At 47.9% G+C, this 568,702-nt stretch overlaps 10 protein-coding genes, 5 long non-coding RNA genes and 1 other non-coding gene across 35 annotated transcripts; 8 read left to right on the forward strand and 8 right to left on the reverse strand.

The window, feature by feature from the left end:
- Nucleotides 1-7,640: 7,640 nt before the first annotated feature.
- Nucleotides 7,641-208,205, forward strand: SCN8A (sodium voltage-gated channel alpha subunit 8). 5 transcript variants are annotated; one of them, XM_025284201.3, is made up of 28 exons: nt 7,641-7,778; nt 62,763-62,856; nt 82,514-82,843; nt 110,800-110,918; nt 113,198-113,287; nt 114,137-114,265; nt 116,062-116,153; nt 127,836-128,057; nt 129,553-129,616; nt 130,701-130,842; nt 132,357-132,563; nt 133,814-134,107; nt 145,473-145,868; nt 158,219-158,351; nt 163,447-163,685; nt 172,127-172,300; nt 174,199-174,555; nt 177,399-177,869; nt 178,599-178,716; nt 179,248-179,402; nt 180,185-180,358; nt 185,539-185,661; nt 191,657-191,941; nt 193,715-193,768; nt 194,271-194,408; nt 195,418-195,522; nt 198,090-198,360; nt 201,647-208,205. In XM_025284201.3, exons 3-28 carry the CDS (start codon nt 82,568-82,570, stop codon nt 202,792-202,794), a joined length of 5,976 nt encoding a protein of 1,991 aa, XP_025139986.2. In that variant the 5' UTR covers nt 7,641-7,778; nt 62,763-62,856; nt 82,514-82,567; the 3' UTR covers nt 202,795-208,205. The 5 variants fall into 5 exon arrangements, with proteins under 5 accessions (XP_025139986.2, XP_044797693.1, XP_044797694.1 ...); XM_044941758.2 differs by lacking the exons at nt 116,062-116,153; nt 185,539-185,661 and adding an exon at nt 115,815-115,906 and having other exon boundaries at nt 7,644-7,778; XM_044941759.2 differs by lacking the exons at nt 116,062-116,153; nt 185,539-185,661 and adding an exon at nt 115,815-115,906 and having other exon boundaries at nt 7,646-7,778; nt 145,473-145,835.
- TRNAE-UUC lies at nt 35,331-35,403 on the reverse strand. Its single transcript has one exon. It is a non-coding gene; the product is annotated as a tRNA-Glu (tRNA).
- LOC123333308 lies at nt 125,617-135,545 on the reverse strand. Its single transcript, XR_006550605.2, has 3 exons — nt 135,409-135,545; nt 132,359-132,485; nt 125,617-125,747 (listed from the first exon to the last, which is right to left on the reverse strand). It is a non-coding gene; the product is annotated as an uncharacterized LOC123333308 (long non-coding RNA).
- A 608-nt stretch (nt 208,206-208,813) lies between the features above and the next one.
- Nucleotides 208,814-210,199, reverse strand: TMDD1 (transmembrane and death domain 1). The gene has a single exon (XM_025282532.2). It carries the CDS (start codon nt 209,783-209,785, stop codon nt 208,886-208,888), a length of 900 nt encoding a protein of 299 aa, XP_025138317.1. The 5' UTR covers nt 209,786-210,199; the 3' UTR covers nt 208,814-208,885.
- A 2,428-nt stretch (nt 210,200-212,627) lies between these two features.
- On the reverse strand, nt 212,628-243,763 carry FIGNL2 (fidgetin like 2). Of its 2 annotated transcripts, none has more exons than XM_025284202.3 (2): nt 243,441-243,763; nt 212,628-217,208 (listed from the first exon to the last, which is right to left on the reverse strand). In XM_025284202.3, exon 2 carries the CDS (start codon nt 217,195-217,197, stop codon nt 215,227-215,229), a length of 1,971 nt encoding a protein of 656 aa, XP_025139987.2. In that variant the 5' UTR covers nt 217,198-217,208; nt 243,441-243,763; the 3' UTR covers nt 212,628-215,226. The 2 variants fall into 2 exon arrangements, with proteins under 2 accessions (XP_025139987.2, XP_044797697.1); XM_044941762.1 differs by lacking the exon at nt 243,441-243,763 and adding an exon at nt 239,051-239,208.
- Nucleotides 243,764-270,276: 26,513 nt separating this feature from the next.
- LOC112584604 lies at nt 270,277-280,913 on the reverse strand. The gene is made up of 4 exons (XR_003108909.3): nt 280,790-280,913; nt 279,889-279,953; nt 277,060-277,198; nt 270,277-271,345 (listed from the first exon to the last, which is right to left on the reverse strand). It is a non-coding gene; the product is annotated as an uncharacterized LOC112584604 (long non-coding RNA).
- Nucleotides 280,914-281,059: 146 nt separating this feature from the next.
- Nucleotides 281,060-284,857, forward strand: ANKRD33 (ankyrin repeat domain 33). 2 transcript variants are annotated; one of them, XM_025284207.3, is made up of 4 exons: nt 281,060-281,212; nt 282,015-282,144; nt 282,323-282,463; nt 283,564-284,856. In XM_025284207.3, exons 2-4 carry the CDS (start codon nt 282,024-282,026, stop codon nt 284,277-284,279), a joined length of 978 nt encoding a protein of 325 aa, XP_025139992.3. In that variant the 5' UTR covers nt 281,060-281,212; nt 282,015-282,023; the 3' UTR covers nt 284,280-284,856. The 2 variants fall into 2 exon arrangements, with proteins under 2 accessions (XP_025139992.3, XP_025139994.3); XM_025284209.3 differs by having other exon boundaries at nt 281,065-281,212; nt 282,019-282,144; nt 283,564-284,857.
- Nucleotides 284,858-301,105: 16,248 nt separating this feature from the next.
- On the forward strand, nt 301,106-315,045 carry ACVRL1 (activin A receptor like type 1). 3 transcript variants are annotated; one of them, XM_045165468.1, is made up of 11 exons: nt 301,106-301,495; nt 305,511-305,614; nt 306,177-306,245; nt 306,793-307,041; nt 307,228-307,439; nt 307,691-307,790; nt 308,151-308,297; nt 308,581-308,856; nt 309,606-309,803; nt 312,529-312,659; nt 313,962-315,045. In XM_045165468.1, exons 3-11 carry the CDS (start codon nt 306,182-306,184, stop codon nt 314,094-314,096), a joined length of 1,512 nt encoding a protein of 503 aa, XP_045021403.1. In that variant the 5' UTR covers nt 301,106-301,495; nt 305,511-305,614; nt 306,177-306,181; the 3' UTR covers nt 314,097-315,045. The 3 variants fall into 3 exon arrangements, with proteins under 3 accessions (XP_045021403.1, XP_006058548.1, XP_006058546.3); XM_006058486.4 differs by lacking the exon at nt 305,511-305,614; XM_006058484.4 differs by lacking the exons at nt 301,106-301,495; nt 305,511-305,614 and adding an exon at nt 302,281-302,389.
- A 27,909-nt stretch (nt 315,046-342,954) lies between these two features.
- Nucleotides 342,955-376,733, forward strand: ACVR1B (activin A receptor type 1B). Its single transcript, XM_025284211.3, has 9 exons — nt 342,955-343,123; nt 359,976-360,215; nt 360,992-361,240; nt 364,013-364,243; nt 366,767-366,934; nt 368,216-368,372; nt 369,371-369,495; nt 372,126-372,256; nt 373,632-376,733. The coding sequence occupies exons 1-9, from the start codon at nt 343,033-343,035 to the stop codon at nt 373,755-373,757; spliced, it is 1,518 nt and encodes a 505-aa protein (XP_025139996.1). The 5' UTR covers nt 342,955-343,032; the 3' UTR covers nt 373,758-376,733.
- Nucleotides 376,734-376,823: 90 nt separating this feature from the next.
- On the reverse strand, nt 376,824-385,227 carry LOC112584605. The gene is made up of 3 exons (XR_003108911.2): nt 385,092-385,227; nt 377,870-378,042; nt 376,824-376,960 (listed from the first exon to the last, which is right to left on the reverse strand). It is a non-coding gene; the product is annotated as an uncharacterized LOC112584605 (long non-coding RNA).
- On the forward strand, nt 384,573-392,447 carry TAMALIN (trafficking regulator and scaffold protein tamalin). The gene is made up of 8 exons (XM_025284213.2): nt 384,573-384,910; nt 386,999-387,048; nt 388,633-388,687; nt 388,794-388,896; nt 390,032-390,125; nt 390,224-390,290; nt 390,671-390,737; nt 391,241-392,447. Exons 1-8 carry the CDS (start codon nt 384,659-384,661, stop codon nt 391,732-391,734), a joined length of 1,182 nt encoding a protein of 393 aa, XP_025139998.1. The 5' UTR covers nt 384,573-384,658; the 3' UTR covers nt 391,735-392,447.
- Nucleotides 392,448-412,683: 20,236 nt separating this feature from the next.
- NR4A1 (nuclear receptor subfamily 4 group A member 1) lies at nt 412,684-435,530 on the forward strand. Of its 7 annotated transcripts, XM_045165473.1 has the most exons (10): nt 412,684-412,702; nt 418,698-418,817; nt 420,190-420,296; nt 425,639-425,772; nt 429,724-430,601; nt 431,416-431,545; nt 431,856-432,007; nt 432,346-432,548; nt 432,633-432,811; nt 434,718-435,530. In XM_045165473.1, the coding sequence occupies exons 5-10, from the start codon at nt 429,726-429,728 to the stop codon at nt 434,972-434,974; spliced, it is 1,797 nt and encodes a 598-aa protein (XP_045021408.1). In that variant the 5' UTR covers nt 412,684-412,702; nt 418,698-418,817; nt 420,190-420,296; nt 425,639-425,772; nt 429,724-429,725; the 3' UTR covers nt 434,975-435,530. The 7 variants fall into 7 exon arrangements, with proteins under 7 accessions (XP_045021408.1, XP_045021405.1, XP_045021409.1 ...); XM_045165470.1 differs by lacking the exon at nt 425,639-425,772; XM_045165474.1 differs by lacking the exons at nt 412,684-412,702; nt 418,698-418,817 and having other exon boundaries at nt 420,105-420,296.
- A 6,425-nt stretch (nt 435,531-441,955) lies between these two features.
- Nucleotides 441,956-444,110, reverse strand: LOC123333309. The gene is made up of 2 exons (XR_006550606.1): nt 443,957-444,110; nt 441,956-442,123 (listed from the first exon to the last, which is right to left on the reverse strand). It is a non-coding gene; the product is annotated as an uncharacterized LOC123333309 (long non-coding RNA).
- A 158-nt stretch (nt 444,111-444,268) lies between these two features.
- Nucleotides 444,269-449,998, forward strand: ATG101 (autophagy related 101). Of its 2 annotated transcripts, XM_025284224.3 has the most exons (4): nt 444,269-444,410; nt 444,706-444,846; nt 447,383-447,710; nt 449,290-449,998. In XM_025284224.3, exons 3-4 carry the CDS (start codon nt 447,459-447,461, stop codon nt 449,692-449,694), a joined length of 657 nt encoding a protein of 218 aa, XP_025140009.1. In that variant the 5' UTR covers nt 444,269-444,410; nt 444,706-444,846; nt 447,383-447,458; the 3' UTR covers nt 449,695-449,998. The 2 variants fall into 2 exon arrangements, with proteins under 2 accessions (XP_025140009.1, XP_006058541.1); XM_006058479.4 differs by lacking the exon at nt 444,269-444,410 and having other exon boundaries at nt 444,456-444,846.
- Nucleotides 449,999-451,917: 1,919 nt separating this feature from the next.
- SMIM41 lies at nt 451,918-456,095 on the forward strand. Of its 3 annotated transcripts, none has more exons than XR_003108912.3 (2): nt 451,918-452,933; nt 454,661-456,095. It is a non-coding gene; the product is annotated as a small integral membrane protein 41 (long non-coding RNA). The 3 variants fall into 3 exon arrangements; XR_327561.4 differs by having other exon boundaries at nt 451,918-452,827; XR_006550607.2 differs by having other exon boundaries at nt 451,918-452,827; nt 455,076-456,095.
- A 45,399-nt stretch (nt 456,096-501,494) lies between these two features.
- On the reverse strand, nt 501,495-525,761 carry KRT80 (keratin 80). Of its 3 annotated transcripts, none has more exons than XM_044941765.2 (9): nt 525,214-525,761; nt 518,907-519,115; nt 514,293-514,353; nt 513,929-514,024; nt 505,560-505,724; nt 504,937-505,062; nt 504,087-504,307; nt 503,574-503,629; nt 501,495-501,930 (listed from the first exon to the last, which is right to left on the reverse strand). In XM_044941765.2, the coding sequence occupies exons 1-9, from the start codon at nt 525,511-525,513 to the stop codon at nt 501,881-501,883; spliced, it is 1,284 nt and encodes a 427-aa protein (XP_044797700.2). In that variant the 5' UTR covers nt 525,514-525,761; the 3' UTR covers nt 501,495-501,880. The 3 variants fall into 3 exon arrangements, with proteins under 3 accessions (XP_044797700.2, XP_044797702.2, XP_006058537.2); XM_044941767.2 differs by having other exon boundaries at nt 501,495-503,476; XM_006058475.4 differs by having other exon boundaries at nt 501,495-503,441; nt 525,214-525,760.
- Nucleotides 525,762-568,702: the final 42,941 nt, after the last annotated feature.

Below are 568,702 nucleotides of genomic sequence, written 5' to 3' on the forward strand. Positions count from 1 at the left end.
GGCTTTGGCATAGTCAATAAAGCAGAAGGAGATGTTTTTCTGGAACTCTCTTGCTTTTTCGATGATTCAGCGGATGTTGGCAATTTGATCTCTGGTTCCTCTGCCTTTTCTAAAACCAGCTTGAGCCTCTGGAAGTTCACGGTTCACATATTGCTGAAGCCTGGCTTGGAGAATTTTGAGCATTACTTTACTAGCATGTGAGATGAGTGCAATTGTGCAGTAGTTGGAGCATTCTTTGGCATTGCCTTTCTTTGGGATTGGAATGAAAACTGCCCTTTTCCAGTCCTGTGGCCACTGCTGAGTTTCCCAAATTTGCTGGCATATTGAGTGCAGCACTTTCACAGCATCATCTTTCAGGATTTGGAATAGCTCAACTGGAATTCCATCACCTCCACTAGCTTTGTTCATAGTGATGCTTTCTAAGGCCCACTTGACTTCACATCCCAGGATGTCTGGCTCTAGGTCAGTGATCACACCATCATGATTATCTGGGTCGTGAAGATCTTTTTTGTACAGTTCTTCTGTGTATTCTTGCCATCTCTTCTTAATATCTTCTGCTTCTGTTAGGTCCCTACCATTTCTGTCCTTTATCGAGCCCATCTTTGCATGAAATGTTCCTTTGGTATCTCTGATTTTCTTGAAGAGATCCCTAGTCTTTCCCATTCTGTTGTTTTCCTCTATTTCTTTGCATTGATCGCTGAGGAAGGCTTTCTTATCTCTTCTTGCCATTCCCTGGAGCTCTGCATTCAGATGTTTATATCTTTCCTTTTCTCCTCTGCTTTTAGCTTCTCTTCTTATCACAGCTATTTGTAAGGCCTCCCCAGACAGCCATTTTGCTTTTTTGCATTTCTTTTCTATGGGAATGGTCTTGATCCCTGTCTTGTGTACAATGTCACGAACCTCATTCCATAGTTCATCAGGCACTCTATCTATCAGATCTAGGCCCTTAAATCTATTTCTCACTTCCACTCTATAATCATAAGGGATTTGATTTAGGTCATACCTGAATGGTCTAGTGGTTTTCCCTACTTTCTTCAATTTAAGTCTGAATTTGGCAATAAGGAGTTCATGGTCTGAGCCACAGTCAGCTCCTGGTCTTGTTTTTGCTGACTGTATAGAGCTTCTCCATCTTTGGCTGCAAAGAATATAATCAATCTGATTTCGGTGTTGACCATCTGGTGATGCCCATGTATAGAGTCTTCTCTTGTGTTGTTGCAAGAGGGTGTTTGTTATGACCGGAGCATTTTCTTGGCAAAACTCTGTTAGTCTTTGCCCTGCTTCATTCCGTATTCCAAGGCCAAATTTGCCTGTTACTCCAGGTGTTTCTTGACTTCCTACTTTTGCATTCCAGTCCCCTATAATGAAAAGGACATCTTTTTTGAGTGTTAGTTCTAAAAGGTCTTGTGGGTCTTCATAGAACCGTTCAACTTCAGCTTCTTCAGCGTTACTGGTTGGGGCATAGACTTGGATTACTGTGATATTGAATGGTTTGCCTTGGAAATGAACAGAGATCATTCTGTCGTTTTTGAGATTGCATCCAAGTACTGCATTTCGGACTCTTTTGTTGACCATGATGGCCACTCCATTTCTTCTGAGGGATTCCTGCCCGCAGTAGTAGATATAATGGTCATCTGAGTTAAATTCACCCACTCCAGTCCATTTCAGTTCTCTGATTCCTAGAATGTCGACATTCACTCTTGCCATAACAATCCTAAACACTAATGTGCCTAATAACAGAATTTCAAAGATATATGAGGCAAACATTGATAGAATTGCACTAATCTATAATTATATTCAGAGATTTCAACATCCTTCTCTCAATAACTGATAAAAAAGTAGAAAGAAAATCAGTAAAGATATAGAACAATATAGAACACTACTATTAATCAACTCTACCTAATTAATGTTTATAGAACAGCAGAGAACACACCCTTCTCAATTGCACATGGAATATTTACCAAGATAAGTCATATTCTGGGCTATTAAAAAAAAGTCTCAAAAAATTTTAAAGGGGTCAAGTCATGCAATTCATGTTCTCTGACCAAAGTGTGATAAAATTAGAAATTGAGAACAGAAAAATAGCTGGAAAATCCTTAAATATTTGAAAATTAGATAATATACTTTTAAATAATCCATGAAGCAATGAAAAAATCAAAAGGGAAATTAGAAAGTTTTTTTAACTTAATTAAAATGAAAACCTAACATATCAAAGTTTGTGGTTTGCTGTTAAAGCAGTACTTAGAGAGAAATATATAACAATAAATGCCTGTTTTGGCAAAGGAGAAGGTCCCAAATCAATGACCTCAGTTTCTACTTTAAGAATCTAGGAGGAAAAAGAACAAATGAAACAAAGTAAGCAGAATAAACGAAATAATAATGATCAGAGTGGAAATCAATAACAGAAAACAAAGAAAATCAGTAGAGAAAAACCAATGAAACCAAAAAGTGGTTCTTTGGGGAAGTCAGTAAAAATTATAACCTTTTAGCCAAACTAATCAGAAAAAAAAGAGAGAGAGAAAAGTCATAAATTACCAATCTCAAGAATGAGAGAGTTGGCATCACTACTGATTCTATAGGTAGTAAATGAAAAATATGGTATTATTATGAACAACACTATGGCTATAAATCCAATGACTTAGATAAAATGGAAGTTCCTTGAAAGACACAACTATCAAAGTTCACTCAAGAAGAAATAAAAAACCTGAATGGCCCTAATCTATTAAAGACATTTAATTTGTAGTAAAAACTTTCCTTCAGAGAAAACTCTGGGCCAAATGATTTCATCTGGGCAATTCTATCAACCATTTAAGGAAGAAATAATATAAATTCTACACAAACTCTTCCAGAAAACTGGAAGGACTACCTCCTAACCTATTCTATGAGGTCAGGATTACTCTAATACCAGAAACAGGGCATTATAAGAAAATTGTAGACCAAAACACCTCAGAACACAGATGCAACAATTTTTAACAAAATGTTAGTAAATCAAATCCAACAACATATGAAAAGGATAATACACCATGACCAGTTCACTACCCTAGGTTGGTTTAACATTTGAAAATCAGTCAGTGTAATTCACCATATTAACAAACTAAAAAGAAAAACCATACGCAGAAAAAGGATTGAGAAAGTTCAATATTCATTCCTGATTAAAAAAACTCTCAGGAAAGCAGAAAAAGAGGAGACATGCCTCTCAACATGATAGAGTATCTAGGAAAAGCCTACAATTAACATTATATTTAGTGGTAAAAGACTAAATGTATTCCCCCCAAGATGAGGAAGACTTTTTGCTCTTACCACTTCTATTCAATATCGTACTAGAGGTTCTAGCTAGTGCAATAAGGTAAGAAAAAGGAATAAAAGGCATTCAGGTTGGAAAGGAAGAAACAAAACTGTGTTTATTTGCCAGTGACACAATCATCTCTGTAGAAAATCTGATAGAATCTACAAAAAATCTAGTACAGCTAGTAAGTGAATTTAGCAAAGTTGCAGGACATAAGATCAATATATAAAAGTTAATTGTACTTTATATACTACCAATGAATAATCAGAAGTTAAAATATAGAAATACTGGGACTTCCCTGATGGCCCAGTAGTTGGGACTTTGAGCTTCCACTGCAGGGGGCACAGGTTCGATCCCTGGTTGGGGAACTAGGATCCCACATGCTATGTGGAGTGGCTAAAAAACAAAAACACTATTTAATAGCATCAAAAATATGAAATATTTAGGAATAAATCCCAGAAGGTGAACAAGACCTGTATCCTGAAAACGATAGACCATTGTTGAAAGAAATTAAAGAGAACTGAAATACATGGAATGATACATCATACTGTTGTAATAATGTCAATTCTCCCCAAATAGATCTGTAGATTCAATGCAATCTTGATCAAAATCCCAAGGGCCTGTTTTGCAGAATTTGACAAGCTGATTCTAAAATCCATATAGAAATGCAAAGGAACTAGAATAGCAAAATCAATATTAAAAAAGAAAAGCAAAGTCAGAGAGCTTATATTATCTGACTTCAAGATTTATTAAAAAGCTAAAGCAATCAAGGCAATGTGGTCTTAGAATCAAGATAGACAAAAAGATCAATGAAATAAAATAGAGAGACCAGAATTAGGCCCTTAACATACTTGATTAACTGATTTTTGACAAATGTGTATGGGTAATCAGTGCAGGAAAAACTAGATATCCATGTCAAAGAAAAAAAAAACTTACATATGACTCCAAAAGCAGGATCCATAAATGAGGAGAAAATAAGTCAGACTTCATAAAAATCAAGAATTTTTGCACTTTGAAAAACTTTAGAATTAAAAGGTATGCCTAGATTGGGAGACAATTTGTACAAATCCCATATTTCATAAAAGACTTGTATCCAGAATATATAAACACCTCTCAAAACTCATTAATGAGAAACACACACTCCAACTGAAAAAAATAGGCCAGAGACTTGAATCGAAACTTCACCCAAGAGCACTTACTGATGACAAGTAAGCCCATGAAAAGATGCTCAGTATCTTTAGTCATTAAGGAAATGCCAGTCAAAACTGCAATAAGGTAACACTTCTCACCTGTCAGAATGGCTAAAATGAAAAAGACTGACCATACCTAATATTGTCAGGGATGGGGAGCAACTGAAATTCTCATTTACCACTAGTAAGAATGGAAAATGACACACCTTTGAAAAGTAGTTTGGCCCTTTCTTAATATGCTTAATATACACGTACAACAGGACTCAGTTGTCCCATTCTTAGAAATTTATACCCAAGAGAAATAAAAGCACATGTTCATAGAGGGATGTGCACACAGATACTCATGACAGCTTATTTATAATGGGACAAAACTGGAAATAACCTATATGTCATCACCACATGATTAGATAGACAGATTGTGGCATATCTCTATAATGAATACTACTCAGCAATAAAAGGGAAAAAAGAACTATTGTAGATGACTGAATAATCAACAACAGAGTAATTTCAAAATTATTATGCTGAGTAGAAGAAACCATACAAAGAAAGTACATATGGTAATATCCCATTTGTTTAGAATTCTGGAAAATGCAAACTAATATACAGTAATAGAAGATTGTGGTTGCCTGGAGAGGGAGTGAGTGTAGGAGAGTGATGTATGGAGGGATTACACAGAGGTCTGGGGAAACTTTTGGAGGGGATGGGTATGTTCTTTACTTTTGATGATTGTTGATAGGTCCATGTATACATACATCAAAACTGTTCACTCTAGACATGCATAGTTTATTCTATATCAAATATGCTTCCATAAAGCTATTTTAAAAGCTATTTTAAGATGTATACAGTGGGCACACTATGTGTGCCAGATAAGTGTTTTAAGTGTGTAAAATGCAATCTCCTCTTTAATTATCACAACAACCCTACAGGCTGGTGCTATGATTGTACCCTTTTACAGATGACACTGAAGCTCAGAGTTGTTCACGTCCAAGGCTACCCAGTTAGTAAGTGGCAGCCTGACCACACTCGCACTCTTAACTGTGAACTTGCGGTAGAAAGAAATATCTATGAGAGGCACAATAAAGTGCTAAGAGTCCACACATTCATTATCTAGGTCCTACTAAGAGAGTGTGTTGTCACATTAGAGAAGAATTTGTACTATAGCTGTGATTATATATTATTGAATAGATTATCGTAAAGGTCATCACCATAATTTTCTTTAACAAGATATTTGGCCTTCAAACTACATCATTTTTTCACATCCAGTCTCGAGAGACTATTTGATCACCTCTGGTTCAAGAGTCAGAGATGACTTAGAAACCGTACCACCCTGGGTGGTTTGATCAAACCCAGGTTTGATCTCTGGATTGTGAAGTTCCCCTGGAGAAGGGCATGGCAACCCACCCAATATTCTTGCCTGGGGAATCCCATGGGCAGAGGAGCCTGGTGGTCTAGTCTATGGGGTTGCAAAAAGTCAGACATGACTGAAGCAACTTAGCACAGAGTGAGGCACAAGGGGGATGCTAAGTCGCTTCAGTCGTGTCCGACTCTGTGCGACCCCAGAGACGGCAGCCCATCAGGCTCCCCCGTCCCTGGGATTCTCCAGGCAAGAACACTGGAGTGGGTTGCCATTTCCTTCTCCAATGCATGAAAGTGAAAAGTGAAAGTGAAGTCACTCAGTCGTGTCCGACTCTTAGCGACCCCATGGACTGCAGCCTACCAGGCTTCTCTGTCCATGGGATTTTCTAGGCAAGAGTACTGGAGTGGGGTGCTATTGCCTTCTCCAAAAGGGGGATACATTCTTTAAATAAATCTTGCTTGTTTATATTTCCTTGAATGTATTGCTGAATTGAGGTATCAGCACCTTTAAGTATTAGAACCTTGATCTAAATAGCAGTTGCTATGTTCTGAATGTTTGTGTCTTTTCAAAATTCACAGCCAAAACTTAATGCCCAATGTAATATTGTTATAAGGTGGGACCTTTGAGAGGTGATTAGGTCATGAGAGTGGAGCCCTCATGACTGGGATTAATGCTTTTACAAAAGAGATTCCATAGAGCTCTCTAGCCTCTTCCACCATCTGAATATACAGTGAGAAGTCTGCAACCTGGAAGAAGGCTCTCACCTTATAATGTTGGCACCCTTAACTCAGGGTCCAGCCTCCAGAACTGTGAGAAATAAATTTATGTTATTTATAAGGTGCTTAAAGTAAAGTAGTCGCTCAGTCGTGTCTGACTCTTTGCAACCCCATGAACTGTGGCATACCAGGCTCCTCTGTCCATGGGATTTCCCAGGCGGGAGTACTGGGGTGGTTTGCCATTTCCTTCTCCAGGGGCTTTTCCTGACCCAGAGATCGAACCTGGGTCTCCAGCATTGCAGGCAGACGCTGTACCATCTGAGTCACCAGGGAAGTCCCAGGTATCTTGGGAACTAATTGGTTAATAACTACTCATTGGAAAAGACTCTGATGCCGGGAGGGATTGGGGGCAGGAGGAGAAGGGGACGACAGAGGATGAGATGGCTGAATGGCCTCACTGACTCGATGGATGTGAGTTTGAGTGAACTCCAGGAGTTGGTGATGGACAGGGAAGCCTGGCGTGCTGCAATTCATGGGGTCGCAGAGTCGGACACGACTGAGCAACTGAACTGAACTGAACTGAAGACAGTGTGGAGTAAGCAATTCAAACGATTGTGCCTACTTTACAGATGGACAAACTGAGGTTCAAAAAGATTAAGGTGACTTAGTTTCAGGTCTGGGGGAAGGGATGTCTCCCTCCTCCTACCAGGGCTCCCTGTCCACTGAACCACAAGGCTCCAACTGCTGTTGATAGACTTCTGCGATTTTTTTTTTCCTCCGATGGCCAAAGATTGGATAAATTGAGTTCTTCGTGTTTACAGATGTCAGAAATTCCAAAAACTGAGCACTGCAATATTGCTGGACATTTTCTTCTGCGACTGCCGTTCAGGAAAAAGGTAAGGCTTGGCATTTACAAGGATCACGGGGCCCTCGAGTCCACATAGCACCTTTCGGGTTTCAACGCCCGCGTGCTGGCTGACAGTCAGCCAGCGTGTTAGGCGGCCGCGTCCCGGCGCTCTGCCCGGCTGCCCCTCCCGCGCAGCTCGGTGGGGGCGTCGGGGAGGCGGGCCCGGGGACGCTAGCGAGGCGCTCCGGCGCGGCGCCCCCTACTGGCGCCCTGCTCCCTCGCCCCGGATCCGGTCCGGGCGGCGCGGGGACGCCGGCCTGACAGCCAGCGAGCGGACCGGCGTACGGCGCGGAGCGCCACGAGCGAACGGGCGCGCCCTGCAGGGGTAGGTGGGCCTCGGGACGCAGGCAGGAGGGCGGGCGAGGGCGGCGTGCGCGGGCGGGGGCCGGGGGCGGGCGGGGGGCGCGCGCCGGGGGTCGACGCGGGGGCCGGGTGGGCGGGGGGCCCGGCGGCGGGGGCGCGCGCGGCGGCGCGCGGCGGGCGCGAGTCATCAATTATGCAAGGACTCGGGCGGCGCGGGGGGCGGGCGCGGGGAGCGCTCCAAGATGGCGCCCACCGCAGTCCCGCCCGCCGCATCCTCGGCGCCTCTGCAGTCCGGCCGCGCCTCCCGGGCCCCGCGCTAGGGCCGCCGCTGCCTCCCTCGCCGCCGCTGCCGTAAGTCGCCCCAGAGCCCCTGCCCCGGCGCCGCTCCTCGTCCGCCGGGTTCCCTTTCTCGCCTCGGGACCCTGGAGCGGGGCTCGCCCATCTCCAGCCAGGGGCTTTGCCGCAGAGTGCGCGGCGGGGCTCTAGGGGCCATGGAGCGGGGTTTCTGCCCTCCCGGTTTTGTACAGGTGCTTGGAAGTCTTGCTTCCTTCTAATGTGTTTATTGGGGATCCCTGAGGAGAATTGAGGACCATTGCCCCCCACCCCCATACACCCACTCTCTCCGCTCTTGGCTGCACAGGGGGACTCTGGCTGCCCTCGGCGCCCCTTCAGTGGTGCAGCACCCCCTCCTTCCTGTATCCCAGAGTCGGGGCCCCTTGCCCGGTTGCACTGGAAGGGCAGCGCTGTCCTGATCTTCTAGAGCAGCTGTTTAGCTCTACCCCCTCCCCCATGTCTTACTGCATCCTTCTCCCCCATCCAGCTCCAGATTGTTAGCAACTGCAGAAGCCAGGGGCTCGTGGGTTCTTAGGGTAGCCGGGACTCCCCTGTCCTTTACTCGGATGCGTCCGTCCCCCTTCCGACAGGGTGCTCTGGGGCTGTGTTGGGGCCCCCGGGACCTTCCTCGGCAGGCTAGGATTCCTGCATTAGGGAGTACATCACTTTGAGAATATCCCCTTCCCCCACCCCCACCCCTACGCCACCCGATGCAGAGCCTGCTCCTGTCCTCCTCTCTCTTGCCCTCCCCCACCGTCCACCGGCAGCGAGCACCCTGGGCTTCTGCTAGCTTTGGTCTTACAGGACTGCCCAGCTGCACGGGCTTGGACCCCAGCTCTGTAGTTCTCTCTTGGTACTCGGGGGACTGCAAAGCCTCTGCATTTTTCCTGAGAGCTCAGCTCTATCCTCTCCGTGCCAGCAGCAACCACCAGTGGAGACTTGGCAGTTAACTTTCGGGGGGCTTAGCCAGGGCTTTCAGACCCCTTCAAGGGTCCCAGTTTCGAAGTAGGAATCATTTTTCAGTCTGATAAATATGATTTTTCAAACCAGGCATTCCTTCCAGGTACCCCACCCTGTGCCCTCTTCCTCACTTACACTGCAGTTTTTGAAACATGGGGGAATACATTTTACATCCGGAGACTCCAAGGTTCAGTATCAGTATCCATAATAAAAGGATGTCATCTGTTTGGGGAGGGGGGGAGAGTTGGAAAAGAAACTTTGCATTGCATCTGGCTAATTCAGGGGGAGGGAGAAATAATTAACATGGAGCGAGAGCTACCAAACAGGGAAAATTGCTTTTAATGCATGCACAGTGGGCACCAGAGAAGTCGGGATGGAGGCAGGAAGTGTAGGTGAGGGCTCTGGGGGCCAAGGGGGAAGGCACTTTTTGTAACTGTTTCTCAAGTTTGAACCTGGAGAGCCTTCAGAGAGGTAGCGGTGTGCTAAGGTTGGGGGTGTTTTAGTTTTCCAAGGGAGATTTCGGGTGTGGTAGGTTTTCACTGTTTCACAGTCTTTCTGTACTTCTCTTTTCTCCACGTGCATTAGAAGATAATGGTGGTTGGGGGACTTTTTTTTTTTTCTTAAGAAAAAAATTTTTATTTTTGATGTGTAATGCAAATGGCTGGGTGACATTACCATCCAGTACCATCCTGGTAGAAATCTTGGGGGAATCAGACTTAAAATGCTGAAAGCTTTGTAATACATTGCCTTTAACCTGGTTCTTGAAATACTGCAGCATTTTTTCTTTGGAGCTCATGACACACAAGGCCTTCAGTTCTCCCTGAAAGAGAATTTGATTGCTTGGAAGGGGGGTGGTAGTGATGGCTTGGCACTCAGCGAACATTGTCTGTCCTAGAAATTGAGGCTGTCCCTGGAGAGGGCTCTAAGCATGTTATGTGTTCTGTGGACATCTGATACAGGGTATGTGTAAATGTGTTGTGTTTCTTATTAGTGCTGCTGGTGGGTACTGCAGCACGGTTCTTGAGAGTGCAGGCCAGTTACTGGTCTTCTGGGTTCAGTCTGAAAGGCTGACTTAATACATTTTCGGTTTTCTTTTGGGGTTTTGTCAAGTTTTATCAAAATATTGAAGGATTTTATTTTAAATTAATAAAGGATTATGAAATGGCAGATAGTATACTTAAAAATAAACAACCATACAGTTGGTTGTTGCTTTCTTTGCAGGGTCTCTAACAAACGTTTCTCAGGGCCCAGCTTGCCCAGCGTTGGTTGCCTGTATGGAGGTTTACTCCAGGGTTTCTTGCCGTGGTGCTGAAAGGACAGTTCCCTGGCAGGCCTGCTAGTGGAGTGCATACATGCTGGACATGGTTTGGGTTTTTCTTGCTTTTAGATCAGCAGGCTCTCCTGTAGATATGTGCATGCGCAGCTTGGTTTATACTTGAAGTTGCAGACCTAGTTATCATATTTTATTACTCCCACATAACTCTTCATTTTGGCTGTCCCTCATGGAGACAGTGTTTTTGCAGGCTGCAACAGATCCATATGTAAGTCACACAGTGACATTTTGCTGACTGCATTATTTCACCACATTTTGATAATTTCAAATAGCAAGAAACTATTAATGTTATGAGATTTTGGTCTCCCAAACTAATCACCTGGCTTGCTAAGTTAAGCTGGATCAGAAGGGCATCTTATTTGGGTTGGTTTGAACAGTGAGCTGGGAAAAGGACTTGACACAACAGAGGCTGGTATGTAGTTCATTGTTTCACCAAAGTAATTTGTCAAAAAAATATTTTAAAATCCTAAAATAGTGAAGATGGCCATAAAATTCAGCCTATATGGATCTCCCACCTAGCACAGGGATCCCCTTATATGAGACTTCTCATAAAGCAGCTCATTCCACTGGGGTTCCACTGTGACTGAAGCACTTCTATGTCATTGAAAAAGTAACATAAAGTTAAAAGACATATAAATTGGGTGTGATCAGGGGCAGATGTCATTCTTGTGCTTCTTACTAAGAAAAGACTGACATTCAGTGTTCTATAGGGATTATACAAGAAACCTCCACCTGCTTGAAAAGAATACAAAGATAGAGACATATCCACCCAAAGCAAGGAAAACATTCTTGAATGGAAGCAAAAATAATTATCTTTAATGTGCTGATAGTATATAACAAGTTGTTCTAGAGCCACATGCATGAATTAATGAATACTTAATTCCTATAGATTATATCTGAGAAGGAAAATAAAACCACACTGTTTAGAAGAGTTAAAAATGCAGTTTATTCAGCAGTTGCTTGAAGTAGGGTGTGGGCAGCAGCTGGCTCACCCCAGCAGACCCATGGCCCCCAGGCTTAGTGCTGGGTGCTCCAGCCCAGCCATGGTGCAAGGTTCCCCCATAACAGATACTCATCGCCCAGTGTCGTGGGAAGGCCCAGTTGCCACATATTATGTGCCCATCATGCAGGCCTCTCTGCCATGCTCCCCTAGCTTCAGCAGCGCCTGGAGATAACACCACCTGCTCTCTCCACACCTAGCCTTTGTTCTGGAAACCTCAGAGAGGACTGGGGCTTGACTTGTCTCAGGGAATGTTGCCCCTGGGCCCTGGCTTAAGCCTACACTCCTGACCTCTCTGCTCACCTTAAGGGCTCTCTTAAAGCCCACTGCCTCCTCTGCAGCTCCTCAGAGGTACCATTCTTTCCACTCTGGGTCTTGCCTTTTCCTAGCAGTGTCCCAGCTCCTGGTAGCCTGGGGACAACTCTACATAGAGTGACCTGGGACCAGGCACAGGGAAACTTGGATAGCTCAAGCAGTGTCTAACTGCATAAACAGTAATGTCTGAATAGAGTGCTCTGGGCTGTAGGTGGTTCCTGCAATTGGCAAAAAAAAAAAAAAAAACCAGTTTATTCAGAGATGAGTTTCCATAATTATAAAAATAAAGTATACTTATTACAATGTGCAAAATGGGGGAAAAAGTCATCGTTAGTGAAACAATTGTTTTATGGTTATTTCAGTTTTGTTTTGTTTTTCTGTAAAGAGGGAAAGAAGCATTTGCAAAAGTTATTCAGAATAATAAAAATAAGTATTTAAAACCAAGCCTTTTAAACTCTTAAGTTCACAGTCTACTAGTCATTTAGAGATGTAACTGCTAGACTGTTAGATTTCAGTTTCCTTTTTTTTGGAATCATTTTTTTAAAATTTCAAGAAATTATCTTTAATGTAAAAGAATTCATCCTTAGAATTGGGCTCAAATATAGCCAGTTAACTAGAAGAATAAAAAAAAACTTCTCTCAATCAGGGACTCAATAAATATTCTCCCTCTGCACCTACTGTGTGTGAAGCATTGTACTAAGCACTAACACTCTTTAAACGGTAAGAACCAGCTTAGAAAATGATAACATGCTCAAAAACTGTGACTATTAAAGTGTTAAAGAAGGGAACAGAACTTTCACCCTTCATGTATATTAATTGCTGAAATATTGAATGGTAGCATATTAGATCTAGCCCGGTGATTCAACCTAAAAAGAAGAATTTTGTGCAGAAACATGAAGTAAATGTGTGTAAAGAAAAGGCAAAGAAGAAATTTGAAAAAATTTTATTTGTCCCTTTGTGAAGTTATGGATACACAACCAGGACTCGCAGTTAAGTACATATCAGGAATTAAGGTGAAATGAAGACCCAAGAAGGTTGTCCTGGTTACACCATCGAGAGGAAAAAGTCAGAAGCAGTGTGGGCTTTGGGGACAGGCAACACTAAAGTTCAAGTCTCCACTCTTCTACTTACTAGCTTTGTCACCTTGGATAGGTTATTTAATCTATCTGAGCTTTGGTGTTCTCATCTGTAAAAATAGGAATAATAATACCTACTTGGCATGGTGTTTGTGGGGATTAAATGAAATCTCTGTTTCCTTATGGTTTCTGACACATAGAGCTCACTGTATATTAGCTCCTTTTCCTCTCGGGATTTAGCAGCTTAGTGTGTATTTATATGTGTATTTGATACAGTATATGTGTCCTATATTAAATTTCAGTAGTCTGAAAAGCAGACAGGTGCTTTATCTTCAGTCTGACAGAGGATAGAGTCGAGAGGTATCCTGACTTTGGATGGACTTTGCTAATGTAAAAGGAGAAAGGCTTTACTGTGCAGTTGCAGTGCTGACCGCCACCCCCCCGCCCCCCGCCATGCAACTGCAGTTACTAAAGTAATTCTTTCTGCGTTCATTCCCAAACTATTCTAGAATAGGACTTTTTACCAAACAGGAATGCTCTGGCACTCACCAGTTGGCAGGCAGCTGAGCTGGTTTTAGCCATGGCTTGAGATCTGAAGGTGGAATGGACTCACAGGCTGAGGTTCCTCTTTATTCTCCAGTTGGATGTCTTAACTGTGCTAAGTGATTATACAGGTTTGGAGTTGCTTTTGTCTTTAGCACTCTTTTAGGTTTTCCCATTGTATAGTCTTTTTTTGTGGGGAGGGCGTGGGTGGGGAGTGCAGCATGTGGGATCTTAATTCCCCGGCCAGGGATCAAACCCATGGCCCTGCATTGGGAGTGTGGAGTCTTAACCACTGGACCACCAGGGAAGTCCTCAATTATATAGTCTTCTAACTGCTTTCTTTGAATGAGTGTCTTACGTTTAGGTCTCATGGCTGACCATCTACCTAATTATTACTCTATGTTTATAAAAACTTTAAAAATCTTTTGATGAGTTGATTGAGTTAGGTAAGACAGATATTATTCTACCCATTTTCAATCTGAGGAAATTGAGTATCCTAGCTTGAGTTGTCCAGGGCTATGGGACCATTAAATGATGGAGTGGAGACAGGGACCCATGTTGGTTAATTCATGCTTAAAAGATTTTTTTGTATTAAAGGGTGTTATATTCTGATATTCACATAACCAAGTGATGTGAACAATTTTGGCTTTATTTTAGGAAATTATCATTATCCTAGGTAGCTAAACATATCTTAGTGAGTGGGCATAATGAAAGATTCTGGGATAGACAGAGGGAAGGCCAGAGTACCTTTGAAGGAGAGCATTCTGGAAGCAGGAAGGATGAGGGAAAATGAGCAGAAGATGTATCTTATCAATAAATAGAGTATAGATGAAAAGAGGAGGCATGGAAGTAACATGCTTGTTTTGTTTCTGCAGCTATCCTAGCTACTTTTTTTAAGAAGTCGTCATGTCTTGGGGTTTACTTGTCTTTCTTAATTTCTCTTGCACATAAACACATATTTGGCTCCTCACAAATGCTCCCACATTGCCAACATAAGTTATAGCCAGGACCATAGGGGAATCACCTGGACTTTTTTTGCTTATGCAAGGCTGAAATTGGTGTAGGACTCAGAGAAAAATTGCTCCTGGTGGGTGACGGTAACCTAGTTGAAGTAGAAAAAGTTCTGGGAGGCTCTTAGTCTAAAAGAACAAAGGTGAAAGTAGATAATAGTTCTGATTTCCCTTAGGTATATGGAGATGTGTTGTACTGAGCAGAGCAGAACAGAAGAAAAGCTGGGACTCTGAGGGTCTGAGATGTGCTCTTAGTTTGGAACTGAAGCGCTCTTGATCCTGGAAGGAGTTGATTGGGTTAGGATAACTAAAATGTTGTCTGGAGAGGTTTTATATTCACTGTTGGTGGTAGTGAGAGGCTTCCTGCGTTGACCGGGCTTGTCCCAGGATCTGGAAATGGAAAGCACTGAAGTCCCTTCATTATCCTGCTCCTTTCATGTTCCGTTGATTAGTGTGATTTTTATGCTGTAATATCTTTTGAGTTCCTGGGGAGTAAGAACATCAGAGAAATACAGTGAATGCTTATTTATCCAGGGATGGGTTATCTAGGCTATAAATTATACATGCCATTTATTTTCCTCCCTTTTTCTACATTTTGAGTATTTAACTGATTATTAGCATTTCCATCAGAGTGAACTTGGGAAAGGAGAAAAGGTCAAAATTAAAATGTTACTATAAATTTTTAGATAGTGATTGATAAAGAAATCAATAAAAAAAAGTAGCTTATTTTTCATCTATTCTTACTCTTTCCTTATTTTAAAGTACAGACAGTTGAAAGCTGAGCCTCCGAAAGCTTAATGTTCACCAGAAGCCAGTATGAAATGGCATTTTTCCTTCATTTTACTGAGTGACAGCCCTGTAAATAAATAGGTCTTAATTTATTACATAGTTAGTTTCTTGTTTCACAAGGAATTTTTCTTCAATTAAGGATAAATGCAGCAGGCTTTTGCTTCACATTCACTAGTATCTTTTTGTTTTAGCAAGCAGCTGAATAAAAACGCTTTTAACTGAAAGCAAATTGATGCATTATTATTAAATTGCAGAGAAGGATTGAGCGGGTTTCAAAAGAGACTGGTAGCGCTTTCTTGGAGGTCAGAATACCCAAAAATCTCATTTGCCACAGAATTCCCAATTGGATAGCCAGAGATTTTGGTGAAAATTAAAAGGAGAAATGTCTTGTTTCTAGGAATGATACCTTGAAGAAAATAAAGCATTTAAAATAGATTTATACTGTGATAAGGAAGAAATCATTGGGAGTATGAGAAATTATCAAAGTGGAGAGTGAGAGAAAGTGAAAAGAATGACTGCAGTATATGTACACCTATGGCTGATTCATGTTGATGTTGGACAGAAAGCAACAAAATTCTGTAAAGCAAGTATCCTTCAATTAAAAAAAAAAGAATGACTATAGTGAAAATGGACAAGGGAATTTGGATGTGAACTTGGGGAGAGTTCTCTCTCCTCTGCAGACTCCTTTGGATACATGTCTTTGTTCTATTCCCTGAGCTAGAGTGATCCTGAACTTCTGGATCTGACCTTTAGGAGGATGTTTTGTGTTTTAAATGTTATTTTACCCCTTCCTCTGCTAGAACTTTGCTGCAGATTGCTTACTTTTCCTGATCTCTGCTTTGGAAAAGATGGAGAATACTTTCTTGCTTTGTAATAAAACAACCAAACAAAAAATGGTAATATTCTTAAATGTGTTTTTAATTAACTTTTTTTTTTTAAAGGATTTTAAGTCATTTAATATAAAAACGTTTTCTCAAAAGGCACTGTTGCAGGTATCTCTCCATTCTATACATAAAATTCATCTTTAACATTTATTTGTTTGAATAGTTAACAGAGGCAAGGGTTTAAAAAGTCAGAAGCTTCAAAGTCTTCTTATCCTGTCACCTTCACTCTGTGTGCATTCTGTAAAGATAACTGCTGTTACCAGTTTCTTTGTATCCTTTCTACATGATATGCTTGTAAACACTTTCTCTTCCTTGTCCCCCACACAATTATATCCATTGTCTTTTGAGGAAGACTGTTAAAATAGTTTGAGGATTTGAATTCTCAGTCTAGGTCATTTTAGATCAATTAATCCCCCCTTAGCAAAAAAATTTAGTGACATTCTTAAATGTACTTTTTTTAAATTTCCTTTTTTTTTTTTTAAAGGATATTAAGTCATTTAATATGAACACATTTTCTCAAAAGGCACTGTTGAAGGTATCTCTTCCATTCTGGGTTATAAATTTGGGGATTTGAATATAATTAGAGTATAATTAGAATTATATTCAAATTAGAATAGAAATTTCACCAAGAACAAATCAGTAGGACTAGGGTAGGATACCCCAGTGGCAGATAAGCCTGCAAAGATGGGGGAGAGTTAGCTAAACATTATGAATTTGTCGACGTTGCAGTTATCCTTGGAGACAATGGAGAACATAGAAGGTTGTTGTTGTTTTTTTAAGGCATGCAGAATGACACGTCATCAAAGTTTATAATATTTTAGGAGGATGGGGCAGCAGTGAATGTACAGTAGGATGAAATAGACCAAGGAATGGACTTCCAGTTAATTAACTGTTTGATTTGGCCTAGTTGTGTGGTGACAAAGCCTTGGACTTGGATGGTGGTGGTGAAGACGGCAAGGGAAGAACATGAATATAATTTTTACATGTGTGTCACATGGATGTGTGTGTTTAAGCAACATTTTTTAATGTAAGAAGTAGTCTCTAAGAAGGCCCAGTAGAACTTGGTGAATAACTTTACTTGAGGGGAAGGAAGGAGGAGGAGTTAAAAGATTATTTTGCTCTTTTAAAGTTGAGAGACAGAGAATCTTCTCTTTAGAAAATCTGAGGAAATAAGTTCTGTAATATACGTTGGCAGTCTAGTCCAGAGCATCTTGGTTAGCAGGCTACTGATTGCTAATTTTTGATCTTTTCTCTGCAGAGGGTTTTTCCCCTGAACTTCTCATGCTTTCTTTAAGGAAAATCTAAGTCTTGCAACTTTTTTATTCTGTGTGTTCTCTCACTGATAAAGATTACTTAATCTTTGTGGGTTTCTATCCTTTACTTATTTTGTGGTCTTTCATTCTGTCCGTATATAGACACTTAGCTCCCTTGATTCTCTCAACTTTTTCCTTGATACTCTCAACTAACCTTTGGTTTAGTGTATAAAGAAACAAGAATGATGTGCCTTTTCATAGGACTCTTCTGTTTTCATAAGGACTGTTTTGTCCTTACTGAAACTCAGTGACTTTCTCTCTTTGATCATTTGCTTATATTCTCTGTGCTTTTTGGAAGCCATAGTAGTAAGTAAGTGAAATTGCAGGCTGAATTAAAGGTAGCAACTGAGAGGATTTAAATAGGCAAAAGCAGGGGGAAAATGTTAGGCTTTATGAGCCAGTAACGTTGCTTGTCATTTCTGGTATTGATCTTGGACTGTCCATACAAAATGTCAGACTTGACTTGCGTAAACCTCCTTGGTGTAGCCAGGGCAGAGACAGTGGTGAGTGGGCCCTGCTGTGTCACTTCAGTACACAGTGACAGTTCAGAGTGAAGGGTGAGCTCAAGATGTGGGCTTCTAGCATTTTGCAGTAGGTAAAGATCTTTGAGTAAGAAAAAATAAAGGATGATCAGAACATCAGAACACACACATGCAAAATAACAGACAGAAGAGAAAAGCAATTTAATTGGTTGCATTTTTTCATTTAATTTTCCTTCTCCCCTCCAAAGTTACTGAGTTCTTGCAAATTCAATTAACTTTTGGTGCAGTTTGCACTCAGACTGTTGGCAAGACATCTCCATGGTTTGTGTGGAACCAGTGGACCAGGCAGAGTTCATGTCCAAGACGTTGGTGAATTTAGCACTCTGTTTAGGGACATAAAGGACTTCCCACGCAGCACGGTGGTACTGAGCACGTTTCATTTAAAGCGTGTTGACTGTAAAGCGTCTTTACAATAATCCCATCAGGAGGTTCTCTGTGCAATGATATTGTAAGTTTGTACCTGTTTCCTAGTTTGAATGCTTAAAGTAATAGTGGTTAAGAGCAGTTAAACAGCAACCTCTTGGGAAGCCATTCTTAAAATAGTTTGGGTTGAGGAAAGTCCATAAAGACCACTTAGCTAAATGATGGCAATCTGTTTTATTAATCTAGATGTCCTAATACAAGTAATATTTTAGTAGGTTTATGTTGTTGTTGTTCAGTCGCTCAGTTGTGTCTGGCTGTTTGTGACCCCATGGACTGCTGCACGCCAGACTTCGCTGTCCTTCCCCATCTCCTGGACCTTGCTCAAACTTATGTCCATTGAGTCGGTGATGCCATCCAACCATCCCATCCTCTGTCATCTCCTTTCCTCTTGCCTTCAATCTTTCCCAGCATCAGAGTCTTCCAGTAAGTCAGTTCTTTGCATCGGGTGGCCAAAGTATTGGAATTTCAGCTTTAGCATCAGTCTTTCCAGTGAATATTCAGGACTTATTTCCTTTAGGATGGATTGGTTGGATCTCCTTGCTATCCCAGGGACTCTCAAGAGTCTTCTCCAACACCGCAGTTCAAAAGCATCAATTCTTCGGCGCTCAGCTTTCTTTATGGTCCAACTCTCATATCCATACATGACTAATGGAAAAACCATAGCTTTGACTGTATGGACCTTTGTTGGCAAAGTAATGTCTCTGCTTTTTAATATGCTGTCTAAGTTTGTCATAGCTCTTCTTCCAAGGAGCAGGTGTCTTTTAATTTCATGACTACAGTCACCATCTGCAGTGATTTTGGAGCCCAAGAAAATAAAGTCTGTCACTGTTTCCATTGTTTCCCCATTTATTTGCCATGAAGTAATGGGATCGGATGCGATGATCTGTTTTTTGAATGTTGAGTTGTAAGCCAGCTTTTTCACTCTCCTCTTTCATCTTCATCAAGAGGCTGTTTAGTTCCTCTTCACTTTCTGCCGTAAGGGTGGTGCCATCTACATATCTGAGGTTGTTGATATTTCTCCCTGCAATCTTGATTCCAGCTAGTGCTTCATTGAGTCCAGCATTTCACATAATGTACTCTGCATAAAAGTTAAATAAGTGGGGTGACAATATACAGCCTTGATGTACTCTTTTCCCAATTTGGAACCAGTCCATTGTTCCATGTCCAGTTCTAATTGTTACTTCTTGACCTGCATACAGGTTTCTCAGGAGGCAGGTAAGGTAGTCTGGTAGTCCCAGCTCTTGAAGAATTTTCCACAGTTTGTTGTGATCCACACAGTCACGGGCTTTTGCATAGTCAATGAATCAGAAGTAGGTGTTTTTCTGGAATTCTCTTGCTTTCTCTATGATCCAGTGAATGTTGGCTATTTGATCTCTGATTCCTTTGCCTTTTCTAAATCCAGCTTGAACATCTGAAAGTTCTCAGTTCGGGTACTGTTGAAGCCTAGCTTGGAGAATTTTGAGCATTACTTTGCTAGCGTGTGAGATGAGTGCAGTTGTGTAGAAGTTTGAGCATTCTTTGGCATTGCCTTTCTTTCGGATTGAAATGAAACCTGACCTTTTCCAGTCCTGTGGCCACTGCTGAGCTTTCCAAATTTGCTGGCATATTGAGTGCAGCACTTTCACAGCATCATCTTTTAGGATTTGAAGTAGCTCAACTGTAGTTCCATCACCTCCATTAGCTTTGTTCGTAGTGATGCTTCCTAAGGCCCAATTGACTTCGCATTCTAGGATGTCTGGCTCTAGGTGAGTGATCACACCATTATGGTTATCCTGGTCATTAAGACATTTTTGTATAGTTCTTCAGTGTATTGTTGCCACCTCTTCTTAATATCTTCTGCTTCTGTTAATTCCATACCATTTCTGTCCTTTATTGTGCCCATCTTTGCATGAAATGTTCCCTTGGTATCTCTAATTTTCTTGAAGAGATCTCTATTTCCCATTCTATTGTTTTCCTCTATTTCTTTGCATTGTTCACTTAGGAAGGCTTTTTTATTTCTCCATGCTATTCTTTGGAACTGCCTTTGGACAGGTATATCTTTCCTTTTCTCCTTTGCCTTTTGCTTCTCTCTTCTCAGCCAACCATCTTGCCTTTTTGCATTTCTTTTTCTTGGGGATGGTCTTGATCACTGCCTCCTGTACAATGTTATGAACCTCTGTTCATAGTTCTTCAGGCACTCTATCAGATCTAATCCCTTGAATCTATTTGTCATTTCTAGTGTATAACTGTAAAGGATTTGATTTAGGTCCTACCTGAATGGCCTAGTGGTTTTCCCTACTTTCTTCAATTTAAGTCTGAATTTTGCAATAAGGAGTTCATGACCTGAGCCACAGTCAGCTCCAGGTCTTGTTTTTGCTGACCGTATAGAGCTTCTCCATCTTTGGTTGCAAAGAATATAACCAATCTGATTTTGGTGTTGACCATCTGGTGATGTCCATGTGTAGAGTTGTCTCTTGTGTTGTTGGAAGAGGGTGTGTACTGTGACCAGTGCGTTTTCTTTGCAAAATTGTTAGCCTTTGCCCCACTTCAGTTTCGTACTCCCAAGGCCAAACTTACCCGTTACTCCAGGTATGTCTTGACTTCCTACTTTTGCATTCCAATCTCCTATGATGAAAAGGGCATCTTTTTTGGTAGGTTTTTATTTTTTCACTTTCCTTTTTGTAATATTCTTCTTCCTTGTCTCTAGAAAAGGGAGTGGTGCAAGGCACAAATTGAGTGATGAATTGAGTGATTAAGTGGAGTGGGGAAACAAAATAGAATGAGCCTATGAGTACTGGTGATGGACAGGGAGGCCTGGCGTGCTGCGGTTCATGGGGTCGCAAAGAGTCGGACACAACTGAGCGACTGATCTGATCTGATCTGATGAGTACTTAACTCACCTCACAAGGCTTTTATTTTTTTTTCTCTGACTCATACAGGAAAACTTAAGCCATAAGTGCCGAAGGGGTAAAAGTTTTTTTATTTTGGGATCTTAATGTAGATTCTTTGCATTAGAAATTGCTCCAAAGCTTTATGGGTCAAAGAAAGTAGTCTGTTTGTGTCATGAGTGGATATCAAAGACTCGTTGTTAATTAGATCCAGATGTTTTCTATCTTTCATTTTGATAAGCTTATATGCAGCTCGACCCTTGGGGCTAGCGTGCTATGTTCCTAGCCACACGCTCCTTCCTGACCATTAGGAAGTCTCTGGTCTGTATTGTCCCTTGCAGCTTGTAGGAGGTGGGCATTTTCCACTTCCCTCTCCTCAGCAGGCTGCCCAGGTTCCCAGGGCTGAGGTAAGCTGCCATCACCCAGGGGTGTGTGACTCCTGTGTCCTGCTTGGGCTCTGCTCTGCAGCCCTGCCTTTAAAGGCCCAGGCTAGTGCTCAGGGAAAGGTTTTTTAAAGAGCAATGCATTTATCACTTGGTGCAATCTATTGCAAAATCTGAAGGAGAAAAAAATCCTCCTAGGAAGCAATGCCACTTTTCTAGCCAGGTTTCCAGAACCATTAGCTCCTTATAGACACTGCTTCTGTTTATAGATGTTGAGTTGTTAAGGGTTTACCAGTTGTTTTTTCCTTCCATGGTTTAATCACAGAACCTAGTTGAGAACTCTTACTTGTGAGAACTGAATGCTGACTTTTGCAGATGTTATAAAAGTCTAGTCTGTAGAGTTCGAAGTATGGATGCTAGCCTGTATTTTAAGCAAGAGAGTATTAGATGTTCTTTTGATGGAAACTGAGGCATCATAACTCCTGCAATCTACTTGTAGCCTTGGGCCAAGACACAGTGCCCCTGGGACACATGGGGTCCTTTTTCCTATTTGGAAATTTATTCTTATTTGGTACTATAACCAAACAGAGGACTATTTCCTTCACAAGAATAATTTCAATATTACTAATATTTGAAAAGCTTTTGAAGTTCTAGCTTATGTTTGGCAGATATATATTTTTTCCTTTTTAACATTTTTAACATGGTTATTTTTTATTGTTTTATTGTTATATTTTATTGTTTAACATTTTAACATGGTTATTTTTTATTGTTGTTTTAAAAATTTACAAGAGGACAGTTGAAAAAAATTTTAGACTAGAGATCTATGAGTTTTAATACATGTGTATATTTATGTAACCAGGACTACAGTCAGGATACGAAACAGATCCATCCCCTCAAAAAGCCCTCTGCTGCCCATTTGTAGTCAAACTCTAATGTGTGATCTCTGCCAACTCCCAAATGGCTCTCTGTTCTGTGGTTTTGCTTTTTTATAATGTCATTTAAATAGAATCATGCTATAGAATAGAATCTTTTGAAATTGCCTTCTTTCACTCAGCATGGTACCTTGGAGATTTATCTATGTTGTTATCTTTATCAATAATTTGTTCTTTCTTTTTGTGTAGTAGTACCCCATTGTATGGTTATATATCAGTTTGTTTATCCATTCATTTGTTGAAGGATATTTGAGATATGTCCAGTTTCAAGTGATTATGAATACTGCTGCTATAAATGTATAGGTTTTGGTATGAATCTGAATTTACATTATTCAAAGATATCTGTAAGGGTGAATTACTGAGTAATAAAGTATATGTTTACCTTTATAAGAAAGTACTAAACCATTTTTTTCAGAGTGATTATACCATTTTGCTTTTCCATCAATAGTGTATGAGAGTTGTCATTAATATCTTCATTTGCACTTGATATTGTCACAATTTTTGTTTGTTTTTAGTTTTATTGTGGTAAGAACACCACAGAGATCTTTCCTCTTAACAAAATTTTAAGTGTACATTGTTATTGACTATAGGTCCAATGTTTTATAGTGGATTTCTAGAGCTTATTCATCTTGCTTAATTGAAACTTTCTGTCCAGCGATAAGTTACTTTCTATTTCCCTCTTCCCCCAGCCCTGGCAAACATCATTCTACTTGGATTCTATGAATGTGACGATTTTGTATATCTCGTGTAAGTGTAATTATGCAGTATTTCTCTTTCCATGACTGGCTTATTACACTTTGTATGCTGTCCTCAAGGTTCATCCATGTTATAGAATATGTCAGAATTTCTTTCTTTTTAAAACAAGCTGAACAGTATTCCTGTGTCTGTGTGTACTGCATTTTCTTTGTGTGTTCATCTATAGATGAACATTTAGGTTGCCTCCCTATCTTGGTAACTGTTGAATGATGCTGCAATGAACATGGTATAACTAATATTTCTTCAAGATCCCGATTTTAATTCTTTTGGAGAACTACCCAGAAGTGAGATTGCTGGATTGTATGGTAGGTCTAGTTTTCATTTTCTGAAGAATTTCCATACTGTCTTCCGTAGCAGCTGCACCCTTTTGCATTCCCACCAACAGTGTGCCAGGGGCTCCAGTTTCTCTGCATCCTTTCTAACGCTTGTTACCTTTTATTTATTTATTTATTTATTTTGATAATAACTGTCCGACAGCTGTGAGGTGATTGCTAACTGTCGTTTTTTTTTAATTTAATATTCCATTGGAAGATAATTGCTTTACAGCCCTGTGTTAGTTTCTGCTGTGCAGCAGTGTGAGTCAGCTATAATTATACACATAGCCCCTTCCTCTTGCACCTCCCTCCCTCCCGTCCCCTCCCACCCCCCTGGGTCATCACAGAGCAGCAAGCTGTGTTCCCTGTGCTATACAGCAGCTTCATACCAGCTGTGTGTTCTCACGCAGTTTTGATGTCACATTCTCTTGATGGTTAGTGATATTGAGCACTCAGATTTTTTATTTTGACAATTTTTACAGGCATGTAGTGGTATCTCATTGTGGTTTCAATTTGCTTTTCCCCAAGATCTAATGATCTTGAGCATTTTTCACATATATATTGTCATCCATATGTCTTTGGTTAAATGTCTTAACCAAATCTTTTATTCAAATCTTTTGCCCATGTTTTAAACTGAGTTATTTGTTTTATTACTGTGAGTTTTGAGAGCCTTTTTAAAAAAACATGTATCCTGGATATCAGTCATCAAGTAAATTACTTGAACATGTTTTGCCTTGGTGTGTAGCTTTTCTTTTTCTTCTCTTTACAGTGTCCTTTATCGAGCTAATGCTTAAATTTTAAGTAAGTTTAATTTGTCAGTTTCTTTCTTTGATGGGTCATATTTTTGATGTAAATAAGAATTCTTTATATAATCCAAGCTTGCAAATATGTTCTTTGCTCTCCTCTAAGAGTTTTATGGTTTTGCATTTTACATGTAGATGTATAATTCATTGGATATGAAATTTAGGTAAAAGTTCACTTTTATATGTTTATTTTGCAGATAGATGTGTGATTGTTCTAGCACCATTACTATTAAAAAGACTATCCTTTTCCCCTTGAATTGAGTTTGCACTTTTGTCAAAACTCAATTGGCAATATTTGTTTTGGCCTTTTTCTAGATTATTCTATTTCATTGTCATATATATCTGTCCTGTCACCAGTACCACACTGATCTGATTATAGATATGTAACTTTACAGTAAGGCTTAAAATTATGTAGTGTGAGTCTTCCAACTTTATTTTCTTATTTCAAAATTGTTTGGCTATTAATAGTTCTTTTGCTTCTCCATTGAATTTCATAGTCAGCTTGTCTATGTCTGCAAAAAACACTGGAGGAAGTAGTGGTAAACCACTCTCGTGTTCTTGCCGCAAGAACTCCATAAACAATATAAAAAGATATGACACCACAAGATGAGCCGTCCAGGTTACAAGGTGCCCACTATGCTCCTGCTGAAGAGCAGAGGACAGTTACTAATAGCTTCAGAAAGAATGAAGTGGTTAGGCCAAAGCAGAAATGAAACTCAGTTGTGAATGTGTCTGGTGGTGAAAATAAAGTCTGACTCTGTAAAGAACAGTATTGCATAAGAATCTGGAATCTTAGGTTCATGAATCAAGGTAAATCGGATGTGGTCCTGCAGGAGATGGCAAAAATGAACATTGACATCTTAGGAATCAGTGAACTAAAATGGACCAGAATGGGCGAATTTAATTCAGATGACCATTATATCTACTATTGTGGGCAGGAATCCCTTGGAAGAAATGGAGTAGCCCTCGTAGTCAATTGAAGAGTCCAAAATACAGTACTTGGGTACAGTCTCAAAAAAGACAGAATAATCTTGGTTCATTTCCAAGGCAAACCATTCAACATCACAGTAATTCAAGTTATACCCCTACCACTGATGCTGAAGGAGCTGAAGTTGAATAGTTGTATGAAGACCTACAAGACCTTCTAGAACTAACACTAAAAAAAGATGTCCTTTTCATCATAGGGGATTGGAATGCAGAAGGAGGAAGTCCAGAGACACCTGGAGTAACAAACAAGTTTGGCCTTGGAGTACAGGATGAAGCAGGGCAAAGGCTAACAGAGTTTTATCAAGAGAACACATTGGTCCTCCCAAATACCCTTTTCCAACAACACAAGGGATGACTCTACACATGGACATCACCAAACGGTCAATACAGAAATCAGATTGATTCTATTGTTTGTGACCAAAGATGGAGAAACTATACAGTCAGCAAAAACAAGACCTGGAGCTGACTGTGGCTCAGATCATCAACTCCGTATTACAAAATTCAGGCTTAAATTGAATAAAGTAGGGAAAACTACTAGGCCATTCAGGTATGACCTAAATCGAATTCTGTATGATTATCACAGTGGAGGTGATGATTAAATTCAAGGGATTAGATCTGATAGAGTGAGTGCCTGAGGAACTGTGGATGGAAGTTCATAACATTGTACAGGAGGCAGTGACCAAAACTATCCCCAAGAAAAATAAATACAAGAAGGCAAAATAGTTGTCTGAGTAGGCTTTACAAATAGCTGAGAAAGAAGAGAAATGAAAAGCAAGGGAGAAAGGGAACAATATACCCAACTGAATGCAGAGTTCCAGAGAATAGCAAGGAGAGATAAGAAGGCCTTCTTCAAGGAACATTGCAGAGAAGTAGAGGGAAACAACAGAACGGGAAAGACTAGAGATACCAAGGGAACATTTCATGCAAGGATGAGTACGATAGAGGACAGAAACAATAAGGACCTAACAGAGGCAGAAGAAATTAAGAAGAGGTGGTGAGAATACACAGAAGATCTACACAGAAAAGGTCTTAATGACCAGTATAACCACGATGGTGTGGTCACTCACCTAGAGCCAGACATCCTGAAATGTGAAGTCAAATGGGCCTTAGGAAGAATTACTACAAATAAAACTAGTAGAGGTGATGGAATTCCAGCTGAGCTATTTCAAATCCTAAAAAGTGGTGCTGTTAAAGCATGGCACCCAATGTGAGCAGCAAATTTGGAAAACCCAGCTGTGACCACAGGACTGGAAAAGATCAGTTTTCATTCCGATCTCAAAGAAGGGCAGTGCCAGAGAATGTTCAAACTACTCTACAATTGTGCTCATTTAGCATGTTCGTATGGTAGTAAGGTTATACTCAAAATCCTTCAAGTTAGGCTTCATCAGTACATGAACTGAAAATTTCCATATGTACAAGCTGGGTTTGGAAAAGGCAAAGGAACCAGAGATCAAATTGCCAACATTCATTGGAACTTAGAGAAAGAAGGGAATTCCAGAAAAACCTCTTCTTCTCCTTCATTAACTACGTGAAATCTTTTGTATGGATCACAACAAACTGGAAAATTCTTAAGGAGATACCAGATCACCTTATGTGTCTCCTGAGAGACCTGTATGGGGGTCTAGAAACAACAGAACCTTACATGGAATAACTGACTGGTTCCCAGTTGGGAAAGGAGTACAACAAAGCTGTATATTGTTACCCTGTTTATTTAAGTTCTGTGTGGGGTACATCATGTGAAATGCTGGGCTGGATGAATCACAAGCTGGAATCAAGATTGTGGGGAGAAATATCAACTTCAGATATGCAGATAATACCGCTCTAATGACACTGTGAAGAGGAACTAAAGAGCCTCTTGATGAAAGTGAAAGAGGAGAGTGAAAAAACTGCCTAAAACTCAGTATTGAAAAAACTGCTTAAAACTCAGAATTAAAAAAATCTAAGGTCATGGCATCTGGTCCCATCACTTCATGGCAATTAGAAGGGGAAAAAATGGAAGCAGTGATAGATTTTATTTTCTTGGGCTCCAAAATCACTGCGGATGGTGGCTGCCATGAAATTAAAAGATGCATACTCCTTGGAAGGAAAGCTATAACAAACCTAGACAGTGTATTAAAAAGCAAAGACATCACCTTGCCGACAAAGGTCCGTATAGTCAAAGTTATGGATTTTCCAGTAGTCATGTACAGACAGATGTGAGAGTTGGACCATAAAGAAGGCTGAGTGCCAAAGAATTGATGCTTTTGAACTGTCGTGAGCAGAAGACTCTTGAGAGCCCCTTGTACTGCAATGAGATCAAACCAGTCCATCCTAGAGGAAATCAACCCTGAATATTCATTGGAAGGACTGATGCTGAAGCTGAAGCTCCAGTACTTTGGCCTCCTGATGGGAAGAGCCGACTCATTGGAGAAGACTCTGATGCTGGTAAAGATTGAAGGCAAAAGAAGAGGGCGGCAGAGGATGAGATAGCATCACCGACTCAATGGACATGAATTTGAGCAAACCCTGGGAGATAGTGAAGGACACAGTAGCCTGATGTGCTATAGTCCATGGGGTTGCAAAGAGTCAGATACGACTTAGCAATGGAACAGCATTATAGTTCTTTTGTCTTTCCACTGAATTTCATAGCTTGCCTGTGTCTGCAAAACTCCCACTAGCGTTTTGCTTGTGTGTGTGCTTTGTCTCTCAGTTGTGTCTGACTCTCTGCGGCCCCATGGACTGTAGCCCACCAGGTTCCTCTGTCCATGGAATTTTCCAGGCAAGACTACTTGAGTGGGATGCCATTTCCTATTCCAGGGGATCTTCCTGACCCAGGGATCAGGCGGATTCTTTACCACTGAGCCTCCTGTGAAGCCCTGTTTCGCTTGGGACTGCATTAAATCTGGAGATCAGCTTGAGAATTGATAATTGTGTCTTCCAGTCAATGAATATGATAAATGTCTTCATCTTTTATTTAGATAGTATTTTATTTCTTTTATCACTTTATATGGTTTTTCCATTAGTTGTGTACAGATGTGAGAGTTGGACCATAAAGAAGGCTGAATGCTGAAGAACTGATGATTGGTCGTGACTTAGCGACAGAACAGGAGAAGGCGATGGCACCCCACTCCAGTACTCTTGCCTGGAAAATCCCATGCACGGAGGAGCCTGGTGGGCTGCAGTCTGTGGGGTCGCTAAGAGTTGGACACGACTGAGCGACTTCACTTTCACTTTTCCTTTCATGCATTGAAGAAGGAAATGACAACCCACTCCAGTGTTCTTGCCTGGAGAATCCCAGGGATGGGGAGCCTAGTGAGCTGCCGTCTATGGGGTTGCACAGAGTTGGACACGACTGAAGTGATGCAGCAGCAGCAGCAGAGACAGAACAACAACAATCATTTTATAGTTTTCAGCATATAGGTTTTCATATATTGTTAGATTTATACCTATTTTTAAGCTATTGTAAATTTTTAAAATTAAGTTTCAGTTTCTAATTCATTCCCAGGATATAGAAGTAGGATGGATTTTTTCATGTTGAAGTTGTGTCTTACAGCCTTATTAAACTGTTTAATTCTAGGAGCTTTATTATAGTTTTGGGGGTTGTTTTTTTTGTTTGTTTTTTTACCTTGATGTTTGGTATGTGGGATTTCAAGTTCCCCAACCAGGGTTAATCCTGTGCCCCCTGTAGTGGAAGCATGGAGTCTTAACCACAGGATCGCCAGGGAAGTCCCTGGATTTTCTATACGGATAGTTATGTCATCTGTAAAAAACGAGTTTTGTATCTTTCTTTCTAGTCTTTGTCCTTTTTATTTCTTTACCTCCTCCACCATTAGTATAGCCTTCTAGTAAGACATTGCATGAAAGTGGTGAAAGTGGACATTCTTGCTTTCTTCCTGATCTTAAGGGAAAATCATTTAGTTTCTCACCATTAAGTATGATGGTAGCTGTTAGTTTTTTTTGTTTGTTTTGTTTTTTTTTTAATTTTATTTTATTTTTAAACTTTACATAACTGTATTAGTTTTGCCAAATATCAAAATGAATCCGCCACAGGTATACATGTGTTCCCCATCCTGAACCCTCCTCCCTCCTTCCTCCCCATTCCATCCCTCTGGGTCGTCCCAGTGCACCAGCCCCAAGCATCCAGTATCGTGCATCAAACCTGGACTGGCAACTCGTTTCATACATGATATTTTACGTGTTTCAATGCCATTCTCCCAAATCTTCCCACCCTCTCCCTCTCCCACAGAGTCCATAAGACTGTTCTATACATCAGTGTCTCTTTTGCTGTCTCATACACAGGGTTATTGTTACCATCTTTCTAAATTCCATATATATGCGTTAGTATACTGTATTGGTGTTTTTCTTTCTGGCTTACTTCACTCTGTATAATAGGCTCCAGTTTCATCCACCTCATTAGAACTGATTCAAATGTATTCTTTTTAATGGCTGAATAATACTCCATTGTGTATATGTACCACAGCTTTCCCATCCATTCATCTGCTGATGGACATCTAGGTTGCTTCCATGTCCTGGCTATTATAAACAGTGCTGCGATGAACATTGGGGTACACGTGTCTCTTTCCCTTCTGGTTTCCTCAGTGTGTATGCCCAGCAGTGGGATTGCTGGATCATAAGGCAGGTCTATTTCCAGTTTTTTAAGGAATCTCCACACTGTTCTCCATAGTGGCTGTACTAGTTTGCATTCCCACCAACAGTGTAAGAGGGTTCCCTTTTCTCCACACCCTCTCCAGCATTTATTACTTGTAGACTTTTGGATCGCAGCCATAGCCAAAGCGATCTTGAGAAAGAAGAATGGAACTGGAGGAATCAACCTACCTGACTTCAGGCTCTACTACAAAGCCACAGTCATCAAGACAGTATGGTACTGGCACAAAGACAGAAATATAGATCAATGGAACAAAATAGAAAGTCCAGAGATAAATCCACGCACATATGGACACCTTATCTTTGACAAAGGAGGCAAGAATATACAATGGATTAAAGACAATCTCTTTAACAAGTGGTGCTGGGAAATCTGGTCAACCACTTGTAAAAGAATGAAACTAGAACACTTTCTAACACCATACACAAAAATAAACTCAAAATGGATTAAAGATCTCAACGTAAGACCAGAAACTATAAAACTCCTAGAGGAGAACATAGGCAAAACACTCTCTGACATACACCACAGCAGGATCCTCTATGACCCACCTCACAGAATATTGGAAATAAAAGCAAAAATAAACAAATGGGACCTAATTAAACTTAAAAGCTTCTGCACATCAAAGGAAACTATTAGCAAGGTGAAAAGACAGCCTTCAGAATGGGAGAAGATGATAGCAAATGAAGCAACTGACAAACAACTAATCTCCAGAGTATACAAGCAACTCCTACAGCTCAACTCCAGAAAAATAAATGACCCAATCAAAAAATGGGCCAAAGAACTACATAGACATTTCTCCAAAGAAGACATACAGATGGCTAACAAACACATGAAAAGATGCTCAACATCACTCATTATCAGAGAAATGCAAATCAAAACCACTATGAGGTACCATTTCACACCAGTCATTAGAGCAGAAATAAATGCAAAAGAAACAAAAGAGATCATAGCAAAAATCAACAAAACCAATAGCTGTTAGTTTTTGTAGATACTCTTTCTCAGGTTGAATAAATTCCCTTCTGTTCCCAATTTGTTGAGAGTTTTTTCAGGAATGGATGTTGAATTTTGTCAGATGCTTTTATGTATTAGTTGATACAATTATGTGATTTTTTCAAATTATTTAATCTGTTAATATAATGAATTATACTGATTGATTCTCAAATATTGACCTACCCTTACATTCTTGGGGTAAACACCAATTGGTTGTGATGTGTTCTTCTATATTGTTGGATATGATTTGCTAATATTTGTTGAGTTTTGCATCTGTGTTCATGAAGATATCAGTACTAGTTTTGTTATTTTTTTTCTTGTCATCAAGTTTTGGTATCAGGATAATGCTGGCCTTATAAAATAAGTCTAAAAGTGTTCATTTTGGGGAAGAGAAAATGTTGAATTCCTTTTAAAAATATTTGGTAGAATTCTTCAATGAACTGTGCCTAGGGTTTTCTTTGAGTGGGAGTTTTTAACTACAAGTTAAACTTCTTTAACAGATATAGAACAATACAAGTTGTCTAATACTTTTCGGGTAAGTTCTGGTACTTTGTGGCTTTTAAGGAGTTGGCGCATTCATCTAAGTTGTCAACTTTATGTACACAGATTCATTCATGGTATTTTCTTAGTATCCTTTTAGTGTCTGCTGCTGCTGATGCTAAGTCGCTTCAGTCGTGTCCGCCTCTGTGCAACCCCATAGACGGCAGCCCACCAGGCTCCCCCATCCCTGGGATTCTCCAGGCAAGAACACTGGAGTGGGTTGCCATTTCCTCCTCCAATGCATGAAAGTGAAAAGTGAAAGTGAAGTCTCTCAGTCGTGTCCGACTCTTAGCGACCCCATGGACTGCAGCCTACCAGGCTCCTCCGTCCATGGGATTCTCCAGGCAAGAGTACTGGAGTGGGGTGCCATTGCCTTCTGGGTCTATACTAATATCCTTTCTTTCTTAATATAGATAATTTATATATTCACTGTTTTCTTTTTGTTTGGCTAGAAGTTTATCAATTTTATTCATCTTTTCAAAGAACCTATTTCTGATTTATTGATTTTTCCTCTATTTTTTTCTGTTTTCAATATAATTGATTTCTACTCTTTTTATTTTTTCTTTTTGAAAAATTTTTTTTTTTACTTTTTTTTTTTTTACTTTTTTTACTTTTCTATTTTTACTTTGAATTAATTTACTCTTTTTTTAAGGTGAAAAACTATGTTTTTTTAGATCATTAATTTGAAGCCTTTCCTTTTTTAAAATACAAGCTTTTAATACTATAAATTTCCCTATAAGCACTGCAGTGGTTGCATTTGTACAAATTTTGCTATGTTGAAACTTCTTTGACCAATGAATTCTTTAGAAGTGTGTTGCTTTGAGTGTTTGGAGTATTGGGAGATTTTCCAAAGTCTTTTATTTTATTGATTTCTAGTTTAATTCCATTGTGGTTGGAGAACATACTTTGTATGATTTCAACATGTTTAAATGTGTTGAGGTGTGTCTTATAACCCAAGATGTGGTCTCTCTTGGTGAATGTCCTAGGTGCACTTGAGAGGAATGCATATTCTACTGTTAGGTGCAATGTTCTGTAAATGTCCATTACAGGCAATTGGTTGTTCAGTTCCTTGGTATCCTTGATTTTTTTTTCCTCCTATGTTTACTCAGATATTATTGATGTGGAACACTGCCTAAGTTTAAGGTGTATAGTGTAATAATTTGACTTATATACATCATGAAATGATTATTGCAAAAAGTTTAGTGAGCATCTATCATCTTATGTAGGTATAAGATTAAAGAAATAGAAAAAATTGTTTTTGTTGTAATGAGAATTCTTAGGATTTACTTTCTTTTCTTTCTTTTTTTTTTTTTTAGGATTTACTTTCTTAACGACTTTCATATATAATATATAGCAGTGTTCATTATATTTATCATATTGTACATTTTATCTCAAATACTTAGTTCTTTTATAACTGGAAGTTTCTTCCTTTTGATTGCCTTCATCCAGTTCCCCCCCCCTTCCACCTCCTGCCTCTGATAACCACAAATTGGATGTTTTTCTGTGTTTGTTTGTTTTTGAAGAATAATTGACCTACAACACTATGTTTCTGTTACACAACATAGTGATATACTTCTGTACATTTCAAAGTGATCATCATGGAAGTCTAGTTACAATATGTCAGCATACAAAGATATTACATAGTTATTGACTTTATTCCCCACATATACATTTCATACCCATGACTCATTTATATAGCAACTGAAAGTTTGTACTTCTTAATCTCTTTTACTTCTTCCTTTCCTCCCCTCAATCTCCTATAGCCTTGATTTTTTTCCTTCTCCTTCTTAAAAAAATTAAAATGTGATTTATTTATTATTCAGTTGCAACATTATATCCTACCTCTTCTTTATTTTTTCAGACTTACTGAGGTATTATTGACAAATAGGAATTATATATATTTAACATGTACATGTTTTGATATCTCGATAATTTTCTGTTTACTTGTTCTATTGAGGACTGAGAAAGGAGGACTGAAGTCTCTAAAATTGTAGATTTGTCCGTTTCTTCCCTTAGTTCCGTCAATTGTTGCTTCATATATTTTGAAGCTCTTTTCTTAGGTGCATACACATTTAAGATTGTTTTTTATTTCAGTGAATTGACCCTTTAATTGTTATTTACTATCCTTTTTACCCCTGATAATTTTCCTTGTTTTGAAGTCTGCTTTATCTGATATTAATATAGCCTATTAACATAGTTACTATAGTTCTGATAACTCTCATTTTCGTAATATATTCTTACCTCCTTCTTTTACTTATATTTTTTATAATAATTTCATATTTATAAATGAGTTGCAAAAATAGTACATAGAGTTCCTGTATGCCCTTTACTTAGCTTTCCCTAATGTTAACCTATTACATAAAACCATAGTACATTTATCAAAACTAAGAAATTAACATTGGTATATTACTCTATTAAGTAAGCTACAGAATTTCATATATTTCACCAGTTTGTCTACTAATGTTTTTTTTTAATTCCTTTTCTATAATTCAGTCCAGGCAGCCATAATAGCATTTAGTACCCTTTCATTTTTTTAACCTATGTATATCATTGTGCTTAGCAGGTTTCTGGTAGACTACATACAATGTATCTTTTTTTGTAAATCCATCCTGATAATGTCTCTTTTAATTGATGTGTTTAGACCATTTACATTTAATCTAATTATTGATATTTTAGATTTAGGTCTGTCATTTTATTATATTTTTCTGTTCTTTCTGTTTTGTGTTTTCTTGTTTCCCTTTACATCCTTCTTTTGGATTATTTGAACTATTTTAGTGTTCTACTTAGATTTCTCTATTGAGTTTTTGGAGTTTCCCTGGTGGCTCAGATTGTAAAGAATCTGCCTGCAATGTGGGATACCTGGGTTTGATTCCTGGGTCGGGAAGATCCCCTGGAGAAGGGAATGGCAATCCACTCCAGTATTCTTGCCTGGAGAATTCCATGGACAGAGGAGCCTGGTGGGCTATAGTTCACGGGATCACAAAGAATCAGACATAACTGAGCGGCTCACACACACACACACACACACACACACACACACTGAATTTTTACTGCTTTTTCATTTGTATAGTTATTTTAGTGTTGGCTAGGAATTACATTACACATATTCAAGTATTCTACTTAAAATTAATATTTATCACTTCAAGTAGAATATAGAAACTTTAGTACCATAAAGATTGGTTTGCCCTCTTCCTTTTTATCTTGTAGTGGTCATATGTGTAACATCTATATTCACTGAAAACCCCATCAGACATCGTTATAATTTTTGCTTTCAATCATCTTTAATGTTTTAAAGAACTTAGAAGTAAAATAGGGTGTTTCATTTACTCAGATATTTACCATTTCTAGTGTTCCTTCTTTCCTGAAATTCTGTTTCCATGTTCTTTTCCTTCCATCCGAAGAATTTTCTTTAGCATCTTTGGCAAGTCTGCTAGTGATGACCTCTCTTGGTTTTCTTGGAGAATTTATTTCATCATTTTTGAAAGCTATTTCACTGGATATATAGAATTCTGGGTTTGGCCATTGTTTTCCAGCTCTTGAAATTCTTTTTCCACTGTCATCTGTTCTCTATGGTTTCTGATAAGACGTTCACAGTCATTTGAATTATTTTTTCCCCTGGATGTAATGCATTATTTGTCTCTGACTGCTTTCAAGATTTTTTTTTTCCTTTGCTTTAGATTTTACTGGGCAGGAATTTCTTTGAGATTATCCTGATTGATATTCACTGAGTTTCTTGAATCTATACGTTTATGTCTTTTACTACAGTTGGAAAGTATTGAGCTATTATTTCTTGAAATATTTTTCTTTTTGACCACAGCACATATCTTTTGGGATCTTAGTTCCCCAACCAGGGATTGAACCTGGGCTCATGGCAGTGAAAGTGCCAAGTCCTGACCACTGGACCCCCAGGGAATTCCCTCAAATATTATTTCTGTACCTCTCTTTCTCCTTTATAATCGGCCTTTGATGATACAAATGTTAGGCCTTTTGATATTGTCCAGTGGGTCCTCAAGGCTCTGTTCATTTTTGTTTTCCAGTCTTTTTTCTTAGTTGTTCAGTTGGATAATTCTGTTGATCCATTTTCAAGTTCACTGACCTGTCATTTCAGTTACACCGTAGAGCCCATCTAGTGAATTTAAAAATTTCTGTCATATTTTCTAGTTTAGATTTTTTCATTTGGTTCTTCTTCTCCTTCTTCATCTATTCTTTGTCAAGACTGTCTACTTTTCCTTTTACTTCAAGATCATTTGTCTTTATTTCTTTGAGCATGATTATAATATGTGCTTTTAGGTCAGTTCAGTTGCTGAGTCATGTCCTACTCTTTGAGATCCCATGGACTATAGCACGCCAGGGTTCCCTATCCATCACCAACTCCCGGAGCTTGCTCAAACTCATGTCTGTTGAGTCGGTGATGCCATCCAACTGTCTCATCCTCTTTTGTCCCCTTCTCCTGCCTTCAATCTTTCCCAGCATCAGGGCCTTTTCTAGTGAGTCAGTTCTTCACATCAGGTGGCCAAAGTATTGGAGCTTCAGCTTTAATATCACTTCTTCCAATGAATATTCAGGACTGATTTCTGTTAGGATTGACTGGTTTGATCTCCTTGCAATCCACTTTGGTTCAGTTCAGTTCAGTCGCTCAGTTGTGTCTGACTCTTTGTGACCCCATGGACTGCAGCACGCCAGGCCTCCCTGTCCATCACCAACTCCCGGAGTTGACTCAAACTCATGTCCATTGAGTCGGTGATGCCATCCACCCATCTCATCCTCTGTCGTCCCCTTCTCCTCCATCTTTCAGTCTTTCCCAAGCATCAGGGTCTTTTCATATGAGTCAGTTCTTCGCATCAGGTGGCCAAAGGATTAGAGTTTCAGCTTCAGCATCAGTCCTTCCAATGAATATTCAGGATTAATTTCCTTTAGGATGGACTGGTTGGATCTCCTTGCTGTGCAAGGAACTCTCAAGAGTCTTCTCCAACATCACAGTTCAGAAACATCAATTCTTTGGCGCTCAGCTTTCTTTATAGTCCAACTCTTGCATCCATACATGACTGCTGGAAAAACCATAGCTTTGACTAGACGGACCTTTGTTGGCAACATCATGTCTCTGTGTTTTAATATGCTGTCTAGGTTTGTCATAGCTTTTCTTCCAAGGAGCAAGCGTCTTTTAATTTCATGGCTGCAGTCACCATCTGCAGTGATTTTGGAGCCCCCCAAAATAACTGTTTCCATTGTTTCCCCATCTATTTGTCATGAAGTGATGGGACCATATGTCATGACCTTAGTTTTTTGAATGTTGAGTTTTAAGCCAGCTTTTTTCCACTCTCTTCTTTCACATTCATCAAGAGGCTGTTCAGTTCCTCTTCGCTTTCTGCCATTAGGGTGCTGTCATCTGAGGTTATATAATTCTAACATCTTGAAGATGGTATTTGTTGATTATCTTTTCCCTTGTGAGATATTGAAATTTTCAAGTCTTTTTGTACAGGTTGACTCTTGAACCGTGTGGAGGTTATGGAAACTAACCCCCATGCAGTCAAACATCCACATTTAACTTTGTCATTGGCCCTCCATATCAGCAGTTCCATATCTGTGGGTTCAGCCAGCTGGAGATTGTGTAGTATTATTGAAAACAATTTGTGTATAAGTGGATCCACGCAGTTCAAACCCATGTTGTTTAAGTGAAGAAGTGAAAGTCTCTTGTCTGACTCTTTGTGACCCCATGGACTGTAGCCTGCCAGGCTCCCCTGGCCGTGGACTTGTCCAAGCAAGAATAGTGGAGTGGGCTGCCATTCTCTTCTCCAGAGGTCTTTCTAACCCAGGGATGGAACCTGGATCTCTTGCATTGCAGGCAGATTTTTACCATCTGAGCCACAAGGGAAGCATGTTAAAGAGTCATCTGTATATCAGTTTGGATTTATATTCTGACATTTAAAAAATTATATGAGACTTTGAATCTTGTTCAAATCCTATAGATTTGTTTGTTTATGTGATCAGGCAGTCAGTCTAGTTGGGTTTAGGCTGCAAATACCTATCTGCCTTCTTTGGGCTGGAGTTCAGTATCAGTTTAGTTTTCAAAGTGCTATTTGCTGTGTTATTTGTATCTGTTCCATGTACATACCAGCCAGTGGCTAGTCTCTGACTTGGGCAGTGGTGTACCTCATAGCTCTTCAGAATCTTCAGAGTGTTGTTGAGGGTCAGATACTTTCATGTGCAGCCTGGGGGTGATTCCTGGAGTTCACATACAGCGTCATTGAGCTCCCTCTTCTTTCTGTTGTTAACCCAGACTTTCCAGTTCCAAAGGATTCTCCTTCTTGCTTCACTTGCTAGAAAGCTGAGACTTGAATTTCTCTGCTCTGCCTTGCACATCCTGTGATTACCTTTCCCTTGAGAACCAAGTGACAGGAGGCTCAGGAAAGAAAACAAAGGAACGGAGTTTCCTTCAAGGCTCCTGGGATCACAGTTCCTCCGGTCAGAGAGAAGGCTTTCCTTTCTGACTGCTGTTGTCATTGCGACTGCTGCCTAGCTGCCTTGAACGTAGGGTGAGAGGACAGAAGGGAAACAGACAAAATCAGGGGGTTGCCTCTACTCCCTTTGACCTTTAGGGAATCCCTTTACTGTTTCTTGGGCCAAAAATGGAGGTCTTCTTGGAACTTTTTCTTTCTGTACCTGGTGCACAGTTCTGAGTTTGGGCTGCCTTTGAGTCCAGGCCAGGAGATACTCAGTTCAGTTCAGTTCAGTTTAGTCACGTCCGACTCTTTGTGACCCCATGAACTGCAGCACTCCAGGCCTCCCTGTCCATCACCAACTCCCGGAGTCCACCCAAACCCATGTCCATTGAGTCAGTGATGCCATCCAACCATCTCATCCTCTGTTGTCCCCTTCCCCTCCTGCCCTCAATCTTTCCCAGCATCAGGGTCTTTTCCAATGAGTCAGCTCTACGAATCAGGTGGCCAAAGTATTGGAGTTTCAGCTTCAACATCAAGTCCTTCCAATGAGCAGCCAGGACTGATCTCCCTTAGGATAGACTGGTTGGATCTCCTTGCAGTCCAAGGGACTCTCAAGAGTCTTCTCCAACACCACAGTTCAAAAGCATCAATTCTTCTGCACTCAGCCTTCTTTATAGTCCAACTCTCACATCCATACATGACTACTGGAAAAACCATAGCCTTGACTAGACGGACCTTTGTTGGCAAAGTAATGTCTCTGCTTTTTAATATGCTGTCTAGGTTGGTCATAACTTTCCTTCCAAGGAGCAAGCGTCTTTTAATTTCATGGCTGCAGTTACCATCCGCAGTGATTTTGGAGCCCAGGAGATACTAGAAGAAGCAAAAAGGGAAACTCCATAGGTGTCATGATATTTTGAGCCATGGTTTGTTTTCTCTGTCCACCAGTTATCAGTTACTTTTTAGTCTTTAGATAATGCGTGGAGCAGCTCTGTCTATCCCTGGACTTTAGCTGAATTCCCTAGGAGAAACACTGTGGAATGTACTTACTCCATCTTAATTGGAACCAGAAACTTAGGCTATTTATTAGACACATTTTAAGAGAGAACCAAGATAGACAGGGGCAAAAAAGGCGGTGGCTTCAAGGCAGGTTATCAGTCCTGAAAGATCTGTGACTGGACTAACAGGCCCTAGGGTCCCTAATGGAGAAGACACCCCAAGGAAGGACTCCAGTGTTTTTGGTTCAGGGTGCTCTTTCTTCCTTCTTTTTAATTTTTGAATTTAAATTAAAATTTAAAAAGAGATTGTATTTGTACTCAGTACACAATCTGGAAGTTATAAAGGGAACAAAGTTAGAGGGGTACTCTACTTACTTACCCACTGGCCACCCAGTTCCTCCCCCTGGAGGCACCCATATACCAGTTTTCCACACAATACCATATATAAAATGAAAATAAGTGTGCATATAGTAACAAAAACAGTCGTGTGCTATGCACACTGCTCTATGCTTTGCTTTCTCACTTAATATGTCCTGGAGACTTGCCATAGCAGTGTCCACAGAAGGCCTCATTCTTCTTAGCAGCTGTGTAGAATGCCATTTAAAGAATATATTATGATTCATTTAATGAGTCCTTTATTGATAGACTTTATTCCACCAGTAAATGTTTATTCCGTCCTTTGTTATCACAGGAAAGTTGCCTTGAGTATCCTTGTGTACCTCTCTGACGTATGTGGGGCAGTATCTATAGAATAAATACCTGGGAGTGACATTGCTGGGCAGGAAAGGATGTGTGTTCACTGAGAGTTACCAAGTGGTTAATAGCATATTGATATCTTATTTCATACAACTGCAGATAATCTGTCAGTTTTTTAAACCTTGGTAAGGAGAGGACTATTAGATGATGTAATAGAAACCTTCATATGATCTTAAGTCTTTCTCTATCTCTGGCTGATATCTAACTCTGATTGTGCCTGGTTTTTTACCAACATGATGTGGAAGAAAAGGAAAATGTGTGAATTGGCATTTTTCTTCTTTCTTGTCCCTTGTTACTCTAGTAAGAGACATGCCAACAAGCTGTGGGGAAAAAATATATTGTAAAATTACTAAATAGGAAATCTCCAAAAGCAGGCTGTGAGAATCAGGAGGATGCGGATGACCAAGCGCTGCGGCAGTCAGTTCCAGATCCGCAGATGTTGGTTTGCGTTAAAGCCTTTCTTCTGAGGAACATTTTGTCCATCATGTGTGCTTACGTACATAACCGTGCCTGTATAGGTAGGTAGACAGTGCAGGAGAAAGCTGTTATTCACTGTACTGATGGTGAAACAGAGGCCCTACAAATATGATGATTTTTTTCTGACCCCTGGATCACCACATTTGATGTGAAAAATTTGAATGTGTGGAAGTCTTGGAGACATATTTAATGTAGATACCAAAGGGTTGTCACTTCAGGTTTTTTTGATGGTTTATGGTGTTTATTTGAAAGCAAGGCTTTATTGGAAAATCTGTTTGTCAAATTTTCCACTATGATGGAGCATTTTGCTAATAACCTTCCTTTTGATCCTTTTGACATGACACCTGAGACTAGAAATCAGATCAGTGAGGTGCTCAAAAATCTTCATAATTACTTGGCTTTGACTGTGTCATTATATGCTTCAATTAATTTTAATAAATAAAATAAAATTGGCTATAAAATTGACTTTAAAAAAAGACTTTTAAAAAATCTTTTTGGAGTTTTTTTGTTTTGGCATCTGGATAGGGACTTGAAAAGACTATTTTTAAAGTGAATGATGTGTGGCTTTCCAAGTGAGAATTCTAATTGGGTAGATTATGAAGTGATAAAACTGGTTTGGGTGGCTCTTCAGACAGTCATCTTGTTTTTAATTTTTATACCTTTAACCCTATATTGTTTGAAATTTTTGGATGGGCATGTATAACTTTTTAAAAGAAATGTAATATAGTAGAAAACAAAGGAAAACAGCTATCTTGGAAGGCTGTGTGTTTAATACAATGAAACAGTTGTTACATAAAACATTATTGGCGTTTCTTGTTTGAAATTGTCCTTCAAACCTATTCTACATCAGTCCAAAAATAAAAGAAAGGGTAGGGGCTGTCGAATCAGATAGCACTGTGGGGCAAACTGGGGAAGTAAAGTGTGACAGTTTTTACAGTGACTGGAGTAGAGCAGGCTTACTGGAAGATGCTGAGCATGGCTCGTGGCATATCCTTGGTCTTTCCTCAGATTGTGGCTTTCTAGAGTAATGCAGTAGAGGAAAGACTCAAGAAACTTTTGATTGTTTAAATGCTTCATCTTTTACTTTTTATCATCATAAAGTTTTGTGACCTTCTCTGCTTATCATATGAAGCAAGTTTATCAAGAGTGCTTATCACAAACTTACCATGTCTGTTTGGGTCTAGAAATTCTCTTTTGAACATTACCAAATTTGGATTTAGAGATCAGAGTCAGTATGCATCTTTCTGAGAAGGCAGCCTATGCATTCTCTGAATTTTAAATCATTACCCTAAATAGTGCTAATTTTCAGTTCAGTTCAGTTCAGTTCAGTCGCTCAGTCATCTCCAACTCTTTGTGACACCATGAACCGCAGCACACCAAGCCTCCCTGTCCATCACCAACTCCCGGAGTCCACCCAAACCCGTGACCATAGAGTCGATGATGCCATCCTACCATCTCATCCTCTGTCATCCCCTTCTCCTCCTGCCCTCAATCTTTCCTAGCATCAGGGTCTTTTCCAGTGAGTCAGCTCTTCGCATCAGGTGGCCAAAATATTGGAGTTTCAGCTTCAACATCAATCCTTCCAGTGAACACCCAGGACTGATCTCCCTTACCATGGACTGCTTGGATCTCCTTGCAGTCCAAGGGACTCTCAAGTGTCTTCTCCAACACCACAGTTCAAAAGCATCAATTCTTCTGCACTCAGCCTTCTTTATAGTCCAACTCTCACATCCATACATGACCACTGGAAAACCATAGCCTTGACTAGACGGACCTTTGTTGGCAAAGTAATGTCTCTGCTTTTTAATACGCTGTCTAGGTTGGTCATGATTTTCCTTCCAAGGGGTAAATGTCTTTTAATTTCAAGGCTGCAGTCACCATCTGCAGTGATTTTGGAGCCCAGATAAATAAAGTCAGCCACTGCTTCCCCATCTATCTGCCATGAAGTGATGGGACTGGATGCCATGATCTTAGTTTTCTGAATGTTGAGCTTTAAGCCAACTTTTTCACTCTCCTCTTTCACTTTCATCAAGAGGCTCTTTAGTTCTTTTTCACTTTCTGCCATAAGGGTGGTGTCATCTGCATATCTGAGGTTATTGATATTTCTCCTGGCAATCTTGATTCCAGCTTGTGCTTCATCCAGCCCAGCGTTTCTCAAGATGTACTCTGCATATAAGTTAAATAAGCAGGGTAACAATATACAGCCTTGATGTTCTCCTTTCCCGATTTGGAACCAGTCTGTTGTTCCATGTCCAGTTCTAACTGTTGCTTCCTGACCTGCATATAGGTTTCTCAAGAGGCAGGTCAGGTGGTCTAGTATGCCCCCATCTCTTTCAGAATTCTCCACAGTTTATTGTGATCCACACAGTCAAAGGCTTTGGCATAGTCAATAAGCAGAAATAGATGTTTTTCTGGAACTCTCTTGCTTTTTCAGTGATCCAGTGGATGTTGGCAATTTGATCTCTGGGTCCTCTGCCTTTTCTAAAACCAGCTTGAAAACATCTGGAAGTTCACGGTTCACATATTGCTGAAGCCTGGCTTGGAGAATTTTAAGCATTACTTTACTAGCGTGTGAGATGAGTGCAATTATGCGGTAGTTTGAGCATTCTTTGGCATTGCCTTTCTTTGGGATTGGAATGAAACCTGCCCTTTTCCAGTCCTGTGGCCACTGCTGAGTTTTCCAAATTTGCTGGCATATTGAGTGCAGCACTTTCACAGCATCATCTTTCAGGATTTGAAATAGCTCATCTGGAATTCCATCACTTCCACTGGCTTTGTTCATAGTGATGCTTCCTAAGGCCCACTTGACTTCACATTCCGGGATGTCTGGCTCTAGGTCAGTGATCACACCATCGTGATTATCTGGGTCGTGAAGATCTTTTTTGTACAGTCTTCTGTGTATTCTTGCCACCTCTTAATATCTTCTGCTTCTGTTAGGTCCCTACCATTTCTGTCCTTTATTGAGCCCATCTTGGCATGAAATGTTCCCTTGGTATCTCTTATTTTCTTGAAGAGAGCTCTAATCTTTCCCATTCTGTTGTTTTCCTCTATTTCTTTGCATTGATTGCTGAGGAAGGCTTTTTTATCCTTGCTATTCTTTGGAACTCTGCATTCAAATGGGTACATCTTTCCTTTTCTCCTTTGCTTTTCACTTCCCTTCTTTTCACAGCTATTTGTAAGACCTCCCCAGACAGCCATTTTGCTGTTTTGCATTTCTTTTTCTTGGGGATGGTCTTGACTCCTGTCTCCTGTACAATGTCACGAACCTCCATCCATAGTTCATCAGGCACTCTGTCTATCAGATCTAGTCCCTTAAATCTATTTCTCACTTCCACTGTATAGTCATGAGGGGTTTGATTTAGGTCATACCTGAATGGTCTAGTGGTTTTCCCCACTTTCTTCAATTTCAGTCTGAATTTGGCAATAAGGAGTTCATGATCCGAGCCACAGTCAGCTCCCAGTCTTGTTCACTTAGGAATGCAAGATGCATTGTAATGATGACTGGGTAGATAGTGAGCTCTCAAAATTGTGATAGTAAGGGTGGATGTCAGGTGTTGCTCATCAGTTCACATACTTTATGCAGAACCTATGCAGTTATTTGACTACAGACTAGGACATTGCTACTGTCAGTTTATGTACACAGTGATGCTTCTGGGAATAATTTAATCTGGACACAGAGAAACTGGGATAGTTCAGCTTTCTTTAGTTCTGTGTCAGAGGCAATAGTGAATAAGAAGGAAGGGGCAGAGTCTTAGTCACAGCTGTAGGCCTTTTATAGCAGGCCGGGGTCCAGACCAGAGAAGTAAGAGTCCCCAAAGAGGCCAGAGTTCTGCTACATGGGCAGAAATGGCCAGGGAAACCTACGTACTCTCATCGGAGGTATGGGAGAGAAGGAAGGCGTTCTCAATCAGAGCTAGAACTTGTAGTCCTGTGTGTGCTGTGCTTAGTTGCTCAGTCGTGTCCGACTCTTTGTGACTCCATGCACTGTATCCTGCCAGACTCCTCTGTCCATGGGGATTCTCCAGCAAGAATACTGGAGTGAGTCGCCATGCCCTCTTCCGAAGGATCTCCCCAACCCAGGGATTGAACCCAGGTCTCCTGCGTTGCTGGCGGATTCTTTACCGACTGAGCCACCAGGGAAGCTCATGTAGTCCTATACCAGGAGGATTATTTCTACCTCTGGTAGAGAAGCACCAAACCATGAATGTGCTATGGGAATGCATTTTCTTCATTAACAGAAGTATCATTACGGTAGATGCAGTTTATAAGATAACATGTCAGGGGCACTTCATTTCCCCTCTGTAAAAAGATACGCCCAATAATGTGACCCTGTATTTCTGTTATATAGAGAGCTTGCAAATAAAAGTTTAGTTAGTAAGTTTTCCTCACTAATTTGACCCTACATTAGCACTGCTGCTGTTTAGTCACTCAGTCTCGTCTGACTCTTTGCAACCCCAGGGACTGTAGCTGCCAGGCTTCTCTGTCCGTGGGATTTCCCAGGCAAGAATGCTGAAAGGGGTTGGCATTTCTTTCTCAAGGAGATCTTCCCAACCCAAGGATTGAACCCAAGTCTTCTGCATTGGCAGCAAATTCTTTACCACTGAGCTACTAGGGAAGCCCTATTAGATTATTTTTAAAAATCAACTTTTAATTTTGGAATAACTTTGGATTTACAGAAAAGCTGCAAAGATAATTCAGAGAGTTCTTGAATGCGTCACTCACGTTTCCCCCAGTGTTCATGTCTAACATTACTGTCGTATATTTGTCAAAACTAAGAAACCAAAATTGGTGCATTTACTGTTAAATTCAACACTCTGTTTGGATTTTACCCGATTTTTCACTAATGTTCTTTTTCTAGTCCAAGGTTCAGTTCAGTGTACCTCATTGCATTTAGTCATCGTGTCTCTGTCCTTAGGCTCCTCTGGTCTGTGACAGGTTCTCAGACTTTCCACATTTTTTATGATTGGCAATTTTGAGGAGCACTGGTGAGTAATTTTGTAGACTGCCTCTCATTTGGGGTTTGTCTGAAGTCTTTCTCAGGGTTAGACTCGGGTTGTGGTTTTTGAGGAAGAATGCCTTAGAGATGAAATGCCCTCTTCAGCATATCCTGTCTGGGGATATGACGCTAACACGACCTATCGCTGGTGGTGTTAACCTTGATCGCTTGGTTAAGGTGGTATTTGCCAGGTTTCTCCACCATAAAGTGACTGTTTTCCTGTTTCCTTACTGTATTCTTTGGAAATGAGTCAGTTAAGTCCCGCCCACTCCTGGGGGAGGGGAAGTGAAGATTAAGCTCCACCTCCTAGAGGAGGTAGTATCTGCATATATTATTTGAAATTTTTCTGTAAAGGAAGACTTACTCTTTTTACCCGAATGTTTATTAATTGTCATTAATTTATATCAGTATGAACTCGTATACTTTAGGTTATCATTCAGTACCATGCTATTTATTTTATTGCTCAGATTGTTCCAGTTTTAGCTACTGGGAACTATTCCAGGTTGGGTTCTCTATCCCTTTGACATGTCCACGTCATTCTGCCACTTGAGCACTTCCTTACTTTCTGAAACTAGGAGATGTTCCAAGCTTGTCTTGTATTTTCCTTGCCCTTGCCCTTGAATCAGCATTTTCTTCAGGGGCCTTGGTTTTTTTCTTTGGAGAAACCAAGATCTGAGCATTGGGTGTATACATTGCTAGTAAGCCCTCAGCAGAGAGAGCTAGGAAATACACACATATGTGGACTAACCCACTTGTATGTACATATGTAAAATTATTCCTATATATCCATCTGCATACACATTGAAGTAAACATGGATCCACGCTCTTGTTTCTGACTCTAATGCAGTACCCCAGAGTTTATTATAGCTTTCCCCCCTTACTTACCTGCAGTTCCTTCTCTGACAGCGAGAAACCTGCCTGTCACCATCCACCATAATAGATGGTGAGTTTCCTTATTTATTTAGTTCTGTATACATGTGAAACAGGTTCAGAATTGTTAACCCATATTTCTCTGAGCAACAGATTTACTAACCACGGTGCAGTGTTTATGTATAGTTCCTTTTGTCTTTAGCAACATTTTCCAAGGTTACTTTGGTTTCACCTCACTTCCTTCAGTGAGTTTATGTCAAACATTTATATTAAGTTCATTTGTGACAGTCTGCACTCTATCTTGGGATCCCTTGACATCCTTTTTGATTTTTGAAAAAATTATGTATATTAAGGTTCACTCTTTGTAAGGTATTTTCAGATGGTAAAGAATCTGCCTGCAATTCAGGAGACCTGGGTTCAATTCCTGGGTCAGGAGGATCCCCTAGAGAAGGGAATGGCAACCCACTCCAGTATTCTTACCTGGAGAATTCTATGGATAGAGGAGCCTGGTGGGCTACAGTCCATGGGGTCACAAAGAGTCGGGCACTACTGAGCAACTAACACACACAAGATACAGTTTTTTGGGTTTTTTCAAATACAGAAGTCATATATTTGCCACCCTTGTACCATGAAGAACAGTTCCATCTCCCTAAAAATTTCCATGCGCCTTCCCTTCTAGTCAGTCACCTCCTGTCACGGTTAACCTGTTTAATGCCACTTACCTGTTTTCTACACCTGGAATTTTGCCTTTTCCAGAATGTCACACGAATGGAATCTTAAAATTTGTAGTTGTTCACTTAGCCAAAATGCATTTAAGATTCATCCATATTGTTTCATGATCAGTAGCTTGTTCCTTTTTGTCACTGAATAATACTCCATTCTGTAGGTACATCAGAATTGGTTTATCCATTCACCTGTTGAAAGACATCTTGGTTGCTTCCAATTTCAAGTCACTGGACCTTTATAGATAAAGCTACTGTAAACACTTAAGGAAATTGCCACGCTGTGCAGCATTAGAGAATGGTCACGCATTTGAGATCAGAGGGGATCATTAATAATTGATAAAGATTCGGGCTGCAAAAAGTCAACTAATTATTGACTTATCTTTGTTTCATCTTACAATGCGGCTGCTGTGTCTGTAGTGTTAAATTTGGTGAGTATGTGATATAAGAGACAATCTTGTTTAAAAGGAGTTTGCCGTCTACTAGAGAAGGTAAGATTTTTGTGAGCTGGCCTATAGGTGTAATCTGGGTTAGGTTCTGGTTTGTTGTGTCTGGTGGGATGGTAATAATAGTATTCAACTGATTAGTGCCTAAGTCTTAATAAAGTCTTTATAAAGGCATGGAGAGGTCAATGCCATTAAAAGAATTTATCATTTACATTTCCCAAGAGAAGGGGACATGCCCGCATCACATGGGGCCCCAGGGAGAAGCACCAGGTTTGGTCAGGAGAGCAGAGCAAGGAGGAAGCGTGGCCCAGAGCCTTTATGGTTTTCCTTTGCTCTGCTCTGGGAAAGGCAAGGCAGGGCAGGGGAAGCGGCTTAGGATTGGCTAGTTTGAATAACTGCTTGAGTCTTAGGGCGCAGGGACTGTTCCTTGTGGTCTGGTACAGACATCTGTCATCTGTCAATTTAGGGCCTGGGAAATACTAGCCTTGTGCGTGAGAATTAAAGGAGACAGTCTAGAACACGGGGTCTTGCTGGCAGGGGAGGTTATAAACAGAGCTAGCTGTTAGTCTGGCCCTGTGAGTAATGAATGCCAAATAGACAAATACAAGCTCTAAGAGATCACAGTACTAACACAGCCTTCCTACATGGTCCTCTCTCGGCCCACCAGTCGAATAATCTAATTCAGTGCATTGCTGACTGATGACTTTGAAACAGGAATACAGCAGTGCATGAGATGAAGTTTTTGCCCACAAGGAGCTCATGATACATCAAGAAAAACAGATGCATTCAGTCACACTGCCGTGTGCCAGGCACTTGCTGGTCTCTGAAGACACAGGGCTTAACCTAAGAGATGGAAAACTCATAACCAGATGGAGTGCATTTCTCTCCTTTATCAACATTAATATCTCATACAAAAATACATCCTCTCATTTTGCTCTATGTCTCCAAACCCCTTTTACTACCCCCCATACTCCACTTGTTTTCTGAATATCCTTTAGAGGAGCTTATTTTATGGATTTGAGTTTTCACTTTCTTGACAACAAAAAGGAAAGGCGTATGACTGACAGATTTTCTTTTAAGGATCTGGAGCAGATATTTAAAAAACTCAAAGCTATGTTTAGGTAGTTGTCTTTTTACCATTGCATCTAAAAAGCAGCGATGGGGGAAGGAGTATGGTCATATGTGTGTGGCTGGATCAGGGGAGGAGGGGCTGTGGGGTGCTGTTGGGACTGTGAGGACTAGGGTTCGGGAGACTTGTTCCGCTGTTGGTTTTGTTGTTAACCTGAGCACTGGGGGCAGGCGTCTTCCTCTTTCTAAGCCTCATTTCCTCATTTACAGAGTGGGGTTGATGATCACCACTTTGTCTACCTATTTTATGTTCTTGTTAAGGATGACATGAGATAATAAGAATAAGACTTGAAGTACAGTATAAATGTTAGGTATATTATAATGTCTTATACATAAAACGGAGAAGGCAATGGCACCCCACTCCAGTACTCTTGCCTGGAAAATCCCATGGACAGAGGAGCCTGGTGGGCTGCAGTCCATGGGGTCGCTAAGAGTCGGACACGACTGAGCGACTTCCCTTTCACTTTTCTCTTTCATGCATTGGAGAAGGAAATGGCAACCCAAAAGGCCAAGTTGTTGAGATTTTAAGAGTCATTTTAAAATTGCAGTTATTCACTGTAGCTATACCTCTGTCTCAGTCAAACAAGCAACCTTCAAACTTTGTTCAGAGGTGAGTCCTTGTCATTGTATAGAGTAGCTCTTCAAGGTTGAGACTTAATGCTTACGAAGCCTCTTGCTTCTGCAGAGCCAATCTCTAAGACTGCTGATGTCATTAATAATATACTCCATGTAGAGTGTCAGAGGTTTTTAGCAGTTTTGTAGCTCAGCTAAACAGATAGGCCAGGAATTAGCAGCCTTTTATGGAGATGTTTGGTTTACTTTCCTTCTGGAGGATGAAGAGGATTCCTGCTGTGTAGGGATTCTCACAGGCTGGGGGATGTGTGTGTGTGTGTCTTGCTGGCCTGAATGGTAGAGACTGTTTAAAGTGGAAAGAGGAGTCAGGTATTGGTATCAATAGGCCTGTTCTAGTAATGGCATGTCTCCCCTAAAATAGGGTACCTGTCTGATCCAGAGGGCTTCACAGGTGGCGCTAGTGGTAAAGAACCCACCTGCCAATGCAGGAGATGCCATAGACTCAGGCTCGATCCCTGGGTTGGAAAGATCTCCTGGAGAAGGAAATGGCAACCTACTCTAGTAATCTTGCCTGGAGAATCCCATGGACAGAGGAGCCTGGTGAGCTACAGTCCATAGGGTCGCAAAGAGTCAAACACGACCGAAGTAATTTAGCACGCCGCATGTCCGATCCAGGAATTATATCTGTCTGGCATGTTTCCTTCCTGTTTACCTTGTTTACTAAACCTTCATGTTTAGTTAGTGAGTACTAGTTATATACTATTAAGTACTGGTCTGGATATTCTTACTGGCAAGCTGGGCAACACAATGCAGGTATGTTACCTGCTCTGGAGAATTTCAGGGCAGAACTCTTATACCTAACTAAGCATAAAAGCGGGTCTGCTGCTGCTAAGTTGCTTTAGTTGTGTCCAACTCTGTGCGACCCCATAGATGGAAGCCCACCAGGCTCCCCCTTCCCTGGGATTCTCCAGGCAAGAACGCTGGAGTGGGTTGCCATTTCCCTCTCCAATGTATGAAAGTGAAAAGTGAAAGGGAAGTCGCTTAGTCGTGTCCGACTCTAGTGACCCCATGGACTGCAGCCTACCAGGCTTCTCCATCCGTGGGATTTTCCAGGCAAGAGTACTGGAGTGGGATGCCCTTGACAATCATATAAATGTCCATCGACTGTGTTTATAAGATGTGGTAACTGTCTTCTGACTTTGAAGGACTGTCGTGTGAATCAGAGACCTGACTACTCAAGAATTAGCGTTAAGGTTGATAGGTAAAAGCTGGCAGGGGCGAATTCTGATGGAATGTGTGGAATGTGCTTATTTGTTCACAGATGAACTGCCTCAGGTCAAAACTCTGTTCCTGTGAACAGCAGAGCTGTTTTTTGTCTCTTGGCAGTTTGTAAAGGCAGTGCATGTGGCCTGGACTGGCCGGGCCATCAGCGCATCTCCACCTTGGCACTTTCATTGGGAAAATTGGGAGAATTCTCTGTTGTAGTGGTGGGCTATTCTGTGCACTGCAGGATGGTTAGCTGCAACCCCAGCCTACCACTAGATGCCAGTAGCACCCACTTCGCCCCCAGTTGTGGCACTCAAGAATGCGTGTGTGTGTGTGTGTGTGTGTGTGTGCTTAGTTGCTCAGTCATGTGCGACTCTTTCAACCCCACAGACTGTAGCCCACCCGTCCATGGGATTTTCCAGGCAAGAGTACTAGAGTGTGTAGCCATTCCCTTCTCCAGGGGAATCATCCTGACTCAGGGATGCAACCCGGGTCTACTGCATTGCAGGCAGATTCTTTACCACTGAGCCACAGGGAAGCCTCCCAAAATGTGTCTAGACAATGCAAAAATTTCTGTGAAAGGCAAAACCTCCCCAGTGTAGAACCTCTGGGTCAGGTAAACAAGTTAAGGTGCTTCAGAACTCTAGCAGTTAAAACTTTCTTTTGCTTTGCAAGTGAATTCTGCAGCATAATTTTTTCAGCAAGTAAGAACTGGTTAGAGGACCTACATACCTGGACTTGTGATATTCAGTTACTTTCCAATTCAGGGAGTCTTTTTGGGTTGGAAGGTTGTCAGAATCTGCTGGGTGGTGATGGTGAGCTTGGAATATACAGGATGTTCCCTAACCAGGGTATACTCCTGGGAGAAGGCTATGAGATGAAAGAAGATTAGACAAGGTTGTAGTAAAGACACCTGAATGAGAGACCAGCGAGTGGGAAGGGAGTGATGTGGCTTAGCCATTACAGCTTGGTCAACTGTGGTCAAGCAAGGTTCTCTTCTGACCCTTTTCCTTCCCTCTGAGAGCCTGGCCTGTTCTGTGGTGGAGGAGGAAGGCGTGCCCATGCAACTTACAAGCTTGAATCTTGGTTCCCCCATTTACTAGTTTTGATCTGACATGTTTCTTAACTTTGTTTCCTATTACACGTTTATTTCATTTTTTAAAAATTATGGTAAAATATGCATAACATAAGGTTTACCACTTTAACCAATTTTCCCCCTGCTACTTATTTATCTTATAGCTGGGAGTTTGAACCTTCTGATGGCCTTCATCTAGCTTCCCCCTCCTCCCACCCTTTGGCCTGTGATAACCGCAGATCTGATCTCTTTCTATGAGTTTGTCTGTTTTTGAAGTATAAATTGACCTGCAACTCTAGGTTAGTTCTTGTTACATGACACAGTGATTCAGTGTCTCTATACATTTCAAAATGATCACTGTGAGAAGTCTAGTTGCAATATGTCACCATACAAAGATATCAGTCGTTCACCATACAAAGATATCACACGGTTATCGACTCTGTTCCCCACATTGTACATTTCATATCCATGACCCCTATATTTTGCAACTGGAAATTTGTACTTCTTAATCTCCCTCACTGATGTCTCGCCTCCCTCGACCCCCACCCCTCTGGCAATAAACTGTTTGTGCTCTGTGACTCTCTTTCTTTTTTATTATATTCATTCTTTTTTGTGTTTTTTAGATTCCACATCTAAGTGAAGTCATACAAATTTGTCATTCTCTGTCTGACTTATTTCATTTGGGGCAACAGCCTCTAGGTGCATCTGTCTTATTGCAAATGGCAAGAGTTCGTTCTTTTTAATGACTGAATGATATTGCATTGTATATATGTGCCGCATCTTCACTCATTCGTATTATTCATTCATCTATTGTTGGACACTTAAGTTGCCATTTTAGCTGTTTTTAAGTGTACAGTCCGGTGGCATTAAGTGCATTCACATTGTTGTACTGCCATCACCACCATTCACCTCCAGAACTTTTTCATCTGGCAGGACTGAAACTCTATCCATTAAAAAATAACTCCCCTTTTCCCCTCCCCCTTATCCCCTGGTAACCCCCCTTCTGGTTTCTGTCTGTGAGCTTGACTACTCTTGGTACCTTGTATAAGGGAAATCACATAGTATTTGTCCTTTCGTGCTGAGCTTATTTCACCCGGCATATTTTCAAGCTTCCTCCATGCTGTAGCTTGTGTCCGATTTTCCATTTTAAGGCTTAACAATATTCCATTGTATGTGTATGCCACGTTGTCTTTATCCATTCATCTGTCAGTAGAGGTTTAGGTTGCTTCCACTTTTCTGCTGCTGTGAATAATGATGCCTTTTTTTTTTTTTTCCATTTAAAAATGGCAACAAATAATGCTTCTTTCGTACTGTGTGTAAAGGCTCCTTGTGGAGTGCTGGGCATTGGCACATGATAAGTGACACTTCCTTTTTTTCACCTATTTCTATGCCAGCTTCTCTACTTTTGCTTCTTTTAGGTCTCCCTCCTAGTACTGGTAATCCAGCCAAAGCAGGGGCTAATGGATTTTTTTTTCCTGCAAGTTAAAGTCCCTTGCAAGACTGACATCTACAATCACTGTCCTCTGAACTCTCTGTGTTATTTCAAGACTAGTCAGTCTCTGAAAATTGGAGTTGATTTTGAGGTTGCCTTAAGTGCTCAGGTTCTCTTTAATGGCTCTGAGAGTCCTTCACTAAGCTCATTGTCACATTTTTTTCCCCAAGATAATTTGTTCTAAAACCTTGCTAGTGGCAGCTTGTTGTACCCAGAGTCCTGAGGTCCCTTCATCAAAGGTTTTGATTCATTTGTCATTCAAAAGACTACTGATAGCCTGAGGGTGAGTGTCAGATACACTTGGTGAATTTCATTGCTTTGTTCCTTTGACTCCTTTCTTTAAACACCCAGGCTCCCTCCCTGTGTGGGAAGAAATATTTTTGGCTGGCCCTTTTCTGTCTGTACTATGCCATCTGTCACAAGGGTCATTGCTCAGAGGCTTGCTTCTTCCCTGCTGGGAGCAGGTGGTCAAAACCAACGGCTATTGACAGGGTCGGGTTGGAGCAGCTCACCGGTGTGTCCTCAAAGCTGTGTGTATAGTTGTTATCGTCAGAGGAATACGAGAAGGCCTTACTTTGGGGTGTTTTTTGCATTAAAGAGGAAGAAAGGCAAATATGATCCTAAATAGTTAGTTAATTCTTATAGTCCAGCCGCTTATCCACTGTCCTCTTTTATACTCCTGCCTCTCTCCACTCAACTGGTCCTGAGTTCTAAGACTGCTTCCTGAGTCAACCTACAGAGTACAGAGAAAGTACATCCATGAAAATTGTGGACAATATAATTAAACTGATTCACACCTTAGATGTAAGAGGTGACATCCTGATCCGTGTTCAACCAAAATAAAATACCCCTGAAATCTTCCAGTGCTCCTGGGTTGGTAAAGACCTTAGTTTTAAAGGCTTATTTAAAGAGTGTGTGCTTCCAACCACTCAGGATTCTGGGCCTGACTCACGGGAGAGCCGGCCCAGTGCTGAGTCACTTAGTCAACTTCATTCATTGATCATGTGCTTATGCACAGCTTGGTTGCAAGGTGGGAGAGAACTACTATTTTCAAATGTTCCTTCCTGAGGTAGCATGGTCCAGAAGTGAACCGAGAGACAGGATGCTAGGGTTCTATTCTTGGCTCAGCTGTGCACCTTCAGCAAGAGACAGCCCTGTCCCCACCCCCACCCCACTGTGTCAATGTGGGAAGATCAGAGAAATAGGTAAAACCAGCAAGACAGATAAGGTGGAAGCCTTTTTTTTTATATATATAAAATGGTTTTCCCAGCAAGATGATGAGGCCGTATGGCCCCCTGCCCCGTGACTCCTGGTTCACCAGGCTTTGCTCAAGTTACTTGCCATAGCCTCCACTTTTAAGATAAGGAGGAATTTCTCCTCCAAGATAAACCCCAGCATTCTTAGTCTCTGTTCCTTTTCCACCGGTCGTGCTTGTTTCCCACAGGACTCACTGGGTTGTGCTTTGGTGCATTCAGCTGTTTTAAAAGGCACAAACAGTTTTTTCTGTTAAGTGGGGGAAATTCAGAAGCGGTTCCGGAGTAAGTTCGTCCTAGGTATGTGGGGTCAGGCTACTGAAATCACCTTGAACCGGCTTCTTTGGAGACCCCTGGTTCCCATCTAGGTCTACTGTTTGCATAACGATTCTCTCTAGCTTGTGTCCTCTTATGTCAATCTCAATCCTCGACTTACACCTTTCGCCTCTTCTGATCCCTGGAAAAGTAAAACCTTTTCTCCCTCAGCCTTAGGTACTACGTACTCCTTGTCATCCTAACCTCGATATAATAGTATCTCTAAACTTTGCCCACAGAATTCTTGTGTTTTTAATATGAAATTGTTTAAGAATACAGAAAAGCATAGAAAATAATTTAATATTTGCTTTAAGTCTTTTTTTGAATGTAAGAAATCGTGGGTTCATTTGAAGCCCAGAATCACTGTGTGCAGCCCCCAACTCTTTTGAACAGGCTTTGCAGAGTGCGTCCTCCCTGCAGGCTTGCCTTTCACGACCTGTATTCATTATTCTGTTTCCTCAAGTGCTTTCACAGCTCTCTCCCCATCCCTTGCTGTGACCTTGGGCAAATTGCTTTACCTCTCTGAGCTTTATCTTTCTCTTCTGTAAAATGAGAATAACAGCAGCACCTACCTTTGCCAAGTTATTTTGAGAATCAAATGCAGTAATATATGTGGAAGTAGTTTGTATAGCTCCATGTTACGTGTTGCATCAGTCATCATTATAGAGAACCCACAGCAATGGTTTCCAAGGCTGTGGGTGAGGGAGCCATGGGAAGGGAGATGCCAAAGGAAATAGTGTATCAGAATCCCCAGGGGCTTTTTCAAACTGTAACCTATCTACCTTACCCTTGGATGTGTTTACATACATATATACATATACATAGATAATAGTTAGAAATACATTGAAGGTACAGGCCAAGGGGAAATCATCTCTATATTCCCTATCATTTTCAAGGTTCTCAGCTATTTTCTAACCTGTTGTTTTGTCGTGGAATGTCTGTTTAAGAAAATCAATTTCTTAGTCTCTTTTTTCTTAAAAATCATATTTTCAATAAGAATCTTCATCAACTGTTTGGCTAAGGAGGTTTGCTTTTACCAATATGCTTTGCAAAATTTCTGTTACCGATTCTCTATGATCCCAGAATACATCCTTCTCTCCTTTGTTTTTTTATATCTCCTGCTGAATGTAGTGTGAAGAAAGTTCTGGTAAGAGTTAAGGATGCCTCAGCAGTTCCTTATTGGAGAAGGAAATGGCAACCCACTCCAGTGTTCTTGCCTGGAGAATCCCAGAGATGGGGGAGCCTGGTGGGCTGCCGTCTGTGGGGTCGCACAGAGTCGGACATGACTGAAGCGACCTAGCAGCAGCAGCAGCAGCAGCAGCAGTTCCTTAATAGCGCATTATCTGAAGATAGTCAGGTGTAATTACTGTTTAATCATTTCTGTAACACTGTGTAGATTCTCTGTGTAGATCCTGGTTGGTGCTCATTGTCTCTTAGCCTTCCATGTTTACTCGTTTGATTTTTATTATGGTACCTTGACCAGGAGATCCAACCAGTCCATCCTAAAGGAGATCAGTCCTGGGTGTTCTTTGGAAGGACTAATGCTAAAGCTGAAACTCCAATACTTTGGCCACCTCATGCGAAGAGTTGACTCATTGGAAAAGACTCTGATGCTGGGAGGGATTGGGGGCAGGAGGAGAAGGGGACGACAGAGGATGAGATGGCTGGATGGCATCACCGACTCAATGGACGTGAGTTTGAGTGAATTCCGGGAGATGGTGATGGACAGGGAGGCCTGGCGTGCTGCGATTCATGGGGTCGCAAAGAGTCGGACACGACTGAGCAACTGAACTGAACTGAACCCTGACCCAAACTAGAGAAGGGATATTTGGATGAAGATATTCCTTATAATTGCTCTGAAGAACTATTCAGTTTTATTATTTAAAATATTTAATGTTCAAGTGTAGAAATTTAAAATGCTTATACTCTAGAACCTAGTATTTGAACTCCTAAGTATATATACCCAGGAGACTTGCTCATATGAGTGCATGGCAGCCGGGACAAGAATGTTTATGGTGGTTGATAATAGTATGACATTTCTGAAAACAAAGTTTCATCAATAGAAGAGTAGATAAATTGTAGTATAGTCAACAATGAACCACTACTATGAAACTGAGAATATGCCTGAATTAGAGGAAAATATGTCAAAGGTAGGGCTTCCCTGGTGGCTCAGTGGTAAAGAATGCACCTGCAATGTAGGAGAAGCAGGTTCTTTCCTTGGGTCGGGAAGATCCCCTGAGGAAGGAAATGGCAACCCATTCCAGTATTCTTGCCTGGAAAATCCCATGGACAGAGGAGCCTGGCTGGCTACAGTCCACGGGGTTGCAAAAGACTCAGACATGACTTAGCAACTAAGCAACAATGTCAAAAGGAATAAATGTCAGCCTTAATAGGAAATGGGATAATGCAAGTTTCAGGTAATGGTCAATATTTTGGATTTATACAAAGTTTTAGAACATACACAACAACCCTTTATGTTATATTGGATATATGTTACGTTGGATACTTTGTGGTAATAGTACAAAAATAATATAAAATAATAAATTTTAGAACAGTGCAGAGCAGTCCTTTGTAATGGGTACATTGTTTATGTGGTAATAATATAAAATAAAGTGCAAGAATTCGAGAAACACCTAATTCAAGATAGTGGTTGCCTTTGAGAAGGAAAGAGAGGAATTGTATAGGAAAAATTTACACATGGAGCTTCTGTTGTATCTGTAAAGTTCTGTTACTGTCTGTTACTATCTGTGTGTTTTTTTAAATATTTACTTATTTATTGGTGGCTGTGCTGGGTCTTTGTTGCTGCATGAGGGCTTGCTTTAGTTGCGGTGACCAGGGGCTCCTCTCTAGTTGCGGTGTGCGGCCTACTCCTGGTGGTGACTTCTTGTTGCAGAGCATGAACTCTAGAGTGTGGGCTCAGTGGTTGCAGCACATGGGCTTAGCTGCCCTGTGGCATGTGGAATCTTCCTGGACCAGGGATCGAACCTGTGTCTCAAGGGTTCTTAACCATTGTACCATCAGGGAAGTCCATATCTGGTTTTTTTTTTTTTAATACCTGAAATAACTGTAATAAGAATTCAAAATGTAAGTCTTAGTTTGTTTAGGTTGTTGTAACAAAAATATCATTGTCTAGGTGACTTCTAAACAACCAATACTTATTTCTCAGTTCTGGAGTCTAGGAAGTACAAGGTCAAGTTGCTCGCAGGTTCAAGTCTGCCCTTGCTTCCTGCTTCATGGAAGGTTGTCTTTTTCACTGTGACTTCACATGGCAGGAAGAGCAAGGGAGTTCTCTGGGGTTTCTTTTATAAGGGACTCTATCTTTTGTAATTCAACATACAAATTTTGGGAGGACACAAACATTCTATAGAAATGTATATAGAATATGACCCCAACTTTGTAAAATTATGGACGAAGGAAAGAACATTTAAGGATTTAACAGTCATTCATATCTAGATGATTTTCATTTTTAATATTTTTCTGTACTTTTCAAGTTTTCCAGCGGGAAAAGTGATAATAAATACTATTTGTTTAATATTTATTTATGAGATCACAGAATATCAAAATAAGACAGTAAGGTAGTATTGACAGCCACTCACAGTTTTTTCTCCAGTCCACTGAGCGTATTTTTCAGTTACCTTAACTAGCTATAATTTTCAAACACTTTAATTTGATGAGTGCTTTACTGTTCTCTTTGCTTTATATTTTTCTTTACGATAAAAAATTAAGTTTACAGGAAAAAAACTGGGATTTTTAAAGACAAAGGATGCTATTTAGTATTATGTAAAATCATGTTAAGGCAAATAATGATTTTCAAAGACTGACAGCATAATTAACAAATTGATTACTTCCTAGTTAGAAGAAATTCTCATGGGGTTGAAGATGGTCTCGATCAGACTACAGAGAAATAAACTTAATTTTAATTTTTTATTCTTCTTTTCTCTTTGTCTTGCTCCTAGGACTTCATATTTCACATTCATAGAACAAACTTCCTTTTCTTCTCAACTTAGATATTACTTTTATAGGAAATCCTGCATCTCGCCCACCCACACCCATCTGCCCCCATTCTGGGCTAGATGGGTCCCTAGCGCCTTATCCTTAATACTGCTGTCCCTGCACTGTGATTGGCTGATACTCTGTCTCTACTGAAACTTAAACTCCATAAGGATAGGATACAGATATTTTGTTCATTGTTCAATTAATCCCTGGTGTCTAGCACAATGTCCAGCTCATAGAAAGCACTGGTAATGCTTGAATTAAAGAGTAAACTGAATGAACCAGTTAATGCAAAGGTCACAGCTGAAGGGAACATTCTGGAAACTGAACCATTTGATAAACTATATTTTCTGCTCATAGGTACAACAGAAGTCATTAGATTGAGTAATAAGAATTCCAGAATTTTCTCTGGAACTTTTAAGTGTAGAAATGAAAAGCTAGAGTTTCAAATGCTGGTGCCTTACTTGAATTAATGAATGAGGAAGTACTGAAATGAAGAAAGTATACCTGGGATTGAAATAAATAAATGAGTTTTTAAAGTTTTAATTCATTCCTCCTTCATCTTATCTGATTTTAAATGTTATTTTCAGACCTTGCTATAAGGGGTATGCTTTAGTTCTTTAGTCATCATTCATTTTATAAAAACTTCTTATTGCAATATAGCATGCATATAGAAAACGGCAGAAACCATGACGACATACTTGATAAGTTTTCAGCGAACATGCCTGTGAAACTCAAGTCTCCACCCGCCTCCACCTTTCCACAGTGCAGCTGCTGTCCTGCGTATTCATCACTTTACTAATACAGTTTCTATAGACTGCCTCAGCCTATCATATTTCTATTACTATCAGGAGTCAGTCAGCCTGTCAGGCCCAATGATTCAAAGCTGTTACCATCGCCTACCTTGTAGTCTGAATGAAGGCCACTTCAGCCCAAAGGCGATGCTTCATTTCATTAACAGCAAGTGCAACATTCCCAAACCGTCACTTCCTTTTATCACAGAACTCTTGGACTATGGGTATGTGGAAAGATAGTTAATGAAAAATTAGTTATATAGTTGGTTTGAGCCCTAGTTCTCTTGAATATTGACAATCTCAAGACATATAGATGCATTATTTTAAAGGTATTAGAATCAATTTGCTTCTCAGTATGGCTGTGGTCTTAAGACAAAAAAACTGGAGGTTATTCTCTCATAAATACCATAATTACTGATGTTCTACTGTATTCCTCTTCATGGGCCAAGCACAAGGCAAAGTGTTTGGAGGATGCAAGTGTGATCTTTGCGCTTGAGGCGCCTATGATTAGGTAGGGGAAAAGAAACAGAAACATAAAACTTAAAATTGTACTTTAGGAGTGATATGCTGAGGGGAGAGTGGGACTGTTTTTTACTAGAGGGAATATGCCCGGCAAAAGGAGTGGCACAGCCACAGGTGTGGGAATGGAAAAATACAGGAGTGAGGAGTGGTTTATGAAGCATAGGATGCAAGCAGAGAATGTCTATTAATAGGCTATAAAGGGCCCTGAGTGCTCATTTAAGGATTTGAAATTTTAATCAAAATCAGTGGAGAGTCTGAAAAGCAGTGGAGAATGAGAATCTGAAGGTTTCTGAGCAGTAGACCATCAAACCTAAACGTCATACCAGTTTCAGAGTATATCCACCAGTTTAGAATTACCATACTGTCCAGAGGTTGTATGGGTCGTGCTTTAAGGGTTAGTCAGATTCATTTATCCTCAGTGAGGTGGTTAACAAGACTTAAGGCATCATAACAGCCATGAACAATTTTCTACTTTAATTTTTCTACAGGATTTTTGCTAATCTCATCATCTCTTCGTAGATAAGAGAGAGAACTTTGAACATCTTGGGGAAAAGCATAAGATTAATTTTTGTTAATGCATTACAAATGAGATTAGAAATACAGTTCTTATCTTGTTATCACTGTGCTTGTCCCATTATAACGTTCTTTTCCTGAACAAGAAGCATCAACCTACAGAAAAGCACACTGAATGTTGAGTTAAGTCCTGGCTCTGCTCCCTGCTCTCTTTGTGACCCTGAAGGCATCATTTAACTTCTGTGAGCCCATCTTGGGGTGTAGTTGTAGGATTTCATTTGAAAAAATAGCATTACGAAAGCATTACTAATAGTATTGAGATACATGTTCCTGTGCTATATATTCGGAGATGATATTTACAAATACTTCTGAAAAGACTGTCCACATCAAGTCCATAGTGCTTAAAGCAGTATGTTGTCATAGAGAAGCACTGGGGTAGAAAGCAGAAGCGCGGAGTCCCAGCCCACACCCTGCCACTTGCCGTTGTAATTCAGGTGTAACTGCTTTTGTAAGCTACCCTGCTTTTGTCTTAAGGCACCATCAAAACAAAACAGAACAGCAGCAAAGCCTGTGAGAACAAAAAACACTTAACTCCAAAAGACTTAAATGAGTAGTGTACGTCTTCACTGCATGCTTCTTAAAGAGGTTATCAAAGTGTGTGTTGGCCATTAAACTGCTAGACTTCCTAAAGAGTATTCTTTAGCCACTCAATATAGTAAGTCCTGTCTCCTCTTTTTTTTCTGTCCCCAAACTTCCCATCTGCACTGACAGCTGTCTCCAGTTCAGTCGCTCAGTTGTGTCCGACTCTTGTGACCCCATGAACCGCAGCACGCCAGGCCTCCCTGTCCATCACCAACTCCCAGAGTCCACCCAAACCCATGTCCATTGAGTCACTGATGCCATCCGACCATCTCATCCTCTGTCATCCCCTTCTCCTCCTGCCCTTAATCTTTCCCAGCATCCGGGTCTTTTCCAATGAGTCCGCTCTTCGCATGAGATGGCCAAAGTATTGGAGTTTCAGCTTCAACATTAGTCCTTCCAATGAACACCCAGGACTGATCTCCTTTAGGAAGTACTGGTTGAATCTCCTTGCAGTCCAAGGGACTCTTAAGAGTCTTCTCCAACACCACAGTTCAAAAGCATCAATTCTTCTGCGCTCAGCTTTCTTTATAGTCCAACTCTTACATCCATACATGACTACTGGAAAAACCATAGCCTTGACTAGACACACCTTTGTTGACAAAGTGATGTCTCTGCTTTTCAATATGCTATCTAGGTTGGTCATAACTTTCCTTCCAAGGAGCAAGCGTCTTTTAATTTCATGGCTGCAGTCACCATCTGCAGTGATTTTGGAGCCCAGAAAAATAAAATCAGCCACTGTTTCCACTGTTTCAGCATCTATCTGCCATGAAGTGATGGGACTGGATGCCATGATCTTAGTTTTCTGAATGTTGAGCTTTAAGCCAACTTTTTCACTCCTCTTTCACTTTCATCAAGAGGCTTTTTAGTTCTTCTTCACTTTCTGCCATAAGGGTGGTGTCATTTGCATATCTGAGGTTATTGATAGTTCTCTCAGCAATCTTGATTCCAACTTGTGTTTCCTCCAGCCCAACGTTTCTCGTGATGTACTCTACATAGAAGTTAAATAAGCAGGGTGACAATATACAGCCTTGACGTACTCCTTTACCTATTTGGAACCAGTCTGTTGTTCCATGTCCGGTTCTAACTGTTGTTTCTCTCCAGTAGCGGCCACGTTCTCAGGGTTTTCCTTCATGACCTCTTTATCATCACCATCATCATCATTATTATTTAAAGAGTTTTCCCCTTTCCCTTCTTACCCATTGTTCTCTTTGGCATACAGAAAATAGCTAGTTTTAACAGGTAAGGAATTCTCCCTCTTTTGAAATGGATAAGTGTGTGTGTGTGCGCGCGCGTGTGTGCTGTCGTGTCTGCCTCTTTTGTGACCCCCATGGACTATAGCCCACCAGTCTTCTCTGTTCATGGAATTTTCCAAGCAAGAATACCGAGTGGGTTGCTATTTCCTACTCCAGAGGACCTTCTCAACCCAGGGATGGAATCTGCATCTCTTCCATCTCCTGCATCGGCAAGCAGATTCTTTAATACCTTCTCCCTGTGACAGTGGCAGTTTGAATCCAGTCAAGTCAGTTGGGCTCTCTAACCTCAAATACCTTTTCTGTGAAATTTGATCTAGCAATATTTGCTCCTTTAACCTCACTAGTGAGACTGAGATGAGGTAGAGGAAAGAAAATGCTCTGTAAATGTTATAGCCCATACAAATATGAGGTTGCATTAATTTGTAACCTCCACAACTGTTTGCAGAGATTGTCCCTCTGTCAGCTCAGTCTCCTAGGATTCTTGACAAGTCTAAAATCTTGTTCAGGTAAGATCTATCCTGGTTTTAATTGTGGCTGACCACTCTGGATTGTTGGCTACAATGACCTAGCAGTTCACAGGCAGGCGACTGTGTATTGGGTATTGACATTTGTGTAACAGGACTTCTAGAGCTCTGGGCAGATACCCTCCCATCTGCTCTTCCTGGTAACCCTGTGAGGTGGGTTTCGTTACCCCATGGTTGAAGCTGTGTCTCAAACCCTTCTGTTGTGTGTGTGTCTCCCTGCTTGTAGTCACCGTGTCTGAGAGCCACAGCAGCTACTTGGGTGACCTGTCTTCCCTTCCCCGTAGAACCTCACGGAAGTGTGAGCCTTGCTTCTGGGTTTGGTAAGTAGGTGATCTTCTAGTAACCGTGTAATGGGTCTGCCTGGGTATTATTGATTTTTTTTTAATTTATGTTTTATTTTTAAGTCTAGGATAATTACAATATTGCGATGGTTTTTTACCATATATTAACATGAATTGGCCATCAGCATACATATGTCCCCTCCCTCTTGAACCTCTCTCCCAGCCTCCTCCTCCTCCCACCCCTTTAGGTTGTCAAGAGCACCGGCTTTGGGTTCCCTACGTCGTGCAGCAAGCTCCCACTGGCTTTCTAGTTCACATGTGGTAATGTGTATGTTAGTGATTGATTCTGCAAGTGAAGAACAAAAACCATAGGTGGTGCCCATGTTCCAACCTCTGAGCAAGGCTTTGGTGTTCAGTGTTACTTGGATGCCCTAGGTCTGACCCAGTTGAGGTGTTAACCTTTTTTTGACCAGTGAAGCAACATGTGAGTTGCCTGCGTAGCTGTCTGTTCTTGTGTTGCCATTAAAAGTCTTCCTCCTGTTTGTAGAACTTCTTTGGAATAGGCAAGTACTTGACCTTAGTCTACAGGGGAAACTCTGTGGGCTTTGGAAGGGGGCTCTTCCCATGTCACCTTGGGAATTCATAGTTTTTATATAAGTCTTACTTTCTTCACTTGTGAAATGAAACTGTCAATACCTGCTTAATTTGGTGTTGTGAGAATTACACGTAATGTTTATAAAATGCCTGACAATGTTATAGTAATCTCTACAGACATTGCACCAACCTTGCATACAGGCATATAACCACATTCGTATATTTCTGCGTGTCCATATCAAGTGAACTTTATTAGTAAACAATCACTGTCCATTGCTGTTAGAGATGTCCATTGAATTCTGGAGTTGATAGAGACTCAATCATTGTTTTGGTTAATAGCTTTAGAGCCATCTTGACACTCTGCAGAAATGTCTTTAAGGTGACATGGGTGGAGCGAGGGTGGGCTCCAGGCTCACTGCATTCTTCAACCAGAACAGAGATGCTTTTGTCTGTATTATATATTGATCTGTATTATATATTCATATTATATTATATTATATATTATTATATATATAATATATATTATATATTATATATATTTATATATATTTTATATTATTTATATATATTTATATATATTATATATATATATAATATTATTATATATATTATATATATATATAATAATATATATTATATATTCATCTAAGATTTCACTTGAGAAAGACCTCTACTGCCTGAAAACAAACATGCTTTAAAGTTTTCATCCAACTTTCTCCCATCCAGTGTGGAAATTTACTTTGCAATATGGCTGCCAGATAATGACTTAGGAGAATGTGTTCTGATGTCAGTTTTCTAAGCTGTAAGCTTTCCAGTGCTTGCCATATAGTAGATACCCAAGAAGTGCTTATTGAATGAATGAATGGTTATGGTAAGGATCAGCCAAATAGTTCTTGACCTCCTTTTAGCCTCTGTGTTCATTCCTTTATTCAACACATAATTATTTGATGATAGATATTGAATCAGGACACAGTTCTTTCTGATTTAAGCCTCTGTACATTTAGAATTTTCGTAATTCTCTCAGAGAAGCCAACTTTGCTTAGCCTGTCAGAGTCCAGGGTAGCTAATTAGTCTATTTTTATGAAAGCGGAGCTGAAAGGGATCTCAGAAGAGGTGCAGAGAAGGGGACAAAGTGCTGGTAACAAGAAGTAGTATAGTGAAATGATTAAGAACACAGACCCTGACACCAGACAGCTTGGGTTTGAAAACCATTCTGTGATCTTAGGCAAATTACTTAATCTCTGTGCTTCAGTAATATGGGATAGTAATAATACTACCTCACAGGATTGTAGGAATAATCAAAAGAATTATTATAAGAGCTCTTAGAGCTGTGCCTACAGCATGTAGTAAATACTCCATATTAACTATTATTATTGTTAATATTATGATTATCATTTATTTATTGAGACCTACTTCACATTTATCATCTCATTTAACCTTCAAATGAGGAAATGAAGGCTCCATAATATTGTGTAATTTTCCCAAGGTCAGTTAGTTGGCAAATTGCAGAGCCAGCTCTAGAAATCATTTCACACATTTCCGTTCTTTTATAAATAAGACCAAAGCTTGGATTGATTTATTAAAGGCCATACGGCCGGTCAGTGACAATGTCTGAATTATAATATCAGTTTCTTAAGCTTGGCCTCAAATTGTATCTCCTTTGCGGTGTAGTAGAGATCTTGATCTGATGCCTTAATTAAAAAAAAAACGTTATGGCAATGGTGATGTCAGCTGTCTACAGCTGACATAACCACGCCCACAACTATGGTTTTGACTGCAAATCATCAGGTTTTACAGAAGCGTATGGGTGAGGGTCTTGCCAGTAGAAAACAGAAACCTCATAATAATCATTGTAGTCAAATGCTATATTTTGAAGATGGAAAAGTCAAAGCTAGCTGTAAAATCTCATGACTTAATTTCTGAATTCTGAATGCAATGAAAAAGGTATATGCAGATGAAAGTAATATAACCCTGTAATGTTTTGTTATCATAGTCCATATCTTAATCCTCAGTTGTGAAAGGTAAGTCCAGTAAGCGTTTCCACCATCTCTTCCTCTGGTAAGAGTGAAACCATCTTCATTCCTCACTTAAACTTGGCAAACCTGCCCCTGGCTGTGTGTGGTCTGTGATGTAGTAGAGAGTATGTACAGCTTGCCTAAATTGTGCACAGCACATTTGGATTTTTTTGTATCAACTGAAAAGTGAACATTTTTAGGTTAGGTTTCATATCACAGATTACCCACCAAAAATGAATATCTACAATGATGGCATCTTGGTTCAACAGGATTTATGCAATGATTTGCTAAAATTGTTTTGAATTTTTACTTATTTTATGAAGCTTGTGTGGAATGGAAAAAATGAAACTGATGCTACAGGTCATATCGAGAGCTGATATTTACTTGACCCATCTACATGTTAGACACTGTACTAACCCCTGTGTTTTCTTTGTCACAGTAGTAGGTCTCATAGTCATTATGTAGTAGAGGCAGAGTTTAAAACTGTTGGATTTTTGGTCAGAAGCAGTGAATCTCTACCCCAAATCATGTATTCAGTGGACTTCAGCTTATTAACTGTATCTATTAATAATAGTAAAGGGAAAAAGCAACATTAAGTATGAGATTTGTGGGCTTCCCAGGTGGTGCTAGTGGTAAAGAACCTGCCTGCCAATGCAGGAGGTGTAAGAGATGCAGCTTCAATCCCTGGGTTGGGAGGATCCCCTAGAGAAGGGCATGGCATCCCACTCCAGTATTCTTGCCTGGAGAATCTCGTGGACAGAGGAGCCTGGCAGGCTACAGTCCATAGGGTCACAAAGAGTTGGACACGACTGAGTGACTGAGCGCACACGTGAGATTTGTGGATTTCCTCAGTTATAATTAGGAATTTTATAATGTTTGTGTGTGTACGGCTACTTCCTTGCTCCACTCCAACCTGCTCCAACCAGGTTCCTTCATATGGAGGGGTTTTCCTGTTCCCACCATGCCCGGTAGATCTTTATGGGAGATGGTATAAAGTGAACATTTCTCATCCAAGCTCTGGAGTTGTACCGAGAAGCCTGCCTTAGATACTTGAGATAAAATATGGCTGCTTAAACACTTTGGTCTTCCCTTGGAGTAGGAACGCCTGTTAACTGAGATTTCTTTCCTCATTGTTAAGCATATGTCAGTACTTTAGTTCTCTGGAATACGTGGAGACAGTCTAGTGGAAAATAAGACAACATCTGCTCTCTTTACACAACGGCGTGGGGACACGAGATAGGGACCACATAGGTGAGAGGGGAGTCTCAATATTAGTGCGAAAAAAATTCATAGGATACTGAGGGCAAAATCTAGTGCATGTTGGAATTGAGGCAAAAAGAAGTAGAGAAGCACAGATCACCAAATCCCTTTTTGGTTACAAAGCAATAGGCAAGAAAAATTGTTTGCCTCGAATAACTTGCATCAGGAAACTTGTGAAGAGGATGGCAATAGACGAGAGGGCGACAACCACAGTCTACAAAGGGATGGGAAGGCGACGGCTCTGGTACCTTGTGGAATGAACTAGAGGAACAGGGAAGGACAGTTAAATTTGAGAAAAAGAAAGCTGGTGTTGGGGAACAGGTGATGAAATTGAGGGAAAATGTGACCTTCAGTGTCAGCAGAGCCAGGGAGATGGAAGTCTAATGACCTCTTGCTTGGGCTATTTATTGAGAAGCAGATGGAAGGCTAGGCTTGATAGTTGTATGGCTACATAGACAAGGAGGAAGTCTGACTTCATTTTGGGCTGATGGGACCTGCTCAGAGGAACTTTTGGTTCCATTTAAAATTGTTATAATCATGGGTTTTGACTTCATTTAAAAGCATTTTTAGATCAAAATATTCAAGTACTCAAAGTCTAAGTGTTTCACATGTACCTCCTGATAGAGTTACTTACTTATGGTGGTTAATCTTAAGTTTATATCCATATTAGGCCTCTTTCAAAATATTCTGTAAACAAGATCTTGGGTGTCTGCGGGAAGACAGATGTAAATCAGCCAAGAGTGACTTTCCTACAAGGATTAGGAGAGACCACTTATTGAGAATCATAGTCAAATAGCTCAGCTTTGGGAAAGTTGGGTGGGTGTGAGACTTAAGAAGAACAAACTTTGAAGTGGCTTCACAAGGTAGAAAACCTGTGAGACAGAAGAATGAACAGGGCAGCTGTCAGTTAGCATGGGTGCTGACATTCACCAGGGGTGGGGATGGGTCAGAAGATATTTTAGGAGGGAAAGCCAGATTTTTATGTTATCAAGAAAGGCTTAGGACTGCAATGTTTTCTGTTTCAAATGAGTAAAATAAAGATTTGACAAAATTGCTTTTATTTCAATGTCTAGAATTGTTATAGGATTTTCCAAAATGAAATCTGTAAGTGACAAAGGAGAAAATTGGCCGCCTAGCATCTAGTTGCAATTGGAGGAAGAGGGGGTCCAGGGAGTGGGGACAGTGTAAACTCTGTCCATCTGGCGCTTTTCTCTCTTCTCCTGTGATAAGAGTCGCCCACCTTCCTCCCAGTGCAGAGCTGCTCCTCTGGCTCATTCCAAGTGAGCTATATATCAACTTGCAAAGACTGGCTGGCAGTCCTCAGAGTCTAGCTATAGTTCTGTCCCAAGCTGCTTCTCTCCTTTCAGCTCTTGTCCCTAAGTCTTTCCGTTGAACTTCAGAACCACATATCTACTGGCTCTTCAGAGCCTCCATGTGGATGTACCAAAGCAACTGAAACTCCCCATGTTGAAAAGTGAAGTCATAATCTTAAGCCCAGAGCTGTGTATCACATCTTATTCCCTGTCTCTGAATTTTACTACCTTGCATCCATTGCCCTTGGCAAAAATCTGGGCCTCTTTCTTAATTTTCCTTCTGCCTTACCTCCCACTTTGGTTAGTGACCTTCCATCTGTGCATAACCCCTATTGCTGCTGCCTGGTTCAGGCCTTCGTTTTCTCTCAGCTGAGCTGCTTCAGCAGTCTTCTACCTGGTCGTCTTCACTCTGATCTTGCCCCGCCTCCACCTCTTCTCCCCGCTTCCTGCCTCATTCTTTGCACTGTAGCTGGAATAATCTTCCTAAAGTGTAACTTTGATCAAGTCATTTAACCTTCAGAATCTTCATATTGCATTTGGGATAAAATCAAAACCATTTCACATGATCATGATTTTGCCTCCCCGATAGACACCCATTTACCTGTTGTTAGTTTTCTAAAGTCCAGTTACACTGAACTCTTACGCAGTACCTAAGGGACCTGATCTCCCTTGTCTGTGGTCTGTATATGCTATTTTTCTTCCTGCAAAGCTGTAACCATTTTCCTGCCGTCTTCTACTTGACCAGCTTTGGGCTTTAGCTAAGATGTCACTCATTGCAGGAAACCTTCCCTGATCTCTCTGAACTAGATTAGCTGTCTTGCTTGCGTATGTCTATGGAAGCCTGTTGGATTTATCTTATTCTACTTTGCTGTTTACTTGTCTTCTGACTCTGAAGACTTTAAAGGTCCCTGAAGACAAGGAGCTATATTGATTGGCAGTATAGTTTCTGGCATATAATAGGGGTATAGTAAATGTTTCAGGTTTTTTTCTCTTTAAACAACTATCACTTCTATCCATCTTCAGAACTTTTTTGTCATCCCAACCTGAAACTCTCTACTCATTAAACAATAACCCCCTTGCTTCCTCCCACCAGCTCCTCATAACCACTGTTCTACTTTTTGTCTCTATGCATTTGATTATAGGTACCGAATATTAAGTGGAATCATACAATATTTGTCCTTTCATGTCTAGTTTATTTTACTTAGCATACTGACGTCAAGGTTCATTCTTGCTGTGGCATATGTCAGAATTTCCTTCCTTTTTAAGGCTGAATAACATGCCATTGTATGTCTATAGCCCATTTTGTTTATCCATTCATCTGCCTGTTGATATTTGTGTTGATTCCACCTTTTGGCTACTGTGAATACTGATGCTGTTAACGTGAGCCTGTAAATATTTGTTTGAATCCCTGCCTCCAGTTCTTTTGGATATGTACCTAAAAGTGGGATTGCTAAATCTTATGGCAGTTCTGTGTTTAGTTTTTTGAGGATGCACCATACTGTTTCCATAACAGCACAAGGGTTATAGTTTCTCCACATTTTCCAACGCTTGTTATTTGCTGTTTTGTTTTGTTGCCTTTTATAATATCCATCTTAATGAGTTTGAAGTGGTATCTCATTGGGGTTTTGATTTGCATTTCCCTAATGATTAGTGATGTTGAGCATCTTTTCATGTGGTTATTGTCCATTTGTGTATCGTTTTTGGAGAAATGTCTATTCGAGTCATCTGTCCCCATTTTTTAATTAGTTTGGTTTTTCATTGTTTTTGAGTTATAGGAACTCTTTACATATTCTGAGTATTAATCCCTTATGAAATACATGATTTGCAGATATTTTCTCTCATTCCGTGTGTTGCCTTTTCACTCTTAATTGTGTCCTTTGATGCAGAAGGGTTTTTAATTTTGATGATACACAATAAATTCATTTTTTCTTTTGTTGCTCTGCTTTTGGTGTCATATGCAAGAAATCATTGACAAATTCAACTTTATGAAGCTTTCCCCCTGTTTTCTTCTAAAGACTTTTATATTTTTAGCTCTTACATTTTGATATTTCATCCATTTTGAGTTAATTTTTGTATATGGTATAATAAGGTGAGAGTCCAACTTTATTCTTTTGCATTGGGTATTGGATTTTCCCAGCACCATTTGTTGACTGTCCTTTCCCCCATTGAATGGTCCTGACACTCTTTTTGAACATCATTTGACCATATGTGTGAGGATTTGCTTCTAGGCTCTCTAATGTATTACACTGGTTTATCTGTCTGTCTTTATGCCAGCACCACACTGCTTTGGTTCTGTAACTTTGTAATAATTTTTGATATTATAAAGTACAAGCCCTCTGAGTTGTTCTTTTTTAAGTCTGAAAAAGTTTTTTTAAGATTTTTTTTTTTTTTTGGCTGTTCTGTGTCTTCGTTGCTCCACCTGGGCTTTCTCTAGTTGCTGCAGGGTGAGGGGGTGGGCAGGCTTCTCATTGCGTTGGCTTCTCTTGGTGGGGAGCACAGGCTCTAGGCACGTGGGCTTCAGTAGTTGCGGTAAATGGGCTTAGTTGCCCTGCTGCATGTGGGATCTTCCCTGACCAGGGATCGAACCCATGTCCCCTGGGTTGGCAGGCGGATTCTTGACTGCTACACCACCAGGAAGCCCTGAGACAAGTTTTCATACTACTTGCTATTTGATCCTTTTTGTGTACCCATGCCTGTAGTGTTTCCCTTAGCAACTCCTCCTCGGTAACTTCTCTTCCTTCATCTATGTCATAGCCTAACTCCAGTGCCAGATTTTTTTTCCCTTTTCTACCCCCTTTTCTTCAGAGTCATCTTTATTTGTGTGTGTTCAGGCTACAACCGACGTTTTAAGGTCTTCATTCTCCTCGATGACCAACAGAAGGGAGCCCTAATCATCGATCTCTACCAACTTTGAGTCTGGTTCACTCTCTTTCAGAGCTCTCGGGGCTAAAAATTGCACTTATTTTTATGATGAATGAGGTGCAATGCCTCAGAGACGGTGTGGCATAGTGAAAAGAGCCTTAAACTGGAGGCCAGACCTGTGCCCTTGCTCTGCACCTGTCACCAATTGATTAGCAGTTGCATAATTTTTTTTATCTGTGAAGTTAAGGAAAGTTGGGCTAAATGGTCTCCAATTTCCTTCTAAATCTAAAAAATTCATTTTTATTTTTATTCCTCAGAAGGAGGAGGAATTTAAGCTGGTTTTATAGATGAACAGAATTTAGATGAGAAGGAAAGAAAGAGTTCAGGAGATTTAAAATAAGAAAATGAAAATGTGTTTAGGAGTCAATGAAAACAACAGTAATCAGACAATTAAGTGATGCTGAGTCAGTTGGAGATCCATGTAGGAAAAAAAAATGAACCTTGACCTCTATCTCACACAATATACAAAAATCAATTCCAAATTATATGAAGTCTGAATAAGAAGGTAAAACAATAAAGCTTCTAGAAGAAAGTTTAAGCTTGTTGCTGCATGACCTTGGGATTAAGAAAAAGATTTCTTATAACAACAATAGCATCAAAAACACACACACATGAAAGGGAAGATTGATAGATTGAATTTCAGTAAAATTAAGAACTACTTTTTATCAAAAGACACCATTAAGAAAGTAAAAACAAGAAAAATATTTGAAATATATCTGACAAGAGACCTGTATGCAGGATGTACAGAGAACTCCCACGAATAAATAGAAAAATGAAATAAATAGAAAAATGCAGATGACTCAGTAGAAGAAAATGGGCAAAGACTTAAACTGTTATTCCACAAAGGAGGATATCTAAATGGTCAATAAACATGTGAAAAGGTGTTCAGTATCATCATAGAAAAGCAAGTTAAAACTCCAGTGAGCTAACAAACACATGAAAAACTGCTCAACATCATTAGTCATTAGGAAAATGCAAATCAAAACCACAATGAGCTACCACTTCATATCCACTAAGATGGCTGTTAAAAAAAAAGAAAAGGAAAATATGTGTTGGCTAAGATGTAAAGAAATTGGAACCTTGCTGGGTGAGAAGCAGAATGGTTTCACCTCTGTGGAAAAATGGTTTGGTATTTCCTCAAAAAGTAAAATACAGAGTTACCATATGACCCTGCACTTCTACTCCTAAGTATATACTTAAAAGAACTAAAAACAGGGCCTAAAATAAGTACATGTGCATGTACTATTCACAATAATCAAGAAGTGGAAAGAACCCCACCCGGTTGTTCCTCAGTGGATGGATGAATACATAAATTATGATACATACATGTAATGAAACATTTTTCATCCATAGAAAGGAGTGAAGTACTGGTACATGCTAAGTGTGAATGAAAGAAGCCAGACACGAAAGGTTACATATTGTATGATTCCATTTATATGAATTTCCAGAATAGATCAATCAGTAGATTATAGAGACTGAGCACCATGGTTGCCAAAAGCTGAGGAGGTTGGGGTTGGGTGGGTATAGGGAAGAGGGATGGAGAAAAATTGATTAACGGATAAAGGTTTTACTTTGAAGTGATGGAAATGTTTTAGAACTACATAGAGGTGGTAGTTGGGGGTTCCCAGGTGGTGCTAGTGGTAAAGAACCCACCTGCCAGTGAGTGGTACTGGGAAAACTGGTCAACCACGTATAAAAGAATGAAACTAGAACACTTTCTAACACCATATACAAAAATAAGTTCAAAATGCATTAAAGATCTAAATGTAAGACCAGAAGCTATAAAACTCTTAGAGGAAAACATAGGCAGAACACTCTCTGACATAAGTCACAGCAAATCCTCTATGACCCACGTCCCAGAGTAATGAAAATTAAAACAAAAATAAACAAATAGGACCTAATTAAACTTAAAAGCTTTTGCACAATGAAGGAAACTATAAGCAAGGTGAACAGGCAGCCTTCAGAATGGGAGAAAATAATAACAAATGAAACAACTGACAAAGAATTAATATTCAAAATATATAAGCATTTCATATAGCTCAATATTAGAAAAACGAACAACCCAATCAAAAAGTGGTCAAAACAACTAAACAGACATTTCTCCAAAGAAGACATGCAGATGGCTAATAAACGAAAAGATGCTCAACATCACTCATTATTAGAAAAATGCATATCAAAACCACAATGAGGTATTAACTCAACGCTGGTCAGAATGGCCACCATCAAAAAGTCTACAAACAATAAATGATGGAGAGAGCGTGGAGAAAAGGGAACCCTCTTACACTGTTGTTGGGAATGCAAACTGGTACAGCCACTATGGAGAACAGTGTGGAGATTCCTAAAAAAACTGAAAATAGAACTGCCATGCTGCTGCTGCTGCTAAGTCACTTCAGTCGTGTCCGACTCTGTGCGACCCCATAGACGGCAGCCCATCAGGCTCCCCCGTCCCTGGGATTCTCCAGGCAAGAACACTGGAGTGGGTTGCCATTTCCTTCTCCAATGCATGAAAGTGAAAAGAGAAAGTGAAGTCGCTCAGTTGTGTCCGACCCTCAGCGACCCCATGGATTGCAGCCTTCCAGCTCCTCCATCCATGGGATTTTCCAGGCAAGAGTACTGGAGTGGGGTGCCATTGCCTTCTCCGAGAACTGCCATATGACCCAGCAATCCTACTGCTGGGCATACACACCGAGGAAACCAGAATTAAAAGAGACACGTGTACCCCAGTGTTTGTTGGCAGCCTGTTTGCGATAGCTAGGACATGGAAACAACCTAAATGTCCATTAGCAGACCAATAGATAAGGAAGTGGTGATACATATACACAATGGAATATTACTCAGCTATTAAAAGGAACACATTTGAGTCAGTTCTAATGAGGTGGATGAAACTGGAACCTATTATACAGAGTGAAGTAAGTCAGAGAAACACCAACACTGTATATTAATGCATATATATGGCATTTAGAAGGATGGTAATGATGATCCTATATGCAAGGCAGCAAAAGAGACACAGATGTCTTGAGAAAGAAGAATGGAGCTGGAGGAATCAACCTTCCTGACTTCAGGTTATACTACAAAGCTACAGTCATAGGACAGTATGGTACTGGCACAAAAACAGAAATACAGAACAATGGAACAAGATAGCCCAGAAATAAACCCATGCACCTAGGGGTACCTTATTTTTGACAAAGGAGGCAAGAATATACAATGGGGCAAAGACAGCCTCTTGAATAAATGGTGCTGGGAAAACTGGACAGCTATGTGTGAAAGCATGAAGTTAGAACACTTCCTCACACCATACACAAAGATAAACTCAAAAATGGATTAAAGCCCTAAATGTAAGACCAGAAACTATAAAACTCTTAGAGGAAAACATAGGCAGAACACTTGATGACATAAATCAAAGCAAGATCCTCTGTGACCCACCTCCTAGAGTAACAGAAATAAAAACAAAAGTAAATAAGTGGGATCTGATTAAGCTTAAAAGCTTTTGCACAGCAAAGGAAATTATAAGCAAGGTAAGACAACCCTCAGAATGGGAGAAAATAATAGCAAATGAAACAACTGACAAACTATTAATTTCCAAAATATACAAGCAGCTCATACAACTCAATGCCAGAAAAACAAACAACCTAATCAAAAAGTGAGGGAAAGACCTAAACAGACATTTCTCCAAAGAAGACACACAGATGGCTAACAAACACATGAAAAGATGCGCAACATCGCTCATTATTAGAGACATGCAAATCAAAACCACAATGAGACATCACCTCACACTGATCAGAATGTCCATCATCGAAAAGTCTAGAAACATTTATTTTTCTGGAGTTGAGCTGTAGGAGTTGCTTGTATATTTTTGAGATTAGTTGTTTGTCAGTTGCTTCATTTGCTATTATTTTCTCCCATTCTGAAGGCTGTCTTTTCACCTTGCTAATAGTTTCCTTTGATGTGCAGAAGCTTTTAAGTTTAATTAGGTCCCATTTGTTTATTTTTGTTTTTATTTCCAATATTCTGGGAGGTGGGTCATAGAGGATCCTGCTGTGATGTATGTCAGAGAGTGTTTTGCCTATGTTCTCCTCTAGGAGTTTTATAGTTTCTGGTCTTACGTTTAGATCTTTAATCCATTTTGAGTTTATTTTTGTGTATGGTGTTAGAAAGTGTTCTAGTTTCATTCTTTTACAAGTGGTTGACCAGATTTCCCAGCAACACTTGTTAAAGAGATTGTCTTTAATCCATTGTATATTCTTGCCTCCTTTGTCAAAGATAAGGTGTCCATATGTGCGTGGATTTATCTCTGAGCTTTCTATAAATAGACATTTCACCAAAGAAGACATACAGATGGCTAACAAACACATGAAAAGATGCTCAACATCACTCATTATCAGAGAAATGCAAATCAAAACCACTATGAGGTACCATTTCACACCAGTCAGAATGGCTGCGATCCAAAAGTCTACAAGTAATAAATGCTGGAGAGGTGTGGAGAAAAGGGAACCCTCTTACACTGTTCGTGGGAATGCAAACTAGTACAGCCACTATGGAGAACAGTGTGGAGATTCCTTAAAAAACTGGAAATAGAACTGCCTTGATCCAGCAATCCCACTGCTGGGCATACACACTGAGGAAACCAGAAGGGAGAGAGACACGTGTACCCCAATGTTCATCGCAGCACTGTTTATAATAGCCAGGACATGGAAGCAACCTAGATGTGCATCAGCAGATGAATGGATAAGAAAGCTGTGGTACATATACACAATGGAGTATTACTCAGCCATTAAAAAGAATACATTTGAATCAGTTCTAATGAGGTGGATGAAACTGGAGCCTATTATACAGAATGAAGTAAGCCAGAAAGAAAAACACCAATACAGTATACTAACGCATATATATGGAATTTAGAAAGATGGTAACAATAACCTGTGTACGAGACAGCAAAAGAGACACTGATGTATAGAACAGTCTTATGGACTCTGTGGGAGAGGGAGAGGGTGGGAAGATTTGGGAGAATGGCATTGAAACATGTAAAATATCATGTATGAAACGAGTTGCCAGTCCAGGTTCGATGCACGATACTGGATGCTTGGGGCTAGTGCACTGGGACGACCCAGAGGGATGGTATGGGGAGGGAGGAGGGAGGAGGGTTCAGGATGGGGAACACATGTATACCTGTGGCGGATTCATTTTGATATTTGGCAAAACTAATACAATTTTGTAAAGTTTAAAATAAAATAAAATTTAAAAAAAAAGGTCTACAAACAGTAAATGGTGGAGAGGGTGTGGAGAAAAGGGAACGCTCTTGCACTGTTGGTGGGAATGTAAATTGATACAGCCACTATGGAAGATGGTATGGAGATTCCTTATAAAACTAGGAATAAAACCACCATATGACCCAGCAATCCCACTCCTAGGCATATACCCTGAGGAAACCAAAATTGGAAAAGACACATGTATCCCATTGTTCATTGTAGCACTGTTTACAACAGCTAGAACATGGAAGCAACCTAGATGTCCATCGACAGATGAATGGATAAGGAAGTTGTGGTACATGTATACAATGGAATGTTACTCAGCCATAAAAAGGAACACATTTGAGTCAGTTCTAATGAGGTGGATGAACCTAGAACCTATTATACAGAGTGAAGTGAGTCAGAACAAGAAAGATAAATACTGTGTTCTAATGCACATGTATGGAATCTAGAAAAATGGTACTGAAGAATTTATTTACAAGGCAGCAACAGACATACAGAATAGACTTATGGACATGGGGAGAGGGGAGGAGAGGGTGAGATGTATGGAAAGAGTAACATGGGAACTTACATTACCACGTGTAAAGTAGATCAGCAATGGGAATTTGCTGTATGACTCAGGAAACTCAAACAGGGGCTCTGTATCAATCTAGAGGGGTGGGATAGGGAGGGAGATGGGAAGGAGGTTCAAAAGGGAGGGGATATGTGTATACCTATGGCTGATTCATGTTGAGGTTTGACAGAAAATAACAAAATTCTGTAAAGCAGTTATCCTTCAGTAAAAAATTAAAAAAGAGAGAGAGAGACAGATTAAAAAGAACAGACTTTTGGACCATGTGGGAGAAAGTGAGGGTGGGATGATTTGAGAGAATAGCATTGAAACATGTGTATTACTGTATGTAAATAGATGACCAGTGCAAATTCAGTGCATGAAGCAGGGCACTCAAAGCTGGTGCTTTGGGACAACCCAGAAGGATGGGGTGGGGAGGGAGGTGGGTGAAGGGTTCAGGATGGGAGTACATATATGCACCTGTAGCTGATTCATGTCGATGTATGGCAAAAACCATCACAATATTGTAAAGTAATTATCCTTCAATTAAAATAATTGAAAAAAAGAGAACCCGCCTGCTGACGCAGGAGACATAAGAGACGCAGGTTTGATCCCTGGGTCAGGAAGATCCCTTGGAGAAGGGCATGGCAACCCACTCCAGTACTCTTGCCTGGAGAATCCCATGGACAGAGAAGCCTGGTGGGCTACAGTCCATAAGATCACAGAGTCGGACACGACTGAAGTGGCTTAGCACGCATGCAGAGGAGGTGGTTGTGCTATATTGTGCATGAATTAATTGCCACTGAGTTGTTCCCTTTAAAACGGTTAATTTCACCTCATTAAGTTTTTTTTTTGTTTAAACCGTGAGATATCATTATATATATGTTCACTAGAACTGGATAAAATTAAGGGGACTGTCATTTCTCAGTGTTGGTGAGCATGTGGAGCAACTGGAACCCTCTTGTCTTGTTGGTTGAAGTAACTGGAACCCTCTTATCTTGCTGATTGAACTGTCACTAAAGCTAAATAAACACATGCCCTCTTCTGAGCCCAGTATTCCACTCCCGCCTATATGCTGGAAAGAGAGGAGCACATGTGGCCACCAAGAGGCATGCCCAGAAAGGTTCTGAGCAGTTTTTACTTATGATAGACTAAAACTGTAAGCAACCTAAATGTCTACCAGAGTAGAATAGATGAATAAATTGTGCTGTATTCTTAGGTGGAATACTATAGAGCAATAAAAAGAATGAACACTGCTACACCACAATAAAGGTAAATTTCACAGAAACAGTGTTGAATGAAAGAAACCTGAGTTTGAAGAGTATATTATATTCTACTAAAGTCAAACTAATCTATGATGATAGATGTCAGAATAGCTTCTGCTGGGCAGGGATGGTCACAGTGGTTATTGATAGGGGAGCACAAGAGAGCCATTTAGGGAACTGGGAATAAATCTTCTGTATCTTGATCTGAGTGGTAGTTACACTGATATTATATTATTATGTGGTGTATACATATTAATACATAATATACATGTTACAAAATAACCAATCTGTGCACTTAAGATTTGTACACTTTATTGTCCTACCTTAAAAAAAAAAGCTAGAAAATTAAAACAAAAATGAGTCCCCAGAGTAGGGAAGCAGTATAAAAAGATGTTTGAGAGGTATAAACTTGTAGGTGAATATTTGAGAAGTGTAAGTTTGTAGAAACCTGGAATGGCAGTGAAATGGCAGGAGTTTGGATTCCGTTCTGTAATTCCACTAGATTCAAGGGAGGGCAATGACATAACGGAAGCAGAGTTTTAGGGAAACAGATCTTTGGAGATGTGCCTAGTGGACTGAGGACCGGTCCACAGGTGGGAAGGTATTGCAGTAGGACCTGAATTAGGTTGAAAATGGAAACTCTGAAGGAGGAAGACTTCGTGAGGCTGATGACTGATTGGTCAAGGACAATAAGGATGATGGGGCAAAGAGGACTGAGGCTCCACACGAGATGGCTGGAGAAACGATGGTCCAGTAACAGAATTAAGAAAGCCAGGTGCAGGAATCTGTTTTGGAAGTAAAAGGATGAGTGGTTTCAAATGCTTTAATTGTGAAGTGGTGACAGGCAGTTGTGGGGCCCAGAAGAGCAGGCAGGGCTGGTGACAGAAATCTGAAAAGCAGATTTCACTCAGAAATCTGAAAAGAGATTATTTTGAGTAGATGAGATCCCTAAAAGAAGGAGAGATGCAGAGAGATTGTAGAAAGCCAGCCAGCCCTTAGAGAAGCAAAATGTGGTAGAGGAAGAAGAGACTGCAATTATGGATAGAACCAGGGTATCAAAAGAGAACCAGGATCATGTAAGCCAAATGAAGGTGGTTGGCGGGGCGGGGGGTGGGGGGTGTGACGATATAAAGGGAGAATATACAGAAGTAGGAGAGGAAAAGTAAAGATTGAGAATGTGATGGAGAGCAGGGATCACTGAGGGAACTTGGTCTTGGAGAAGGCAGGGGTAAACAAAGGCAAAGGCAGAGGACTTCTTGTAGGATGGCATTACCTGTGACGAGCCCAGGTGTGTGCACTCAGGTCACAGGAATTTGTCAGCATCTGCAGTGACTTCCTTTTGCAGTATTCCTTGCCCTCTAAGAGAAACCGAGGGTGACCCAGGGCTGAGAATGAGTGTGGCTACGGAAGCCAAGGAGTCCCAGGTATTGGACCAATTATGGGTTCCAGGCATAATCTTATTCTCTCTGAAAAGGATACAAAAGAAGTTTAAGATACTCCTCAAGCCCTCTGAGGATTTACATAGTGCAAGTGATTAATAACGGAGAGCCAAAACAAATGTGAATAGGATGTCTTGAATCCTGACTTTGTTGTTTTTCAGCTGTGTAGCTTTGGACAAGCTATGTTAGTTAGGTCTCTTCCTCTTTTTCCTCATCTGTTAAATGGGGACAATAATAATATCTACCTTTGAATTTTTTCTGGAGATTAAATGACTTAATACAAGCAAGGAGCTTGGAACAATACCTGAACATAGCAAACATGTGATGAATGTTAGCTGTGATCATGACAAAGCTGTAGGAGTTCACACATGGAAAAAATTAGTAAAGCCTGGAGTTGATGGGAAGGTTCTCTGGAGGAGTGAGGTTTTATTGGAGGCAATTCGGAGACTGATGAGAGGAAAGGAATTTTAAGTTTGGGGAAAACAATATGAGTAAAGTCTTAGATCAGTAGAACCATTGGCATTAGCCTGTGATTTGCTTGAACCAGATTATTCCTGTTGAGGAGTAGTGGGAGTCGGAGTAGGATCAGAAGATGGGCAACTGATACTTGTCATAATAAAAGAAGTATGAGCAGGAGGAGTCAGAGTTCTTTGTGATTTTTTTCCCCTGGCCATGTGACTTTGGGCAAGTTGTTTCATCTCTTTTGACTGCAAGTTTCCTAATTCTTGAAATGGTCTGGATATATAAAATCGCTCGCAGCTCTAAAATCCCATGCCTCATACGTGAAATGATTTCTTTGATCCTGCCATCTGTGGGACGGCGTTTTGTGTGCGTGCAGTGGGAGCAGACTTGTGGTTCTGGCCTCCCTGGTGCCAGTCTGTAGCCCAGTGAGTGATCAGCCCGCATGGATACCATGCACTGCCTTTGGAAAATGCCACCACCACCTTGCCACCATTGGAGAATTGGGGCTCTCTGCAGGTGTATTCGTAATATGGAAAGAGCCCTTGGGTATTTCACTGCCAAATTATTTAAAGATAACTCTACTACTGTTCTCTTGAGGAGCCTCAAGTTTTATGGATACTTGCCTTGAAGAGGACCCTAAAGGCTAAGTGGGAGGAAAGGAACAGTCTTTGGCCTTTTAAGACAGTTTCCTGGATAGTCTGTAGAGCTCACACGATGAAAGGGAGAAGCAGCAACACCACACCACTAGAGTTTTCACAGGGAGACGCACCTGCTGTGGCCTTTGTAACACTGTGGCTTTGACATTAGGGAGCCCCTTGTTCCCAGATGTGTATTTCAGTAACCTAGGGCTCTGTATAAACATACATGAAAATGGGCTTTTCAGATACCTTGCTCAGAAATCGTTGGCTCTAGTATGGCACTCCTTCAGGTTCTCTGTTGAGAAGGAAATGTGAATTGTGATTCAGTTCTCACTTCCTGCCCTTCTGGCGTGAGCCCAGCTCAGGGGCCTTTCTGCTGTCATTCACCCTGCAAGGCTGTTGCCTCAGAGGAAAGTGTCTAAGATTCCGCCTCCACTTGCTTTCCTGTTGCTGAGTGGGAGGTACGTGGAGCAATGTCTGCCCTCTACTTGAAGAAAATTGCTTTGTGATTTTCTCTGGCATGAGCTTGGTCATCAGCTTGGTCTGGACTTTTATCCCAGACCGATTTTTACAAAACTTTGTGAATTGAAAAAGAACTTGAAACAAAAGAGCCAAAGCCCATGGAAGTGCTTTTATGTTATTTGTTCTGCCTCCAAAGTTTTGAAGGGTTTAGTGTTTTCAGAAGCTGAAATGTGAAAAGAGTGACAGTTTGCCCTTGTGTGGTCCTTGGAAGAAAGAGCCTGTCTTTAGGGAGTAGAGTTCTGGGAGAGGAAGACAACTTGAGCATAGATGTGCACCTCCGGGTCGTGTTAAATATCCTCATCTACTTAGAATAGACGTTCCCTGAGAGTATGGAATATACCTTTTTTTAAAATGTTGTCCATAGGAAAATCTTTTCTGTTTTTTATTAAAGTATAGTTGCTGTACAATATTATATAAGTTACAGGTATATAATTTTGTGATTCACAATTTTTAAAGGTTATATTCCATTTATAGTTATTATAAAATATTGGCTACATTCCCTGTGTTGTCCTTTATATCCTTGTAGCTTATTTTATACCTAATAGTTTGTATCTCTTCATCCCTATATTACCCCCCTTTCCTCCCCTTTCTTCACTGGTAACCACTAGTGTGGGCTTCCCTGGTGGCTCAGTGGTGAAGAATCCACTTGCCGATACAGGAGGCATGGGTTCAATCCATGGGTCGGGAACGTTCCCTGGAGAAGGAAATGACAACCCACTCCAATATTCTTGCCTGGGAAATCCCATGGACAGAGGTGCCTGGCAGGCTACATTCCATGGGGTCGCAAAAGAGTTGGACACGAATTAGCAACTAAACAACGAACCAGTGATTTCTTCTCTATAACTGTGAGTCTGCTTCTTTTTTGTTATATTCTCTAGTCTTTTGTCATTTTTAGATTCCACATACAGTGATAGCATATAGTACTTGTATTTGTCTGACTTTCTTCACTTAAACATAGAGGGTATGGAATGTATCTTTGGAGTTGGTCCCTGATGGTGAGTTGTGTCAAAAGTGAAAGTGAAGTTGCTCAGTCAGGTCCGACTCTTTGCGACCCATGGACCCCAGGCTCCTCCGTCCATGGGATTTTCTAGGCAAGAGTACTGGAGTGGGTTGCCTTTTCCTTCTCCAGGGAACTTTCCGACCTAGGGATCAAACCCAGGTCTCCCGGTTGTAGACAGACGCTTTACCGTCTGAGCCACCAGGGGAGTTGTGTCTAAGTCAGTGATAAAAACTAGCAATCCAGAAGACCCCCATGTTTTGATCTCCTTGGCTGCTCATTCCCCTGAGGGGGTGGTTATGAACATTGCCTTGTCCATTCGTGCCACAGATTTTCTGAAGAGAAAAATAACCGTGTCATGGAAGAAACTACATGTTGCGAAGACTGTGAATAGAGGTTGAGCGTGAGGTGGTTTGGTCTGGCCTCCTTTTAGAGTAGTGATTGATTAATGCGGTCTGTGTTGCTGTTTCTTCCAGAGCTGACCTGTCCTGGACGCAGCATAACTAACGAAGCTGCTGCAGGATGAGAAGATGGCAGCGCGGCTGCTCGCACCACCAGGCCCTGATAGTTTCAAGCCTTTCACCCCTGAGTCACTGGCAAACATCGAGAGGCGCATCGCCGAAAGCAAGCTCAAGAAGCCGCCCAAGGCCGATGGCAGTCATCGGGAGGACGATGAGGACAGCAAGCCCAAGCCAAACAGTGACCTGGAGGCAGGGAAGAGTTTGCCTTTCATCTATGGGGACATCCCACAAGGCTTGGTCGCGGTTCCCCTGGAGGACTTTGACCCATACTATTTGACGCAGAAAGTGAGTTGGAGGAGAAGGAGCAGCAGCTTCAGATCCCCCTTTCCTAACAGGCTTAGGGGAGAGGGGGAGAAAGAGTTGTGTCTCTTTGCCAGAGTTTGGATAAGTAGTTAAACTTTTGTTTCAGTTCCGGTTTATGGGGGTTCTTTTTTGGTTTAATTGCTACCAAGAGTCATTTGTGGGTCTTGGCACTTCTCAATCTGTTAATAAGACTTCTGTTTTTGGCTCCATGTCAAATCAGAAAAATATTTATTTTAAAAAAAAGGAGTTACATAAATGAAATGGGGACTGTTTGATATAGTGCAAGAAAAATTGGCATACTGAGAGATGGTACAGCCCTGTAGAATCTTGCTCACACACACATTCAGAATCCTATCTTTAAATATAAAAATGATATTGCAGTATCGACAGAGCCTATTGTTAATGTAATAGAGATGAATTTGTACTCTAACCTCACCTCCTTTGTGACATTAGATCATAACCACTGGGGACAGGAATAGAATAGAGTAAACCAAACTGGGCCAGTGAGAAGGCCAGGTCTTTGGCCTTGTTACACGTTATCTGAGTTCCGCCAGCACTGATTCTTAACATGAGAATCAGTTCTGTTATTCCTGCTAGCAGGGAGTGTGAGTGAAAGAAATACTGATCTTCATTTGGCCAAGAGTTACAAATTTCCCTAACATATTTGACCAAACTTTGGGTTTCTTTCTCATGATTATCTTTTGAAACTAAGCAACAAGTGAAGAAGCAAAGCCCCCAGTTGATCCAAAAGCCAAGTAATTAGCCATAAATGCTAAAGGCTGACATCAGATAGCATGTTAGAGATCCCTCATTTGACAGGTGTCATTGAAAGAATTAAATCCATACATGTTTCCAGATGAAGGGGAAAAGGACTTTGTGTAATTATATATTTACAAATATGAAGCTTAACTGCCTTTATTAACCAAACTGCCTTCTAAACTGACCTTAACTAAAATTGCCTTTCAGTCTCAGTTTGAGAAGAAATTTCTGTTTCTTTGTCTTAACAACTGGCCAGAAGTAAGACTCGAGGTGAACAGATTAAGCTATAGTTGTGGAGGCATCTTAGTTCCGAGTGGCAAAAACAGTTGAGTAATTGTCTACACAAAATGACCCTTCACCTGCTCACTTCTCTTGCAGCTCAGAACAGCTATCTACTGGGAACAAAGCAGAATCGGTAGCCTATAACTTCTACTGAAAAATTTAGAAAGTTTAAGGAACAAAACATCATATGATATAAAAAGTACTAGATTAGAAGAAATCCTTGCTTTATCATAATTCACCATGTTTATTATTTATAGTTATCTTTTTAGTATGTGTGTTTTTTAAGCTGCCACAAATAGTTCATGGTGGGGGAAAGTAGTAAATAAAGAAAAAAATCTTCTCAAAACTAGTTCATGTCCTTTAGCAAGTCACTTCACCACTCTGCCTAAATGTCTCATAGACGTGGTAGAAACTGAGAGGTTGAACAAGACCTCTAAGGACTTGGTCAAGTGTCAAATTCTGGAGCTAAGTTTTCATTAAGTGTCTTTGATTTCCTTGTTTACTTATCCCTCTTTTAAAATCTAAAGTTTTAATCTGGGCCTTTGCTGAATAGGGGTAGGTGGGTGAGGAAGGAGACAAGGTTTAAATATCTGGGTTAGTAAATAAGGAAACATGGAATCTTAGGCTGTTTTCAGAAGAATATTTTGTTGATTGTAAAATTTTGAAATATTTTAAGATATATTTCCCTCCTCTTTCCTGCTCTTGCATCCATAGTCTTAGTAGAACTTTTTCAGAAAATACTCCTATGGCAATAAAGTGAAAGTCCAACTCTTTGCAACCCCATGGACTGTAGACTACCAGACTCCCCTGACCGGGATTTTCCGGGCAAGAGTACTGGAGTGGGTTGCCATTTCCTTCTCCAGGGGATCTTGCCGACCCAGGGATTGAACCTGGGTCTCCTGCATTGCAGGCAGATGCTTTACCCTCTGAGCCACCAGAGAAGCCTTATGGCAATAAACCGATAGGTAAGGCCCTTTGGACCCTGGCCTTTCAGGTGGCTAAAACCTCTTTGCTTTTATTTGAACTATTTGTTTTTCCAACTCAGATACAAATTAAATTTCGTCTTCTTAAAACTAGAGAGCTAGGTTCATTGTCAGAACCTAGTTTTCCTTTGCATGCCTTTTCCCCTGGTTCCTGCCCTGTAGACAGCCTCTTTTCATTCCCAATGCCTTAGACTTCAGTGGTGCTAACTTGGAAGTGAGGACCCAAAGACAGTGGGTCTCTGGCCCTAATGGCTACCCCTTTTTGGGTAGGCCAGATGTTAATGGCAGTCCAGTAGGGGACTGACTCTTCATGATAGGAAATCTGATTTTGGCCTTTGGCCTCACCACAGGGTAAATAATTTATGAAAAGGATAACTTTAATTGTGTTTTTAAAATTCTTAAAAAAAAAAACAAAAACAAAATACACCACCATGCAGAAAAATTCTTAAAATATAAATGCTTTTATATATATATAAAATATAAATGCTTAGTTTAATGATTATTATAAAGCAAATAAACACCCATGACAAGAGAGAGCATTAGTAGCACTTCAGAGGTATTAATTTTATTTTTAAATAAGGACTTTTTCAGTTGATTAAAGAAATAGGCTTGTTTAAATTCACTTGCATATCTTCACCAGCATTACTAATACTTCTTACCAAATAGGCCTTTCACTGGGCTGGATTAGCAAGGTCTCCCCTACGAGGAAGCACACTGGGAATCAACCCACAAACCAAAACATCCTGAGAGGAGAAATGACCTTAAGAGGACATTCTTTCTGTTTGTTTCTCAAGGGCTGCCTTAAGTAATTCTTGCAAAGTAAAATCTCTTTTCTTTGCTTAATGCTACAAATGGATTTCTTAATTTTTTTCTTTTTGGTTCTCATTTTCTACCTCATTCATCATTTTTGGGACTCATGGAAACTGGTTTCTCATTTCCTTCTCTCTTTATTTTAGAGGATGAAAGAAAACTAGTTCCCTATTAGTAAAGTTCTGGTTTCATCCATTGTAGACTTTACAGTGTCCAGGGACACAGGGCCATAAGATATGTGTATCCCATTTTCAAGGTACTGTTGTACAAGCTGGCACTGGTGTGAGCTGTCGTGAGTTGCGTGGGGCCCTGAACAGTGGTGTTCATTTAACTTTTCACCTGACTTCCCCAGATTGTCCTCCACAATCCAGATCACCCTTTCCTTGAATTGTCTCAGACCTCCCGGTGCTACAACATGTTCTTCACTTCTTGGTACTTTGTTTGGATGTCTCCGTTCTTTGACTTTCTTGTTTTTCAAGTGTTACCTGAAAATAATTGAATTTAAAGGACATTTAAACTTTTAAATGTATTTAATATTAAAAATAGGTAATATAAGGACTTTCCTGGTGATCCAGTGGTTAAGACTTCATGCTTCCACTGCAGGGTGTGCGGGTTTGATCCTTGGCTGGGAAACTGAGATCCCATAAGCCGTGTGCTGTAGCCAAAAAATAAAAATAAAATAGGTAATATGTTTCCATGGTTAAAAATTCAGTAAAAGCTATTCAGTAAAGAAGACCTCAGTAAAAAGTCTCCCGTTTATACCCATCTCTCATCTGTGCATGTCCTGCCTCCCTGAACAGGTAAGCACTATTAGTATCTTCCAGAGTTTCTTTACACAGTATGGTGGTGGTGGTTTAGTCACTAAATCGTGTCCAACTCTTGTGACCCCATGGACTGTATGTAGCCTGCTAGGCTCCTCTGTCCATGGAATTCTCCAGGCAAGAATCCTGGAATGGGTAGCCATTTCCTTCTCCAGGGGATCTTACTGACCCAGGAATTGAACCCAGGTCTCCTGCATTGCAGGCAGATTCTTTACTGACTGAGCTATGAGGGAAGCTATTTATAACAGTATATGTACAAGCAAAAACAAACAAGTCATTTTTAGGAACTTGAACCTCCGTGAATGCCTTTGTTCTTGGTTTTCTTTCTGTTATTTTTTAAAGTCAATTAAAGTCTTAATTTTGTTATTTGTTTTCCCTTCTTTCATACTGTAGAATCTTAAGTTTTAACAGGGTAAATTTTCAGTTCATTTCTCCCCTTCCACACTTTCTTTAGTGACTCAAACCAAGGACTTTTTCTTTGTTGCTCCTAGTCTTTCTGTCTTCACTACAAACTAAACTCTCCAATTCTTAATAATAACTTGTTGAATTTTTAAAAATTATTTATTTTCTGTATAGTGAGTGGTTAAATGACTCTTGATTTTTTTGTTTTATGAAATATTATGCAAAGTTAAAAAGAATGGGCCATGTTTGCTTATAGCAATTTGTTGAATTTTAAACGGCCTTGTATATTTCTAAGAGCTGTCTTAAGTTGGCAGCAAGAAAATCTATGGATTAAGTTGAAAGAAGGCCTTCAGAGTTAGCTTCTACTCTTTCTCCTGTTCCTGAAAACCAGTGACTGTTATGTGTATCCTTTTTGTTCAGTGGATATGCTCTCTTGTAAGAAAGTCCTATAACAAAAATCCAAATTATAGGATTGATTATGTGCTTTTAAATAGGGTACATACCTATTGCATTAAAAAAGTACATATAGTTTCCTAAAGTTCAGTTTACCTTCAAGTTTTCATGTCTGTCTTTTCTTGCAAATTGGAGTCAACCTAGAACCATAGAAAATTAGAATATGGTGTCCTTAGACATCATCTAGTTCAGCCTCCTCATTTTATAAGTTTAATAATGTAAAATAACTTTGTCAAAAGCCAGTGCCTCCTGTCAGTTTGTTACAACGTGTTTCTAGTTTTCCACTTTTCTAATTTTTCATTAATTGACCTTCTGTCTCAGTTGGTTCAGTTCTTCTGAAACTAGACATGCAAATATGGAGATGGGCCGGGGGGGACCTGCTTTTTCACTCACATCCCTGATGATTCCTGTGGTGTAATAACCCTTCTTAGCATGGGTCCTAAGAAATGCCATGCTTCTCAGGGGAAGGAAGGTCTTTGTGTTAGCTCCATTATTTTACCTTCTCAAGCGAAGGAGCTCTAAGTAGTCTGGTAGCCCTGGACAGTTTGTTCAAGAGACTTGGGCTCAGTATCAGTATTGCTACCGCTGTTCAGCTATACCTGTAATTTGGAGGGAATTTATTTAACCAGAGCTTCCCTGGTGGCTCAGACCATGAAGAATCTGCCTGCAATGCAGGAGACACAGGTCCAATCCCTGGGTCAGGAAGATCCCCTGGAGAAGGGAATGGCTACCCACTCCTGTATTCATGCCTGGAGAACTCCCTGGACAGAGGAGCCTGGCAGGCTACAGTCCGTAGAGTCAGACAAGACTGAGCGACTAACACACGACACTTTTACTTAACCTACGTCTTCACATTTTTTTACTTTCAAAGGAAAATTATCTTTCCTTTTAATTATCAATCCCCGAGCTTACCGGCAGAATGGTGCAGTGAAAAGAGTACCTACTGGGAATATAAAAACCTTCATTTTAGTTCTGCCTTTGCCCCTTGTCTGCCCTTGGCCAAATCACTTAAATTCTCTGGGCTTCAGTTTCCTTGTCTGTAATATCTGCAAGGTAAGAGTGGGCAACTAGACTGTATTTTACATGTATGCCTATCATATATGTTTAGCTGTAGCAAGCTATTGTGTTTCCCTAGTGTCCTCCCTGCCTTCTGGTCTTCATTCCCTCCTCTTGGAATATACTCCGTCCTTTAACTTCACCTCGTGACACTCTCCCGATTCATCCAGGCCTAGCCCTGAAGCCTCTTCTTCCTAATAGCCTAACTTGATTCTTTACGTTGAAACTGATTTCTCCTCCTGAATTTCTGTAACACATTAAGATCTCAGCCCTACCTTTGATAAGAAGTGGTTTTTAGGTTTAACTTCCAATACTTTGGCCACCTGATGCGAAGAGCCAACTCACTGAAAAAGACCCTGATGCTGGGAAAGATTGAGGGCAGGAGGCAAAGGGGACGACAGAGGATGAGATGGTTGGATGGTATCACTGACTCAACGGACATGAGTTTGAGCAAACTCTGGGAGATAGTGAAGGACAGGGAAGCCTGGTGTGCTGTAGTCCATGGGGTCTCAAAGAGTCAGACATGACTGCGCGACTGAACAACAGGTTAGGTGTGGCAGGGCCCCGTTCCCAGCAACGCTGACAGTTTTCTCCTTACCTCACTAGTATTAGTGCCATCAGCTTCCTCAAATGAAGAACTGTTAAAGCTGTTGCACACACAGACCTGTGAGCTCCTGGCAGAAAATCCTTGCTGAATCTAGTTTCACACACTTGCAACAGGTGTGCAGAGCAGAGACAGTTAAAGGAGAGTATGTTCATTAGGTGTGATTTGAAATATTGCTAATAGGGTATTACATTGCCTGTTTTTGCATAATAAGCCTAGATGCTGCTTTCCGTTTTAAATAAAAATTAGATGTTTTAAAACTTTGTTTTAAAAAACTGTTTTGCAACAATATAAAAAAAACAAAATGTTTCCATTATTTTATTCACCAAATCAAATTGAGGTAAATGCTTGTGAGCTAGTGGCTGGCAGGCCATTATAAGGGTGATGGGTTAATGACATTCATATACAGGGTTCTTTTCTATTCCATGAGTATGATTATCTAGATAGAAAGGAACTTAAGCATTCTTAAATCACATTCCTCTTTTATACCTTTAGTAATAGACCAGAAGTTGGGAAACCTTGTTTCTAAGCCCATTTCCACCTGATTCTGGAGAATCTCCGGCATGTCACTTAACCATTCAGCATCTCAGTTTCCCTAATCTGGAAGATTAAAATTATGCTAATAACTAAGCTCCCAGGTATCCTACAGTGCTGTTGTAAAGAATATTTCTTGTCTACCCAGTATGAAACAAAACAGCCTATTGTACCAGCCCTGCTTTATTTTTCTCCATTATACACCTAGCATACGATATATTTGTTTGTTTGTTCATCCTCTTGTAAGCTCATTAGCCAGAGCAGTGTGTTCATGCCCTGTAGTAAGTGTTCAACCCGTATCTGTTAAATGAATGAGTTACTCTTGTGAGGTAACGCATATGAAAACACAGTGTACTTTTCTAAGTGCTTTGACCATGAAAGGGTACATCATGGGTTTTTTTTTCCCCAAATGAAAAGTTTTCCCATCTACTAAACTGAATGGAACTCTCTGGGGGAAAAGACCGATTACCAGCGTATCTTTTCCTTTCCTGAAGAATTAGTTTCCTTTAGGGGCTGAACAAGTAGATCGGGAAATAGGTTTCCTGATATTTTAGAGATTTTGGAGGGCTGAACTACTGTCAAATGCCACCAGTCTGACCTCTCCTCTTGTAGAGCCTTAGAATGAGGAGCGATGTCATCAAGAGACCACTAGGTGATAGCCTCCACCTAGCGCTCTTCTTGATTTATTGGTCTCAAGTCTTTATTTTACAAAGGCTGTAATTTCCTGAATATTGTAAGTTGTTCTGTCATGTCTTCTTTTATTGTTTTGCTGCTTTCTTGGCTGTGGGAGTTGTGTTACCCTCCCAGTATTAACTGACTCTAATGGAAATGAGAGAAACTGACATGGAATATATATTAGTTTGGGTTGTCTCATATAAAATATAATCTGTTTATTCAATCATTACTTCTTGAGTACTTCCTCTGTGTGAGGCCTTGGGGGTATTGGGTTCACTTGTGAGAAACAAAGATTAATAAAGTCAGTTTTTTACCCTTATGTAGCTTATAACATAATAGTGTGTAGTGTGATATCACTTTTGATAGGGGGCCTCAGAACAGGCCTTATTTTCTTCATAGTAGGAGTAATGTTTGGATTAGGGTTTGGATTTTAGAAATGAGAGATAGACTGTAACATTATAGGCAGAGAGAGGAATATGAACAAAGACTCAGAAACCAGGGCATAGGACAGTGTAAGAGAAAGTGAACTCGTCTCATTTGATTGGAATTTGGAGAGTGGGCAGTGACTCTGGGAAGGGAGTGCTGGAGCCAAGTCATGGAGAGCTTGTAATGTTAGACTGAGAAGTCTGGTCTTCACTTGTTAAGTAATAGAGAACTGCTGAAGAGTTTTGAATGGGAGTAAGGATATGTGATTAAAGTTGTGCCTTCAGGAGGTGAGTGTGACAGTGATGTGTGGTATGGACCAGAGGGAAAGAGAGCTTGGACAGAGCGGCCGGCTATGAAGTAGTGATGGTGAGGGTCTAAACAAACGATAGGGGTGCAAGTGAAAAGTGAGGGGACTCGGTGACATCCAAAGTGAGTATAAACTGAAAGGACTTTGTGATTGATTGTAGAGGCTTAAGGACATTCAGTCCTTTATCTGACAATTTGATAAATTGTTACTGAGCAATTTCTACATGCCTAGGTTCTGTTCCATGCCCTTGGGAACAAAGCAGGCAAGTTCTATATACTATGCTTGGAAGTTAGTTTTTGTTGGGGAGACAGATAGTAGACTGTTAAAGAAATAAAAATTATTGCAGGTAGTGATAGGTACATTAATAAAGTTAATAGAGTCCAGGTACTTTAAAGATTGTGGTACTCTAACCTTGGTACAGAGACCTAAACTTGGAGAATCCAGAAGAATCAAGGGCTACAATGCTGTCTTAAATAGACTTTTAGCAAGTACTAAATTATAATCTTTGAAAGGACCTATACCATCTGAGCCACCAGGGAAGTCAAATTATAATCTTTGAAAGGACCCATACTGCAGATATTCTGAGTGGTGTAAAAGCCAGTATTGTTACCCCGTTGAGTTTGCCAATCTCCGATTTTTACATAGGTGGGAGTTCAGTAGGTTTCAGCATTCATGTGAGCTATGGGGGCACATATAGATAAACCGAGCATTTTCCCCAGAAAAGAACCTCAGGTCTTTTCTGGACCTTGTACAAGTTCTGAGTTGCAGCTCCAAAGTTCTGAGCCACATTGTGGTGTAACAGCTTTTACCTGAATTCTTGGATGTGTATTATTTTTATTAGCAAATCTGAACCGTAAAATCCCACTGACTGGTAATTTTAGGAATTGGTCCCTGATAGTTCCTACAGAGCATAGGTCATGAAATAATTTTATTCTATTAAGAATTAACCTGTTGAATGGGGTTTTTAATAATGACCATTTAAATGTTGAAGGATGTCTCAAGATTACGGTGATATTGATCATCATCTCTAATTTATTAGATTTATAATTTACCAGAGTTTAAATCCCTTCTAAGTCAAGGAGAGTAAGACTGTGACATCATTGTACAGAGGGATGCTTCTCTTACTGATCGATTCCAAATTTACATGAGCTGTAAATTCTTTGTATATAACTCTGTTTGACAGAATTCAAGATTAAGATTTCCCCATGAAATGAAATTTCTGTCAACTCTGATTCTAGTGATATGTTTGATACCTGCTCTGAAGAAGCAGTCATGTTCCAGACACTGTGAGTCTACACACTTTGGCCTGTGGAATTAAGTTTGAATAAAAGAGTCCCCCAATTTCAGAGGATAAGGTGCCCAACCCATCTGCTTCTCAAGGTCAGTCCTGCTCCTTGTGCCTTTGACCCTGCCTTTCAACCGTCTCTGGCACTTGACTCTCAGTCATCCCCTCTCTTTTCTGTACTTTCAGTCTTTCCCTTTCAGAGTGGTTCTTCCCCTCAGCCTATAAACGTACTCAAAGCCTTCCCATCTTCATCAACCCACGCTTGACCCCATGCCCCCAGGAGGCGTAATCTGTCTTTCCACGCCACTGAAGCTTTTAGAGTTGCCTTTGACTTGCCCTCACCACCCGCGCATCTCCCACCCACTCCTCCATCCTTGCAGCCTGACTCTCATCCTCCCCTCTTGACCGCATTCTCAGTATAAGATCCTCCGTGATCTCAAATTGCCAAATCTAATCGATATTTTTTTCAGTTCTTATCTCACTGAACCTCTTTGCTGTATTTGGCACTATTTATGACTCCCTGATTCTTGCAGCTCTTTACTTCCCAGGCCTAATTCATCTTACACCTTGGACTATTCTTTCTCTTCTTTCTCCTTCATTTCTTCCACCTTTCCCTTAAGTGTTGACATTCCCGTGGGTTCAGTCCTTGGCCTGTGTTCCTCTCACTTGGCACACTTCCTGACTGATCTCATCCATTCTCTCGCTACTCTTGAGTCTATATCTCCAGCCTGGAACACTCCTTAAATATTCAGTGTCTTGCCAGGCAGCTCTATCTGGACTTCCCGTAGGCAACTCAGTGTATTCAAAATTGAACTAATTTTCTTCCCTCAAACCTACTTATCTTATTTCATCTGCTGTTTTAGTTGATGATACCACCCAAATTCTAGGTATTATTAATGCCTCTCCAATTTTCTGTATTCCTGAGGATCACCAATATTAGGGAACTGTCAGTAGAATGGTGCACATTTTTACAAGTGAGAAAAAATTTTCCCTCAGAAACATTAATTTACGGCTGAAATTCCCTCACCTAGTGTGTGGAATCACCCAGGTTTCAGTTCCTGGGATCTGTGAATTTAGTACTCGTCTTTCTACCATGCCATGCTGTCTCTGGAGAGTGTATTGCAGGTTTTCTTTTCTGCTGTCATTTTTAGATAATTTCTGTCATTTTTAGATAATTTTGCACTGCCTCAGTATGAGGCCCTGCCTATGAGGCCTTGCTCTGCCTCAATCTAAGATATAGAAAACATAAGAAAACTTTTCAAACTAAAATTAATGAATTTTTATGAGTGGATGAGCTACAGCATGGAAAATGTCAATTAGACACCTTGCATAAAGTTGGATACAGTAATAAGTTAGTTGATTTTAGCTACATCATTTCCTCATGACTAAGAGGTTCATTCATTCAGTCAGCAAATACGTATGAACTGTCTACCTTGTCCCAGACAGGTATTATATGACATCTGCTTGCTAAGCCAAGAAAGTCACAGTTGTTGTTCAGTCACTCAGTCGTGTCCGACTCTTTGTGACCTCATGGAATGCAGTATGCCAGGCTTCCCTGTCCTTCACCATCTCCTGGAGCTTGCTCAAACTCATGTCCGTTGAGTCAGTGATGCCCTCCAACCATCTCATCCTCTGTCGTCCCCTTGTTCTCCCGCCTTCAGTCTTTCCCAGCATCAGTCTTTTCTAACGAGTTGGCTCTTCTCATCAGGTGGCCAAAGTATTGGAGCTTCAGCTTTAGCATCAGTCCTTCTAATGAATATTCAGGATTGATTTCCTTTAGGATTGACTGGTTTGATCTCCTTGCAGTCCAAGGGACTCTCAAGAGTCTTCGACACCACAGCTAAAAAGCATCAATTCTTTGGCACTCAGCCTTCTTTATGGTCCAACTATCACATGCATACATGACTACTGGAAAAACCATAGCTTTGACTAGACAGACCTTTGTCAGCTAAGTAATGTTTCTGCTTTTTAATATGCTGTCTAGGTTTGTTAAAGCTTTTCTTCCAAGGAGCAGGCATCTTTTAATTTTGTGGCTGCAGCCACCATCTGCAGTGATTTTGGAGCCCAAGAAAATAAAGTCTCTCACTGTTTTCATTGTTTCTCCATCTGTTTGCCATGAAGTGATGCAGCCGGATGCTATGATCTTCATTTTTTTGAATGTTGAGTTTTAAGCCAGCTTTTTCAGTCTCCTCTTTGACCTTCATCAAGAGGCATTTTATGTTGTTCTTCGCTTTCTGCCATAAGGGTGGTGTCATCTGCATATCTGAGGTTGTTGATATTTCTCCCAGCAATCTTGATTCCAGTTTGTGATTCAGCCTGGCATTTCACATGATGTAATCTGCATAGAAGTTAAATAAGCAGGATGACAATCTACAGCCTTGGTGTACTCCTTTCCCAGTTTGGAACCAGTCTGTTGTTCCATGTTTGGTTCTAACTATTGCTTCTTGACCTGCATGCAGATTTCTCAGGAGGCAGGTAAGGTGGTCTGGTATTCCCATCTCTTTAAGAATTTTCCAGTTTGTTGTGATCCATATAGTCAAAGGTTTAGTGCAGTCAATGAAACAGAAGTAGATGTTTTTCTGGAATTCCCTTGCTTTTTCTGTGATCCATCAGATGTTGGCAATTTGATCTCTGGTTCGTCTACCTTTTTTAAGTCCAGCTTGAACATCTGGAAGTTCTCGGTTCACGTACTGTTGAAGCCTGGCTTGGAGAATTTTGAGCATTACTATGCTGGCATGTGAAATGAGTATAGGTGTGCATAGTTTGAACATTCTTTGGCATTGCCTTTCTTTGAGATTGGAATAAAAACTGACCTTTTCCAATCCTGTGACCACTGCTGAGTTTTCCATATTTGCTGGCATACTGAGTGCAGCACTTTAACAGCCTGTAAGGATCTCAGGGTCCAATGAGGGAGATCAGTGTGTAAACAAAATGACAATACTATATTAAGTGCTATAACAGAAGTAAGTACAAAGTGTAGTGGGAACACACCAGCAGGAAGGGTAATTCTGTGTGAGAAAGTTAAATGTTGAAAAGGTGATATTTGAACTGTACCTTGAAGTATTAAAGTATGTTTAATAAACATTTCACTTGTTGGAGAAGAGAAGAAAGAGTAGTTTGGGTCTAAAGAACAGTGCATGAAAAGACAGAGAGGCGTGAACAACATTAAAGTGTTTAGAACCATGAGTTCACCGTGACTGGAGCATGGGGTATGGTCTGGTGAGACAGGAGATAACAGAGAGAGGCAGGTTGGGCCCCACTGTGTACATACTCAGCAGTTTGTGTTTTCTCGTGCTTCTGGAGTTCTCAGTGTGAGATAACCTCGGGCCCATTTGGAACCAGCGCGGTGTCCTGTGACTTTGGCCCAGTGACTGTAGACTGTTGGTCTGGCTTATGCACGAGGGTCATACTGGCTTGTGCCACGTGTGTGAATGCTAAATATGTTGAATATTAGCCCTGAGAGTCTCCTCCTGCCACCCTGCCAAGGAACAGAGGGAGCAGCAATGGTCTGTATGACCGCAAAAGCATCATCGTAATTCCATTTGTTCTGAGTCCTTATTCTGGGCCAGGCACTGTAGTCAGGACTTTTTGTGAATTTTCATTTAACCCTCATAATCTGATAAAATAGGTTACTGTCAGTCATTTTCCGTATTTCATCCATAAGAAAATGGAGCCTTGGCAACTGAGTTAGTTGCCTAAAATCGTAACAACTAATAAGTAACAGAGCTGGATCTTGAATCCAGGTGGCCTCAAAGCCTCCTCACCATTCTACTCTGCAGCTTTCTAAGAGAGAGGAGAGTGAGAAGAAATTCTAGGGTATGAGCACAGTGCAATGAAGAGAGGCGTTAGTATGCTTTACATACTAAATCCACCTTCCTCTTTAGCCTAGAGCAGCTGCAGGCTGGGGACCCCAAGAGCATAAGGGAGAAGGCGATCAACAGCAAATTTGACTGAAGGATGGTGAGGAAGGGAGGCCAAGTAGGAGGTTCCGAGCCGCCCTGCCTAGGGGAGCAGGAACATGCTGGCTCAGTGCTGAAGCAGCTGCTGTTCTGCTAGTGTGTCTTCCTGTGATCAGGATGTAGGCAGGAATCGGTGTCACCTGCTCCAGATGTGGGCTGGAGGACAGGGGGGTCACAAGGTCAAAGCAAATGAGAAAGTAGATGCAGAAGCACTGGGAACCAGCAAAGCCACAGAGAGACGGGATGCTCGCATCATCTTCATCGAGCTTAACTTGGGAAAATACCATACACAGCTGCTGTGATGTCTCTGGCATATGCAGGGGGCTTTCTTTTTTGTCAGAGTTAAAAAGTATTTAGTAAAAATGATTTCTTCATTGGTCTGAGGGTTGGATCAGATGACTCAGCTTGAGCAGAGCACACTGTGTTTGATTTCTTCTTTTTTTTTATTTTTAATTTTTTTTAAATTTATTTTTGGCTATGCTGGGTCTTCGTTGCTGCACTCAGGCTTTCTCAAGTGCAAGGGCTTCTCACTGCGGTGGCTCCTCTTGTCTCGGAGCATGGCTTCTAGACACATGAGCTCAGTGGTTGTGGCTCATGGGCTTAGTTGCTCCGCAGCGTGTGGCACCTTCCCAGACCAGGGGTAGAACTGGTGTCTCCTGCATTGGCAGGTGGGTTCTTAGCCACTGGACCACCAGGGAAATCCTTGTGCGTGGCTTCTTGTCTATAAAGTGAGGAGTCAGAGTTGATAAGTAGTTTTGAAGTTTTTAAAAAATTGCAGTATGACGTGATAATTAAAGAGAATAGGCTGTGGCATTAGATTGCCTTGGTTCAGTTCTAAGTTTTGTGGTCTTGGGCAAGTTGATCTTTTTGTTGCAATTTCATTATTAGTAAAATATACCTTCTTTATCAAGTGGTTGCTGTGAGACAGGTATTGTAAAAGGCATCTCAGTAGGGTTCCTTCTGCACAGTAAATGCTTAATACATGCTAAATGTTATTTCTTCAAATAGACACACAGGTGCAGTTATTAATAAGTAAGGGAAGTTAAAATATAAACATGGGATTTAAAGGCCTCTCACTCTGTTCTCAGTATAGTGAAATAGAGCCTTGGAAGAGGAGGGCTACAAATATTCATGTAGTTCAAACAGAAGTATAAGCCTAAAGGAAAAAAAATGCCTGTGTCCTAATGTCCTGCTTTTCAGTTCAGTGTTTCTAAGCTGGGTGCCAGGGCTCAGGTGCTCTGTAAATTCAGGCCACTTGTGCCTTTGCTGGAGCCTTTCCTGGGACACGTTGGGACTATAATTGTCATTTCACTTGAGGGACCCAATGAGCAGATTAGCATTAAGAAAGGCATCAGGGGAGTTCTCTGGTGGCCTAGTGGTTAGGACTGGGTGCTTTAACTGTGGAAGCCTTTGTTCAGTCACTGGTTGAGCACCTTAGATTCTGCAAGCCATGTGGTGCAGCCCACCCCACCCCCCAAAACAGTACAGTGTATAATTTGGGACTTCCTGGCAGTCCAGTGGTTATAACTCCATGCTTCCACTGCAGGGGGCATGGGTTCGATTCCTGGTCGGGGAACTAGATCACATAGGCCATGTGGTGTGGCCAAAAAAATTTTCCAAAATATAATAAATATATAAGTAAATAAAAGACATCAGGACTCCCTGTAACATGGTATAGTCATTTTGACAGTACAGGTCATTTATGTCTGAACAGCTTCCTAGTCTGAGGTAGAATCTGTTTAGATTTAGCATCATGTTTTTCTTTATTAAAACGGAAATTTTGAAAGGACGTTTATTTGTTGCCTGCTATATTGGCTGTGTAATTACTCAGAAGTGAATGCCAAATAGCTGTTGATTAGTGGACAATTGGAGAAGGCAATGGCAACCCGGTCCAGTACTGTTGCCTGGAAAATCCCATGGACAGAGGAGCCTGGTAGGCTGCAGTCCATGGGGTCGCTAGGAGTCGGACACGACTGAGCGACTTCACTTTCCCTTTTCACTTTCATGCATTGGAGAAGGAAATGGCAACCCACTCCAGTGTTCTTGCCTGGAGAATCCCAGGGACAGGGGAGCCTGGTGGGCTGCCGTCTCTGGGGTCGCACAGAGTTGGACACGACTGAAGCAACTTAGCAGCAGCAGCAGCAGTGGACAATTGGCTGCTACTGCTCACTACTGCTCTTACCACGGTTACAGCTGTTTGTCCAATCAGCTGTATTTGTATTATTGGTGGAAGAGTACCTCTCTGTGAGTGCACACTCTGAAACCATTAGGCAGAGAGGATTTGCCATTAGAAGTTACCAGAATAAAAATTTATACTTAGGCAGGAAGGAACTAACAACTACTAAAAGTCTAATCAGCTAGTTACCTGGTTCAGAAGAGGTACATAGATCTGGGAGAATAAGGTGTATATATATATTAGGTTAGCAGGCAAGAATTTAAGGCTAGAGAAGTCATTTAAAGATGAGAGGATTAGGCAGCTCCAGAAGTCAAAACAGTTAGGATCTAGGGTCCAAACTCTGGGAGACTGTCATAAAACAGTGTGGATAACAATTATAGCAGATGGAGCCAAAGGGTATTGATTCCCACCTCCCCCTCTATAGGTTAGCTCAATCCCTGAGCCCCTAGGTGTTCATTAGACCCAGAAGGCCCTCAGGTGCCGGCAGGTCCCCTTTGCCCTGGTGGAAATGATGACCTCTCAGGGGAGGAAGAATCTGGTTGGGTGGGGAACTGCTTACCTGGGCCTTGTGACCCACAGCAAACCCGGGACTGGGTAATAAACTTCTAAGAAGCTTTCTGTTTGTGATGTACTGCACCCATACACTGAGTTCTCTGTAATGTCCTTTCCAATTTATGCACCCTTTATTATTTTAATGAATGGCTAAAAAAATTAACCCAGTCCCAGGGTGAGGGTGGGGGACTGCTCACGAGTTGGCTGCATGCAGGCCTTCGGTAACTGTGTGCATTTATTGCATTGTGTTTGCCATGTGCTAGGATTTGTTTGGCATGAATATGAATGAGCTCGTACTTGGCCTTGCACAATGTCGCTGTTCCTTATGTAGACCCTGAAGGGAATGCCTCTTACCTGGCGTTAGCAGTGGCAAGGCTCCTCCAACGTGTGCTTCAAGCCCCACATGGCTAATTAGAAATGAAAAGCCTCTGCTTTTCAGAAGGCTCATCTTATGCCGGCATGACACATTTATTAATACTCCATGCCATAACTCATTAAGAGCTGTTCTACCGCTGCTAATGGGCCCTGTACTCACACTCATTCAGTGGCTGTTGTTATAAACTGATATTTTCCCCTGGGCCATAAACCACAATTCAATATCTATTTCCCTTTTAACTCATTTACTTCACTAAGATCTAATTTAAGGCAGATTAGGTAAAATATTAGAGTTCATGGGTACCAAGTGACTGTTGCATATGAAATATTCTCGTAAGAATCCAAAGCTAGCTGTCCTTCGCTCTCCTCCTGGGCTTTAAAGGATCAGGTGTTGGAGCACAGGATTGAACAAAGGGTGACTCTCCTTTTCTGGGTTCTTACCAGCAGTTTAACAATGATTCAGTTCATTCAGTTCAGTTGCTCAGTCATGTCTGACTCTTTGCGACCCCATGTACTGCAGCACGCCACGCCTCCCTGTCTATCACCAACTCCCGGAGTTCACTCAAACTCATGTCCGTTGAGTCGGTGATGCCATCCAACCAGCTCATCCTCTGTCATCCCCTACTGAGATTTAAATCAACTATGCTTATGACTTTAAAATGCTTTTGTGTATATATATATATATATATTTTAAATTCAGCCCATCACCAATCCTCCTTATTCATTCTCTTTTGCATAGTCACTGTTCTGCCCAGAAAAGGTGATAAAAGTAGAGGATCTAGAGTGGGAAAAAGCAGCCCGTGGTATGATACTGCCATGGGACTGCCCCATGCTGCCCACTTCTCACATAAGTACAATTGTCAGGATAGTATTAAGCACTGTTGACCCCGGCCTTGACAGTTTCACTCAAAAGAACAAAATAACTGACTCAGGAGAGTTCCACCAAGATGGAATGTGAAGGAATGGATAGAATAGTAGGCTTTCTCCTCAAAACAATGGTTTGCCCTTTGTTGCACTTGATTTTAGAAGTGAAAATCGCTCAGTCGTGTCTGACTCTGTGTGACCTCATGGACTATAAATAGTCCCTGGAATTCTCCAGGCCAGAATAATGGAGTGGGTAGCCTTTCCCTTCTGCAGGGGATCTTCCCAACCCAGGGATCAAACGCAGGGATCTCCCACATTGCAGGCAGATTCTTTATCAGCTAAGTCACAAGGGAAGCCCAGGAATACTGGAGTGGGTAGCCTATCCCTTCTCTGGGGGATCTTCCCGACCCAGGAATGGAACCAGGGTCTCCTGCATTACAGGTGGATTATTTACCAACTGAGCTACTAGGGAAGCCCTTTTACAACATTGGATGCTCTCTATATTTTCTAAATCATAGGCTCATAGATGTCAGAGCTGGAAAGGACCTGGGCACACCCATCAGGCAGCCCCCTCTCTTAAGTTAGAGATGAGGAAAATGAGATCCAGAGAGCTGTAGGGGCTTCCCCAGGTCGTACTGCCAGGTAGAGACAGATGAAGGACAACCTGAGTGTTTTAATACCTGAGAGGTGATGTGGCACTTCTCAAATCCTGGTGAGCACAGGTTCCTCTGCAGCTTGTTTATCAGAATCTCTGAGGTGGGACTTGTGAATCTGTGGGTTTGTTTGTTTTTTTAAGATGATCAGATTATTCTTAAGCAACCAGTCTGTCTTATGTCAGAACTGGTATTCATACAAAACAGGGATTTACCAGCCTTGACCCGTGGCCCAGATCAGCTCTGCCATTTGCTTTTGTATGGCCCATGAGTTAAGTTGGGTTTTCACAGGACTTCCAGAGTGGTCCAGTGGTTAAGAGATTAGGACTCTGCATTTCCACTGCAGGAGGCACAGGCTCAATCCCTGGTTGGGGAACTAAGATCCCACAAGAAGCTGGCACAGCCAAAAAATAACAGAGAAGGCTTTTCACATTTTTAAGTGATTGTGCTTAGTCTGTGCTTAGTCTCTCAGTGGTGTCCTACTCTTTGTGACCCCAGGGACTATAGCCTGTCGGGCTCCTCTGTCCACGGGGACTCCCCAGGCATGAATATTGGAGTGAGTTGCCATTCCCTTCTCCAGGGGATCTTCCTAACCCAGAGATCGAACCCAGGTCTCCCACATTGCAGGCAGATTCTTTACCATCTGAGCCACCAAGGAAGCCCTTTAAGTAATTGGGGAAAAGTAAAAAAAAAAGATAACAATATTCTGTGATGTATGAAAATTTTAGGAAATTAAAATTTCCTTGCCTGTAAATAAAGTTTTATTGAAGCATAGTCCCTGTTATTTGTTTACATATTGTCCATGGTTACTTTTGCAACTGCAGTGGCAAGGTTGAATTGCTGCACCAGGGGCTGTATGGTCCACAGAGCCTGTAGTATTTGCTCTCTGACCCTTTACAAAAAAGGTTTGCTGACTCCTGATATATATTATTCTCTCAGATGAGCACTACAAGTCCCAGTGTAAGAGGAGATTCTTAAGCTTTGAGACCTTGTGTTGGTCCAAACACCATCTTGCCTTTTGCAAAAGATGATATTTTAAAAAGTGCATATAAGTTAAGCATGTGTAAATCTAATTATTTAACAATAAAGTATGCTTCATTGTAATACAACTTGCTACTTTGAAGTATGGAGGATTCACCTTCATTTCTGGACATTTAGGGTAAACCAGAGGTTTATTTCTCTCTGAGCCAAAAAAAGATCTCCTGTTTTTATACTTGATAGAAGATATAAATACTTAGAAAGGAGCGATGGTTAAACTATTCTATATGCAGTACTCAGTATCCAAATTAATTATGAAATTTCTACTTCACACATAAAATGTCCTTAAGGAAACCTTTATTCCTATAAAACCATCTTTTAAAAATTCACTGTAGAGACCCAGTTTCCCTCAGGACCATCAGCATCATCCCTGCCAGCGCATCACTGTACTCATTTAGAATCCTAGCTGCCTCCTGGTTTTTCTTCAACCAAGGCCTGACAACGCGACTTTCCTAATGCCTTGCTTTTCTTTTCCCTCACCTCAGCCATGCAAGCATTTGTTCAGTCCTCGAGTAGCATTTATTGAGCACCTGTTGTGTGCTGCCGTGCAGGCTCTGATCCTGAGATAGGAAGATACCCTCTGCAGTTCCTCTAGACCTGTCTTTCCATCGTGGCCAGGCTAAAAGATGAGAAACTGGGCAGGTGCAGAGTTTGTTACTTTAAAAAACTCTGATGCTTATCTCCTTCTAAGGCAGGTAAGAGGTTTTATCCAGGCCCGGCCTGGTGGTTTTGGATCCTGGGACACGGGCCAGCACTTCTTTTGTTGTTGCTGAGGCTTTCATGCCGTGTACCTCCGGGGCTCAGGTTTCTCATCCACCAGAGACTCCATCCCCTCACCAGGTTCATTCACTGTGTTACTGTCTCTGAACTACTTCTCCATCTGGCAAATAGAAGCTGCAAAGAGACTCTAAACCTGGCATCATATGTTGTTCCTTGCAGCCTAACCTTTGATAGGTGGTGTCCCTCTCCTGAGCTTTTGTGAAATGCACAGAGGATAATAATCCCTCCTTCACACATACTTCATGGGAATATTATGAGGTTGAATGAGGAGGTTATTTAAAAGGTTTGACATTTTCTTGGAGGGGGTTGCTATAGAAACGCAGAGGAATACAAGTACTTCAGAGAAGAGATTTCAGGAAAGTTCAGGGCTCTTTATTTTTTATTTTTTTGAATTATGAAGTATGATAACACATTTACAGGAGACTTGGAAAATACAGAACAAAGTTACATATAGTTCCTCTATATATTACAATTATTTTTTAAGTAGGTAAATTAAGATTTTAAGTTGGAGTTTCAATATCAAACTCTCAAAAATTAAAAGAATGAATATACAGAGAAGTAGAAAGATATAGTAGACTTCAAAAGCACTGTGAACCAATTCAACATAATTAAGATTTATACAGTTTTCACTCAACAGTTAGATACAAATTCTATTCAAGCTCCCATAGACTGTAAACTAGGAGACACTGGAATATATTCAGGGACATAAAATAAGGTGCAAAAACTTCATGGTCTAAAGGTATTGAAATCATACAGAGTCTGTTCTCTTATCATTGTAGATTATGTTAGAAATCAATATAAAAAGAAATTTGAAAATAACCCACGTATTTTCAAGTGCAGTGTGACATTTACCAAGAGAGATCTTCGACTTAGCCATCAAAAGTCTCAGTAAAGTTGACTGAAGAAAACACAGAGTGATTGCAGAGAAGGAAGCATTTAAATGAGAAATTAGTATCCAAATGAGAAATTAATATTAAAGATACTTTAAACAAAATCCCATGTATTTGGGAATGTCCGCTTTTAAATGATGGTGTATCTAAGAAGCCATAGTAAGGAAAATTAGGGAAAAAACTGTGATAGAATAAAAATGAAGAGAATTTACCAGAGTTTGTTGTATGCTGCTGAAGCTGCTTAATGCAATTAAACACGACATGGAGTCGTCAGTAGGTATGAAAACAAATAACGGACACTAACATAAAATTTTGTGAAATTAGAACAAAATTTGTGCTATTGTTAATAATGCTGTATCACTTGTTAATTTCGTGTGTGTGTGTGTGTGTGTGTGTGTTTTACAACATAGTATTTATTTATATTCTCAGAATTGGATTAGAAGTTTCAAGCAGGGCTCTTTGTTCCTTTGAGAGGCCAAAATATGGAAGAGCCAGAGCTCGGCCCTCGACCTCTTTCAGCCTAACCCCAAGCCTCTTGCTTTTAGGATTGTTTTCCCTGCAGTTATCGCCCGGCCCCCGCCCCCCACCGCCGCCTGGGGCCAGTGCCTTCCAGTACAGGAAGAATTTGATCTCAGTGCAGTCTCTCCGCTGGGGCCGCTTCTTCGAGCATTTCCAGAATGCATATGGCTCGACCCCAGCACTGCTTTTCTATTGTGGAGAACATGGCGTGACTGCCAGGGACGGAAAGAAGAGAAGATGAGAGGACAGAAACTTGAAAGAAATCTGCCAGCCACTGTGTATTGGGAGTACTTGGGTTGAGCATTATATTGAAACTGTGGGAGGAAGTGTGAAGTTGTTTCCTGCTCTCCAAGAGCTTGGAACCTAGTAGGGATGGAGAGTGGAGGGGAGGGTACAAAAAGAACTTGGAGAATAAGGAAAGACACAAACTCTGAGTGTATCAAGAGTTCAGGAAAGGGGGACGTCAGGGTGATTGCAAATTTATCATAAAAAAGTGGGACCTTGGGCTTCCCTGGTGGTCTAGTGATTAAGAATCTGCCTACCAGTGCAAGGGACACGGGCTCGATCCCTGGTCTGGGAAGATCCCACACGCAGCAGAGCAGTTAAGCCCATATGCCACAAGCACTGAGCCTGTGAGCAGCAGTTACTGAAGCCTGTGTGCTGTAGAGTCCATGCTCTGCAACGAGCAGTGAGAATCCTGCGCACCACAATGAAAAGTAGCCCCTACTCACCACGATTGGAGAGCACCTGTGTGCAGCAAAGAAGACCCAGCGCAGCCAAAAATAAACAAGTCTTTTTTTTTTTAAAAAGTGGGACCTCAGTACCAAATTCAAAGTTAACACTGACCTCTGTGGGAAGGAAGGGGATGGAGTTGGAAAGGGCTGCAGAAAGAAACTGTATTAATAAAGTGTTATTTCCAAGGCTAACTGATGGATATAGAGATATTTGTGGTATCATTCTGTAGACTTTTTAATATGTCTTATGCCTCTCATATGGTTCATTTTTGTGGTGTTTTCATTGAGATACAGTTCACATGCTAGAAAATCCACCATTTTAACATGTACAATTCTTTGGCTTTTTATTCACTAGTTTGTGAAGCCATCATCACTTTCTGATTTCAGAACATTTTCATCACCCTAAAGACATCCACTGGCTTCCCTGGTGGCTCAGTGGTAAAGAACCCACCTGCCAATGCAGGTGACATGGGTTTGATCCTGAGTCACAAGATCCCCTGGAGAAGGAAATGGCAACCCACTCCAGTATTCTTGCCTGTAGAATCCCATGGACAAGAGGAGCTGGTGGGCTATACAGTCCATAGGGTCACAACAAGTTGGACATGACTTGTCTACTAAACAACCACAGCAAAGAGACCCATTGGCAAGGAGTTCCTAATCCCCTCTCCATCCAATCCTAGGCTGACCAGCTTTCTATCAGGATTTGCCTATTCTAGACATTCCATGTAAATGAAACCCTACAGTATGTGGCCTTTGGTGTTTGAACTCTTCTCAAGGTTTTTCAAGTTTCACTCATGTTGTAGCATGTATAAATACTTACCTTCCCTTCCTTTCTTTTTTTCTTGGCCCAGATGTCTTTATTTTTTTCAAAAAGGTCCTTAAATCTTTCTGAAGTTCCAAACGGGTTAGGAAACACTTTTAGCTACTGCTATTCTTAATTCTATTATTTGGTTTGGAATAAAACTGATTTTTAAAAATTTATCCATAACACATTACTGGTCACTTTTCAGGTAATAATATACAGTTGACCGTTGAATGACACAGGCGTGAAGGGCCCAGTCGAAGATCCACCTATAACTATAGGCAGCCCTCTGCATGCGTGGTGCCCTCACGCCTTGGTCCCTTAGAGCTTGTGAGTTGTTAGTATCCGCGCTTCCGCAGCGGCTGGTTCCACTGACTGTGGATCATGTAGTACTGCAGGATTTCCTGTTGAAAAAAAATCCATGTACAGGTGTACCTGCACCATTCAAACCCATGTTGTTCAAGGGTCAACTGTATATATTTTTTATTGTGGTAAACTATATATAACACAAAATTTACTGTGTTAACCTTTCTTAAGGGCACAAGTCAATGGTATTAAATAAATCCACCATGTTGTATAACCTTCGCCACCATCCATTTCCACTTTTTCATCTCAAACAGAAACTTACACCCATTAAAAAATAACTCTCCATTCCTCCTGCCTAAAGCCCCTTATTGGAGAAGGCAATGGCACCCCACTCCAGTACTCTTGCCTGGAAAATCCCATGGATGGAGGAGGCTGGTAGGCTGCAGTCCATGGGGTCGCTAGGAGTCGGACACGACTGAGCGACTTCACTTTCCCTTTTCACTTTCATGCATTGGAGAAGGAAATGGCAACCCACTCCAGTGTTCTTGCCTGGAGAATCCCAGGGACGGGGGAGCCTGGTGGGCTGCCGTTTCTGGGGTCGCACAGAGTCGGACCCGACTGAAGCGACTTAGCATAGCATAGCAAAGCCCCTTATAAACTCTCTTCTGCTTTCTGTCTCTATGTATTTGCTAATTCTAGGTACCTCATATAAGCGGAATCATATAATAGTTGTCCTTTTGTGTCTGGCTTATTTCACTTAGCCTGATGTCTTCTAGGTTCGTCCATGTTTAGCATATGTCAGAATTTCAGCCCTTTAAAGACTGGATACTACCCCATCATATGGATATATACCACATTTTGTTTACGTTTTTTGTCAGTTGATGGGTTGTTTCCACTTTTGCAGTATTTTGATGCTTTTATAAACATCCATGTATACATTTTTGTGTGAACCTGTTTTCAGTTCTCATGGGTGTATAGCTAGGAGTGGAATTGCTAGGTCGTATGGTATCTCAGTGTTTAACTTTCGAGGAACTGTCAGCTGTTTTCCAAAGTGGCTGAACCATTTTCCATTCCTACCAATAATATACGAGAGTTCCAGTTTCTTTATATTCTTGCCAACATTTGTTATTTTCCATGTTCTTTTTAAAAATTATTACCATTCTAATGGGTGTAAAGTGGTATCTCATTGTGGTTTTATTTGCATTTCTCTAATGACTAATAATATTGAGTGTCTTTTCATGTGGTTATTAGCTGTTTGCATATCTCCTTTGTAGAAATGTCTATTCAGATCCTTGCCCATTTTTAACTTGGATTGTTTGTCTCTTTACTGAGTTGTAGGTGTTTTTGTAATCTAGTCTGGCTGCAAAACCCTTATTAGATACACGATTTGCAAATATTTTCACCCATTCTTTGGGTTGTCTTTTCACTTTCTTAATAGTGTCATGTTTTGCACAGAAGTTTTCAATTTTGATGAAGTTCAATTTAATCTGTGTTTTCCTTGGTTGCTTGTGCTTTTGGTGTCCCATCTATGACACTGTTGCCAAATCCAAAGGTAAAAAGATATACACCTATGTTTTCTTCACCGAGTTTTATAGTTTTAACCTTTACATTTAGGTTTTTTATCCATTTTGAGTTAATTTTCGCATCAGGTGTGAGATAGAGGTTCAGATTCGTTCTTTTGCATCTGTTTGTCCCACCACCATTAATTGAAGACTGTTCTTTCCCCTTTGGATTGTCTTGGCACGCTTGTCAAAAATCCGTTGACTGTAGATGTTTGGGTTTATTTCTGGACTCTCAATTCTATCCTATTGATGTGTTTGCTAGTCTTATGTTAGTTCCAGTTTTGATTATTACAGCTTTGTCGTAAGATTTAAAATGCAGAAATGTGAGTCCTCAACTTTGTTCTTATTTTTCAAGATTGTAATTTGGTTCCCTTAAATTTCTATACAGATCTTAGGATCATCTTGTTAATTTCTGCCAAAAAAGGCAGTTGAAATTTTGAGAGATTGCACTGAACCATAGCAATATTAAGCCTTGCAGTCCATGAGCATCAGATGTCTTTCCATTTATTTACTTTTTTCCCCATTTCTTTTACTGATGTTTTATAGTTTTCAGTGTACAACTCTTACACTTCTTCTGTTAAATTTATTCCTATGTGTTTTATTTTTTTGGATGCTCTTATAAATGGCGTTGTATTCATTTCATTTTCAGATTGTTTTCTGCTGGTGTATAGAAATATAACTGATATTTATATATTGCTTTTATGTCTTAGAACCTTGCTGAACTTGTTAATGAGCTCTGTTTTGTGTTTATATCTTCCTTAAGGTTTTCCATATAAGAACTTATTTCATCTGCAATTAGAAATAGTTTTACTTGCTTAATTGCCTTGTCTAGAACATCTAGTACAATATTGAATGAAAGTGATGAGAGTGGAATCTTTGTCTTATTCCTGGTCTTAAGGAGAAAGTTTTTAGTCTTTTAACATTAAATATGATGTTAGTTGTGGATTTTTCATAGATGCCCTTTATCAGGTTAAAGACGTTCTGTTCTATTACTAGTTTGCTGTGTATTTTATTATGAAGGAATTTTGGATTTTGTCAAGTGCTTTTTATGCATCTTTTGTGATGATCATGCAGTAATTGTCCTTTATCTTATTAATATGTTGTATTATATTGATTGGCTTTCATATGTTAAATTATCTTTGTATTTCTGGGATAAATCCCATTTGGTGGTGTGTAATCCTTTTTTTATATGCTGCCAGATACTGTTTGCTGGTATTTTGTTGAGGTTTTTGTGTCTATATTCATAAGGGATATTAGTCTATAGGTTTCTTTTCTTTAAATGTCTCTGTCTGGTTTTGTATCAAGGCAATACTGGCCTTACAGAATGAGTTGGGAAGTGTGCCCTTTTCTCCTATTTTTTGGAAGAATTTATGAAGGACTGATATTAATTCTTTAAACGTTTGGTGGAACTCATCAGAGAAGCCATCTGGCCCTGGGTTTTTCTTTGTGGGGTTCATTTTTTTTAATGCAGGGTGCAGAAGAGTATTTATAGTATAGTTGAGGGGAGGGTAAGGGAGGGAGAGAAGAGTCTTTTTTAAGGCTGTATCTGTGTGTTTATATTAATACAGAAAAGTTTTGAAAAGATACATAAGAAAAGATGATACACATGCAAAGGTTATTGAGTAATGAGATGGAACTTGTCGTCTGTTCCTTTTTTTATGATTATGAACATGTACTACTTTAAATTAAAAAACAAAGTGAAAACAAAAGCCTACTTAAAAGGGCCAGCATTTGACCGTGTGCCTTTTCACCTGCAGGGTTAGATGCTAGGGCTGTGTGCTGGCCGCTGGCCTGTGTCTGCAGGACCTCAGTCCAGCAGACCCTGCATCTCCAGCTCCACAGTTTGCTGCTCGCCCTCTCTCTAAACCTCCAGCAACACTGAATTACGTATCAATTCTCTGGAAACACCCCCAGTTCTGTGCTACTGCGCCTTTGTAATCCTATGCTGTTCCCTTTCCTTACTAACCCTTCCCCCTTTATCTGCCCAATTAATCTCTCCTAATTGGCACTTATCCTTTAAAACCCCTTCCAAATGTTTAGTAACCTGCCTTTGTGAGCACCTCCCAGCTCACTCCCCTCCCTTGAATTGCCCATCCAATGGGAAAGTAAAAATCTCTCTCTTCTGCTGCCTCTCATACATTACATATATTTTTGTTATTGAATTTTATGTTTATTATTACTAGTTCATGTATATGTCTTCCCTAAAAGTACAACTTTATTCAGTCTCGTATCCAAGAAGCTTAGCACAATGCTTGGCACAAAGCAGGTGCTCCAAAATATTTGAATTAAATTCATGCAACAGGAAGAGGCATCTGAGTAGGATGGGCAATGAGAGCCAAGGCCAAAGTTTGAATTACTATAACCTGTTCTGGTTTTGCACAACAGGAGGATTCATGCTAGGAATGTAGTTGAATGAATTTGGCAAGGCTGATAATGGAGGTTCTTAAAAGGTAAATAGACTAGCCTCTGTAGGTGAATAACTCCTCTCACCTCCTTGAGTCTTTGCTCAAATCTCTCTCCTCAGTAGGCTTACCTTGATCACCTGAGAGGGATGGACCGAGAGGTTGGGGTTGGTAGATGCAAACTATTACATTTAGAATGGATGAACAATGTCCTAATGTATAGCACAGGGAATAACACCGAATCTCCTGGGATAAACCATAATGGAAAAGAATGTATATATGTATATACTTGAGTCACCTTGCTGTTACAGCAGAGATTGGCATAACATTTCAATTAAAAAACGAAACATTCACCCATCCTCTGACCCCTGCACTCTCGAGTTGCCTTTCGCTAATCTTCCTCCTTTTCCCACAGCACTTATCACATTTGATATAATTTACTTACTCATTAGGTTTTTTATTTATTGTCTGTCTCCCATCTTAGAACATAAGCTCCTCTCACTAGGGTGGCCTTGTTCACCGATCCTTCCCAAGCACCTGGAACATTGCCTGGCACATAGTTGGCACTCAGTAATTATTTGTTGAGTGAATGAATCCTAAATTAATAAACTTCAGAATCTTGTCCAGAGCAGGCACAGATAGCTTAGGTATAGTTAACATGGCTTATTTCTGAAAGAAAAGCCTGATCTTTAAAACTGCCAAGATAGTGTCATCTGTTTGTAACGTAATCTGGAGTAGTACAGGGGAGGGAGGTGAGGGAAAGCGGTTTCTCTTGCCTTAGTATATTGTCTTAAGGTTTCTTGCCTTAGACACCAAATTGGGAAGTAAAACATGGGTCCATTTGAGTTAATTTCTTGCCTAGAAAAATGTTATTTCATGTGGTGATTAATTCCTGTGCTTTAATAATTTCTCTCTTTCTTTCTCCACAGACCTTTGTAGTATTAAACAGAGGGAAAACTCTCTTCAGATTTAGTGCCACGCCTGCCTTGTACATTTTAAGTCCTTTTAACCTGATAAGAAGAATAGCTATTAAAATTTTGATACATTCATATCCTTTTCTGCAAATGTGGAGTGAGTGCAGCCGTCGTGTGGTCCCTGGTATGTTTCTGAATGTCCACCACCTAATTGTATATTAACTATTTTATCAGTGGTGTAGCTGACTATTCCTCCAGTCAGAACTTCTGCTAAAGCCTTAGCTGAGCTTCAGCAGATTCTTTTTTCTTAGGATGATATCATGGGAATCTGGAATTTTGTGGGTATCATCAAGAGGGACAAGTTAAGATGGTAGCTTTGCTGCTGCTGCTGCTAAGTCGCTTCAGTCGTGTCCGACTCTGTGCGACCCCATAGACGGCAGCCCACCAGGCTCCCCCGTCCCTGGGATTCTCCAGGCAAGAACACTGGAGTGGGTTGCCATTTCCTTCTCCAATGCGTGAAAGGGAAGTCGCTCAGTCATGTCCGACTCTTCGAGACCCCATGGACTGCAGTCTACCAGGCTCCTCCGTCCATGGGATTTTCCAGGCAAGAGTAGTGGAGTGGGGTGCCATCCGCCAAGATGGTAGCTTTACTGACGTCTTAATTTTTAGAGCACTCAGACTTTAGTAATTTCATAACAAGTTATATTATTCAGCTTTTTTACATATTAAAGCCCAATTAGAATTTTTGAAATGCTACTATAAATAATTGAGCGAGTGTTTTAGAGATCTGCTTTGATTTCTTAAACCACAAGTTTAGAAAGTAAGATAATCTCTCAGATTAAATGGCCTCTTTGGTGCACAGGTTTAGATCTAGATTGCAGGATTGATATGAATTTTTTATATATATATTTTTGCTCCCCTTAAAAGAAAATGCCAGTTTACTCCTGCGGCTTGACTTTGTATCTCATTAATATAGGAGAGCATATGACAGATGAAAAATTACGTGATGGGTTTAACAACTTCACTTAGTAACTTTAAACCTTCATGGTTGGTATTTAATTGGATGGTACTTAGTCCCATGCTTCAGAGTTTTGTATCCTCCAAGTAGGATGAAGAAACCAGCAGTTGCTGCTTCATAAACAGGTTTGTTAAGCTTTTGCACCTTTTTTTTTTGTTAAGAATTTAGCAGCCTGATCTGGAATTTGTGAGTTTTGCAAGCAACATAGTTCTGAAACCTGAAGGTTTATAAGAAAATAAATAATTCACAATGGACTTTCCTTTCTTGTTGGATCAGAGGATGATGTTTTTTTCTATTCTAACCAGAACATGTGATTATTCCCTGAAGAAAAATCCAGCTGTAGGAAGAAAAAAATCCAGCTGTAAGAAGTGTTCTTCCTTTTTAAAACTCCACTAATAGAATGAAGGTAGTGAATGCCGCTAGCAAGAGAGAGTGTATTAGTAACAAATGAGATGTGACTTCTGTGCAGTTTTAAGTAACTCGTATTGATCTAAAGCAGTTTAATTCTTCTCAGTAGACAAGAACATGGAGAAGGAAATGGGAACCCACTCCAGTGGGTTGCCTAGAAAATCCCATGGACAGAGGAGCCTGGCAGGCTACAGTCCATGGGGTCTCAAGAGTCAGACACAACTTAATGACTAAGCCAGACAAGAACAAGAAGGGCTGAGCAAGATCTTGGATGGAATTGAAATGGCAGCAAAATGATTTGCTACGCATAAACATTTCTGGACACTGTCAGAAAGATCAGATGAATTTGCCTTGTTACCTAATTCTTAGGAGTACGGTGGTACAGATGTCCTTAAAATCCTTACTCAGTCCTTACCACAACTGGTTTCTCAAATTTGACAGATTCAGCAGACATTAACTGTTGCCTTGCCCTGCAAGGACACAGCCCTTTGAAGGGCTATGGAAAAAAAGTAAACTGTTAAATACATGAACATTTTCAAATAATTGATAATACAAGATAATTAACAATAAATGACTTCTCAATAACATAGATAAGATTTAATTTGTTTTTCTCATTCGATGACTTTGGCATCTGGCAGACTGCAAGATTTCTGGTTATTGGGCAAAAAGGTATTTAGAGGCATAAATGGTAAGAAGGAAAAATGTTTATCCAAAAGGAGAACGGTGACAGCCCTTTTGAAAAAAAGAGCGGCCACCCTGCCGTGTCCACTCACACTCTCTGGCCGGGTGTGGATACGTATGGTGGCGCTCATGTGGCTCATGGTGGTGGCCACAGTTTTCATCATCACCTTGCCTTTTCCTCCTCTGTGCTTTGTCTCCTTTCAGGTTACTGATTTTAATTCTCATGATACTTAATGTGAAATGTATTTGCTTCCTGAGGATAAAAGCAGGCCAGAGTTTGTATATTCTCCCTTGACTCTTTTCTACAGTATTTAGCATGATCATTATGTGCACTATTTTGACCAACTGTGTATTCATGACTTTTAGTAACCCTCCTGACTGGTCGAAGAATGTGGAGTAAGTAGCTCATGTATTTATTTTTCTGCTCACTTGTTTTAAATATTTCTGGTTACTGCATCTTGCACTGCACAGCTTATCCATCAAGGAAGAAAATCATTTGCCCACTTTTCATGTGACAGAGATGGATGAGGATACATGTGGAATTTAGGAAATATCGTTAGACATCATCTCTGGAAATTATTATTTCTAGGATATTACCCATTTTTTATTTCACTGAGTGGGTGAGGATACATCTGCAATTTAGGAAATAAGTATCCTTAGAAATCAACTCTGGAAATTATTATTTCTGGATTATTGCCCACGTTTTATTTCATGGGTGAGGATACATGTGGAATTGAAGAAATATCCTTAGAAATCAACTCTAGAAAGAGAAAGGCTGCCGTGAAAGTGACGACTCACCACCTCTGCCCTTTGCTGTGGTAGCCTGTGTTAGCCAAAGCTTTGACCGGCCCATCACCATCTTCTACCCTCAGTTCCTGATGATACTGCCTTTTTCTCCAGCTTTAGCTTTCCTTTTCTTGTTGACTTGTTTCAAGTGAAAATTAGCTCTGGGGCCTCCTTTCCTGGTTCAAAATGATCACGTGCTGGGTGGCAGTACAGAGCTATTCCTTTGTGATGCCCTTCAGGACCCAGTGGCACATCCCAACTTTCTTGGTTTGTGCATTTCAGTCATTTTCATAAGATGCATCCCTTTCTCTTCCTCACTTCCTTTCTGCTGCATCAGTTGTGTCCTTCCTGTTTTGTCTCTGTTAGTGAGGCTGTATGTCCACAAGCGCTCTCTTAGAAGGTTCATTTAAAGTTCCTTTCTGTTAAGAAATTGCCTCAAGCTATCCATTTCTTTGACAGGTACACGTTCACAGGGATTTATACATTTGAATCACTAGTGAAAATCATTGCAAGAGGTTTCTGCATAGATGGCTTTACCTTTTTACGGGATCCATGGAACTGGTTAGATTTCAGTGTCATCATGATGGCGTAAGTTCTCTGCTTACTTTATTGGTGTTCTGGGTGTGTGTGGTTGTACTCTTGGATGTGTCTGTATGACAGTGTAAGTGTGAGTTTATGGGCTTAGTTGTGTGAGCAATTAAAGGATAACCATGTAAAGTAGTATGGACATATGTCTGATTCTTTCTTATGAAGGCCTCTTGGGGTTCAGGCAGTGGCAGTGTGTGCATATGGGAGAGGATGAGCAGATGGGAGCAAAAGTAGGAAGTGATTTTCTATTGCAACTCCCTTATATTTTGTTTCCCCCTATAACATTGACCAGGGTGCACACAGTTATCACTAGGAGGCCTTGGTGAAGACTTCATATTTTTTAGGTGTAAACCTTAGGCTGGAACTCAGTTTCCTGGGTATATTATGTAACATGTAATTTCTTGAGGCTGTCCAGATGTTGCAGAATTCAGAGCACATTTTGGAGTCAAAACATAAGCCAAGTATCCAATCTGCTCACTTCCTAAAGAATTGCTGACCAGAGCTTCAAACTATTATTACCTGGGAGCAGTGTAACCCCACATTGGCATGCTAGCTGCTCTATGTAATTAGTGTTGTTTTAACAATGAAAATGTATCTCTTCAGGAAACTTAGATGGTGATAGAAGAGGTGTAGCAGACTTTATTTGTATTTTCATGTTGGGGAAAGTGTTTCGTGGGTTGGTAGGGGGTGAAGGTGTAGTGTAGATTGTGTGTGTGTTTGTATGTGTGCACACAGCAGTTATGTAAGAGATTGAGTGTATTTGTATATGTTTGGGTCTGAGCATCTGATACAAAGATGTATTTCAACTATAAAGTCTGAATGAATGATATACACTGAACATTTGACACTGGAACTTTGACTTTCTGTTGTATTAAGAAAATTTCTAGCTTTCCAGAGTTATGAATACACACTGGTGTTCATTTAAAATGTAAGTGTCCTTGCTAGGCACAGAGCTGGTGATTGAATGAACACTTACATAATATTGGCTCTGATCCCATGATCTGGTTTTTCCTGTATGTCACAAGTTAAAACTTCATATGTAGGCATGACTGCAGTGATATGCAGACAACTCTGGGATAAGTCATATATGCAGAGATGTAGCCATTTTTTCCATTGTCAACTAGGAAGTTATTTTAATGTAGATTTGTTTATATGGGGCTCCTGCTGCAGAAATCTGTCTCCTTTTCCTAAGAAATTGTTCACAAAACTTGGGAGACATAAGCCTTTGAATACCTCCTGGCCTTCCTTTTAACTGGAAAAAGAGAATGGACTAAGAGTAGTCATTCTGATTGGGATCTGCACATCATGATGCTGCGTGAGAAAGCCCCAGGAGCCTTCTGGTGGTATCGCTTCTTTCAAATACACTTTGGATTTGTCCTTGCCCAACTGAAAAAAATAAAATGTGTTCCTTAAATGCTTGTATTTGAAACTTTTCTTTTTCAAGGAAAAAAATGAAATCATATCTTACTTATAAGACCCTTTCTTACCCCTATTCTCAAACCCTCGCCCAGTGGTACCATTACAAGTTAACTTTGGTTTGATTCTGCAGGTATATAACAGAGTTTGTAAACCTAGGCAATGTTTCAGCTCTACGCACTTTCAGGGTTCTGAGGGCTTTGAAAACTATTTCGGTAATCCCAGGTAAGATGGCCCGGGGTTGGTGTTAGGTGTTGGGTTAGGGCCCTGACGTGACGTATTGTACTTTTTGTTTTGTTGTGGTTTCGTTTTTTCCTTTGGTGTTTGTGTTTGTGTCCGTGTTTGTCATTTGTGTCTGTGCGTGACCTCCCTTACTACAGATATGTGACAGAGTTTGTGGACCTGGGCAATGTCTCAGCGCTGAGAACATTCAGGGTTCTCCGAGCTTTGAAAACTATCTCTGTAATTCCAGGTGAGAAAATTTAAACACCAGACTGACTTTGCCTCATCTCCTCTTATGTCCTCCATTTGCTCTGTCCACCACATCCTGAAGCAGCGTCGGCACAGCTGAGATGGCCTTGCGTTTCGCATGTTTTTCCCAGGAGATGTTCTCTGGAATGGCTCTTTGGTCCTTAAGCCAAAGTTGCTCTGACAGTGCTTGCAAGGCATGCAACCCCCATTCCATCCATGCTCTGAAAAAGCACGTGCTCAAGAGTCACTTGGATCTTAAGATACCTGAAAAAATTGTCACAGAGCTAGCTGTCTGTTTGAATATGAATCATTTGCTTCCTGGCCTCGTGGAATTACAGTAATTTTTACATTCGCCATCATTCCATTGCTTGTGATTTCTAGGCTTCCTGTCGCATGGTTTGCTGATGGGATGTTATTCGAAGAATTGCACTTTTACTGTTACTGTGTTAATGGAATTATTTAATCACAGAAGAGCCCTTACCCCATTGACTAGTCCAGTGTTCAAGACAAATTTAAGAGCCTTGGTGTTAGTGACCTGAACTTTAATAATCACTGTATATCACATACTGTTGCTGTCTAATTCACTAGAATAAGAACCAGCAGATATCTATTACATATATATTCAGAGACCATTCTCAGACATAAATCCCAATGAAAGCTTATGTGGGTGCCATTAAAAAAAAAAGTCAAAGGTAAGATACATCTAAGCACATGGGCAAACAGAAAAGTACAGAAACTTTACAAGGAAAAAAAAGTAATCAGGGGCTAGTTGAGAGGTAGTTGATTGACAGTCTTTACATTTTTTGCCACTTTTTCCTGATTCTGATTGAGAATGGTTCTTAACCTTTTCAAGGTTTTGTATCCTTTTGAGAACCAGGTGAAATTTCACAGGCAGCACCTTCCCAGCAAAGCCCACTGATGGCCCCCCAAGGTTGAGATCTATTAATTTAATTCAAATCCTTGCTGCCCGGTAATAACTATTTTTCGGAAGACCAGTCTTGAAATCTGGAAGGAAAGATATTTTAGTTAGTAGACGAACTAACATGGCAGAAACATGGCAGAAGTCTAGACTGTGTTGTCGCTGGTTGGACTTTGGTTGCATTCCGGAGTTTTTAGGGAAGGAAGACTCCCAAGAGGCCAGGCTTTCCACTGCAGTTTTGTGGAAGCAGGAACATGAAGAACAGAGGCATCCTATTCCGGGCATCGCATGGCTCTTCTTGTGGCTGCACCAAAAATACTCCTCTTTTCTCCTCTTCAACGTTATCTGGATATCACATGCAGAGAGAGGGAAGTACAGAGGTAGAATTCTGCTGACTGAGAACCTCAGCGAGGTAAATCTCAGTTTCTCCATTTACAAACTTGGGCCATGAAGTGGGCCCATAAATTATGGCCCTCTTGAGAATGAATTACTTTATTTTTAGCAATGGTAGCTTACTTCTTGTCAACCAGAGGCTAGATGTCAGTGGAGTATATTCTTTTTTTTTTAAGATTTTTTTTTTTCATATGAGCCATCTTCAAGGTCTTTATTATGTTTGTTACAATATTGCCTCTGTTTTATGGGTTGATTCTTTTTGGCAGCCAAGCATGTAGGCTCTTAGCTCCTCAACCAGGGATCGTGGAATCTCCAGTAAGGATGAGCCTGACTGGGAATCTCTTATTTTCCTGGCTAGACTTATACCTCGTATGTATCACAACATTAACAGAGTTGTTTATATATTTGGCCCACCAGCTAAAGAACCTCCTACAGATGTTACTCCCACTTTCTTGACCACAGGGATGCTCAGTACTTTACGCCAAGCTGATTTTGAGGCCCATAACATTCTCAGGGAGTCTGGGTATGCTGGGAAAATCAGCCAGATGCCGGTGATTTTGACACCTTTGCATTTTGATCGGGACCCACTTCAGAAGCAACCTTCTTGCCAGAGATCTGTGGTTATTCGAACCTTTATTACTAGTGATTTCATGACTGGTATACCTGCAACCCCTGGCAATGAGATCCCCGTAGAGGTGGTGTTAAAGACGGTCACTGAGATTAAGAAGATTCCTGGTATTTCTCGAATTATGTATGACTTAACATCAAAGCCCCCAGGAACTACTGAGTGGGAGTAATAAACTTCTTGTTCCCCACACACGGGAAGGCAAAGTCCCAACCACTGGATCATCAGGGAAGTCCCCTAGAGTATATTCTCATTGGCAGAAAACTATAACTGTGACTTATCAAAGTTTAGTTCTTAGCCATTTTATTAATAAATCCATTTGACAGAAAATCCAGCTCATTCTCTAGGCACCTTTCTGAAGCTTGTTGATGGCAGCCTACCCCTTAAGCAGGCCTTGTCTTTTTTTTTTCTTTTTGTAAGACATTGATACCACCAAGTCTTTACTGTCATTTTTCCTTTGGTCTCTTTCCTCCTCTGGCCTCTTTTAAATATGATGCCGTGTTTTCTGCTCACTTCCCCCAGTGTACTCCGCAAGGCATCTGTCCCTTTATGTTCTTGTGATCTCAAAACTTCTCTTCCAGAACTAAATTGGAAAGCTGTGCTCTCCTCACTAACTAGGGCAGCAGATGCTATCTCTGCTCCAGCTTTTAGCCTCTGTCTCTGTCTCTGCTGTATGACTAACTTCTGACCACAGCATTTCTGCAAGATAGCTCTGACTGATGTCACGTTATTTATCCTTAATGTTCTAGTTTTATAGGTATATATTAATGTCTAGTTTTACATTCTGTATTATAAATATATATCTGTAAACACAGTGCCTGGCCTGTAATAGCCCTCTATAAGTGATTTTAGCAGTAGCAATTATAAAGAAGAAACCTAAACCCAAAGAAAGTTTGTGTGAAGATTTAGACACCGACTTCACAGTTTAAAATAAATTATTGGATTCCTATTTCTAGAAGCACCTCCTAGTTGAGCTGACTTTGGGAGGTTTTTGACAATAACTTTAAGGGATAATAAAGTCAATGATACAGTCAGTTCTTAAAGTGTGACTTTTTATCCCAAGTTCTTTTGCTCTTGATTCTACTTGTGGAGAGCTGTTGCCCTGTGCCTACCTGCCTGTTACCCAGGTCTCCTTCCACGGTGGGAATACCAGTCTGAGTCAGTGGACCTGAGCCATCTCTTGATTGTAAATCTGAGTCATTTTGACTCCGCTGTCACAGAGCGGGGCCATAGCTCCCTCTGAATAAAAGCCATTGCTTTGCGTACCAAGTTTTCTCATAGGCCACTTCAGTGGAATTGTTACTTTCTTTGCCTTCTCCTGCTCCCACTTTGACTGTAGGCTTTTGCCGAAGCTGCCAAAAACAGAAGGGAGACCTACCACAGAACTGACAAGGGACCTGTAAGATCTCTCGGAGTTCTCAACTCCCTTTTTGAGAGTTTTTCCTTTCCTAGAGCACTTACCTGCTCACCTGGGCTGATGTTGTCCTCCCTTTTAGCATCTTTGGTAGATCCAGAAAGACACATCTTTCTGGATGTGTCACGTCAGCCAGGACTTCCTGAAGACTGGAGAGTACAGTGTATCAGTTAGCTCCAGCCTTTTATACAGGATGCTTAATTTAGACCCTTCTTGTGGGCTTCCCTGGTGGCTCAGAGGTTAAAGCGTCTGCCTGCAATGCAGGAGACCTAAGTTCGATCCCTGGGTCAGGAAGATCCCCTGGAGAAGGAAATGGCAACCCACTCCAGTATTCTTGCCTGGAGAATCCCATGGACGGAGGAGCCTGGTGGGCTACAGTCCACGGGGTCGCAAAGAGTCAGACACGGCTGAGCAACTTCACTTTCACTTTTGTGGCATAGAAAAGAGTAAACTCGCATTTGATCCTCTTTATTTGCTAACTCAAGACTTGGATACCTATCATTCACGATTTCCCTTTGCTTCAGAGGACTCGACTTGAAGAACAGTGCCACGTGAACTGTGCTAAAGGGATCAGTTACAGGAAAAGACCTTTAAAAATTTCTTTTGGTCTGGAACTTGCCAGATTCAACTTGACATTGAAGTATTCTGTATAGAAAGTTGTATGTCTTAAAACTTTGTTTTTACTTTGTATGTATCTGGTTACAAAAAGGAACTTCTGAGTGATTGTCAGAAGTTTCATCCTCTGCGTGCTTTGGCCATGTGCCACAGGACTGACATGCCCCCAAGATAGGGTGGACATCTTAAAGCAGGTGTCTCAGAGTTTCCTTAGAGAGTAGCACTTACTGGTATAAATAAAACTGGTTGGGAGGGCCTTGCTGTTGGTCCATTTTCATTTCCATCATCATTGAAACGGCCACTGAAAGCACTCTGTTCGCCATTTTGCTCTCTTTAGAGCTGTAATTTCTTGATCATTTTTCTCTTAGGTTTGATATTTCTCTTCTTTCATTTCTATTACCTTCTCTGTCTCTTTACCTGTGGCATCAGATACAAAGCAGGGAAAATGAGAGGTCCTTCTCCCTCCCACCCCAGTATTTACAAAGAAAGCATTTTTTAAAAATGTCCCCATTATGAATGTAGCAATTTCTACTGCATAGTAAAGGGGGATAGAATGCATTTTAGGACTGTATTCAGACTCATCTTTTCTTTTAAAATACTCTGGTTATTAATCCAGTAGCTTTTGTATTTCTCCTTTTTCCACATTGTTTCTCCGGGTAGACAGCTGAAGTGTACCACCATGGTCCTGAGTGGAACGCCAAGGGCTCGTGGGATCTCCCTGCCCCACCACTGGGAGCTAGTTTCATTGTGGTCAGACTTTGTGATACGAATATATCTGGTCTTCAGTAAAGAAATCAAGGGCCCCCAAGTCTCTCGCACGTTACTCTTGATCTTAAGAACCTCTAATAGCTATCATTGCGAGGACTGAATCTGCAGCAGAGAAGGTGACTGGGTGCCACTGTACCCCAGGACTTGCCTGGACGAGCCAGACTGTGGGACTGAGGAGCCATTCCTTCACTCTTGTGAGGGCTGCGTGTTAACGGCTGTTGAGGCCTGTTCCGATATTCATTTTGTAGCAGGAATAGCTCATGTGGCTTCAAACCCATTTCTCAACCTGAGTCACAAACCAGGAAAGATAAATTGACTATTTATAATCTGGCATCAGCCTGGTGGAAAATCTTGTTCCCAGTATGCACAGCTGATTTCTCTGGATTCAGCACGTAAGCAGGCTTTGTTCATTTATTCAAAGGATCGCTGGGCATCAGGAAATGAGACAGGAGGTTCAGAGGTGCCTTTGGACATAAAATTCTGTGGGAGCAGCTTCACTTGCTTCTCAGAGTTCTTTAAGTGTCCCACTTCCTGTCTGGTAGCTGACCTTTCTGTACATTAGGTCCAGCTGCCTTTCCTTGTTCTATAGTAAAATACATTAACTGCTTCTGCTCAGACACATCCCAGTACTAGTTAATGTTAGCCTTTTCCAAGAGTTCTCACTGTCCAACTTGCCCCCACGTGGCTTCTGTTGCACACTCTGTTGTGTAGGAGTCATATGAAGGAGCGTTCTGCTCTGTTTTGGATAGTCGGTTTTCTTGCTTGTTCTGGTATGTGGTATTGTGAACCAGCAGAGGAAGTAGATAGCTTATCCTTACAGCTAGAGCAGTGGTATTCTCCAGTCCTGCATGCATCAGGTCAAGAATTCTGCCAGCAATTTCTTACTTTTTTTGGCCTGTGTTGCTGGTTGCAGGGGGAGCACTTTTGCTTGGCTGCGTTAACTAGTATGTGGCAGCCACTGCTAGCCAGACTATGAAGGTTAAGCTTAAGAAAAGCATTGAGGGCGTCATCTCCTTAAATCGGCATTGATGTCTGCAGATATGGTCGTTTGCAGTTATCAACTCTTATGGAAGGAAGAAGAGTCTTGGCTGATGCCTGAGTGAATGCAGTGACTGTTGGCATTGAATGTTGCTGAGTCACTGTGTGCTTACCTGTACTACAGACGTCAAGCTAATCACCTTTCTTCTTCCTCTGCCTCCCTCTGATTTTCTCCTAACAATCTGGATGAGAATCTTAGACAGTAAACTTTTTGGATGGCCATTCTGTTATTTAGTGATCAGTTTTGTTTAATTAAGATTTGTTCCTTTGTGGCCCTATGAATACCATTTCCAACTTAAGTTTCTATTTTAAACTTCTTGAAAGCTGAAAAAACTTCACCAAGTTGTTGATCAGACCTCAGAGCAGAACATTTGAAAAATATTTTTTACCCTTCTGGACTCATGTTTATGGATTTCGTCAGCAGTGACCTCTGGTTGATGGAGAACAGATGTTCAATCAGCTGACTGTGAGTGTTCAGGTCCATCCCCAGAAAAACAAGGAGTTCCATGTAGGGTTGGTGTCTTAGTTGAACATCTCTGGTTGCAAGTAGAAAGATACAAGCATCCTTCAAGGACATTGAAGGCTGGAATGTTTTGAGGCTTCTGGAAGCCAGTGAAACCAGAACACAGAGCCAGCAAGCCCCAGACACCAAGGACTACCCTGTCTTCATATTTCTCTTCTCCTTGCATCTGTTTCCTTTTTTTGTGTCTAGGCATACTGCCTTTCCTTCTCAGACATATCCTAATATAACAATAGAATATGGCTACCACCTAGCTCCCACATTTATTTATTATCATTCCCACCACTTGAAAGGCTACTGGACTCTCTCTTTCAGTTCAGTTCAGTTCAGTCACTCAGTCGTGTCTGACTTTGCGACCCCATGAATCACAGCACGCCAGGCCTCCCTGTCCATCACCAACTCCTGGAGTTCACTCAGACTCACGTCCATCGAGTCTGTGATGCCATCCAGCCATCTCATCCTTTGTCGTCCCCTTTTCCTCCTGCCCCCAATCGCTCCCAGCATCAGGGTCTTTTCCAATGAGTCAGCTCTTCACATGAGGCGGCCAAAGTACTGGAGTTTCAGCTTTAGCATCATTCCTTCCAAAGAACACCCAGGGCTGATCTCCTTCAGAATGGACTGGTTGGATCTCCTTGCAGTCCAGGGGACTCTCAAGAGTCTTCTCCAACACCACAGTTCAAACGCATCAATTCTTCGGCGCTCAGCTTTCTTCACAGTCCAACTCTCACATCCATACATGACCACAGGAAAAACCATAGCCTTGACTAGACAGACCTTTGTTGGCAAAGTAGTGTCTCTGCTTTTCAATATACTGTCTAGGTTGGTCATAAGTTTTCTTCCAAGGAGTAAGCATCTTTTAATTTCATGGCTGCAATCACCATCTGCAGTGATTTTGAAGCCCAAAAAGATAAAGTCTGACACTGTTTCCACTGTTTCCCCATCTATTTCCCATGAAGTGATGGGACCAGATGCCATGATCTTCGTTTTCTGAATGTTGAGCTTTAAGCTAACTTTCTCACTCTCCACTTTCACTTTCATCAAGAGGCTTTTTAGTTCCTCTTCAGTTTCTGCCATAAGGGTGGTGTCATCTGCATATCTGAGGTGATCGATATTTCTCCCGGCAATCTTGATTCCAGCTTGTGCTTCTTCCAGCCCAGCGTTTCTCATGATGTATTCTGCATAGAAGTTAAATAAGCAGGGTGACAATATACAGCCTTGACATACTCCTTTTCCTATATGGAACCAGTCTGTTGTTCCATGTCCAGTTCTAACTGTTGCTTCCTGACCTGCATATAGGTTTCTCAAGAGGCAGGTCAGGTGATCTGGTATTCCCATCTCTTTCAGAATTCTCCACAGTTTATTGTGATCCACACAGTCAAAGGCTTTGGCATAGTCAATAAAGCAGAAATAGAAGTTTTTCTGGAACTCTCTTGCTTTTTCGATGATCCAGCGGATGTTGGTAATTTGATCTCTGGTTCCTCTGCCTTTTCTAAAACCAGCTTGAACATCTGGAAGTTCACGGTTCACATATTGCTGAAGCCTGGCTTGGAGAATTTTGAGCATTACTTTACTAGCGTGTGAGATGAGTGCAATTGTGTGGTAGTTTGAACATTCTTTGGCATTCCCTTTCTTTGGGATTAGAATGAAAACTGACCTTTTCCAGTCCTGTGGCCACTGCTGAGTTTTCCAAATTTGCTGGCATATTGAGTGCAGCACTTTCACAGCATCATCTTTCAGGATTTGAAATAGCTCAACTGGAATTCCATCACCTCCACCAGCTTTGTTCGTAGTGATGCTTTCTAAGGCCCACTTGACTTCACATTCCAGGATGTCTGGCTCTAGGTGAGTGATCATACCATCGTGATTATCTTGGTGGTGAAGATCTTTTTTGTACAGTTCTTCTGTGCATTCTTGCCACCTCTTCTTAATATCTTCTGCTTCTGTTAGGTCCATACCATTTCTCTCTCTTGCCCCATTCCAAATTCCTGGAATTCAGGATCTAGATTTAGGTCAGATATCCACCCTGACATCTAACTACTAAGCGAAGGTCACTTCCTACAAACAAGGCTGCTGGGAGCCTGGCCTTATGGAATAGAAGATGGTTTGAGCTCATTGCCTGGAATTTCCTTTTGTATGGGGCTTGGAACTGTCCAGAAAGTTCCCAGCCAAGGAAAATCAGATTAGACTTATGCTCAAATTATATGTTTTTAACAGTGAATTAATGTCACAAATGCATTGGTTTGACTGTTTTAAAGTTTTATCCTCTTGTTACTGATACAGATGACAGCTAACAACTCAGTTCATGAAAATAGAAGTAAAAAGTGGCGTGAAACTGTCATCAAGTGCTCAGATAGGTGATTGTCTGAGCCATTCAAGAGAGATTGCTGTGTGAGCTCTTCATAAAGAAGTCCAAGAAAAGGAACTTTACAGCCATTCTTCAGTAACCTATCAACTACTCTTTTTTTTTAATTTATTTTTTATTGATGTAGAGTTGAATTACATTGTGTTAATTACTGATGTAGAGCAAAAGTGACTCAGGTATACATATATATATACACATTCTTTTTATATTCTTTTCCGTTCTGATTTATCAACTACTCTTTAAAAAAAATCACTCTTTTTGAAAACATAACTGTGTCATTTTAGGGACCAAGAATTGAGTTATTGACCCAATATACACCTGCTTCAACCCAACCAAATGTAGCAAAGGACTTCTCTGTTCCTTAGCAACTTACTGAAATAAGTTCCATAACACGGGGACAATTTTTCCTTCTCTATAGCTGCCTTTTATTTTATACCACCAGTACCTTCTTACCTAACTGCATGATAATGATACACAGTTTCCCAGAACTTTAGGAATAAAAGATTGAAACTCCAACCACTTAATCGCAAACAAATATCTCTACCCTACTTTTAAAGTCTTTTAGCTTCTCCTCTGCCCCCTGCGAGGTGTTCTTAGGCTTACCCATGTCCGGTGTGTGAGAAAATGAGACTGGGAGGTGACCTTAAGTTTGTTCCGAAACACAGTGCATCTTAAACAGAGGCTGAACCAGGACCAGAATTCCCGCTTTCTGATTCCTGCCTTGTGCTCTTTCTGCTCAGTCCTGTGAGCAGAAGGAATCAGGCTTGAAATGCCTTATGTGCTGGAGCCCAGGCAAGCTCTTCCTAATCCTTTTGGTGGCCACAGCCTCCAGGAAAGGCCCACTCTGTGAGAAAGCACAGGCCTTTGCACACTGTCAGGTCTCTACAGTCTAACTCTTGGCTCTTTTTACTTTAATTTCTCTTCCATGTCTTTCGGGATATCTGTGTAAGAGAAAAGAGAATTTCATATTCATTTACTCTTTCAATAAAGAACTTTAAAATATATTAGTTGTATGGCCAAGACCACCACAACATTGTAAAGCGATTATCCTCCAATTAAATGCACACACACACACACACACACACACACACACGCATAGTAAGTGCCTGCTTTGTGCCAGGTCTTGTGCTAAGCACAGCATCCATTACCACTCTCAGGCTTAGCTTTGAAAATTCTAGGTGGTTACTTGCAAAATACAGCAAAAGAAGAGTCATGTCTACATCTCCCATTAGATCACCATCGTACAAGGTTAGCCTCTCAGTGATATTATCCCAATCATATCTCTTGGAGGAGGGCGACATGTGGATAACAGTGATAGCTAATAAGATATAAGTACCTGGCAGTGTACTTGGTATTTAATATTCATTACCTTATTTAAACCTCATAACAAGCCAACGAGATTGGTATTGTCAATATCTTTTTACAGATAGGTAAACCGAGGTTCAGACAAAAGTGGTTAACATTTGAGTTATTTACTGTGTGCTAAGGGTTTATATTAGTTATGCTTAATTAACCCTCACAACAGCCTATGATATTTAACTATAAGTATCCCCATTTTCAGAGAAGGCAATGGCACCCCACTCCAGTACCCTTGCCTGGAAAATCCCATGGATGGAGGAGCCTGGTGGGCTGCAGTCCATGGGGTCGCTAGGAGTCGGACACAACTGGGTGACTTCACTTTCACATCCCCATTTTAGGGATGAAAATACACATCCCAAGAGGTTAGGTATATTGCTCAGGCCACACAAGTAAGTGGTATAATTTGATTAAGATTAGTAATTATCTACCCAGACTCATACTTTAGAGCCAGGATTAGGATTTCTGTAGAATTTCATTGGATATTCTTGCTTTCAGAAGTAACTTAGGGATAAGCCCCCTCTTGAGACCTGTGTGTCAAGGCTCTGTGTCTGCCTCTGTCCGTCCTGGTGTTTCGGCCCCCTGGGAGTCCTCAGTGCTCCCTTGGCCATGTCTTACAGGTCGCTGATGTGTGGGCATGCCCAGGAGAACCACGTGTAGACTCAGTCTTGATCCAAACATCATGAACCCACAACCATACTTTGCTTTGTCTCCTGTCACTGATCTCTCCTTGTGCAGTTAAGAAATCTGCCTGCAGATTTACGTTTGAAACAGTGGCTTGCCTTTAAGCTGCCAATTCAAGTGGGTTATATGTTTTTTTAAAAATCTAGGACAGAAAAAAGGTCAGTTATAGAGAACAGGACATATATGTGATGCAGAAAACGTGTAATTTTTAGTGAAAAGACAAACCACAAATACTGAATTGATAATAATTAACCTTTTCAATACATTGGCATTTCCAGAGCTCTTGGGAAAATATTATTGGACCTTCTCACTTATTGTTGGCTTTGAAACTTCCCCATAGTTCTCTTTCCAACTTGGACGCCTCCTCTATTCCTGATTTTCCGTTTGTTTGTTCAGCTAATATTTACTGAGTACCTGCTGTGGGCTAAGCCATACAAATACAGCTGTGAACAAGACAGATATAATTAATTATGACCATGATAAATGCTACAGAGGAAACTAATAGGTGCTATTAAAACAGTAATAGTAGAGGAGGGAGAAGAGTTGTGAAGTCAGAGAAGGCTTTCTAGGGAAATTGCTATTTAGCTGAGAGTGGAGGATGAATAGGATGCAGGCAGCAGGGACAAGAGAATGGAGGAAGCATTCCAGGCAAAGGGAACAGCAATTGTGGAGACACCTGGGCAAGTAAGAGCTTGACTCATTTGAGTCACTGAGAAGCAGTCAGAGACGACAAAGCACTTCCAGGAAGAAAAGAGCCACATACTGGAGAAGGGACTTTCTTTTCCAGAAGTATTGGCTTAAAAATTGATGCTCCTGGGAAAATTGATAATATTGCTGACCCATTGTAATTCCCATGGTATAAAAGATGAAGTGGCCATGTTTCAAGGGTGGTGCTGCGGGGAGAAGTGGGAGTCATGGCTGAGGGGGAGGTTGGGGGAGGTGGGGAGGGCTGTGGGGCGACTCTCACTCTGAGGGTTCTCTCCCCTCAGGCCTGAAGACCATCGTGGGCGCCCTGATTCAGTCCGTGAAGAAGCTGTCAGACGTGATGATCCTGACAGTGTTCTGCCTGAGTGTCTTTGCCTTGATCGGACTGCAGCTCTTCATGGGAAACCTGCGAAACAAGTGTGTGGTGTGGCCCATCAACTTCAATGAGAGCTATCTTGAAAACGGCACCAAGGGCTTTGATTGGGAAGAGTACATCAACAATAAAAGTAGGTAGCCCTTTCTCTGCAAGAGTGGGGAGAAAGTCTGTCTCCAGTGTGAATGACGGAGCTACCCCTGGGCTGTACAAAAGTGCCTGGGCCAGAAAGAAAGGCCAGGACTGCTGGGAGGAGCTTTGTGAACTTTCTCCCATTCCTTGAGGTCAGATTATCTTCAGAAGCTTGCAAATATCAGCCCTCTCGCCCCTTCTCTTTTCTCTCCCTTTAAAAGGATAAGTGAAAGTTTATATTTTGCTCACATGTACCCCTAAACTTTTGCTTTGGAAAATTGAGCTTAGAAACTTGATGAAAAATCCTTTTTTTCCCCTGAGATATTTAAACATTTAGAGTATACGTGGGCTTCCCTGGTAGCTCAGATGGCAAAGAATCCACCTACAATGCTGGAGACCTGGGATTGATCCCAGGGTTGGGAAGATCCCCTGGAGAAGGGAAAGGCTCCCACTCCAATGTTCTTGCCTGGAGAATTCCATGGACAGAGGAGCCTAATGGGGTACCGTCCATAGGGTCACAAAGAGTAGGACACGATGAAGCGACTTTCACGTTCACTGTTCACTTAGGTTTCTTAATATTACTAAGACCTTAGCAATCAGTCTGGTCTAGGGAGTTGAGTAATCTCCAAATAACTGTTTGATCCTATCACAGTTTAGGAGTTGTAACAAGTTCATTTCAGGAACCAGAGCATTTGGGTGTTACTCTTAGGAATATTTGGTGTAGTAGTGTACATGTGTGCGAAGTTGCTTCAGTCACGTCCGACTCTTTGTGACCCTATAGGCCGTAGCCCACCAGGCTCCTCTGTCCGTGGGATTCTCCGGGCAAGAGTAATGGAGCGGATTGCCACACCCTCCTCCAGGGGGTCTTTCTGACCCAGGGATAGAACCCGCATCTGTTAAAGACGCATTGGCAGGGGGTTCCTTACCACTAGCGCCACCTGTACGTGTATGAAACTAGGGAGGAAAGTGAGCAGATCACTCTTAGTCAGTCTTGAGGAAATAAAGGCGGGTAAGTATCCACAAAAAGTGTTCAAAGGGGATTTCAGGGACACAAACAGGAAGGGGAAACGTGTCTTCTAATTTAAAATAAGACATGATTACTAGTGATCAGTTTATCTTTGGTAAAGAGAAGTTATAAGGATAGAAGGGTAGAGTTGTGTAAAGGGGTAAAGAACTCAGAAACCTCTCTTTTGAACCCTTTGTTTCAAGTACTGGAACGTGGCATATAGATCTGAAGTATTAATACAAGTAGAAATCAGGTGTCTGAAAAGAACATTGCATTAAAGCCCACGTGGCAGCACTTTTCATTGTTAAATACATATAGGAAAATAGTTAATGGGAAGGAATCCTTATCAGGTTTCACTGCTGTCAGGAAAGATTTATATGAGCTAAAATCAATAACTGTTTCTGCTGGGGTAGTTAGGAACAGTGTAACCTTATTCTCTCATTCACTTAAATCTGCCTTATTCATTTCCTGCCTCTTCAAACTTTTCTAGCAAATTTCTACATAGTTCCTGGTATGCTGGAACCTTTGCTCTGTGGGAACAGTTCTGATGCTGGGTAAGTAGCTCACTTAATTTTATTCTCCTCCCATAAAATAATGTGTCACACAAAAATGAACAATATTTTCACTTTCTTTGTGCTCATGTAGTGGGTCCAATAAATTGGTTGACTCAGATTTTCTTCCTGTTTTATGTTTGTCCATCCAAAGTTGACATTTCACTAGTAGGTGAAGGTGGCTATTAGTCTTAAGCCAAAATCAAAGTTATAAAAGGCTAAGGGTAGGATCTATAATACCAGATATCTTGCCTGTCTCTTGTAGACTCCCCTCATTCTGTCTTAATGCAAAAAGTTATCAAATAAGGGCACTGTTTTCATGATAGATTAGCACCCAAGGTTGACCCCAAATATGCCAGGCCTGACAGCATGAGGGAGGAAAAAGAGTTGCAATGTATTATCCCCTCCCCCCCGCCTTTTTTTCATTGTGGCAAAATATACATAACATAAAATTTGGTCTCTTAACCATTTTTACATATACAGTTCAGTGTATTAACTAGAAGTCCATTTACTTTCTATACTGAAGTATTGATAGATACTAGAAATTACATTGGAATAAACATCAGGTGAGTCTTAAAGCAGAAGAACTATTATAACCGAGGTCACTGATCCTAGTGTGATACAGTTTGTCACAGTGCATGTTAAGAGAATAGAGATGATTAAGAGGAAGGTCTAGGCTTTTGTCATTTAGTTTAGTAGCTAAGTTAAATTTGGTTGAATTGCACATTGATATGAGTCTAGGACAGTGATTCTCAAATTTTGGCATGCGTAAGAATCATCTGACACGCCCCTTAAAAATGCCAATTCATGGATCCCATATGCAGAGTTTTTATTCCTAGGTCTTGTCTAGGACATAGGTATCTGCATTTTTAAGGTGATTCTGATCCTAGACTGTCCCCAGGACATCATTTTTGAAAACTTCACCTGGCTACTTTGTTTCTTTCCTCTTCTTTTTAAAAAATTCCTGTTTGTTGGCATAGCCTCTATAGATGGCTGTTTATCATCTGCAAGGTCATAGAGATGACTTCCAGCTGATGACCGGGTAGGATTACGCTGAAAAGCCCGGTGCTTCCTTTTCTTTCCTCAGGCAATGTCCAGAGGGATACCAGTGTATGAAGGCAGGAAGGAACCCCAACTATGGTTACACGAGCTTTGACACTTTCAGCTGGGCCTTCTTGGCATTATTTCGCCTTATGACCCAGGACTACTGGGAAAACTTGTATCAATTAGTAAGTAATACCATGTTTTTTGGTGATGGAATTTACATAACAATATGTGGGGTTTGGGGACATTCTGTGTAAGAGACCTTTGGTGAAGACATTATACAGAATCTTTGGGTGGTATTTCTCAGAGTCAGCTGGTTTACAAAATTAAATGAATTCTCCCAGCTCTTGGCCCAGTTTCTTTAATGCTCATCATGTATAGCTGTAGCCGCTCACAAACTTGGGAGCCTCTTGCCTGGCCTGGGAATCTGCTGTCTCTGTCCTTCCTATTTCAGCAGACCATCTTCAGTGTTTCTCCTTTTGGATGTTTGGGCTTAGGGCTTCTTTAAACATGTTGTGTAAGGCACTTTGGTAGACATTATAAAGAAGAGATTTTATCCACAAGGATCTTGGAGCCTAAATATGTCAACATTTTGAGATTTATAACACAGTTGTATTTATTCAAGAACACTGTGACTTTTTTTTTTTTTAATGGTCACTGCCATTCTGTTGGCCTGCTTTGGTGACTCTGGACAAGTCATTTAATTTTGCTGGGTGTGATGGAGAAGTTAGTCTAGTTGACTGCTGAGGGTCTTTCAACTTAGAAATTCTCGATAACGCGTTGTTTTACATTTGACTCTAAGCCTTTGATAATGCTAGTTAGTTTGATAATAAGAATTGTGAACCCCTCAGGCATGAAGGAAACCCTTTAAGTGAACCAACTTTTTTTTTCCAATGAAAGTTTCTTATTAGGAGTTCCTGAAATTCTTCCTTTCTGTTGTACAGCCTAGTATTCCCATGAAATATTTGTAACTGATGCTAAGTTCCATGAAATATTTGTGGTTGAGAAGAATAAAAATGAAAACTAAGTGATAATGGGTCCTGTGTATGTGCATATAACCTAAAACCCAGTTGTTCTTTGATGTCTATTTGGTGCTAGTGAAAGGAATACTCTTAGGATCCTCTTTCCTTTTTCTCCCCTACCCCGCCCCCACATCCTTTACATTATATCCCTCTTTAAAAACTCATCCTATTGCAAAAGGCTAAGGAAGGATGTCCCTTAAGATAGGGACTTCTTATGAGTTGGGCCTGATTCCAAAGATGAGATTTCTGTAAATGCTCTTTGAAGACCAGTATATAAATGACCTGAGGTCTTTGTTTTCATTTCTTCACACTTGTTTTAAAACCAGCTGACAAAGTCAAATGTAATTCTTGGCTCAGAGCAATTTTTCCTTTTAAAAAAGTAAGCATTTTTCTATGGAAGGGGTGTATTAGGAGTATTTGGAATGGAAGAGGATTTTTTTTTTTTTTGCTACAGTGAATAGGAGGTACTACTGACATTTCCTGTGAGTCTGGGGTAGGGGAGGCCATTTGGCAGCTGGGGATGCTGAGTGTCTGCAGTGTGAACAAGTTCGACACAAGAAAGTCTGGTCCTGTTCAAAGTGCAGTACTGCCTCTGCAGAGGAACATCAGCCCATGAGTTGTTTTCAGCCTGATTCGTTTGATGCAAGCAACTTAAGAAGTGGTTTTTGTCTTTACAGACCTTACGAGCAGCTGGGAAAACGTACATGATCTTCTTCGTCTTGGTCATCTTTGTGGGTTCTTTCTATCTGGTGAACTTGATCCTGGCTGTGGTGGCCATGGCTTATGAAGAGCAGAATCAGGCAACACTGGAGGAAGCAGAGCAGAAAGAGGCTGAATTCAAAGCAATGTTAGAGCAACTTAAGAAGCAACAGGAAGAAGCACAGGTTGGTGATCAACTCTTTGTCCTAGTCCTTCCTGCCAGATCATGGTGACTAAGGCCCCATCTGATTGCCACTCCAGTTGATCTTTTTAGGCACACTGTCTAACAGAAGTCATTGATCTGATTGAAATAACCCAAATAACAACTGCAGATGGTCAGTCCAATTGTTACATTTGTCTTAATGGCCAAATTGTTTGTGAATGTGATCTTCTGTTGAATCTCTCGACCATTCAGTGCACAACTGCTGTGATCACTGGAGAGAGAGAAAAAAAATGACCAGAGCAGTTTACATAATGCATCATGTAAGCATAGGTGTTTTTGTTGGGGGAAACATTAGGATCTCCTTCAGAGATTGTCTGTGTTCATAACAAGTCTTGAAGATACAAGTAAAATAGTGAAGTAAAATTTAAAAAAGAAACTTGTGATTCTACTAACACCCTAACATCTTACTTTTTTTAGAAAAAAATTATGAAAGTATGGTGATATTTACAGGAGACTTGGAAAATACCAAACAAAGTTACATATAGTTCCACTGTACATTACAATTATTTTTAAATACATAAATTAAGATTTTTAGTTAAGAGTTTCAGTATCAAACTTTCAAAAATTAATAGAACAAACAGATAGGAAAGTAGAAAGATACAGTAGACCTGGAAAGCACTATGAACTAATTCAACATAATTAAGGTTTATATAATTTTCACTCAACAACAGGATGCAAATTCTATTCACGTTCCCATGGACTATAAACTGGGAGACATGGGACTGTATCCTGGGTCATAAAACAAAGGGCAAAAATTTCGTGGTCTAAAGGTATTGAAATCATACAGATTCTGTTTTCTTATCACTGATAACACTTTACTTTTTAATTTTTATCCAAATATACATGTGTTTTTTACATTGTTGGGGCCATAATATATAGTATTGATTTTCAGAGTTGCCCAAAAAAAGATCATTTGGTATCAAGGTGGCAGCCAAGTTTTTGTCTCAGATACTAGACAGAGTAAGTCCCAAAGCTCTCACCATGAAGCTCCGCTCTGATTATGCAGGGCTGTGCTCCACCATGCAAATTTAGCTAGGAAATGGAGATACCAGGCCCCCACCACAGTGTGCTCTGACAGACTTGTTTTCCTTCCTCCTTTTTTCCCTGTCTTTGGGAAAGGAAGGAAGTGATCGCCACCACTTGCTTAGCTTTGTGTGGCTCTAGTTAATTGCTTCCGATCTGGTCTGTTGCTGTGAAATTTTACTTTCCTAGGCGGCGGCGATGGCCACTTCAGCAGGAACTGTCTCAGAAGATGCCATAGAGGAAGAAGGTGAAGACGGGGCAGGCTCTCCCCGGAGCTCATCTGAAATCTCTAAACTGAGTTCCAAGAGTGCCAAGGAGAGACGGAACCGGAGAAAAAAGAGGAAGCAAAAGGAGCTCTCTGAAGGAGAGGAGAAAGGGGATCCTGAGAAGGTGTTCAAGTCAGAATCAGAAGATGGAATGAGGAGGAAGGGCTTTCGGCTCCCAGACAACAGAATAGGGAGGAAGTTTTCCATCATGAATCAGGTAAACTGTTGGTGCTGGGTCACAGAAGCCTAAGAAATTCTAGGTTTCCTAATCTTACTTGATTCTCATATTCCCCACTGGGTTTACATTTTCCAGTCCCATCCCTGCATCCTCAGGCCACCTCCACACTCCACTTTGTTTTCCTCTAGGAAGAAGTGCTGCTTGGGTATAAAGGCTGCCTTCTCTGCTCTAAATCTCACCCAGGACAACCTGGTCACCTTTGGCAAACTTACTGCAGCAGGAAAGTCTGTGTCACTCGAGCAGGCCTTGTATTCCAAAGCACAGGTCCCCAACCTCTGGGACCTAATGCCTGACGATCTGAGGTGGTGCTGATGTAATAACAATAGAAATAAAGTACACAACAAATGTGAAATGCTTGAATCATCCTGAAACCCACACCTACCCCGATCTGTGGGAAAGTGTCTTGCATGAAACTGGTCCCTGGTGCCAAAAAGGTTGGAGACCACTGCTCTAAAACATCATGAAGAACTTTTCTTAGCATCTGAACTTCAGAATTCAGATCGAATACCTTTGTTTAAGAGTTATGTAATTTTAGATTAAAAAAAAAGTCATGAAACTCTTTAGGTCACCTTATTTGAGTGTAGCAAGTTCTGGTAATTAATTATTCTAGATTTATAATGTCATGCTGATAAATTAGCATATGGTAGATTAGAAGCCTCTAGTTTTACCCAACTTTGTTAAATTGGGAAGCTAAGAGAGAGAGAAGGGAGAGGACTTATGGATAATTATTGAGCATTGTATTACTATACATTTCATGATATGATATATATTTTTGGACTTCAAAGAACACCACCAAAATCCAATTCTTAAGGTACTTAATGCCCCATTTTAAAGAAAGTTTGTAAGGTATAGAAGAGATTGCAGTTCTTGATTATGGCAGTGCAGCCAGAGTCTTTTCTTGTTTCTCAGAGATGATTCATGGTGCCTCCCCCTTACTTCCCTCACCTCCCGGTCCAGTCCTTTGCTAGTCCAGTTCGTTTAATCACAGCAAAATCTCTTATGTCCACCCTCTTCTTTTTGTTCCTATTAATCCTACTTTAGTTCAGACTTTATATTACTTTGTTCTACTGCAGTTATCCAGTACAGCTTCATTCCCTCTGGTCTGTCTCTCTCTCTCTCTCTTTCATGTTTTATATGTTGTCAGCCAATCACTTCCTAAAACATATCTCTGGTCATTCATTACCAAGCATTTATAGAGTGCCTACCATGTGTCAAGGATTGTGCTAGGTCCTAGAGATGGAAAGGTGGTTAGAACACCATGTCTGCCCTAGGGAACTTACAGTGTAGTGGGATAGCCAGATACGCCAAAACATTACTTTCGTGATAGCACTGATGGCATTGCTCCACTGTTGAAATACACAGATGTGTTTTAGAAGGCACAGATCTATCCCAGCCTGGAGCTGCAGCAGAGATTTTCTGGGGAAAGTCAATAAAGGATACACAGGGGTTAGTCAGGTAATGAGCGTGTGTGTTGGTGAGGGAGCAGGAAGACAGAAGAAAGAACATTCCAGCTTTGGAAGAAAAGTATGCTCCAGTTTGGACATCCCAAATATGAATTATTTGTTGGGAAACCAATTTGGACACATGGATAGTCAAGTGATAGCTCAGGGAAGAAGCCCTGAGCTGAGAGACAGTGGTTGAAACCAAGAGACTGGCTGAGACGACTTGGAGAGAGTGTGTGAGGCGGAAGGACAGTGACATGCAATGTGACACCGGTGTTCATGGGCTTCGGAGATGGACCTCACAGAGGAAAACAAGTGGATGTTGGTCACGAGGGCTGCTAAGAGCACCAAGAGTGCAGTGAGGACTGGAGAGCGCAGGGTAGGAGAGGGAGGGGAGCGACCAGTGGATTGAAGCTTAACAGAGATGCATCATGAGATCAGAACTGCAAATGTCTGTTAGATTTGGCACCAGAAGTCCTAGAGAACTTGAAAGACAGATTTCAGTCCAGGGTAAGGGTGGATGCCATATTGAATGGGAAGAGACTTTCTATTCAAACTTTTTTTTAAAGAATGTGGTGAAAATAAGCATTTTTATAATCTGTTATGAGGGGGACACCCAGAAGAAGGGGAGACGGAAGTAGCAAATGGAGTAGAGTAGAATAGAAAAGAAAATAGAACAGTCTTGGGGGATATGAGAATAGGTGTAGTCTTGAACAGGAAAGGGGCACCTTGTCCTCCCCCCCAAAAAAACACATACGGCAATAGATGGGTGTGTGTGTGGATAAGTTTGTGGATGGGGAGTAGGAAATGGAGAAAGATGACCCCTGACAGTCTCATTTTCAATAATGTATGAAATTTAAAATCTTACCGAAGGGAATGAGAGGTTGAGTCAGGAGGGTGAAGAAAATAGTGACAGCTTAAAACAGTCATTAAGAAGATTGGGAGAGGGAATTCCCCCTCATCAGGTTCAGCCTGTTTACTAAAGAAGCCCCAGCCCTTCAGCACTGAATTCACAACACCTTGCTTCCCGGGACTCGGCTTCCCTTTTATGGTCTCCAGTCCCTGTGCCCCATCAAGCACTCTGTACTCACACCAGACAGAACTATTAGATGCTTCTCATACATGATGCTTCTTTCCTACCCTCTGTTTTGCTCCAGAAACAGCCTCTCTAAGAAGCTCTGTTTTTTCCATTTCTGAATGTTCACATTATACTTACTCTTCACATCCTTCTCCCAAGAAACCATCCCTGACCCGCCCCCATCCTACCCCCAGTTAGAAATTATCATTTCCTCTTTCCATTGTGTTTTATACGTCCCTCTTTGTGTGTTGCTGTTTACTCTATGTGGTTTTATATTTACTAATCTTCATATCTTGTCCTCTCTCACATAAAGTCCTAAAATTAAGGCCTACTTCTGTGTACCTTCAGAGATTTGTTGGAAAAATGAATGAAGTACTTTTGTAAAACTGATTTAACCCCTTCTGGAACTTCTTTATGGCCTGGAACCATCTCTGTCTCACCTTCACCTCACCTTTCCCCTAGTTCAGCCTCTTTTGAGGGAAAGTGTGATTGTAGCTTTGTTGTAATGCAACCCTTGCCTTGAGAGCCATCCTAAGCTTGTTAATAAATACCTTAGCGCCGTTAACACTTCGCTGTTGAATGGGCTCTGATTAATCTATAGGCTTCAGCACAGAGTTGCACTGATTGCTCCCTAGCTCAAAAAATAAAGCTGGGCTTCTGAGATGTCCTGCTTTGCATGAAAATAGTCACTTCTTCTCATTTCCCCATCAGAAAAAACTGTGGATTCCTTGAGGCCACGGCTGACTGCCAAGACTTCCTTAGAAACTGCACAGCAGTGATATTCTTTGTCCTAGGACTCTGCTGCAGTTTCTCTGATTTTATCTGGAAAAATGGTTGAGGCCTAGAGAGATTAACTCTTTTATCTAAGGTTATATAGCTAGTAGGTGTTGGAGTTGAGATTTGAACCAGGTCATTCTGACTATAAGCTTTGTACTGCAGTCTCTAGCCATCCCTTCCCCACTTACCTCCACACATACGTGGTCATCTGTTAGGTTGGCTTAACAGTGAAGGTGACTTTGGTTTTCCCACCACACAGTTCAAGTGAACATCAGTGGCCTGTACTGCAGATTGCTGAGAGCCGCTATTTTTTTTTTTTTTAATTAATTTTGCTGGAGTACAGTTGATTTCCAGTGTTAGTTTGAGATCCTCTTGAGACATAAAATTATTGCTATGTTTTTAGGCTTTAGGTGAGTTTATAAAGTCCCTTTTGCAAAGTATTTTAATTATTCTGCTGCAGCAGTTCTCAGACATTTTGGTCTTCATATCTTTAAAAAATTATTGAGGACCCCAAAGAGATTTTTTAATTTATTGTATTAGAAATAATAATTAAGAAATTTTATAATGGTCATTTATTGATTTATTGAAAAAAATGGTAATGATAAACCAACTGTGTTTAACACAAATCATACATATTTTTGAAAAAATTAACTGTTTTCCAGATCAAAAAAATTTAATAGAAAAAAATAGTACTGTTTACATCTTTGCAAATCTCTTTAATCTGTGGTTTAATGGGAGATGGCTAGAATAGCATACCTTCATTCAGTCTGTTGCAATATTCCTTTTGGTTGAAGTATTTAAAGAAAATCTGTTTTCATACAGATATAGTTGGAAAAGGAATATTTTAACAACCTTTTCAGATAATTGTGAATATTCTTCTTTGGTGTTATTCCAAAATTGGATAACAGTAGGTTTTTAAATGGTTAGTTGCAATGTGGAAGCTGAAACTGTATCAGTAACTCGGTACTGTTACATTAAAATCCTTTGTTGTATTTTACACCATAGATATTTAATTCTTGAATGATTTGTAGCATCCTACATTGATCATTTGGGAAATACTGCTTCACTGAATTATGCAGCTCTTCCAAGTACTAACACAGAATATTAAAAAATCATGTACGTTCTCGCTCAAGCTCTTAAGAAAAGTCTTTAAATTCTGGGAAACTGTCAGGCTTGCAGTCTGTACCTCTGAGAAATGAGAGTGAGGAAGGCAGACATCTTCTTAATATTATTATGAGGTAGTTTAATCTTGTGACCCACCCCCCGTAAAAAGGGCACAAGGACCCAGGAATTCCCAGACCACATTTTAAGAACCACTGTTGTACTGGAAAGAAAAAGTGAAGTGAAGAAAAGATGAACTATGGCATAGAAATAAGACATTTAAATCATCAATTTCTTATATTCCAAACATCCTAGTCATTGTTAAGCTTCATTCCAGTAGACAGCTGACATGTATGCCCTGAAATTCCTAGTTAATTTTTCTGTGTAATCTGAGGCCATGCCCTCAAATCAAAAACATCCCAGAACTGTTCTCCCAAGCAGACACCTAGATCTAAAGTAGTATTTTTAGTTAGCTGTGATGTGACTGCCTGAAAAGGACCAGAAGCTTCTTCCTGGTTTGTTGATAGGAAACATTTTGAAAACAGGACCCATCTCATAAACTAGCTGAATCCCTGGAGATAGTAGAGCCACAGGTCCTGATGCATCAGTGAAACCCTTCAATCCAGGAAAATTAAGACTGGGGAAGAGCCAGGGTGGCTACTCTCAGGATGTCTCCTTAGGGAATTGGCCAGATCAGGGCTAGATACAAGAGGTACAAGGCGAAATGGGACAAGTTCATCTTTTCCCTTCTGTGTTGATTGCAGTGGACTCTTTTGCCAAGAATGGAACAAAGAATTAAAGAATAATAGATATACTGTTTACTTTTTAGTTTGTATTTTTTTCAGGATCCTGATTCCTGAGTGTCCCTGGGTGACGGAATTTGTCATTATCTTTCCATCACTTCTTATCACTTTCTTATCGGTTAAGAATAGTCAGGTATTATTATATACTATATGAGGTCTAATATAGTATATAATATTTCCTCATACAGTCCATAATATTTTCTACTAGGCTGTAGCTTTTGAGAGGGCAGGGACCATGTCATATGTCTTGTTCACCATTGTATCCATATCAATTAGCACACAACAAGTATTTGGTGATCTTTTGTCAAATAAAAATCAGACCTCTTTCCTAATATGTAGACCTAATATACTAGGCAGTGTCAACACCTAACATTTTGCTAATAAAAATCACGGATCCAGTCCACGGAAGCTTGCTGCGAGAAGGGAGGCAGATTTTATTTTCTGTATTTTATGATGCTTTGACATGCTAGGAACCTTGCTGGCTGCAGAGAGCTGCCCCTCCCAGGACTAGTTTAATTCCTGGAGATAGCGAACAACTTGCCCTTTCATGTGCAGATCAACCAATCCAAGACCTTTATCCCCAGCTTCCTTTCATCTAATTCACACACCAGCCAATATTTCCCCAGCCCTAAATCCACTGTGTGGATCACAACAAACTATGGAAAATTCTTCAAGAGATGGGAATACCAGACCACCTGACCTGCCTCCTGAGAAATCTGTATGCAAGTCAAGAAGAAACAAGTAGAACTGGACATGGAACAACAGACTGGTTCCAAATAGGAAAAGGAGTAGGTCAAGGCTGCGTATTGTCATCCTGGTTATTTAACTTATATGCAGAGTACATCATGCAAAATGCCGGGCTGGATGAAGCACAAGCTGGAATCAAGATTGCTGGGAGAAATATCAATAACCTCAGATATGCAGATGACACCACTCTTAGGGCAGAAAGTGAAGAAGAACTAAAGAGCCTCTTGATGAAAGTGAAAGAGGAGAGTGAAAAAGTTGGCTTAAAACTAGACATTCAGAAAACTAAGATCATGGCATCTGGTCCCATCACTTTATGGCAAATAGATGGGGAAACAATGGAAACAGTGAGAGACTTTATTTTGGGGGGCTCCAAAATCACTGCAGGTGGTGACCGCAGCCATGAAATTAAAAGACACTTGCTTCTTGGAAGAAAAGCTATGACCAACCTAGACAGCACATTAAAAAGCAGAGACATTATTTTGCCACCAAAAGTCTGTCTAGTCAAAGCTATGGTTTTTCCAGTAGTCATGTATGGATGTGAGAGTTGGACTGTGAAGAAAGCTGAGCGCCAAAGAATTGATGCGTTTGAACTGTGGTGTTGGAGAAGACTCTTGAGAGTCCCTTGGACTGCAAGGAGAGCCAATCAGTCCATCCTAAAGGAAATCAACCCTGAATATTCATTGGAAGGACTGATGCTGAAGCTGAAACTCCAGTACTTTGGCCACCTGAAGAACTGACTCATTGAGAAAGACCCTAATGCTAGAAAAGATTGAAGGCAGGAGGAGAAGGGGACTACAGAGGATGAGATAGTTGGATGGCATCACCAACTTGATGGACATGAGTTTGAGTAAACTCGGGGAGTTGGTGATGGACAGGGAGGCCTGGCTTGCTGCAGTCCATGGGGTCACAAGGAGTTGGACATGACTGAGCAACTGAACTGAAATCACTCCAGAGCCAGAACTTACAGAACCATTTCTATAGCCCAAAGCCTGTCTGAAATTATTCAAACTGTCCAATTTTAAACTTGTTCCAGTGTGCCTGCTCTGCTTCACCATCCCTATCTGAGGAAACCCCAACAAAGGCTCTGGGCCCAGCTTACCATACCTGATTAAAACAAAATCATAGGTACATTCCAAGACACTTATAAGTCTTCTGGCCAGTCACATTATTTAGAGAAGTGCTTCTTAAACTATCTGTAGTGAAGGATCAGTTTCTATTTTTCCCAATGCTTCATGAGCTGATAGATACTCTTATAAAATATAATAACAGTAAATTTCTAGAGAAAAGTATCCCATTCTTGGATGTTGTGAAAATGCCTAATTGCTATTAAAATTTCTAAATGCTTCTCTCAGCTTTTTACAGTCTCATTGCAAACCAGTAATGGATCATATACTAGCAGTGATCTGTAAATCGCACTTTGAGAACTGGTTGAGGAGAATGAATCAGTGAGGGTGCCCAAACATATATGTGAGATGAGAAATAGCAAGCAATAAGCTAGAGGAGGCACTGATCCCCTCTGCCAACCCAACAGCATGAAGAAGGAAGTGAAAGAGTTGGCCATGTGTGTTCCTTATTAAAAATATATATGTCATTTATTTATTTTTGATCATTTTGGGTCTTCGACACTACATGTGGGCTTGCTCTAGTTGCAATGAGCAGGGACTACTCTTCCTTGCAGTTGGCAGGCTTCTTATTGTGGTGGCTTCTCTTGTTGCAGAGCCCAGGCTCGAGGGTGCACAGGCTCAGTAGTTGTGGCACTCAGGCTGAGCTGGCCACAAAGAACTTTCACAGTGGAGTCATTTTAATAGAAGGTTAACACCTAAACTCTAAGGCAAACATCTTATATAGTTAAAAGTTACTTTGAAATTTCTTTAGAGTCATAATTGGGCAAACTGATCATCTCAGGGTAGCTAGGAGGGCTGTCTGAGGCCAGTTGTTGCCAGGTTTTGTTCTCTTAGAGCGCTGGTCCTCAAACTGGGATTGTATCCTTTCAGGGCACTTGAAGATTTTTCAAGCACAGTTTTAAGGAACTTGATTTTCAGATCTTTAAGTTACATATTTCTATACCTAGGGTGAACCCTGTGGTCTAAAGTCACACCAATTCTCCTTTTCCATTTTTGTTTTCACAGTCAGCCTTCTCCCACTTTACAAAAGGAAGGCATACCTCTCTATCATCCCAAATCCTGAAGATCTTTGGGGTGCCAGACAAAGGGACAGTTCAAAATACTAGCATCTACAGAGTTTTCTTTAATCTGTTGTTGTTCAGTCACTTAGTCATGTCCGACTCTTTGTGACACCATGGACTGCAGCATGCCAGGCTTCCCTGTCCTTCACTATTTCCCAGAGTTTTCTCAGATTCATGTCCATTGAGTCGATGATTCTGTCTAACAATCTCATCCTCTGCCACCCCTTCTGTTGCCTTCAACCTTTCCCAGCATCAGAAACTTCCAGTGAGTCAGCTCTTCACATCAGGTAACCAAAATATTGAAGCTTCAGCTTTAGCATCAGTCCTTCCAATGAATAGTCAGGGTTGATTTCGTTTAGGATTGATTGGTTTGATCTTGCAGTCCAAGGGATTCTCAAGAGTCTTCTCCAGCACCACAATTTGAAAGCATCAATTCTTCAGCGCTCAGCCTTCTTTATGGTCCAACTCTCACATCCCTACATGACTACTGGAAAAAAAAAAAAAACATAGCTCTGGCTATATGAACCTTTATCAGCGAAGTCATATCTCTGGTTTTTAATACGCTGTCTGGTTTGTCATAGCTTTCCTTCCAAGGAGCAAGCGTCTTTTAATTTCATAGCTACAATCACCATCAGTATTGGTTTTAGAGCCCAAGGAAATATAATCTGTCACTGTTTCCACTTTCTCCCCTTCTCTTTGCCATAAAGTGATGGGGCTGGATACCATGATCTTAGTTTTTTTAATGTTGAGTTTTAAGCTAGCCTTTTCACCCTTCTCTTTCATGCTCATCAAGAGGCTCTTTAGTTCCTCTTCGTTTCTGCCATTAGAGTGGTATCATCTGCATATCTGAGGTTGTTGATATTTTCCTGGCAGTCTTGATTCTAGCTTGTGATACATCCAGCCCAGCATTTCGTATGATATACCCTGCATAGAAGTTAAATAAGCAGAGTGACAATATACATCCATGTCAGTATACAGCCTTGACAATATACTCCTTTCCCAATTTTGAAGTAGTCCGTTGTTCCATGTCCGGTTCCAACTGTTGCTTCTTGACCTGCGTACAGATTTTTCAGGAGACAGGTAAGGTGGTCTGATTCCCATCTCTTTAAGAATTTTCCACAGTTTGTTGTGCTCCACACAGTCAAAGGCTTTAGCATAGTCTGTTAGTAAAGCAGAAGTAGATGTTTTCTGGAATTCTCTTGCTTTCTCTATGATCCAACGAATGTTGGCAATTTGATCTCTGGTTCCTCTGCCTTTTCTAAACCCAGCTTGTACATCTGGAAGTTCTTGGCTCACATACTGTTGAAGTCTAACTTGAAGGATTTTGTGCATAACCTTGCTAGCATGTGAAATTAGCGCACTTGTATGGTAGTTTGAACATTCTTTGGCATTTCTTTAATCTGGGAAACTTAAATCCATTGTAAGGCTTTCTGAATTTACCTCTCTTACATACTTCTAGTAAGAATGAAATATAGAATTATAATCAGGGGCATTCAGATGTTTTAAGTTCAGGAGCAGGATGGATGTCACTGGGATACATAGTCATACATTTATTTAAAATGAAAAATGAGGTCATACTTTTTCCAGTGAAAATAAGTCTGATTTGGCCAATTGTTTTGATAGTGGGGACTGGCTTTGCTAATTAGATCATATGATAGGCATTTTTTTAATTAAATGAACTAAATCTGTGGCTTTAAAGATTTAATGAAAACATCTCTAAAGCATGTGGTAAGATCATTTTATTAAAAGATTAATGTTGGCATTGATGTATAGAAATTGACAATGCTTTGATTATTCCAACCTTTTCTGTTAGGTCAAGTAAAGTTCCTTTAAAAGAATAACCCCTGTAAGAGGTACTGATATGATTATTAGTAAATAATAATTAAAGCCTTTTTTATACCATCAGAAATCAGGAAATGGAATATTCTAACAAGTGGGTAACAAGTCCTTTGGCAGGTTGGGTGGTTTTTTAGTTCTTTGCTTTCAACAAAATTGAAAGAGGACTTGATTTAATTGTCAGCTGATAGATCATTAAAATAAATTTTGCTGATAGCTTACTATGTAATTTTGGCATATAACTTGGAAGGAGTTCAAAGAATTGAGTGACATTACTGTAACAGTGTTCTTCTGTTCCAAGATACCATTTATATGAATAAAGTTTCTCAGCACTTAAAATCTACTCTTAGAAAGGGGAGGAGGGCTTATGTTGAGCCATGTATGATTCTAATAATAAGTTATACTATCTACAAATATTTAAACACCAAAACACCAGTTGGGGGAAAGAATAGCTCATTCATCTCATTGAGATACATTTTAATAAAATTTTAAACTTAGTAATTACTTATAAAACAGAATATTTGTGATCAGTTGTATTAATGAGAATTGTAATAAAAGCACAGTCGAGAATTTTTTTAATTTCTTGGAGGCTCATGGTCACGGGAAATTGGTTTTAAGTACAGGTTACACTTTCTTGTTGCAGAAAAGTATTGAAGGGGGGGTCAATACAATGCATTAAAGCATAAAGATACACATTAGCACAATATTCTCTAGGGAACGTGGAATGGCAGTATGAGCTGAAAGAGAAAAATGAAAATTTTCTAAGTGATAAATATGAGTTTGACTTGAAAATGTCAATTCTGGGAACTTACAAATAGTTAAACTTCTGATGAAAAAAAAAAATTGCAAAAAAAATGGAGTAGAAGGGGACAGATTCCATTTTCAGCAGAACTGAAAACCCACTATTGGCATAGTTCTTAACCTGCGTTGAAAAAGTAGTAAGTGGCCACTTCTAAATCTCTCCTTTTGCTAAGTGTGGCATAGAAGCTAACCTGGTAGATTAAAAGCATACTCCACGTGAGGTCATAGTAATGAAAAATAGACACCGAGTGTCTATTTCCCAGTGGATTTGCTACACAAAGCATGAGAGAAAACATCGTTTCAGTGCGTAGGTGAACAGCGCAATGGTTAACAGGTCAAAGACAGGTGTATCTCAAGGTTATGGGGCAAGGAGAAGTGAGTGGTGATGGGTGTTGAACGGCAGTAGAAATTCAACATCGGAAAGTGCTTTCTGGAAACACCTGTGTTCTGATTAGCAGGAATGCAAGGATGGGGCCAGACTGGGGAAGCTAACAGCCTTTGTTCAGCTTCTATGGGGTCCCTTCCTGTCTCACGCCTGCCTCTCTTGTCTCTCTCTCTCCTCCTGCCCCTACAGTCACTGCTCAGCATTCCGGGCTCCCCATTCCTCTCCCGCCACAACAGCAAGAGCAGCATCTTCAGCTTCAGGGGGCCCGGGCGGTTCCGGGACCCGGGCTCGGAGAATGAGTTTGCAGACGACGAGCACAGCACGGTGGAGGAGAGCGAGGGCCGCCGGGACTCGCTCTTCATCCCCATCCGGGCGCGCGAGCGCCGCAGCAGCTACAGCGGCTACAGCGGCTACAGCCAGGGCAGCCGCTCTTCGCGCATCTTCCCCAGCCTGCGGCGCAGCGTCAAGCGCAACAGCACAGTGGACTGCAATGGCGTGGTGTCCCTCATCGGCGGCCCCGGCTCCCACATCAGCGGGCGTCTCCTGCCAGAGGTGAAAATAGATAAGGCAGCTACTGATGACAGTGTAAGGAAGTAAAACCGGTAGACCGCGGCTAGGCATGGCAGTCTCTCCCGCTCCCTCTCTTCTCTCCTTTGCTCCGCCCATCCCACTCGGTCCCCTTTGCTCTCCAGCTCCCGTCTGGACTCGCGTCTCTACCGCCTACCGCTTCTGTTTTCTCCCTCCTGATTTGTTTCTATTTCTTTCTTCAGCCCTCCTCCTTCACTCACCCTCTTTTCCCTTGTACTTTATTCCTTGCTCCATTCCCCATCCCCACCCCCATCTTCCTTTCTTGTTTCTGACTCTTGCCCTTCCCCCATCAGCCCTTTATTTTATCGATGTTTCTTTCTCTCCATCTTTGCACTTCTCTGTCTGCCTCTCTTCCCATCCCACCCCCACCTGCTTTGACTGAATGCCTCTGGCCAGCGGATCCTGCCCAGATGGAATGAGAAGGGCCTCTGCCATCACCAATGACCAAGTCTAAGCGGGTTTGAAACGACCATTGCTTCTTTCCCCCTACGTCCTGCCTCCTCATAGGGAAACAGCTTGGAATTTAAAGCTCTTTTATTTCTATTAAAAAAAAAAAAAAGTTCAAATATATCTTTGAACAGTTTTCTTAGTCTCCTCTACAAGAATGAGATGTGATTTTTCCAAAGAGGCATGTGCATGTGTGATGCTGAGGGTAGGAAGTGGGCACTGGGAGAGCCAGGCAAAGAGGTGAAGGAAACTGGTGGGGAGCTGGACATTTACTAAGGGGATTGAGGTAAATCAGAGGGGAAGGTAGGTGGTTGGGGCAAGAACACATGGTACATGGGGGAGGAAGGAACAGGGAATTGAAAGATGAATTTTAAATGTAATCAAATGTCAGGCTCTGGAGAAGTGACATATAATAGCTTCACTTCACAAAATCACTTTTCTAGGGGTTAGGATAATGGCACCCCTCTTTGGGAAAAACCATGTCTTAACATTTCTTTAGATTCTAAGCTGTTTATACCTTGTTTCTAGCTTTAAATTCTTATAACCTTAATGATCCTGATCCTTTCTACCTCTGATTCCTTAGCTTTCCTCAGTCCCTCCTTAGCTGGTCTGAGCTTAAGATAGCATGTCGGTCTGTTTTGTTCTAACACTTCAGTTTCCTCTAACACAGCATGAAGATAGCCAACCCTTTAATTAGCATGATGCATGTGTGGAGGAAAACTGGGCGATCAAGGATGGAATTATTCAGAATGACCTGTTATTTAGCACTTTGGGACAGTTGTTTGACTATCCTAGGACAGCTGTTGACTGTCCTAAATTCAAGACAGGATGTTTGATGTTGTCCTTTCTCTTCCTACTCTTTTATTTAAAAGCAAAATATTTTCCCCCTTACATTTAGATGGTTCTTTACAAGCTACAATTTACTTTTACGCCTTATTTGTTCTAAGTAAAAATTCCATAAGGCTGATAAAGTGGAGCTGTTTTTGAGATGGGGAAACAGGCTCAGTGAATGTGTATTCCTTGGGGTTACACAACTCATCATTGAAAAACCTTTCAGAAACCTGAGTCTTCGATTTCTCAGTTAATTTTAATGTCTTCTCTACCTAGTCACATGACCATTGCTCTTCTTGAGAACTGTTTGTTTCAGATCAGGTGTAATAAGAACAATAATAATAACAAATAGTAGTTCCAAAGTCCCCCGCTAAACCAGACAGTTGGCCAAAATATATGTTATGAATGACTATCTTTACTTTAAATATAACTTTTGATTTTCACTAATTCTATGTCTAGATATAAATTTTGGGCTCCACAAATTAGATAGAAAATTATTTTCTCTGAAAAAATAAGAGACGAAATCACTGGAGAATGACAGGTAGATCAGCGTGGACAGTACAGTTGGGACAGTTCAAATGTTGAGAACCACAGTAAAATCTGATATCCTACCAGTTTTAAAAAATATTTAAGTCAAATAATATATCTTGCTTTTTCTTTGAAGAGAAAGTATTAGAAAAGGTGTCCAGGAAGAAGGAGCTTGAACTTCAGCTTAAAGGCAGATAAGCAGGTTTGCAGGTTTTGTTTTTGTTTTTTTAGCAGCTTCTGTTATAGTGTGTGGGAGAAAAATGTGAGAGGCAGTTGAGCAGATGGCTGTGGCATGTACGGCTGTCTGCACTGCCTTACCCTGCGGCCGATGGAACGCTGCCTTTGGGATTTTGGGGGGTCCTGCACACTCAGCACCCTGTAAGCACTTAGGAGATTTCTTTGCAGTGGTCCTGAGTGATGAAGCTGACAAACTTAAGCATTCCCAAGGTCAGGAGATCAGATCCCAAAGTGGCAGGAAGATGAGGAAGGCAGGACTATATTATTCTCAAGGGATTCATAACTAGGAAAAACTTTTGTTGGAAGCCGTAAGGAAGCACCTCCTAGTAGTTAACGGTGTGGAAAAATACCTAAGTTACACGAATAAGCCAAAAAGACAGACCAAAACAAAAACAGAATGCATATCGTTTGTGTGGTATGTCGTCTATGTAAAGACAAACTGCATAGGGAAAAGGGTGACTGACTACAAGGTGACAGTATTGGGAGAGAAAATTACTAGTGATTTTTTTTTTTTCCTTTCTTACACTTTGTTCTTTCTAGTTTGCTATAGTGGGTCTAATCCTTATAGCTACCATATATTGAGTTCTAACTACACTATGCTCAGCAGTTTATACATATGTTCTCATTTAACGTCCTCATTCAGTAGGTGGTTTTATCCAGTTAACAGAGATTTGGTAACATGTGGAAATGGTACCAAGGTCTTTCTGATGCCAAGAGAACTTCCTGACTGCTTATTTTGGAAGTAGGAAAACAGTCATTTATCTTAGAAGGAATTAATATATTCATGATGTTACATGCAGCCCGGGCCAAATGAGCAATTATTATACCCCTTTGGGCTAGAAGATAGTGATTCTCACTGTCAAAACATTTTGGATGCGTCTGCAGCTACGGATTAACTTGTCTTCGCCTGAACCATCAGAATGCTTCCAGTTACGTACTCATGCTTTATGGACTGGTATAGGAACCGTGGATGGTCCACGGTTGGTCTCACACAGCATGAATGCTTGAGCTATGCCACATATGTGGTTTCTATTTAGGCTCAAATGAAGAAACACAATATTCTTAATGAAAAAAAGACACCCTGATATCACCTTATCATCATCTCATCAAAAATATTTCACATCTTCATTCATTATTCAGTAGTGGTTGAGTGGTGATGATTTCTTGATAGTTTGAGAATTTTTGCTTTTGCTTTTTGCTGAAACACAGGATAAGGGGACTTTTCCCATGTCTTCAGCTCTGAGCTGGAAAATCATTGCTCTTCCCTTGTAAAGAAGTGGGTGCTCCTAACTATCCAAAACACACATGACTCAGAAGCCGTGTTGCAGATGTAGAAGTATTATCTCATTTCATGCTCACAGCACCTGCTCTCTGAGTTAGATCCTACTACTGTGTGTATTTTACAAGGAGGCAACCAAGGCTTAGAGAAATAAAGTCACTTGTCCAAGGTTGCATAGTAAGCAGTATAGTTAGGATTGGAATCCAGATAATCTAACTGCATGGTGTTAGCCACTATTATGCTATGCTAACTATGAAGCCTGGGTTCTTCATGATCCTGAAAAATTAGCATCTCTAAGCCTTATCTGTAAAAAAAAAAAGTGAGATAAAAGGACCTTTGTTAGACAGCTATTTGAAGATTAAATGTAATAACATTTATAAAATGTGAAGCATATTACTTGGCCCATTCTTGGTATTCAGAAATTCAATTTCTATTCCTTTACATGTGCATTTTTGGTCTTTTTAACCGGAAAAGTAGACAGTGGGATTTCTGTTGAATTGCTTGACTTGGAGAGAGTCAGATTTCTTCTAAGATTCTAAAGATCTTTTGAGAAGGAGAAATTTTTGTACAGTTGTTTTGAAGTGGAATACATACCACAAAAATTTTAGCAAGGCTTGAACTGGAGATAAATGACTAGGTTCTAAGGCCCTTTCTGCTACTGTTAAGTCACTTCAGTCGTGTCCGACTCTGTGCGACCCCAGAGACGGCAGCCCACCAGGCTCCCCCGTCCCTGGGATTCTCCAGGCAAGAACACTGGAGTGGGTTGCCATTTCCTTCTCCAATGCATGAAAGTGAAAAGTGAAAGTGAAGTCGCTCAGTCATGTCCGACCCTCAGCAACCCCATGGACTGCAGCCTTCCAGGCTCCTCCGTCCATGGGATTTTCCAGGCAAGAGTACTGGAGTGGGGTGCCATTGCCTTCTCCGAGGCCCCTTCTAAAATGCTGTAAATTTTAGTCCCAAGAAAGGTGACTGGCTGATAAATTTCCAGTTACGTATTTCCATGTGAAATCAGTTTAGAAGCAATAACGAGTAGAGATTCCTTGGGTAGATCTGTGGAAATGTGGTCAAAACTGGACATCAGCAGATATAGTAGAATATCTCTTTGAGAAGGGCAGCTACAATTTAGGAGGTTGGAAGTCAGTGGCTAAAGGCTTAATAAACTTTGCATTTGAGTTAAGAGAAATGGAAAAAATTTGTACTGGGTTTAAAGTAGTTAAGGTTCTCAATTGCTTCCTCTATTACTCCTTAGGGGCTGAATTTTTAAAAGGCAGAGGCTCCTGACTTTTAAAAGTTGTTAGTTTTCCTCCTCTCTCCCCAACAAAATGAAACAAAAATACACACCTTCATCTGCCTCCCCGCTGCCCTAAAATGACCTAAAACAAATCAGGCAGGGGAGAAAATGAGTATGTGATCTTTCCTCTGGTCCCTGGGTCTCAGCATGCTTGGAGGAAGACACCTTCGCCACACGTCCCAGGTGATGAGAATTGGGCAGCTGAGCCAATAGCAGAGACATATCTCACTGAATCCTAAGCAGGTTCTAGATGGAAGGTGCCGATGAAGCTGCTGTACCTGGGGAAAAGTCTGCTCCAGGTTTTCTTCCCTTCAGTTGGCCGTAGTCTGACACAAGAAGCGACAGCCAGCATTACTGTTAGGAAAGTAAAATGGTACGACACTTAGACAGTTTGGCAGCTCCTCCAAAAGATAAACATAGAGTTACCACATGACCTAGGAATTCTACTCCTAGGTATATACCCAGGAAAATTTCGAACGTGTTCACACAAAAATTTATACATAAGTATTCTTGAAATCTTTACTCATAATAGCCAAAAAGTAGAAACAATTCAAGTACCTACTAGCTGATGAATGGAGAAACAAAATGTGATACAATGGAATCCCTATAATGGCATCTCATTCAGCCAGCATGAATTGATACATTCTACAGTGTGAATAAACCTTGAAAAATTATGCTAGATGAGAGGAGCTAGGCACATACCATATTATTGCATTTATGTGAAATGTCTGGAAAAGGCAGATCCATACAACAAAGCAGATTGTTGGTTCCTAGAGGCTGGGTAGAGGCAGGGGGTAGGACTGACTGCTGACAGGTGGTGGTGTTTGGTATGATGAAAATGTCCTGGTATTAAATAGTAGTAACAGCCTTGTGAGTCCACCCTTGTGTGCTGAGTCTCCTCAGTAGTGTTTGACTCTTTGCGACCCTGTGAACTGTAGCCCACCAGGCTCCCCTATCCATGAGGTTCTCCAGGCAATAATACTGGAGTGAGTTGCCATGCCCTCCTCCAGGGAATCTTCCCAACCCAGGGATTGAACCCATATCTCTTACGTCTACTGCATTGGCAGGCGGATTCTTTACCCTAGCACCACCTGGGAAGCCCATCTGCATTGTAAATATACTAAAAGCTACTGAGTCATATACTTTATAATGGTTCAAATGGTGAGTTTTATGTTATATACATTTTATCTCAATTTTTTGTAATTGGAAAAGACAAACAAAAAAACAGAAACATTGGCCCAGTATCTGGACTTTCAGCCCCAGCTTTCACACCCTCACCTGGGGAGGAGGGACTGCCGCAGGGACCCACCCATCTTGGTATATCCTATGTACCCTGATCTCAGTGGATTAAATTGTCTTACTAGTAGAGATGCATTTTTCTCTGGATACCATCTTAGCTCCCAACTGGTGCTTAGCACTCTTAAGTAGTGTTCCTCTTAGGCTTTTTTACATTATATCATTTTGGGCTGTTAACAGTGATGAATACGTTTGCTCTGTCTCTCCATTAATCAGTGTGATCTGCTGAGTACTAATGGACAATGAACAGACTATATATAAAAATAGAATTTTCACCTGCAGCCTGCCCAAGGTCTATTTACCTACAATAATTAATCTGTTTGTCTGCAATAAACAAGGGCTTCCCAGGTGGCACAGTGGGAAAGAATCTGCCTGCCAATGCAGGGGATGCAGGAGACACCGGTAAAATCCCTGGGTTGGGAAGATCCCCTGGAGAAGGAAATGGCAACCCACTCGAGTATTCTTGCCTGGAGAGTTCCATGGACAAAGGAATTGGAGGGCCGCAGTCCACGAAGTCTCAAAGAGGCATACACACACAATAATACGACACATACAATAAATAACCAAGAAACCAGCTTGCTATAAACCAAACTTTCAGAAAGCCAGATTGCTATCTCTAGCGACGGTACAGGGAGCTAAACAGTAACTTCTGTAACAATCAGCCCAAAGCAGCCAGGGCTTGATTACTAGATTAATAACTGACAACTTCCCTAATTTTTGTCCCTGTTTCCAATTTAGGACTGCCCAGAGAAAGCCAAATAGGCACCACTAGCCAATCATGTAGGCTGCCCTGATGCTGCTTAGCTTGCCTGCAGCCTCCCACCAGCAGCCTTGAATCAGGCACTCCTAAAGCCTTTTGGTTTTTTCCTACTCCTATTCAAGACTTTGCTACTCCTCTGCCTGCCTTTGAATTTCTGCCAAAACATGCATGATGTGACCTAACTCCCTCACTACATCAAACTCAGAATAAATAACCTTTGATTTTCTTATTTAGTTGATCTTTGTTTATTTCCGCAATACAGATAACATCTTATACAAATTTATGCAGTCTGCATTCCATCTTCCTTCTCAAAGGAATTCCACTGCATAATCAGTATTTCTGTAGCACACTGGGTAATTGGCACCCAAGAATTACCAAAGATGTAGGTAGAAGGGAGGTGGAGGAGGCACTCTCTGATCAGTTGAGAATTGTTCCAGAAACTCCTCTTTACTATAAGACTTCCCAAAAAGTACCCTCATACCTCATTCTAGGCAAGCTCTCTCTTCCCCCAAACCACCATTTCTGATTTGTATCATCATAGGTTAGTTTTCTTGCATTTTTGCAGGCCCATATGCAAATAAAATATGTAGCTTTTATTTGGCTTGTTTCACTCAACAGAATGTTTGGATGTACATGTTGTTTTGTGTATCAGTAGTTCATTCTTTGTTGTTGATGAGTGGTATTTTATTGTATAAATATACCCCAGTTTGTTTATCCGTGTTCCTGTTGTGGGACATTCACATTATTTCCAGCTGTGGTAGTATGGCTTGCTGAGAGCATTTTTGTACAGCTCTCTTTGTAGATAAGTGTCTTTGTCTATATTGAATAAATACCTCAGGACGAAATTCCTGGGTCATATCGTAAATATATGTTTATTTATATAAGAAACTACCAAACAAGTGTTCCAAAATAGTTACACCATTTTTTGTACTCCCACCAACAATGTGTTAGAGTTCCAGTTGCTCCGTATTCCTAGCCCATAATTAATGTTGATTTTAGAATTTTAGTGGATATAAAATGTTGTTATGATTTTTTAAATTATTTATTTCTTTTTAGCTGTGCTGGGTCTTTGTTGCTGCACGCAGACTTTCTCTAGTTGTGACGAGTGGTGCTTCTCTCGTTGCAGTGCGTGGCTCCAGGCGCCCACTCAGTAATTGTGTCACACGGGCTCAGTGGTTGCAGCTCATAGGCTTAGCTGTTCTGCAGCACGTGGGATCTTCCCGGACCAGGCATCGACCCCGTGTTCCCTGCATTAGTAGGCAGATTCTTAATCACTGGACCACCAGGGAGGTCCCTTTTAAAAATTTTGTTTATGTATTTATTATGATTTTAATTTACATTTCTTTGATGAGAATGATGTGGTTATCTCTTCGTATGCTTATTGGCTTCACGTTTATTTTTTCTTGTTAATTGTTTATTCACATCTTTTGCGCATTTTCAGTTGCACTGTTTATCTTTTGTGGGTTTTTTTAGTTTTTTGCATGTTGGGGATGCAAGTCCTTTATTAGGTAGGTAAATTTTTAATTTTAATGAAGTGCAGTGTATCAGTTTTCTCCCATGATGCTTTTTTTGCATCCTATCCAGGAAATCTTTGCTGATCCCCAAGAACATGAAGATGTTTTTCTTCTATAAGCTTTATGGTTCTGAGTTTTACATTTAGGTCTTCGGTTCAACTCAATTAATTTCAAATTACTATTGATACTATTGTAAAAGGTATAATTAAATTTTTTATTTTCAATTGTTTCCAAAATATAGAAATACAGTTGATTTTTGCATATTGACCTTATAGCTCATGACCTTGATAAATTAGTATATTGGTTCTGTTAGTCTTGGAGAGTTTTTTGTTTTAGGGTTTTTGTTTTTGGGGTTGTTTGTTAAATTCCATAGTTTTTCCTACATGTACAATATTTTGAATAGTAGCAACTGCAGTCTTTATGCTTTTAATTTATTTTTCTTGCTTTATTACACTAGCTAAGACTTTAGATACAAAACTGAATGGAATTGATAAAAGCATACATCCTTCCTTGTCTCCAGTATTAGAGGAAAAGGATTTTATGTTTCACTGAGAAGTGTAATGTTGGCTATAGATTTCATAAATATTCTTTGTCAGATTGAAACTGCTACATTGTTATTCATGGCTTGCTAAGAAATTTTATTTTTATGCAGAAGTGTTGAATTTTGTTGTGTTCTTTTTTCTGCATTAGTGAGATGATCATATGGTTTTTCTCCTTTATTCTGTTAATGTGATGAATAACACTGACTTTTTCCCTAGTATTAAATTACCTTTGCTTTCCTGGAATAAGCCCTGATGGTCATTATACAGTATCCTTTGTATATATTGTTGGATTCTATTTATTCATATTTGTTAAGAATTTCACATTTCTGTTTATGGGAGATTTTGGTCTCTAATTTTCTTTTCTTGTAATATTCTTGTCAGATTTAATATCAGGGTTATGATAGCTTTATAAAACAAGTTGATAAGCATTCTCTTAACCTTTGTTTTCTCAAAGAATTTGTGTAAAATTGGTATTATTTCTTCCATCTGTAACATTTGATGGAATTCACTTGTGGAGGCCTGTCTGGGTCTAGAGTTCTCTTAGTGATAAGATTTTTTATTATTATTTTGTAAATTAATATGGGCTATTTAGATTTTTATTTCTTCTTATGTCAGTTTTTATAAGTTGTGTTTGGATATGTTTGTCCATTTCATTTAAGATGAAACAGCATAAAATTGTTCATAATGTATCCTTTTTATTTTAATAATTCCTATAGGATTTGTAATAATATCTGCTTTTTTCATTCCTAAAAATTATAATTTGCATTTTCTCTATTTTTTTCTTGATCAGTCTTGCCAGGGGAATTATCAGTTTTATTAATCTTTTTAAAGAACCAATATTTGACCTTTTTTTAAATTGTATGTTGTTTGTCCATTTACTAATTCATTGATGTCCATTCTTACTGTTATTTCCTTTCATCTACTAACCTAAATGAAAGGTAAATAAGATGAAACCCTACTTACCTAGGGTTTAATTTGATCCTCTTTTACTAGTTTCTTAAGGTGGAAGCTTAGAGCATTGATTTTATATCTTTTTTATTTTTTAATATAAATATTTAAAGCTGAAAATTTTTCTCTTAACAGTTTCATTAGCTTTATCCCATAAATCTTGATGTATTATATTTTCATTATCATCAGTTAAAATATTTTTTTAGTTTCCCTGTGATCATCTTTTTGATTCATGGATCTTTAGAAGACTATTTAATTTGCAAATACGTGGGAATTTTCTGGATATCTTTTTGTTACCAAGATTTTTGGTGGAGCCATTTGTTTGGATCTATGCTAAATACTCTTGCCTTTGTAAAAAAATACTTAATGAATTTCTCTTTTGACCCTCTAAAGTTTCCTAAATATGGGCTTTGAGACATTCATTTCTTGGCATCTTCTTTCATTTGTTTCTTTTTTGAACTTAAGTGATGTCCAGTGTGTATTATAGTTCTACAACACATTATGGATTATGGGACAAATTTTAATATTTCAAAGTTGTCTTCACATAGTCCTGCTGTAGTTTACTTTTGTTTTGCATAAAAAGATATAAATAATACGTGTCCCATCTTAATATTAAGTTTGGAGGTTAATTTTTCTTTAATTTTTGTGGATATTTTTAACCCAAGCTAAAAATTGTTTTCTCTTGAATAGGTATCAACAAATGATAACCTGATAATTTGACCAGGTCTTTTTAGATAGCATTTTCACTAAGTTTGTTCTTTAGAGTTGATGTTATTAAAGTCTGAAGAATTTATGTATTCTTATATCCAGTGTGCCCAGAAAACAGTAAGCTGCATTAGTACCAAAGCCATATTAAATGCAGTTTCATCATCGTTGATGAACCAGCCAGTCCACTAGGTATTACAGTACTTTGGAGGTCAGCATTATGAAATCTGTCTACTATAGAATCGCACAAGGGCAGTTCAGTAAAAATCTAGAGTCAATAGGTGTTAGAAATAAGAATGTCCATTGTATTGGGACTTTCTGTGTTCATTTTTAGATGATTATCACTCTTAAAATGTAGTAGTTTAATCTCATTTAAAGTGTCATGAATATCAGGCTGGGAATTGTAGCAAAAAGTGATTTCTCAAAGAAATATACATTATCATGAACTGAGGTAATAGTTAACAAGCCATTCTTACAAATGCAGATGTTTGTATAGTATTGCATATAGGAATTCCCAAGGAAACCGGTTCATTTTCTTTTCCATTTCTTCTGTAGCTCAGCCAAACAAACAAAATAGAACAAATGAAACCCTAAGGTGAACCAAATCTCTGAATCTGAAACTGTCTGATAAAATACTACAATGGGATAAAGATATAGTCTGCCAGGAGCTTTCTTCAGTATGGTTCTTAAAATCTAAATATATATAAGAATAAAAAGACTTTCTGATGTAGCTCTCCAAAGACACTTGTTTTCTTTTCAGAACACTCTGGCACTGATTAGACAAATAATTCTCTAGCTTCGTACAAACATATGTCTTCCCTGTGAGGGACGGTGACTGTCTCTGCCCTCTTCCCTTCACATGGAAGGAGCCCCCAAGTTTATATGGATGACGTGTTACAGTGGACGACATGGTTGCTAGAAAGTTGGGTTTTAAGCCACCCTATTGGAGAAGGAAATGGCAACCCACTCCAGTGTTCTTGCCTGGAGAATCCCAGGGACGGGGGAGTCTGGTGGCTGCCGTCTATGGGGTCACACAGAGTCGGACACGACTGAAGTGACTTAGCAGTAGCAGTAGCAGTAAGCCACCCTATTAAGCCTAATGTGGTGTAGAATATTCAGGTTGGTGCAAAGAACACAAGCGAGAGACATTAAGAAACCCTTTCCTGTAATCTGCCATACCAGCATTGCCCAGGGTGGAGTGTGTGGAAAATACTTTAACAATCTGATGGTATTTTCTGCCCTTTTTATTGGTTGGGAATTTGAACATTGCAGGTTAGCTCATAAAATAAAAATGTAAAAAGGCAAGATACACCTATATGAGGCAATGTCTTTCATTAAGATAGCAAAACCTATCATACTTGTTTATAGTGGCTTGGAGGATATCTGGGGTAGACCTTCCACTTGCTAATGTTCAGTGAGGCCCAGGTTTGACATTTGAAAGTGACAGTCTGGTAGAGTGACGGTGTTCCTATACACGGAGGAGACAGCATCTGTAATATTCAGTGTTCTCAGGGACTTGACCCTTCATGAAATTTCAAGTACAGGTGAATTTGACTTTTTTCATCATATGGTCCAATTCTATCCAAATGCGGTGGAGAAGAGACGAGGACAGGAAAACCTCAGGGTCTACTTCTGATGGCATTGCCCCAGGGAATCTGGTCTTTCTACTTCGTGCTTAGATTGAGCAGGTGAAGTATGTGGGTCCCAGCCAGTCTCTTGGATTAAAATCATCGTAGATTTTATACACACCTAAACAACTTGGCCTTGTCCTCTCTGGAACGAAGGATGACCCATGGCCAATTTGTGTCATTCTACCTCTTGAAGTAAATAGGACTATAGGATTAGAATAAAAAGCTCTAATGAAGAGCATATGTTCTTGTTCCTCTGGACTATGTCCAGTAAGGTATATCCTTAACATTTACAAGACTTCACTCACCCAACTTCCTGTTTGTTTTCTTTTTTTTTTAAGGCTACAACTGAGGTGGAAATTAAGAAGAAAGGCCCTGGATCTCTCTTAGTTTCTATGGACCAACTGGCTTCCTATGGACGAAAGGACAGGATCAACAGTATATTGAGCGTTGTTACAAATACACTGGTGGAAGGTATGTGCCCTGTGATGTTGGTCCAAGCTGCTGGGATATAAATATGTGGTGTGTGTAATATGAATATAGTCCTTTGGTCTGAGTTTTGGTTGGAAAAACTGTCTCTGAGCTTTAGGAATAGAGTCTGTTGGTTATAGAAACCAGCGTCCCAAATCTGCATGCGGAGAATCCAGTAAGGACTTCAAAGCTGCTGCCAGCACTGTGCACAGATAGGTAAGAAGGACAAAGGAACAACATAAGAGTGAGCCAGAGGATGTTGGGAGGGCTCTGTAATCGTCACCGGTGAGGAGCAGATGAGCTGGTGCGAGACAGAGAGGAGCGCAGACTGAAGAACTGTCATGACATGAAATGACGGAAGCCCCTCATGCCCCTGACCACCAGACACCCCTTCCCCGTTTCCTTTTTAGCTACTTACAAAGCTTTTGGTTTTCCCTTAAGGACAAATGCACTGTGCATTTTGATTATACCTAATTCTGCCTCTCTTTAAACACCCCCACATATCCATAAATACATGTGAACAGGTAAGCCGAAACGCCCCTTACGTTGGCACTCAGTGCCCCAGGGAAGAGCGGCCACTGTTGAACCATAGCGTGTCTGCAGCAGCGTGGCTGTCAGAGCCTGGACTCCATGGCAGGGGCTCCTGCACACCGCAGCCTGACTTGCTGAGAGGCAGCTGAGCATTTCCCATTACCCCGAAGTCCCCTAGCACAGGTCCACTTTCGGTCCGATCATGGTCTGTATGCCAGGCTCTTCTGGATTTCTTTGATGGTAGATTCAGTGACTAGATTTTTTTTCTCACAGGATTCTGGTTGACTCCAAATGCTGCTGCTTCATTTGATTCATGTTATTTTAGCGGATTTGTCACATGATAGACCCACACTGTTCCTGACTGCAGTTCTTCAGAGTCCACACTCCCAGGCTACCCCATAATACTTCGAGTCCCTGAGATAAGGAGACTCAAATTATTCTGGTGTTCCTGGAACATTTTTTTAATTTTTTTTTTGAGTCATTTAAGCGAAATACCACTTCTGGTCTGTGCGTGTTTGGGGGAGGGTATGTGTGTGGGTGTGGGTGTGTTGGGCAGGCATCTGTGGTGCAAGGAGAATCCCTAGAAACGAACCTCAAGCTCCCCTGGACTGGTCACATCTGCACACGTAGGCAAGGAGTTAGACTAAAGCTAGACTGGTCTTGAGAGTGTATCAAGTAAAAGGAACACTGAACTAACTGCTTTCAGCTCCTGATTTCTTTAATTCTCATTGAGGTCATCGTCTGATAGAACATCTTTAAACTTTATACTTTGAGATAACAGGTAAATAATTGCAAATCATAAGAATTCCAAGATAAGATATATTATTAAATGGCTTAAGAACCTTGGCTAATTTTATTCTTCATTTGGAGAGCAAGACAAGGTTTCTCTGACTATCTATGGCAGTTGAGAAAGAAAAGCTAACCTCCACCAGGCATATTTTATTCCTGGTAAAAACATCAGAGCAGGAGAACTATCCATGCAGTTACAACAGTGATTTATTGATTACCTCAGGGGCCTGGCACAGGGCGTGGCAAAAGCTGATGCTCAAAAGATGCGTACTGAGCTGAATTTTGTTGTGCTTGAGGCTGGGGAGGAGCACTGGGGCTGCAGGAGTCCTTTTGGGGACCTTAGCACCTGTGCCGCCTTTCCCTCCGATCCCCTCTCCTAATATTTGATTTTCTTTGCTAAAGCTGATGAGACAGAGCTGCTGTAAGCAAAGAACAGTGGTTGGCTGGAGCTGAATGATATGAGAAAGAATTAATGGACATTAAGAAAGATCTATTCCTATTTAACCACTGCTCCCTCTGTATTTAATGATTGCTGCAACAAGGAAAGCCAGCATTGAATGAATAATCGTTTCTTCTCTTCAGACCTTCAGTTAGGAAACTGACATCATTTTAGTCCAAAGAAGCAGACCTCTTATCTAATGGTTTAGAAACCACAGTGGAGAATTCCAGAATACTGTAAATAATGGGATAATCCTGCCTGCTCTGACTGCCCCCCCATCCTATTGCAAACGTGCTCACCAGAATCCAGTAAACTCAGTGGAATTCACTGTCAGCAGAGCCGTAACTTTGGGGGATATTTCAGACGACAAGGCATGGGATATCAGCGGAGAATGATGCAGTCTTACTTCTCAAACGGTAGAGCTGCGGGAGAGAGTTGAAGTAAGAGTGAGGAAGTGACGGTGCTTAGCATTATTGATTCTCAGGTTAAGCAGCCTCAAAAGTGTCAGTGCACTTGCTTACCGGGTATCTTCGTTTCCAACCGTGGCTGTCAGCTCTGTGAGGGTGGCGACTCTTGTTCACCAGATGTATTCCCAGTGCCTGGCCCATTGGTGAAGTGAGCTGGGAGAGGCCCTTGCCTCCAGAAACCTCCTGGTCTGCTGAGGCTGCCATCTTGGAGGAATCCTGAGGCCTGTCTCTGCAAACAGTCCCCAGTGCCCTCAAGGTTGGGAAGATTACAGTCACCTCTCTGAAAATGTTCAGGAACAAATTAAAGAAGCTCCACAAACTATTGGACATCTCTCCCCATAGGTTAACACATTTCTCCAGACCACAGTCTTCCACCGTTCCAGGCATGTGGGGCCAATAACAGTTTGCAGAGTTGCAAGGCACTTCCTAAACCTCCTTATTCCCCTAGTCGATCTTTTCTAGCTCCTAGAGCTCCACAGCTTTACTTAGTCTCTGTGAAACAGAAAAGATTATCCCAGCGATCTTCTCCTCTCTGTAAATGGGAGGAGGAGATGCCTGGTATCCCTTTCTGGTGCCCTATAGGGTAGGGAAACCCACCCCGCCCTTTGCTGTCTGGGGAGGACTTGGAGCCTAGTTCATTGTAAAACATTACAATTGTATCAACTGTTAGAAACGTGAACAGTCACCGCTTCAACCTCCACCTGCGGTAAACAGCAGACATTTGGAGAAAGGAGGAGATTAAAAAAGGAACGGAACCAAATTTCCAAATATGTACTATAAGAATTTATGGAAATAAGAGAACCTTTTCAATTTTCTTTTTTGGGATAAAACTAAATTTACCTTGGGAAGGGAGGGAGTTCTGTGAGGAAGAAGCCAAAGCAAATTTTCTTCACAGACTTCCTTTCCCACGCAGACTCCCACGTGGCGCTTACTGTGGCCCTTAAATCTGAAAAACCAAGGCAACCTATTTTCTTAGCAACCAGGGAGCCAATCAGAAGCCCAACCAAAGCACCCCATCTAAAATAAAGCCATCACCATGGGCACCTTCCAGCTGGTTGGAAATGGGGGAAGTAGACTGATACAAAGCAGCCATCTTGTTCTTGGTGAAATGTTGGGAAATTTTTTTCTGTTCCCCAAATGATTTGATTTCATTAGTGGATTTGAGTAGGTCTAGGGCAGTAGGAGACACAGTTGTATCCAACCCCACAAAACCAAAACCTGGCCTCTAAGGACTGTCATGCTGCCGAGTTTTCAGAGTTATACTTCTTAAAGGTTCTTGAACTTTAGTAATGCTGTCTATTATATTTTGTGTTTAATTTGAAAGGATCTCACACCTAGATTCGGAGAAGGCAATGGCACCCCACTCCAGTACTCTTGCCTGGAAAATCCCATGGATGGAGGAGCCTGGTAGGCTGCAGTCCATGGGGTCACTAGGAGTCGGACACGACTGAGTGACTTAACTTTCACTTTTCCCTTTCATGCATTGGAGAAGGAAATGGCAACCCACTCCAGTGTTCTTGCCTGGAGAATCCCAGGGACGGGGGAGCCTGGTGAGCTGCCGTCTATGGGGTCGCAGAGTCGGACACCACTGAAGTGACTTAGCAGCAGCAGCAGCAGCAAACCTAGATTGTTGTAGCAGAATGGCTCTCTGTGTTTGATCATCCTTTCCCATCTTCGCATTGTAAAACTGCCTTCGAGCTCATTGCATCCAGTGATTCTCAGTCTGGTTTTATCAGAGTCGTAGGGCCCTGAGGCAGCACCTCAGGGAAGGAAGACTTGGATTACACTGGACTCCAAGCTCCTCTTCCTGCCTCAGCTAGAGCAGCTCCTGGTTTGTCTGTTTTATGTATTGGAGGTCAAATAAGAACTTGTTTGAAAACAACAGGTTCTGCTTTTAAAAGAGTAACAGACTAAAGAGACAGAGAAGAGAAGACCAGAGAATAAGAAAAAGGAAAAAAGAAAGAGGTCAAGGGAAGGGAAGAGGAAGAAGATAGAGAAGGGAAGGGCGAGAGTGGGAATGGGTAAAAGAGCAAAAGAAGGAGAGAGGGAGGAGAGATGACAAAGAGGAGGGAAGGAGCAGAGAGGAACGGACATGGTTTCTGCTCCTGACAGCACTGCGAACTCCCGCAGCCTCAAAAGCAGAAGAGAGTCCACATGGTGGCTTGATTAATGCAGGTTCTGCTGTAAAGAAAATGTGTAACAGTAGCAAATACTTCCATAGCACCACTTGCTATACACTAGGGTGTTCTGAGGCTCTTTAAATGTATTTTAGCTCATCTAATTCCCACAGAAAATTGAAGTAATTTACTCAAGGCCCACAGTTAGCAATTGTCTGAGCTGATTGCACCCACGTATGTCTGGCTTCAGAGTGTTCTGCTTCTCTGATAATAGTTAATGATACAATGTGTATCCACCGTTTATTGAGGAGTTACCTTATGCCAGGCCGTGTCCTGTCTGTTGTCAACCGCTTAGTGCGTAAGTGATGGAGGAGAATTAAGGACGCCTTTAGTCCTGTAGCTTAGAAGTCAGTGCCCTTTCAGATGATGCAACAGGGGCATAGAGAGGTCAGCACTACCTTGCCTGAGATCGTACAGTTGTGCATGTTAAAGCCAGCTGAACCAGGGCTGCCATGCTCCCCAAACGGGTGTGTTGAGTTTTGCTTATAACTAGATCATTGTACAGGGACGTGACCTGGGGCTGATCAGCCTCCTTTTTGGCTTCAAGAGAAGGAAAACTGAGGGAAGCTCTCAGGAGAGTTAGCACTCCCCAGCCACCTTCCTTCTTGTGTCGATAACAGTGAGACCAGCCAAGCCTAACCCTTTCATTTCCTTCCCAAGACTGAGGGGCTCCCTTTGTTCTTGACTTACTACAGAGCTGGAAGAGTCTCAGAGGAAGTGCCCGCCATGCTGGTATAAATTTGCCAACACTTTCCTCATCTGGGAATGTCACCCCTACTGGATAAAGCTGAAGGAGATTGTGAACTTGATTGTTATGGACCCTTTCGTGGATCTGGCCATCACCATCTGCATCGTCCTTAACACCCTGTTTATGGCAATGGAGCACCATCCTATGACGCCACAGTTTGAACACGTCTTGGCTGTAGGAAATCTGGTAAGATGGAGCACAGCCTCCGGATTTCACCATCTGAACAGGTTTTGCCTGTGGGTAATATTTTTTTTCTGATACTGAGAACTGGAGTTTAGTCAAAAAGAAAGTAATAGTTAATTGGAAGACAAATGCTCCCACATATGCTGCAGCCCCAGCCGCTTCTGCTAGCTGTTGTGATCCCTTGGCTGTTTTCTCTTTCTGCAGAACTTTGAAGACGTCATTTAGGAGCTCTTGGCAGGCATCCAACCCCGGTGACAGAATGGGAGGCATGGTGCAGTGGGTTGGTTTCAGCAACCTCAGCCAAGGACTTGCGGATGTCTTTCTCTTTCTGCTTCTCACTTTAATTCTGTATGACTCCAGCAAATCACTACCCCTTTCACCTTCAGTAACAACCACCGCAGAATAGCGGAGGTCTTTTAGTATGTTACATATAATGATAAATTTTCCCACACTGTCATATCTTCATTATTCAGATGGGGACTATCTACAGGAAATTTTAAATTCTACGCTGGTCTCCCCACCCAGTCCAACTTCTGAGCTATCAGCCAGTTTCTAACCATTAGTTGTTCTGAGCCAAATTTATTTTAATGTTGGCTCAAGTCATAAATTTAATTTATATTATTCAGATGATAAGTATGCAGTTTTTAAAAAAAAATAGATTATACAGAGTATTCAGAAGTCAAGTAGTTGTGATTTGGGGATTATCTTCTTTAGTATAAAAATCAGGAGTTGATTAAATTTTGATAGTAAAAAATTAATTGGAAAGAATCCTCTAGGTCATCTGGCCTCACTACTCCTTAGAAATTGCACCATAGGCATACCATTCTAGTTGTTACCATGTAATTTGTGCATGATCACTGCTTGGTAATTGTTTCTCTCTCTCCCTCTCTCTCTTTCTCTCATACACACACAGAGTTTCTACCTTAAGTCTTAATACTCTATCAGTGCATTATAATAGTAATATCATTTTGACTTCTAATTCTAGAATACATACATGGCAAAAGGGATCCCTTACCTGGTTAGTTGCCACAGCTGATTGTACTCCCTAGTACATATCCAAGATGCTGCTGTAATCGTTCCGATGTCCGTGACTGAGTCAGTGATGCACTTCCAGCCACCACTGTGATGGGCAGTTCAGTGAAATACCTGTAGTCTTGAAGCAGAACACCCCCATAGACTACCCAGGACATCTGTTAACCTGCTCTGAAAGGTGCCCGAGGGTCAGCTCGCTGTGTGATTGACTGACTTCTGGGGCTTGGCCATGAAGCAGCATTTTGGAGCCAATCAACAGCATCATATAGATATACTTTTTATGTTATTGCCCAATGGTTATGTAATGAGAGATATTACTTGATCAACTTTGTTATTGATAGTGGTGGGGTGTTTTCTATAGTTTTTTTTTTTTTTCCCTAAAGTCTTTGCTTTTACTTGCTTTTGGCAGAATCGGTCCTTGATTTTCAAGGGATTTTGAGAGGCCTTTTTACTTACTACGAACAGAATTGCCTCAGACTGGGCCAGGAAACAACATCATTTTTTCCTTCTTGAAAACCTAGGAAAAAAAAAAAAAAGAAAACCTAGAGATTTAGGGTCACACCAAAATTAGAGTTGTGAGCATTCAGACAACTTTGCTCAGAATCATCAATGAAGGAAAGGGAGAAAGGAGAAGGTCAACAGCTAATGTTCAGGGAGCCAAGCCAACCAGTCCAAGCTCTAAATGGGAGAGCACTCCAGGGGCAGAGTCTTCAAGGGAGAAGTAATGTACGAGGAGCAGTGGAGGCAGAGAGCAGTGAATGGTCCAGGATACTTTGGACTCAGGGGGAGGGAGAGATATCAGGAAGGGTATCTAGACTGGGGGCAGTGGGTAACCAAGGGGGAAATGGGGATGACTGGGGGTGGAGTTTAAAATCAGGAGCTCTGGTTTGGACATATTTAGTCAGTTCAGTCACTCAGTCGTGTCTAACTCTTTGCAACCCTATGAACTGCAGCACACCAGGCCTCCCTGTCCATCACCAACTCCCGGAGTCTACCCAAACTCATGTCCATTGAGTCGGTGATGCCATCCAACCATCTCATCCTCTGTCGTACCCTTCTTCTCCTGCCTTCAATCTTTCCCAACATCAGGTGGCCAGAGTACTGGAGTTTCAGCTTCAACATCAGTCCTTCCAGTGAACACCCAGGACTGCTCTCCTTTAGGATGGACTGGTTGGATCTCGAGTCTTCTCCAATACCACAGTTCAAAGGCATCAATTCTTTGGTGCTCAGCTTTCTTTATAGTCCATCTCTCACATCCATACATGACTACTGGAAAAACCATAGCCTTGACTAGACACACCTTTGTTGACAAAGTAATATCTCTGCTTTTTAATATGCTGTCTAGGTTGGTCATAACTTTCCTTCCAAGGAGTAAGCGTCTTTTAATTTCATGGCTGCAGTCACCATCTCTAGTGATTTTGGACCCCCAAAAAATAAGGTCAGCCACTGTTTCCACTGTTTCCCCATCTATCTGCCATAAAGTGATGGGACCGTCCGGATGCCATGATCTTAGTTTTCTGACTGTTAAGCTTTAAGCCAACTTTTTCACTCTCCTCTTTCACTTTCATCAAGAGGCTCTTTAGTTCTTCTTCACTTTCTGCCATAAGGGTGGTGTCATCTGCATATCTGAGGTGATTGATATTTCTCCCGAAAGTCTTGATTCCAGCTTGTACTTCTTCCAGCCCAGCGTTTCTCATGATGTACTCTGCATATAAGTTAAATAAGCAGGGTGACAATATACAGCCTTGACATACTCCTTTTCCTATTTGGAACCTGTCTGTTGTTCCATGTCCAGTTCTAACTGTTGCTTCCTGACCTGCATATAGGTTTCTCAAGAGGCAGGTCAGGTGGTCTGGTATTCCCATCTCTTTCAGAATTTTCCACAGTTTATTGTGATCCACACAGTCAAAGGCTTTGGCATAGTCAATAAAGCAGAAGTAGATGTTTTTCTGGAACTCTTTTGCCTTTTCTATGATCCAGCAGATGTTGGCAATTTGATCTTTGGTTCCTCTGCCTTTTCTAAAACCAGCTTGAACATCTGGAAGTTCACGGTTCATGTACTGCTGAAGCCTGGCTTGGAGAATTTTGAGCATTACTTTACTAGTGTGGACATATTAGCTGTGAATAAGCCATTGATTTCTGTCCAGAAATGTTTTGCATCTATAAACTGAGAGTAATACCATGTCATCAGTATTTGACAGGGTAAAACGAGAACCCGTACAGAAGTTTTGGAAATAGTGGAAAGTACTCTCCATACCTAGGAACTGTGTACATGTAGTTCAGTAGGAGAATTTTCAAAGACGTGGAGACGTGGATACAGCCTTTGCCTGAACCTGAGAGTAAGAGAACAACAACGAGAAAAGATGGATGAGCTAGCTCGTGAGGCAGACTAGGGCCTTCTCTGGTAGACAGAGAGGCTTTTTCCACAGCTGGGACAGTGAATTGGGCTGTGTTTGTACACAGATGTACCCTGTTGTGTGTGTCCTTGGATGTTTTTGAGGGAAGATAAGAACAGCATTCTATAAATTAGCAATCCCTGTCTCTTCCAGCCTCTCCCTAAGAAAAACTTTTCGTAGTAGGAGGAAGCATAAAGATAGTTCCGTCCAGCCCCCGTGTTTATAGAGGGAATTGAAGCCAGGGAGGCTACGTGACTTTCGTATTGTTTAGTAGGTAAATGTAATCATTCTTTTCCTGCCTTTTTGTTGTTGTTGTTTTGGTAACCATTTGAACACAATAGTGAGTTTATAGGTAGTTTTTTAAACAGTCTCAGTCTTCCAGAAAAGTTTCAAGTGCGGTGTAAAAAACTATCTTTTGAGAATAAGTTGCTGATGAAGCCTGTCACCCCTGAATACTGTAATGTGTGGTTTTTAAAAATTATTTATTTATTTTTATTTATTTATCTATTGTGTCTTTGGCTGGGCCAGATCTTAGTTGCAGCGCCTAAGATCATCAGTCTGTGTTGCAGCATGCAGGATCTTTTTTTTTGTTTCTTCAGTTGAGGGGTCTAGTTCCCTGACCAGGGGTCAGACCTGGGCCCCCTGCACTGGGAGCACAGAGTCTCAGCCACTGGACTACTGGGGAAGTCCCTGTAGTGTACTTTTATAAACAAGTACATTCTCCTACAGAACCATGATATAACTGCCAACATCAGGAAATCACTATGTACATTACCATCAAATTCTCAGGCCCATTCAAATTTTGCTTGTAAGCCCAATAATGTCTTTATACCCAAACAAATGACATTCCAGAGTTACTCTTGAGTTTAGCTATCATATCTCTTTAACCTTCTTCATCCTGAGAGAGCTCCTCAGTCTTTCTTTAACTTCTATGATCTTGATACCTGTGAAGATGACTGTCCAATTATTTTGTAGAATTCCCTCGATCTGGCTTTGTCTGATGCCTCCTCCTGATTAGACTCAGGCCATGCATTTGGCAAGACTGTTGCCCAGGTGAGGCTGTTGTTTTCTCATTGCGTCTACCAGGTGGCACGTGATTTCCACGTGTCCCATTTCTGCCCTTGGTCCCTTGGTCACTTGATTGAGGAGGTTCTGCCGTGTACAGTTACTCTTATTCTGTTTATAATTAATAAGTGTTCATGAGAAATACACTTTGAAACTATCTAAATTTCCTGCTTTTCATTAAACTTTTGATTTGTTCCTTTATTATATCTGTGTGGACTCCCGGTTTTCCGTTTTATTCAATGGGTTTTAACCCATTATTATCCTGTGCGTAGATGTGTAAACCATTCCTGATCTGGCAGTGGGAGTCCCTGCAAGGTAGCGTTCATGTCCTTTCAACATGTCCTCTCAACATGTCCTCATTGCCTCCTTGTTTTCTCAGAAATATTTCAGGCTAACTTTTATATTTTTTTTCCTGTCTCAGGCCTGAAATCTGCCATTTTTCAAGCAACTCTTGATTGTTTTATTGGAGATTGACATTTACAAGTCAGCATCTGTTGGAGCAATACACACAGCTGGGCCCTCTCTGTACAGGGCTCACCACTTATTCTAACCTAGCATTACAGGACTCATTCTGTTTTTCTTCTTTCTATGTTTATAACTCCTTCTCCAACAAAAAGAAACCTGGTTGCCACTATCCTTAGTATATTATTTCATTAAAAAAAAGAAAAAGCCACTGTTACCTCTTGCAACATGGGGGTCCCCTCCCCCTGGTCAGACCCTGAGTCCCCGTGTCCTCTGCTTGGACCCCTCCTCACGCTTCTCAGGCCCCATTCTCCCTGGCCAGGTGGCCCCCACACAGCCTTATTTTTCCTGCCACTTGAACTCAGACACCTCAGAGTGGGCCTTCCCCTGCAAGGACTCCTCCTCACCCCATCCCAGGCTTCCCCACCCAGAAGCTGTCTACATCCTGCTTGGGCTTGGACACCCCATGCTGGGGCACCATTCCTGGCCCTGTTCAGGCACTGACTGTCCAGTCTCTGCTGCCCTTAGTGTCAGCCCAACGAAGGTTTCTCTACATAGAAACATTAACCCACTTAACTCACACTAAGTGGAAACTGAATCTGCTGTCCCGTTGGCTCTTGGTGAATGCACAGAAAGTGCTCAGTAATAGCGCAGGGTGATGAACCTCAGAACAGCTATCCTGTGGGAATTCTGGTTCCTGAGAGAAGACGCAGTTCTGTGGTGCGGCCTTTTAACGGGAGGCTGGGCCTCCAGAGGCCTGGTAGAAACACCTGTGATAGGGACTTCCCTGGTGGTTCTGCAGCCAAGACTTCACACTCCCAACGCAAGGAGTCCTGGTACAATCCTTTAGTCAGGCAGTGAACTAGATTCTGCATGCCGCAACTAAAAAAAAGAAAAAAAGATACCCTGCATGCTGCAGCTAAGACCTGGCACAGCCAAATAAATAAATAAATAAACATTAAAAAAGAAAAAAAAAGAAATGCCTGTGACAGAGGCATGTTGCTTCATGCCTTCAGCCCACACAGTGGGCTGCCCTTGTTTGGAGTTTGGGTAAATATAAATTTGTAGCTGTTGGCTGTTTTGAAAAGTGGAGAAAAGCAAATTCAAGGTTATCCCTTTGATGCCATCAACAACTGTATATAAACGTCACTCTTGTGAATGTCATCCAATATTCACCTCAGAATTGATGTTCTAGTGCAGCTGCTATCGGTATAGCCAGGGATCCCTGGGGTCCCCAAGACCCTTTCAAGGGGCATGGAGTCCTCTCTCCCTTTAAAAAGAGGTATACATAAGAGACTACAGGGACATAGAGGAAGAAAAATGACAATATGAAAAGGATTCCTTTCGGCTGAAAACTTAAGTTTAAGCTGCACTTAAGAAACCATAACATTCACGTGTACTTGATGAAGGAGGAAAAAACAACTTCTTGTTTTTCCTTTTTTGGTCAGAATCTCAGAAATTAAACTTAGGTGTCAGGTGAACCTTTTGCACTTCCTTCCATACTCCTTCCCCTCAAAAGATCCGGTTCTAAAGCCCCATCTGCATGGAGGGGGGTTTGGTGTCAGGTGCCGGGACCCAAGCAGGGCATCTGTGCAGGAGGGCAGCTTGGTGTGGCTGTCAGAGCCGATGCAGGCCAGTTTAAAAAAGTGCATACGAGTGTGCTCAGTCGTCTAACTGTGTTCAACTCTTTGCAACCCTGTGGACTGTAGCCCACCAGGCTTCTCTGTCCATGGGATTCTCCAGGCAAGAATACTGGAATGGGTTGCCATTTCCTTCTCCAGCGGATTTTCGCGACCCAAGGATCAAACCTGCGTCTCTTGCATTGACGAGCAGGTTCTTTACCACTGAGCCACCTGGGAAGTGAAAGTCACTCAGTCATGTCTGACTCTTTGCCACCCCATGGACTATACAGTCCATGGAATTCTCTAGGCCAAAATATTGGAGTGTGTAACCTTTCCCTTCTGCAGGGGATCTTCCCAACCCAGGAATCAAACCCAAGTCTCCTGCATTGCAGGTGGATTTTTTACCAGCTGAGCCATAAGGGGAGCCCAAGAATACTGGAGTGGCTAGCCTATCCCTTCTCTAGCAGATCTTCCCGACCCAGCATGGGGAAAGCTTAGAAATGTATATGGAAACCAAAAATTTCCAAACCACTTATCCATTTTGTTTTATTTTCATCAAGTCATTGTGTTTTGTTTTTGGTGTGCATTAATTCAGTGTATTTCCAAACCACAAGTATAATCTAAGTATTTTTCACTATTTTAAATTCTGACCTCAGACCATATCTCTGAAGATTTTCTCAAGCCCCTTCATATGTAAACTTGGTAGCCAAGTGGTTACAATTATTAACTTATTATGAATTTTAAATCTGATGCATATAAAGTCCTCTCCTCTAAAAACAGGATATTCAGTAATAGATATTACGTGGTTAGCCTAGAATGAGAGTATTGATCTTGTCAAAACTGGTGGTCATGGGATTTTGCTTTCTGCCTACATGTTATGCTACTAAGGCCCTCAGGATACAGAAGGCACTGGGGAAACACACGGTGCTCTGAAAGGCAGAAAGGTGGGAGTGAGTCAGGCAACAGAGGGAAGAAATCGTTCTCGTACCCAGTAAGCTCCAAATCTAGAACAATGGTTACATCCTTGATTATCATATTGAAAAAATCCAAAGGAAGCACCAACAGAGACTCAAACAATGAGAAAATTCTTTGAGGATGTATTTAACCAATAGAATATTATACAAGCAATGAAAGTGGGAGCTAGGAAGACTGTGTTGCAACATGAATGGAGTCATGATAGTGAAAAAAGTGTGTCAAGTGAAATGAGTCATGATAAATCAAGATAAGTGAAAAGCCAAGATATTATGGAGTCTGTGGTTTTAAACTCTGACAAAATATTTTTATGCATTTGAAAAAAAAGGAGTACATTAAAATAATAATTGTATGCAAGGCAGTGAGACTATTTCTCTAATATTTTGCACACTTTAAGCAATGTTCTTCTGTTGCTTTTACCATTTAAAAGAAGAAGCTCTGTAGTATATGTCTACAGTCAAGGAGACACATAATGTTAAATCAGGAATAATGCTGTATTTTTCTAATATAATTAAAACACAATGAGTGATTTTTTTTTTTTTGTCAATATCCCAAATGTGGCATACACATTCAAATGACTGCTGACCCTTTATGAATCACTTGTGTGATATTCCTGATTGCTTAGAATGATTTTTTAACTGCCCTCTTGAACAATATGAATTGGGTAGTTCCAGCAACAAAGATGGGAACGTTTCCTCTTCATTCAAGAGGAAAATAAGACTTTCCTGCATCGGGTAGAGTTGTCAGGGGACATCCAGGTATTGATGTCCTCAGAAGCAGAATTTAGTGAAGGCTGATGCTTGTGGCTTCTTGGACTTGCCATATTCAAAGATAATGATAGAGGTGTTTTCTTTCTATTATTTCTTTTTCTTACCCCTGCCTTCCCCCTCTTTAGGTTTTCACTGGAATTTTCACAGCGGAAATGTTCCTGAAGCTCATAGCCATGGATCCCTACTATTATTTCCAAGAAGGTTGGAACATTTTTGATGGATTTATTGTCTCCCTCAGTTTAATGGAACTGAGTCTAGCAGACGTGGAGGGGCTTTCGGTGCTGCGATCTTTCCGATTGGTATTCCATATTTCTCCAATTTCTTTTTTACATTTCCTGTCTTGTAGCTACTAGGAAGAATTTTGTATAAGTTAATCTGATGATTTTACAAAATTCTTAGCTGTATCCTCCTCCCAGTTTCAGTTGACTGTTTATTGGTTTATCAACTAAAATATTGAAAAACTTTTCTGTTGATTACCTAATCTAGAAAGTAGGTTTTTTTTAATCAGTCAACAAACATAAATCAATTTTATGAAGTTCCTCAGAAAATAATGGTTAATATAAAAGATGAAGAAGGATTCACAAGAGCTATTCTGAGGTCTGATTTGAATTTGCTCGTGAGCCCATTTCTTTATCTGAACATCTCCCTGAAATGGCAAATATTTCTCCCTTTTCCAAAGATGGCTCATTTCTTCTATCATGGTGACCCCTTCCAGAAAATGAGAATAAAATAATGTTTTTTTAAGTTATATTGAAATTAGTTGTTGAACACAGATCTTTAGCTAAGAAGGATTTTTTTAATGTATTTGAAGAAATTAGTGTTCAAATTACTAAAATGCCTCTGAACGTATTAATAGTTAACAATATCCTCAGAATAGCTTCCGATGAAGCATAGGCATGAGTGATGTCCTGATTGAGTCCCTTGAGAAGCTGAGTTACCTTGAGGGTATCCCACTCAGACAGAGCATCAGAAATGGCTTAGATTTGTTTCTCTTATTGGGAAAATACCTAAGCACTGACAACTGAAAGGATTTAAGGATATTCAGCTTATTTAAGAAAGAGAATTGGATTAGAATGAAACTGTTTATAAAACAGAAATCTCATTCAATCCAAGTCACAAATAACATCTGTCACATTTCTGGAACCTCTGCTTACTGGTCTTTGGTTAGGATCCAGCCAACAGTAGACTTTTTGAGAGTAGTTCTTGTTATTTAGAAGATAAGATGAAGAATTAAGTGATAGAAGCATTATCACTAATACTCTGAATACATTAACAGCCAGTCAGAATGGTGGAAAACTGTGAGAGACCCAGGTTACATACAGAGCATCACCTGGTAAATCTTGAACTCTCAGACAAAACTCAGATTTTCAGTAGGGGAAAAAAAATGTCCAAATCAACATGGTTGCCTTCTACGAGAATTCCTGTTACATCCTGTTACACATACTACTACATGTGTAGTTATTAACTTAAGACATATGATGGTGATCTCTGTTCATGGGCTTTGTTCATTATAATTCTCAGCTGGCTAGCCAAGACCTTATAATCATTCATCACAGAATACAGAAATTTTCTGATTAACAGATACCAAAAGTTCTGTCCTCTGAATTAATATCAGTGTAGTCCCTTTTCATAAGGCTTTTGCTATATTAGAACTGCCCCTTGGAAACTGCTTTTCCTCCCAGTTAGTCCAAGCATGTCACAAAGTTTCATATCAACCATTACCTATTTATTGGCAGGCAAAAAGAGAGATATGTAGAATTTTTAAATGCTTGCTTTTTTAAAGAGACAGATGATTTATTCTCACTGTCCTTACCAAGCTGATCTTCCGGTTCACTACAAATCACATTTTCCTTAATATGACTGCTGAGAAGTCAAGGGAAAATCAGTAGGAAAAAGATATGTTCATGTATGGATTTTTAAAAGGTGGATTGACCTAGAGACTAATTCAGGGACTAGAAGCAGTATTCTTGGTTCTTAGTTCAAAATCTTTCACTTATTTTGCAGTTAATTAGTTTTCCTTTATCTGTTCCTCAGTTTCTTTCAGTTTTAAGATACTGTTAGAAAACCCTGAGAATTTCCCAAGGGTGCTCAGTATTTGTAATGATCTTACTAATTTAGTATGTTTTTATTGTAGCCATGTGATGAGATTAAATTAATTGAATTTCATTTGGGTTTTGTTTGGGTTTCTTTTCCGTAGCTCCGAGTCTTCAAATTGGCCAAATCCTGGCCCACCCTGAACATGCTGATCAAGATTATTGGAAATTCAGTGGGTGCCCTGGGCAACCTGACCCTTGTGCTGGCCATTATTGTCTTCATCTTTGCTGTGGTGGGGATGCAGCTCTTTGGAAAGAGCTACAAAGAATGTGTCTGCAAGATCAACCAGGACTGTGAACTCCCTCGCTGGCACATGCATGACTTTTTCCATTCTTTCCTCATTGTCTTTCGAGTGTTGTGCGGGGAATGGATCGAGACCATGTGGGACTGCATGGAGGTGGCTGGCCAGGCCATGTGCCTCATTGTCTTCATGATGGTCATGGTTATTGGCAACTTGGTGGTTAGTACTAACTTGTACATCTTTTTGTTCTTTGCTCTGAGCATTTTACCCTTGACCCAGAAGCCCAGTCTACTTAGTCCTTCCATGTCTCTGTTGGTCTTTATTCTTTCTTGGCCCAAGAACCCTAAGGTACAAAGGAAAAGAGACTGCTGTTTTCAGAGGCCTAGTGGGTCATGAGCCTCATAGCCTGTCAACCTTTTCATAATTGTGGAAACAAAATTCAGCAAAGTTAAGGCACTTTTCCAAAGTCCCGCAGCTAATAAACGTCAGGGCTTGTATTAGATCCTTGATTTCAAAGTCTGTGGTCTTTCTACTATTAAAAAAACCTCAGAACTTCTCAGCCTGATCTTTGGGGCTGGATAATTATTTGTTGTGGAACTGTCCTGTGTATTGTAAGGTGTTTGCAGTATCCCTGGCATCTGCTCTTTACTGGCCAGTAGTGACCCCCAGCCCAAGTTGTAAAAACCAAAGATGTCTCCAGACATTACCAACTGTCCTCAGGGGGCAAAATTGCCCTCCTTTGGGAACCATGGATCTAAGCCATCCCAGGATTTTATCTGATGTTTATAAATTTCAAATCACTTCCTTGCTTCACTCTGTCCACCTGCTGTCACTTGCCTCTGGAAATAGAATGTTCACCAACAGAAATTAACACCTTGTTTCTCAAAGTGTCATCCGAGGACTAGCAGCAGTGAGAACATTCAAAGGTGTACTAGAGAGTCAGAATCCTAGGCCACTCCCCACAATCAGTATCTGCAATTTTTTTTTTTTTTTTTAGTATCTGCATTTTTAACATGATTCCGAGGTGATCCACATACACATTATAGTTTGAGAAGCACTCATCTTTCAAATCAGGCCAGAGCCCGCCTGCAAGTGTACAAGAAGGAGGATTAGAAGAAGACACACTCAGATGACCCCTTATAAACTCACCGAGAGTGGTTCTCTTCCTTTTTCTGCCATAGAGAAGTATATGCCAGTAGGGCATTCCTACTCATCAACCTCTGAACCAGCCTTGCCCACCCTAGTCTTTCATTGGACCTATAAAAACAGGCAATGTAATGTTTCTTAGTCACTCCCATTCTCCATTCCCAGCCATCTTCCCCTCAGTCCTGATCCCTCCAGTCTTCCCACTCCTTCGGTGAAGACAGCTGCTGCCTACAGCTCTTATCCATTGTAGAGTCAGCATCGCCAGCCCTGACCGCCCATTGCTCTGGTCTCCTGTCCTCGGTAGTCTCAGGGACATCCTCCCATGACTGGCTGCAGACACCTGAGCACACGACAAAATCCATTGCTATTCCTGCCTGTGATGACACTTTTCCCAGTCCCCCCTGGCTCAGTCCTTCTGCCCATGTCATCTGTAGGAATCTGTCAGTCTCTTCTGACTTTTCTCTCCATTCCAGGTAAATATCTGATGTCTCTCATATCTTTCTTCTTAGCATTTCTATATATGCATCTTTCTTTGTGGTATTTCCGAGATCTGCCCCTTCCTTTCCATTTCTGCAACCCATCTGGTATTTCTAAAAGTCCGAGGAAGACCACCTTCGTTACAGTCACCTTGAGTTTCACTCATTAAAAAAGGCCAAGTCCCAGGACCTATACCAGATGTATTGAATCAGAATCTTTCTGGTGAGACCAAGGAGATGCTCGTTTTTAACAAGTATCCCACTCCAGGAGATTCTTCTGCTTGCCAAGGTTTGAGGTTCCTATAGCCTGATCCAGACCCTTATCCACTCATGCAAGGAACAGCCTCCTAACTCCCAACCCCTCCTCCCAGCCTACCACATGTGAACCTAGTAGGAATTGACTTTCTCAAATCTCTGTCATCATCTGTGACTCCTTTGCTCAAGGACCAATAGTGGATCCAATTAAAATTCAAATATTTCAGCCTGGCCTTCAAAGCCCTCATCAGCTGACCCCCATTTAACTGTATTCCTCTAATGCTGCAAATGGCCAAGGTAACCCAGATACTTAGAGTTCATATATTGTTTCTGTTTCTCCCACCTTGTACATATGATTATTTCCACTTAAAATGTAAGCCTTACTCTTCTTCAGAAGTATGACAAAGTAAGGGCCAAGTGTAAATCAAGAAGTGAACATCTCTCCCACTTTTCAAAAGTAAGTCTTAATAAAAATAAATTAATATTAATGCCCAGTGTGGTTAAGAAAAAAGAAAAGAAAAATAAACGAAACTTGTTTCTAATGGCCTGACACTTAGATATAGAACCCAAAAGTCACCATCACCCTCTTGCTAGAGCTACTTAATTTTGATAAATGTTAGGAAAACAAAGAAAATGAATTCTTAAAATAGGATAACATGGAATATATTTCAGTCCCACCTTCTAGATTTGTTATATGAAAGTCTGGTTCTCCAAGCCTAGTTTTTTCTAACCTGGGTCCTCCAGGACACCTGCTGCTGAAGAACATGTGGTGTCTAGGCATTCTTTGATCCTTCTCAATAATCCATGCCCACCTTTTTGTATTTTTTGTATTTTTGTATTTGTTTGTATTTTTGGAGAATTTTCTCCCAAAATGGGTACAACCTTTGCTTGTTCTGATTATAAGAAAAGCAATATGTTTTGAAGTACATATATATGTGAATAGCACTATAAAAGAACCAAAAAAAGGAATACTAAACTCCTTGTATTACAACCAAAACCAATCAAAATGTCCACATAGTGACATGAGCACTTAAAACACTACGTGAGTCAAACACAGCACAGTAGAAACTCTCGAGTCTTTTACGTAAGCCTGTGAGCTTGCAGTTTACAGCCCTAGTTGAGTGGATAACTGTACCCAACACCATTCTCCATTCACTCGCCATTTTCCTAATGCTCCTGGTGCAGGTACTGAACCTGTTTCTGGCCTTGCTTCTGAGCTCCTTCAGTGCTGACAACCTGGCAGCCACAGACGATGATGGAGAAATGAACAACCTGCAAATCTCCGTGATCCGGATCAAGAAGGGCGTGGCGTGGATCAAACTGAAAGTGCATGCCTTCATGCAGGCCCATTTCAAGCATCGCGAGGCCGATGAAGTGAAACCTCTGGATGAGCTGTACGAGAAGAAAGCCAACTGCATCGCCAACCACACCGGCGCCGACATCCACCGGAACGGTGACTTCCAGAAGAATGGCAATGGCACCACCAGCGGCATCGGCAGCAGCGTGGAGAAGTACATCATCGACGAGGACCACATGTCCTTCATCAACAATCCTAACCTGACCGTGCGAGTGCCCATCGCCGTGGGCGAGTCCGATTTTGAGAACCTAAACACCGAGGACGTCAGCAGCGAGTCGGATCCTGAAGGCAGCAAAGATGTAAGGTCCCAGCTGAGAAACCTGTCTTGATCCTGTGTAGGAACAAATGATCAGCCTTGGGACTGGTCCAGCCATGGGCCTGGCAGAGAGATTTTGGAGTAGCCAACTCTCAACTTTGAACTTTTGGGCTTCCCTGACGACTCAGACAGTAAAGAATCCGCCTGCGGTGCAGGAGAACTGGATTCAATCCCTGGGTTGGGAAGATCCCCTGGAGAAGGGAATGGCCACCCACTCCAGTATTCTGGCCTGGAGAATTCTGTGGACAGAGGAGCCTGGCAGGCTACAGTCCATGGGGTCGCAAAGAGTTGGACAAAACTGAGGGACTTTCACTTTACTTTCAACTTTGAGAACCAATTCTACCCACCCCCAGACGAGCTAGATTCCTGAGATGTTCCCTCTTGCTTCTGAGTCATCTGTATCAGGGGCTGGAGGAAACCCTTGAGTACTTCCCTGCCATCAATCTGTCTGAGCTGTACCACTGAGACCAGCTATAGGCACCTTCTGCTTAGGGTGGACCCCCGTCATCCGCGAGCAGGCTGTGATGTTGTACGCCCTCCTGACAGGTTCTGCAGGCCCGGTGATAATTGTCAGCCCATGGTGAATTGCATGATGATGAGTTTCTAGCCTGAATTGTAGCTGCTGCGTCATCAGTACCAAAGGCAGTGTAGTCAGCATAGAGCAGACGTGCTGCTATAGCAGTGCTGCTCTCCTTTCTCCTTATGTATCTAGAAACTGGACGACACCAGCTCCTCTGAAGGAAGCACCATTGACATCAAACCAGAAGTAGAAGAAGTCCCTGTGGAACAGCCTGAGGAGTACTTGGATCCAGATGCCTGCTTCACGGAAGGTGAAAGGGGGCCAGGAGAGCGGATGGCATGTAGCACTTGCATGGCTTGCAGACAACGTTTATGCTAGGGTCCGTGGTTGGCCGGGAAGAAGGGGGTTCTGTGGGTATCTGCAGGAACTTTGTTCCCCGCCTCATCAATTTCAGGGAGGCTGATACCATTTTCCCCATTGGATGCTCAGCTGTAACAAGTTTTTATTCTCAAACTTTTCTTTGTCCATTTTTCTCGACATCAGCCCCAAGACTTCCACCGTGTCTGCCTCCTGACTACCCTCTTCTCCTCCCGCTCACTGCTTCTTTATAGGATATCTTCCCATCACCAGAGGGCCTTGCCCTGGCTGCCCGGCAGCATAGCTTCAGCCCCACCACCCTCTCCACTTCTGAGTCAGATTCTGAGTCAGCTGCTGAACTCGCGTTGTGCTGTGTGGTGGGGCGGCACCTGGGGGGCCCGGGCGCGTCCGGGCGGGGGGGGGCCCGGGCGCGTCCGGGCGGGGCACGGCCCGCAGTCTGATCTGCCTCTCCCGCCGGTGCCAGGTTGTGTCCAGAGATTTAAGTGCTGCCAGGTCAACATTGAGGAGGGACTGGGCAAGTCTTGGTGGATCCTGCGGAAAACCTGCTTCCTCATCGTGGAGCACAACTGGTTCGAGACCTTCATCATCTTCATGATTCTACTCAGCAGTGGTGCCCTGGTGAGGTCTGGGGAGAATCTGCTGGGGGATTGACTGGGCAGGGATATAGGGACCAGCAGGAAAGACTGGGTGGCCTGAGCCCAGTTTCTCTAACAACACAGCCTGGCTGTAGACCAAGAGTAACGATCTACTCCAGTGCTTCAGGCTGGTGTTTTAATCCTGGGGATTAGAATTCACACTTGTCTGTATCTTCATCCTAGACCTCAGCATGATCCCTCTTGAGCCCAAGGCCCCCTTTTCATCAGGATAAGAATACGAATGACCAAGTATCTTCACTGCTTAGCTTGCCTCATTCAAAGCAACTTCCCTTACTTCCCTAATACCCCTGATTCACAAAGGACCACATGTTATATGATTCAGTTTATACAAAATGTCCAGAAGGAGCTGGTCTCTGGAGACAGAAAGCAGATTGGTGGTTGCCAGGACTAGGAGAAGATTGGGAAACTAGAGGGTGACAGCTGGAGGGTGTGGGGTTTCTTTAGAGGGTAATGAAAATATTCTAAATTCGACTGTGGTGATGAATATATGACTCTGAATGCATTAAGAGCTATTGCGCTGTAAACTTTAAGTAGCTGAATTATGAGGTATGAAAATTACATCTCAAGAAAAGTTTTTTACAAAGAAAAGCCATGTGTAGCAAGGGACAGAGTGAAGGGAGATGGGGAGCGGATGACCCGCCAGCACAGGTGGGAAGGCTGCCGGGGGTTGCGGGGGTGGGGGTGGTACTTCCGTGTTGCTCGTTTCCCTGTAGGCACTATAGGCAGCTGCTGCCTCTCTTCCAGGCCTTTGAGGACATCTACATCGAGCAGAGGAAGACCATCCGTACCATCCTGGAGTACGCTGATAAAGTCTTCACCTACATCTTCATCCTGGAGATGTTGCTCAAGTGGACAGCCTACGGCTTCGTCAAGTTCTTCACCAATGCCTGGTGCTGGCTGGACTTCCTCATCGTGGCCGTACGTGTCCTGCTTTCTCCTTCCCTCCGCTGCCAGCAGGAAAACAAAGACAGGGACTGTCCTTCCTCTACTGGCTGGTGTTGCCGGGGGCCCAGGGGGTAGGCCGATAGGAGGTTTGGGTAAAGTTCCCTTTGGAGCACTCAGGTGGTGACTTGGGAAGCGATGCTGAAGCCCCCGCATTTGCTCCAGGGCCTAAGTCACCAGTTCATTAGTGGTTTCACCTAGAAGTTTCTGGGATTAGGAATGGGAAGAGGAATCGCTGGTGTCCAAGCTTTGTTATTAGACCGGGAACAGGAAGGTTCTGGCCCCAGCCCAACAGTGTTGTCCTGCCGCTGCCAGGAGGGGGCTGAGGACGGGGCGGGTGGGTGGGATCTAAGTAGACTCTCCTGCTGACCATGCCCAGGTACACTCCCATCCATCTCAAGTCTTCATACCAGACTCATCCGAACAAATCTGTCAAGGAGAGGAAAGAACCCAAAAGAAACCCTCCCCCGACTCCCACTCCTCCCCACACATGGCTGTTTCCACAGTGGTGATCAAACTTAAAAAATCCTTTTTTTCTCCAGGTTTCAAGACCATCTCCATGGCTCAGAGGTCCTTACCTGCTGTGTTATTTTTCAGGCTGAAGCCACGTCACCTATAACTATTTCTCACTCCACCAGGAACTGTTCCTTATTGGGCTTTCTAACCATGATGAGTGCTTCTTATTCTGTCTGATCACTGAAGCTTTTTTCCTCTAGTCAAATCGGCATTTGAATGAGAACAAATGGGAATTTCAGGAGCAGGGCCGAAGGTGGCTTCACTTCCTTCTGAGGGTGGAGAAGGGGGGTGTTTGGCGGCTGGGTTGGTCCTTTTAAAATAGGTTTCATTGGTGAACTGCCTACGGAGCCCCTCTGGGCTGGCACGAAGCAGCACAGAAGTCAGAGACACCAGGCACTCCGCACCAGGGTGGTCTCTGCTGGGTTAATGCACTCCTTTCCCAGCACAGCATCCTCGACTCCTTCCGAGAGCTGTCACTCTGCTCCAGTGAGGTGAGGAGGTCACTGCCCTTAGAGTGAACCAGGGAGGTCTTGCCCCGGGGTGGCCGGCATGAGCGCCTCTAGCCAGAGGTGGCAGCCCCTTGTGACGGAAGGGCCTCTGCCTCCTCCCACAGATGGGATCAAACCCAGAGACCTGAGGTGACACAGGCCAGATCTCTTTCTACAGGACAGTGGAAGTTCCCTGGAGCCTTATTTCACTGTGACGCCTCAGGACAGCTTAGAGTCAGGTGGACCCTCGCGGGAGACCTAGGGGCCCCTTGTCATCTAGACGTACCAGAAACTCAGATGGTGACGTCCACTCCCAAACTTCCAGCAGCCCTAGGGAAGCTGCGATTCAGCACAGACCTTCCCCACCTTGACCTGCCTCCTGTTCACCCTAACCTGTGCCACTCCCCTCCTCTTCCCTCTCGGTGGGCAATCAAGTACCCCACATTCCGCTGCTATTATAGAAGAATTAACCGTTCTGCAGGTCGCTATGTATTTAGCAAATACTTTCAGCACTCTTTATACTAAGTGACAGGGAAGCGAAAGACATGAGAAAGACATGGAGTCCGCTGACAATAATCCTTAAATCCCCCTAACTTTGGGGAGTTGCTGGATTCTTCCATTGCCATGAGACCTGACTCTGGCTCCTGAAACACTTCTGGACCAGTAACTAGTAAACAGAAATAAACAAAATACCATTCTCCATGTGGAATTGTCCCAGGAGCCATAGGGAGTCACAGGGGACAGGGAGGTATGGCCCTGACCCTTGGGAAGCTCACCTTGGCCGTCCAGGCCACTCTTGCCTGATTCCAGGCTTGTGGAAATCCCGCATTCTGGGAACAGGTCTCTCCTAGGACTCTCAGTTTTCTGTCAGGCAGAGCAGTGCCTTTATTCTTCATGTATCAAATGTTTATTCAACACCCACAGCACAAAACCTCCTGCCAGGTGTGGGGAAGCAGAGTGTGCCAGAGTGGGGGCAGGGGTGGCAGCTCCAGTCCGTGCCCTGGCTGCGCTGCGCGAGTTATGGATGGAGAATAAGGCTTAGACTGACACCTGGACAGCTGGAACCATCAGAGGCTTTGCTGTCCTTTTACATAAAAAGTCTGGTCCCTTTGGCGTTTAGAACATCCAGCCGGTGTACATTTTCAGTCCTCATTTAGCAGCCTCCCTGAGAGACTCTCTTCCCTCCCGTCTCATCCACCAGTGACTCGATGCCGGAACCTGTTATCCATCACCTTGTTTGTTCCTCTAATGGATTTTCACTCTTCCTCATTGCCTCTTGGAGCCTCTAAGAGTACTTTTTAGAATCATGGAGATGATCTAGACAACTTCCAAGATTAACTTTCTTTGTTTATAAGCCACGTGAGTTCCCGGAGACATTTTCTTCTGCCTAGGTCCTTGGCTGCCCTGGAGATTGTGTCCTGGAAGAGAATTTCATCGTCTTTTCCCAGGGAAATTTACCCCCAGCAGATCCAGAGATTAGCCAGCATATCTGTTCCAGGGATGGGAACTTGTAGAGACCATTCACCTCATCCTGAATTCACTACTGAAAACAATCTGCATTTGGAAATGTTCATGTCATTTTAAAAAAGTCATGCTGTGTCTCCCTTTTCTTCTATGCCTGCAGCCACAGATAGCCTGGATTTTTACTTGCCCTCAGTTCCTTTTTTTTTTCAGGTTTTATTCTTTCCTTAATTCTTCTAAGCAGTGTTCTGATTATGTCCAGTGAGTGTTTAACATGGAGACTCAGCAGATTATAAAATTACCATTAACTACCCAGATAGGACGCTTGCCGATGCTGCCTTGGGAGGAGATCTTGGTTAGATTGGTCAGTTGAATAGCAGACTATCTCAGCAGCATTTACAGCCAGCCTCTGAATTGGCATCTATACCTCCTCCACCCTTTTCCCCACTTTGGGCCTATTTATCATCAGAAAAAAGCCTTATATGAAGCTTAGTTTTCTGTAATCTTTACCTGGCATAGTTATGCAGAATTGATTTGGGTAATTTGACCTCAAGTATTTGGTTGAAGTAGCTTACCTTCAGATGTACCCATTCAGGTCTCACTTAAGAATATGAGACAGTGTTAGATGCTTCAGGGTTGAGAGTTGGACGCGCCTGGCAGTCGTAGACAAAAAACAACTCCATGTGGAGTCTTACTGTCAGTGATGGATGGAGGGAAAATGATTGGTTGGTACTGCTTTGTTCTAGATAAAGCTTTTGAGGCTGTTGTTTTGAACAGAAATTACACTCTGAGCCATCTACCCTTCAAAGAACCTGAGTAGCCGAATAGGGCAGCAATTCATTCCAGACTTGCTTTGGCTACTGCCTGGGCCTCCAGGGAAGAGATCTCCACTCATGGATTATTAGGACAGGCATAGCCAAAGGTTCACACTGCTTTAAACTCTGAAACCTCTGAGCCTGCTCATCCCTGACCCTCACCAGGCCATTGACCTGCTACTTCTACCCCTGCCAGCCTGCTGCTTAATTATAAATATCTTTGTTTTTTTTAAAAAAAAAAAACTTTTTGTACAGTTCAGAGATACAGAATCTTGAGAATTCCCTCAGCTAGAGTTTAAAAGCATCAAATGAAACCAAGAACCAAATTGTGGATTGTTTCCCTTTTTTTGCCTCTAAATTTGCTTTAAAATATCATCAGTTTAGGCTAAGCCAACCTATAATCATTACTTCCCAGTACAGGGAATTTAAGAATTGTTGATGAGAGCATCTTAACCTATCCCAGACTTGTGGTGCAGTATAAGGGAAATACTTCTCTAAGAAACCCAGAGCCCAAACAGTCTAACTAAAGGTATTTCCGGTCATCTTCCCCCTGAAGAGCTCTGTGTCTCTCAGGTTAGGCCCAGGCAGCCCTCCGTGTAGTTAAGGGATCTGTGGGATAGCCACTCTGCGAGCTCTGGTAGAATAAGGTGGGTTTGCCTCTGTAAAAGCAGGAAAGCATCTGACTGTGACTCCAGGCCTAGACACCAGACTACTTCTCCCCAGTGTGGCAATATACGCAGCTCCAAATTGTGCAGATACCATAATCCTTTATTGGGGTTTTTGTCATCCAGCCAGTGGGGGTGTTGACTTGTCTGTGGAAGAAAGAGTTCTGCCTGGGAATCAGGAGTTTGGGCCTTTAATCCTGGCTGCAGAACTGCCAGTGTTGATACTGGGCAAATTCTTGTGTGTGGGTCTCAGTTTCCTTATCTGTAAATAAAAAATTTATCAAAGAAGCCTTCCAGCCGTTATCCTGATGATAAGAATAAGAGAAGATTTTCCTAGAAAGGTTAGACCTGAGGCCAGTTCTTTGGGGGCTTTGTGGAGAGAAAGTATGGTAATTATAAGGGAAAATATGGATTCAGTTGTCCAGACCTACCCAAGTTCTCATGACCATGAAGGAGCTGTGATTCTAGTTAAAAAGATGGAAGGATTGTTGCAGTTAAAAGTGAGAGTGTCACTTGAGTTCCCATGGAGCCAAAGTTCTGTCAAGAAGTTTCTTCATTTGGTCCTTTTCTTGTTGGGAACTGCAAAGCCTACTGTGGTACTTACTGAATCCGTTTCCTTGTTGATGTAGTAACTGATCCAATTCTCAAACAAATGGTTTCTTGTCAACCAGGAGTAAGAGAGCTTGTCCTTGTTGGAAGTCCGTGGTGAATGAGCTGAGGCAGGGGCAGCTTGTGTGGAGTGTGTGTATTTATCTGTATTCTTTTCCATAGGTACCATTAAATTTGTCTGGCTTAATTTAATGGGAACTTCTGGGACCTGCAGAGACTGTAAAGGGCGAGGGTAAGGTTTTTGTGATCTGTTCAGGCTCCTCTCCTTCCAATGGAACTTCCTCATTCCCCTATCCCTTCAGCCTCTTCCCTTTGCCAGTTTGTATGTTTGTTCTTCTGCCCTCTCTCGACGTTCTCTTCCCTTTGTGTTTTTTTCTTCTGCCTCAACCACCTTTCCTTCCAGGTCGTTTGAGTCCAAGTTGAAGTAGGCAGCTGGTGTAACGCACTTCCTCTTCCGGGGGGGCGGGGCCCAGTTTGTGTAATCAGGGCTAGGGGTTTTATTCTAACACTCTGGATCCTCTGTTTCTTTTTTGTTGTTGTTGCTGTTTTATCTTTTGTTTCCTTTTTTTTTGTTTTTGTTTTTCTCTTCTGTTTCCGTGTAGGTCTCTTTAGTCAGCCTTATAGCTAATGCCCTGGGCTACTCGGAACTAGGTGCCATAAAGTCCCTTAGGACCCTAAGAGCTTTGAGACCCTTAAGAGCCTTATCACGATTTGAAGGGATGAGGGTAAGATACTAAGAGCAGCTGATCCTTCTGCATGCCAGTGGAAACTGTTTAAGCATGCTAGAACTGATCACACGGTGGGAAGATCATTCAAACACGAATTCTGTGATGCAGCTGCTGTCTTGATCCTCCACTCTCTCTCCCCCGCACCTGCCCTGTGCGAAGGGGACTCACATTAAGCTGCCTCATCATATTAATACTGGCCCCACCCCCAACAACATGCCATCGCAGACCATGTTAACATTGGCTATTCTCATTTGGCCTGGCTTACCTGTAGCACTTGGGGCGGCTTTCTGGGCTGTTGATTTAATAGGGAGAATCACCAGGTGCAAAGAAGGGGAATTGTCACCCACAGACTCACTGAAAAGCAGAGGCCACAGACAGGGAGAGTGCTGGATAGGGGCGTGAGCCAGGTGGGGACCGTGGCCTTGGAGTCGCTGAGAAAGCAGCTGAGAAGGGGCTGGAAGCTGGGACGGTAGGCCTGGAAATGGGGACGGAACAGAATTTGGCATGACCCTGGGAAAAGAAATGCTTTTCTTTCTATTCTGATTCCTCTTATTGCACCTTGTTGTTCTCAGCCCAGTCCCATAAGGACTGGCAGCCTCTGTCTGATAGCAAAGCTTTCCTCCTCATCCCCTACCCCTCTGCCCATGCTCTCTGGTCCCCTATTGTAACACTGCTAAAATAACAACCAGGTACAATGATAGATGACTATCAGCTAATTCTTCTGAAGTTTCTCCACCCCTGCTGTTACCTGCTTGGGCAATACTCCACCCAAATCCAAGCAGTGCGAGGTGCTGTCACCCTGCCAACTGAGAAATAAGCCTTCCTCTTTTGGTGCCTTTTTGCTGTCTCTCTTGGTTTAAAAAATTTTTGTGTGTGGGCACATGTATGTGCATGAGCACACACATAGTCAGTTTCCTAAAATCAAATGGACAACTGGCTGTTGATGGTAATAGTTGTCCCGTGGTAATCAGAGAGGTCTGTTATACTTAACGAGACCAAGAAAACTCACTTTAATTCAGATGTTGAATACGTGCAGGAGAGCAAACCAGAGGATATTTTTTAAACGTGCAGAGATCAAACATTAAACTGTTGCAGTGGCCCACACAGAGCAAGACTGCTCAGGGAAACTAGGTGCCAGAGCGGTACTGCGTCACTCCGCTCTCATCTGTGGGTTCCTGGCCACTGTTCCGTGAAGCCACCCCCATCTGCCCAGGAGGATGAACATCTTCCTTGGCCTGGGGATTTTATTATTTTGGTTTATCCAGACAAATGCTTTCTGTAAGACATCTGCGTTTCTGCTGTAGCACAGTCACAGTTTGGTTTACTAAATAGAACCTTTCTGCAGCCCGCCTGAAACCATCTGCAGGAAGGTCCATTCCACAGCAGCATACATTTATTTGAATTAAGGAAAAAAAGTTGGGATTCTAAATCTTTCTCCACAGATAAAAGATTTCAGAATGTGTGCAGTTAGGTCATTGTTATGCTTAGGCTAAATGTAAGTGGGGAGAAAGTCTATTGAAGAGGGCTTAGCATTTTAGGGGGCTCTGGTGTCATTGAAGATAGGGTTAAAATGCTCTTCCCTCCTCCCCAACCTTCCTACTATTTTCAGAAGAGGTTAGTTAAATATTTTAAATAAGTTGTACTAGTTTTGTTAGGAGAAGGCAATGGCACCCCACTCCAGTACTCTTGCCTGGAAAATCCCATGGATGGAAGAGCCTGGAAGGCTGCAGTCCATGGGGTCGCTGAGGGTCGGACACGACTGAGCGACTTCACTTTTACTTTTCACTTTCATGCATTGGAGAAGGAAATGGCAACCCACTCCAGTGTTCTTGCCTGGAGAATCCCAGGGACAGGGGAGCCTGGTGGGCTGCCGTCTGTGGGGTCGCACAGAGTCGGACACGACTGAAGTGACTTAGCAATAGCAATAGCAATAGTTTTGTTATAGAGCTGATCATCCATTTTGTTGACTGAAGGCAATAATTGCAACATTGTGCCTCAACTCAGTAGCCTGTGATCCTCCACCATGCCCCAGGATGGGTCCCAGATCTCCTCAAGTGAAACCAGTGATACCCAAAGAAAGCCTGAAAAAGAGATGCCGAGTTGACACTTGCTACAATCTTTCTCCGTCTGGGAGCCCGTTACTGCCAGTCCCACCCTGTGGCAGAGGTAGCCCTCATTGACCAGCTGTGGCCAGTTGACTCACAAGGACCTTGTGTGAATAGTCTGAACACCAGGGCCCTTCTGGTGGCCACACCTCTTCCCTTTAGCTCCTCCCCCTTTCCTCTCCTTTCCTGGACTCCCAGTTTCATTCCCTCAAAACTTGTCAACTTTCAAGTTGTTTAGGAACGCAGAGATCTGGAATGGGTGACCTTCGAATAGAAGGTTTTATTTGAAAAGCATTAACAATGGTGTTTTTGAGATGAGATAATTAGGGCAGGCGCAAGTTTGAACCCCAAATCAGGCTTTCAAACAACAGACATTCAGTAAGGAAAGTTCTGGTAACGGATGACCCGCCTTTGGTTGACTCCAGTCATCGACAGCATGGCCATTTCTGGTTGGGCAGGAGGTGAGGGCTCATGACCCATTCCTGGGCAGCAGTCCCCCAGCCCTTTTGTGCAAGACCTGCAAGAAGGGAAGAGTGAATTTGCCTGAGCTTATCGTAAGTCCCCCAGTAATAAGCAGGATCAGGGATTGACGGTTTGTTTGAACGTTGCCCTTCCACAGGGATGTGTTTTCCACTTCTTGGTTTGGGTCCTTGGGTGTGCCACCACTTGAGAGACTACCCTTAGAAAATGATAAACAAGAACTAAATACCATCAACGCAGATGGACTCAACTGTCACTGTGCTGCTCCAGTGAGAGGCTCAGACCTTCACTTGCGAGGGAACAGAAGGCCCTAGCTTGTCCTGGGACCCTGACTTCAGACTCTTCCTCAAACCAAAGACCAGAACACTGAAATACTCATGCGTTGGCAAAGGAATACTTAATGTAGTTCTTTGCTTTTCTCTCCTCCATAGTAATCTTCATTTAAGGACTGTGCTGTGCTATTAGATTTTTTGAGGGTACACAATAGTAATGCTATGAAACATGCATGCATTTCTGTTGATTGTCAGTACATAGTTGTCCATTAAAGCCATGTTCCCTCTGCCATGTGTTAAAAGCTATTTGACAGATTTTATAGTATTTAATGAGTATTTATAGTATTTAATGTTCCAGGCATTATAGAGAAGACAAAAATGCTGAAAGAATTAGTACACATGGGAATTTTTCATCAATGAGATTTGTATCAATTGCTAAATATAAACTTCTATTGAAAAAAGTAGCTTTATAGATTGCTAGATCCTAGCTTTAAGTAATATTTGTATACCTGATCTTTAAAAATAATTTCATCATAATTAAAAACAATATAGAGTAATTTGAGCTATTAGAGGGCAGAAGAGGAGATCCAATTATGTAACTATCCTTGGAAACTTAAGTTGTCACTTTTATACATATATACCTGTAGTGTAAGAGTTAAAATAAGAAAGCATATTTTCTTGCTCTTTGGTTGCTGAGAATATTAGCTAATGTTCACAAGGAAGAATTATTAGAAATGTCATCAACTCTCTACTGTTCTGTTCATGAAATGAAGCGAAGTTCTTCTTTGATTATAATGAGAGTACATTTCATTATAAGTGAAAGCACATTTACATCTTTAAGTACACATTGGACTTGATGGGATTTCTATGTCCTGTGTATCACAGAACACCCAGTAAATACTTCTGTGTATCGATTCCTATGTGCAGATCCGTGAGTATAACAGTGAAAGTAGCGGATTATTCTTCCCTGCTGTAAATACTACCCCATACTTGACTGTAAGACACAGATACCATGCAGGACAGGTTAGACTGGGTTAAGGCAGCCAGAAGAGTTCCTGGAGGAGGTATATTCTGACTTGATATAAAAAGCAAGATTTCTAGGTTTCAGATCTTTGGGGGCCAACTTCCATATTGCAGACCTGTGATGGTCTAATAAAAGGTCATCATCTCTCATCCAAGCTCTGCTGCAAAATGCTGTCACACAGACTGGAGCTTTTGAAACTTTACATAACCTACTCTCCTACTTTTGAGAAATAATTATTTCATTTGTAGGTCATCCTCCTTTTGCCTGTTCTTTTGCACATTTCATTGCCTCGTAGTGCTCCCATCAAAGGGTGAACAGCTATAAAAAGAGGTTAAATTCAAGTCTGATCACCTGACAAATTTGGTAACATAAGCAAATATTAGTATCATTCTCAAAAATAACCTTGGGGAGTTTCCAGATTTCAGATATGCTGGCTCTCCTTGTTCAAAGTGATGAAGAATGCAAGTATAATTATTTTATTCTAAGGACAAAACTATTAGATCTAAAAGAGATTTCTTGGTCTAAGAATTAAGAAATAACTGCCTCTCAGTCTAAAGGCCTTCTTAACATGAATTGGAGAAACACAAAACTAATATTTTAATTTAAGGGAGAGTGACTCCTTAGCAGAGTATCATTGCCTTTCTGACAGAGGACAGAAGAGACAGCTCTTCTCAGCCACATGTGCCAATGAGTGGCATTACAATCTAAGGCGCAACAGAAGATGAGGAAAATCGGATCCCGCTCAGGCTTAAACTAGAGCCCAGAGCTGCCCCCTGGTGTTCCTTGTACAGCACAGCCCTTTAAGCCCTTTTGGTCCTGTGCTGGTTGGCAGCGGATCCTATCTTTTTCCCTACACCGAAAAACGGATGCAGGAGTATGGTGATACTTGTCACCTTCTTCTAACAAAACATGAGAAGAGTTTGTTTATATCCAGGATCTCTATTTTAACTCCACTTATCCTCCAAGGATGCTAGAAAAGAAAAACATGCTTCCCATTTCAGGGTCACCTTTCTGGGCCTTAGCAGTCCTGCTTAAGACAACAGCAAGTACGAATCAGGGCAGGAATGATCGCCAGCATTGTTTTCTGTCCCACTACCTGAAACGCTACTTTTGTAAGCACTCTGAACTCCTCTAGGGAAAACTACAACAGTGGAAGTACTGTCTAGCTCTTCTCATCTAAGTTATGACGCAAAGTTAAAAACAACCCAGAAACTTAGATTCCTAATGGGACTTCTTTTCCTTTTTTTTTCATTTCTGAGTCTACTGTAGTCAGTGATTTTTAACAATAAGCCAGTTTGGGGGGTTTCAAGAGCGATGATCTAACCCAAAGCTCTCCAAAAAACCCTTTTTCCAGTAGTACATTGTGAAAAGTCAAACCCGGGATTGACCAGAGAGATATCAGCATTAGCCAAGCAGGGGCTGACTCAGACTGAGAAGCCTGCAAAGTCAGAAAGATAAAAAGACTGAAGAAGAATAATGAACCTTGCGTGAAAACACAACTGTTCACATTTTGTTTTATACTGTTTGGTAGAGGGAATATAGCTTTTTTTTTTTTTCTTGAGCCTGCAAAATGATGCATGCTCAGCTCTTGCCTGAAATAAGATAACTGGCCTTGCATAGTCATAAAAGAGACTTTATGTACTGTCGAGTGATTCACTGCTAACCCCTCAGGGTAGTTCTCTGTGGTTTTAAGCAATCTCACCTTGATTTGCAGAGGGGGAATGTCTGTGGAAAGGCAGCTGGCGAGCTTGAAATCACTCAGATTGTCCTGTGAGGGCCATATTTCATGAGTTGGTAAGAAGGAAGACTAGACAATGAAATGATTTATTCAGTCCCAGATTGGTGCCTAGGAGAAAGACCTAGGTCAACTTGGGCAGGAGAATTTGTGTTCCCTAAAGAAGTAATTTTTAGAATTCCCCAAAGTATATTTCAGAGAAATACAAAATTTTGGTCCTGTTTATGGATCTGTCTGATTACCCTAATTCCAAAGGGAACATAATGTTTCCATAGTCATAACAAGCCACACAGTGTCATTCCCCTCCTGGAAATCAAAAGAGTGCGCGTGCCTGTACTTCTTGCCGACACTCAGCGACCTCCCCCTTCCAACGCAGGTGGTGGTGAATGCCTTGGTGGGCGCCATCCCCTCCATCATGAATGTGCTGCTGGTGTGTCTCATCTTCTGGCTGATTTTCAGCATCATGGGAGTTAACCTGTTTGCGGGAAAGTACCACTATTGCTTTAATGAGTCTTCTGAGATCCGATTTGAAATTGAAGATGTCAACAATAAAACAGAGTGTGAAAAGCTCATGGAGGGAAACAACACAGAAATCAGATGGAAGAACGTGAAGATCAACTTTGACAATGTTGGGGCAGGATATCTGGCGCTTCTTCAAGTGGTAAGATTGTTTTCAGTTCTGTGAGAATTGGACAGCTAGCAGAAATCTCATTTCGTTCTTTTTCAACCCTATGTCCAGAATCAGGGTTGCTCTTAAGTCAGGGGTCACTGTCATTTCCCAAAGCAGTTCCAGGGACACACCTCTCCTGAGTACTGTGAGGTCTCTAAGACCTCAGTCAAGGGAATCTGTCATTGTGCTCAGAAGTTGAGTTCTGCTTAGCAACAAATAAGGATTTCTGCAACACAGGAAGGTTGCAGAGAGATCACCTTCTTTCTCCAGGACAGAAGTACGTAGTTAAAGAGAAAGTAGGTAAGTCACAGACCAAAATGAAAAAAAGGACGGTTTTGATGGAGCAGAACAATCCCACATTAACTGCTAGGCCAGAGTTAACTGAAGAATATGACAATATGGTGGTGCTATGATGCTGCCACTATGTCATCTCAACTGCAGAGAAAGGTCTCCATGTATCACAGCAAGAAATGAAGCATTTCATCACGTCTAGTTTTCTCTCTCTCTGGCCAATTTTTTGGAGTGTTTGACAAGATAGTATGATGCAATGAAAACTGGGCTTTGAAATCAGATGTAGGTTTGAGCCACACTTTGACGTTTATTGGATATGTAACCTTGGACAAATTACTCAACCTCCCTGAGTCTTTTTCGTCATCTCTTAAATTTGAATAGTAATACCTTGCATGGTAGTTAAGAGGATTCATGGTGATTTATTAAGATTCCCTAGCACGATGCCTGGCACACAGCAGGCACGTGCTTAATTAATAGTGTTTGCTCTTATGTTTCTTTGTTACTATTACAACTGTTTCTACATCATATAGTTTCTGGGAGTATTGAATGTGATAGTGCAGGCGAAGCACTCAACTCAGCCTTGAGTGTAGTAAACTCTTAACTGTTAGCTAGAAGGAGGCGGAGTTAATGGGATGAGCAGGGGTTTATCCCATTCCACAGCTCTTTAGTTGTTCTGTCCCGGTTCAAAAAATTGGACCCACAGATTGAACCAGAATTGGAGCAGCTTCAAGAAACCAGTGCCCATTAGCTGGCCAAATGTTGTATTGAGTCCCCACCATATGCCAGGCACTGTGCTTGGGCATTACCAGGGCCATCAGATGAATAAAGAACTGCCCAGGCCCTGAGAAAACTTAGAATCTGGTTGAGTTAATTAAACGGTACACATGGAGGCTGTTAAATTGGTTACCCATATTAGTTTCCAAAATCAGGTTAGGCACAATGGAAGAATTGAGTAGGGACTGCCTAGGATAAAGCTGGTATTGCCACTCCAGTAGGGTAAATGTGTGTTACTTCAGAGGGAAAAGTTCTAACTGAGGTTTTTTCTTAGTGAAACTATGAATTTTTCAAACCCCCGTTACTTGTTTAACACCGTTTTTAAAAATGACTCCTTCATAAAAGAGGGGTAAGTTCTAAGTAACATCAGTAGATCCCTGCCATTCATAAATATGAGTTTGCCCTTGCTTTAGGCAACCTTCTTAGACTCATTCTGAAGACCTTTTGTAAAAGTATTGACTCAACTACCATCATCAACATGTTCCTTTGCCAGACTTTGATGTTATACTCAGGGACTTAGACAAAGCTCCCATGGGATCTGTATTAACAAACAGAAAATTTCTGTGTCCACTTGAGGCTGCACCCAAACTCCCTGACTTGTGTTCTCACAGAACCTAAGCCTGCCTTTTCAACCCTACCAAGACTCCCACCCACCCACCCGCTAACAGGCACAGTCTAATGACTGACTCTGTTTGCCAGGCAACCTTCAAAGGCTGGATGGACATCATGTATGCAGCTGTAGATTCCCGAAAGGTAAGGATATACCTGGTGAGATCACAACCTTCTTAAATGATTAGAAAGCTCATGGCATGGTGAAGTTCAGTCAAGAGAGAGAGAAAGGGTTAGAACAGTTACTGCTTGTCTTATTGATTATAGATCACTTTCCTCCTCTCAGTGAGTTATCAATCACTGAGATGATGATAGGCTCCAGATGGTTAGGCTTTTGGCTTTCACCTGATCCTCATGGAGCTGTCTCCTCTTCAGTGCTGATTTGAACTAAGTGTGGCTCCGAGCAGACAGCCCTCCCTTCTCCTTCCCCTCCCAGTTTGCATATTTTCCACCTATGTCCTGGCAGGAATAACACATTCTCAGGGCAGGACCTGCCAGTGTGGAAAAGCAGACAGAATCTAGGGCTCCCACCCCAGCTTGCTCAGCGGCTCAAGTGGTTGATGTAGCTGATGGCCTTGGCGTGTCAAAATCTATCTGATCCCCCAAGCTAGGAGCTGACTCTCTTTTCTCTCCTGTCCTTTGACAGCCTGATGAGCAGCCTAAGTATGAGGACAACATCTACATGTACATCTACTTTGTCATCTTCATCATCTTCGGCTCCTTCTTCACCCTGAACCTGTTCATTGGTGTCATCATTGATAACTTCAATCAACAAAAGAAAAAGATAGGTCTCCTCCCCTCATTGCCAGTGGCCAGAGGTCAACCCAGACGAGAGGCACTTCTCTCCCTCTGTCTGGAGAAAAACGCCTCTCTTTCTTTAGAATCCACATCACGACGTCACTGTGGCACAGCCCCACAGTACCGTAGCCCCAGCCAGCTCGTTGTCTTCTGCTGGATTTTGCAGTGTGAGGTTTTCCACACTTATTAGACCAAACCAGCAATTTACTGGTACCAAATTTACTAGCAATTCTTGAGGCTCTTTACTGGGTTTCACCTCCCACCAGAGGGAGGTTGGGTCCCAGAGGGTCTAGCAACAGCTGAGAAGGAAAGCAGCAGATGAACAGCTTAAGTTAGAAGTAGAAACTGTCTCGTTTTAGCATTATCTTTGTTCCTCCCTGGACCACCAGCACTTTGGGATTTGAGAGATCAACCTTGGAAAGCTCACTTCCTCACTTGTCCCAGATGGTTAACACTTTTTCTAAAGCAAATTGAAAAGATTACTCTTGTCGTTCATTTTCTAAATCAAGTCTGTCCCAACAAACTCCAAGGAACTTCTCAAATTGCTCCCACCAAGATTTCTAAATTTTTAATATTGTCGGAAATGGGCCACTAGCTAGGACTTGAAAATCCTTTCATTTTAAAATGTCTTTTTCAAGAATTGTATTAGGAAAGCAGGCCCCCCCAAAATTTATGAAGATGTGTTTAGAATCATAGCTCTCAAATGTACCCTTTCCTGAGGGTCTGTCAGTCTATTTTCTTCCTTCCTTCCTTCCCATCTCCTAGCAGGTCTTAGAAATCCCAACCTGAAAAGAAAGACAGGTATATTTTTGAGTTAGAATAGTTGTCAGGTCTTCCTCACTCTGGGACAGCCATTAGCTAAACTGTGACCTCTGGCTTAAGAGGGTGACCCCTGGTTTACAGTGAAGGGTGTAAGGCCTTCGGGGCTCCCAGGGCAGCACCTGCAGCATGTAAGAGCCAGTTGTAATTGCACGTCCTCTTTTTCCCTCCTTTACTTTGGAGGTCAGGACATCTTCATGACCGAAGAACAGAAGAAGTACTACAATGCCATGAAAAAGCTGGGCTCAAAGAAACCACAGAAGCCCATCCCCCGCCCTCTGGTGAGTTCACTGTACCGGCCCAGGGCAGGTGAGACTCCATATGAAGAAAGACACGGCGGAGTTACTGCAGAGCAAGGAGGGGGCAAATGAGGGGCGGCCTGTGCCCTCCAGTCCGCCCCTCGCTGTCCATCCACAAGATCTAAGGAAGGGAATTTCCTGGCGGTCCAGTAGTTAGGACTCTGCTTTCACCATCAAGGGCAGGGGTTCAGTCCCTGGTCAGGGAACTAAGGCCCTGTCATGCGGAGCGGCCAAAAACGAAAAGATCTGAGGACGAAGGGAGGATGGGTTATGGTATGGGGTGACCTTTGCGTTTGCACCCAGCCTTTTCTCGGAGCCTTCCTTGGGTGGCAACAGAGAATCGACATGTTGACCACATTGGCTCTCGCCCTGGTAGAGAGATGTTTGTTTTAAGAGACCACCTAAAAATTAACAGCAGAATGTGCAGTGAAAGCTGATCTCTTTCCTATAAGTACAAGATAGGATTTGGTCATTATTTTCTCCATGCTCTCCTTAACAAGTAAGTCTTTGCAGGGATGTGCCTGAAAGTGAAAATAATTTGTGAGAGCAGGAGAAGGTGAAACTAGGGAAGTCAGATGGCCTGATTTCCTCCCTTGAACGGAGCCTTTTGTAAAACAGACTTGGAGACAGGGATTCTGCATGGCCCTTGTGTTGGGGATTGTTCTCTTGCTTCAGAGAAGGAGATGCTATGTTCCTGAAGCCATACACCCTGCTAGGTGGGATGTGACCCCCAAAGGCCAGGCTCAAAGTTCCATCTTCTGTAACTTTTATTTAAAGTAACTTTTTATTTAAAATAAAATTTTAAAAACCTACAGCAGAACTCTTAAAAGCGTACCTGACAACCTAATTTGTAAAAATAAAAGTGGAGCTATTTTGTTTGAGTCAAGAAGGGGAGTCCCAGGTTTGGGCCAGTCTTCTGAGAAGAGCAAAAAACAAGAATGGGTGTCTGAGAGCCTTTTCCTGACTTAGCCCCGCAAACCCTGTTCCTGGCAACCTCCTCTCCCCAGTTTCTGAGGGCGAGGAAAGCCCTTCCTCACTGCAAAACAGTTTGAAAACCACGAAGTTAAGTAATCCTAAGAAGAAGCATATGCTTAAGTGCCTAGGTACCCAAAAAAATCAGGGAGCTCTTAAGAAAGAGAATATTTTCTATATTTCTTTGATGTTAGTTTCCACAGTGTGATAGAAGTGTGGCCAAAGGGAATGGAAGAGGGCTGACATTTCTAAAGCTCTGTTCAGTACTTTGTACATGGGACCCTGCGTGTGTTTTCTCCCCCACTAACAGAAATGCTCAGTGTGGTAGGAAGTGTTAATAGTTATTCCACAAATAGTTACAGATCTCCTACTGTGTACCAAGCACTATGCAAAACGTGATAAAATTTAGACACCACCATCATGGAGCTTACAGTATAGTGGGGCTACAGATAATAAATAAGTAACCAACAGTAATTATAAAATGTGGAATGTTGTGAGAAAAAAAAATGCACTGAAGGGCCATGATAGAAAATAATGGAAGCCTGGCGTGGAGGATCTCTTCCAATAGAGTTGGGTCTATTTGAGCGGATGAAAAGGAGTCAGAATGCCAGGGAACGAGATCCTGGAAAAGCAAATGAGGCCTTAAAAGTGGGAAATATTAGTGTGGCCAGGTGGTAATGAACTAGAGGCGGGGGGTGTGAGGTGAGCAAGACCAGACTGTGGTAGGCACTTTTAAACCAGGTTAACCAGAGGACTTTTGTTGCAAGCCTGATGGGAAACCGGTGAGAGGTTTTAAGTAGGAGAGTGATGTGATCCATTTCTGTTTTTAAGTAATCAACACTTAGCACTGTGTGGAGACTGTGTTGGATAAGGGCAAGAGAATAAGCAGGAAGACCAGTCAGGAGACCCTTCTAGAGGTCCAGAGGGAAGACTGTGGTGGCTTAGGCTAGAGTAGGGCAACAGGAATGGAGTGAAGTGGATGAATTCAAGGAAGAATCAACAGGGTCTGCAGTGCATTGAATGAGGGATGAGGGAAAGGGAAGAGCAAGAATGACCCTTAGATTTCTGGCTTAGATACTGGATGAATAATCGCAGTGAGAAAGGAGCAAGTTGGGGGATGGTGGGAGAAAGGACTTGTTGAGCTCAAGATGCTTATGCAGTGCTAAGCAAACAGCCCAGGAGTTTGGAGGAAAGCTACAAGCTGGATGAGAAAACGCTTGGGAAACTATGTGTAGAGGTAATGTGTGAGCAGTAGGAAAAGATGGCACATGAGCTCTCCAGGGAAGGGAAAAGAGATGAAGGGAGAGCAGAAATGGCCAGCAAATGAGACCAAAAAGGGACAGCTGGAGACGCAGGAAGGCACACAGAAGCATGTGATGGCATAAAGAAAAGAGTGGTGATTTCAAAGAGCTCTTGATGAGGGAATGTTGACGGTAGTCTTTGTCCATTTCCTGCTGCCGGCCAGCACTGCAACCGAGAAAGCAGAGAGAACTTGGATTCACAGGGTGGCAGCTCCCACAGTCTGCTGGGGAAGGTTTTCAAGAAGCCTTTTCTGTCTTTCCTCCCTCCCCACCCAGAACAAAATCCAAGGGATCATCTTTGATTTTGTCACTCAACAAGCCTTCGACATTGTTATCATGATGCTCATTTGCCTTAACATGGTGACGATGATGGTGGAGACAGATACTCAGAGCAAGCAGATGGAGAACATTCTCTACTGGATCAACCTGGTCTTCGTCATCTTCTTCACCTGTGAGTGTGTGCTCAAAATGTTTGCCTTGCGGCACTACTACTTCACCATTGGCTGGAACATCTTCGACTTCGTGGTGGTCATCCTCTCCATTGTGGGTGAGTGGGGCAGGAGGGGCAGGGGAGGGGACCCGGCTGCCCCTGAGGATGGGATTCCTAGGAGTGCAGCGAATGACACGGGGCTGAGGGGCCCACAGGGTTACCCCCATGGTGCCCTCAGTCGTCTTGTGGGGCTGCCCACATCGCTGACATGGGTCAGCGAGTTTCTGTGAGTGTTCACGGTAGTCTTGGATTCTAAATTCTGTGGTTGAAGAGGGGGAAAAGATTAGATTTGGTCCTTGCTTTCAAAGAGTTTACATTCTAACAGGGGGAAAAAAATTTGTATTTTAAAATCTATCAGCAGCAGTATAAGGTGAAAAAAGCCCTGGTAAGAGATTGTTCCATTGGACGTTAATGAGAACTCTGGTCATGGTGGCTGCGTCAGCACTTCGGCTGTTGCCAACACTCATTTACTACAATTTTATGGTGCCGAGTAGTTTGAGAGTTTCTTCACTTGTGTTATCTCATTATGACAGCCCAGGAATCAAGGTATTTTATTATCTTTGCTGTGAAGATGGTCCAGAGTCACTCAACTCAGAGGTGGCAGAGACAGAACTCAAGTTAGTTTTTAACAGTGACTTTGTGGCATTTGTTTTAACCAGCAAAGGGCCTGGAAGGGCTGGTGTTCTGGCAGGCAGTGGAAATGCTGTCCTATTGACCACCCTCCTCAGAATTTCCCTGCCTTCCTCACAGGCTTCTCGAATGATGCCACACTGCCTTGGTCCCAGGTGGGTGTGACTCAAGCCAGACTGCCCGAGACAGGGAACCGGTCCCAGGGCTGAGGTGGTGACTGTGGCCACCAGAAGGCAACTGTCCTCCCACTGTCTAGTTCTGTCCTCCAGAGCACCATGTCCAAAAATGTGTTGCGTAATCTCACATATTTCTCCTCAAGGAAAGAATCCCATAATGAAACTACTTTGGGCAACACTGTACGTTGCATTTCCCTTCAGAGGGTCACAGGGCACATTAGCCCACAGGAGGCACTTGGAAGTCTTGGGGTAAAGAATTCTATTTAAAACGCCATCCCACCTTTATCCAATCACAACACCCTGTTTTCAAGTAATAATAATGTTTCTCAGACTTCAGTGGAATATCCTCTGTGCCAGTCATCATTCTAAGCGCTTTACGTGTTTTAATTCATGCAGTCATCACAACAGCCCTGTAAATATCCTGAGGAGCCAAGGCACAGAGCAGTTACTGAGACACGCAGCTGATGAGCGAGCAAGCCCGGCCCTGGCCTCAGCTCCACACCCGAAACCTCCCACCAAACACACTTTGGATGATGCTGCCCTTGACCACTGTTCTTGAACTTTTTCTGCCTACCCATCACTGAGTGGGATGGAAAACCCACAGATCAAACCATGCCCCCTATTTTCAGATGGTACTTGAAGAGAAGTAGGAAGAAGTGTTTCTCTTGATGCTTGGTATTTTTTTTTTAATATCATTAATTTGTTCAGGAACAAAAGTGTAGGAAAAAATCTTTTTAAATTAAGAGGCGTTGGGGTAAAATTTACCCTGGCACCTCCTAGAAAGCGAAAAATGAAAGTGTTAGTCACTCAATTGTGTCCGACTCTTTGCGACCCACGGACTGTAGCCTACCAGGCTCCTCTGTCCACGGGATTCTCCAGGCAGGAATACTGGAGTGGGTAGCCATCCCGTTCTCCAGGGGATCTTCCCGACCCAGGGATTTAACCAGGTCTCCTGTGTTGCAGGCAGATTCTCTACCGTCTGATCCACCAGGGAAGCCCAGCGCTGGGTCTTGTAGGTACCTCCTAGAGAACCTCTTAAAAGTTGACTCCACTGCCTCGATAGCTGCCTGCCTGTCTCTCCCCACTTTTCTCTGGCACAATAAAACATTGGTCCTACAAAACCTTACTCAGGCATCGTCTCCTCTCTGAAGCCTCCTCTCCATTATATATGGAACGCAGACATCACCTGCTTTACGCTGGTTATGACTTAATTGAGAGGTAAAAAGAGGAGAGCTGACAAAGTCCTCTTGGGTCCCAGCTGAGGTAGGTTTTCTTGAAAGTTCAAATGCCTCCCGAGATTCTAGCTCCAGACGAGACCCCAGCACGTTGTCTGCCTTCTCTGCACTTCCAGCACCTTGTCCCTTCTGAGAGTTAAGACTTGTTCCTAGCATAAAACTTTTCAACTAAGTCTTCTGCAGTTCCCTGCCCCCGTGTTTATGAGTCCCCAGGATTGGGGGATATTTCTTTCTTTAAATAAAGCTCACACTGCCCCATGGGGGCTCCACGGCAGGAGAGGACACTGGAGGAAGAGCACATGGTGTCACTGCCACCCTTCTTTGTCACTTCCCAGCAGTTTCATTGCCTCTTCCTTCCGTGACCCTCCCATTTTCGCTCTGTAGTTTTAAAGGCAAGTGGTCTGGTGAAGGTGGGCCCCTGGAGGAATGTGAACAGAAACAGGCCCTTTGATATGTGTGTTTTGCCCCCTACTTTCATATCCTATTAATGCCTTGACATTTTTATCTGCTGATACTGGTTTCTGATTTATGACTTTAAACACAAAATCTAGAAGCTATGCGTTAAAAACCACTCCTGAGAAGTCCCTTTAGTTTGCAGGCTAGTTTGGTGGGGTAGGGACATGGGGCCATGAGAAACCAAAAATGTCTTTCTAGAGCCAGGAAGAAAATGCCCTGAGAATTGGTGACCTGAGCAGACTAAGATTTTGCAACCACAGGGTGGAGCCAGGACTTCTCATTCACTGTTTGTGAATGTGGCAATTTGACAGCATTTTGGAGAAGAATCCATAACATCTCAGGAAGTTAGGCACAGACAAATCTGAAAAAAAAAAAAACCCAAATTTAATACCAAAGATCAATCTCACAAACATAATATTAGGTTTCAAAAGCAAATTAGAGATCTAGAAGAAAAAAAAATTTTAAGGGAAATTAGAGATCTAGAAAGATAGATATAGTACAATTCCTTAAACCTTGTAGGCTGCTACCTATATTTTTCATACATAGCAAAATTATGAAGACACTGAGATGATGCATGCCATCTACAAGATAGTGGGTGCTTCTAGAGGTGATGAGTGGAAGCAGATGTGGTCTCTGGGTGCTGTTGTTTTCTCTGCTTTTCTATATGTTTGAAACATGTGATTTTCTTTTGAGAAAATTTTTTTTATTATGAGAGTTCAGATTGACTAGTAAGGCACTCACTCTATAAAGTCCTTTGAAGTTAAGGGTTCCATAGTGCCAGGTGACATAAGTAAAGAGAAAGGGCATTTCCAATCTCAGTAACATATCTCCCGTTCCCCTTCTTAGGAATGTTCCTGGCTGATATCATTGAGAAATACTTTGTCTCCCCGACCCTGTTCCGAGTCATCCGATTGGCCCGTATTGGGCGCATCCTGCGTCTGATCAAAGGCGCCAAGGGAATTCGTACCCTGCTCTTTGCCTTAATGATGTCCTTGCCTGCTCTGTTCAACATTGGCCTTCTGCTCTTCCTGGTCATGTTCATCTTCTCCATCTTTGGGATGTCTAATTTTGCATACGTGAAGCACGAGGCTGGCATTGATGACATGTTCAACTTTGAGACCTTCGGCAACAGCATGATCTGCCTCTTTCAGATCACCACGTCGGCTGGTTGGGACGGCCTCCTGCTGCCCATCCTAAACCGCCCCCCTGACTGCAATTTGGATAAGGAACACCCAGGGAGTGGCTTTAAAGGAGACTGCGGGAACCCTTCAGTGGGCATCTTCTTCTTTGTGAGCTACATCATCATCTCCTTCCTGATTGTGGTGAACATGTACATTGCCATCATCTTGGAAAACTTCAGCGTAGCCACAGAGGAAAGCGCAGACCCTCTGAGCGAGGACGACTTTGAGACCTTCTATGAGATCTGGGAGAAGTTTGACCCCGATGCCACCCAGTTCATCGAGTACTGTAAGCTGGCAGACTTTGCAGATGCCCTGGAGCATCCTCTCCGCGTGCCCAAGCCCAACACCATTGAGCTCATCGCCATGGATCTGCCAATGGTCAGCGGGGATCGCATCCACTGCTTGGACATCCTTTTTGCCTTCACCAAGCGGGTCCTGGGAGATAGCGGGGAGTTGGACATCCTTCGGCAGCAGATGGAGGAGAGGTTCGTGGCGTCCAATCCTTCCAAAGTGTCTTATGAGCCAATCACGACCACGCTGCGGCGCAAGCAGGAAGAGGTATCGGCAGTGGTCCTGCAGCGCGCCTACCGGGGACATTTAGCCAGGCGGGGCTTCATCTGCAAAAAGACAACCTCCAATAAGCTGGAGAATGGAGGCACACACCGGGAGAAAAAAGAGAGCACCCCATCCACAGCCTCCCTCCCCTCCTATGACAGTGTGACTAAACCTGAGAAGGAGAAACAGCAACGGGTGGAGGAAGGACGAAGGGAAAGAGCCAAAAGACAAAAAGAGGTCAGAGAATCCAAGTGTTAGAGGAAAGCAAAAATTCAACATTGTACAGACTTAAAACTTGCAAGTGAAAGATTGTTTACAAACTTCCTGAATATTATCAATGCAGAACAGCTGTGGAGACACTTTATCCCGAAGATCTATACCAAACGTAGTCTGCTTACCACGTACCACGGTTGCATCTTGAGCAGTGACCTGCCAAGGGCAAAGGACCCTGCTCCCTGGACTCACAGATTTTCTAATGCTTGGGCAGGTGGTTACTGCATGTTCCACATCAGTCAATGCAACTTAGGACAAAACTAACAGGATACATAAAACAGAGGTCAGGCTGCCGGGACCAGTGTATTTCCGTTGCAGCCAGATGGATTTTTTTGTTTGTTTTTTATTTTGTTGATTCTCAGAAGCAGAAAGCATCACTTTAAAAGTTTGTTTGTTCATGCAAACTCTATTTGCATTCTTACATTAGTTAAGCTAAGCAGCAAAAAGAAAAAACACACACACTCACATTTAGCCCATGTCATTTACTTGTCAGTTTCTTTGGCATAATGCCGCATCTTCTCCACATGGGCTTCACGTGGTTTGGAGATGGGTGGGGGAAAACAATCAGGTTTCTTCAGGCTGAGGAGGACTTGCTCAGGCCGATTCCAAACATTGTGTTCGTTCAATGCGTAGAAATGATTTGCATGATGGCATGCCGTGATCAGGAGTCATGCATGAGAACCATACACCACAGGACACTACTAACCCTGTCCCCTGCACTGGGTCAGCCTTTGGACAGGACCCAGCCCTGCACCGTTCACTGTATTTGGAGAAAAAATGGTAAGCATTCCATGCCCGCTGCAATTCTTTCTGAATTCTTAGAAGTCTTTCATACACCTTCTGGGTAGGGAAACATAACCAACCAATTGACTACCACCACCAACAACAAAAAAAAACAAACCCAGTCCAACAAGCAGATGGATCCGTTGTGTGTATATGTTTAACAGACATCTCTAACATACAGCCATTGTTGCACATTTTGAAAGATGAACTCTTTAATGCTGCTCTGTGTCCCGTACGTGGGGAAACTTTGATCTCGAATGGCTTGTATTAATGTCACTGTAAAACCAAATCTTAGGGCTAAAAACAAAAATCAAAAAAATGTTTTTCATTTATATCTTGCAATATTTATGATGATTGTTTAGCCTTCATACTGGAGAACTGACACTTTTGGGGGGTAGAGATAAAAGTGCTATTCAGAGTAGCATGTTATCTCTAGAAGGTCATTTGGGGAACTTAAAACAACCTTTCGTTGGGGGTAAAGGGGTGCTCACTTCATCCGTATCATGTCCTCTGCATTGTGGCTTTCTCCGGGCTGGGGTCCACATGGAGGGGGTTTAGATGTTCCGAACGGGCCTCTCTCTTCTCTGGAGTGGTTGTCACAAGCTCAGTTGCTGCACAGTTCCTCTTGCCTGCATCACATTCTTGCGCCATGCAGGGCTTCCTTTACCCACAGAGGTGGGTGAGGGCAGCGGCGCTGAGCTATGGCTGTGGTTTCTTTCATTTCTCATTAGAATCGATGGTCACTGGTGGGACCTCAGGAGAGATGGAGCCGCCTCTGAACCCAGCCCACTTGATTTCTTTATTGCACTGGTTCTCATGAGAAAGCGATTTAATATGAATCCTTAAGAACTTCCAGCTTCCCCAGCACATTCCCTTTCAGCCAGTTTCGCCATCTGCTTAGCGACCTGCACATTGTCATTGGAGGGTGGCTTTGGCGGGGAGCATCATAGCTTCTGTTCTATCTCCCACTTCCGGGAAGAGAGTTCTTAGTCCAGGGGTTTCTCATCCGACGACTAGATTTCAGAGCTAAGATGCTGCAGGTGAATGTGTCAGGAAGTCGATTCAAAGAATGAGGAGAGACTTCAGCATGCAAACCAAATCAAAATGAATTCTTCCTGAACCATACGGTAGAGGGGAGAAAACAACCCATAGTCAGACACACCAATCGGCCATGCAGTAGGAGCACTTTGGATGTAATTTCACAGTCCACCTGACTAGTTTTGCATAGAACAAACCACAGCCAGTCAGTAAGCAGAGCTTTCTATCTTGCTGGACCATTAGAAACTCTGTCCAGTTCTCAGAAGCCTGCTTCTGCGACATCATCCGTAGAACTTTTTGTACTACGCCCGATTCCAGGTTGGGAAGGCGTTTTCTTCAATGACCCTGCTAACTGCTAGGATGAATGTATAGTAACATGTACAGGCTACATCGTAAACAGCACAAAACAGAAGCTGACGTGTGGTTATTCTTTTTAAGAGAATTATAAATACTGTAATATATCATTTTATTTTATTGGCATGCCTTTTTGTAAATACAAAGTATTAACTTATTAAATAGGAAATGGCTTCTGGCTTATGCCATTGTCATGTTTATTTTTATTTTTTATACTTTTCTTTCTTCTTAGAATTTAGATGCTGTCAGCCAATGTACATCCCCAAACCAGACAGACAGACAAAAAATTTTTTATTGCTAATGGTCTTTTCCAAAACAACAAAAAAATATATATATTTTTGTTCCAATGTGCAATAAATTCTAACCACTTCTATGCAAGATTTGGCTAAACTTCATAATTGTTCTTGTTCTTAGGTCTTGAGATGGGCCACAGAGCTATAAGATCCCGCTCCGTCCTCCAAGTGCTCGCGCTAGTGATGTCATTAAGCTACTAGAGCATATTAATGAGATTTTTTGAGCTCTGACTTTTTTTCCTCCCCCAGGCCCTGCTCTCCCCACCCAGCAGGCTGTCTCCTCAGTGACACACACAGGCCTTGGTATCTGACACCCATCAGCCAGCTTCATAGGGAAGAAGCCACCTCCACTCTATTTGAAGTTTCACTTTTTTTGTTGTTTGTTTCTAAAAACTTTTCCCACCTTCTTTCTCCCCACCTGATGGCCCTCCACCCACCCACTCGTTCACGCACTCTTGCACTCACCCGCCCTGCTCCACACTTCTTTGGTAGTAAGTGACACCATCACCAGCAGTTTACACCCGCAGTTAACAGGCATTGAACTGAAAGAGTCATGAAGGCGTTCTCGCACGTCTTCACCCAGTGGATAAGTGGCAACGCTTTGCCAAATATTAACGAAGCCAATCAAAAAGCAGCAGCAGCCACAGTATCACTGCACATATATATATATAGATATATAAATATGATATAAATATTTATTTTTTGTAGCCAGGTCCTTGGTGCAGTATTTATACTCCAGAATCCACCTTTAAAAAAAGGACAAAAAGCAAAAAGACATGTGTGATGCTGTTAATTTAAAACGCAGAGCCAAAGCCACCGAGCAGCAGCTGACATGGTTGCTGGTTTGTGTGTGAAAAACACTTTCCCCTCTTCTTTTCTTTAACCTCCTTGTTGCTTAGGATGAGGAGACTCTGTCATTTAAAGCCGAGGGCGAGAGCAGGAGACACTTCCCAAGTCAGCTGCCTTGCACCCACCCCTCTGAATGAGCCACTCTTGGCATCAGAAGTTGACTGAGGAGAGATTAACAGAGACTCCCGGTCAAAGCCCCTGGAACAGCAATGCCCAGAGTTCTCTCATTTTTTGCTGCAACCAACGTAAGCTTGTAAAAGACCAATAGTAAAGACTAGTGTATTAGTGAATGCATGGAGGCCAGCACTGCTCTAACCAAGACGTGATGAAAAGTACATCACTTCTATAAGCCAAAAGGAAACAAAATAAAAATGACCCTTTTTACTGTACAAGGGAAGCCTATCTTGGTGTGCGTTTGTTGCTTGACTCTCCCAATATTTTTTATACCTGGGAAGTGGGACTTGAGCGCATTTGGGGAAAGGAGGGGAACGAAAGGGAGAGAAATGGGGATTTCTTGCAAAGTTCTGGCTAAAAAGCCAAGATTGGAGAGAAAAGCAAAGTCCTGATCTCCCCAGGTCCCCACTCACCCACTGCATGTGGCTTTCCTCCCCCTCCTGGGCCGCTGCTTCCAGGCCCATGATACCTGTTCCTCACCCCTGGCAGAGCCCCCAGAGACGATGCCAGCCAACCCAGCTGGACTGGCCTTACTCCTGCCTTTTTCACCAGTATTTTAAGAAGACCATTCCAACGCCCCATAGCTCGGGCGAGCACAATGCCCAACAGCCTCCACTCTGCTAGCTACTGCTGGGTCCTGCCCTCCATCTCCCTACCCACAAACCAGCAGACTCGGCTGGTCTCATTGGCACCACCCCGCCCCGCTTTGGGGACACCCCTCTCTAGGCCACGTCTCCCAGTCCAGGAACACTCAGGAGGATTTTGAAGTGCCCACTCTAGTCCGCTCCAGGAGCTCCGCTCTGGAGAGAGATGGCTGGTAGGTCAGTCCCCATCCTCCCCTCTCGGCCCCCAGCCTCCAGGCCTGCTGTGGAGGTTAGATGGCCACGGTTGTGACTTAGTGACTGAGTCCTGGGCATCTTCTGTAATGATGCCTCTTTCTTTTCTCAGATGTTGCCCAAAGTTTTGCAAAAAGCTTCGTTCATTTTCAGGTACCCCCACCCCCTAAAGAATTGGCTGCAGCTAGCCAGCCAGGGGGGACATCAGGAGAGAAGAGGGAGTCTGGGTGGGGAGGGGCCCAAGTTTTGCCATCTGGGCTGTGGCTCAGCATTGTGCTTTCTTGGATTCCCCTTCCAAGAGCACCAAGATTTCCTGTCAAAATGCTCCTGAGGCACCCCCTGCCCCTGCCCCCCACTGCTGTTTGCTGTACATAGAGGCTAAGTGGGGTGGGGTGGGCGGGTGTGCACGTGTGGTGTGTGTGTGTGAAGAATGTATATAGGTAAAGGGGAGCGCGGTCCAGTGGTTCCAGAGAAGGGACAGAACTCCTGTGTTCCATCCCTAGCTCGACCACTGACTCGCTGTGTGGCCTTGGGCAAGTCACTTAACCTCTCTGTGCCTCAGTTTCCCCGTCTGTAAAATGGGGATAATAATACTGACCTACCTCACAGGGGTGTTGTGAGGCTTTAACTAAATGTTTTGTAAAGTGTTTTTTGAGATACAGAGGCAAAGGCACTAGGGAAGGGCAAAGTATTTATTTGGACTTCCGGAAGATGAAATAGTACCATAAATGCTGCTATTCTGAGAGCCATTTTAAACTGCACTGCTCCAACCACCCCCGCTTCTCATCACCAGGACAGCAGGTCGAGAAAATGTCTTTCCTTTCACTTGCTTCTGGGGTTTGTGATTGTTCTAGACACAATTCTTTTACCCTTGCTGTATCTCCTTCCCTCACCCACTCGACTTGTTCCCTGTTCCGTTTATGCGGAAATGGCAGAAATGCTTGAGAAATGAGAATGTATAAGTGGATTGGAAGTTTATAGTATGAAATTTCAATTTTACTTTGTACTGTACATCTTTTTACTTTAGAATTTGCAATAAAGGGTTACGTCAATCTTGTTTTCAACTCTCCTCTTGGACTGGCCTGTCATTCTGTCATTACTCGCACACCGGAGCCCCTCGGCCCAGGGGTGCCCACCCAGCAGGACTCCAGGGCATCTGCTGTCCCTCTCCGTGGTGGGAGCACAGTCTGAGTGAAGTCGGTGTGGGGGCTCACCCAGGCTCAGCTCCCTCAGTGGGGCTAGCAGTGCCCCACCCACTCAGGTGGGTAGGGAGAGTTTGGGACTCCAGGGAGAGCTTCAGGAGGCCTTGCCTGAGTGGAGAAAGCAGCTTGGGGACAGCAACCCCTGGAAGTGGGCACAGCTCCAGCAGGGCCTCAGAGTAAACAAGCTCTGCGTCTCCTTGTGTCCTCCTCCTTTTGCCCCAGCTCCATTGCTGCTCACAGATCATTCCCTCTGAGCTCAAACTTTTGGTTCAAAGCAGCTCTGCATTCAAACACCTGACTAAGCCACTCACTAGTTGTGACCAGTTTCCTTATGTGTAATGTTGATAACACCTTCCTTCTTGGGTTTCTAAAGAGGGTAACAAATAATGTATGTAACTGCTTAGCCTAGGGCCTGGCACACAGTGCTCGATAAATGGTAGCTCTTAGCGGAAGAGTAAGCGCAAGATGAAGGAAGTAAAGCTGACATGTAACTTTTATATGTCAAAAGCGGCACGCCACCAGGTCTGCTCCCATTTCACAGCTGGGGTCACAGAGGCAAGGAGGTATGGGGCCCGCCTGCAGCCCAGGCCGCCGGGGACGCCAGCGGCTCTGCAGTCAAGAGAGGCTCCGCTTCCCCACAGCCAGGAGCCCTGGCGGACCGAAGCAGGGGCGGGGTGGGCGGCCGGGGGCTGCCCAGCCGCACCCAGTCGCCATCGCCGCCGGTGATCCACGGAATGAGTAGGATGAGCAGCGCCCCGGCGCCCAGCGCCCCCCCGAAGCCGGTGAGGAAGCCGAGAGCCAGCGGCCCGGCCCAGCCCGCGGGGCTCCGCTGATACGGCCCCTGGGGCAGTCGCTCCACGATCAGCTCCAGCTCGTCCCAGTTGGGCTCGGGGACCGAGGAGCGGCGGGAACGCAGGGCCGGGGCCGGGACGGGGGCAGCGGGGGCGTCGGCTGTGGGTATGTAGCGCTGCCCGAACTTGCGCAGCTGTAGTGTTGCCTGCTGGTGGAGGTTCTTGCCCAGCTCCCGGGCCACGTCTGGGCGGCCGCTGCGCCGCAGGGCCCGGGCCACGCGGTCCCACGACAAGGACGGGGCCTCGGCAGCCAGCCAGGCCGCCAGCCCCTCCCGGCAGCCGTCGGACACGTCGGCAGGCTCGACCGCCGGCTTCCCCGCTGCCTCGCGCCTCCGCCGCCGTCGGCCTGGCGTCGCCGACGTGGGCACAGGCTCGGGCTGCGCCAGCTGGTCCTCCGAGAGCCTGGCCAGCTCAGCCTCGACGTCCGGCTCCGGCGTCTTCAGCAGCGATTGGAAGTGGCCGCACTCCTCCGGGGTTAGCAGCTGGGCCAGGCGGACGGCCGCGTGAGGGCCCATGGCGTCCACGGCCCCCGCCGGAGCCAAAGCCCAGACCCAGAGCGCCAGCGCCAGGGCCCCCGCCGGAGCCTGTGCCGCCATCGCGGGGCGGTGACTGCGATCCACCGACAGTGGGGGGAGGAGCTCCGAATGTCCGCGGGTGGGGGAGGGGCGCCAACATCCAGGGATGGGTGGGAGGAACGAGGTTCCCACATCCGGGGACTAGGGGCGGGGGGAACATCCAGGGATGAGAAAGGGGTCCTCCAACACAACTTGTAGAAGGAGGATCTCCTAACACCCAGAAACAGGAGTTTCGAGGGGAAGATCTCACAAAACCCCGGGGGCTGAAGTGAGTTTTCAATACCCAGGGATCGGTAAGGGCACTGGAGGCTAGGATCCCGGCCCCTTATATTGAAATGCCCGCTGGAGGCCTCCTGGCTGGCCCATTTCTGTCAAACTTAGTAGGTCTCCAGCATCTCTTGTATCCCATTTACCGCCCCTCACCCTCCACCAGAAGCCTTAGACCCCTTACTCGTATTTCCTATAGCCAATCAATTCCCAAATTTTCTTATTACCTGCATGCTGTTGCTTCAATGATGTCTGACTCTTTGCAACTCCATGGTCTGTTACCCACCAGGCTCCTCTGTCCATGGGATTCTCCAAGCAAAAATACTGGAGTGGTTGTCCTGCCCTCCTCCAGGGCATCTTCCCAACCCAGGGGTCGAACCCAAGTCTCTTACATCTACTTTGACAGGCGGGTTCTTTACCACTAGCCAACATGGGAAGCCTTATTACTTACTGAATATGTATAGACTCTACCCTTTCCTGTCCTCCCGCAGGTGCATCCAAACCCTCATGCTCTGTTTGGATACAGTAAGCGATCCTCAAGTCCCCACTCCGCCTCCACACACAGAGACTGAACTCGCTTCCTTTCCCCAAGCAAGCTCAGTTCAGGTGCTTCTTTAGATCTTAGACTGCACTCTCCGCTCTGCCTCAGTCACTGCTCAGCTGACAAGTCCTTTCTGGGATGCCCTCCCTGCCTCCCACCCACACCCTTGGCCCTGTGTCTTCTCTAGGCACCCCCATCTGCTCCCACAGCACCCTACAGCTCTGCCTTCATACTGTCTCCCCCATTTGACTGTGTGTGTGTGCTGAGTCATGTCTGACTCCTTGTGACCCCGTGGACTGTAGCCCACCACTTCTCTGTCCATGGGATCCTCCGGGAAATACTGGAGTGGCTTGACATTTCCTCCTCCACAGGATCGTCCTGACCCACAAATCGAACCCACCTGTCTTGCGTCCCCTGCATTGGCAGGTGGATTCTTTACCACTGTGCCTGGGAAGCGGCCCCATCTGACTGTAAGGGCTACCTGCTGTCCCTGTAGCAACTAGTGCCTAACAGGTGTTCAGGTAAAGATTTGTTGAATTGGTGTGTGAACTCTTCACTTGCAAATCAGTCCCTGTCCACCAGCGACTAAGCCCCCTCCCCACCCACCCCCCACAGGCTTCATGGAGGAGCCTCAGCTCTTCGGGGGCATGGAAGAGCCTCCTGGTGCAGCCTTGCGGTCCCATTGTTCCCCTCCCTTCCCCTCACTCTTGCCCTCACTTTATGCTCTTGTAACTATAGTCACAGGTATGGTACAGTTTCCAGCTTCCATAGCTTTGTCAAGCTGAACCCACCCAAACCCGTCCGGGAAGTTGTTCTGACCCAGCGCCAGTACCACCACCACCACGAGTTAGGGTCTTTTCTGGGCATTCTCGAAATAACCTGTGCATCCTCCATCAGGACACTTCCTGGAAATGAATTCGAGGATTTAGTCAACATTTATTCAGTGTCTTCTATGTGCACCAAACACTGTGCCAGATGTGAGAATATAAAAATTTTGATAAGGTCCTTCCTCGAGCAGCTTTATCCAGCTGTATTTTCAAATGATCCATTGTTGAGCTTTTCCCATCCGGTAATGTGGGCTCTCCAGAACTAAGGCTGTACTTAACCACTTCTGTATCCTGAGTGCTGTCTACACAGAGTAAGTGTGCAATAAACCACCTAGAGGGCGAGGGGGGTCTGGACCTCCAAGGGCCGAGAGGGTTGGGGTCGCTGAGCCGTAGTTCATTGCACTGGAGCCCTCACACACAGGCACACCAGTTGTATCTCTCCGAGCGGAAACTGCTTCATAGAATCTGGCCATGGGCAGGCTTTGGCTCCTGAAAGCCCTGGATAGGCTCTAAGCCTGGGCCAGTGGAAGCCAGGGGGCCTGCTTCCCTGTCCCTTCTGCATTTTTTATCATTTTGCTGAGCACATTCAAGTCCTCGGAAGTTGTGGGTCCAAACCTCTCACGGGCATTTCCATACAGCCTTTTTAACAAGATGTTCCTCCCCAGTTTTTTGTGTCCCAGTTTATGCTGACTTGTCAGAGTCTGGGGATTGGCAGATGGTGGTGGACGAAGGATCCCGTGACCTGAAAGACTAGATCACACTGTGTCCCCACGCTGCCCTCTGTCCCCTTTCCCTCCATCCAAGGATGGAGTACGAATATGATCCTAGCTCTGGCCAAGGGCTGCTGGCCAGGTTCTAAGTGAACTTCCTCTTCAGCACTCATCTATTCATTCACCCACTCACTCACTCACTCAGCAAACACATGAGCCCTTCTTCATCCCTCATGCTTCAGAGGCTGTTAAGTCAGCCCCAACACTGAGCCTCTAGGAGCTCAGAATTGCAGGCAGACCTTCCCTATCAAGAGGTTTTTCCCCCTGGTGGTCTCACTTGTGTGGTAGGCACTCACAGGCACTCACAGTTACTACTCACAGTAACAGGAATGGTCATGTTTTGCTGAAGAAACCAACACACCCACAGAGCCACATCCGTGGCACCAGCAGACCTGGAAGCCCAAGCATTTCCCAGAGGGCTCCCCACATCCTGCTGCCCCCAAGAAATCCTCTGGAAACCACGTGTCATCGCTTTAATACTGTGTCATACTTTCTTTTAAAATACAGTCTCTTCTGAGGTAGACAGACCAAACTGCAGAGCGTCATCAAACAGGAGATAAATACATCCATGTACAACACGCATCAACATGAGGTAGAAATGGTTACAGCTGGAGGGGAGGACCCCAACCCCAACATGGGTAAAGGAAGAAGAGAGCCAGACTGCCCTCCCCCCATCCCTGCCCCTGGATTCTTTGGTATGCCCCCCCCACAACATTGCCGGAGCTGGACCTGCCCTTCTCCCACTCGCCCCAGTGCCTGTGAGGTAGGTGCTAGTAGACTGGGGGCTGTCTCCGTGTGCAAAGCTCCCCAAGGCCAGTAGAGGAGGCGGTGGGGGCCGTGGGTCTCGGTCAGTGAGCTCCTCCCCCCAACCCCCAGAGCTGTCTGCCTCTTGAAGGGATGGCTGAGATCCCAAACCCCCTCCCCAGTGCCCTCCACCCACCCACCCCCCTTATACATACACACACCTGAGAGAACCTGCTCACTCGCTGCTCCCCCCATGGGCTTTTCACAGCCAAGACCCTGCACCCACTGCTTTTGAGGCACCGTAGCCCTTCAGTCAGCCAGCTCCAAGGAGCAGAAGGAAGGTCAGGGACCAAGGCGGGGAGGGAGAAGAGAAAACAGAGCTGCTTTCCTGTTAGCACTCCTAGGCCAGCACAGACCCTCAGCACCTTGGCACCTGAAACATCCCCTTGGACTTCCTTCCAGCTGGGAGTGGGAGGTGGGAGACACTGGAGGAGCTGTCAAGGTGGTGAGAAACAAGGGAGGCTAGGGTAGTGGGAGAGAGAAGTGGGGTGGTGGCTTGTTCCCCCACCTCTGGACCAAAGGTCAGAGTTGTTAAATGGGCTCTCCAACAGAGGTTGGAGGGGGGGGCGGGCAAAATACCCCAAAGCCCCATCACAGGAAAGTTGGTGGGAAGAAGAATACAGTTCTCACAAGAAAGGGTGCCTAAGCCTGGGCCTCTGGTGGAGAGTTTGGGTAGGACTGAGAATAAAAGTCCAATGTTTATTCAGGGGAACACAGCTGCCCATCTCCTTTACCCTCTCATAGCCCCTGGAGCTCTAGACCTAGGACCCTAAGAGAACAGGAGAGGTAAGAGTCCCCTCAGAACCTTCTCCTGCAATGGACCGACACTCACTCACCCCTCCTCAGAGCCTCCCAGCAGACCATGGAGGCTGAGTCTACAGTGAACTCTGTGCCCAATCAGACCTATGGCCAGACTACCTTCCCTCTGGAGGAAATCTTCTTAGCATAAGTTACAGGAGACCTCTGCCTAGACAGGGACCAGGTGGGATGACCTCTCTGGGGACTTTCCACCCAGCTCATCTTCCCATTTGGGCCCTCTCAGCCTACCTGCTAGGTCCGGGGCAGGCGGTGGGCAAAGGCATCCCAACTCTGGGTAACCAACCCTGCACACAAAACACCCCACTCAGCTGAGGGGTGGGGCCTACAGGAAGAGCAGCAGGAAGGGAGCAAGACCTGCCTCCTTCCAAATGCCACAACTCAGTCCTCATCACCTCTGCCTACAACCTTGGCCCTGAGGAGGAGGCCCCTGCAATACATTCTGCTTCTGTCCCAAGAAGCACAGGGGTTGGAGTGTGGCCTCTCAGTCTTCCTCTCCCCTTCCCCTCAGGTCTCACTTTCTGAGTCTTCTGAGAATCTGCTTCCCTAGGGCTGAAGGGGTTGAAGGGCTGGGGGTGGGGGGAACACACACAGGAAAGCAGCCAAAATCTAACATTCTTTCTGAGGTCAGTTTCTTCCTGAGTCGTCAAAAGAAAAACAGCAAATTCTACACATCTTACAAAAATAAGAGGCCTAAAATATTAAACAAGCTACATTTCTGGAATTTTCCTCCTCAAAAACAACAACAAAACCCCCTTCTTTGGGTGTTTTTCTTTTTTGCTTGACTCCCACAGACCTAAGGTTTCAGCTGGGTGAGGGATAAGGGGTGAAGGGAACCCCCTCCTCCTCAGCCCCTTAACCTCCCCTTAACCTCCAGATCTTCCGCAAAGGGACACTGCAGTCTTTGAATATGAGGGACAGAAGGCAGGGAGAGGGACCAAGACACAGAGAGGCTGGAGAGCAAGGGATAGAAACGGAAGCACTGAAGGTGATAGATGGAGAGACAGGGCGGGGAGCGAGAGAAGGGTGTATGGTTATTGACAAAGCGACGGAGAAAGAAAACTACTAGAAGCAGAGAAAGGGAGACGAGGGGAAAGGAGAGGGAGCCATTCAGACAGCGAGGAGACAAAAGGATTGTGGCGAGAGAGCAGGAGTTCCTTAGGCCCCGGGGCCAGTCTTCCGCGGGGCAGAGATGGCGAGCTTCCCGTCCACAATAAATAGGAAAAAACCTGAGTACACAGCGCATATGGCATCTCTCTGCCTAGCACAAGCATTTTCCTTCCCACGGGAAAAAAAAAATCCACCGGCAGCCCCCTCCACTCCCCCACCCCACACCCCTCACTCCGGCACGCCCCAGCCCGGTGGGGTTAAAGAAGATCCTTCACAAACAGAGGGGCCGGGAGTGGGCGGCAGCTCCCTCGGCCTCCTGGTGCGCCATCAGTGTCCGAAACCGTACATTTTGTCCCACTCCACGAACGAGTCCAGGTCCTTGGGTGAGGCCCTAGGGCCCACCTTGGCCAGCGCTGCCTCCATGTCCTTATAGGAGATGGGGCGCTGCAAACCCGGCAGGCCTGCCCCGGCCGCCGCCTGCTGGCACAGCTGCCCCAGCTCGCCCCCAGAGAAGCCCTGGGTGCCCTGCACCAAGGCGGCCAGCTCCCGCTCGCTCAGCGCGCAGCCCTGCTGGGCCAGCGCCCGCTGCAGGATCTGCCCGCGGGCCGGGCCGTCGGGCAGCGTCACGTAGAAGCGGAGAGCGAAGCGCCGGCGGGTTGCCTCGTCCAGAGCCGCGGGCCGCGAAGTGGTGCCCACGACCAGCACGCCGTCGGCTCCCGCACCGCAGCCGCCGTCCAGACAGGCCAGGAGCGGCGCCTGCAGCGCGCCTGCGGCGGCCGTGCCATCGTCCCGGACGGACAGCAGCGCGTCCAGCTCGCTGATGAGGAGTACCGCGGGCGGGCGGCAGCGCGCAGCCGCGAAGGCGGCCTGAAGGAGGCGCGCGCCTTCGGCAGCGCCCGGCGCGACCAGCGTGCCTCCGCGCAGGCGCAGTAGTGTGGCACCCAGTTGCGTCGCCAGGCAGCGGCCCAGCAGCGCTTTGCCAGCGCCCCGCGGTCCGAAGAGCAGCACGGTCCGCGGCGGACGCGGGCTGCCGGGGTAGGCGGGCGGCCTCAGCAATGGCCACACCAGCTCCTCCTCCAGCGCCGCCTTGAGCGCGCCCTGGCCCGCCACGTCCGCCCACTGCACCGGCGGTCCGCAGTCCACCATCTTGCTGGTCGCCAGCTCCAGAGCTCCCTGGTCCACACCTTTAGGAGGCTCTCCTGACGGCACCGCGAAGCCCCCGCGGGGAGCCGGCGCCGGGGCCCGCTCCGGAAACTTCTCAAAGGGCTCAAGCTGCGGGCCGTAGATGGGGGAGCCCAGGACTTTGAGGGGGACGCCACCAGCGTACTTGCCTGACGCCTCCTCCGCCGCTCCTGGCGGTTTCGCCCGGAACCCATTGCCCCGACACTCGCCGTTGTCCGCGGCGGGGTAGGAGGCGCCGTCGGCCGCCGGGGCTTTGGCGGGCTCGAAGGCGTACTTGCGGTAGCGGCCTTCGGCTCCCTCGTCTGTAGCCTTGCGCTTCAGCGACACCCCGGTCTCCGCTACCCCCTGGAAACCGTAGGAGGCGGGTGACGGCCGGGGTGGGGCGGGCGTGGGCAGAGGCGTGGGCGCCGCCAGACCGGAGGTCAGGTAGGGGGCCGGGGGCGGAGCGGGCGGCGGCGGGAGGGCCCCGTAACCCGGCTGCGCGGCGTAGCCCCCCGCGGGGTAGTTGTACAGAGACCCAGAGGGGCCGTAGCCCGGCGGGGGCGGGGGCTGCAGGAGTGCGGCCGGGGCCGGCGGGGGCAGCGCGGCGCCTGTCTGCGCGCAGTAACCCGGCGCCAGGTACCCCGCTCCGTAGCCCGCCGCGTACTCCGGCGCCGCCGACGGGCCCCCGCACGCGTTGCCGGCGTAGAGGGGTTCAGGCAGGTTTCCGGCTAAAACCGGGGAACCGCCGAGACCCCCGGAGCCGCCCCCACCGCCCGACTTGGTTCCCGGGAGGCCCTCGTGGAGCGAGGCCAAGGGGTAAGGAGTCTCTGGCCCCGGCCAGGGTTCGGGGTCCCCCTTGGCGCCGTTGAGGAAGGCGGCGTCGCCGTAGCCGCCCAGGGTGGGGCGCTCGTAGGGCGAGTCCAGGACCCCCGAGTACTTCTCGGCGTAGCGCTTGAGGAGGTTGGAGGCAGTGAGGGCAGAGATGTCGTCGTGTGCCCAAGCATAGTGGCAGCGCTGGCGACCCCCAGGGGGCAACTCCAACTTGTGGGCCGGCGACGGGGTGGTGGAGGAGACGTCCAGGTGCTGCTCTGGCCACTGGTTGAGGGGCTGGGCGTGTTCCGGTGTCCAGTGCATCTTCGACAGAGCTGCAGGCAAGAGAAGCGGCTAGTGAGATCCTGAAGAGCCTCTAAGGACCCACCGACTGCCAGCCGCAGGCGGACCTTCTTAAACCATAGCTTGGGACAGGCTGGTTTTCCCGCATCCACCCACAGCGTTCCACCCTACCCGGGCCATCTTCAGGCACCAAAATCACCGTATTTGTCTTGTCCCACAATTAAAGTTGTCTGAAAAGACTTTACTCAGAACCAAGATGCATCTGAAAATGATGGTTTTTTGGGGTCCTAACCTCACCTAGTGGAGAAGGAAATGGCAACCCATTCCAGTGTTCTTGCCTGGAGAATCCCAGGGACAGGGGAGCCGGTGGGCTGCCATCTATGGGGTCGCACAGAGTCCGACACGACTGAAGCGACTTAGCAGCAGCAACCTCACCTAGGCAATGACTATTGTTTTGTCCTGGTGCCTCCAGCCATGCACTCTAGGACACACGGTCCTCTCAGACCTACTGTAGTGAAGGATGGTGTCTGTGGCAGAGTCTCACTGTCCCTGGGAAACCCCAGAGGCTGACCCAGAAGCATCACTTCCTTTCCACGTGATTTCTTGTATCTACCTGATGGAGTCAGAGCACCTGGGTTCCAGACCCAACTCTGCTCGTGATGGTTGCATACCCAGAGCAGGTGCTGCCACCTGCCTCATTCCCAGAATGTTTCAGCACAATACAAAAAGGTTGTTTCGAATAAACATAAATGTCTTCTGGAGAAGATGGGACAAAGTTAGTGCCTGTCGTAGAAATGGGATTTCCCTACTGGTACAGTGGCCAAGACTCGCAATGCAGGGGGTCCGAGTTCAGTCCCTGGTCAGGGAACTAAGTCTCACATATCCCACCTAAGAGATCGCATGCTTCAACAAAAGATCCCATTTGTGGCAATGAAGATCCTGTGTGTCACAACTAAGACCCAGCACAGCCAAATAAATAAAAATGAATATTACAAAACAGAAAGTTGGTCACAAGTTTATCTGCGCTTCCCAGGAACCAAATAATTCTGCAAAGTAAAACACACTATCATACTCAAAACAAGCAAAAATATTCTTGGCATAGAGATCATAGAACTTTTTTTCATGGACCTCAGGAAATGGCCTCTTAGGTGGTCATGATATAAATACTGCAGAAGTATTTATTTCATACACTGTCCCTCAGCACCAGTCCAGGCATGGGCCAAACTGGTAAAAGGTATTCAAGGCCGGGGGAATGGCACTCTCCAGCTGTATGGCTCCAATTCGTTTGCTTGATCTGAGAATAACAGCTCAAAGACTAAATGGGCCCATGACATTCCAGACAGTTTTTGCTAATGATTATTTCTCAGTCCTAAGCTTTTGATAAACTTACAGGTCAATATTCTTGCTTCAACAGAATTTTGCTGAGCACATACTAAAAGCTGTGCCAGGCATGAGAGCAGATTGAAAAGTGAATATGATGTTTCAGCCAGAAGAGATGACATCCTTTATGAGGTGGAAAATCAGAGGTGTGTGTCCAGAGTTCTAGGGCTCGAGGGAACATCTTGTGCCTAGTCGAGATGGCCTCGCCAGGGAGGGGTGTCTTTACTGGAACTTAAAGGGTGAGAGGCCAAGTTGACCTGACAGGCTAGAGGATTCCAGCAATTCAAAGACTCGGAGCACAGTGCATTGAGGAAGCTAGGGCTAGAATAGCTCATATGCCCTCTTCCCCACCTCAAGATGCCTTACTGCCACCTTCTGAGAAACTGTGATAGTCAAAACAAATCTGTGTCTATGATGATACCTGTGCCCCTTTAGAAGTAGGACTTATGTGCAGTGCACAACCTATATAACCTATATAACTGCAAGCCTCGGGGGAGTACCAAGAACTGCTGGGTCACCAGAACCCTGGCAGTGGGTATATGTGGGGGCAGTGGTACAAGAAGAGTTTGAAAATTATCAGATTGCTTCTCAGGCAATTGCCCTTACTTGTAGTAGCTTGACTGTACCACCTCTTATGACTGACCTGACGTCAGTCTTTGAAAATAAAACCGTTTACCCTCATCCCCACGCCCTAGGGAAGGCGTGAGCCATAGATAGTAGAGCTTTAAAAGAGGTTTTTTGTTTTGGCTGCACTGCACAGCATGTGGGATCTTAGTTCCCCAATCAGGGATCCAGCCCACATCTTGCATTGAAAGCACCCAGTCTTAACCACTGGACCACCAGGCACATCCCAAAATGGGAATTCTTAAGAGTTGTTTCACCTCCATCTGAGAGGTGCTCCTGGCCACCAGTGGCAAGAGAGCAAGCAGAGACAGCAGAACTGAGGGGGAGGTGTTAGGAAGGCATGTGTGCAGCTCCTGCTGAGGGGGCCTCCAAAGAACGGAGGCTTTACCTGTTGTCAAAGGAGATAATTTCCTGGGACATCAGAAATCTCAAGTGGTTCCTGTTGCAGGGTCATATGTGGTAACATCAGAATTGTACAGATTGTGCTACGACATGGGCCCAAAACCTGTTTTATGTTGTTGTTATTGTTGTTTTGTTCATTATTATGTATGCTTTGGCTCCTTAACATAGAGAAGAGAGAGAGCACTCTCCCTGAACTTGTTAACTGGGCATGCTGGAAGGAAAGGTGGTCCCTCCCAGGACAGACACAGACACAGCAAAGAAGATTCTGGGTCTGGGCTTGTTCACACGCATTTCCTTCACCACCTGCCAGATCTGCTGCTCCTCCTCATTGGCATCATGGGGTATCTTCCCGGCCCCTGTCACCAGCTCCTGCCCTGGCTGGCAGTGGTCTTCACTCAGGTCTGCACTCTTCCAGACCGTGGTCTACACTGAATCACTCCCACCTCAGCCCTTGTGGACTCCAGAAACCCACTACCTCTGGCCCTCTAAACCTGTCCTGCCAGTTCCACACCCGTCTATCTCATCTGCTCTGCACTCAGCCCGTTCTGAGGTTTCCCAGCCCCTGCAGCTCATCCTACCCACTTGATCTCTACCCTCAATCTGCTCAGACACAGGCCTTCTGCTCCCAGGCAGTTCCCTTCCATTGTAGCTGGGGGCACGTCTCCATCACCTCTGGCCTTCTGTTTTCACATTTATCTATATCTGCATCCATTTTAGAGACTAGGAGGCCTGAGGGTCTCTCAAGCTCATCCTCTCCGGCCTAGGCTGGGACCTTGCTCCATTAATTGACTATCCTTCCCCACTACCACGCCCTGGCTCTGCCCCCACAGCAAGCTTAATTTTTTCCCAGCTTCAAAAAAACTTCCTTGACCCTAAGCCCTCCACTGACTACCAGCCCATCTCTCTCGTCCTCCTCCTCCATTCTTCCCTGAAGTATCACCATCTACCTGCATGATACTATCTGCAGTGAGAGCAGCCAGAGCATGCTGTCTCCCTGTCCCAGCCCTCAGGCCAATTACAGCCCTCTCCTCTCACAGAGATGCGGGGGCCTTTCTGTTGTCTGCTTCCCACAGGAGCAGGAGGGATCTTCCCTGAAGAGGCACCCCACCTCCTCCCCAGGTTCATAGGGCATACTCCAGTCCCTGTATCAGCTGAGCTAGACATTAAGACACACCCCAGGGACTTGAGGGAAAATGTGGGTTTCGAATCAGAGAACTGGATTTGAATTGAGGCTCTGACCCTTACAGTATGAGGCTGGGCGGACTGCCGGATGTCACTGAAGCTCAATTTCTCCATCTGTTAAAAAACAGCATAACATTTGCCCTGCACAGTGACCATGAGGATTTAAAAAGATAAATATGGATTTCTCTGATGGGCCAGTGATTAAAGAATCTGCCTAGCAATGCAGGGGACAAGGGTTTGATCCCTGGTCAGGGAACTAAGATCCCACATCCCTTGGGGCAACTAAGCCCACACAGTGCAACTACTGAGCCCAACCACCACAACTGGAGAGCCCAGATCTGACGTGGCCAAATAAATACAGAATCCTGAGTCAGGTACAAAGTAGTATGATAAATATTACAGTTAGAAACCTGAGCAGTGGCCCAGCCTTGCTGAGTGAATCTGAACAAGTCACTTCCCCTTGAGGTTGGGGGAATGTGGAGAATGCTCTGTGAGGGAGGTTCCTTCCAGCTCTAATATGCAGACTGGTCCTTATGCTGGTTCCCCACTGTCCCCACTGGGGGAGAGCCAGCCCCCCACTCTGCTTTATGCACTATCTGGCGTAGCCCTCATAAGAGCCTCATGAGAAATACTATTGTCTCAATCCCCATTTGGCAGGTGAAGCAACTGAGGTACAGAGAGATTGATGCATCCTAAGGTCACCCGGCTTGTACCAAGGGGAGCAGGATTCAGACCCCAGCAGTGTAAGTACAGACCCCAGGCCCATACTTCTTGGTTGCACTGGCTCCCCGGTCCAGTCCTTGGTACTCACAACCAGAGAAGAGCCTGAGGCCGTGACACGGCCCAGCCTCCAAGGTCCATTCCCTTGGCCCTATGGAAACATTTCTGTGTTTGCCCGGAAATGTGGCTACACCGCAAAGAGCTGCATGTTTACACTTCAAACCTGCAATCTTCCCCTGGGGGAGCCCCAGTCACCAGTGCCCCCACAGGCAGGAGAATGTGCATCCTCTCACTGCAAAGCAGCCCAAGGAGAGCTGTCCTTTCCCAGCACACTCGTCATCTGATAAGCATCCACACCCCTAGGCTGTGCAGACAGCTCCTTATTTGAGTCTACTGCCTTCACTAGGGGTGGCTGGGGCTCTGTGGAGAAAATGTCACTTAAACTTTTTGTCTGTGGACCCTTGAAGGCTGGAACTCTTCGTGACTCCACACAGAGTCCAGTCCTTCTAACTCATCAGTTCAGTTCAGTTCAGTCGCTCTGTCGTGTCCGACTCTTGGCGACCCCATGAATCGCAGCATGCCAGGCCTCCCTGTCCATCACCAACTCCTGGAGTTCACTCAAACTCATGTCCATCGAGTCAGTGATGCCATCCAGCCATCTCATCCTCTGTCGTCCCCTGCTCCTCCTGCTCCCAATCCCTCCCAGCATCAGAGTCTTTTCCAAGGAGTCAACTCTTCACATGAGGTGGCCAAAGTACTGGAGTTTCAGCTTCAGCATCATTGCCTCCAAAGAAATCCCAGGGCTGATCTTCAGAATGGACTGGTTGGATCTCCTTGCAGTCCAAGGGACTCTCAAGATTGTCTTCTTCAACACCACAGTTCAAAAACATCAATTCTTCGGCACTCAGCCTTCTTCACAGTCCAACTCTCACATCCATACATGACCACAGGAAAAACCATAGCCTTGACTAGACGGACCTTTGTTGGAAAAGTAATGTCTCTGCTTTTCAATATGCTATCTAGGCTGGTCATAACTTTCCTTCCAAGGAGTAAGTGTCTTTTAATTTCATGGCTGCAGTCACCATCTGCAGTGATTTTGGAGCCCCCAAAAATAAAGTCTGACACTGTTTCCACTGGTTCCCCATCTGTTTCCCATAAAGTGATGGGACCGGATGCCATGATCTTCGTTTTCTGAATGTTGAGCTTTAAGCCAACTTTTTCACTCTCCTCTTTCCCTTTTATCAAGAGGCTTTTTAGTTCCTCTTCACTTTCTGCCATAAGGGTGGTGTCATCTGCATATCTGAGGTGATTGATATTTCTCCCGGCAATCTTGATTCCAGCTTGTGCTTCTTCCAGCCCAGCGTTTCTCATGTTCTCTGCATATAAGTTAAATAAGCAGGGTGAAAATATACAGCCTTGACGTACTCCTTTTCCTATTCGGAACCAGTCTGTTGTTCCATGTCCAGTTCTAACTGTTGCTTCCTGACCTGCATACAGATTTCTCAAGAGGCAGGTCAGGTGGTCTGGTATGCCCATCTCTTTCAGAATTTTCCACAGTTTATTGTGATCCACACAGTCAAAGGCTTTGGCATAGTCAATAAAGCAGAAATAGATGTTTTTCTGGAACTCTCTTGCTTTTTCAATGATCCAGCGGATGTTGGCAATTTGATCTCTGGTTCCTCTGCATTTTCTAAAACCAGCTTGAACATCTGGAAGTTCACGGTTCACGTATTGCTGAAGCCTGGCTTGGAGAATTTTGAGCATTACTTTACTAGCATGTGAGATGAGTGCAATTGTGCGGTAATTTGAGCCTTCTTTGGCATTGCCTTTCTTTGGGATTGGAATGAAAACTGACCTTTTCCAGTCCTGTGGCCACTGCTGAGTTTTCCAAATTTGCTGGCATATTGAGTGCAGCACTTTCACAGCATCATCTTTCAGGATTTGAAATAGCTCAACTGGAATTCCATCACCTCCACTAGCTTTGCTCGTAGTGATGCTTTCTAAGGCCCACTTGACTTCACATTCCAGGATGTCTGGCTCTAGGTCAGTAATCACACCATCATGATTATCTGGGTCGTGAAGATCTTTTTTGTACAGTTCTGTGTATTCTTGCCACCTCTTCTTAATATCTTCTGCTTCTGTTAGGTCCATACCATTTCTGTCCTTTATTGAGCCCATCTTTGCATGAAATGTTCCCTTGGTATCTCTAATTTTTTTGAAGAGATCTCTAGTCTTTCCCATTCTGTTGTTTTCCTCTATTTCTTTGCATTGATCGCTGAGGAAGGCTTTCTTATCTCTCCTTGCTATTCTTTGGAACTCTGCATTCAGATGCTTATATCTTTCCTTTTCTCCTTTGCTTTTTGCCTCTCTTCTTTTCACAGCTATTTGTAAGGCCTCCCCAGACATAGGTGATCAATAAATAGTAACAGAAAGGATTGCTGGATGAAAGAGGAGAAAAGAATTCTATAAACCCTCCCCCGCATTTGCAAGAAGCCTTCCAGGATCAAAGAGGGAGTGTCTGGGCCTTTACAAATGGCCAAGGCACTCAGTGCACTGATCTCAGCCCTCATGGGCCTCTCCCATCCCTGTGGACCAGGCCCAGGACACTGCATCAGGCCTGACACAGGCTGCGGTAGTGTGATTTACAATAAGAAATACATACTTAGGGTTTCCCTGGTGGCTCAGTGGTAAAGAATCCACCTGCCAATGCAAGGGACACGGGTTCAATCCCTGATCCGGGAGGGTCCCACATTCTGCGGAGTACTGAGGCCCGTGTGTCGCAACTACTGGGCCTGTGCTCTGGAGCCCTCGAGCCACGACTACTGAGCCTGCGTGCTGCAGCTGCTGAGCCTGCAAGCTCTAGGGCCTGTGCTCTGCAACAAGAGAAGCCTCCACAGTGAGAGGCCCGTGCACTGCAGCTGGAAGGCAGCCCCTGCTCGCTGGACTAGAGAACAGCCCATGCAACAGTAAAGACCCAGCAGAGCCAAAAATAAATACTTTTTGAAAAGAAATATATATTTAGTCTTCATCCACTCCTCCTGGCTCACAGCTCTCCAAACCCTTGGAATTTCCTAAGCATAAGCGTGACAGGAGCATCCTTCATAATAATATTTGGTCTCTTGTCCTCAGTTCCTGAAATAGCTTCAGAGCAATAAAAACGAAATGAGTGTCTTGTAATTTATAACAAGCCCCCTTCAACCACACTTGAGTTTATATTAATGAGTGTTTTTGGAAAGCTCCTAGGAAACCTAAGGATGAAGGCTGATGGCAAGAGGAACCGGCCATGATTAGAGGGTTGGACCCTTCAGCCCCCAACACAGACACACTACCCCCCACCTCCTGGGAAAAGGAGAGGAGCTGGAGGTTGAGCTCAATCACCAGTGGCCAATGGTTTAGTCACTAGATGGGGTTGGGAGACCTTCTGGGGAGGAGTGGTTGGGTGGCCGCTGGGAGAGGGCATAGAGGCTCTGGGCATCTTCCCACATGCCTGCCCTGTGCATCTCTTCCATCTGGTTGCTTCTGACTTACATCCTTTTATAATAAGCTGATAATCTAGTAAGTAAACTGGTTTCGTGAGATTTGTGAGCCATTCTAGCAAATTCATCCATCCGAGAAGAGGGTCATAGGAACCTCTGATTTACGCCCATCAGTCAGAAGCACAGGTAACAGTCTGGATGTGTGACTGGCGCCTGAAGGGGGCAGTTTTGTGGGGCCCCCCTTACCCCTTGGGATCTGCCACTACCACCAGGCCGGTTGTGTCAGGACTGAGTTAAATGTGTGGGACACCCTGCTGCTGTCCCAGAAAGGGCTGGTGTGTGGAAAACCCTCACATCTGGTGTCAGAAGGGGAGCACCAAGGTAGAGGTGTGTGAGAGAAAGGGGCACCTGCAGGAGGAGTGTGTTTCTCCCTCGCACAGGCCTCAGACGCTCTTCCGCCCCCACTGTGGCCTCAAGAGGCAGCAGATACCCTGAGCGGCCCCTGTGTGACCACTGGCAAGACACCTAACCTCGCCAAGCCTCACTTTCTTCAGCTGTCAAGTGAGGCCGTATAGATGGTAGACAGCAAACTTTCTCTCACCAGGAACTTTTATACAGGCTGAGATGGAAGGGACGCCAATACACCCCTCCAGCTCCCTCAGAAGGCCTGTAACACCCCTTCCCTATCTCTCCGGTTCAGAGTTCCCTCAGCCACGGGGCTGGGGGCAGGGCCGGAAGGAGGGGCAGCTGTGCTAGGGTTCCAGGCATGTGAGGACAAGGGCCGTGTGGATGTCGCCTTCCTGGGCCAGCTCCTCGGGCTCCATTACCTCAGCCTGGGACAAAGGGGCTGGAGGGGAGAATCCTATTGTCGGGCCTCGTATGGAAATCTCATTAATCTACTCGCCACGGCTCCCACAGGCCTTTTGTCCCGGCTTTTTGTCTCCTGCTCACAACTGGTGCCCTGGGTGGTGGTGGTTGGGGGTTGGGGGGGTGTAATGGTTCTCTAGCTGCTGGCAGAGCTTGAAGGGGACTGTTCCCCCATCCACTGGGCCCTGACCCCACCTCGTGCCAACCCCGTTACTGCAAGAGGAGAGGACAGGGAGGACACGCAGGGGACTCGAGGACAGGACGGGTCACCTGCCTCGGCTCCTGTGCCCACCTCAGGAAGCTGTTCCCTCAGTCTGGTCAGAGAGCAGCCCCAGCACAGCTGGGCCCCCAGCACCCTGCCTTAGACACAAGGTAGGGCTCAAGAAGTGCTTAGGGGATGAACCAAAGGAGGCCTGAAAGGCAGCTACAGAACTCTGCGGCCCAGGGGCTGGAGCCCGTTTTCTGCAGGTTCACTGTCTTGCTCGCATCCAGCCAGAAAACACCTCCACATATTAATACCCTCAGAGTGCTGGCCACTGAGCAGCAGCTGTCAGAGGGGCAAAATGGATCAGACTGTGACCCTTCCTCGTGACTCTATCATCTAACAGGGAAGATAAGGTGAGCGTGATCATGTCCATAGAAAGGAAGAGAAAAGAAAAGGAAGAAGGAAAGAAAGACAGATGAAGAGAAAGGAAAAGGAAGAAGGAAAGAAGGGAAGGAAGAGAAGGGGAGGGATTTCCCAGTAGTTAAGACTCTGCTTTCAATGCAGCGGGAGTGCGTTCCATCCCTTTTGGGGAACTAAGATCCCACATGCCTCGGGGCCAAAAAACCAAAACATAAAACAGAAACAATACTGTAACAAATTCAGTAAAGACTTTAAAAGCAGTTCACATACCAAAAAAAAAAAAAAAAAAACCTTAAAAAGAAAAAGAGGGAAAAGTCTAAAGAGCAAGAAAGAAAAGAATCAATTCTGGAAGCAGTGGAGCCTATTTTTGGCGGTGGCGGGGGATCCGAGCAGCACCTAAAATGGGTCTCTGCAGGCAGAGAGCACTGGGGTGTGTCCTCGGCCGCTGGGCTGAGCAGGGAGTGCCGGCACGTCCCTGTCATCGCTTGCCGCAAACACCCCACCCACTGTGCTGTCGCTCAGTCGTGTCCGACTCTTTGTAACCGCATGGACTGTAGCCCCCCAGGCTCCTCTGTCCATGGGATTCTCCAGGCCAAGAACACTGGAGTGGGTAGCCATGCCCTCCTCCAGGGGATCTTCCCAACCCAGGCACCAAACCCAGGTCTCCCACACTGTAGGCCGAGCCACCAGGGAAGCCCAACACTCCACCCAAGAAAATATAAAACTGAGTCCCAGGGTTTGGTCCCACTTGCCCAAGCTCAGAAAGAGGGCCTCCTCCTTCTGGCCATTGGTTTCTACCCCCACAGGCTGTGGGAAGGCAAGGATATCAGTTGAGGAGCAGATCCCAGGGGAGCGGGAGTCCAGTCAGCAGATTTGAACACTCTCCTCCCAGTCCCTAAATTTGCTTCTTGGCTGGAGAATGGTGGAGAACTTGAAGCTGGGAAAGGGAGACAGGAAGGCCTAGGGAGATAGGAAGGCCTAGGGAGATGAGGAAGGGGATGCATGCCAGGAGGTCGCAATGGTTGGAGCAAAAGAAACCTGGAAAACAGCCGGGCTTGCTCATTCTGGCCTGCATTGCCTTGCTTACCCAAGCCACCCACTGGAAAGCCTCCCTCTGCCAACCATCGCTTTCCCATTTTTCAGGGCCTACGGCAGTCCCTTTCTCTTTCATGCATCCTCCTTGGCCACTCCAGCCCTAACTGACCCCTTGCCTTTTGGGGGAGCCAGAGAAAGTCCCTCCTGGCAACAGGAACAGAGATTGTTCTTCCTCTTGCTCCTGGATCCCATCCCCTTTCAAAACTCGGACTGGGTTCCCTCAAGTCTCCCCTCTTCTACGTGATCAATCTCCCCCTCTACCGCTTATCCTCTTCAGCCCACAAACAGGCTGCTCCTTCTCCCATCTCAGGGTCAAGGGAGCTCAAAAGAATTTTTTGATCCTCTTCCAACTACATCTTATTGCTCTCTGCTTGCTTTTTACCAAAATAAAAAACAAAAAAAGAATTTAAAAGATACCTATACTACAATTTCTGATTCCTCCCCTCCCATTCTTACTTGAACCCCTTCCAACCAGTTTTCAGCACTCCAGCTGCCTGCGTGCGTGTTGCTAAATCTGACAGTCAGTCTGAGGGCCAGTCCTCAGCTCAGCGGCACTGGACTCAGCTGATCACCCTTCCTTCCTGAAGCTTCTTCACTGGGTGCCCCACCCCCTCTCCTCCTTTATTTCTTTCATGCCCTCCTTTCACCCCCTCCCTTTTGAGCCTTGCTGAGCCCAGGGTTGTCCTGGATCCTTCTCTCCACATTAATTTCTTGGAGACCCCATCCAGGCTCATGGCCTTGACCACTGGCTGTACTGGAGGATTCTCCAGCCTAGTTTTCCCTCACACACACCCTACTGGCATAGTCAAACTTCTCCCTAACCCTCCCACTTAAATGGGCACAACTGATATGTCCCAATCAAACTTCTGAGTTTCTCACTCCCTCACCCCAAGTCTTCCCCATCTCAGGAAATGGCAGCCTCATCGTTTCTAAGTGCTCAGGTCAGAAACTGTGGGGCTGTCTCTAACCCCTCTCTTTCACCCCTCAGACCACCAGATCAGACTGGCCTTGGCTTCCAAATCTCTCCAAACCGCAACTACCTCTCACCCAGAGGACGGCAGCAGCCTGTCATCTCCCCTCCCACGCCCACCCTTGTCCCCCACTCTCCAGTCTCAACACGCAGCCACAGGACCTTTGAAAACATGTCTGAGCATGTCATTCTTCCACCTGGAAACTTCCAGAGTCTCCTATGTCACAGAGAATTAAAGTCAGAGTCCTCCCAGTGGCCATCCTCATCCTTCCCATCTGCTTCCCTTCACCTCTAGTCCTCCCCTCCTGCCACTGTCCCTGGGGCCTCCCCTCCAAACACAGTGGCTTCCTCACTGCTCCCTCCACACTGGCTTTGCTCCCACTCAGAGCCCCTGGCCTTGCTGCGCTTGGTGCTCTCGATACTATTTCCCCAGATCTCCACACAACTCACCCTCCCTCACTCCAGGCCTCTGCTTAGCTGTCATCACAGCAGACCCAGACCCCCCAACCTGATGTTCTCTGTAGTACTCATCATAATCTGACCTACTTGTTGCTTTATCATCTTTTACCCGCTGGAAAGTTGCATGAAAGCAGGTACTTGGCTTTGTTCACTTCATTTCCCAAGAACCTAGGTCAGGGCCAAGCACACAGTAAGTTCTTAATAGACTCTGTAGAGTGGATGAACGGATGCCTGGATGGATAAATGCCTAGATAAATGAATGAATGGATGCTGGATAAATAGATGGATGGATGGGTAGATGGATGGATGGATGGATAAATGAATGGATGGATGGATAAATGACCAAAGAGGCTTGAAAGTACCTCTGTGTCCAAATAAAGAAAAAAAATCCAGGTGACTAAATTTGAGCTCACACCAGCTATTCAGAGTGGCAAGAGGCAAAGCCAGGGAACTTCTTCAGGAGCAGACAGGGGAATTCGTGTCTGTGAACACCAGAGAAAATACCCAGCCCTGATCTAACTGGAGCTGAAGGGCACTCAGCCCAGCCCCCAGGGACCCCACCTGGCTTTCCCCCCCCACAAAAATCTTCCTCCTTCTCTCTTTCCCCAGCCAGGCCTCTGAGAGGGGACAAAAGGGGCAATGGAATTCCCATCAAAGGCCACCGGACACATGGTAAAGAGATCAGGGCCCTTGGGATCATGCTTCCTTGAGGTAGTAAGGCCTCCCCGCCAGTCTGGCTCCTCTCTGGGATGGGGCTGGCTGGGGTGGGGGGGTGTGCTCTGGCCCTGGACTCCTCATATGTCAAATGCCAAACAGCAGGAGGCCAGCCAAGTGGCCCCCATCTGGGTTGTGTGTGTGCACATGCGCTGGGGGGAGGGGAGAGTGCAGAAATCCCTGCCTGTGTCCGCGGTCAGGGCCACAGACAAGCTATGACCATCTGTTGTGATCTTGAGAGGCCAGGCCAGGGGCCCAGCCCCCCTGAGGGTAAACCTTCCCTCTCTACCAGCCTTTTAGTGTTTGCAAAGAATTTTTAGTGACTGCCATTCAGTTTTATCCTCCCAGCTTTCCTGCTAGATAGGCGCATTCTCCCCATTTTACAGAAGACAAAATGAAGGCTCAGAGAAGGGAGAGTGATTCTCCAAGGTCACGACAGCTAGTAAGCAGGGAAGCTGGGACTCTCAGCCCATGCTGCCAGCCCCTTCCTCTCCCAGCCTTGGCCAAGGTGTCTGGGCACCAAACACACGGCTAGGCTCTGAGGTACAACATCCAGCCTGCTCCCCACTCCCTCTTCCAGGAAGCCTTCTAGGACTGACACCCTCAAGGAAGTTCTAAGATGCCTCAAAGTCTAGAGCTCTAGAAGCCACTCCTTTCTCTTTCTGGGCTGTTGGTCTGTCCCTGAGTACTGGGCCTTCTCATTGGCCAGGACCTCCTAAGGGCCACTCAGCTACCCACAGGAGCACATGATCCACCCTGGGGCTGAGGTGCTCTGACAGACTGGGGAGAGGGCATTGCACACTGGGAAGACCCCGCCTAAGGTCCACACAGGCAGGAAGGGCTCTGCACCCAGGAGACTGGCTTCCATCTCTGAACAGAGCCTCTAATCCTGTGCAGTCCACATCACAGCCGTTAGCCATGGGGAACTATTTAAATATAAATTCATTAAAATATATTAATTATTTTAAATAAAATCATTTATTCTTACTATTATTTAAAAATTAAAATATATTATTAAAATGAAATGCAATTAAAAATTCAGTTCCTCAATAGTGCTCACCACACCCCAAGCACTCACTAGTCACATGGGGTGGTGGTACCCACGAGCGTCCAGAAAGTTCCTCGGGACAGCACTGCTTTCATCCCAGCCAGGATTGGTTCTGCAGCTGGGGTGCTTCCCGCAATAGCTGGAGCCTCCGCCGGCTTCTCTTGAACCTGAATGGAGTCTCATTTCTTAGGGTCTCCAGGTAAGACATTCCCAGGACTTGGGACTCTGTTGCTCAGGACCCCAGCCTCCCCAGGAGCCAGGGAGGAAGGGTGGACAACTGACCAGACCAAGCACTCCTCGCCAGCCCAGCCTGTCCCGCCTGCCACCGGGAGAGGAGGGGCGGGCTGAGGAGGAGGAGAGGACGGAAGGACAGGGCAGTCTGTCATCTGGCCCTTCGGGCTGTGCCTCCTTCCCTCCCCCATCAGCGGCTCAACACCCATCTCCCTCCCCCACCATCCTCATCCTCATCAAATGCCATGGACAGATGGGGGCCGGCAGGGGAAAACCTGACCACAGCGAAAGCACTCTCCAGCAGCAACAGAGTCTGGGGGTCACAGCTGTGTCCCCCGAGGCCTGGTCAGTCCTTCAGGCCCGGCCTTGTGTCAGCAGTGAGAGGAAGTGGGGATACTTAGGAACCCTAGGGGGAGATTTAGGAATCTGTAGATGCTGAATTATTCGAGTACACACAACCCGTTAAAAACGCAGTCCATCTTGTGGTCACTCATCTATCCACCCACTCAGTGCACACTGAGTAAGTCCCACCACGTCAAGATGTAATGCTGCTGCTACTGCTGCTGCTAAGTCGCTTCAGTCGTGTCCGACTCTGTGCGACCCCAGAGACGGCAGCCCACCAGGCTCCCCCGCCCCTGGGATTCTCCAGGCAAGAACACTGGAGTGGGTTGCCATTTCCTTCTCCAATGCATGAAAATGAAAAGTGAAAGTGAAGTCGCTCAGTTGTGTCCGACTCTTCGAGACCCCATGGACTGCAGCCTACCAGGCTCCTCCGTCCATGGGATTTTCCAGGCAAGAGTACTGGAGTGGGGTGCCATCACCTTCTCCGGAGATGTAATAAGAGGATGTAAAGACAGACAGGTGGGCTCCCTAACCAGCTTGACCAGGTAGGCATGTGGCTTGTTCTGGACTTAATCCTTGTTGCAGGTTAGATGAAGATCCTTTGTCTCTGCCCAGTGGTCTGAGCAGGATGGACACCCCTCAGACCCCTCCCCTCAAACGGCACAGCAAGCATGTGTGAGTGCACACACACACACACACTCCCAGCTGCTGCCATGAACCTCCTCCCATGGTCTCTCTGGCCAATCACGGCACTGAAGGGTAAGTCCCACTGTCCAGCGACCCCCAGGGAGTGTATTAGCACATTTGAACCGCTCAACCTGCAATGACAAAGCCTGGGGCCTTGGGAGGAGACACAGCAGGAGGGGATGGGGCCTGTGGGGAGCTGTCCTCCTTCCTCTCCCAGGGGAAAGCTCAGGACTAAATTAAGCATTCTGGGGCACAGAGGAATTTGGGGGCCCCAGCTCCAGCAGTGAATAAGCGATCCATAAAATCCCAATTTACACACTCACTGATCAAACAGCCCATCTACTCCCCTAGAAGGTTGGGCATGGCTCCCAGGCTTGCCTCACTCCTGCAGAAGGTCCTGGGGTGCAGGACCAGGCACACAGGGGCAGCCAGTGCTTTATCTGAGTAGCAGACTGTGTCCTACTCCCAGCTCCAATGAAGGGCATCTGTCCTCAGAGCTTGGGGACCACCCTGTACTCCCTGGGATCTGGCTGCCTTTGGGGGAGCTCCTCAGGTCTGCCCTCCATGAATGACAGCTCTTTTTCTCTCCTGAGCGGCCCCGGGGCCACTGGGGCTGATTTCAGCCTCATCACAGAGCTGCTGATCGCTTTTCCAGCTCTACTCTACTGCCCGCCCCTTTCTTTCCGACAGCGCCTCCATCATGTTTTCTCTTACCCTCCTGACGGCTGGAGCTGCCGGGAGATGCTCAGAGCCCTTTCCTTCCAGCCACATAATCTCACCCCTTCCCCCAGCTGGGAGATATCCAGAAACATGGGGCAGGGGACACTGGTTTCCTGTCCCCAGTTCACCTCCCTAGAGACACCAGGTAGGGAGAACTGGCCCAGTTATCACCCTTGCCCCTTCCTCTAAAGAAAATCCAGTTTGTCTCTACCTGCCTCAATTTTGTTTGCTTCACTTAGGCTGCCTGAAACTTCAGCAACAGAAAATCGTTCTGGTTAATAGGCATCCTCTTTTAAACCACCTACAGCTCTGGGAGGTTCCAGGGTATCAGTTGCTTGCCCCTCAGTGAAGGTCAGCAAAGCCGATGGGCTTCTTCCCAGGTCTGTGTGAGGCACCGTATTGAGCAAATAGAGTTTTCATGGAGGCCAAAGAAAGCGAATCTTTGGGGCTGATAACTGCTTTAAGGACAGCACAGTCCACCCCACCACATGCCCTTCTCACTACTTGAGATGCTCTGGAGCAGGTTAAGGTGGACTTCAACTCCTGGGCCCTGGGGCAGGACAGAAAGGGAAGGAGGGCCCACCCTATATATGTGTTTTCCAGGGCTGGAGGGTCAGGGTGTTATCTTCCAGAGGTCATTGCATCCTGGGCCAGGGTCTTGGTCTTCATGATGTCATTGAGTACCCCCAACAGACTGCTAGGAGGGGATTATGGTACAAGCCCCCTGGACAGCAGAACACACTCCTTCCCTTCCTTCTCCTTTTCTCACCGTCACTGGCTGCTTCCAGGGACCCTCAAATGCATCCTGGTCTCACTAGTGACTTGAGTTATTCAGGTATTGGACTGACCTGGGACTAGGGGAGGTCTCTGAGCCCAGGGGTCCATCTGTAAGTCACAGTCCCACCTCCTTTGGGGCTCAGATGATGGGGGGAATGGGTCAGCCTCTGAGATGGGGGGTAGGGGTCTAAACCTCTGTTTCCTCCACTGTGAAACAGAGGACCCAGCATATCCCAGCATGCCCCCAGGCCAGTGTGAAGGCAATGGAAGAAGAGTGGTGCTTCCAAGACCACCTGGAAGAGGGCCAGGGATGGGGGCGACACAGCAGGCACTCCTCGGACTTGGATCCCAAGGGGGCTGGCCAAGTACTTCCGCCTGGAAAAGGCGGGGTTGGGGAGGACCTCTGGCACCTAAAGGAGTGGAGCAAGGGACCCCTTGGAGAGAAGTGCAGCCTCCCAGCGGGGCTCCTCCCTGGGAAGGCAGCTACGGCCCTGTGGTGTGAGGCCCCTTGGCTCCCCACTCTCGGGTGTGACTGTGGGGGCGGAGGACTGAGTCTCAGACCAGAGCTTCCCTGGATGTCCTAGCCTCACCCCTGGCCCTGCTGCCCTGTGTCCTGGGGCACCTCTCACCTGCTCCTCCTCTGCCAATAAAGAGGGGAGCCCCAAGGCCCTGCTGTCTCTTCTGCCCTTTGTGCTACTTAGAAACTGCCTAGATAAGCCACATGCCCCTTCAGGTCCCTCTTGAGAGCCCTCCGTGCCAGACCCAACTTCATCCTGAGCCATACTTTTCTTGTCCCTAGGCAGGCCTCTTGACCAGTTTTCAGTCATAGGCCCCTTGTGCAGCCTAGTAAACCCATGGCCTATTCTCAAAATTACTTGTCAATGCATATGATAAAAATACACAGAGAAAAAAAGGTTTAACTACGTATGGTGACATATGTTAGCTAGACTTACTGTGGTGACCATTTCTTCATATACACACACATCAAATCATTATGCTGTATACTTGAAACTAATACTGTGATCTATGTCGATTACACCTCAATTTTTAAAAAACGATACATGGGACTACTCTGTCTATTATACCTTAATAAAGCTGTAGGGAAAAAAAATAAAATAAAATAAAGCTGTAGGGGGTAGAAATTTTAAAAACATGGAACTACAAAGGGAACTAATAACATTAGAATGCAGCTCCATTTATGAACTTCTCAAGGATCGTGGACCACAGGTCTCAGCCCAGCAGACAAAGGCCCCCCTATCAAACCCCACCTCCTCCCCACAGCCTGGTTTAGGATCCAAAGTTGACTTGAGTCAGTTTGGGTGGCACGTGATCTCCAAAAAGCTTAAGTTTAAAGTCTGGGTGACCCCACCTTCGGGGGCCCCATATATAGCCTCCCCACTCCTGCATAGGGGTCGGTGAGAGCAGATGCCCCCACCGCCTGGCCAGCAGTGGTAAGGGGGCAGGCCCAGGCAGCCCACCCTGGATTCCCCAGTGGCTGCCTCTGCCTGCTCCTTCTCCCTTCCCAGCCCTGGGGGAGCCGAGCTGAGTAACTCCAGCTATGCAGCCTGGCCGGTCTACCTGGGTGTGAGTGGGCAGGGCTGTCCTCAAGGGGGTGGCCCTGACACCTGCAGGGCCACAGGAACAGAGAGAGAAAGAAGAGTTGGGGTGGGGGGAACGGTGCTAGGCAAAGACCAGACAACCACGGCAACTCCTGTCTGTGCCAGTTTGAGATCCCAAGACAAGAGCCAAGCACTGCTGGAAGCACACTAGCTGGTGTAATCCTCACAACAATTCCCAGAGGAGAAAACTGAGGCACAGTTAACTTGTCGAGGTCACCAAGCTAGGACTTGGTGCCACTCTCCAGGGCAGTCTAGCTGCAGAGGCTGTTCTGCCTCTCACTTGAGCAGCCAATGTTATTCCCATCTAACAGCTAGGGAAACAGTATGTTGATTCCCACCACCCTCATCAGCCTCCCCTGCCCCTCTTTAGCCCCTCTTCCCTTGATCGCCCCCCCAGATTCAGCCACAAACCCACACTTTATCCATACTTTACTTTGGCACCAATAAGTCCTTGCAGGTCTGAAACCCCAGACCCTGGTTACAGCCCTAAGGAGAGGGATCAGAGAAGTAGGCAGCGAGCTGCAGCAGACCATGACTAGGGAATGGGGAGTGTGTACTTAGAGGGAGAGAGACTTCTGGGGATCAAATATTTCTGAATACCTAAGCCACCTCTGGGTGGCAGCTCTGTGCAGCCCCTCCCCTCCTGTCCCCCTTCCCACCATCCTCAAATGAACTGAATTTGCCAAGAAAGATTTGGGGCTTAATGTTAGCTGTCTGATAACATGTGGATTCTCTAAAAGTGATGAGCTCCCCATCAGTACAGGCATTCAACATGAGAGATTGTCTATTGGGAGGGGCACTTCCGGGCAGGTTGATGGGCTCCTTTGCAGTTTTTCTGGGTCATCCCCACTTACATGTCTAATAGACACTGCAAACCTAGCAAGTCCAAAAACTGAACTCCTGGCCACCCTACCCCTATAAGACAGTTTCTACTCTCCCAACAAGGGGTTCAGGCCCCGAGACTCTGGCCTGAAGAGGGCTACAGCGTGGAAGACAGAGATGGGAGAACGGCCATCACACGTAAGACAAAGTCCACTTGGAGAAGGAGCCCCTTCCTAGAGGGATGAGTGTCATTGGCCACCCGTGGCTACTGTCTCTCTGAGGAGATGGATGGGAGGGGTGATACCCTCTGATGGCCAGAGTTCCCTGGAGCCCCTCTGCCCTGACAGAAACCTTCGGGCAGACCGGGTCGGTGTGGAAGAACATGATGAGGTGGGGAGGTGTTATTTTTCAGTATAACCCAAATCTCACTAGTTTCTTTCCCCTGCTGGCCTGAAAGAAGAACACCTCAGACTCTCAAGCATCCAAGGGCCCAGTAGGCCAGCCAGCAGCAGATGGACTCTCCCAGGTTCTTGCTGCTGCTGCTGCTAAGTCACTTCAGTTGTGTCCGACTCTGTGCGACCCTATAGATGGCAGCCCACCAGGCTCCACCATCCCTAGGATTCTCCAGGCAAGAACACTGGAATGGGTTGCCATTTTAATTCCCACTAAATTAGCACTCTGTCACCTATGAAAGGCCCCCTTGGAGAAAAGAAGTCTCTTTGGGAGTCTGCTGATGATGCAAGGCCCTGCCGTGAAGGAACCAGTCTCTTGCCCAAGTCTCCCCTCAGCCCATCCTGAGGCCCGTCCGCCGCTCCCAGCTCAACCACCCTCAGCGGCTCCCTTCTATGCGGGAAAAACCAGGAGCGTGGCTCTCAAAGCTCAGCCTGTCCTTTGGCCTGTCCACTGGTCCCTGACTGTCTTGTAACCTCCTTGTAAGTGGGACCACGTTAGAAGTAATGCTCACTGGATGAAAGACTGAGTGAGTGAGTGACAGTCACTCAGTCGTGTCCAACTCTTTGCAACCCCATAGACCGACCGTAGCCCACCAGGCTCCTCTGTCCGTGGAATTCTACAGGCAAGAATACTGGAGTGGGTTAACATTCCCTTCTCCAGGGGATCTTCCTGACCCAGGGATCAAACATGAGTCTCCCACATTGCAGGCAGATTCTTTACCGTCTGAGCCACCAGGGAAGTCTTGGATGAATGGCTACCCGGATAAAGTATTCAGGCCTGGCTCAGGGCCCTTGCAGAGTGTATGGTGAGTGTGGCCGGGCTTCATGCAGAGGTCTGCAGCAAAGCGAACAGGGTCAGGGCTGCCTGCAGACGTGCTCTGCTCCTCCCAGGCCACACAGGAAGCGGAGGGTGGCTCTGGGAGATTTGAGGCATGATAGCCCCACTCAGGTGCACGGCGAGTGTGTGTGGAGTCTCAGGGGCCCAGGAATCCTGGCCCTGGCTGGGCACCCTTGGGAGCCTAGCTGATACACACCCAGGATCTGGCACAGTGCCAGGACCCAGCAGGTGTTCGACATGGGTTTGTTAGAGTAAAATGTAGTCTCTTTGTCACATCTTCCCCTCCGTCCGTGATTGATTCATCCCAGCACTGGGCTGGGGTCAGGTGGCCTGGGTCTCCCAGACAGCGAGGAGAGCTGGAGGGACTCCAGAGGTAGCAGCCAAGCTGCTTCTCCTCTCACCCACTCCTGAGCCCCCTACTGCCTGGGCTCAGCTTTGGAGAGAACTTCAAAGATGGCCAGGGCAAGCCCTGCCTTGGGCCAGAACTTTCACACATATGTCCTCTTTTTCTCCTTCCTCCTACACTGGGAGGAGGTTCCCTGCATGGGTTCCGAGTCACTGAAAAAGTCACCAGAGGTAGGCATGTACTTCAGAGGCAAAGAGCACACTATGTGAAACCAAGGCCTCTATTACCTACAAACTCACTCACCAGTGTTCTTATTCCCCTTCTGCAGATGAAGATGTTGAGACACAGAGTATGTGACTTGTCCAGGCAATTAGACCTGTTTAGTGGCAGGGTTTGGTCAAAGCTATAGTTTTGCCAATAGCCACGTATGGATGTGAGACTTGGGCCATAAAGAAGGCTGAGCACCGAAGAGTTGATGTTTTTGAACTGTGCTGTTGGAGAAGACTCTTGAGAGTCCTTTGGACAGCAAGGAAATCAAACCAGTCAATCCTAAGGGAAATCAGTCCTGAATATTCATTGGAAGGACTGATGCTGAAGCTGAAACTCCAATACTCTGGTCACCTGAAGAACTGACTCATTGGGAAAGACCCTGATGCTGGGAAAGACTGAAGGCAGGAGGAGAAGGGGACGACAGAGGATGAGATAGTTGGATGGCATCACTGACTCGATGGACATGAGTTTGAGCAAGCTCTGGGAGCTGGTGATGGACGGGGAAGCCTGACCTGCTGCAGTCCATGGGGTCGCAAAGAGTTGGACACGACTGGCAGGATCACTGCAGCCCAGGGGTTGGGCTCTTGGGTGGGAGGCAAGAATGATCATCAGAAATTAGGGATGGGGCCTATGGAGGCTGGATTGAAGCCACTGACTAATGCGCCCATTCACTGAGAACTGTCCACCCCACCGCCAGTCCCCAAGGTGAACTGCAAAGGCTGACTGCCCATGCCTCCTCAGTACTAAAGGAAAAGAGAGCAAGGCACCTGGGTGGCTCCATTGCAGTCCCTTCTTGACTGGCTCAAGCAGGAAAATGTCAACATCAGTAGTAATCAAAGACAGTCCCAACCCATGATGGTTCAACTTAAAACTTTTTGACTTTACAATGCTGTGATTGATTATTCATCCAGTAGAAACTATACTTCGAATTGTGGATGTTGATATTTTCCCAGACTAATAATACACAGTAGGATCCTCTCCTGTGATGCCAGACAGTAGCAATGAGGTGCAGCTCCTAGTCAGTCATGCCATCTCAAGGGTAAACAAGTGATACACTCACAACCATTTTGCACCCATTAAGCCATTCTGTTTTTCGCTTTCAGTACAGTCTTCAATAACTAACATGAGATACTGAACACTATTGTAAAATACGTTTTGTGTTAGATGATTTTGCCCAACTTTAGGCTAACGTAAGTATTCCTGATCACCTGTAAGGTAGGTGAGGGTAAGCTATGATGTTCAGTAGGTTGTGCTGTGCTGTGCTGTCACTCAGTCGTGTCCAACTCTTCGCGACATCATGGATTGTAGCCCACCAGGCTCCTTTGTCCATGGGATTCTCCAGGCAAGAAGGGTTGTCATGCCCTCCTCCAAGGGATCTTCCAAACCCAGGGATCGAATCCAGGTCTCCCATGTTACAGGTGGATTCTTTACCATCTGAGCTACCAGGGAAGCAGTAGGTTAGGTGTATTAAATGTGTTTTTGACCTAAAAATATTTTCAACTTACGATGCATGTATCAGGACATAACCCTATCATAAGTCAAGGAAGATCTGTATAACCCTGAGCACTGTCCACTGCATTTCTGTCCAGACCCTCACAGGCCCATAGTCCTTCAAGACTGGAGCTCAGGGCTTGTGGCTCCTGCCTCATTTAACTGTCACAAAAATGCTTACGAGGAGGGTGCCATAATTAGTTGCAATTCACAGATGAGATATAGAATAAGATATACACATAAGTTCTATGTGTTAGCTATGATTCATCAAGACACTTAAGAGAATGCTCAGAGAAGAGCTAGACTCTCTTGTCACTCATCCTTGGGATGAGTGGGTACTGAAACAAAATAACCCCTGGACCTCCTCACTCCAGGTGACACACTCAGAGATGAGATGACTGGCCCATAGCCTGACCCAAGCAGGGTGAACATTTTCCATTCTAAGTTGGGCCCAGCAGGGGTAGCTATCCGATACCCCTGGTCTCTTGGCTCATCCTGTCCTCCTGCCGTGGAGAAAGCACAGAGTGAAGGGCAAGAATGCTGGGCTCTAGGCCTTACTCTGCTCTCAGCCCTTCAGGGGCGTCTGGACTAGGGCAAGGGGTTCTTGACACACAGACCCCATGGGGCTCAGGGGGTCCAAGAGCCTTTAAAGCAGAATGCAAAGTCCGGTGTCAACTGATAAAAGTGGATTTTTCTGGGGATGGCTTTTGTCGGTCCTTCTGAGGGGGTCTGTAAACCAAAAAAAGTTATGAACCCAGGCCTGGTTGGGGTGGGGCCTGGTAATCTCAAAGATCCCTTCCATTCCTTCTTGGGCTATATGCATTTAAACAGAAACTCCACTCCTCCTTCAAGGCTAACTCAGCAGCCACCCTTGAATTTCTTGATTCTTCAACTGAAGCACAAGGTGGGGACCCACACAGTCTGGCAGGGTCTCTCCTGCCTTCATCTTCCTTGCTAGCCTGCCAGCTCCCAAAAGGGAGCAGGGCCAGCCCAGGGCTGAGATGGCAGAACACACCAGTATACCCCATGGTCAGTCCTGTGGGGCCTACTGCAGCCCACAGCCTCTGTTCACTGGAAAGCAGAAGCTCTTGGTGTTCTGGACCACAGGTGTATCTGAACTCAGGTCCACCCCTCTCCTCAGCAACCCTGGAACTTCACTGAGCCATGCTCCCATGGGGAAACTAGTTTTCATTAAATCGGGTAGAGGAGCCAGCCAAGTCAAGAAAAAGCAAATTAAATAGAATGCACAGGGAGGGTAAGGGAGATCAGCTTGTCCCCTGCAATCCCTGGCTGACCAATGGCGGGGGAGGGGGAAGCTGGGTTCCTAAGGGTCCAGCAACTGCAGCAGTAGGAGCTGGGGGTGGAGAGTGGGGGCAGTCCTGGCCCAGATAATAAGCAATTGTTAATGTGATCCATATGGATCCTGACTGGCCTCTCTGTTTAACAGGATGATAATGGCAGAGAAAGAATGCTGGTCTGTGGGGAAAGGAAGGGGCAAAGTCCTCCCGGACTTGGGGGTGGGGGAGGGTTGGCCAGGAGGAGGAGGAAGAGACCCACCCAGGGACCTCCACCCACCCAGGAGCACGGAGCTATTTGCCTGGAAGGCCATGGTTTGCAGGCTGCCCTTGCGAAAACGCTTTTATTCAACCAACAAATATTTATGGAGCACCTACAAAGTGCCAAGCCCAGTGGGGATGAGGTGCAGGGAAGTATACGCCCCACCCCTGGCCTCCTGGAGGCAAAGCCTAGTGCCAACACAGCCTCCAAGGCTGAGGGGAGGCACAGGTGCAGGGCTAGGAGAACATGCAGGGAGGAGTGAGTGCCTAGAGCTGGGGGCTCTGGGGGAGGCTACATGGGGGAAGTGTGGCATCCGAGTCGGGCCTTGAAGAATGAGGAGGCTGTGGAGAGACAGGGACAATGGGAAGGCATTTGGCTGAGGGAACAGCAAGAGCAAAGGCAGAGAGGCGTGAAATTGCGTGGAGAGTCTGAGGTCTCTGCAATAAAGCGGCAGCCCAGGCAGGGGAGGGGAGGGGATTCTTGCTCCATAAAAAGCTGCGGCCATGGATGACCGAGAGCAAGGCTCTGAGAACACTGCACTCGGGTCGGGACCCTCTCCTGCCCCGTTCCAGGCGGAGCCCTGGACTTGTCCACTCACTCCATCCTCAGCCCACTCCACCCTTACACCATGGCCAGAAAAGGGCCTACACCCCGCAGGCCCTCGGAGACCAAACTCATCCATGTGTCTCTCAGCCCTCCTCATCCCCTGAGGAGATGGGGGTCCCTCTGAAAAGTGGAGGTCACTGGGCCTCCCCCAGGAGCCACTCCACTGTCCCCACAGAGCTAATTCCCTTTGGCCCAAGAGGACTTTCCTCAAGAAGACATTACAGGGAGGGCACAAGGGTCGCTCCTTACAGCCGTGGTTGCTGCGGACTTTCAAGGAATCGAGTGGAAATAAATGAAATGGCGTTAAACATGGGAGAGGGGGATTTACGAGGCCTGTCACCCGGCGGAGCGAGGCCGGCAGGCAAGCCCCGCCCCTTTCTCGCCCACCCCAGGAAGTCCGCCCCGCCCCCTGCCCCGCGGCTCGGGCGGCAGCCGGGTACCCGCGCGCGCCTAGGTCCCGCCGCGCTTAACCTCGAGCCGCCCAGCGCGTCCGTCCTCCCAGCCTACGGAGCAGCGGAGGACGGTGTTTGCGCCCGGCTAGGAGCTCCGGGAGGGGGGGCTCTGAGGAACCCCAGCCCGGCCGTTCCCAGGAGGATGCACCGGGGTTCAGGTTGGACTCGGGGAGGGTCTGGGGCTCCCTGTGCATGGTCAGAGTTCATTGGACCACCGCACCACCTGGCCTACTCCAGCAACTCCTCAGGGAAGGCTCTGGGCCCCCAGACCGAAAAGTTCTCCCGCCCCGCCGCAGCCCAGAGTGGGGTTCGAACTGGGTCCCCATTCCTTGCTGCCAAGCCGAGGGCTGGAGTCCGCTTAGCCTCTGCAGCCCTGGAGGACGACAACGCAAACATTCTTCCGTCCTCTATTCTCCTCCAAATTAGGTATCCATGGAGACAGGGCCTGGCAGCCTGACAGCCCCACGGCCTAATCCTGATTTAGTGACCGTCCCTTTAACAGCCCACCCACCCCTCCGCTCCGGGCTCCTGGCTGCCGCTGGGCGCAGGCTCCAGGCCGCTTACACTCGCCCCCGCGCAGACCCCTTCCCAGGCCTCCTCCGCCCAAGAGGCCACCGGGACTGGAGGGGCCCGAGGAGGAGGCCTACATTTCCTGCGCACCTACTGTGTGCCCAAACCTAGCGGAGGACCCTCTACAGAGCGGGGTCCTTAGTAAGGGAATCTCTGTTTAGATCAAGAGAGGGCTCTCGGAGTGGGGAAGTTTAAAGGGCTCTAGAGAGAGAGCCGGGAGCTTAGAGGGTCTCCCTAGCAGTCTGTAGCTACAGGGGTAAAGGTAAGTGCGGCTTCCCTGCCTCGGAGATGGGGGCTATGCTCTCCCGGGCCAGAAGAGAAGAAAGGCAGCGGGTAGGCGTGAGAGACGCAGGGCCCCAAGTGGCCTCAGTCTCCTGTCACTGCCCCGTCACGATGCTGGGGAATCTCCGGGCCTGGAACCCAGTCCCCACCCCCCTCCCTCACACACAGGGGCCGCTGGACAAAGACCTGACGGAGTGGGAGGGGCCTCGGGCCGGCCCTCGGGCTCCGGACACTGGATCCTTCTGGGACCCGAACCCGCAAATTCTGGGTCCCCACCCCCCAATCCCGCAGGCTCCCCCCAGAGCCTGCCGCTCGCTACTGCTGCAGCCTCCGCACCAAAGGGGGCGGCGAAGAGGGTGCCCGTCGGCGGCGGAGAGGAGAGCCCCTTCCCTGCCTGCCCCCTCCCCCCGGGAAGTGACCCTCAGCTCCCACGCACCCGCCCGGGTCTCTCGCTGGCCTTGCCCTTCGACCCCCGCCTCGTCGAACCCCGCGACCCGCAGCCCCCGCCCTCTCCGGCCCTCGCACTGCCCCGCGCCCGCGGACAAAGCTCCGGACACCCCGACCGAACGGTCACCACCCCCTGACCTCGGCCCGCCCGCGCGCTCCCGTGCCTGCCCCCGCCAGGCCCGCGGCCTCGTACCTCGGCATCCCGGCCGGGTCCTAGGTGAGTGTGCGCGGCCTAAGGGGGCGTCCGGCCCCGGGGCCGGGGCGCGGGCCGGGGGCGACAGGCCGGGGCTGGGGGGCAGCGGCGCTCACCATCCTGGAGCCGCTACTGCTGCGGCTGCTGCGGCCGCCGCGGGCGGGAGCAGGACTGGGCAGTGGGGGTGGCCGGACAAGGGGCCGCCCCGGCTCCCCCCGCAGGCAGGACCCCCACCCCCACCCCCTCCTCCCCTCGCCCGCCCCCAGCGCCCTCCCTCGCAGGCCTTTGCTCCCCTCCCCTTTCCCTGCTCCTCCCCTCCCCTAGTGCCCCTCCCTTCCCCCAACTCCCGCCCCTTCCCCGGCCCTCTCCACCCCCGGCCACTTCCCCGCCCTCCCCTCCTCGCCCCCGCCCCGCCCCCATCTCCCCTAGGCTCGCCGGGCCCCTCCCCTCCACCAGCCCGGCCTGGCCCCGCCCCTCTCCTCCCCTAGCTCTAAAATAAATTAGCCACAGAGGGGAAAAAAGAGCAAATGACCCTTGGTGTGGAGTGTCCTTGCGCCACTCTCAGGCCCGCCCCCGCCTCTCCTGGGCCGCTGGAGCGGGAAGTTGGGGTGGGGGTGGAGGCCGGGCAGGGTGGGGAGCGGTCCCCGAAGGGGGAGGCCGGGACAGAGCAGTAGGGCGGCCGAGCGTGTCCGCCGGGTGTGAGCGGCTTCCTGGGTCGAAGGGCAAAGGGGAAAACAGCAGGCCCGGCCCGCCCCGTCCGCTAGCTGCCTTCGACCCCCACTCCCTGGACTGCCTCGGCCTCTCGGCCAAAGCCTGGTGGACTCACTCGTTCATTCCCACCCTCCCACCTGCCCCAGGTGAACTGTTGGCTTTGCCAGCCCGGATGCACAGAGTGGGTGGGATACACGCAGCTCAGCAAGTCCACTGCTCTGCGCGGACTCCAAGTGGGGTGGGTTCGGGGGGGAAGACCGAGAGCCCAGGAGGTGGGCAATGGAGGGTGGGATGTGATGTCTAAACTGTGAGCTTCACTGGAGGGCTTTCCCCAGAAGACGGCAGCCACACTGAGCCAAGCAGGATGAATCCCGCACCTGTGATCTGCTTAAGAGTTGTCCAAAGGCGTTCATTGATGAGTGCATTCATTCAAACATTGCGAGCGTCCACTCTGTGCCAGGAACACCTAGCGTCCCAAACGCACATCCTTCTCCCGGGGCAGCACCTCCAAGGATAGAATTCTGGCAGACACAGTGACTCCAGGCTTCAGCAGCGATCCAGACAGGAAAGGAAACCTGCAGACCGAGCAGCCCGCAGAACCCAGTTTGCCCCAGGAGGTTGTAGGAGAGAGATCCGAGCTTAGGTTGGAAATTCCAGATACATTTCCTCCTTTAGGAGATGCTGAGCACCTCGGGTCCCAAGATCGCCTGTGCTGCCACGCAAGGGCAGTGCTGCGGGTCGTGTCTTCTGAGATGTTTTTGTTTCTTTCCGGCACTGCTCACCCTCTCTGACTGAGCACTAGCCGGACAAGGTTACCCTTGTGCTGTCACTCCAGCTGCCCAGTAGTGCTCTGTCCTCAGTGTTTTGTAGAATTCTAAACTCTCCCCTTCCCTTCTGCTAGTGGTGGTTCCTCTGGGGTCTCACCAGCCCTCTCTGGTAGTTCTGGGTTTTGATCTCCCAGAGTTAAGTACCCTTAAGGGAAACCAGGAGGCTCCTATATTTTTCCCAACCCACAGAAGAAAGCAAGACTAGAACCCAGGCAGTTTCTGGAATTCACCAAAGTCAGGATCTTCTCGGACCCCAGAACTCTCTCTTCCTCTCTATTCTACATCCCTAGGACCACACCTTGGCACAGGGTCAGAATGGTAGGACATTTGAAAACTCTGGCTTCAAAATCAGAAAGGCAGAAGAAATGGGATAGCTGCTGTAGGAAAACTGAACCCCAAGTTGAAGGGACAATCCCAAGACAACAGAGGGAGAAGGAATTTGTTGAGAATTTCTTTACTGATGGGGTATCTGAGGACCAGAGAGAAGAGACATGCTTGGGGTCACACAGCAAAGTTGGATCTAGAATCTACTGTACTCTTTCCACCCTATCTGTCAGGGTCCCTAAGGGTCAGGGGCAGGAATGTTCCCTGACATAAGGGGAATGTCCACATGAGCTGAGTGACCCCAGCCAGCAGCCTGGTAACTGGAGGCCAAGTCTGGCATTGCTAGGGCAGTGGAGGCCATGCTCCTCCAGGCTCCAGGGTGGGGTGGATGACAGGAGTGAGGGTGGAGGAAGGAGTTGATAAGGTGCTCCCCTGCAGCAGGGATGGGGTTCTCCTTCACACACACCTCTCCCCCATTCCTCCAGAGCTGGTATGAAAAATGAGATTAGACCTCAGGAAGGCCTTCCCAGTAAGATAGCATACTGAGAGGCCTTTACCAGACTTCACGGGGGAAAGGGCTGCAACTTGGAGGCGCTGAATTGTTTCTAATGGGCAAACAGGCATAGGTTGACTTATGTTAGTAGATGGGGGTGAGGCTGATCTGGTCACTCCTCTGCCCACCAGGCTCAGGCAGTGAAGTGTGGCTCCTCCTCCCCAAGCTCATTAAAGTCCTGTTAATACATCATCCAGCCTCCTGGGCTGACAAATACTCAATCCTGGCAAATGGCCCTTCATCATGTCTGCCCTCCTGGGCGGGGCCTTGGGGGAGGGTCTGTTCTCTGAGGACTTCTGACTGTCCCCAGTCGAGGTCGAGGGATCTGTGCCCTAAGAGCTCCCTGCTGAGGACAGAGTTCTGGCTGGTCTTGTGATCATCCCTGGGTAGGTCAAGTGCCTGGCGATGGATTGGATAATGATAGTGGTAGTGTTGACGGTAATGCTCTGCCTGGCCTCTGCAGAGAGCCCTCCATTCTTTCCCAGCCCTTTTGCTCATGTGACATCCAAGGAGGAGGCAGATACTATGCTTGGGCGTGCTGCCGAGTGCCTGTGCACGTGTGCGTGTGGGTGTGGGACATGGGTATGTGTGCAGAGGTGTGTCTGTGTGATCTTCCTGGCCCAGAGACTTGCAGCAAGGCCTTTCTGAAAACATCAAGGAAAACAACCCCTGCTGGCCCAGGGAGAATCAGCATGAAGAGTTTTGAAGGGAGAAAGAAGAAAGTTGGGGAAGATGCAGAAGCCAGAGAGGGAGGGAGGAGCAGGTGGGGTGAGAAGGAAGGAAAGAAAAGGGCCTGGGGAAGGATGGGGGTAGGGGGAGGAAGGGAGAAAGAAATGGAAGAGAGGAAGAGGAAAGGGCAGGGCGGAGAGACCTCTCTTTGTAGTCCTCTGGATCGGCCACTCAGGAGTCATTAAGAAGCAAGAAAGGAAGGAAATGTGTCCAGGCTGGGGGACCAGGGTGTGTGCCCAGAGCATACCACACCCGCTGGCTACCACACCCCCCACTCACCCTGGGCTCAGGCTACTCCCCTACAAGTGGAGCCGTAGCCCTTCTCTTTCTGGCTGTTCAGACTTCAAGGCCCAGTTCCCAGTGCCTCCCCAACCCTGCTCATGCCCTCACTTACTCTTTGTGTGCTTATACCAACTTTGCCTTCCTAGTGAGCTACAGTCTGTGTCTGGGTCCAATCCCCACCTCACAGCTAGCCAAGGGCTCTTAAGAGCTTCCATGAGAATAAGAAAAAGCACCCTTTCCTCTGGGCAGACACAGCTCTGTGCCAGACCACTTAAGACTTGGGGGAGGAGCTGGGGCTGGCTATCAGTCCCCTCCTTGCCTCCAGAGGCCCGGGACCCAGGGACCCACTTCCAAAATCCTCATACCTCCTCTGGCTTTGCCATTTGGTCTGTGAGCAATAGCGTACCCATCCCACCCCCATCCTGGACTTTGGGCCAGCACCCCAAACTGAACTGTCATCCCACCACGTTACCCCTATGATATACCCCCACAGAACCTCTCGCTAAGCACCCATACAATTTATAACCACTGTCTTCCTCCTTGGAGTATCATTTCACCTATTCTGCTTGGGCAACTCCTATTCATCCTGCAGAACCCCAACTTAGATATGTCCTCTTCTGTAAAGTTTCCCTAGCTATCCCCTACTCCCAGCAGAGCTGGTAACTCCTACCCCAGGGCTCTCCTAATCCTTTTTTCTAGGTTCCAGGGATTGAGCCCAATAAATATCCTGCTTCCTGGAAGAACCCTTCCCTTCCTATACCCTATCCAAAGGCATAAGACTCCACCCAAGCCTGCCTGGCTCACTCTCTCACATGCCAGCTCCTCTGGAACTCCACTGGCTTCTCCCTTCCTTAAAGCTTACAGACCCAGGGCAGAATGGGGAACTGGAAATCCAAGTGGCCCAGAGATCTCCCCCACCCCCACACTGCCCTCACTGGGGCTGGGCCTGACAGGAGATTCCCAGCACATCTGGTTGTACTTAAATCATCCAGCGCCCAACTGCTCAGGCATGTTCCCTGCTTTTCTCCCCTCTGCCCTGGCCTCTCCCCTTACTAAACCAGCCTCCAAGGTCTCTCCTCCAGGATGCCTTCCCTGATTGGCCCAGCCTCTGTAACCACAGCCCTCTCTCCAACGAAGGAACGTCCACCACTCTGGGTCTGGGGTCTGAAAGGGTCTGTACTCAAAGCGAGGAGCCCCATCCCTTCCAAGCACTGGTCCTGGATAGAAACCCTCCGCCCAGGCAGGGAGGAGAGCTCACCCAGGGCTTCTCCTCTGTGCCCTTGGCCTCTAGGGTGGCTGCCTCCAGTTACTGTTGCGTAGTGGGTAGTGGGAGCCTTTTTAAAGCTTTGGTTCAGATCCAGACGAAGAGCTGTTCCCACACACTCCCTGTCAGCCATTTTCCAAAAGGCTTTGCAAGTATTAAAGACCAAAAAGGAAATAAATACGGAACAGCAAGTATAAAGAGACACAGGCTACAAAGAACTGGTTTGGGAACTACTAAGACTTACTTCACCAGGGCTCCAGGTTTGAATGTTTGTTTGTTCATTCATTTGTTCATTCCACAGCATGTACTGATGCCTACCATGTATTAAGTCCTGGGAACAGAGACTTGAATAACACTCTTAAGTGTACCAGAGAAACTCACAGTCAGAGGAGGAGGGGGACAGGTGGAGGAACAAATGCAGATGCTGAAGTGGACATGCGTGGGGAGGCAGTGGGATGTGGTGACTGGAGATCTGAGACCCTGGATTCAATCCTAGCTCCCCCACTTGCCTGTCGCTGCCAGGGGCAGAGGAGGCGCTCTCAGCGGCTGGAGCCTGGCTCCTCACCTGTAAAAGGTGAAGGATGTGTCCTGAGAGGGCTGTGGTAGCATTCAAATAAGATCCTGCGTGTAGAAGCACTGTGTGAAGTGCTAAGCGAGTTGCTGCTATTATTACTGGGCTTAGACACATTGCCTGTCTGATGCTCACTGTTCATTTTTTCTGATGCTTGAACAGCTGTCCCTGCCTACCCTTGAGAACTGGAGAAACTTCTCCTGTGGGGGGAACCCAGCCTAAGCAGCAGGCAGTTATCATACACACACACAAACATACACACACTACTTTAGTTACACAAAATATCTTTTTACAGTATCTTTTAGAATTAGATAATACAGACAAGCACAAAACAAAAATTTGTTTTCAAAATCAAACACTCTTTAATCCTACCACTCAGAGAAAACCACTAGTAAGATTTTGGAATAAGGCAGATTATTTTTCTAGATATGTATATATAGAGAGAGATTGACACTATTTTATAATCTGCTTTTCTCAATAAACAAGTATTTTGAGTATCTTTTCCTGTCTGTACATATATTTATATCACATAATTTTTTATTGAAGTATGGTTGATTTACAATATTGTGATAGTTTCAGGTGTACAGCAAAGTGACTCTGCGATATATATATGTATATATCTATATTCTTGTTTCTGATTCTCTTCCATTATAGTTTATTACAAGATATTGAATATAGTTCCCTGTGCTATATGATTAATCCTTGTTTATATCACATAATTTTAATGACAGTTTAATATTCCACTATCTGGACATGCAAGAATAATTTAACAATTTCCTTTGTTGTCGATTCCCCCCCACCCCACCCCCCCGCCACCCCGCCCCCCGGAAATAAAAGCGTGATGAACTGACTTGTAACACTCGCCTTTGTGCGTTGTGTCCAATTAGGATCAAATTCTAGTAATAAGATGCTGGGAATGCAAATTTTCAGCTTTGAGGAGCCACTACCCCCAGGTCTCTGGGTGATGCCCTCACATCTCCTCCAGGCAGCCCTCCTAGACTGGCGTTTCAGGGCCCAGTGCCTCTCCCAAGGCCCAGGCATTTTCCAATAGCTTCCTCCTTTAGCGACCCGGCCTGGAAGCCCTGAAAAATACTGGGAAGGCCAGGAGGGGCCCTGCGTGGAGAGCACAAAGCAGGCTTGTCTGGGGCACGCAGAGAGGCCCCGCCCCCCTCGGGGCTGCCGGCCGAACATTCCTCCCGGACAATGGCTCCCTCAGGGAATCCCGAGAATGAAGGAGGCCGAGTGGCTTTCCGAGGCCACCCCCACCTCTCCTCCCACCAAGTAAAACCCGTTCCCAAAATGGAAAGATGGGGTGCTTTCCACTGGGGGCGAGGTGGGGAGGGACAGTGCTTCCGGGTGCCTACAGCCCCCTCCTCTGCCCCCTTCTTTTACCAGCTCTAATCCAGAAAGCCCCAGCCCGGGTCCCGCCCAGCCACGCTTCATTGTGGATCTTGGGCAAGGCTTGCACCCTCTGTGAAACCGCTGCTTCCTCAACTGTAAAATCAAGGGTTTGGATCAGCGATTGCTAAATTTCCCGCAGATCTAAAGTACCCTAAGGCAGTGACTGAGACAGGCACAGGCTCTGGAGCTAGACTGCCTGAATTCAAATCTTGGTTTGTCCTTCACCCTGTAAACTAACCCTCTCCCCTCAGCTTTCCAATCTGTAAAGTGGGTTGATGATAGATGCCCAGTCCTCACGCGGCTTTCCCAAGGAAGGATGAGATGTTCATGAAACAAACGATTGAGTCGTCAAGGATGTAGGAATCGCGATTCACACCTAACTCTAAAGCTATCTGGATCCCTAGCCCCAGTCCCCTCTCTTGCCTAGTTGAGATTCTGGCCCCTGGACATTTTCCCAACAACTGGCCGCTGCTCTGGGAGATGAGGGGCAACCTATGTCCCAGGGAAGCCTCTGTCTGGCATGTTTCCACTTGCCCTTGTATGAGCCCTAAAGCTGTAAAACTAAAAGCATGGCTTTGGGTGGGGGAGGGGGGTTCGGGTGGGTTAAAAAATTTTAAATATAGGAAAATTCCTGTGTCAGGTCACATGTCTTTACTTTTGTTTGGGAAATGCAAGTATTTCCAAAGTAGCCAGCAATTGTTGGACCTTAATAACGCACTGGAGGCTTAGGACTAATACACTTACAACAGTGAGTAACATGGGTTTCCCGTAAATACTTTAGAGCTGTTGACCACAGACCCCTGCCCAGCCTCCTCCTGGTCTCCCTCACACACTGTTCTCTCCTTCTCCTCACTCACTTCCTCCTCAACCCTCTCCTACACAGCTGAGTTAGAATCCTCAACTGCAAGTCCCAGAAAACTGGCCTCACAATGGCTAGTACAGTAAGCAAAACACATGATCATATTTCATCCAATTTAGATGCCACTGATATAAGAAGCACGGTTACTTTATGTACCATTAGAAAGAAAAAGCACTGCCAATTAAACTAACATAATGATTTCTTAGGGCTTCCCGGGTTGCTCTCCCTAGCAGCTCAGCTGGTAAAGAATCCTTCGCCTGCAATGCAGGAGACCTGGGTTCGATCCCCTAGAGAAGGGAAAGGCTACCCACTCCGATATTCTGGCCTGGAGAATTCCATGGACTGTATAGTCCATGGAGTTGCAAAGAGTCAGACACGACTGAGCCACTTTCACTCCCAGGTTGCTCAGACGGTAAAGAATCTGCCTGTGGTGTGGGAAACGCAGGTTCAATCCCCGAGACAGGAAGATGTTCTGAGGAGGGGACTGGCTACCCACTCCAGTATTCTTGCCTGGAGAATTCCATGGATGGACAGAAGAACCTGGTGAGCTATAGTCCATGGGGTCGCAAAGAGTCGGACATGACTGAGCAACTGACACATGCATACTCACACACAATGATTTCTTATCACTTAGAATTTTTATTTTACATTTACTTAAAATGTCCTTTTGAACTTACGTGGAAATACACTTTTTTTTTTCTTTTGACTTTTTTTTATTCTTTGCTGCTGTGCATGGGATTTCTCTAGATGTGATGCTCGGGCTTGTCCTGTGACGTGCGGGATCTTAGTTCCCTGACCAGGAATCAAACCTGCATCCCCTACATTGGAAGGCACATTCTTAATCACTGGACCACCAGGGAAGTCCCTACTTTTAAATATAAATTACTTTTGCACCTATTGAACAAGGAAAACATGGGTGAAATAAGTTACTTACGAATTTCTTTCAGTTTATTACATCCAGAGTCTGATTCTTGGAATCACTTTTCAACTCTGAGCCGCCAGTGTTTTTCCACATGGACTCCTCATCAGGGTAGATTTAAGGACTGGTGAGACAATATTTCTTAAAAGACTGCTCCACTGAATTAATTGTTCATTGCTCTGTAAAAAAAAAAATTACCCCAAATCTCAGCAGTTAAAAGAGACATTTATTATGTTATCATTTTTATTGGTCAGGAATCTGGGAGTGGTTTAGCTGGATGTTTCTGGGGCAGAGTCTTACAAGCTAGCCCTCAAGCTGTGGGCAGCAGAATCTACTTCCTGCTCAGTCAGTCATCCAAGACAGAAGCCACAGCCTTTTTATATCCTAATACTGAAAGTGACATCAATTCAGTTCAGTTCAGTTCAGTCACTCAGTCGTGTCCGACTCTTTGCGACCCCATGAATCGCAGCACGCCAGGCCTCCCTGTCCATCACCATCTCCCAGAGTTCACTCAAACTCAGGTCCATCAAGTCGGTGATGCCATCCAGCCATCTCATCCTCTGTTGTCCCCTCTTCCTCCTCCTGTTGCCCCCAATCCCTCCCAGCATCAGAGTCTTTTCCAATGAGTCAACTCTTCGCATGAGGTGGCCAAAGTACTGGAGTTTCAGCTTTAGCATCATTCCTTCCAAAGAATATCCAGGGCTGATCTCCTTTAGAATGGACTGGTTGGATCTCCTTGCAGTCCAAGGGACTCTCAGGAGTCTTCTCCAACACCACAGTTCAGAAGCATCGAAAGTGACATAGTGTCCTGATTTCTGCCCTATGCTAAGCGGTCACAAAGACCAAACCAGAACGTTGTGGGAAGGAGCTACACAGGGGTGTGACTAGCAGGAGGTCACAACCACTGGGGACTGTTTTGCAGGTTGTCTACCATATCCGCTGTTAACCTTGAGGCTTCCTTTTAAGCCACCGATATTCATTCTGGAAGTCTTGATGCTGGCAGATGATCTTGACAGATAGTTGATAAAAATTTCTAGATATCAGTCAGAACCCAGAGAGTCCTTATATGGTTTATGGACTGAAACATCATTGGGTTGCGATTGTCCAATCATGACAGCAGGAAAGTCACCAAAATGTGTACATGTGCAGCAAGGACACGTGTCCAGTGTAAAGCACGACCGCTACCTGGCTGGCAGCGGGTTAAGGCGCTGCGGATAGTAGGGTGTATACTGACTTCAGAAATGTCACAGTGTGACCAAATGTGCATTTCTGAATTGATCAAACACAGTATTTTACATAAGAATGAGAAATGGTAACTCCAGAGTTGATTAATTCAGAGACTCAGCACCTTCTTCAGGGACCCAGGTTCCTTCTGTCTTCATATCCAACACCCTCACCATCTCTGTTGTGTCCCTAGATGGCTCCCCTCAAGTCACAAAATGCCCGAATGTAGTTCTAATCATCCCTCATGGGCCCAACGATTCCTCTCAGGTACCTCCTTTTGAGAACAAAGAAACTTCTCCCAGAGACATCCAGAGGATTTTCCCTCTCGTCTCTTTGACCAGAAATCGTTATTGCCTATGTTCATCAGTTGTAGATGTTGGCAAAATTCAGAGTGATTCAAACAATATTGAAGTTGATTCTTTCTCATATAAAAGAAGTCTGGCTGCACTCACCCTACGATGGCCCATGCTCTGTCTGTGAGTGTGCTTCTCTCTGAATCTGAATAAATCCACTTCTTACCTAAAATAAATAAATCTAAAAAGTCTGAAAATAGACAATGCTGGTGTGCTGCCTCTATAGTTTCAGTGTCACTGGAGGCCCAGTATATCTCACATGATTTCATTCTCAAATTCACTTCATGTTCCAAAATAGCTGCTGGAGTTCCATGTTGTAGGCCAGGTTGGATCCATGTTGTAGACCAAAAGTAGCAAAAATGAAGGACCAGAGGTTGTTCCTCAGCAGAATCAGCTCTCGTAAGCAACCTTCTCAGATGTTCCACCAGCATTTCTATTTACATCGTATTGGTCAGAACTTGGTCACACGGCCATATGTAGCTACAAGAAAAACTAAAAACATTTTTTTCAGCAGAGCACTGTGTCACCCTAAATAAAATGCAGCTCTTTATTATTGAGGAATAAGACAGAAGAATGGATGTTAGGTGGCTACAATCTGTGTCTTCCACGGTTCTCATACTTAAACCAATCTCTGGCTGGGTTGGCGAGGGGGGTAGGGGTGGGCAGGATTACTAGGACTGACACAGACATATCAGGATTTACTCCATCCGAGTTTACTCCTTTGTTGGAAATGGGTTACATTTCTTGAGAGGTGGATCCCTAAACAAAACCTGAATTGTTAACATTGAAGAATCAGATAAAGCAGAGACTACTGATCATTGACCAACAAACATTACCCCCCATTTCTTGCTAACACAGCCTTGATTTTTTTTCAGGGACCAGGCTGTCAGGTTCTTTAGGGGAGGCCAAGCCCCTCCCCAGCCCCAGGGGTGAGTCTGGATTAGTCTGAGACACCTGTGGGAATTCTATTCTCTGCCAGTGTTTGGTTTAAGAATGGACATGTAAGGAATTCCTTGGTGATTTAATGGTTAAGAATCCACCTTCTGGGCTTCCCTGCTGGCTCAATGGTAAGAATCTGCCTGCCAGTGCAGGAGACACAGGTTCAATCCCGGGTCGAGGAAGATGCCAGAGAGCAACCAAGCCTGTGTACCAAAACTACTAGCCTGTGTGCCTCGAGCCTGTGCTCCATAACAAGAGAAGATACAGCAGTTAGAAGCCCGAGCACTGCACCTAGAGAGTAGCCCCCACTCACCACCGCTAGAGAAAAGCCCATGCAGCATCAAAGACCCAGCACAGCCAAAATACATAAATAAATACAAATAAAAAAGGAATCCACCTTCCAATGCAGGGGACATGTGTTCAATCCTTGGTTGAGGAACTAGATCGCACATTCCCTGGGGCAACTAAGTTACCCTTGCACCACAATGAAAGATCCCATGTGCTGCAATTAAGACCCGAGGCAGCCAAACAAATTAATTAATTTTTAACAAGGATGGACATGTAATATGACTTACATGATTTTGGCCTATGATGCATGAGAGGATGATGTTCTTTGGGAGAATTCTGGAAAGACTTCTCAGAAGCCAAAGGAGAAACAGCTTTTCTTGTACTCTGAATATTGTTGTCTGTACGTGGTATTTAGTATTGCAGAGCCATCTTGTGATTTTAAGAAAAGTTAGGGTACAAGGACGTAAACCAACATGATTAAAATGGCAGAGAAAAAAGAATGCAATACAGTATTCAGATAATGGAATCCTGCTCAGCAATAAAAATGAACTAGTGACACATACAACTAAATGGCTGAGTCTCAAAAACACTGTTGAAAGCAAAAGGGTCAGACACAAAAGAGTATATATAATATGATTCCATTCATAGGAAGGTCTAGAACATATCAGACTGATCTATGAAGGTAGAAATCAGATCAAGGGTTACCTATGAGGATAAGGGAGGAAGGGACTACATGTAGATACAAGAGAACTTTCTGGCATGATATCAGTGTTCTATATCTTGATTGGAATGGTGGCTACCAGGTATATATTTGTCAAAACTCATCAAACTGTATATTTAAAATGTGCATTCGACTGCATGTAATTTCAGTAGAGTTAATAAAAGAAGTAAAGAATGAAAAAAGAAACAAGGAAGGGAGGAAATGTAGCTCCTTGACAACATTGCTGTGTCACTGAATTAGCCAACAGCCCCATATATTAAGTCTTGCTCTGCAACAAAATAAACAAGCATCCTACTGGTTAGGGCATATTTAAGTTGGGTCTTCTGTCACTTGAAGCCCAATTCCTCTGTCAAAGCAGGGAGAAGCACCCTGAGGTCAGGACACAGAGCCAGTCTAGAAAACTGTGAACTTCTAAGAACAGCTGAAAAGGGCAAGAGATTTTGGAGCTCTGTGTCATCTGATGGGGTTTCCTCCCCACCCCAACATCCTAGTGAGCCCAGTACAACTGGGGGTTTCTTTGGACCATTTCCTGACTTTCTTCACCTCATTTGTAACATGGTGACCTAGCAATCAAAGGACCCACTCTCGGACTTCTGGTGAGGATTAATTAAGAGAAAATGCAGGAATGCTCTTAGCACGGGGCCTGGCACATAGTAAGGGCTCCATAAGGGCTCCTGTCTTACCTCACCTGGCCTGAGAATTACCTGGGCCTGAACCAAGGGGAAGAGGTGGGAGCAGAATTCAGAAATCTTTAGGAAGTAGTTCCCAGAATTGTAAATCATTGATTACACCAAGGACTCAGGCTTGGGTGACAGTGTAGACGGGATTGTTTCTCAGGATTTTGGCAAAGATTACCTGCAGTATCTGTTTTTATCACCAGTTAGAGGGAAGCTGGTAGAGGGAAGTTAAGAAACATGGGAGGGGACTTCCCTGGCAGTCCAACGGTTAACAGTCTGTGCTTCCACTGCAGGGGGCCCGGGTTCTATCCATTGTCAGGGAACTAGGATCTTGTGCAGCACAGCAAAAAAAAAAAAAAAAAAAAAAAAGGGATAAGAAGTAGATTTGGAGAGTATAAAAAAGAGTTGTAAATTGACTTTGAGATGCCTCTGAGCAGAATGGAGTGGTGGACAAGAGCAAAGACTCTGCCAACAAGTAGCTATGTGATCATGGGCAAGTTACCCCTTCTCTTGGAGCTTCAGAGTCCTCATCTGTAAATTGGGAATTCTAAGAAAACTTGTTGTTCAGTCATTAAGTCATGTCTGACTCTTTGGGACACCAATGACTGCAGTGAGACAGGCTCCTCTGTCCTCCACTATCTCCTGGAGTTTGCTCAAATTCATGTCCATTGAATCGGTGACGCTATCTAACCATCTCATCCTCTGCCACCCCTTTCTCCTTTTGCCTTCAATCTTTCCCAGCATCAGGGTCTTTTCCAATGCGTTGGCTCTTCGCATCAGGTGACCAAAGTATTGGAACTTCAGCTTCAGCATCAGTCCTTCCAATGAATATTCAGGATTGATTTCTTTTAGGCCTTACTGGTTTGACTTGCAGTCCAAGGGACTCTCAAGAATCTTCTGCAGCACCACTCCCCACAATTGGAAAGCATCAGTTCTTGGGCACTCAGCCTTCTTTATGGTCCAACTCTCATATCTGCACACAACTCCTGGAAAAAATATAGCTTTGACTAGACAGACCTTTGTCAGCAACATGATGTCTGCTTTTTAATACACTGTCTAGGTTTGTCATAGCTTTCCTTCCAAGGAGTGTCTTTTAATTTCATGGCTGTCCACAGTAATTTTGGAACCCAAGAAAATAAAATCTGTCACTGCTTCCACTCCCCCCCCCCCACTTCTATTTGCCCTAAAGTGATGGGATTGGATGCCATAATCTTAGTTTTTTTTTTAAAGGTTGAGTTTCAAGCCAGTTTTTTCACCCTCCTACTGAGAATGCTATAAAGATTGGATGAAACAATATATTTAAAGTGCTCAGCATAGTGCCTGGCACACTGTAGTGATAGGAATTTTCATTTTCTCTTCACACTCAGCCTCACCTGCCTAGGCAGGCAAGCTCCTACTGAGCTACTGCTGACGGGGATGGACAGTTTTGAGCTTACATTTCACCTTCTCCTGATTCCAACAGGGTGTTCCCCTGCAGTAGATTTCCTCTCCTTTTCTTTTTCTTTGACCCGTCCTTCCCTTCCTCCCAGGCACTACTCTGCCCTCCCTCTTCCAGGAAGCCATCCTTGACTAATGACCCCCCATCTCCCTGCCAGCTTCTCTACAAGCCTCCCTGTAGGGACTGGCTTCTCAGCCCAGAGCTCTTTCCATTCCCTTCCATTGCCCGTCCCTCAGTATAGATGACTCCAGCTCAGATAAGGCCTGGACCCCAGGAGAAGGATTTCACTCTCCACCACATCCTCAGTGGTTGAAGGCTCAGACAGGGGTGGGGGTGGGGGCTGATGAGGAGGAGGCCACCTGCCAGAGTGGCAGCCGACAGGCCAGCTAAATCCTTGACCTGCGATTTAAGGGGTCGGGCATAGTTCAATAGAGCACTCCAGGCTGAGTCCCAGCTCATTCACACAGGTCAGGGGGATGAGGGGTAGCGAGGGGAGGAGGGTCATCTCCTCCAAGAGCCCCTTGAATTCATTCCCAGGCCTCGGAGGCATAATTCAGTCCTATGAAAACCCACAACTCTCATCTGCATCAGTGCAGAACCTCCTTCTGAGAAGCAAAGCGGGTACCCGGAACTGGCAGGGGCGGTGGCTCAGGGAGGTGGGAGAGCCATGGAACGCATAGAGTCACAGGACTCCTGTCTGTTTTAACCCAGAGTCCTTTGTTAGGTCCCCAGGCCCCTCAGCTTTGCCCAGAGTGCCCAGGTCAGCCCTGCTCTCTACCCCTGTGCTCCTCCTTTGGAATTTTCCCTCAGAACTGGGCCTTACCAAGATATGGGTGTGTGGGGGAGAGATCCTTGAATAATGAAAGTCCACGTGCAAAACACAACGTGGTTTTCCTCGACATAAATGCCAGTGAGGCCTCAGGAAAATGGCCAAGCCTGGGTCCAGCTCTCAGACAGACGCCCCTACCCTTGGGTTTCCTCACCACCCAGGTTTGCCTAGTGGGAGTGCTATGCAAATGAGATGCAAACCAAGCCAAGACAGCCGTAGGGATTGGCTGACCCCAGAGATTTTTGTCTGCCCAATCCGGGACCTTCTCGCAGCTTGGGCTCCCCCACCACCCACCACCAGTCCCGCCCATAAATCAGCTCCGTCAGCAGTTAATGGCTCCTGACTAATTGCTTGAACTCGGCTGGAGCTCTCGGGTCGCCAGCATTAAAATTCAATCAGGCCCAGCGCTGAGCTATTAAATATTCATTGGGAGAGCTTCCCGAAACCTGGCTGGGGGATGGGGGTGGATTGGGTTGGAGCGACTACCCGAACCTATACAGTTCCAACCTATACAGTTCCGGAGGAGGTTCCTTGTTCCTCCCCAGCACTCTTTATCATCTCCTACAACTGCTGTCTGATTACCATTCTGCTGGGCCTGATTTCTCTCTGCAAGTCCCTAAGTTCTTGCGCCCTGGAGATGGAACTGCCTTGCAGGAGTGTGGTGCTAAGTTATGCCAAAGAGTTGCCGTATCCCTCTGCCCTGCATTCCCTCCGTCTCGCCCCATGGGCCTCTTATCAGTGCCCACTGTGGGTCATTATAATGCTGGAAAACCTTAGGTTCCCTCAGGGGTGGAATAGCTGCAAGTACAGATGGCTTCCTCCTCAGCAGAGCCCAGGAGAAGCTCCTAGGTTCCTGGCATTGCTGCCTTTGCCAGGAGCTTTTCTGGCACTGCTTTGGCCATCTTCAGCAGGCTGGAGAAGAGAGCTCCAGGCTGGGCAGCCTGGGGTCTGTGTTGGAAGGGAGGAGGGGGTTCTGTGCAGTCCTGCTCTCCTCTCCCCTTCCCCCAGGAATGCAGCCTGTCCAAGCTCCTGGGCCCCTGGCCTGATCCTGAGCAGGCTGCCTGGAACTTCTCAAGGAGGAGACCCAGGAGGAAGGGGGCTGGGCCTGTAGGGGACCACTGAGAGGGTCCTGCAGTTGAGCAGGAAGTGAACCCCTCACCCCCACCCCCACACACATACACACCATTGGTAGAGGGTTATGAAGAGGGTTTAGCAGGTATGATGACAGCCATGGCCAAAAGGCTGGAGCGACCCACTCGAATAAGGACTTGGAGTTTTCCTACACCTGCTGTGTTGTGTTAAGACATCTTGTGACACAGTTCCAATCCCTGGGCCAGGAGGTGTTTAAGTTAGGGAGACGAGAGAGCATAAGGAAGTATGCTAGGAGACACCTGTTCCCCTAACTTGCTTTTACAGGGAATCCTCAGGAGCAAACCACTTGCTTACAAGGCTCTTGCCCTGCCCTTTGGACTGCTCCCTGCCCCGGGAATCTGAGGTCCTGCAGGAAATTATCCCTGTGGGAGCCACAGAGAGCCTCATAGATGCTACAGGGGCAAGATGAAGGTCGAGGGCACCAGTTTCTACAAGGCCAGTAGCAGCTCAGGGCTCCAGGAGGGGTGTGAAGTTCGGGACACATTGTTTTGGGGGACAATGGAAAGGACTTCTGATTCTGATATTCTGAGAGCATCAACCCTTGGCCCAGCAGGAAACCTAGGATTCTGATCTGAGAATCCATACTTCTCCAGAGCTTAGGTTCTCTCCCAGCAGGAAGTTGGGGAAGGAGGCGGTACTGGGAAGCACCTCCTCTCCAGGACCCAGGCAGGCCCCAGAGCTGGGTGCAGGGCAGAATGTGTCTGGCAGCGATTAGGAAGGGAGCCAGGGAGGCCTCAGACTTGAGCGGGTCAGGAGTGACCTGAGCCAAGTGTCCGATTCCAAAGCCAGACGTCACAGGCAATCCAGGATTTCAGCTCACCCCACGTGTGGTTCCCATTAGGACTGGCTGGGGTCTTCCTGAAGGCCAGGCGGATTCCTGAGCCCCTCCCCCAACACAGCCCCTCCCTCATGGGGCTGTTGGGAATGTCTTACCCAGTTCTTCCAAGTGGCCTGCCTACCCAAGTGCAACCTTGGGGATTTTCTGGGGCATCCCACTCCAGAGAGGCCTCCCCACCCACTCTATGATGTTTTTGCAGTGTCCTAAAGGGGAGGCTAACTCCTGAAGACCCATATGGTGTGCCAGCGCCTTCCCTCCTTTCCAGGTCAGCTGCTTGTGTTCAGGCCTCAGGTCTTCTGGTTCTAACACTTGCAACTGCCCCACTGTCAGGACTTTCCTCCATAATGCCCCTGAGTGGGCCTAAAACTCAGGCCTGTTATAAAGATCATTTCCCTTTTATAAAACTTCCAACAGCTCTCCAGCATCTCCGTAGCTGTCACTGTTTGCATCCTCAGATATATCTGTGCTACATGTGTTTTAGACACACACACCATTTTAAAGTTTTAAAAGAGTTGTCAACATTTATAAACCAGGAAGTAACCCGTAAAACTCTACAGTTCTAATTTTTCTTGAAAATAGCTGACAACACTAAACTCAGAAGCCGGCATGGCAACAAGTGGCCAGAGGTGAGTAGCAACTATGGTCTTCAGAAGGGAATCCCTGGGGCTGACATGAGAGCCACAGTCCCACCAGTCCCTATTGTCTTCTAGGTCTGAGGCCCAGATGAATGAATGGCCTTTTTAATCACTGGGCTAGTACCCACCTTTTAATCTTGAAAAAAAGTGAAAGTGTTCGTCCCTCAGTCCTGTCTGACTCTTTGTGACCCCATGGACTGTAGCCCTCCAGGCTCCTCTGTCCATGGAATTCTTCAGGCAAGAACACTGGAGTTGGTAGACATTCCCTTCTCCAGAGGATCTTCCTGACCCAGGGATCAAACCCAGGTCTCCTGCATTGCAGGCAGATTCTTTACCGTATGAGCCACCCTAAGCCCACCTTTTAATCTTACTTTCTGTCAGTTTCACTTCTTCTAGCATCTTATGTTCCTGTCTGTCCCTCCCTGTGCTGACACATCAAATTGCTACAACAAACCCAAGTCTAAGGTATATACCTCTTCAGCCTCCTTTCACATACCTCTCTGCTCCTTATCCCTGTCAGTTCCTCCCCTCCAACACTCCTGCTACATCACTACCTCCATACTCCCGAGTCTTAGCACGTGCTGTTCTTCCTGCCCCAAGAAGTTTTCTTTTTCCTTCCAGCCCCAACCCAGAAGTCATCCTCCTGACGCCTCTAGCAGGCAGGACCGTCGGGTTGTCCAATGCTCCTGAGGATGCTGGAACAACTCACATTGCATCCCCACTCTGCGGTGAGAGCCTCTTGAGGGCTGGGAGCAGGCCTGCTGGGCATCCCCAGGACTCACCTGTGTTGAGGAATCAGGCCATCAGGCCAGAGGTAGAGATGGTTGGGGGGAGGAAGCTGCAACTCCACCCCTGTAGAGCTGGCCTCAGTGGCAAACACAAGTTTGTTGGACATGGCAAGGTTGCAGGAAGGGAGGTGGCAGGGATTCTGTGCTGAATTTGTGTGTCATGCAGTCTGAGCACGGGATGAAAAACAATTTCCAAACACAGAGCATTTCAGAAAGGAGTGAGCTTATTAAGAACAAAGAGTAGAGATGATGTGGGCATGGAAAGCACAGCAGGCTGATCTCTCGACAGAACAGAGAAAGCCGACTGGACACTCCTAGAACACTGGGCCAGCTCAAGGGAGAGGCAACACTTTTCATGAGTTAGTAGCCAATTTGTTTAGCCTCAAGACAAAAAAATTCCTGCTGGAAGGGTGGCATTAGGAGGGTGATTAGGGTGCTATCCTAATCCACTTCCCTAGTGGCTCAGACAGTAAAGCGTCTGTCTACAATGTGAGAGACCTGGGTTTGATCCCTGGGTTGGGAAGATTCCCTGGAGAAGGAAATGGCAACCCACTCCAGTACTCTTGCCTTGAAAATCCCATGGCCGGAGGAGCTTGGTGCAGGCTACTATCCATGGGGTCACAAAGAGTTGGGCACGACTGAGCCACTTCACTTAGGGTGCTATAGGGTGGATACCAAGGTGGCCATTTTTGTCTAATATGGAGTCAGGAAGCTTGCTGGTGAGGATTGGGGGGCTTTTGGTAATGGTTACAAAGGGGCTCAGTCAGTTCTGGAGGTGACCTTGATCCTGGGCTCCATGTCTGTGGCCTTGGTACAAGGATAGGACCCCACAGTGAGGTCCTGGGTTCTCAGCAGGAAGGATACCTGTGCCACCTGGGGACCTTGACAAGAGGAGGTGGGTATGGGCTTGGTGTAGCTAGGAGCCTAATCTCACCAAAACCGTCCCAAAGAAAAAGAAATGCAAGAAGGCAAAATGGTTGTTTGAGGAAGTCTTACAAATAGTTGAGAAAAGAAGAGAAGCGAAAGGCAAAGGGGAAATGGAAAGATATACCCAACTGAATGCAGAGTTCCAGAGAATAGTAAGGAGAGATAAGAAAGCCTTCCTAAGTGAACAATGCAAAGAAATAGAGGGAAACAATAGAATGGGAAAGACTAGAGATCTCTTCAAGAAAATCAGAGATACCAAGGGAACATTTCATGCAAAGATGGGCACATAAAGGACAGAAACGATATAGACCCAACAGAAGCAGAAAACATTAAGAAGAGGTGACAAGAATACACAGAAGAACTACACAAAAAATGTCTTAATGATCTGGATAACCACGATGGTGTGGCCATTCACCTAGAGCCAGACATCCTGGAGTGCCAAGTCAAGTGGGCCTTACTACGAACAGAACTAGTGGAAGGGATGGAATTCCAACTGAGCTATTTCAAATTCTAAAAGATGATGCTGTTAAAGTGCTCCATTCAATACACCAGCAAATTCGGAAAACTCAGCAGTGGCCACAGGACTGGAAACAGTCAGTTTTCATCCCATTCCCAAAGAAAGGCAATACCAAAGAATGTTGAAACTACCCTACAATTGTGCTCATTTCACATACTAGCTAGGTAATGCTCAAAATCCTTCAAGCTAGGCTTCATCGGTATATGAACCGAGAACTTCCAGATGTACAAGCTGGGTTTAGAAGGCAGAAGAACCAGAGATCAAATTGCCAACATCTGTTGGGTCCATAGAAAAAGCAAGAGAATGCCAGAAAAACATCTACCTCTGCTTCATTGACTACACAAAAGGCTTTGACTGTGTGGATCACAACAAACTGTGGAAAATTCTTAAAGAAATGGAAATACCAAATCACCTTACCTGCCTCCTGAGAAACCTATATGAACGTCAAGAAGCAACAGTTAGAACTGGACATGAAATAACATACTGGTTCAAAATTGGGAAAGGAGTATGTCATGGCTGTATATTGTCACCCTGCTTATTCAACTTCTATGCACAGTACATCATGTGAAATGTCAGGCTGAATCACAAACTGGAATCAAGATTGCTGGGAGAAATATCAACAACCTCAGATATGCAGATAATACCATTCTAATGGTAGAAAATGAAGAGGGACTAAAGAGTTTCTTGATGAGGGCGAAAGAGGAGAGTGAAAAAGCTGGCTTAAAACTCAACATTCAAAAAACTAAGATCATGTCATCTGGTCTCATCATTTTAGGGCAAACAGATAGGGAAAAAATGGAAACAGTGACAGATTTTTTTTCTTGGGCTCCAAAATCACTGTGGATGGTGACTGCAGCCATGAAATTAAAAGACTTTTGCTCCTTAGAAGAAAAGCTATGACAAACTTAGTGTATTAAAAAGCAGAGACATTACTTTGCCAACAAAGGTCCGTCTAGTCAAAGCTATGGTTTTTCCAGTGGTCATGTACAGATGTGAGAGTTGTACTATGAAGAAGGCTGAGCACTGAAGAACTGATGCTTTGAACCGTGGTGCTGGAGAAGACGATCACATGATGGTGTGATCACTGACCTAGAGCCAGACATCCTGGAATGTGAAGTCAAGTGGACCTTAGGAAGCATCACTACGAACAAAGCTAGTGGAGGTGATGGAATTCCAGTGGAGCTATTTCAAATCCTGAAAGATGATGCTGTTAAAGTGCTGCACTCAATATGCCAGCAAATTTGGAAAACTCAGCAGTGGCCACAGGACTGGAAAAGGTCAGTTTTCATTCCAATCCCAAAGAAAGGCAATGCCAAAGAAGGCTCAAACTACTGCACAATTGCACTCATCTCACACACTAGTAAAGTAATGCTCAAAATTCTCCAAGCCAGGCTTCAGCAATATGTGAACCGTGAACTTCCAGATGTTCAAGCTGGTTTTAGAAAAGGCAGAGGAACCAGAGATCAAATTGCCAACATCCACTGGATCATGGAAAAGCAAGAGAGTCCCAGAAAAACATCTATTTCTGCTTTATTGATTATGCCAAAGCCTTTGACTGTGTGATCACAATAAACTGTGGAAAATTCTGAAAGAGATGGGAATACCAGACCACCTGACCTGCCTCTTGAGAAACCTATATGCAGGTCAGGAAGCAACAGTTAGAACTGGACATGGAACAACAGACTGGTTCCGAATAGGAAAAGGAGTACGTCAAGGCTGTATATTGTCACCCTGTTTATTTAAATTATATGCAAAGTACATCATGAGAAACGCTGGGCTGGAGGAAGCACAAGCTGGAATCAAGATTGCCGGGAGAAATATCAATCACCTCAGATATGCAGATGACACCACCCTTATGGCAGAAAGTGAAGAGGAACTAAAAAGCCTCTTCAAAGTGAAAGAGGAGAGTGAAAAAGTTGGCTTAAAGCTCAATATACAGAAAACTAAGATCATGGCATCCGGTCCCATCACTTCATGGGAAATAGATGGGAAAACAGTGGAAACAGTGTCAGACTTTATTTTCTGGGCTCCAAAATCACTGCAGATGGTGACTGCAGCCATGAAATTAAAAGACGCTTACTCCTTGGAAGGAAAGTTATGACCAACCTAGATAGCATATTCAAAAGCAGAGACATTACTTTGCCAACAAAGGTCCGTCTAGTCAAGGCTATGGTTTTTCCAATAGTCATGTATGGCTGTGAGAGTTGGACTGTGAAGAAATCTGAGCGCGGAAGAATTGATGCTTTTGAACTGTGGTGTTGGAGAAGACTCTTGAGAGTCCCTTGGACTGCAAGGAGATCCAACCAGTCCATTCTAAAGGAGATCAGCCCTGGATGTTCTTTGGAAGGAATGATGCTAAAGCTGAAACTCCAGTACTTTGGCCACCTCATGCAAAGAGTTGACTCATTGGAAAAGACCCTGATGCTGGGAGGGTTTGGGGGCAGGAGGAGAAGGGGACGATAGAGGATGAGATGGCTGGATGGCATCACCGACTCGATGGACATGAGTTTGGGTGAACTCCGGGAGTTGGTGATGGACAGGGAGGCCTGGCGTGCTGCAATTCATGGGGTCGCAAAGAGTCGGACACGACTGAGCAACTGAACTGAACTGAACTGGAGAAGACTCTTGACAGTAACTTGGTCAGCAAGGAAATCAACCCAGTCCATCCTAAAGGAAATCAACCCTGAATATTCATTGGAAGGACTGATGCTGAAGCTGAAACTCCAACACTTTGGCCACCTGATGTGAAGAACTGACTCATCTGAAAAGGCCCTGATGCTGGGAAAGACTGAAGGCAGGAGGCGAAGGGCACGACAGAGGATGAGATGACTGGATGGCATCACTGACTTAACAAACATGAGATTGAGCAAACTCCAGGAGATAATGAAGGACAGGGAAACCTGGTGTGCTGCAGTCCATGGGGTCTCAAAGCATCAGACATGACTTATTGACTGAACAAATCTCTCAGGACCATTAGCTATGCTTCTGCACCTGTGTGGTTGTTTAGACCCTGAGGGTGGGTGTGAGGATGTGTAAGCGTGTGGGCAGTGGCTCCCTGTGCCAGGGCAGTGCAGGTACTGTGCCCTGTGAGCATCCCCAGTGTCAGACCTGTCATCAGTACAGGGATAGGGGTCAGGTGAACAATAGCTAAATGACCTGAAGTTGCAGAGACCCCAGGAGATGGGTGTGAAACCAGTAAGGCTGTTCCCATAATCTGTTCCCCAGCCTCCAGTCCCTAGCCCACCCTCCCTCTTCCCCAGGAGAGTCCCTACCTCCTCAGGGTCCCCAGCACCTCCCCAGGGTCCCCTCCTCAGGGTCACAGCACCTTCCACAGGGTCACACACCTTCCCCTGTCATCACTCCCCTGCCCAGGGCCTCCCCATGCCCAGGGGCAGGCCTGACGCTCCTGGTCTAGCAAGTAGCCCTGGGTGGAATCACCCAAGTAGACACTGGGGTATCCTCATTTCACAGAGGAGGAACCTATTCAGGATGAGCCACCCTTGAGGAGCACCCCTTCGAGAATTTGAGCCCAGCCGGAAGGAGGAGTCTGAGAGCCAAGTTCGGTCTCCAGCCGCCTTGCTTCCAGACCCAGCCTAGAGTTCCACACCCTCCTCTCCCCGCAACACCAGTCACAGCCCTGCAGTTGAGAGGTGGACGCGTCAGTATCCAAAACAAGCCTCAACCACGGACCAGAGCCTGCGATAGTGAGTTGAGGTAGGACAGCTCCCAGGATGCTTCTTAAGTCCCTATCCCAGAGGAGCAGAACCTGAACTGTGGGTGATTCCAGGAGGGCATCCCTCGTCCGCTGCCAGAAAGGAGGATGGGGGCGCTCTCGTGGCCCCCCTGCGTTCGCCCGAAGGCGCGTTCGCGGGTCACCCCTGAACTCCCGGCTGCCGGGTGTGCGCGTAAGAGGGGGTGTTTGGCACGCCTCAGCCCCTCCCCCAGGCTGGGGGCAGGGGAGGGGAGGAGGGAGCAGATGGCAGCAATTACCGCTCGGCCCTCCCCCGCCCGTAGCCCGAGGCCGGAAGATCGGCTTCTCGAGCTTTCGCAGGCGGGAGGGGCAGCGGCCTCCGCGGCGGGGAGCGGGGTCGGGGGTGCAGGTCCGGGAGGGGACTTCCTTCCCCCGGGAGCGGGGCCGGGAGATTCCCTTAGGAAAGACCAAGCCCTTCCTCCCCGCTCCTGCCCTGAGTCGTCTAAGGCCGGTGTCCTTACAAGCCCGTCGCCTCTATGTCTGAGATTCGAGGACGTTTCAGGCCGGGCCAGTGGTCCAGGCTGGGGAGAGGGGAGCTGTGCGCTTGTGCGGGTTGTGGTCTCAACAATGGCCGGCAGTGAATGGTCTGAAATCCAAGCTTCTCTTTGGCAGGTGTTGACTCTGGAGGAAGGTATGGGGGCATTTTTCTCACCGAGGGATGGAAAGAGCTAGCGAGCGTGGACTGCCCCTGCTTTAGGGCAGACGACTGTGTGAAGGAGTGCAAATGACCTCTGTGGGGCAGAGCCAGAGAGAGCAGAAGGGCTCTCAAGATCCAGGGCCCAGACAGGTTTGCAAACCCGGCTTCTCTAGCTCTTTGTCTCCTCCCCAATTTCTCTCCCGTCCTTCCCCTGTCCAGTCCACTAGCAATTTTTTTTCTACCTCCAAGATAGTATCTTGCCACACTGCTGGGTTTGTGGGATTTTAGTTCCCCAAGCAGGAACTGAACCTGGCCGTTGGCAGTGAGAGCACAGAGCCCCAACCACTGGACCAGCAGGGAATTCTCTCCAAGATGTATCTTGGATCAGCCCCTGCTTGCCACTCGCTCCAGAGTGCAAGCCCCTATTACTCCTGCTTCCTTGCGCAACTGCAGAAGCAAGCTTCTGTCTGCTCTCTTGGCTCCTCAACAGTCAGCTCACCCAGCTGCCAGGGGCCCATTAAAAATACAAATCAGACAACAAATTAGAGCATGTCACTCCTGCTAAACAACCTCCATGGCTTCCCTTGGAAGAGAGCCCCAACTTCTCACCCTGGCCCCTGCCTGTGCTGACCTCTCCTCCATCATTCCCTGTTTTGCCTGGGCTCTGCTCCCACTGGCTGCCTTTCTGCTCCTTGAACTTGACAAGCTTTTCCCCCGTCTCTGGCCTTGGCCATGAGGATCCCTTTGCCCTGAACGCTCTGCCCAGGTTCTTCACAGGGATGTCACTTCCGCATCAGCCCTGACCTCAATCCTGAAGCAGCCCCACCAGCCATCTGCCGATGTACTGTGTCACTTAACCTTATCTGTATCTTCCACAGGACTTAGCACTTTCTGTAACTGTCTTCTTCATTCACTTGGTTTGTGGTCTGTTTCATCTACCAGAAGGCCAGCTCCATGAATTTGGGGATGTTTCTTGTTGTCTGCTAGCCTGACACCCAGCACAAACCTAAAAAGTGGTCAACATCTCCATTCATTTCAGGAATGCGGGAGTCCCTGGGAAATGAGTTGGACTCTGGGCCATCTGCTCACCTCTCAGGGTCTACTCTTTGAGAGGGACATGCTGCAAACCCCTGTGTTCACCCAAATGCCTCATTCATGTGGGCCAGCCTGTGGTTTCCAGTAACAGAAATCTCAGCAACCACATTTACTGAACACTTACTATGTGCCAGGCATTAAGTGCTTCACACGGCTTGATTAATTTGTATAACGAAGTACATACAAATAGCCCCAGTTTACAAGTAGACACACAACAGGACACACAGGATGTGTGACTGTTCAACAAACATACACATGCGTCGTAAGCATTGGATTCATTAATTATTATCATACAATGGATGGGTGAGGTGAGTAAATACACGGTCCAGCCTGGGGCATTTAGCAACTACTGCACGAAGGTGGAACAGCACAGAAGAACAGAAAACTGAGGAGGGGGCAGTATGGTGGCCCAGGGCTAGTTTGGGCGAGTAGAAGAGGACATTTAGGCCACAGCCCATGCCCTCGCTCTGGGTCCCGACAGCACCCGGAGGTGCAGCTGTGATGCGGAGGTAAGGGCCTGGGTCCTGGTGTGCTGTTCCCTGCCAGAGGGCAACCACTTACCTTCTCAGGGCCACATTAGCAAAGTGTCCGGGGACACTTACATAATCCCTAACTCCCAGAGCCCTTGGCAGGTTTACATTAAAAATGCTCTAACCTATAAGGGAAAAGAATCTGGAAAAAATAAAGATACATGTGTAACTGAATTGCTTTGCTGTGTACCTGAAACTAACACAACATTGTAAATCAACTATGCTTCTATTAAAAAAAAAAAAAGCCGATGGAAGTACATCACTGCAGAGGACCTGCCGAGGAAAGAGAGGAGGGTGAAGGTTGCCAGCCTGAAAAGGTTAGAGCTCCACTTTGGCCCCTCTGAGCCACAGCTCTCTGCTCTGTGCTCCTCCAGGCCAGCCAGGGTCTGCCCGTTGTGCCCCCCATCCTTGACCTGGACACTGAGTACTCAGTGAGTGTTGAGTGAATAATGCCTGGGCGAGGGAATGACTAGGGGATGAGGAAGAGAGGGAGAATAAATAAATACAGTGATGTATTGACACCCAAACCCAAAGACGGAGTGAACGGAGCAGGGACTAGAGACACCCTCCGCCTGGGAGGCTCAGCTTGTTGTTTGTCAAAGGCAGCGGTAAGGCTTGGCCCCACCGTTCTCTCTGGGCCTGTGTGGGACAGTTGAGACGCGGCAGGTCCGTGAAGGCCCCCCCCCTTTGCTGTCTACACTGAGCCGAAGTGACCAGTGCTCCCCTCCCCCACGTCCCTGTCCCCCGGAATTTATAGATTCCTCATTGTCCTGCACAAAGGCCTCCTTGGGGAGGAGGCGGGGTGGGTGAGGAGGCTGGGGAATTAAAAAGTCAGAGGCTGAGTAACAGCCGGCCACACCCGAGGCCTCATAAATCTGCCTCAGCTCCCTGTAAGATGGACTTACTTTGCCTTCACCCCGAGAGCGTATGGCAGGGCTCTGGTTGCTGTGGTCAACTCACCCTCCCCACAGTTCCAGAGCCTCACCAAGGTGAAGGTGTGAGGGGCGTGAAGACAAGCCCCTGAGTAGGGGGCAGGGGACTGCTATTGTATCCCTCTGATGTCAGAAAATCCTTTCTCCCCTCTCGCTCCACTCCCTGACACGCCCTGTAATTCTAGGCCACTGCTGTTGGTTCTGAGCAGAAAAATGAGTTTTCTGTGGGTATTCTGAGTCCAGACCCCAGGAAAACGCCTCCTCCCCCACTCCAGCCACTCAGAGAGAGCGGGTCAGGGCTGAGAGTAGATTGGGCAGATGGTGCAGGGTTAACAGATGACATGGAAAACAGAATTACTCAGCTGTTCTGTCCCTCCATCTCCCCCTTGGAAGAGATGGCCTTCAAACTGGAAAGAGACAAAGATATCAACGGGAAGGGTTGAAGAGGGATGCCACAGTGTGTGGGGGACCACAAACCCACCCTGCCCAGGGAAGACCTGTCTTGGAACGCCATCTCTGTCACTTACCAGCTGGGTGATCTCAAGCAGGTCCATGAACCTCTCAGAGTCTGTGTTTCTTATCTATAAAATGGGTCAATGAGAGAACCCTGCCTGATGACCTCACCGGCTTTTATGAAGATGATTCAGATTTTCCCGTTTGTAAAATGGGTGTTACAGCTTGCAAAGGTGTAAAAAATGTAAGAAGTTACTTGTAAACTGTCAGCCCCTTAGTGGTTCATAAAAGTATGTTTTAAAATGTTTCTTACAACAAAATAAAATGGAGTAGAAAACATCACAGTGCAACACGGTTTATTACACTTTGCTTTTATTTATTTAATTGTTTATGTATTGATGGGTGCACTGGGTCGTCATTGCTGCGCACAGGCTTGCTTTAGTCTTCAGAGAGTGGGGGGCTCCTCTTCGTCGCAGTGAACAGGCTTCTCATCTCGATGGTTTCTCTTGTCGCAGAACGTGGGCTGTAGGTGCATGGGCTTCAGTCATCGTAGCACATGGGCTCTAGAGCACACAGACTTCAGGAGCTGTGGCTCACAGACTTAGCTGCTCCACAGCATGGGATCTCTCCAGACCAGGGATTGAACTCGGGTCCCCTGCTTTGGCAGCCGCCTGGACCTAACCACTGGACCGCCAGGGAAGTCCCACACTTTGCTTTTATCTGTATGCATATTCATGTGTCCTAGGGCCAGAGGTAGATGTATTTACTGTGTGTTAGTTGCTCAGTCGTGTCTCTTTGCGACCCCATAGACTGTAGCCCACCAAGCTCTTCTTGTCCATGGGATTCTCCAAGCAAGAATACTGGAGGGGGTTGCCATTTCCTTCTCCAGGTGATCTTCCCGATCCAGGTCTCCTGCATTGGCAGGCAGATTTTTTTTTTTTTTTTTACCATCTGAGTCACCAGGGAAGCCCATATTTACTGTGGAGGATGGTCAAAAAAGTTGGCAACATTCCAAGTGGAGGAGATTCTTTAGTGATTATCTCCAGGAATGTATTGTGGATAGATGGAAATTAACAACATGAAATGCACCAGGTGAAACATACATGTAATTGATGGTGGACTGTGGAACCCTAGACTGGGAAGATTTGCCCTGAGCCCAGCAGTATACATGAACTTTGTGGAGATGGGTGGAGGGGCTTATTTAGGACTCAGCTAACTAATCCCTTGGTGGGTGAGGATGCTCTCTTTGCTTTGTAAGATGCCAGGGACCTGAATCCTGAGGACACCGACCCTGCAAACCTAATAAGCTATGGACACTGCTCCCTCAGTATGGCCCTGGGCTGAGCCAGAGAGGATGGGCTGGTGGGTGAGAAACTTGAATTCCTGTGCCTGGATCCCTCCCCCAACAAATCCACTAAGAGTGCAACAGGTATGATGTAGTCCTGGGCCAGGATACCCCTGCCTGAACTTCACCCATGACCCTCATCCCCACCCCCACCCCAGGGGCCACAGTCTAGTGAGGGTGAACTGATCAGAGGGGGCCCTAAATCAATCCCAGACTTCCCTGGTTGGCAGTGAGTTACGAGCTGTGGGTTTTGTGATGTAGATTGTGGTTGGAGAGGAGGGGCCATGACCTATGGCAGGTCACACAGGACCCCCAGAAGGGGCCAGAGCTGGGGTCAGAGGCCACCTCCTCCATTCTCCGCCCCAGCCTGCTGAGTCCCATTCCATGTCTAGTCCTTAAGCGGGGTTGGCCCATTTCCCTACTGACCTCTGGCCCTAGCTGTACCTGCCACTAGGCATGTAGGGTGGGAGTAGAGGGGCTGGTGCTGGAGAAAGATTCTGGAAAAAAGGAAGAGGAGGAGCTGACGAGACATTTGACTCCCATCAGGTGACTGATCTGTGTTCCAGACTGGACCCAAGAGTTTGCTGAGCTCTTTCTCTGCAAATTTGCAACTGCGCTCTCCCTAAACCTCCCCCGTTTTTTTTTTTTTTTCCTGATTGAATTCCACAAGTCAAGACTCCTGAAAACCCCAGCTCAGAGGATTAGATGGCTGGAGATATGGCATGACAGTCAGAGAGTGAGATAGAGAATCAGCTTGTGTTCTAAACAATGTATATTATCAGGACTTAAGAGAGAGAGTTAGAAGGATAAAAAGAAGGACTCAGACAATAAGATGAGAAAGATCAAAAGATGAAAGGATGGATAAAAAGTGAAGCCAGACAGAAGACAGACAGACAGAAGGCAGTGAAGAGAACCAGGCTAAAGAGAAACCGGAGTGGCAAGAAAAGAGCATTCTGGCAAACTCTTGTCAGACCTCAGCAGCTCAGAGATAATAGCAGGATAACCTGGACAGTTCCTTCACTGTTAATCCTTAAGTCTGCCACATGAAGACTTCAGAAGGAAATGTACCTGACAGAGGATCCCTGTATCACCCAGGATGTTACCCTTATTTTACACGTTAACCAGCAACCTCCATTCTCCAACCACCATAATCATCTCTATCAGCAAAGACATATACAGGCAGGAAGAGTCAAGACCCAGGCTGGGGTGCTGAGCAGGGGTTGAGGAGGGACAGAGTCCTCCTGAGGACAAAGCCTGGAGAGGACACCTCCAAACAGGGCACTGCTGCAGATGGAAGGGGAAAGAAACCTCACAAACCTGGGTACCCAGAACAGTTGGTTAATGTTGACCTACAAAAATAATTCTCTTGTCCTTTGTACTTTGTGCCAAAAATGGAACCCCACCCCTCTCCCTCTGTGCACCTGTCCTGCCAAGACCTGCCCCTGCGCCTGACCCCAGAACCCTCTGCTGTAGCCTCCATTCTTTTGGGCTGGGTGTGCTCTCCCAATTCCTGCACAGGGCTGCCACCTGTTGGCTGAAAGTGGCCTTGCAGAAACAGGACCCTTGAAGAGGCTAGGGGTGGAGTGTACTGGACTGCTAAGACTTTCTCTAGGAAGGAAGAGAATTGAAAAAGCAAAATGTGAAAGCCCCTTTCACCTAGCTAGATGTTTTAGCTATGGGACTCTCAAAACAGGTTAAAGGCTCCTAGCCCTCTACAGTCACTCCTGAGGGGTGCTGAGGGCTTCAGATCAAAGGAGAGACTCAGGAAATTCACATGAATGTGGTGAATGAATTTTCGGAGTGGTGGACACTGTGCCACATGCAGGAGACAGAGGGGACCCAGGTGCGGGAAACAGCCAAGTACAAGATTAATGATAACTAGTGTGATAACTAGTGTGTGCCTGACACAAAGCAGGCTTCAGTGAATAGTTACTGAATGAATGAATGTATGAGTGCATGAAGAACAGAGCACTGAGGAATGATGAACTCTATACAGGAGAGGCTGGGGAAGAAGAGGAGGAAATACTTCTGCTTCTTTTCTTTCCCCTTTTTGTTATCAAGAAATAATTATCCTGGTGTAAGATTCAAACATTAAAAAACAAAATATGAAGGTCCCCTTTCACTTCATTTCTATTCCCCTCCTTAATTATTGCCAGCATTTTTTTTTTTTTTTTGGATTGTGTGTCATGTTCCCTGACCAGGGATCAAACCCACCCTCCCTGCATTGGAAGCATGGAGTCTTAACCACTGGACCACCAGGGATGTTCCTTACCGCCAACATTTTAATGAGCTCCATTCTTTATAGCAGTTCTCAACTTTGGCTGCACACTAGGATCACATGGGAAGATTTTTTAAATCCCATTGCCCAAGTTGTGCCCCAGACCAATTACCTCAGTATCTCTGGGGTGGTTCCAGGTACCACTATTTTTAAAAGTCCCCAAGTAATTACACTGTGCAGCCAATGTTGAGAACTACTGTTTCAGGCCTTTACATAAATGTAAGTAGCCAACTGTGCATGTGTATGCACACACATACCACATATATATTACCTTGGCTTTTTCTTCTTAATTAACACATCTAAGAGATATTTTCACAACAGTCCATATGGATGTATCCTATTATTTTTTAATGAAGGCAAAATTTGCATGTGCATATTTTTTCAAGCCCTTCTACTGATGAACATTTAAAAGTTGTTTCTAAATTTTTAAAAATTAATATGAATAATCTGCCTGCAATGCAAGAGACCCGGTTCAATCCCTGGGTCAGGAAGATCTGGAGAAGGGAATGGCTACCCACTTCAGTTTTCTTTCCTGGGAAACCCCATGGACAGAAGAACCTGGCAAGCTTCAGTTCATGGGGTCACAAAGAGTTGGACATGACTGAGTGACATTTTCATACAAATAATGCTGCAAAGTATATCCCATATATCTTTGTTCACATATGCAAGTGCTATTCTGGGAAGGCACTTTCCCAAAGTGCTGGGTTAATGTGAACGTACATTTTTTATTTTGATAGACACTGTCATAATACTTTCCAAAAATACTACGCTAATTTACATTCTTCCAACAGTGTAAGCATTTAATATTATTAATGTTTAATTTTTGCTGAAATGATGGTCCAAAGTAATATTTCATTATTGTTTTAATTTGCCTTTTCCTGCTTACTTGTGAAATGAAGCATCTTTTCATATATTTATTTTGGCCATTTGTATTTCTTCTATGAATTAATTACCATGTCTTTTTCCCATTTTCCTATTAGACTGATTTTTTAATTAGGATTAGAGGAAATTCTATTTCCAATAATATGACTGGCTGGACTCGGGGCTAATCTTTCTGAGTAAAACAGTAAAAATGCTAGTTAAAATACAAGCGCAAATTATTTAAAAGCCAGAATTGGCCAGAGAGCAAGAATTTATTAGGTTGAAATCTAAGGGAAGGTAGAAACTCAGGGTAACAGAGCAAGGAATGTACTTTAGTCTGAGGACAGTTGTTGAGTTAGGCAAACTCAAGCACAATTTATAGTAGCAGAAACTTGGAAACACCCCCAATATCCATCGATAGGGCAGTAGGATAGCTGTGGCATATTCAGACAGTAGAGTATTACATAGCAACCAAGATGAATGGACTGTAGCACCACGCAACAGTATGAGTGAATCTTAGCAAATGTTATTCAATGATAAAAGCAGACAGCAAGTGACTACCACAGCGTTTACATCCTGTAAACTACAATACTAGAATTATACCTGTGTAATATACGTAATGTATATACTTTGAAGGAATATCTAAAGATGCAATAAAACAATATATCAAGGAAAGCAACAAAATAATTGATATGAAATTCAGGATTACAGCTGCCTTGAGTGGGGAGAGGCAGAGGGTAATTGAGGATATTATGTTGTGTGATGTAAAGTTCTAGCTTTTGCTTGGAGATGTTATTCTGGGTGCTTACTGCTTTATTAAAAATAATTAACTAACTGTGGTGTTGGAGAAGACTCTTGAGAGTCCCTTGGACTGCAAGGAGAGCCAACCAGTCCATTCTAAAGGAGATCAGCCCTGGGTGTTCTTTGGAAGGAATGATGCTAAAGCTGAAGCTCCAATACTTTGGCCACCTCATGTGAAGAGCTGACTCATTGGAAAAGACCCTGATGCTGGGAGGGATTGCAGGCAGGAGGAGAAGGGGACGACAGAGGATGAGATGGCTGGATGGCATCACCGACTTGATGGACATGAGTTTGAGTGAACTCCAGGAGTTGGTGATCGACAGGGAGGCCTGGCGTGCTGCAATTCAAGGGATTGCAAAGAGTCGGACATGACCAAGAGACTGAACTGAACTGAACTGAATAAAATAAAAGCAGACTATACAGGCATCAGTAAGGAGAATATGTCATTAACTGGGGATTGTGCTTAATCTGATTCAGCATACTTGAGGCCTAAGAAAAAGTTGCATCTACATCAACAATAAGCAAAACAAAAACATGAGACTTTAATTATGATAGCAAGAAAAACTAGAAAGAATCTAGGAATCCACCTAACAGTGAATGTATAAGACTGTGCTGGAGAAGAAAAAAAAGTTAACACTATTGGAGGACATAAAGGAAAACCTGGAAAATGAATAAATATACTATATTCTGTGGAGGAGAAAATTTAACATTGTGAAGCAGTCAACTGTCTTCAAATTAATCTATAAATTCAATGCAATTCCTATCAAAATGCTGGCAAATTCTTTTCTAAAGAATTCAGCAAACTGATTTGTAATTTTATATGAAAAGATAAAAATCAATTTTGAAAAAGAAATGAAAGATGGAGAGCTCACCCCGTTAGGTAGTCAAACACACTGCAAAACTGATGTAGGAAAATCAGTGTTGCATGAGCAGAGGAAAGCTCTAATAAAATGATAAAAGAGAACTTAAACACAACATGAAACATTAAAGAGAACTCAAAGTTTATAGATGGTAAAGATGATGCTACAAATCAGGGGAAAGAGAATTGCTTAAGAGATGGGGTTATTCACTAGTTGGAGAAAAGGCCGGATTTTATATTAGTCTGTTTGAGCTGCCATGACAAAGGACCACAGAATAGGAGGCTTAAACCATAGAAATGAATTTTCTCACAGTTCTGGAGGCTGGAAGTCCAAGATCAAGATGTCAGCAGGGTTGGTCTCCTGTAAGAGGTCTCTCTTGTAGACAGCTTGTAGATGGCTGTCTTCTCACTGGATCTTCTCATGGCCTTTCCACTGTCCTTACACAGGGGCTGGCGTGGCAGGGGGAGGAAGAAGGAGACAAAGAAAGAGGGGATGTGCTCTGATGTCTCTTCCTTTCCTCCTTTTCTTTTTTCTTCCTTTTCTTAAAAGGATAGCAGTCCCAGGGCTTCCCTGGTGGGCCAGTGGTTGAGAACCCGCCTTCCAATGCAGGGGATATGGATTTGATCCTTGGTTGGGGAACTAAGATTGCACGTGCACAGGGCAACTAGGCCTGTGCACAGCGAGGAGAAACCCCTGTGGTGCAACAGAGGCCACAAGCGCCGGAACTAGAGAAACCCCGTGCACCACAACGAAGACCCAGCACAGCCAAACATTTTTTTTAATTAAAAAAATAAAAGGACAGCAGGCCCCTATTGGATGGGGGCCTTACCCTATGACCTCATTTAATCTTAATTACCTCCATTATGTCCCTATCTCCAAATATAGTCACAGTAAGGGGTCAAGGCTTCAACATATGAATTTTAGGGGGACCCAATTCAGATCATAACAGAGTCTTCCTCATACCACATATAAAAGTAAATTCCAGATGGATTAAAGACTAAATACTTAAAAAACCTGCAAGATTAATAAAAGAAATGAAGATCCTTGTGATCTTGGAATGGGAAATTCTTCTCAAGCAAGACTCGAAGCCACCAAGTATAAGGAGAAATTTTTATGAATTTAACCACATCAAAATTTAGGATTTCTATCAACAAAGTTCACAACAGATAAAGCTAACAGAAAGTTTTATATACAGTTGCCACACCCCAAACCCAAAAAACAATGGGTTTATTATCTAGAATATTAAAAGGAATTCTTAAAAATTCAATAAGAAAAAGACAGGAAAACCCAATAGAACACTGGACCAACACTATCAACAGGTGATTCCCAGGAGGGGAAACAAGAATGACCATCAGGTACATAGAGAGATGCTAAACTTGTTAATAATCAGAAAAATCCAACGTAAAATAGCCATATCCCTTTATAGTTCTGTACTATCAGATTGACAAAAATTAGAAGTTGAAGGGGACTTCCTTGGTGGTCCAATGGCTAAGACTCTGTGCTCCCAATAAAAGGGGCCTGGGTTTGATCCCTGGGCAGGGAACATGTGGCAACTAAGAGTTTGCATGCCGCAACTAAAGATCCCGTGTGCCACAACTAAGACCCAGTGCAGCCAAATTAATAAATAAATATATATATATATATATTTAAATTAGAAGGCCAAATAAGTACAAGGGTTGGTAAAGATTTGGGATACTTCAATGCACTGTTGGTGAGTACACTGCAAAATAGGGAGCAATCTGACAGGACCTGGTCAATATGTATGTGTATGTCCTATGATCTAGCAGTCTCAGAGAAGCTCTTTTTCAGGTCTACAACTAGAGATGTACAAGGATGCTCACAGCAGCATTATTTGCAGTGGAATGAAGCTGGAGGCAACGTATGTATCCAACACTGGAAGAGTAGATAAGTAACATGTAATGGAGGCACTGTACAGAATTCTATGCAGCAGGAATATGAGGGAAGAAAGAAAGGTTAAAAGGTACACTGCACATATTTTATCTAGAGAACAAAGATTTTTCCAGGATCCTCACCCATCAGAGTGCTGCTTGCATTTCATTAGCCAAAATTGTGTTACTTTGCCTTACCTAACTAAAAGGTGACTAGAGAGAATGGGAGGTTATGGATAGGAACTGCATTATCTATCAGTGATGTCTAACAAATAATCTAGTAGATTTCTTCCAGCTACTCCACAAAATCCATAGTGTGCATTCACCACATTTTTCTGTGATGGCTATAGGTACAGCAGCCATCTTGTGACCATGAGGGAAAGTCAAGAGACTCCTAGAGAAGACCTTGACATCTTTATATAAATATATATAATTTTCTTTATTTATCTATTGGCTGTGCTGGGTCTTTGTTACTACACAGACTTTGTCTCTAGTTGCAGCAAGCAGAGGCTACTCTCTACTTGTGGTTTGCAGGCTTCTCATTGCGGTACAATCTCTTGTTGCAGAGCACAGGCTCTAGGTACATGCGTTCAGCAGTTGGAGTTCCAAGGCTGTAGAGCATAGGCTCAATAGTTGCGGCACACCTCAGCATGTGGGATCCTCCTGGATCAGGGATCGAACCTCTGTCTCCTGCATTGGTAGGTGTATTCTTTACCACTGAGCTGCCAGGGAATCCCAGACCTTGACATCTTAAGTTACTAAATCAACACCAACAGTTTCTTATCCCTGAACTTTTTATCTCGTATGAAGAATAAATCTCTATTTGTTTAAACCACATGTGTCAGAGTGTCTGTTCAATTACAGACAATAGAAATAAATCTGGCTAGTTTAAATGGAGAAGCAGGCTTTAGGTCCAGGAACAACTCCCAGCTTCGAGAGGCACATGACCTCTGCCTGTGATGGGGAAAACAACAGTCATTACTACAGGAAGCCGATGAATCAGGAAGCTACTCACCAGAATCCCCCAGCATCTATCATGATCTGTGACAGCAAAACGGATGTCCCATGCTACTTAGCTGTATTCCAAATTTATGTCTCACACAAGAGCAGAACATAAATCATAGATTCCTAGCTCACAAGAATCTGGGGGGTGTCATTTTAGCTTTCCAGCATCTGTAGTTTTGGATGGATGTTGAACAGTCAGTCTGTGGCAGCCACCACACTGCTGAGGTTAGTTTTTGATTACTTACAACCAAAGGCACTCCTGACGGATACACTGCAAGGACTGCAACAAGGACAGAATCTGAAAACAGCGCTGAGTGAAGAGAAGAAACACAATGAGCTTAGCACAATCCAAAGTGTCAGTTAAAGTGAAAGTGAAAGTCGTTCAGTCGTGTAGGACTCTTTGCGACCCCATGGACTATAGAGTCCATGGAATTCTCCAGGCCAGAATATTGGCGTGGGTAGCCTTTCCCTTCTCCAGGGGATCTTCCCAACCCAGGGATCGAACCCAGGTCTCCTGCATTGCAGGCAGATTCTTTACTAGCTGAGCCACAAGGGAAGCAAGGTGTTAGTTAAAACGTACACAAATCAACACTACCTTTCAATGAAATGTACATTTTCAAGGGTATTTGTGTCAATTGGTGAAGAAAAGGAGAATGGGCTCTGGGGATCAGGGAAGAAAGACATAAACCAAATAAAGTAAAGTAAAACAAGAGAGAGATCTTATACAGTCTTATAATTGGACTGATATAAGCAGAGGAATATGACTTGCTCCATTTTCTACACCCGAGGCCCAAAACCAATTCGTTAAACTTGATATTTAATAGTAATTTAACTTAAAGAATGGTTTAACAATACTTCATTATTAATTTAATAAATAACTATAAATAAACGGCTTACATAATGAAATAAATTCATTTAGATATCAACACAATTTAAATATTTCATATTTAATTTACCACCACAAACTAATCCAGTAAACTTTCTATATCATAATTTTTGTACCCTTAATTAGCAATTCTTTATACTTTAATTTCTCCAGAACATCAAAAAATAGATCCGAGTGACGCCTGGAACCCCCATCTCTGCTCCAGCCCCTGTTGAGTGAGATGTCATCGCTATCACCCTCTTCCAACACCACCCCCTCACCAAGACCCCGCTCCACCAAGGGAAAAGGGACTTCAGCTTTTGCGAGTGAGTTTGGGGACGTCGTAGCCCTTCCACCATCGAAGGATCGGTTTCTGAGCCAGCCAGTCTCCCCTGAAGGCGCAAGTTGAATGCGTCGGAGGGGATGGGGTGCTTACTCCCAGAACCGCCTCCGCGGGGCGGAGCTGCCCTGACTCGGGCCCCGCCCACTCTGGGCAGGCTTTGGGGGCGGGTCTCTGTCATCTTGGACAGGAGAGCGCCGGCCCCGCCCTGCCCCCCCCCCCACCGGCCTCCCCTCAACTAACCCGGCTTGATCCAGCTCAGCTCCGAGGTGTTTAAGGCAGCTTTTTCCGTTAAGTCGAGCCATCTGTTACCAGCGTTGCTTCCTGGGGCGGATAGTCCACCTCGAGACACTCCAGAGACTCGGTGAGTGTGCTCCCAGGAGTCTGGGGGATGCTGTGGGCTCCAGGCTGGGCCCCAGCAGTGACTGCCTGCTAGGGACCCTGCGAACCCCAGGTAAGGTCCCATGGGAAAGAGAAGACCGTCCCTCTCCTTGAATCTCACTAAGATCCTCATTTAATAGTGAAGGACTTCTGTCCTCTTAAGACTCTTGCAACTCTCTGCCAGGGGTTTGTCCCCTCTCCAAGATGGATGGGACCGAAGACTCCAGCAAGAAAAAGCTCTCCCCAAGGCCAGTTGGGCAGTCACAACTGCTGGGATCCCTCCTGGGGTCCAGGGAGACACTGTTCCCCTCATCCTGTGTTATAGATGCAAACTGCGTGAGAAGGAGCCAATTACCTTCTTGGCTCCAAGATGGAAGACCAGGAGCCGACCTGGCAGAAGGGAGGGCTGGACGCCTCTGAGGCCCCATCCTGCCTGGACAGTGAGGCCTCTACCCCAAGCTGCACACTGGGGGCCCTGTACTGGGCCTGTGTCCGCAATGACCCTGCCCAGCTGCAAGCCATGCTGGATGATGGGATCTCCCCAGAGGAAGCCACCCAGGTGGATGGCAACGGGAGGGTGAGCCACCCCAGGGGGCTTTGCAGGGCAGCGAGGGCGCTGTGAGCTTCAGGGTCAGCACCCATCGCCTGGGTCCTCAGGAGGGAGTGGGTAAGAGTGGGTCTTCCCAGGACGTGGGACATCTCTGAGACAGTTGTGGATTAGAGGACACAGGGCCCCCAAGGAGCTCCTGGAGGAAACCACAGGGGCTGAGCTGCCCCTCCTCCAGACAGGTCTCATGGTCGCCTGCTACCATGGTTTCCAAAGTGTGGTGGCCCTGCTCAGCCGCTGTCCTTTCCTGGATGTGAACCAGCAGGACAAAGAAGGGGACACAGCCCTCATGCTGGCTGCCCAAGCAGGTGAGAGGCTGCTAACCCCATCCTTAATCAGAACCCCTGCTCCAGACCCGACCATAGCCCCACACTGTCTGCAATGACGTACTCCCCCCACAGACTCTGCCTTGTTGGGTGGAGGGTGGGTTTGGGGCTTTGTCATCCCTTTCTTGAGTAGCTAAGCTCAGCCCTTGGTGCCTTGTAGGCCACGTGTCTCTGGTGAGTCACCTGCTCAACTACTATGCAGGCCTTGACCTGGAGCGCCGGGACCAGCGGGGACTGACCGCACTGATGAAGGCTGCCATGCGGGATCGCTCGGAATGTGTCGCTGCCCTCCTCATGGCAGGTGCATGGGGTCTGGACCAGGATCAGTGGCCTCGAGTCCCTCCCCCATCCCTCCCCACCAGCACTGCCTGCTGTCATAGTTGCAATGAGAGAGATGGAGAAGGAAGATCAATCCAGGCTGACCTCCTGGAGTTGGGGGGAGTGTGCTGGGGCTTCTGACAAAGGGTCCAGCTATTGAGAGCTCTGTTTACACTGTGAATGATGGTCCCAGAAAAGAAAGCTTGGGAGGATAACTGGACCAGCTAGATAACCTAATACCAAAAAAAAAAAAAAGCTGGAGTCTGGAACCAGATTCTTGAGTTCTCATCCCAGCTCTGCCACCAGCTGAGTGACTGTGGGCAAACAGCTTCCCTCTGTGAGCCTACCCAGTGTAATGAGAGCGATGGCCTTCTCTGGGTTTCCAGCTCTGAGGAGCCAGGGTTCCAGGGATGCAGTGATGGGCAGTTGAGACATAGGGGCAGTGTAGAGTTGTTCTGGGGTGAAGTCCACATGGTCTGTGGAGTCTCAGACCCTCATTACTCCATGAGGTGGGTCTACCCTCTGTTGTTCACTCTGGGGACCCCCAGCCTCCAGCTTTTCCCTTCCGCATTGCATCAGACTGGGTTTGGGGTGAGAAGGTCTGCACCCTCTCCTTTGTTTCAAAGTGACAGCCACTCCCTGCTTCCCAGGATTAGGGGGGTGTGGTGGTGAAGGGAGGAGCCAGGAGTGGGAACCAGCAGGATCCCCCCTACCTGCTCCAGGGGATGCAGCTTGACCCCCCCATCCTGGGCAACCTGCACACCATCCCTCTGGTCAGTGCCTTAGCTCAGGGGGTCTCTGTTCTACACCAGGTTTGGAAATCCCCCCAGTAGGTCTCTCTGAAGTCTTTTCCCCTCGCTGGACTCCAATTTCTTCATCAGTCCTAAACCAGAAGTTGAATCTGGGGCTGGTACTGACCCTGGGCTGTAGCCACTGAGGATCCTCAGCTTCCAGCTGCAACAGGATGAGACACTATGGTTTTGCAACTAACCCAAATCAGTCCTACCACTGAAGAATCTGTCCTTCTGCAAGTCAGCAATTCCTGTCCCACCCCATGACACTCCTGTGCCCCCCACCCCCCAGGTGCTGACCTGACAGCAGTGGATCCCGTCCGGGGAAAGACCGCCCTGGAGTGGGCATTTCTGACAGACAGCTTCGACACGGTGCAGAGGATCCGGCAGCTGCTGCGGCGGCCCCAAGTGGAGCAGCTCAGTCAGCATTATCAGCCTGAGTGGCCAGCCTTGCCCGGGCTCGTGGCCCAGGCTCAGGCCGCCCCGTCTCTCCTAGAGCGACTGCAGGCCACCTTGACCCTCCCCTTTGCCCAGTCTCCTCAGGAAGGGGGTGTCCTGGACCACCTTGTGACCATCACGACCAGCCTGGCCAGTCCTTTCCTCACCACCGCCTGCCATACCCTGTGCCCTGACCACCCCCCTGCACTGGGAACCCGAAGGAAGTCTGTACCAGAGCTGCTAGGCACTGCCCCGCCCCCTCCCCCAGCCCCCCAGCCCCCTCAGGAAGTCCCCAGCCCCCGGGTCTTCATCCCCTACCAGAGCCCTCAGGGTGTGTTGAGCATGTGCCCTCAGTGGCTCCAGCCCAGGGATAGTACCAGCCCCAGGCCCCAAGCCCCCAGGATCCTCCTCTCCAAGGCACCCTCCGCTGGCTTTCAGTGGAAGCCAGAGCTCAGGTCTTCAGAGAACCGAAGGCTGTCCCTTCCTGTCTGGAGATACCAGGAGCTCAGGATGGAGAGGAAGAGACAGGAGGAGGCCGGATTGACACAGAGCCAGGGGAAGACCGGCTAGGCTGGGCTGGGAGCAGGTAACCAGGCCCCTCCCTTAGGCTCCTTTGCCCTCTAGAGGCCCTTCAGCCTTCCCATCCACTTCTGACTATCTCTGGCTGTATACAGGGTTATTCATATAGCATTGTTTGCAACAATAAAAGAGCAGAAAAAAACTAAATGTTCATCAATAGGGGGCTGGCTAAATTGATTCTGAGTATAAATACTGCATAACCATATGATGTATTCTATACAGTGGCAAAACAGGAGAAGGAAGCTCTTTATATCCTGATGTGAAACTACCTTCAAGATGTATTAAGTGAAAAAAGCCAAAGGGTAGGACCGTGTATATGGCATGGTACTATTTGTCAAAGCAAAATTTGCACCAGGGTAAACTTGACTAATACAGATATGTAGTGAGAACCAAGATTTATTTAACTACTTAATGAGTAAACCAGCAGGATGGATCAAAGGAAGAAATGAGGACTTCCCTTGTGGTCCAGTGGTTAAGAGTCTACATTCCCAACGTAAGAGGCCCAGGTTTGCTCCCTGGTCAGGGAACAAGATTCCATGTGCTGGGACAGCCAAACAAATAATACTAAAAAAATAAATTTAGAAAAAAGGAAGAAATGAAAAATTATTATTGACATTCAGAAGGAAAAAGAATGCTTGAATAAGATTGCAAAGTTAGATACAAAGAAATTAATTCCTACTTGGCAATAAAACCATAACTTTTTTTTTTCCTACCAGGCAAAAAAAATTGCTATTCATCAATCTTCTACAAGTTAACCTCTTTATAGAGTCTGCACACTAGTCAATCAATAGCAAATCATATAGCAGTTACTTCCCCCGGCTGACCCATAGGTGGGGTTATTAGCCAATGATCTAAAATAACTCTGAAAGGGCACTTAGTGCTTTTTGATGTGCCTTATTTGCAAGTTTTGGATATTTTTATTAGCATATTTGTTGCATAAATATATTTGCTTACTTATATGCAATAATAAAAGCAAACACTTATAACATGCTTATTATATACATTAATACATTTAACACTCCCAATAATTTTATGAGGATTTTAGCTTTGAGGGCACAAGGCACAGAGAGGGTAAGGAACTGCCAGGGTCACACAGCTAGAAACCAACAAAGATCAAGACTGAGGGCCAGTTATTCTAGTTGTGGGGGCCAGACTCTTAACACCAAACCATGCTGCCTCACTGGAACCCTCCTGGAAAGAGGCATGGTGATTTGGAGGGAAGAAAACTGAGCAGATGATCAAGGGTAGAAGGGAGACTTTTCACCGAGTATTCTTTTTTTTTTTTGAAACTTCAAGCTTCTTTAAAAAGTAAAGTTAATTTTTTTCTAGCAGTTTTAGATTTACAGAAAAATTGTGAAGATTGTCCAGAAGTTTTCCATATACCTCACACCCAGTATCTTTTTTTATTGACACAAGTATAGTATGTTTGTTAATTAATGGATGAATATTAATACATTACTATTAGTAAAATCCATTATGCAGATAGCACCACCCTTATGGCAGAAAGTGAAGAGGAACTAAAAAGCTTCTTGATGAAAGTGAAAGAGGAGAGTGAAAAAGTTGGCTTAAAGCTCAACATTCAGAAAACGAAGATTATGGCATCTGGTCCCATCACTTCATGGGAAATAGATGGGGAAACAGTGGAAACAGTGTCAGACTTTATTTTTCTGGGCTCCAAAATCACTGCAGATGGTGACTGCAGCCATGAAATTAAAAGATACTCCTTGGAAGGAAAGTTATGACCAACCTAGATAGCATATTCAAAAGCAGAGACATTACTTTGCCAACAAAGGTTCGTCTAGTCAAGGCTATGGTTTTTCCTGTGGTCATGTATGGATGTGAGAGTTGGACTGTGAAGAAGGGTGAGCACCCAAGAATTGATGCTTTTGAACTGTGATGTTGGAGAAGACTCTTGAGAGTCCCTTGGACAGCAAGGAGATCCAATGAGTCCATTCTAAAGGAGATCAGTCCTGGGTGTTCTTTGGAAGGAAAGATGCTAAAGCTGAAACTCCAATACTTTGGCCACCTCATGTGAAGAGCTGACTCATTGGAAAAGACTCTGATGCCGGGAGGGATTGGGGGCAGGACGAGAAGGGAACGACAGAGGATGAGATGGCTGGATGGCATCACTGACTCAATGGACGTGGGTTTGAGTGAACTCCGGGAGTTGGTGATGGACAGGGAGGCCTGGTGTGCTGCGATTCATGGGGTCGCAAAGAGTCGGACACGACTGAGTGACTGAACTGAACTAAATTGAATTCTTAATTCAGGTTTCCTTAGTTTTTTCCTAACATCCTTTGTCTGTCTAGGATTCCTTCCATTTAGCCAAAGACTGTGACGGTTTCTCAGATTTTCCTTGTTTCCGATAACCTTGACAGTTTTGAGGTCAGTATTTTGTAGGTGGACCCTTAACTGGGATTTGTCTGATGTTTTTCTGAATAGACCGGGTTGTGGGTTTTTGGGAAGAAGACCACAGAGGTTATGTGCCATTCTCTTTACATACGTCCAGGGTACATATCCTATTATAAACATGACTTGACCACCTGGCTGAGGCGCTGTTTCAGGTTTCTCCACTGTGCTGTTACTCTGCTCGCCTTTCTATATTGTACTGTCATTATCGGAGCCCACACTTAAGGAGTGGAGAATTATACTCCCTTCTCTTGGGGGTGGAATATCTACATAAATTATTTGCAATTCTTCTGCACAAAATGTTTTGACTTTTTAGTCATGTATTACCAAATTTTGCAAGACTTTAAATTGAATCTGCTCTTGTGTCCATCAAAAGATGAATGAATAAAAATATGTTATGCATATATACATACGTACACAAGGGAGCACCACTATAAAAAAGAATAAAATTTGGCATTTGCAACAACATGAATGGACTTGGAGGGCATTATGCTAAGTGAAATAAGTCAGAGAAAGACAAATGCTGCGCGAAAAATAAAAAAATAAAACAAAACAAATTAGCATAAGAAATAAGAAATAGACTCACAGATAAAGAGGATAAACTGGTGGTAACCCAAGGGAAGAGGCAAGTGGGAGGGGAAAGATAAGGCTAGGCAATTAAGAGATACAAACTGCTGCTGCTGCTAAGTCGCTTCAGTCGTGTCCGACTCTGTGCGACCCCATAGACGACAGCCCACCAGGCTCCCCATCCCTGGGATTCTCCAGGCAAGAACACTGGAGTGGGGTGCCATTGCCTTCTCCGAGGTACAAACTACCATGTATCAAATAAAACTACAAGGAAATACTGTATAGCACAGGGAATATAGCCAATACTTCATAATAACTATAAATGGAATATAACCTTTAAAATTGTAAATCACTATTTATACAGCTGAAATTTATATAATATTGTAGTCAGTTATACCTTAATTTATTTTTTTTAATTTATTTTAATTGGAGGCTAATTACTTTATAATATTGTAGTGGTTTTTGCCATACATTGACATAAATCAGCCATGGGTGTACATGTGAATACCTCAATTTAAAACAAATAAAACAAATTTGTTCTTTAAACAGAGGAAAACACACACCCATGCTGAGGTGACTGCAACTATTAGGGTTAGACTGTGATTTCTCCTAGAAACTGGTGGACCAGAGTGGATTCGAGGCTGATTTTGCCATTCCCTACCTGTGTGATCCTGAATAAGACACTGAAGTTTCTCTTACCTCTCTTTTTCTCATCTGTTAATTGGGGGCAAACAGGATTATTAGAAAGATGCATTGGCTAATGAAGGCAGAGAGGATCTGTATACTGTAAAGTGCCGCCAAGAGCTGAAGTGCGATGGAAGGGTCTTGCAGAACCGAGTTTGATTGAGTTGCTTCCAAGCCTCCAGAATGGAGCTAGAGTTCTTTCCTCTTCAACCGCTGCTGAAATCAAAGCCCAAGAAGCCGGCACTGACACTGGGCATTGCAGCCAGGAGAGGAACCACATGACAGGCTTGGAACAGCATGGGGTTACATGCGTCAGCCTAGGAGCTTGCCTTTGGGCTCTGGTAAGTTATAGGGACTTTCTAAGCCTCAAGACTCTCATGTGTAGAGTGGAGGTAACATTAGCATGTAGGGCTGCTGTGAGAATTAGATGAGCAAATGCAGCCGTCTGTACCATGCGCCAGGTTGCTTTAGTCGTGTCTGACTCTTTGCAACCCCATGGACTGCAGCCCACCAGGCTCCTCTGTCCATGGGATTCTCAAGGCAGGAACACTGAAGTAGGTTGCAAAATTTTCTCTTCTGGGGATCTTCCTCACCCAGGAGTCTCTTATGGCACCTGCATTGGCAGGTAGGTTCTTTCCCACTAGTGCAAGCTGGAAAGCCTGTGCCTGGCCTAATTCTTGCAACCTTCCTCTTTCACAGCTGAGAAAATTGAGGCGATGTGAAGGTTAAGCTACTTGCCCAAGGTCACCAGCTGGTAAGTGGCTAAGTGGTACTTGGAGTTCAAGTCTGTGGGCTCTGGATCCCATGTCCCTTCCACTGCAGCACACACACCCCCACCCACAGCCCAGGCTCCCTGGCTCTCTTGAGACTCTCCCTCCCACTTCTAACTGGCTTGAGTTTTATGAATGTGCAGGGGTGACCATGGCATCCTTGGGGCCAGAGAACTACCCGCCGTGGCTCTCGCTCCCAGCTGGCTGGCCTGGGGTAGGTCTGGGCTGGGAGGTTCCATGGGCAGGCAGTCATACCTGGGCCACAGGTCATACAACATTTTCCAGCAGAGGGAGCCTTTCCACCTTGAAGAATACCCACCTCTCCATCCCTGGCCATCTCCAGGGCAGCCAGAATCCCAGTTCAGTTCAGTTCAGTCGCTCAGTCGTGTCCGACTCTTTGCGACCCCATGAATTGCAGCACGCCAGGCCCCCACTGTCCATCACCAGCTCCCGGAGTTCACTCAGACTCACGTCCATCGAGTCAGTGATGCCATCCAGCCATCTCATCCTCTGTCGTTCCCTTCTCGTCCTGCCCCCAATCCCTCCCAGCATCAGAGTCTTTTCCAATGAGTCAACTCTTTGCATGAGGTGGCCAAAGTACTGGAGTTTCAGCTTTAGTATCATTTCTTCCAAAGAAATCCCAGGGCTGATCTCCTTCAGAATGGACTGGTAGGATCTCCTTGCAGTCCAAGGGACTCTCAAGAGTCTTCTCCAACACCACAGTTCAAAAGCATCAATTCTTCAGTGCTCAGCCTTCTTCACAGTCCAACTCTCACATCCATACATGACCACAGGAAAAACCATAGCCTTGACTAGACGAACCTTTGTTGGCAAAGTAATGTCTCTGCTTTTCAATATGCTATCTAGGCTGGTCATAACTTTCCTTCCAAGGAGCAAGCATCTTTTAATTTCATGGCTGCAGTCACCATCTGCAGTGATTTTGGAGCCCAGAAAAATAAAGTCTGACACTGTTTCCACTGTTTCCCCATCTATTTCCCATGAAGTGGTGGGACCAGATGCCATGATCTTCGTTTTCTGAATGTTGAGCTTTAAGCCAACTTTTTCACTCTCCTCTTTCACTTTCGTCAAGAGGCTTTTTAGTTCCTCTTCACTTTCTGCCATAAGGGTGGTGTCATCTGCATATCTGAGGTGATTGATATTTCTCCCGGCAATCTTGATTCCAGCTTGTGCTTCATCCAGCCCAGCGTTTCTCATGATGTTCTCTGCATAGAAGTTAAATAAGCAGGGGACAATATACAGCCTTGACATACTCCTTTTCCTATTTGGAACCAGTCTGTTGTTCCATGTCCAGTTCTAACTGTTGCTTCCTGATCTGCATACAGATTTCTCAAGAGGCAGGTCAGGTGGTCTGGTATTCCCATCTCTTTCAGAATTTTCCACAATTTATTGTGATCCACACAGTCAAAGGCTTTGGCATAGTCAATAAAGCAGAAATAGATGTTTTTCTGGAACTCTCTTGCTTTTTGCATGATCCAGTGGATGTTGGCAATTTGATCTCTGGTTCCTCTGCCTTTTCTAAAACCAGCTTGAACATCTGGAAGTTCACGGTTCACATATTGCTGAAGCCTGGCTTGGACAATTTTGAGCATTACTTTACTAGCATGTGAGATGAGTGCAATTGTGCGATAGTTTGAGCCTTCTTTGGCATTGCCTTTCTTTGGGATTGGAATGAAAACTGCCCTTTTCCAGTCCTGTGGCCACTGCTGAGTTTTCCAAATTTGCTGGCATATTGAGTGCAGCACTTTCACAGCATCATCTTTCAGGATTTGAAATAGCTCAACTGGAATTCCATCACCTCCACTAGCACCACCTTACAAATAGCTGTGAAAAGAAGAGAAGCGAAAAGCAAAGGAGTAAAGGAAAGATATAAGCATCTGAATGCAGAGTTCCAAAGAATAGTAAGAAGAGATAAGAAAGCCTTCCTCAGCGATCAATGCAAAGAAATAGAGGAAAACAACAGAATGGGAAAGACTAGAGATCTCTTCAAGAAAAGTAGAGATACCAAGGGAACATTTCATGCAAAGATGGGCTCGATAAAGGACAGAAATGGTATGGACCTAACAGAAGCAGAAGATATTAAGAAGAGGTGGCAAGAATACACAGAAGAACTATACAAAAAAGATCTTCATGACGCAGATAATCATGATGGTGTGATCACTAACCTAGAGCCAGACATCCTGGAATGTGAAGTCAAGTGGGTCTTAGAAAGCCAGAGTCCCAGGTCAAGCCATTTCTCTCTAATCCTCTAGCAGCTCCTGACAGCCCTTCAGGTCACCAGCGAGAAAAGAAGCCTAGTGGGCCACTCTACCTGTGCCGCCCTGAGTCAACCCGTCCACTAGCATCCCAGCTTCTCCACACCTTAGCCGGGCTCCTGACGCTTCCCAACTGAGCCCCCGCCAGCAGAGGCCAAGGAGCCCAGGACAAGGCCCCTGGCGATAAAGAACACAGGCCACATCAGAGCCGCCCTGCTGCGACCCGCAGACCTGGGTTTGACTCCTGGCCCGGCCTCTTATCTCTGTGACCAGGTCCTCTCCAGCCTTGGTCTCCTCCTTTGTAACATCCAATGGTGATAATATCCAATCGCTACTTCCCAGGGTTGCTGTGCAGCCTAAACAGCGGGAGGCACGCCAGGCATAGAGCATGGCCTGGCTCACAGTCAGCACCTGGTAAACAGCAGCTTTTGTTACTGCGCTGGGCGGCAATGGGTAAGGAAGTGGCCGAGGGGGAAGTTCCGTGGAGGGGGGCAGTGGATGTGTCCTTGGAACCCCATGGCCTCCCCTGCAAGTCTTGGATACTATTCTGGTGGCCCTTGAATGAGAACACACACTTCTCCTAGATGACCTTCTCAGACCTGCTCTCCCACAGGCAGCTCTGCAGCCTAAGCCCATTCCCAACACTGCAGCAGGCATGGCCCACCAGCCTGGCAGACTGGCTCCTCCAGAGAGGACTGCAGGTTGACTGTCCTCACTGGGATGTCAGCCAGGCTTGTGGGGACTCCTGGGAAACCCTCCCCTCAGTCCTGCAAAGGCACAAACCATGTCTGTCTTCCTCACCCCTGGCTCTGCGCCTGACCCATACAGGTTCAATGAATGTGTATAGGTTCCACCAAGGCCTGGGATGCTTGTTCTGTGGCTAAGTTGTATCTGACCCTTCTCTGGGATGCTCAGAGGGGCCGTTATCATCTCCCTCTTTTTTTCAGGGGCTGCCCTGGTTCCAGGAGTGGCAGTGTCCCTGGTTATTTCAGAAATAACAGAGAGACCAGTGGGGCTCATTGGTTTCTGTCCCGCTTTTCCCTACCTGGGGCACCTGGACAGGATTCCCTCCTCTCCAGCTGTCCTATTTTCCAAATGGTTGAAAACATCTTCTATGTATCATCCACCCCACCAGTCACCAGCCAGTCATGCTCTCTCTGCCTCAGAGGGCCCATGGCTTCCCATGTTTAAGGAAGACACCACACCTGAAGGGAATACTTGCATGCAAGGCATGGGGTTGGATAGACTCTGCATCACTCGTAGTCACACACGCAATGTCGCATGTGGACACACAGTCACCCGGGGCCACGGGGGCCTGTGGGCACACAGGCATAGAAATATACACAGGCCAATTGGTCCACAAACTCCTAGTCACACACAGAGAAGCCACCCACACAAGCACACATAAACACCCTATCACACAGCTGCACAAACACATCTGCTCACTGACAAAGGAAAAAATAAAGGCAGGGTCCCCCTACTCCCTGAGGTTCCTGGCCCACCCCTCCCCTTCTGATCCCCACTGCTCCCCAACACTTTGTGGTCCCCCAGCCACCTGGCTCCACACTTGGCCTGTGTGACTGTGGTGGAGGCTGCAGAGTCTGTCTAACCGTGGGGAGTGGGAGTTGGGGGGTCGAGGGAGGTCCCAGCCTGACCCTCAAGTCCTCCCCACAGACCTGGGAACCTTCCTCAACTGTGAAATCCATGGTCCTCTCAGGGGAAGGAGAGAGGTGGGCAGATGAAACCTAAATCCAGCTGTATGGTTATTTCCTCCACATCAGTCTTGGCTACGCCCCTCCCCTTCGTCCTACATATGGGATCTGCCCTGGAGAACAAGGGGCAGAACCTGCAGATGAGGGAGTCCTGGAGACAAGAGGTCGCTGGGAACCCTCAGTGCCAGGCTCCCTGGCGCTGGGAAGGGCAGCGTCTGGGCACGGATGCTGGAAGGGGTAGGAAAGGGGCAGGATTTGTGGCATTTCCCCTCCAGCTGGAAACAAAGGCAGATTCCTGTGTCCCGCTCCAACAATCCGGTCCCACCCACCCGAGTGGCGGGAGCTGAAGGAAGTCCCGCTGGCCTCTGGCCTCACCCAGCCACTCGGCGTCTCTTTCAAACAATCTCTCTCCCAGCCTCCTTGTACAAAGAGGACTCCCCCTTCTCCTAGAGACCCCCCTCCTTGTACAAATACCAAGCCCTCCCCATTGGGAATGGTTCCCTTAGCTCCTCAGACTCTCCCTTCTGGCAGCAAGGATCCCCTTAATACCACTCAAGAGCCTGGCAGGCCCATTTCCCCTTGCTGGGCAACTCTGCCTACCCTCACTCCAGCAAACTCAGGCCCTGCTTCTGTTTAGAGTGGGCAAAAGCCTCGATGCCCTGGGAACTCCTGTGGCATACAAAACGCTCAACCAGACCCGCTGGGTATCTTCATGTCCTGAGTTTCAATGGAACATCCTCCCAAACCAAAATCAGTGGACCCATCTTCCCCTTTTTTTCTTTGCCACGCCATGAAGCATGTGAGATCACCGACTAGGGATCGATCCCACGTCCTCTGCGATGGAAGCATGGAGTCTTAACCATTGGACCACCAGAGAAGTCCCCACATCTTCCTTTATTGTGGCAAAATTGTAGCTTCACTCTCCTGACGTATTGAAGAGTCAAGAGACACTGTGTGATACAAATAGAACAGGAACTAAAGGTATATTGGGCTTGGCTTGTGGCTCAGATGGTAAAAAATCCACCTCTAATGTGGGAGACTTAGGTTTGATCCCTGGAGGAGGGCATGGCAACCTCTCAGTATTCTTGCCTGGAGAATCTCCATGGACAGAGGAGTCTGGTGAGCTGCAGTCCATGGGGTTGCAAAGAGTCAGACAGGACTGAGCGACCAAGCACAAAGGTATATTGTTAAATTTACAAAAAGAATAACATATTATCAATAATTAGAAGGAAGAGAACCTAAGTGACCTAATTCTGAAGCTTTAAAATCTAGAGATAGCAGAGAGACAAATACTGCATGGGATCCCTTACATGTGGAATCTAAAAGCAAGTCAAACTCATAAAAAGTGAGAGTGGAGGGGCAGAGAAATGGAGAGAGGTTGATAAAGGATACATACTTTCAGCTCTAAGGTGAATAAGGTCTGAGGATCTAATGTGTAACATGGCAACTGTGACACCGAGGCCCCCAAAACAGAGTTCCCTTACCAAGTTTATGAGCAATTTCTTTATCCGAAACTTGCTCCCTTTCTTGTCCCCTCTGACCGCAATCCTGTGATAACTGAACACCAATCAACCAGTCAGATGACTAAAATTGCTGTTGCTGATAACATCCTTCATGACTAAAATTGCTAATATAAATACCATCATTAATGTACGAACTCAGGTTGTTTCTCCAGGGCAAGATGAACTAACAAACCCCAAAGCCATGAACCACCTGGCCAGAGAATCATAAACCAGAGATATGCTGATTCTCAATACTACGATTAAGAAATGTCACAGAACTGTCACAAGATGATGATTAGTCCCAGCCTCTTTGTTCTTCCCCTTAAAAAACCCCTCACTCAAAGACCAAGTGGGAGGCTTGTCTTCCAGTCCCTTGCTTGGTGCCCTGCGATAATTCCTTACTTTGCTGCAAACTCCTGCTGTCAGAGTTGGGTTTTCTGCACAGTGGGCACAGGGACCCTTCCCTCAGAGACAACTGCAGTTCCTAGTACTGTGTTGGATAATTGAAATTAGCTGAGAGAATAGAACTTAAATTTTACTTACCTAAAAAACTTCTCACCAAAAGAAGAAATAAATAAAAGATAAATATGTGAGGTGATGGATGTGTTGATTAACTAGATGGGAAGAATCCTTTCACAATGAGTATGTATATCAAATCATCATGATGTACACTTTAAATATCTTTAAAAAAAATCTTGCATCTTTTAAAACATTGAAGTATAGTTGATTTACAGTGTTTATACTTTAAATATCTTACAACTGTATTTGCCAGTTATACCTCAACAAACTTGAAAAAAAATCTAGAGATATGAAGTGTATGCATATTATTTAGAGTGATCGAAGTACTTGTCAGAGAACTACACAGCTTTGGGAAGGGTTTGGCCCCAGCAGGAGAGCCTGGGGATGAGAGTCGCTTCTTAGGGTAAACTCTTCTGCAGAATTAAAAAAGAAAACATATTTACTTGGTGCTTATTTGGAATTTCCTGAGTTATTTTCAGAACGGCTGCCTCATCCCTCAAAGTCCTGTGCAGTGGCTCTACACTCATCTATACAACAACCCCTCAGAGTGCTATTCATAGAAGAGGCAACTTTTAGCCCTGGTATTTGAACAGGTAAGGAAATTCACCTCCCTGCCACACAGCCAAGCCTCCACCCTCCTGATTCTCTGTTCATGCTGTTTATCTTGCCCCACAGCTCAGCTCCCCTCTCTGAAAACCAGGTGTCTGTGAGGGTTTTATATCTGGAAAAGGAAGCTTACAGGCCTTTTTTTTTTTTTTTTAATTAATTTGCCTGCACTGGATCTTAGTTGCACCACGTGGGATCTAGCTCCCTGACCAAGGATTGAACCTAGGCCTCTTTCATTGGGAGAATGGAGTCTTAGCCACTGGACCACCAGGGAAGTCCTGGGTCTTTTGATTTTATTTGGAGAATGTGGTAGAGACAAAGTTTGCATCCCCTTCATACAGATATGGAACCTGAGGCTCACACACAGGGCCTCCAACTCTGAGGCTGGATGCTGTCCTCCAACATGGGCAGTTGGGTGGAGGAGAGTCATCCTCAAGGAGGCTCATGGGAAGGGGCAATCCACAGGTGGCTGGACTGTCAAGAGATGGTGCGGGGGCAGCCTCTTAACAGAGCCCAGTCCCCCTGGCATCGTGCGGGCACCATCTTGTCACAAACTCCTGCCCTAATGTGCTCTCGTTTCTTAAGAGATTCTCTCCTGAGATGAGTCATCTTTGGGGCTCTGGCTCTGGGTGGGCAAAGAGTGGACAAAGCCATCCTGAGGACATCCTGGAGGAGCTGGAGAGGAAGAGGAAGGTGACTCAGTGACAAACTGTGGTCCCTGTCTGCCAGCCTCTTCCTGAGGTGCCGGGCAGAGCTCTGGCCGCCCCACCCTCATCAAACTTAGCACTGGCCAAACTGCCTTTTCACCTGAGCTGTGATGTCAGATCCTGGGAGCAGGCGGTTTTCTGAATCTTAGAATCAAAGAAAACAGCACACAGCTGGGAAAAGCCTTTGGGGGTATCCAGTCCAAGTCAGGCTGGCACTGAGGCCCCACTTCCCCAGGGTTACCGCTCTTGCCAGGACTCCATGGTGCCTCTGGCCTCAGCGGAGGAGACCCAGAGAGGAACATCCTCTCCCTGAAGCCCACAGAGCTGAGACTCTCTCCTATGTGCTGAGCAGGTGGAAAAATGGAATCCACAGGGATCACCCCACTTCTGTGAAGAGACCCACAGTTCTTCCTTCTCTGGTACCCTGCTCTAATGTTTCCATGTCTCTCACATTTGAAAAATCCTTAGGTTGTCTGACTTTAATTTCCCACTCTACAATTAAAATGAAACCAAACCCACCTTACCCTCTGCTAACCCCCCACCCACCCACCCACCCCTACCTCCTACGCTTGGCTTTTCTTTCCTACTCATCCTGGTGCAGAACTGGCCACATACTTTGTAGGGCCCAGTACAAAATGAAAATTCTAGGCTTTCTGTTCAAACATGAGTAAGAATTCTAAGATGGCAACAGCAGTGCATTAAACCCAGTGTAGGGCGCTGTGGGTCTGCACAGGTTCAGTTCAGTTCAGTTCAGTTCAGTCGCTCAGTCGTGTCCTACTCTTTGCGACCCCATGAATCGCAGCACGCCAGGCCTCCCTGTCCATCACCAATTCCTGGAGTTCACTCAGACTCACGTCCATCGAGTCAGTGATGCCATCCAGCCATCTCATCCTCTGTCGTCCCCTTCTCCTCCTGCCCCCAATCCCTCCCAGCGTCAGAGTGTCTTCCAATGAGTCAACTCTTCGCATGAGGTGGCCAAAGTACTGGCGTTTCAGCTTTAGCATCATTCCTTCCAAAGAAATCCCAGGGCTGATCTCCTTCAGAATGGACTGGTTGGATCTCCTTGCAGTCCAAGGGACTCTCAAGAGTCTTCTCCAACATCACAGTTCAAAAGCATCAATTCTTCAGCACTCAGCCTTCTTCACAGTCCAACTCTCACATCCATACATGACCACAGGAAAAACTATAGCCTTGACTAGACGGACCTTAGTTGGCAAAGTAATGTCTCTGCTTTTCAATATGCTATCTAGTTTGGTCATAACTTTCCTTCCAAGGAGTAAGCGTCTTTTAATTTCATGGCTGCAGTCACCATCTGCAGTGATTTTGGAGCCCCAAAAAATAAAGTCTGACACTGTTTCCACTGTTTCCCCATCTATTTCCCATGAAGTGATGGGACCGGATGCCATGAGCTTCGTTTTCTGAATGTTGAGCTTTAAGCCAACTTTTTCACTCTCCACTTTCACTTTCATCAAGAGGCTTTTTAGTTCCTCTTCACTTTCTGCCATAAGGGTGGTGTCATCTGCATATCTGAGGTGATTGATATTTCTCCCGGCAATCTTGATTCCAGCTTGTGCTTCTTCCAGCCCAGCGTTTCTCATGATGTACTCTGCATAGAAGTTAAATAAACAGGGTGACAATATACAGCCTTCACGTACTCCTTTTCCTATTTGGAACCAGTCTGTTGTTCCATGTCCAGTTCTAACTGTTGCTTCCTGACCTGCATACAGATTTCTCAAGAGGCAGGTCAGGTGGTCTGGTATTCCCATCTCTTTCAGGATTTTCCACAATTTATTGTGATCCACACAGTCAAAGCCTTTGGCATAGTCAATAAAGCAGAAATAGATGTTTTTCTGGAACTCTCTTGCTTTTTGCATGATCCAGTGGATGTTGGCAATTTGGTCTCTGGTTCCTCTGCCTTTCCTAAAACCAGCTTGAACATCTGGAAGTTCACGGTTCATATATTGCTGAAGCCTGGCTTGGAGAATTTTGAGCATTACTTTACTAGCATGGGAGATGAGTGCAATTGTGTGGTAGTTTGAGCCTTCTTTGGCATTGCCTTTCTTTGGGATTGGAATGAAAACTGCCCTTTTCCAGTCCTGTGGCCACTGCTGAGTTTTCCAAATTTGCTGGCATATTGAGTGCAGCACTTTCACAGCATCATCTTTCAGGATTTGAAATAGCTCAACTGGAATTCCATCACCTCCACTAGCTTTGTTCGTAGTGATGCTTTCTAAGGCCCACTTGACTTCACATTCCAGGATGTCTGGCTCTAGGTGAGTGATCACACCATTGTGATTATCTGGGTCATGAAGATCTTTTTTGTACAGTTCTTCTGTGTATTCTTGCCACCTCTTCATAATATCTTCTGCTTCTGTTAGGTCCCTACCATTTCTGTCCTTTATTGAGCCCATCTTTGCATGAAAGATGCAAAGGTTAGACACCCACAAAGTTGGCCCTGCCCTAGTGTCAGAAGCAATGCTTGAACTCAGTACTCAGCTGATCCTGAAATGTCAGGCTGTTCAATCCCTTGCCTTCATGCCATGCCCACGTCTCCTGCCTTCCATAGGTGAGAATCTCCTTGAGAGGTCACCCCCACCTACCCTTCCTAGGATCTCCGGGCCTCAGCTTTACACACTGCTGGGAAATCCTTCTAAATGTCTAAATATAAGTCTTAGCCCTTCAGGCCTGTTTCCTTTTGTTCTGTCCTCACTGAATATAAGGAACAGCTGGTCCTTTTGAGTAATTAATTCTTGTAGACTTGGACACAGTCTGTAATTCCTTTTCCCTTTCCTCATTGGGTTGAGTCTCCAGCGCTTTTTCCAACTCTGCATCCCTCCTCTGATGTATTCCCCAGGGAGGGGAAGCACAGAGTCCCCCAGAAGCCCCAAAGAACACAAAGTCCAGAAGGCTCCATGCTCTGAAGAGGCGGGGAGACTCCAGCACTGAGGAACAGCCATTCCCTCCACCCCCCATAGGACCCTGACTTCCTCCTCCAAACCCTACTCTCCTTTTATCTGTCTCATGAGCTCTTCCTAGATAAAGCGCCCCACCCCCCGACTCTCTCCAGCGGTGCTCAGTTCTTGTTCATCTCCAAGTTTCTGTTCCCAGTGTGTGTTTCAGACTGAATGCTTTCCTTGGGGGAGCCCCCACTTCCATCTGCCAGGACAGACATCGCTGGGTTGGGATTGAGAAGAATTTATCAGAAGCCATAGCAAGGCATGGGTGAGAGTGGGTATGAAGGACGGACACCAGACACACTCCCAGTTCTCTAGCTAATAGAGTGCCGAAGCAGCTACTATAATCTGAAAGAGTAGATACTGTAATCCCATAGTACTTCCTATTGGCTGCAGGACACAGTTCTGCCCTGACACTGAAGTCTGGGTGTGCCTTGGTTCTGGAATTCACAATGCTCGCAAGCTGTGAAACTGCTGTGAGTGGGGGCTGGGGAGGGTTTCAGCGGAGGAAGTGAGGACAGTCAACAATTGTGCCTGTCTGAGCCTTTAGTCATTGTCTCCCCCAGCCTCTATTCCTGTCAAAGGGTGTGTATGTGGAGGGGGTGGCTGGAGGAGATGTCCTGGCCCATCTTACAGAATCCCCATATTAGAGCAAGACACCTTAGAAGTCTGTTCTGCTTCTAACACCCATGTCTTTCCACCTAGCTCTGAGGCCATCTTCTCCCCAGCCTTTTCATTCATTAACTTAATTATACTCTCGGATGGAGGGCTTAGCCAGCCTGTGTCAGTCTCAGTCAGCTAGTGTCTTTGCTATGAGTCAAGATAAGCATCACGTCCCTTCATTCTCCCAGCCACCCTATGAGACCAGAACTGTTTATTATGCCCATTTAGCAGATGGGAGACTGAGGGTTAGAATTAGGAGAGGTGTCACTGGTCTAGGGTTACACAACTAGTCCGGATTCAGATTTCAGAGTCTTTGTGGATAATCTAGAGGCTAGGGATAAAGTGGGCTTCCCTGGTAGCTCAGACACTAAAAAATCTGCCTGCAATACTGGAGACCTGGGTTCCATCCCTGGGTTGGGAAGATTCCCTGGAGGAGGGCATGCAGCCCACTCCATTATTCTTTGCCTGGAGAATCCCCATGGACAGAGGAGGCTGGTGGGCTGCAGTCTAGGGGGTGGCAAAGAATCAGACATGACTGAGCAACTAAGCATAGCACAGGGATAAAGTGGAGTGCTGCCTTCAAGCTGTTCACAGTGGTTGGAGCAAAGCAAGACAACAGTGTCACTGCTCTGATCCCTGGGAAGGCCGTTAGGAGGAAGGGTTTGCTTCTCTCTCTGGGAGAAGCCATTCTACTCCCCTCCCCAACGCATCTTTTCCACCTTGTCCCAGCAATGTCCCCAGGGAGCTGGGGCTCCCTACATCTAGGGGTCCATTTGGTGGGGTGAAGGGCCAGCCTCGAAGGGGGCAGTCCAAGGCCTCTCACTCCATTCTGGCCGCCCGTGGTGGGAAGAGGCGGCCCTGTCACTGAGCTGCGCTGCCAAAAGGACTCAGACCCGTCACCACTGACCCACAGCTGCTGCTTCTGGGCCTGTTTGCCCTGCGCTGAGCCCTGCGCAGATAGAGGCTGCGGAAGAGGGGAGAGAACAAGAGGGGGTGAAGGGGCCCCCGGGAGGAGGCTGAAGGAGTTGGACGATGTAGGGAATCTCAGAGGGAGGGGGGCAGAGGGCGGAGCCAAAATATTTCAGGCTGCTAGCCCCAAAGTCTGCCCTTGCTGCTGAGCCTCGTAGGCAGGCCGAGAATCCGGAGTTGTGGGTGGGAAGACAGGTAACTTCTCTCCATCTGCCCACCCCGCATGTCCTTCCCTCGGTGCCCGCTTCTCGTCAGGGGTTCCTCGGCATCCCTCAGAGGCTCCGGGTGGGAGAGGAGCCTCCACCTCCACCCCTCCCCCGGCCGGTCGACGGAGGGTGCCTCGCATCCCGGCTGTGGCCCAGATGGCTCTGGGCCTGGACCCCACGAGACCCCCTGCAGCCCAAGGCCAAGGCCCGCCCCCTCGGGGAGGCGGATGTGGGAGGCTGGAGGCGGGGGCGCGGCCTTGATCCCGGGGCAGGGGCAGCCGAGGGGGAGGCCGCCCTAGGGGGTCTGCTGCTGCGCGCAAGGGAGGGTCCGGCCCTGAGCCCTGGATAGGGGCGAGCGGGCGGCCGTCGGCTAGCTGGGCAATAGGAAACGGTTTATTAGGAGGGAGTGGTGGAGCCGGGCCAGGCAGGAAGACGCTGGAATAAGAAACATTTTTGCTCCGGCCCCTTTCCCAGTCCCCGGAGGCCGCTGCGCCAGCCGCGCGGAGCGAGCCCCTCCCCGGCCCCAGCCCCGCCTGGGGCCGCGCCCGGACCTCGGACCCCGGCCCGCTGTCCAGCGCCCGTCGTGTGACCGCGGCCGCCGCCGGGGAGGGGAGGAGGCCGCCTGCTGCACGTCCGCGCCCCGCCGACCGCAAGGCAGGCCCAGAGGTGAGTCGAAGTCCGGTGAGGGGGGCAGCTGACTCCTACCCCAATGGGCCCTTTGCCACGGCAGATCCCAGAGAGACCCTCAGAGAGGTGGCCGTAGGGTCAGTCCCAGCTCCTTGTAGGGCAAGCTGCCCCTCGCCCTCCGCGAACATCTGCCCATCACCCCACCTAAGACTGCAGAGGTTTGGATCGAACCTGAACTGGGATTCAGAAAACTTTGTTCCTGGGGCCACTTAGCTTCGCTGGTTTCCTATCCTCATCCATAAAATGGGCAGAAGGATACCCACCCTGCTTCACTTAAGGAGAAGGGGGTCACATGTCCTTCCAGGCTCCTGGCTTGACCTGGGGATGGGTGTCCACTTCCAGCGCTGTTGAGCCTCTCCTTGAAGCCCATCTTTCCCAGAGCAGCCCTTGCAGGTCTTGCTACAGGAATCTGACACTCTGGCCCCTTCCCCCAAACCTCACCTCCAACCCTGTATGGTCACATAGCCCCCATGCCATGGACTTCTTTCAGGATCCAGGTCAAAGGTGACCCCACTCTTCCTCCAGTCTGGGACCCCAGATTCTCAGTCTGCCCTGGAGATCAGTGCTGTTATGACCATCTCTGAACTGGTCACCCACCCTCTCTTTTCTTTTCTAAGCACAGGGAGATAGTAGACAATAGCTCTCACCCTCTATGGGCAGCTTCTGGCTAAGTCAGCGTCTGTCTGACATCCCTGGCCCCTGACTGTTTATTTGTCCTTTCATCCCATCAGGTGGTTAAAAACAGCCTCTATTTATTGAGTACTTCTATGTGGACACTTAGGTATAATACATTTTTGTCAAGTAATCCTGGCCGCAACCTAGGACAAGAGGTGTTATTATGTCCATCCTATAGAAGACGAAAGAGATTCAGATGTGAGTCATTTGTCCAAAGCTCCATGGATGGTTGGGTTTTGAGTAACTTTTGTTAGGTGCTTATGGTGTACCACTTAGTACACTTATACCTATGAAATGAGCACTATTATAATTTTTTTTTATTATTTATTTGCCTATGTTGGGTCTTAATTGTGGCACATGGGATCTTTTCATTGAGGCACGTGAACTCGTTGTGGTGGGCTCTAGAGCCCGTGGGCTCAGTAGTTGTGGTGAGTGGACTTAGTTGTTCAGAGGCATGTGGGATCTTAGTTCCCGGACCAGGGATTGAATCTGTGTCCCCTCCATTGCAAGGCAGACCCTTAGCCACTGGACCACCAGGAAAGTCTTGAAATGAGCACTGTTATTATTCTCATATTTTATAGGGGATCCGAAGCTTCGGAAAGGTTAAGGAACTTGCCCTAACTCTTATAGCCCTAAGTGGTAGAAGCAGGATTTGAACCTGGGTCTATATGATCCAGAGACGACAACCCGACCCCTGTGCTACACTGTGCTGCCTTTGCATTCCGTCTGAGATCCTAAACTCCCTACTTGATGCTACATCCCAGTCCAGTACTGTGAAGGGTTAATGAAGTGATGCAGAGGAAAGTACTTTGTGATGGTAAGGGGCCACCCAGCATGAGCAGTTCAGTCTGGTCCTCTGCTGTGTGGGTAAGACCTGTTGATGTACACAGAGCAAGGCACTTGCAGCCCCAGGAAAGTACTGCTGTGCTGAGAAACTGCTACTCATGGGAGCTCATTAAATCAATCCCCCGGGTGTGCTGGGGAGAAGGAAACTGACCTCCACTTTCTGAGCACACCCCTACTCTGGTTCTCCCCATCTAAGACTAAGGCTGTAGCACATAGATGATTTCTAGACAAATGCATATTGGGTGCCAGGCGGTGACATCTGCAGTCTGTTGATGCAACCCCCACTGGCTCTTTTTCCTCCTTTGAGGGACCTATCTAACACCAAACACCTGCAGAAATTAAATGACCAAGTGAGGCTGTATTACCAGCAATTTAAGTCGATCAAGACGCACATGGTGATTCTGGGCAAGAAACCTAACATCCCCCAGCTTCCGTTTCCCTATTAGATTGTCGTGAGGATTAAATGAGATCATCCATCAAAGTTCAGTACTTGGCACATAAGCAGTACTCAGAGAAGGCTAACTCATTACTAAGAATTTCACAGTGGTTAAGTTAATGTTTGAAATTAGTCTAGCATTTGTGATTTCTGGCTAAAAACTGTGATGCTTCTGTCAGCAGGAGATCATTCAAGCAGTTTCGTTAGGTGGGAAAGGAATCCACCAGTCCCCAGGAGTCTGTCTGTGCTGGAGTCAGGTGTCAGGGCGCATTATGCCGGGTCATCTCTGAGTTGGGACTGATCTGGACTCAGCATCCTCCTGTACTGAATCTTACTCTGAGCCCAGTGAAAAATTGGACAGTCACAGCTTTCCTTCACTGCATTCCCAGTTTTAGACCAGAGGTAGATTCTGCAAATGCTGCCAAGCCTTCCCTGCACTGTTCTTGGGCCCCAGAGGCTGGAGATGGCCTGAACAAAGCCCATACCCCACCCTCTCTCTGCAGCATCTCCAAGTCCTTGGCTCCAGTGTTTAGCCTTTTCTGTCCCTTCTCCAGTAGAAGCAGGTTGGGGAGAGGTCCCTGAATGGGAATTAGAATCCCTGCCCTCTGTACTCCACTCCAGCATGGAGTTGAATAGGACCCAGTTCAAAGTGTGGTACCCACACAAACTGATCTGAATTCCCTGGGGAAATTTTTTAAAATGCATGTTTCTTACTGGTCCCAATGGACTGAACCAGAATCTGGAGCAGGAGTGAGACCAAAGAGAGTGCATTTCTAATGAAGCACTTGAGATGATTCTGCTGCTTAATAGTGTAGTGAGAGGCTGCACCAGAGCACAGAGAAGGGAAAGCATGGGGAGAGGATTCTAGAAGGATGCCGGCTATCATCCTTATTGTTAGCCACGTTTTCCTTCTTGCTTCATCCCCTCTCCTTTAGCTGCTTTCTGAGCAAAGACTGCCAAGGATGGATTCCCATCCAGTGGGCAAAGCCAGTTTGTCTGGGGTTCCTTCTCCGGCCACCAGTCCCACTGCAGAGTGCTTGCCAGAGTCCCCACTGTATTGCGGGAGGGGCATGAGACAGGAGGTCAGGCAGAGGCTGGGGACACAGCTGCAGCAGACCAGGGCTCCGTTTCCTCCCCCAGCCCTGGGCCTCTGGGGCAGAGGAAGCCCAGGCAGGAAGACCAGAGCTGCCACCAGCCAGCAAGGCCCATGAAGCACCCCCCACGCCCCAGTCATCCCGCCCTCAGAGTCTCAGCATCATGGATCTTCATTTGGCATCATTCTTAGACTAGGGGCCTTCTGCAGCCTATATGGCCCTATGCCCAGCCTTCCAGCCTTACCATGTTACGCCAGAAGACAGTTCTCTTCCCTCATGTCCGCTGCCCCTACCTGGGCATTCTGTCCCCAGGCACACACCTGCTACTCTCCACCATTCAGAAAGTTCTTCTTGCTGTCTGACCTCAGTCCTTCTTTCTGCAGCCTCAGCCCTAATCTTTCCATTCTAAGCCTTTGAGAGATGAAGATGGGGGTCACTTCTGAAGCACTAGCTAGTCTGGGACTTGAGATGGGACTATCATAGACCAGAATTACTCCCCTAATAATCCCCACCAAACTTTTGGAAAAAGTCAATCTTAACCAACCACAGAAGGTCAAACATTCAATGTCTAAGTATGTTTCACTTCCCTTCCACATCACTGGCCCTACCCCCACTCTTTCCCAGGACCTCAAGGACAGAGAGAAGGGGAGTGGCTCAGAGAGGACATCTTATAGTCTAATGAGGGTGCAGGGAGGTTCCTTAGAGACAGTGCGTCCTGGCACTGTCCAGGCTTGGTATGGCTGATAGAACCCCACAAGCTCAGACATGGGCTGTCACCCCAGATTGGGATATGGAGTAGAAGCAGCACTGGACTGGGAGTCTGGACACCTGTACTCCTAGCACTGCCACTGAACCCCATTTGACCTTGGACAAGCCTCCTCTCCTGGCTGAGCCTGGATCCCCATCTTCTCTGAAATAAGGAACTGGGCTCTGTGATTCACAGGGTGTACGAGGATTCCGTCACGGGGGTGTCGCAGCCCCAGGTGGCTCCTGCAGACCCTGTACCGACTCCAGCCTGCCCTGAGACCATGTCCTGAGCTCCCTGCTGTGCGTGACTCCTGCCTGTTCTATCCAGACCCCAATCTAAACAATCTTGATTCCTGTTCCCAGCTTGGCGGGACCCTGAATGGCAGGAAGTGAAGACAGGAGCCTGTTTATGTTTGAGGCAGCCAGGCCTGAGTGGGGGGGCCACTGGGAAAGGGGTGGGCAGGGGTGGAGGCTGGGAAGGGGTGGGCAAGGGACAGGGACAGACAGGGGTGGGGGACTGCTGAAGAGATGCTCCTTCTACCCTAGCCCCATGCCCTCTGCGCCCTCCAGTCTGCACTCAGCGGCAGGACAGCTGAGAGTCCCCCAAGCTCTCGGTCACTTAAACATGGCTCCCCACCCTTTACCCCTAACAGGATGGTTTCCATGGGGAAGTGAACCAGGACTTCCCCTGCAGGCCCCGCCCCAAAGCCAGACGCAGGGAGGAGGCCTCCCTGCCTCCCCCCCTACAAAAAAAAAAACTCCCAGCAATTTCCTCTGGGTGGGAGGGACCCACAGTCAGTGGCTGAAAACACTGAGGGGAATCACATTTCATAGATGTTATTGCACCCCTTCTCCTCTCCAGGGATCATGACCTTGAACCTTCCCAGGAGAAGGCTTCTGATGCTACTGATAGCCTTGGGCCTGACCCAGGGTGAGTACTGGGGAAGCAGGTAGGGAACAGGGGCCTGAGGGGGTAAAGAAAGGGTTGTCTGGGCTCAGCTCTTGTTGGGCTGACTCTGAGGAGCAGGGAGGAGAGGGACTGGGGAGACAGGGCTCAGTGAGACTGAACTCTCAGCTACACCAACCCTCCTGTACTAGCCTCTTGATCCAAACCAACAGGCTGGAGCTCTTTCAGACTCCAGGGTGGGAACATGTGTATGGGGATTCAGACAGTGGGGCTGTTGGCAGAGGAGACCTGGGAGAGCTCTCAGCACTGGGGCTGGGGGGCCTGCTGGGCCTGGAACTGGGAGGGGAGGTCCAAGGATCAGGGAAGGGAGAGAAGCCTGGTTCTCACGGTGGCAGCTGCCTCTGGTGGAGATAAGTCACTGGAGGGAAGGCTGAGGATGGAACTAAAGGACTGGGACCTCAAAGGGCTGGTTTGAGAGCTCAGAAGGGAGGGGCGGTCGGGCAGACTTAGGGGTTAGGCTCCTCTTGGAGAGCTGGGCCCAGAGTGGCTGAGCTTCCAGTGTACCCCTCAGGTGACCCCTTGAAACCCTCTCGGGGCCCGCTGGTGACCTGCACGTGTGAGAACCCACACTGCAAGGGGCCTACCTGCCAGGGGTCCTGGTGTACAGTCGTGCTGGTGTGGGAGGATGGACACCTCCGGGAATACCGGGGCTGCGGGAACATGCACCCAGAGGTCTGTAGGGCGCGCCCCACGGAGTTCGTCAACCACTACTGCTGCTACAGCCCCCTGTGCAACCACAACGTGTCCCTGGCGCTAGAAGGTACGTCCGGCTGCCCCGGAAACCCCTCCCCGGCTTCTCCGACTCTGCCCTCCCTGCCCTGCTTGCCTCTCATGCTCTGGTCTGGAGGGTGGGGGAGGCAGGGCCCCGGGGTCTGACTGGCAGAGCGGCAAGGTGAGGGGCATCCGGCCTGGTGGAAGCTGGGCCTCAGTATCCCTCTTCCGCCAGCCACCCAGACTCCTCCGGAGCAGCCTCAAGGAGATGGCCAGCTGCCTTTGATCCTGGGCCCCGTGCTGGCCTTTCTACTGCTTGTGGCCCTGGGTGCCCTGGGCCTGTGGCATGTCCGGCGGAGGAAGGAGAAGCAGCGGGGCGCGAACAGTGAGCTGGGCGAGTCCAGCCTCATCCTGAAGCCATCTGAGCAGGGGGACAGCATGTTGGGGGTGCGGGCCTGGGGGAGTCTGGGACACGGGGTGGTGGGGGGTAGACAGGAGCCACAGAGTCAGAGGGGCACAGAGTGGCAGGTGGCTGAGAAAGGCACGTGGCGGGCACTCAGAGATTTGGCTGGGCACTGGGCGGGAGGGGTTTGTGAGTGAGAAGTGTGGCGAGATGAGGCAGTGGGGCCCAGGTTGAGGAGGGAGAAATGGGTTTGGTGGGTGGGGGCTGCCCCTCAGCAGCCTCTCGGTACTCCCAGGACCTCCTGGACAGTGACTGTACCACGGGCAGCGGCTCAGGGCTCCCGTTCCTGGTGCAGAGGACAGTGGCTCGACAGGTCGCCCTGGTGGAGTGTGTGGGTGAGCAGTGGGTGAGCTAAGGGGATGGGGACCAAGCGCTCCCAGTGAGCTTGGAGGGGTGAGGGAGTCACAGGTGGGGCCAGGCCTGGGTCAGAACAGGAATTCTGCCAGTCAGGGAGGGGGTTGGAGATGGGGCAGTGCCTGCTCCTTGGACAGGAGCTGGGGTGGAGCAAGAGGCAAATGGAGGTGGCCTGCCAGAGGTGTGTGGGTCTGAATTCAGTTAAACAGAATTTTCAGAGGTTCTGTAGTCGGAGCCAGGGCAGCAATGTGAGGGGGGCCTCTTCTGAGGGTGACTGTGCCCAAAGGCTCTGTGTGTCCAGTATGTGATCCCCCCTCCCTCCTCCCTGGTTGCTGGATCAGGAAAGGGCCGCTATGGTGAGGTGTGGCGGGGCCTGTGGCATGGTGAGAGCGTAGCCGTCAAGATCTTCTCCTCCAGAGACGAACAGTCCTGGTTCCGGGAGACTGAGATCTACAACACAGTGCTGCTCAGACACGACAACATCCTAGGCAAGCGGGGATGGAACGGGGCGCGCTGGGCCAGACCCAGGGTTCTCATCGCCCTGCCCCACGACCCCGCCTCTGAACACTGACCTAACCTTGAAGGGCTCCCAGCAGCGCTAGGCCCAAGCTTCTGACTCCAGCTTCCTCTCTGCCCTAAGCCAGACCAGCCTCCACCCCATTCCCAGCTTTGCCCTGACCTCTCCAGCCTGTCTCCCCAGCCCCGACCCTGACTGGTCCAGCCTCCTTCATCCCTAGCCCCGCGGTGAGCCACCTGATCCTCCGCCCACAGGCTTTATCGCCTCGGACATGACTTCCCGCAACTCGAGCACGCAGCTGTGGCTCATCACGCACTACCACGAGCACGGCTCGCTCTACGACTTTCTGCAGAGGCAGACACTGGAGCCTCAGCTGGCCCTGAAGCTAGCTGTGTCCGCGGCCTGCGGCCTGGCGCACCTGCACGTGGAGATCTTCGGCACGCAGGGCAAACCGGCCATCGCCCACCGCGACCTCAAGAGCCGCAACGTGCTGGTCAAGAGCAACCTGCAGTGCTGCATCGCCGACCTGGGTGAGCGCGGAGGGGCGGGCCCTTGGCAGGGGGTGGACTCAGTGCGCCCTTCCTCTCCACGCGGTTCTGCCTTCGCCTGTTTGGATGCCTGGCTTCAGTGCCCTGATTGGCGCGTTAAAACTCACAGGGGTGTGTGTGGGTGTGTGTGGAGGAGTGGTGAGGTGTGTATACACACTGGCGCTTTAAAACTTACAGACGTGTGTATGTTCTCATCTCACCTGTGTGTGTGTGTGTGTGTGTGTGTGTGTGTACACTGATTGGCACTTTAAAACTTACAGACGTGTGTGTGTGTGTTCTCGTCTCACCGCCACAAGAACCCCACACCCCACCAGCGGCCTGAACACTATTTTCAAGCCCAGACTCCTTCCACCACTTCAGCCAGGCTCCAGGTGTGGGGAGAAAGGGGCAGGGAGCCAGCAACCTGGGTTCTCATCCCGGCTTTGCTGACCACAGCGCTCGCTGTCACCGTGCGTTGGGGTTCAGTTCTGAAATATATGCCTGCCTGGCCTACTCACATCTCACCGGATTCCTACGCCTAGAGAGCACCACGCAGGCCAAATATGACAGGGACAGTTATTCTCCCGTGGCTGCTGGCTCCCAGCCTAGCTCAGGGCGGGCTCCAGTTGCCAGCCCCTCTGTGTCCTGCCGTCTGTCGCCCTCTCACCTCACGCCGGGATTCCAGCCTCCCCAGGGCCGCCCTATCTGTGGGCCTGGGTGAGCAGCAGCAGTGACAGGCCCGGTGCCCACAGGCCTGGCTGTGATGCACTCCCAGGGTAGCGATTACCTGGACATTGGCAACAACCCGCGAGTGGGCACCAAGCGGTACATGGCCCCTGAGGTGCTGGAAGAGCAGATCCGAACCGACTGCTTCGAATCCTACAAGTGGACGGACATTTGGGCCTTTGGCCTGGTGCTGTGGGAGATCACCCGCCGGACCATTGTCAATGGTGAGCCTCTGGCACCCCACTGCACAGGGTGGAGCAGGGGAACAGGGCAGGTGGATACCCAGGCAGACAGGTAGGAGACGGGGCTTCCTGCCACCAGCTGGTGCCCGTGGCCTGAGGGGCTTGTGGTCAGACCTTCCAAATTCCCTTTACTGTCACTCACCAGCTGGTTCAGCTGAGTGACCTTTTCAGGTTCATCTGAGTCTGATTCTGGCTGTGAAATCTTGGGTAATTGATAATAACAGAAGTATTAATAGCAACTAACGTTTATTGAGTTTCAGTACGTGCCAGATGCCATGCTGTATACATGTATTATCTTATTGAATTGTCCTGTGTTGGCAGGGAGGTGGTATGCTTTAGTGGTTAAGAGCAAGGGTGGGAAATCAGACTCAGTTCCTGATTTTTGCCATGTGCAAAGTACTTTACTTTTCTGTGCCTCAGTTTCCTCATTTGTAAAATGAGAAGAAAAATAATTTCCAGTTGTTGAGATAATCCAAATAAGGTAATCAGGGCAGTATCTGGAACTGTTGTGGAGTTCAGTAAATATTGGTGGCAATTGTTGTTGTAATGATGAATACTTGACACAGCAACACCCCCATTTTACAGATGAGGGGACTGAGGCACAAAATTACAACTGGCTAGAGGCAGCACGGGGGTCTGAAACCAGGCAATTTGACTCTTGGGACCAGTGCTCTTTATTACTGTGCTACTTCCACCCCTTGGTTCTTGTTTCCACAGAAATGCGGGATGTAATAGTGCCTGCACTTCCTGCTTATTGATGCCTTACTATTATTATTATTATTGGCTGCACTGTGCGGCATGCAGTATTTTAGTTCTCTGACCAGAGATCAAACCAGTGCCCCCTGCCCTGGGAGTGGAGTCTTAACCATTGGACCACCAAGGAAGTCCCTGCTGCCTCATTATTACCATGGGTGCTACAGAGAACTGAAATTTGGAGGGGAGCAGGCACAGGGACCTCATTCTTCATGGTCCCATATAGAGGGCCTGCCCTGTGGCTGGTGCCCTCCCAGTCCTGGGGTGGATGGGACCAGGAAGGGAGGCCGGTCAGTCTTTGTGGAGGCTGTCCACGGAGAGGGACTGCCAGGAGTCTTGACAGGTTGGGGACCACCCTCTTGCTGGGCTCAGCTTCACACACAAACTCCAGAGGTTGGGGCTGGTAAAGGGGGCACCTGGAAGCAACCGAGGCCCCTTGGAGCCAGCCACAGGCAGGAAAGGAAGGCTGGAGCAGCCTGGGCTGAAGAGGAGGCTGATTGCAGACTCCTGGGGAGGAGGGGAGCTCTGTCAGCTCCACACAGATTCGCGGCGCATTATAAACACTGTAATCTGGTGTCAGCCCCGGCGCTGATTAAAGGCCCATTAGACACGCTCAGGCCTCTGCGCAGCGCTGATTAGGGCTCAAGCAGCACAGGGGCCGGCCTGGACGCCCGCCACGGGGAGCACAGCTGGCTCGGGCTCTCCCAAGGCTGTGGCTGTTCTGTGTGGCTGCAGCCCCCAGCCTTGGGCTGGAAGAAGGGTGGGGCCTAAGGTGCTTTTCTGGGGTCTGGCCTCTTCTGCCCCAGTGACTGCCACTCCACCAGCATCATTTTCAGAAAGATCCTGCTCAGGATGGCACTCTTGGGATGATGAGGGGAGGGGGTGCTGCAGAGGCCTGTGCCACCCCTGAGAGTGGGTGGATGTGATCTGGACCTGGGTAAATCTCCTTCCCTTAGAAGATGTGTTTTCTTCCCCTTCTCCTTATTCTACATCCTCACCCAGCAGTCTGCCTCCCTCCCTTAAGTGTAGCTTGGAGGTCAAGAGCATGGGCTTTGGTAAGACTTCCTGGGCTTAACTCCTAGCTCTGTCACTTACTATCTGTGTGATTTTAGACAAGCTTCTTAACCTCTCTGGCCTGAACTTCATTGTGTGTGTGTGTGCTGAGTTGCTTCAGTCCTGTCCGACTCTTTGCAACTCCATGGACTGTAGCCTGCCAGGCTCCTCTGTCCATGGGATTCTCCAGGCAAGAATACTGGAGTGGGTTGCTGTGCCCTTCTCCAGGAGATCATCCTGACCCAGGGATCGAACCCAAGTCTCTTAATGTCTCCTGCATTGGCAGATGTGTTCTTTACCACGAGCGTGACTTGGGAGCCCCTTCATTGCTTATAAAGTGGAGCTAATAGTCTTCCTCATCTGATAGGGTTGTTTTGTGAGGATCTAATGCCATGCGGTTAGGACAGCGCCTGCCACATAGTAATTGCTTGGTAAACATTAGATATTTGGGGGCATCTCTGATAGTTGGGGCCTGGAAGCAGTACCCAGACCCTGGGTTAGAGGCAGCTGTGGAAAGACTGGAACAAGGCCTGTCCTATGAATGCAATGTGTTTAAGTCTCGACTCTGCCATTACAAGCTGTGTAACCTTGGGCTTAACTTCTCTGAGCATCAGTTTCTTCATCTGTAAAATGGGTGGTCGGGTTGCTGTGAAGACTAACAGGATAATGCATGTAAAGTGTTTATAGCACAATGCCTGGCATATTTGGTAAGTGTAAGATAAATGGCAGTAATTATTGTTTATAAATATATTTATGATATTGTGGTGTCCCTCTCAGAGGTAGCATGGGCAGGCAGCTGGTTTCCTGGACCCTGGGACTGAGTGTGGGCAAGGCTCACTTCTGGGTGGTATGGGACCTGTTTGCGGTCCCACGTGACTGTCCCATTGTCCTTCATCCCCAGGCATTGTGGAGGACTACCGGCCACCCTTCTATGATGTGGTGCCCAATGACCCCAGCTTTGAGGACATGAAGAAGGTGGTGTGTGTTGACCAGCAGACTCCCACCATCCCCAACCGGCTGGCTGCAGACCCGGTGAGGCCCCTGGGTGTGCGGTGTTGGCTCAGCACTGGGGTTTCTGGGCTGAGGAACTCGTGTCTGGCCTCTGCTTCCCCTGGGTAGGCTCTAGGGGACAGATCCCAGGGGACCTCTCTGGGTACTCCCTCCCACATTCCTGCCTGTGGACCTCCAGAGACCCTCTGGTTATTCTGGGATTTTTTTAGAACATTTCACCTTGCCTGCAAAGACAGAGGTTCTCTGCTATTTTTTGCTGTGAAGTTACTGTTGTTGTTCTTTTTTCTCAAAGCACTCCACATACTTTATATAGAATGCACACATACGTATATATAGGCAAATACAGGCATATACACACTTCTGTACAAACGCACACACACACGTACATACAGGGACATGCACATGCACACACATGCACACACTCATAGGTACACGCACATGCACACACTCATAGGTACAGGCACATGCACACACTCACAGGTACACACGCATGCACACACTCACAAGTACACACACATGCATATATATACCAGACTGTTGGCCCCATGATGACAAAGAAAAAGACCTTTTGTCTCTCTTGGCACTTTTCTCCTTGTTCCCTGTCACAGTGCCTGGCACACACTAGGTACTCAAGCAATGTTTATGGAATGAATGACTGAACACTGATATGTGTATACATGTATATGTACACAGACCCATGTACATTTCTGCACAACATTACAGAGCCACAAAAAGCCACTCCTATGCACACACACATACAGTCTCTGCCAGGAACTGGCTTGAGTTCCAAGGCAGAGGTGAGGCTGGTTCACTCTGTGACCACTGAGCTTCCTGGACACAGGCATTTTGAGGGCAGCACCCACCACCCAATCTCCCAGTGTCTACTGGAGCAGGCCAGGGTTGGTGGAGGTGCTGGGAGCCACTGCCTTCTGCAGTGGGGTCTGGCCTCAGAGGGGGGATGTGAGAGCCCCAAGGCCTGAGCTCTCCCCTCTCTTGGGTCTTGGTGGAGCGAGGGTGGGGGTACTCACCGGAGGGTGTCCGTGACGGCCTGAGTTACATCTCTCTTTTCGTCCTGCCTACCTTTCTCTATCCCCTTCTCACTCCACTCCCTTCCTCTTCCATTTTTGTCTTTCTTTTCTCACCCTTGCCCTGTTCCCACTATCTCCCTTTCACCACTGCTGTCTCTCCTCTCCTTTTCGACACTCTCGTTTCCCTCTTCTCGACTTTTCTGTTCACTTGGGCATCCTCCTTGTCTCTTCCTTTCCACGGTCCCTGACCCATGTCTCTGCTTCCTCTCCTCTCCTTCACTCTCCCTCCCCCCAGGTCCTCTCAGGCCTGGCTCAGATGATGCGGGAGTGCTGGTACCCCAACCCCTCTGCCCGCCTCACTGCGCTGCGGATCAAGAAGACACTACAGAAACTCAGCAATGGTCTCCAGAAGCCCAAAGTTATTCCCTAGCCATGGGGTTGAAGCCTGACTCCCCTCTGCCTGCAGTGTCTGTGGGGTGGTTGGTGGATGGCAGCCTGCCTGGGTAGCCATTCTGTGAGTGTGTATACTGGGGAGGGGGGTGCCCCTCTATGGGCAGCTGTGCCTGTCCGACTCGGCCCCCAGCCCATCCAGCCAAAAATACAGCTGGGCTGAAACCCGATCCCCCACTGTCTGGCCTGCTCCAGGCAGCAGGCTCTCTGCCGCCTGGCTCCCTCCCTACCTGCCATGCCCTGGACGCACCCCCTACCACCCTCAGGACAGGATGCAAGAGATCCCAGAGCCACAGTGGTCAATCCAGGGAACCCTCCTGGGCCCAGAGCCTGGACCCGCACTTTACCCCCTGCCCTCCGTCAACCCCACTGCCCCACTGGAGCTGCCAGGGTGGCCCAGAGCCCTGTCCAGCCTTCAGCAGACACCCTGCCCTGCCAGGCTTCAGCCTCTGGCCCAAGCCCCAGACACCCAGGGCCCATCAGCTTTTCTTTGTGGGTTTGTATTTCAGCTCTAGGCCACCTTGGGCCCCTGTCTTCTAGACATGACCCACCCCTGCCAGCCCCCGCAGCCTCCGCCCCGCAGAGGTGGAGCCTGATCCTCGGCCCCTCCCCCACCCCTTCCTAGCTGACTTATTGTGACATGAAACCCAAGGAGTCTTGCTGTGGGTGTGGCCAGTGGAGAAGTGGCAGGGCAGATGGGCAAGGCCCAGGACTTCCAGAATAAACGAGAGGATGTTGGGGCCAAGCATGGCCGGGGAAAGGCCCATCTGGGAGTCAGAAGACCCAGAGTCTGGTCCAGGTGCTTGCTCTATGCGACAAAAAGGAGGCCCTCCCTGTACCAGGACCTTTGTTTCTTCATCTCTATATCGAAAGGTTTTGTCCTGATGTCCTTAGAAGTTTTTTAAGCTCTAAAGTTCTTTGAAATTTCAGCCTGTGTCAGAACTCTGTTCATCAGTTCTTATGCCCCAGCCCCTGGCAATTTGCAAGATGGAAATTTGAAAATAACTTTATTTGAGGCCAAGAGTATCTGAAATGTTTCCTAGTCTAATTCTGCAAGCTCCAGTTCCTGTCTTAACCCATGCCTCTGGCCATCCTTGGGCTCAGACAACCCTGGGTCGTCTGGCAGGCGAATCAGCCACTCACCTGCTCTGTGGCTTCATCTTCTCTCCCCAGGGCTGAGAGGGTCCGAGGAAGCTTCCTGCAGGGCATCCAAGGCTCAGAAGAAATCTGGCTCTAACCAACAAGCCTCCAGCACCCAAATTCTCCCCCCATGGGCCCCTGTGTGGCCTTCCTAGTCCCACATGTTTGGCCAGACCCCAGAGTATATGTGTCTAGGAAGAACCTGATGGCTGTAGAGAAACACATGGAAAGTTCACCATTTGGAAATATCAAATTTTTGGTGTTCCAGGGTGTATGTCCATGTGCTGAGGAGGTTACCCGAGCCCTCAGTGGGTGGATGGGCTGGAGGGCAGTTGGGTTGGAGGTAGGGCCTGAGGGTTGGGGGTGAGGCGCGGGGCTCAGGTTAGGGAACACGACAGCCCCAAACTTGGAAAGACCTGGTCTCGCATCCCTTGGCCCTGGGATGGCATGGAGAAGGACCCTCAGTTCTCTACAGGAGGTGAAGGAAACAGCCTCCTCCCCTCCTGCTGGAAATGCCCCAGCACAGCCTCCCTGGTCAGCTTCTCGAGCGTTCCTTCCACCATCAGAGCAGCACTTTCCCAGGCTGCCTCCCAGCATTGTGCAAGGCCCAGAGGAGAAGCAGGAAGTGAAACTGGGTGAAACAGAAAGCTGCATGAACCTGCCAGGTTCCCACAACATTGCAGGGCACTTTGCTTCCTGGCAGAGTCATGTCTTCTGGGTCACTGGAACCCACCTAGACCAGGAATCCCCCTGAAGGATTTTATCTCTCCTGGATTTGGGGGGCAAAAAGTCTCCTTAGGCTCCAAGCCAGAGACTGAAGGCAGCAGCTCCCCAAAGGCTGGAAAATCCCTAAAAAGAGACAGTCTGAGGGAGGAGGCCAAGTGATGGGGGAGGGTTGAGAGAAGGGGCCAGAGTTGGGAGAACAGCTATGGCCAGAGTAGGAGACATTGGTGAAAGAAGTCTGCATAATGCTGCTGAGTTCAGGATGGTGTTCCAGGCCCAATATTACAGTCTCTTAGCCTGGAGGTACTGTTTGTGGGAGTGCTTAATTCCTGCTTAGCACATGAGTGAGTGAAAGTCGCTCAGTCAAGTTCTACTGTTTGCGACCCCATGGACTCTGCAGTCCATGGAATTCTCCAGGCCAGAATACTGGAGTGGGTAGCCATTCCCTTCTCCAGGAAGATTTTACCAACCCAGGAAAGGAACCAGGTCTCCCGCATTGCAGGCGGATTCTTTACCAGCTGAAGCCCAAGAATACTGGAGTGGGTAGCCTGTCCCTTCTCCAGCAGATCTTCCCGACCCAGGAACCGAACTGGGGTCTCCTGCATTGGAGGCAGATTCTTTACCAACTGAGCTATCAGGGAAGCCGCTTAGCACATAGTAGGTCCTCAATAAAGCATGGTTGAGTCCAGAGCTCTGGCTGAGTCTTCCCAGGTCGGTGCCTCTGGTTCCCTCTGGTTCGCCGAGGGGACAACAGGGGATGCAGAAGGAGATGGTCCCAGAGTATCCTGCCTGGGCTCTGCCCTTCAGAGAGAAGTCACACTTGGTGGAGGAGGCTGCTTGGACGTCAAGCTGCCGCCCAAATCTCAATTCCCACCGCCGGCTGGGAGCAGCCCTCTCGCGGCACCTCCGCACGCCCTCTGCTGGCCAAAGGGCGACCCAGCAGCCGCCTCCCGCCCCACCCCGCGCTTAGCGCCGCGAGCCCTTCCCTGCCTGGGATCTTCTTAGGCCGCAGTTCTTCTTCTTGCCCAGGCGGCAGTGTGCGTGCGCTTACCTATGCTTCTGTTCTGTAGGGACTGTCCCCCGAAAACCACATCTAGAAAGGAGCTGCGTCCTCACTCAGAGGCAGCTTGGACACGCCCGCCTGAATCCGTTGTTCTCAATTCCCTCTTTAAATGCTCACCCCTACCTTGCCAGGAGTCACTCCTCATCCCCAGGATGGGAAAGTGACCGCCATCCTCCGGACCTACCTTGGCGTCCAGGGAGGCTTCAGAAAGCACCTCCCCCCACCCCCGAAATTGAGGGTGGGGACGTGCCATAGAGGAGGCAGGTACTGGAAGAAGCCAAGAGGTGACTCTTAGATTTGACTGCCCATCCTAGGAAATCTGTGCCTTTGCAGTAGAGGCTCCCTTAGGGAATCACAGAACTGGGGTACCCTTAAGCAAAGGATGACCTCCCTTTTACCACGGAGGACTTCCCCTCCTCCTAGCAGCCTGCAAGGTGGCTCATGCCTGGAGCCTGCTACTGACTCCAGAAGCCTTTGTCCATGGACCCCCCACAAAGGACAGTGCCCTCTTTCCCAGAGGACCTTTTAAACCAGCTTTGGGAAAAGGAGAAAACGATAGCGTTCTTTTCCCCTCCTGTCTCTGCCAGACCCTGATCCTTACATCCCACGTGATGTCCACATAACGTTGACTATGGGCAGAAGTGCAGTGAGAACACTGCGGAAAAGAAATCACAAGACAGGCTGCGATCTGGGAAAGAAGAACTGGCCCATTGCGCTCCAGGGTTAGAAGGTCATGGCATCCAAGCCCCTGCCTCCATGTAGAGCCTCAGGGAATCTGCCTGCCTTTGAAAGAAGAAAATCCATCAACTTTTTCTGTTTTATCCTGCTTTCCTGGGGGAACCCCAGGCTCTAATTTCCTTACCTATATAAAGAGAGAGGGGATCATCTAAGTGGTAAGGATGCTCCCTCAGGGGTGATGAGTGTCTATCACATGCCCAAATGAGAGTGAAGCTTGCTTGTTTCCTGGAGCATGTGCTTTGATGACCAAGACTTCCTTTGCCAAGCCCTTGTGGTACCCAGTTCTCCCTACTCTCGAAGTCCCCATTCTCCCTCAGTCCTGCCTACATCTGCCCTCACAGAGGCTGGCTCGTCTTCCTCCAGAGCTTCAGTTACATCAAGATTAACAGACTAAGAGGTAGCAAATCTCCATGTCTATTCAGCCCTGGGGGTGGCGTAGAGGGGTGCACGTCCAGAGAGGGGACGGATGCTGACTATGCAGTCGTCACTGTGGGTGGGCGACTCTTGGAACGAGCTGCTTCCACCAGGACCACATTCAGTTTGCTAGAAATAGAGACAGAGGGCTTCTTGACTTTGCATACGATTTGCATAATGTCATAGACACACAGTCTATTTTCAGGCAGCTTTCAGGTTAAAGTGTTGTCACTGCTGCCCTGCGGGGTGTCACGTCTGGATGAGTCTCTTCTCTGTTCTTTCTCACCCACCCACTCTTACTGACCTAGATCCCCAACTGCAGGAGCCAGCAGCAGGGTGGGGGGCAGACTGGGGTTGTCTGGGGAGACACAGGGGCAAGGCAAAAGGCACACTGGCATTTCCTTTGTTACCACCACCACCCAAAGCAGTGTGGAGCTGTTCAAGGGCAGCCGATAGGCAGAGGCAAGGAACGGGAAGCAAGGTGGCTGGCTCATGCTCTGTTCTGCACAAACTGCTCCCGCCTCTTCTACCAGAACAGCCAGTTCCCATACCCTCGATTTAGTCTTCTGCCAGTTTGAAGGAAGACATCTAGATAAACCTGTTCCTCTCAGCCACCATAAAGCTTGGCTTGGCCCAGCTATCCCTCTTGGGCATTTATTTTCAGCAGTAAGGTTTGATCTTAGCCTCCTGTGAAATCTGACCCTCTTTCTGTCCCTCTCCTGGGAACCCCATCTGGGAGACCAGTAAGCTAGTCTAATGATCAGTGTTTATAAAACATCTGGCACGTAGTAGGAGGTCACTCAGTGCCAGAGTCCCCTTCCTCTCCTTCCTCTAGAAGTCTGTGCCAAGCACCTAATTGTCCCAGGCCTAGATGCCCAGAACAGGCGCAAGGCAAACAGAATAGAAGGGCCAGTTGGGGTGACTTACTAAGACCTTGACTATTGACCTTGGCAGGTCCCTTGGCCTCTCAGCTAGGAAAGAGGGGGGGGTTGGTGGGTTTTAAGTACAAGGGCAATTCTCATGTCACAGAGGGCTAGGGCTGAAGCCCCACCTAGGCTGTGATCAGGGCCTGCCTGCTGTACTGCCTTACTGTGGACACCTAAGGATTCACCAGATGCCAAGGCAAGGAGCCTGGGAGACTTGCTGGGTCCTGGGAGTCATGAGGTCGCTCCGTCAGGCAGGCTGGACAGCAGCACCATACCACCCAGAGTTCCTGACCCCTGGCGCCCAGTCCCCCTGGACCTGCTTCGTCCCCTTAGGCAGGCGTTTCCTGTTGATAAGAAGCTCAGTCAACAAACACTGATAAAGAGATGAGAAAAGGAAATTGACAGGGCCTGGGTATAATGGGCATTTTTGTCTGCCTTTTCTACCCTTCCTCCTTCTTCCAGCACTCCTCCCCCACTGCTTCCCAGAACTGAGGCGAAAACAGGCCCCCCACCTCCACTATGGGCCCTGATTTGCAGTTTCCAGGAATTTCGCCTCACAGAGCCCTTAGAAGCAGGGCCTCATTTGACCTGGGGGGCGTGGATTGCGGGGAGGCGGTAGGAGCTCAGAGGCAGGAAGCTCTGGGTGCTGCAAGGCCCCCAAGTCCAGGGGAAAGGGCAGTGGCAGCAGGAAGGAAGGACTGTCAGGCTCAGGTTGCATCTACGACCTTCACTCTTCCCTTCTCCTCCTCCCCCCAGAGGCCTGGATCCAACTCGTGCTTAGGTGGCCGCATAGTCTATAATTAGTGGATTTTCCATCATTTTAGTCTCGGGCTCATTACTGGAAAATCTCATTAATTTTGACTCTACTAATTTGGAATCTATGATCCTTCGGGACAAGAAGCTGGACTGATGTTTAGAAAAAGAAAACAAACAAGTTTGCAAAGTGGGTCCGACTGCCCTTCCTGGGCTTGGCTTTGTAAGCTCAGCTCAACAAAGGCCCTTTTCTCAAGTGCTCAGCCTGCAGTTAAGATGACCTGCCACCAGGCGGTTGATGAGGCTTTGTCCTCACTAACGCAAGTAGTCATGGATCACGGACAAGGGTGTTTTAAAGATTTGTACTCCATACTTCTTCCTTTTCCCCTAGAGAGATCATTTCTTGATACAACAGTTAGGCCAAAGTAAAGGGGTGAAATATATCTCTAAATGGCCAGTGTTTAAAAGAAAACCAACAGCCATCTACAACTTGAGGTCTTTCTCCTGAATTCGGAATTGTTTCCAGTCCTGCTTACACCTGACCAGGGCTTTCTCTTGGCTTCAGGCCCTGAAAGCTGTCAATGTAATTCTGACCCGTGAGGGGAGGACCAGTGTGGTGCCAAGGTTTTATCCAAGTCCAGATTCTAGTTGGAATTTTTTTTTTAGTAATTCAATAAATGTATTCTAAATTGTATATGGAAAAATATAAACTCATGAAGAGCTAGGTCAGTATTCCCTTATTTTAGGTTACTTTTTGCATGGGTTATATATTCACATTGTTAGGAAACAAAAGTGTCAAAAGGCAGACAGTGAAGTGTGTCCTTCTCACCCTTGTTGCCCATCTGCCCAAGTTCCTTAAACCCCAAAGAAATGACTGGTTTTAGTTTCTTATGCTTCTGTCTCTCCAAAGTTTCTTTATATGGATTTAAGTGAATTTGAATATGGATCCTTGTCCTTTCCCATATTTATACAAAAGTAACATTATATACACTATGCAATGCCTTGGTTTTTTTTTCACTTAATAATATGCCTTGGAGATCTCTCCATATCCAGCAGAGAGCTTTAAGATTCTTTCTTCATTTTTCTCCTTCTTCTCCTTCTTTTTCCTCTTCTCCTTCATCTTCTGGTTTTTAAAAACAGCATAGTATTCTGCTGTTTGAATGTGCCATAGTTAAACCAGTCCCCCATATTGGAAGTTTTGGTTGTTTCCAGTTTAGGGCTATAGCAAACAAAGCCACAATGACTAAATTTGTTTGTGTATCATTTTGCTTCATTCAAACATACCCATAGGATAAATTCTAAAAAGTGAAGTGCCTAGGTCAAACAATATATGAATTTGGCCAAGCCAGTTTTAAAATAGTGTGAAGAGTGGAGACTTGCCATAGCAGATAATAAAACATGACAAGCCATAGTAATAGAAATAGTATAGTACCAGACGATGGACACACAGACAAATGGACAAGTGGGACATAATTAAGGGCTCAGAAAAGATCCATATACACTCGAGAACTGATATGTGATAAAGATGTCATCAAAATTTGGTGAAGATGATAACTAAAGAGTATAGTGGGTTTTTTCCCAGGGGGAGTGATGAAAATCTTCTAAATTAATTATGATAACTGTTACGCAGTTCTGTGAATATACTAAAAGCCACTTTAAATGGGTGAATTGTATGGTATATGAGTTATATCTCAATAAAGCTGTTGAAATATTAGTGAAGACAAAGATGGACTCCAAATGGATTAAGGGCCAAAATGTGAAAGGCAAAACCATGAGGCTAATAAAAGAAAATGTAAGAGGACATCCCTGTGACCCAGGTATGGGGAAAGATTTAAACAAGACTCTTAAAAGACAAACTACAAAATGAAGAACTATATAGATATGATGACATCAGTACATTTTCAGAGATACACCATCAATTTAATATCAATGAATTAATAGAACTAATAAATAAATGGCAGACCAAAAGAAATATTTACAATCCCTGAAAAACTCTACAAGATATGAGAATGATATCTACAGTATATGAGAAACTCCTGCAAATCAACAAAAGTCAATTTAAAAAATGGGCAAAATACATGAAGAGTTTATTCACAGAAAAGGAAACCCAAAATTAAAAAAAAAAAAAAAACGCTAAAACTCACTAGTGGTCAGAGAAATGCATATTCAAATGACATAAAATTAATATCTACCAAAATGGCAAAATTAGAAAAGTGAGTAATGTCAAGTATTAGCAAGGAGATGGGGAAATAAGAATTCTTATTCACTTCTTGTAGAAGTCTAAACCAGTGTAGCCTTTTCAGCATTGCTTAGTGAAAGTGGGTGTGTCCATGCGATTTGATCTCGTGATACCATCTTTGGGTCCATATCTCAGAGAAATTCTCATACAAGCCCACAGGGGACATGCACAAGGATGGTGCTTGTGATAGTGGGGAGCTGGAGCCAATGGTGTCCATTCCTGGAGGAACGGATAAGTAAAATGTTGTGGATGAATGCGTGCGTGCTAAGTTGCTTCAGTCGTGTCCAACTCTGTGCAACCCTGTGGACTGTAGCCCGCCAGGCTCCTCTGTCCATGGGATTCTCCAGGCAAGAATACTGGAGTGGGTTGTCATGCGCTCCTCCAGGGGATCTTCCCGATGCAGGGATCAAATAGTTCAGGGTATTATGTCATTCATCAGATGGAACCAGATACACATACAGCAATATGGATAGATCCTTAAAATATAGAACTGATTGGCGGAAGAGAATGAGGGCTAGATCACAGTGCCTTTTATATAAATTTAGAATGCATAATAGAACTATCCTGTGATCCTGCAATCTCACTTCTAGGTATATATCCAAAGGAATTGAAATCAGAATTCCAAAGAGACCTCTGCACTTCCGTGTTCATTGCAGCATTACTCAAAATAGCTAAGGCATGAAGCAAACTAAATGTCCGTTGACAGATAAATGAACAAAGAAAACGTAGTATATACATACAAAGGAATATTATCCAGCCATTAATTCATTTTAATACTAACATTTAAAAAGAAGGAAATCCTGCCATGTGCAACAATGTAGGTGAACACAGAGGACCGCATGCTAAGTGAAATAAGCCAGACACAGAAGGACAAATACTACAGAACACCGCTTATATGAGGGCCCTAAAATAGTTAGACTCAGGACTTCCCTGGTGGTCCAGTGGCTAAGACTCCGGGCTCCCTATGCAGGGGGCCAGGGTTCAATTCCTGGTTAGGGAACTAGATCCCCCATGTCACAACTAAAGATCCCACATGCTGCAACTAAGACCCAGCGCAGCAAAATGAAAACAAAATAGGCATGTAGAATGGCTGAGGTAGAAATGGGGTGGCAGTCGTTGGCAGGGTACGTTTCATTTATGCAAGAAGAACAAGACCTAGAGATCTACTGTACAGCAGAGAGCCTCTGGTTAACAATACAGTATTGTAATCTTAAAAATACACTAAGAGGGGAGAGCTTATGTCAAGTGTTCTTAACACACACACAATAATAATAGAATTCATACATATTCAAAACAGTACTGCGTTCTTAACAAGGATATGCATGCACTTAAGGATACAAGCTCACTAGAATGCTTGTGCGGAGAGGGAGCAAGGTGGACGGAGATTGAAAAGGGGATTGGAAGAAGAAGTGGAAGATACAGTCTGAGAGAAGACTTGCTGCCTTGCACAGGCTGGTGATAATAACAAGCTACTGTGTGATTAACCTGAGGCCCACACTTACACGGGGAGAAGACAAAACCACAGAGTCTGAGTCTTGACTCAGCAGTTCAGGAGTACGTGACTTGGACATGAAACAGCACATAATACTAGGTTTCCTCATCTTGAAATGGAAATACTCTTGAGGAATCATGATCATGTTGGATAAGGGGCCTGGCCAAAACTGCTGTTCAATAATTAATAATAATAGCATTGAGAGTGCTCTGCCCTTACCAGTAGCGTTCACGGCTTTGGCTCTGCAGAGCTACAGGCTAGCTTGGGGTCAATACCTCTTGCTGGGACTTCCCTGGTGGTCCAGTGGTTAGGACTCCTTGCTTCCATTGCAGGGGGCATGGGATCAATCCCTAGTCAGAGAACTAAGATCAAAGGCAGTCCCTCTCCCCAGGCCCTGGCGGGCTCTCAAATCTCCCCAGCCCCCTCATGTGGGAAGCAGCTAAAGAGGAGAGATTTCCAGGGAGATTTGAAATGTGATCGCAGATATATGTGTATACATGTATAAGCCATATACATATATAGGTACATGTGTATGGATATTTATGTGTACTTATTTCAATGAGAAAAAGATTCTTCATCCTGTACTTACTGGCTGCTCCTTTTGGATCAATACTTTGGTTAGGTCTTTTGTGAAATGAAATTTATATTCACGCCCACCGTTCCCTTAGTAACAATCTCCGGCAATCAGATCTGCTCTCTGGTGGAAATGGCCTTTGGAAAGTGCTGTGCGGTGCACAGTTGCACAATCTTACCTTTGCCAGAAACTGTTTTCTGATGTAGCTGGTATCTTTTCCAGAAAAAAAAAATTAACTACATTTAAGCAGACTTAACAAGGTTTTAAAATAGATATAAAGTGGTTTCACCCCACAAGGGGAATTCTTAAAATACTGAAGTACTGTTTTTAAGCACAGTCAAGTACTTCAGAAAAACTAATTTACATTCCAAACAATTTCTATGCTAATTGCAAATGATTCTTTCCCAACTACTAGGCAATATTTTGTGTTACTGTATGTACCTGAAATGAATAAAATTCTTTCTTTTTTTTTAAGCCAATATTCACTCATTCAAACTGGCCTTTCCACAATTCTACTGGATTTGCACTTTCCTCCCATTTCAATAAAATTTTGATTTTTTTTTAAATTTGAGAATTTGATTCCATGGTATTGAGGTAAAAACACAAAAATGGACATATCACAGTTGTGTAAATGAGAGGGTTGCAACTCTCAGATCTCCACCGATTTTGCCTTTTCTTTCATTGAAAATGGAAGTGCCAGGATGCTCTCAACCGTAAACACCAAACCCATAAACTTGTTGCATCCGAATCTCTCCCTCCTTAGGTCCCCTCTCAGGTCCTCACCCTTGCTTTTTAAAATGAATCTTTGACTTGCCCTTCTCTATGGAGTCCTTCCCACCAGGGTGTGAACTTGCTGCAAACAAAATACTCTCACCCCCACCTCCCTTCCAACCACCCCAATCTCTCTCCCTTCCCTTCATGGTCACATTTGTTGGTGAAGTCTCTGCTTCCACAGCTCCCACTCACTCCTCAGCCCACCACCTTCTGGCTCTGTCATGGAAACAGCTCCTGGAGGTCACCACTGGCCTCCTTGTTGCAAAATCCAGTGCACCCTTATCAGTCTTTCCTTTTTTAACTTGACCTCTCAGCAACATTTGACCACTGACTGCTCCCGCCTCTTGGCTTTTCCTGCCACAAGTTGCTGATCTCTCTCCAGCTTCTCTGGTGGCTCCTTTTCAGATGTCTTTGAAGACGTCTCTTTACCTCTCTTGGAAAAGCTGGTGTTCCCGGCATTCTGTCTGAGATCCTCTTCTTCATGAACACATGCCCCCTGTGTGAGCTCATGACACCTCTAAGGCTCTCCAGTGATGACTTTCAAATCTGTGTCTCCAGCCCCCACCTCCACCCTGCACTCTAGACCTCAAGATCCAGCTGTTTTCGAACAGCTCCTTGGATGTCTCCCAGACGTCTCAAATTCATCATGTTCAAAACATAACTCCTTATCTGTCACCCCAAACCTGTTCTGCCCCTGATGTTCAGAGAATGGTATTACAATCCAAGCAAACACAGGAGATTCACTCATGACCACCTTCTCCCATCACCACCACCATCTCCCTATCACCCTTCCCATCAATGAAACACAAATTCTTAACCATCCTACCTCCCAATTATCTTACCAATTCCATCCACCTCTTTCTGTCCCCTTTTCTCCTCTAGTTTAGTGGGTCGTCCACCTGCTCTCCTGCATCCATCTAGCCCCTCCAGCTCATATTTCACACCGAAACTGGAGAACTTTCTCTAAAATACAAATGGACACTCCATAATGCTCTCTTGCTGAATGTTGCTGCCCTCAGGTTAAAGTCTAAGCTCCTTATTAACAGGCCCCTATTGCTCGATCTGACCCAGCACACAATTCTGGCCATGTCTCTTTCCATAGCTTTCCTCCAACTTCACCTTCCAGTAACACTGGACTTCAACTCCTTAGACCCATAGTTCCCTTTGTCTGTGGGCCTTTGCACATGCTCTCCCCTCCGTCTAAGACACTCTTGGTCTGACTACTTGCATTTGTCAGCAAATGGGTATGGTGGTGTGATGAAGTGGACTTCAGAGAGAGGCAGACCTGGGTTTCAAATTCCAGCTCTGTTGTTTTCAATCTTTATGCATGAACTTGAGCCTGTCGACTAACCTCTCTGAGCCTATGTGTCCTCATCTGTATAAAGAAGAAGGATACCTAGCATATATAGATTTTTCTTTTCAACTACCTGGCTCACTCCACCTCTCCTCACCCACTTTTTCAGGTACCACACTTTCTTCCCTATTTCTATAAGAACAGTGGTGGTCCCTTGCAGCCAGGTTTGTACAACATGACCAAATCCCCTCCCCACAGATTTTTGGATCAGAGGTTGACACCTGACCCAACCTGGATCATCAGTCCCTACCTCTTGAATGAGGCGTTGGGACCCATAGAGCGTCATACCAGAATCTCCCCTGAGAATATAGACCTGATGCCTTCTCTTGAAGTCATATGTTCCTTGTGGATGGGACGCAAAGAACGGTGGTCTACATCAAGGAAGATGGAACCACAGGTACAGATGAAGCAAAAGCAGGAGGGGAAGAGGGTGGAAATGGAGAGTCTTGTCCATTTGACTCCTGCTTCCAGGCACAGCTTGAGACCAGCTGCACTGAGTCTGGGAGAAACTACAGGAAAAAATTTCTTTTTTCTTAAATAGTTTGAATTTCTATTATTTAGAATCAACGAAGTCCGAAGTAATATATCTATCTTACAGAGTTATTGTGAAAGTTAGAAATGAGGCATGTACACATACGGTAGGTAATCAAGAAATAATGATGATAATATTATTTTTACATTCAAAGGATAAATGACTGAGGAAGGGATGTCTGACTCTCTGCACCCATTTCTCTAGAACAGTCTCAGAAATAGGGCCTAGTGCTAGCACCATATCATCCCATGGGTATTTTCTTTTTAATTGAAAAGGCAAAGTATCATATTTTTGTATTCCTGAAAGAAAGGAAAAAAATTACACTTTATCTCATCCTACCAAACTGAAGCAAATATTTGCATACACACTTTAAATGATTATAATCATGGGGCATATTCTATTTTGTAGCCAGTATTATTTACTTTTATCATAAACATTTAAATAATTCTATATAGAATTCATAATCATTTCAATAATTGTATGTTTAATAACATTCCAAAAATATATATATTTATTTATTAAGCCATTCCAAAAATATATATATTTTCTGTTTTTTTCTGTTGTAAATCATGCTGCAATATGTATCTTTGTGGAAATGCTACTTTATTAAGTAATTTATTTCTATAAGAACAGTGGTGGTCTTAAGTAATTTATTAAGCCATTAATTTATTAAGCCATTCCAAAATAATGTAGTTATTAAGGCATTCCAAAAATATATATATTTCCTGTTTTTTTCTGTCGTAAATCATGCTGCAATATGTATCTTTGTGGAAATGCTACCTCAAATCAGCTTACATTGATTTTTTTTTTTAGTTGAAGCATAATTGATTTGCCATGTTATACCAATTTCAGGTGTACAACATCGTGATTTGATATTTTTATAGGTTTTATTCCATTTAAAGTTATAAAATGATTGTTATAGCTATAGTAATATATAGTCATCTTTGAACATGTTGATAATATAGTCAAGAGGAAAATATTTGTATTTTAACCACCCAGAGATAACTCTTGTAAACATTTTGCTAAATATCCTTCCAGATCTTTTTTATAATAATTAAAAAGTAAGTATTAGATTATACTATACTGCATATTTTATAACCTTCTTTCCCCATTTTAACTGTAGATCATAAACATCTTTAAATTTTCTGCAATCCTTTATATAGATGTACCTTACACAAACAATTCTTTTTGAATATTTATTGTTGTTGCTGTTCAGTCACTAAGTCATGTCCGACTCTTTGCAACCTCAAAGATTGTAGCATGCCAGGCTCCTTTGTCATCCACTATCTCCTGAAGTTTGCTCAAATTCATGTCCATTGAGTAGGTGATACTATCTAACTATCTCATCTTCCACTCTCGTCTTCTCCTTTTGCCCTCAGTCTTTCCCAGCCTCAGGGTCTTTTCCAATGAGTCAGCTCTTCACATCAGGTGGCCAAAGTATTGGAGCTTCAGCTTCAAAAACAGTCCTTCCAATGAATATTCAGGGTTGATTTCCTTTAGGATAGACTGGTTTGATCTTCTTGCAGTCCAAGGGACTCTCAAGCATCTTCTCCAGCACTACATTTTGAAAGCATTAATTTTTCAGCACTCAGCCTTCTTTATGGCCCAACTCTTACATCTGTACATGACTACTGGAAAAACCATAGCTTTGACTATAGGGTCCTTTGTTGGCAAAGCGATGTTTATTAATGAGCTATCTAGGTTTGTCATAGCTTTCATTTGTTACCAATATTTTACTATTTCAGCTTAAGCTGTGATGACATTCCTGATTTTCAAATCATTATGCAGGTATCTGAATACAATATTTCTTTAGGATAAATTCCTACAAATGGAATTGTAGGGTCAAGAAGTATATGGATATGCTTGGGATAATTCCCAGGAGTGGAATTATGAGGTCCAAATATAGAAATTCTTAGGATAAAAAAAAAAAGGCTGTCTTAATTGTTGAGTGGAATTTTAGTGGGATAGGAGAGAGGGTTTTGTCTTCTCTGAATCACCTCCCAGAGGAGAGGCAGGCTGCAAGCACTGGGCCGTGGGACCAGCTCTTGGTCCTCTTCCCTCCTCCCCTGCTCTCTCTGGGGCAAACTCCCCTCCAGTCCCAGTCACTTCTGGGCAACGGCAAAGCTCAAAAGACTTGGGTTCCAGGTGCGAGTTCCAAATTTTTACTGGCTAAGTGATTCAGGCAAATTACTTAGGTGTTCTGAGGACTCACCAGTTATCCCATCTGTAAAGTAATTACAGATCTACAGAAGCTCCAAGATCTACAGATCTACAGATGTTAATTATACCTACTCTGGAGTCCTGTAGTTTGTCTTGAAGGTGGAGTAGTAATATATCAATTATAAATCCCTATTCTAAGCTGTGCCTTTGTTCAGCCTCAGAAAGAAACACTTGTGTTTAGTATCAGAATCCACCCTGACAATGGGATGGAGATGTGATGGTGGAGCATGTTGAATCATGGGATTTCACCCATGTGACCTGTGGCAAGTCAGGGCGGGAGTAAGCCCCTATAAACCTTACCCTCTGGCACTGTCAGGATCTATTTTGGGGGGCTAGAATGGTGGCCAACCTACTGCTGTAGTAGCCGCAACAGCAGCGGTGGGATTCTTTGGCTTTCATCCACAACCCTTTCCTCCCCCAAACCCAGGCGGCCCCTGTAGGTTCCCATGACAACGGCACGCCTGGGAAGGACCAGTTTGAGGAAAAACCAGATTTTATTGTAAGAAAAACTGATCAGAAGCCACAGGCAAGGCAAGCTGGGACAGGGGCTCTGTGGTGAGGTGTGAGCACAGGCTCAGTGCTAGGCAATCTATGGAACAATATCTGACATGTATGGAGGACTTCTCGTGGCTGGACACCATTAAATGTGCTGCTGTATATGTATTGACCTGTCTGATCCTCAGGACAAACCTGCGGGGTAGGGCCCTTCTTTTACCTGTTTTACAGGTGAGGAGACCAGCATTGTTGTTCAGTCACTCAGTCGTGTCTGACTCTTTGCAACCTCATGAACTGCAGCACGCCAGGCTTCCCTGCCCTTCATTATCTCCCAGAGCTTGCTCAAACTCATGTCCATTGAGTTGGTGATGCTATCCAACCATCTCATCCTCTGTTGTCCCCTTCTCCTCCTGCCTTCAATCTTTCCCAATATCAGGGTCTTTTCTAATGAGTTGGTTCTTCACATCAGGTGGCCAAAGTATTGGAGCTTCAGCTTCAGCATCAGTCCTTCCAATGAATATTCAGGGTTGATTTCCTTTAGGATTGACTGGTTTGATCTCCTTGCGGTCCAAGGGGCTCTCAAGAGTCTTCTCCAACACCACAGTTCAAAAGCATCAGTTCTTCGGTGCTCAGCCTCCTTTCTGGTCCAACTCTCAAATTCGTACATTACTAGAAAGACCATAGCTTTGAGTAGACAGACCTTTGTTGGCAAATGGCAAAGTAATGTCTCTGCTTTTTAATATGCTGTCTAGGTTTGTCGTAGCTTTTCTTCCAAGGAACAAGCCCGTCTTTTAAGAGACTAGCATGGTGAGGTTTAAAAACTGGCAGTCTGACTTCAGTGTCTGCATCAAAGACCTCTTGGAAGTCATAACTCTCCTGTCTTCAGCCTTTGGCAGGTGATAAAGGATGGCTTCATTCTATCCTCACCAAAATTTTTAAGATAAAACTCATTATTCCCATAATATAGATGAGGAACCCAAAGGTCAGAGAGGTTAAATGATGGGCCCCAAAGCACACATCTAGTAAATAGCAGAGCTGGGATTTGAACTCAGATCTGTCTGAACCCAGAGCCCATGGCCCTTTTTACTTTTAAGGAAATCAATCTGGACCTTCACATCTTCACCTGGGTGCATTTGTCCATAAGCCTGGAGAGACAGGTTATGGTTGCTTACTATAGCTTTAGGGGTGTGTGTGGTTGGCATGTGTGGGGGGTGTGTTTCTGTGCCTTTAGCACTGTGTCAACACACACGCATACACACATATACACCCAGGCACACAGGCCCTGGCAGGCTGATGACGCTGCCCTCCTCCCAGCCAGGAATGGGCCCGCCCACTCACAAGAGTCTTCCCAGGAGTGAGCCTGCCCACACCTGCTTGCCTCAGCTGGGAGAGGCTGCTGGAAGGCAGGTCTCTCCACCCCAGCTCATGCTGCATAACCAGGCTGGGACTTCCCAACGGAGGGAGAAACTTCCGGAAGTCTGTGAGGCTGCTGGGACTTTTGGGGATTTTTTTTTTTCTCTTAAAGAGAGTGGGGAGCCTAAACTTCAGAGCTCGGAGTCTGGGCTCCTTAAAGAAGGGGAGGTTCTGTTATCCCTAAAGGACATCATTCCTGTTGTTCTTCCGGTGTCCCTTTTTTACTTAATATATTTAATTATTTCTCCCCTCATTTAATTATTTTCTGGGTAGTGGTCTTTGATTTTTAAAAGTCCTGCAATCCCCACAGTAAGTGTGGTGGCCTTCTGTCTGTCCTTCTGTCTCATCTCTGTCAGACCATCCCATAGTTTACCTGGGAGATTATCTTTAAGGTCTTGAAGTAAAACCACAACATTTGCATTAGATCAGTCATTGCCTGGATATTGATCCTATAACTTTCCCCCAAAAGGCAGAGTTTGCACCAAAAACTAAAGACACATTTAGACCCACCTGTTCCCACCTCTACAGAGTTAAGGGTGGGTGGCAAGAGAACATCACATTCTGTCAAGTTCCTCTCAGGTGGTGGGCCAGCTGAGCGGCAGAGACTTCAAACCTATCTTTTTTTATTATTAAAAAAACTTTTAAAATTGAAGTATCATTGATTTATGTTTCAGGTGTATGGCAAAGTGATTCAATTATACATTTTCCTTTTCAGGTTCTTTTCCATTAAAAGTTATTCAGTTCAGTTCAGTTCAGTCGCTCAGTCGTGTCCGACTTTTTGCGACCCCATGAATCGCAGCATGCCAGGCCTCCCTGTCCATCACCAACTCCCGGAGTTCACTCAGACTCACGTCCATCGAGTCAGTGATGCCATCCAGCCATCTCATCCTCTGTCGTCCCCTTCTCCTCCTGCCCCCAATCCCTCCCAGCATCAGTCTTTTCCAATGAGTCAACTCTTCGCATGAGGTGGCCAAAGTACTGGAATTTCAGCTTTAGCATCATTCCTTCCAAAGAAATCCCAGGGCTGATCTCCTTCAGAATGGACTGGTTGGATCTCCTTGCAGTCCAAGGGACTCTCAAGAGTCTTCTCCAACACCACAGTTCAAAAGCATCAATTCTTTGGCACTCAGCTTTCTTCACAGTCCAACTCTCACATCCATACATGACCACAGGAAAAACCATAGCCTTGACTAGACGAACCTTTGTTGGCAAAGTAATGTCTCTGCTTTTGAATATGCTATCTAGTTTGGTCATAACTTTCCTTCCAAGGAGTAAGCGTCTTTTAATTTCATGGCTTATTACAGGATATTAAATATAGTTCCCTGCACTGTACAATGTTTTTGTATATATGATACAAACAAACTATACCATAAGTTTGTTTTCTTTGTCTGTGAGTCTATTTCTTAAACATAGATGATTTCTTTTCTTAGTTTATTCTTTATCATCTGTATTCTAAACCCTCAGGCTTATAAGTGATTTTAGAGATCGCTCAGTAAAGCCAACTAGGTAAAAATTGTGGCTGGCGCTGAATGAACAAGGGAGAGAGTTGTAGCAGATGTGGTCTAAGGGTCAAAGGAGGGGTATATATCATGCAAACTTGTAAGTCATATATTAGTTATCAATTGCTGTTTACCCCACACTGTAGCAGCTTTCAACAGTAATAAACACATATCTCACATAATGTCTGTGGCTCTAGAATTTGGGAGTGGCTTAATGGAGGTTCCAGCCCAGGGTTTTTCATGAGATTTCAGCTATAATACTGATTGGTGCTTCAGTCATCAGAAGGTTTGACTGGGGCTGGAAGACCTACTGAAGCCTGTCTGGAGCAGGAAGCTTCTGCAGCCTTTTCTACTAGAAGCAGAATTAAGGCTCTCTCCCCAACTCTATCAGCCTGACCATCTGCCTCCAGCCAGTTGCTCTCTGAAACTCCCATGGCCTGTCCAGGGGGAACAACTTGGAAGCCATCCTAGGAGGCCTGGACACCCCAGTTTTCTCCAGCAGCTGGAAGACCCTGCCATGCCTGTGCCTAGACCCTGCCAAACTGCCAGGGATCAGAGAAGAATGATGTGGGGATGGAAACTCTCGACAGGCAGCTCCCAGCTTCTCACCTGTGGAGAAACCAGCCACGAAGCCTGTCTTTAGAGGACTCAGATGTCCAACCACAGGGCAGACGGACTCCACAGGGAAGTGGACAAGGGGGAGAGAAGCTGCAGGCTCAGGGAGAAAAAGAGTCAGAAAGTGAGGAAACAGGGGGTGGTGGAAGATAGAGCAGAGGCAGGGACCACGGCCAAAATATGTCAATATCATGCTTGTTTTTCCCTCTTGAGGGAATGGTGGGCAGGGCATCCCTGCTGCCTTGAGAACGGGGCACCTGTGCATGCTCCCTGCCCCCACCCAGCCTGGCCCAGGCTCGCAGCAGACACTTAGTAAGAGCACACCAGAGCCGCTGGTTATGTTGATGAGATGACAGGCCCAGCACTCAGTCTGCAAAGTCCAGACTTCTGTCTCTCCCACCCCCCTGGGAATTTCATAAATAAATCCCTGGAACTGTTCCAAGAAGAATTTCAAGGCTTCTCTGCGCGTGCGTGCCTGTGTGTGTGTGTGTGTGTGAGTGTGTTTCCAGAAGCACAAACAATTTTACATGCTGCCTGGTGTGCAAACTCCAAAGCAACTCCTGGGGATGGATGAGGACTCGACATAACAAAGAGAAGGTAGAGGACGGGTCGGGCTGGGCCGGATCGGGCCAGGCAGCCAGCAGTCCACAGCGGAGCCTCTGCAGCTGGCTCCAGGCTAACCGGGCTCACAGACACCCAGCCGCCTGGGGCTCAGGTTGCTTATCCTCCCCTCCCCCGCCTCTAGCTTTGGCTATAATCTCCACTAGGTTTTTGAAAAGTGCTGGGGTCTTAAAATAGCAGGAAGGCACACACACACTCAGACTATAGTGTCAATTCCCGTACCACAGAGTGATAAAAAAGGGGGGAGAGAGGAGCGGGAACTCCAGGGCATCTTCCTGAACAGCGAGCATGGCAAGTGTGAGCTCAGGCCCTGGAAGGGTGGGCACTCGGCCTGAGGAAGGGGATGGATGAACCAGGGGGAGAAGACAAGACAGAGCCCAGGTCTGGGTTTGTGTGTGACAACCTGACAGTCTCATAGTCTTGTTTGGGCAATGTGTGTGTGTGTGTGTGTGTGTGTGTGTGTGTCTGGAATCATGAAACCGGAGGCGGTGTTGGTGTGACTAGTTTGGCAAGGAGAACGTGGACTTCCCTCCTGGCCTGTGAACTCCGGTTGGGCAAAGAACTAAGAACTGCATCTGAACCATTCCCAAAGTCTAGCCTGGTGCCTGGCACAAACACATTCAAAATATATTCCAGGATGAACAAATGATGGCTGGACCCATGGATTTGCCAGAATATAAAATGATAGGAACAAAGATAATCCAGCTTCAGATGGCAAAATCAGAGCTGGGTGCCCCAAAGTTAGTACATTCTGAACATGAGGAGGGCAGTGGAAGAGGCGGGCTTTTGGTCTGTCTGGGGAAGCAGGGACAGCACACCCAGGAAGGGGAAAGGCTTCCTGGAGGAGGAGGGCTTTGAGCTCCGTCTGAAGGATGGGTAGAATTCCTTGAGCTGGTGTTCTAGCCAGGGCTCCTAGGCTAAGAGAACCAACACACTCAAACCAGTGGAAGTGAGAAAAGAGGATTTCTTGGAAAGATACGTGGGAATCTCAGAGAAACTGAAATGGGAAATGTGGCCAGATCTCTTGGGATCTGACTGAGTATGTGTGGAGGACAGCTTGACTGTTGAGAGTGGCTGCGGCTAGAGGATGTGTGCGCACGAGCACACCTTGCTGACCACCCCCTCCTTCTCCCTGCCTCGGCTCCACTCCACTCTCTTCTCCCAGTACATCTTGATACCACACGGCTTCTAAGTACTACTCTGCAGCTTCTGCCACCATCCAAGTAACTCAGTCTCTATGCCTCCTTGGTTTAAATGCTCAGGAAAGAACAGCTAAACAGCTCAGCCAGTCTATTTACCACTTTCTCTTGGTTCAGATGTCCAACACTGATGCAATCATCGGTGGCCAGACAGCAGACCGTGTACTCATCCAGGAGAAGGGGGTGTAGGCAGGTGAGAGTGATACACCCTTGTGATCCAGGTGGAGAAAAAGAGGGCAGGGGCTGTGTTAGCAGCAGGAGGACAATGAGTTAGGACTTGGCAGGTGTGCCTGAAAGTGTGTAAGAGCGGGGGGGATTGAGGAGGGGCGGGAGCCAGGATGAGAGGGGAGCTGTCAGAACTGGGTGATCTTGGGTGAATTATCTGATCTCTCTGTACCTCAGTTCCCTATCTCTGCAATAGGGTAAACAGTAGCACCACGTCCACTGAGTTTGTGATGATAAATAATTCACAAAAAGGTTTTAGGAGAGTACATGGTCAGTCTCCGTAAACTCTGTTTCTGTGTAGGGGAAGTAAGTCTGGATGAATATTAAGTGCTTGGCATGTAGAGGTCTTGACTGCCAGTTCTGGTTTTGTCCTGGACAAGTCATTGAGATAAACGGACCTTAGTTTTTCCATCTGTACAACAATGGGTGTCACACTAAATAATTTCTAAAAATCCCCTCCAGATTTAGCATGCCATGGTTTTGGCTTGGTGTTATGGGCAATAGGGAGCCTGTGTGTTCTCGGTAAGGCACATGCAACGTGAGAGGGAACACGGGTTTGCACGGGATGCCTGGTGACTGCAGGAAGGGTGACCAGGAGGCAGGGAGGTGACAGGAGTAGCAGAGTGTGTGATATGAAGCTCTGCATGGGCCTTAATCGGGGCATGGAGAAGAAGGGGGCACATATAGACAAAGGCTCAGAGGTCTGCAGCAAAGGAATGACTGGGAGAGCCATCCTGCTTGCCCACTGGGCATGCCCAGATAGAACTGAGGTATGAGTCATCAAGGCCGAGGGCACTGGGCCTGTTTACCCAGGAGGCACTGGGGTGGAACGAGGTCAATGTGAGGCTTATAGTAATCTACAGTCATGCAATGCCTCTGGAGCAGAAAGTGAGGGGGGAAATCCTGGGAGGATTTTCTTCAAGAACAGCGGAGTTCGGCCGCATCCCATGGGGGCCCCCTGAGCACAGACTGCAGCCACTGGCTCTATCAGGTCCTAAATGCTAACTGGGGCCTTTGGAATCCTCAGGCCCACAGCAGTGCCTCTAGCCAGCCTCTCATCCTCAGATGTCAGCCACATCACACTCAAGTGTCTTCCACTGCCTTAGCTGCTCTTCCTCTGCTTCCCTCAACTCCCCGGCCAACCCATTCTCCCACTAGACCCTATATCGCTTCCTCCACCCCTTCAGCCTCCCAACATCCCCACTCTGGCTTCCATCCTAGGATGCTGAGCATTTCTAGAGGAAACTGTAGCATCACAGAGGCTCGTTATGGCCCCAGCATGATGTTTGGCAACTCTTGCTGGGCCCCACTGCTCCTCTGGAGATTAGCTTCCGCTGTCTTATGTGTCTGGACACCATCCTATTCCCCACAGTGGATTTTGCAAATTCTCACTATGCTTTTCAAGCATGTCCTCCATCGTATGCTGTCCTGCCTCCTGTCACATTGACTGAGGACATCTAGGCGACCTTCTCATGCCTATTAACTTTGTTTGACACCCTTCCTCGAACTTCCAGCTACATCACTTTTTCTTCTTCCTGTATCTTTGAACTCTTCCTGGCTCCATTATTGTACTCTAAGTTGCAATCTCTTCCTTCTTCCTAAAGCAGCAAGACACACAGCAAACACTCCTTGACCTCGTATATCCTCTGGAAATTCCTTTTCCTCTCCTTTTCTTCTCTAGTCCAGAAATCTGTATTTTTAGTTTGGATTATTTAGCCCATTCATATTTATTATAATCACAGATGTATTTGAATTTACTTTCACCATCTTATTTTGTGTTTTCTATTTATCTCACCTTAATACTAACCTTTCCACCCACCCTTTCTTGTCTCCTTTTGGATTGCTTATACTTTTTTATTCTGTTTTTTTCCTTCTCTTAACCTGGAAGTTATATAGTCTGTTTCTTTTCTATTAGTGAACGTCTGACAATTCACAAAGTAGGCATGAATTCATATATAACTCACACATTTAAAAAATTTAACCCTCATTTTTGGAAGATATTTTCTATGAGTATATAATTCTAGGTTGTCATTTTTCTCTCGACCCTATTTAGTTATTTTTGGATTTTTTACTACATAGATTATATTTCTTGGAATTTTGTCTGTGAGAATTCCTTGCAACCTGAGTTAAATATGGATTCCTCTAGAGATTATTTGCTCTTTTTTCTTCCAGGTACTACCAAGGGTTCCTACCAGCCCAGCCCCACTGGAGTCTAAATCAGAGTCTAAATAGTGTGTAGTTTTTCAGACCACCCCGGTAGGGTTAATTTGGAATGAAATTAAATCATTCAGGCCAACCTGTGGTTCTGAATTCCCAGGAAAAATTTGCCCCCTTTCTCATTCAGAGCCAAGGTTCAAGTCAGGCAATTTTCCTGGCAGCCCTCTAGAGGAGTGAATAATATCTAGTTTATTCCTTGATCAAGTGTGTTATTATCCCTGTGCGTCTCAGATTTAAGCAGAGGGCGATTTGTTAGACTCTTCCGCCTTGGGCAGGCCTGGGCTGTGTTTTCTGTCTCCTGAATCCTGCTCACCTTCAGAACACGAAAATTCAAAGTCACCTAGCATACCAGTTCTCTCAAGGTGAAAGCCAGCTTTGGTTCTCTGCTTTCCTCACTTTGTTCCTTAGTTTTCTGCTTTATGTTTCACTTTCTTTCTAGTTTACTGAGCATTTTGAGTTGTTTCTTCAGTAGAAGTTTTGCTTAGGGAACCTGGTCTATCATTCTGAAGGAAATACAAATCTCTTTCTCCCATCACTGCCAACTTCTTTTAAAAAACAGATGACACTCAGTCTTTCTAAGCGTTCACTTCCCAGTCACCTGTAGCCTCCTGAAGTTAGGCCTTCACTCCACCTTCCACTGAACTTTCAAGTAAACAGCACAGCAGGACTTCAAGTTATCAAATCCTAGACATTCTTTGGTCCTCAAGTCAATTGATTCCTTCTCAACATTGGAAACTACTGATCTCTTGAAACCCTCTCCTGCCTTGGTTTCCATGATCCTGCTTTTTCCCCACATCTTTTCCCATTTCTCTGACTCTTACTTTTCTGTCTCCTCTTTCCTGTCTGTGTTGCTGTACTTTCAGAATTATTGCACACCCTTGAGCTGTTTGAACAACTATGACATTCTGCTGATTTCTAATCCATATCGCCATTGCTCCTACCTATAGGAGGCCCTTCAAACTCAGTATGTCCAGGGACTTGCCTAGTGGTCCAGTGGGTTAAGAATCCACCTTGCAATGCAAGGAACACTGGCTCGATTCCTGGTCAGGGAACTAAGATCCCACATGCCTTGGAGCAACTAAGCCTGCAAACCTCAGCTAGAGAGTCCACGCGCTGCAACAGAAGATCACAAGTGCTGCAACTAAGACCCAAACCAAGGCCTGCCACGGCCAAATAAATAAACAGAAAACAAACTCCGTGTGTCCAATGATGAATTCATTATCTTTCTTCCAAGCTTGCTCTTGCTAATCTGCTGAACGAAGTCACCAAGTAGCCCGTCACCCAAGTCAGATTATGCTGGAAACATGATGGGCACCTCCATTTCTTCCCCACTTCTCACATCCAATCAATCTTGTAGCTTCTACCTCTTTAAAATGTCTTGAATTTATTTTTTCCCCATCTCCATTGCCGCTGCCTAGGGTTAGGTCCTCCTCCTCTTCCTGTCTGAGCTACTGGAATCGCCTCCTCTTTGGTTTCCTCCCCACCAGTCTTGCCTTCCTCCAATCATCTGCACAAAGTTTAAGTTCATCTACTTCAACAAAGTGGTCTTCCTATAACACACATATGATCAATTTACCCCCACCCGCTGCCTAGAACCCTTCCAGGAGTACCAGAGAAAGGGGGACACTTCCAAGTGGACTTCTACATCTGTCTCTCTCTCCCACATTATCTTTCAGCTCCACCACCAGCCCCCCTTCACCCTGCACCCTCTGGTGTGCTGCTGTGCCTAAACATCAAGCAATTTCACCTCAGTGTCTTACTCATACTGCTTCCTCTGCCAGGGATAATTTCTGCCTCCCTCTGCCCCACATAGGCCTGACCAGCCAAGGAACACCCTTAGATCTTCTAGGGGTGAGCTGGAGCATGGTCTCTTTGTGAGATCTTTCCCACCTCCTTAACCCTGCAGAGCTGCACCATTCAAGCCCTCTGGAGCGCCCCTGCTGAACCTTCACGTGTGTGTGGTACAGCAGCACATACAACACGTTGTGTCTTTTCCCTCATGCTCATCTTTATTAGACTGTAAAGTCCATGAGGACAAGGACTATAACTTATCCATGTTTATAAGTTAGGTCATATATATGGTAGGTGCTCAATATGCATTTGCAGAATGGTTGAAGATGAGCTATTGCCTTCTTGGAATGAATGACCCTGCTGCTCACCAAGGCAAACTGTGCTGAATCCCCTAGGAGGTGGAGCGTCTTGGTGTGCCGTGACCAAGTCAGCAGCTGTGACACTGGGTGGTCTAATCAGTGGAGCCTGGGGAGTAAGACTTTTTTCTAGAGAAGTAAATCCTGGGAGCTCTGGGCAATTCCATGACAAAGGGACAGAGCAAGGCAGATGAGTAGTTCATAGCATGTGATGTGGGTCCAGTCCTAGGATTCAGGAGGCTTACAGAAATGGACACTTTGCCGAGACCTTCAGGGATGGGAGCAGAACCAAGCTGTGGGAGGGAGCACGGGGAGAGTTGGCCGTCTGACTCTATACAGCTTGGGATGTAAAAGGGAAGGTATATGCATCTTCCGGTAAAGTTTTGACTTGAGATGCTGCAAACTTTCAAGAATAGGCTATGAAGAATATCGCTCACTGCTCCCCATCCTCATCAAGTCTAATTTCCCACCAAGACTAGTCTCTGGAAAAGCATGAGATGCTGTGATGTTGAAGAAGCACAGGATCAGTAAGCTAGAGCTCAACACTTAATTAGACGTAAGCCTGGGCAAGTGGCTTACCTTCCCTAGGTCTCAGTTGCTTCACTGGTAAATTGCACACACCCTGACATGCCTCAACCACTTCACAGGATTATAGTCAAGGTCAAATCACCATCATCACAATAGCTGTTCTTTTTATATCACTTCCTATGTGTCAGAGACTGTGCCAAGTGCTTATAGGTAGTATCTTCATCTATCCTCACAGTATCTCTATGCTGCTGCTGCTGCTAGGTCGCTTCAGTCATGTTCGACTCTGTGCGACCCCATAGACGGCAGCCCACCAGGCTCCCCCGTCCCTGGGATTCTCCAGCTCCATTTTACAGATGAGGGAATCAAGGTTTAGGGAGGTAAAATATCTTGCCCAAGTTAAATTCTCTCAAGTGAGCTAGCATTCGGTCTGTGGACCCAGTCTTACGATTACCTGGGCTGTGCCTTCAGCTATGGACCATCCTTGTAAACCAGGGGTAAAGCAACCACAGGTCCCCTCTGAGACTCCTGGTCTTGCAGCCACAAGACAGCACTTAGCAAGGTGTAGGGGAGGACAGTTCCTCCCCCCTTGGCCTGGTGATGTGCTCCTGAGCGGGTCAGCTTTTCCTTCCCAACCACAAGGGTTGGTGAATGTCCTGTGGTGTAGCGTGTCCCCATTTTTCATGTCTACTCAGAACCCGTGAATGTGATCTTATTCGAAAATAGGAACTTTCGCAGATGCAATCAAGTTACAATGATCTTAACTCATATTGGATTAACTGGTGTCTTTATAAGAGAGAAATTTGGACACAGATGCAGACCCAGAGGGAAGACAGCCATGTGAAGATGGAAGCAGAGATTGAAGCTACGCTTCCCCAAACCAGGGAACACTAAGAATTCAGGGAACTACCAGAAATTAGAAACAAGAACGGACTTTTTTCTAGAGCCTTCAGAGAGAGGATAGGGTTCTGACACCTTGGTTTCAGATGTCAAGCTTCCAGTACTGAGAGAATAAATTTCTGTTCTTTAAGCCACTCAGTTCATGGTGTAATACTTTGAGACAGTCCTAGAAACTAACCTTACACTGTAGGGCTTCCCAGGTAGCATAGTGGTAAAGAATCCACCTGCCAATGCAGGAGATGCAGGTTCACTTCCTGGATTGGGAAGATCCTCTGCAGGAGGAAATGGAAAACTTACCCAATATTCTTGCCTGGAAAATTCCATGGACAGAGGAGGCTGGTGGACTGCAGTCCATGGGTTTGCAAAGAGTCCCACACGACTGGGTGATGAGCATGCGAGCATGTGAGCATGTTACACTGTGCCCACCACAGCTGGGAATCCTAAAGGGCAGGTGGAACAGAGTTTGGGAGATCAGTGAGATAAAATAGAGGGGAGAGGATGCCCATTTTGGGGGATGAGCACTTATAAGAATATACAGAGGCAGAGCACTATGAAAATAAGGTGTTTGATCATTCACTTACTGACCAATGTGTAGACAGCGCCTCTGTAAAACTTTGCATGTGTGTGTTTGTGTGTGAGTGGTGTCTGGGGTGTCTGCAGTCTAGTTTTTTCTTTATATTAGGAGGGGTATTCTTCAGGTTGGTAACAGCTTTGAAGATGAGGATTCCATTTGAGAAGCTCCACCCTCCCACTCCCACCTTTGGTCATCCTCTCCACCTCTAAATCTCATTTGATGAGACTCTGCTTATGGGGGTTAAAAAGTCTGCCGAAGTTTTCATGCCAGTTAGTAAGAAAACGAGAATTCAAATCCAGAACTCTGGTCCAAAACCCTGTCCTTTTCATGATTTCAAGCTCTTTTTCAAGATAAGAAAAGTGAATAATTTCAAAAAGATAGGAGCAACTCAGTTTACTGTTAATAAGCATTTCCCCCTAAATTTGAAAGTAACAGTAGCTTATTTGCAAAATATTTAGAAAATACTGAAATGTTTAAAGAAAAAGTAAAAAAAAAAATTATTCTGGTGATAACTACAGATAATATTGACTAAGTTCCTATCAGTCTTTTTTCCTTGCAGTTATATAGTATCAACAAAATCAGAACAATACTATAAGTAGTTTGTATTTTGCTTTCTCATTTAGCATTATATCATGAACATCTCCTCATGTCATGATTTTTACAAACATAATTTTTAATTAGTAAATAATGTTTCATCGTATGGACGGGGCATAATTTGTTTTCTATACTATTTGTTTCCAGCTGTTACAGCGATGAACAAGCAATAGTTAAGATTTCTCACAAATACCTGTCCTCATCTCTATTATTGCTTGAAGATGGGAGGCTGGGGTATGAACATTTTAAGACATTTGATACATAATGCCAAGTTGTTTACCAAAAGGTTTCTACCTACCAACAGCATGCGAGTGCTTCACGCAGCACCCTCACCAAGACTGAATACTGTCATTAAAAAGCCCTGTACGTTCTAAGAAGGGGGCATCCATGATTCGATCACACAGGTGGCTGTGCGTCCTGCGGATCGCAGGGGGCCACTGGGGCTGGGAGACTAATTAGGAGATGGTTGCGACGATCCTAGTGGGACGTGATGGGTGCTTGAGGCTAAGCAGTAGGCATGAAGGAAAAGGGAACAAGCGCACGGGACTCGTAGAACGTTCTATGCAAGGGATGGGGGTCGGTGCTGATAAGATCACGCCGCGCTGCGGGGGGTGCAGAACTGGGCGGAGGCCGCGTGTGTGGGGCTCGGCCTCCACGCCGTGCTTGGCACTCACGGGTGAGGTTGGCCGAGGCGCGAGCCCCTCCCACCCCTTTAACGGGGACACTCCCCTTTAAGGCGGGTGCCCGCGCGCACCCGGCCCCGCCCTTCGGGGGCGCGCGCGGCGGCCGCGGCGCCGGCTCCGCCGGGAGCGCACGTGCCGGCGCCGGGTAGAGGAGAGGGAGGCGGGAGCCGGGCCGCGGGAGGAGGGGAGGCGCCGGGGCCGCGCGCGCGCGCGCGCGCGCGCGCTGGGCGCTGCTGGGCTGCGGCGGCGGCGGCGGCGGCGGTTACTATGGCGGAGTCGGCCGGAGCCTCCTCCTTCTTCCCCCTTGTTGTCCTCCTGCTTGCCGGCAGCGGCGGGTCCGGGCCCCGGGGGATCCAGGGTGAGTCCCGGGGCGGGGGCGGGGGCCGGGATGGAGCGGGCCGGGCGAGGGCGAGGCCTCGCGCCGCGGCCCCTGGCTACAGCGCGCCCCCTCCCCACGCGCACAATATGGCCGGGCGGGGGGCGCGGGGGAGTCGCGGTGACCCCCAACCTGGGTCGGCTTCCCCCGATCCCCGAGGCGCGGCCGCCCCGCCGGGACCGGTCTCACGCCGGGCCCCTGGGGACTCGAGCTCTTTCCCAGGAGGGACTGGATTCGGGGAGCTCTCGAGGGTCGCGCTCCCAGCACCCCCATGTTCCATAGAAGGGAGTGCAGGCTTCCTTCCCCGAGGTTTGGAGATCCACGTTTCTGCCGCTCAGCATGTCCAGGGGCGGGGGTCTTCATTCCCTCCCTCCAGATGCTCCAGCGGGGAGTGTGGAGGGGGGGCGCCTTTTCTCCCGCCAAGATTATGGGGCTTCGGCAATGGGGTCTTTGCTTCTCCGAGGTATCCTGACGTTGAGAGCCCTTGCGCACCATAGATAAAAGGGGAAGGGGGTCTTCAACCTTTCCGTCTGCTCCCTCCTGCAGTTGGGGTGCTTCTTCCCCTCCCTCGCCTTCCTCCCTTTCGTTCTGGGAAAGCGAGTCACATTTCCCCCTCGGGCAGTCCCTTGAGTTCAGTGGGGCCAAACCCCCACCTCCAGTCCACATGCCCCGGGGAAGCTCGGTGGAGGAAATGGGACGAACAGGCCCCTATCTGGAGCTTGGCTTTGGAATCTCTCTAACCCTGGGAAACCTAGTTCCAGAGCGGTTAATCTGCGTCTAGGTGTATTTGCTTTCTCCCTCGCCACTCCCACCCCACCTCAGGGGGTCCATTCTGTTGGTCACTTTGTGGATGCTTTTCAGGTGACATCCTTGAACCTGCCTCCCACCCCCAAGATTATTTAAAGACCCCACCACCAGACCAGCTCTTGGCCCTTGGTCAGGATTTATTTACCTTCCCACACCAGCCGTCTTCCCAGCCCTTCCCCCTACGTCCTCCCCCACCCTTGCACACCCCTCACCTTCCAACTCCCACAGCCTTCTGCTCCCTGGTAGCACCCCCCCATCCTTCTCACTACCAAAGTGGTACCTTTCTGTGGGACATTCAGTTGGGTGTCTCGTTTGTGAGGCTTTACGGGCTTGAGGAATGCAGATGAAACCCTAAAATATTTAAGGGAGTCGTCTCAACCCTGTGCTGGCATTGGGGTAGCAGATGAAGGTTATATTTGGCCTTTATATTGGAGTGATTATTGACCCACAGTTGGATCCAGGAGAGACAGTCAGGACTGTGTTTGCTCCCGATGTACAAAGCCTGCTGCTCTGACTTCTCAGCAGCCCCTAACCTTCTAGCACTGGGAGATCAAGTTGTGTTCTGTGGCTCTCTTCTCTCCACCAAAAAATAATGGTTCTCAGGTGGGTTCAGGCTTCTTTCAGAAATGAGACAATCAACCAAAGACATGATCCCATTTTGGCATCTCACAAACAAGTTCATTCCCTCCAGCCTTGGTGTTTGTTTCCAGTGGTGCAGCCTGTGTGGTGGGGTCTTTGTTCACTGGTTAATGCTTCTGCTAAGGCTGTCGTGTGTGTTCCTGGATCTCACTGCTCTGTGGCAGAGGTAACGCGCTGTGGGGTCTGATAGATGTGGTGAAGGTATGTGAACACAGCCTGACATTCGTGGTAAGTTAATGGTTTTCATGAATAATGTATGCTGGGCCTTATTTTTGGGCCATGTTTTTGGAGTGTGTATCATGATGTTATTTCTCTAGTAGGGTAGCAAATAAGGAGATTCAGCCTTCAGGTTTGTCATTTTACATGTGTATGACTAAATCTGTAAATTCCTTCCTTAGGAATTTTTATCCTGTTGCTAATATATCTGAGATTCTTAACAGCCATTTCCCTGTTGGTTTGGTGTAATGTCTGGTGGGATATTTCTTGTTGTCATGAGCTAGTTAAGAACGTTTAATTGATGATCCAACTGGTTCTGAATGGGGCAGGTTCATTTTTTTTTGGTAACCTTCCTGAAATGGATGTTTGTTGGGGTGAGGATGGGTGGGCATAGTAGGGAGTTGGTTTCTTTTTTTGGTTAATTGGAAATTAGGTTGTGTATCCAGCAAACATTCTCGAAGGCCTTCAGACTTGGCCAGACACTACGGTTTTTTCCGGGACACATCTCGTTGCCAATAGTGCATGCTACAGAGACCACTGTTGCAAAAGGCTTAAAGTGAAGCATCAGTTCTGGGAACATAGAGGCTGTGAGATAACTAGAAGTTGATTGCTGTCCTCCCCACGCTTCCTCTGTCGTGCTCCCCTAGGTGGGCCGGGAGGAGCAGCAGGGCCAGGCAGCCCTGATGCCTGTGAAGGCAGGATGTGAGGACAGCAAGGAATAGGTGTCTGTTAAATAGTGAACTAGCAGCGACTTAGTAAAAGGCCAGTGGTACAGAGCGCGAGTTCCAGGTTATAAACTGCATCCATTTAATAGGTGGACCACATTCTAAGGCCTACCTTTGGCATTGTCACTTTAGTATTTAAAAATGTGAAGCTGAATTAGTAGCAGGAGAACATGACATTCATTGTCTTAAGACAAAAGCTGCAAGGGAGACATTTGAGGTTCTGATGGGAATATTTTGAATTTCTGTGATTAAACCAAAAATTTAATCTCAGGCCAAGTCTTATACTTCTGTTGAGTGGACATGAGTTTGAAATACAGCAGAAGTGAACTCTTGTAGAGAAAAAGAGAATCTCCGATGAGTTTTGTTAAGACCTCCTGGAACAGATGTGATTAACACAATAAAATGGCTACCCTGGTTAAAGGTTAGAGCCAGGTGGGGGGAGGAGGCCGCTCTCCAGCCCCAGAACTTTGCTCCCTGACAGGTTGTCCTTGAGTAAGGCACTTCACCTTTCTGTGACTGCCTCAGTTTTGCCTCCATGAAGTCAGGAACTGGTCTGTGTCTCTCTTATTGGGACATTTGTGAGACTGTCTTACTGACAGCCAGTTGGCTGGGTGGTATTTTTAGACACAGTTTCTGACTTCAGTGAACAGGCAATGTTGGGTTACTTTTTATCTTATGGGGCAGAGAGTAGCTCCTGGGATTGAGAGAAGCAACACATGTCACACTGTGGTTAATTTGTTCTCTGTTGCATTTTTTTGTGGACCCCTTTCAGATTTCCTCAAGTTCATTTCTGTCTCTTGACAAGCCCTCACATCCTAGACCTGGCAGCATACCTGTGCTAATCAAAGACAGTCTGGAGGGAGTGACCTGCTTTAGGCTTTATTGGTTTGGCAACGTTTTCATTCTTACGCAACTCTGGGTATGTTTATGGCACTATGTAAATGTTACATAAGAACATGGAGGCAGAGAGGTGGCCGGAATGGTGCCTGTGAACACAGGAAGGTTAGACTGAGGACTTCATCCGAAAGGACCTTGGAAATCTGCAGTCAGTAAAAGAAGAAGCTGCACTTGGTTTTCCTCTAAAAACCTTTTTAGATGATTGTGTCTTTCAGGTGGACTGCTGTGTTATAAATAGGTTTATTCGCCACCGGTGAGCTAATTGTAACCTTGCTACCAAAATATGAATCAGGAGACAAGGAGACGATGAGGCGCGCTGCTTCTTCCAGCGTGGCCTGTTGAAGCTGCTTGTTGCATTTTGGAACAGGAGTTGAATTGCGTTGCAGCCTCAGCCTGTTCTCATAATAACTCAGGAGCACAGGGTGTTGAGGTGGAATGGAATTCTCAGGCCGCGGTGCTTGAAATCGTCTTTATTTTTGAAGGTTAAATTAGAATACTGAAGTGGCGCTTTTGTTTTAATTTTGAAATCCGTATTGTTTACGGTTCAGTCTTTGCTCAGAGCCGCGGTGAACATTAATTCTGGAATTCCGCCTCTTTGTCTCGAGCCCTTGTGCTATTTGTCTGTTACAGCAGGAGTTGATGTAAGAGGGTCTTACCTCATTTTCCTCTGTGTGTTCACGAGGAGAAAATCCTGGAGTCCTCTTGCTCATCAGCCCCCTCTGATGCTGAAAGTGCTGAGGGCCTCTGGAGCCCATCAGTTCCACCTGGCCTGGGAGTGCCCAGACCTTTGAAAGATCCGAGCAGGCAGTCCCCTACAGGCTGTCACTCTGCAGGGGGCCTCATGGCCCGCTGGAGTCCCCTGTCCCGCCTCTCGGGTTTGCTGTCCTCAGCTTCTCTGCCTCATACATGGTTCAGCCTGCAGCTGGGCCTGGACGCAGCATCTCTGGTCTCGCCTGTTCTCTCTGCCCTCCAGCTTCTCAGTCGTGGGTAAATACCATTCCTAGTGTAGCTTTCTTCTTCCTCTGTAGTCTTGGTCCACCAGCCTCCCTGGCAGTCTTACCTGCTTGCAGGGCATCTCACACGGTGCCACCTCAGGCAGCTGTGGTGTTCTTTTTGGCTTTTTTCTCTCTGCATTTAGTCTGAAGCCTCATTTGTCTTGCTAAATATTTTGAATTTAACATAATGAAAGTAACTGCCTTTCCCTTTAAAGTATCAATCACTCTAATATTTACACAATTACATATAGGAGGTTTCTTTATTCATTTAGTTGGGTGTGTGCCTGGAATGCTTCTTGGCACGAGGAGGCCACAGGGAACAAGAGGGACAAAAATCCCTAACTCCTCATGGAACTTATGATTGCAGAGGCTCAGACTGAAAATAAATGAGTAAACACGGTTATCAGTCATGAGTGCTGTGAAGGAAATAAAACAGGATGGTGTGCCGGAGTGCGCCAGGGGCTGCCACGGCACAGCCCTGTCCACGTCATTGTTCGATCTGTAAAATGGGGCTAACGCAGTCAAGTGGCCTTATTTTCGGTAACTGTTCTGTGAAGCCCAATTGAACACTGGGTTAGCAAATCCTGGGCCGCTGCTGCTGCTGGTTGCAGTGCTTTCATCGGCTGGTCAGCACATCACCTTACGTTGTTTGTGATTCTGTTTAAAGACAAATTATTTAATATATATGGTTGATTCATTAAAGTTGAGCTCAGGGCCCACAGCACTATAATGCCTTCCTGAATGAGGCTTGTTCAGTGTATGTATTTTCTCTAAGGCATGTCACTGTCTTCTCGAACCTGGGGACACTAGACACCGTCTCCACACTACTCTTGGGGCCGTTTTAAAGTGAAATCACCAGCATAAACCACAAAAAGACAGAAAGCTTGGCACTGAACATACCATGAGAAGAACACATATTAACAGTATGAGGGCTGAAACAAGCCAGAGCGTTCTTACTCAACCTCCGTGGGAACGTGTGTGCCAGGTGACTCAAATTTGTCACCCCTCTGTGCTCACCTGTGAGTGACCATGAACACTGAGAGTATTGATTTTGGGGTTACAAATAAATTTTAGCAAGTGGACAGATTCACAAATACGGATCCATGAAGGATGAAAATGGACGGTATTTTGTTCAAGCAGTGCAATGATTGTGGCAGAGAGAAAATCCTTCCTGTGGAGTTCCCAGGCTCCTAGATGGTTTCACTGTACCAGTGTAATGTATACAGTTATAAGTCCTGTTTCTAGCCTGTGAATAAACAGGTATATATATATACATATATTGAGAACTGCTGTGGTGATCTAAAGGTTCCTGTAACACAGGCACTGTTCTGGTGCAGAGATACACCAGTAAGTAAAAGGAGAGGAAATGCTTACCCTCATGAAGCTCACCTTCTGGCAGGTGAAGTAGATGATAAAGAAACAAAGTACAAGCTGATTTTGTCCACCACAGTCCTCCCCACTGCTCCCTTCTGCCCATGATTTCCAGCCTTAGGTATACACACACCGGTTCTCAGTTACTCAGACATGAATGAAGGTGGTACAGTTGACCCTTGAGCAACGCGGTTTGAACTGCATGGGTCCACTTATACATGGGTGGGTTTTTTTTTTTTTTTTTTTCAGTAAATACTAGAGTGCAGTACTATGCAGTACAAGGTTGGCAGAATTCACGGATGCGGAACTGCAGATCTAGTGGGGTGATTGTTGAGTTATCCGTGGGTTTTTGACTCGAGCGGTCAGTTCCCCTAACCCCTGAGTTGTTCAAGGGTCAACTGTATTGTGAAGGGTTTAAATCAGTTGACCTTCAGATGGGCACACTGTCATGGTGGACCTGACCTAATCAAGCTGGCCCTTTGAATGCAGAGCATTTTCTAGCTGATTGCAGAAGAGGAAGGCAGTGATGCCCCAACTAGCTTGGGAGAAAGTAAACATTCACATGTGAACTGCCCATGGGAGCCGCGTGACCAGGAATTGCAGGCCAGCTTTAGGAGTGGAGTGGTCCCTGGCCATCAGCGAGTAGGGCAGTTGGGGGGCCTTATAGTCCTTCATCCACAGGTCATTGAAGTTTGCCAGCAACGAGTGAGATTGAAAGAGGTCCCAGCCCTAGATGAGAAAGCCCCAGCCAATATCAGTCAGGCTGTGCCTGGACTTCTGACCTACAGAAACTGAAATAGTAAATAGGTATTGCTTTTTAAAATGCATGTGGGGTGAGTCAGATGGTTATATGAGGAGAAGGAAAATAGGATTGAGGGATAAACACACTCGCCAAGATAGGCTTGAGGCTCCTTGAGACTGGGTCACCCTGCCATCCCGTGGATGGACTTACATGTGGAAAGAAGTCCTGAGACCACATGTGGCTTTCAGCTGCTCCCTGTTACCTTTTCCTAGACATTGTGAGGTTTGGAGGAGAGAGAAGATTGTGGATGCTTTAAATGATTTTGATATGTTGAGGAATTTGTGACTTGAGGGATTTTTATTTTTTTAAAAAGTATTCTTTGTGTTGAGCGCCTCTGTCCCCAGATCGTCATGTATTGTCTTGGTGTACATTTGCACATTACTTTCTACACTTGCTGTAGATAAATTCAGATTCAATCAGTATTCTTTCTTAACATCTCCCTAGATGTTAGGAAGCACTCCTTAAGCTCCTCAAGGTCAGTGTTGAGGGGGACACTGAGGAAAGAATCTGTCTGTCCTTGCCATTAAGAAGTTTGCGCACAGATTGACTTCTGCTTGTTAGAGCAACCATAAAACCACCCAGAGCGCAGCCCCTTCTCATTCACTAGGATGACAGCAATAATAAAACCCTCAGATTTCCTGAGTGTGCGCCATCTACTCAAGTGTAATACTGGGCGTTTGTGCTGCCTTGCTTACTCTGTACAGCCCTTCTGTGAGCCACTCTCATCCCCATTTTACAGGTGAGAAAACGGGGGCATAGAGGTTAAGCAGCGGGCCTAAAGTCTGACTCCACAGCCCATGCTCACAATCCTGCACTCTGCTGTGAGCTGTGGTGACTATTCAAGTAGCTTTCCTCCCGTCCGCCTTTCCATCCTGCCGCTGGGTCAGCCCTGGAGAGTGCGCCGCCTCTGTCACCTTTATGCAGCCTCCAGGATCCACTCCAGACTCTTTGCCCGCCATCACGATCCATGCAGTCTGGTCTAGTCTCGCTCATTGCCCCTATCTCTGGCTAGAACCCTGGCATTGTTGTCCTGTTGCCCATTTACTTTAGACCTCACACGCCTTGTGCTTTTCTTGGTCTTGGCCTTCTCAGCCAAATCCAACATCCTCCAAGTGTGGGACCCACTTTGTCTTCCTACTATCCCCCAGCCAGTAACCCCATCCTCTCTGCTTTTCCTTTTGGTCCGTTATCAGTAACATAGAGGTTCACACTGGCTTAGAGTTTTCTGCTTCTCCTACTCTCCCACCCTCTACGCCCTGAAAGTTGATCCTAGGAACTGTCTTACATTTTCTTTATATGTCCTTGTTCTATCACAGAGCCTTGTGTATTTTAGGTACTTAATAATTTAATTGCATTCATTCATTTCTTTTCCATCCTCTCAGCAAAATCCTAGGTAAATAATTCCAGTTCTGTCCTGCTGTAATTTCAATATCTCCTATATATACAGTTTTCATCCTAGTCGCTCAAAAGTGCCACAGACATTTGTGCGTTACTGGGAACGTCATAATCTCTACCTCACCTCTTCATCTCTGTTGAATCCACTACCTGCCCATTTTACTTGAGATAAATTTGATCTCAACCTCATTAGTTGTTTTTTGGTGTTTTTGGTGTGTTTTTTTTTTTTCCCCCAGCTGTGCCACGCGCAGCACGTGGGATTTTAGTTCCCCAGCCAGGGATCAAACCCATGCCCCCTGCAGTAGAGGCACTGGAAGCGTGGCATCTTAACCACCAGACCACCAGGGAAGTCCTCAACTTCGTTAGTTTTATTCTCCATCCTTGCTGATTTTTTTCCCTTCATTGTCCTAGTTGTCTGAAACAACCATTCCTATCCCTCTTCTCAAAACTGATGTACGCTGTCACCTCTCCACACATCGTAGTGTAGTAAGTAGGTCAGGAAGCAAATACAAAACACCACTGATAAATACTCTCCCCTGCTCTAATGAGCCAGGAGTGTGTCTGTTTAAGTATAACAAAGAAAGAAAACAGAAGGTTGTACATGTCAATATAAACTTGTGGGTAAAGGAGAAATACCAAGTGGCTAGCAGACAGTCTGAATGTGACGGCTGAGTTTGTACACTTAGGTCCCAGAAACACCGGACATGCTCTGCCATAGTGATGCCTCTCCTTCCAGCTTTACCTTGACATTCCCCTGGGCAGCAGGTGGGCCCTTACTGGATGCTCAGGCATTTATAGCCAGCCATAAATTAAGTCGCAATGACAGGTCTCCTTAGCATAAACATCAAACATCTCTTTTGAGTGAGAACAAAGCTTTCATTCTCTAGACCTGAGGCTTAGGGGTGAACTTGTTTAAACAGCTCTCTCGGGTTGGGTTTGTCTCCAAGTAGAATGTCAGAAAGGCAGTTTGTAGAATAGATACAGTGTGGAGCTGGCTTTTCAAACACCTTTCTCTTATGCAAACCCCACTCTGAGACCTTTTCCCAGATTGAAATTAAATACCAAGCTTATCAAATGTCTTATTGTTAAATCTGTGCTTTTTTTTTTTCTCTCATACAAATAGCTTCCTTTATTAAGTCAGCTAGAAGTGCTTTTAACCAGTACACTTTTTGGGTACCACCAGCTACACATGTAAAATTGGACTTCATTATGGCTCTTTGGTACTTGAGAGTTTTTGTTTTATTTTAGTGTATTTTTACAGTCTAATTTTGATGATTGTGAAAACCGAAAATGCACCTTGAATCTCTGTTACCAATAGCACCGATTACTTTATTTCAGTGCAGCAGGGCTTTCCTGCCTGGTGCTGTTGTCGGCTCCCCAGCCTTTCTGGAGAAACAGACATTACCTCTACTTTGTATAGTGTGGTGCCAGACACCTCCATTTTTAAGCCCAATTCAGGGTTTTCGTAAACATTTTGACAGTTGTCTAGATCAGTAGTTACTGAACAACTTTTTCTTTTTTCTGTCTTCTTAAAGCAGTAAAAACCTTTCAAAAATGAAAATGTGGAAGCACATATGAAACAGATAAAAGCACGTCCTCTCTGGCAGAGCCCCCTGCCCTCTCAGATCACTAGGCTGAGAGCTGCTGAATGAGATTTATTAAGCACAGTGCTGTGTGTGGGCACTGTGCTGGATACCAGGGAGAAAATGAAGACAAGAAGGACTCTGGTTCCCCCCTCTAGGAGTTCACGGGTTCCTGGGACATGAGAGAGCCTACAGACTTGGGAAGGACACAGAACAACACTGTACCTTCATTTTGGGGGGTCTGCATGTGTTGGGTTTTTGTTGGTTTTGTTCTGTAGTTGAGACTGTATTATACATACTGCTTTTTAGAGATTTATGGTATTTTTAAAGCTGTGGTAAAACACGTATAACAATTTTTAGGCATTTTAAAGTGTATAAGTCAATGAAGTACCTTCATGATGTTAGGCAAACCATCACCTCTCTAGTTCCGAAACTTTTTCTTTACCCTGAAGGAAACCAACCTAGTAACCCATAAAGCCAGCATTCCCTATCTTGTCCCCTCTGCAGCCCATAATAACCACTAATATGCTTTCTGGATGTTTAATATCAATGGACTCGTACAATACATGGCTTCTTTCAATTAACATAATGTTTTCAAAGTTCATCCACGCTGTAGTAAATATCAGTAGTTTATTCCTTTTTATAGCTGACTAATACTCCATCTGATGAGGGTACCACATTTTGTTTATCCACTCTTTGTTCAGTGGACATTTGGGTTTCCACCTTTTGATGGTTGTGAATGGTGCTGTTAGGAAGATTTGTGTACAAGTTTTGTGTAAACGCTTGCTTTCATTCTTGTGGATTATATTGCACTGGGCGTGGAATTGCCAGGTTATATGGTGATTCAGTGTTTAGCCTACTGAGGAGCCACCAGGCTGTTTTCTCCGTACAGGACCTGTACCCGTGTGCGATGCTCCTCTCAGTGTGTAGAGCTCCAGTTCTCTCTGAATCTGCACCAGCATTTTCTTATGGCCTTCCTAGTGGGTGTAAAGTGGTATCTCATTGTGGTTTGGTTTCTGTTTGTTTTTGTTTTTCTATCAAATGTAATTTTTTTTTAGCTGACAAGCACTTTTCTACAGATGCACTCTTGGGACATTACATGGCAAAAACAGAAGTTTTTTCTCTAGTTTTTTTCCCCCCTCTTTTTTTACCTTATTAAAAATGAGATTGGTCCTAAAAATATAGAAAGAAATATAAATTCACCAAAAAACTGTACATTATCAGAAAGTCACTAAAACACCACATTTGGTTATATGTGGTTTTGGTTTACATTTGAATTTGACATTCATTTGCATTTGATATGATGTTGACCATCTTTTCATGTACTTTTTGGTCATTTGTATATCTTTTTTTGGAGAAAGGTCCATTCAAATCATTTGCTCATTTTAAAATTATTTTTTGTCATCAAGTTTTAAGAGTGAGTTCTTTACACATTCTGGATGCAAGACCGTTATTAGATGCATGATTTTTGAATATTTTCTCTCATTCTGTAGGTTCTCTTCACACTGTCTTGATATTATCCTTTGAGACACAAAAGTTTTTTAATTTGGTGAAGGCCAGTTCATCTATTTTTCTTTTGTTGCTTGTGTTTTAGCTGTCATATCTAGGAGCCCATTGCCAAATCCAAGGTCATGAAGATTTACCCTTATTTTCATTTAAAAAATTTTAGAATATAAACTTTAGCTCTTATATTTTGGTCTTTGACTTACATTGAATTAATTACATTACTTACATTGTGTAATAACTTAAATTAATTAATCTTGGTGTGTGGTGTGAAGGGTCTGACTTCATTCTTTTGCATGTGGATTTCTGTTTGTTGAAGACTAGTCTTCCCACCTCCAAAATGTTTTAGACAGTCTTGTGGAAAATCAGTTGATGATATATAGATCTGTTTCTGGACTCTCATTTCTGTTTCATTGATTTATAGTCTGCACTTAGGCCAGTTCATACTGTTCTGATAGCTGTAGCTTTGTAGTAAGTTTGAATCAGGTAATGTGAGTCCTCCAACTTTGTTCTCTTTCTTTTCCCTCTCCCAGGATCATCTTGGCTTTTCAGGGTCACAGAGTTGTGTAGAATTGTGGTCTTTGTTCTATCCCAAGAAAGCTCTAGGGAGTTTGGATATGGTCCAAGGAAGAATAATTAAAAAGATCACAGGTTGTAATAGGCTGTTCTCATCAGTTTGGGCTGTGTGATGGATGCTGTCATCTGGAAAGAGGAGGGCTCAGACGCAGCGATGATCAAGTTGCGAAGTCATGAAGAGTAAGAGGAGAGGGGGCACAGGCTGATTTGGGCGCCAAATCTTAACTCTTGTGGAACTAGAAGGTTACCCAGTGAAGTTTGGAAGAGGCAGGTTTAGTATCCCTAAACAGGACAATGTGCCATCCTAAACTGATGAAACTTACCATCCCCAAGGAGTATATGTGTATGTGTGTACACACACACACACACACACGTATAAGCCAAAAATCATAGATGCTGTAGCTTTAAAACATCATGAACCTTCGTGTACCAGGACGAATGTGTGTGTTCTGCAGCTGCCTCTTACCTTCTGAGGTTGGTGCCTCCACCTTGCCCCTCCCACACCCTGTCCGCTGGTGATGTGGGCTGATGGGCAGTGAGTTTAGCCACTTGGTTCTTGGGAATTTCTAGTTGTTGGGACAACAGCCTTGACTGAGTGTCCTCCAGAGTATGCCGTGGGCAGGAGAGAGGGGCCTGCGTGGGGCTGTCTTTGCTCAGACCCAGTGTTTTAGCGGCTCCATAATATGCAGCGAGACAGAGTCTGCCCAAGTCGGGACTTGTCAGCCTTCCTCCAGACACAGCCTCTCTCCCAAATTAAATTTGCTTTGATATTCTACCACAGACCACCTTCTCATCATACTTTGAAAACACGTTCAAATCCTGCTGTAATGTCTTTAGTTCAGGTTTGACTAACTTGTTCATATCAAAATGCTATGCTAGTGAGAGTTTCACTCTGACCACTTTTAACCTGCTTTTGTGACTCCTCTGTGACTGGGTTTCCTAATTGTGTTATTTCTAACGCTTTGGTCAGGAACACGGAGCGTGTTAGGTATGTACTGTTTGTGTACATGTGTGTAGGCTGATTTCACCTGATGAGTCACTATGAAACAGATTATAAATGGCTGTTATCAGTAGTCCAGATTTAGTTTTTCAAAGAAATCAAAAGCTAAATTTGTGATTTAGTGTACTAGAAAAGTTTTAGTAAATTCAGATGTTTTTTTTTTTGGCCATGCCACATGGCTTGCTGGAGCTTAGTTCCCTGACCAGGGATGAAACCTGGGCCCATGGCAGTAAAGTGCAGAGTCCTAACCACTGGATTGCCAGAGAATCCCATAATTCAGATGTTTTTATACTTTTATGATCACTTCGTTTCAATGAAAAATGAATATTAACAGAAGACAATTTAGAGACCAGTCTTTTTTGGGTCTTCCCTGATGGTCCAGTGGTTAAGAGTCTGCCTTGCAATACAGGGGATGTGGGTTCGATCCCAGGTTGGGGAACTAAGATGGCACATGCCACGGGGCAACTAAGCCCACCAGTAAAGAAAAAAATGTTAAAAAAAAATGATTAAGACTAGTCTTTCTTTAAAGTTCAGAAAAAGGTATATGGAATTAAAGCAGAACTTCCCAGTGTTGAATCAGTGATCCAAGCAATGTGAATTTAAAAACAAACTAGATTCAGATTTCAGCTGGAGGATTTTGGAGCTTATCTGGTTCAGCCCCTTCTTTCTGGTTAATGATGAGGAAAATGATGTTCAGGAAGGTTAAAATGAGTTGCCCAAAACCACGCAACTAGTTACTGGCAGAGCTGAGACTCAAACAGCAGTTCCTTGCTGTGGTCTTGCTGTAACCTGGCACTTCCTAATTAGTGGTTAGAGAGACATGTCATACATGAATGTGTTTACTTGAGTTTTACACTGAAGGGAGTGATTAAAATTTATTGAATACCTATTTGCTTCGCATTTTTTAAGTCTCATTATTGTTCAGTTGTTATGTCCTACTCTTTGCAACCCCCGTGAACTGCAGCATCCTTGTCCTTCACCATCTCCCAGAGTTTGCTCACACTCATGTCCATTGAGTCGGTGATGCCATCCAACCATCTCATCCTCTGTCACCCCCTTCTCTTCCTGTCCTCAATCTTTCCCAGCCTCAGGATCTTTTCCACTGAGTTGGCTCGTAAATCTCTTATTTCATGTAATTCTTACATAGTCCTGTGAGGTAATTAACAGCCCCACTTTTCAGATTAGGCAGCTGGGGTGCAGAAAGGTTACTGACTCGTTCAAGGTCATGTGACTGATAGAGCTGGTGTTTGAGCCCTGGGTCTGTGTGACCTGCTCCTGCCATGCTCCCTTGCTGTGGCTCTAGAGAGAGTAACAGAAACCTCACAGGGGCGTGGGCAGTGGTGATGGCTATCTCAAAAATACCCTTTTCAGACTTCTCACTCCCTTGGTATAAAGTAAACCTGTACACAGATGTAGGCAGCCTTGTCAGAGGACCAACAGCACTCGGCAGATGTGGGCTGATCTTCAGACGGTCTCTGTCACATAAATGGTATTTTCTGGCTGGGCTGCCGAGGCCCAGATAGAGTCAGGGACTTGCCCAATCCCTTATCACAAAGCCGCATGGCCCCGCTCCCAGTTCCGTTCTTCGTCCCGTCTAGCATAGATTTCACCACTTTTGTTCTTTCCTGTCTTACACCAAGATTGTTTAAGTACTTCCCAAAAATAATGAGCCACGTGTGGGTGTGCTCGTCCTCCAGGATGAATCACTGTGAAAGAGGCCATGAACCAGGGAAAGGGGAGCGCATGTCTGGGAGCAGGGGCTCTGCTTCCCCGGCTGCTAACTGACAGACTCTGAAGGGAGCTGCTTTTCCAGAGGCGGCCGCGGGTCTGGCCCGCGTGTCCCACTGTGCTCAGAATAGCCCTCTGGGAGTCGTTCACTTTCCCTTCTGGCTTCCGAAAATAGCCCCGAGACTGTGCTCATCCCCAGCCGGCCGTCGGGGCGCGTGTGTTGAGAGGTGTGCATGCCACGGGGACCCCTTTTGTGCCTGAATGTCCCCATTGACAGAGAGAGGAATGGGCGTTCGAGCTCGCTGATGAGTAGGCAGGACTCCAGCATGAGTCAAAGGGGTTTGGGCTGAGTGTTCTGAGGGTTGCAGAAGTAAATTTCAGTCAGCAAGAAGAATGACATTTTGAAGGAATTTACTTTTAAAATTCCTTTTGTGTTTGGGATCCTAGTCTAAAGGGTACCTGCTTTAAACTTCCTGCCTTTAAAATACAACACTCCCCAAGCCCTTCAGTAGAGAGCTGCGTGTCTTGGAATTTCTCCCAGAAGAAAGGGCTCTGATCAAACGCTGTGGGGGAAAAAAAAAAAATATCCCGCAGGCCGTGCGGTGAAGATCCACGCTGTCCGAGTACCTATCCGAGGTCGCTCTCCTTTATTTCCTTGATGGGGATGGTGAGGATCGTGTCGTTTACAGAAAGCCTGCCGGAGTGAGGAGTTGGACCCAGAGATATTTCTATTCTGTCTTTGGATTTGAAAGGCCAGGAGATGCCTTTCAGTGTTTTAGAGGAAGAGACAAAGATAGACTGTTTACAGCCGAAAGGGGTGAGTTACAACAGGATAGTTTTTCACGGGACTGGTCATAAATGACTCTTCTCCAAGGGCCGTAGTTTGAATATGTTCCCTCTTGGTATCCAGATAGTATGCGCGTAGTGTCCAGCCGGGGACTCGGGTGCCCCTTCCACTTGCATCCCTGATGGGTGAGTGCTGTGTGCAGCCCCGTGAGCCCCAGCCTCGGGACCCTGGTGGGTCGAGCCGTTCTCCTACCCATCCCCAGAGGTCAGGGCTGGGTTAGGCTCCTGGGAGGCAGTGCTGGGGAGAACCAGCTGCTGCTGTCTGTGCTATTCCTGTTAGATGGATAAATAAAGGATTTCAGATTCCAGGACTGCTGAACTGACTTTCAGAGGCACCAAATTCATTTACAGTAATTTCCTGTCAACAGTGCACACTTAGGGATAATACACACCCAGCCAAACTTGTTAGTCCCAGAGATGATTGCGTATACTATCTATTTGGGGGGGGGGGGTGGAATATATATATATATATATCACTTTTTAAGTGATGATATCCAAGGCCCTTTCAGAGTGGGTAGATTTATTGAGTACTTTCTATACGTTGGCTTCCCAGATGGCACTAGTGGTAAAGAACCTGCTTGCCAGCACAGGAGACATAAGAAACGCGAGTTCAGTCCCTGGATTGGGAAGATCTGGAAAAGGGCATGGCAACCCACTCCAATATTCTTGCCTGGGAAATCCCATGGACAGGGGAGCCTGGCGGGCTACAATCCACAGGGTTGCAAAGAGTCACACACTACTAAAGCAACATAGCCTGCATCCATTCTGTGCATTAGCTTATTTAATCCTCACAATGACTGTATGAAGTAGGCACTAATATTACCCTCTTTGGAGGGTGTTCTTTTTGCCCGTCTTGAAAGGGGTACCTGCTGGGAACGAAAGGGAGGACGAGGTTGTTGGACCAGTCAGGGGAAGCTTATCAAAGGAAGTGACGTTTAAGCTGAATTTTAAAGAACTTGTAAGAATTAGCCAGGAAAAAACCATTGCAGCAAAACCCTGTGTGAGAGAGCATGCACACTGCATTCAGGAAACTGTAGGCGTTTCTGGTGCAGAGAAGGGAGATGGGGTTGAAGATGGCTCAAGGAAGCGGTGGTGCTGGAAGCAGTGTGTGGGGGAGGGGCCCTCTTGTCTCCCAGGGGACCATGCTTTGCTCTTATCTTTAGACGTCGAAATTCAAAAGAAAACCCTTTTCCTAGCCACAAGACAGTTTTTTAAAGTAAGTCTAAGTCTAAAGCAGCCCTCCTCCTCCCAGTGGTGCAGTGGTAAAGAATCCACCTGCTGATGAAAGAGACACGGGTTCAATCCCTGGGTCAGGGAGATTCCCTGGAGAAGGAAATGGCAACCCACTCCAGTATTCTTGCCTGGGAAATCCCACAGAGAGGAGTCTGGCAGACTACAGTCCATGGGGTCACAAAGTCAGACACAACCTAGCTACTAAACAACAACAACATATAACAGTCTAAAGCAGAGTTAAAAAGGCAGTTTCTTTGTTTCTTGAAGACATAAACTAGAGCAATTAGAGGAAAACGGGGGGGATGGGGTGTGGCGGAGCAGAAAGCCTTGTCTGTGATCTGAATAGACAGGTGAAAAGGTTGGGCTTCCCCTGACGACATCATCTCTGGCCCCATCCCTGTAAAAAGCACCTTGTTTTGGAACTGAGAGTGTGCTAGGGGATTGTATTCTAACTCCAGAGGAGGACCTAGGCTAAGACCTCACACTGACGTCAGTGTCCACTTCCAAATTCCCCACAGCTCTGTTGTGTGCGTGCACCAGCTGCCTCCAAGCCAACTACACGTGTGAGACGGATGGGGCCTGCATGGTCTCCATTTTCAACCTGGACGGGATGGAGCACCACGTGCGCACCTGCATCCCCAAAGTGGAGCTGGTCCCTGCCGGGAAGCCCTTCTACTGCCTGAGCTCTGAGGACTTGCGCAACACGCACTGCTGCTACACCGACTTCTGCAACAAGATCGACCTGAGGGTGCCCAGCGGTGAGTGGACACCCTTGTTGGACTATTGGCTCGTCGTGGAGGTAGGGCACCCCTGTCATTTCACCCTTCTCTACTATGCCCCCGCCCCTTCGTTGGAGGCTAGGTGAAGGCGCCTTTTGGATGCTCCCTGAGGTGACATGGGAGGGCATTCCTCCCAATTCTGGTCTGTAGATCCCAGGAAAGGGGGAGAGACTTGTCGAGTGCACCACAGAGGTGAAAGCCACGTTTTGGGTCGTGGCTGAGGAGCCATCGGCAGCTGGTGGGGAGTGGGAGAGCCAGCCAGAGATCCCCATGCGAGGGTCTGGGGTGATCCCGGAGGAGGCAGCCCATAAGCCATGTGATGGTGATGGCAGAATGGGAAGAGGAACTTGAGGCGGGAAGGATGGCGCTCTAAGCTGGGGAGTGGTAGACACCAGCCTTCACAGGTCCGCCACTTAAAGAGGCGTGACTGGGGAGATCTGAGGAGGCGGGGAGAGACCAAGTTGAGCTTCAGGAGGCTGTCACAATGGAGGAGCAGAACCTGGTGTGTGCCTGGGGCATGGGGGTGGGAAGACACCATGAAACGCTGTGAAGTGACCAAGCAGGCTGCAGCAGGTGCCATAACTAGAGAGGCTGGCATGTGAGAGCATCCAGACAGATCCACCAGCCCAGTGAGGCCAAAGAGCGGGGAGAGGAAGGGGGCATCTCCACCTGGATGGAGAAGCCCGGGAGAGGGTGGCCTTGGCGGTCCCACGTTCTCACTCTCTTCTTGCCCTCTCCTCTCTCACCTGCCCCAGGTCACCTCAAGGAGCCTGAGCACCCCTCCATGTGGGGGCCCGTGGAGCTGGTGGGCATTATTGCCGGCCCAGTGTTCCTCCTCTTTCTCATCATCATCATTGTTTTCCTCGTCATTAACTATCATCAGCGCGTCTATCACAACCGCCAGAGGCTGGACATGGAGGACCCCTCGTGTGAGATGTGTCTCTCCAAGGACAAGACGCTCCAGGACCTGGTCTACGACCTCTCCACGTCAGGGTCTGGCTCAGGTACTGCCTCTTCAGGCCTCGTGCCGGCCGTTAGCCTTCCTCGCTGCCTCCCAGCACGATGGAACGTTCAGGAAGAAGGCTGGCCATGTGCTTTCAGAATTCCCCTTCTTTAGGAGTCTTGACACGTAATAGGGGTTCACAGAAAATCTCTCATTCTCTGGAATTCCAAGCATGAGCTGCAAAACTCTCCCTTCCAGAGTCCCTGCCTCTCTTCAAGTCTTGTAACCATGCAGCTATTAAAATTCACCTGGTTCCGCCTGAGCAGCAGAGTGCTCAGTGTCAGGGCCCCTTTGGAGAAACTGGAGTGTGCCGGGTTCCTGTGAGGTGGTGGCAGCTAATCATTGATCTGTGAGCAACCGCAAGGGGAGTTTGAGGACACCGAGTAAGGCCAGAGAGCTGGGGTTGGGTAAATCATTGACTCGTACCAGTTGCCCAAGGGTTTATGGTGGCAGTTGAAAGAAGAGCAGCCAGGGCTTCCAGCATGGCGTCAGCACCACTTCCGGAGCTGCCTGTCAGTGACCGAGCCTTTCTTAGGTGGACCTCGACGTGAGGCTAGAACTTAGGGTAAGGGCCGTTGGGTGGTTCCAGTCTGAGGGTAGAGCTGAGCTAGCTAGTAGATGTGGCTGTGAGTACAAAGCAGTCTTTTTAGGAAGATAAATAATTATTTTAGTGACAGTGCTATTCTGTCCCTATGGGGGAAAATGTGGATACAAAGGCCGCTGTTGCCATTCTAACTCAGACTTACAGGCTCGCGTCCGTGAGAGTCCCACATGTGTTGGTGTATGTTTTTTCAGCCCATGACAGACCCTTCTGTGGGGAAATTACGCCATCAGTCATGGCCAGACATCCCTTCTTGAGCACAGGAATACTTTGAGCTCTGACATCTTCTGAATTTCCGTGGTTTTGCCTTTATTAAGCTCTGCAGTAGAAAGTGCCAAGATGATGGATATATTTAAAAGCTGCATATTTTTAGGAAGAGAGAAAATATATGGCTTGTTCTTTGCTGAAAGAGGGTAGGGCAGTGGTTAGGACTGACTGGCTCTGTGACTTGATTTGCTGCTGGAGGAGGGTCGCTCAGGTTTTCTGGAGTCTTTTTTTAAGATCGGGATTAGCCAAGTCGAGGGCAGGTCCAGGGTGGTTTCTCTGTCATCTGGAGTGAAATGATGAGTAACTGTTTCTCTCTGGTTGGTTTAGTCCACTCTTAATTCAGAATATGCAAAGCTTCCAAGGTGCTGGGGTTTTAATCCTGTGGCCTTAAAGTAATAAGTCTTTGCTGCTTGTGTAACTTTCAGTTCACACTAACAAGTTTGTGTTGAGCATCCTGTGGGTGATACAGGGTAAACAAGATGAGCAAGAGGCCGAGCCGGGACTGGATAGAAGAGATTGTGGGGAAGGATCTCACAGAGGAGGTCGTGTTTGAAGGGGTCCTGCGTTGAAAGTTTTGAGAGTGGAAAGAGGGCAGTAAACGTTCCAGGCCACCGGAAAACCCTCGAGCGAGAGGACAAAAGGACACAAATGTTCACTGAGTGTTCAGGGAATGATCCAGAGGCCGGCTTGTTGTCCAGGCCCTGGTGGGAAAACGCTTGGGCTGTGCTTTGTCTGATGAGGGGAGAGGCAGCTACCGAAGGCTGTCGTGTGAGAAAGCGTGTGCTCATGTTTTCCTGCGGAAAGAATTCTGGCAGTGGTGTGGAGGGTGAATTCATCCATCTCTCAGCCCCCTGTTAGGGAGGGCAGGGTGAGGCTGGCTGTGCGGGGTGTGTGGGGCGAGCCAGGTCAGAGGGGAGGCAGAGAGACCGCTGGAAGTCTTCCAGAGGTGGTTAGAACAGGTCAGGAGGGCCGGGAGAGGAGGGGGCCAGATTGAGAAGCATTTGGCGGCTCTGTGCTGTGGGAGTTACAGGTATAAACTTTGGAGTCAGTCTTATGTGCTTTGCCATTTACAGCTTGTGTGAATTCCAGTAAATAACTTAACCTTCCCCTTTGAGGCTTAGTTTTCTCATTTGTAAAATGGGCACAATAATAATAATACCTACCTTATGGGTGGTTGTGAGGAAATGAGGTCATTTATGCAAGTGCCTCATGCATAGTAAACATGCAGTAAACAGCTTGGGGGTTGATAACACTTTGATTTGTTCAGTCAAGGAGAGGGAGAAAGTTAGTCACGATGGTGGAGCTGACTGGAGAGGGAGGGAGACACTCCTTGCATGGATCAAATGAGGTGATAAATGAGTCCTATAAAGACAGTGAAATTAATCTGAGAACCAGCCTGGGCAGTCGTCCCCCCACCCCCAGTCCTGCTGCATCTGGAGCTCTTGTGAGCAGAACCCTGATCCCTTTGGAGAGTGGTGGGAACTTGGTGTGCCCTGAGCTCAGGTTGGCTTTCATGGGTCACGCAGCACTGCCCTCTAGTGGCCACTGAGCAGAGCAGCCAGAGGCGCTCTGCTCACTCAACCCCTTGACTTTGCTCTTCTTCCACATAAAGCGGCTGTGGGTGGCCTGGCCCACAGGAGGCTGGCTGAAGAGTTAGTATATCCGGCTAGACAGTTACATTCAGATCTGTCGTCCATACTAGCTGGGAGGAGAGCCCGCGTAGATGAGGAGCAGCTAATCACATGCACTTCCCCGTCGGGGCTCCCGAGCTCTCCGTGGTCAGTGGACCGCTGTAGCATGGAGGCGCTTCATGAAGGGCTTCTCCAGCGTGGCAGTGAGAGTGGGAGTTGCAAAGTTCAGCAAATGTATGCAATGTCGGCTTTCTTTCCCTCCTTTGGTCCCCAGGGTTACCCCTTTTTGTCCAGCGCACAGTGGCCCGGACCATCGTTCTACAGGAAATTATTGGCAAGGGCCGGTTTGGAGAAGTGTGGCGCGGCCGCTGGCGGGGCGGTGATGTGGCTGTGAAAATATTCTCTTCTCGGGAGGAACGGTCTTGGTTCCGGGAAGCAGAAATATACCAGACAGTCATGCTTCGCCATGAGAACATCCTCGGGTTCATCGCCGCTGACAATAAAGGTAAAGGGCTGGGCTCACAGACAAGGTGTCCCGGAGCCCACCCCAGGCTCGCTGGAGGGACGGCCGGGCCTGAACAGCCGCGAGACGGCACGGTTGTGTTTGCCCTCGCAGTTGCTCCCCGTAGAACGAGAGCAAGAGTAAGGCAGTGGTTTTCAAACTTTGCCTCTACGAAAAGCTTGTACTGAAATCCAGGTTATTAAGCAAGTAAACAAGCAGTTATTAAACAGGTAAATAAGCCCTCATCCTACCTGCTCACTCTCCCTTCTGTGATACCCCAAACCCACCTCCAGGGTAGTCCCTAGAGGAGCTTCAGTAAACTTACGTTGAAAACAACTGGAAGGAAGAAGGGAAGCTTCAACCCCTGCAAGGAAAGGACAGCCCCAGGGAAGCCTGTGGCCCACACTCCTTGGCAGAGCGGCGTCATGCGCATTGTTGCAGTGGAGCAGGCGCCCCAGAGCCACGGCCTGCCTCCCCCCGCTGCCCCACCGTGGCCTTCAAGCTCAGCTTTTGATCCACTTATATCTGAGGGTCCTTGTTTCCTCCTCCCTCCTCCACTGGTTTTGCTCCACTTTTTTGAGTCTCTCTCATGTGCCCAGGCATGTTCTCATTTTTAAGAGCCTCACTGACAAGCAAAAGAGAAAAGTAAACTAATGGTTGATTATAGGAAGTAATCAAACAACAGGTATTCTGGTGAGCACAAAACGGGGGTGAGATGGGGGTCACGGAGATCATACCTGGGCTTGGTTGAGGCAGAGGTGGCAGGGAGCTGGTCAGAAAGAAAAACCAATGAAAAGAGAAGTCCAAACATGTGCAGAGGGGTAATGTCTTTGGGAAGCTGCAGGTGACTCAGAACATTCCAGCCAAAGACATGGGTGGAAAGGTGGCGGAGGCCAGGTTATGGGGAGCCATTTTGAGAGGATTGTATTTTATTTTAGAGAGTGGGTAGTAATTGACATTTCATTCGTCGATTCAGTAATATTCACTGTCTACTGTCTGGTCCTGGGGTCATCACACATAAGACCAAGGCACAGTTCCTGCCTGTGCCCAGGAGGGGAGGACAGCCGGCACCTGGGCAGGCAGCGCACTTAAGACAGAAAGACCGTGGGTGGTGCTGTTTGCATTTTAGAACAGTGTCTCTGGCAGTCAGGACACGGTTCGCTCCATGGTCCAGCAATTTTAGAAGTCGCTGCTGGCAGAGGCTACGGAAGATGCTAAGTGTTTGTTTTTCTGTCCTAAATCAACAGCAGGCTGCTTGTTTCTCACATTGCTGTGGGGGTTGTAAAGGCCTCAGCTGCCCCCAGACTGGAGAGCCTTGACCTCTCACGCAAGGGAGGGGAGAATTCCTTGCTCCTTCTGAGTAAGCTTGGTGCTTTTTAAAACAGATTTACCTTTTGATGATTACTTTAAATCTGACATGTATTTTAAAGGCTCAAAAAGACGTCTTCCCTTTTAACTTATAAGCAGGGTCCTCTGGACCTCAGGGGTGTGTTTGATGGACCCCTTGCTCGTAATCAGAGAAGCAAAGGTTGGTGCTTCCCCAGGAACCACTCCCTGTATTGATTCTGGCAGCTCGTGTGAGTAGGATCTGGCTGTTGAAACCCACGTCAGGGCCAGGGGAGGAGAAAGAGCAGACTCCTTTGTTCTTGTCTTTTTAGCATGATATGTATAGTGTAGGGCCCTAGAACTAGGTCCAGCCTGGAATTTGGGAGATCTCAATTCAATTTCCAGTCTTCATATTGACAGTAGCACAAGCTCATTAGATTACCAGCTTTGGTTTTCCTTTCTCTCCCTCCCTCCCTCCCTCCATCCCCCTGTACACTGCACACCCCCCGCCCCTTGGATGAAAGTGTGTGCTCACTGCCTCCCATTGCTCTTCCGAGGCTAAGATTCCTCTCTGGAATCCTTGGAAAGTGTCCTCTTCATGTATTGAAAAGCATTTTTGGCCGGGAACACAGTAATGCACAAAGGAGCTCTTTCCTCCTCTCACGGAGAGCTCATAGCCTGGTAAGAGCAGTGGACTTCAGAGGAGTGCTACAGATGGGCCTGGTGCTGGGGTCGGGCTGTGCTCGAAGGGTCTTGGAGCACAGAGGAGGGCCTGCGAAGCCTTCCTTCTTGATAGGGAGGACACAGCCAGTCATGGTTTTGATGAGTGGGTCTTGTCAGGATCAGAAGCAAAAGAAACAGATGCCCCTGTTACTTCCCCTAAGCATGTGCTCCCTCTTCTTCTGAAGGCCTCACATTTCACATTTGGAATAGGGGAGGCATGGTTTAGAATCCTACAGCCCCCTGCCGGAAGGGAGAGGTCTAACCAAGGCAAGCTGTTCTTCTTATCTTCCTGGAGCCCAAAGCTGTGGATGGCTGTAGATGACAAGGGCACCGAGGGGCCTCAGGAGGTGTGGGGGCGAGGAGCAGGGGTTCGGGGGTCACGGGGGGTTTGCGTGGCACATACACGCTTCCTCGCCGACCTTCCCCTTTATGATGGTAGTTGTGCCTTTTCTGGAACTCTTCTGTGGTCCTCCGCAGATAACGGCACCTGGACACAGCTGTGGCTCGTGTCGGACTATCACGAGCACGGCTCCCTGTTTGACTATCTGAACCGGTACACGGTGACCATCGAGGGGATGATCAAGCTGGCCTTGTCTGCCGCCAGCGGGCTAGCGCACCTGCACATGGAGATCGTGGGCACCCAGGGTGAGTGGGGCTGCTGAGCAAGTGTCCCGTCCCCGCCGAGGAGCTCCTGTGCGCTGAGCGAGCTGGAGCTGGGCCTCAGCAATGGGGGTCTGGTCTAAGGGAGAGGGGTTTGAGCTTCACTTGAGCAAGAACGAGAGGTGCCTCTGCTTTTAGAGCGATTCATGGGATCACAAAGAGTCGGACACGACTGAGCGACTGAACTGAACTGAACTGAACTGAACTGAGGGACTTCTGTGGGAAATGTTGATTGTTTGTTCCCCATGTCCTGGTGTGGTTGGTGGTTGGGGAGCTGGTGTTAACTGAGAGATCGTCTCAGATGCCCACAGTTCACAGGTAAATGAAGGGACTGAGAAGATGGATTGAACCACTGTGGCGAGATTCAGTTTAGTGAGCGCACGCGCTCATCGTTGGGTCAGCTGGATGGTTAGACACTGGGCTGTACTATCTGGCAGGGCTCTCCTGGAGGAGCACTACCTCGGGAGTCCCTGCTTGTTGACTGACATCAGCCTTTTGCGAGCTCCCAGGTCTTGGCATGTGGCACGTTGCTTCCTGGTGCATGGTCAGTCGGGCAGGAGCTCTTTCTGTCTGTGATCAAAAACCAGCCGTGGGAGTTTGATACTATCCCTAGACTCTGCAGAGAAAGTAGTGGTTCTTACTTCCCCTGTTTGGTTCTGAGCACCTAGCCAGTGCAGCCGCTTTTTCTCAAGCCCTCGACTATGCTGTACAGGAGTATATGAGTTCAGGGAAGGTGAGCAGGAACAGCATTCATAAAGTAATATTAGCTAATCCGCATGCCTTTCTAAGCGCTTGGCTCACCTACATTAATATATGTAACTTACACAACATTCCCGTGAAGTACTGGTGTTTGGGTTTCCCAGGTGGTGCTAGTGGTAAAGAACCTGCCTGCCAACGCAGGAGACATTAGAGACGTGGGTTCAATCCCTGGGTCGGCAGGATCCCCTGGAGGAAGGCATGGCAGCCCACTCCAGAATGCTTGCCTGGAGAATCCCAGGGATAGAGGAGCCTGGTGGGCTGCAGTCCATAGTGTCCCAAAGAGTCGGACACGACTGAAGCCACTCGGCACGCACGCACACACTGGTGTTCACTCTCATTTTATGGATGAGGTGACCAATGTATAGACAGATTAAGTTGCATTTACAGGGTTACTGGGTTAGTGGGGGGCAAAACCAGAACTGAAACCCACATATCCGGCTGCAGAGACTATGCTTTCAATGCTTATGCTGTCTTTCTCTAAAGATCCCTGTTTTTTTCCTCCACCAGGGAAACCTGGAATTGCTCATCGAGACTTAAAGTCAAAGAACATCCTGGTGAAGAAAAATGGCATGTGTGCCATCGCAGACCTGGGTTTGGCTGTCCGTCACGATGCAGTCACAGACACCATTGACATTGCCCCTAACCAGAGGGTGGGAACTAAACGGTAGGAAGGCCCAGGGCTTGTGCCCTTGCCCGACACTTGTACTGAGTAGCCCCTGTGTGCCCTTGTCCATGTGTGCGGGAGAAGGAGCGTGGTCTCAGACAGCTGGCGGTTGCACTGAACTCCTGCCCCCACACTGGAAAGCCACACTGGTTGCATGGAGCAGATCCAAGTGCCAGCAGCATACCTCCATAGACCCGTATGCCCACAGGCACTGGCGCATTGGGCAGGTGAGGCAGCAGAGAAAGAGAGCTTGGAGCAAGGTTTGGAAGGGGAACGGGCGCCAGGCTTGGCTAGCGGGAAGGGAGAGTGCAGTCTGAAGGGATGGCCTATGCAGGACTCCTGAGGAGGCAGAACGCATGTTTTGCTTGGGGTTTAGAGAGCAGTTTCACCTAGCAAGAGCAGAGGTGCTCCAGCGTAGAAAATAAGGGGCCCCCTTCAGGACTGTGGGGCCTCCCTCCTGCTTCATAGAAAAGGAAAGTAAGAAATAAGGGACCAGGACTTCCCTGGTGGTCCCGGGGCTAAGACTCCACGTTCCATGCAGGGGGCCCAGGTTTGATCCTTGGTCGGGGAGCTAGAGCTCACATGCTGCAACTAAGAGTGTGTGCCACACGAAGATCAGAGATCCTGTGCGGCTCAGCCAAGACCCCGCATAGCCTAATAAGTAACTAAATACTTAGGAAAAGAACTAAGGGACAGGGATTCCCCTACTGGTCCAGTGATTAGGAATCTGCCCTTCATTGCAGGTGGCACAGGTTTGATCGCTGATAGGGGAACTAAGACCCCACATGCCGAGCGGCTTGGCAAAAAATTTAAAAAAAGAAATGAATGAATGCAAAACATGGGAGTTCGCAGTGAGAAGAATCCATCACTTCCTCCCCTCCAAGGGGCAGTCTTTGGTGACGGCTTTCCCACATTCAGGGGGCCCTTGAACCAGTGCTTTGCGTCAGGAGAGAAGTCATTGTTTTCCATGCATGACCACATTTCCTTTGCTGTTGCAGATACATGGCCCCCGAAGTGCTCGATGAAACCATCAACATGAAGCACTTCGACTCCTTTAAATGTGCTGATATCTATGCCCTTGGTCTTGTGTACTGGGAGATTGCTCGAAGATGCAACTCTGGAGGTACCTTTCTTCCTGCCTTCCCTGCTCCTACCTCCCAGTCCAGAGTGCCAGGCCACCTGAGAGCCTGGGTTTTGACTGCAGCCTCCTTTCTTTACACAGCTTGTCAGATGCCTCATGCTAGCACGCGTCGCACGTAGGATTCTCATCCAAGAGGAGGGAGGGGACCTGGGAGCAGCAGTTGCTAAGAGTGTGTTTACTCTTGTTTTATGTTGTGGTGACCATTCCAGAGGCTCATTTAGCTTTTTTTTTTTTTTTAAACACACTGTCTTTAGTGGTCTGTTGAGGTTGGGAAAGCCCTGGGCAGGAATAGCACAGGACTAATGCATGGGGTCTCCTTCACACAGAAGGCAGGGTATTCTGACACAGTGGCTCTCAAGCCACGTACCTGGGGAACGTGGGATTTTATTGATAATGGTGATTTCTCAATTCATAGGAGAAAGCTTACTAGCACATAGAATTTTTCTTCTGTAATATTTTCTTAAATCTTTGGCATTTGCAACTGCTCGACCATGTCAGAACCCAGTGAAAAGCAGTATCGGATTTGGCAGAAAACACTGTTTATTATCAGCTTAGTACGTTAGAATTTTACAGTGAGTTCCAAGTATTCTGTCACAAGATCAAGTTCAAGAGTCACTAGAACCCTGTCCTCAGCCATTTATCTTTGATGTAAGAGATTCCAGATTAGTTGAAGTGAATTAAATTAATGAAAAAGAACTGGTGGGTGTTCCAGCAGAGCCCTTTCTGTGTTGTACTGCCATTTTCCTTTCTATGACATGTTTGGTAAGGTCCGAATCATAGGGAGGCATCTAGGTATTGTACATCTTAAGTTTTGATCATGCTATACAAATAAAACAGATCAAGATATATCTAGCCACACAGATTTTAAACTGTGAACAAGTTAAATTTTTCTTTTTCCATACCATCCGGAAATTGGGGTTAAGTATATAATAATTGTACTGAGATTTATTCACCACTTGCTGTGTATACACTCACTTAATCTTTACTGCAAACCTAGGAAGTGGGTACTGTTCGTTGTCACCATTTTGTAGATGAAGAAGATGAGTCACAGGTTAGGTGATTTGCCCAGAGTCACACTGCTAATAAGCTAGGGTTCAGACCTTGCAGACTGAGGCCAGAGATGACGCTAACTGCATCTTAGCTAGTTACCAAGTCAGACTCCATTTAAAAATCGGTCGCATCAGCTCAGGACAGTAGAATTTTTCTGGAAAAAAAGGCATGAGAAAGTTACATATAAGTTTTTTAAATACTAATAACTTTTTATTATGGAAAATATTTCCATTTGTAGCTGTAGAAGGTAAAAGACTTCAAAACTGTTATTACACTGTAAAAACCAACAGTAATTCTTTTTTTAAAATTGTTTAGCTATTTTGGTGTGTTTCCTGGCTGTTTCTCTTTCAGTTAGTTAGTTAATTGGGCTGTGTCAGGTCGTGGCACCCAGGGTCTTCACTGTGTCATGCGGGATCTTTCCTTGCAGTGCTCAGACTCTCTAATTGTGGCTCACACGCTTAGTTACTTCGAGGCATCTGGGATCTTAGTTCCCCCACCAGGGATCGAACCCAAGTCCCCTGCATTGCAGGACAGATTCTTAACCACTGGACCACAGGGGAGGTCCCAGTTGTTCTTAATATCATTTAACATTAGTTAGTATTGAGATTTCCTCAGTTGTCTCCTAATTTTTTTAAAAGCAGCTTGATAAATGTCTATCCACGGCAGTTGATTGGTATACCTCTTAAGTCTCTTATGATGTACAGCTTACCACTCCATTTTTTTTTTTTTTTATTCTGCAGTTTTTAAAGTTGGAGAATCCAGGTCCTTTGTCCTGTAAGATTTTCCTATGTAGATTTTCCTGATTGCTTCTTTATGGAGTTTATACATTCCGCCGTTTCTGTGAATTTCCTATGGGAATTACATCTAAAGACTAGAATCATTTTTCCCCAAAAATCCTTCCGTTAAAGGCACATATAATGGTGGTTATTTCTCTTTTTGTGGTAACAGCCATCGTTGATCATTGTCCAAATCCAGATTTATCAGAGGTTGAAAAGTGCCAGCGTTCCAATTCTGTCAAACTTCTCATATTAGCTAGATTTTTAATTCAAGAGAAACTTCCCCTTATTGTCTCTTTGGTTACAGGGATGTTTAATTTGAAAAGGAAAGGCAGGAAAAACACTTGATTCTTTCCATTTATTTACCATTTTTCAAAATAATGAGTTTATTCTCTATCATCCTACAAAGGTGACTGAAGTTTTGGTTTGTTTCTTCTTAGTGTCATCATGAACTGATGATCTAAAATATTTGTTTCCATTGATGTTATAAGTCTTACTATTGCTTAAATATTCTCATCTTTGGCCAGTTGGGAGCTTTTCAAGGTGGTCCTTTCTGACATGACCTTAGTAGTCTTTGACAGTTTCCTGCTTTTTGTTATGGAAAAGATGTTCCTGGCTAATCCTGTGTATCTTTTGTCCCACACCTGCACTGACCAAGCTCTCCAAGGGCCCCCAGTTCCTCTTAGCGGGAGGCCGGGTTTACTGACCATGACATGAGTATTGTCACTGGCTTTTGAGTAATCCCTTCCTTTTGATAACTCTGGTGGATATTTTCTTTTCTCCTAGGGGTCCATGAAGAATATCAGCTGCCATATTATGACCTAGTGCCCTCTGACCCTTCCATCGAGGAGATGCGGAAGGTTGTATGTGACCAGAAGCTCCGCCCCAACATCCCCAACTGGTGGCAGAGTTACGAGGTAGGAAGCTGCCCTGTCTCCTGTGCTTTTCTATCTGCCCTGTTTCTCTACCTTAGAGAAGGGTTTCCCAAAAATGGGGCCAACCCCAGGGCTACTACCTGTGTAATAATAGTTATTATATTACTATTACATGCTTTATATACTAAGCCATTGTCTTGGACACCGTAGGGTCCCCTTTGGAACCTAGAAGAAGAAAGGCTTGGTTGCAAGACACAGATCAGAGACAAAAAGTCTGAGTGGGGCTGTTAGACCTGTCCAACTAGAAAAATGGTTTTGGAGCCATAGTGGGTGAGCTGAGCTCTATAGAAGAGTTCAGAAGCATCATCCACAGAGGGTCAGCAAATGAGAGGTGGACCCAGTGAGAAAACAGGTCTGAGGGAGGTGGCTTTCTGAAAACTCGGAAGCGAGGAGGGTGCAGAGGGTTTGGATTTGGGGTTAGTGGTGGATGAAGTGGGAAGGGGACGACATTCAGTGGAAATAACAGATGCGAGGACAAATTTATGATCTAGATTCCTAATAAACCTGGAGTTGTGGGGTGCTAGAGTCTTTGGGGCGCGGGATTTGCTTAGCTAGTGCTCCTGGGCCCTCTTCACTGGTGGCTGTGCTTTAAGGCGTGTCACCGCTAGAGGGCAGCTCTGCATCGAGGACGCGCATGACAGAGCAGCATTTTCCAAAGTTTTCCTTAGAACCTCAGGGCCTGTTTACTTCAGAGGGTGAGGGAAGCAGAGAGCCAGTCTCTAGCTGCCCCCCACACTCCGTCTTCAGTCAGGGCTCTTCGTGGGTTGGGACTCCGCTTGGCAAAACAGATCCCACTGCTGAAAGGAATCGAAAACACTGGCCTGGGGCAGCAGTCAGGGAGCTCTGTAGCCTCCACCGGCGACTCTCCAGATCCACCCCTCGCCTGTCCACATGGCCGCCTGTGTCATCCAGGCCCTGGCTGCAAACTGCTGCCTCTGACAGTCAAGACCATCTTTCAGGGGCTGCCTCCTCCCCTTCCTCCTCTGCTGTGTCTCTGTGGGTGAATGTGGGGTCACCGCTGCATGCGCGCGCCTGCTGGGGGTGTCCCTGCTGTGCCTGGTTCACTTGCTACTTTGAGAAAGCCATCAGTAAACAGTCATAAGTGTGGATGCTCGGACCTTCCAGAAGTGGTTTTCAGATCACAGGCTGTGGCAGATCTTGCTCGCAAGATCACCCAGACTTGGGGGAATGGCAGACCGTGCTTGCGGAAAAGGCCCCTCCCCAGACTGTCCCTTAAGGACTGGCGAGCCCTAGGGGGAGTGGGGCTTGTGGGCATTTCCCCAGGGTCAGAAGGAGGGCAGGTGGGGGATCAGGCAGGTAACAGCGGGCAGGCTCCAGTGACACCGTTTCTGTGCAGGCGCTGCGGGTGATGGGGAAGATGATGCGGGAGTGCTGGTACGCCAACGGCGCAGCCCGCCTGACTGCGCTGCGCATCAAGAAGACCCTCTCCCAGCTCAGTGTGCAGGAGGACGTGAAGATCTAGCTGCCCCTCCCACAGCCGCCAGGCCGCGGGACCTACAGTCGAGCGGCCGTGTTGAGCATCAGATGGAGGCCTACCTCTCGTTTCTGCCCAGCCCTCTGTGGCCAGGAGTTTGGCCCACAGAGGGACAGAGCCCGGGAGACTCGCTCACTCCCACGATGGGTTTGAGACACAGACACCTTTGATATTTACCTCCTAGTGGCATGGAGCCTCTGAGAGCGAATGGCATGGAGAACTCAATGCCGTGACCCGGACCGGCTGTCGTGGGATGTCCCACAAAGCCCGGTGCCCCCAGCAAGGAGCCTGGTGTGGCGACAAGCGGCCCGGGAGGAGCTGAGTGTGGCCTGTGCTGAGCAGCACTGAGGGCTTTACCCCGGGACCAACCCCAGTGCAGCGAGCGGCCCCGGGAACCAGAAAGATGGCCCCATCCTGGCAGCTCCAGGTCTCCGGCTCCTCTCCGCCCGCGAGGACCCCTGGAAGGACTGCTGGTGCCTGTCTGTCCAGCTGTGTGTGCATGTGCCGAGGTGCGTCCCCTGTTGTGCCTGGTCTGTGCCACGCCCTTACACGTGTGTGTGTGTACGTGTGTGTCTGTGGGTGCGCACTTGCCTGCTTGAGCTTCTCGTGCATGTGCAGGTCGGGGCTGTGGTCGTCATGCCGTGTCTGCGTGCCGGTGCCTCTGTTCAGTAGTGAGCCGCGTCTAGTTTCCCTGGTGCCCCTCCCGGTGGGCTCCTTCCCCACCCCTCCTTCCAGAGCCCCCACTCCACAGTGGTACCCCCTCCCCAGCAGGCTATGCCGCCTGGCCCTCCTTCTCCACTTCAGACTGTGGAACCAAAGCTGGCCCAGTTGTCTGTGGCAGGCGAGGCTTTTGGGTCCAAATGTGAGGGAAGAGGGTGGGATGGGCAGGGCAAGAATCTCGGCGGAAACATGGGGTATTGTGGTCAGCGGCCACCATGGGAAATGAGCCAGCCTAAGGGCATCATCCTCAGCGGCGTCAAGGAGGGGCCGAGGAATTTGCAGCCCAGACCTGGGGAGACTCAGACTGGAATGTCACATCTGTCTTTCATATCCCAGATTCTGGAGACAGCAGTGTGTATTTTCGGTGGTGGTGGGTTTAGGGAGGGGAAGGAAAGCGGGGAGGAGGACTGGGGAGGGAGGCTGGGGTGGGGGGAGGCATCTGCATGGGTCTTTTACTGGGTTATCCGATCACGGTGGAGGGAAGATGTGAGACTTGCATCCACTTCAGGGGCTTTACTAAAGGGAACAGCCTGAGCTGAACCTGTTATTTAACCTGAGTGTAGTATTTAACGACGTCTAGAAGCACGGTTGTGGGTGGTGGTTCGGTCAGCATATCTTAGGTATATAATAACTTTGAAGCCATAACTTAACTGGAGTGGTTTGGTTTTCTTTCTTTTTTTCTTTTTTTTTTTTTTAATTTTATTGGGAGGGTCTGGATTTTAACTTTTTTTAAATACTGTTAAGTTTTTATAAAAGGAAAACCATCTCTATGTGATAATTACCTCTCAATCCATTTGTTTTTAAGGAAATCCCTATAAAAACAACCACACACACACAAAATGCTTCAATCAGACGCACACAGCTCAATCACACTGGAAATATCTGTCCTTGTACCTGAGCCTGCTCCCCCCCAACTCAGCTGCGAGAGTTCCTCTGCCCTGGGGGTTGGTCTCGCTGGCGTCCTGCCTCCCTGCCCAGTCCCACCCAAAGTGGGTTTTGCACTGGGGCTCTAGCTTTTTGTGCGTCGCCCACAGGTTGCACCTTCTCAACCAGGCACTCACTCAGCAGACACTCGCTGAGTGCCAGCTGGGTGTCAGGCCCCATGCTGGGTGCTGGGAAATGCATCTGTGAACAAGACAGGCTTGGGTCCTGCTCTTGGAGCACTGACAGTGGGACTCAGTCGAGTCAGGGGGTGCCTATCTTGAGACCAGAAGTTTTCATAGTTGGATCTGAGCCTTTTGAGCCTGGAGCGATTGCTCTTATACAAGACCACTAAGGAGGCGAGGATGTCCCCCTGTCCCCCACCAAAGAGGCCGGTGGTGGGCAATGAAACCTCCCATCACTGCGTTCATCCAGAGCCCCCTTCCTGCCCCCCAGGGGAGGCACAGTGTGTGTGCAGCCTCAGCGCATCCCTGCCTCTAGCCCAGCGATTCTCTGCCAAAGCTTGTGGAGGAGGGGGGGAGCCCTCCCCCCACTTCCATCCGTCTCCCCAGTGCCCTGGCCTTCCTATTTATTTTCCCAGTGTAGTGCTTTCCTTGCGTTAAAGGAGATCTTCCCCTCACCCTTTGGGCCAATTTACTGGCTACTGACTAATTTCCCTTAAATACCAATTGTGTCATTAGGGGGTCTTCTCTCCCTACCCCTGCTGACGCACTTCCCCCTTGTTGTCTGCCCTCTGGCAGAGCTTGGCGGGTTATGGGAGCTGATGGAACTCAGACTCCTCACTCCCTGCCTCAACCAGCCTCTGGGATCTGCCGACACTCCTCGACCCAGGGACTCCCAAGCCACTAGCCCACTCCCCAGGTGGCCCAGCTGTCCTCACCACACACTCCTCCTCCACCTCCGGGGAAGACTGAGCAGTTTTGGGGGGACGCTCCCAGCCCCACTGCCGCCACTCTTAACCCAAGAGTTAGGAGTTAGAGAGTTGGGGAGAAACTAAAGCTGTGGTTTTGGCTCCCTGAGGCTAACCCTGATCCATAGGGCTACCTGCACCTCTGGATTTTGGATTCACAGACCAAGTCCAAGCCCGTTCTTACGTCGCCATCAAGGCCCCCGAACGGCATTCTCGGTACTTCTGTTTGTTTTTGTACATTTTATTAGAATGGACTGTAAAATAGCCACTTAGACACTTTACCTCTTCAGTATGCAAATGTAAATAAGTTGTAATATAGGAAATCTTTTGTTTTAATATAAGAATGAGCCTGTCCAATTTCTGCTGTACATTATTAAAGTTTTATTCACAGAGCCTCTCTGGTGCCATCTGTTTTACAGCTGTAGACCGACTGGCTGCCCAGCCTTTGTCAGGGGAGTTGGGCAGATGCTCTCAGGCAGTGTCTTTCCCCTCCCACTTGCCAGGGTATGATGTTCATTAACATCTGCTACAGCAGCTCACGTCTGAAGAGGACCTGATTGGAGCATCAGGGAGTCTTCTTGAGGCTGTTCCTCTGCATTTCATAGAGGGAGGGCCTGGCCTGGAGAGGGAGTGGAGGACAAACTCAACACCTTCTCTTGGGCTTTGTCTTTATTTGTCTTTTAGCAGTTTTCTGTTTATATAAAAGAGGGTCTTGATCCTGGTAAGTCACCAGCCACCTAGTCTCAACAGCAGCCTAGGCCCTCAGTTTTCGCTTCCCCACTCCTGACTTGGAATAGAAATCTGAATTTGGGGATGGGTTAGGGGACTTTGAAATGGGAGTGTACAGTGGTTACTCTGGGATATTCAGTGGGTGGGTGGCTGTGAATGTCTTTAAAAATCTCTAGACCAAGGAACCCAAGAGAAAAAGTCTAGAATCATAGAATCTCAAGTTTAGACGGGACTCCAGAGGTCCACCACCCATCACGTGCCTAACTCCCCCACAGCATCCCCGCCAAGTGGCCGTAGCCTCATGCCGTGACACTCAGGACCACAGCCTCCACCTGCCGGCCATCTGCTCAGTGGACAGCTCTTCCTTACATAGGACTGGGCAGCCTCCCTGTGAGTTCTCTCCACAGATGGTTCAGAGCACTAATTCTCTTTTCCATTTAAGGTCCCTTAAAATACTGGAAGGCAGCTGTTATGTTATCATGAATCTTGCAGAGCTTAGCGCTTCTCCCATTAATATTTAGCAAATATGTATTTAAAAGTTCCTGTGTGCTAGGCAGTGTGCCAAAATGGGCCATACATACATAAACTGCTTTCATCCTCAAAACAACGTGAGGTGGCCATTATTATCCTCTGTGGATTCGGAAACTGACGGTTAGAGAAGACAAATTGCCCACGTACGTAGCTCACAGGGGTGGAAAAGACCTTGGGTCCACAGTGTCTGGCCAGAGGCTGCAGCCCCTCGGCCTCAGCACATCCTGTCTCCGTGACGCCATGTCCTTCCCACACGCTGGCTGCTCACCGAGGACCTGGCTGGAGCCTGGGGCCGCGGAGGGCACGTAGCGCTCCACCCGGACATTGACTTGACAGCACAGACGAGGACGAGAATCCCAGACTGCCTGACACCTTCAGGTGACATCCCAGGCCTGCACCTCATGTCGCGGGTTGAGTAAAATCCAGCCCCCTTCCTCCATCCTGTATGTGAGAAATCGGTATTTTTGAACTCAAGTGCAGGATGTTATGTGTATACCCCATAAATTTTACCATAGAACCTGCCCATAGCTCCAGCCTCTCAATATTTTAAAATTCTGATTTGTTACCCAGAGTTTTCTATTGTCCTGTCATCTGAGACTGGGGGGCTGGAGAAAATCAAGCAACTTTCCCCTAGAAGTTGGCTTTTAAGTTTGGCATACGTCCCAGTAACCCAAATCAGCCGCTAATTAAGATTTCCTTGCATCCTGGCCAGAATTCTTTAATGAACAAAATGACAGCAAAGGCACAAGCACCTTGCAGAAGTAGCAAGGTAATCTTGTGTTTGTCGAAAGGAAAGGTGAAGTGGCTTATAGTGGACCTCATCCCAGTTCAAAAGCTAATCAGTAGTGAGTCATCTTGCCAACTATGGACCCCAAATCCACTAGGCTAAGAACTGCAGGTTCATCTTGCATCATTTTGAAAATCAGAATGGCAACCACACTGGGACCTCTTCTTGTGCCCTTGAAGGTCACTAACATTTCACCTTTGTAAGGCCCATGACACAGGAGACCTGAATTCATTTGAATGGTATACGACTGGGGGTTTTGTTGCCCACATTTAAAATTTCTGTCCCTGCCATCCTCCCACCAGACCATGTCTTCTGATCTAGAGGCTGGAGAAAATGCTTGCTAAGTACAACCAAAACAAGATGAGGGGTAGAATAGCAAAAGTTTAAGAGACACACAGGGACATGGGAGGGACATGTAATGAAGGCCTGGGGAAAGCTTTGGATCAAGACAGGAATGGTTTACTAGGGTTCACCAAGAAATGAAACTAATAGTATGGATGGATAGATACTTAAAGGAATTGAATCACACAACTGTGGGGCTGGCAAGTCAAGTCTACAGGGCAGGGTGACAGGCTAGAGAGCCAGGAAAGAAGGCAGTCTGGAGGCAAAATTTCTTCTTCCTCAAGGGACCGCAATCTTTTAAGCCCTTCGACTGATTAGGTAAAGCCCATCCACCCTGTGGAGGATTACCTGCTTTACTGCAAGTCTATTGACTTAAATGTTAATCACACCTAAAAACATAACTTCATAGTAACATCCAGACTGGTCTTTGACCAAACTCCTGGCACCACATCCCAAGAGGAGTTGGGCATCCCATGGCCAGATAGGATCAGATTTAAGGAATAAGGCAGATAGCTCTGGATCCGCCTGGGAATGGTCCTTGGAGGTCAAGGATGGAGGATAATGGGATAGGAAAGTTTAAGGAACAACAGGATGGACTGGGCTCTAAATTCATTATTATTAAGTAAGAAGCATTTGTTCAACAACCTTAGTGTGTAAAGCAGTAGGCAGAACAGAAGGACGAACAATCTGTGGCCCCTGCCCTTCTAGATGGAGTGAATCTATACAGAGAATAGGAGGGCAGGTTTTAGCAAGTCCCACTACAGAGCCATGTGTAGCGTGTCATGAGCACAGGTGAGGTGCCTACGGAAAGCCAGCTCTCCAGGGGCTCCCCACCAGATGGAATGGACTAGTTAATAGGTAATTACAATGGAGCGAAGTAAGTGCTATGATAAGGGAAGACACATAATACTCTGGGAACACAGGAAGATGGGGTCAAGAGAGGTGATGTCTTGTCTATTTGGGGTTTGGCATTGGCCTACTGACTGGGGACAGGAGATTTGGTCAAAAAGAGTGTGTCGCCATTCAAGAACTATTTGTGCCACAACTACCGAACCCATGCCCTAGCACCTGTGCTCTGCAGCAAAGCCCACCAAGAGAAGCCCGCACACAAGGAAGAGTAACCCCTGCTGGCTGCAACTAGAGAAAGCCCAGGCACAGCAAGGAAGACCCAGCTAGCCAAAAGTAATTAATTAAAAAAAAAAACACCCATAAATGTTCAAAATCCTAGAGCAAGGGAGCCAGGCTGCAAAGAGGAAATCTCTTAGAGCTGTCATATGCTAAGAAGTCAGGACTGCATCCCTAGGGCCGCCAATGCCACCACCTCCCTGTGACAGCCACCTCAGACTGCTAATCTCCATCACTTTCCCTCCTGAGTCCCGACAGGGTCTCCAAATTCTTCTCAGTAGCGTGTTTATGTGGAGTTGTCCCATAAGGGAACAGCTCTTTGTCGTTCCACATGTAGGACTAAGTCCTCGGTGGGTTCTGAGCAGCAGAGTCACGTGATGTGTTTGCGGAAGAACACTTGAGAAGGCAGTTACTGGAGTGGTAGAGCAAGAAACGCTGGAGGACAGGGAGAGACAGTGGGTAGGATGCACGGGCTGGAAGCATGGTCAGACGTGGACAGCGAGGAGGAGCCAACTTCGGTTCGGAGTCTACAGGAGAATCTTAGCCTTGTGCACAGAGCTGTCCCTGGGAGGAGCCGGGGTGGACCACCAGAGCAGCTGTGTTTGCCAAGAGGGAGGAGATGTGGGAAGTCCGGGGCCCTGAAAGGTGTCGTTTTCTTTCCTAGCTATCTGTACCTGTCTGAAATGAGGCGGGATAAAATAATACATGCCCTCTGTCCTAAAAGTGGTAAGTGGATGCTGTAAGGAAAACTAGAGAGCTGACCCTTTCTCTTTTCTGCCAGTCTAACCTGTCCAAGCCTGAGATACTAATATCTTGCCATCCCACCTAGGAGGCAAGATGGTCCCTGGCCTCTGACTGGGACTAGACTCAGAGGCCACTGTATCCAACACAAACAAACTGCCATATCCGCCTTGCTCCAGTTCCCAGACCTGCCCCCCACCCCCCGCCCCTGCTGCTGGGCCTCCCTGGACCCCAGTGCCACACACAGACACTAGCCTGTGGAAACAGTTGGGAAATAGGAGCCATTAAGGAAAACAACCGCTCCCTGCCCAGTCAGCTGCCCACCAGCTGCCCAGGCCTCCCTCAGCATCCTGCACCCAGGGCCCAGCCCCATTCCTTCCCAGACAGCCAGCTGAGTCCCCAGCCCTCGCCCTCCCACCTCCCACTCAGAAGCAGTGGCAACACCCAGAAAGGGGCCCCAGTCCTGGGATGAAATGACCATGGGAGAGCCCTGACATTGACTCGGACACCAGAGGGGCCTGGGCTTCTGCAGCTCTTGCCCTGAGTACCTGGATCTCCTGATGGCAGCCAAGAGCTTGAGCAGGTGGGTGAGGACAGGACTCGGGACCATTGATGGTTAGGTGTCTGGGAAAGGGCTTGCCTCAAAGAAAGGGTCTCACCTAGGCCTCGTCCATTGGCCAAGCCCCCACATCTGTGCTCCCCCACCACAGACCAAGCCCTGTGTACCCTGAGAGCTAGGAGCCAGGACAGCTGGACCGAAAGGATGCAAAGCCTGGAAAATTCTTCTGAAAGCCTGGGACTTGCTCAGGAATAAGGTACAGATTGAGTGCAGATGTCTGCGGAGCCAGAGCAACAGGGCTTTGCTTTTACCAGGAGGCTTCCTTGGGGAGGAGAGTGGGGTGGGGAGGCGTCATAGTATGAGGCTGCAGACAGAGTGCAGCGTGTCCCCCACCCCCATCCCCAGCCTTAAGGAGCTGCCGAAGATGGGATGAGGGGAGCAGATGCTACACTAGAGACTCAGGCTCAGGAGGAAGTGGTGGAGGATTGGAAAAGGCAGTTTTGTGGGCCCGGTGTACTGTCTGGCGCGTGCAGGTTCCTGCACAGAAGAAGCCCACCGGCTGTCTGCCTTCTTCCTGAGGAATGTCACCTGCAGCCAGGCTTAGATCACAAATACAGCTTCCTAACAGGTGTGAAACTCCAGAACTTGGTGACCAAAGCAGAGCTTGGCATCTCAGCTGAACACAGTCCTTCTCAGGTGGAAGAGGAGCTCTGGGCCGGGGTCCTTAAAGTGGGGCTCTAGCACCTGCCGGACAGCCCTTCCCAGATTGATTTGAAGATTTTCCAAGAGATTCATGGCCAGCAGAGGGCACCACTACCCCACAGTATGCATCCCGGGGCTCCCCATTGCCTCCCTGGAGGAACTGGGAATATTGGGAGGAGGAAGCAGGCATGGATCTCTGAGCTCTCAGGCGGAGCTACCAGCAGCTGAATTAAACAGTCTCCAGAGCCAGGGAGGCTGGGCTCTTGTGGGTTCTAATGTTTGTTCTGCCACCGTCTTTCCCTCACTGCTTCAGTTTGCCACCTCCATTGAATGAGGGCTTGGTTCTCTTGGTGTCCACTCAGGACCACAAGGCCCTTTTCGGCTCTGAACTTCTGGGATTTGAGGAAATCATGCAATGAATGTGACAGAAATTGCATCTTCTGGGCCCACCTTTACTCTGGGATTCTCCAGAGTGCCCTGCCTGGAAAGAGGCAGAAACTTGAATTTCACTTCTCTGGGGCTGTTCTCTCGCTTGGACGCGGAGAGGCAGACTGGCCTGGATGCTGACGGGAAGGCTCTGTCTCCACGTCAGTCTGAAGAAGGACTGTCTCAACAGGGCTTGCAGACACCGATGCTGTGACACCATGGCATCTGCTCCCCCAGGTTTTAGGCAAGGAGGTGTCCCTTAGGTACTACTGTGGGATAGGTGGGGTGGTAGTACAGAAGCACTCATAAGACGCCCTTTTGAGAGTCCCTTCAGGGATAGGCAAGGAGTGCAGAGAATAGAAACCATTGCCTGTCCTGCCTTCGCTCGCCTCCCCATCCCCACCCCCACCACAGATGCTGTCTGTCAGGAGAGGCAGCAGACGGTCCAGGGGTCCATCTGTGCTACTGCTTCACAATAGAGTCCCGTGTTTCCCCACCAACGCCCCCTCGGCCCCTCAGCTGATGGCCACTTGGTGGTGCCAAGGGGGAAGGTGGGAGGAGGCAGAGGAAGGCTCTAAGGGAGCTGGTACTTGGCTCCTAGCCGGCCCAAATACACCCCTGCCCCCCACCCAACAAGCATCCTGCCATCTGGACTTGTGTAATCACTGCAGGGTGGAGAAACACCCCCTCCCACCCACACCTCCTATAGGGGCTGGGGCCCCAGGGGCCTGGGGGTGGGGGAGACAGAGTCAGGAGACTAGGAAGCAAGAAGACAGAGACAGACCCATGGACTGAGAGACACAGGAGACACAAGCCTTTCCTAACCTTCCTGGGTTGCTGGGTCCCTCGCCCCTCTGTGCTCCGCATGCCATGCATCTAACACAGCACTGGCGGATGCATCACTCCCTACCTGACCAAGAGCCTCTGTAACCTGGCTGGGAGCAGGGCTTCAACCCAAGGTGAATGAAGAACAGCAGAAGACTGCATCACACAGTGGGTAGACTGCAGGCTCTGTAGGCTGCCCAGGTTTGAATCAGCTCTGCTACAGAGTGGCCTAGAGCAAGTTACTTAACCTCTCCGGGCCTCAGTTTCTTCTCCGTAAGAGATGATAATGGTATCTGTTTCATAGGGTTGTTATGAAGACCAAACAGGTTCATTCATGGATGTAACACACACAGAACAGTGTGCAGAGCACATGGTAAATGCCTCATAAATGTCAGCTATTAATATAAAGGCATAACACAGACTCGGGAACACTGGAGGAGGGGACAGATGAGGACAGTGCATTCCTGGCTTCTGTTTAGTGGCAGACAAGATGTGGAGCCCTCAGCTCGCAGTGCTGACGCCCTGTGGTGGCTGGCCACTCTTCAGACGCCAGGCCTGACCTACCACTTCCTCCTCTCACTTCTTATTCAGGTACCACTGACGACAGAGACTTCGGCTGGGCTGTTCCCACCACTCTCGTAGGCTGGCCGCCACAGACAACACAGCCGAGGGTGGGGGGGGCGGTGGTCCCCAAGAAGGGTCAGAGAATTGTTGAGCACCAACCCCCAATCCTGAGCACCCCCTCAGCGCACCTTATGCCCTGCCATGAGTCAGCCCCACAGTAAGCATCTGTCTGCTGGAAAAAGGTTACCTGAGCCCCAACATCAGGAGGTGAGGCTGACGGGCCAGAATTAAGTCCACTACTCTCTGGGTTTCCCTCTCTTCCCTTTTCCCTTGACCTGGGGAGGAGAGGCAGCTCTTTTCAACTGTTCCGGGAGCTATGTAAAGAGGAGACCCTGGACCCTTAAACCTCCCAGTGGCTTCCACACAGTTACTTCAGGGCCATCTTTTCCCTCCCCACCAGAGACCTCACCCCTCCTTCTCCTAGCCTAAAGTCTCTTGCAGCCCCCTGGGTCTCCTCAAATCTTACTCTGGGCCTCCAAACCTCCTTCTAAAGACTCCTTACTGTCACTCCACTGCCAAATCTCGTGTACAAGCCGCTTCACAGGCTCCCCGTCTCTCAGGTATCATAGAGACCCATAGTCCGCCCCGGGATGCCCTGCAAAGTCCCCCTCCCCGCCCCCGCTCCTTTCAGCTGCTAGTTTTTCCCCCTAGGGCCGGGAGCTCGAGGTCCCCAAGGGTTTCCCTGGTCTAGGCAAGTCTCAGGAGTAGTGGGCGGGGCTCCGGAGCAGCGGGCTCCGCCCCCGGAGGCGGAGCCAACCGCGTAGGGGGCGAGGCCCCGTGAGGCCGCTCCCCGCCCGCCCCTTCAGCCCGCCCCGCTCCCCGAGCCTATAAAGGGAGGCGACCCACCACCCTCCAGGCTGGCATCCTAGAGCCACCGCCAGCCCCGCCGCGCGGAGAAAGCGCCACCAGAGAGGGGCGCCGGAGCCATGACCCTTCGCCGACTCAGGAAGCTGCAGCAGAAAGAGGAGGCGGCGGCCGCCCCAGACCCCGCCGCTCGGGCTCCTGACTCGGAAGCCGCTCCCGCTGCTCCGACCCCGACCCCGGCCTCGGGCCCCCCTGCTGCAGCCGCCGGCCCTGGGACCCCCGGGGACGAGCTGTACGCGGCGCTGGAGGACTACCACCCCGCCGAGCTGTATCGCGCGCTCGCGGTGTCCGGGGGCACCCTGCCCCGCCGAAAGGTGCGTACCTCCCCAACTCCCGCGGACCCCCTCGGCCCCCGGTACCCTGTGGTGTCCCTTCCTCAAGATCCGCGCTACCCGCCACAGTCCCCATGGACGCCTGAGGATCCCCACCCACACCATACTCCTGGGGTCCCCGAGTCCCCCAGTTCCTCCCCCGCCCTCTGACCCCCACGGACACCTTCAGATCCTGCTGGGTCCCCTCGACCCCTCTGCTCAGAAGGCGCAAACTCCCCCATCCCCGGCTCCACGCCGCTCACGAGCTGGGCGGCTCTCCACTCCCCACGCGCCTCTGCCCCATCTCGCTGCTCTCCTTCCTGCTGCTTCCCCAAGTTGCCTTCCCCTCGCCCCAACTGGCCATCGCCACCCCGCCCCAGCCCCGCCTCCCCGCGTCCAGGAGTACTGAGATCCCCAGGATCCCCCCGCCCCGGCTTCTCCCGTGGGAGCAAGAGGCCTCGAGCTGGGGTCCGGCCGCTAGTCGATTCAAGTTGAGTGTCGGCGGGCCCGGGGTGGGACGCTCGCCGAAGAAGTGCCTGCGGGGCCGCCGACTCCGAAAGCTCACGCTTCCGAGGGGGCGCCGGGATTCCTGGGCTCGGCCGCCTCACCCTGCGTCTGAGGTGCGGGGCGCGAGGCCACGGCTCCCTGGACGTCAGCGGCGACCGGACGCGGTGGGAGGGTTCGCAGGGCGCCCGCTGGGCAGGAAGGATGCGGGCCGCGCCCGCCCTCGAAGTCTCCCCCTCCGCCGGGCTTTTCCTCTGGCCCGAGGGGCACCCGAGCGCTCAGAAAGGAAACTCAAGACCCAGGTTAAGGAGAGGGGACTGGTGGCCTTTCCCAGCTCAGCCCCCCCCCCCCCCCCACCTCCTCTTCTTCTGGCCCCTGGCTCCCCCCCAACACAATGAACAGCTTGTTGAGAATTTGCATTTTATGAAAATCGGGTGGAAAGACAAAGGGGTCTCTCTATGCTGCCCAGTCCTTCCTCCCTGGCCCGTTTGGGAACTGTCTCCACCCTTGAGGCCCGTCTGTAAGGTTCTAGAGAAGGAGGGCTTCCTTCTCTTCCTGGCCTCGGGGGTAGCCTGAGGGGAGAGTTAACTAGCGCACTGATCAGGAAACTCCTGGATTGTTTGGGGCACACGGGGCAAGGGCTGATCTGGAACCGGGCTTCTTCCAAGCATCAGTCATTTAGGGAGGGAAAGACACTGCTTTAGTTTCTCAAGGACCCAAAAGAGGTAGGGAGTCCCTCAGCTCGGTCATCCCTCCTACCAAAAAGCAAATGAAACCAACCAAACAACAATAACAAAACCTTCCCATTTCTCTCCTTGAGTGTAGTGAGACTTAACAAGTCTGAGATCTAAGTTTTTGTTTTGTCCCAGAAAGCAACAACATGTATCACAATGCTGAGAGACCCAGGTGGAGCTGGGCACAGCTGGCCACCTGCAGCTGGACTCCATAGTTTGAGGGAGGGGGCTTGGCCCCTCTATCCCCTGCCTTTCCATGCTTAAGCTGAGATTCCAGCCCTCTAGACCAGGGCCCCTGACCCCAGCTCCTGCAAGCCACTCTCTGTGACTGAGAAATTAGAAGAGATCTGACTGGCCTTGGTGGCTCTGAAATGTCTTGATAGGTAAGCCCAGGGGCCCCTGCCCTTCTCTGAATAATATCTAGGAAGAGCCTCTGCTTCACCTTTTGGGGTCTAGGGTGCCGAGCCCCTGCAGACGTGCACCCTGGGGGCAGAGGCTGTTCTACCTAGAGTCATGAAGACCCCCACCCCTTCCAGACTAGGAACCAGGACAGGACTTAGAGGTTCATGCATCTGGAGCCCAGGAGATTGTTGTGTTCCCGAGGTCCCAGTTGTGGGGATAAAGCTTAGGGAGAAAGCTGTGGATTGATATTGATGTTGGCACTCTAGGGTTAGTTACTCCAGCATCAGAAGAGCGGGTGTGGAGCTCGAACAGGACAGATAGGCAACAGGAAGTGAAATGCTGGGTCTAGGACTTGAGCCCAGGCGAGGAACCCCCCAAAGGAGGGCTCTCAGCATCTGCTCCAGGACACCTCCCTCTCACTGGCTTCTTCCTGACTCTCCTTCCCACCCAGGGCTCAGGATTCCGCTGGAAGAGCCTCAGCCAGAGTCCTGAACAGCAGCGGTGAGTCACCATTAGCCCCGCCTCTGCCATGGTCCAAAGGATGAGGTGCTGGGGGGCGCAGCACGACACAGCATCTCAGCCCACCCAGGGGAAGTCGTGCTCCCACCCTTTCAGCACGGTGCCCTCACCAGGAATGAGGGGCAGGTGGGGGTGTGGGCTGTGTGAAGGGGGTGGCAGAGGAAGGAGGGAGGGACTTTTGAGTCATCAGGTGCTCCTTAAACCACCCCCAGTCCCTGCCAGTCACCCCTCCCTGGAGAAATCTGGATCTGGGAAGGGGGAAGCAGGAGGAGTTTGGGGGGCTCCCCTGGGCCTTCCCAGCCCAGCAAACCCTGAAGGCCCAAACCATGGCAAGCTGCATCCAGCTGCTCGACTGTCTGGCCCTGCACCCAAAACCTCAGTGCTCTGCTTGTCCCATCGGTGGTGGCCTCTAAGGAAGGGCCTGGGATGAGGACAGAAGGACTAGCCCTACTCTGCCTGTGTCCCATCCTGATGTGAGCCTGGTTTCTAAAATGGATCAGCAGACTGTGGCCTGCTGGCCAGATTGGCCTTGAGCTGAGAGTTGTTTTGATATTTCTCAAGGGTTGTAAAAATAAAGACAAAGAACAATATAAGACAGAGGCTGTCAAATAATTCAGGTCTCGAAAAGAAAGGCTGAAATATTTACCGTCTGACCCTTTGCAGAAAAACTTTGCCAACCCTTTTAGAAAACCAGGGAGCACTGGAGTAGACACAGTCGCCCTGCCCCCACCCCCACCCCGGCCCAAATACACACAGAGGGGAAAAGGCCTGCCTGCAAAGCAGGGAGGAGCTCGCGCTGGGGTAGGGAGTTGCTGATCAGCATTTGGGGGGGTATGTGGGTCAGGCTGGGCACTGAGAGGCCTGGGTCTCCAGGGCCTTGCTGAGGCCAAGAGCCTTGAAGGAGACTTTGGAGGCTGCTTCAGCTCGGCTTCTGGCGGGGCGGGAAGGAAGGGGGTGGGAGTGGGCAGAGGAAACTCTGGGCTCCCCCAGCAGGCGAAGATCTGGAGCAGCTCCAGACCATTGTGTCCAGTGGGCAGGCCTTCAGTGCGGGAAGGGGCGGCCTCGAGTCTCCCCTCCCCCCAGCCCTCACATCTGGTGGGCTGGTCTCACCGCAGCTGGGAGGGGCAGCTGGGGTCCGGGCTGAGCCTCGTGACTGGCCTCTGGGGGTGGGGCCAGCCCTCTCCCCAAGGCTCTGGAGCAGACAGCGCTCCAGGCTGGGGCCGAATTGGGGGCCTCAGCTCGTCAGTCAGTAGTATTCTGGGGCTCACTAGGAAGCTGGGAGTGTGGCCGAAAAACTCAACTAGTTCAACTGGCTCTGGGGGCTAGCCATTGCAGTGTGTCCCCCCCCGAGGGGACTGATTTTGTGTGGCTTGATGAAGCTGATTTCAGTATGGGGAAGGACATTCCAACAGCCAGGGATGAGTGTGGCTTGTCACTGGAGACAGTGAGCCCTGCCTGGATGTTCCAGAGCAGACTCTGGCATGAGGGGAGGGCCACACTATGGGCCCGCCTGGCTCCTCTTTAATCCTGACGGACTTGATGAGATGGCCCCTGTGTCTCCTGCAGGAAAGTGCTGACTTTGGAGAAGGAGGAGAACCAGACCTTTGGCTTTGAGATCCAGGTGGGAGAGAAGCTGGGTGCAGAGGGAGGGAAGGGTTGGGAGGCGGTCTGAGGGACGGGTGGATCCTGCTCCACCCCAGGGCTGAGGGTCCCCTTGCCTGTTACAGACGTATGGCCTTCACCATCGAGAGGAGCAGCGTGTGGAGATGGTGACCTTTGTCTGCCGGGTTCATGAGTCCAGCCCTGCCCAGCTGGCGGGGCTCACACCAGGTGGGGCCTAAGCCCAGGACACGGGGCTCTGGGAAGGGAGTATGACCTTACTCCCAAGCAGAGGGGGCAAGAAATCCAATCAGTTCCCCTTCCTCCTCCTATTTCGAGAAGGCCAGAAAGAAGAATGAGTTGGATCAAGGCAGATTTACCATTTACTGTATGATCTTGAATATTCCCAACACTGGGGGCAGTAACATGTCCTCATATCAGTGTGGTGAGGGGCTTTCCTGGGCACAAAGCCAGGGCCTGCCTGGGAAATGGCAGATATTGCCACCGCTATTCTGCCTCCTCCTGGCGATCTGGCAACCCAGCATGGGCAGGAGTCGGCAAGAGAGCAAGTCCATCGTGTTCCCAACCTGGCCCAGTACTGGGGTACCTGTGATACTTCCTCTAACAAGGACATGGTGCTGCCAGTAGGAGACCTTTGGGACTGGCCAAATCTAGAGCCCCAAGTCCCGGAAGGGGCAGCCTGAGACTGCATGAACTGAGCACCCTCGACACCCCCCCTCCAATTCTATCTCCTTTTTCTTCCTGAAGCCCTCATCTCCTTGCCCATTCACCAGCAGCCTCTGGTAGCTAAGTGGTATACTGCAGCTTTGCAAGGTGGTTTCACATCCCCTTGGTAGCCACCACAGGGGTCCACACCTCCTTTTCCAATTGGGCAGTGGGTCCTAAGAGAGGGTGGTCTGCTCTGCTGGAGGTCAGGAGGCTCTGCAGCAGCCTAGGGTGTCAGAGGTTGAGGCCTCAAGCTTGGGGGCCAGTGTTAAAGTTCCCGGCGTGGTGCTCCTCACCCTCCTGCCTTCCTGTCTCAGCTGGGTTTTGCTGGTGACAGCCTGTGGGCTGGACCGAAATAACCAGCTCTGGGGGAAGCCCAGGCTTTCTGGGAGGGCTCAGCCTTTGGGGACAGAGCTTCCTGAGAGTGAGATGAGGATGAGGATGTGGATGTTTGAGGGTCCTGGCCCCTATGCTAGGGTGCCAGGTCTGCACAAGATCGCCCCAGAACCATGAGTGGGGGTAGGGAGCTCAGGAGAGTCCTGTGGGGTTATTACCCCTACCCTTTGTGGTGAAGATAGGGGACTGAAATTCTTCCACACGCCCCGTGGAGCAAATGGTGATCCCCATCTCTGCTTGGCAGGGGATACCATCGCCAGCGTCAACGGCCTGAATGTGGAAGGCATCCGACATCGGGAGATTGTCGACATCATTAAGGCATCTGGCAACGTTCTCAGGTACATCCAGGTGTTGTGGTCCCTAGGGGATTCCTGAGCGCAGCCTTTCTTCCCCACCCTGTGGGCCCACTCATCCTTTGATTCCCCTATCTCCTCAGACTGGAAACTCTGTACGGGACATCAATTAGGAAGGCGGAACTGGAGGCTCGTCTGCAGTACCTGAAGGTAAAGCAGCCTGGAAACCATCCAGCCGCCAGGTTCCTCTTCCCAAACCCCTGCCCCTTGCAGGCCCCACTGTTTTTTTTGCTTGTTTGTTTGTTTTTTTCTGGTTGTGCTGGGTCTTAGTTGTGGCATGTGGGATATTCACTGTGGCATGCAGGATCTTTAGTTATGGCATGGGAGGCTTAGTTCCCTCTCTGGGAACACAGAGTCTTAATCACTGAACCACCAGAGGAATCCTCCTACTCTTTTTGGGGGGTCGTTTATCTGCCTGAACCTCCTTTTAACCTTAAGGTTTCTTCTGTACTCCCTGATCCCTCAGTCTGTAGCCACCCTGGTTAGTTTCTTGCTGACTCCTGACAGTGAGGTGGGTGTGTCTCTTGCAGCAAACCCTGTATGAGAAGTGGGGAGAATACAGGTCCCTGATGGTGCAGGAGCAGCGGCTGGTGCATGGTGAGTAGATCAGTGTTGGGAAGGGTCACTTGTGCCCCCATCTGTACCCCCATACCTGCTTCCCCCTAGGAACTAGTCAGTTACTTCCCCTTCCAAGTTTTGCTGAACTACTACTCTGGGTACAATGCTGCCCTGGGCTGATGCCCACATATTTTCATTCTCACAACAGTGCCCTGAAGGAAATTACTACACAGAACCATCTCCATTTTACAGGTGGGAACACCAAGGCTCCAAGAGCTTGTTTCAGGCCCCTTTCCTGACTCGTGTGTCACAGTTAGTTCCGTTCAGTCGCTCAGTCGTGTCCAACTCTTTGCGACCCCATGAATTGCAGCACGCGACCCTCATAAGGATCTGAGTGTATAATTCGTGTTTTACAGACCGGGGAAGTAGGGTTCAAAGTTTTGACTTGCCCAAGGGCCACACTGATGGTCATCAGGAAGGAGCGAAGGTCCCCTACCCGTGTCCTCTGACGTCTGCCCCCGCCCCGTGTCTTCTGCCCGCAGGTCTCGTGGTGAAGGACCCGAGCATCTATGACACGCTGGAGTCGGTGCGCTCCTGCCTGTACGGCGCGGGCCTGCTCCCGGGCTCGCTGCCCTTCGGGCCTCTGCTGGCCGCCCCGGGAGGCTCCCGCGGGGGAGCGCGGCGGACAGGGGGCGATTCAGACGATGCAGTCTACCACACGTGCTTCTTCGGAGGCGCTGAGCCGCCTGCGCCCCCGCCGCCGCCGCCGCCCCTCGCGCGCCTGCCGGGACCGGGCGCGGCCGACGCTCCGGCCCCGGGGTCCCGGGCGATGCTGAGCCGCAGCGCCAGCGTGCGGTGCGCGGGCCCTGGGGGCGGCGGCGGCGGCGCGCCCGGCGCGCTCTGGACTGAGGCTCGCGAGCAGGCCCTATGCGGCCCCGGCCTGCGCAAAACCAAGTACCGCAGCTTCCGCCGGCGGCTGCTCAAGTTCATCCCCGGACTCAATCGCTCCCTGGAGGAGGAGGAGAGCCAGCTGTAGGGGTGGGGGCGGGCAGGGGAACGTATTTATTTATTTATTCTTTCCAGCCAGTGCAAAAAGGGGGCGGGGGCGGTCGCTCGGCCGCCACGGGGACTCCAAGAGCCCAGAGTAGCCGGAGAGGGTCCTTGGCAACCCCAGCTAGTCCTGGCTAGTCTCTGCAGAGTGGTGAACCCAGCCCCAGGCCTCTTTACTTGTCCTCCCCCAAACTACAGTGGGAGGTGGGCACAGGAGAACCAGAGAGTTCGGGGTTGGGAGAGGTTCGGGGGCCAAAAATGGGACGTGCCATCCTACATCTGGGTCAGTAGTGCCTTGTGGGGTGTCCAGGAAAACTCCTCCTCCAGGTAGGGGGACCCTGTCCCACGAAGCCCTCTCCTCAGCTTTACTTGCTACCCACCCTTGGCCATGGGGAGAAATGGCCTCCGCCCGGTCGTTCCCCTACCCACCCCACACAGACACAGTTCCAGTTATCCAGTGGGCACTTGAGGGGGCCCAAGGTGCTGGTCTCCCTCCCTCTCAGCCTTGACCCTTAAGGGCTTGGCCCCCCTAGGGGCCTGTAACTAAGTGGGGTCCTACTGGGCAGGGGTCCTGGGTCCTCTGCCCTTGGGAGATAGGAATGGGCACATCCGGTGGGGTGAGGGCAGTACAGACTGTTCCACCGTTTGCATATTGTTGCTTCTGAACCACAAACTGTATAAAATGGACGGTTTTTTGCATCTGTGTCAGTGTGGTGACTGCCTGAGGGGGAGGATTGGGCTCCGGCAAGCTCTGACTCCACCACTCCGCCCTTCAACACACACACAGACACACACACTATATTTTACATCTTATTTGCTTGGAGCCTGCAGCCAGGGAAATAGACTAGGGGATTCTGACTTACAGGTATGGGCCTGAACTAGAGGCCCCACACTGCTTCAGAACTTGGGCCTCTTGTTAAATGCATCTAGAACCACCCCCCCAAATACCACAGCAGCTGGAGTCGAGGTTCCTCTAAACCTAGCCTTGCGTAAACAGCTGTTTGGCGTGCTCTCTCCTAGGAATCTGGGGCCTCCTGCATAGGAGTCCCTAGCCATCATCCCCCCAGCCTGTGACAGGCCAAATCACAGGTCACTCATTCTACAACTCCTCAAAGGTGTCCCGTCACTCCCAGGATAAGATTCTAATCCCTACGCAGGCACATCTGACCCCTGCCTGCCCCGTCTTCTTCCTCCCCTCTCGCTCCCTGCTCTGGCCACCTTGCCCATGGTGCACTTCAGGCGTCCCGCCCTCAGTGTCTCTGCACTTGCTCTGTCCACAGTTGGCTCCTTTGGTATTCAGCATGGCCTCCCCAGGGCCCTCCCATTTGGTCTAAAATATGGCCGAGCCTTGTTTTATTTGCATCATATTACTCATCCCCATCTGAAACTGTCTTGACTTGGAAGGGTTTGGGTTTTTGCCTGGCTCCCTTCCCCACAGGATGAACACTCTTGAGAGCAGGACTCTGGGGCCTCTCCTGTCTTACTCACTGCTTTATTTCATGCCCAACATGAGCACATAATAGAACCTCAATAAACACAGTGTGTGCTCAAAGCGTCTGCAAAAGGTGGTCACCACCTTCTTTGAGGGGAGCCAGGGCAAGTGAGCTGTCTAGGGTCACAAGTAAGCGGCAGAGTAGGGCCCACGACTTGAGGCTCCTGTGTTAGTGTTCCTCCTTGGCAGGGACCATCATACAAGGGGTGCCCTTGAGAGGTCTAAGTGGCACCCTCCCCCAGGCAGGCCACCTCCTATACTCTCCTTCCTGCACCGTGGCACTTGCTTCCTGAAGGGGCTCCCTGCTTCCTCTCTCACCCTTGGACCATCCCTCTACACAGCAGTTGGGGTGATCTTTCCAAAAAGGAAACTGGGTCACAACCCTTCTCTGCTTAAAACCCATTATGGCTTTCCCTGGAATTAAAAAAAAAAAAAAATCCTAACTCTTTATCATGTTGTTCAAAACCCAAACTCCATAACATGTCCCTCTGGGAAGACAAATTAGGAAAAGGCATCCTTTCCTGTGGGTTGACAGCAGCCACACAGGCCAACAGTTTGGCAACGTGAGCCTCTGTGCAGTGCACAACCTCTGCAACTGTACTGGGATGCCCTGCATGAGGCTCTCTCGGAACTGGGCCCTTTTCAAGCTCAAATTGTTTCTCCCTCTATGTCACTTATCATATTTAAGCCACACTGCTCTTTCTGGATCTATTCTCAAATATGCCAAGCTCTTTCCTGCCTCTGGCCTTTGCCCATACTGTTCCCTCTGCCTGGAAGAGTCTTTGCAAGATTGATGCCTCCAACCTCAGATCTCTTAAATACCACCTCCTTGAGGAGAAGAGATTTCCCTGATCTGATTGAAAGTAGTTCCCTGTCCCCATTATTATTTATCTTGAGACCTCTATTTTTTTTTTTTTTCTTTATAGCACTTACTCTCAATTGGTAATTATACTGACATCCATTGTATCTGCCTTTTGCCTTTTTAAGGCAGGAAAACTCAACTGTTACACTGTACCTTCAGGGCCTAACACAGCCTGGCACACAGCAGCTGCTCAATACACGAGAACGTCCCCTCGGGACCAACCCTGCACAGGGGTGACCACCAGCTCTGCACCTTTCAGTCCCGGAGGGTGGGGTGGGGAGGCCCCTCCCCTGCTCCATCTGTAGCTGGCATCTCTGGACCCCTTTCACCAAATCCCTTTGGGGCTGGGTGTTGGCTCCAGCCAGGGGCTGCTCCTGGCCACCCTGCCCTCCCTGGTCCTGGGGAGGGAGGACATTTGATTAAGAAAATGGAGCTTCCCCAAGCTCCCTGTTTGAACAGCTGCTCCACTGTGATGACAAGCAGCCGCGCCCAGGGCTCGGGGCTAGGGGAGGGGCCCTCTCACACCTTGGTTCCCAGAGCCCCAGGCTGCCAGGAGCCCAGCTGCCGGGGCATCGCCTAGCACCTTCCTGGTGTTGGGGGGCTGCCAGGGCCTCCCTGACTTTCTCCTCCCAGAACAGATTCCCAGCCCCTCTCCTACCAGCCTGCTCCCCCTCCCCCACCCAGCAGCTAGCGTTGGCAGTGATGTCAGTCCCCCTCACCCAGGCCGAAGGGGGCTCCTGGCTGGCTGTGTGCACCCCGAGGAGGCCGAGGAGGTGCCCAGGGCGGGGCTGGATCCCACCTCTCAGCTGATGGCATGACGGCGCCAGCACAGCAGCCTCCTGCCGTGTAGGTGGGTGACAGGGAGTGACTAATGTGCGAGCTGCGATGCTAAAAATTAACCCAGGGATCGTGTTTGGTGGAGGGGTGGGGGTGGATGGGAAAGAAGAGACTAGGAATACTGTGTGGCCGGTATCCCCCCTGCCCTGCCTCCCCTCCTTTACCTCCCACCAGCCTTCTGGTCCTCTCAAAGCCTCAGGGGATTCTGTAGGAGCCCCTCCTCCCCAGGCCAGGAGGGGACCCTAATAATTCCAAGGAGGAAGAGAGTGGATGCCACTCCAGGCCTCCTGGATGGTAGCCTGAGGACACAGCCTTGCAGATGGAGTTCAGATCTGAGGTCCTCACAGAGCTCTCATCTGCCCGATCCCCTCAGTATGGGGGCTGTGTGCCCCCGAGTCCCGTGGTTCATCCCCCTCTTCCCAGGCCAGAGCTCTGCCCAGGGGTGGTAGGGGGAGCAGAAGCATCCAGTGCATAGAGACAAGGGCAGGTCCCTGCCTACAGGCTGCAGCTGGGGGACAGTGGGGGTGTCAGCAGTCCTGAAGGAAAGGACAGGAGTCTGTCTCCCAGAGCATCACCTAGGAACCAGCATTGTGCTAAGCATGTCCACATCCATCACCTTACTCAGGCCTCACAGCATGTGACGGCCCATTCTCCAGATGAAGAAAACTGAGGATTAGAGAGGATAACGTAGCCCAGCTGGTACCTGCCTGAGCCTGCATTCTCTCAGATCCATCTATCTCTCGAGCCTAGACTGGGGAGAGGGATGTTTTCTGGAGGAAGGAGTCTGAGGACGGGGTCAAGGTGGCAAGGAACCCTTTTGAGGAACTGAAGCTCCAGAGCTGTGGGACTCACTTATGGAGAGCAAGGTGGGAGCATGGAGGGTAAATGAAAGGTGGAATCTGAGAGAGCAGGAGCTGAGGTGTGCCAGACAGCAAAGGGAGGAGGAGATCAGGACCAGGGATCAAGGTTCCATGGATTTGGGTGCTGTCCTAGAATAAGGGGGGCAGAGGGGCTCTAGGGACTGGGTTCTAGGAGTCACAAAAGGAACTGGGGCTTAGAGAAGAGTTTTGTGGACAGACATAAGAAAAATTGTCAGAAGGAGAGAACCCATAAACACTCCTGTTTTCTCTGGAGACAAAACCAGAGAACTTGAGCTGAACTTGAGCAGGAGGGGAAAGGTGAGACAGTAGATGACACTTCTCACCAGTTCATTGCTCACTCATGAACCTGGGGAAGTGAGAAAGGTTGTGGGACTCTTCGAGTGTCAGGAAAAATGTCAGGCTGTCACGCTGGGAGGCTGCCTGATCCTGCACTGAAGGCTGGAGGGGATGACATAAAGGAGGGAGTGATGGATGGAGAGAAGTGAGAGAGAAAAGAAAGGGACCAGGAAGGTTCCTCCTAGAATAAAATAGATGAGACAGATGCTGGAGGACAGAGCAGGTGTGCCTGACCCCTGGTGGTGACCTCAGAACACTGCACCTCTCAGCCCAGAGCTCCCCAAAGGCAATGGGGCAGAGGTAGGGTTCTCCCCACAGTCAAGATGCCCTGAAGGCAGCTCTCCACCTTAGAGCCCACCTGCTCAGGCCTGCTCTCATGCTCTTACAAAGTGGACCCTCCTTGAACCTCACAAACCATCTGAAGCTCTCGGACACCCTTGCTGGGCCTGGCACTGAGCAGGCATTCAAACAAAACTGGAGGCAGGCATGTCTGAACGAATGAATGGTGAATTCAGAATCTACAAGTCATCCAACTCCACTGATTTCAACCAATTTACCCTCTCTGCAGGGCACTCCAGGCCCCCCTGAGGTCCTGTCATCTGTGTCATCCTCCGGGAGCTGAGGACCTGGGCCTCCCACCTTCCAGTTCATGGTGTAAGTTTGGTGGCGTAAGGTAGCTGCTCGCCATAAACTGGAAGCGCTTGGAGAGCAAGGGGAACCCACTGGACACATCTATGTCCCCACCTTGGCTGGAGTGGGGCATAGGGACACAACACAGGTATCCAGGACCTGCTGGCTGACTGGGTGTAGCCAATGCTCAGGGGGGAGGGGAGCGGACAGGAGGTGGGGGACCGAGCTGGGGTTCATGTCTAGACCAGAATTCGGGGTCAGCAGCGGGAGGTGAGAAGTGGCGGTGCTGGGGAGAACAGCCCCATGAGCTGTCGGAAGCCGACCTTCAAGTTCTGGGCTTGGTTGCAATGGGTGGGGGCTGGAGTGCCACTTTTGGTGACGAGCTGGAGTCAGTTGGGCACTTCCACCCTGAAGCTGAGAGGCTGAGGGCTGAGTTGCGGAGGCAGGTCCCAGCCTTGGGGGTGCAGCCGCCATTAGCTGAAATGGGGGTGGAGATGGGGATTCTGGTTTGCGTTTGGCTGGGAGCTGGGAGGGAAGCAGGTGGCAAAGCCCGAGTGAGTAACCGCCTCCCCGGAGCAGCAAATCTTGCCGCCTCAGGAAGTCCCACAGACATGCTGCACCCTGTCCCCCGCCCACGCCCACCCTCGCTCCGCCGCGGCGCGTGGCTCCCCAGCACCTTTGACCTCATCGCGGACGCCCACACCATCGCCCTCTTCCCGACAACCTCTCCTGCGTGTCCTCCCCCTATTCCTTGCCCCACTGGCACCCGCTGCCTCTCCAACCCCAAGGCCCACAGACCCTTTAGAATCGAGGGAAGGCGCCCCATGCGCACCTCCAGGCTCTCTGGATCTGGGGAGGGGCTGTCCGGGAGTGGGGCGTGGCCCGGCAGGTTTGCGGAGTTTGGGGCGGCGTTGCCCTCTGCTGGGCAGATCCGGGAATTGCTTCGCCTCTGTCGCCGCGTCCTTCCACTGCCCGTTAGCCCACCTGTTTTTGGACCTTCCTTGACTTCTCTGCCATCTCTCTCCTTTCCTTGACCTGACCCTTGCAGGACTCCGACTATGCAGATGTCCGTCCTGGATCCAGCTCTGTTACATTCTGTCCGAGGCAGAGTCACGGCCTCCCTGGGACTTGGCTTCCCTCCCTGTGAAATAGCAGTCATGAAGTCCAAACGTGGGACTGTGAAAGAAGACCCTTTGTAAACTGAAAGCGAGCATCTGAAGATGAGGTGTGGTTGTTGTTAAAGCTAAGGCCGTCCTTTCCCACCTTCTGGAAGGGGCTTAGTTCATCCCTTGGGATCACCACATTTTGATGCATTGCTTTTCAGTCTTTTTAAAAAAATGATATATATATGGTCACATTTACATTAAATATATTTATTATATATAGTATATTTTGGGCTTCCCTGGTGGCTCAGGGGGAAAGAATCCGTCTGCAATGAAGTACCCACAGGAGATGCAGGTTGGATCTCTGGGTGGGGAAGATTCCCTGGAGCAAGTCATGGCAACCCACTCCAGTATTCTTGCCTGGAAAATTCCATGGACAGAGGAGCCTGGAGGGCTGCAGTCCATAGGGTCACAAAGAGTCAAACATGACTGAAGTGACTTAGCATGCATGCACACATACTGTATATTTATATAATAAACATATCAGTTCAGTTCAGTTCAGTCGCTCAGTCGTGTCCGACTCTTTGCAACCCCATGAATCGCAGCACGCCAGGCCTCCCTGTCCATCACCAACTCCCGGAGTTTACCCAAACTCATGTCCATCGAGTTGGCAATGCCATACAGCCATCTCATCCTCTGTTGTCCCCTTCTCCTCCTGCCCCCAATCCCTCCCAGCATCAGAGTCTTTTCCGATGAGTCAACTCTTCGCATGAGGTGGCCAAAGTATTGGAGTTGCAGCTTCAACATCAGTCCTTCCAATGAACACCCAGGACTGATCTCATTTAGGATGGACTGGTTGGATCTCCTTGCAGTCCAAGGGACTCTCAAGAGTCGTCTCCAACACCACAGTTCAAAACCATCAATTCTTCTATCCTCAGCTTTCTTCACAGTCCAACTCTCACATCCATACATAACGACTGGAAAAACCATAGCCTTGACTAGATGGACCTTTGTTGGCAAAGTAATGTCTCTGCTTTTCAATATGCTATCTAGGTTGGTCATAACTTTTCTTCCAAGGAATAAGCATCTTTTAATTTCATGGCTGCAATCACCATCTGCAGTGATTTTGGAGCCCCCAAAAATAAAGTCTGACACTGTTTCCACTGTTTCCCCATCTATTTCCCATAAAGTGATGGAACCAGATGCCATGATCTTAGTTTTCTGAATGTTGAGCTTTAAGCCAACTTTTTAACCCTCCTCTTTCACTTTCATCAAGAGGCTCTTTAGTTGTTCTTCACTTTCTGCCATAAGGGTGATGTCATCTGCATATCTGAAGTAACTGATATTTCTTCTGGCAATCTTGATTCCAGCTTGTGCTTCATCCAGCCCAGTGTTTCTCATGATGTACTCTGCATATAAGTTAAATAAGCAGGGTGACGATATACAGCCTTGATGTACTCCTTTTCCTATTTGGAACCAGTCTGTTGTTCCATGTCCAGTTCTAACTGTTGCTTCCTGACCTGCATATAGGTTTCTCAAGAGGCGGGTCAGGTGGTCTGGTATTCCCATATCTTTCAGAATTTTCCACAGTTTATTGTGACCCACACAGTCAAAGGCTTTGGCATAGTCAATAAAGCAGAAATAGATGTTTTTCTGGAACTCTCTTGCTTTTTCAATGATCCAGCGGATGTTGGCAATTTGATCTCTGGTTCCTCTGCCTTTTCTAAAACCAGCTTGAACATCTGGAAGTTCATGGTTCACGTATTGCTGAAGCCTGGCTTGGAGCATTTTGAGCATCACTTTACTAGTGTGTGAGATGAGTGCAATGCAAATGTAGCCATACTCTGCACACTGTTTTATGTCCCATCTTCTTTTCCCCAAGTGCACAAATCATTGTAAAAGCCTGGCTTCTGGAGTCAGACAAACCTGATTCATGTCCTTTCTCAGTGACTTTGTATTTCAGTCCTCAGGCAAACCACATAACCTTTATTTTTTCTCAGCCTCATTTTCCTCCTATGCAAAATGGTGATAATGTCGGGAATATCCACTTCACAGGCTTGAGGTAAAGCCCTGGTCACAGAGAGCTCAGAACTTGTTAGCTGGTGTTACTGTGTTTTGCGAAGGACTCTTCCCCAACGGTCTGATTCTTGGAGCACAGGTCTGATGTCTCCCTTGTACATGTGGCATAACCCTAAGAAAAGGAGAACTCTCCATCTGTGAACTTGCTGAACCCCAACACCACTCTTGGCCACATGGGTCTTATTATTTTTCCAGAAATGCTCCTTCTAGTGCCCTCCAAGTCATCCTCGGCCTCGTTAGCTTTTTCCCCAGGAAAGGGCTCCACCCTCACTTCCCTAGGGTTCCGGCTACCTTGCTGCTTCCTCAGAGAAGCCTATCTGTTTCTTCATCACCACCTCAGTCATTCTCTAACTACTTACCTGCTCTATTTTTCTTCATAGCACTTATTACATGACATTATGTTACATGGGTTTCCCCAGTGGCTCAGTGGTAAAGAATCTGCCTGCAATGCAGGAGATGCAGGAGATGTGGGTTCAGTCACTGGGTGGGGAAGTGGGGAAGATCCCCTGGAGGAAGGCATGGCAACCCACTCCAGTATTCTTGCCTGAAAAATCCCATGGACAGAGTAGCCTGGCAGGCTACTCTCTATGGGGTCACAAAGAGTTGGACATCATTTATTTTTTAAAATTTATTCAAGTATTGTTGAATTTCAGTGCTGGGTTAATTTTTGCCATGAAAGTGAAAGTCGCTCAGTCGTGTCCGCCTCTTTGCAACCCCATGGACTATACAGTCCATGGAACTCTCCAGGCCAGAATATTGGAGTGGGTAGCCTTTCCCTTCTCCAGGGGATCTTCCTGACCCAGGAATGGAACCGGGGTTTCCTTCATTGCAGGCAGATTCTTTACCAACTGAGCCCCTGTATGGAAGCCCATACACGAAAAAGAATGTATACATAACTGATTTCTGCTATACAGGAAAGGAATTAAGTTATACATACATACATATATATTCATGTATATATATATACATATATATACACATTATTTTTCATATTCTTTTCAATTATGATTTATCACAGAATATTGAATACTGTTTCCTATGCTATATCAGTTCAGTTCAGTCACTCAGTTGTGTCCAACTCTGTGACCCCATGAACCACAGCACACCAGGCCTCCCTGTCCATCACCAACTCCCAGAGTTCACCCAAACCCATGTCCATTGAGTCAGTGATGCCATCCAACCATCTCATCCCCTGTCATTCCCTTCTTCTCCTGCCCTCAATCTTTCCCAGCATCAGGGTCTTTTCCAGTGAGTCAGCTCTTCGCATCAGGTGGCCAAAGTATTGGAGTTTCAGCTTCAACATCAGTCCTTCCAATGAACACCCAGGACTGATCTCATTTAGGATGGACTGGTTGGATCTCCTTGCAGTCCAAGGGACTCTCAAGAGTCGTCTCCAACACCACAGTTCAAAACCATCAATTCTTCTATCTTCAGCTTTCTTCACAGTCCAAATCTCACATCCATACATGACCACTGGAAAAACCATAGCCTTGACTAGACGGACCTTTGTCGGCAAAGTAATGTCTCTGCTTTTGAATATGCTATCCAGGTTGGTCATAACTTTCCTTCCAAGGAGTAAGCGTCTTTTAATTTCATGGCTGCAATCACCATCTGTAGTGATTTTGGAGCCCAGAAAAATAAAGTCAGCCACTGTTTCCCCATTTATTTGCCTTGAAGTGATGGGAGTGGATGCTACGATCTTAGTTTTCCGAATGTTGAGCTTTAAGCCAACTTTTTCACCCTCCTCTTTCACTTTCATCAAGAGGCTCTTTAGTTCTTCATTTTCTGTCGTAAGGGTGGTCTCATCTGCATATCTGAGGTTATTGATATTTCTTCTGGCAATCTTGATTCCAGCTTGTGCTTCTTCCAGCCCAGCGTTTCTCATGATGTACTCTGCATATAAGTTAAATAAGCAGGGTGACGATATACAGCCTTGATGTACTCCTTTTCCTATTTGGAACCAGTCTGTTGTTCCATGTCCAGTTCTAACTGTTGCTTCCTGACCTGCATACACATTTCTCAAGAGGCAGGTCAGGTGGTCTGGTATTCCCATCTCTTTCAGAATTTTCCACAGTTTATTGTGATCCACACAGTCAAAGGCTTTGGCATAGTCAATAAAGCAGAAGTAGATGTTTTTCTGAAACTCTCTTGTTTTCTCGATGATCCAGCGGATGTTGGCAATTTGATCTCTGGTTCCTCTGCTTTTTCTAAAACCAGCTTGAACATCTGGAAGTTCATGGTTCATGTATTGCTGAGGCCTGGCTTGGATTTTGAGCATAACTTTACTAACGTGTGAAATGAGTGCAATTGTGTGGTAGTTTGAGCATTCTTTGGCATTGCCTTTCTTTGGAATTGGGATGAAAACTGACCTTTTCCAGTCCTGTGGCCACTGGTGAGTTTTCCAAATTTGCTGGCAAATTGAGTGCAGAACTTTCACAGCATCATCTTTCAGGATTTGAAATAGCTCAACTGGAATTCCATCACCTCCACTAGCTTTGTTCATAGTGATGCTTCCTAAGGCCCACTTGACTTTACATTCCAGGATGTCTGGCTCTAGGTGAGTGATCACAGCATCGTGACTATCTGGGTCGTGAAGATCTTTTTTGTACAGTTCTTCTGTGTATTCTTGCCACCTCTTCCTAATATCTTCTGCTTCTATTAGGTCCTTACCATTTCTGTCCCTTATTGAGCCCATCTTTGCATAAAATGTTCCCTTGGTATCCCTAATTTTCTTGAAGAGATCTCTAGTCTTTCCCATTCTATTGTTGTTTATCCATTGTACATATAATAGCATCTGGAAGGAGAAGCTTAGTAATAGCATCTGCTAATGCCAAACTCCCATTGCATCCCTCCCCATCTCCTCTTCCTGGCAACCATAAGTCTGTTCCCTGTGTATGTGAGTCTGTTTCATAGATAAGTTCACTTGTGTCATAATTTAGATTCCACGTATAAGTGATGTCATGTAGTATTTGTCTTTCTCTTTCTGATTTACTTCACTTAGTATGATAATCTCTAGGTCCATCCATGTTGCTGCAAATGGCAATACTTCATTTTTATGGCTGAATAGTATTCCGTGGTATGTATGCATCACATCTTCTTCATCCACTCATCTGTTGATGGACATTAAGGTTACTTTAACATCTTGGCTATTGTGAATAGTGCTGCTATGAACATAGGAGTTCGTGTATCTTTTTGAATTATACTTTTGCCTGGATATATTCCTAGAAGTGCTGGATTATATGGAAACTCTATTTTTAGCTTCTTAAGGAACCTCCATACTGTCCTTCATAATGGCTGAACCAGTTTACATTCCCACCAACTGTGTAGGAACGGTCCCTTCTCTGCACAGCCTTTCCAGCATTTGTTATTTGTAGACGTGGAAAAAAATTTTTTTAATTTTTAATTGAAGGATAATTTCTCTATTTGTAGACTTCTTCATGATGGCCATTCCGACTGGTGTGAGGCGGTCCCTCACTGTAGCTTTAATTTGAGTTTCTCTGATAATTACTGATGTTGGCCATCTTTCCATGTGTCTGTTGTCCCTCAGTAGGTCTTCTTTGGAGAAATGTCTGTTTATGTCTTCTGCCCATTTTTCAAATGGGTTGTTTGCTTTTTTGCTATTGAGTTATCTGAGATGTTTGTATACTTTTGGAAATTAACCCCTTGTTGGTTGTATCATTTGCAAATATTCCACCCCTCCCCCCCTCCATTCTCTAGGTTTTCTTTTTGTTTTGTTTATGGTTTCCTCTGAGTGACTTCATTTTCACTTTTCACTTTCATGCATTGGAGAAGGAAATGGCGACCCATTCCAGTGTTCTTGCCTGGAGAATCCCAGGGACGGGGGAGCCTGGTGGGTTGCCGTCTATGGGGTCGCACAGAGTCGGACACGATTGAAGTGACTTAGCAGCAGCAGCAGCAGCTGCTGTGTAAAAGCTTGTAAGTTTGCGTATGTTTTTTATCTCTATCTCCCCACTCAATGTATCTCCTTGGAACGTAGGGACTTTTTGAGCTTTTCCTCCACCTCTGTGGCTCCTAGGAAACTGTCTGGCACATAGTAGGCCCTGGACAGATTTTTGTGTGAATATGAATAAATCTACCACTTGCCTTCCCTTCGGAGGCAGCAGTCCAGTAGAAGCCACTTCTGTCCAGTAGAGGGCACCACTACATAGCATTTGGGGTCTCTAGGAGTTGGTGCTAGGAATGGAGACATTTATAAAGCCTGAAAGTCTCTCTCCTCCCACTCTGTGGGCAGCTCAGTCGGGCTGGAACCGGAAGCAGGAGGGCCCCCTGTGCTAATCTACCCTGGCAGCGGGGAGCTGGCATGCACTGGCCGCTTCATCCGGCGGGCTCCGGTGCCTGAGGTCGGAATACCCTGACTTGACTGCTGTCCTGGACACACCCCTTAGCAGCTGAGGCTTCGGGACAGATCACACCCTGTCCCAAGCTCTGCAAAATGAGGGCAATGACAGGAGTTGGGCGGCTGGCTCCTAGCTTTGCTGTGAAGACTAGACAGGAATGTGTGTGAAATGTTTTGTGAATGTAAACACCAGGGGAATATAATTTACACACGCCTTTATTGGTAGTGGCAGCAAATTAGCAACAAAAGAGGAGAGATTAGAGGGCACTTGCAAGGCTAAGTGAAGGTGGGTTTATGAAGGGGATTAAAATAGTGAAGGAGAAAGAAGTTAAAAATAACAACTACCTTTCACCAAGAGCTTATTAGGAGCCAAGGCTTAGGAAAGTGATCTCCAAACATTGTCTAATTATAGCCAACACTTAGATAGGGCTACCCTGTGTCAGGCACTAAATGCTTTATGCGTAGAAACTCCTGAGATCCTTACAATTCAGGGAGCTGGGTCGTGTCACACTCTACAAGAGGACACGGAGGCATGGAGAGCTTAAGTAAACTGCCCAAGGTCACACAGACAATGTAGGATTCAAACCTGAACAATCTGCCTCCTGGCAGAATGGGTTCTTAAATCCTCATGGTCCCAACCACACGGAAAAGAAGATAAGATCGTTGCATTGCCCATACAGGAAGCTGAGGCTCAGAAAGCTGACAGAGCCTGCCCAAAGTCATGATGTGAATATGTGTATTTGAACCCTGCTTAACCTCCTATGGATATTTCCCAGTCCCCACAGGAGTCAGGGAAGGGGCTTCAGGGATGGGTACAGACTTCTGTTAGAGGGGCCAACAGCAGACACACCTGGCTCTTGCTCTGAGCATCAGGGAGGGTCAGAGAACAGAGGTTGTGCAGGGCAGAGAGCTGGAGGAGAGGCAGCTCGGTGGCCTCAAGTCCACGGGAGGAAGGAGGCTGGGTCAGTTTCTGGGCCAGGTTGGGAGGGAGGAAGTGAAAGTGTGCTAGAAGCCATCAGGCTATCCACAGTGATTACACCCGGGCCTGTGAGCCTCGCCACAAACATCCACACGGGGAACAGGGGCTCTGAGGGGCTGGGCCGGCTGTGGGAGGAGAGAGCAGCCCCATCCCTTGCCACAAGTGCCCCCAGCCCAGCCCTTGGCTTCCAGCCTGTTACATAAGCTGCTACATACCCAGGGGCTGGAAATAGCCATGGCAGGGCCCAGGCTGGGCTGGGGGCATGATGAATGGTCTTCAGGAACATCAGCTGACCTCTCCTGAAGTGACCTGAGGGACTGCGGGTGGCTCAGGTTACCCAGCCCTCCCTAGAGGAGGCCCTGCCTGTCCGCCGTGACTCCGTGTCTGGACATTTATGGTGCGTCTGAGAGATCTTCCCACTCTCAAGCCTGAGTGGCTGAGGCAGCTCACAGCTACACCGCGCCCACTGGGGCCTCCCTGGGTTTTGAGGGCCAGAGCCTCACCCTGAGAAAGTGTTTGGGGATCTCTGCCGCCAACTGCAAGGAGGGCTGGGATCTCTGCCCCTCGGGGTCCTCCGCTCAGGGCCCCAAGAGGAGAGCAAGAGGAGTCAGAGAAATTGGAGGTGGGAAAGAGGACGCTGTGGCTGCAGGCTCCATTGTTCCAGGGCCTTGCTTCACTCCCATCCCCACACCTCTATGTTGCAGCTCACTCTGTCACCACACTCATGGCCCCTGGGCCCAAGGAGATGTCCATACACTCTGGTGCCCGAGAGAAAGGACAGAGTCATATGCCCCCCTCCAGAGACAAGGCACACACGCTCCTACTCCTCAGAGCACCTTGGGTAGAATTTTGAAGATCCCCCAGGGTGTTCTCCCAGGGAAGGGTGATCATGGGGTAAGACTTATTCATGTGGCTATTCCAATTCTGTGCCTTTAAGACACCTACTCCTCTAAAAACAAAATCCTCTCCCTAAAGATAGGATGCTTTAAATTACCTAACAGTTAAATCGCCTAATTATTCTCCCCCTCACCCAAATCCTTCAGTGGAACAGGCACTCTTAGGGAATTAGGACTTCTTTATTCCATGATCTCAGAACTTCCTGACAGAGAGTGAAAAGTGAAAGTGTTAGTGCGACCCCATGGACTGTAAGCCCACCAGGCTCCTCTCTCTATGGAATTCTCTAGGCAAGAATACTGGAGTGGGTAGCCATTCCCTTCTCCAGGGGATCTTCCCAACCCAGGGATCAAACCCCAGTCTCCTGCAGTACAGGCAGATTCTTTACCTTCTGAGCCACCAGAGAAGCCCTTCTGACGGATAGGAACCCTCCAACTGGAGAAGGGTGGGAAATTTTACAAAGGAGCAATGGAGGGCTGGTGAGTTGCTTTACCTTCTTGATGACAGATTACCTGCTCAGTGATCAGACACACACACACACACACACACACACACACATACACAGAGCTGCTCTTCTCAGTGCTCAGGCATGGGGGCAGGACCCCCTCCCCAAACTCCTATGTTAGCACGCTATAGAAGGGCCTGCTGTACCGAGGCACTGCCCCTGCCTCTGCTCCCCTCCTGTGTGCCTGGATCTCTGAGCTCATGGCAGAGGAATATGGGAGACAGGCCCAAAGACCACCAGAGAGCTAAGGGACACCCACCCCACTGCCAGGTAAACCTGGGTAGGGAAGGCTCGGCCTCCACTGTTCTCCTGCGGCCTCCCTGTGTCTCCAGGCCCTCCCCCGGGAGTTGTCACTGGTAACCAGAGCTGGATCATCTGGTGAGAGCTGGAGGAGCAGCGTCGCTTGGCAACCCAGAGAGCACACAAGATCCAGCTAATCTGGGCTGCTCTGGCAAGCCCCTCCATCTCCAGGGCAGCTGCCTGCTGGCTAGCAGCAGACCCTGTTCCCCTCCCCTGCAGGGGAAGATGCTTTAAAACTTCTACCTATTTCCACTTCGGCAACCCCAAGTTCTAGGCCAAGGTCTGGGCAGGGAAGACCCTTTCCCTACCCACCCTCCCTCCCTCCCACCCAACTCCTCATTCTGGAACCCCATCTTCCTTCACAGCACAGTGAAAAATCTTCAGACCTCTCTGGGGATCCTAGCTGTGTTGCCAGCCATGAAGTGCAGAGCAAATCACTTCACCTCCCTGAATTTTCAGATTCTAAACCAGGAGGCCACAACCAGCGGTTCACTGCAGAAACTTGAGGCCACACCAACCTGGATACAAACCATGCTCTGTGATTTCTCAGCTGTGTGCCGTTAGGCACGTTATTTAGCTTCTTGGAGCCTCAGTTCCCGCAATACTAAACAGGACCCACCTAAGAGTGCTGTTGAACGGCAGGAAGAGACAAAACAAGGAAAGTGCTTGGCACAGTGTCTGGCACGTGGCCCTCCACAATGCTTTCGCTCACCTCCGAGCTTTACCACTTACTGTTTCCTCTCCCTGGAACTCTTGGCCCTTCCTTCCCCTGACTCTCCACTTCATAAATACTCCTCAGCTGAAAACTTAACTTCCTGAGGAAGGAGAAAAATTACTTTCCTTATTCACCATCCCACTTCTAAATTGCAGCTCTTCATTAAATGTGTCATTGACATCCTGCAACTCGTTTTCCCTTTAGGGCGCTTATTACTTATTTGCAAGATGCTTTAATGGCAGCCTGGGTTGTAAGAAGGCGCAGAGACAGGGACTGTATCTGTTTTGTTCTTTGCTTTCTGTCCCCAGCGGGAGAGTTGTCCCCGATGTTCTCCAAAGTACGGTTCAGCTTTCTGTGTACCTCTGTATTTATTTCTTCCCTCTCTTTCCAACTTGACCTAACTAATGTTTGCATCATTTCTTAGGTTCACTGATCTCCAAGAAGCACGGACTAACTGGAAAGATAGCTCAAGAATTATAGGTGTTTATCCTGAATTACCCTCTAGTCCCCACAGGAATGGCCGGACCATATTTGAGATGGAAAGTCCCAAACCAGTTCCGCTACGGATTTCAGATTTCGGGGCCACTCTCTTTTCTCAGCCCGGAGGCACTCCTCCCCTCCGCCGCCCCGCGCAATCCTGGCAAAGAAGTCTATTTGCATACATCAGACCCAAAGGCAGTGAACGCCCAATGGCTGATTTGCATGCGCTCGTGCTATTGGCTGGAAGGGCGGCACGGTAGCCAATGGTTTGCAGCGGTGTTTACCCAGCGGCGGGTCCGCGCCGCCGGGTGATGTAATGGAATCCTGGCTGGACCCGGCGCGGACTCCCTCCGGTCCGCTTGGTGACGTAGCGGCTTCCCCGGGCCCCACCCGACCCAACCCGGCCTGGCGCGGGGGCATTACGGCCGCCCCCGGGAACACGGCGTGGGGCACAGCCGAGGCCGCAGCGCTGCAACGGGGCCCGGCCCTATTCCTTCCGGCCTGGCGTTCCGGTCCCGGCCCGGCGTTCCGGTCCCGGCCCCTCTGGGAGGGCCCGCTGGGCCAGATCTGATCTCTGGCAACGTGGAGAGAAATCTGGAAGCAGACAGCAGAGGATTACCAAACTCGACTCCTCTGGGAATAGATTACCGGTCTCTCACTTCGTAAATCATCACGCAGTTCTGTAACGTTTTGCATTTGTTTACAGCGAGCTTATTTGATTTTGTAATTTAAAAAATAAGTTACAGAGGATTTCTGTTTGTTTTTAATAATAAAGAGCCTGGCTTGGATTTAGGGGAAATCTTGGTATTAATTCCAGCTCTGTCACTTCCAGCCTGGTGACTTTGGCCACTGTTTCCTGTTGGCCCTGACGGCCTTCCATGGCAACTAGGGAACAGCAAATGTGGAGACACTTTTAAAAGCACCCAGCAAGGCACCTCCTCCTCCTTATGCCATTCAGAGCATGTACTCCCATCTAGGTCACCCGTGGAAAGCCATGATCCCTGGGACAGCCCCTGAAAGGCCTGGTCTTTGTGCCCCCATTTTTTGCCCTTTAATTGCTCCTAAACCTGGGGAAGGGGTGGGGGGACCCCAGCCTGGTATTTCTCCATCCTCAGAGTGAGGAAGGGAACCACGAAGGGAATCCCCTCCACAGCCCCTCTTCTCATTGAGGGCTGGGACCTGGACAGGGGAGCCCCTTCAGGGCCCAAATGGTCTGGGGCTTGCCCTGGACATCCTTTTACCCCTGCCCCCAGTGGGTTAGGGTGGAGGTAAGGTGGAATGGTGTCTCCCTGACTGGGTCGAGTTGGGTTACCAGGTTCTGCTACTTTGAGATGGAAGGGCGTATGGGGAACACCACTAAGGGTTTGACTGTCCTGAGTCCTGGGGCTTTGTGCCCCCAGTATCTCTACCCTATCCCCACCCCATACCTGTGAACTTTGAGGTCAATCTTTGTCCTCCGTGGAATACTCTTCCTTCTGCCTTACCTGGTCCTGTCTATCCCTCACGCTGTGCCCATATTCTCTTCTTGCAGGGAGGTGTCTTGTGTCCTGCCTCCCCAGCTTTCTGTGGCAAGAGCTTGTCCTTCTCCCTTAGGAATTTCCCAGAATGTGGGACAGCGCTGAATGGGGTCTGTTTTCCCCTCTAGTCCTATCTCCTGAGCCGTGCAAGGAGTTGCCCTTCTCTCCCCTCAGTTTTCCCATCTGTAGTGTGTGCTCTGTGGTAGTTGCTGAAACTTGTGTAGAGGAGAGGCTAAGTTACGAAGAAAAGGAACAAGATGGTACATACAAATTTGAGTACTGGTCTGGGAGACGGAAAATGGGGGCTATTGCCCTGGCTTGGCCACTGACTAACTGGGTTGAGACAAGAGGATTGAAATTTGCTGGACATCTGTCATGACATCATGAGGTGACATCACCCTCATCTGTGCAGCTCAAGCCTCCAGATAAACATACTATCTGGAAAAGCCAGGGTGAGTACTTTGGATGTGCAGCTTGAAGATGAAGTCCCCAGCCCTGCCTTAACCCAAGTCCTTTTGTGTGGAAATGGCAGGTTTGCTACTGAGTCCCAGACTTGTTGCTGCACTCTTCTATCTGTACTATTAAAGATGCACTCTTCATGACAACTCTGTGAGATTGGTATGTTGTCATCCTTGTGTTTCCAATGAAGAAACTGAAGGTCAGAGAAGGTAAGTAATTGCCCTGAAGTCACATAGTTGGTAATAGTGGGGACCAGGGTCAGTCCCAGGCCTCTCGAAACTATATTCCTTCGGCCACCTCAGTCAGCCACCACAAGCGACATGGGCATGTGTGTTTTAGCATTACATATTTTAATATATTTTTATTTCATTATAAAACAGGAGAGTATATAATAAAGCCAAGTTGTGCTAAAGTATTTATAGAAGGGAGAGACCTCTGTGGGCTGGAATTCTTCATGGAAAAAGTGGTAACTCAGACTTTTAAAAAATTTTATTCTTCCTGTCCAAATAAACGTATTTCTCCTACACAGGCAAATATTTTTAAAATGTATTTCAAAAGTTAGAATTCTGGAAAAAGAAAAAGAGGAGGTGGGGGGGTAGTGGCTTCTTTAAAAAGCCCATTTGGAAGGAACTCCTGGGGTAGGAAGGAGAGGAGGGTGGAAGGGGGAAGGAAAAAAACAGACTGATAGCCGCCTCACCCCCACCTTGCATTTTTGAAAAATTGGTTTCTTTATCTCCATCTTGGCCTAATATTTGAATCTGGGAAAGAAATATAAAGGTTCTGAGAAAGTGCTTTTGCGACAAACCAGAGATCCTTGGGATCATTTTCAAAAGGAGAGAAAGAGACTTGTGAATTGCAGCAGGAGTTTAGGACAGGTCCAGGAAAGGATTTCTGGGGGTGGGCAGGAGGTGGGGAGAGGAATGTGGCCCCGGAATGAGGGCTGGGGAGGGGGGTGCGCGTGGGGCCTCTTCTGTAGAGTTTTGAATGCAGAAGAGATTCTTTGCTGCGTGGGGCCGGTCTGGATGCTGGGTTGATTAGCATGCTGATAATTTAAGTTGGCTCCAAACATGAGTACGGGCTGGTGGCTGTGACCATAGCACAGGACTGGTTCTGCCTGATGAGTGTCTCCCAAGGCCTTGCCTGCCTAGCAGCCTGGAGCAGACACCATAACCCCAGCCCCACTGCATTGGCCTTGGCCTGTCTCCCTGAACCACCCCCTCTGAAGTGTGCTGCTGTTGGGGGACAAGGATTGATTTGCTCAAGACAAGTATAGTTCTCCCATTTCCAAAGAGTGTACCAGTCACGTGGGAAAGATAAACCTTCCAAGACTCTCATCCCCAGGAAGGTTCTTACTGGGCAGAATAGAGTGGGCCACTCAGGGCCTCCTGGCCACTGCAGGGGCCTCTGCATAGGTATCTTTTGCGCTAAGCACCTCTTGCACTAAGCAATTCTGTGGAATGGGAAACTCAAGTTCCTAGAGGAAAGCAAGGAGAAAGTCACTATGAGAACCTGCTGTGTACAAGAGTTCCACAGTTGTTCAGTCCTCCTGACTCCTGATACCCAGAAAAGGATGATAATAGCATCATCCTCATTTTATAGGTAAAGAAACAGGCTGAGAGGTGAAGTGACTTGCCCTAGGTCACACAGCAGTATGGGAGGAATTGCCTCCGGAAATGCTTCTCTCCGAGAGAAATCTCACTTTTCCAGCAAGTGCTCTTTCTCTAAGCCGCCTTCTTGTGTGAATGCTGGACACCTTGCTGGCCGGGCCCCTTGCCCTTATGGTGGCATGTAGGCCAAGCAAGGCTGGGGGGGTGTCCGCGGTTCAGAGGGCCGGGGTCCTGTCCTCTCGAAGCAGTCTAATTGCTGTGTGACTTTGGACCACTGCCGAGCCTCTCTGGGCCTCATTTTTTCCACCTCTTCCTCGGGGAAGCCCCGGGTAAATTTACTTAGAAGTCAGCTCTAGGTTTGCAGCCTCGGTCGGAAGGTGTTAGCAAGGCCACAGACGCTTCACCTGAAAAACAGCTCCCCCACCCCGGCCACAGCCGGGCGGATTATGTAACGGGGTGTGCAGCGAGGGTTGGGGAGGGGGGCCCGCGGGGCGGGGCGCTCGCGGCTATTCCGGGCGCCGCTATTTTTAGCCCCATTGATGAGGCTGCGTCGGCCGCGCCGCCGGGATTCCGGAGACGTCAATGGGCGCGCGTCACGGTCCCCCGCCTGCCCGCCAGCCGGGGGAGGCGCGCCCAGGGCTGGGACGGCGGCGCGGGCGGCCGCGGGCTGCGGGGGCGGGGGGCGCGGCTGCGGCCGGAACTGCGGGGCGGGGGGCTGCCCGAGGGCTGGGGGCACGGGGCCGCGGCGGCGCGGCGGCAGGAGCGCTAGGCGGCGGCGGCACCGTGGGGGCCCGCGCGCCGTGCCCGCGACCCCCTGCCGCCCGGGCCATGGGCGCCCCCGCGCTGCTGAGCCGCTCCCCACTGGTGGGGGCGCGACCCCGGAAGGCGGGGTGGAGAGGCCAGCCGGGCGAGCCGGGCCAGGTGAGGGGGCCGGGGAGGGGGCACGGGGGTCCCGGGAGAGGCCCGGGAAGAGATGGCCCTGCAAGGGTGCGCGTCGGGTGGCCGGGGCCGCGCCGGGAGTCCCGCTTGGAAACCAGGGTGATGGGGGTGGTGGGGGTCAGGGACTGGATTCCCGGAGGAACCAGCTAGCTCCGAGTCAGCCCCCGAGTGAGGCGGCCAGCGCTTTCTCACACCAGCCCGCCAAGGGTGGGGTTTGGCCCGCGAGGGGTGCTGGAGGTGGCCAGGCCGGAGAAATTCCTTCCATTTACCCGTTGGCTGCAGGGAACGGGTTCCAGGAGTTCAGTCCGAGAGCTCGGCTGCCAGGACGCCGAGCCGGGAGGGACCCGAGTTCCCCACTGCAACCCCTTCGTGGGCCACAACAGAGAAACAGCCTGGTGAGGGTCTCGTGGAGTCAGGAGCGGACCTGGGATTAGAAATGCTGCAGAAGTGGCATTTACGGTGGTTTCCAATGAAGTATAAATTTGGGTTGGGGGTTGTGCTGGGAAAAGGAAGGCTGGGAAGGAAGAGGTAGGTGGGTTCACAACAGTTATGCCCAAAGGGTGCTGGTGGAGTAGGGGGGTTTCAGTGGTGGCTTCATACATGGTCCTAGACCCTCTTGCTCCAACTGACTTGGATGAAAACTTGAAAGGGAAGTGAGCCAACTCTTTGTATTGACCGAGAGCTGAGTGGAACAATGACAAGTGTATAGTACAATAAAGCCAAGATTCCAAGCGATGGCAGACAGGGGGAAGGATGGATCAAGCCCAACAGGATGAATGTGACTGATTGTTAATTTTGAGGGCTGTGCTGGAGTTTAGAAAATTAGCTGAGAAGTTTAGCCTAGCAACCCAGGCCCCAGAGCTTCCCACTTGCTCTCTGGTGTTGGCTATCAAACTGCTCTGTGCCCACCAAACAGGTCCAAGGAGGGAAGGGGGATGCCCAGATTCTAATTCTGGCTTTGTCACTTAACTAGATGTGTGACCTTGGGCAGGTTGCTTATTTCTGTGCCTTAGTTTCTTCCTTGTTAAAATGTTCATAATAATCGCTTCCTCATAGTGTTGTGAGGTTAAAAGAGAACATGGGTGTAAAGTGCTTAGTGATGTGTTTAGCACATCAAAAAAAGTGAAAGTGAAAGCGACTAATGCTCAGTGCCTCTGACTCTTTGCAATCCCATGGAAGCCCACCAGACTTCTTTGTCCATGGAATTCTCAAGGCAAGAATACTGGAGTGGGTTGCCATTCCCTTCTCCAGGGAATCTTCCTGATCCTGGGATTAACTGGGGTCTCCTGCATTGCAGGCAGATTCTTTACTGTCTGAGCCACCAGGGAAGTTTCTTGGTGTTCAACAAATATGAGCTGCTGTTGTTATTGTTGATAAGTGTAATATACCCACTTCTGGGTGGGGACATTAGCCAATGCAGAGTTTATGCTATCAGAAAGCCACCAGGGCTGCAAAGGGTCTGTCATTCATGTCCTGTTGCAAGGAGTTTAGATAAGAAAAGTCTCAAATATGCCATAGGAGGGAGGAGGAGTTATCAGATGGGCATAGCTATGCAGGATTGGGATCCAGGACTGGGGGTTGGACTTAATTGTTGACTCAACATAAGGAAAAACCCTCAGACTTTGAGTATGCCCCCAGATAGAAGGGACACCTCCTTAACTGCAGTGTCAACCCTCCTCCCAGCCCAGTTCTGTTGCAGGCATGTGTTGAGTCCCCCTCTCCCACATTCCACCAGTACTTACTGAGCATCTGTTAGTCCTATGGAGATGATAAAAACAGATTAACGCTGCAGGATGGGAGTGGAGGTGAAATGGGTTCGCCAACCTGATTGATGAGAAGGAACTGGCCATACAGACATCATAGGCAGTGACTTTCCTGGCAGAGGAAACAGCCAGTTCAGAGCCTCTGAGTGGGGAAAGAGCCCATGAGGCTGGAGCACAGGGAGGAGGGGGAGCTGGAGCTGGGGACTGAAGTATGGGCTGATGGTCGCATTTCTCTTGGGACGGAGTCACTTTCTCCTCCTCTAAGCCCACTCAGCCCCCAGTTTGTCCTCTGCACAGTGCTGATTGTGACTGACCTTGATTCGTTCCCCCACTGTAACCTCCTGGGGCCCACAGATCTCGGTTTGCTCCTTGGATTTCCCAGTGTTTGAGGTTCACTATCTCGTTCACAGTAGGCCCTCAGTAAATGCTTGTGGAGGGACTGTGAATGTGGGACTGGAGATGAGATCAGATACCTGCTCTAAGATGTTTTGAATCACTTTCTGGGGCACCAACTGGATCCCTGACTCTGGCCCCTGTTCTCAGATACAAGTGGGGAAGACCCTGGCACTCAGGTTGGGCCTGACTGTGATAGAAGGTGTTTGGCCTCCTTTACTCCTCAGCTGTGGGCTGGAAGGGAGAAAAGGGAAAGTTGGTGGGAGCCAGGGGGCTAGGGCCTGACCGCAGACCGTTTCTGGTGCGTGGGAAGATGACAGTGTCACTCTGGGAGGCAGGTGTGGGCCTTCTACACCTGGCTGGGCCAGGTTTGCAGCCTGCTTTTGCCTTCTCTTTTGCTTTTGCCCTTACGATTATACAGTGGAAGTGAGAAATAGACTCAAGGGATTAGATCTGATAGACAGAGTGCCTGATGAACTATGGACGGAGGTTCGTGACGTTGTACAGGAGACAGGGATCAAGACCATCCCCAAGAAAAAGAAATGCAAAAAAGCAAAATGGCTCTCTGAGGAGGCCTTACAAATAGCTGTGAAAAGAAAAGAAGCTAAAAGCAAAGGAGAAAAGGAAAGATATACCCATTTGAATGCAGAATTCCAAGGAGAGATAAGAAAGCCTTCCTCAGTGATCAGTGCAAAGAAATAGAGGAAAACAATAGAATAGGAAAGACTAGAGATCTCTTCAAAAAAATTAGAGATACCAAGGGAACATTTCATGCAAAGATGGGCTCAATAAAGGACAGATATGGTATGGACCTAACAGAAGCAGAAGATATTAAGAAGAGGTGGCAAGAATACACAGAAGAAATATACAAAAAAATCTTCATGACCCAGATAATCACAATGGTGTGATCACTCACCTAGAGCCAGACATCCTGGAATGCGAAGTCAAGTGGGTCTTAGGAAGCATCACTACGAACAAAGCTAGTGGAGGTGATGGAATTCCAGTTGAGTTATTTCAAATCCTAAAAGATGATGCTGTGAAAGTGCTGTACTCAATATGCCAGCAAATTTGGAAAACTCCGCAGTGGCCGCAAGACTGGAAGAGGTCAGTTTTCATGCCAGTCCCAAAGAAAGGCAATGCCAAAGAATGTTCAAACTACCACACAATTGCACTCATCTCACACTCTAGCAAAGAAATGCTCAAAATTCTTCAAGCCAGGCTTCAACAGTACATGAACCGTGAACTTCCAGCTATTCAAGCTGGTTTTAGAAAAGGCAGAGGAACCAGAGATCAAATTGCCAACATCTGTTGGGTCATCTAAAAAGCAAGAGAGTTTCAGAAGAACATCTATTTCTACTTTATTGACTATGCCAAGCCTTTGACTGTGTGGATCACAATAAACTGTGGAAAATTCTGAAAGAGATGGGAATATCAGACCACTTGACCTGCCTCTTGAGAAATCTGTCTGCAGGTTAGGAAGCAACAGTTAGAACTGGACATGGAACAACAGACTGGCTCCAAATAGGAAAAGGAGTACGTCAGGGTTGTATATTGTCACCCTGCTTATTTAACTTATATGCAGAGTACATCGTGAGAAACGCTGGGCTGGATGAAGCACAAGCTGGAATCAAGATTGCTGGGACAAATATCAATAACCTCAGATATGCAGATGAAACCACCCTTATGGCAGAAAGTGAAGAACAACTAAAGAGCCTCTTGATGAAAGTGAAAGTGGAGAGTGAAAAAGTTGGCCTAAAGCTCAACATTCAGAAGACTAAGATCATGGCATCTGGTCCCATCACTTCATGGCAAATAGATGGGGAAACAGTAGAAATAGTGACAGACTATTTTTTGGGCTCCAAAATCACTGCAGATGGTGACTGCAGCCATGAAATTAAAAGACGCTTACTCCCTGGAAGAAAAATTATGAGCAACCTAGACAGCATATTAAAAAGCAGAGACAGTACTTTGCCAACAAAAGTCCCTGTAGTCAAGGCTATGGTTTTTCCAGTAGTCATGTATGGATATGAGAGTTGGACTATAAAGAAAGCCGAGCACCGAAGAATTGATGCTTTTGAACTATGGTATTGGAGAAGACTCTTGAGAGTCCCTTGGACTGCAAGGATATCCAACCAGTCCATCCTAAAGGAAATCAGTCCTGAATATTCATTGGAAGGACTGATGTTGAAGCTGAAACTCCAATACTTTGGCCACCTGATCCAAGGAACTGACTCATTGGAAAAGACCCTGATGCTGGGCAAGATTGAAGGCAGGAGGAGAAGGGGACAACAGAGGATGAGATGGTTGGATGGCATCACTGACTCAATGGACATGAGTTTGAGTAAACTGCAGGAGTTGGCGAGGGACTGGGAGGCCTGGTGTGGTGCAGTTCATGGGGTTGCAAAGAGTCGGACACAGCTGAGTGACTGAACTGAACTGAACTTTGCCTTCTGTTTGGGGTTGGAAGTCCTCTGACTCATTCAAACTGCCTTCCCCTTCTTCATGCCCTGCTCCCCATTGTATGCCTAGGTTCATTGGAAGTGCTGGTCGCTCTGTAAGAGGAGAGTCTGGGTGCTTTGGGCCAGAGGAATGCCCCTTAGCCTGTGGACCCTGGGACAGAAGTTAGAAGGGTGAAGGGGCCCATCACCTACTCTCTGGGACTTCCTCCTCATTCCCTCTACCACCTACCCTGGGAGCATCTACTTCTCTTTTCCTAGACCTCATCTCAGCCTAAAGGGCAACCTGATAACTAGGGAAGATCCCACCTTGACTGGTCCTGCCCTCACCTTGGGGCCCAGTCAGGAAAGGAGAGGGCTGGGTAAAGGGAGGAAAAGGGTAGGTGAGAAGTGGGGTCTGGGTTGCCCTGGCTGAAGGCTCTGGCACCAGCAGAATCAGGGGAGAACTTGAAGAGTTTGGAGGGATGGCACGCACATGCGGTGTTGGAAGTAGAGCCCAGGTGCACAGAAGGGGCTTGGAATAGGGACCAGGGTCTGGGGTTGGCTTTTATGTGTCTTCATTCAGTTCCTCCTAATAACAGTAGCACCTATGTGTGTCCAGCACTAAGTCCTTTGCATGCGAAATCATTGTAAACCTGCTGATAACCTTACGGTTGTTAATTTTAGAAACATCAATTACAGATAGTCATTTTCACAGATGAGGAGCAGAGAAGTTATGTAACTCGCCCAAGGTTACAAGTGAAGGAGCCAGGATTTGAACCCAGGCAACAGGAATCCGGCATCCGTGCTCTTCACCACTCTTCCCCAAGCTGGATCTCCCTGTTTTGTGACTAGAATCCCCTCACAGAAGATTTCCTGAAAGTCCCCATTGCTCAGATGAGAAGGCTGGGCCTCCTAGAGCTAGGAGCATGGAGCCCTTGCCTTGTGGGGGCCTGTGAGGCTTTGGGGACCAAGTTGGAGCCCATTAAGGAGAGAGGGGTGTTCTGCTCTGTCCTCGTGGTGGCTCCCTTTTCTCTACCTCCAGCTGTCCTTTTGTGTACATCAAGGAGCTGAAAGCTGGGTTGAGGTACCACCTGTCACTGCACCCAGGAGTAGGGTGTAAGGTTGAGGGGCTGTGTCTCCAGGGCCTGGAGATGCTCCAGACACTGTCGGCAGCTCCTAGCCACACTCCACGTTCCCAAGTGCTGTTCGCTTGGGGTGTGGGCCCCAACCTCTGATGCCCAGCTCAGGGGGCACCTTGGGCTGGCCTGTCCCCTGTCATGGCCTGGGTCCTGCCTCTGTTCCCATGTCTGTTTCTGGCTGTACTGTCTCTAGGGAATGGCCCTGCCGGCTGATTTCTCCTCTCTCACACGACTCCCTCTGTAGGCCTCCACCATGGACAGAGGCCAGCCTCAGCCCCTCCCCGGTGTTGGCTCCTTCTGCCAGGCCTCGAAGGTCCTAGGGATGGTCAACTGTTGTCTAAGGTCCGTCGGTCCACCCAGAGTGGTAAGTGCCCTGCCGTTGCCCTTTGTATGCCCCTGGGGCCTCCTGAGTAGGTGGTTGGGGGCCAAGGTGGGTGTAGGAGCTGCCTGAAGCGGATGTGGTTTGGGGGATGGAGGGGGAAGCCCTGCAGAGGTAGCAGGCGGTGCTGCTAGGCACGGGGAGATCTGATTTCTTTGGTAGTGGGGGTGGTACGGGGGTGGGGAAGGGGGAAGCCTGACTTTCTTAGCAGGACAGGCTTGGGGGGCCCTCTGGGCCTGGGTGTCATGGGGTTGTGGGGAGTGACGGCTGCCAGGGCAGCATGTGCCTGGTTCCAGGAAGTTGATGGGGTGAGGCTAGGGGTGCTAGAGTCCTGATTACATGTTTACCCAAGAGAGCTGGAGTTCAGCTTGGTGTCCTGGACAGGGACCCTGTAATTCTCTTTTTCCTTCCCCAGAACTGAGGGCCGTCTCTAAGCAGCAGCCCCTTCTCAGCCATCTCTGAGAGACCCCCCACCAGGTGAAGTGGGAGCTGGCTCAGTATCCCCGCCAGAACCCCAAACACTGTTGCCTCATGTGGCGTTGGTGTTCAGGGTCCAGAGAGTCCAGAAAGGTGGCTGGGGTGCAGAGGACAGGGTGTCTAGCCCCCCAAGCCTGCAGAGAAGGAGGGACAGCCCTGGGAAGCAGGGCCTCCTGTGCTGGGGGCTGGGCTGGGCATGCACCTGGCCTCCTGATAGCAGCAGGCGCTGGGCCACCAACCTTGGGCGGGCCGGGGCGGGGAAAGGAGTTACTGTAAGTGGATGAGGCAGGTGTTCCTGGTCAGCCGGAGGTCTGGATGCGGGAAGCACGTGAGTGGAGATGACAGCAGCGGCCGGGTGACTTTCCCTCTGCTCAGCCCCCACCTCCGCCCTCAGCTCTGACTCGGCCTCCTGAGTGCCGGGCCTTCCCTCTGGGTACACAGTGGCTCCTGTGGGCAGAATTCCTCGCATTCAGTCTGTTGTCTGGATGAGGGAGGTGATTGGGTGGAATTCCCATGCCAGATATGCTGCCAGGGGCACCCTGAGGGGCTGCCAAGGGGGCCCCATGAGCGCTAGAGCTGCTGGTCTTGTGACGTGGGCACCTGTCTGCCAGGCCTGGGCATGGGCCCAGGGTCACGCTCACGCCGGGGCTCCCGTCAGCTGACTATTTTGGGCTCTCGCTGACCCGGGCCAAAGTCAGGCCTCAGCCAAGAGGGCTCCGAGGCAGCTCCCCCGTCCCCAGAGGCCGGCTCTGGTTTCAGCTATATAAACAGAGGAGGACACGCTGCCGTGGAGGCCGCTCTGCGTCCTGAGCCCACTCAGCTGGTGCACAGCCGCGGCCGGCAGGACAGGCTGACTGGGCGGTCACGTCTCTTCCTGCAGGGCTCCTCAAGGCCACCAGGAAGAGGCCCCAACCAGCCCTGGGAGTCTCCCTTGGCGCAGTTGTCCAGGACCTCTGAGAATCAAAGCAGGTCGTGTGGAGGAAGCTGGTGAGTCTTAGGAATGGCGAAACCAAGGCACTGGGGCTGGGCCATTTGGATCTCTTTTCGTCATGACTGTCTGAGTTGTGGTTTCTTTGGCCTCAAGAGGGGGGATGGAGGGGGAAACAAGGGTGGTCAGTCCTCTCAAGGAATGAGAGTGAAAGCTTGACAGCCCTGGAATGGTGGGACTTGGACCACATTGTGGTTGAGAACCAGGAGACGTGGAAGTCTCCTTCCTCAGAGATCTGCAACAGGCTCTTCAATCCTCCTCTCCTGTTGGCCCGGCCTGGATAAGGCACTGGTCTGCTCAGGCTGGGGAAGGACGCTGGAGAGAGCTGGTTATCAGGCAGGTCCCTCAGCACAGGCCCCTGGGTAAGGCCCCCGGCCCCCTCGCTGGTTGGGACTTGGGATCTGAACCCATAGACTGATGTCTCTGAGCCCTCGGCCCTTGCCCTGCCCTCCTAGCCTGGCTTCCCGGCTGCTTGGGTGCCTGAGAAGCAGGGCCGGAGCGAGGCTTGGAGGAGCCGCCAACCAGCTTGCCACAAACACGCTCCCCGGGAGCCAGGCCAGGAGCCTGGGCCGGCGTGGAACAAGCGGAGCTTCTTACGTGGGAGGCTCCGTGTTCTCCTCCTTGGTTCTCGAAAAAAATAAATAAATAAATAAAAAAAATTTTTTTCCCTTTCTGAACGTGAGTCTCTAAACGAATCCAGAGGCTGTGACTAAAAATACTTTAACAATAGGAAAATGCATCAGTCTTTCCGGCTGGGACTCGTTATCAGAGGGTTTTTATTTTGGAATTTGAAATTTTGCCCAAGGAGGCTGGGTGGAGACCTTGGGCAGAAGCAGGAGAACTTGGTGGGTTGTTGATGTTCCGCAAGGTGGTGGGAGACCCTCCAAGGGTGGGGGAGAGAGGAGCTGGCCAGGATCTGAGCAACCTGGGGGGACGGAAGGAGAGCTGCGGAGGGTGCAAACGAGGCGTGGGCCAGCTTTTCCCCAGGAACTCCGTGATCTTGTCTGTGTTTTTCAGTTCTGTCTGGATGTTCTTCCTGAAGGCTGGTCTTGTTCTTTTATGCTGTATGTTGATTCCTTCTGGCCTGAGAGGGGGCTGGGGGTGGAGAAATTACTCGACTGAAAATGACCTCTGTGGAGAGAGGTCTGATCTCCTTAATCAACCAGCCATCTTCAGAGTATCAATTGAGTACTTGCTGCGTGCAGTCTGGAATTTTCCTGGTGCTGGGTGGAGCCCCATCTCTGGACACACTCTCATTTCCTTTTACTCAGCCCTGGAGGGGAGAGGCGGGACAGGGGTACTATTTGTCTCCCAATTCTTGGAGGAGGAGGGTGCGGGGCCCCCTAGTCGAGCTGACGGCCCTGGTGTCTCCTTTCTGTGCTCGCCACAGGATCCTGCTCTAGAGCCCGGGTCCCCAGACAATGCTCCCGTTTCACTGTGGACCCTCCGCCTTCTGTCAGGGAATTCTTACAGCACAGGGACTTGTGATTTTGTCAGCATTGGGCAGATGAGGAAACGCTCTGGGAGAGGGCAAGGGACTGGCCCGGGTCACACACCAGGCTTGCTGGCTCCTGGTCAAAGATGCATCTGAGAGTTCCTGTATCTTTTGTCCTGTTGGGGGCTGGGCGAGACATGGAGAGCGGTGGCTGACCTGTGTGTCCTTGGGAGCCAGTTTTCCCGGAGGGAACAACACGCCTGGTCATGGCAGGGCCTGGGCCAGGGCCAGGAGATCAGGCCTGGGCCTGACCCCACATCCCCAGTTCCCAAAGCCTTATGTGGCAGCCCTTGGGGCAGTAGGCAGCGCTTCCCTGCCCACAGCGCAAATCCCCCTGCTCGATGTGATGCTGGGGCAGGAAGAGGAAGTGGCCGGTCAGGCCTGGTGGTGGGTCCTGGGGCTCAGGAGGGGAAGCTCCAGGGGGCGGTGGGGGAGGAGGCAACGCTCAGTCCCTCTGCCCACCCCCCGGGAAGGGTGTGGAGGCCCATGGGTGGGGATAGTCTTGGTGAAAGTAGGGCAAGTTCCTGCCCTTTGCTCAGCAGGGGCGGGGGCCAGCCTGTGTGTGTGGGGGGGGCAGTGTGGGAAAGGGGCAGTGCAGTTCCACTTCCTCCATCTCCTCTTCACCCACCGTCTTGCCTGGGGGACAATGGTGCACTCTGGCTGCCCATTTGGGGCCTGCCCTGGGCTACGTACTGTTTGAGGATGCCTCCTGCCAAGGTAGGGGAGACAGGGCCTTGCTTTCACGTTCACACATTGGTTGTGGGGAGGGATGGTCTGAGCACATAAGTCTGTGGGCCGCAAAGGATTTGACAGGCAGGGACCAGGGCCTAGCTGAGCGATTCAGAAAACACTGGGAGAGACCTTTCTCGTGCTAGATACCGCGGGCTCTCCTAACCGTAGCTATGCTGAATCTGTGTTGATAGAACAAATACTTGAGAAACAACCTCCGTTTCTGATTTCAGTAAATGCCAGCGGCATCTGCATCCATTTGAATCGATGTATCTCTCCCATTTAGACATGATTATTTGGGCTTCCCTGGTGGATCAGACGGTAAAGAATATGCCTGCAACGTAGGAGACCTGGGTTCCATCCCTGGGTTGGGAAGATCCTGTGGAGGAGGGCATGGCAACCCACTCCAGTATTCTTGCCTGGAGAATTCTATGGACAGAGGAGCTTGGCAGGCTACAGTCCATGGGGTCACAAAGAGTCAGACATGACTGAGCACATTTTTTAAATAAACATTTTATTTCTGAGAGTATAACATACATACAAAAAAGCATACAAACCATAGATGTGAAATCTTGAGAGTGTATAGTTTGATGACTTTTTCATAGGTCACCCAGGTGACCATCATTCAGACTAGGAACTGGGATGCTTCCAGTTCCCGCAGAGACCTCCTCGTAGGCACTGCTGTTTTCAGTTTGCAGGCCGTGTGTGTACCTGGCTCTGTGGTTAGACTTATGAGACTCATGGCTCACGGGGTCAGAAGCCAGAGCTCTGGAGTTCAGAGTTGAGGGCAGTGGGTCCAGCACAGAGCTGGGAGTTAGCAGGGGTGGGGGTGGGGGGTTCTGATTCCTGGCCCCTAAGCCTCCATCTCCTCATTTATAAAATGCAGGTGGTAATTCCTAGAAGATTAGGGAGAGGGTGAAATGGAAGAATCCATGCTGTGTCCTAAGCCGAGGTCTGACCCTTCACTGGTATTCCCTACTCCTCACACCCTCAAATCTTCTGCTGCGAAGGTACTTACTATTACAAGTCAGGCTGGTCCAGGAGGGTGGCATGAGCTGAAGTCTTAGAAGGTCGGTGGGATTAGAGTAGAAGGAAGAGGAACAATGTGCCCAGTGGGTGGTGGGAAGGTTGAAGCCCAAGTTCTTTGTACTGGGACAGTGGGGAGCCCGGTGTTGCTGGCACAGCACTTGTGCCGTGCTGTGGGAGCCTGACCTTGGGCAGCGCTCTCTCGTCTCCAGCATGACATATTCCCCTGCCCTTCCCGTGTTATCCTGGCCCTGCCTTACTTTCTGGTCCTCACCTCAAAGTTTTGGATACCTCTCCTCCCATGGTTATTACCTGTCGCTTTCCACCCCTTATCTCCCCTACAATGAACTGTTCACTCTGATCTTGCTTATCTTAAGGGCTGGACTTAGTGAGGTCCCTTGGAGTCTCCATCTGCCCTTGGACCAGTTTATGCTCTAGGCCTCCCAAAGTTTGCATCTGTTATGCATTTTCAACAGTTCCACCTTAGTTGGATTCTACTAAGATTCTCTGGATTTGAAGCCCAATGCCACCCTCCCTGGAGGGCATCTGGCCGGCAGGGATGAAGCTCAAGGACCCCCAATCCCTCTCCCTTCTGTCTTAGGCTAGGTGCTCCTGGCTGTGTTCCTATAGAAGGACCCTGCCCTTTTCTCCTTACTTATTTTCAGAGCGTAATGTGTTCTGAGACCCTAGCATCCGCCACCTCCACAAGCATGGCCAGGTGGCAGCTGCTCTTGCCTCGCCCAGCCTCTGCCTTTGGGACAGCAAGACTACTGCCTCCAAACCTGCCATCTCCCACCCAGGTGGGCCCTGGGCTGCCGGCACAGCTCTGGAGGCTAGATGCTTAGATGTGGAGATGTAGGCTGGGAACCTGGACCGCTCCTTACCACATTTGAGTTCCCTGAGGCTTCTGGGTGGACAAAGTAGGGAATGTCTGTGTTGCTTTTTACAAATGCAAAGTGGTGGGGTATATAGGAGGTGCTAGGGCTCAAGGCTGCTGATTCAGCTTTCAAAGAGCCGTTAAGGCTGCAGCTAATACACCTGTTTTTGTTTTGTGTTTTGGTGGTGAGGTTTGGAGGGAAGAACATTGACCTGACTAATCAACTTTTGCTACCATACTAGAATTGTTTTCTTTTCTGAGGAAGGCCCTGCTGGGGTGGGTGGGGAGGGGGGCTAGGTGGGGAAACCAGCCTGTGACGTGACTGGATTAGTTTCACCAGCCCAGACTTGCCTGTGCTTCTGAGCAAGGTGCAGCTCTTCTGGGTGCCCTTGGGTCCTAATGTGCAAAATGGGAAGACATGAATTATATTAGTGGTTTCAAAGCAGGTTTAAGCTGTGGAATTCATGTTTTTCCCAAGTAATATCTCAATGCAAAAGCCTAAGACAAAGAAAAACAAAACTTTGGTTAAAGATCATCCTATCCACACTTCACCTTCATGAAGGTGGCCTTGAAGGGTCTTTGGAAGACGGTTTAACAAAGGCCAGAGCTCTCCAAACACTGGTCCATGTTGAGAGCATGTGCTGCGATGGGGGCGCTATGCTAGGTTCTGACTGAAAGATACTGATGTTACTACATGGAACCTGCTCCATCGGCCGTGGACTGTAGGATGTGAAGAGGAGACAAATGGTGAACGGGCAGTTTCTTAGTGGGTGTGGGCAGGGAGAAGGGCAAGTCACTGGCTTCACTCAGATGCTCTGCTGCCTTCGGGTGCCAGTGAGGCACGGGCCATGGCTGCAATATCAAAATATGATTTCAGAAGAAAGTGAAAAGTAGCGTGTGAGGCTTCAAAAGCAGAGATTGGTGGTGGGCAAGGAGTGCAGAGACAGCAGAGGTAGAGAATGGGTGATGCTGGACGTGCCAGTGGGACCTTTGAGTGGGCAGAACCGAGGGCTGGAGAGCAGAGTGTGGGAAACCTGAGAGGGAGGTGAGAATGGAAGTGAGGAGCAGGAAGTGCCTCCAGGGTAGAGGGAAGTGCTGTTGGGTGACCAGGGGAAGCGAGAGTGGCGTCCTTGGTCACAGGCTCAGTGTGGACAGGGGGAGGGGAGGGGCTCTCTTCTAAATATTAGCCTTTTTTCCTTCCTGTCTTATCAAAGGTGTTGGCTCTCCAGACTTGGGGCACCCCAGGGAGGTGAGGGGTGACAGCCCCATCTAGGAAAGGCTGCAGGTGGCTGCAGCCGGGCCTGTGCCCTCGTGCACGTGAAAGACACACTGCCTGCAGGTGCTGGAGGTAAGGTGGGAGGGAGGGGTCGTGGGCAGCGGCGGGGGGCGGTGAAGAGATCCCCTAGAGATGTAGTCAGGCTCCACCCCAGTGAGCCACCGCCTTGCTCTGTGACCTTGAGCAAGTGTCATTATTTCTCTGAGCCCGTTTATTTATAAAATGGGGAAGAGTCGGCACAAATTCGATAAGATTTCTCAGGCTCCACCCGGTTCTGAAATTCGGTAATTTCCCAATTAGAGTGCTCTCACCCTGTCAGGGACCGGAGAGGATAGTGGTGAGAAATCTAGTTCAGCTGTGAAGCACAGCATTGGCCTGTCTCTGGCCTGGCGAATCCTACCCTCTAGAAGGTACTTTGCATAAGAAATTGGGGAGAGGAAGTAGGGAGTAAGTGTGTGTCTGTGTGGTGGTGGGGTACTGTTGTGTCTGACGTCCCTAGAAGAGAGTGTGTCTGTGTGGTGGGTACTGTGGTGTCTGACGTCCCTGGCCAACCTCTCAACTCGAGACCCCGCTGGTTCCCCGGGACGCGTCCCTGAGTTGCCCAGCCCAAGGCCTGCCCACGCCGCTCAGCCGGTCAGTGGCACCCCAAGCCAGCAGGGAAGGCTGGGGAAGGTGCAGAGGCGGAGCCAGGCGCAGTCGTGGCTCCCAGGAGCACCCGGAGGGTGAGGAGATCCTCGTCCGGGGAAGCCCCGCGGCCTCGGAGCTAGAGCGCCCTCTTCTCGGGCTCTGGCCCTCGGGCCTGTTTTCTGCCCCGAGGGCCTGTGTTCCTGGGTCCGGCCGGCGGAGCCTTGCGAGTCTGCGAGCTGCTATTTTTAGCTGGCGCGGCGGGCGCGAGGGGACTATTTATAGATCAAACAATCCGCGCTCCCTGCGTCAATGGAACCCCGCGTGCGTCACGCGCGCAGACATTCCAGGCCCCCCCTCTCGCCCCGCCCCCTCGGGCTCCCCGGCCCCGCACCTCCCCCTGGCCGCCTCCCGCCGGAACCGCGCCGCCCCCCGCGCCCTTGTATGGCCAAAGCTCGCCGGGCCGCGTGCGTCAGTGGCGCCCCCGCCCCTCCCCGTGCGTCACGGAGCGCTTAAGAGCAGGGTCCGGCGCGGCCGGGAGTCCCAGTGGTGGAGGCTGCGAAAGTTGGGGGAGTGTGCAAGACAGCGGGAGCGCACGCGGGACCAGGCTGCGACTTGGGGCGCCGGTCCCGGGCAGGGGGAGCAGAAGCCAGCCGGGTAGGTGCCCCCTGGAAAGCGTGCATCTCAGCGGGGCTCTCCGTTTTGGTTTTGTGGCGGGGAGGGGCGGGGGGTGTTGCATGAAGGAGATACGTGTTTGCGAGGACCGAAAGAATGTTTTGGGGTTAGCATGAAGGAGGGCGAGTATAGGCTGCAACTCTGGCTGGGGGGTTAGGGGTTGGAACGGGATGAAGACCCAGATGGGACTGGAGTCTGTTGGGTGTTGTGTGTGTGTGTTGGGGAGGCGGGGGTCTGTGCAAGGTGGAAGCCACAGAAGTCAGTTGGCGCCTGCAGTGGGGACTCGTTCAGTAGGAGGCTGTCTAGAGTTCAGTCTCCCAGGGTCCCTTAGTTGGCACAGGACTCCCAGGAGTTAGTTGCTGATGGGGGTCTCGGTGCAGTGCGGGGAAAGGTGCACAGAGTTTTGGGCTGCTGGGATCCGACTCCTTCCAGGATCGGATTTCCAAAAGGGTCTCCTCCTCAGCTTGTCAGCTCACTCCTGTACCCCTAGTTGTTTTCTTAACACTCATTCTTAATGCTGTGGGTTAGTTTCTAGGGTTCCCCAGTTGGAAGTTTCTGCCTGAACTATCTTAGGAGAGGTCTGGATTGTCCTAGCAAATGGCTTAACATTGGTGACTGAACTGTGGAGGGGGTGCTGCTGCGTGTTGGAATAAAAGAGGCTTCTTACGGCAGAGCACAGTCTCTGGAAGCGTAGGGAAAATTGTTTTTTAATGTAGCTTGAATCTGTGTGTGTGTATGAGAGAGAGAGAGAGGTGGAAAGCTTCGTCCTTGGGGATCCTTGATTGAAGTTGCTGATGTTGGAGTTTCTGGTGGGGGTACCACCTAGAGAATCCCCCTCCCCAGTCTCTGTCGGATCAGACAGGTAGGGTGCAGCCTGAAGGCTTGTTTAGCACAACAGGTGCAAACCACATTGTTGCCAAGACCTGCCTGTAGCCGGATTCTCCTTGCTCCTTCCTTCAACCCCACCTCTTCCTTCTCCGTGTGTCCCTGCCAAAGGCTGGATGGAGGTCCATATCTTGTGTCATTAAGTACCTGCATGAAGGCAGGAGTGGGGATAGTTTGGTGGGGGTTGATCCGGATGTGGGACTTCCAAGTGGAGAAACGGGATTTGAATAAGGCTGGAATGCCCAGCCCAGTCCTGCGTAGCTGCTGCCTCTTTTACTCCACCCCAAAACCTTCCCTGCCAGGCTGTCTTAGCGCAGACAGACGGGGCCAGCCTTATCGCTTGCAGGTACTTTATGCCTATGGATGGGCGCCACTGGTTGGTGGGGCCAAAGTTTCTAGGGGCTCTGTTGTCTCAATTGGTTGTGGGAGTGTCAGGACAGGGGTGGAGCTGCCCTGTCCAGGGCCCAAGGAGGCAGGAGAAAGCCTATTACGGGAGAGCTCCCCAGGCTGTTGGCCAGGAGGTAATGCCAGCTTTTGCCCCCTCCTGCTGTCCCCCTTGGTTATGGCACTCCCTGTTTCAGCTTGCTTTCTTCCCCAGCCTCCCTCCCTGACTGATGAGGCTAGGGTCACAGAGACAAGGCAAGGAGGTAGGATGAGAGCCTCCTCTCTGCATTAGCTTTTGACTTGTCTGTGAACTTAAAGACCCCCCCTGAATGATTCTCTCTGCTCCTTCAGATTCCTCCAGATTTGAGGGGGTGTAAGCCCCCTTTGTCTGAGCTCCTGGGTTCTTCAGGGCACAGAACTGTTTAGTGGAGGGACCCAGACTTCCATCACCCCCAGCAGACTTCTCCTCTGCCCTACACAGCCACCTCAGGTAGTCTGCTGGACTCTGAGTGCTCTTGTAAAAATAATAGGGGGAGATGCTGCGGGAAAGCAGAGAAGTTCCTTTTCAGGACTCGAAGTCCAGGGGCTGCTCTCCCCACCACACTCCGCCCTCCAGCATATGGCATTTTAAAGGTCTGGATCCCGGTTACCTGATCCCTTGGGGTACTGGGGAAGGAGGTTCGGCTCCTTTCCTCTTTCCTTCTGGGAGCATCCCAGGCAATGTAGAGTGGGTGCCCATCCCCAGATGGCAGGACTGGGGTGCGCGTGGGATCTACAGCCTTTGCTCAGTATGTAGGGTGAGGGTGGGGTTGGGGATGGGGGTAGGGAGAGGCTAATTGCTGTCTTGGCTGCTTTCATAGGCAACTGGGCCTTCACTCTCAGCTCCTCTTCCATTTGCAGGATGTTGTTCTTCAGCTCAGGCACTGTGGGGGGAGGAGAGGAGGGGGTTTTGCAGAGGCTGAGCCATGCCTGGGAATATTCCCAGAAGTGCCAGGTTGGAGGAACAGCGTATCTGCTCCCAGGACTGGGCTCTGGCTTTGCCTGGCTGCCTCTCCCACCCACCCTTCTCCCAGCCCCCACCCGCGCCTTACCCAGTTAGGGAGAGGCAGGGGGCTGGACGAACACAGCTTTTCCCTGTTCCAGCAGAGAAATGCTGGCTACATGCCCTCCCTAGGGTTCCCAGGCTGCCCGGGGTGTGGTTGGCCTTCCGACTTGAGCCCACCCTTGCTGGGACCTTGCCCAGGGGCTTTGTGACATGGACATTGAGGTGGTGCTCTGGCCAGGTACCAAGGATTCCTGGGTTCTGTGGTGGGCCATGGCCCTAACGCCTCAGTGTCCCATGTCTGGCTGGGAGTCCTGCCTCCTGGCCGCTCAAGGACCTATACTTAGAGGTCAGGCTTCAGGCCTCTGTTACTGACTTCCCTCTCCCCCTACTTTGGTCTCTTCCTTCTCCAGAGATGCCCTGTATCCAAGCCCAGTATGGGACACCAGCACCAAGCCCAGGACCCCGTGACCACCTGGCAGGCGACCTCCTGACCCCCGAGCTCAGCAAGCCCACCATGGACCTGGCCAGCCCCGAGGCGGCCCCCGCTGTCCCTACCGCCTTGCCCAGCTTCAGCACCTTCATGGACGGCTACACAGGGGAGTTTGACACCTTCCTCTACCAACTGTCAGGCACAGCCCAGCCGTGCTCCTCGGCCTCCTCCTCGGCCTCCTCCACGTCCTCATCGTCAGCCACCTCCCCAGCCTCTGCTTCCTTCAAGTTCGAGGACTTCCAGGTGTACGGCTGCTACCCTGGCACGCTGAGTGGCCCTCTGGACGAGACCCTGTCCTCCAGCGGCTCTGACTACTATGGCAGTCCCTGCTCTGCACCGTCACCATCCACGCCCAGCTTCCAGCCTCCCCAGCTCTCTCCCTGGGATGGCTCCTTTGGCCCCTTCTCGCCCAGCCAGACTTACGAAGGCCTGCGGGCATGGACAGAGCAGCTGCCCAAGGCTTCTGGGCACCCCCAGCCGCCGGCCTTCTTTTCCTTCAGCCCTCCCCCCGGCCCCAGTCCCAGCCTGGCCCCAAGCCCCCTGAAGCTGTTCCCCTCGCAGGCCGCCCACCAGCTGGGGGAGGGAGAGAGCTATTCCATGCAAACAGCGTTCCCAGGCCTGGTGCCCACTTCTCCCCACCTTGATGGCTCAGGGAGGCTGGACGCGCCCGTGACCTCTGCCAAGGCCCGGAGTGGGGCTCCGGGTGGAAGCGAGGGCCGCTGTGCTGTGTGTGGGGACAATGCTTCCTGCCAGCATTATGGTGTCCGCACCTGTGAGGGCTGCAAAGGCTTCTTCAAGGTACTGGGCTGCCCTTGGTATAGCTTTTTATGAGAGGTGGGGCAGGCTGGTCTCTCACCCCAGCGGGCTTTGTGGTGGCTTTGCTTGGGCTCTCCTTCCAACAAGTCTGCTCTTTAGGAAGAGGGCAGGCTTGGCCTGGTGGGCTGCCATCCTAGGAACAGGAACCTGGGACCTTTCATGCTGACCCTGGGGTGCTGGAAAGATGGAGGGAGGGGCGACAGTGGGGCAGAGGGTGCAGGCTATGGGGTTACCCTGGAGGGGGAGTTTCTGTGGCCAGCCTCTGGTTTTCCTCTGTCTGGCCTCCCCCTACTCAAGGTCCTGGTGGGAAGGGGGGGCCCAGGCACTCGTGTTCCTGGCACGAGATGAAAGGATGCGAGGAGAGGGCTTGGTGCTGGAGGGCTGGAGGTGGACTTGGGAACAGGCTGCGTGTTTGTCCCAGCGCTGGGTGCCTGCCTCCCTGCCCGGCCCCAGCCCTGGCCCCTCCTTAGCCTCTCGTGTCTGCCTCAGGGAAGGGGCAGGCGGACACAGGCACGTTAAGAAGTGTCAGTGTCTGGGCTGCTGGGGAGCCCCTCGCCCCTCATCCTGCATCCTGAGGGTAAGGCCAAACCCTCCCCCAGTGTCCCCAAGACTTTTTTTCTTCCTCCCCCAACCCATCCATCTTATCCTCCCCTGCCACCCAAATGTTAGAAAAATAGTTGTGAACAGAGAGCGCTTTTGTCTGCAATGGCAGTAGGATCTGGACAGTCCCCTCCCCTGGCTCCCCCCCACCCCCACCCCACACTCTGACAGCCTGTTCCGTGTTGGCCCCCTCCAGCGCACAGTGCAGAAAAATGCCAAGTACATCTGCCTGGCTAACAAGGACTGCCCTGTGGACAAGAGGCGGCGAAACCGCTGCCAGTTCTGCCGCTTCCAGAAGTGCCTGGCCGTGGGCATGGTGAAGGAAGGTGGGTGGTTGGGACAGGCCCCGAGGGACAGAGGTGGGCCGGAATGGGGTGGGGCCCGCAGACTGCCTCCCCGGACATCTGTCCTGGTGGGCCGCAAGGGAGGGCGTGCCTAGGCCTTCTGTCCTCCCCTGCCTCCAGTCCACCTGCCTGCCTTGTGGGAGTGGAGATCGCTGCAGGGTCCCCTGGGTTCTCGGGGGTTCTAGCTCCTCATACTTCGGCATGCTTCTAGCACCGGGGTGCACAGCTTGGGCTGGGAGTCCTTTCCCTGGGCCCCTTTCTCCCTGCCTCACTCCAGCCCTTTTCTCTGCAGTTGTCCGGACAGACAGCCTGAAAGGACGGCGGGGTCGGCTCCCTTCAAAGCCCAAGCAGCCCCCAGAAACCTCCCCAGCACACCTACTCACCTCCTTGGTCCGGGCGCACTTGGACTCGGGGCCCAGCACTTCTAAACTGGACTACTCCAAGGTGAGGCCCTGCCCAGCCCACATTCGGCACTTCCTACACATGAGAAAAGCCACCTGCTCAGCCCCTAGTTCCACAGATCGAAAAGAGGGTTGGCTCCTCTAGGCTGACCAGATGGAAAAATGTACCCCTCTGGGCGGTGGCCAATTAAAAAAAAACCGCGCTCCTTCCAGCAGCCTCAGCTCTGGGTTAATAGGCGAGAGTTGGCAAGCAAGCATGGGCGGGATCTCGGCTCCATTCTCACCCTTGGGATCTGGCATCCCAGGGTGTGACACAGCTGTACACGGCCGCCTGGGTGTGGGGCTCTTTCTGGGGTCTGACCTCGTTGGACCACCTGCCAGTTCCAGGAGCTGGCGCTGCCCCACTTCGGGAAAGAGGATGCTGGGGACGTGCAGCAGTTCTACGACCTGCTCTCGGGTTCCCTGGAGGTGATCCGCAAGTGGGCCGAGAAGATCCCCGGCTTTGCTGAACTGTTTCCCGGAGACCAGGACCTGCTGCTGGAGTCCGCCTTTCTGGAGCTCTTTATCCTCCGTCTGGCCTACCGGTGAGCATCCCACTGTGTGCTCAGCCCTCGGCCAGCGCCCTGCCCTCCAGCCCCCCTAACGGCTGTCTGCACCCCACCTGCCAGGTCTAAACCAGCCGAGGGGAAGCTCATCTTCTGCTCAGGCCTGGTGCTGCACCGCCTGCAATGCGCCCGTGGCTTCGGGGACTGGATCGACAGCATCTTGGCCTTCTCGCGCTCCCTGCACAGCTTGGTGGTCGACATCCCTGCCTTCGCCTGCCTCTCCGCGCTTGTCCTCATCACAGGTGGGAGGCCGGTCCCCAGACCCAAGGAGATGGGGAAGGCCTGAGGGCCTGGCTCTGGATGTACCAGCATCTGGTGCTTCCTGGGCCTCCTGCATTGTGGAGTGAGGGTGACGAGGTGCAGAGAGGGCAGGCGTGGCTCAGGGCAATGCAGTTGGTGGTTGGCAGAGCCGGGTTTCAGGCCTAGCTGTGGCTGACGGCAAGCCATCAGCCCCTGACGTAGCCAGACTACTCAAGATCCTGACTGTGCAGGTGTCGTGTGTGGCCTCAAGTTTGGGGTTTTTTTTAAATCTTACTGAATCATGTTGCATGGAAATTTTCACCAAGTGTATGCACATACACAACAAATAGATCAAGAAACAGACACGGGGCTTCCCTGGTGCCTCAGTGGTAGAGAATCCGCCTGCCAACGCAGGAGACACAGGTTCAATCCCTGATCTGGGAGAGTCCCTCATGCTGTGGAGCACCTAAGCGCGTGTGCCTTAACTACTGAGCCTGTGCTTTAGAGCCCAGGAATCACAACTATTGAAGCCCATGAGCTGCAGCTGTTGAAACCCTCCTGCTCCAGAGCCTGTACTCTGCAATACAACAAGCCCTGCAATGAGAAACCTGTGCACCATAACTAGAGAATAGCCCCTGCTTGTTGCAACTGGAGAAAGCCCACGGAGCAACAGAAACCCAGCACAGCCAAATATAAATAAATAACTAAAATTATATTTTAAAAAAGAAGCAGCCATGACCAGTACCCCAGAACCCTTCCTTGTGCCCACTTTTTAGTCATTAGCTGCCCGAAGGGTAGCTACCACCTTGACTGCTCATAGCACTGATTAGCTTTGCTGGTTGTGTACTTCATGTAAATATGTAAACGTAATTGTGCAAGATACGAGTTTTTGGCATTAAATGTGGAGGTTTTTAGGTCTTTATTTGTTAAAGCACCAGAATCTGCCCCATCTCTCTCGCTCTTTTAAAAAAATATTTACCCATTTATTTGACTGCGTAAGGTCTTAGTTGTGGCACACGGGATCTTTTGTCGTGGCGCAAGGACTCTCTAGTTATGGTATGTGAGCCACAGAGCACATGGGCCTTGATAGTTGAGGCATGTGGGATCTTGGTTCCCCTACCAGGGAGCAAACCCCTGTCTCCTGTGTTGCAAGGTGGATTCTTAACCACTGCACCACTTAAGTCCCTGGTAGGGGACTTCCCCTGCCCCATCTCCTTTTCAGTTAATTTTTTTTAAGTTAAGTTTTACAAGGCTACGTAGTACCAAAAAAACTGTAGGACAGAATCCGAGGTACTTTCGGCTGCAGAGAGAGCACTGGGTTTTGAGGCCTGCTTTCTCTGGAGGTGACATCTGTAACGCTGCTACACAAAGCCAAGGTTTCTCACAGTAGTCTGGGGTGTTAGTCGCTCAGTCATGTCCAGCTCTTTGCAACCCCATGGACTGTAGCCTGCCAAGCTCCTCTGTCCATGGACTTCTCCAGGCAAGAATTCTGGAATGGGTAGCCATTCCCTTCTCCAAGGGATCTTCCTGACACAGGGATCAAACTCCGGTCTCCTGCATTGCAGGCAGATTCTTTACCATCTGGGGTGGGGGCAACCAGAAACCAAAAAAACAACACTGGGCCAGTCAGTAACTTGCTTAAGGTTTTATTTCCTTTTTGTGACCTTAGGCAAGTCTTGGGACCTCTCTGGGCCTCACTTTGTCCCTTGGAAGATGAGGATGACGAGCATTGCTGCCTTGCTGGGCTTCTGGTGGGGCTCCTGTGCTTGTGTGGAGTGCAGGGGGGCATGGGAGATGGTCAGTAGCAGCAGCTCCAGAGACCTGGGGGCAGCTAACTCTGCAGGGGAGAGGGGCGTCCGGTTCTGGGCAGTGTGTCTAATCCCACACCTTGTCCCCCCTCTACCGCAGACCGGCATGGGCTGCAGGAGCCTCGCCGGGTAGAGGAGCTGCAGAACCGCATTGCCAGCTGCCTGAAGGAGCACGTCTCGGCCGAGGCGGGTGAGCCCCAGCCGGCCAGCTGCCTGTCGCGCCTGCTGGGCAAGCTGCCCGAGCTGCGGACCCTGTGCACCCAGGGCTTGCAGCGCATCTTCTACCTCAAGCTGGAGGACTTGGTGCCCCCTCCACCCATCGTCGACAAGATCTTTATGGACACGCTGCCCTTCTGACCCTGGCCCGGGAACACGCGTGCGCTTGGTGTGCGCGCTCATCATGCCACCCCACGTGCCTTTAGCCCATGGCCCACGGAGCCCCGGAGCATCACCCCGGCCTGGGCCTGAGCTGCAGACTGGCTGCCCCTCCCCCTGTCCTCTGGGAGGTCAGCAGGGAGCTCATGGCCTGGGGGAGAGGGATGCATTCACAGGGGTGACCCTTACTATTTGTCTTACCCCCCCAGCCCAGCCCTGGTCGTCATGTTTTTGTAAGATAAACCGTTTTTAACACACACACACCGCCATGCTGTAAATAAGCCGAATGCTGCTGTAAATACAGGAAGGAAGAGGTTGAGGTGGGAGTGGGGTTGGGAGGGAGGAATGGGCCCCTAGCAGCCGCCTCCTACTTGCTCTCTTCCTGCCCTCCTTCCACGTGTACATAGACTCACTCTAGGAGGAAGACAAATGACAGATTCTGACATTTATATTTGTGTATTTTCCTGGATTTATAGTATGTGACTTTTCTGATTAATATATTTAATATATTGAATAAAAAATAGACATGTAGCTGAAACTGAGATCTTATCTCTGGCACCCTCTACCCATACCACCCACCCCCAAAATGGCATAATAGAGACACAGGTGGCTCCTGTAAGTCTGTCTTTATTTTTGGGCAACCCATGCCAGGTGGCATATGGGAGCTTAGTTCCCCAACCAGGAATCGAATCCACACCCCCTGTAGTGGAAGTGCAGAGTCCTAACCACTGCACTACCAGGGAAGTTAAGTCCCTAGCTCCCATAAATCTTGCATGTTACCAACTTGGCTAACAGGCCTCAGTTTACTCATTTATAAAAGGTGAAAGTAACGACACCTGCTTCACGGGGTTGTTAGGCAAAGCACTCAGACTAGTTTCTAACATGGAAAAAGCCTCTGGTGAACAGGCCAGGCTTGTGGATGGGGCTTGTGCTGGGGGCCAATTCGTCCACCGGCTTTGCTTGGAAGTTCCTAACCTGAACCCCAGCTCACATGTCCCCTGGGAGTTTGGGTGGGGTGCTCAGTGTAGGGCTGGGTCCAGGGCAGCCCAGGATGGTGGTAGCCACTGTCCTTACTCAGTAGAAGTCTTTGCCCGTCCCCACTTTCAGTATCCCTCACACAAGCCTAGTGCACCAGCAGCTGAACCCAGGTTATGGTAACTCTGACCTTCTTGGCAGGAAGACTGTTCTGAGCTCCCTGCTTATGCCCAAATGCCCCCAAGTAGGTTCTCCAACTCCCAAGCCCATCAGATGCTTAGCTGGCTTAAAATGCAAATTCCTTGGCTCTACCCCCGAGACTGGGATTTGACGAGGGGCGGGGCCCATGGAGCTCAACTTTCACCCAGCACCCAGGTGCCTGTGAGGCTAGAGGTCTGGGAGCCACTCTGGAAAAACACAAATGTAGAACTGATCCTATACCAAAGTCCAAGGTAGCTGGCTGCCACACAGGGCCCAGCCCCCTCCCCTGTGCTTTGTGCAGGAGGACCCTTGACCCAGGACCCCTGAACCTCCACGCCCACAGCCCCTAGGAACTGGCTGGATGAGGGCAGCCCCTGCCTGATGGAAGCTTGACAAAATAGGGCTCTGCTCTGCAATAGAACAGAATCAAGGGCCTTCCCTGGTGCTCCAGCCCCCACCTACAGGTTCCCCAGAGAGTCCCCCACCACCTGCCCTCACTCAGGTTTTGGGATGATGGCTGAGCCCCAGGTCTGAAGGGTCCACGTGGGGGTAGGCTGGGGAGTCCTGGGCCCTGTGCATGATGACTGCCCCCCCCTGCAGTGTGTGCGCATCCAAGCACATGTCCCTGGCTACCCTGCCAGAGCCCCTGAGTTGCCACAGCCCTGGTGAGGCAGGGGAAGGGGATGGGGTGGTCAGGAGATCTGCCTCGTTTCTCAGCCCTGGCTCCAACTCCATGCTGCTTTCTGAGAAGCCCCGCTCCCTCGCTGGGCCTTGGTTTCCTGTCTGTTCCATGTGGAGGTGAGTCTGGTGGCAGTACTCTGGTTAGGAGCAGAGCTTGCTGGGAAATCTCCCACCAGCTGTAGCTGGATTGAGTTTCTCTCCCTTTGGGTCACCCTTTGGCACAGACAGATGTAGAGCACATGGCAGGCCCCCGGGGAAGGCAAAGGTGCTTGAGAAGATGCTTCCCAGGGTCAGGAAGCAGGCAGGGCAGTGGAGAATTTTGGTCCCTGCAGGTATCTAGGCACCATGGTGAGGACAGCGGCTACCACACCTGCTTCATCATCCACTGAGTTCATATATTTGCTATTCCTAGTCCTCGACACCACCCTATGAGGAAAGCCTGCAACAGAGGAAAGTGAAGAGAGCAAGGACTCCAGAACCGGACTACCTGGCTTTCTAAAAAGTCTTTTCCTAGCTGTGGAATTTGGGGCAAGTCACTTCTCAGTGTTTTCGTCTATGTTGTTCAGTCGCTAATTTGTGTCTGACTCTTGGTGACCTCCTGGACTGCAGCACTCCAGGCTCCTCTGTCTTCCCCTATCTCCCAGCTGCTGCTGCTGCTGCTGCTGCAGCTGCTGCTAAGTTGCTTCAGTCGTATCTGACTCTGTGGGACCCCATAGACGGCAGCCCACCAGGCTTCCCCGTCCCTGGGATTCTCCAGGCAAGAATACTGGAGTGGGTTGCCATTTCCTTCTCCAATGCATGAAAGTGAAAAGTGAAAGTGAAGTCGCTCAGTTGTGTCCGACACTTCGTGACCCCATGGACTGCAGCCCACCAGCCTCCTCCATCCATGGGATTCTCCAGGCAAGAGTACTAGAGTGGGTTGTCATTGCCTTTTCCAAGAGTTTGCTCAAATTCATGTCCATTGAGTTCGTGATGCTATCTAACCATCTCCTCTGCCCCTTTCTCCTTTTGCCTTCAACCTTTCCCAGCATCAAGGTCTTTTCCAATGAGTTGGCTTTTCACATCTGGTGGTCAAAAGATTGGAGCTTCAGCTTGAGCATCTATAAGTGGGGAAAATAGTATCTATTTCACAAAGTTGCTATAATGATTACAAGGTGAATGTATACAAAGTTGTTTCCAGCAGTGCCTGCCATGTAGCAAGCACCAATAAATAATAGCTATTGTTTTCGCCAAAGAAGAGAATTCATTTCAGAGAAAAGGAAATGACTTTCCCAAGGTCACTTGACTTCTAAGTGGCTGAGCTGGGTGGGTCTAACTACTGTACTTAATCACTAGGTCTCCCTGTACAGGGCCTTGTGAGTTGAAGAAACACCATGGACAGTGGCTTGTTTCCAGGACTTGGGCGATAGGGGTAGAGGGTGGGGGGGCTGATTTCTCCAGCCCCGCCCTGCCCCACCCAAGGCCTGGTGCCTGAAGGCAGGTCCTTTCTTTCCAACTAGCAACTGGAAGAACTGGCCTCCGAGTCTTGCTAGGGGCTGGGAGGACGAACAAGGGGGCATTGAGCCTGGTGGGGCCTCACAATGGCCGCTCTGTCCCTGCAGCCTGGGGGCTGGGTCATTTCCGTCGGGGACAATAGTCAAAAGGCAGTGACGCCGGCAGGGCCTGGAATCCCAGGCGGGATTTTCCGAGGCCTCAAAGCTTTCTGTTTGTCCTCACAGGAGACCCAGGAAGCCTGCCTCCCTCTGTCCCCAGCCTCACCCACGCTGGGCCCCGCGCCCAGAGGCCCCCAGTCCGGAGGTGCCACAGTGAAGGGGCTATGGTTCTGAGGTCTAAGGTCTGAGTGAGTAGGGGGTGACGGCCCTTCACTAGGGCCTGGGATGGAAGAAGTTGCCATGGTTATGGAAGGAGGTGACGAGGCTCGGCCTCAAGGAGGCGCAGAAGCTTCTGACCTTCACAGGCAACCACCTGGTACTTGAGCTGTACGGTACCTCACGGTTGATCTGAATGTCCAGTGCGCCGGGCTGGATGGTAGCTGGCCCTGTGGCTGCGGAGAGAAGCGTATGAGAATTTCTCAGAGGTAGGCAGCTAGGGACAGTCTGCAGGTCTAGTGATGTCCTTCCATGACTAATGAGGAACTATGTTGGGCCTGTTCTGGTTGAGGGCAGTGCTGGGTTGCCTCAGTTAAGAGCTGGGCCTGGGGATTCCCAGGGTGTTTTAGCTTAAATCTAGATGAGCCCCAGCCTCACCAAGCCCCTGACTTTAGCAGTGACCCCAGGGCTGCTGGGCCTTCTCAGAACATGAGGCTGAAGGGATGAGCCTCTGTCCATCTGCTTGCGGCCCTGTCCAGGCCCGGTCTTAAAGCCCTACAGCTCAGCCAGCAGCTGCTCTGTGTTACCTGGAGCCCCAAACCTCTTCTCCTCCCTGCTTCAGGCTCAGGCCGCTGCCAGCCCTGCCCTGGTCCCAGGCTGGGGGCTGTTGGGTAAGGCCTAGGCCGCCCAGTGGGACTTGGAAGCTTCCAGTCTGCTGTGGGGAGGGCAGGAAGGAGCACAAGACTGAGGAAACCTCTCTCCACTCCCTCAATATCTCCTTCGCCACGCAGCTGGGAACATTCTGAGGGCAGGGGGCACATTTCAGGGTCCCCAGCTGGACTCAGAGCTGCCTGAAGGCCCTGGGGCCTTGGTGTCTGCCTCCTGCCCCCTACCCCTAGGCCCATGTTCTGACCATCCTGCCCACCACCCCTGCTCCCCTTTGCTTCCTGCTGGGCCCTGACCCTGCCAGACCAGGGGGGGGCCACTTGAGGTCTCCTCAAGGTCTCACACAGGTGCTGGCTCAGGACCATAAATCATGCCGCCACGGCTGTGAGGGCTGGGGGTGGCAGCTGGGCCAGGAGGGGAGTGCGGGGGGGCCCTTCTTGGTACATGCTGCGTTAGCAGGGAGCAGTGCCCAGCTGCGAGCTAGGCAGGCGGGTGCTGACTGTTGCTGCCCTCATCCAGGCACAGCACAGCAACAGGGCCCCCATCCAGGGAGTCTAGCATCAGGGTTGCCCAAGCAGAAGACCTGGACCTATCCCAGGTAACTGGGGTACCGTGAGGACAGATACAGCCCGACGGGAAACCTGGGAGAGAAAAGCAGCCCCCCCAGGAGTAGGTGGAGACACTCCCTTACGAAGGGTGGGTAAACAGGCCTCTTTTCTTGCACCGATAGTCTCACAGAATCCTCTGCCTCAAAGAACAACAGTCATGCACACACCTCCCAGAGGAACAGAGGCACAGACCTTGCAAGAAGGATAGCTTGACCCCTTCCCTCTGGGGGACAGGCGCAGAAACAAAGCCCCACCCCAGTTGGCCAGAGAGATAAACACAAAGATCTTCTGGGAGACAGAGACACACCAGTTCCAACACCAAAGGCCAGAGCCCCACGCATCCCGGGGCAAAGGGCAGCCAGTGCCACCTCCTGCCCTGCCCAGGTCTTGAGGCTCCTGACGAGGCTGGGCTGGGAGGCCCCTCTTTCTCACGCTCTCTGTCACTCTCTCATCCGCCCAGCCATTTCCTCTGCCTTAAGGGGTGGGGGCTGGGAGTGACAGCCCAGAAAGAGTGGGAAGTTGAGTAGCCCCTGCCCAGGATCCCAGGGGGCAGGTGTCAGAAGTGGACAGCTGGTCCTCATCGCCCCCGCGTCCTGGCTCGGACTAGAGGATCGGGAGGCAGGGTGCCGGCTGCCCAGCCAAGCTGGCCACTGTCAGGAGCCCCCAGCCTGACGTCAGTCCCACTCATTGTTGCTGCTGAGGCTTGAGTCACTCCCTGTGACGCATGGGGGTCAGCTCTAGAGCGGCTGGGGGTGGCTTCAGGGCTTAGCTCTCCCCTGGGTGCACTGGGATGGGGTGGGGCCATCTGAGGCCACAGTCGCCTTGCGAAGCCAGCTGCCTACTCCCAAGGTCTTGGGTTGGCCTTCAAGGTCCCTCCGCAAGCTTTTGCCGCAGACGTGCCTCAGAGGGCCTTCGCCAGTCGCCTGTCTGCCCGGCTGGCCGTGACTGACTGAGAAGTCAGCTCCCCCTGTGCTGGCCCGTCCTGCCTCAGAATGCTCGGTTTCCACCCTCGCTGGGACCTCTCCCTCTAGCTCTTTTCTTTCTCTTTCTTCAGGAAGCCTCCCCAGCATAATTCCATGTGGCCCCACTTCTTCCCGGAATTGCCAACCCCCCTTCTTGTCCATGTCCTCCAGTTGCTGTTGTCCTGGTTTTCTGCTGGTGCCCAGTCACCTCCCAGCTTGCTGAGAGCAGGGCCTGGGGCTCCTTTTTGCTCTGACTGTGTCACTTTCTATTCCAGGCCACAGGCATCTTTCTGGGATTGCAGCAGTGGCTTCCACCCTGGCCCCCTCTGGCCCCTGCAGGACCTGCTGCCATTTTTTCATACCCTTTGCTGTGTTTTCCCACCCAGGTGCAACTCCTGGTCCATCTCCTCTGCGAGACTCCGAGGCCTTCCCGGAGGGCCAGGATTGCAACTTGTCCCCCTTGGTAGGTAGCACACGGGCCTGGCATGGGGCAAGTTTCACAGGTGCAGCATGATTGCATGATTCCATCTGGGTCAGCAGGAGTGCTGGCAGAGGATGGGAGAATTCATTCCACACAGCCTCATTTTGAGGGGCTGAGACCCCACCCCCCATGTTCCTGGCAGGACCACCCAGATGGGTGTAGGACTCAGGATCAGAGTGACAGTAAGAATAGCCCTTTAAGGATTCAGGGAAGTATGAGGAGGCAAGGATTGGCCAGGATCTGGGCCTGAGACAGGAGAGGTGAGACGTCTCAACCTCATCCTCAGGCAGGAAAGGCTCCAGGGACGGACGGGGTGAGGTGTGGAGGGAGGAGAGTGGGAAAAAAGACTGGCAGGGGGCTTCTCTGGTGGTTCAGTAGTTAGGACTCCACACTTCCAGTGTAGGGGGCACAGGTTCAATCTCTGGTCGGGAACTAAGATCCCACATGCTGTGTGACATAGCCAAAAGATAAAAAGAAAAAGAAAAAAAAAAAAAAGACTGGCAGAATGAGGAAAGAGTAGCTGTATGGACTTGGCAAATGTATTAGTCAGGATTCTCCAGAGAAACAGAACCAATAGGATATGTATATATAGAAAGAGATTTATTATGAGGAATTGGCTCATGTGATTATGGAAGCTGACAGGTCCCAAGATTTGCAGTCAGCAAGCTGGAGATCCAGGAGAGCTGATGGTGTGATTCTGAATGTTGGCAGGCTCGAGGCCCAGGAGGAGCTGATAGTTTGGTTCAAATCTGAAGGCAGGGGGAAAAAAAACTGATGTCCCAACTTGAAAATAATCAGGGAGGGTGAGAACCTTTTATTCTATTCAGGGCTTCAACTGACTGGTTGGGGCCCATCCGCACATAGAGTCTTCCCTGGTGGCTCCGACTGTAAAGAATCTGCCTGCAATGCAGGAAACCCAGGTTCAATCCCTGGGTCAGGAAGATTCCCTGGAGAAAGAAAAGGCAACCCACTCCAGTATTATTGCCTGGAGAATTCCACAGACAGAGGAGCCTGGTGGGCCACAGTCCATGGGGTCGCAAAGAGTCAGACACAACCGAGCTGCTAACACTATTACCCTCAGTAGGGAAGGCAATCTGCTTTGTTGTTGTTTGGTCCCTAAGTTGTGTCCAACTCTTTTGTGACCCCATGGATTATAGTCTGATAGGCTCCTCTGTCCATGAGATTTCCCAGGCAAGAATCCTGGAGCGGGTTGTCATTTCCTTCTCTAAGGGATCTTCTCCACCCAGGAATTGAACCCATGCCTTTTGCATCTCCTGCATTGGTAGACAGATTCTTTACCACTGAGCCACCAGGGAAGCCACACTAAGTCTGTGATTCAAATGTTTTTCTTCCAGAAACACCCTCATGGACACACTCAGAATAATATTTGACCAGATGTCTGGGCACTCTGTGGCACAGTCAAGTTGACGCATAAAATATCCCATCATAGCTTGTCACTCTGTATCACTGGGCCTCAGTTTCATTATCTGTAAACTGGGGAGAAATTGTACTTAATTTCCAAGGCAGTTGGAGACATCAACACACTAGTGCATGTGAAGTGCTAGTGTGGTGCCTTGTAAAGCTCTGCTGCTGCTAAGTCGCTTCAGTCGTGTCCAACTCTGTGCGACCCCATAGACGGCAGCTAACCAGGCTCCCCCGTCCCTGGGATTCTCCAGGCAAGAACACTGGAGTGGGTTGCCCTTTCCTTCTCCAACGCATGAACGTGAAAAGTGAAAGTGAAGTCACTCAGTCGTGTCCGACTCTTCGTGACCCCCTGGACTGCAGCCTACCAGGCTCCTCCGTCCATGGGATTTTCCAGGCAAGAGTACTGGAGTGGGGTGCCATTGCCTTCTCCTTGTAAAGCTCAGTGACAGGTAATTCTGACGATGGTGATGTCAGGACAATGGCAGTGAAAGCTCCTGAGATGAGCGTGTCAGGGCACAGAGTACCTCCAGTCACTCCCCACAGTCTCCGGCAGTTGGTGGAAGTTAGGCTGTTTTTCTATTTTCCTGGCCATGCCGCATAGCATATGGCATCTTAGTTCCCTGACCAGGGATCGAATCAGCGTCCCCTGCAGCAGAAGAGCAGAGTCTCTACCACTGGACCACCAGAGAAGTCCCTAGGCTCTTTCTTCCCCCTCCCCAGGGCTGGTTCTAATCGCCCTGGTTCTCCCTCCTTTGCCTTCTCACAGATCCTCCCCTCTCAGTAGTTCATCCTGATTCCCTTCCGGTTAAGTCCAGGCTCTAGAGGAGGATGTTGGCCTGTCAGGCCGGCTACTTTCTCCTTCCCCAGGCCCCGTTTATAAAGGAGGAAATCAGAAAGGATGAATGACATCAAGAGGCCCATACAGAGGCAATGGCAGAATTACAAGCTTTACAAGAACAGTCACCAGACTGGTCATGGCAGAGCACCAAGAAGTGCTCCTGTGTGAAGATAACCGAGTAAGGTTAAGCCCCCTTTGCCTGGTATCTTCCAGTATGCACATTGAACCAACTAAAGTTTTCCCACTCGGAACACTGGCCTGAGCTCATCTCCAGGGCACCTCTCCAAATGCCATGTCCCTCATCTTAGGGGATTGGTACCTCTTCCAGTCCTCTGAGACCAGAATTGGGGACCACGTCTCGGTCCCAGGGGTGGCCTCTGCCGATGACTCCTCTCCGCCTAGGGAGGCAGCACAGAGCTCGTCAGGTTCCTCCTTCCCTCTCATCTCTATGGCGGAAGTGAGTTGTTCCAGCCGAAACACAACAACATCCTCGGCGGTGGGGTTAAATGGACTCGTCCAAACAAGGGGGCTACTTCTTACCATCAAATCTTAAAATCAGAGACATAATCCAGAAGAAAGCAATATTCAAAATATAGAGCACCATGGGGTGGTCTTTGTCCGCTGGTGTGGAGGTGGAACGGTCCGGGCGGCTGCACTGGTGTCAGGGCTCGGCCAGCTGTGCTCGCGCCCCCGCCGGAGGCCGATGGAGCAGGTGGGACCGGCCGGGCTCGCAGGGGCGGGCCTTTCCGGCGCCGGCACCGCCTCTTGCCGAGGTGATCTGGTCTCCTCGGGGAGGGCCGTTTCTTGCCCCGCGGGTCCCAGACAGGGATTCTGGGAGGTGGGAGACAGTTCTAGCCGTGTGGCCCTTGTTCTGTGCGAGCGCGGGCGCGCCTCGAACTCCCGGGCCGGGCCAGGCTGGGCGCGGGGCTCCGCTGCTCCCGCGTCCCTGGACCGTGGAGGTTCGCCGGCACTGGCGGCGGGAGAAACTTAACCCGGACGGGAAGTCCTTCCTGCGTCCGACAGCGTCTCTCGATGCGGAGCCGAATAACTTTGTGTTTTTGCGTTCAGCCTGTCTCTTGCGGCTCGTGGCGCGCGGGGAGGTTTCGGCGTACCTGCGGAGATCGTACCTGCGGAGGACGTACCTGTGCGTGAGGAGGAGAAAGGGCAAGATCCAGCCTGAGTGACCCGCTGCCAGCCTCTCCGCGTAAGGTGAGGCTGGGGGAGACCCTGTGCTCCGGCCTGACCCAGAGGAGGCATCAGTCAGCGTCTGCCCCGGTACTCTGCAGAACTGGGCCTTGGGGGCACCGAAGCGACGAGACTTCCCAGGCACTGCCCTGGCAAAGTCCCCTGCTCACGGGTGGTCGAGAGTGAGGGAGCAGACAAGCCCATCGCAGAGCAAAGGTGGCCGCGTTGGGAAGGAGGCTGGGGTTGGTTCGTGTTGACTTCCTGAAGAAGTGGAATCTTGAATAGCACTGAGAATGAGGGAAGAACCTGGATTTGGGGCAAAAGTGAAAAGAGGGGTGGCCCGTTTGACGGTTTGTGGGGGATACCAGAGGGGGTTTGTGGAAGAAAAGAGAGTTGGACCAGAGCTGGGAGTTTTCCGATGGGAAACTGCTGGATGGAATTAGACTAGAGGGCAGAAATGAGCAAGAAGCCCTGCTCATCCTAAGAGTATGTATAGGATAAATCAGTCCAGCAGTCCTTTCAGGATGAATTGAGCAGTTGCTGTGTGCTCGGAACCAGGTATACTGATTCCACTGATGAATAGGATACAGTCCCTGCCATTAAGGAATCGTCTGCTAGTAGGAGAGACCAGACAAGATTAACACCTGTGAAAAGATAAGATACAAGTAGTTTTGGGCTGATTGCCAGTGAGAGGCAGAGCCAGCTTGATCTACGAGTGGTCTGTGAACTGCCTGCCTGACTTCAAGGGCAAAGAGACAAACCAGTACACTTTGAAGAGAGTTGCCCGCCCCTGAGGAATTAAGATGTGATGTGAAGCTGGAATGTTTATGGGGACTGAAGACCTTTTACCTGTAGAAGGAGTAAGGGGGTGATGGCAGAGTTGCCTTTGAATATCTGAAAGGCTCCTTTGTGGGAAAGGGGTGGGACTTATTTTGTGTGTGACTCTTGATATCAGAATTAAGATTAGCATTTTAAAGCACTAAGAGACAAAGTCCTTCCATAGAGGGAGTCTCTGAGTAGAACTTTGAAAAGACTGGAATGACCTGCTGGGAGAGGTGGTAAATTCCCTGTCAGGGGAGGTGTGTAAGCTGAACCTTCTCAGCTAAGAAAGTTGACTGTTCCCTCTCCTTCTCAGCTCATATTCAGTTACTGATGAAGTTCTGGTCCTCAAGTCTGTTCTTCCCTTCCCACGCCCTCCATCAGTCCTGTCCTAGCCTTTCGTCATCTCTCAGCAATAATAACGTAGTAATTAGAGCAGGTCATACTGAGTGTTTAGTGCTTGCCAGGAACTGCTTCGGGTGCTTCACAGATGCTCACTCACCCTATTCTGGAGAGGACACCTTCAAGGTAGCTGTTGTGAATACCCCATTTTTATGGATTGGGGAACCTGAGGCACTTAGGGCTGAGGCAACATGCCCTTGATCGCACAGTGAGCTGATGAGACAGCTGGGGTTCCAGCCCAGGCAGTCTGGCTTTAGAGTCCCTGCTCTTAACCACCAGCCTGCTGTGTTTTACATGTGTTATTTTATTCCATATTTACAGATAAGAAAGTAGACTCAGAGGTTGAGTGATTGGCTTAAGGTCAGAGAGCAAGTTACTGGAGACCTGGGATTCGGACCCTGGGCCATTGGATGTGGAAACCCCACACTCTGCACATCACGCTGCCATGTCCCATTGCACTGTCTGGAAATGGCACGACTGCGGTGGCCTCTAACTGGACTCCTTGCCCAACCCTTTCTGCCTTAAATTGACAAGCTTTTTTTTTTTATGTTTATTTATTTGGCTGCACCGGGTCTTGGTTGTGGCATGCAGGCTCTTCGATCTTTGCTGGGGCATGTGGAATCTAGTTCCTTGACCAGGGATCGAACCCGGACCCCCTGCACTGGGGGCACAGAGTCTTAGCCACTGGACCACCAGGAGAGTCCCTTAAATTGGCAAGTTTTTACCGCAGAGTCTGTGAGATTTGGTGTGTATGTGTCAGTCAGGTTTTCAAGTTCAGTCTTCTTAGCTTTCACTGACTTCTCAGAGCAGTCTGTGACCCCTCAAATAGTGACGAGCCATTCTTCATCTGTCGGCTGGAGCTAACTTTCTGATGCGCAGATTCAGTGTTGGACAGTGATGCGTGGACTCTTCACCACCCTCGGGACAGAGTCCAGATGCCTGGTCATTCAGGGTCCCAGGAGATCAAATTCCAGTCTTCCTTTTCTTCTCACTCCCGTCATGGCGTCTCACTACTCTGGTGAAGTTTACCTGCCTGTCTGTCCTCCATCCTGGCAGCTTCGCAAGGGCTGGGGCTGGCAGGGGTTCACAGTGAGCATGTGCTGTAAACCACACTGGATGCCGTCACGGAATTCAGGCCGGAGCTGGGTGTTTGGACTGGTAGCTTTGAGGCTCTCCCCGTCTCCCATCCCAAGAGTCTGTGGTCCTCTGCCAGCACGTGTGGCTACAGAGCGGAGAAGGGCCGTGATGGCAGGGGACAGGGCTGGGCCCCGAAGGATGTGAACAGGTGACACGCCGATCAGCAGAATGTGTCCACATTCTGACCTGGTTCCTCTTGCAGGGTGGCCCCTGGGTGGGGTGAAGCTCCACCGTCTTTCCTCTGGTCCCTGACCTCAGCGTGGGCCACCGACTGCAAGATGAACTGTCGATCGGAGGTGCTGGAGGTGTCGGTCGAGGGGCGGCAGGTGGAGGAGGCCATGCTGGCCGTGCTACACACGGTGCTCCTGCACCGCAGCACCGGCAAGTTCCACTACAAGAAGGAGGGCACCTACTCCATCGGCACCGTGGGCACCCAGGATGTGGACTGCGACTTCATCGACTTCACCTACGTGCGTGTCTCCTCGGAGGAGCTGGACCGCGCTCTGCGCAAGGTCGTCGGGGAGTTCAGGGTAAGGTGGGGTGCAGTGGGCGGCAGGTGGCTGCTGAGTGTCGTCACCTCCTTGCTGTTGGACCAGCTCACCCTTCCTAGGTGTGCATATCAGGTTCTTTCAGGTTCTCAGGAACAGGTGTGTTCAGAGCTCCTCAGGCTGGGGAGTGCTTGGTAGGGGGGTAGATGAGGGGGCCTTGTGAAAATACCAGCAAGAAGAGCAGGAAGCCCTTGGAGCACTGGCGGCCCAGGCCCCTTGGCTGAGCATCGCCTCTGCATTCTTGGCCTTTCTACTCCTCTCTGCTTCTGCTTCCATATTCGGGCCTTTCTCATACGAGATTCCCTGAGAGGGAGGGCTGCTGGGTTCAGGCAGTGGCTGTCCCAGAGAAGGGTCCTGTGGGCGGTATGGCAGGTGGACCTGTAGGGGCCAGGAGAAAGGTGGAAGGGACACGCCAGGCTGCTCACGTTGGTCATCTCAGGGTGGGAATGGAGGTGTGATATTTAATTCTGTCTTCATTCAGGGTTGCAGTGTTTCACTCTTTCAGCGAGTGCATATTTTTACAATTTAAAGTAACCAAGGGAATTTCTCTTAAGGTGCCCTTCCTGAGATTGGAGGAGGAGGGTTGTCCGTCTGGCTTCCATTCCATACACGTGTGATCCTCATAGCGGGTAGACTGTACCAGCCACAGGGTACTCCCCGCCCTCCCATCGCTCCAAGCCTAGAAAGGGCACGTTCATGAGTTTCCCAGTCCCCCTTCGGGGGAGGCAGTGGTGTTCAGACTCCTGTCCTCTAGATGCCTATGAGAGGCACACGAAACACAGTGGACTCTTAAGGGCATGGACTCTACCACCCACAAGTTTGTGATCTTGGGCAAGTGACTCTGCTCCTCTGGGCTGCAGTTTCACTATAGGTAAATTTGGAATGAAAGCTGTACCCATCTCATAGGGTGTATGCACCACGAGGATTAAGGGAGTCAAATATGTCAAGTGCTGGAGAGCCATCACACAGGAGACACTGTAGGAGCGGTAGCTGTTGTTACTGTCAGCAGAGGGAATGGGAGCTTGGTTTGTCAATAAAGGAGAGACTTACTTCCTGATGGGCTGTTAAGGAGTTGAGGGAGGCATCCTTATCTTTGGGTTGACCCTAACTCAGAGAGAAAGGTAGAAAGGTGCTCTGGGGTCTTGGCTACACTGGGAGGAAGAGTGTGGGCCATCGCACCCCATGGGGGTCAGGCAGATTTATTAGACCAGGTGGCCCCATTCGCTTCTCCAAGAAGAAGAGGGAGACGCTCTAGATGTGGTCTGTCCTTCCCCTCCCAGCCTGCTCTCTTCCTTGGCTTCTGTCTCTCTATTCAAGGATCACCGGGCTTCTCTTGAGAAACTGTGAGTTTAGGTTGTCTTCAAGGGAATGAAGGAGGATTCTGCTTAAGAGGGGCCATTTGTGTCACTTTACACAAATCCTTTACTCTCTGGGTCTCGTTCCCTGCCCTCCCTGGAGGTCTGATAAAGAGAATGATTCTTTGGGGCGTAGGAAGCTGGCCCTTGCAGGTGAGAACCCAGTGGAGGCCTTGGCCTGCTCACTCTTGCTCCTCCTTCCCCAGGATGCTCTGCGCAACTCTGGGGGCGACGGGCTGGGGCAGATGTCCCTGGAGTTCTACCAGAAGAAGAAGTCTCGCTGGCCGTTCTCCGACGAGTGCATCCCCTGGGAAGTGTGGACGGTCAAGGTGCATGTGGTGGCCCTGGCCACGGAGCAGGAGCGGCAGATCTGCCGGGAGAAGGTGGGGGAGAAGCTCTGCGAGAAGATCATCAACATCGTGGAGGTGATGAACCGGCACGAGTACCTGCCCAAGATGCCCACGCAGTCAGAGGTGGACAACGTGTTTGACACGGGCTTGCGGGACGTGCAGCCCTACCTCTATAAGATTTCCTTCCAGATCACCGATGCCCTGGGCTCCTCCGTCACTACCACCATGCGCAGGCTCATCAAAGACACCCTGGCCCTCTAGGTCTCTCCAGGGCCTCGGTGCTCCTTGATGGTTTATGGACCTTGGCTTCTGGGGATCGTACTGTTAGGCCCTTGGGGCTCTGGAACCCGCTCTGGGTCCTTGATGAGACTTGGAAGGGCCGCCCTGGCTTCCTCGTGGCGTGGTTGCCAGTCTCTGGTCGTCCTTGTCACCTTCACTGACGGTCAAGTCTGGCCTGCACTGTCTCTCCATACTCCTGGTTTTGGGGGGGGGGGGGCGGGGTTCCCCTTTCCTATACTGTACAGAGGAGGCATCACTAGGATGGTGAATAAAGCTGAGAATGTGAGTTTGGGTTGAGCTGTCTCTCTGTTGACTGGTGTTACGCCCTGAAACATTTTAGCACTTTCTGGCAGACCTTCGAGGAACACATGAATATGTTGAGGGCATTATTCCAAGATGGGGGTGCATGATGGGATTGAAGATAGATTAAAGATCGATCTTGTACTTTGTTGGACATTCACATAAGCAGGTGTGACCACGGTCAGTCCCGTAAATGATGACACAGATCAGGATCTGCTGCTTTTGGATATGGCTGTGCTACTTCTCCTCCCTTGCTAAGGAAGCTATGACCTGCCTTTTATATTATCAGATGACCCCAAAGAATATCTCCTCTGTCTCCATAGAGCACACACAGGCCCCCACTTGCACAGAAAGCTCATTTGACTTGGTGTCTTCTCCCTCTGGAGAGAGATTGGCCACCTTGAGATTGGTGTCCCATGACACTTCTGGTTTGGGCTGACATGGGCTTCTGTGGTGGCTCAGACAGTAAAAAATCAGCCTGCAATGCAGGAGACCTGGGTTCGATCCCTGGGTTGGGAAGATCCCCTGGAGAAGGAATGGCAACCCATTCCAGCATTCTTGCCTGGAGAAGTCCCTGGATGGAGAAGCCTGGTGGGCTACAGTCCATGGGGTCGCAAAGAGTCAGACATGACAGAGCAACTAACAGTTTCACTTTGGTATCTCACATCCATTTCTAGGCAAACATTGTCAAGATCAGTGTGCTTTTCATTGATTTATTCTTCCATATTTTACAATGCTTTTTGTTACACAGGGGCAAGCTCTAACTAAACTAAATGAACAGTGTGTAAGCAAGCAGCAGTGCTAAAGGAGAAATGGCCAGGGTCTGGGGGTCTTGTCCATGGTCCTGGAGCAGATAGGTGCCAGGATGGCCAGGAAGTGTTTGCACATTTTTCTCATTTCAGGCTGCTTTTTGGCCATGTGTTATTTCATGAGGAGTTTTGTGATGTCATACCCTTGGCCTCTGGGGCCCTGGTGAATTGGAGAACTCAGGAGGTTCTCAGGGTTTGGCGATGGGGAAGGCCCGTTGTCAGCAAGTCCTTAATGAGATGTGATCCTACCTGGCTTGCTGCAGTCTGGGTGGCCGTTTTCTCCTTGCTGCTGCTACTGGTGCTAAGTCGCTTCAGTCGTGTCCGACTCTGTGAGACCCCATAGATGGCAGCCCACCAGGCTCCCCCATCCCTTAGACCAGCTCATTTCCTCTGAGGAGTTGGCTGATTCAGCTGGTCACTAACAGTGACTTTGTTTTAAACAGAGCTCAGGGTTGCTACAGGAGTTCTCAGGAGACCTGGGCAGGAGGGTCTTTCCTCCATCCCAGCTTCCCCAGACTTCGTGCTTTTCTGCAGCCAGGCTGTGCTCCAGACTTTCACCCTGGCTTGGCTGTGGAACACCCAGTTGGCAGCAGGCTCCCTTTAGTGGGCAGTTCAATAGCATCTCTATCCCCTTTGGCACTGTGACTTCCTAGGGGTAGGGGACTGGTTTATTCAAGGTTAGGACAGGAGCCCTCATGACTCAGATCTTTCCCCTTGATCTGTAACTCTCCTTGACCTCAGGCCTGAGCAGAGGAATGGGGGCAGGCCTTAAATTCCTCTTCCCCTCCATCACACCTGGGACCAGGGGTGTGCTGGCCCACTTAGCCAGACCCAGGAGGCTCCCAAGGGGGTGATGAGGCTATGCATCACTAAGGTTCTAGACACTGCTCATTTGCCTCCTGTCCCAGTGGCACCTAGGTCATTGGTTGTTTTTAGTAGCTAAGTTGTGTCTGACTCTTTTGACCCCATGGACTGTAGCCCGCCAGGTTCCTCTGTCCATAGGATTTCCCAGGCAAGAATGTTGCAGTGGGTAGCCAGTTCCTTTTCCAGGGGATCTTCTGACCTAGGGATCAAACTCACATCTCCTGCACTGGCAGACAAATTCTTTTCCACTGAGCCACCAGGGAAGCCCAAGCAGCATTTAACTTTGGCCCAGGGACAGAACGCCTAGGAGCAGGGATGGCCCTTGCTTGTCCTGTGTCTTGCTCAGTGGGGGCAGCACCGTGGCCAGCACCTGGAATGTGGTCTAGAATGGCTTAAGGGTTCTGAGAGGGCTATCTCCTGACCTTTTCTAAGGGGGAGGGTAAGCCCTGAGGACAGGACTCCTGGCTTTGTCTGGTTGGGTGCATGGGCCGGTTCACATGAGTGGGCGTGTGGGCCTTTGGGTTGAGAAGTACACCGGCCCCTGGGATTCTGGGCGGTAGCTACCAGCGCTTTGTCTAGAAAGAGGCTCCTGGCTCGCCGCCAGGGGTGGGGGCGCAGGGCGCCTGGGATCCGCCCCTTGAGCCCCTCCCCGACGCAGCCGCCGCCCACCCGCCGGCCTTGGGCTCCAGCACATCTGGCGGTCCTCAGCGCATCTGGGCAGCCGGCGCCGAAGCATGAACAGCTCGCAGGCTGGCGCCACAGCCCGGGGCGCCTGGCAGAGCTCCTGCTGCAACCAGTCGGGGGTGCCGCCGGAGCCCCCCGAGGGGCCGCGCGCCGTGCAGGCGGCGGTGCTGGGCGTGCTGTCGCTGCTCGTGCTCTGCGGGGTCCTCTTCCTGGGCGCCGGCCTCCTGCTCCGCGCCCAGGGTTTAACAGCGCTGCTGGCCCGAGAGCTGCGCTCGTCCCGGGAGGGCGAGCCCGGCGGCGCCAGCGTCGATGACGACGACTCCTAGGCGCCCGGCTGCGTTCGGGGGTCGCGGCCTCCCGGCGGTCCGTGGACTCCATGCCAGACTTTGAGGGAGCGGGCCCCCAGCACCCGACGTCTGCAGCGGGGAGCCTACCGCGATGCTGGTGCGCTCGCACAGGTGAGAGTGCGCACAGGTGAAAGAGACGCAGCCATCCCAGGCCCCCGGCTTCTTCTTTCTCCCCTCCTCTCCTTCCGGAAGCCTTTCCCCCCGAGAGGAGATTCGAGTAAGATTTCTCACTGTGGCCTCCCTCTCGAGGCAGGGATGGGGGTATGGGTTGAGTTTTAGGACAGAACCAGGGGCCTGGATGACCCTGGGGGATGGAGAGGTGTGCTGCCCCCTCCCCCTCAGGTTGGGGGGAATGCACGTGGCCCAGAGCAAGCAGCTTTGGGGTGTGCTTGTGGGGGTAGGTGACAAGGTTCCTAACAGCCGGGAGGCCTCAGAAGCACGTTGCTCCAGGAGGCTGGAGCTGAGGGTTCCCAGCTGTAGGGGCTCCATCTGGCTCTCCTGCCTCTCTCTCCCCAAGGACAGGAACCATCTGGAGGGAAGGGCCTGGGTGGCCTAAAGACAAGGTAATTCTAGGCCAAGGCTGTCTCAGGCCGAGCCACAGGGGCCAGTGAGGGAACCCTTCTCTGCCCTTCTCTATTTAGCATCGCACCTAGGGGTTCCTGGGAGGTTTTTGTGGGTGTGCCTGTTCACTGGAGGTGCCTCTGATCTCTCTTGCCCCTTCCACTGTAGAGCCCCGCTCCTGTCTGCCAAGGCAGAGGCAGGGTCCTGGCTGGCCCCTGAGAGGGGAGGGCTGGGTGTGTGAGGAGGGGCCCGTGGGGGTGAGGGGCCTGAGTGGGCAACGTGCAGCTAAGCAGCTGTGAAGGCGACGACGTGTGATCCCTCTGCAGAGGAGCCCAGGATTTGGTGTTAATCCCGGGCAGCTGTGCCGCACTGGACTTGCTGAGCTGTGGACTTCTCACCTCAGGCACGCTGCCCCCACCCCCTTGGAGAGACGGCTGGCCAGGGCAGTGAGGGGTGTGTGTGACTGCTCCTGGCCCAAGGGCAGTGGGGCTGGGCGCAGGGACATTCCCCACCGCCCTTTGCTGTGTCCTGGGGGAGGGGCTGGAACTCCTCTTTACGGTATCCAGTTCACCTGCCCCCTTGCCCACAGCATTCTGCTGTATTTTCCATCCTGTCTCCCATCTCCAGCCTGTGCACTTTCCTCCTTCTCCAGCTGGGCCAGAGTCTCCATGTCTGCTGTGAGGCCTTCAGTTTACAAATGGGAAAACTCAGAGGGAAGAAAGTGACCTGCTCGAGTGAATGCCAGAGCTCAAACTGGACCCTGGGGCTCCTGATTGATTTTGAGCTCCGGTGGGGAGTGGTATCCCTGAGCTTTGGGTTGCCCCTTTTGCTCTGTTCTCTCTTGCCCTGATTTCTCACCACTCTTTGAGATGCTGATGCACAATATGACCTCTCTCCCCAAAAGAATGAACCTTCACACCACACATATGGCATATGGTTTCTGGGACTGGCACCCCAACTCCGCCTCCCCCTCAGTGTCCTCTCTCCCATCCCTGCTCCCCCGCAGCCTTGCTGGATACCTTCTTGCTGCTGCGAATGGCCTCCCAGGTGCCACAGCAACTCCCAGGTAGCTGGGCTCAGCTTTTCTGGCCTGAGCATGAGGGTGGGGTGAGCTCAGAGGGTCAGCTGGAATATACATTTAAGGAAATCCAAGTGGACAGGGCAGAGGGGCCAGAGGTCAAGATGATGACTTGGATTGGCCTTTGGGTTCAAGTCTGGGTGGTGTTAGGGGTGTAGGGAGATCTGATGGCAGGAAAGGCTGTCCCCCAGCGTCGTGGTATCAGCTCACACCCAGGCAGGGCTGGGGACGGTGCAGTGGGGTGAAGAAGAGGGGGTAGGCAAAGACTTTCTTCATCCAACTTCCTGTCTTTGCTGTCCCTTCAGCTCAGTGCCTGGGAAGCTGGCCCATGGTGTGTGCTGTGGAGGACCTCAGTGTTCCTGGAGGAAGAGCCTGAGACGTTTGCTGAGAAACTCTGACCCTGGTCAAGGCTGTCAGACTGAATGGGGAGGGAAAGAATTCATAAAATTGGGAAATGGGTGTTGTTGTCACGCCATCTGTCAGGCTCGGCTTGGGAGTGGCAGGGATGATGACTGCAGGTTGGTGTGCCATGGGGTGAGGCCAGGCATTTGGATCCCAACAAGCTCCATTAGCCTGTGCTATTCTTGATGGAAAGGCTGGGTCCACACATGCGTGGTTGGCTTACTCTTCCTCTAAACCCCGAGTCTCACCCTGAGGTGGAAAGGACTGTCATTCCTTGGCTCCCTCTCCAGCAAGAATGGGGGCGGCTATCTATTACAGATTCCCAAACCTCGCATGGTGTGTCTCCCAGAACACTTTCCTTCAGTCCTACCGGCCACACAAGGAACCTTTGATCCGCATACAGTACAGATGACAGCCTGGGAAAAACCTGGACTGTGGTGAGACCTCAACCTGGGATTCCTGCACACAGCTGCTTCCTCTGACCTGCTCCATCCAACCTCCTGAAGTGCTCATGGTATGGGCCTGGGTGGTCAGCCCCCCAGGAAAGAATGGGCCTCCTGGCAACTGTTGTGCGTCCTGGGCACTGAAGTGGCCACACCCTCAGGATGCTCAGTGCTGCAGACGCTGACAGACTCGTGCCTGCTGGGCCTGGTCCCATCTCTGGTGCTGGGTGGCTGTGGTCTGACAGGCTAGTGACTTGTCCCTGCTGAGGGTGGTAGGCCAGTGTCCCAAATGTGAAGGTCTTGGGTGCCCCAGCAATGCCTCATCACTGCCCCATCACTTCCTGTGGCTTGTTATTAAATATGCTGGTAATGTAAAGTTGGCATATACAGTCAGTGTTTCCAGCTCCTGGCTCTTGGAATTAGTGGTAACCCTGGGCCAGTGGTAAAGAACCTGCCAGCCAGTGCAGGAGACATAAGAGATGTTCTTGCCTGGAGAATCCCATGGACAGAGAAGTCTGGTGGACTCATACAGTTGCAAAGCGTTGGACATGACTGAAGCGACTTAGCACGCAGCATGTTGGGTCCACTCCAGTTTGGACTGTTTCTGGCAGATCCTGAAATAGCAACCCCAGCCACAGCCCCTCTCCCTTGGTCTCTTCTCAGCTAGCTTTTCCCTCTCCACACCCAGCTCCACATCTCCTGGTAGGTAGGAGGCGGGGCAGTGACTCTCCCACCGACACTCTACTGCCTCCCTGTGGTCGGTGTGGGCAAGATTGCCGGGAGAAATACCAGTAACCCTAACAGCAAAATGTGAAGAGGAACTAAAGAGCCTCTTGATAAGGTGAAAGAGGAGAGTGAAAAAGCTCGCTTAAAACTCAGCTTTCAGAAAACTAAGATCATGGCTTTCGGTCCCGTCGCTTCATGGCAAATAGATGGGGAAACAATGGAAACAGTTACAGACTTTATTTTCTTGGGCTCCAAAATCACTGTGGATGATGACTGCAGCCATGAAATTAAAAGTCGCTTGCTCCTTGAAAGAAAAGCAGTGACCAATCTAGACAGTGTACTAAAAAGCAGAGACATTACTTTGCCAACAAAGGTCTGTCTAGTCAAAGCTATGGTTTTTCCAGTAGTCATGTATGGATGTGAGATTTGGACCAGAAAGAAGGCTGAGCACCAAAGCATTAATGCTTTCGAACTGTGGTGCTGGAGTAGACTCTTGAGAGTCTAAAGGAACTCAAGCCTGACTTCATTGGAAGGACTGATGCTAAAGCTGAAGCTCCAGTCCTTTGGCCACCTGAGGTGAAGAGCCAGCTCTTTGAAAAGACCCTGATGCTGGGAAAGACTGAAGGCAGGTGGAGAAGGGGATGACAGAGGATGAGATGGTTGGATGGCATCACTGATTCAATGGACGTGAGTTTGAGCAAACTCTGGGAATTAGTGAAGGACAGGGAAGCCTGGTGTGCTGCACTCCATCAGGTTGCAAAGAGTCGGGCACGACTGAGTGACTGAACAACAACAGTTAGGGGTCTGATCACAGTTTGGCCAGAGCTTGTGCCTCAACGTGAGAGTGAATTTTGTGAGCATATGCATGGAATTCTATATTATAAACCTTCATGAATCTCAATCTCATCATCCCTAAAATGGAGGCAACAATGTCATAAGGATCAAATATATAGTGTGCTTGTCCATAGATAAAAGGCTTTCTACACTGTGATTATCGTGTGGTGATGTTTTTTTCTCCAAACCTGACCATCTCCAGAGAAAAGGTATAGAGTCACCCACCCTGTTTCTGGGAACATGTCATTTGTCTTTCCCATGAGCGTTTTTTTTTTTAACTTTTTATTTTGTATTCAGGTATAGCTGATTAACAGTGTTCTGATAGTTTCAGGTGAACAGTGAAGACAGAGAAGAAGATATATGACATCACTATCTATGACTTCACTATCTATGACATCACTTATATGTACAAACTAAAAAGAAATGATACAGATGAACTTACTTACAAAACAGAAAGAGACTCACAGACTTAGAGAACGAACTTATGGTTGCTGGGGGAAGGGATGGGGGAAGGGATAGTCAGGGAGTTTGGGATGGGTATGTACACACTGCTATATTTAAAATGGAAAACCAACAAGGACCTACTGTATAGCACAGGGAACTTTGCTCAATGTTATGTGGCAGCCTGGATGGGAGGGGAATTTGAGGAAGAATGGATACATGTATATGTATGGCTGAGGCCATGAGTGTTTATTTATTTATATTTTCCTCTTTTTGGCGTTTTTTTTTTAATAAGCAGTTACATTGCAGGCTCATTGTTAACATGTTCCACCAAACATCAAACTGGTGTTTCTTGAAAACAGGGTGGCTCCAGGTTCCCTGGTAATTGACAAGGTAGTCGCATGAGTGTTTATTGAATGACTGCTCTGTGCCAGGCCTGCTCTGGGGCTGGGGACGAGATGAATGAGACAGAGGCCCTGCCTTCAAGGAGCACGCAGTCCAGTAAGAGCACTGCTCACAAGACTGAAGTAGACAGTAGGAAGTGCCGAGTGTGGACAAAGCCAAGAGCAGAGAGTGACTGGCTTGGCTCTTAGAGGAAGGGGTACTGAATGAACATTTACCCGGCAAAGAAGGGGAGGAAGAAAATTCTGGGCAGAGACACAGAGGGGCATAGGACTGGAGGTGGCCTAGAGGCAGGTAGGTAGAGTAGGATGTGAAGGGGCGTGAGACCAGAGGGGTGACAGCCTGGATGGGAGAGTTTATCCTGGAGGCAGCAAGGGGTCTGGAGGGGTCTAGAGGATTTTAAGCTGGAAATGACATGGTAAGATCTAGATCTTAGGGAATTGGGGGTAAGTCTGTGGGTGGGAGCAGGCTGGACGTAGAGAGACAGCAAGGAGGCTGTGGTCACAACCTGGCAAAAATGATGATGGCCTGGACTAAAGTGGAAAGAAAAGGGGACAGATCCAAGTGATGTTTGGGATTCAGGCTTTGGTCACTAGCTGGATGTGGAATGAAGTGGGGTGGAGGATGAAGCCCCAGCTCCTGGAATTAATTACGCAGGGGGTGGTGACGATCGAGGGGCTATGTTATCAGTTAGGATATTTTTGGTCTGGGTTTACAGGAAACCCTAAAGATATTTGGCTTGAGCAGAGGGTAATTAATTGGCCCACATAACTGCAGAGCCTAGGGGCAGTTCTGGCCTCAGGCCGGCTGTGACTCAGGTCTGACTGTGAAAGCAGCCCTGGCCTCTCTGCCTTCCATGCCTTGGTCTGCAGCCTCTGTCAGCCTCTGGCAGGGTGGTCTAGTGGTTGGGGCAAGGGCTTGAAATCTCGTGGCTGGACTTGAAAGCTGGCCCCACATTTCCTGGCTATGTGACCTGGGCAAGGTGCTTAATCCCTTGCAGTTCAAATCTCTCCTCTTTAGAGTGAGAAGCAGGGCGTACATGTAGAGAGCCTGGCCCAGTAAGAGTGCCTGTTATCAGCCTCAGCCTCCACCTGAGGCAGGAGGCATCTCAAGTTCAAATCTATCAGGGAAGGACAGGTCATCTCCCAGGTCTCTCAGGCCAAACCCTGCAGCAGTTCTGACTGTGTGCTAACCCTGGGGTCCTGTGTTGCTGGTATAGAATGTTCTAGGCCTAGGTCACATGCTCTGCTCAGACATCCCAGACCACAGGGCCCAAAGGAGAAGGATGTCTCCTCACCAGATCTAAGCCTGTGTTAGTTCTGGGGTGCACAGAGGCTGGGTGTCTGTAAACTGGCTCATGGGGGGCCATGGGCAGAGGGGTGGCGGATCAGTCCAGTTTGGGTGTGTTGAGTCTGAAGCACGGCAGCGGGGTCATCCAAGGTGTACAATTAGTGTATGGGGCTGGGGCTCACCAAAGAGACTTCCAGGCCAGGGTGTTGCTAGAGGCAGAAAATGGAGCTGTGGGAAGGGCCCAGGTAGGGCTGAGAAGAGAGGAGGCGAGCAGACCACCACTCAGAGGTGGGGCAGGGTCCTGGGAGGCGGGAGGGAGCACGGGGAGCCAGTTCTCTAGGGAGTCAGGTAACAAAGGATTTCGGAACTGGGGAGTGTCCACGCTCCCCACAATTCTGGAGTCAGAAGGCTTCTTTCTGGACCACCTGGCTTCCCTGAGCTACCCACCCCCACTCCCACTGCCTTAAACCTGGGTGATGGGGAGGGGTGGGAGGAGCCCCCATAGAGAAGAAATTGGGAACATGGTCCCTCTGGGCTGGCAGACCCACTGTAGGGAGAGAGGTGGCTTTCTTTTCTTTAGTTTACTGCTCTGTATGTGTGAATGCTCTAACACACACACACACACACACACACACACATGCACAGCTCACCTAGGCAAAACAAAACAACACAAAGCCCACACAAATGAGCTCATTTGACTCCACAGCTCCTGTGCCTCCCTTCCAAGTGCAGGGACTTCTGCACTTGCTGCATCCTGCTGGGCAGGCAGAGTTTGCAGCCACGTCCTCCATGCCCATGGTTCCTCTGTTTACCAGACCCCACAGGACCCTCTCCTTTGTCTGGTTGCTCTCTCTCTCCTCACGTACTAACTGCTACTAACCGCAAACCACAACCACTTTCAACTCTGCCTCCACGCCCTGCCTCCCATCTCCCATACTCTGCTCAGATGCCCTCACCTCTTGCTGCTCACAAAAAGGAGGTGCCTTCAGACATGACTCCCTCCACTCTGTCCCCAGACCTCCTCTGGAGCCAGGGGCTTTCCATGTGTCCCCAGGAGAACATCACCCTCCCAACCCACCATACCACACACACACTGGATGCTGACTCCACCTCTGCACCGTACCCCCTTCACTTTAGTTTCTTTAATGCTCCTTTATCCCCTCCTTCTTTGCTGGCTCTAGCTTCAAAACACTCAGGTTTCTTCCACCTTAAAATAGCCCTTCTCTGCCCCTGGTGCGTGCACCTCCAGTAACTACCCCGTGTCTTGCTTCATATTTATAGCCAACCTTCTCCAAAGTTATCCACACTGGCTGTACCCCCTTCCCTCCCCCTGCCTCCTTTAACCCTCTCCCACCTGGCTTAGTCTACACTGGCACTGCCTGGTCAAGATCAACCCCGGGATGGTTGCTTGAGCCTGCTTGTCCGTTCTTTTCTCAGCTGCTCTCCTGGTCATTCATCCTGCTGCTGACTGCTCCCTCCTTCTCTCAGTGTCCCGGTGGCTTCTCCGACAGCTCCGGAAGAAGCTCAGAGAGAAGCTTGGTGACGTGCAGAGGACAGGCTGAGACGGTGGGCTCCAGGACAATACTGGGTCCACACCCTGGGTCTGCCACTCACTGGGTAACTGAAACCCTGTCCCTTGTCATTGAAGCGGATAACACTCACTTTGGGAAACTCCTGAGATGAAGTAGATTTCAGAGGGTGGGCCCAGGGCCCTGGAGCACCTGCCTGGGTTGAATCCAGGCTCCCCGGCTCCCAGCTGCATGCCCTTGGGGAGGTCTCGCTTGGCCCTGTCCCTGCCTCAGCTCTCTCTGGGGGTCCTGTGCCAGCACCTCCTCTCTCTTTGCCCAAGGCGTGCATGCTGAGCGTTTCAGAATGGTCTGAGGGCTTCCTCTTTCCCTGCCCTCTTGCTCTGGGTGCTCCGTACCCTTTCCTGGCACTTAAATCGCCATATATAAACCATGGCTCTGAAAGCTGCAGCCCCAGCTGAACCTGGGTGCTGAAACTCGCATTAATGCCTTGATCCATTCTGCAGTGATTTCCTCAGTAGCTAACTCTGGCAGCCGCTGGAGAACATGTCGTAAATGAGACAGAGGGGCCCCTGCCACAGAGCCTACATTCTGGTGGAAGGGGATGTTTGATGGACCTGTGAGCAAATACATGAATAAGGTCACTGCAGATGGTAATACAACAGGGCAATGGGGAGGAGACCTGTGTGCTGACTTTAGGTACAGATGGTCAGGGCAAGCCTCTCCAAGGAGGCGGCATCTGGGTTAAGACCTGGCCAGGAGGAGGATGCAGCCAGGCCAAGGGCTGGGGCACAGTGTTCCTGCCAAAGGGACCATGGGTCAAAGAGTCCTGCTGTGGGAATGAGATGGGCCTGTCTGAGGGACCGAAAAGAGGCTGGTGTGGTGGGAGCTTAATGAAGCAGTCGGGGAAGAAGGCCTGTGCTCCGGGTGTACCATCCTTGCTCCTGGCCTGACTCCTGGCTTGGGACCACCTCCTCCCCAGCAGGTGTCCTCAAACCGCCCCCCTCCTTCTCCTGCACAGCCCGACCACAAATGTAGTCCATTCTACCCCTTAGAAAGCTTTGCTCCATCTCTGGCTGCTGGCCTTACCTCTCACCCAGCCCCCATGTCCATCGGTCCTTCGTGGCTCCCCCTTCTCCACAGGCACCAGAGGGGTTCTTTGACAAAGGAGTAGCCTGTCAAGCTATTGCCTGCCAGGCTGGAGTCCAAAACGTGGTCTGCAAGCTGTTGCCCTCTTGGGTCTCTACCCCCTCTCCTCATTGTCTCTGTCCACATTCCATCGTGTCCTCTGGGCCTCTGACCACCCTCCTCCCATTGCCCAGCTGGCCCCTTCTCCTCCTTCAGGCCCGGGGCTTCCCGTCCAGCAGTCCCACAGCTCCAGGCTCGCCCCTGACAGTCTTCCCCCAAGTGTTCAGTTACACATCCCGTGTCCCCTTTCGGGTAAGCGCTGCAAGAACAAGCCTGACTATTCATTCCCTGCTGCCTTTCCAGTGCAGTTGTGGTGCTCGGCACATAGTAGGTGCTCAGTCAATACATGTTGAATGAATGAAAGGTTGAGTTCTACAGAGAGGCCGTGGGAGGAGAGGATGGGGCTTCTCCTTGGCCCACCCGGCCCTCAAAGCTGCCTACCCACCCATGCACCCACACGGGCACCTCGGCCTCACCCAGCAGCGTGAGCCTTGCCACCTGACATTCTCTCCGCCTCTGTCTTAGCCATCGGCCCCGACCCCCTCCAGCTCCCCCTGCCTGCTCATGTTCTATTCCACCCGCTTGGCCCTTTGACCTGCGGGTGAAGGAGGCTGCTCCCCTGCCCCAGGCCTGGGCTCCTTCTTGACTCATTCGTTCTCACTTCTCAGATTACAGTAGCTTCTCTGGGAGTCGTCTGCACCCGAGATAGCCAGACCCTGGGTCTAGCCCCGATGCTGACCCAGATGGGGCAATTCCAGGTGATACAAAGTTCAAAGGTGGGCTCGGGTTGCTCGGGTAAGGGTGCATGGCAGGTGACTGGAATTTCATTAAAGGGAAGTGTGTTGGAGGCTCATCCATGCTTCACAGAAGGTACCCAGAGGTGGAGAGGGAGAGGGAGAGGGAGAGGGAGAGGCAGCCACCCACCCAGTTTTCAGTGGGTACAGAAACCAAAGGTTTCATTCAGTCATTAACTCGTTCATTCCACTAAGGTCATAAAGCAGTGATCCCCAACCCCTGGGCCATGGACTGGTACCAGTCCCGTGGCCTGTTAGGAACTGGATTGCACAGTAGGAGGTGAGTGGCAGGCGAGCGAGGGACGCTTCATCTGTATGTATAGCCGTTCCCCACTGCTAGCATTACTGCCTGAGTTCTGCCTCCTGTCAGATCAGCAGGAACATTGGTTTCTCAGGGGAGCTCGAATCCTACGGTGAATGGCACCTGCGAGAGATCTAGGTTGCGTGTTCCTTATGAGAGTCATCCTGAAGCCAACACCCTCCCCACCTAGCCTGTGGAAGAATTGTCTTTCATGAAACCCGTCCTTGGTGTCAAAAAGGTAGGGGGCTGCTGCTCTAAGGACTTACCCCCATGCCAGCCACTGCTCTAGACCCTGAGGACGCAGCAGTGAGCAAAGCAGACAAAAGTCCCTGCTCCTTGCTGCTGGCCTTCTTGTGAAGGGAGGCAGATGATGAACACTACATGTAATATCAAATAGATATAAAATAGAATCCCGGATGTGTATTGGTTCTTAGAGCTTCCATAACCAAGTTGCTCAGGTCTAGAGGCCAGGCATCCAAAACTGAGGTGTTGGAGGGCCCTACTCCCTCCATGATCTTCCAGGAACCTTCCCTTGACTCTCCCAAGCTTGCGTGGCTTTCTGGCACCCTTTGGTATTTCTTGGCTGGTACCCACGTAACCCCAACTTCTGTCTTCAGTGTCTTGTGCCGTTTGCCACGGGACACCTGTGTGTCTGGCTCCAAGTGTCTTTCTTCTTAGAAAGACACCAGTCACATTGGAATAGGGGCCTCCCTAGTGCAGTGTGGTCTCACTTTAATTTGACAAATTACCTCTGCAGTGTAAATCGGGTCACGAGCCAGGTACTGTGGCTTAGGACTAAAGCACATCTCTTTTTGGGGGAGATACGGTTTATAACAAGTGGTAATAACGAAGCAGGGAGGGTGCACGGAGGGGGTGGGGGCAGGGTGGAAAGAATCAGTGAGGTCATGGGGAAGGTGACGTTTGAACGAAGAAGACCGGAGTGAGAAAGAGCGATAGAGCTAAGTGGGGAAAGGCCTCTGGGCGGCAGAGTAGTAGGAGCTGGCAGCCTGAGGAAGGAGCCCCCCACGCCCCCCAACCTTTGCCCCAAGTGGTTGAGGAACAGACAGCGGGGAGGCCCAGGGAGCAAGGCCGTGATGAGGACCGAGGTCAGGGCTAGACGAGGTGGGGGTGAGTGACAGGCTGACCAGGCCTTCCACAGAGACCCGGGATGTGCCCCCTCTCCCACGCTTTCTCAGGAAATCCTCAAAGAACATGCCCTACTCAACCAGAGAGCAACCGGGAAATGATGGAGCAGGGGTTAAGGAAGGAGAGTTCCCCCCAGTGGTGTTCAGGGAGACAGGGATGCCTGGGGGACTGGGCTCCTGAGCTCTCAGGCCCAAGCATCTGTTGACTGATGCTCTTCTCATCCGAGATGGCCAGCAAGTCACACAGCCTCTTCTGGAATACTGTCTGTGTCCCTGGCTGCCACCCTCCCCTGGCCCAGATCACACTGAACTTTGCTGGAGGCTGAAGATATCTCTATATTTTTATAATTTTATTTATTTATGGCTGTGCTGTGTATTTGTTGCTGCATGGGCTTTTCTCTAGTTGCGGCAAGCAGGGGCTACTCTCTAGCTGTGGGGCACGGGCTTCTCCTTGTGGTGGCTTCTCTTGTTGCAGAGCGTGGGCTCAAGGGCAAGCAGGCTTCAGCAGCTGTGGCTCCCTGGCTCTAGAGCGCAGGCTCAGTAGTTGCGGTGCACGGGTTTAGTTGCTTCGTGGCATGTGGGATCTTCCCTGATCAGGGATCGAACCCATGTCTCCTGCATTGGCAGGTGGATTCTTTACCACTGAGCCACCAGGGAAGCCCTTGAAGATATCTTTTAGCAAAGCATGCCATTAGGGTTCCAAGCTGTGGGGGTAACGTAACTCCCTCAACGTTACCGCATGAGGGTCCCTGGTGTTCTCGCCTCACTGTGCGCCCTCTGCGTTCTTCTCCGATCATCTCGTCTTGTGCAGATCTGCTCCTCCGGCTCCAGGCGCTGTCATGGAGGTGTTTGCAGCCTGGGCCTCTGTAGCCTCCACAGGGGCGGGGGAGACCCCAAGGCTGTGCTAGCGTCTCTCTCCTCAGCAACCTGGACCCCTCAACCCTAAGACAGCGGCTCTTCACCCACAGTTAACAGCCCATGTGAACCCTCCTATTTTCATGGCTTTGAACCTCTTCCTTGCCAAGCAACAACCTAGCTAAAGGTAGATTTACCTCCTTCCTGGACTGGCTTTCATGACAAGAGCCACCCTCTCCGCCAGAAAGTTCTCTGCCCGAGCCATCTGCTCAAATGTCAGCTCCAGTAGCATAGGGATTTTTGCTGTTTCGTTCACTGCACACAGAAGGCTACGAGGAAATAGAGTTTGAACGAAAGGCATCGTCCCTTAAATTTTTTCTTTGATCATGGGGTGGGGAGGAGGGAAACACTATAAATGGATCTTGGCCCCTTAGTTTTCTCAAGTGGAAGATGTGTTAGTTCCCAGCAATGTGCTAGAACTCAGCGGAGGCACCTGGGAGCTGGATCCTGTGATGTGCTTCTGGCACGTACAGGAGCTTTAGAGAAATGACAGCAAAGTTTAAGGGGGATAGTGGGCAGACTTTCAGCTATTGTTATGTTCATCTTTTGGATTTAGCAGCAGTGAGGTTTTGTGAGGAAATCCAATAACTCCAAAATGCTTTCAATGCTGTTTGTTCTTTAGACTTCACTGTTTGTGGGTTTGCAAAAAAAAAAAAGAGAGAGAGAGAGAAGAGCATTTCTTCCCCTGTGTGCAAGCAGGTTGGAGAAGGCAGGGCTGTGTGACTGGTTGAAGATGGGAGCAGCATGTTCCAGTACCTGGAAGCTCGGTCCAGAGGTTGTGGATACAGCGGGAGCAGAACCCACCGTTTCAAAGGCACAGGTGGCAATGAATAGGAACATCGCGCTGCCAGTCGGGTCCCAAATCTGAAAGTATCTTTTCGTTTAAAATGTCTTGATCAAGCACCAAATGTTACAACAATTGTAGGAGAAATGAATTAAAAGTAGAAACAATAGTTTATCCTTTTGTCATTTGAGAGAAATTATGAATATTTCAAAACCATTTGGTGGGAACTGGGGACTGACACCCCAGTTCCCTTCCCCCGCAGTGGCTAAGGTGGTGTTTCTTAAAGTGGGTGTCATGGTTTTCCAGCTGCAAGGGACTTTAATTGGTGTTGCTTGAAAACAGGGTTCTGTGGTCTAATAAATTTGGGGATTATTGTGTTAGGCAAATTAAAGAGAGTTCTTTATTGCAGTTCTTGTAAGAGGCATTGCTATGCCAATATTATGATGAATGTAAGAGAAGCGCAGAGCACTTCCCAGCAGATTTGACCAAAGAATTGATTTTTTCCCCCTCCTCCTCTTTTTTTTAAAGAAGCCTCCCATGGGATCACCATTCCAGCCAACAAAGCTCCAGGGAAACATTGAAAACCTTCCTTTTGGAAGAAAGGAAAAACTTTGGAAAAAACCATAGATCATGCCACTTTGGATCATGCATTTCTCTTACTTTGTCAGAACAACAGTATAAAATTAATTTTATTTCCAAGGACTGTAATGCCACATTACTAAATTTAAATTCACATTTTTTTTTTCCAAAGAGAGTTTTAAAAAACATTTCGGAACTACTACTTATGTGAAACAAATCTCTGCATGGAGCAATGGCCAAATATGTACAAGAATTTTGTACAGGATGAAAATGTGATGTCGGAATTTCAATTTGCCGCAGCTATTTTACCCAAAGTTCACCATGCTTTGTGGTTCTTGTGACATGATAGATCTTGGCTGGTTTCCCTTCAGCATGATTGTCATGAAGGAAGACCATTCCTTGAAGAGCTGCTTTGTCTGCTTTGGTTTGATCATTCTGTCCTGCCGGTCAGCTACCTTGTTGCCTAAAACAGATTGACTCAGAGATTGGGGTCAGCGGCCTGGGCTGTTGGCTGAGGAGTGGGGATGCAGGGGTGGAGGGCAAGGCTCAGAAGCTTGAAGGCCTGATGGGCAGGCTCCATGGGGGAAGTTGGCTGCCCTGGTTGAGAGATTGGTAATGTTTCGTGGGATGAATCGGAGCCTACCCGGCTACGTCTTTTCACCATGTTATACGTTCTGAATGTAAATTTCTGAGTTGTAACTCTGGCTGCTGTGGTTATGTCTGGAGGTTGTCATGTTGGCTCTGTGGCTGGGCTAAAATAATGGAAGTGAAGAGATTCTGAATGAAATGTGTGGCAAAGTCACGTTGTAAAGGAGCCTGTGGGATCGCAGGACTGTTGTGAGTTTCTTTTGAAACAATCTATTGTAACTACCAAATGTACTATCGGGGGATCAAATATAATACCAAGAGGGCTAGGCAGGAAAACTAGGGTGCCCCTCCAAGTGACCTGAGATGATTGTTGCATGAGGAATTCAGGCCTAATGGTGTCAGATCTTCTGATTGTTCAAGAAGAGATGGAAATCCAGATTTTGGGGGTAGTTTTTGGCTGTGCCATGTGGCATCTTTCCTGACCAGTGAGCAAACCCATGCCCCCTGCAGTGGAAGTGTGGAGTCTTAACTGCTGGACTGCCAGGGAAGTCTGAAATCCAGATTTTTCTATAAATTCTACTGATTTTAAAATGGAGTTTCCATTAAAGAAGTGGTGTGAATCAATCCCACTTCCACCTGTGGTCTAAGCTGGCCTGTGGGCTACCAGTCAGTGACCAGTGGTGACTGACAAATCTCTGTCCCCAGCGTTAATTCTTTCCTGAGCGCTGCAGCCACATACAGAACTGCCTACCAGATGTCCGTACGCCTGGATGTCCCAAGGCATCTCAGTTTCCCATTGTCCAAAGTTGACCTTGTCATCTCCTCCATGCCTCTTCTTCCTGGGTCCCTGAGCTCACTGATGTTACAGTAAGCCTCCCATCACCCAGGTCACCCTGGGAAGCCTCTTAACATCCATCTCTAGCGTCTGTACCCTCCTCTCCATTGCCTTGCCACTGTCTTTGGGTGCTTACCCTCTCTCACCTGGACCACTTCCATAGCCACTTAACTGGTGCTCCCTGACTCTCAATCTTTTCCCTTCCTGTGGAGCCGCACTGTGTGGACACCCCAGCCTTCATGCCTGGCCACCTTTGGTCCTGCAGCCTGGAGCCCCTTGTTTACATGCGTAAACCCGGGTTCAGCACAAACCCCACTCCTGTTTGTATCGCCCACCCCAGGGCCCCACACCTGTCTGCATCACCGTTTGTCTGTCTCTTTGTGAGTCCGGCTGTGCTTCCTTCCTGTCAGCACTGCCATGTCTAGCTCAGGAGTGGTGATTAGGGGTGGGATCAGAAGAGACGGGGGAACACCATCCTGAGAAGCACCTGGAGTTAACAGGAGGCTTTGCCTGCAAGGACACACCTTACTCACACTGGGATAAGCAGTAAAGAGGGATTATCAGCTCAACCAACTGGTCAGTGTGGAGGAAGGATGTGCCCCAGGGCTGGTTTGATGCAGGTTCAGCTTGTCAAGACCTGGGTAGTCAGTCTCTCTCCAGGCAGATGTGGTGCAGCATCCACCCGAGGCTGGCGCCCCCGTGTGGCCTAAGAGGGCACAACAGCCTCCTGGGCTGTGGCTTCCACATCCGGGTCACGCGAGAGAGAAGATGGTTTGGGAGGCTTTCCTAGAAGGGCGAGGAAGGCACTTTCCAAGGAGCCCGGCACAAGTGTCCTCGTCCCACGTTCCCCTTACCATGTTCCCCCGACCCCTGTGCCCCCTTTACGCATGCAGTGGTGGAAGAGAGGGAGGGCCATCTGTCTCAGCTTGATCTCCCCCGTCTAAGCCCCCAAACTTTGCAAATGTGGACATGCTCTTCCTCTGAATTTCATTTGTGTAAACTGGTCCCAGGGAGCGGCTTCAATTCTGGGCTGGAACCACCAGCGACGGCACTGGTGAATGTCTAGCTCCCTCTAGTGGGGGTTCTGAAAAGGAACGGAATGAGAGGATTGCTGTCGCCGTCAGGTGGGACGGTGCCCCAGCTCCTCCAGCTCCGTCCCCAAGGGCAGCCCTGCATTGCCTCCTCTCCCTACCCCACTGAAGCTGAGGGCGCTTTTCAGGGCTGCAGAACCCAGACCTGAGGCCCTAGGAAGGAAGGCACAGGGGTAGTGGGGTGAGTGTGTAGGGAGGATCCTGAGGGAAGGAGTGGATACCCTTAAGGAGAGGGAAGGACAGGGAGGAAGAGGAAGAGGAGGAAAGGAGAGGGAGGGGGCAGTGGGAGGGGGAACTCTTTGGGGAAGTCCCTTCCTTGGAAAGGCCGGGTTGTTAGGTGCATTCCTTAGTGATCCACAAGGGAAAGTCCAAGTCGGTTGGAGAGTTAACGGTTTTCTCTCAGAGAAGTTAATTCCCTTTGACGCAAACACTTCAAAAAAGAAATTTGCATATGGAGTAAATGTGCCTTTGGGGGAGATTTAAGGGACATGGTGGCAAAGGGAGCTGGTGTCACCTCCTCTCCTTCCAGGAAGTCCCCAGGGTGACTGATGGCTCCAAAGATGACACAGCAATAGCAGGAAAAATAAGCCAGAGGACATGTGTTAGGGAGATGAGAGACCCCACCTTCTGATGGTTCCCTGAGAGAAGGGGATGCCTCCAGCAAATGCCTGCCTTTTCATCAATGCTGGGTCTGGTGCCCTGGATCTCAACATCTGCTCCCTCCTCCTTCAACATGCCCTTTGCACTGCTGAGGCCAGAAAGCCAGAAATCACCCTCCTCAGACTCCCTTGTAGCTAGAGTGTACTGTGTGTGTGGGCGCCCACGTGCACACACACACATAGGCTTAGTCGTTCGTGTCTGACTCTTAGCGACCCCATGAACTGTAGCCCGCTAGGCTCCTCTGTCCATGGGATTTTCCAGGCAAGAATACTGGAGTGGGTTGCTGTTTCCTCCTCCAGGGGATCTTTCTGACAACCCAGGGATCAAAGCCTATCTCCTGCGTTTCCTGCATTGCAGTTGGATTCTTTACCACTGAGCCACCTGGGAAGCCCACAGAGTGCATCAGCTGTGGCCAATCAGATGCACTTGTACAGGATTTGAAAGTGCAGTGAGCCCGTTGCTGCAGCAATTCCTGATCTGTGGATGGAGACATGATGGTATGTGTGTATCCTTGAACTCAACAGTTCCATCAGAAGCCTCCAGCTCCCTACTTCTCCACCTGCTAGCTGCTGCCTCCACCCAGGATTTTATAAGCACCTAATTCCCTGAATCCCACTCCTCCTTTTTAAGACCTAGATTGGCTTGTTTCCTACTCTGCTGGTACAGTAAGTATACAGAAGAAGCTGGTTTGAATGGAAAACAGAATGCTGAATCTGTTCCTAACAGAGATCTTTGGGTCTGAGAGAGAGAGGGACACATTAGATTGGAGGAGAGGAGGTGGGGGACCCTCAGAGGGACAAGGTTGGGCAGGAGTCCTGTTTCTCTGAGCCCAGGGGGATGAGGGGCAGTGGATACAGGTGTAGGTGAGGCAGAAGCTTGGGAGAGGACAGCCAAATGGTGACCTTGCCAAGTTTACCCCTGGACCTCAGATGCCCCCCTTCTTTACTCCCCTTCCTCTTTCTGGGCATCCAGTCAGGATGGAGTTTTGGTGAAACCAAAACTCACCGTCACTGTCCAGGCATTCCCTCTGCTTCTCAGCCACTGCTGCTCTCTGGAAAGATCTGGGGGGCTCACCTGTTGACACCGGGGTATAAGAAGGGTCAGGCCAACAGCACAGTTTGGAGGGCAGCTGGGGTCAGGGGGGCCTGTTTTAGAATAAAGTCTCTTCAAGATTAAAGACCTGGAACTTCTCTGGCTGCCCACTGGTTGGGATTTTGCCTTCCAACATAGGGGGTGTGGGTTTGATCCCCATTCGGGGAACTAAGATTCTACATGCCTCATGGCCAAAAAATCCAAAACATAAAACAGAAACAATATTGTAACAAATTCAATAAAGATGTTAAGAATGGTCCATGTCAAAAAAAAATCTTAAAAAATAGAAAGATCAAAGACTAAAGCTCTTCAGGGAAATTTGGGCATCTGTATTGGAAGGAGAGTTGTTTTTTGACATTCAAACACTCTGGAATCAGAGAGATAAGTCAACTGAAGAGATACCCTCAGGTATTATGGGGCTTGGCAGCTAAAGATATGGCCTCCAATTCTTTGACACTCTTCCCGTTGAAATGGGATTTACGTTCGTTCCCTCCTTAAAACTGGATGGGCTTGAGACCACTTCACCAATAGACACGGTAGACACAATACCATGTGACGTGTAAAGTGTTAGTCGCTCAGTTGTGTCTGACTCTTTGTAGCCCCATGTAGCCTGCCTGCTCCTCTGTCCATGGACTTCTCCAAGCAAGAATACTGGAGTGGGTAGCCATTCCCTTCTGCAGGGGATCTTCCTGACCCAGGGATCGAACCTGGGTCTCCTGCATTGCAGACGGATTCTTTACCACCTGAGCCCTTGTGATCTTTAAGGTTAGGTCATAAAGGCCAGGCAGCACTAGCTGGATATCTGGGAACACTGCTTTTCTGCCGTCTCTCTCTGGATGCTTCCTCTTGGGGACCCAGTTGTCATCTGTAAGCAGCCACCTGAAGAGGCTTGAGAAGATCCTCCAGTTGAGGGGGCCAGCCCAGTTCCACTTTTGAATCATCTGGTCCAGACACATGAGGAAAGAAGCTGGAGTGATGATGACTCCAGCCCCAGCCATCCATCCAAGCCCCAGCTTCCACCTCGCCACACACCCTATCCCAACCCCCTGACCCACAGATTCTCTGAACACAATAAACCAGAAGATGTTTATGCTACTGACATGGAAGATGTTGGAAATGTGTGGCAGCTGCCTGCAGCCTGGGGTCACTGCCCTCATAAGTGCCCTTCTTCTGTGGGGACCCCCTCCATGTCCCACACTCGGTGGGCTGTTGGGGAACCAGGCCTCCATAGAATCACAAAGTTCAACTGCACTTTGTGAGCCCTGCAGACTGTCACAACCCGTCACTCCGACCTGGGGCATCTGGGCTCGGACTCCTGGCAGACTTATCAAGACATTTCCTGCAGACAGGGTCTCTCCCACCAAGAGAACAGCTTGTCTGCATTGGGGTCAGTGGTGAGTAATTCTCATTTTTGTAGGAGGAGCAGGCAGACCTGGATTTGAGACTGGCTCCACCTCTGCTGCCTCTGAGCCCTTGTGCAGATTTGGCCACGTCTCCAAGCCTCAGTTTCCCCATCTGTCAATTGTGTGGTCCCTTGCGGAGTGGCTGTGAGGGTGAGGTAATGTGTGAAAAGCTGCGGTGGGAACAGCCATCCTTCTGCGTGGGAACTAGCCTCGGGGGAGACCGCTTGGTTGAACCCGGTGCCCAGGGACAAAAGGCAATGGCTTTTCCCCCGAGATCCTGGGTTCCTTGGGGTATTAGTCGGGTTATCCATTCGCCATGCATCAGAGACTCAAAATAACAGTGACTTAAACAGATGAAACGTGATTTTCTGTCCTATATCGTCTGGCAGGAACATTCCAGGACTGGTGGAGCAGCTACACAGAACCGGGTCTCAGGCTTTTCCTGTCGCTCCACAGCTGCTGGCAAGCGCCATCCATGCTGACTTCCACGTCTGGCTTCCAGCCAGTGGAAGGGGACGTGGTGGAGAGAGGGTGTCCCCCAATGTGGAGGCCGGACTCACGACCTCCACTCACCTCCTGTTGGCTGTACTCAGGCACATGGCAATAGCTGGGTGCCTGGGGTGCGGGAAGCACAAGGGCACCCATGTGCCCAGCGACGGATCAGGGCTCCACTGCTTCTACAGAAGAGGAGAGCAGGCATGAGGGCGGAACAAAGAAAGTGTCTACTGTACCGGGCATGGGGGCGCGGGGCCCGGCCCCAGCCATCCTTCTAACCAGCTTTCCAACCAACTCGGCTGTTGAGGGCATTGAGCCAGGAGCAGCGTTGTAGATACGAAAAGACTAGACCCTGCTCTCAGGGAACACGGTTTTTCACAAACCGAAGCTGGTGGAGGATGTTTAGGGCACGGCTTTGAAGGGCCCTGTTGTCCATCCAGGCCTGGGTCTCCGAGTTCTGGCCAGTCTGTTCCTGAAACACGCTGGTCCCTCCCCTGGAGCATGCTCCCTCCCTGAGTGTGGCTCAGTGCGGTGCCCTTGACCCTGACCAACAGTTGCATAAAATACTTTCCTTTTCTGCAAAAACAGTTTTCAGGACATAGTCAGTGGACCACATCACTCAGTGTTCCCAATACCACGGACCATGTGAGGAACTTTCACTAGAGTTCATTATAAAGGAAAACGGTTCCCACTGAGAAGAGCCTGCTTCCTGCAGATGGCAACACATCAGACTTCCCCTTCCGCCCTGGCTGCCCGGAGGCTTAATCACAGCATCTGTGGCCACTCAGTTAGCCTTGTACAATCTCTCTTTCCTGTGGGCCCAGCATTTTAGTTCTCTGTGCTGGTCTTACTGTTACGTCTTTAGTGCTTGTTGCCTCCCACGTTCTCTCTAGAAAGAAGCAGGCTCTCATTAGTGATGAAACAGAAAGCTAGGGCCCCTTAATTGGTAAGAAAATAAAACTAGTGGTTCCGAAGGCTAGTCCTATTGCTGTGCCTGAGAGTCGGTGTTGACTCCAGTTTCCCAGCAGCTGGGACAGAAGAGGGATGGTTACCAGGCCGTCCTCAGAAAGAAGGAAACAGCAGGGTTGGGAGAGAGGCAAAGCAGGGAGCCCTCAGCGGCCCCTGCAATGATTCCGGGCATGGGCACTGATCTCAGCTCCATCACACAGCAGCTGTGTGACCCTGAGTGAATCACTTAACTTCTCTGTGCATCAGTATAGTAATAATAATGGCTTCTGGTTTCATCGCTTCGATCTCTGCTTCTGCCTTCTTCACGTTACCCTCTCCTTTTCTATGCGTCCGTGCCTCCTCTTCTGTATCTGGTCAGGACACTTGTCGTTAGATTTAGGGTCCACCTAGATAATCCAGGATGATCTCAACTTTACAATCTTTAACTTAATTGTATGTGCAAAGACACTTTAGCCAAATATGGTCAGATTCATAGATTCTGGGATGTGGGCATACCTTTTGGGGGCCACCATTCAATCCACTACAAGGACTAAAGTTTGGATCTGAGCAATGCATCTCTTAGGGTGGGACCAGTCCTTAGACAGGAGATGTGTGGGGGTGTTCTTCTGGTGGGAGGAGTGGGCTCCTAAAACCTCCACCTCGTTGAGGTAGCTTTCCATGGAGCCGCTGCCGGCGTGTGGAGATACAAGCTCTTATGGGTGGAGATTGGGCTTCTTGTCCTGGGTCTCTTGTGGCCCCTCAGGGCCCAGTGGGTGCTCTGTACACACCACTCTGGACTGACTAACTCCCACCTCCTTTGCCAGGGGGAGGGTTGGCCACATGACTCACAGCAGAGACAAACTCAAGGGGCACTCCTTTCTCCCTCTCCTCACCCCTCCCAGCACAGGCCTATGCGGCCGGCTCACTGGCCAACCTCAATGCTCTCCCTGCTCCTAGCACCTAGCACACAGCGACCACTTGGATGGGGCAATCTCCTGCTCAAACACCTGCCCTGGCTCCTCCTAAGTCAAATCTAAACCCACTCCAGGCCGGCCACCATGGTGGACCAAGCTACTTGTCCAGCCTGAGAATCCAGGATTCCTTTTTGTTTATTCTCTTAGTCATGACCGACTCTTTTTCAGCCCCTATGGATTGCCAGGCTCCTCTGTCCATGGGATTTTCCAGGCAAGAATACTGGAGTGGGTTGCTGTTTCCTCCTCCAGGGGATCTTTCGGACTCAGGGATCGAACTTGCGTCTCCTGCATTGACAGGAGGTTTCTTTACCACCGAGCCACCAGGGAAGCCCCCAGGATTCCTTTGTAAAATTTCATCTCATTCTTGCTGTTCCCCAAGCCTCTGTGCTTTTCCTGACCTTGCTCCCTCCTCCTGGAATGAGTCTCTTCCTTCTAGCAGTCAACCTCTAGCACTCTTAAAGGCCCAGCTCTATGCCTCTGCCTCCTGGCCACTTTCCTGGCTTTTCCAAGATAGAAGTGATCACTTTGTCTCCTTCCTTTCCTCTTGTGACACCTCCCACTCTCCTTCTTGTCTTGTTGTTTACTGTCAGGACTCATTTCCCACAGAGTCCCCTCTCTGCTGGAAGGAGCCATGCCTCACTTTTGGATACCCAGCACCCACACAGCGCTGAGCATGTAGTAAGTGCTTTTGTTGCTGTTTAGTCTCAAAGTCAGGGTGGGCTCTTTTGTGACCCCATGGACTGTATCCTTCCAGGCTCCTCTGACAATGGGATTTTCCAGACAAGAATACTGGAGCGGGTTGCCATTTCATCCTCCAGGAGATTTTTCCCGACCCAGGAATCAAAACTGCGTCTCCTGCATTGCAGGCGGATTCTTTACTACTGAGCCACCAGGAAGCCCTCTTACTATTTTCCAAATGTGTGAAATATCCATTGTAGATTTTCACATTAAACTTTGGTAATTCAATGGCCAGAGTTTTCAGGACAGAACTGCCTGCAGCTTCTTGACCTTGGGGCTTAGTTCTATTCTCTGGGTGGCTGGTGTGTGGCCTCAAACCTAGATTTCCCTGTGGGCTTGTATCTAGGCTGTTGGTGTTTCCTTGTGGGTACATTTGAGTGCTGACAGAGTAGGTCTCAAACATTGTGAAGTTTGTCAAAAAGAAGTAATATATTTTAAAGAAAATATTTCATATCTATAAAAATTATATACAAAGTTTAACAGAGAATAAATTGAACAGCCACGTCCTTATGGCCATCCTAAGGAAAAGAATGTTGCCAATATTGTGAGTGATACACCCTTACATGCATCCCCCAACAAGGTCTGTTTCAAGCCTACCGAACTCCAGCGGCAGGGACAACTTAACAGTGTTCAGAGACTGTATGAAGCTGTCTGGTGGAGCATCAGATTTCAAAACCCTTAAAGTCACCTGTGTTCACATAAAGAAGAAGCAACAACATTTTAGGGACACAGTTCTACAGGGAGACGTGTTCTGGTTGGCAACTAGATGAAGGTGTGCAGTCATACTGCAGTACTGAGTGACACCTGCGTGGTGGGAGGTGGTTCGTGCTTGACGCTTGACATCCTTACAGGCAGTCCCTCTGAATCCCTACAAGGCGGCGGGGGTTGGGGTTAGGGGTGAGGAGGGTGGGAGGTGAGGTGGGGCCGGGGTGGGGCGGGGTGTGTGCTTTAAACCGCCGAAGTGCATATTTCTGCCCCTAGATGGCGCCACAGGACCATACCCCTTCCCACCTGTGCGATCCGTTTGGGGGAGATGACTGAAGACAGAAACCAGAGAACCCTTTGTAAGAGAGAAACCCTTATCAACTGAGGAACGAAACACTAGCCGACACTTAAAACAGGCAGCGAGTTGCTACCTCCCGCAGCTTGCTCTTCTCAGCATAAACTCTGGTTGACCGTAGTGCCTGCAGGACTTTGGGCCAATGCATAGGTGAAGATAAGAACAGAGCCCAGTTTTGAGGACGTTGCTGCTGCTGCTAAGTCACTTCACTCGTGTCCGACTCTGTGCGACCCCATAGACGGCAGCCCACCAGGCTCCCCCATCCCTGGGATTCTCCAGGCAAGAACACTGGAGTGGATTGCCATTTCTTTCTCCAGTGCAGAAAAGTGAAAGGTGAAAGTGAAGTCGCTCAGTCGTGTCCGACTCTTAGTGACCCCACGGACTGCGGCCCACCAGGGTCCTCCGTCCATGGGATTTTCCAGGCAAGAGCACTGGAGTGGGGTGCCATTGCCTTCTCCTTGAGGACGCTGGGGATAACAAAATGATTTTATTACACATAAAGTGTGTTCAGACACTGGAACAGTGTCTGGACACAGTAAATGCTCGATGAAACTCGCTGTTCTTTTCCTTTTCAATTTGTATTGCAGGAACTTGTCGTGGCCCCTGAGGGCAGGGACCCCAGCTTGCTTCTCACCTCTGCACCCCAAGTGCCAGGCGGGTGATTAGTTAGCCCATTCTGTCTTCACCTGCTCCCATCTCACGGAGGAGGGAGCTGCTGTCTACCATGTGGCTTCAGAGAAGAGCAGGCTGGGACCAAGGTGGAGGTGGCTGGTTGAGTAGTCCAAGCATAGGCTGGGCTTCCTGGTGAGAGATTGGGCTCCTGGGTCCCAGAGGTGCACAGAAGGCTGCAGAGGGGACCCTGGCTGGCTGCTGGACTGGGTGGCCCTGCCTGGGGGTCGTGTTTCTAAGTGAAAAGCAGATGAACTATTGCTGGAGCCTTTGCCGTCCTGTGGTTGTGAGAAGGGCTGGGGAGGTCTGAGGGGTGCAGGAGAAGAAGCTCCCTCGTTGAGGGTGGGAAGGGCCAGGGAGCAGGGAGAGGAGATGAAGGGCAGGCCTTGAAGCTCGTGCAGAGGCATCTAGGAATGGACGTGCTCGAGGGTGGGTGGGGGTGAGGTATCTGTGGGTGGGCCCCTGGCCCTACTCAGCCTGCGGCCATGGCCCCTCTTTTCCCTACCCGCTCTGCCCTCTTGTGATGGCCCCTGTCTTGGTTTGTGGGATGGCTCCTCTGCCCACCTGGTTGCCCAGGCCAGACCCGTGGGCCTTACCCCTGGACTCTACCATCCCTCCCAACCCTCAGCCCACCAGGTCTACTGGGGAGACAGAAAGTGTGGGGAGCCCCACCCAGCGTCAGGTGGGCTCCCCGCTTCTGCTGTGGCCCTGCAGGCTTTCCTCAGTGCAATGGGAGGAGGCTCTTGGCACGTCCTCGAGTCAGATCATGTCAGTGTCCTGGTCTCCAGGCTCCGTATCTTCGTGTCTCACGGTAAAGCCAAGTCCTCAGTGACTGGCCCACGGGCCTCTTGAGCCTTGCCTCCTACCGGCCTTCTCTCTATCGCCCCTCTCTGGCCACGCTGGCGCCCTGCCTTTCCTCACAAACCAGCCGTGTCCCCTTTCTGCACTCATCTTGTCTTCAGCCACACAGCCGCTGGACTGGCTCCCTCACTTCATTCAGTCTTACTAACATCGCCCATGGATGAAGCCTTACTTAAATTTATCATCTCCCCTCCTTGCCGCCCCCATTCCCTTTTCCTGTTTCATTTTTCTCCACGGCAACGACCATCTAACATACTATGTTTAGGACTGGCTACGTTATTTGCAGGCTCAATGCAGCATGAACATGTGGGAACCTTGTTAAAAAAATTATTGAGAATTCCAAGTTAGTGACAGCGGTGTGTTAAACCAACGGCAGGGCCCTGGGCAACTGCGTGGGTGTCACACCCATGAAGTGGCCCCCAATAATGCTGTACATATTTGTTTACTGTCCTTTCCCCCCAAATGAAATGTAACCTCCATGACGGGAAGGCTCAGGCTTGACCATGGTGGTGCTGTAGTGAATAGAACATAGTAGGGGCTTCCCTGGGGGCTCAGTGGTAAAGAATCTGCCTGCCAAGAAGGAGACGCGGGTTTGATCCCAGGGTCGGGAAGATCCCCTGGAGAAGGAAATGGCAACTCACTCCAGTACTCTTGCCTGGAAAGTTCCATGGACAGAGGAGCCTGGTGGGCTGCAGTCCATGGGGTCGCAAAGAGTTGGACATGACGCAGCACACACCGACAGTGATGGTATAGGGGGTATTTGGTGTCCGGGCTGGCAGGAGGAGCGGGGCTGGTCTGTGCCCAGGGTGTCTGGGGAGAGAGGGGGAGGCCAGAGTGGATGGAGCAGACTTGGTGCCCATCCCCCACCTGGAGGGCTGCCGTGAGGCCCTGCAGAGAGAGACATTCAGAGGTGCAGCACCTTCTTGAAGACCGCTGAGATTCTGGGCCAAAGCAGTGTGACCTCGAGGACTGGGAAGACGGTGGTTGGAGAGGGAAGCGCTGCTCTACGCCACCCCAATTCCACTCCCTCAAGACCCTGCTGCGGACCCGGGAAGGCTCAGTGGGCCGTGGGCAGAGAGCTCATGGATGACGCTGGCCACTGAGGTAGGGCGTCTTTACGTGCTCCTGTCTGGCAAGGCAGTATCCCTGGGAGACCCTGGAAGTACCTTGGGCGCCACACAGGTGGGGCCCAAGAGCACCTCTGACTTGGCACTGATGTCAAAGTGGCCAGTTCCCCCCCTCCTCCCTCCCCCCCCACCCCCCGCTGGTAAGGCCACCAGCCCAGTGTCTGGCGCTTAGTATGTGCTCAATAAATGGGAGTTAGCTCTGTGTCCTCTGTGTGTTCTTAGGAGGGCTCCACAGGGGGCTGAGGCCCGAAAGAGGGAGGCGGGGCGGCTAATGAAAAGTACAAGGGCAGGAAGGGATCCTAGGAGAAGCTAACTCACACTAATCCCATTGTGAGAAGAGACTTGCCCAGGGATGAGTCAGAAGCCAGTGAGGGGGGACCCATGCTGTAACGCTGTCCCTGCCTCCCTGCCATGCTCATGGACTCTCCAGACCACCTCCTGCTGGTCTCTGCTGGAAGTTGCTGGGGTCCCTCAAGGCCTGCACGACCAAGACAAGTCCTTTTGTCGCTGTCCCAGACCTGTAGCTCTGATCTTCATCCAGTCGGTGGCAGAAATCTGAGCGGACCTTCAGTTTTCCTTACTCCAGCCAGGGCCTGCTCCATCACCAAGTTCAAGGCGGGAACCCACGCTCCAGCCACCCATTGGCCTCCGGCTCTGCTGTTCTTCCCCTCCATGTTTGTGCTAATGTGGCCCCCAGACCTGCCCTTTCCCTCTCCTCTGCTCCTGACTCAGCCGCTCCGACTTGGTCCTGGACACTCAAGAAGGTCATGGAATAGGGGATCCTCGCAGGACTCCTCTTTCTGGCCTGGGGTCTGGATGGGTCCTTGTGCCCTGCCGGTCCCACACTGGTCAGCTGGGGGCGCTCCTGCGCCACGGAATCCCTTCACGCAGGTTCTCAGTGGGGGCGGGGAGCCTCTGGAGCCTCGCTCAGCGGCCTGGCCGGCCCAGCCGGTCTGGCTGGTCTGGGTGTGGACGGCGGGGGCAGAAGTGGGGGCGGGTTTGAGGCGCGTCGGTGCGTTCTGCGGCGGAGGGTTTGCGGTGCTGGGTTTGCACACGCACTTGGAATGTCTGGGAGGTGCGGCCGGGTCGCAGGGCTTGGTTGGCTGTGGAGGTGCCCTGGCGTACTGGCTGCTCCCCCAGTCCCAGGGACCTTGCTGTAGGGTTTCAAGGACTTAGGTGAAAGTCTGGTCTTGGCCCTGCCACTCTCCTGACCATTCCCCAGGGGTCTCCATGTCCACATCCACAGCCACTTGGGGCAATTTCTCAGTTCTTTGGAGGCTGGGCTTTGAGATTTAATATGCGCTCTGCCGGGCTCAGAGGGTAAAGCGTCTGCTTGCATTGCGGGAGACCTGGGTTCAGTCCCTGGGTTGGGAAGATCCCCTGGAGAAGGAAATGGCAACCCACTCCAGTATTCTTGCCTGGAAAATCCCATGGACGGAGAAGCCTGGTAGGCTACAGTCCATGGGGTCGCAAAGAGTTGGACACGACTGAGCGACTTCACTTTGACTTTGACGCGCTCTGCCACTTGGGCAATCACCCTCAGGCAGCCCAGTTAGTAAAATGGGGACGAGAACACCCTCTTCACAGACTGTGGTGAGAACTGGAGCTCCAGGTGGGAAACACTAGCTCCCCACTGCCGCCGCCTGTTGGCCTGGCTGGGGAGGTGGGGAGGTGTCGGACAAGACCACCCTGAGCCCCAGGGATGGAAAGTTGTGGCAGATGGTCTGTGCTCTCAGCAAGCTGAAGGTGGAGGGTGGTAAAGGCCCATCACTAAACTGCCGGTCAGGAGGTGGGCCTGCCATCAGAAGGCGCCACGGTCTGGGCTTCTGAGCAGGGGACTGCTTTAGGAGGAGTGGGGGCTTCTGTTGTACCCATGCCTGAGGGAGATAGATAGGATTTGCTTCTAGACTGGAAGTGGAGGGGAGGGCTCTCTGGGCCGTGGAGCATTGGAGCAAAGCCAGGAGGCTGAAACTGCAGGGCATCAGGGGCCAGCGGGGCCCAGGGAAGGGCAGGTGGAGTGCAGCAGGCGTCCAGTTGTTGGGGTGGGTGGGTTGGCACTTCCTGGGAGTCTGGCTGTAAATTCCACAGCCAGCAGGGGAGCTTTGGGAAGACTCTGGGCAGCTCGGACCCCTGGAGGCAAGGGTGGGCTCAGAAGCCGGGAGAGCAGCAGGAATAGGGTAGAGGTGCCTGGGTGGGGACCTGGCTGGCTCCTGGAGGGATTGTTGCTGGTGTTCAGCTGCTCAGGTGCTGTCCGACACTGCGATCCCACAGACTTGTAGCACGCCAGGCTTCCCTGTCCTTCACTATCTCCTGGAGTTTGCTCAGTCTTAGATCCATTAAGTCTGTGATGCCATCCAACCATCTCATCCTCTGTTGCCACCTTCTCCTCCTGCCCTCGATCTTGCCCAGCATCAGGGTGAGATGAAAAGGAGGAAAAGCTCCTTCTCCCCTTGGATGGCGTTGAAGGGTATCAGGTAGGGTGACTGCAAGAATTTCCAGGGCAGACGTCTGGGGGAGCCCTGGCCTAGAGGCCTGGTCCTCCCTTACCCGTACCTGAGCCCTGCCCCATCTCCCCTGGTCCCCATTGCCTCCACATGCCCCATATGCTTATCCAGGTTTCTGGGATAGCCCTGGACTGGCTGAGGTCTCAGATGGGGCAAGGCCATTTCAGCCCTAACCCTATTAGGCGGTATATGATGAGTTAACGACCTCTCAGGGTCTCCTCTGCACACTGTGGTGGGGGGAGGCGTGGGGCCGCAGCTCCTGACAGTCCCTGTAGGGGCCAGGTCTTCAGACAGGGAGAGGCAGGTTAAGGAAAGGACACACTCAGGATCGTTCGGCTGCGGTAGGTGCAGGGCCTCTGGGGTACAGGCCTGCCTCAGAGGGGTCCTGGGGAGTCTGTAGCATGAGGCCCTGAGGCTAGAGCTGAGGGAGAGACCTTCTCAAATCACAGCAGCTACCTGGGAGTCTGGGAGGACAGCGGAGGAGGGTGCTGAGGAGGGTGCTGAGCTCGGCTTGTTTACCCGAGAGAGGCAGGTCCTGGCGTGCTGGGAATGCAGCCTGGGCCTGGGGGAAGGCGGTGGGGGCTGATACCAGCCGGCCAGCCTTGCTCCATCCTCCGCAGACTGCAGAGGGAGGGCCTCAAACTTGGCCTACTGGGCATGTAGACCATGGACAGGGCGTAGAAGGTGGGAGCAGGTGTTTGGGCTCTCTAGGGGGCATTGGCACAGGCCCCAGGGCCCTGGGTTTGACTCCCTCCTCTGAAGTCCGGGTACCCCATGATCTGGGGTAGAGGAGTGGTCTGGGGGCTGTACTATTGTGGGTTCCTGAGCTGGGTGGGCCGACCACCACCCTAGATGGGAGGACAGGCAGGCAAGGGCTGGCCCAGAGTGTGAATGATCCCCCAGCCCCATGCAAGTCCTAACATGGGACCACTGGGTGCAGTGACTCACGGTGCTGGTAGAGGGCTTGCTGTTCTTAACTGGGGGCGCATCCTGTCCCCAGCCCCTGCCCTCTTACCTCACCTCCCAGCTTCAGCAAATGGGCTCTGACCCACCACTGTGGATCTATGCCCCTCCGATGCCCCCATTCCCAGCAGAGGTCTCTGATTGTCAGTGGACACAGAGTGGGCTCAATGGGAGCAGTTGGGTTAGACGTGGGTTTGTGGGGAGCTTGGGACTTGGGGAGCTTGGGGAGCTGGGGGTAAGAGTAGATGCAGGGTGTGGGGTGCTGCTGAGATGTGGAATAGGGTTTGGGGTTAGGGGAGAGCCTGGGAAGGCAGAGTTTGGAGGAATGTTATGGATTTGGAGCAGCAATTGGGCTGACGTTGGCATTTTGGGCAAAAGTCTGAGAGTGGGTGCAGGTCAGAGCTGCGGCTGCAAATGGGATGGCTTTAGGGTTGGGTTTTGAGGATGGGGTAGGTTTGGGCATAGAGAAGCACCCAGGTTTGGAGTGAAGTTGATTCAGGGTAGAGTTGGGGTATGGTTCAGACTTGGACTTAGGGTTGGGGTTTGTGTAGTGTCAGATCCGGCCTTGGGTCTAAGGTCAGAGGACAGGCCGAGGTTAGTGTTATGCACAGTTTGGGGTTAGGTTGGATTGGGTCGGGATCAGAGTTTCCATGTTAGGGGCAAGTGTGGTTGCAACTGGTTGAGGGTTTGGGGGATCTGGTTTTCTGCCCTGTGGTGTCCCTCTGGGTCTGTCCTCTCCTTCCTGGTGGCTTGCTCTCAGCTGAGACCTTGGCTGAGAGACAGGGTCCTCAGGCAGGGCCCCCTCCAACGTCTGCACCGAGGTGGGGGCCCAAGGTGGTGGCATTCTGCAGCTGAGCCTCAGGCTTTCTGGGGCCTGGGTATCAGCTAACGCAGGGGCTCCATGTCACACTGGGCTGGCCTGGGGTTTGGGGCTCCTCCTTGCAGTGAAAGCAGCCCCTAACCCTCACCCCCTCCCTCCCTTGTCAGTGTGAGGGGCTCCCCTGCTCTCCACGGCAGATCCCTTGGGGTGGGACAGGCCTGGGAGGCAGGGGGGCACCTGCCTGGGTGTGTTTGCCTGTGACTCAGCCTGGATGCCGAGGCCCTGAGTTGGTGGCTTTGTTCTACTGGCTGGGCAGGGTACATGCCATAGCCCTGAGTCACCAGGGTGTGGTCCAGTGGGCCAGGTGGCACTTTGGAGACACACACACACAGAGCTTTGTGCGCAGATGGCACTGGGGCCCGGACACGGGCGACCTGGGGGCAAAGGGGCCTGCCCAGCGTGGGGCTTGCCTCAGTGCCTTTGCCTTGGTGGTGCTGTGAGCCCCTCCCTTGATGTTCCGCAGTGACCAAGGGCCCTGTGCTCCTGCAGTCCCTCCAGTTAGGGCCTGGAGGAGCTGAAATGGGTTTAGCGCCCACAGCACAGCCAGAGATCCTGGGGAGCACCCTAACCCTTCCCCAGCTGCCCAATAAAACCTGTTTGCAGGCTATTATGTGCAACTAGATGTGGGAGGAAGGCATGGCAACCCACTCAAGTATTTGCCTGGAGAATCCCATGGATAGAGGAGCCTGGTGGGCTACAGTCCACGGGGTTGCAAAGAGTTGGACACGACTGAAGCGACTTAGCAAGAGCACATCCAAACTGTCAACCAGTGGAAACAACCTCAGGAGGAGGAAACTATCACTCCCAGTTTACAGAGAGGAAACCAGAGCTGAGGGAGGCTCACAGCTGCCCAAAGTCACACAGCTAGAGGGCGGCCAGCGGGCCTTACAGCCCCTCATCGGATGCTCACTGTGCCTGCCCTGCGTGAGGTGTGGGGGCATCGGTGATGGTGGCCTGGCCCACCCTGAGGGTCAGTGCTGCCCTTCACGGGGCCCTCTGGACTCCACTCCTCACTCAGAGTCAGGCAGGGGTCCCACAGCGGCGGGTGGTGAGTGAGCAGCCCTGTTGCCTCTCCCAGCCACTAGGCCTGGGTCCTAGGCCCCTCCATGCCTCCGAGGATGGAGACAGACACAGCCCTGCCGGGCTCGTGGGCAGTGCCCAGCCTGCTTTCTCTGGGCAAGAGGCATGAGGCCCTGAGGCCGTGAGAGGCAGCTCCCCACTTGGGGAACCAGGCCTCACTGTCCCCAGGAAGGGACAGAAAGTGCAGTCTCTACACGAACCAGCCTCCCTGCTAACAACACTGTGCTCCCCTGTCCCACCGCCTCCGGCCCCCAGGCTCTGCTGTGTGCATGTCCGGGTGTGAGGGGCAGGAGAGCCAGACTGGCTATAAACCAGGGCTGTGGGGGAAGCAGTGCAGGTTAAGGGCAGGTGATGAGGGTGGGAGCTCGGGGGTCCTGGTTCCCAGGCCAGGCTTGGGGCCTCAGACAGGCCTGCGTGTTGGCCGCCTTTCTCTGACAGGCCAGGGGGCTGCTTTGGACCCCGAGGCTCAGAGAGTGCACTTGGGCGAATGGGTAGGTGCGGCTCCACCCCTCCACCCACAGCCCCACCTGGTTCTGTCAGAAGCTGTTTGAGGGAGAAGAGAAAGCACCTTATAAGGTAACAAATGCTGTCTGCCAGGTGGAGGCCAGGCTACCTCCCTGCCTCCAGGCCTCCCCACCCTTCTCAGCAAGAAGCTGGCGTCTGTGGTACCCCAGTCCGGCCCTGAACCCTACAATGCCCCCCAGCCCCCAGGGAGACCCTGGCTCCTGCCCGAGACCAGCTGTGGGGGAGGCCTGGCCTGCCCCACCTGGGAGGCAGATGAGGCAGTCGGGACTCAGAGAGTCAGCTGTGTGATTCTGGCTAAGTGGACCCTCCTTCCCAAGCCTCAGTTTCCTCGTCCTCACTTTTAGAGTGGTGGGCTAGGGGCCGTGAATTTCCCTGAGGATCTTCAGCCCCATGGAATGTCCCTTCACTTACAGACACTTAACAAGCCAAGACTATACCCACCCAGTCCTGGCTCCCTTCCCCAAGGCCAGGAGCCTTCACTGGGTGGCCCTTCTCTGTCCCAAGGGAGCTGAGGTTCCAGGGCAGTTCTCCTGGCCAGTTCTCCAGGTGAGGCAGCCTGGCTCAGCCTGCTTACTTCCAGCAGGGGGGTCTGGTGGAGATAGCCGGAGGAAGCAGGCAGCCCCTCTTTAGACCCATCTCTGGTCTGTAATGCCCTCCATCTTCAGCTCTCAACCAGCACCTCCCTTGAGGAGCTGACCTTCCCTGAAAGCCCCCAGCCTAGCCCTGGCCATGCTCTCCTCAGCCCTAGGGGCAGTGTGTGTTGTATCTTCCCATGCCACTCATCCTGTGTGTGTTGGACGTACCATCTTGGAATTTCTCTCTGGAGATGAAAGATGAGAGCACTGACTGTTCCCGGAGCAGTTTTCAAGCATTATCTCATTTGACTCTTGCAACAGCCCCTCTGCCAGGACCCTTTGGCAAGTGGGCTCAACAGAGGGGTTAGAGGCATAGTGGAGGCAGAGCCCAGGCCTGGAGGCAGCCCCTGGGCTGGGTTTGGTCCCCTTGTGGGCACAGTGAAGGAAGGGAGTGTCTCTTCCTGTTGGTCCTAGAACTTTCGAAGCTGGGAGTGTCCTTGGATATTATTGAGTTCAGCTCCTCATTGCAGAGTTTAGGGAACTGAGACCTAGAGCTGGGACTAGAGCCCGGGACTCCTGACTCCCCAGCCCCACTGTTTCCCCAGGGGCAGACTGTGTGCTCTCCCTGCCCCCTCCCCGTGGCTGGGCCTGGGCCTGGGGGGCTCTGGGGTCTGCGCTGGCTGCCCAGTGCACCTGGATGGCCCAGCTGGGAGAGGACAGGCTGAGGGCCGGGTCCCAAGCCTGTGCTGGGAGCAGGCAGGTCTGTGTTCCTGCATCAGGACAGAGGGCAGAGGGGGAGGGAGAGGCCTGGGGCAGGGCTTCTCCACCAGTGATTGCACAGAGGAGCTGACGAAGCAGTTTCTGCTGTGTGAAGAAAACAAGGCCAAACCCGTGAGAGTGGCTGAGCCGCGCTCTTCTGTTCCCAGCCTCCCCTGCGGGAGCGGCCCTGAGAGGCCTGCCCATAGCCTCCTGCCTTGGTGCAGAAAAGACCCTCCTGAAGCCCCTAGGTGGCTCCCCTTCTTGAAAGGCCCGGGGATCAGGGAACTCCTCAGTTGCTTGCCAGTTTGGAATTCAGACAGGTCTAGCAGGAAGCTCTGCCTGGTGCCTGGCTCTGGTCTCTTCTGCTGTGTTTAACACCGTCTCTTCTTGTCCTGTCTGCTGGAGGGTGTGACTGTCTGGTGCTCAGGCCACAGTAAGTTGGAGGTCAGGATTACAGGTGTCCTTCCCACCTCTCCACTGTGAGGTCTGGGGAAACCTGAGGTTCTATTCAGAATTCCCACAGGGGTGCCCTTCTTGCCCCTCCCAGCCATCTGGCCCTGCCAGGGCCTTCCACACCTCAAGCAGGCTCCCCTCTCCAGGAAGAGAACCTGCCGCCTCAGGTTCTGTCCTTGCCTCTGCATCTGAGCCTGTTGCCAGCATTTTCTCTGTGTCCCGCACTGGCCTGTCTGTCCACTCTTTTGAGTGGTGCCTGATACTGGACAGGGCTCTGTAAGTGTCACGGGTTTGTTTAGAGCAGTTCTTCAAGTATTAACACATGCTGAAAACTGTGGTCAGCTGACTTGTCCTGACTTTCCAAATGGGAAAGTCCAGGATAGACCCTGTAGGTCCAACCCACAGGGACTTTTGATTCAAAGTGCTTCAGTGGGGCATCTGAACACGTGTTGAACTTGGACTGTCTTTCTCTTCTGGCCTGTAGCTGGTGCCAGGCCCTGGAGAGGAAAAGAGGGAGGAGGAGGCTGCCAGGCCTGTTCACGGCTCGTCACCCCATCCTGTCACTGACATCTCTGGGCCTGGACCAAGATTTATCAGGAGGTTCTAGAGGCCAGGACAGGGGAAGCAGAGGGCACGGTTCCTCCTAGGTCCTGGTCGCAAAGTGGGGCTGAGAGTGGGGTCACAATCCGTGAACAACTGTTCATGCATTTGGTGAGCGCTTGTTGTATACAAAATCCCACACGGGCAAGTCTAATGTGGCCTTAGAAATGGCCTTTTCCTGCAGCTCAGAAACCTGGGGCTTAGAGAGGGTCCTGTGCTGCCCTGGGTCACAGAGCAGTGCATAATGGCCGTGACTAGAGTCTCTGTTCCTTCCTCAGCAACTCAGCCCACAGAGCTGCCTGAGCACAGGGCACAGTGGCGGGGGCAGGCGGTTCCAGAGAAGGGAAGGACAGGCAGTGCCCAGTGTTCTGAAGCACAGCTGCCAATGGTGGGGGGACCTCGATAGGAAATCCACGGAAACCCAGACCTGGGAATGTGAACTTACTGACAGGCACAAAGTGTGTGTATGTGTGTGTGTGTGTGTGTGTGTGTGTGTGTGAGGCTCTGGGCAGGCTTGTTAAATGTATGTTTATAAAGCAGGAAGAATGGTGTTTGGTCATAATAGTTGCTGCACAAGCATTCTGCTGTTGCTACTCTGAGGCGTCTTAGAAAAGACAGGCAAGGACTGCATGGACATTCCTGGTTGGGTTGAGGGCAAGAGCAGGGGTGGGCGTGGAGGGTAGCATAACAGATGTGCCTGGAGTGTGAGCAGCTTGGACATTGCAGAGAGAAGGAGACTCCAGCTCTGCTGACTTTCTGGGCCAGGGAGTCCAGGTACTGGAGGCCACTTCTACAAGCCTGGCTGCTGGGTGTACAGCCGGTGCGGTCTAGGGAGAGTGGGGCGTTGCCCGGGTGGCTGAGAGCCTTGGCAGGTGGACAAGACGGTAGAGGGCTAAACCAGTCTCTGGCATTTTTTCCCTGAAGGACCCCCTCAGCCTCAGACCCAGGCAGGAAGTGTTTGATGAGTGACCCAGGCGGGTGCTGGGACCAGCGAGGCGCCCCCTTCTCCCGGACCTGCATCGGCCTGCGGCGGCCGGCATGGGGCGGTGCCTCACCCGCTTTGGGAGGACCCTCCTCCGCGGCCCTGGGCGGGGCGCCCCGGAATGCGGCGGGGCTCAGATGTGGCGGCGCCGCCCGCGTCCCGTCCCGTCCGGTCCGGGCGGCCCCGAGCGGCCTCCCTGCCCGGGCACGCCGATCCGCGGGCGGGCGGACACCAGGTGTCGGCGCTGCGCGAACAGAGGCCTCCGAGCCCCGCCCTGGACCCTGGCGCCACACCCGGCCCTGTCCCTGTCGGGCGCCTTTGGGGGTGGGCGAGGAGCGACTGCCGGGGACACAGGCCTGTAGTTCCTGAGGTTCCGAGCCCAGGGGATCCTCCGCCTGCAGCGGCATGACACACCTGCCCTGATGGTGGGTGGCTGAGGCCCACGTGCTCAGCCCAGTTCTGGTGCCTGCCTCCCCGCCAATCCTGCTGGAGGCTGCCAGAGCTGTGTTGGAGTCCTGGCTCTGGGCCTCAGTTTCCTCATCTATAAAGAAGGGCCATGACCCTGCCCTGCGCTACTGTTCCATTGACCCATAGGAGACACTCATGGATAGTGGCTCAGGACAGTGCCAACGAACGTTCCTGCCCACCTCCCCCATTAGACTGACATCTTCCCAGTCTAGGGCAAGACTCCTCAGGAAGGGGCCCCACGGTCCCCCCCACCCCATCCCACCGCAGAGAGGCAGGCTCTGGCAGTGGGGGTAGTGGAGGCAGGGAGGGCACAGATCCCACTGCTGTTTCACAGATGGGTAAACAGAGGCTCCGGCTTCCCTGATGCTCAGTCATAAAGAATCCATCTGCAGTGTAGGAGACCCAGGTTCGATCCCTGGGTCTGGAAGATCCTCTGGAGAGGGCAATGGCTACCCACTCCTGTATTCTTGCCTGGAGAATTCCACAGACACAGGAGACTGATGGGCTACAGTCCATAGTGTCCCAAAGAGTCAGACAGGACTGAATACTTAACACTCGCTTTCAAATGGAGGCTCAAGTTCTGGCAATGAGTTTAGAGACAGAAACAAGATCAGAGCCAAAGCCCCTAATTCCAGTCCAGTACTCTTTTTCTGTGTGTGTGTGTGTGTGTGTGTTTAAACTCCACATTTTGGGGGATTTACAGCTGCAAAGTCACAGTGGTGGAGCGGGTGTGGGTCTCAGAATACATTCAGGGTCCCTCTTTCCAAACCCAGGCCTGTCTGGTGGTCACACCAGTGACCCCCCTCTCATTCTGGCCATGCTCTGCTGCTGCTGCTAAGTCGCATCAGTTGTGTCCAACTCTATGCAATCCCATAGCATAGATGGCAGCCCACCAGGCTCCCTCGTCCCTGGAATTCTCCAGGCAAGAACACTGGAGTGGGTTGCCATTTCCTTCTCCAATGCATGAAAGCGAAAGGTGAAAGTGAAGTCGCTCAGTCGTGTCCGACTCTTAGCGACCCCATGGACTGCACCCTACTAGGCTCCTCCGTCCATGGGATTTCCCAGGCAAGAGTACTGGAGTGGGGTGCCACTGCCCATGCTCTAGGCCCCTGCAGTTCCAGAAGAGGCCCTGTGTGGGTTCTAGTCCTCCTGTCAGCCTTAAGGCTAGGCCCTAGGAAGAACCTCTTTGCAGCTTGCCCTCCTCCCAACATATCAGCTCAGTTGGGGGTGTGCCTCCCCTCTTTGTCTCTCTACCCCAGCAGTCAGGCACTCCCAGGACATAGCAAAGCTCTGAGTGGGAGATGTGCTAGAGCCCCGAAGAGGGTGCGGCTTCACTGTGGGCCTAGAGCAAGGCCCTTCCTCTCTCTGGGCCTCAGTCTCTCCGTCTGTAGGAGGCTGTAAGCTACACTCATGGTGCTGTGTGTCACCCCGGCTGTCTGTCTACCATCCACACCCCCACACCTATTTTGGAGGGACCTGGAAGCGGAAGGGCCTGGGTGGGTTGCACCCACTACCTTTGGGCCAGTTTGCCAAAGGATGGGCTCTCATAGTCCGCAGTGTGGGAGTATGCATGCCTCTGTCGTTGGCTGACATTGATGTCCCTGCCTGGTGCCCCCTGCCCGCCTTGGTGTGAGGACAGGCAAGGGGAGGAGTCCCAGTCATCTCTTTGGGGCTTGTCGATAGAAAGGCACACTTGCAAGGGATGACCTGCTGTGTGACTGTCCCTGAACCCAGAAGGGTCTTCAGAGCCCGCATTTAGCCCAACTTGTTCTCTGCTCTGGACTCAAGACAGCGAGTTCCTCTCCCTCTACCCCCACCCCTGGCCTGGGCACTGTGGTGGCCAGGGGGGTGGCCTGGAAGACAGGATTTTGTGAGGGGACTTAGAGTGCTAGGGAGAGGAGCTCACGGGGATACTGGCCGGCTTCCTTTTCCCAGGAGGCCATGTGCAGAGAATGTGTAGGGGGCGGGGCCTCCCACCTCTCAGCTTGCTGAGGGTATATAGTCTCAGCAGCCTTGGGCTTGTGAGGCGATGGAGTTGGAGAGGGGCTGTCAGGCAAGCTGGAGAGCCCCCAGGAGGGTCCCAGGATCCCCCTGTCTCAGGGAGGGTGCCTACAGTACCACCAACTTTGCTGCAGGCAGGGCAAAGCCTTTGGTGGCTTGAGGGTGGGCGGCTCCCTAACTCCTCCATTTCATACCCTAAATGTGGCCAGGAGGAAGAGGGAAGGCAGTAGGAATGCAGGAATCCTGGCCAGGCCCTGTCCCAACAGGCTAGGGTGGTAGGAGCAGGCTCCCGTGTGGGTTCACGTGCTCTTCAGCCCGGCTGGTAGCTAAGCAGCCTGCACAAACAGCAGGAACACAGAGTGGCTCCGGCGTGCGTGCACGAGTGCGCGCCTGTGCTGGGGGTGTCCTTGCCTCAACCCCCAGATGGGGATCCTTCTGGTTTCCTTATAGTCACTGTCACACGCAGGCCTGAGGATGGGGGTCCGTCTGCTGCCTTTCTATTTGGCAGGCCTGATCCATTTATTAGCTCCTTTAATCCTTGCAACCCGACAGACAGGCACCCTATTACCAGCTTTATAGACCAAGAAACAGAGGCTCTGAAAAGCTGCACACACAAAAGATCACGGAGTAAGAGAGTGGTAAAGCCAAATCAGAGTTCAGACAGGTCTTTCTGACTCTAGAGTCGAGTTTTCCCCCAGGCATGTGGAAACATGTGTGCACATGAGGGATGTGTGTTTGCCTATGTGTGCAGATGTGGGCTCTGATGGCAGACCTGTATCAGTCTATCTAAGGATGCTATCTATCTACACCTATAGATAGGTGTAGGTGTGGATACCTGTGCCTAGGCATGGAGATGTGCACGCAATGCATATGTGTGAGCATGTGACTCACATATGTACACACAGGCATATTTGTGCATATGTGTTCACTTATACACACGCAAGTGCACATGTGTGCACACAAGCACATGCTGTGTACTTGTGTTCACATCTGCACACAGCCGTGAGCCTGTACATGTGGGGTCCTCTCCAAAGGCTGACCTTGCCCTCCTGCTCACCCACCTTGTGTCCCTTTCTCAGGCTCCTGACTCAGTGCCAAGATGGGATGCGTGGGACTTCCCTGGTGGTCCAGTGGCTAAGACTCTTCACTCCCCATGCAGAGGGCCTGGGTTGATCCCTGGTCAAGGAAGTAGCTTTCCTGGTGGCTCAGCTGTAAAGAATCCACTTGTCAATGAAGGAGGCGCAGGTTCCATCCCCGGGTCAGGAAGCTCCCCTGGAGAAGGAAATGGCAGTCCACGCCAGTATTCTTGCCTGGGAAATCCCACGGACAGAGGAGCCTGGTGGGCTACAGTCCACGGTGTTGCAAAAGTGTCAGACACAATCAGTGACTAAATATCAACAACAACAAAAAGGGAACTAGATCCTGTATGCCGTGACTAAGATTTTGCATGCTACAGCTAAAAGATCCCATGTGCTGTGACTAGGACCTGGGACCACCAAATAAATAAATAGCTAAAAAAAAAAAAAAAAAAAGAGGGGATGCACCATGGCCTTGTCGATGGCACTACGTCGTCTGGGGATCTGGAAGGAAAGCCATTTTAGGGAGGGACAGGATTGACAGGGATAGGGGTTGGATATGAGGAAGACGGGGATAAGAGGGATTAAGGCTGGTGGGTGGGGACCAGCCTGGATTTTCTTCAGTCCCAGGCAGGGAAGAAAACCCTCTGTGGGCTGGCCCAGGGAGCCCCTGTCCTGTACCTCCCTGCTGGCCTTCTCTACCCTGCTCTCTCAAGGCTCAGCCCCCCATTACCCAGGAAGATGCTCCAGGGGGCCTGCAGGAGAGCACCAGGGCCGGGAGGAGGGGCCTGTGAGGTCTGTGCCCTGTCTCCATACTGCGTGTGCCAGGAAATCCCCCCTCAAGCCAAGATGGGACTCCCCTGTGCCTCCTGGGTGTGGGGGAAAAGGGCTGAGACCCCAGCCCCAGGAACTGAACACTACACCGCCCTCTGTCACCGACGCCCTCGGGCTTCTGAGCCGCGGACGTGCAGGCCGAGCAGCGGTCGGCAGGGGGCGCTCGGGGTCCGCGGATGGAGATGCGAGGCGCGCTCCGAAGGGGATGGGTACTGGCAGGGCAGGACTGAAACACAGGAAGGACTCACCTGAAGCGGGAGGGGGAAGTGAGAAGGAGAGCACCGACTTTGTGCCAGGTGGAACAGTTCCAAAGAGGGATAGATATACACCGTCTTCATGAAAGATCTGCCCCTCCTCGCCCCCAATAGACTCACGACCCTCAGGAGGATAGGCACGGGATGCCCCCTTCCAAGTCTGGCGCCTTCTGGGCTGGTGTTTGAGGGCCCTGGGCGAGCCAGAGGGAGATGGGAGTGACCGACTGGCCTGACAGGGTGTGCTGGGCCTCTGTGGCAGTGAGAAGGGGGCAAGGGCCCTGGACTCAGATTGGCTGTCTGATCCAACTGGGCCTCACCGGGACCCTGGGCAGGGCACTCAAGCTCTACTGGAAAGGGGGCAGTGTCTGCTAGGTGCCCAGCACTGGCCTTAACACAATGACCATGGAGCTTAATACAAATGGCCAGAGTCTCCCTCGCGGCAGACCTGCACATTTCTTCTATAGATCTTTAATGAGCACTTGCTGAGTGCCTGGCCCTTTGTGAGACCCTCTGGGTACAGTGATGAGCATCGTGGCATAGGGTAGCACCTGCCTCCAGGAGCTGAGGTTCTAGTGGGAGCAGGCGTCCTATGGCTTGTCCTTTGATTCTCCAAAAAATGGAAAGAAAGTGAAAGTCGAATCTGACTCTCTGCCTCAAACTCTCCATCTGACTCAGTTGAGGCTAGAGTCTGGTAATGCCCTCAAGGCCAGGCACAGCCTGGCCCCCAGCTTGACCAGTGTCCTCTCATTGTACCCCTCGTCCCTCCACTGCTGCCTCCTCAGTGGCTTGCTTGCAGGTCCTCAAATATGCCAGGCAGGTCCTGCCTCAGAGCCTTTGCCCTTGCTGTTCCCAGACATCCATGCGGCTCCCTGCTTCACCCCCATGTGGGTTCTGATGAAATGTCCCCTTCTCACTGAGGCGTTCCCTAATATCTCCTATGACTCACCCCACCCGCAACATTTCCTGTGCACATTTCCACTTAATTTTCTTCCATGTTGTTGTTGTTATGTAGTTGCTAAGTTGTGTTTGACTCTTTGCGACCCCATGGACTGTAGACCTGCCAGGCTCCTCTGTCCCTGAGATTTCCCAGACAAGAATACTGGAGTGGGTTGCCATGTCCTTCTCCAGGGGATCTTCCTGACCCAGGGATGGAACCCACGTCTCCTGCATTGGCAGGTGGATTCTTTACCGCTGAGCCACCAGGGAAGCCCAGTTTTTCTCCATAGCATTTATCATTTCCATCTGGCCACCTGTATCTTTTATAATATGTTTCTTTCTTATCTGTCTCTCCCCATGAAAATGTACACGCCATGTGAGCAGGGATTTGGGCAGATTTGTTTATGCTGTCTTCTCAGAGCCTAAAACATGTGTGGTACATTAGGTGTCGATAAAATATTGATCAAGTGAGTATTGAGAGCTGGGTCTCGGTGGCACGCATTTCTTGGTGACAGGGGCTGATGACAGGGAGGTGCCTGACTTTTAGGCCTCAGCTGAGTCCCAGCTGCCACAGACCTGGGGGTGGGGAGGAGGAGAAGGCAGGAGTGTTTTAGTTCTTTCTTGATCTTTTTGGAACTGAAGTTGAGTGGCTATGGTAATATCCACCAAACACGCCTTAGTTGAAACAGGGAGATGCAGGTCTCTCCCTTTGAAAAAAATTAAATTATTACAAAAATATAGCAATCAAAGTGGGGGAGGTGTTCTCTTTCTTTCGTTTCTTTCTTTGCCTCCTTCCTTCCTTCCTTTCTTTCTGTTTTTCCTCAACTACCTCCCATCTCTAACAACCACCAATCTAGTCTCTGTTTTGGTGAGTCTGGTTTTCTTGAATTCCTCATGTGAGTGAGATCATGCAATATCTGTCTTTCTCTGTCTGACTTCCTTCTCTCAGCATAATATCCTCACAGTTCATCCATGTTGTTACAGATGGCAGGATTTCCTTCTTTTTATGGCTTAGTATATACCACAACTTTATCTCTGCAATAGGTTATATCCATATCATGACTGGAAGAAAGATGTCTGAACTGCAGATATCTCTTCAAGATAGTGATTTTGTTTCCTTCAGAGAAATACCCAGAAGTGGATCATATGGAAGGTCTATTTTTAATTTTGGAGAAACTTCCAAACTGTTTTCTACGGTGGCTGCACCAATTTACATTCTCAGTGACAATGCACAAGCTTTCCTTTTCCTCCACTTCCTTACCAACACTTGCCGTCTTTCTGATGATGGCCATTCAGGCAGGTGTGAGATGCTACCTCACTGTGGTTTTGATCTGCGTTTCCCTGATGATGAGTGATGCTGAACATCTTTTCATGCGCCTGTTTGCCATCTGAATGTTTTCTTTGGAAAAGTGTCTATTCAGTTCCTCTGCTCATTTTTAATTGGATTATTACTGTTGTTGTTATTTGCTAATAAAAAATCATATTGGGGTATAGTTGATTTACAATGCTGTGTTAATTTCAGGTGTACAGCAAAGTTAATCTGTTATACATATACATACATCCACTCTTTTTAAGGTTCTTTTTCCTTATATGCCATTACAGAGTATTGAGTAGAGTTCGCTGTGCTGTATAGTAGGCCCTTCTTAGTTATTACTGTTATCTGCTATTGAGTTTGTATGAATTCTTTATATATTTATAATTCAGATATTAACCTCTTAACAAAGATATGATTTGCAAATATTTTCTCTCATTCCCTAAGTTGCCTTTTCATTTTTTTGATGGTTTCTTTTGCTGTGCAGAAACTTTTTGGTTTGATATGTCTCACTTGTTTATTTTTGGGAAATGTCTGTGTTTCTGAACAGAGGGCTCCCAGCAGGGGGCTTGTAGGGTTACACATTCTCCACTGGGTCGCACGTGCAGTACACCTTCTGGAAGCCGATATGGGTCTCGGCCACCTTGTCAGAACAATAGCCTGGTCTTTAAGTTCCAACTGTTCCCAGTAGAAGGGAAACATTTCACCCGTCCATTCCCTGCTCCATGTCCAAGAACCAGCCTCTGGGGCCCTCACTTGAGCTCTTGGGTTTGAGTAAGGCCAACCTTTCAGCCTTAGGGATGGTGTTGAATCTGCGTTTATCTCTTATCTCTAGATAAGGAAATGGAAGCTTATCTCTAGAAGGAAATGGAAACCTACTCCAGTATTCTTGCCTGGAGAATCCCATGGACAGAGGAACCTGGCAGGCTATAGTCTAAAATGAAGTCACTCAGTCGTGTCCAACTCTTTGCGACCCCATGGACTGTAGCCCACCAGGCTCCTCAGTTCATGGAATTTTCCAGGCAAGAGTACTGGAGTGGGTTGCCATTTCCTTCCCCAGGACATCTTCCCAACCCAGGGATCGAACCCGGGTCTCCCGCACTGCAGGCAGACACTTTACGGTCTGAGCCACCAGGCTGTAGTCTATGGGGTTGCAAAAAGTCGGGCATGACTGAGTGTCTAAACAACAAAAACAGTAAGTCCCCTACATACGAACCTTCAAGTTGCAGACTTTCAAAAGAAGCAAACATGCATGCTCGCCCCTGTATGGCAGCTGATGTACTGTACTACTGTATTTTTCAAGGTACTGTACTGTAAGATTAAATATGGTTTTTTTTTTTTGGTTTGTTTTTGATGTATGTATTGTTAGTGTGAGAAGTATTATAAACCTATTAGAGTACAGTACTATATAGCCAATTGTGTTAGTTGAGTAACTAGGCTCAACTAAGTCCAGTTGGACTTATGAACAAATTGGACTTATGAACCTAGTCTTGGAATGGAACTCGTATACAAACAAATGCCAGGGACTTACTGTACTTCAGCTTTCTTGCTTTCTTCTTTACACCTTCAGTATGTACACTTTCAGTTCTTTGCATTGAATCCCGTCCGTGAAATGCCTAGTCTGGTTTCCTGACCAGAATCCCAGCTGATACATTAAAGAAAGGAAAATCAACAAGACAAAGCAAGTTGTGCTGAACACTAGGAAGAGCACAAGACAGGGTCATAATGAAATAGAAAATAAAAAGTAGTGTGGAGGTAGTAGGCGATAGGGGCTATTTTCAATGGGCAGGGCTTTTTGAGGAGGTGAAGTTTGAGTTGACAAATGAGGAGGAGCCAGACCTAGGGGGTGAGTATTCCAGGTGGGGTCAGGGTCTCTGGGGCTTGTGGGCTGACAGCCCCTCAGTGGAAGCCTGCCCTTGTGGGTGATGATTGAGGGAGTGGCGGCGAAGAGAAGAGATGGCTTAGTTTGTGGCCCCAGCTCGGAGGGTTTAGCCCTGGGAGCCTCCGAGCAGAGAGGCCTGACATTTGGTTTAAGTATCTGCTTGGAAACGTAGTCCCGCCTCCCTTCTTCCCGCCCCACCTTCCCTGGGGGAGGGAAGCCTCTGCGCGTGGCTCCCTCTCCTTAGACGTGCTGATCTCGCCGAGGCCAGTAGAGGGCAGTGGTGGCTGAGGTGCGCGCAAGCTGGCGGCCGACCTTTCCCCTGGTGTTAACTTGGGCGGTCAGCTTTACCAGGGAACCAGGTTGGGTCACTTCCCTTACCTTTTCTAATCCCCAGTGCCCCCAAACAGATCTCTGAGCCCTGGCCTCTCCTTGGAGGCGTTGGGAGTAGGGGAGGGAGATACAGGGGAGGCTGGGCCGATGTGCAGACCCTTGCTTAACCACTCCTGGTCGAGTTCCAGTTCCAGTGGGCTAAGGGAAAGGCTCTCACAATTAGCATATTTGCTATTGTTGCAGGAAAGGGTGACCCCTTTAGGGGCCCTAGAGTCAGCTATCGTCTAACACTAGGAAACGAACTGTCCAAGGAGACACACGAGCTGACACAGCAAGAGAATTTATTGGGAAGGGTCGCCGGCCAGGATGGAGAGGAGGGTAAGGGAAACCCAGAGGACTGCTCTGCCATGTGGCTCGAAATCTCGGGTTTTATGGTGATTGGATTATTTTCCAGGTTGCCTTTCGCCAATCACTGTGACTCAGGGTCCTTCCTGGTGGCCCATACATTGCTCAGCCAAGATAGGTTCCAGTGAGAAGGATTCTGGGAGAACATGTGGATGGGCGTCTCTCCTGTCTCCTCTTGACCTTTCCCAAATTCTTCTGGTCTGGGGTGGCTTGTTAATTCCGTGTTCCTTACCAAGATCTCTGGTAGTAAAATAACTCATACCAATGGTTATTGTGGTCTCTGGCCAGGGTGGGCAGTGTCATATTTCCCCTAACACTATTATTTTTATTTTAAAGCATTTAGTATGTGTCAGGCACCCTTCTTTTATCATGCGTCATCTCTTTAAAACTTCACACCAGATTTATGAGGCAGGTACTCAGTCTCCCGGAGGTTGCCCAAGATCACACAGCAAGAACTAGGATTTGCTCTACTCGCCACGTCTCAGTTCCTCTCTTGCTGCCTCCAAGGAGGGCGTCTTGCCCAGGGAATTGAGATGAGCAGGGAAGGGATGAGCAGAAGGGGATCATCAAGGGGCTGAACCGCTGGAGCACTCATCTGCTCCTTTATCCTGCAGATGAAGAAGCAATTCCAGAGAGGGGACAGTGCCTTGCCAAGGGTCCCACAGAGATCACATGGTTGGCCACAGCAGAGGGGACTTGGGTACTACAGGGGACCATGAGTTGGATCCTGGGCGGAAGCCAGAATTCCCTGGAGGGCAAGGACCCCTCTATATTCCTTTATACCCAACTCTTCCTTGCTGTCCCCAGTACAGGGGCAGCACATAGCAGATGCTCATAAAGTCCTCCACAATGAGTCAGTCTTGCATCCCTCAGTAGCTGTAGTCATCTGCCATTCATGACTTCATTCATTTACTCAGCATTTAGTAAGCGCTGACTGAGTGCTCGGCACCCTGCTAGATGTCAGGATGCATAATTGAATAAAACACAGTGCCTGCACCTGTTGGCTTATCTCCTGGTTACAGGGGGTTACTGTGGGTTACCCCCCATTACGACTCGTGCGCCCATGGTTTTACTCATTCCTCTGCTCAGCCTGGCACTTACAGCCTGCTCTCTGCCCTGGCCAGAGGCTGAGCAATCTGCTCCACTCCCTCCCCCAGGCCATTTCCACTCCCTTCTTCTCTGCCAGCCCAGACACTCCCTCCTCCAGGAAGCCCTCTTTGACTAAGTCCTCCAGCTGCTCGACAGACCCTAGTGCTGAGGTCTTGAGCTTTGCCCGAGTATCTTTGGTTCTATCTGTCTCTGTTTCTGTGTGAGGCACTTCCTGCCTCCCCTCCACCATCAGGCTCTGGAGTTTCCCAAATACAGGGACTACCTCCCTTCCAGCTGTTTTTCCTCAGGTCTCAATAGACCAGAAGAGGCAGGAGGGGAGGTCATGCTGCCAACTTTTAGCACACAGAGCCTGCCTTGGGCTCTGGACCCCAGAGCCTCTTAGAGGAAGATTTCTCTGGAATCAGCAGGGCACTCACTTGAAAGTCCTGGCCTGAGACCCCTGAGCCCTAATCTTTCATGCTGAGCCTGGGGACTCAGGCTGGGCTCCAGCTGTTGGGTACCCACTCAGCCCCAGCACCCTTTGAGTTTGAAGGTGGGGGACCTTCAGTATCCACTTCACCAAGTCCCAGCTTTGGCTGCTTTACGTCCCTGTGGGGGGCAGTCTAGAGGTGAAAAATGGTTCCAGTGAACCAACGTGCTTTCTTTTACCTGCTGGGTGACCAGAGTTACGGTGCTTGGCCTCTCTGGGCTTCTGCTAATGATACCTGTCCTTCTCGTCTCACCAGTGTTTGGGAGGACTAGAGATCAAGGAGAAGAAGGAGCCAAGCCCACATAGGGGCTTGTTTTTGTTGTTGTACTTGGAACCGGAGTGGTGCCCTTGGCCAGGTGTTCACTGATTCACTCCAGAGGCCAGGAGAGGGAAGGAGAAGGAGGGAGCTGCCACGAGGAAGGGAAATCTGGCTCCAGACTTCCTGACAACTAGTCAGGATCTGCCAGCAGGAAAGGGGCAGGAGAGTTTCTTGTTTGGCTAGGGAGGTCACAGTTCCTTTCCCTCCCTCCCTTCCCTCCTTCCTTCCATTGCTTCCTTCCTTCCTCTCTCCCTCTCCACTCCCTCTGCCTTCCTTCTCTCTCCCTCCCTCTCCTCTCTCTCTCTTAGAATAGTTACAGTGCTCCTTCAACAGGCCAGGCATTGCATTGACACCTGGGACACAGAGGCCAAGGAGATATGCCCTCCCCTTCATGGGACTTTTAGACTAGGAGACCCAAGCTGGGAGGCACACCATTCATTTATTCTTTCTTTAATTTTACTTTGACTGAAAACTTGCTATGGTCTGGGCACTGTGCAAAGCCCTGGGGAGGTCATGGGATACAGTCCCTGCCCGCAAGGAGTTTAGAGGATAAAAGGCACACAAAGAGGCAAGGAAGCACTGTTAAAGCAGAGGATCGGGGAGGCTAGGATCCAGAGATAAATTCTGCTGGATTTAAGTATGTATCCATAAATGCCTGTGAGATGAGTGACCCTTATGTGCAGAGCTTTCTTAACAGCTTAACAGTCAAAGAATAAAATTGTTTTAACTGAAGGCTAATAAATAATGCTACATGTGAAGCAGTCAAAATAGTACATAAAAGGAAATTTATGGTCTTTAGAGAATCTTATATTGAAAAAAAGAAAGATGGAAAGTTAAAACATTTAACTCAAGAAGTTGAAAGCTGATAAATTCAAAGAAAGCAAAGGAAAATAAATAACAAATAGGTTTTTAAAATGTAATATTTATTATGAATTCAGTGTCAGAAATTCAAATTAGTGTTCAGAAATTCATAATTCAGGAGTTAATAGAATAGAAAACAAAGATAATATAAGTAGAGAGCTGGGCTCGGTTCCAGGACCTTCCTGCATAGGAATGGGGTTTGTCCATCATTCCTTCTGAGTTTTGAGAGCAGAGCCCGTCTCTTAGTGGCCCAGGAGAATGGATAAACCGTGAGTGGAAGTCTCTGGCCTTTCAGCCCTGGGGCATGGCTATGCTGTACCCTGAAAGAGCTAGCTCCAGGCCTGATTATAGTTTCCCAACTAGTCTGTTAATATCTGTTAATAACTAGTCCATAATATCTGCTGTAATAACAATAACGACATCACTAGTAATCCTTTATTCTTGTTGAGCTGTTACAGATCAGAGTCCTGAAGCAAGATGTGCTACTCTTGGTAGGAAGGAGCCCAGCTATCTTGTCAGATCCTCAAACATCCTTTTAGGTAAATAGGGAAGCTGTGTGTTCCATTTTACAGATGGGGAAATTGAGGTTCCACTTGTCTCATTCCAGTGAGTGGGTGAGCCAGGACACAAATGCTTCAAAGGTCTTATTTCACCCCCAAAATTCCTGTCCTTGAGACACCTCTTCTTCCTGTTCTGATTCCTGAGTTCCCTGAGCAAGCCCCTCTCCTCTCTGCCTTCTGCACTTGGAGAGAGTGCCTCTCTTGACCTGATAGCGAGTTTCTCCAGGTGGAAGGGTGGGGAGCACTCGTAGGTGTTTTATTGCAGGGCTGGGCTTGGAGAAGGCCCTCGATCCTTGTTTGCTGATCTAGAATTTGATTTCGCAGGATTAGGCCTGTACCTATCAGAATATATTCTGGGCTGTGCCAACCCGCACAATCGGGCAGAAGGGCTTCAGAGGGAATCCGCCACCACGTGGGGAACGCCCCATGTCTGTGCTTGCTGAGGTGGTCACATGGTTCCTGGGCATCCTGGGAGGTACTGGAACGTAGGTCAACACTGGTATAGCCTCTTTGTGGGATGGCAGGGCAGGAGAACTCTTCCATGGCCAAGTTGCACTGGTCTGAAGGTATAACTAGGTCCTTGGACTCCCTTTCCCATAACTGGAGGGTTTCCAAAGTCCTATGGTTAACCTGTTTGACCAATGATTGACCAATCCTGAGAGGGGATATAAAAGCAGACAGACACACAGCTCTATCCATGAACAATCTCAGCACTTTATTTCATCCCTTTGCAGGGAGAAGGGGGCATTACCCCCAAGAAGTCAGCCAGTGGGGTGGGTTGGCTAGAACATGTGCTGTCTCTCCAGGTAGTATAATATATAGCATTGATTATGCAGAAACAGGAAGGGAAGCAATAAGTTAAAAGCTATATAAGTTATGAAAAAATAATATATATACTTTTAATATCGTATATCCCCATTGAGGACTTGCTCCCATGGAAACCAATAAATAGGTGGAGAAAAAGCAGCAATCAGCACCCTTTTGAAACTTTAGGGATAAGTATATATCTGAGTTCTTTCTGGCCTGAGCGTCCATAGCCCTTCAGCGCCCCCAACAGGCCTGGAGGACCTTCTGGCCTAGAAGGGGGCCAGGTCCTTGGGCCGCCAGGTCCTTGGGCCACCCGGTCCTGGAAAATGAGATGAATGAATCAAAGACTGGGTCCAGCAGAGGAGGTGAGGCAAGGGGGCGGTAGGGAGAGGAAAGGGAGGAAGAGAAGGTGGCTTACGGGGTGGGAAGGTGGAGCTGCCAGATTCCCTGTAAGGCCCTGAAGGCGAGAGCCAAGAGGATGAAAGAGGAGCGTTCCTCTAAGCCCCAAACTTTCTTGTTGGATTGCTGCTGCAGAATTTCTCTTTAGTTAGTCACTGGGGCCCCCCAACCTGACCTCAAGGGCTCAGAAGTTCCCAGACCTGAGCGGACAGTGCCTTCTTCATGACCCTGTTGGCAGCAGAGGGGCAGACGTGGAGGAGGAAGACGGGAAGGACCTCTGATCCACAAGTGTGGGTGCAGGGGAGGGGAGGGCCAGGCTGCTTGGCCTGATAGAGGGAATGGAGACCCTCAGGAGTGGGACTCATGGGAAATGGGCCTGGAGTTTCATGGCAAGGGTGGCAAGAGGAGTCTCCAGGGTCTGGTGCATACCCAAACCAGGTTTCAGGCTAGGAAGCATCTGGATGGGAGGCAGAGAGCTCAGACCCCAGGCAGGGTGGTGAACCCCACGATGACAAAAAGGAGAAAGGAGGGTCTAGTTCTCCTGCCTGGTCTCCCCCACTTCCCACTTCCCCCATCAGGGAGTTTGTCATGGCAAGAAAAGCTTCTAGAAAAAGTGCTTGGGAGCTGGCTGGACAGCTGTCCAGTTCTGACCATGACCTGCTGGGAGGGACTCACAGGAGGAGAGGAGGGGCATGGGGGTCTGGGCTGATCTCAGAGTTCTGGGCTCAGGTCCCAAACACCCAGGGAGCCTCCTCCCCTCACTCCCTAATACTGTCAGGTCTCCGGGAAGCCCAGGTGGTGCAGGAAAGCCAGGTGCCTCCCCAGGAACTCTGGATAGTGGAGGGTGCCCACGTAGTCCCCACCAGCCCTTGGTCCGAGGCTAGCCGGGGCTAGGGGAGTGAGGGCACTCACTTTGGTTCCTAGTCAGAGGCAACGCAAGACTTGAGATGTGAGTTTAGGGCAAGGGTTGGGCAAAGGGTCAAAGGCAGCTTGGTTAGAGCCCCCTGTTGTGCGAGGAGGTGGAGGCAAAACCCCAATTCCAATTTACCCAGGCAGGAAGACCTCTCAGATATTGGAAGGCTGGACTGTGAGATATTGATATGGAGCCGAGTGACTTTGAGTAACTGGTGACAGTCCTGTCCCATTCTCGCAAAAAAGCAGTCACTGTTTTCAACCCTCTTCTCCATTCAGGATCAGGTTTGCCTCCTTCCCAACCTAGAGGCTCCAGGCTGCTTTCTGGAGTCTAGCTTATGTCCTTGCTGCTGCAGGGGAGTGGCCTGGGGCTCCTGGGGTGTGGACAGTGGCCTTACTCTGAGACCTCTGACTCCTGCGAGAGGAACTTTTCTGACATTTCGGTGATTTTGATTACAGGGCCTTTCTTGTTCTTCTTTTTCCGAGAGGGAGCTCTTGAGAGGCCGGGCTTGGAGACAGCTACAGGGAACATAAGGGGTGGGGCAGGGTAGGGGCTGGAGGTTTGGGAGGCATTTAATATCATGCCTTTAGGGCCATGATCCCCCGCACCGTCCCCCTCCCACCATGGGTTCTTGGGGCAAGCAGGCTCACCAGTTCTGCATCTGGCCTGCACAGCGCTGACCACAGTGGCTGAGGGCATGTCCATCCTGTGGGAGGAAGAGATGGTGGGATGTGAAGGGAACCTGTGGCTCAGCTCCCCTGGGATTGGAGGCCTGGGGATTGGCAGGCAGAGGCCAATTCTTGGCTGTCCCTCCCAGCTCTGGGCTGCCCTGCTGTGTGACTCTGGCTAGGCGGCTCTGTCCCCTCTCCCCTGCATGAACGGCTATCATTTGCTGAGCACTGATTGGTGGCAGGTATTTGCACATGGGATTGTATGCACAGGTGAGGCATACTTATCATCAGTCCATTTTCCCAATAGAAAAACTGAGAAATGAGTAAATTGGACTGAAGTTCCAGTTTGTAAGTGGCTGAGCCAGGACATGAACCCAGGCCTGCCAGGCTCACAGTATCACGCTGGGGGTGAGGGGGTGGGTGGTACTGGCTTCCCGTGGGGCTTCCAGTCCTCCCCTCTCCCAGGCCCACCCCGCTGGCCCTGCTCCTCACCGGCTCTCCTCGCCCTCCATCAGCTTGCGGTAGGTGGCGATCTCGATGTCCAGGGCCAGCTTGGTGTTCATGAGCTCCTGGTATTCGCGCAGCTGCCGTGCCATGTCCTTCTTGGCCTGCTGCAGAGCATCCTCCAGCTGGGCTAACTTGGCCTTGGCATCCTGAAAGGCCAGCTCACCCTGTTCCTCGGCCACTTTGATATTCTCCTCCAGTTTCAGGCACTGAAAGTTCGGGAGGACAGAGAGAAAGAGGGGTCAGTGAGCAAGGAGGGAGGGAGAGAGCGGGTCAGGGCCAGGAGCCCGCCTCTGTCCTTGGTGGGAGTGTGCATCGGGAGGACTCGGCACGGCGTTCCTGGGCATGGTAATGGAGTGCATCGCAGCAAGAGGCCCTTCAGTTAGACCTAAGGAGACACTTTCCCAAGGCTACCAAATATGGCAGGGCTCCACAGGAGTCTGTCCCAGCTGTCCTTCCAGGATGGCACTTCTCTGAAGGCTTGTCCTGTCTGGAAGCTGGGGCTTATGCTTCCCTTTGCTTCTCTCCATAGAGTTGGTGGGAGACCTGGGGGCAGGTGGTGGGCTCTGGGTGTGTTTGTAGGGGACCCTCCAATGTTCCAACAGCCCTGGCCAGTTTATGGAGCACTTTTACTGGCCAAGCTCATGTGGTCCTCAGAGCTGTCTAAGGACAGATGAGGAAATTGAGGCACAGGGATGCTAAGTGACCTGTCCAGGGTCACAAAGCCAGGGCTCACATCGACACAGCCTGTGTGAGCGTGTGTGTATGAAGGGTATGAGAGAGAATGTGTCCCGCACTCTGCCCTGCTCCAGCCCAGGTGGGTCCTCCGGACACTCACGTGGCTCTTGATGGAGAGGATCTGCGATCGGAGCTTCTGGATGCGAACGTTGAGGTCAGCAATCTCACTGCGGCTGCTCTGGAGGCTGTTCCCAAACTCGGCCGAACAGGCAGCCCGTTCCTCCAGCTAGAGGCCGGGGAGAGGGTGGCAGTCAGGGGAGCTCACTGTGTCCCCCCAGGACCCCTGGCCCCTCCTTCTTCCTCACCCTTGGCTTCATCCCCTCCTCTGTGGCCCACCCAGGCCAGCGTCTCCCTCCTTCCCTGCTCCTGCCTCCACTACGTCCATCTCAGGATCCCTCTCTTGGCTGCCCTGGACTGAGCCCCAAGGGCCATGCCCACACGTGGACTGGAGTCTCTGGGTGGCAGCACCGCCGTGAGCCTCTGAAGGGTGCAGACTATGGCTTGCCCCTGTCCCCGTCACCCCTGTGGCCCGGCACATTGCTGGGCTCTCACATTCTCTGTCCCTGCCTGTGAACTCACTGCTGTGGGCTCCATCGCCCCTGTGTCTCGCCATTCATCTCTCCTGGATTCTCAGCACCCAGAGCTGCAGGCGGCCTTAGCCATCTCTGCTGCTGCCCATCTTGCCCTGGTTGCATCCCCCTAGTCTGCCTGCCAGTCCCAAACCTGGCTCCGGGAGTACGCCTCGGCCTCCTCCAGGCTGCGAGCCGCGATGGCATCATATTGGGCCTTCACTTCCTCCACGATGCCACTCAGGTCGATGTGGCAGCGGCTGTCCATACCCACGGTCACTGACACATCCTTCAACTGGGCTGCCAGGTCCTTCAGCTCCTGATGGGGCACAGACATGGGGGCTCAGGGCTGGTGGGGGGCGCTAGACCCTCAGCCATAGTCCCCATAGTCTCTTCGTTCCCTGATGGGTGGAGGGCAGGCTTCTCTTTGTCTCCCTGAAGAGATGATCAGAGGATAAACATCCCCCTGCCCTGCCTCTGCAGCAGCTTGTACTCTTAAGAAGCAGTCCCCCCAACTCCCAACTCACCCACCTGTCGGTTTTCCTCTCTGATTTGGCAGGGAGGGACCCTCAGCTCTGGAGGCCCATCTGCAAGCCTAATTCCTCTTCAGTTCCCACCATCCCTCCCTGCACTGCCCCCTACCCCAACACACACACTGCTGTCTGCTCCCAGGGTGGGCCTCCTTCCTCCTGGCAGAGGAGGAAAGGGCCCAGGACCTCTGGGCCTGAGGGCATTCTATCATTAGGCTCAGTGCTATGCAGCTTGGCCTCCCCCACCCCTGCCCTCCCAGGATGGGAGCTCCTCGAGGGCCTGGCTGAGGCATTTTCACCTCCAGGCCTCTGTATCTGGCAGAGGAGTGTCCCTGCTGAATGCATGTGGGAATGGAAGCCCGTGAGTGATGAGGGCAGGAGGGGACCAGAGGCTGATGATCATGCATCCCTGCTCTCCTGCCAGCAGCGGAGGCCCAGGTGACTTCCGGGTCACCCTGGAGACTCACTGCCCCTCCCTGTCCAGCTGAGGGGCTTGCCCAGCCGCAATGACAGGATTTAGCCTCAGTATCTTTGTCTTCTTTCTGTCCTTTGGGATCCTTCTTTCCCCTCCTCTCTGTCCTCCTCTTTGCCTAGAAAATGCTAGCCTGTGTCCTCAGAGACCCCTGGAAGCAGTAAAACTTCCCATTTCTCTGGGGGCTCCTGAGAGCCCAGGCAGTGTGTGTGCTAAGTGCTTTCCAGGCATATCCACGTCTCATCCTCACCAGGCTGGCTCAACTGTCAGCCCCAGATTACAGACAAGAAGAAGCTGCAGCACCCAGAGTTGATGGAAACAGCTGTGAGGGCGGGGCTGGACCCAGAACTTTGCCGCTCCTGCTAAACTCCCTTAGAGGGGCAGGGACGGGAGCTGAAGCCCCACATATGGTTCTGTCATGCCCTGCAGTCTGATCGCTTTCCCGAGTGAAGGCTCAGAGGTGTGTAGCAAAGCCAGTGGGGATGGGGGTCTTTGGAAGGGCTGCAAAGTGTCACCTCCAGGGCCCTGGGATGCTTCTCCTGGAGGTGCTGATCAGTAGCTCGGGCCTGGGCGGGGCCCCGTGCGGAAAGGAGGAATGGGTGTAAGCAGAGTGTTCGTGGCCAGCATTGTACAGAGTGAGTCAGGTGGCTGAGGAGCCTGACAGGCAGGGAGAGCGGCCAGGCACCCAGGGAGGCACGGCGGGCGTCAGCTGGAGGGGGGAGCGGTGGGATACGGCTGCACAGTTACTACTGCTGGTGCTCACAGTTCATCCTCGACCCTTCCTTCAGTCATCAAGATTTGGCCAGTGTTCTCATTTCACACACACATATATGTGTGTGTGTGTTAGTCGTTCAGTCGTGTCTGACTCTTTGCTGCCCCACGGACTGTAGCCCTCCAGGCTCCTCTGTCCATGGAACTCTCCAGGCAAGTATACTGGAGTGGGTTGCCATGCCTTTCTCCGGGCATCTCCTGCAATGCAGGTAGATTCATCTCTGAGCCACTAGGGAAGCCCTATATAAAATTAAAGAAAACTAAAAAAAAGGACCTTTTTTTGTTTGATTCAGGATCCAAACAAGGTTCATGCACCACCATTGGTCCGTATGTCTCTCTTATTCTGTGGATACTCTCTTCATCTCTGTCTCTTTTATTTCCCCCCTGTCTTTTTCTTATCGAAAACCTCAGGTTGCTTACCTATAGTCTGAATCTTCCTGATTGCTCCGCATGCTGGTGTTTAGCATGCTCCTCTGGCTTCTCTATTTCCTGAAAAGGGGCAATTGGATCAGGAGGCCCGCTCAGATCCAGGCTCTGTTTTTGGCTCATGACTGCATTCCAATCTTGGTTTCTGACTCTGGGCCCTCTGCTGACCCTCATCTGTCTTTTTGCTCCAAGAAGCTGTGGCTGAACCTCTGGAGTCTAGACCTGCAGAGGTTGCTACTTCTGACCTGTGGCTGTGTCCCTGCGGCTGGAGACCGCGGCGAGGCCTGCAGAGGAAGGCCACCCCTTCCCTGTCTGCTCGCCGCCTGGCCCTGCCCACTAGCATCCTTGGTGATCAGGATCACCTCTTGGAAAAGGAAGTTTGAGCAGTGGCAGGCCACCGATCTCCACCCTGGAGCTGGTGGGACCCTGAGCTCAGTGGCCAGCTGTCCTTTAGAGGGTCTTGTGATGGAGGGTTTTGGTTGATCTTCAAATACATCTAACAGAGATCTCTGAGCAAGAGTGGGGGAAGACCCCACCCGCTGTGGGAACACAGGCTCATGCTCCGCCTCTGCTCCCTGGGGCCTCACTGGAGATTGACATTTTCCAGATGGAACTGACATCCCAGCTGGGGCTTGGCAGCTAACCAGTTTCAGAGATGCAGCTTGGGGCCTCCTCGGTCACCATGTGCTGGGGGTTGGCAGGCATGGGGGTGTTTCAGACAAAGTTCTCCAGGGACACTTCTTCCCCAGGCTTAAGGTGGCATTCGTTATGGGCAAGGAGAAGGCCAGGGCACCGTCAGAGCACAGGGCACTATTGCAGCAAAAGGATGGGCGAAACCCGGCTGATGGGGCAGCCTCAGGTCCTTTCTGGAAAGAGCCAGTGTAAGCACGAGCTTGGTAAACAGAAGCAGGAAGTGGAGGGCTTGGATCATCTGCAGACCTGTTCAGACATGCTGGCCCTGCCGGGCTGCAGAGGGCATAACAATGCTGACTTGTGTGGTGTGGGATTGCCACCGTAGCAGGATGGGGTGGGGGGAGCTGGAGAGGATCTGCATCTCCAAGCGGGCAAGAATCAAGTTGATTCAAGTTTAGAGCTTTTCTTGGGAGCCAGAGTCTGAGGAGGCCTCCATATGTGTGCCTATTGTCATCGTGGCCCCCCCAGGTCGGGGAATATGGGGACTGAGGGGTAACAGTACTGCTCAGTAAAATGTAGTGTTCAACGGCACTGGGCTTTGAATAATGTCACCTCTTATTAGCTGGGTTAACCCTGGCCAAGTCTTTAAACTTAGCTGAGCCTCAGTTTTCTCATTGAAAAGTGAAGTGAAGTGAAGTCGCTCAGTCGTGTCCGACTCTTAGTGACCCCATGGACTGTAGCCCACCAGGCTCCTCTGTCCATGGGATTTTCCAGGCAAGAGTGCCAGAGTGGATTGCCATTTCCTTCTCCAGGGGATCTTCCCAACCCAGGAATTGAACCTGGGTCTCCTGCATTGCCGGAGAAGGCAATGGCAACCCACTCCAGTACTCTTGCCTGGAAAATCCCATGGACAGAGGAGCCTGGTAGGCTGCAATCCATGGGGTCGCTAAGAGTCGGACACCACTGAGCGACTTCACTTTCACTTTTCACTTTCCTGCACTGGAGAAGGAAATGGCAACCCACTCCAGTGTTCTTGCCTGGAGAATCCCAGGGACGGCGGAGCCTGATGAGCTGCCGTCTATGGGGTCGCACAGAGTCGGACACGACTGAGGCGACTCAGCAGCAGGAGCAGCAGCTCCTGCATTGCAGGCAGACACTTTACAATCTGAGCCACCAGGGAGGCCCATTTGAAAAGTGGGTATAATTATGGAATTGAAATCAGCAGACATTTATTAAATACTCACCATGTGCCGGACACTGTTCTAAGTGCTTTAGGATATACTAGCAAAATAAATCCTCACAACGGGCCAATGAGCTAGATACTATTGTCCTCCCCATTTTACAGATGAGGAAATCGAGGCATAGAGAAATAAAGGAACCGGCTCAAGTCCATATAATCATGGAGCCAGGATTCAAATCCAAGCCACCCCAAAGTCTGTGCTCTCTTAATAATTTTCCCGACTTTATAGGTTTATTGGAAAGATTAAATGAGATTACATCTGGAGAGTGCTCAGCCTGGTGCCTGGAATATAGTAGGTGCTCAATAAACAACAGCTGGGAAAGTATTGGTGTGACTGGAAAACGTGATGGAGCTGGGAGGAAGTGTCCAGGGCTTGAGCAGCCTGTTCCTGGAGTGGCCTCCTGGGACACCATGAAGGCAGGCACATAGACAGGCCAGGTCCTTTTTGTAGGGGTCAGTATCCCGGGAGGTGTGCTGGCCGCAGGGGCGTGTCAGTAGATTGCGTAGCTAATCTCCCTGGAACCAGAGTTTGCAGGTGGGGCAGGTGGCTTTCTGGCTGGATGCAGCCAGGCCCCAGTGCACTCGGGAGCTGGGGTGAATCCTGGAAGCTGAGGGGGAGTGGGAGCCCCAGGGTGCTGTCACCAGTCAGCATCCCTGGAGGTGAGGGGAAGGGGTGTTGCCCAGGTGGGTGCAGTGTGTAGACGAGGCCCTGAGCAGCCTATAGTCACTGACTTCTGGGACAGGCTTTCCATACATATCCTGACCTGCGTGTGTGTCTTGGGGAGAGGGAGGGCTGTGTCCTGGGGCCCTGGGGAGGGCTATACAGTAGTGCTTTTTCTGTATCTACTCCAAAGTTGAGACTAGTGCCTGGCCCCCCCGGGGCTATGCACATCCCACCGTGTGTTTCTTCCACCCGAACTGGCACGGCTGGCACCTTTCTTTACTTGGACCTGCTCTGTCCGATGGGGTAGCCACTGGCCCTGTGTGGTCGTGAGCACTTGAGACGTGGCCGGTCAGAACTGAGATGAGCCGGAGGTGTAAAATACACACCAGATTTCGAAGACTTACAATGGGAAACGTGTGTGAAATAGCCCATTCGTTTTTTATAATGATTACTTGTTGAATAATCATATTTTTGATATATTGGCCTAATAGAATATATTAAAATTATTTCTTTCTGTTTCTTCACTTAAAAAAAAAATGTGACTCCTAGAAAACTTACAATTACCTATGTGGGTTGCATTATATTTCTACTAGGCAGGGCCAGCTTAGAGACCCATTGGTATGGGGAATCTTTATGGGTCGGTGTTGCCCTCTCAGCCTGCGGAGGTACGTGGAGGGAAACTCAAACCTCATGTCCCGATACCAACTTGCCACCTCGCTGCCACCCAAAACAATAATAACTGCTATTGTTTTTTATATATATATATAGTATATATATGCATTATAAAATGTGTAATAACAATAAAATATTATTTTTGGCATTATATACTATATAATCATATTTTATTATTTTAATTAATATATTATTATCATATTATATTAATGTTAGAAATAAAACAGTAAAATATGATTATATAGTATACAATATAGAAAATAATATTTTATTATTACACATTATATATAATGCACATTATATAATAATATATACTATATATATGCTACATTACATACATTATGTTATAATATATGGTAGTATCAATATGCTGCTGCTGCTGCTAAGTCGCTTCTGTCATGTCTGACTCTGTGCGACCCCATAGACAGCAGCCCACCAGGCTCCGCCGTCCCTGGGATTCTCCAGGCAAGAACACTGGAGTGGGTTGCCATTTCCCTCTCCATTGCGTGAAAGTGAAAAGTGAAAGTGAAGTCGCTCAGTCGTGACCGACTCGTGGTGACCCCATGGACTGTAGCCCACCAGGCTCCTCCATCCATGGGATTTTCTAGGCAAGAGTACTGGAGTGGCTTGCCATTGCCTTCTCCAGGTATCAATATAATATAGTATAAATACAATGTGATATGATATAACATAATAGAATGTATATGTAATAATTGGGTTGGGAAGATCCCCTGGAGGAGGGCCCAGCAACCAACTCCAGTATTCTTTCCTGGAGAATCCCATGGACAAAGGAGCCCAGCGGACTACAGTCATTGAGGTCACAAAGAGTCGGACACGACTGAGTGACTGAGCATGTACGCATGTGTAATAATGCACTCTTGCATTCACTGTGGCCCCTTCTCCACAGCAGCCCTCCAACAGCACCCCGCCTCTGTCTCCACCAAGGGCTGCTAAGTACAAAGGCTGCTTAGAATAATGTCCACACCCCATCCTGGGCCTCCGGCCCTGCACGACCTGGCCCTTGCCCACTCTGTCTTAGGCACAGCTGCCGTTTTCCCTCCCAGGATCACAGCATTCCCATCTCAGGTGTTTCACACAGCCCTTCCTTCTGCTGAAGCATTTTCAAGTCTCTGCTGAATTGGATCTTTCCAGGTTGGGGCTTCACCCTCCTCAGAGACACATGGCCCTAACCCCTCTAGCACTAAGGCATGGCCCAGTTTCTTTGCATACCAGCAACTTTTCCCCTCCAAAATGATCTTGTCCAGATGTGTTTATTAGCCTATCACCTGTGCCCTCTTAGCTAAATTGTGCTCTCCTGAAGGCAGGAAACTTGCCCGCCTGGCTCACAGCTGTGAGGTCAGTGTGGCACCTAGCAGGCATGCCATAAACATTTGTTAAGTGATTTACCCCATCACAGCATGATGAACCTGCTACTATCACTCTCCCCATTTAACAGATGAGGAAAGTGAGGCACAGAGAGGAGAAATAACTTGCCCCAAGTCACAGAAATGCGGGGAAAAAAAAGGTAGAGTCAGGATTGGGGCCCAAGGGCTGCCAAGTCCAGAGGGAGTCGGCAGCCTGCTGTGGGGTGGGGCCCAGAAGTTGAGCAGGTGTGTCTCCTCAGTGCTCAGGTATATGGCTGGCTATGCCCAGCCTTCCTCAGCTATGTCTCTACACCCCTAGGGCCTCCGCCTGGCCCTGGCTCCCTGAGATGTTGGCGAGCAGGATGGGCTGGAGGCCCTGAAACTGTGGCCCTGCTGACGTCTGCTGGGCGGTACCAGCTCTGGTGAGTGTGGGCAGAGGAAGCTCTCACCCACTTCCCAAGCCACTCAGTGGGCACGGTGCCCTGGTGAGCCCCTCAGGGCTTCGGCCGGCCGTGGAGGACCCTGCCGGGGACAAGAAGCGTTTTGGGGTGGTCTGCCCATGAGGGCTGCCTCCCTCATGTTGGCAAGGGTTGGGAGGTTCTCTCTTCTGCTCCCTCCCACGGCTGCACAGAGGTCTAAGGTCCATGTGTAGCCACGAGGCCCAGTCTCCCTCTCCACAGGGTCAGCAGCCCTTCAGGCCACCCGAGCAGATCTTTCTGGTTGCAGCGGTGGATTTGACCCCTGCTCTGCCCTGGGCTGCATTGCCATAGCTTGGCACCAGCGGCTTACAGCACACAGGCTGCTGTGCCCCGTCACACTCAGTAATGGTCCTGCCTACTTGTAGCTGAATCAAGCATCACCCCATCAGCCTCCTCACCCCCGAGAAGATGGGGAATATAGAGAGGAGAACACACATCCCAAAGGAAGCCCAGGAGGTAGATGTTGCCAAGGGGCAGAGCCCAGAATTCATCTGCTGGTGGCACTGGCTGTGGGACAGGCCTTGCTGGGCTACTGTCCCCCCAGGGACAGTGAGGACCTAGGGACAAATGAGAATGTGTCCGGGGGCTCCTCTGTCTGCATTTACTGGGACTGGGATTTTTTTTTCTTTTTTGGCCATACCACATGGCTTGTGGGATCTTAAGTTCCTTGACTAGGGATTGAACTCATGCCCCCTGCAGTGAAAGCAAGGAGTCTTAACCTCTGGACCACCAGGGAAGTCCTTCCTGAGTCATTTTTGTCTGGCAGAAGTTTGTATTGTCTGATTACCAGAGAATCTGTCTATAAATCTTCCCTGTATGATCCCCAAGTGGGGGAGGGTGCCTTGCAGGCCTACGAGAGCTAGAGCTGTGGGTGTTTGCAATTTAAGCTGCAGGGATGAGAGAGAAATTAGTTCAATAAGAACTACTCTTCAAAGCCTCCTGGCTCACCACTCCAAGGCCACTTCCTGACCCTGCCCTGGATGTACCTGGGCCCCCTTCATGCTCTCAGTGCTCCCCAACACACGAAGGTGGGGCTTTCCCTGAGAGAGGCTTTGTGGGAACCTGCCATGCTCCACGAGATGAGTGACGAGGGGACATGGGTTATTGACTGCAGCACACAAGGGGTGTAGGAAATTGTTGCATCTGTGGCCAGCAACAGTGAGCGCCTGCTGAAGTTTCCACGACCCACTGGACACCTTTGCCTCCCCTGCATCCCTTACCCGGGGACCAGTTGGCTTTTGGCTCAGCGGGACCCCGGCCCCGTCTTCTCACCTGCTCATAGATGCTTTTCATCAGCTCCACAAAGCTCTGCAGGCCTTTTAACTTGGTCTCCAGTTCTGTCCGTCGAAGACATTCTGCATCCAGGTCCTGGGGGTGGGAGCAGTGGTGAATGATGGGAAAAGGAATGGAGGGGTCCAGGGCAGGGGTGTGGTAAGGGGGACTTTACTTCCTGAATACGATGGGGGAGATTCCCAGAGACCTGGCTCAGAGCCTTGGAGGAGGGTAGGGACAGGTACTTAGCTTTCTGCCTGTGGTCTTGGGACTCGGCCTGTGGGGCCTTTGTTTGGGGATCCTGAGCAAAAGAGGGCAGAGGGTCCCTGGGGAAGGAACCCATGGGGTGAGCTGGGGAGGCTACCTTCTTCAGCTGGACGAAGGTGAACTCCATGTCCGTGCGCTTGGAGATCTCGTCCTCATACCTGGGAGGTGGGGAGGGAGGAGAAGGGGAGCCAGGGAGACACACACAGAGCCTGCTCAGCTGGATGTGGTGGACTTGGCAACGGTTTGCTTAACCCTCCTTGGGTGGAGCTTGAGGCCTCTGCAATCCCTTTGGTGCCTTGTGGCAGTTAGAAAAAAGGGGTCCCTTCCTTGAGGAGGATGCAGCCCCTTGTCTCTATGACATGTCCCCTCTCCTCCCTGATACCACAATGTTGGCTCTGGGGAAGCAGGCATCCTGCCCCCCATGCTTCCTTCCTGATGACCAGCCATTCCTCTCCCAGGGGCATCTGCCCCTTTCCTGGCTTTGCTCCACATTCATCTCTTCCAGGAAGCCTCTCCTGATTGCACAGTCCCTTTACCCTGACGTTTTTGTTCCCTTATCTTTATCCCATCTCCTCCCCCGAGAGTCTCAGTTTCAAACAAGCTGTGCCTTTTGTAGTGTCTGCTCCAAGCATCTTGCTCACGTCATCCTCTCCTAACTCCACCCTTCCCCGAAGCCCCACGCTTCTCCCACTGCTTTGCTAGACAGCAGGACACTAAGCCATCTTCCCTCTGGAGAGAGGGCAGGAAGGCATGGGTTTTGCAGTCAGATGGGCCCCCCCATATGTTTCAGGGCAAGAAACTCCTCCCCTCCCTTGTCTATTGGGGTGTGCATGTGTGCACGTGCATGAGTGCGTGCGTCATAGGGGCTGAAATTCACCAGCACTCCAAAGCTGTGTTCCCTCTCTTCTCAGATGTGTCTCCTCCTTACACATGTGATGAGATGTGTCGAGTCCACCTCGTGTTCAGAACCAGGACACTGCTGGGTGGGGAGATGGGATCCCTGGATCCTTGACCTTACCCTCTGGGCCCCCAGGATGGATGTCTGCCTGCAGCATGCTTCCCATCCCAGCTCTGCCTGCCCCAACCAACGTGGGGATTCTGTGGCTTCCTGTTGCCTTTCCTCCTCTCTAGGGAATGCCTGAATCATTGGTGGCTCTAATTACAGCCGCCTGCCTGCCCCAGTCCCTGACCTCACAGAAGGGGCAGCATCACCCATCACCCACGTCAGGTAGCTGGACCTGCCACCCCCAGGCCTTCTCTTTCACTAGCCTCCCAGAGGGACTAAGGGGAGCAGACCCCAGAGGACGAGAGCCTGCAGAGCACTCAGCTCCCTGAAATTCAGTATGTGGAGGGTCCACACTCTCCCTGGCCACTGCGGGCTTCCAGAATCTTTGAGGGTCCCTGAGGGTGCAGGCCATGGGGACAGGGTGGTGCTATGGGTCAGGGAGACTGGTCTGTAATCTGGAGCCTTCCAAGGCAAACAAAATGCCTCTCCTGTGACCCTCAGAGCCCCCAGCCAGGGGTGTTCTCTTGGTCTTGTTTCACAGATCAGAGGCTCAGAGAGAGGCTTTGAAGCTTGAGTCATGTGCTGGTTAAGAATGGGGTTCCAGAGCCAGACTATTTGGGCTCAAATCCGGCTCTCTTGCTAAGTAGCTATGTGACCTTGGATAGGCTCCTTCTACGTGCCCTTGTCACAATAATGTTAATTTCATGAGGATTAAATAAATGAACACATAAAGCATCTACAAAGGTGCGTGACGCCCACCAGAACTACTGCTATTATTATCTCCATCCTCTCCAACACCAGGGCTTCCATGGTGGCTCAGACGGTAAAGAATCCGCCTGCAATGCGGGAGACCTGGGTTTGATCCCTGGGTTGGGAAGATCCCGTGGAGAAGGGAATGGCTACCCACGTCAGTATTCTGCCCTGGAGAATTCCACGGACAGAGGAGCCTGGTGGGCTACGGTCCATGGGGTCGCAAAGAGTCAGAGACAACTGAACGACTTTCACCTTCACCAACACCATGTCCCAGCTCAGCCCCTCTCTCTCAGCGTTTCCAGAAAGAAACCATGGGGATCCTCACTGCAGAGGGAGTGGGCAGGTCTCTTCACACTCTTCACAAATGCTTAGGGCTGGGCTGACCTGAACAAGTTTCCCTCTGGGATCTGGGGGCCTCGGAAAAATTTCCTGACTTGTGGACAGGGGTCTGGGAGCTCCAAGCTGAGAAGCCCAAATTGACTGGCCCTCCCCAAGCCAGCCCTGCGTCTGGCCTCTCCCCTCTCCTCTGATAACAGAGTTCTGCCTGCCTGGGAACAGGACATTGGAGAGAGCTGTCCAGGGGGAGCCCTCTGAGGTGCCACACCTCTGCTTACCCTTCACTGCCCTTCTCAGCTTTCCCACCGCCCTTCTCATCGACTCCACTGCAATTCAATCCCAGTTCACCCCTAGACAGCTTGCACAATCATACACAACATTCCTGAATCACTTGCTATGTGTCCTTGGGCAAGTTTCTTCCCCTTGCTGGGCCTCTGCTTCATCCCTAGTAAACAGAGGGGATAGTCAGCTAATCCTTGAGGTCCCTGCTACATCAGAGCTTCTAGAAGTCTCCATTCCTATAGAGGCTTATGCAACGCCATGTCCCCCATTCACTTCCAATCCCCTGCCCGTATGCTAGCCGCCAGCTCCCAAACCCATTCTCAGCCTTTTTCAGCTGGTCACACCCGTACCCTCTCCACCCCCCCCAAACTTGTTTATTTCTAGGAGTGAAGCTGATCTCATCGGCCTTGTAGAGGCAAAGTACACCCCTCCCTGTCAGGGCTTGGTCTGGCGTCTCCTGGCTTCTGGGGGCCCCAGGCTTTGCACAGCCAGGCTGCAGCTTTCCTGGCTCTGGCCTGCAGACCCAGAAACCCTCCAGCCTCACCTTCCCCAATTCAGTGGGCTCCCTACCCAGAGAGGGGGAAGAGAGGCCTTGAGCCTAAACAGTAAAATCAGGCAGCAGATGGAAACCAGGCAGTGGGCCAAATGAGGGGGCTGAACCAGATTAAAACAACAAGCAGTATTTGTACAGAACTTCCAGTTACAAAGTGCCTCCACGATGCGATCCGGCTGCTCTCCTGGGAGCAGCTTCACACAGTAGCTTGCCAGGCGAGGGATGGGACTTTGTACTCCTGGCTGTGTGACTAAGGACAAGCCCCCACCCTCTCTGGGCCTCTGTTTCTGTCTCCATAAAAGGAGAATCCAAGTCCACACCCAGCTCTGCTATTCTCTGATCCTTTGTAGGCCAAGGACCTGCTATGTATCAATGAACTGAGTCTTGGGTTCTGGCGCACCAATGAGATTTCCCTCGTCGCCGTCAGAATGGGCAGTCTAATTCCCTGCGTATTTCCCAAGGACCTGGAAGGGCAGGGTAGGGGGAGAAGTGCCCCCCACCCAGGTCAGGGAGGGGCCCAGCCAGATCCACAGATGAGGAAACCGAGGTCCCCAGAGAGGGAAAAGCTTCCTGTGTGACCATTCCTTCTGCATGTGGTCTGAGCAGGGGAGGCCACGCAGAGAGGCCGCGAGGAAAGGCTGTGCCACAGCCCAGGACTCCTGACAGGCTGCCTCCGCCCTCCGTCTTGGGAGGCTTTGGGCCTTACCTCAGATCACAAAGCCTGGATCTGACCCAAGTCCTGCAGAAGGTAGGGGCTGCTTCAACCGCACCCTGTCCTTCCTTCTCTCTGGCTGGGGGCCTCCAGCAAAGAGACCAGCCTCTCTGCTCTGGCCCAGCTTCCCTGTCCTTGAAGCCCTGACCATTGTCTGGTCAGAGAAGGTCACCTCTCCTTTGAGCTACTGAAGTTAACTGGTCTGCCTTTCTAGACTGGCCAATTCAGTGCAGCAAACTGCTTTGTGCTGGGCATGGAGCCTTCTCGGGGGGCAGAAGAGTGGCCATTTTTATCCTCCAGTAGCCATGCCAAACTCTTGGCTTCCTCCTCACACCAGCCTTAGCTTGGTATCAACCATCACCTTTCCTACTCCACACAGGAGGGCACAAGGTTCGTGTATGAAGCAGCTTGTCCGAGGTCACAGAGATGGTGAGGGGTATGGGCAAGGAGTAACCCCCTCCCATGGGGCACAGTCATACCTAAGCCCAGACCCTTAACAGCTGGGCTGTTCTGCCTGCCAGCTGCTTGTCTCCCCAGTCTGTGTTTTCCTTGTCTCTCTAGACCCCAAGTCTGCCATTGAGGTCAGGCCTGTCTTACCTCTAGGCGGCTGCTTCTTTATGCATACAAACCTCATCATTTCTGCCCCCTGCCTTCCCTTACCCCCTTCCCTTTTCAGCTCAAGAGAGTTCAAAATCTCAAGCTACAGCCAAAGCAGGAGCCCATCTATTGCTCTCGCTAGTGACACAATTTCCCATGGACTTGGGCGCAAGGGGAGTGGGTCGGGGACAGGGCTGCGATGCCCAGAGGCTGGCAAGCGCAGCCTAGCTGTCAGCCAGCGTGAGACTGGCTTTGTTGTAAGGGTCACTGCTTGGGATGTAGCTGTAGATTCACTGCCTCGTCTTCGCGGGATCTAGAATACCGCTAGCACGTTGCAGCTCTTTAGTAAGTACGTATGGACTAAAGACTGGTTTTTCAAAGAAGTTTTCTCTTTTTCTGGCCTGGGCCCCCGGACCTTACCCCCACGCGTGAAGGTTGGTCCCCACCCTCAGCCCTCATAGGGCGCCCCTACCTGATCCGGAACTCTTCCACCTTCTCTAGCACCTGCAGCAGGTTGGCCTCGAGCTGGCCCCGCTCCTTGCTCACTTTGCGCAGCTCCTCCTGCAGCCGGCCTTGGTACTCCTCGTAGAGGTGCCCAAGGTCAAAGGTGGCCGAGTCCTGGCTCTGCAGGAAGTGCCAGCGGGTCTCCAGCAGCTGGTTGCGCTGCTCCAGGGCTTGCACCTGGGAGAGTGGGAGAGTGGCAGTGAGAGGGCCAGGTGTGCCCCCGCCAGTGCCACCCACCCCCCCGGGGGCCTCCATGGGACGTGGCAGCTCATCTACTCAAGAGGCACCCGCCTGGGGCCCTCACTCAGCACCTTCAGGTGGCATCTCCAGTTACTGATCGTTCAACTGCAGATGGTGTGATAAGGGGGGGGGGGCGCATCTGAGAATCCCAGAGAGGCACAGCCAATTAGCCAAGGTTTCCTACAGGAGGGGCAGGACCAGCGAGATGAGGGAAAAGGGACCAAGCTGTGAAGGTGCCCACATATGACAGGTTCTCCAGGCCGCCTGGGGCTTGGGTGGGAGACCCCAGGGAACGTGGGGTGTCAAGAGGCCTGTCTGCCACCCACCTAGAGAAGCCTGGTCTCATCTAGCTTTGGAAACCACAGGGTAGGGCCTGGTTAGTTCTTAAATGCTAATTCTCCTAACATCCCTGGACTTGAGGTCTGTCCAAGCCTCAGTTTCCCCAGCTGGAAGTCAAGGTTGATGTCACTTGCTCTGCCCACCTGTAGAGAGAAAAACCTGGGGAGGTGCTTTGGAGCAACAAATAGCAAATGCTCGTGTGGTCCCTGCTGTACACACGGCCTTGTTCTTTGAGCTGGACATCTTTAACTCAAACCCCCAAACAACCCACTGGGGAAGGTATTGTTATCAGCTGCACTTCACAGATGACAAGACAGGGCACGGGGGGGGGGGGTGGGTGGGAATTACCCTCCCAAGGTCACACAGTTAGCAAGCAGCAGGCCTAGGAGTGGAATGCAAGCACTTTGAGGTGTAGAATCTTTGAGCCGCTGCCCCACAGGCCTCTGGTCTGCTGCAAGTTCTCTGAGGGGCCCCATTACCCTCGCTGGGCTGGCTTCTGCCTCTAGTTGGGGCCGGACTTGCCTTGAGGACAAAGCCTGGGGGCGCTCTGGACCCAGGGCTCCTCTGAAACTCTGCATCCTTCACACCCTCCTGCTCAGAGGGTTTTGCATGGATTTGCAAATCCTGCAGGAATTTGAATGGCTCCCACCCCAGCCACCGGCCAGCAGGAGGGCAGAGTCCCTCTTGGGTCCTCTTATTCCCTCCATCCATTTCAGCCCAGCGGAGCTTGGGAGTCCCCCTCCCTCTTCTGCACTCTGGCTGTCCTCTCCAGGCCCAGCCTCTCCCTTGAGCGTCATTCTCCTTCCTACCATCCCAGCCCCCATTCCATGTGCTCCCAGCACCCCGCCGTAGGAAGCCTCCCCTCTTCCCTCCAATATCTGACACTTGGTGTATCTGCTTCTCGTTTGTCCTCATCTACCACCCTCAACGTCAGACTGAGAGCCATCTGCATGCCTCTTGGGATGTGGCTAGGGCCACTGAGGCAAGATGGGTGGCTGGGGCTGAGCTCCTGAATGGGGCAGGCGGTTGTCATGATAGCGTTGTGACAACCAGCTCAATTATGTTTCCTATGACCACAGTGAGCAGCCAAAAGTCTTTCCATCCACTGCTGGCACCAGCTCCCAGAATCACAGCCCGAAAGAGCCAGAACCACAGACCAGCCTTTTGGATCAGCTGGTCTATACCCTTCATTTATAGAGGAGGAGATGGGGACCCGGGGCAGTCAGGTGACTTGTCCAGGCTCACACAGCAACTCCGTGGCCCAGCTTCTTGACAGGCCCATCTGATGGCGGCTGCCAACTCTGGACTTTCGTGTTCCCGTTCCTCCTGCACCTGGGTGCCAGGTGGGCTCTCGCCCTCTCTGTCTGCCCTACCCACATCCCCGGGTTTCCCTGAGATCTCTGATGCCCTGGGGGAGGCCCCTTGGACACTTGCAGGAGACGACATCTGTGGGAACACTCAACAGTGGTGTTTGTGGGCTGCCATTGCCCTCCGTAACTCCCATTTGTACTGGTAAATTCTGCTTGAAGCCGACTTTAAGCTGTGTGCTGTCGTTGCAGCCAAACAGGTTCAGTAGGGATGCGGTCAAGAGGGGTTCTGTCGTACTTGCGTGTGTGAGGGATTGCTGGGGGTGGTGGGAGGTTTCTGCTCACTCCACCTGCCCTGCGTTTTGACAAGTAGGAGCCCCGTATTTATACTGAGGGTAGGGTTGAGACAAAAGATGTGAGGCTCCCTCCTCCACCCATAAGCAACACAGAACCCTTTGGACCGGGAAGTCCTCCCCATAGTCTTACTTTGATACCCTATGCTTCGGTACTCGCCTGCTGGGAGACGGTATGCATTTGGCCAGCCAGTCTAGTCAGAGGGCATTGTTGGTTGCAGGGGATTTAGGGAAGCCTCTTTTTACTTGGGGGAGTTGCTTGTTGTCTCAGTGGGTGGGGATGAGAACTCACCCCCCACCCAGAACCTTCCATGCTGAAAGGCTCCTCCCTCTGGAAACAAAGGCGAGGGAGGGCCGGAAATCCCAGTACCCTGTGAGGTGCCAGCTTCACTTCTTTCAACCTGTCAAGGCTGCCAAGCACTCCCCTCTCGTTCCTCTTTCTGCCTCTCCTGGCTGACCCCTTGCCCTTTGATCTAGGCAGCAGCTCTAGGAGGGGCCTTGGAGACCAAGCCTGTGGTCTACCTGCTTCCCATTTTACAGTTGAGGAAACTGAGGCTCAGAAGCACAGAACTCACTGTGACTCAACTCCAGGGTCGTGGGCCTTCCGGCTCAAAAGCAGGCCCAGACGAGGGTGGAGAGAGACATACTTTCTGTTGTGGGGAACTGAGCAGCATGGGCTGGGCTGGGCTGGGCTGGGGCCCTCCTCAGAAGGGAGGCTGACTATCTGGGGGGCTGCATGTGCCAACCCATGGGCCCACAGCCCAGGCAGGTGAGTATGCAGAGTGATGCCTCTGGTGCTTCCTCAGGACGGGGGCGGTGTCAGATCCCCTGCCTCCAGCCTCAGCTTGGCTTTGCCCAGGAGCCTCAAGGTCTCTCCATCAGGAAAGGCTGTTTCGTGCTTTCCTGCGTGCAGGCAGGGGGGTGGCCCCGGGGGCTTCCAGAGGCTACACAGGCCAAGGGAAGACACTGTGCCCACCCCTCTGGGTCCTTTCCCTACAGCCTCCTTAGGCACTTCTGGCAATGCTTCCTCTTGTCCCATCTCCACCGCCTCTGGTGTCTGCAGCTGCAGGCCCAGCCTGGAGCCTCTGCTGTCAGCATGGCCCTCGCGCTACCCCCTTGGCCTCCTTTCCTGCTGCTGCTTCTGCTCATCCTCCTTCTTCATGGCTGCAGCTGTACTAGTCTCTTGACTGGCATGAAGTCAAGGCTACCCTCGGAGCAGGAGCAGAGCAGGGAGTTGGAATCTGAAGCACAGAGAGCGGAAGTGGCTTGCCCAAGGAAACAGCCTGCAAGTGAAAGAATTGTCACTGCTCCAGGGCCCCTTGGGGGGCTCCTGTGGGTCTCCTTGCCAACCCTTCTCCTCTTCCTCCTGCTCTTCCTCAATGATCTCTGATTTCTCTGGGTGCCTCAGAGGGCCCCGGAGGGAGGGCCACCCTGCCAGTCTCTTCTCTTTGCCTAGAACCCTACCCCTGCACTGGTGATGGCATCTCAGCCTGGGCTCCTGCAGCTCTTTCCAGCTCCAGGCTGCACCCCTACCCACTAAGCTCCCCCACCTCACCCTCCAGCAGGGCCCTTCCCTCCTTCCTCCCAGGCTCCTTCCTGCTTGCATGCGAGCTGAGTCGCTTCAGTCATGTCCGACTGTTTGCGACCCTACGGACTGTGTAGCCCACCAGGCTCCTCTGCCCATGGGATTCTCCAGGCAAGAGTACTGGAGTGGGTTGCCATGCCCTCCCCAGGGGATCTTTCTGACCCAGGGATTGAACCCATGTCTCTTATGCCTCCTGCATTAGCAGGCGAGTTCTTTACCATTGGCACCACCTGGGAAGCCCTTCCTGCCTGGCAGGGACTAAATGCCCTGGGCTGGAGTTCCCTGGGCTGGACCCATGTATGGCCTTTTCAATATAACAGAGAATACACCTGGTACCTGGTGAGGGCTTTCTATGTGTTTTTCAGAAATGATCCCATTTGATTCTGACAAGCCCATGACACCAATGTATACTGAGGCCCAGAGAGGTTAAATAATTTCCCTGAGATGACACAAACGTGAGAGGTGAGGCTGGGATTCAAACCCAGAAATGTGACTCCGGGTTTCACATTCTAACCTCTGCTTGCTTCCACTTGGGCCCTCGTGGTCTTTTCAAGGAGGGATATGAGCAAATAGCAGACTTTCTCCATAGAGTTGGTGGATCAGTTGGGTTTCCTTGGGCAGAGCTCCAGTGATCAGGATCCCTAAGGGGCTGGCACCCCCAGTTCCCTGCGTGCCACCATGGAAAGCACTGGTCTCAAGGCCAAGGCTTGAACTAGGGGTTGGGAAACTCGAGTTTTTCTAAAGACCTTCGAGGGCATTGCCCTGACTCTGGGAACAGAACCCAGACCCCTCGGGCCCCTCCCTGTGCCTACACACCCCTCCTTGTCCCCATGGCAGAGGCACAGGGTGATATCAGCCCTGGCGTTCACAGAGAAAAGCCACCCATCGAAGCCAAATTACATAGCTCATGAAGCATTCCTTTTAAGGGATTAAGCTGTGTTTGGAGAGGAGGTGGTTCTGCAGGGACCTGCCTCCCTCGGGCAGCAGGCTCTTCTCCTAGGGTGGACCGCCTGGCAGTCTGAATGCTGTGCAGCCACCAGGGGTGATGGGGGGAACGCTCCAGCTCAGGGGATGGCTGTTCTCCAGTTGTCACTCCCCCTACACACCCCTACCCCAGGCACCCCAGGTGTGGGTGCAGGAATGCTGGTCTGGGCACTCAGATGTGGGGGCGAGGTGGGGAGAAATGACTCCCATTGCAGAGGCTTTGTGTCTCACAGACCTGAGTTCAAGTCCAGACCTTGCTGGTTGTGTGACCTTGGGCGAGGCGCTTTGCCTCTGGGCTGCTCCGTCTCCCCATCGGCACGGCCGGGGAACCAGCCGTTGTGGAGCGCTGGGCAGTGGGGGCAGAAATCCAGCTGGGACTCCAGGTCTGTTACTTCATTCCCCCTGCCCCTCTCGGTGAGCCCCCACCTAGTGGAGGACACCAACTATGTGTAGAGGGACACAGAGGCAGGGAGAGCAAGGGGCAGAGAAGGACCCAGCCAGCCCGGGGCAGAAGGAGCGGGGAGTGAGAAAGCTGTAAAATGGCCATAGAAGTAACTTCTTTCCTAAGGTTGAGGGAAATAGAAATAAATATGCACTCAGCACAGTTCCTAGCTCAGGGTAAGCAGTTAATCAACAGTAGCTGTTACTATCTATTATTCTCAGTCAGGGCGGGAGGGAGCAGAGCTGGGAGGGCTGGTCATGGGAGGTTTCTTGCAGGAGGTGAATGAGGAGCAGGTTTGGGAGGTGGACAGGACTTCCTTGGAGCTCTTGAAGCCCCTGCCCTGGGTCAGGGCTTGACACCAGCGCCCAGACCAGAATGCTGGTCATGGCAGCGGGTCCAGGAAGTGAGGTGCAAGGGACTCAATCACTCTACTCTGGTCAGGGCATGGAAGACTGGCTGGCCGCCTGTTTCAGACTCGAAGCACCCATCCCCCGCATTCCTAGCTCCTGAGGAACCACAGGTGTACCCCATGTCGCTCAGCTTCCTTCCAGCTGCCCCACAGGTCCCCTTGCCCATGTTGGTGCTTCCGACCCTGGGAAGCTGAACAGATCCAATGGCCTGGACAGGAAGGTGAGCCCTGTCGGTCCACCGTGGAGTCTGACTGCAGCCCATGCCTCCATCAGCTGTTCCCAAGAGGGGGCCTCCTCTTGGTCACACTCAGAGCCCCTCCCTAGTCCCTGCCTGCGGGGAGGGTGACCCCAGGCCATGCAGTGCGTTATTATCCAGACATCCCTCAGAGGCAGGCCATCCTGACGTCCTTTTCTCTCCCATGTCGGGATGGCTAGGGACTTCCCCCTTCTGCTTCTCTCAGCTCAAAGCTAGGCCCGAAGTTGGCAACGCTGGCTTCCCATTGGCTGGGCTGGGGCGGGGGTGGGGCATGATGCTGGGGGCAGTTACAGAGTTTAGCCACCTGCTCCAGCCCGACTGGCCTTAGTTTGGGGACCCCTCCCCCCACTTCTGCTCACCTTGCCAATCAGGGAGGCGAATTTATCGTTGAGGACCTTCATTTCCTCCTTCTCGTTGTTCTTCTGCTGCTGGATGGCTGGGTCCACCTTGAGATCCAGGGGTACCAGCAGGCTGGGGTTCACGGTCACCTTGGGGACGGTGCTGTCTGCCCAGCAGCCTGTGAGGCTGTGGGAGCTGAAGCCCGGCTCGGGGGCCCCGCAGCTGCTCCATCCGGCGGTCGCAGGTTGGGGGCTGCCTGCCGGGGTCACCTCACAGCTGCTCAGGCTGCTGAAGCCAACGACGCAGGAGCGGCAGGCCATCGCAGCCCCCGGGTCCCAGAGCGCGCAGGGCGCAGGGACCGGCGAGCGAGCCTTTGTGGGGTGGCAGTGGCTTGCTCCCGTCGCAGGCAGGGCAGGCTGGGGACTGAGGAGCAGACACCTGTCGCACAGTGCTCATTAGCTCCACGAGGGCGGGACGCCTCCCCTCCCAGCCAGACCAACCTGTTAGATGATGCGGCTCCCGCCCCTCCCCCCGGCACCATGTACCCATCTCCTCCCCGGGCAGGAATCCACCAGGCTGAGGGGGCTGCTCATTGTCATTGGCCTCCCAACCAAGCCTGCCTGGCTCCAGGGGAAGGGGACATGGACTGGGCTGGGCTGGCTGGCTGGCTGGGGGTGGGGAGGTAGCCAGAGGAAGGACAGATTCAACAAGGAAGGAGAGAGAGAGAGAGAGAGCGCGAGCGAGCGAGCAAGGGAGCAATGCCTCTCACCGCAGACCTCATTGCATACCTGAAGGCTGACGTATCTAGGCTTACATACCTCTGGAAAAGATGAGGCAAGCGCAGTCCCTGGGCTCCCAAGTGTAGGGCAGCCGTCCTGGGCACCGTGCCAGCCTGGCATTGGAAAATAGCACCTTGACTGTTTATTTTCTATCTGCGTTTAAGAGTCTCCCTGACTTCTCCTCTTTTATTCTTTCTTCCCCCAGCTCTCCCTTCTTCCTGCCTTTGATCTATTATTTATTAATCACCTATTACGTGCATCCCCCTGTCTCAGGGGCTGGAGAGGAAATACATGGTCAAGAGCAGTTGTCTTTGGATGACTGAGACTTGGTTCGAGACTCAGCATTCGCCCCTGGCGTGGCCTCCAGCCAGCTCATTGACTTCTGTCCTTTTGTGTTAAATGGGGGTGAATATACCAACCCCACAGGAGATGGTACATGAAGAGAATCTGGGAGAGGGTGGGCACCCAGCCCTCCGAGGATAGTGGCTGAGACCGGAGCCCACCTTCTGGGAGCTGAGCCTGGAGGGCAGAGGGCCCTGGTCAAGTGCCGCTCTGCTCCCAGGGCTGTGAGAAGGAGCCTCTGTCTCCTCCCCCACCCCTTCCTATTTTTCCGGCTCCTCTTCTCCTTTCTCCACCCTGGTTTCATCTTAAATGTGAAGTGTAAATAGCACAGACTCTGATTTGCTCCCCCAGAGCCTCTGATGGGGTGGCAGAGGGGTCAGCCAGGGCCAGGGCATTTCTTTCCACCTTCCTGGATTTCCAGAGGCCCCACTCTTCCACTTCCAAGGAGTTGCCATTTCTCTGGGGCCTCTCTCTTCCTTCCTCCCTGCCCTGATGTTCCTGGATGATCTTGGCCTGGCTGGATGGCTCTGTGTGCCCTCCCTGGACCTGGCACACCAGCTTGGGTGGTGGTGCTGCAGAAGAGAGAGGAGCGTGTCTGGGACAGACTCTGGTGTTCAGGGGTGGAGAGATCTCAGTCCCCTCTGGGACTGAGGGAGACAGGTTGGAGATGAGAGCTCCTGCCTGGGTCATATCGCCCCGTCCAGGCCCCCTGCCTCCCAGAGCTCTGTCCTGCACAGTGGGCATTTCTGGCTCATTGAGACACAAGAATCTGTCCTGAAGCCACGAGTCTATCCCTAGACTGGATTCCGGGCTCTGATGCTGGGGGTGGGCTGCTGAGACACTTCTGGGTGATGGGGTCACTGCAGGGGTGTCTGGTGCCCCCACCCGTGAGACATGCTAGCCCTCCCCCCATTCAGCACCCACTTGCATGGTCCATCCAGCCTCCCTGACCTGGTATCTGAATGGTGTGTGGTTGAACTCAGCACCCTACCTGCCACCACCTGGCCACCTCTGTGTTCTCTGCAGGGAGTGGGGAAGGCAGACAAAGGCTCAGTATGGGCTCTGCTGGTGCCAAAATAGCAGTAGACAGGTCAGGTACGCCCCCAGTACATGGATTAGCTCCCATGTCCTCATGACGCCCATCCTTTGTAGAAGCTTTAATTTTCATCAGCCCTGATTTGCAGAGGAGGAAACTGAGGCTTGGAGAGGTTTACAGCCTGATCTTTTGTTTGTGTGCATGCTCAGTTGTGTCTGACTTTGCAACCTTTGGACTGTAGCTCTCCAGGCTCCTCTGTCCATGGAATTTTAGGCAAGAATCCTGGAGTCGGTTGCCATTTCCTTCTCCAGGGAGTCTTCCTGACTGAGGGATCAAAACTGTGTCTCCAGTGTCTCCTGCACTGCAGGCAGATTGTTTGAGCCATCGGGGAAGCCGCAAGAGCCTTGTCTTCTGACAGCAATTTATAAGTAATAGATTTGAATGCAGACAACTGGAGTTATGGGCCTTTCCTCTTATCTTAGCCTCTAAGCCTGGTGGCTCCTGGAAAGGACAGTGGGACGGAAAAGAAAGATGTCTTCTTACCATCGGTGGCTTGATTCCATCTCCTGTCTTTAAGCTGGATGCTTGATTCTCCAGAGCACCTCTGGATAACTCAAATCTGCTACTCCAAGTGTTTTGACAAGTCACAGTTAATTGCCTAGTCCGTGGCTTTAAGGCTGGCCTTGCAGGACAGTCTCTGGGGTCCAAACACTGGGTGCCTACCTGGTGGGTGGCCTGGCTTCTTGGAGCCATGAAGGACATACTAACCTGGGCCGCTACGGGTAGGAAGAAGGATGTGGTCCCACCTGCCGCTGCCTCTCTGACCCAGCAGTCCCCCTTAGGTGCAGTCACAGAGGTGATCTTTGGCTGTCACAGCCCTGGCTGCTGAACAGGAAGAACAGCAAAAAAGCCCCAGATGTAACTCCATGGAAGGTCCCAGCCCCATTTCCTCCCTTTCTCCTTGCCTCCCCTAGCTTCACCCATGCCTCCCTCCACTCCTGAGTTAACATCCCTGGGGTCCACTGTACAGGCCTCTGCCTCTCCATCCCCACTGAGGACTTGACATGACCCTCTTCTGGCCTTGATATGAAGCATAAACTTCCTAGGTGTTCAGGCCCCCAGAGAGCAGGAGACCTGGCAGGGGTTGGGAGAGGAAAGATGGAGGGTGGGTGAAACTTTTAGTTTCTCTGGGGATGTCTGGGTAGCTGGGCAGTCTCCCAACCATTCCTGGATGTACTCATAGACAAACCAGCTTGGGGCTTCTGGTGGGGTATGAGCTTAGGTGACCCTGCTGGAGACAGCATCTTTTGCCCCTTTGGGATTCTGGAGCCCTGTCCTGGTTGATCTTTACATGGTCCAGGAACAGAAATCTCCATTCTCCACCTTCCACCTCAAGTCTACCTCCTTTGTTCCGGTCCCCTGTAACTGGCAACAGAAGGCGATTCTGACCATCCTGGGGGCAGAGAGAAGAAGGAAGAGGGACAAGAGTTGGCCAGAGGTAAGAATGGGGGAGGCTGGATCTCCTGAAATTGGTCCTCAAAGAATCAAGGGGGAGCTTTCTTACTTTCTCTGCTTCCTCTTGCCTACTATTTCTCTCTCCAAGTCACTGCCTCCCAACTGCTGATGTATCTACTGCTCACTTCCTTCCACCTCTTCTTTCTTGCCTCTCTGTCTCCCTGTCCTCTGGGAGAGTCCTGGTCCAGGGCTCCTCCAGCTCTCAGCCTCGGGAGAGGAGAAGCACCCTGGCCCTACAACCCAGCGGGATGGTCTTGTAGGAATGGCATCACTATGTCACAGTTTCAGGGCCTTGTCTGTGCCCTTTGCCCATTTGGCCCGAGGCCTGGCGTGTGGAGCAGGCACGCCTGGGATAATGCAGGACAGCAATACATAGTTGCTGGATGAATATTCCAATGAGCACATCCCAGCCTGGCTGGGGCTCTGGAGCAGGATGTGGTTCCTGGGAAGACAGACAGTGACTCCGGGCAAGGGACTCTTAGCCTCATTCCAGCACATGGTGGTAAGGCCGGGACACTCCTCCAGGAAGCTTCCCAGAGGAACCTGCACAGGCTCCTGCCCCCCTCCTCCTCTCTCGAAAATGCACACCCACACCTATGCCCTCACCTGGGGCAGTGCCCTCTCTGAGCAACCCACGGCTGGCTGAAAAGAATTTCCGAAGGCCCCAGAACTGGAGACTAGGGAGCTGAGAGCATGCTGGGAAGGACCAAGGCCAGGAAAGAGGGACTAACAGCAAGGATGGAGACATCCAAATGGTGCCTGGTGGTCCAGTGGTTAAGACTCTATGCTCCCAGCATGGCCAAAAATAAATAAATAAAAACCCACCCCAGAACAGTGGCTATGAAGCTCCTTCCACTGTGCAGACATGGGAGGGAGACTGACCTGGGCGAAGGCGTTTGGGGCAGTGAACAAAGGCCTGAAGGAAGTGGAAGGCTTGTCCAGGAAGGGGAGGGAAGGTTGTTTCAGGCAAACCGTGTAGGACAGTGATGATGACGGGAGCCAGTGGGACCGGGGAGTCAGAGGCGCTAGGAGCTCCGAGGAGCAGCAGTTCTCCCAGGAACACCACGGTGCAGGCATCTCATCACTTGGCATAAAGCCCTTCAGTGCTCTCTGTGGATTAGGACCTAGAAGATTCCTTGGACTGTCAAATAAGACCCTTTGTGTCTGCTTCCCCTCTTCCTCTCTGTATCTTATCTCACATCCTCCTGTTCTCTGTAGCCCCTGCCCATTCCCACCCCCGCCAAATCGGCCCCATTTCCTCAAACCTGCTGAGTGATGTCCTGTGTCTGTGTTGGGCCCCACAGATCGGGAACATCACTGCGGACAACTCTATCTGCCAGGGCTGATAGGCAAAGAAGGCATTTGAGATGGCAGCAGGTGGCTGTGAACTGGGTCAGGATAGATCAGAGGGCAGCATGGGATGGGGGCAGAGCTGGTTTCTGATCTGGGCTCTGCTGCTCCCTAGCTGTGTGGTTTGGGGCCAAATGCTTAGACTTTCTGGGCCTCAGTCGCTTGTAAAATTAGGTTGTACTGGATGGTGTGAATTTTTTTTTAAACTTTTTTTTTTTCCTGGTTTGATTCAACAAGTAGTCCTCACACTGTGGTCAGTCCCCTTGTAATGCCAGGTACTCAGTGGTTTCCAGAATGATCCAAGATCTTTAGCCAAGCAGTGTGCTGGGGAGGTCAGGCAGGTGTGGGCATCTCTAATGAGGGCTGGCCTCTGGGGCCAGGGAGAGGTAAGCATAGGCTAATTACACTTTCTTGTCTTCAGAGCACTTAGCCCAATTTGTAGTGATTTGTTGTTGGTTGTTTACTTGTACCTGCCTCCCCTGAGAAGCTCAGTGAGCCCAGGGACCATGTGATGGTTTTATTCCTTGGTGTCCCAGGGCCTGCCACAATGCCTGGCACATAGTAGGTCCTTGATGACTACTTCCTTCTGGAATGACTGAAAGGCCACCCTTCCACACGGGGCACTTGTTATACGATGTTACAACACAGGATGCAACGTCAAAAGCTTTGGACGGTGTAGAGCAACAGACGCTAGGTGGGTCATGGAGCAAGTGAGGATGGGGAGACACCCCATAATCTTGAGGCTGGCTCCGGGGCCCCTGCCCCATGGGACCTGGCTGCCTCCTCTCCAGGCTGAGCTGGACTGCCTGGGACAGTCCTGTGGTTGATGCTGGGTCCTCCGCTTGGGGTGTGTCACGGGTCCCGTCACAGGTGGACTCCCAGAGGCCTGGCCTCCATTTCCTTTGTTCCCGCTCAGCATAGGGTGGGAACTCTGATGCCCTCCTGTCACAGCCTGGTGCCTCAGACGGGAGAGAAGATGGATGGTCCTCTTCATGAAAGAAAGAGGCAGGAGGAAGTCTCCAAAAGCTGGTAGAAGCCTCATTAGGCTTAGACTTCAGTCAGGCATGCGTTTGGGGCAGGGCAGGGACCAAGCCATAAGCCTCCCAGGTCCCTCTCCTTCCACGCAGGACCTGAGGATGGAACACATGTGGCCAGGACTCCTGGTCTAGGTGGAGGGTGGGCCCTACCTTCCCTGGGAACCCCAGCCCATGGCCAGCTGTGTGGGTGTGAGGCTCATGCCCATGGCATCCAGCAGGGCTGCCAGGCCTGCTTCTGGGCGGAGGGGGCAGGAAGGAGGATGGCACAAAGGAAAACTAGCAGGAGGGCTCCACTTCTGGTTGTTGGTCACTGCCTCCCGGGAGGGCGCAGCGCAGACCCCATTCCCCGGGGAACACCGCACCTGCTCAACTGCTTCCTCCTCCAGGAGGAAATGCCAGGTCTCAGCAACAGGGGACTCCCAGTGGCCTGCTGCCCACTCTCCATCCACCTATTGTGGCTCCAACCACCACCCCCACAGGGATGATTCCCCCCAACAGCCCTCAGTTCTCAGGCCTCAGATGCTCATCTTTCTTCTTCCCTTCCCCACACTCCTCCCTCCCCCAGCTGCCTCTGAGCCTTTTTGCTGACCACTCAGCCAGCCCACCTGCCCCCTTCCTCCAGGAAGTCTCCCCAGATAGCCCTCTCACTTGTCTTGGTGGGGAGAGCGCTCAAGAGCAGCCTCTGTGGTGGCCGGACTTTGTTTTACCCACTGTTCCATCACCACTGGCCCATATTAGGTTTGCACAAAATAGTTGTTGAGTTAATATAGGGCATGTCCTCTATTATTTAGTGCTTGTTTCTATGACTCTCTTAGGCAAGGGTATCTTTCTTGCAGTACCCTCCCCCTTTAGACAGGACCTGAGGACCCCAGTTTCCCCTCCAGCGAGTCTCCCTGCAACTGGAATCCTGGTCACTGAGGACACTGTCTAATCTTACCTATCCCAGCCAACTGGGCCTTCATTGAGAAAAGGCTTTCTCCACCTCTCCTGGGCACAGAGCAGGGGGATGTGTACAAAGATCAGTGAGGCTTTCTGATCTCTGGACTCTCTTTCCATCTGGCCTCTGCCTCCAGGCCAGCTGTCCATTTGGTTCCAGCCTCCTCACCCTTCCATCGCTGGCACTGCACACAGCTATTTAGGAGGCGTCCACCTCCCTGGGGCTGCTTTCAGAGAGGAACAAAGAGGGACTGGAAGGCCAGGGTGGCTGACAAAGGCAGGATGGGGAGGGGTAGGGCATCTCGAGATGCTCATTTGTCAGCTCAAACTGTGCCCTGAGCTTCAGTGGCTGCTTTATCTGCCCTGATAATAGACCGAAACCATGTTCTGCTCCCTGTGGAGTGACCAGTGCCCGGCCTCTGTGAGTCTGCCAGAATGGCAGCAGCCCCGGGTGGTACTGGGGCACTGTGCCAGCTGACACAGGCCGGCTGGCACTGGGAGGCTGTGGCCAGGTGGGTAGCCACCAACCTGCAGTCCTGGGATAGATATCCCACTGTGCAGGGGTAAGGCAGGGATATTCCACCCATCCAGCGGTCCTCAGAGCCCATATAGGGCACAAGGGAGACTCTCAGGATGAATCTTGAGGACTGATGCTTGAGTGATGGTGGTTTATGGTTCATTTATCTTTGTATCCATAGCACCAAGCACGATGCCTGGCATATAGTAGGAGCTCAGTGGTTGAATCGTGTGCCCTTGGCACCTATTTATCAGAACCTGTCATATGTAGGCAGCTGTGTCCTCCCTCTCCATCCTTTTTTTTTTTTTTTTAATTTATTTTATTTTTAACCATGCCGTGCAGCATGCAGGATCTTAGTTCCCCAACAAGGGATTGAAGCTGTGCCGTCTGTAGTGGAAGCATAGAATTTTAACCACTGGGCTGCAGAGGAAGCCCCCCCAACCCCTACCAAGTTGAAGATCCAATTGGCTTTATTGGTGATTCATGAATCGGGCAGCATTCCCTCTAGGAACTAGAAGAGCCCTTCCTCCCTCTCCATCCTTCCATCTCTTCCTCCCAGCACCTGTTGGGGATCCCTGGATGCAGTGAGATGTGGGGTCTCCAAGGCAGCTGTCTATGAAAGGCTGATCCGAGGTCAGCCCTGCCCGCTGCATCCCAGGGAAAAAGAGAGGAGGAAGTCCTTCTGTGTGTCCCCGAACTCAAATTAGTACCCAGGCTTACAAAAAGGACTCAAACAGGTGACCTGGTTTCATGTCTCCAACACTCTCGTCAGCTGGACATCCCTGCGCCCTCGTTGTGCAGAGGTGTGGGACTAAAACTGGTCTTTTGCCTCCAAATGCAGCCTCCAGCCCAGGCTTCCTCTAAGTTCTGAGGTTCTGGGGGAAGCTGGGAGGAGCTGGGGTGGGGATAGGCCAGGGAGGGTTGGGGAAGGGGAGGTGGGCAGAAGAACAGGATGCAAGGCTGGACCCTCTCCCCTCCCAACCCTGGGCCTGGGCTGCTACCCAGGCTGGGCTGCTGGATGGAGCCAGACTGGCCAGTGGGGATCTGACAACCTCAGCTCCTCTCTGAGGTGCCCTGTTGCCTACTGAGTGGACAAACAGTGCTGGGTGAGATCGGAGATTAATGAGTGTTTTCCAGCGGGCGATCCTCTATGTGGGGTTTATCTTCCCGGGTCATCGTTTTGCACTCTGCACTTAGCAGGTAATAGCAGCCTGGTCTGGGGCTCCTGCCTGCCTGCTGGCCCCAGGGCCCTGCAAACAGATGGCAACCGATGCGGGAGAGAAAGGCAGGAGCAAGCAGGAGTGGCAGCCCAGCCCCGCCCTGTTGCCCTGTCCCTGGTCACTGCACGTATGCGTGCCCACAGCCACGCTGGGTGACTGCCAGGATCTGGGGACCCTCACAGACACCCATACCTCCTTTCTGACCTGCTGGAGCCTCCAAAGCCCCCTCACCAGCCTCTGAGGTCCCTCACCCAGCTTTCTTGTCCTCCTCTGTCCTTAGGAAGCCAAAAAGGGAGATGACGGTGCTGCTGGCCAAGGACCCTCCCACTCACCACGTGAGGCACCGTGCTTCCTGTTCATGTGACTTTCTGTCCCCAGGACCATCCATCCATGTGGTAGGAGTTATTGTTAGATTACGGTTGAAGATGCTGGACTCTGGGAGGTTAAAAGGACTTGTCCATGGTCACCAGGTGTGGTAGATAGAATAATGGACCCCCAGAGCCTGTGAATATGTTACCTTGAATGGTCATAGACTTTGCTGACATGAAAAAGTGAAGGCTCTGGAGATGGATAGATTATCCTGAATGATCAGGGTGGGCCCAGTATCATCACCAGGGTCCTTTTCATGAGGAAGAGGGTGCTGAGAGTGATACTGTGAGAGACTCCTGGTGCTTGAAGAGGGAAGGGGACCAAGGAAGATGGGTGGTCTCCAGCAGCTGGAAAAGGTGGGGAAATGATCTTCCTGTAGGACCTTCAGAAGGAAGGCAGCCCTGCTGGCATCTGGGCTTTAGACCATTGAAACACATTTTGGACTTCCGATCTCCAAACTATAAGATAACAAAATTATGTTGTTTTAAGTCACTAAGTTCATGGTTACAGCAGAAGCAGGAAATGAATATGTCCAACTGGTAGCAGAGCTAGGATCTGAACCCAAGACTCAGCTGGCCCCCTGCTCCTTCTACCTTACATGACTGATGTAACTGCCACTTTTTCCACCTCCCCACCCACACCCACATTTTCCAGACTGAAAGCTGGGTCCCACAGCTTGACAAAAGAAAGCCAGGTGGGGAGGAGGAAGGAAGGAAAGATTCAAAACTGGGAAGGAGGCTAGATTTCAGGCATTCCTCTCCTCTGATCCCAGCCTCCCTTTCCTGTCTCTCTCCTGCTGGGGGTCAGGAATGCTTAGAAACATGCCTATGGCAGACCATTTCTTGGGGGTGCAGAAAACCATTTCTTGGGGTGCAAGTAAGGCAAGGCTTGTCGTGGGTGCTGCTCCTTTGAAGCAGAGTGGATGGGATGGGAAGGGGTGTCTGAAGTCTCCTCTGGGGCCCCTGTGTGTCCATGTCAAGGGGCGATACCTGTGTGTCTGGGAACCTGGTTGTGGAAGGATCCAGGGGTCCAGCTCCTTGTGTGTGTGTGTGTGTGGACATGTGAGTGGGCAAGTGTGTGAGTTTGTGGGAGTATCTACCCACACTTCTGTTGTGTGAACATGCGCTTGGGGGAGTGGGCGCCTGCTTTCTCCTTGGTGTGAGTGTACAGGTGAGTGTGCGGGAGCTGGACTGGGGGAGGGGCGGTTTGCTGTGCCTGGCCAGCATTGCCTCACCCCGTGACACAGCCGCTAATGACTGTTTGCCATTGTCTGTGCGGCGGTGGCATCACCACGGCAGTAATGACAGCCTCCCCTGCCTAATGACCTGGCTTCTGCCCCATCATTTAGGAGCCATAGGAGCACTGGGCCCTGGGGCCCAGAGAGATGTTGACGAACTCAACACATTTCCCGCTGGGGTGTCAGTGGGGGTGGGGAGAAATGTGAATCCCACCCTCCCCCGAAGCCCTCGAGGGTGCCTGGTGTGGGCTGGGAATTTCAGCTGGCCGATGGCATTCCTGGGCGGGAAAGGTGGGCGGCTGCAACCTGGGCCCCGGCATTGCTCCCGCTGCCCCTCCCCACCGGTCGCCCTTGACCTCTGGTAGCCAGACCTACTTTAGCTTTCATGGGCTCGAGTCAGCCTTCCAGTCCTTCCTCACCTCTGTAAATGAAGACAGCCTCTCTGAGCAAGCCTGTCTGTGTCTGGTTTGGGGGTGCCCCTGCAGGGAGCAGCGAAGGGGCCTGGGGCAGGCTACCCTCTGGAGTCCCACTAGTGAAGCCTCACTCACAGACCTGACCAAGCTGTCTTTTATGATTGAAATGAAGTTAGAAGGGCCCTCTGGGAATTTCCCTGGCCATCCAGTAGTTAAGACTTAGCCTTCCAGTGCAGGGGGTGTGAGTTTGATCCCTGGTTGGGAAGCTAAGCTCTCACATGCCTTGTGGCTAAAAAGGCAAAATGTAAAAACAGAAGCAGTATTGTAACAAACTTGATAAAGACTTAAATGGTCCACATTAAAAAAAAAAGTCTTAAAAAAAGAGCTTTCTCGACTGAGAAGGAGATGCTGGGAGGGGGGCGGCTATTGGTCCTTTTCTGTCAGCTCTCAGAAATGTGTTCACGTTCTCTCATAGCTTTGAACCTGCTCTAGCCTATCAGCTTCCCTGGTGGCTTAGAGGGTAAAGCGTCCGTCTGCAATGTGGGCGACCCGGGTTCAATCCCTGAGTTGGGAAGATCCCCTGGAGAAGGAAATGGCAACCCACTCCAATACTCTTGCCTGAAAAATCCCATGGATGGAGGAGCCCGGCAGCCTGCAGTCCATGGGGTCTCAAAGAGTTGGACACAACATTTTATCCTATTGATGTTTCCCATTCACAGGTCTGCCTCCTCCTACCTTAGGGTTATCTAGATAAGCAGGTAAACTTAGTCCTCTGCCGAGCCTCAGTAGGGACTCACCAAAGGATTTCCGGCTTAATGAATGCACCCCCAGGACTAGCTGTGTGACCTTGAAGTGACTTGCAGCGTCTTCCTTTGCAAAAAGATGGACTCCTGCTTCAGCCTGGTTTATATGTATCAACACCATCTTACAAATGTGCCCATTTTATAGGCAGAAGAATCAAGGTCCGGGGGCACTAGTCCATACAATTAGTGTAGATTCAGTCCCACATCACTGTCTTGCCACATCTTACTGCAGTGTCTGAGGGACCCCAGTGTGGATGCTGCTTTAGCTCTCAGCCTGGTTCCGGAGGCCAGGGAGAAGGGAAATGATCTTGGAAGGGTTTGAAGTGCTCCAGAGTGAGAAGATTCCCTTGAGGAGGAGCTGACCTCTTCCAGATACTGCCTAGAGAGTCCTGCTTGGAAAGAACCTTATCAGGGGCCTCCTGGCAATCGAGGCAAGACCTTGGCCATGGGGAGAAGTTGCCCATTGTTGGAAGTTTGATCTGTGACATTGCTTGATTGTCAAGAGGGAAAAATTGCAGGGAAAGAGACATGACTTAGATTTTAGAGTCTTTGTTGGCACTCTGTAAGGTCAGGGACTAATCCTCTAGCAAAGTGGGCTTAATTAACATGGGAACTCACAACTAGTGACAACGATAAGAAATATAGCTTTATGAGAACATTTGCAAAGCAACACATGAAGAAGGGCAACTGAATACAGGGAAAACTTTGGATCTAAGTGCATGGGGTGATGGAATAAGTGGCGGTAAGAGCTGGGTGGGGTTGTCCAGGGAAACCTTCCCGGAGCAGTTGGGTGTGGACCGACTGAAGAGGGGCAAGGTTATCTTTGGGGTGGGGACAGGTAGGGAGAGCAGCGGGCATCTAGCATCCCAGAGGCATCATTATTCTGGAACTAGCCAATTCCCAGGAGCTGTGCCCCAGAGCTCTGGCTCAGTAACCTGCTACCCTTGAGCCAGATCCTCCTCTCCAGAAAGCCTGGCTGAGTCTTGGCTGGTGGGCCGTCCAGGTGTCTTCTCTTGGGATGTCTGGGGAAAGAGATGAGGGAAGAGTGTGGAGCCTCTGTAGAGGCTGAGGAAGGTTCTGAGAAGTGGAGATAGGATGCTAATAAGGCCTCCTATCTCCTTCTCAGGAACCAGGGCTCCAATATGGAGGACGGCAGATCTGAGGTCAGTCTGTCTGCATCTTCGACTGCTTTGGGCCTGGGCTCAAGGCCCTGGAGAGAAACGTCAGATGCACAGAGCTGCTGAATGGGAGGGGCCCTTAGTCCACCCCCTTCCCGAACAGAGAAGGACTGGAGGTCTAGAAGCTGGGAGGGGAGGATAGATTGCGTAGGTGGGGGAGGAGGTGGGACAGACCCAAGATTTGGGGAAGAGGGGCTGCTATGGTTTCTGAGGCGTTCCCTGGAGGGTGACCGGCACATCCCAGGCTGCCGTCCACAGTGGGAACAGCAGAATACTTCAGGCACTAGTGCTGGGCTGTGGTTGAGGAAGGAGGGGGCAGATCCAGGGTGGTACCCTGTGGGCAGGACTGAGCAGCTGGAAGGGGCAGGCTTGGCTAGGGTTCCCTGGTTGGGGGGAGAGGGAATGTGCAGAGGGAGGCTGGCTGAGCTGAGAGCAGAATGAGGAGAAGAAAGCACCCAGTGGGACAGCTGTCTCCCAGGCTGGGGGCCTCACCTTTGAATCAAGAGGCAAAGGGAGCCTCTGATGGCCCGGCAGAGCTTTGACTGCAGTCCCAGGACTCAGGTGACTCCTCACTCTGAGGCCTGGGGTTTCCACCAGGTGTCCCCATCCTGAGTCCAGGAACCGCAGCCTACTGGACCAGGGCTGGGTGGAGGGGGTCTCTTGACTCCAGAGGTGGATTTCATGGTGGATGGAGGGGAGGTAAGACACAGGAGAACCTTGGGTCTGGGGTTGATACCTCTGGGGATGCCCCGAAACTAGGACAGAAGCATCTATTTAGTGATTCATAGTCACTTTTAACTGGCATTTAGATTCGTGCCTGTAGTAGCCTCAGGAATGACAAAATTTGAACATCTGTCTCCCGCCCAGCAAATTCTGCCTGCTTGGAAACAACAGCATCCCATTCAGGGCCAGTCAACGATTTGGAACAGAGAGAAGCCAAAAGAGGTGCAAATGGAGAGACTGATGCTCCGGGAGGAAGAAGGAGTCTCTCCTCCCCTAATCTGTTGTCATCTGGGGGACAGGTGGGCAATGGGGGAACCTGGGAAGAGGAGCCAAGATGGGGTGTCAGCAGCCAAAGGCAGTAAACAGAGGCTGGAGGGACCTCATGTCTGAGCCCTGTGGGGACGACTCTGTTGTTGGCCCTCGCAGCCTTCCCGCCTTTTTGTCCTTGGGCTCTGTGCCCAATCCATGCTGTCAGCAGCTGCTCCCTGAGCCAGCGCCTGGCAAAGGCAGCTATGAGATCATGGGGTGGGGTAAGTTGGCAGGCCCCCTGATCTCCCTGTAGGAGCTGCAGCAGGTGCAATTGTGGAGCTCTGGGCTTGGCGCCTCTGTAATCTCCTTCCTGGCCTCATCCCCTTCCAGGAAGGCCGCTCCTCTTACTAACCTGTGCAGCCTCATCCAGTTTGGTCCCCAGACTCCACCAAAGGTGGAACACTGGCTCATACCATAGCATGAGGACTTGAGGCTAGACTTCCAGAAGGACTTCCTACTCAAGTGATGGGATGATGGGATAATTAAGGACACGCATTAAACCATCTTCATTGAGCATTTACTCTGCACGCTGTCAGTCTCAAGCTCTTTGATATATCTTGAGGGTCCAGTGAGGTGGGCCACTGGAGGACCAGGTGGGCTCCCAAGGGCTCTCTCATTCCCTCATGTAGTGTTCAGTGGTGAATAAGACAGCCTTCTTGAGGGCAAGAAATGGAGGTCAAAGAGGCAGGAAAGATAAGAGGTGAGCTCATGTTCCAGAGGGTGGAAGTTAGCACGCAGAGGTGGGTGGGCCTGTTTCTGTTTGACAGCTCTTGAGTCAGAAAGGAAGCAGGCACATCAAAACTGCAGCAAGAGGGATAAGGGTGAGACACCGAGACCTCCTGCCTCCCGGTGTGTGTCACTGGCACGTGAAGGGCGTGTTGTCTAGGAAGGGAGAGCAGTTTGAAGGGCTCAGTCTGGAGGTGGGGGGAGGGGGATGGATGACTTGATTTTGGGGTCTTTGTACAGGAGTTGTGTGTGTGTGCATCTGCATGGGCATGTGTGTGCATTCAGCCTCTAGTGATGCATTTTCTGCCCCACCTGACTCTGAGCCCTCTAGTGCGTCTCTGTGCTTCTACCGCAGGCACCCAAGGAAGAATATCCCCTTTGCTATGGTCTGGAATGTACTCTAGATTTGGGTGCAAGTCTTGACTGGGGACCATCCTTGTTCCCTGAGTGTCTTCCAGTTGGACAGACCACTTATTCTGGGCCTGCCACCCTCACCCTCACCCACAGGATGTTTTCTCTGCCCCTTCTTCAGGGACCCCTACTCCCTTCCCCTTTCCTGAGGAAGAGCTAGAGTCAGGGCTTTAAGCTAGTGCTGTGCATGTCCTGAAACTTCCCTGTAAGACCTCAGTTCCACTTTGACTCATTCACCCCTGAGTGAATTCACCCCTCATCCATTCATTCCAACTTCCACAATATCAACCCTGCTGTAGTGAGTCCACATGTGCAGCACGCATGCGTGGAGAAGAGGGATGCATGTGCCATCCCTGGCGTGTAACTGAGGCCAACCCTTGGTATACCCTGTTGGGTACTGTTGGCTGCTGGCCCCTGTCTGCTCTTGGAGTTCAAGTCCATATCCCTTTACAATAGATCTGGGGTCATATCCTGTGTTTAAGGCTCAATGGCAACATACAGAGTCAGAATCCTAGATATCAGGGCCAGATTAGACCTTAGGGACCACCAGGGCTCATCTACCCTTCATTTATAGACAAGGGGTCCCCCAGAGAGGGAAGGGCTTTGCTCAAGGTCACACAGGAATTTGGAGCGCATGTTTGGGCTTTCCCATGACACAGCCCTTTCCACCACGTACTTTGCCTCCCTAATTTTCACCAGCCCTTTCTCTCTTTTTCTCTTGTCTGTACTTCTCTTAGACTTCCCTTTCAAATTCACCCATCCAGACCCTGCCATTCCTGAAGGCCTAGACTGCCCTCCTTCATTCTGGAACCGACCTGAGTACTCTCCCCAACCTTCTTCTGCACCATCAGCAGCATGTCCTGCTAATTCCCACTCCTTAATTGTCTGTAACACAAATTAATGCCTGAGTACTTGATGCTCTAATGACCTGGGTTCCAATCAGGCTCAATTGCTTCCCAACTGTGTAACCTTGGGCTAGTTACTTAACATTCTTAATGCTCTGTTTTCTTGTCTGTAAAATGGGGCAGGTGTTTGAGCGCGAGTGAACAGGGAAGCTCAGAGAGTTTGACTTAGAAAACACCAAGCTTGCAATCTGGAGTGTAGTGGGTGTGGGTGGTGAAAGGCAGGCAGCAGCCAGATAGTGGGGCCCCTCAGCTGGGAGAGATTATGCTCCTGGTGGTGGGGAGCCCTTGAGGTCTTTTTGGAAGGGAAGTGACAAGTCCCCGCCTGGAATTTGGGGTGGCTGTAAAGTGGGGTGTGAAGGGCATGGCCTTAGGAATCGGTGGATCTGGATTTACATTTCAGGTCTTCCACTGGTTAGCTGTGTGATGCTGTACAGATTGCTAGATCTCTCTGAGCTTCCTCTTTCTGTCTGTAAACTAAGAAGGATATCTACTCCATAGACGTAAAGGGGAGGATTAAATGAGAAAACATCTAGAAATTGCTCCGCTTGGAGTCTTGCACTTAGCAAGTGCTTAATGGGGAGTAGCCATTGTGACTGTTGAGCCTGTCACCATCCACCGGCTGGTATCCACCTGCATCCTGGCCTAGCTTTGTCCCTGGGTCTGTCTGGCCCCCAGGTGACAGGGTCATTCCTCGATTTCCAGCCTGGAAGCTTCCCAAGGGCTGGGCCTGCATGCATGGTCTCCCTGCTATAGCTGCTCCAGGAATTGAAGGTGCTGGGAAAGCTGCTGAGGAGGGGTTGCACTTGGGGGCCTCTGGGGGGCTCTGCAGAGGCCCCAGGGACCAGCAGGTAGGAGGAGTGGAGTGCTGGTGTCTCAGACCCTCCTGGCCACCCGTTGCCCTTGTAGAGTCTGAGGAGATTAAGGTGAGCAGGGAGCTGCATGTCAACAAGATGTACATCCCCCTCCTCGCTGGCATGTCGAGCCAGCTCTCCCAGAGATGGTCCTCGGGCCCCAGACACTGCAATGGGTCTACTGCTGCTTGTGGTGTGGGGTCTTGTGGGGAATGGATGGAGATGAGGCCAGAAAGGTCTGCAGGGCTCTTGAATGCCATGCTGAGGCGTGAACACTCTCCCAAGGGGAGGGCCAGCCATGAAAGGGTTTTTAAGCAGGGGAGAGACATAATCAGATGCAGGGGCTGCAGCGCTATGGGAACGGGGAAATGGGGGAGTCTGACTTCAGGTTTCATGGAGGAGGGAGTGATGGGGATGGTGTGCTCCTGGGGAGGGGGCATAGGGTGGGTTGGTTGTGGAGTGGGTTGCGGGGTGCAGGGGCTCTGGAGCAGGGTGTTGAGGTGCGCCCGCACATGTGGGAAGGGTGGGAAACGGGCAGGGGTTGAGGCAGTGCTCTGCTGGAGGGGGAAGGCTGAGCATAGGGCTGAAGCTGGAGCGAGAGCAGGCCAGGGGCCTGACCATGGCCTTGGCTCAGCCTCCTCCTCCCTTTAGGCCTCAAATGCTGGTTGGCTTCACAGGCCCTCAGACAAGACAGGCCGCTTCTCTGAACCTCAGTATTCTCATCTGAGAAATGGAGAGCATCACACCTTCTCTTTTTCATGTGGAGTATCCAACTAATAAACAAGTCGCTGTTCCTCTGTCTGGTCCTGAATTCTGGGGCATGGAAGTTCAGAGAGCCAGAATCTGTGGCAAAGGAAGTTCCCTGAAGGTCCAGTGGTTAAGACTTCACCTTCCAATGCAGGGGATGTGGGTTTGAGTCCTGGTCAGGGAGCTAAGATTCCTTCGCATGCCTAGAGCCAAAAAACTCAAACATAAGAAAATAGAAGCAATATTGCAACAAATTCAATAAAGACTTAAAAAAAAAGATCCATATAAATAAAAAAGACAAAGAATCTGGCAGAAGCCTAGGTGGGCTCTGGGCATGACATGAAGCTCTTGGAGTGCTTTGGGAGGGGCTGCAGGGACAGGGGTTCTGGGGGTGTGTCCAGGGTGAGGAGCTGGTGGACTCCAGGATGTGGGTCCAAGGCCTCCTTTCCTCCTCTGTAATCTGAGCTGGTGCCTCAGAACATTCCAGCTTACTAGGCTCACTTCCTATCCTGTGAGAGTGCGACCAAGAGTGGGATCAGGGTTGAATGGAATAGACAAGATGGGGTGACTGCTTAGACATAAAGGGGTGAGAACCTGGAACTTTCCCAGCTCAAAAAGTCTCCAAATCTTGGCGTTTTTACAGCTCGACTTCTTACTTCACAGAGCCCTGAGCAGGAGGCAATAGGCCTGTGGTTGGCAGGAAGTATTCCAGCAACAAGAAATTCCAGCTCTGTCTCAGGGGTCCCAGCTTTCTCCAGACCCCAGGGGAGCAGTTGGGTGAGCTGAGGTGAGAGATGCTCACACCCTAGGGCCCCCTCCTGGGGCACCTATCATCTGGGTCTTGTGGGAGGGGTCTTCATGTGTTTGGTGGGTGGCAGGTTGGGGCTGGCCAAGGCACCGAGGTGGAGTACGCCCTCTAGGTGATTGCTGTTGGTGGGGCAGGATGGAGGGTGGTCCAGCCAGCCTAGGAGACAGAAAGAGCCACCCCTCTTTCTGGTCCTGGAAAAGGTGTACTGAGCCCTGTCACCGTCTCCAAGTAGCCTCTTTCCTTCTCAACTCTCACTCGCCTCCCTTACCTCCTTCGTCTAGTGTCCCTCACATCTCTGGCACATCCTTTCATCTCCCTCCGTTTCTCTCTTCTTCCCCCAGTCCTTCCCTGTCTCCTGGTTCCCCCCAGGACCCCCACGTCTTCATTTTTGCCTCTGCCCTTTGCTCCCTGTGGTTCTCTTCCACTTACTTGTCCCCGTTCAGACTCCCCTCTTGGAGTCCTTGCCCACTTGGGTGGGAGGTTACGCCACACACTGCGGGAAGCTCAGAAGTTCAGGGCAGTCTTGTCTGCAGAAAGTCCCTCTCCTCCTGACGACGAGAGGACCGTGCCTAAGGCCACTTACGTTCCCAGGGCTTTGGGCTGAGCAGCGGCCCCTGGAGGTGAGGCTGGGGATTGCGGCTTTGTGTAGGCTTCAGCTCCCTGCTGGATCACGCTGTCACCCCAGACATCGTGAAAGTCACACTTGTTTGTGTGGGGGTGTGCCTGAGTGTGTGAAGGTGTGTGTAGATTTGGGTGTGTATGCCTGGTGTGGGTGTGTGGTTGGAGTGTGTCTGTGGTCATGTCGAGTGCATGCAGTAGTGTGTGTGTGTGTGTGTGTGTGTATTTGTGAATGGAATGCAGGCCCTGCAGACTGTTGCTTGTATGTAAGCGCCTTGGATACTGGGGCTTGTGCATGTGCACACTCCAGAGCACATGGAACAGTGGAAAGACACATGGCTTTGTGGGTTCCTGGAGGAGAGCTTGAGGGCTCTGGCAGGTAAGCGTTCATCTGTGCTTGGGGACACCACTGAGCATGGGCGTAGCATGAAGGCAGAGTGTGAGTGCGAGTGAGGGGCTGTGAGCATGTGTGTGGGACCACTTACAGCATGCACCTGTGTGTCCAAGACAGGCTGGCTGCCCGCGAGGTAGGTTGGTGTGTATATGTGTTACCACTGCAGAGGTGGGGAGAGGAGCCCCACGGGAGGGGGACTGGGTCTGCGGTGCACGAGACATGGAGGGTGGGGGCGGGGCAAGCTGTCTTTGTGGACCTGCGGACCAACTCCTCCTAAGCCAGGGGTGGGGCTGGGCTGAAAGGGGAAGTAGTTAGTGATTTATAAGCTTCGAAAGAAATGACTCCACCCCCAATCAGGCCCCAGACACTGTGAGTCCCACGCATCACTCAGGCCTGACATCATCCAGGCACCTGAAACCACAGGAATGAGAAGAGACTGCCTCCCTTACCTGCCCACCTGCCGCAGGCTAAGGCTGGGAGAACAAGCACATTTCCCGCACTGAAGCACCTCCTGGGTGCAGGAGCCCACAGCTCAGCTGATGCCCCAGTCCCAGCCAGAGAACCCTCCTCTGCTGCCAAAGCAGTACCCTGGCAGGGAGTGGGACACCTGGGGGATGCCTTGCTGGATCTGGGGGCCAGGAACTCCCCTTTCCCAGTCAAGCCTGGCTCCTCTAGGAGAGCCGGGTGGGCCTCCTGCGGGCTGCCCTCAGGGACTGAGAGGGCTTAAAGCAGAGAGCAGGAAGCCCTCAATAAATACTGGCTGGGGGAATGAACGAACAAATGGTGGTTCCCAGGGTGCTGGCTGGCCCCAGGGAGTCTCCCAAGGGTAAGTGGGAGGCTGGCTCTGGGCATGATCTTTTCTGAACCTCACTTTCTTCCTTTCTAGGAATTAGCCAACAGTGTCATTATACCAGTGAAATATGGCAGTGGGCCTGGTGCTTGGCCCATGGTAGGTACCATATGTATCTCTTCCTGGAGAGCTGACAGCTGCCCTGAGCCCCTTCCAGAGTTACCCCTGGGCCAGCTATGAGTCAGCTACCGTGGGGCAGCAGGAATCCCCAGGTTCCCATTCTGGAAGCATGAGTCAAGCCCGAGTCCAGGAGGAGGGAGGTCACACTGGGGTCAGATGCTGGACTCAGGCAGGAGCAGGCATGCACCTGGTTGCTACCTTATCATGATGCGATGCCCACTGCCAGTGATGGAGGTGGGAAGCCAGGGCCCTAGGGCTGAACTAAGTACCCCCAGGTCTGTGGGTTGAAGGTGTTGTTGACATGGGCTTTGTGATATGTAGATGCTTTTCAGATAAAATATCCTGAAAAGGACCCAGCCAAGCCCTGGAAGTCTTTGATTTCATAGCTGTTGCTGCTGCTGGGGGTGGGGCCTCTGGCCCTGTGGCTGGGGACTGCCTCATTTCTATCAGAACTCCTGAATCCAGCTTGCAACACCCAGAGACCTATCTTGATTCCTCGAGAACCTCTCTTCTTCATCTAGATTTTAGCAGTCTCCAATGAAGACCCAGATGAACTTTCTCTAGGCTTTGGTGAACTTTGGAGATGTGGAAATGCCCACTTTGAACTCTCTCCTACACCTGTGACTAGGCAGGAGGTTTTGTCTTTTCCTGTCTCTGCAAACTGTGACCATTCAGCACAATGTACAGCGCCCATGTATTGGGTGGGCTTAGGGGGGGGATGAGTGTCTCTTGCAACATTTAGTATTTTCGCTACACTATGTAGATCCCCTGGGCTTCCCAAGTGGCGCTAGTGGTAAAAAATCCACTGACTACTGCAGGAGATCTAAGAGACCCAGATTCGATCCCTGGGATGAGAAGATCCCCTGGAGCAGAAAATGGCAACCCACTCCAATATTCTTGCCTGGAGAATCCCATGGACGGAGGAGTCTGGTGGGCTACAGTCCACGGGGCCTCAAAGAGTCAGACAAGGCTGAGTGACTGAACACACACACGCAGATCCCCATTTCCTGGTTTCTTATCTCTAGGAGTCATTGCTTCTCTGAAGCTGGGAGTTTGGGCTTGTCTGGTAGCTCAGGGGTTAAAGCGTCTGCCCGCAATGCGGGAGACCCAGGTTTGATCCCTGGGTTGGGAAGATCCCCTGGAGAAGGAAATGGCAACCCACTCCAGTATTATTGCCTGGAGAATCCCATGGACGGAGGAGCCTGGTGGGCTACAGTCCACGGGGTCGCAAAGAGTCAGACACGACTGAGCGACTTCACTTTCACTTTCTTTCGAGGATAGCAAACTATGGCTTACCCATTCTCAGTAGCTAAACACACCACTCCAGACATCCACATACAACATGTGATTTGCATTGAAATGGCTCAGAGAGCCTTTGCACGTGGAAAATTAGGGGGAAGTTGTGGTGATGGGACTTATCTCTGCCACTCAGACATGAAAAAAAAAGTCCACTGAAGCACATACATGCACACACACACACACACACACACACACAGAAACAGAGCATTCACGGAGCACTGGCTGTGGCCCAGCCCATATTAGAGACTGGGAAAGAGTGGATAAAGCAATGCCACTTGAGGTTGACTTTGCACAGCTTTCACCTACAGCAGCTCATAGTCACTCGGAGGAGATGTTGTTCAATCGCTAAGTCGTGTCTGGTCTGACTCTTTGTGATTCCATAGATTGTCACACTCCAGAATCCTCTGTCCTCCACTATCTCCCAGAGTTTGCTCAAATTCATGTCCATTGAGTTGGTGATACCATCGAACCATCTCATCATCTGCTGCCCACTTTTGCCTTAAATCTTTCCCAGCATGAAGGGCTATACCAATGAGTCAGCTCTTTGCATCAGGAGGCCAAAGTACTGGAGCTTCAGCTTCAGTCTTTCCAATGAATATTCAGGATTGGTTTCCTTTAGGATTGATTGGTTTGATCTCTTTGTAGTCCAAGGAACTCTCAAGAGCCTTCTCCAGCACCACAATTTGAATGCATCAATTCTTTGGTGCTCAGCCTTCTTTATGGTCCAAGTCTCACATCTGTACATGACTATTAGAAAAACCATAACTTTGATTATATAGGCTTTTGTCAGCAAAGTGCTGTCTCTGCTTTTTCATACGGTATCTAGGTTTATCACAGCTTTTCTTCCAAGAAGCAAGCATCTTTTAATTTCATGGGTGCAGTCCCTGCCCTCAGTGATTTTGGAGCACAAGAAAATAAAACCTGTCACCGATTCCACTTTTCCCCCTTCTATTTGCCATGAAGTGATGGGACAAGATGCAATTTGTTTTTCAAATGTTGAGTTTTAAGCATCTTTTCCCTCTTCTCTTTCACCCTCATTAAGAAGCTCTTTTAGTTCCTCTTTACTTTCTGCCATTAGAGTGATATCATCTGCATATCTGAGGTTGTTGATATTTCTCCGGGCAATCTTGATTCCAGCTTGTGATTCATCCAGTTTGGCATTTCGCTTGATGTACTCTGCATAGAAGTTAAATAAGCAAGGTGACAAGATACAGCCTTGATGAACTCTTTTTTCCCAATTTTGAACCAATCCATTGTTCCGTGTCTGGTTCTAACTGTTGCTTCTAATTCACATACAAATTTCTCAGGAGATAGGTAAAATGGTCTGGTACTCCCATCTCTTTAAGAATTTTCCACAGTTTGTTGTAATCCACACAGTCAAAGGATTTAGTGTAGCCAATGAAGCAGAAGTAGATGTTTTTCTGAAATTCCCTTTCTTTCTCTATGATCCAGTGAATGTTAGTAATTTGATCTCTGATTCCTCTTCCTTTTTCTAAACCTCTGCCTTTCGAATATCTGGAAGCTCTCAATTTATGTACTGCTGAAGCCTAACTTGAAGGATTTTGAGCATAACCTTCCTTGCTAGCATGTGAAATGAGTGTAATTGTATGGTAGTTTGAATATTCTTTGGTATCGCCCTTCTTTGGGATTGGAAAGAAAACTGACCTTTTCCAGTCCTGTGGCCACTGCTGAGATATGTATTGACAAATGTGTATTTCTTTCCCATTCTTGAAATTTGCAGAATTAGCTCAGGGAAAACAATAAACCTACTAAAATATGCAAAAAATGAAGCAGCAACTTTGCTGAGTAGCCAAAAAACCCCAAACCTCGCAATCTCGCAAGGACTGACTACTGGGACACCTGCTCCCAAAACAGCCCTCTCCTGGGTCCCTAGGCTACCGCGTCAGTGGGGTCCTGCCCCCTGCTGCTGGGGACACGATGCTGGGAAAAGGCATAGAGGTCCAAGGACAACAGAGTTTGGTGACTTTGTGGACTAAATACATATTTATTGTATCAACAATGTGATGGTACCAGAAATTCAAGGTCATTTTCTCTTCTCTCTCCTTCTCCCTCTCCTCTTTTCTCCAAGCTCTGCCTTCTCTCATCCTTTAGGGTCTGATGGGAGGGGGCTTGGTGCTAGCGAGGTGTGGAAAGTATCCTGGTTTGCTCCTCCTCTTACCCCGAGTCCCAGAGATCATAAGCTTCTGAGCTCTTCCTAAGTGTCCCACGCTGAAGTTCCTCACATAAGGCATGGCTGAAGCTGCCGCCCCAGCCCTCCCAGCCTCTGGTCTGATCCCTTGAGCTGTTTGCCCAACCCACGCCTGGCAGTCTGTCCCCAACCATCAAGACAAACAGGTTTGGCTGACCGAACTGGTTGCAGCCTTTGCTTTTAGTAAGATAAAGAGTCAGAGCTTTTGGCCACAGCTGAAATAAACTTTTTGAACTTAATTTTCCTCTGAATCATCTCTGACTTATGGAAAAGTGGCAAGGATAGTACCAAGAACTTTTTTTTCTGAACCATTTGAGAGTGAGTTGCTGACCTGATGCTCCTTTACCACTCAAATATTTCATGTGTATTTCTTACAAAGACGTTCTCTCTCACTCAACCACATTAGAGCCATCAAAACCAGGAGGTTAGTATTGATACACTGCTGCCACCTAATCATCAGACCCCAATCTGAGGGGGGTCTCAGATTTTACCAGTTGTCTCAGTAATATCCTCTGTAGGGAAAGCATCCAGCATTAACTGCATTTGGTCATCACATCTTCTTAATCCCTTTTAATCTGGAACAGTTTCTCAGTCTTGATTTTCATGACCTTGACACTTTTGAGGATTATAATAAGCCAGTTATCTTGTAGAATGATCCACGAGTTGGGTTTGTCTGGTGTGTCTTTGTGAGTATGCGTTATGGGCAGGAGTTCCACAGAAGGGATGTTGTGTGTCTCCCTCCGTATCCTGTAAGGCAGTGTATGATTTCAACTTGTCCCATTATTGATGATGCTAACTTTGATAATAGTTGGCCAGGTTTCTCCACTCTAAAGTACCCTTTTTTCTCTTTGTAAATAAAATGTACCTTGTGGAGAGATACTTGATCTCCAAAGGATCAGGATACAATTTAAGTATCCTGATCCTTACCAAATTCCCTCCCACTAGGACCGCTGCTGTTTCTTGGCTTCTTACTATACTGATTGCCAAATTCAGGATTACTTCTACATTTATTAGTTGGCATCATCTGTATGGGAAATAAACCTTCTCCTCTTCATATTTATTCATCCACTCATTCATTTATTTATGTTAGAGTAGACTCAGTGATTCCTATTTTATTTATTCTTTATTTTGAGGCTCAGATTATTTTAGCTTTGGCCAGTGGGAACCCCTTCAAGTTGGCTTCTGTGTCCTTTCGAAATAGTCCCTCCATTCTTTAAGCGCTTCCCAAATTTCTGGAACCAGGGAGTCCTGGCTCATCTTGTGATTTATCTGTCCCAGCCCTGGAACTTGTCACTTCTCCTAGGCAACTTAGCTTCCTTTGGTGGAGAATGGTGTAGAAACCAAGATCTTGGCACTGGGTATGCTCATAGCTTTCGAAATGTTGCCAGTGATTTTCCAACTCTTTAGCCAGGAACAGAATGTCACCTTCAAGCTTTAATCTTCTGGACTGGGTGACTATGAAACCTGTTCAGGTGGTGGACAGCATGGACATAATGAAACTTTTAATGGAAATATATGGGATTTCCCTGGTGGTCGAGGGGTTAAGACTTCACTTTCCAATGCATGTGGCAGGGATTTAATCCCTGGTCAGGGAGCTAAGATCACATAAGCCTCATGGTCAAAAAACCAAAGCATAAAACAGAAGCATAGTGCAACTAATTCAATAAAGACTCCCACTAGACACAATTAAAATGAAAAATAAATATATATTTATTGAATAAACAGTTTACTGAATCTAAGACATCAGTGAACAGAGGTAAGGAATATATATGTATGTGTGTGTGTGTGTGCGCTTCAATACTTTGGCCATTGGCCATCTGATGCAAAAAGCTGACTCATTGGAAAAGACCCTGATGCTGTGAAAGATTGAAGGCAGAAAGAGAAGAGGGTGACAGAGGATGAGATGGTTGGATGGCATCACCAATTTAATGGACATGAACTTGGGCAAACTCCGGGAGATGGTGAGGGACAGGGAGCTGCAGTTCATGGGGTCGCAAAGAGCTGGACACGGCTTGGTGACTGAGCAACAACATTCATTTGAACACAACTTAAATCTATTTTAAAAAATTTTTCTGACTAATTTGAAGGCCGTGAGTCCATATTTATACCTTGAATATCAATCCCAACATACCACATGGGTCATTTTAGTTTTCACACTTCCATCATCTCTTACAGCCACTGCCCCCAGCAAGGATGCCCTCTTCTGTGTAGAGACAACCACCACCCCCACCCCATCCCCTGCCCATCCCTACTGCTCTCTGGCATGGATGCCTGCTTCCTTTGGCCCCATCTTACAGCACTGGGATTGAATTATACAGGCAAATAAGCAACATTTTGGACTTTTCACTGACCAATGAATCACTACATTTCCCGATCTTTGGGAGGCTTTTCTCAAAACCTGCCCTTCAAATGATTCTTGTTTTGCCATTGTAAATGTTCCAGACTGCATGGTTAATATTTGGAAGATAGAAAAAAAGTCACCCATAATTTTACCACTCAAATACAACCATTGTGTAGTATGTTAGTGCATTTCCTTTCAGGATCTCCCCTGCATACACCTGTTTTCTCTTAAATATAATTACAGCTTTAATGTTGCTACACCTTTCAGTCTGCATGTTTACCTAAGGCAATAATAAAAACACTTACTACTAATGAAATATGTAGTGTGTGCCAGGCTCTGTATGTGTTGTTTCCTCTTTAATCCTTACTGTATCTGCAAAGTAGATATTTTCCTGATGTTAGAGATAAACTGAGGCTCAGGGAGACTGTTAAAATTTACACTTCTAGGACCGGAAACCAGATAGCTCTGACTTCAAAGTCTTGTTTGCTACCAACCTTCCTGAAGATAGATAGATAAATAAATAAATAAATATATATATTTTACATAGTACAACACTAGTTCCATAACTCTGATGTTAAGTGCAGGCATGCACTAATGAGAAATTCTTTCATAACTTACACAACTGCTCCCATCTTGTAGGTTATGACGGCTGCTGGCTCTTTCTCCCCTTCTCCTCCCTTCTCCTCCATCTTCCTCTTTCCTCATCTTCTCTCCCCTCCTCCCCTTCCCCACACACACTGCCTTAATGAACATCTTCACGGATATTTTTTTTCACTAATTATTTTCTAAAGGTTTGACCTAATTTGAATGCCACACTGAAATGGCACTGGCATATTATCATTTTAAAAAGAGAGCCTATAATTTAATAGGCAAAAAAACAAAAAACAAAAACACCCTTACTGGATTTAATTAGTGTATATTTGAATACAAGTTTGTTTTTATTCAAGGACCATTTAAGGCGTATCTGCTGTTTACTAGGACTGATGGCAGGAATGGAAACAACAAAGATATTTTTATTGTACAACTCAGTGAGAAAGCCAATAGCAAGGCACCTCAATTCACTCAACCCATGGCTAAGTTGATTGTTTTAGGGACTCAGTCACTGCTCCTAAGACCGAGGGGGTGATGTGTGGGCAAATGTCAAAATGATGAGTTGGTTTAGTCAGCTCAGAAAAATGTGGTGTGGGCTAGATGGGATTCCCAGTTGATGGGTGTAATCAGTTCAGTTCAGTTGTTCAGTCATGTCCAACTCTTTGTGACCCTATGGACTGCAGCATGCCAAGGTTCCCTGTCCATCACCAACTCCCAGAGCCTACTCAAACTCATGTCGATCACATTAGTGATGCCATCCAACCATCTCATCCTCTGTTGTCCCCTTCTCCTCCTGCCTTCAATCTTACGCAGCATCAGAGTCTTTTCCAATGAGTTGGTTCTTTGCATCAGGAGGCCCAAGTATTGGAGTTTCAGCTTCAACATCAGTCCTTCCAATGAATATCAGGACTGATTTCCTTTAGGATTGACTGGTTGGAACTCCTCGCAGTTCAGGGGACTCTCAAGAGTCTTCTCCAACACCACAATTCAAAAGCATCAATTCTTTGGTGCTCAGCTTTATTTGTGGTCCAACTCTCACATCCATACATGACCACAGGAAAAACCATAGCTTTGACTAGACGGACCTTTGTTGGCAAAGTAATGTCTCTGTTTTTTAATATGCTGTCTAGGTTGGTCATAGCTTTTCTTCCAAGGAGTAAGCATCTTTTAATTTCATAGCTGCAGTCACCATCTGCAGTGATTTTGGAGCCCAAGAAAATAAAGTCTGTCACTGTTTCCATTGTTTCCCCATTTATTTGCCATGAAGTGATGGGATTGGATGCCATGATCTTAGTTTTCTGAATGTTGAGTTTTAAGCCAACTTTTTCACTCTCTTTTTTACTTTCATCAAGAGGCTCTTTAGTTCTTCTTCGCTTTCTGCCGTAAGGGTGGTGTCATCTGCATATCTGAGGTTATTGATATTTCTCCTGGAAATCTCATGCTTCCTCCAGCCCAGTGTTTCTCATAATGTACTCTGCAGATAAGTTAAATAAGCAGGGTGACAATACATAGCCTTGACATACTCCATTTCCTATTTGGAACCAGTCTGTTGTTCCGTGTCCAGTTCTAATTGTTGCTTCCTGACCTGCATACAGAGTTTTCAAGAGGCAGGTCAGGTGGTCTGGTATTCCCATCTCTCTCAGAATTTTCCACAGTTTATTGTGATCCACACAGTCAAAGGCTTTGGCGTAGTCAACAAAGCAAAAGTAGATGTTTTTCTGGAACTCTCTTGCTTTTTCAAGGATCCGGCAGATGTTGGCAATTTGATCTCTGGTTCCTCTGCCTTTTCTAAATCCAGCTTGAACATTTGGAAGTTCACAGTTCATGTGTTGCTGAAACCTGGCTTGGAGAATTTTGAACATTACTTTACTAGCATGTGAGATGAGTGTAATTGTGCAGTAGTTTGAGCATTCTTTGGCATTGCCTTTCTTTGGGATTGGAATGAAAACTGACCTTTTCCAGTCCTGTGACCACCGCTGAGTTTTCCAGATTTGCTGGCATAGTGAGTGCAGCACTTTCACAGCATCATCTTTCAGGGTTTGAAATAGCTCAACTGGAATTCCATCACCTCCACTAGCTTTGTTCTTAGTGATGATGCTTTCTAAGGCCCACTTAACTTCACATTCCAGGATGTCTGGGTGAGTGATCACACCATTGTGGTTATCTGGGTCATGAAAATCTTTTTTGTATAGTTCTTCTGTGTATTCTTGCCACCTCTTCTTAACATCTTCTGCTTCTGTTAGGTCCATACCATTTCTGTCCTTTATTGAGCCTATCTCTAATTTTCTTGAAGAGATCTCTAGTCTTTCCCATTCTATTGTTTTCCTCTATTTCTTTGCATTGATCACTGAGGAAGGCTTTCTTATCTCTCCTTGCTATTCTTTGGAACTCTGCATTCAAATGGGTATATCTTCCCTTTTCTCCTTTGCCTTTAGCTTCTCTTTTCTCATCTATTTGTGCCTTAGCTCCAATGTGGAGTCAAGACCTGGTTTTTCAAGCTCGCTCTGTTAGGACCTGCCAGTAGGGGGCGCCAGAGGGAGCCTGCACGGTGCAGTCTGTGGCCTTCCGGTCCTCACGCAATGCTCCAGTAATGTGTCTTCATGCTGACAGCAGCTTTGTCTTCCTGTAGTTGTAGCTGAATCTAGTTGGCAGTTTTCCCAACACTTGAAGAATCAATCAACTTCATTGTGCCTCCTACTAGAGGTACCAGCGCCAGCCAAGCAGCGCCTCCTCCCCAGAGTTCTTTATTCCAGGGGCCCCTTTTCTAAGGTTCTGAGTTTTAACGCTTCTAACCTCATTCCTTTATTCCTTCAACCCTAGTTACACCTTCTACGTCTGTCAGTGCCAGTTCCGTGATATCTTAGGGCACTCTTTCAGTCTCCCAGTTAACAACTCTACATTTAGTTAACAATTTTTTACATTAAATTCTTTCTATATAGGTTTTCAGATTTCTTTCAGAATTCTTTCTGTTCAAAAAACTAATGTGACCCTTTTCTCCCTATTGGAACCTGACTGACAAAGGGCAGGCCTTGAGCTCCTGAAGTTCAGAGGCCCTTGCTGTGCCTACGTGATTTCTTTTAAATTCTGTGTACACAGAGAGATGAGGAAGAGAGAGTTCTCTGGCCAGTGGGGCTGCGGGAGCTATGCTGCTGCTGCTGCTAAGTCGCTTCAGTCGTGTCCGACTCTGTGTGACCCCATAGACGGCCGCCCACCAGGCTCCCTCGTCCCCGGGATTCTCCAGGCAAGAACACTGGAGGGGGTTGCCATTTCCTTCTCCAATGCATGAAAGTGAAAAGTGAAAGTGAAGTCACTCAGTCGTGTCCGACTCTTTGCAACCCCATGGACTGCAGCCTACCAGGTTCCTCCATCCATGGGATTTTCCAGGCAAGAGTACTGGAGTGGGGTGCCATTGCCTTCTCTGTGGGAGCTATACTGTTGGCTGAAAGAAAGTGGCCCCTTCCGGAACATTCTTGCTCTCTCTTGACAAGTTTCAAATAAGAAGTGTCTAGCTGCATTGAGGAATTGCTGGCTGGAGAAATTCCAGTTAGAATGTTTGGCTGCTATATGTTCCAAGGAGTTAAGGCATTTCCTGGAGATGAGAATCTATTTTAAATTGTCTTCATAAATTCACAGAAATATTTCATCTGTTTGATGTATTAAATGGCCAAAGAACAACTTTCATTTAAACTCTATTCAATTAACGTTAGCGAACACCTAGTTAGTTGACTCATTGGAAAAGACCCTGATGCTGGGAGGGATTGGGGGCAGGAGGAGAAGGGGACGACAGAGGATGAGATGGCTGGGTGGCATCACCAACTCCATGGACGTTAGTTTGGGTAAACTCCGGGAGTTGGTGATGGACAGGGAGGTCTGGCGTGCTGCAATTCATGGGGTCGCAAAGAGTCGGACATGACTGAGCGACTGAACTGAACTGAATGAGGGTTGGGGGGCTTCCCTGGTGGCTCAGTGGTAAAGAATCCACCTGCTTGTGGAGGAGGTACAAGAGACACAGGCTTGATCCTTGGGTTTGGAAGATCCCTTGGAGAAGGAAGTGGCAACCCACTCCAGTACTTTTGCCTGGGAAATCCCATGGAGAGAGGAGCATGGCAGGCTACAGTCCATGGGGTTGCAAAAAACTGAGCAACTCAACAACAACAGTGAGAGTCAGATCCTGGGCTAGAGACTGGGAAAATGGATATAGAGTTACTAGCCCTTACCCTGGCAGGTCCTACTGTCCACTTGGGAAGTAATCATGTAAAGAAATAAATATGGCAGATCGAACACATGTCTTTACCTCTGTTTCCCTCTGAAACCCACAAAAACTGCAGTAAAGTTTGTTTCTTTGAATACAAACACAGTTGGTTGTTTTGAAAATATATGTATATATATAGGTCTCTGCTGCAGTCCATGGGATGACTGAGCGACTTCCCTTTCACTTTTCACTTTCATGCATTGGAGAAGGAAATGGCAACCCACTCCAGTGTTCTTGCCTGGAGAATCCCAGGGACGGGGGAGCCTGGTGGGCTGCCGTCTATGGGGTCGCACAGAGTTGGACACGACTGAAGCGACTTAGCAGCAGCAGCAGCAGCTCTTAACCTCCCATTCCCGGCACAGAGCTCCTAAAACCCTTGTAATTCCCTAAGTGATAGGAGCCTTAGGAGCATCTTTTGTTGTAAAGTTTGGTTTTTGACTCTGTCTCTGACACAGGGCTCCTAAAGCCCTTGTAAATTCCCAAGTGATAAGAACAGTAAAAGTATCTTTTGTTCTTTTGAGGAGACTCCGGGTGAGCTCCTGGATGTCAAGCCATGATTAGAAGCTTGAAATTTTTGTTTCCACTCCTCATTTTCCAGAAAGGGAAGAAGGGCTTGAAATGGAATTAATAATTGATCAGGCCTATGTTAAGTCCAATACTTTGGCCACCTGATGTGAAGAACTGATTCATTGGAAAAGACCGTGATGCTGGGAAAGATTGAGGCAGGAGGAGAAGGGGACGACGGAGGATGAAATGGTTGGATGGCATCATCAACGTGATGGACATGAGTTTGAGCAAGCTCTGGGAGTTGGTGATGGACAAGGGAGGCCTGGCGTGCTGCGGTCCATAGGGTCACAAAGAGTTGGATATGCCTGAGTGACTGAAGTGAACTGAATTGATGTGAAGAAGTCTGCCTAAGATCCCAAGAGAAGGGTGTTTGGGAAGCTTCCAAATTGCAGAAAATATCCATGGATGAGGCTGGGGAAGGTGACACAATCTAACTTCATGGGGACAGAAGTTTCTGCTCTTGGGACCTACCCACACCTCACCCCATGTGTTTCTTCATCTGGCTGTCTACTGTATTTTTTTTAATCACATCCTTTAATAAACAGGTTAATATAAATAAGTGTTTCCCTGGGTTCTGTGTGTCACTCTAGTAAATTGATGGAACCTGAGGATGGAGTTGTGGGAACCTCAGATTTATAGCCAATCAATCAGAAGCATACCTGACAACCTGGACTGAAAGGAGGGGGCAGTTTTGTGGGACTCAGTCCTTGATCTACAGGATCTGATCCTGTCTCTAGGTAGATTAAGTGTCAGAATTGAGTTAGACTGTAGGACCCAGATGGTGTTGCAGAATTGCTTGGTGTGGGGAAAATTTCCCACACATTTGGCCACCAGGATTATAAAAAATGAAGTGTCTCTGTGAGTAGTAAGGAGACACATAGGAGGGGAATTCTAGGTTTTTTATTAAATACACTATCTTAGGCCCAAGAAAGTTGACTGTTAAGGCAGCTGGGAGAAAGCAGAAGGGATCTACAGAGAGAGAGCCTCAGAAATCTACAGGAATTCTCCCTGAGTACATGGTTGAATAACCAGTCTTGTATGTGTAGAGTGATGATCCATGAGATTAGGCAAAGAATGACTGGGAAGTTGTAAGCTGAACAATTTTCAGAGCTCATTCAAGTTAGAACCAGTCAGAGAGGAGACTCCTTAATAAGCACCCTGGGCACTCGGTGGAGACCCCAAGGAGCATGACACACTAGTGGAAAGCCTAAACTAGTCCATAGTAAAGACTACCCTAAACTTACCCTTAATACTGAGCTTAACACTGGGGGACTTGTGCTACCAAATTCCAAGACTTAATATAAAGCCACAGTAATTAAGACAGTATGATATTGGCAAAAGGATAGACACACAGACCGATGGAATGGAATAGAATCTAAAAACAGGCCCATACATGTATGGTCAATTGATATTTGACAAAGACAAAAAGACAATCAATTGGGGAAAGAATAGTCTTTTCAACAAATGGTCCTAAAAGAACTGGGTATCTGTTAGAAAAAAAGGAGCTCAATGCATTACACAAGAATGAACTATAAATAGATCATAAACATTATCATAAAAGCTAAAACTATATAGCTTCTAAAGAAAACATAAGATAAAATCTTTACAGTCTTGTAGTAGAGAGAATTCTTTGATAAGGCACAAGAAGCATGAATCATAAAGGAAAACGTTTGATAAATTAGACTTCCTAAAAATAAAACTTTTTGTTTTTCAAAAGATGCATTAAGAAAATTAAAAGTCAAGTCATCCTTGCAAATATAAACTATTCATAATCCACATATTTGACAGTGGGCTTGAATGTAAAATACAGAAAGAACACTTATTAATACAATTCAGTAAGAAGACAAATGTGTGTGTGTGCTTAGTCGCTTAGTCGCTCAGTCGTGTCCGACTCTTTGCGACCCCATTGGACTGTAGCCCTCTAGGCTCCTCTGTCCATGGGATTTCCCAGGCAAGAATACTGGAGTGGGGTGCCATTTCCTTCTCCAGGGAGTCTTTGCAACCCAGTGATTGAAACTCTGTCTCCTGTGTTTCCTGCATTGCAAGCAGATTCTTTACCTGCTGAAAACAAGTAGCTCAATTTAAAAATGGGTAAAATATTTGATCATACACATCACAGAATAAGCTGCATGAATGGCCAATAAGCACATGAGAATATGTTTTGTGTTATTAATTATTAGGGAAATAAAATTAAAACCACCATTAGACCCACCAAAGCCCAGTATCACTAGAATTAGTGATGCTATCAAGTATTAGTGAGTATGTGGAGCAACTAGAATGTTCATGTGTTGCTGGCAGAAAAGTAAAATTGCATAAACACTTTGGAAAACCACATTGCAGTTTCTTATAAAGTTAAACATCGATTTACTTATGATCCAGTAATTCGACTTCTAGGTATTTATTCACCTAACAGAAATGAAAATGTACGTCCATAAAAATGTATATACAAGTGCTCATATCAGGTATTCAAAATAGCCCCAAATTGGGAAGAACTCATATGTCCATGGAAATTCTGGATTGTGCTATATTCATATGATATAATGCTGGCTGTGTGCATGCTTAGCTGTGTCAGACTCTGCGACCCTATGGGCTGTAGCCTCTGGGCTCCTCTGTCCATGGGATTTTCCAGGCAAGAATCCTGGAGTGGGTTGCCATTTCTTCCACCAGGGGATCTTCCTGACCCAGGGATTAAACCTGTGTCTCCTGTATCTCCTGCATTGGCAGGTGGATTCCTCACTACTGTGCCATGATGTAATGCTACTCAGAAATAAAAAGAAATGAAGATTTATCCATGCAACAGCATGGACGAATCTCAAAAAATTTATGTTGAACAAAAGAGGCTAGATACTAAAAAGTACCTACTGTAGGATTCTGTTTATATGAAATCCTAGAACAGACACATCTATTCTATAGTGACAGAAAAGAGATAAGTGCTCAGGGCCTAGGGTTGTGGGGGTTGATTATAAAGAGATATAAGGAAATTCTTTGGGGGTCATGGGTGTGTTCTTTATTTTGGTGGTGGTTACACGAATAACCTTCATCAAAACAGATCCAACTTCCCCTTAAAGTGGATGCATTTTATTTTACTTCAATAAAATTGATTTGAAAAATCTGGAAGATTGGTCGAAATCTATTCCATGAGCTATTGGACTTTGGAATCCCCTCTTCTGCTCAGAATGGCCAGACACTGTTCCTCCCCACCTCCACGGGGGACTTCAGGTTTACTCTCTGGAGGGTTAAACAGAGGGTCTTTATAACAAGGCACAGTAGGGCACAGCCACCTTACTGAAAAAACGGTGAATGAAGGAAAGTTTACAACAAGGGTTAAGATCCCCAGCCCTCTTTTCTCATTTGGTTTCCAGAATGCCATAAGTCAGGCTTGTGGACTCTTAAGAGGGAATTTGGAAGATTTTTCTAACTAACTGCAAAGGAAAGACCCAAAACACTGACATTAGAATCTCTCCATGTGAATAGCTTAGCCAACACTGTACAGAGAGCCTACCATTGACATGCGTCATCCAGACTCACGGAGTTGTTGGTGCTGCCCCTGGAAATGTGAGTTGTCAGCCATGGAGTAGTCAGTCATTTGAGAAGAGCCTCCACATAAAAACTGAAGCTCAGATAGCAAACTTGAAAAACAATGTGGAGGAAGCAGAGACTGCTGCTGCTGCTAAGTCACTCAGTCGTGTCCGACTCTGTGCGACCCCATAGATGGCAGCCCACCAGGCTCCCCCATCCCTGGGATTCTCCAGGCAAGAACACTGGAGTGGGTTGCCATTTCCTTCTCCAATGCATGAAAGTGAAAAGTGAAAGTGAAGTCGCTCAGTCGTATCCGACTCTTAGCGACCCCATGGATTGCAGCCTACCAGGCTCCTCCATCCATGGGATTTTCCAGGCAAGAGTACTGGAATAGGGTGCCATTGCCTTCTCCGAGCAGAGACTAGGGAGATTAAAATATTAACATTGATTTTATTAGTATTTTCAAAAAGAAAGAGAAGATACTTTATTCCTGAAACAGGAACAGGATACAATAAAAAATGCATATTCAGAAAAGAAGCCAGCTCTTGGAAATAAAAACTATGATAACAGAAATGAAAATTTGAGTAAATAATTTTGAAGAGAATATGAAGGAAATATAGAAAGTAGAGAAAAAGAATAAAAATATGAGAAATAGGAGATCAAAGATAAGAAAATAAGAGGACCAATTCAAGAGGTCCAGTGTTTAAATAAGAAGAGTCCCAGAAAGAGAGAACAGGGAAAATGTAAGGGGGGGAAAAAAGAAGAAATATTCCCAGAAAAATTTACAGAACTTAAGGATATGAGTTTGCAGATTGAAATGGACCACGAAATCTCCAACAGATCTCAAGACATTTTACTGGGGACAGAACAGACTCTACAAACTTATATAGTGGAGAAAAAAAATTTTGTATAAAGAATCTAGAAGCAGAATGACTTCAAACTTGTCAGCAGTACTATTAGCAGCTAGAAGACAATGAAAACCTTCAAAATTTTGAGGGAAAACATTTTCCAACTCAGAATTCTATAGCTTTACAAACCATGAGTTACTCTTGAGCACAGGGAATATTCAGATGTGCATTCCTATCAACACATTGACCTCACCTTTCTCAGAAAACTACTGGAGGATATGCTATGCTATGCTATGCTATGTTAAGTCATTTCAGTCGTGTCAGACTCTGTGTGACCCCATAGATGGTAGCCTACCAGGCTCCCCCGTCCCTGGGATTCTCCAGGCAAGAACACTGGAGTGGGTTGCCACTTCCTTCTCCAATGCATGAAAGTGAAAAGTGAAAGTGAAGTCGCTCAGTCGTGTCCAACTCCCAGCGACCCCATGGACTGCAGCCAACCGGGCTCCTCCGTCCATGGGACCCTCCAGGCAAGAGCACTGGAGTGGGGTGCCATTGCCCTCTCCATAGTTTCTGCTATATAACAAAGTAAATCAGTTATACATACACATATATCCCCTCCCTCGTAAGCCTCCTTCCCACCCATCTAGGTCATCTCAGGGCACTCAGCTGAGCTACCTGTGCTATACAGCAGGTTCCCACTAGCTATCTATTTTACACGTGGTACTGTAATATATGATACTACCCAGGTAGTGCTAGTGGTAAAGAACCCGCCTGTCAATGCAAGAGACATAAGAGATGCAGCTTCGCTCCCTGGGTTGGGTATGCTCTATCAAAACTAAGGGGTAGGACTGTATAGCACAGGAAGCTACATTCAATATCCTGGGACAAAATGGAAAAGAATATGAAAAAGAATACATATATATGTATAACTGAGTCATTTTGCTGTACAGCAGAAATTAACACAACACTGTAAATCAACTATTTTTGAATATATTTAAAAAAAAAAGAAAGAAAAAAGAGAGAAAACTAAGGGGCAAGGGACTTCCCTGGTGGTTCAGTGGCTAAGAGTCCCTGCTGCCAACGCAGGGGGCCCAGATTCCATCCCTGGTCATGGAGCTAGATCCCATATGCCACAATTAAGAATTCGCATGCCACAACTAAAGATCCCGCATACTGCCACAACGATCAAAGATCCCATGTGCCAAAGCTGAGAACTGGCACAGCCAAATACATAAATAAATATTTTACAAAGGGATAAAGAGGTAAACTTAAGAGGAAGAGACAGAATGCAGGAAACAGGGATTCAAGTGCAAGCGAGAAAATAAGAGATCCGTTCATTCTTCAATGTATCTATACCTGGGGCATACTGGTAAAACAGTGGTTGGAGAAGGGTGATTTTCTTTTTCCCATTGTCCTTCTGGGAGACTCAACCAAGAGGATAAAAAGTGGACCAGCTAATGAGAGTGGATGGGGGAAGTTTGGTTTCTTGTTGGATCCCAGAGGAGATACGTCAGAAGATTTGAATTCTCTGAATTGTTAGAATCCTAGACCCTAGTGACATTTCAGAACTTAAAGAAAAAAGAATGAAAATCCTAAAAATCTCCAGACATAAAAACAATTCAACAATTCACAACAAAAACGGGTTATCTGCAAAGCAAAGAGAATTGTACTGGCACTGAAGTTATCACCTGCAACTCAGCAAGCCCCAGGGCCTTGGAAAAGACTCCCGGCTTCCAGGGAAAAGGAATCTTAGCCAAAATGGTGTTTAAGTGTGAGAACAGAAGGCAGATATTTTCAGATCTGCAAGATCCATGATCCATTTCTCAGGAACCTAATCAAGAAGGTAGTTAAGACAAATGAAAGTTAAATTTGAATGAAAACAGAGACATCTCAAGAGAAGACAAAGAGCATGTCAAGCAGTGGAGAGTAATGAATCTAGTTCTAGTAAAATCTGTAGCAAATAAATGGATGATGATAAACTGACTTTTAACTATGTTATAAACCAGAAAAGATCTTTGAAATAGAAGACAGAGGGAAAAATCCTTACTAGTAGGTTGGAATTAAAATGTCAGATTATTTTTAACCAAGCCCAGGATATGGGATGGAGAGACTGATGGAGTTGAGAGGAAAGAGGGGATGAAGACGAGGAGATAGAAAGTACAACAGCGTGCACTAAGCGGAGGGTATCATATAACGATATAATTTTGGTATGTTGATAGGGAAGTATGGGTTCAAATATAAATTGAAACCTTGGACTTCCCTGGCGGTCCAGTGGTTGGCGGTCCACCTGCCAATGTGGGGGACGTGGGTTGGATCTCTGGTCCAGGAAGATTCCACATGCCATGGGGCATCTAAGCCCATATGCCACAACTACTGAGACAGTGCTCTAGAGACCATGAGCCACAAATACTGAAGCCTGTGTGCCCTAGACCCTGTGCTCTGCAACGAGAGAAGCCACCTCAATTAGAAGCCTGCAGACTGCACCTAAAAAAAGGCTACATGCAGCAACCGACATTCAGTGCAGCCAAAAATAAATATAATCAATTACTTAATTTAAAAATAAAGAGATAACTAAAATATAAATTGAAATCTAATTACTAATAAACTTGAGATACATAGGAAAAAATTCCAAATACCAGGGAGGAGAAAAATGAATTTAAAAAAGAAAAAAACTGGAAGGACACCCACTACTGTAGTGACCTACAGGGGCAGGTCAGGGAGTGAGATTTAGGGACGTGAAGAGAGGACGTTCATCTTTCTCTCTAGGTGCTTCTTGAGTTTTTGGGTTATTTTTAACAAGTAGGATGTATTGATTAACAGCCTTTATAATTAAAGACAATGAAGTAGGAAACTGAAAAGTTAACAGTGATCCAAGGTGCAAGCGGATACCATCTGCAATGTTTTTGGAGAAAATGGTTCTGTCCTGATTCACCCTTTTTTAATACTTATTTTTATTTATTATTAATTAATTAGGCTGTGCCAGGTCTTAGTTGCGGCACATACGTCTTTGATTCAATCTTCGTCATGGCATGCAGACCCCTGCATTGGGAGCTCAGACTCTTAGCCACTGGACCACCAGGGAAGTCCCCTTGATTCGCCTTTTCTTTCTCAGCATAACTGTTCATTTTCTACAAATGACTAAGGAATTTTGCTCAAGGAAAGGGCTAGGGAATCGTATGTAGATAACTCTTGAGGCCCCAGGGTGAAAAGTGAAGACTATATGCTATAAACGTAGGTGGCTACCTGTGTACTTACATGTTCTCGCTTGTTGCAGAAGGAGATGATCTGGTAGCCCTCTGGGGGATTCAGTGTTCTCAAGGTTAGGAAATCAGACTCTGATGAGACTTAGGTGACCCCAGATTGGAAGCTACTAGAAGGGTGGCTTGGTAGGGAGATCTCTAGCCCAGATCTTCTTAACCTAGAAGTTAGGGTGCCTGGATTTTTGTTGCATCTCTGCCATTTTTGTGAGCCATCTATCTTTGTGTGAGTCCCTTTACCCTTTCTGAGACTCATTTCTCACCCCGTAAATACTACATTGCTACACAGAGTCAACATTCTCTAAATGTCTAAATCAGCAAATAAAGGAAAGAGAGAAGTGACCTGCCCAAGGCCCATGGGAGCCGTGCCTAAAGCCCACAGGTGTCTATGCAGTCCCATGCTCTACAGGCCAAGCACGCAGTGAAGATGATCCCTCCTGCTACTGAAAGTGCGGGTCCAGCTTCTCGCCACTCAAAAGCCAATAAAGAAGTCAGGTGGGTGGAAGCAAAAGTTTGCTTTATTTTGGATGCCCGCAACCTGGGGGTGGGGAGGGCAGACGCCTGTCTAAAGGCTGACTTCCTCCTCGCTCTCCCATAATCATGGGGCAAGAGCTTTTATTGACACAGTGAGGGGGTTACATGCAGAAACAGTAGTCAGCTCAGACAGTCACCTTGGAATTGGTCACCGGTGGTTTGACAAGCGTTACCTACCAAGATGATTCTGCTTTATCAGTCTGCTCTGTCTTGTCTTGGCTCTCAACACTTGCAGTCCCATTTTGGGAACTGGGGAAAGCTTTGCACAGAAGAGCTTCCAGCCAGGGAGAGGTGGGCACACATCCAAGGTACAGACTGACCCACAGATGGAGAAAGTGACAGTGTTAGTGGCTAAGTCATGTCCGACTCTTTTCAACCCCATGGACTGTAGTCCGCCAGGCTCCTCTGTCCATGGAATTCTCCAGGCAAGAATACTGGAGTGGGTAGCCATTCCCTTTTTCCAGGGGATCTTTCTGACCCAGGGACTGAACCTGGGTCTTCCACATTGCAGGCAGATTCAGTACCATCTGAGCCACCAGATGAAGCTTCCCCCCAACCAGGGAAGCCCTAAAAGGAGGTTGCTGCTGCTGCTGCTAAGTCGCTTCAGTCGGGTCCGACTCTGTGCGACCCCATAGACGGCAGCCCACCAGGCTCCCCCGTCCCTGGGATTCTCCAGGCAAGAACACTGCAGTGGGTTGCCATTTCCCTCTCCAATGCATGAAAGTGAAAAGTGAAAGTGAAGTCGCTCAGTCATGTCCGACTCTTAGCAACCCCATGGACTGCAGCCCACCAGGCTCCTCCATCCATGGGATTTTCCAGGCAAGAGTACTGGAGTGGGGTGCCATTGCCTTCTCCACTGAAGGAGGCTAGCAGGTAGAAAATGGAATAATTGGATTCAGGACTGGAAATTCTGCTGTGGCTGAAGAGTCCACCTGCTGGCAGTGGCAGAGGTATGAACGGCCCTGTAGTGTGAGGTCAGAGCTTGAGGTTTCAGAGACGGAGCAGTTTGGGGTCTTGAGAGCAGACACAGGCAGAGACAAGAGAAAAAGGATGGACACAGAAGGCACTGGAACTGGGGAGCCTGGATCAGGCTAAGACGCTGAGTGGGTCATATGCCTGGAGATGAGGTTTGGGTGGGGAGGGGAGAGGAGCACCCAGAACCAGCATCCAGAGTCACCGGTGCATGTGAGGGAGTGGCCAGGGGATCAGGAGGTGACTGTGGGGCCCGCTGGGACCAGCCACAGGGTAGAGGGTGGATGTGGTATACCTGATGGTATGAGCCTCCTGAGAGTTTGTTTAAAAATCACAATGATTTGTACAATCAATATATAAAGGTAAAATTTCAATCAGTGTACAAAGGCTTTTATTCCTTTTAATAGATAACGTTTCTCTGAATGTGTGCAGCTCAATGCATTGAATCAGATCCAACTGATGGGCATTTATATTGTTCCCTGTGTCTCGCTGATATAAAATAATGGCAACAGAGGCCGTGTGTGTGTGTGTGTGTGTGTGTGTGTATGCACTTTTGGTGAGAACATCTGTAGGATAAGTTCCTGGCAGCGAATGTGCTTGGCCGAGGACAAGCATATTCATTTCATTAGTTTTGGTTATGGAGGTAAAGGAAATGCCTTTAATTTTGATAGCTGTCGCCAACTTACCCTCTAAAGAGGATGCACCAATAGGTGACCTAAAGAGGATGCGCCAATAAAGGACAAAACTTTGTTACCCACACACTCCCTAACACTGATAGCAAATGATTTAGTCATTTGATAACCCGACAGGTACAAATGGCTTTTTATTGCTATTCTAGTTGTGTTTCTTTAATTTGAGTGAAGTTGAACATTTTTTTTTTCATATTTAGTATTTGATTTTGTTTCTTCTCTTCTTTTTTAGAAGTAATCCAGCAGTTCAAACTGCCAAGGTTCAAATCCTGGCTTTTCTGCATACTAGCTGTGTGACCATGGGCCATTTACTCAAATTCATTCGGTTTACGTCTCTTAAAATGAGATAATAACATACACTATGCAAAGTGCTTAGAACAGAGTTGGGCGCAGGTAAAGTATGTACGAGGTAAGCACTGGCTGATACGATACGTGTTCATTGCCCACTTTTCTTTCCTTTATGGATTTGTCTCTTTTGGAAAGTTGGCTTACATATATGTGTTTCGTCAATTGACTTTATTTAAAAAAATTGTTTTGGCTTTATTTTTAAAGTATTACATTGCATGTGGAAATGTTAAATGGCTTTTGTTATGATTGCAATAATTGGAATTCCAAGATAATGAAAACAAATTATGCCTTAAACATTTGTTTTCTTTAGGAATCTAAGGAGGTATTTGAGGGGGATGGACGATGAGTAATGGAGCCAGAAAGAATGTCTACTCCACTTCTCACAGAGATCCAGTCTGTTCCAGCTTTGAGGGCTGTGGGACTGCGGTTTCTGGGCAGGTTTGGTAAAGCCAAGCAGGACTGTGGACCTGGGGCAGCTTGCTTGTTCACAGCTGGGTCCAGAGGTGCAGGGGAGGTCAGGTGGGCAGCGGGAGGACAAGTGATGTGCATGGTGTGTGTGTGCGCATGGTGATGTGCATGGTGTGCCTGCGTGTGTGTGTGTGTGTGTGACAGAACACTACACAGATGAAGCGAGCCTCTGGGGTGGGGAGGAACAACTGGGAAAGGTTTTGGAAATTAATTCAGCTCAAGATGCTACCCAGAATCTCCTAAGGGAGTCTCTGTGAGGCCAGCAGAGGCATCGGCTGATGGGAGACCGGATTGGCTGGTGGGAACCCCTGGATGGGGCACTCTTGAGGGCAGGAATTTGATCCTTGGCCTCTTAGTGTCGATAGCTCCGTGTGAAGCCCTCCAGAAGGTGTCTGCGTGGGCAGCTGGGCACCCAGTGGGCTCATGGTGCTGGCCTGGGAATGGAGGGACAGGAGGAGGCTGGGGAGGGCTGGAGCAGCCAGAACACGTGAGGGAGGAGATGGGGAGCTGAGGGGCAGGCCCAGGGCAGGTCTGGAATGGGGAAATGTGGCCAGAAGCCAGGCTGCGTCCTGGGCCTGAAAAGCCCAGAGGCCTTTCCTCCTTTGTTGTGTCCTCCCAGCTCCTTCTCCCCACTAACCTGCGGGCTTCACCTCTGGTGAAGACGCTGTGGCCCAGGGTGGGGCAGTGACTTGTTCAAGGTCACCAGCATTGCCCAGCCAGAGATTTCCCAGACCAGGAAAGAAGTGGGGGTGTGGGGTATAGGGGGAGGAATTCCTGGCATGGGTGGGGCGTAGACTCCAGAGGGCAGATCCTGGGAGGGGGGAGCTGCGTCTTGGGGGGAGGAGGGGCCAGCTGTGGAACTTGGGTGGGTTTAGGAGGTGGAGGGCTAGGGGGCTGGGTGGGAGGTAGCGGGGAAAAGAGTTGAGGATGAACACTGAGGAATAAGGACTTTAGAGAGTGTGTGTGTGAGTGTGTGATGTGCATGTGCTCATGTGAGTGATATGGTTTGTGTGTGTATGTGTGTCTGTAAGTGACATGGTGTGCATGTAGGTGAATGTTTGTATGAATGTGTATGCGCGTGTATGTATATATGCATATATGTATGTGACTGTGTATGTGTGTGAGTGTGTGTGTGTGTGTCTCTCTCTCTCACACACACACACACCCTGCAGCAGACACACTGAAGGTCTCTTTGGGCATCCCTTGGCCTGAGCTATGGAGGAGAGGGAGGGGAAGGGGCCTGGGTCTCCACTGAGATCACTGAGAAAGGGTTGCTGCTGATTTGTCCTCCTTGTCTAATTGAAATGAAAACCAGGAAGGGCATTCCATGCCCACCCTCCTCCACCCAGGATGCCCCCAAGGGCTTGGTCTGAAGTGACAACTTGGCCTGTGGGGCTAGAAGTGGCCTAAAGATGACAACA

The sequence above is a fragment of the Bubalus bubalis genome, chromosome 4 (assembly GCF_019923935.1).
Source record: "Bubalus bubalis isolate 160015118507 breed Murrah chromosome 4, NDDB_SH_1, whole genome shotgun sequence".
Lineage (NCBI taxonomy): Eukaryota > Metazoa > Chordata > Mammalia > Artiodactyla > Bovidae > Bubalus > Bubalus bubalis.

What these genes read in the sequence shown, in the direction of transcription:
- SCN8A (XM_025284201.3), top strand. Translation starts at nt 82,568, where the DNA reads ATGGCAGCGCGGCTGCTCGCACCACCAGGCCCTGATAGTTTCAAGCCT. An exon ending in GACTGGTCGAAGAATGTGGA is followed by an intron (nt 113,288 to 114,136) that starts GTAAGTAGCTCA and finishes TTTCTTTGACAG; the next exon opens with GTACACGTTCACAGGGATTT. An exon ending in TACAAATACACTGGTGGAAG is followed by an intron (nt 158,352 to 163,446) that starts GTATGTGCCCTG and finishes GACTTACTACAG; the next exon opens with AGCTGGAAGAGTCTCAGAGG.
- TMDD1 (XM_025282532.2), bottom strand. Translation starts at nt 209,785, where the DNA reads ATGGCGGCACAGGCTCCGGCGGGGGCCCTGGCGCTGGCGCTCTGGGTC.
- FIGNL2 (XM_025284202.3), bottom strand. Translation starts at nt 217,197, where the DNA reads ATGCACTGGACACCGGAACACGCCCAGCCCCTCAACCAGTGGCCAGAG.
- ANKRD33 (XM_025284207.3), top strand. Translation starts at nt 282,024, where the DNA reads ATGGTCGCCTGCTACCATGGTTTCCAAAGTGTGGTGGCCCTGCTCAGC. An exon ending in CATGCTGGCTGCCCAAGCAG is followed by an intron (nt 282,145 to 282,322) that starts GTGAGAGGCTGC and finishes GGTGCCTTGTAG; the next exon opens with GCCACGTGTCTCTGGTGAGT. An exon ending in CGCTGCCCTCCTCATGGCAG is followed by an intron (nt 282,464 to 283,563) that starts GTGCATGGGGTC and finishes CCCACCCCCCAG; the next exon opens with GTGCTGACCTGACAGCAGTG.
- ACVRL1 (XM_006058484.4), top strand. Translation starts at nt 302,284, where the DNA reads ATGTGGACACTTAGGTATAATACATTTTTGTCAAGTAATCCTGGCCGC. An exon ending in AAGACGAAAGAGATTCAGAT is followed by an intron (nt 302,390 to 306,176) that starts GTGAGTCATTTG and finishes TCTCCTCTCCAG; the next exon opens with GGATCATGACCTTGAACCTT. An exon ending in CCGCCGGACCATTGTCAATG is followed by an intron (nt 309,804 to 312,528) that starts GTGAGCCTCTGG and finishes CTTCATCCCCAG; the next exon opens with GCATTGTGGAGGACTACCGG.
- ACVR1B (XM_025284211.3), top strand. Translation starts at nt 343,033, where the DNA reads ATGGCGGAGTCGGCCGGAGCCTCCTCCTTCTTCCCCCTTGTTGTCCTC. An exon ending in CGGGCCCCGGGGGATCCAGG is followed by an intron (nt 343,124 to 359,975) that starts GTGAGTCCCGGG and finishes AATTCCCCACAG; the next exon opens with CTCTGTTGTGTGCGTGCACC. An exon ending in CATCGCCGCTGACAATAAAG is followed by an intron (nt 364,244 to 366,766) that starts GTAAAGGGCTGG and finishes GGTCCTCCGCAG; the next exon opens with ATAACGGCACCTGGACACAG.
- TAMALIN (XM_025284213.2), top strand. Translation starts at nt 384,659, where the DNA reads ATGACCCTTCGCCGACTCAGGAAGCTGCAGCAGAAAGAGGAGGCGGCG. An exon ending in GCACCCTGCCCCGCCGAAAG is followed by an intron (nt 384,911 to 386,998) that starts GTGCGTACCTCC and finishes CTTCCCACCCAG; the next exon opens with GGCTCAGGATTCCGCTGGAA. An exon ending in CAGAGTCCTGAACAGCAGCG is followed by an intron (nt 387,049 to 388,632) that starts GTGAGTCACCAT and finishes TGTCTCCTGCAG; the next exon opens with GAAAGTGCTGACTTTGGAGA.
- NR4A1 (XM_045165473.1), top strand. Translation starts at nt 429,726, where the DNA reads ATGCCCTGTATCCAAGCCCAGTATGGGACACCAGCACCAAGCCCAGGA. An exon ending in CGTGGGCATGGTGAAGGAAG is followed by an intron (nt 431,546 to 431,855) that starts GTGGGTGGTTGG and finishes TTTTCTCTGCAG; the next exon opens with TTGTCCGGACAGACAGCCTG. An exon ending in ATCCTCCGTCTGGCCTACCG is followed by an intron (nt 432,549 to 432,632) that starts GTGAGCATCCCA and finishes CCCACCTGCCAG; the next exon opens with GTCTAAACCAGCCGAGGGGA.
- ATG101 (XM_025284224.3), top strand. Translation starts at nt 447,459, where the DNA reads ATGAACTGTCGATCGGAGGTGCTGGAGGTGTCGGTCGAGGGGCGGCAG. An exon ending in AGGTCGTCGGGGAGTTCAGG is followed by an intron (nt 447,711 to 449,289) that starts GTAAGGTGGGGT and finishes CTCCTTCCCCAG; the next exon opens with GATGCTCTGCGCAACTCTGG.
- KRT80 (XM_006058475.4), bottom strand. Translation starts at nt 525,513, where the DNA reads ATGGCCTGCCGCTCCTGCGTCGTTGGCTTCAGCAGCCTGAGCAGCTGT. An exon ending in AGGCGTACTCCCGGAGCCAG is followed by an intron (nt 505,063 to 505,559) that starts GTTTGGGACTGG and finishes CCCGGCCTCTAG; the next exon opens with CTGGAGGAACGGGCTGCCTG. An exon ending in TCCTCTCCATCAAGAGCCAC is followed by an intron (nt 504,308 to 504,936) that starts GTGAGTGTCCGG and finishes CCGAACTTTCAG; the next exon opens with TGCCTGAAACTGGAGGAGAA.